This window comes from Ischnura elegans, chromosome 2 (genome assembly GCF_921293095.1).
Source record: "Ischnura elegans chromosome 2, ioIscEleg1.1, whole genome shotgun sequence".
Lineage (NCBI taxonomy): Eukaryota > Metazoa > Arthropoda > Insecta > Odonata > Coenagrionidae > Ischnura > Ischnura elegans.
The window spans coordinates 73,247,343-73,728,010 of NC_060247.1; the positions used below are offsets into that span (position 1 = coordinate 73,247,343).

The window sequence follows — 480,668 nt, forward strand, 5'->3', positions numbered from 1 at the left end:
CTCGTCTAAAGACCATTATTGAGGATTTATCTAGAGACCCAGAGTCACACCCGGGCTGGAAGTTAAAAAACCACCTTCTATGCCATGTCACAAACAGAGCTGAAAAGCCCAAAATTGTTGTACCGCCTGCTATAAGGCCTATGTTGTTTAAATATTTTCATGACCTTCCTACCAGTGGCCACATGGGTATTGCCAAAACTTGTGAGAAAATTGGACGTCAGTTTTGGTGGCAAAATTGGAGGAAGGAAGTCACTGATATGGTCAAAAGATGTCACTCTTGTCAATTATCGAAGCCTGTAAATCGTCTCCCACAGGGGCAAATGTCTTCTGTTCTTTCAACTTACCCTTGGGAGAGAATTTATGTAGATTTTGTGGGTCCTTTGCCCCGTAGCAAGAATGGCAATGAGTATGCATTCACAATAATTGATGGATTCTCAAAATTCACTTTCATTGAACCCATCAGGAGTCCAAGTGCCTCCTTGGTTGTTAACCTGTTGTCAAGGAAAATATTTCCCAAATTTGGATATCCAAAATTTCTTGTGTCAGACAATGGTTCTGCTTTTAAATCAAGGTTATTTCATGATACAATGTTTAAGCTTGGTGTTTCTCATGTTTGCACTTCACCATATTATCCGAAGGCAAACCAAGCGGAGAGGGTTCACAGAAATTTGAAATGTGCCCTCTCGTCCCTCTGTCATAATTCTCACAATAAATGGGAGGAATTTCTTCCTGATCTGTCTTTCTCATTTAACTCAGCTCGTCATTCTAGTATTGGCCACTCTCCGGCTAAGGTGTTCTTGGGTCGTGAGTTGCCACACCCATTGAATAATGTCTGGGAAATTCCCCCTGAAATGTTCAATGATGGTATTGATACAAACAATATGTCTTCCTTTTGGTCTGAGGTACTAAGTAATTTGAATAATGCACACCAGAGACAATCAGTAAGGTTCAATAAGATGCACAGTGATGTTCAATTCAAGGTGGGAGACCAGGTACTTCTCAAAACTCACCACTTGAGTTCCAAATTAAAAGGTAAAACTGCCAAGCTATATCCAAAATGGGAAGGCCCTTTCTCAATTGTTAAAATGCTTACTCCTGTAACAGTAGTGTAATGCACCGTGGGGTGCTTTGGCTGCCTAGGAGTACCCGCCGGCCGGGTGATGTCTGGGAAACGGGAGAGTAGGGCGTGGAATGGAGTTGTGCCGGTGATGGATTTCACTTGTTCAACCGCCCCCTTAACCAAGTGCCCGCCGACAGAAAGGGACGTTATGCTGTCGATGAGGCGTCGGTTTCGCATGTCCACTAATAGGCCGAAATGTAGCAGCTGTCGAGCTGCCGTCTGGTAGTTCCCGTGGTGGCCAGCAGGTGGCACTAGGTGCACCCAGTCTTGGTGGCGCTGTAAGCCGAACTGCCACCACAGAGAAGGCACCACGAGAACTACCAGACGGCAGCTCGACAGCTGCTACAGTAGCTTTGAAGGTGTCATCAAAAAAGGAGAAAATTGCACATGTTTCTCATTTGAAGGCCTACTGTAATTAATCCAGTCTACTTGGCTAAAACTATCTGATGTTATTTCTACTGATTTCAATTTTTGTTACTGGCAACTTGTATTATTATATAAAAAAACATATATTTGAGTGGTCTATTAATAATTTACTGAAAATATGAATAATATCTCAAATAATTTATGATAATAAGTGAATAATATAATGAATTTAGTATTCTCTACTCCGAAGTGGTGTGCAATTGGTATTGTGTTACCCATCTATATGTCGTCACATACACCAGATGTCACTTGCCAGTCACTCTGACTGATTCCATTTTTTTACAAATTTATGAGAGCATTCATTCTGTGAGTGGGAAAATTCACTGTTTGCCAATTGGTGAATTCATTATTTGCTATTTATGGGTCATGCCATTAACCCAAGTTTATTCATGGTCAATACTGCAGCCAACTCGCCAACCCAAGTTATTGGGGGCCTGATTTTGAAGTGATGGGAGCAACCCAGGGATGGTGTTAACCCAAGTTGGTTACTAACCCGAGTCAGCTGTTTGCTCGGGAAGATGATATTTGTTCATGGCTGATGGCCTGAACACCTGCAATGCCCAGAATGGGACCTGTTGCCACTGATGGAATTGAGATTCCTGGCACAGATGGCTTATGTCAAGCCACAATTTGGCGTAGGGGGGTTGCGTTCCCATCGTCCGGTTGGCTTGCCTTCCGCAGTCAGCACCCAGCAGTATTCTGGCTGGTATTTTGGGGGGATTTATGGGGTTATCCTGTCTGTCGACAGAAGAATTCTAAATATGAATTATTGAAATACTGAATACTTGAATGTTGAATAAGGCTGTTTGAATAATTGACAATTTAACCTCAGCCATTGACTTGTTTTTATTCCCCTGTTTGTGAGCTTCTCAGTAAAGCTCATTTAATTCTTGTCCCACATTTAGCTGAATGCTCTCTGTCTTTCGATTCTTGAACATGCAAAATTACTTCTTCCACGTTTTTTCAAACCCAGTATGGCACTGGCTAAGTAATATTTAGAGCATTTTGCTGGATGATTTTATTCAAATTGTTTATTTTTGCTTGTAATGCAATTATTTATCTGGTGTCTACGACATATAGTGGGCAATTGTGTTTTCTCTGATCCACATGTGGTTAAGCAGTGGACAAAATAGTTAATGTCATTTGTAAATGGGTAAGATGCACTCTTCATCTCTCTCTGCCTCCTACTTGGTTCACGACTGATTGGTACCATCTCATCTAGTTTCTCGATGGTTACCTTGTGTAAATTTTCAGTGATTTATTTATACTGCATCACTACTTTTGAATTCTTTATATTCTCACCCTTGCATCCATGTTATCATGGGGAGTTTATGATGTCTATGCTTTTTGATGTCTGGTATAGTGAACCTTAGTTTTTCATGCTTTGGCCTAATCAAGTAAAAAGGGTTATGGTTCATCCTAATTAGTTTGTCTCACTGAGATGGAAGAAAAGTTGATAATTGTGTTAATTCTCTTGTTCCAGTGAATATTTTCTTTGAATTCTTATCCAAAATGTTTGTAAGACGGTAAGTGTGGATCAGAAAAGATCTCCTTAATGGAGCAACAAAAGAAAAGAAAAAATGTTATAACAATTAATGAAAAAAAAATATAATAAAAAAATATGTATATTCAACAAAATTGGTTTAAAAAATGAAAGAAATAAAATATGAATGAATGAAAAAAAAAATACAACAAAAAAATATAAGAAAATATCATTACAAATATTGAATTATAAAAAAAAAATAATAATATAACAAGGTCCACACTCGTCTATCCTATTTTCTATCTATTATGCAATGATTTATCACTAATGTTATTGTTAGATTTGTTTGATCTGTCGTGATTATTGAAGTCTGTGACAATATTAAGGACTTCTCTAAAAGTCAGAAGTTGATTATTTCCTTATCATGTATCTTTGTTGTTTGCCAAAGCAGTATATTGTGTAAAATTAGGCAGAGATGGAGGCATCTAATAATATGTATTTTAAGGTTTTCTTGGTAATTTCTAAACTATCGTTTCTCTGATAATGAATGATTACGTGGCCAATATTGTATCATGAGTGCAACGATAGTAATGCTAATAATAATGTCTGTTGAACAATTAATATTTGCTGATTAACTTATGGGAACTCTACAATAATGTAATATGCTATATCGAGGGGTTTGGATTGGTCAGAAATAAATGTTTTTTTTCAATATTTTTAATTCACTTATTTGCTTATTGTTCAGGGGAAGCTCTTTATTGGAAGGGATATCTGTTCTAGGTGAAAAAGTCTCACCCCCATCTTTAGTTCATTTTGTTCAAAAACACATCAGTGGGTGGATGTGCCATAATGGGCACTTTCTCAATCCCTCCGAGATCTTGATCCCTCTGAGACTTGACCCCTCTGAGACTTGACCCCTCTGAGACTTCACCACGAGGAGACGATTCGCGAGCTCCTGAGTACCAGTCTCGCGAAGCTCCAGAGTACGTCGTGCCTGACTGATCCACGCGTGCCGCTGATCCTCGCGTCCTGTGAACTGCTCACAATTTATAGTGAATTCACCAACGGTGTCGGCCTCTTTACGGCATGTGTGAACTTCAATTACTTTCCGCCACCGTTTACCCAATTGTAAGGTGAATCGTCAGCGTGAAACCTGTTTCCCCTCCTCTGCCTACACCTCCCCTCTCACGCCTGCTTCGAGCGCGGCCGCGATCTTGTAAGCGGTCTGGCGCTCTCTCTCTGCTACTGACCTCAGACAAGGAAGGAACTCTCTTGGTGCCCGGCTTCTTCCCAACGGCAAGAGTACATTATCCTCAGGCAATTTAGTATTTTATGTATTGTGCTCCTAAAGCTTACTTCGGTCATTAAATGTATTATTACTGTTGGAAATCAACCATATTGTTTGTTCATTTTTCACTCCTAACCACCTATATTCTCGTCAATTCATTCTCGCGACGTGTGTGCGTTGCACAGTATGAAATCTTTTGTCTAATTTTTAAGCATCTGGGGGGGGAGGGGCACGTGCCCCCTTTCCCCCCCCTAAATCCGCCTATGAATATGACTGTTTGATGGACATTTTTATCTTTATTGATACTGGCTACTTTTAATAGACATTGGTTTTGATTTACGAAAACATAATTCCAGGCTTTATAATAAGGAAATATTATTTTGAAAACCAGTCAAATCTAATCAGCCAGTGCAGCAATTTATATCATTGTTACGGAGCTTAAGGTATCTTCCGCCTAAGGCTCTGAAAAAAATGAGTGACATTCAATGCGATAATAGCGCGTCAATTTTAGCGTTAACGAGGGATTAAGTCTGTCCCGTAATTGATCGCAGAGCATGTTACTTTTTTCATATACGAGAGTAAATTTATCTAGCAATGTGCCAAAGAAAATATAATGAAAGGAGACAATTGTTTCCAAGAAAATTACGTGATTTAAGTAATTTTACGACGTTTTCGTCAAATCCTATCGTATAGGATACGGAGATGATCTGTTTTTTTTTAAATCTCAATATCTATTGATTCTGGCCGAGGGGTATAGAAAAATAAAAACAGCTCTACTAAAGTTTATAAAATAACGAATTAAAATTCCCAGTTATGATTTTTTTATCAGTGCGAATACAAACACTGGGGCGATTCCATGAAAATGTCAACTTTTTCTGTCGAATTAAAATTTAGGCTGGAAATATTTTATCTTCATTAATCAACAGCTAAATGATTAAATTTTATGAAATCATTATTTGAAACATTACTCCGAGCCTTATGAAAAGATTTCAAATTATACTTCGATTCACAGACCTTTGAAGATGTTTGAAATCGTTACGCTTAGGAGGTTGACCTGGAAGTAATTCCGTCACATGTTAATTTAGGGCATATTTAGAAGGTATTTCGATAATTAATTTTGTTTCTCTATACAAGCACCACCTTCATAAATGTTTTTTTGATCATGTGCAGTTAGAAGTTTTGCAATTGTTATGTATTTTAAAATTTTATCGAAATATCTTATTGTATAGTTTTCTCTAAAGGTAATTCCGTCACTAATGGAATTGCCCACTGATTAGTGTGAATACAACCAACCGTGTTTTACTTGGTAAATGCTCAAATGGTTTTCAATCTTATCTTTCTGAATATTTTGCTTAAAAAGGCAGTTAATGGATGTGTCATGATTTTACATCCATTTATGAGAAAAATTATGTTGCTATTACTTGATCAAGTCCTCTATGTTATTTGAAATAATCATATTCTAAACACTAATTTTTATCAGTCTCGAAAACTTTATCAGACCAGCGTTAAATGATGGCTGACATGCAAACACACCGAGCCACGTATGGAAAACTAAAAACACTAACAAAGAACTGCCGGAATATATATTTTATGAAATTACTTCAATGTTTTAATTTTATCCGTAAAGTTTTTCGGCGGTACTCATGAAAAACTCTTCAGTTTTCCTCACATTTATCGGTGTTTTATCAGTAACTTTGTCTCCTAAACATTCCAGCTTAAAATTCGATGCTGAATTTACCACGAGAATGAGGCATTTGTGATAAAAGTTCTTAGAATTTAATTTTTGGTCAAATATGCTGAAGTTTTCCGTTATAACTGTGGTTTTAATGAAAAACGGAGGTCGCCATAGATAGTAGTCGTATACTTCCGAATAAAAAAACCATGACGAACTTATCCGACGAATTATCTTGCCTCAAGGAGTCAAATACATAACATACTTTAATAATGAATCACAATACATTTTCAAGGGGGCCAAGGAAAGAACTAATTCATAATTAAGTAAATGCAATGGTCACAAGCGAGATCGCGGATACAAAAACATATCGTTCACTATTTAAGAAATATATTATGACGCATAATGTAAATGCATGAATGAAATTTCGGTTTATGTGTTTTAAGAGTCGAATAAAAACTCTAATCTACTGTAAATTTATGGTCTAGACACAAAACCTTTTGGTAGCCTTCGCGCTTCATTTAATGTCATTTTTGGCCTCTGAACAAGCTTCTACAATTAATTTTGATCGAAACTTTTTTATGAGCCAACTGGTTGGACCATTCGAGGATTCGTGATGCTTGGAAATACAACAGTATATGGTCAGCAATCGAAAAGCATTACCATGTCAGCCCATAATTAAACTGTCGAGTTGAGTCGCACGCAGTCAAATGTATGTTTACTCAGCATGGACCTGTCTAAGTTAGCCCTCGACCTGGGGACTACTGTATCTTCTTCCTATTCAGGGCGTGGAATTCCTGGGGTCAACGCCCTACTCTACGCCTTCGCGCCTTTTCGCGTGCTAGATTATATGAGATGAGGCCCCGCAGTGGCCGTCTCGTCCCCTTAGACTTACTTTTTTTTATCGATTGCGTTACTCAAGAATTTTATAAGAATCTATTGATTTTCTCGAGAAACACTTGTTTTCTTTCTAATAGGGACTTCAATCGAATATTCACACTGAGATAGGTCAAGTCGTTTTTATCTTACCGTCATTATTGTGGCTTATGTATAGAATCTTAAAGAATGCATCCGACGAATGAAGCAATGACTTTATCCTACCATAGGCGGATTGAGGGGGCACGTAGCCCCCACCCCAGGCGCTTAAAAATAGACAAGATTTTTAATACGGATATCATTAAGTTTGTTTTATCTTGAACGTTACGGAATCTCAACCATATAATTTAATAATAACATAATTTACAGGTTCCGTCGATACCTTGTGGAAATGTTTGATCTCCAAGAGAATAAACCATGAATGGTAAAGTTTACAGTAATGTAGTATTTTTTATTTTTAATCTCAAATATGAGAAGACCTGTCTGACCCTTTTGCCCCTCCAAGAAAAAATCCTGGATCTGCCCCTGTATCCTTCTGATTTGCTTTAGGCGATCCATGTTTAAATTGTTGCATTACACAATACTTTCACTCATTGTTTAAATGAGAAGGTTAGCTTTGGTCTGAGTGCGTGGAGCTCACGATCAATTTGGCTATTATTGTTGGCGTGAGTATCATACGTTCAGGGGCTATAATTATTAATCCGTGGACTGTATATATTATTACATGGTGGATACTAAATTGATGTTTTTTCACACTCTCCTTAAATTTTTTTCGCCCGTTCAACAAATTTCACCACATCTCTTTCATAACGTAGAAGGTGTATAATCCCTCATTTTTCATTTTTCGTGTACCTTTATTTAGCTTTAAAAATCATTTTAGCCAGTGTGGAGGGTTTCTGCGGGAATCTGCAAGTTTTGTCGGATAATTACCAAGCTGAGCTGCTAATTGGATGCTGTGGAGACATTCATGGAGAGAAATCTCATAGCATTCGCGTAATACTTGTTGCAATTGATCAACTTTTAAACTTTGGCAAATTGTAAAAGAAACATAACGATCTTTCTCAACAAAATTATGTATTTTGTATATTTTTCACGAATGAAATGCAGTTATTAATTTTCCTCGTGCATTACCAGTCATTGACGTACCCAGCGGGGGGCAGGAGGGGGCAGCTGCCCCCCTAGAAGCAAAAATAGCAAATAGCTTTAAGGAAAATAATATTTTTTCAAGCAAATAATTTTTGAAACTAATAAGAGCTGTTAAAGTTTCCTTAAATGTTGAGTTCATTCACCTTTTCCATGCTTAAATCTTACCTACAACTTGAACAACCATGGCTTGCACCCCCCTAGTTTTGATCCTGGGTACGCCCTGGTTAGTAGTGTAAAAAAATGGCGGAGTAATAAGACTAAAAACTATTCTACCTAGATTGACAAAAACCATATATTACATGATAGATTTTTATTTCATCTGAATCATAGAGGACGGAAGATAAGAGGACCATTGTTCTTTGAGTAACATTGCTGGCACGTGAAGAGGTCTTTTCTCACAAATGCCGACCTCTCGGCTTCAACATTAGCAATACCATCGGGACCATTGCAGTAAGCCAAGTGCTGTCCGGCCGCACTGCATAATCCCTCGGAGCGCACGTACTAGGTGCAATGTAATCTCGACTTCGATGTTGCCTGTCTGGATGGCCGCCGAGGGATCAGACGTAATGCCCAGCTTTTACTGCCTTCCGACTGCACATGAGAAGACGGACGTGCAAGCCAATGAAAATTTTTAATGCTGTCGCGCCGTAATTAGCTGTCTGGCGATTCTCTCTTGTATCTCTTGGCGTGCGAGTCGCGATAAGACGTGACATGCGGTTTCAAATCGTCAGCTTTGGCTTCGTCTCGCCTGCATTCTATCCTCTTCCAGGAAGAATGGGAGAGTTCTTCCGTGATTGCGATGTTTTGCGCGTTTGGAATATAAATATTTGACAATTATGTCATTCTATTTTGAAGTGGATCTTATAATCATAGGTTATTATTTAAATTTGTTCTTGATTTTATCGTCAAGGTAAAAAATTGCAATTTTGGTATGTGGAATGGAAAGAAAAATAAAGACAAAATAATTAAAAAGAAAATATTGAAATGCAAACTTCGCAGTAGCAATTTATATTGTGAATTAAAAAAAGAGAAAAAAAAATCAAGCCAAAAAATAAATGAAATTAATTGCAATAATTTCCATACCTCATTTTGACTTGTTCTGAATCATTAGTTTAAAGTTTGCTTTTTCATACAAACAACAAATATCACAGCCAAAGGTACACATGCGCCATTTTTTTAAACTTCTTTCGTAAACTGGTTGGTTGGGGTGAGTTTTGACTAACTGGTGCAACTTCTACATACGCGCCTTCGGTGCTGCCATTTCGTGGATCAGTTTCATTCTATTTGGAAGTCGACTTTGCTGGGAAGATTTGGATAATAAAATAGCGATGGTATCATTCACTGAGACATTATATATTTATCTTTGGTTGATTTAAGATAAAGATCAGTTGTGGCGAAATAAAATCTTCCCCATTTACCAATACCTCGTAATTAAAAAAAATACTCTTCGCCTATTTTAATGAATTGTTGGTACGTCATTACGTCAAGCAGTCAGCGGCGCCGACTCCATGGGGCCTGAGGGGGCCCGAGCCCCCCCAAAAATTCGTTATAGATGTGAGGAAGAAATGTGTTATGCTTGTCGATTTTCCCCGGATGTCGAGTTAGTGTCCAGATATCGAGATTCGAGTGATCAGGGATCAAATGTTGATTATATGACTCCTCTGTTATGCTTAAAAACTTAAAATTCACTACTTATAAAATTTACCGGGGCAAGGTCCCCGGTTTGGGCCCCCCAATATTTTTTGTAAGTCGGCACCCTTGCAAGCAGTATTTTAAAAACGGCGATGTCCACGGCGTTTTACAACGGCCGTGGACATCGCCGTTAGAGATTCTCGACTGAAGTTTTCGATTCCCTATCGAACCTGGATCTTGATTCCGACCGCTTGAGGTTCAAAGCTGAACTTAACCAAAAAAACTTTTTTACTACATCGAGTGAATATCCTGTGTCCAACCAGCTGACATGAGGTTGAAGGTTGAAAAACGGTGGAGCTGAAGGGACGATGGCCCCGAAAAGTTTTAGAATCATTTCTCAAAGACATTGCCACATGTTTTGCGGTGTATGATAGTCAATATTAACACATTACGTAAGAATGGCGAGAATTCTCGCAATTTTTTTCCCGAGCGTTATGGTTGGATGATTAAGATTCTCATCGTTTAGGCGCGTCAACTTAAAAAAAATTTAAAGCATACTAAAGGTAAATGGGAGTACCTCTCCCATTGTTGATCGTTACTTGTTATGAATGGACGTATCGTAATGTTTGATCACGTAAAGTCATATTTTAAACATTAGCCTTATAACTTTGTTTAAAACAAATTGGCACTTATTTTCAATCTAACACCTCTTCGGTATGGAATGCAACATGTTAATGGCTTATAGGGTGACTCGCGTCAAGATTTTAAAATGGCCAACGTTTCCTCTGCTATTCCGGGGACCTTATCGGGGCTAATGCCATTAATATTGACGTATCTGTAATAGTTTCTCGACCGTTTAATTCTCTAATAGTTCAGCGACCCGGTTCTTGGAGATAGGGGGCATGAGAGTAGCCCGCCCCTGTGTGGGTTGGGAATGCAGGGGGGAGGGAGGTCCTGCATTCAGTGCATCCACTCCGCCGCGGGTCGATTCTGAGGAATCCCTTTTCCTCCGTCCGGCCCCTCTTTCCCTCGACACCCGCGTAGTGCAGCAGTGCATTCCCTATCTCCTCTAAAGGGCCTTGAGAGGAGGACGCCGGCCGATAAGAAGATGCATCCTCGACTACCACTCGACTTGCACAATAGGGTAGTTTCCTTCATCAAAGAAAACGAAAGGCATTGATTACGAATCGTTACCCACCATTAGTGTATTCATTATATACAAATTATTTGGTTTTAGAAATCCCAGTTTAGACGAATGGCAATGGTCAATTTCAACCGCATTTGAAAAAGTCCACATTGGCACCCATGCGATGCCACTCCACTTGACGTCACAGGGACCTAGTTTCTATACGAGTGGATAGGAGTTTTACATCGTCTGAGATTACCAATGCATGCACGAGACACAGACTTCAGGGAAACATGTCTAAATAATCACCTATTAAAACTGCCTATGGTCGGAAAGTTTCCTTGGTTTGATAGTGTATTAATAATCCTTATTCAAGCCAAGCGCTACCTAGGTCACCTCACTCGGCGGCAGTGGGAACCAGAATGACGTCACACGGGATTTTCCCAGCATTCATACTTAGCCGTCGCGTTTTCGCGCGCTTGAAAATTTTCACTTTTCATTTAATCGCGAAAAATAGATGTCGTCATTAAAAAATATAAAAGCGTGAAATACGTAATCCAGGAGTAATAATCTTCCGATTTAGGCAATAAAAAAATAATGGGAAACCACCCTATTTCCCGACACATTATTAGAGTGTGTATACTGTACGGTGGCGCACGGGTCCCCCAGCTTCATGAGTCGGTCCGCTAGCCGCGAGCGCCAGGGGAGGAAAGGACCGACCATAAAAACTCTACGGGACCGACTCAGGTACCCGGCGGTCCCGTGTGCCACCCAACGGTACACAGGCTATTAAATCTACGACATCAACTTGAAACACAGCATCAATACAACGTTCAACCAATAGGGTGGTTTCCTATTATTTTTTTATTCCCCAAATCGAAAGATTATTACTCCTGGAGTACGTATTTCACGCTTTTAGATTTTTACATAACGATATCTATTTTTCGCGATTAAATGAAAAGTGAAAATTTTCAAGCGCGCGAAAACACGACGCGTAAGTATGAATGCCGTGAAATCTCTCCAAGTGACGTATTTCTCGTTCCCGCTGCCGCCCTGTGAGGTGACCTTGAGGCGAGTTGAGCGCTGATACGACGCAGGCTGCTAGCGGGTAGCTGAGTACCCTGCTAGCTGGTAGCGCTTGGCTTAAATAAGAATTATTAATACCTTATCAAATGAAGAAAACTTTCCGACCTTAGCCAGTTTTAGTAAGTGATCATTAAGACATGTTTCCCTGAGCTCTGCGCCTCATGCATGCATTGGTAACCTCAGACGACGTATAACTCCTATCTTCTCGTATAGAAACTAGGTCCCTGTGACGTCACGTGGAGTGGCATCGCATGGGCGCCAATCTGGCCCTTTTCAAATGAGGATAAAAATGGACCATTGCCATTCGTCTAAACCGGTATTTCTAAAACGAAATAATTTGTATATTATGAATACAGTAATGGTGGGTAACGAATCGCAATCAGTGCCTTTCGTTTTCTTTGATGAAAGAAACTACCCTATTGAGTAGTGATAATGTGGAAGTTCGACGTTTGGAAATAAAAGGTAGTCGCAATTTTACTCAATAATTTAATGCCCACAACTCGTCTCGGCTCACAGACCCATCATCTGGAACAAGTATTAGGAATGAATGGTAGGTGAATGAAGTGTACATAGGTATTGTGTGAAATTTTCTTGTATTCTTTGTATAAACCCAAATTTACATCAGCTCTGTCTCAGTAGGGTTTCGCAGGTTTTTCACGCCCCCCTTTTTGTGTAGGCGTTTTCCTGCCTAGGGCTTATTTCCAATGACGATGAAAGTTAATATCCTTAGGTTTTCCCACGTTTCTTCACATCTTTTTACACTTGATAAATACAACTTTATTCACATATGCATTTTTTTTGCAGTTTTTTATGAAGCATAGTTCTTTGTCTCTTCTGTACTATTTCGACTCCAATTAATTACAAGAGTAACTTGACAATGTATTTCACTGCTAATATTTAATGTATGACGAGGAATTAGAAAGGAAGATGGCACTCTCTAGTGCCAACATCGCCCAATAAATAGGTATCATTATTGTATTCAATGGGCTCTGTCAACGATTTCATTTTACGTCCTCTCGATAGTGCTTCGTAGATGGGGCTTGAAAAATAAAGAGAAACACAATTTTCCGTTTCTTGATCCTTCGCCTACTTCTCGAGCTATTCCTGACCAAATATCGACGGACTCAACCTTTGCACCGATTAATTGATGACGTGACGATGCCGAGATTTTCACCACTTAATCACCACTCCTCGGCCTTGTATATGGCCCACGTGAAGACAGTGCAAAAGACATAACACAACCAGTCGAATGAGAGTTATGCGTCCGAGGAAGGAACTTTCACCGAGAACCGGAGAAAAAGTCAGTCTAAAACATAACTATTGCGCGCAAATTTTTACCCGAGAGAAGGTAGAGTAGCAAATAGAAAGGTTCAAATGAATATAGAACCTTTTAAACCTATTTTACAGCGACTTTTGCTAGGTGAACAAAAGCATCACTTGCCACTAAATGAGATATCTCGCTAATATATGACATTAATAAATGGTAACAAGAAACGCATTACCTTCCATTTCGCTCTTATACTTATAAAACTTGGAAAAAACGAACATCGGAATATTTTTATCGGAATTTAAACCAAGCGTGTTCGAAAATCACGGCTGTGATTATTATAGGAGGAGCTTTTGTTTTCAGGAATTTTTTGGCATAAATTTATTTTTTGTCCCATTGAAGCATAGGTACATTGTGAGATTTACATAAGAGAAAATTACAATTTAGATGAACTTTCAATGTATGTAATTTCAGTAACCAATAAATCTCTCACAATTTATTCAGAAACCTCTTCCGTAATAAATTATCAGTAATTTCTGCCTCTTATTCCTTGTTTCAAAAAGAACGAGTGATTTTTTTAATGGATAGTATCAGCCAATCATTGATATTTATGAGGCTCTGTCATAAATAACCCACTTACGTCATTGAAAGCCACTAGTTTTGATTGTGAATACCCAGGTATCCGGGCAATTAATTTGATTGATCGCTTGAACTGTAAATTTCGGCTTCGGTTTTGCGAGAAATATCATGATCACCAATTGCTGAACAGATTCGAATTAAGTGCGGTTAATTAATGTTCACTGGTTATAGCAGTCATTAGCTTCGAAATTGATATTTAAATATTGACTTCCTAAGGAGTCGATGGCTATGAAATAATCGACTAAAATGCTGATTTATTACTTGCTTTTCATCGATGGAGTGTTGATCACGTTACAACCAGAATATAATCATTGTGAAGAAGTAACGTGTGTTGATTTTTGTCGAAGACGCTTATTTTAATGCACAAGGGGTGAAAAATCCCGTGTCGGGTGCATGCAGATGAAATCTTCCGGCAATCTCTAAGAACTAGCCACTCTTATCGCGTATATAAATTATTACTAACAAACTGAACTTGTTCAGATGGCGTCCTCCTTGTTCTCTGAGCAGTTTTATCCTTTTTCTCATGCAGAATGATAGCATATCGAGGTAAGGTTTATTAAAGTAAAATGTACATGCTTGAAAAGTTGAAGTAGTTTTCATCTCTTCATAGTTTTTAACACGTTTTTTGCTTACGTTATTCCCATAAGTGAAATACCGTTGAGGTTTTTCTTCAAGCCAACAGCAGTCTCCGCGAAATGATAGGAATTGACCGGCCAACGTAGCTTATTGTTTCTAATTCGGCTGGAAGTGTTATCACCGTTAAGATACAGTTAAACCTCTTCTAACGGCCATCTACATTCAGCATTCATCCCACTAAAAGGTCAAATTCTTCCCGGAAAAGAATGATTTTCCCAAAAATTAATATGTAAAGTGACCACATATTTGACGACCATATACTTTTCTCAGCTTAGGAACTGAGAAAGAAATATCAAACACCCTACAGATCTCAAAAATAAAAGTACTCCCAAGGACACAGTAAAAAGAGTAGCTAAAGACTAGTGTACCAACTAAGATGCAGCTGTATGTGAGAGTGAAGATGGTGAAACTGAAATGGAAATAACCGAGTTGAACGCAAGGATGGGCGTGATTCTCTTCTGAATTTAAATGCTTCTTCTAGAAAATACTTTTAATTGTATGGCTTAGCAATTGTGAAATTTAAAAAGAATGGCAGAAATTAAAAAAAGGTATCAATGAGTGGTTAATTAATGATATTGTGAATTTGTAATCCCTCAAAGCTAAGCACTATATTTATGAATATGTTACATTTCTGTGATCATCTGTGATTTTTTAAACTTATATCATTGTAATATTATGTTATACTATGACAAATGTATTCATGTTACTGGTTTTTAAAAGTTTTTTTCCAATGAGATGTGTTTTGAGTTCTGTTTATGCATGTTAATATTATTTTCCGCTATGTAACATGCCGCTGGTATAAATACTACGGAACCTTATGACAAGCCATATGACTTAGAAGGTCCTGATTTAAAAATGCAATAAAGGTAAATTATTAAATTAATATTGTTAAGGAGCGCTAAGAAATAGCGATAGAATCCTACAAAGAAATTAAAACTTCTATAGAAATATATTAACAAAAAGGAAATATAGCCAATTAAAACAAAGTATATATAATTATTAACTCAACTTGCAATCAATGGTTGTGAAAAGTAATAAAAACTAATTTTATAAATATTCATTAGTATTTTTTACCCTTAAGAGTGCCGGGGAGCTATATCGCGCTCCCCCTATCTCTCGCGAAAAGTGCCAGAAGCGCAGTAGCGCCTTACCTGCAATGTCACTCTTAGATGCTGATAGTTCACTAATCATCCAATAGTCAATATTCATTTTATTTTAACATTAGCTATTATCTTTAAATTATAAAAATAATCTCATGTTACAAAAAAATTCGTCAAATAATGCATAAAAAATGTGAAACCACATATAGCAAAGATTTCCTTAAGTTTTTTAATATACATTATATTTTACATTTTGTATACCTTTAGTTGTTTTTGAGACCTATTCTTTTTCCTATCATACTGCAAAATCAGCAAAAATGCCTCGGCACTTTTAGCATAGTTCCTATAAAATCGGTTGTCACGCAAAGGGTTAATCAACCCAGGAATCCCTAACTGAGCGGCCATCCCTCCAAACAGCCTTTTTCCCTGGGCCAAGCAGCGGCCGCTTTAGAGAAGTTTTACGGTACCCATTTGAAGCTGAATATTACGTTTTCTTATTAATTCTTCAAATTCTTGGTATGCCATTGCTCCCCTCCTGACCACAATCTCTCGTGGCTTAAGACCACTTCATGTAGGAAAATCCTGGTCTCTAACAATTTCAGATTTATAAATGCAAACCCTTTTGAATCCTCCCAACTCACGCACCCGATCCCGTGGAAAAATATTTTACCTAAAATTCGTCCTTATATCTGGCTCATCTCATGGAATTATTTTCACGGCCAATTTTAGATTTTTCCTCCATGAATTTTTCGAGAAAATCCTCGTAATTTATTTTTTCATAAAATAATCAACTTCTTTAGAAAAACTTTTTCCTGGGATTGATAAGTTTTTGTATTGCACACTTTAATATGCTCTACGTTTGTTTTGGCAATGATGAGTTGTTTGCTCTTTACCATAAGTAACGCATTGCTGAGAAGCTTAGCCAAGTACTTCATTAAATTTCCCCATTTAACTTATGAAAACTCGCAGTGAAAATTATGTGTTTTATTTACTCTATGAAAGGCAATTCAGCCTTGAAAATGGTCAATCAAAATGGATTAATTTGAGTCATTGATTTCCAGTTTTCATTCAGGTCATTACTTCATGTGTTTTTTCCTATTTTACCACGCTATCTCTCTCGCGATTGGTTCCTAGATCACATTTCCTTCGCACTTTCGTTGCCTTATATTTTGCCTCCCAGAATGTGATCAATTCGTCTGCTCACTTCCCATGTTGCTCGAAGCAATCTTCACTTCTCGTCTCTGGGGGTTTTCTCCTTTTACCTCCTTCTTGCAGACCGGCATATAAGATTCTTCCATCTCAGATGCTTTCACTCCTTCCCCCTACTTTCATGCAACATCTGGCTTCCGCCTCTCAATACGGCGTGTGATACGACGGCTTCCTTTTCTTCATAGACTCGTAGAGATGAAGGTCGGCTGAATTTCTTGTGGGAAGGATTTTTTTATACGAATAGCTCTCGTAAAAATCCCAAGTGATGATTTTTATTATTCAAGTGCTTCGACTCGGGAGTATTTTTTAGGAGCTAGGCTATTACAAGAATTTAAAATTACTCGTACATTGTTCTCATTAGCAATACCGAAAGAATGAAATTTCCTTCAATGGATTTATGTTCATAACAGTTATGTTCTTTATGACAATCACTATTGGTGATGGTTTTCCGGGTTTACACCGCGTTGATACATGTTTTGCGGACGACAGTTTTTTTGGACCCGAAGACGGGAGCTGGAACGCGCCCGAAACTGTCGTCCGCAAAACATGTATCAACGCGGTGTAAACCCGGAAAACCATCACCAATCAACTAACCGCGGAAGCCTCCGTAATGACAATCACTATTATTTATAAATATGAAATGATGGTAATTATTCTATTAATGTGACTGAGATCGAATATAGTGTGTTCCAGTATTTTATTAAAAGCAAAATCTAGGTATACCGTGCGGGTAAGATTATTTGAGAGCGCATGATTATATTATATATATTATATTATTATATTATATGGGCGCTCTCATATAATCTTACCCGCGCGGTATCCCGAGAAGCGTTTTTACATGTTGTTCGCCGGGAAAGTGTAAATCATACAAAATCTAGGTGTTAAAGTGGGTTATTGATACCGCATGCGATGCTTGAGGGCTCCAGTCAGTTTCACACAAAGCGTATTCCCGCAGAATTGCTTAATTGATATTAGAAAATTGTACTCGACAATAAATGAGCTGTTACTTGCAATATCATTGATATCCGATACCCGACGCTGCGAAAAAAAGCGTGGACGCCGCCAACGAGGATTCTTGCAATCGGAAATCATTCTAATAAAGGGACTCTCTATCAACTCCCGGCATGTTTATACGATGAATTAACCCGCACCAGTTGATGTCCGATTGTTTGAACGATTCTGGTGGATCAGAACGGAACATGCACGAATGCATGAACCCAGTAGCGAGGGAGGAGGGAATTCCGGGGGGTCCGGACCCCCCCGAAATCGAGCTTCAATGGCGGTGAGGCAAAGTCCTCGCATGCCAAGCCGTAGATCGCGGGTTCGGGTCCCGCCTCGGTAGGTTGCCCCTATCCAGCGTACGGTTGTTAATGTGCCTTTGTTAGTTGTTGAAACCCCACCATGTAAAGGCCTCTTTGTGCTGTTTTCAGCGGTAATTGAAATAATTAAATGAAATAAAAAATTAAATGGGTAAAATAAATTAAATAAATAAAATAAATTTTGGTTTTTTGGTTTTCATTCTAACGTTCGTACATTTTGGCGTTAACTCGAAGGAGCTAATGTACCGTGTAAACAGGCCTTCACTAATGGTGCAATTGTGTTGAATGCTGTTGGACAAATAATTCACGTCGTGGGATCTTAATTTAAGTGAAATTTACATGCCATGGAATTCTTTCAAGTATCGTCTGAATCAGTGTTTACTAATGGTAGAGTACGTCGCCTTAAATGTAATACCTCGTAGATCAAAAAATTTCATAAGAATGAGATTTTTATGCCATTAGTTTTAAAACCACGTATTTCGTATAATACAACTGAAAAAAATCTATTTAAAATTGAATTCAATGAATTTAAAATCCAAAACAGCTATTTTAATCTTGTATGATGTGAGGCATGATGTGGTGGAAGTTCTCAATATTAGTAAAATTGGACATTGCAATATTGCCACTGAGTTTTATTATGACACTACGTGTTTCGTTATTCATGCGTAGGTTTCCGCGGCGTTGTTCACGATGACTGCTAATTTCCGGGTTCTCCAGCCGCGTTTATGGTTGACTACAGTTTCGGAAGCCATCCTGCTTCCGTCTTCAGGTCGAAGGTGAGAAGTTTTCATTTTTTGCCGTCTTATATAGCACTGGCCGATCTCCTCCTGTGCGCTGATTGGTCAGAACTCTCTTCCAAACGTTGCTGATTGGGTAGCCGTTGTCCCTGTTAATATTTTGTCTTTTGTAAATTTCAATTGCTTCCCTGATTTGCCTTGGGTAGTAGCGACTCTCTTTTGCCACTATCTTCGCTTTTTCAAATTCAATGTCATGGCCGGCCTCACTCCAAACATGCTCTGAAATGGCTGACAAGTGCAGTTGTTTTTTATTGGTAGCTCTCACATGCTCCTTCATCCTTGTCGCCATTCCTCGGCATGTTTCGCCAACATATGATTTTCCGCAGGAGCATGGCACTGTGTACACGCCTTCGCATAGTGCCTGCGGGATACGATCTTATCTGAATATATATAACCTGAAGACGGAAGCAGGATGGCTTCCGAAACTGTAGTCAACCATAAACGACAGACGCGGCTGGAGAACCCGGAAATTAACAGTCATACGTGTTTCGTTGTTGATAATGCTATTTGTAACACTGTGCTGAGTGTGTGCTGAGTTTTATTTTCAGCGGAAATATTTCTATGACCAATTTTACTAAAGTTATTTTAATGTTGTATGGCAAGAAAAATAAACAGTAAAAAGTTTTATGCTCATATTTAAAATATTCATTTTTTTGATCTACGAGATTTTACATTTAAGTTGACGAGGATTAAGTTATGGCGACTATGAACTAAGACGGCCAAAGAGAAGGGAGTCGAATGGGACCAAAAGGAGAGGAGAAAATAGCATTGGAGGTTCTCAGCAAAACTGTCGCGTTTGGGTGCGTTGGAATGGTAATCGATGCTGGTGGAGGTTGTGGCGTCGGGCAAAGAACATTTCGGTATTGGGACGGAGGCGGATTAGAGTGTGGAAGAGAAGCCGACAAAGTGTCTAGGCAGCAGCAGCAGCACCGGCAACCGTGAACTTTGCCGGCTTACCCAAAGCCCTATGCCCACCCCCAACCGGCCTCAATTTCCCCTCCTCCATGTCTGCGTTCTCCCGCTTACTTATTGTTAGTACCTACCAACCCCTCTTTCGTTTACTCATTCTATTCCGAGTGCTTCTCTCTTTTCTTCCAAGAATATCCATTCTTCCCTCCAAATTTCATCCTAGCGTCTTCTTCTTATACTCGTGTTTTGTTTCTTTCATTCAGAAACTGATCCAGATTCAGATAGATCGAAAAGTTGTACATCTCCGTACAGTCATCTGTATCGATTATCTAATACAATAAAATAATGATAATTATATTATTCACGTTAATCTGGTCGATTTATGATATTTAAATTATAGGAATATTTTACTGCCTAATGACTCAAGATACGGCGCATAATTGTTGTGGCATACTCGAAAATTGCGTGTAAATCGTAAATCATCAGTTAGTTTAATAATAATTTTAAAATGACTCGGGCAATTTAGAATAGGTAGTGTTCCTGACGTAAGCTGAAAACGATCTCGCAGTGGGAGAGGTGTCACAACCTAAGCAACTCAAAAGCATTTTAGTGTAGGAGTTTATGATATTTAAAATTTCTAATGGCATAAAATATACCTACAGAATCTGCCGTTGAAATTAATTCTTTCGGACCGTATATCCAGCCACGAACCTTTGGCTTTACGGGACTCTGGTCAGATCACTACACTATCGTTTCAACTGCTTTTATTTGTCGAGTGCTCTTACAAAGTATCCAAGTTCCTTGATTTACATGAAAATTTCACTGAGGTTCATGGTATTAGGTGCTAGGCTGTGAATGTCACTGCCTTTCACGCGGCGGAATTGAAGAACGTAGCATAAAATACATATTTTTGCAGAAATATATTTCTTAAAATATTGGTCTCGTGGACTGCGAGTGTTCTCCACTTATCTGCTTATCCCAGGACCGTGAGCTCAGGTACGGTCTGGGCATCTCTCGGCTCAGCATCTGGCTTCTTGCTACTGCCGCTTTGTGCAGCCCCTTTTGACAACAGAAGAAATGCCACTGGCCTCCCTGGGCATCACGATTTACGGTAACTAGATAAAAGTATATAGAATCTCCACGTTTACTCTACCTAACCTCAATGTGGTAAGACTTCGTTCGCATCAGAGTGTAAGTAGACTTCGATCGGAAACCAATTTTTCCGCGGTAGGGATTCCCGCCTTCCCTGGCTAATCCACAAACACTCTCCCTAATACAAATTATTTTTTTCTTTGGTGAACCATCAACAAGTCTGGTTGTGCCGCATTTCAAGGTGACGCATTGCAGTTCATTTATTTTGATCGAGCATCGAGTGTTCCATTATTTTATTGAAAGTAAATTTAAAATATTACAGTAAACGTAAGCTTGTCAATCCAATGAGATGGCGAAGTTACGTTTTGGTATGTAATGAATTGACGACGATTTTGTTTGAAATTTATCTAAATTTATCGATTATATCGAAAATACAAAGAGTATATAAATTATAGGAATATTTTATTGCCTTATGGATCAAGATACTGCGGCTTAAACATTTTTATGAATGAATGGTGTCTTGGAGTTACACCGCAAATAAATTGGTCTTTAATTTGTGAGGTATTCTCCACAGCCTTTTGCGTGATATTTTTGGGAAACATTTTTCTCATAAATCACCGGTGAAGCATTATTTTAGACAAGAGCTAGATTTCAAATTTTTTACGAAATTTTTGGCAAGGCTTGATCTCTGCTTGCTTATATATTACACTTAGCGCTATACTTACTACATCGCAATGGAGATCTCCATAATCCATCATATTTCGTCGAAACATTTTAGCACAAATTTGTTTGTTCTGTGCACCTAAGGCATTAGTATTAATGCAATAAAAATTAGTAACCCTAATTTCAAATAATAAATGTTCTTTTTTATATTTCATGCTATTAACTTCTGCAAAAATGCGAAAGCGATCACTATAAACTTCTCTATAGCGGTTGTCCCAAATTTCCTTTGAATTTCCGTTTGACAGCTTTTCAATGCTTCTTCCTTAGTCGATTAAACTGAAACCGAAAAATTGTTGAAAGCGTTCTTCATTTCAAGTGACTTGAAATTTTCAGAAAGAATATTACCAACTTTCCCTACCTTCGTTCGCTTTTTGGAACCATCCGTAGATACTGCACAGCAGGTAAATCTACTAAAAAATACTACTCTTTAACTAATCTATAGTCTATGTTATCATCGCGAAATTGTGATATTTCTTGTCTATGGTTTATTGTTCAATCTTCAACCGTGACAATTTTATCAATACGAAGATAGGGTGAGGGAAGGTTGTATTCGTTTGAAGCGTGAGTTTTAAGGAGAGTTATTGATAACGATTCACATAGTTAAATAATGAGGAAATATAAACTGAGACATTTAAGCATTTAAATGATTTATTAGCTTCAGACATATAAATGTTTCATCAATAAATTGAGCCATGGGTGAGTTATGAGGTGAATATCAGGCATGAATATAATGGCAAACATTTTTCAATTCCAACCTCATTCTTTTTTTATAACATTTTCCAATAATTTTTAAAATAAGAATTTTTGTGGAATTTAATAAAGTATTCGGCCATCATAATATATTATTTAAAATTTGAGTTTTGTTTGACCCTTTTCTACAGTCAGCATTTAGCGTGTGTTAAGAGATATTATCATCCTCTTTCAGAATCTTACGGCTTATTCCTTACACGTAGGTGTATCCTCGGTCTCTTCCTGTATTTCCTTTCTCCTAGCCCTTCTCCATAATGTGAGCAAAGAGACGACTTGGCATCACGTAGACCCTTCTCTTTACTACCCTAAATTTTCGCACCGCGGCCGCTCCTGAAGCGTATCCGCATGATGGTTTCGCTTTTTCCGGTCTCAGAAATGGTATTTTATGTTACTGCTGCCCGGCATAAAAGGGGCGACGATGGTAAGGGAAAGGTTACATTCGCTCTTGCGGCTTTTGTTATTGGATGTGTAGGGTGATGTGTGCGGGGAATATGAAGGAAATGAGGCGCCAAGAGGAAAAAGCTCTAGGAGAAACGAAAGGGATTCGGATGGCTAGGTTTCGTACGCTACCAAAGGAATCTGGCGGTACAACCGAAAATAAGTTTTATTCTATATAGATTTAAAGACTATTACAATGGAGCGTTGTTAAGGGCGAATGTGCAGTTTGGGTCTTTTTAAAATTTTGCTTAGTTTGCTTCATCTGTTCGTCTGTTTTATCGATAGAATCTTACTATCGATTTTAACCCACCTCACATTCTCGGATCCCCTTCAGATTTTCACCCCGGATAAAAACCAGATGATAATGCATTATTACACCATTCCTAGATCTTCGGAGGCAGTATAAGCTACAGATTTTAACAATGAACACTAGAATGATCGCTCAGCGTCAGGGTAAGTAAAAGTGATTTTATCTTCGGTAGGTCAATGAGTGTCATCTGGTGCTACGGTTAACGTGTATGGCTAATGAACAGAAGATTACAGGTTTGAATCTTGAAATAAAGGATTTTTTTCCTTAACGTTTTAAATCTTGTTTACCTGTTGACTTAACGAGTTGACTTCCATCGATTTTGGCTTTGTATTTCGCATTTTAAGTGAGGAAGTATTTGGTAACTTTATAGCCTTTACTTTAAGAAAATTATGAAAATATTATTAAAATGGATTAAAAAAATTGCGAATCGCAGAATTGTACAACATTTGACATTTTCATGGCGTGGGAAAATAGCTTCAATTCATCTAAATTTATCGATTAAGACGAAAATATATGTATATGATACCTAAATTACAGGAACATTTTACTGACTAAAACAACAGTGCAAAATTGTTGTTGCATTGAAAATTGCGTGTAAATAAAAAATAGGATTGTAAATATCTTGTAAGATGAAATGGCAAGTTTGAAGTCATGTTGGTTGAAGGAAAGCGTATTAAATTCGTTGTATCAATAGTATTGAGGGCCAAAACGAAATTTTCTTATTAGTTTTCTCGCCGCTATAATAAACTTAGAAATTTATTTGTTTCCGGGTTAAATTTACGATTACATTGTTGAATTTTTCCCGAGCCGATAAGGTCATCATGGGGGTCATCATTGATACAGTTGGTTGTTTTAAAATATATTAATCCTCAACAAAAAATACTTTCCTCTAACAACTTTTTTTTGCAATGAAATGATCGCATTGAATCCAAAAACCTTTATTTTTACGGGGGATACGCCATAATGGGTAACTCGACGGTGTTGATGGGTGGGTAAAAGCCAATACTAGAAGTAAGTACCTCATAAAATTCAATGACCCGAACGTAATACCAGAATGAGCTTAAATTGCTTCACTTAAATCTAATAAATGTAAATTGAAACAAGGAACTGAAGAAATTAGAAAGCTTTCGCCGTAGTCAATGCAAGTTTCTCCGCTTTGGAATTGGTACTCAGTCCGACGCTAATTATCGACGTCAGAGCACTGAGACTTTATGGCAAATCGTTAGTTGCTATTGGTTGTGGCTCCTGATTTGGAACTGCAGTCAGTAGAGGAATAAAGACATGTTGATGTCTAGGGAAATTCGAGTTCGGAAATAATATTACCGTCTGTTAGTATAGATATTATTTCATGTATTATTTTTGTTAAGTAATGTCTGCCGTGTATCCCTCATGATTTTTAATTTCTTGTGTTAGTACCCTATTCGTTGAAGTCGGTACATTGTGTCAGTGCATTGGATTGTGTTTGCTTTGTCGTGGTTGTGGCAATAAATTTTCCTTTATTACACCTTTTGTTGCGTAATAAATTATCTACACTATATTTCATATATTTTATTTCGTTAAAAGTTGGTTTCCATTGAAAAGTACATTTTCAAATAAAAGATACATGTCATTGATTATGTGTGTTCTGAAATTTTTGGAATTTTTCCATGTAATACCTTATTCATTACATTATCTTTTTGAACCAGACCTTTTTTTATACGACTGGAAATGTAACCATTATCCCTATGTCCATCATATGTATGAATATCCTAAATATTGTACGGTCATAATTCTTCAATGAATTGGATTCGTCTATTAAAAACAGATACATGGAGGAATTAGGAGATTGCTTTGGGAATTTTTTTATTTATTCCTTTTCCTATTTTGGTTTTGAGCTATGTGAAACTTCTTTCATCCTGTTAGGTAAAACAACGTTTAAAACTCTCCTTTGCTTTGATATGACAATATCTGTAGACCCCCAAATACTCAAGGTTCCAATATGGCAAGAGTGACCAGTACGCGTCATCACTCTCTTCCATTAAAATCATAGAGAACTTCATTTATCCCGGAAGGTGGCGCCATACGCAAATGCCCCATGTATCGCCCTCTAGGCTCCATCCGTTCAACATGGCGGATAGACACCTCATTTGCACTTGTTTCCGTGGCGGAGGTGAAAACATTAGAACTCCCAGAGTTTTCATTCGTTCCTGTTTCAAACTTTTAGTCGGTCCTGTAGTACGTTATTAAAAAACTTTGTCTCTTCTCTTTTCCGTTGTGGTTTCATTCATTTTATCCCAGAAAACCTGAAATTACCATATGCGAGAGGGAAATATCTCACCAACTCCGTTTACCCTGGTCTATTTAAGGTTTTCTTCGCTATTTTTTTGACAGGCGGTCTTAAATATGTATGCGCGGGCTCTAAAAAAATCAAGGTTTCAATAAATTTTTTCGTTTCACTGCTACAGGACTAACTTTGCTGTTCTCCTGTGATTGCGTAATGGAGAGAAAATTACCAAAGTCACGCTCATTTTGCCCTTTGTCTAAAGTTTCTCTTTCGATGACAGAGACGTCTGAAAACACTATGGAGTGCTGTAGCTAATAGCTTAGCGGGAAAAATTTTCTCTTGTTCATTATCCAAAATGATGTCCTTTTACGGCTGAGAAATTTCCATCGTCCTTGTCTAATTCAATCCAGAGAATGGGAATGAAATTATGGTAATAAATGAATGAAAGTTTGTTAATGCTTTGGGTTTCCCCATACCAGCCAATATAATCACATGCAATACTTTCTGCCCAAACAACAAAAATACGAATACATCGGGAACATTTCTATTTGAAAAAAAATACACCGAAAAAAATTACCTCAAGTAAACAATGAGAACATACAGAAACGAACAAGAGGGAAAGAAAAATCAGAATAAAATATGATTTGTATTAGCGCACCATAAATATAATTTACAGAGGTAGGCTCTCGCTGAGGTAATGATTAAAAAGTTTTCCTTTGAAAATGTATAGAGAAGAGGAATCTTTTATAGATGACGGCAGGGAATTCCAGAGATTACTGCTAGCATAAGACACGGTTTCAGGCGTTGTTCTGTGGAATTATTTCGTTGTTGAATGAAATAAAATAACTTTGTTTTATTCCACACTTTATTTTGAATAGCACGACCCGGGTTTCAGCATCTAGTGTTATCATTACCAGATGATAACACTAGATGATGAAACCCGGGTCGTGCTATTCAAAATAAAGTGTGGAATAAAACAAAGTTATTTTATTTCATTCAACATTACTGCTAGCTATGAGGAAAGACTTGAGATAAGTGTATATATTCGAATAACATGGAGACGAGGGAACAGTTCTAATTAGAAAGACGATGAAACTATATGATATAAATCGGATCTGCAATGGGTATGTAAATCAAAGTTTGTGACTCATTGCAACCCGATATTTCTTTAATTAGCTTAAAGAATACATAAAAATTGCACTCTTCATTTTTTTAAAATAGCCCTTGATAACGTGGGTTCTTGACGTAAACGTAGGTAACGCAGCTGTTGTTAGTGAGCAATGTAACTTTGTAATATGTACGGTTATTGTTGTTGCGTTATTTTCAGGGAAACTATCAAGACGCCTTCTTATCCTGACGTTTACGGGAGGATTAAAAGAAAAGTTAGTATAAATATTTTGCCATATATGCCGCAAGCCAGCGAATTCATATCGTTTCTGTGCATATATATTCGTTTGACACGAGAATCGTGGACTAACTGGAAGTAAACTGCTTGGATTCCTCCAGTGGTGTAAAGTATTTATGAATATTTTACGGGTGAAAAACACTTTTCTATCATCAGTTTACTTTTCTGCCTACTGAATTTGCTTTTCCCATTTATTTCTACAGGTATATATAATTGTTGAAAAGGCCAGTGGTATGAATATCATCTTCAGGAAAAGACTGGAGAAATCTTAAAACGAGGAAAAGTCCGTGCCGTTCCATTTGAAGTTAATCAGCGGAGAGAGAATAAGCCATCAAGGTAAGGTTTTAATGCATTTCCTTCGATTATCTCAGAGGTTAAGAGGACGCATCACCCCCTCTCGAGTGGTCGTATTTTATCGTTGTTCGTGGCGAATCACTCGACTTATACTTAAAGTTATCACCCAAAAATTTCAGAGCATATAAAGTAGCTCTTTGTCAAATTAAAATTTCCCTTTTAAAATATAAAAGTCTTGCCTCTGAGTAAATTAATTATGCATAATTTACTTCAAATTAGATTGAATTTGCAAAATTTTAGATGCAGACAAATTTTGGCATAGTAAAATTTTAAACGAGTAATATCCACGTGTGTAGTTAGATCACATCCCTTGCCAATACCTATCCCTACGGAAATCTCAGATCCGGCTTGACCAGGCCCGATAAACCAGGTGCTTGATCTGAACAGTATCTGATGCAGATGTGATATGAGGCATAGATGAATTCCCTGACCCATTATAACATACAATGCATACGCAGACATCACTTGCGAAAGGTCGTCGAGCTTAAATTTAATGAATTGGCAGATAATGGTCATTTACTTAAAATTTCCAAGCTGAAAAAACCTGATCTTTAACCGCGGTTCAGATTTTAAATTCACCGAATTTCTTATCTGAATCTCTGGTCACGCATGATATAAAATTTTAGTACTGGTTGTCAAATTCCATTGAAATTGTAAATGGGTTCAATTATGTCCAGTGGATGGCAAACTATCTACTAGTAATGACAGATGCCACAGTTCACCGAGACTTTGAATTGTGCAAAGGCTGCAATTCCACGGGACCATAAGGGTCCTTAGGGTCCTTAGGGCTCCATATCATTGCTTATTTTATTACTCATTAAAATCATACTTGGTATTACTATATGATTTTTTATTAAAATCGACTGTTATTTGGTCTGATCTGAGGATGTCACCAGGTATTATAACCATCGCAAATTGTGGTAATGGAATGGAACAAATTGATATATTGATGAGTAATTTCGTAAGAACAGATGTTCATTTAGTTTCTTCGGAATATTTTTCACCTCATTATTTGTTTGCGGCCTCATTTTTCACAATTTAAGCCACGAAAATTTCATGTATCTGACGGTTTTAGCAGTTTATCTTCTTTCATCGTGTTAGATGGATAGATAAGATATACTATAATTCCTTGGCCCAGAAGCTGGTATAGAAATGAATCACCATGAAATTGAGTACCAATTCAACGAGACAGTGTCACATGGTCGTTTCATTAAAAATCACCATGTCTGGTGACATTCCAGTGCCTTTCAATATTTTCATGTCTGTGGGCAATATTTTCATGCCAAGGTTGTTTGGACGAAATAAGCTGCAAACGTCAGCATTTAAAACGTTTTTTTTGTCATGAATACATAATTAGAATGTTTCCATTGAGTAATTACTGTCTGTGAAAAAAATTAAGACAACCGAGTTTGAGGGAAACTATCGTCTAAACGAGATGATCGATTTCAATGCAACAAAAAGCATCCGAAAGAGAATTTATTTCTACGTTGGATTATTTATTTTTAAAAAATTCCAAGCGATAGTATTTCCTGTACTCAATTTTTTCTAAAAAAGTACCCGTTTTTTGTGCGTTAAATCAAGTTGCCCACTTTGAGCGCTTCGTACTGCCGTAATTTTCGTTCCAGTAGCTTGAAATGTTGACAAAAGTGAAGTTAGCAAAGATTTTAGTTGTTTACGACAAATCTATTAATTTTCGTGGTAAAAAAATTTGTTTTCTGCAAATTGCCAAAAATAGATCTGGCTTTCTTTCGAAATAAATGGTCCAAAGTAGAAATAAATTCTCTTTCGTTTGCTTTTTGTTGCATTGAAATTCATTAACTCCTTTAGAGGATAGAGCCCCACAAACTCGGGTGTATTACTTTCTTTTACAGACACTAGTTCCTTCTCTCTTCCTCCTAATTGCTCTTTCCGAGCAATGATTTTAAAAAGTTAACCATTCACAATTTTCCAGACTGCAAGCATTGGGAAGCGAATGTGTTTAAAAAAACTTATGTATTTAAAAATTTACTGGATTGAGCAAAAACATTTTTTTTTCAACTTCATACCTTCCTGGAAACTATTAATCTTTAACTATATCTACGATTCAAATTTCGGAAATGTAACATGAGAAGAGGAGGTGGTAAAAATCATACTGAGAAACCATCTGTGAGACGTATTCTATGGCATGTTTTCTCCTCGATCTTGATCTGAGTCACTTAGAGGAGTGAGGGAAAGTATGCGGAGTGGAGTTATTACCTGTACGGGGATGAAATTTCAAAATTTTCCTCGTCATCGCTCTTCAACGGCTGTCGTGTGCTTTGTCGCGTCGAGAATCTCCGACGAATTCCACCTTTGCTGGGCAGGTATTCGACGGGCGGTTGAGAATTATTTTATTATTTATTTATGAGGTAAATGTGTTCATTTCCCGTTATTTAGTGTCTCTGATGCGGCTTATGTTTGTACATACATACCTGTTGCATGCTACGCAGAGTGAAATAATGTGATTGTGTTGTTCCAAGAAGACTTTCGCTTTTTTCCAGTGATACCATTGAAGAGTTTCCACTGTAATCAAGCAATAAAAAGCGAGTATTTTTTCCACCCTCGTGAACATAATAATAAGCTTTCTTCTCAGAATACCACTTTAAAATGTAATGCCCTGTAGGTAAATTTGAAAGCAAAATTGCTGTTGAAAAATTGGTTACAATTGTCGGTTAGTAAAAAAGTATGATATTTAAAATCCATACTCCAAGATTCGCGATAAAATTATAGCTTTGATACACCACAGAGCCAATTTTCATGTTGTAAATAAAGAAATAGAATTAATAACTAATAGCATGGGTAACTTCGAATCGACATGATTTTAAACATCAAACATTTTTAGATATTCAGCTGCTTCGATTATGATAATTTAGGGCAAAATTTTCTAGTTTTGAAAATGAAACATATTTAAATGTGATTTCTCCTAGAAGCAGCTTTTGGTAAGACAGGGTTGAGAGTGCATTTGAATTTTCACTCAATGTGAGCACAGAACAGAGACTCAAATGTATCCCTTGGCCACCAAGCTTTTATTAATTTTTTCTATCAATTTCTCCACCTAACTCTGTGAAAAAAATCACTTTTACCCCTTCGCTTCTCACTCCCTCTTAAAAACTAGTATAAAAGTGATTTGAAGGTCATTCATTATAGGTGCATCGAACGATCTTGTTTGTATGAACTCGAGAGTCTGAGATTCGTACTGCGAAACGTCGGAAGAAACAGTGTGGTCGGATGATGATCCAGATTGCAACTAACCGACATAATGTTCCTGGAAACCCTTGGCTTGGCTTCATTATCGATTCGCCCCTCGTAATGTTCGCCTCCTCCGCTTAAAAGCGACCGTTCGCGGGGACACACATTCATACCTACTACCCCTTCCACTCTCATTTTCGACCAACTACCGTCTATCTCCTCCTCCATTGAAAGCGGTGGGAGAGAGTAGCGAAATTTTTAGATATAATATATACCATTACGACCAGAGTTGTCGGAGTAATAATTAAGAGACAAGTCATTAGTCTCGATTGCATTGTGAATTAATCACTACATCTCTGTTTCACTAAATTTTTCTCGTTGGGCAGAACACCAGCTTTCAACTTCGGACCACGCCCGTCCCAAAATAGTCTTTTAAATATTACCCTGTCATCATTAATCGATATCAATCAAGGCGGTTGATATTGAATATTACAGTAACGGAATAGCGGTATGTGAAGTACTCCTCCCCATCCCATGAGAGCTGCTTGTGTTTCGATCTGCCAAAAAAATGCTGCGTTAGCATACTCGTATTACGTGCAGTGAAATAAAGGAGGCGGTAAAAAATATAGCAAGTATTAGGTAATAATCTTTTTCCATGGGCAGTGTTCGTAGACTAGAATACAAACGTTTAAAAAGTTATTTCAAAAAACTGCATTCGCTTATTGCCAATTGAAATGCTTTCGCCAAAGAAAATTTCAAGTATTTTTTTAACGTATATTTCGGGAATTCATTAATATTAATATTGCTTGTTAGAAGAGGGGATTGAGTGTATAAAATGGGTTATATTTATGGTGGCTTGCGAGATTGATATAACCAATAGCACGCTGTAAATATGTGTCAACCATCCTTCTATCTGGAAGCTTCCAGAGCTTTCCAAAGTCATAAGTTTGATGCTTTTTCACCGTTTTCCGCGTTCGTGAATAATCTCATCTACGTGGTTGGTTACGTGCTATAAATAATAATAACTTTTTTTTAACTATGTGCAATGTATTAATGGCATGAATTTATGTATGTGCATCATCCAAAGTGCCATAAAATGTTTCCCATGAAGGAAAGCTTTTCACTCGAAAAGCGATATTGCAGGATGAAATTACTTGTAACGGCTCACGCCCTATTTGGATGGACTGAAATGAGCGTATGGGGAAATGCATTTACGAGTGAATGTTTGTGTGTAATAGAGAGCGCAATAAAAAAATTCCACGGGGGATTTATATTGCGCTTTCTCAGATTTCCCCTTGCCCATTACGGTCCGATTTCGTTGTTTCTTTGAGCTCGTGTATGTACTCTCCGAGAACGACGTATGTCTCTTGTTTTCTTGTCCAGCGCGTGTTGTGCTTCTCGAAGCGACCATCAGCCGATTAATCTTTGAAAGCATCGCTGGGAATACGCGCCGTGCTTTGGAACTCTCCGTCCGAGAGATTATGGGCACTGAAAAACAGCTTCGCAAAAAAAGTGCAAATGACAAGAGAGGCGTGCGGTGTAGAATTATTTACGTGGATGCATTGGATGTGTGCTTTCTAAATGTGCCGTTTGTAATTTAATCTGTGTCCATGAGACTATAAGGGATCGCGAAATTTGTGAGACTCATGGAATTGATCGCACTATTGTTGGCGGTTGTTTTCGGGAATTGCTGCGTAGGCAGGTAACATTTTCTCACTCAACGTTTCACTCCTCCTCCTGGGTGCGTTATCAAGAGAATGGGAGGGAAACGACGACGATCCTCAATTTTAGCGGGCTTATATACCCCTGACTCGTCCAACCTCCGGTGCGTATATATACCACCTCTCCGGCTGTGGTGAATTTACGCAAGTGCGTAAAAAGGGACTTTGACTCAACAAGTGTATAGGGACCAGTGTAACCTTTCCAGTGTAAGTGAAGGAGAATTAGAAAGACAGGCTTATAGTGAGCGCGTGCAAAAGCACTCTAAAATTAGGAAGACTACAAGCTAACGGCATCGGAAGCCGGGAACGGCCCTTAGTGGCCCCAAAATGACATTTCAATTTTTACAACAACTATTTTTGAGCTTTTATCATTTTTATCATTTTTTTGTCACATACAATGCGTTTTTTGTTCATTTTATATTTTTTTTTGGGAATGGGAGGGAAACCGTTCTCGTCCCGAGCTTATCTAGGTTTCGTTAACCCATTGTTGACCCGATTTTGAATTTGCACAGAAGGCGATAGTCGTTGGTCATTATATTGGGCCAGGAACCCTCTCCGTATGCGGCTGAGGTTATATCCATCCTCCCTATTGAAGTGGTTTGGCCTTTTCGCTATCTCGACGGATTCACGTATAAGACGCGGATGATATTCTTCCATCCTCGCTAATACCCGTGTAGCGTTAAACATTATTGAAATTTCAAAATCGGGTCAACATTGGGTTAACGAAACCTATATAAGCTCGGGACGATCACGGAAAACAACCACCAATATTGGTAAAAGATGATGTGAAAATCTTCATACGATAATCGTACTATTATTTCCTCATACTAATGAGGATAGCAACCAAGGGTGTACCCAGGATCAAAACTAGGAGGGGGGGAAACCATGGTTGTTCAAGTTGTAGGTAAGATTTAAGCATGGAAAAGGTGAATGAAATCAATATTTTAAGGAAACTGTAACAGCTCTACGAAAAACGGGCTTCAAGCCGGGAGTCCTCCCTTCATTCTGCCAGAGCTTCTCCAATATCCTTTTTCGAATATATTCGCCGGGAAAGTACCAGATTTTTTGTAACAGCTCTTTATTAGTTTTTATAATTATTTGCTTGAAAAAATATTATTTTCTTTACAGACATTTGCGAATTTTTCTTCTGCCCCCTCCTGCTCCTCGCTGGATACGCCCTTGATACCAACGGCGCCTTAGTGATGTTCGTATTTTTATTTTAGAATAAAAGATGTGAAATTTATTCGTTAATATTTATGTTAATAATAATTTTTAATTTGTTTCAATGTTATGGTAAAGCAGCATTTTTAATCAATGCACATTGCTGCGTTGATTCTATTTTTAAAATTTAAAATTTAGCCAGTTGGGTAGCTGTAGAGGAGTCTTGAAGATTACGATATTTCGAAGCGAGATGGAGGCTTTGGGTCCCAGTAGCGCACCTTTCACTTCGCCAGTGATTTTTACGAAGAGGTGCATAGTTACTTTCTTTTCGTACTTATTTATCAGCGGCTCTAATGAGTGCCTACCCAGACTTGTAATAAGAAATCATAACCCTGAACTTATTTTTTTTATGGATTTGGCCCCACTGGGTGGCATCTCGATTGATAGAATTAATAGCGTTACTCGCTACGTCGACGTATTCCAAGTGTATTTCCCATATTGCTCCAATCTTGCATGGATTTGTTATAGGACTTAGTAACCGTTAGCAAGTTTTTTTTTCCTTTTCATGAATGTTCAAGTATTTATGTTATTATGCTTAATATTTTATGACCTTCGAATATGCCTCCATGTGGCGGTCCTCTTGCATGCTCCATGTTGGTGTTGATCACCCCCTGCTAAGCACCCTAGAAGTGGCTCGCAGGTTAAAGTGTAGATGAATCGCTGCATTTTCTGGGACGACTGGAGCATATTATTTTCATTTTCCACCTTTTTTTACTCTGCTTGTCCCCTATTTCTTCACGAAAATCCCATTGTGTGATAATAACCGTGTATGCATAACTTTCGTTAAATCACGCACCGTTTAGAAATTTTAGATCTCGATTTTAGTGTATCTGTTCTGTGGTGATGTTTTGCATGGAGCATTGCACGCTTACGCTAGGATAGTCTTTTTAGTGTTACCGACCTTTTAGAACAACTCGCATGGGAATCAATGTCAGACCGTACATTGAAAACTTGACATCATCATGTAAAGTCAAGAGCAATTTATTTATTTAATACTTCCAGATTCATCTTTCCTTCCCACCACCGTGTTTCGGTCATCTTCTGACAAATCCTCTTCCTCCTCAACAACCTTAACCCTTTAAAGACCAAACTAACTTGCCAATTGATTTTTATTAATTTATTGCATATCTTATTTATTTTACAACTAATTAAGTGATATTATGAAAGAATACGTGAACAAAAATTTTTAAATGCGTTTTCAAGCATGTTCCCCTATGGGGACACGCCACAAAATTTTATTATTACTTGAAAAATAAATGTGCACTTTACAAATAAAATAAGTTTAACATCGAAATATATATTGATCTTTTATGTAAATGAGCATTTGTTACTGGAGAGCGAGTGATGTGAACAATATCGAATAAACCGCGTACTCACAACAGGGTTGATAAAATAATCAATTTTGGAAATGTTTAATCAACGACCAATGTAAACACAAGTCACACGATTCATTTTAAAAAATACTTCCATACTTCATTTAAATAATAAAAGCTATAATAGTAATCACAGGGACGAAATATTATTTTCATGATTTTTTATAAATATGTTCCCAAATGGGAATATTGGACTGTAAGCGATTAAGTCTGCTCTTCCCTGATTACATAATTAGATTTGCCTTTTCCTTGTCTTGACATATATTTTTTAATAATCGCAAGTATTTTGGAGATTAGGTCAAAATGATGCAAAAATGTTATGCCGACGTTTCGGTTTATTTGTAAACCATCTTCACGGCTTTAAATGAAAAAAACGAGTGTACAATATTGATGCATAAACAAAATTAAAGGTTACAAACAATATTTTTTACAACAATATATTCAAAAGAAAGTAGACACAAGAATTTTGACATGCCTTATTTTTGCACAGGGTTGTTTATTGAAAGTAAGTAAGATATTACCTGACATAGTTACCATCAATTTCGATGAATTAAATATAAATAAATTTGACTAAGATTCTCAATATCTGTTCTTTGATTGCAGCTGTTATTGGTTCTATATATATTAACTATTTCTTTGAATAATATTTTTTTCAAATTAATTTCATAATGTACAATTTCGGTGGTCAAAATCGAAACTACCTGTGGCTATTGATTATGCTATGGTTAGCAAGGACACATAGTGTTATATTATTTTTTATTGATGATTCATGTTGGGAAACTGATGAACTTGTTGGTTGAACTGATGAACTAGTTGGTTTAACTTTCTAATTATTTGAGCTCCGGACACGCCCCCAAATATTTTCACGTCGAATCGTATCTACTACATTTTGCTCGTAACGGGAAAAAGTAATTGATTGACCCTAGATATCTGAATTTTAAATGCGAGTTGTGAGGCATAAAAGCTTATATCGTTTTATTTGAATATGAATCGATATAATTTACGCCACTCCCAGTGGCGTAGCCAGGAATTTCGTTCGGGGAGGGGGTCCAAAACCAGGGGGGAAAGGAAATTTTGAAAAACAGGGTACTAAGTAATGGGTTTTAAACTAATTTTAATGCTTTTCATAATCGAAAAAACTTCATTTGTTGAAGAAATATTTTGTAAATTCATAATTTTTCAATATTTTGTTTTTTTATGAAGAAAAATGATTGTGTTTTTATATTTCGGGGGGGTCCGGACCCCCTGGACTCCCTGGCTACGCCACTGGCCACTCCCGTTTCAGAGAACAATTGCGGACTAAAACTCATGCAAGTGGGAATGTAGAGTTGTCGACAATGGACGCAACCTGAGCGAGTTGATGCGTAAATTAAGAGAGGCAGTGCGTCAGATCGGGAATTGTGACGGGAACATGAGAATTTATTTCTGCGAAACGATTTCCTTGATGATAAACTGTCAAATAAAACCGCGAGGCTTACGTTCTGACGTTCATATGACGCTCTGCGTAGGCGCTACATAACAATGAACTTCTCTCGCTTGGGCGGTTCTAATTTCGACTCCACAAGATTCCAAAACATATCGCTTCCCGCGCGACAAAAGAGCGACGCGATGCGCAAGCTTGACAAATTCATTAAGGACTGAGCTTTGGAAACGCCCCTGGATTATTTCCACGAGCGAATTCGAAGCGCGGAGCAGTCGCTCAAGCGAAACAAAAAATATCGCTTGAGACGACCTTCGCTGCGTGTGTTTGGGAGAATATATACCAGGTAAGACTAGAGATGGAAAAATACATTTCAGCTGTATTTTAGATGCGAAACAATTTATTTTCATCCGTTTTATCTCAGATATGAAATAAAATTTACAATAAAAATAGTATTTGCAGAAAAAAACACAATTTTTATTTCCATGCTATTTATTAAGGTGCAAAATACCATCTCCAGTTATACACTATACATCCAAACTTTTCATTACCACTACATAAATTCAATTAGAATTTCATTCATATCCCTTTATTATTGGGAGACTCACATGTTGGCTTGACTTATTGTGAATAAATTAATGAAAATGTTTTTTGCTATTGAGGGTTTCTATTTTTTTTCAAAATAATTGTTTAGACGATGTAGGCCGAAACATGAATTTCAGAAAAAGCCAGCCAACATGAATAAGTAATATCTTTACCAACTATGGCATTTCTCTTTAAAAGTAACTGGGAACCTAATCAGACAAATTAGTTCTTTTTATGGTTTAATTAAAAAAAACAACCTGGTAAAACAATCATTCTTTTGGTGCACTGAAGGTGAGGTCTGTGTTACACTAAAAAAACAGTTTTCATTAAGGTGCACATTGAATACTGGAAAATAAAAAATATGAAATTATCCCCAAGCTCCGAAGAATAGGGTGGTTTCCTTTTATTTTTTTATTGCCTAAATCGAAAGATCATTACTCTTGGAGAACGTATTTCACGCTTTTAAATTTTCAAATGACGATATCTATTTTTCGTGATTAAAGGAAAAGTGAAAAATTTCAAGCGCGCGAAAACGCGACGGCTAACCATGAATGCTTGGAAAAGCCCGTGTGACGTCATTCTGGTTCCGGCTTCCGCCGTGTGGGGCATCCTTGGTGCGAGGCTACGAGCGCCGCTACGATGCAGGCTGCTAGCTGGTAGCAGAGTACCCAGCTAGCCGGTAGCGTTTGGCTTTAATAACGATTATTAATACCCTATCAAACGAAGGAAATTTTCTGACCTTAGGCAATTTTAATAAGTGATTATTAAGAAATGCTTCCCGAGCTCTGTGCCACATGCATGCATTGGTAATCTCAGACGATGTAAAAATCCTGACTACTCAGATAGCATCTGGGTCCCTGAGACGTCACATGAAGTGGCATCGCATGGGTGCCAATCTGGCCTTTTTCGAATGAGGTTAAAATTGACCATTGCCATTCGTCTAAACCGGTATTTCTAAAACCAAATAATTTGTATATTATGAATAGACTTATGGTGGGCAATGAATCGCAATCAATGCCTTTCGTTTTCTTTGATGGAGGATACTACCCTATTTGAATGAACGAATTAATTAATTTATTACTCCAACCTTGAATGTACCCTTTTTTTAACAACACAAAATTAATGGAGCTTTAGGTAGCTTCAATGGTTAAAATAAATATCCAGCACGGTAGCTACGATATTAAAAATTAAATTCAAGGCAGGCCAGAAAACAAAAGAAAGTATATATAATTTTTTGAAACATCATCCTTATGAAACATATGTGTGACAATAACTTACAATAAACAAGAACAAAGTATAATATATGGACAGAACAAAATAAATTTCTTTTTTCTCCTTTCACAAAAATATAAAAATAATATATAAAATAATATATAATAATATGTATGTATTCACAAAAACATCAGAAAAGAACATTTATATTATCATGGAATGGCAACCTATCTTTGGCCTTCCAGTTGCAGTGTAGAGGTGATATGTTTCCCTCTTCTTATCGCTTTCCCTGTTTTTCCATTAAGACGTCTTCGGGTCTGCTGCGAGGTTCCTCATGGGCGTGCTATCGCCCGCCGTTTACCTGGCAGGCAATTGTCTTCTCTCTACTGGCGACCGACTGCTTGTATTTGTTGCGCGGGCCAACCGTGATGTCCGCGAGTCGCCGGATGTCTGCGAGCGGCGGTTCCTTTGCATTATCGAAGAACCGTTTCGCCCGTTCGGGCAGAAGCTCTTTCAACGTCTTTAGTTTGGTGACCTCGTGCATGCTGGCGACGATCTCATATCGGGTCGTGTTAAGAATGCAGCGACGGCTGGCATTCTGAAAATTCCCATTTCACTCGTCTTAATTTAAACCATGGAGTGATATAAACTATGCGTTTAGATAAAAATATATTTTGCAATCACATTACACTTATATAATGTAATTAGAGAGCCACATTATACCCTTTCAAAGATTGTATTTCTTTTACAAAACACTAATTTCAAAGTTAGGGAAAGTATTTTAATTGCATTTATTTTCCATTCTGCTCATTTATGGGTAGAGGCTTTCTTTTGCCTGTTTTTCGAATGTAAACGAATGGTGGTGATGGGGATGTGGCGCCTGTCTGCTTGGACATTGTCAGCGAGGAAGCTTGATTCATTGCTCTCACCCAGTGGGCATTTCATCCATCTCTTTTTGGGAAATTTAACAGATTTTCTTCAATCGGGGTCTGACACTTTCTTTCGGGTGGATTTTAAATATGTGCCTCATGATTAATGATGCATTATTTCCCCTATCACATTTCTATGCAGTTCAACTTCAAATCTCACTCAAATCTTATAGGCAACAAAATATTTATTTAGGAATTTATTACGCATACTCTACGTGTGTCACAACAAGAATTTAACTCCAAGGGTAAGTACTACATAAAATTATATTTGAATGTGGTGACTATAGAGCAATGGGAGCGTTAAAAGAACTTGAGAAGGTCCTGGGGATTAAATTACGAAAATTATAACATTACAATGTTTCCATTTTAGAAAAACCTGGACAACCTAAATTCCCACAAGAATTCCTTCTCAACACCATTCATTTACAAGTATTTCAAGCGAATCATCAACGCTAGTGGTAGATTCGCACTTCAGGTCGTCATGCTTCTACCCAAGGGGAATCCATATTCTCGCCATAATGCCACACCCATTTACTGGGACCGCATCAGTACGTAGATGCATACAATGCTCTTCATTTTTCCGTCAGAGGTATTCCTCACGCGCGTTTTATTCCGAATAATGTCCACGTGTACTGCGAGGGAGCATATCTCATTGTTTGGTTCCTCTGAGCGTAGGGGAGGGGCTGTTTAGGGTGGGAATATCGGATTTATCTCGCCGGGAAACGCGACAGGAATGGAGCTATTCTCGGCCGCGATTTGATTGATTCGATGTACTCTCGACAGTTATCTGGTCATCGTGACGGATGATGAAGAGTTATCCACCAATGCTTTACTCCCTCCCTTCCATTCGCGATCCGTGCGTGGATGCCCAGTTGGAATCGATAATCGACATTTGGAATCGAATCAGCCCTAAGAAAATGACTCAGGAGGGAATAACAAAAACTTTAATTACATCAACTTTTTATTTGATCACGAATGTGTATACCATTTTATAAAGGACATCAAAATATATGTCAGCGATTCATACAATATTGACGTAATCAAGTTGGAAAAGCCGTCAGAATATCGCATCTCCATCACCGCCATATTCTGACGGCTTTTCCAACATGATAACGTCAATATTGTATGAATCGCTGACATATATTTTGATTTCCTTTATAAAATGGTATACACATTCGTGGTCAAATAAAAAGTTGATGTAATTAAAGTTTTTGTTGTTCCCTCCTGAGTCATTTTCTTAGGGCTGATTCGATTCCAAATGTCGATTATCGATTCCATCGGTTCTCGGGCACGGAATCAGAGTAGCCTAAAGTCGATTCTGATTTCATCAATGCCAGAAAGATGAATATTTTGAAAATAGTCATGTCAGAAAATGTCATTCCAGTAAATCTCTCCTGACTCAGTAACTTTTATACATATGCTTTACTTAGATCATTTTAGGTATCTTTGTACCTCTGGGTGTGACAATGTATGCTATCAGTAGTATGTGCAGGGACAAAAGATATTATTCATCCTGATTACAGCCTACCAATTTATCTTCCTCACAGCGAGATTATGCATTTAATTTAGCAGCGAAAATAGTTGTTTCATAAAATTATTCAATTCGACTATCAGCATTAAAAAATATTCGTAGCCCCGTCTATTCCATTTAAATTATTTACAAAGAATCCTTTACTTTGATTTTATCTGTGTACCTGCGCTTGCGATGGTGCATGATCTCAGTAGCCTATGCAGGGATAAATAATATTATTCATCTTGATAACGGCTTCCCAATTTTATCTATCTAGCAGCAAAGTTATAAATTTGGTGTAGCACCGAAAATAGTCGTAAAAAAGGAAATTTTTTAAAATAAATATTTTCTATTTAAAATACACCTATGTTAACGATCTATTTACAGCGAATCCTTTAGTTGGTGCGAAGGCTTCCACGATCTTCAATCACAACTAATTCCTTACCCTTATGATTATAACTTTGTGCCTGTGTTTATGACTGTGTTTGATTGCACTAGTTTAAGCGGGGATTAATAACATTACTCATCTTGATCACCACCTCCCAATTTATCTTCTTAGCTCTCTGCCATTTTTGATGCCATTGCCTCGTTGGCGGATTTCGGATCCTCCGTCTCCGCTCAAATGACGCGATCGGCTCAGAAAGAGTAAACTGGCCCGTCTATTTTCGGGATCCTTCTCCCGCTGTTATCCACTCCCAATTCTCTGCATTTATCTCCTCGCCTTCATTTCGACGCGCCTTAAATCACTCTTCCCCGCGGCGATAACTGTTCCTCGTTTGATGGAATAATCCCAGTATCCTCGGTCACATCACGAGGGGGAAAAATAATAATAGCGATTTAGGCCCCTCGTATTTCATTGAGGATTTTATCCATCGAACCAAAGCGACGAACCAAGTTCACGGGGAAGGACTGTTGTGTTTAATCTTGTGATTTGAATTCAGGTTTTCTTATTATTAAGAGGGTTATTAGAGTCATAATGGTCGATGTTCCGGAAAACGACTTGTTTTCCCTTATCAAGGCGTTTTTCTGTCTCAATGTAGGAGTTCACACTGAACTAAATTGACAATTTAATGATAACAACAATTTAACTCGGGTTTCGTCTGATTTATTTATTTTATTTATTGATTTGTCTCAATTACCCCCCAAAACAGCACAATTTGGCCTTTACATCGGGAGTTTAACCCTTTTTTTGATGTCATTGATGATGATCTTTTGAAATAATTTCCGTACTTGCGTTTTTCTTGCAACTGATTACAGGTGCTCAGGCCTTCCTTAGATCGTGATCGTGGTATAGTTAGGGGTGTTATCCGAAATTTATATATATGATGATTGCCATCTATCAAATTCATAACTATTCAATGCTATTCTTCGGAATTAAAAAAATTTACTGCAAAATATTCGGAAAAAAGTGGATGACATTGCACTCATCATCGCGCTTCGGACATTTTTGAAAACAGATTAAAATGCGACCGAAGTGGCAACAGAAACCAACCTACAGTATGATAGACAGGGCCTCCTCTACGCAGTTACCTTGGTCGTGATGCTGGCTTTCATATTCCCTGGCCTTCAAAGGCAGTATGGGCCACCATTTTTACTAATCAATTAACATTTGTATCGATCACTTATCTTCAGGGTAAGCATTAATGATTTCATTCATCATGGAGTAGGTGTCATCTGGCGCAACCAATAACGAGTCTGCATTGCAAGCAGAATATTTCAGGTTCGAATTCTGGAAAAAGTTTCATATCGTTTTTCATATATATTTTTTATAATGTTCACAAATTAACTTAACGCGTTTCCATCGATTTAGGCACTTTTAATCCGGATATTTTCTAAGCCCTATATAGGCTTCACTTTTATAAAATAAAATTATCAAAACAATATTTAAATAGATTAAAAAATTAGTTTGAAATTCACAGTTATACTCTTACTAAAAAGAAAAGAGTAAAAGTAAAAAAAGGATAAAAGAAAAACACGCATAAAATGTACTAAAAAGTAATAAAAATATTCTTTTCAACTCTCGGGGAATGATGCGTGGATTCCAATCTTTACTCACATCTACACTCATTTCAAATAAACTTAATCTGCAACAAAGCTTTATTATCCGAGTAATGAAAAGCTATTTTTTTACTTTTCATTGCATTTTTATCCTGGTTTTGGAAAAGGCGTTTTTAAAATATTTTTTATTGCATTTTTGTTACGAAATTGTTCACCACTCTTTGCTATAGAAGATAATCCCATGGCAGAATGTATTTATGCATGCGCTCCACTTCGCTAATTCTAACGTGATGATTGGATTAGTGCAAGTCTCTTCTTGTCCTGGTCAATATAACCAGGGACTTGTCGGTAGCACCCTCCATGCTCGAATGAATCCTACATGTGTACTTCGCTTCGGACGCAAGTGCCTCAAGTTTGTCACGCCCAACCCAGTCCCAAAACATAAACCTAATTTACGAGTTAACAGACGCAATGTTGCCAAGGAACCATTTTCAATCTTATTTGTTCCAAGTTCAGTACATACCTATTCATTCATATTATTATAGCGGGCCTCTGTTAATCTCATTACATATTGTTTGATAGTTAGCGAAATTTGTAATTTTTCAAGCTCCGAAGCCCGTTTCTTAGCAATGCAATATTTCATTTTACCAAATACTTCTTATAGGAAAGTCAACTCATATATTTAATATCACGATGTCAATATTTATTTTGATGTCGATTTTAGTTTAACTTTATTTATGTCAATTAAATTTTATTGATGTCAATATTTATGTACGAGCAGGCCGGCTCAAAGAAGACTTTAGTTCATCAATGGTAATAGAATCAAGCCTATCTTATTTTTAATAATTTAAAATTTATATACGAGGTGTCTAATCTAGATTTCTCCATCAATTTTTTTATAGATGTGTCTATTGCTAGGATTGATCTTGGTTGTAGTTCCTAAAACATTATTTCGACTATCATTCACGTTAGATAGATGTGTGGTAAATGGTTTCCACGCCTTAGCAGACCTAAACATTTTTTAAACGTATTTCAATAGACATTATTTCAGCGAACCCCTAGGTTTGGCTTCGCTGTCCGCCACGGGGCACAGACCATATTTTGGAATAGCTTTTTTCATCTTCTATTAGTCATTCTACTTGCCTCTCTATGCCCCATCTATCACATCCATAACCGTGAGCAACCTCACGTAGCTGAACACACTCCGCTGCTGTGGACGCTGACGCCCCCTGGTGGTGTCAGTCAACCCCTCCTACTTGGAAGATCCGCTTCACCGCCGCCTCATCCCCTATCCCCACCCTCTCTGCTCCCCCACGTGGTCTTCCTCCCTGGGAGCAGTCCAGCGCAGACTATGCGTAGAGACCTCGTGAGGACATGATGTGAAACAGCTCCCATTTCTTCTCAATAGGGTGGTTTCCTATTATTTTTTTATTGCCTAAATCGAAAGATAAGAAAGAAGAAAGATATTACTCCTGGAGTACGCATTTCACGCTCTTAAGGCCGTTTTGATCGGTACACGGAATTGCGCAATCTGACGTACGTGTGAAGGCGCAGTCAAAATTGCGTCGTGTAAAGCGGTGAATTGATAGAACACATGCGAGAATGCGTGGATGCGAGACAGCAAAATAACCCCTGTTCTAATTTCATTCATGCATTCCCGCAATTCCGTGCCCCGTGTAAAACGGCCTTTAGATTTTTGAATGACGATATCTGTTTTTCGCGATTAAACGAAAAGTGAAAAATTTCAAGTGCGCGAAAACGCGACGGCTAAGTATGAATGCTTGGAAAAGCCCGTGTGACGTCATTCTGGTTCCGGCTTCCGCCGTGTGAGGCCACCTTGGTTCGAGGCTACGAGCGCCGCTACGATGAAGGCTGCCATCAGGTAGCAGAGTACCCTGCTATCAGGTAGCGAATGGCTTAAATAAGGATTTTTTATTACCCAATCAAACGAAGGAAACTTTCCGAACTTAGTTAATTTTAATGGGTGATTATTAAGAGATGTTTCCCTGAGCTCTATGCCTTATGCATGTATTAGTAATCTCAGACAATGTAAAACTCCTATCTCCTCGTATAGAAACTAGGTCCCTGTGACGTCACGTGGAGTGGCATTGCAAGGGCGCCAATCTGGCCTTTTTCAAATGAGGCTAAAATTGATAATTGCCATTCGTCTAAACTGGGATTTCTAAAACAAAATAATTTTTATATTATGAATACACTAATGGTGGGTAACGAATCGCAATAAACGCATTTCGTTTTCTTTGAGGAAGTAAACTACCCTATTCCTCCCCTCCCATCTGTCCTAGTGAACATTGCGATCTCTTCTTTATTATTCATGCATTAATTTAGAGGAAGAATAAAATTTTACACATGAGTGTAACTAGTATTATCTTACCGTTCACCTAAATTTGCTGATTTGTATCAAACTTACCTGGTTTTCTCTCAATATGAAAAATTTGAACCAGTGATTGAATTTGACTTAACAATTCTCAAGGTTACGGCAGATCGACCCATAACTTTTTTCCTGAAGCCGATGTTCCACAGTTAATTTTTTCATGAAATTTCTCATAAATTATTGATTCGGGAAACCTATTTCATCAATATCCGGTATCGGGAAGAAGAAAATTCATTAGTTTGGCGCAGATTGGCTGACGGTCTTTGACATTTGCGACCACTTCCGTATTACAAATACAATAATTTCTCTGGCGAATAATATTCTACACATGAGTATAAATAATATTATATTACCAATCACATCAATTACTGACTTGTTTAAAACTTACCTGGTTTACTTTCGCGAAATGATGACGGGTTACTCCACATTTACCTTTCTTCTTTCTTCCCAGTTAGTGGTCGAAGCGCATGCGCACAAACAAACAGCTTGTGTGGCTGGACAAACAAATAATTAATTCGTAAATGATAAGGAATCAAGGGATTCTGGTTCATAACGAGGCTAAGCTTAATGATTTTTCAATAGTGAATATCGTCCTTTGTGCAAATCACATTTAGTATTTAGAAGAATAAAACGCGAGATACTTATTCCACGTGATAATAGCAAGCCTCCAGATGGACAATGGAAAAAGATGACAATTAATTATACCTAGAGGATATGAGCGATGAAAGTGGTTGAATAATTGAAATATATTCAGCCGCCTTCATCGCTCTTTAATGAATACGATTGTAGCACTTCAGATCAGGAACATTTGGAGTTCAAGTCATTAATCCACCAAGTGAGCGTGTTCACTAGAATTAAGGGAATGAGAAGTGAGAAGCCAAGGTTTTATTTTTATTTGATGATTTATTTTCTAAACATGGTTAGGTACAGAAATTGATATAATTCTTCAAAAACTTGGTGGCCAAGGGATAGGAGTGAGTCTTTGTTCTGAGGTGACATCTTTTGGAAAATCAAATGCACTACTAAATATCTCGTTGATCTTGTTTTGTTTTCTTCACCTAATTCCTGTACCTAACTCTGTTTAGAGACAAAAATCACTCATAACCCACTGGCTTCTTTCACCCTCAATTGTAATATGGTCGTCCGCTGGGCCATGGACTGATAAATACGTTTAGCTCATTTCTTTTTGCTCCATAGAGTTGAGAGTCTCGACCGATTGACCCCGACCACGTGGCGCCAGCAGAAAAACAAGAACGGAATCAAGTCCAGAACTTGTGTCGAAATGAGTCCTACAGAGCGGCAAACGATTGATTTTTTCCAACTACGCCAGTACAGGCTGGAAAAGGATGCGATGGAATATGTCTATCAGTCGAATAACGACTGAATAATCAATAGCCTTCCATAAAATTTGTGACACATGCCAGCGATGCGTTGATTAACTTCGTATCTCTTTCCTCATTGCTCACAAAAATTTTCCTTTTCGGTTTGTTTATGGCCTAAATAAGGAAATCATGCCTTTTTCCATATAGCGATCCGATCCCTTAAATTCTGTTGCATCTTCATTATCTATCCTTGGTGTTTGGCATTCGGCTCCAAATCGGGCACACCTGGTTCGACTCCAGAGGCGGATGATAATTTTCTCATATTCGATCAAGATCAATGGGGCTTCATTCATAGTGATGATGATATTCCTACTTACAAATTTGTTTTATTTGAATGCAGTAAATTATAGGAGAAGAATTTTACGCTACGAAAACTCATTTAATTTTGGCTTCATAACCGTAAAAAAGCCTGTATTGGTGGAATGATGTTGAGTAATTGAATGTAGCTTATTTGACATACAGCCGATTTGACTTGAATTCGTGTGCCCAAATTCATCGATATATTAAATCAATACCAGTATATATACTTCGACATGCACCTATCTTGCTAATATACTGATTTACATTACAATTGATTAAATTTTGTTAAGTTGCTCATATTTACATGATATATATTGTAAAATATGCGCCATAAAAATGGAAAAAATCAGGGTCATTAAATAGACGCACACAGAATTTCAAATGGGTAAAACTTTTGCAGAAAACAATAAATGCTTAATGCCAGGGCTCATTGGGTGGAAATGAAAATGTGAAGAACAACTACGAAAATAATATCGTTTCTCAGTGTACCGCGAACTCTGTTTACGTAACTGCTCTTCAAGCTTGCTCTACAATGCGAGAAAGTCAATTTTTAAGTGGATGGAGATACTGGAAGAGCATTGATCAGGCTTCCTCATTTGCACGAGCATGGAATAACGACGACTACCCGCAAATCTGCTTCGCCTCTTTCATCCCTCTTGCATGCACATCGTAGAGACGGCATTGGAGTGTGATTTATTATTTTTGATTTCTCTAATTTTCCATTTCTACCTCAGAAATTTTTTGGGGGGTAGAGAAAAAATATGTTAAGATTATGAATTCAATTGTTTAACATTAACGCATCAATGATTGTAAAACACGAATTCTCAGCTTCTGCGCTAAGTTTGAATAGGAAAATTCCGAGATCAGGTGATTCACGTAGGCTGACTGCGAACATATCGTTTTTTTCGTGTAGTTTATTTCAATGGGAAATTTAATACTCACGGAGAAAAAAGTATCTGGAATTTAATTAAATCTCTTTATTAGTATTTAAATATGCTAACCCTTTTCCATTTCCCATACTAAATTTGAGAGCACTAGAAGCCAAAAGGCACAAGTGAAATTTTTATAACATTGGGGATAAATGCAGATAATGGTTGGCGAAGTACGCAATATTGCTGTAACAAAGGGATAAGAGTGAATCACTGAATCTATAAGTATATACTTATCAGTAATTCAAGGGCATCCCTTTGTCACAAAAATATTTTGTACCCCACCATCCATTATCTGTACTTATCTCGAAAATCATGAAAATTGTACTTATACTTGTTGAATTCTAGGGTCCTCATTTGAGGTTTCAATTCTGGCTTCGGCTTTTCCTTACTGCATCGTCACCTTGAAGTACTGTTGCGTGTTACTCAGCTCAGCCTAAAGACCTACATCGTATAATTGGGGGTTAAAAACCCATGTGATTATCGTGGCCACGGTGTGAATAAATCCACCTCTGAAGCGGAAATAATCGCTCTTAAAAGGCTTAAAGGAAACACGGCAAAATGTGAATAGGGAGCAAGTATTATATTACCTTTCCCGTGTAATTGAAGGAGAAGTTGATGTGACAGGCTACGTGTGAACGTGTACAGTACGCGCTAGCTTTAAAGAAACTGTAAACTAAACAGCTACATGAAGCCGGAATGAGGCCTAATTGACGGCACCTAATTTCAAACACACAATTGATCTATAAACACATTTTTGTTACATGTTGGCCCTAAGTGCATAGGTTTATTTACTCATTGTCAGGTGACACCGAGAACTACGATGCGCCTAATTGGAATTATTGGAAATCTATCTGATAGATCGACCATGTTGCAGATGAGAAGAATAGGGGGATCCAATCTTAACTTATCGGCGTTCGCTGGTGACTGCAATTTGGAAGCGATTTCTCTCTATGGAAAATACAAAATCTCTGACGCCAGTGCGAATCATCGTGGGTTGCCGTGGTTGGCAGTTTGAGTGGGCCGCAAGGAGGGCACAATGGCTTTACCCGGCCCGTAGGTCAATCGCAGTAATGCGACCGTAATGCTTTTGTTTGCTCGTTGAATCGCTCAGCTGCTTGGAAATGAATAGAGGTCACGAGTGAAGAGATGTAGCCCAGTGGATGGTCACGTACTAGCCAAGGAATCCAGTACCTTTCTGTAGATGACAGAATTCGAGTCTTAAAAAATGTATTCGTTGGTAGCTGATATATGTGTACAAATAATCATGAAATTAATTTGGTTATGACTAGCCTATTAATGTAATGAAACACTTTTAGCGGATTAATTCATATTTGGTGGTCCAAAGTAGTTGATCTACCATTGTAGAATAATAATCAGATTTTGTTCATCGATAGATTGTCGATAGGTTTGTTTCACCAGCTCAAAGTATTTTTATTTTATTTTCATTTTCCATGATAGCGATATGGCATTACTGTGGCTCTAAAGTTCTTAAGAGATATATTACTTTTGTATGGCTACCTCATGGGTTAATATCAATATAATATTAACGTTGGCGATTGAAAACTTCTGGGTGCTCGTTCAGTGCCTTGGTTCTGTATATCGTACGATCAACTTATCACACTTGGAGGATGCTTAATTTAATAATGGCCTTTGGAGCGTAAGCGATAGTCCATCCGTCCCCTTTCGTGAAAGGCCTGAGTTATATATTGATGTAAAAGAGTACCGCAGGTGTGGTTAACCGCTGAAATTCGATTACACAACATTTCGCTGACAGAGATGGATGGGTCGGCAAAATCCTCCGCTCAGTGTCAAGTGAAATTTTCTTGTAAGGGATTGCCTCCGTAATTTGGAGGGATTACCCTCGTCCGTATCCATTTGGCGCGAATGAATTGGCCGATAGGATCCTGGAAAACGATGAATAGTTTGTTGGGTGTGTGAATTTTAACTTTCAAATACAATCCGTGCCAATACGCTGTAAGCTATTCGAACCCTATTTGACGGAAGAAATAAATACGATTTAAAAACCTACATAGTCATGTTTATAGTTGCAAAAAGACTGGTTCTTCATAGCAAAAACTCGCATAAAACGATCTCTCATTTCAAAGTAAAATTGATCATGCATAGTGAAAAACGTGTTACCTTTAAGTAATATCAAATAAACAGCTCCGGGCTGGAGTAAATCAGGGAATTTCTACATGCTGTACCACTGACCTAAAAATCACGTCGTAAAAGCTAGACGTCAATAAATATGATTGTGGAAATTTTCATATTTTTTATTCCATGTCTGAGATATTTCGTTATCAATCGTGATCGACCATTTCTGTAAATAATATTCTTGCAGCTGTCTTAAAACGTCAATTATCATTGTTCTAGCATTATCCTTTCGATGTAATATGCTCAATTTCCTTTGGAATCGCCTGGAATTCGGTCGATTTAACAGCCTTTTATGATATTCGACTGCTGAACCAGCGATAACACTTTTTACATTCTCCAATTGAAATACTGACAAATATTTCTCGGGTTTGCATCCAGGTTAAAGCTTTTACAAAAGCATAAAAGCTTTAACCTGGATGCAAACCCGAGAAATATTTGTCAGAATCATTCACCAGGAAAAACTTAAATCGTTCCAATTGAAATAGTTCTGTCACATCGCACGTTCGTCTTAGAAGTTCAGAAGTTATAGCTCTTGCTTGTGTCGATTTTCATTCGGGATGTCCGATATTTCAGGGTGATACGGAGTTGAAAGAGGGGTTAGACTGTACGAATACTAAACTTCATGGTGATGTTAAAATCCGTGTGGAAGGGAGGAATTTTTGGTAAATGAAGGAGGAGGAGGAAACGAATAGCATTTTTAGATCGATTAAAATGTAGACCTAATTGTGAATTGTAAAGGGAGCTCAATATTAGAAGGGTAGGCAAGCCGATCTGATTCGTATAATACTCCACGTAAACCGGCATTAACTGCTACAATAATAATTAAAATTACATTTATTATATTTCATATCATTTTCCATGCTTAGTAAAAGGACCTCTTGCTACCGATGATCTCTTCAGTTTTTTTCAAGTATATTTAATACCGAGTCGATGACACCAAAAGTACCATTCTCGCATAAGGAAAGATGCTAGATAAGCATAAAAATAGCTGGCTAATCTGGTATCTGCGTTGAACTCGTTGTTTGTGCCTATCTTCCAGGCACTCCCATTATGAGAGCATTTGCCGCTTTTAGAAAGCGCCGGTAAAACCGGAGATAGCGAGGTGAGCGAAACATCATTCGTGCCAGGAGATAACCCAATGACCGTTTGCACACTCTCCGTATCAGGTGCAAACACAGGGAAAACGGGATAGAGGAGTTGTCAGCATTAGACCGTTAGATTTTTCGGGGGTGAAGATTTATCGATCGAGCATCATAGTCCGCCGGAGAGACACGAAATATATCAGTCATTTGATGTGCACTCTTTTCTACCCAAGGGTAAGATATGAGGATAGTTATCATAAGGTGACCGTCGTCTTGCTCTTAAAAGGAGGCTGAACTACTTTTAAGAGCTAGATAACTCTTTTTACTCCCGTCTACAAATTCTATTTTATATATTTTTTTCAAATATAGTTACTTGACAAAACTTTATCATGTTAAAAATTTCAGGGTCCGTAGAAGAGATCTTTGTCGACATAACTGTGTTTTGAAATTGAAAAATTTCCCTTAGAGAATATATTGGGGAATAGATTCATTTTTAGATAACGCCTTTAGTCAGCAAGGGAGTACTTTACACTGTATACCGTGGAAATTTCAAGATAATAGTAAAATTATACAATAATTAGTACTCCGGGAAGAAAAAAAAAACGGTCGGGAGAGGATTAATCCTTGTAGGAGGGTACATTACCTCGGGGAAAGCGTATCTGGTCCCTCATTATTTACCTCCATATTGCTTAATGTTCCAGTGCACGGCAATGAATGAATGAGTCTGTGCGGTAATTTCGAATTAGTTTATTTTATTTAGCCTTGGTATTAGGAAAAATTCAGTCTCAAAAGTAACCTTTTCTTTGGTTTTGACATGCCTTCCTGGTGATTTTTCATTCAAAAAGAAATACAAGACGTAGTAGTTTCTAAGCTTATAGTACGAATAACCATGAAAGTTATTTCATACTCCTCGGTCGTTACGCCTTCCACCGAAGCATTGTGGCCCTGAAATATTGGTAGAATCCAGTGGTTTGGCACGTAATAACACACATAGATTTCTGTAACCCCATTAATTACTCGAGAACTCAAATGTGTCCAAACATCGTTTCTGGATGTGATGTCTCATTTATGAAAAATTTTACTTTTTCGTACGGCTTTTCTTTCGGTGTTCACGGTCCACGGCATTACAACAGAAGATTATCGAGTCGGACACCAGGTGTGTTATCATCCACCGCAAATTTCAATTTGTTGACGTAAGTGGCCCTCTCTAACTAAGTGACATCAAAGCCGATATTCAAAAGCTAGAAGAGGTGCGAGGCAAGGATGCCTTATATCTCTTATATTAAATGCTTAAATCCAATAAGCAATAGACTATATTCATGAAAATACTGCTGTGGGGATTACAATTAATGATTGAGGATAGATATCTGTGCTATGAAGATGATATTGCTGTGATTGCGAAGACGAATTGGCGTAAGAAGAATCTAGAAAGGGCACTCAAGTAAATATATGCCCTCGAGATGTTGTCTATGAAAGGATGTCGAAGCTGAGCTGGAGAGAGAGAATCACGATTGAAGATGTTCTGTGAGGAATTCAGGAAACATGATCCTTCTGCGGACATATCCAAACGAGAAGAGACTCGTAGGGCACATTCCAAGACACGACATTATCGTTAAAACAACACCAGATGGAGCTGTTCAGGGAAGGAATCGCCGCGATCGACTCACAATGTCACTCATGCGGCTGCTGATTGTGAATGATATGGAATTCACTACATACATAGAAATGAGGGTAAAGACAGGCAGAAGAGGAGAATGGCGTACTTCTACAAACCGATCTCAGGGTTGAACACTGAAGATGAAGACAACCCACCACGCGTGTCGCTGACGGCAGGGTGATCCGAATTTCACGGAGGAGAAAAGAACAATTAGGGCTGTTAGCCTAAATTCATTTTCTTGATCATATCATCAGATTCATCACTTCGTGTCGCTGTTTCTCGTGGCTAAAGAAACTATTGCCAATATTGATAATATAGGGATCGCTCTGAACTCAACGCACATTTGTGAAGACAGATTGAAATACGCTCTAAGTGACATGATAACATATTATTCGGAAGGAACTGGGATCTCCTCTATTTAGTCACGTAGGACCTGACGTCAAAATTACGTGTATGCTTCCCCTCTCGTGAATCTCGAAGCCTTACCGATTAGGGTCCTTGCTCATGAGTGCCGCGACGAGGTGACGAAAGCAGTCACTGACACTTGACTCAGCTCGGGTGTGCACTTACGTTATGACATTCGTGACCTCCCTCAACCGTGCACTCATTGTGCCAACTGAACAGACTGTGCCGCTTTCCTTTCATCTACCGCGGCTCCCATTGGCTCTTCTTCGTTGTAGATAGAGTAAGATATGGGGGTTGTTATCATTAGGCGACCGTTACCTAGATCTTAAAAGGACGCTTCACTCCAGCTTTGCAAGTTCTATTTTGTATTTTTATTCTCAGCGTAATGTTACTTGCTAAAGCTTTATTATCATGAAATTTTCAGGGCATATAGAGTAGACCTTTTTCAACATGTAACTGCGTTTAAAAAATGAAAATTCTCTATCAGAGAAAATATTTGGGTAAAATCTTTATTCATGAGAAAACCCCTGATTTCACCAAGGGTATGCGTTACTCTATATACTGTAGGCATGTCAAGGTAATGGCGAAATTATGAAATAATTAATACAATGAGAAAAAAACCAGTGAAGAGAGGTGAATCCTCGTAACGAGGTACATTACGAATCTCGAAGCCTTATCGAATGGGGTCCTTGCTCACCAGTATCGCGACGAGGTGACGAAAGCAGTCACTGACACTTGACTCAGCACGGGTGTGCACTTACGTTGTGACATTCGCGACCTCCCTCAACCGTGCACTCATTGTGCCAACTGAACAGACTGTGCCGCTTTCCTTTCATCTCCAGCGACTCCCATTGGCTTTGTCGGTCATGAAGGAAAGAGAGAGAGAGAGGAGTGATAGGGTATCTCGCGTGACGTTGAGGTCGTGACAATTCGGAGGGGGCATCGAACTGGGAGCCATTGAAGCGAAGGTCATCCCCACGCAGAAAGGAACTTCCTCCTCATATTTATCACTCCCCTTAAAATCGAGCTTCGAGGATGGTGTTGCCGGCGGGATGTAGTAGGTGCGAGGATATGGGGACGGAGGTCTAATATTATTATTAAATATGTTAGAGGATGCGTATCTTTGCCGTTATTAATGTCGGGATGGTGTGAAGTTTTTTTTATTTCTCTGTTTAAGGGAGGATGTGGTATACGTGCATGGATGGGTTGTGCGTGTGGGGAGAGGGTGGGGGAATAGGGTTGTTTGATGGCTTGAGGGGGTGGGTGGTAGGATGAGGAGAAGTCGTGGGATAGGGCAGTGGAGCGGGTCACTCGTGGCGGACGGAAAAGGAATGCTCTAGGATAGGTCACGGTCGCAAAACGCTGTGGGGTGAGACGGGGCACATGTGACGGGGAAATGAGAAGTGGTCGCGATTGTGTGTTGGAACCTCGCGGCGTGGCGTCGTGAAAGTAACCTCAGCAAACATTTGTGGCTAGAAGCTTTTTCCCACAAAATATCGGGCAATAATAAATTAATAATATATAAATTACCTTAGTTACATGAAAATGGCTTTCATGAACAGGAAGGAGCTAATGAGAGGATCGTTATTTAAGACTTTAAAGAAAAGAAGAGTTTGATCTGGAGTGTAGCTCTCTACAGTGCGGAAACGTGGACACTAAGGAGGGAGGACGAGAGAAGACGGGAGGTATTCGAGATGTGGGTATGGAGAAGAATGGATGAGGTGAAGTGGACGGAGAGGAGGAGGAACGATGAAGTGATGGACATGGTGGGTAAGGAGAGGCAGCTTTTAGATGAGATACGTAGGAGACAGAAGGTATGGATGGAAGGAGTACTTAGAGGGGAGGGGATGTTGAAAACAGCGTAAGAGGTTAGAATGTTTGGTAAAAGAGGGAGAGGAAGGTGGAGAATAGGAATTTTATATATAATGACGGGGATTAGGCGTTATTGTGAAGAGAAAAGGGGAGTGCTTGAAGGGAAGGGAGGCTCCATTAATGCTTCTTAAAAATAGTCCATGGAAGCCTACCTCAAACGGTGGAGTACTATAATAATAGTAGTATGAAAATTAGCATCACGGTCACTCAAATAGTTGGAAAAAGTATAAACCAAGAACGTGAGGATTGAATATTTCTCTTCAATCTCTGTATTGTATTTATAGAGACATATTAAGGGTGAAGAATTTAACTTGGATGTATAAGGCTGTTACCTCTCCAGTATTTCAAAGTAAATAGATTTTCAGCATCGTTCATTCCTATTCTTAAATTGACTGCGTAAATAATTTTAGAGGTTTGGAATATTAATTCGACCGATTCAGGCGTGATATAGTGGACGTTCGGCTTACTGAAGTAAAAGTTAGCTGCACTTTTTTACAATCATTTTAATACGTGCGTTGCTCATCTCGGGAAAAGAAGAGAGTTTTGGTGCCACCATTGTGGCGTGGGCACGCATGGCAGGTCAGTAGGCGTACAGCCGTGGTAGAATGAAGGTCGTTTGAGCGCTAGTTGTTTTTTTTTTGGTAGCTTTTCAAAATTCGTGCTGCAATAGAAAATCCCGCCAAGTGCGTGCTGTTATTCGATTGTTCACAGCTAAACAAAACATTTGGCAGCAGCATTTCATGGGGAACTTTTTGCTGCGCATGGCCCAAAGATTATGAGTGAAGGAGATGCTCTGGAGTGGGTTAATGCATATTGACCCGGTAACGCCGGAATTAAAAAGTTTCTGCGATTTTTGTGGTGATCATGTACCTAAATATCGATGAAATTCGGTGTCATTAGGTGCAAAATTTAATCTTTTTCCACTAATAGTTACGCCTTATGGTACCGCTATAAGTGGTAACTGTGGTACCACCAAAATGCTTTGCATCATTGCAACCCAAATATTAGGCTCACATCAAATAAGCTTTGCTACACTCCACTTTAATTGAGATATGCATGTTATAACAATCATAATTTCATAATAAAACCTTTAAATTAACAGTACATAAGGCGTAAGTAAAGAAAATCGAAATGCTTGGTCTAAAAATTCCGTTTTCTTTTGGGCTAGTTGATAGTACAAAAGTTTCAAACGGCTCCAAATGCGTCAATTACGGCTTTAAAATAGCAAACTTTTCGGAAAAATGTTATTAAAAATATTTTTATCAATTTGAAACTCTCAAAAAACCTAATAAATTACGATAAATGACGAAAAAGGTACGTTTAGCACTACACTACCAGCCGGTACCCTTTGGTACCGCTAGGCGCTAACGGGTTAAGAAATGGCAGTAGGTACTCCCAGCGATTTGAGGGCCATGAAGAGCTCAAAGGTGCGGTCAGCGGATGGCTTAAGGCACTGGTGGGGGATGTCTCAGAAGGGATTTCAAAGTTAGTTTATAGGTATGATGTTCATGCTGAGTGTTCATGGAAATTATGTTAAAAAATAAAGGAAAGTGAAAGATTTAAGATGCGTATAATACATTTTGTAAATCTTCTTTAGCGTTATATATATAAAGAAACGGAGGTTACTCTCCCGCGTAATACGTGATACGCGTTTCGGCTCACAGAGGCATCACCTGGTACAAGACCAGATGATATCTTCATCTACATCTACATACTACCCCGCAAGCTGCCTAAAAGGCGTGTGGCAGGGGGTATCAGGACCCAGCCATTTGCATATTAAAGGAAATGCTGTAACGAAATTATGACTGGCATTTATTAAAGACCTTTATGGCTCAAGGGAAAAGAGGAAGTCGCGTAGCTATCCGTTCGGCAATATGTCTGTCTTAATTTATCGCTTCTATCGGACCTGGAAATATATAGTGTGGCTCTAATATTATGCTCTCAGTGTCGTTCTTAAAGAGCTCCATTCTCGCTCTCCATTCTCAATTATTCAAACAATTAAAGCCTAGCCCGCAGCCTCCGAGTCTCCAGCGGCTCCCAGCCTAATTCGCTTTACATCTGGGTAACACTGTTTGTACGACCGTAGCATTTTTTGACGAATCGCGCAGTCTTCCTTTGTATGTTATTCAGATTGCGGATTAAGTCTTTCTGCACCGGATCCCATACGATCAATGCATATTCAAGGTGCGGTCGGACGAGTGCGAAATAGTAACTTTCTTTTACTTTCTCATCAAAAATCTCCCCACATTACATTTGACGAATCCTAATTTCTTTAGTGCTATGCCGCAAATATTCCTTACGTGTTTTCCCCATAAGAGGTTCGAGGTTATCGTAACTCCAAGGTACCTCACTTGGTCTGTTGCTTTATGCTATTACCATCCACCGAATATATATGGTTACATCTTGTCACTGATCGCACACATGAGAATCGTGAAAAAGTGCAACTACCATTAATTTCAATTTGCATATACGATTATATATCGATATATTTTCAATTCGTCTGTGTAAATATTATCTATGAATTGTATTTATAGATACATTATAAGAATTAAGTATTTTGATTTGGATGTAAAAGGACAATACATTTCTGGTATTTCAGAGTAAATAGATTTTCTTAATTTAATGCAATGGACTTGTCGAATGATATCGATTTGCTAGGGCACTAAATGATTTAAAAAACTAATCACACCGAAAGTTCTTGATGGGTAGTAGTGGATGCAATTTATGTTACAGTATATAAGTATAAAGATACAATCATGCATTCGAGGCATTGATGGCAATTTTATCCTCTGCATTTTTGCATCATGAAATTTTCCTTAAAAAAACTGAAATTTTACGGCTCACCGGTTGATTCATTTATCAGTTACCTCTCCGATGCAGTAGTGGATGCCACTTTTATTTTAAACGCGCTTCAAAGTATTTTCTCTTGATCCCATCCTCAAAGTAAAATAGATTCTTTTCTCGTTCTATTTATTACATGGGAGGACTTCAGGTAAAATTCAAATATGAACCTACATCACTTTATTAAAATGAATTTGTTTTTATCTTTTGACCACGCTTATTTTGATGGTTCCAAATAGTAGAAAATGTAATTTGATATCCATACTCTAAATAATGCTTTGTCCTCTGTTCACGAGCTAGTGAACGGGATACCGAAAAATTGCTTGTGATTACAAATTAGCATTTACCATTGGCCTCTGCCGCGAAATTTTCAGTGCATGATGAATGAAAGCCTATGCAGGTCATCGATCATCATGGTACATACGCGGTTGAACCCGTTTTTGTTTTTTACGTGATTATTCGAGAGCATAATATTTCAACGATGACAGCGTTGATTAAGAATGCCCAATACGTGCCGTGATAATGGAGGTCTTGCGTAAGCTTCTCTTTGCTTGCTCACTTCCGTAATTGACTCCGGCCAATCGGATATCGCCGCTGCATTTTAACAAAGCAACTAATTACCGTTACGAGTCATCTCTCAGTCTATAAACGCAAGAATAATGAGAGTACAAACCGACGAATGATGGCCGACGGTATCGTTTGTTCGCTGTCCCCCAATCTCATGTTTCGAGTGATAAGTGGATTTGTGTGAAATGAAAATGGCGGTGAATGCACATCGCACGTGTTTGCCCTGTTTGACCACCGAATCGTCATTAGGCCTGAAAATATTACGCGATTTTACGAAAAGATTTCAATTTTGTGCATTGTGATCCAATCAATGATGAAAAGATTTCGTATTTCCTTCAAAGTTTATTAATACAACGTGTTATAAAGTTTTTCTACCCTGTACTGGTTTATGATTCACATCACTGGTTGTGATTAACTGTTCCTTGATGAAACCTTTTTAAAGAATACGTGCTATACGTACAACATGGAGTTGGGGAAGGTTATTAGGGAATTCCACCGGGTCAGGTTCTCCAACTCCATCTCGGTCGACGTTTCGGTGAACGATGAACGAAACATCGGCCGAGATGGAGTTGGAGAACCTGATCCGGTGGAGTTCCCGAATACCCTTACACGATTCGATACGCCGGGAAAGCCTACGATCATTCTTCAGCATAGAGTTTATTGTTCGGGAACTATCTCAAATTAAGTTTCCTCATAAGAGATAACTATATTTCGTAATTTGATTTATGATAGTCCTAAAGTAGATTAGGTTTTTACTGGCGGGGGTTACTTCCCTGTATTTTTTTATATATTTAAGAATCCCGTCATGTATTGATTTGTTTCGAAAGAAAAGTTAATATTTTATACCTGAATACCATGAAAATCACACTGTCCCACCTCTTGTCTGACCTCTGCGTTCACAACCTTTCACGCAGAAAAAATTCGTTGCAAGATTACCTATAAGCTATTCTTAGACAGTGTATAGTTAGTATCAAAACTGTTCTGACATCATCCGTATCCCACAAATAGTCAACTCTTTGATAATAATGCTGTCTCTGCCGTACCCAATAATTGTCAATCATCCCTTATGGCATATGATCATATAGAATGGCATTCCGAGATTTTTGCGGGCAATCGATAATCTTGTTTGGTAGCTGTTAATGAATGAAGCACTGAAATGCCTTGAGTTACCTCTGGTTAGGATATTCTTCGTAATATATAATTGGTATTTATTTAATTTTGATCAAAAATGTGTTCTAAGCTGAAGATCATTTTCAGATCTATTATTACTTCAATAATTCCTAAATAAACTATTTTTTTCTGCTAAATCAAGCTTGAATGGTGTGCCAATGAGAAATGTGCCATAATTATATTCTGAGAAGAAATCACTGGGAAATATGTTAATTTGATCCTGTATGCAAGAGATCTAACTAGAAGACTAATCCATTCACACCTAGCGTCTTTTTACTTGGATTGACGGAAGAATTTCACAAGCTGATCCGCAAGGTCTCCGTATTGTATTGAGTTATAGTTTTCAAATATGGCTTTAGTTGCGTGGAAACGGGGTTGCCCCCAAAATAGCTTTGGACTCCACGAAGATATCCTTCATGCACCAGGCACTGCTGTCCCCTTCATTGTGGGTTTTGGTTGCCTCTTTAGTGAGCGGATATTAATCCCCTGTTTAATTAGTGATGAGAGGGCGCTGCTTGAACTTTTCAATTAGTTGTCTCCATTTTGGCATTAATTACTTTGCATATTTTTAATGAGAACCTCAGTGATCCTCCGTGTTGTTGATTCTATGACTTACTCGCCTCAGAATTTAAAGCTTTTGCACTTTTCATCTTTAACCTGTAAAGAAAAGGTAGAGTCCCAGTAATTTGGGTAGTGTTCCATAACTCATGGGACCAACTTTCTCTTGTTTTTGACCAATTGTTTCTTTGTCTTTAGTGAAATATTATTTATAAATAACGAAACAGATCTTTCACCATTCATTGCCTATGATGCATTGAAAATTTAATTGCAGAAATACAGAAAAATACTGAAAATCAATACAGAAATCAATGACAGCATCACCTACTTCAAGCCAATGCTAAATCTTAAGTTTAACAATTCGATATCTTTATGGTTATTTCACACGTGTTAATTTGATTTCAATAATGGCCTTTGCGGTCAGGTTGGAACTTCGCCGACTAAGCTCCCCGAATTTTGCAGTTCGAATCCAAAGATGGGAATACATCAGAGGTGGTAATCTACCTATTTAGGCTGGTTTTAATTAATGCCATACAGGTCCTGTATAACTCCTGTTGGTCCTCACTACGGTTAGCTATTATCTGCTCTCTCGGTCCCGTTCCTCAGAATTAAGAATTCTTCCTAGCTCTCTTAATTCCATTTGATCCGCCGTTTCCGGCGGGATCTTTAACTAGGGCTTTAGAACAAAATTTTTGATGTGGAGTGTATCGGTTTACGGTGCAGATACTTGAAAAAATTAGGAAAGAGGAAGAGAGAAGACTTGAGGCGTTCGATATGTGGGTGTGGAGAAGAATAGAGAAAGTAAAGTGGTCGAAAAGGAGGAGGAACGACGAAAGGTTGGACGTGGTGGGTGAGGAGAGGCAGCTTACAGATGACATAAAGAGGAGATAGATGGTATGGATGGTGCGAATGCTGAGCGGGGAAAGGTTGTTGGAAACAGCGTTAGAGGATAGAATTTTGGGTAAATTTGGGAGAGGAAGGAAGAGAATAGGATTTATATTAGAAAGGATAAAAGGGAATAGTCCTTATTATGATTTTAAGAGGGAAGTCCATGAAGGGAGGGGAGACTGCTGGAATATTGTTCAAATACACCATGCAAACCTACCGTAGTCGGAGGAATACTTCAATAATAATAAAAACAAAATGTTAAATCATGATAACGTATAATTCGGATGGAGGTAATATATTGCAAATATAAAGAAGAAATAAACCGCTCTGCGCTCATCGCCGCGTTATGGACATTTTTCATAACCGATTTAATTACGACCGAAGTGGAAACCTAAACCATGCTTCTACGGGGTAGACTGGGGCCCCAATTGTCTTAGATAATATAAGGTACTTAGCTTTTATGTACTAGTATATATGTAGTATAGTATAATAGCTCATATGGTCTAAGCCCATTAAATGAGGTGCAAAAACATGGCGGCTCAGCGTTATATCTGTTGCCGTTTCGCGCGCATTTTATTCAATGGCGCCACAAGGCAGCTGTGTCTCGTTCAGTGTGACTTTCGCCATTAACCGTAGCGGAACTGGTCTTTGTTAGTTGAGAATCGTATCACATGCGTTAAATGTGTGGTTATAACGAATTTTTGGCTCATTTACGATTTAGTACGGTGTATTTCGTCGTGGAAAGTTGGATATAGATGACTGGTAGCGCCGCGAGTGGCGATTTTGAAATCTGATTTTAATTCGCGCGGAGCCGACTTCAGAATACTCTAATGTAATATTCGTGGTTTTAGTCTCGAGTTTTACAGAAGAGGATCCCCATGTCGGCCTATAAATGTTTTGTCACCCTCCGCGCATTTAAATTGGTTTACTAAAGTCGCCACTCGTGCAGCTGACGGACAAATTGATCCGAGTTTCACGGGGATACACGATATTATTAGGGGTGTTAACCGTAATTCATATACATGATGACGTGATCTATCAAATTCCTAACTTTATAATGCTATTCCTCGCAATTAAAAGTATTAGAATGCAAAATACTGGAAATGTAGTGGATATCATTGCACTCATCACCGCGCCGTGGACATTTTTGAAAACCGATGTGTGGAAACAGAAATGAGCCTTATATGGGATAGAATTGTGCTCTTTTCTGCACCCCCCTTGTGTATCTCCTTCAGTGTGACTTTCGCCATTTACCGTGGTGGAAGTGGTCTTTTTCAAAGTTGAAAATTGTAATGCATGCGTTAAATGTGTAGTTTATACGTAATGTATTGTCTCAGTTACGTATTACTGTTGAGTATTTGCTCGTGAAAAGTATATATAGATGATTGGTAGCACCACGAGTGGCGGTTTAAAATTCCTATTTTACTGCGCGCGGAGCGATACAAATTCTAGCGGCTGACTTGAGAATCCTCTTATGCAGTATTCGTGGTTTTGGTATTAATCCGCTCCAGACTTCTTTCTTCTTAATGAAAGATGATTTGCAATTTTCCACAAAAATAAATTTAATCCGACCCGAGTTTCGATGTTACTACATCATTTTCAAGGTACAAATGGTGGTAAGTGCAGTTCATTTATATTTTCATTTTCAGGAGAAATGTCCTCTCCTCTCTCTCCCCTCAGTTCTCCCACTCCCGCCTCCTAAATATGTATAAATTAACTGCACTTACCACCATTTGTACCTTGAAAATGATGTTGTAACATCGGAACTCGGGTCGGATGAAATTTATTTTTGTGGAAAATTGCAAATCATCTTTCATTATGAATCAATTCCACTCCATCTCGCTTGATTCCTCGAATTTTATCTTTCTTCTTAATTTCTCATCAATATAAGTCAGTAAATAATACGTGTCAAATTTAATCGAAGTGTGCTAATAATCTTTACCTATTCTTGGATACTACTGACCAATAAATATTAGGAACCTATTGATACGAAAGTGCTGCATATATCTTAAGTCTTTACGTTAATTAAGTCACTTTAATTTAAAAATGTGATATTGAAACTATACATCAGTCATATTCAACGCAATATATGCAAGTTGGCATAGGCAAATTAATTCAAAGAATCCAACATTTGCATTAGGTACAGTCCTATATACAGCATTAGGTATTGCAGAATTGTGCATCAAATTCCGCGGTGTTGGGCCCAGCCCATGGCAACCTACTCGGCATTTTATCAGAGACCCCTTCCACTCCCCCCCTCCAGCCCCTGGCCCGTCCAATTTCACTCTTTCCCCACTTAGACCCCCACGGGGTCTGAGGACATCCGCCGCTGCCCGCTGCCGAGGTTGGGGGGAAGGGTGCCTGCCTGTCAAGAGCCTTCGTTGCGGGCGTGTGGGAAAATTTGGGGACGTGACATGAGCCGCCCCGCTTCCCCATTGGGTGGCGTGTCTGACATTGGGCGCATTAAATTTGCATCCCGTGGAAAGGGAAGCTGCTGCTGGTGCTGCCACCTAGGAGGTAGAGGAAGCCGAGGGGCTTGCTTGCAATCTCAGTGATTGGACGCTCAAAATTCTAAACGACCCGAGTGGTGGCGTATTGCTCTGCACGGGTTAATCAGTCTGAAGTGGCTCCGTTCTCTGAAGTGGGCGCGCAATTGTGAAAATGCCTCGCTGCCTTTTTGGGCGGTCAGCTCAGAGGGCGTTTTTTGGGTTTATGGAGGTGGATGGCGACCTGTGGGACCAAAGGGGGATTCATAGAGGAGGTCCAGTTCCATTCCGCAGAACGTTGTTTCTGTTTCCACTATGTTGCTTTCTCAAAGACGATTCTGCTATAAAAACAGGCTTTGAACCCTATGCCTGAACACAGAACGGGCCTTATGAGGAAGTAGTAGGCGCCTTAAAAATCACAGCACTCTACCGTTTTATGTCAGCTCAAGGGGACTTCATAGAGGAAGCCCAATTCCATCCAATGTAAGGCTGATTTCTATTGCCACTTCGGTCGCATTTTAATCGGCTTTCAAAAATGTCCGCAGTGCAGTAATGACTGCAATATGATCCACTTTTTCCAATATTTTGCAGTTTGGTATTTGAAAATGCGAGGAATAGCATTGAAGAGTTATGAATTTGATATATTACATAGTCATGAATGTTAATTTTGGTTAAAAAATTCTTGATTACACCTTATTTCTCCGTGAAACTCGGATCAATTTGTCCGTCAGCGACGCGAGTGGCGACTTCTGTAAACCCATTTAAATGCGCGATGGGCGCACATAATGGGGCCGATTTGAATATCCTCTTTTCTATTTGATTTTCACTAGTTATTTCTATTTCTCCTGATGATGACACTGAGCGCCGAAACGTGTTGTTATTATCAATAAACCAGTGAAGAGTACAATAAATTTCATCATTTTATTCAGCATACTGTTCCACTATACCTCGCCAAACACAGTTGAACTGGAGCCTAAGATTCAACAGTTGGTTTCAATGCTATTGATGGACATTTTGTAGTGAGAGAAGGTCGGGTGAAGGGGTCTGTTGCTCATAAGACTATTTCAATTAATCAAGAGCTTCTGTTGTTTATTAAAAGTTTGAGGAAAAATTGGGTAGATATTCCAGGGTGGCTCAGTAGCCATGAAAATATCCAAATACACGATGTACCTTTCGTCTAATTGGTCGCTAAAGTTATGTGCAATTCTGCCACCCATTTTGTGATATAGCTGTAATTGAGACTTATACCATGCTTGAATTCTTTGAACTCATTTATCTTATGACAAATTTCATAATTAGCTATAATTTTGGTAGGACTTCCAAAGCGATTGGTTATTGAATGCAGTGGCGCAGCGAGGGGGGGTGTTTGGGGGGATAAACCCACCCCCCCCCAGAGCTCAGAGAAATTTTTAAGTTTCATCCATTTTACTTAATTATATTGATATTACTAATAGAATAGCCTAAGGATTAATAAAATATCCCTCAGAAAGCCATAAAACTCACAATTTTGAACCATTTATAGTATAATTCCGCAATTTACTAATCTCGCACCTACCGCTTATCCTGATGGTCATTCCATACCCCCACACACCCCGGTATTAGTTGCACCTAATCCTCCCCCAGCCTTAATTCCTGGCTACGCCCCTGATTGAATGAACATATATTTTTGATGAGGATTAGGAAATGATAGCCTATGTTCATTTAAACGTATTTTTGTTTAGATCGCAATATTGTAGGTCTAGATAGCGGGTGAATTCGATTTACTCAATAGAATTTATTTTAGAGAGCCCATGGTGTTTTAAAACTCAAGCCAAGGGTTCATTTGCACCGCTCTCCATTTCGATATTTACTATTTCATGTCCCAATATCACTTTTTTATCATCCAGCTTGTAGTGCTGTATAATAGAGGATTTGGAGGTAAGTGCGAGTATACGTAACTTGTCAGTAAATTTCATCGAATATTTGCGTCCTGTAAATCGTGACTTTTGCATTTCGGAAACATGTGTGACTAATATCACTGGAGAATGCATGATATGCATTTGGTAATAGGAAAAAATAAGACTTGGGAGAAATCTAAGAACTCCCGACAAACGATGGAAGGAAAGAAATTTATTTATTTTTGCTTCCCCGTTAACAGAATATAGAGGTCTTTTACAATCATAGGAATTAATAAAGCTCGGCACAATCATCCATGCCCTGGATAGCGACCACCTACCCTGGCGGGATTCGAACCCGCGACCTACGGTTTGGCAGGCGAGGACTTTACCCCACCGATGCCGGCAATAAGGTGAAATCACTGGGCTTGTTTATATTGAAAAATATGTACTGCGTAGGCTAGAAAGCAAGACCTTGACCACAGTTTACCTCTTACAATTTAATCGTAAAACACGTTGTATATTGTCGTTCGACCTATATTCCATTCAATTCAAAATTTGTGATGAACTGTGATTTATTCTTGAATCGACGATTTTGCATAGGTGAATCGGTTGAACTTCCGCCCCGCTGAGGTTTTGCTGAGTTCATCCGTTGCGATGGACGGGCTACATGGGAGGCCAGGTCTATGGCTCAGCATTTATTTATTTTGCGTAACAGCGACCTGGTGTGAGGTTGATATGGTATTGTATTTGATAGTATAAATTAAAATAATTTATTTATTTACTACATATGTATACGAGAAATCTTGTTTTATACAGTGGTTTTAAATTTTCAATTGAAATCGTGTACGTTCTGGTCCCGCCAAGCCGAAATAGGCTTGTCAGCATGTGCCACATTAAGCATTAAGCAATTTGTGTCTTGTCAAATTACAAAATTTACAATTTAATTAGAAGGTGCCATATAAAGTATTATGTTCTGCATCACGTCAAGAAACAAATGAAACATGTTAATAAACATTCTTAATAACAAATAAGCTTACCATTCTATAAAATACTTTTACACTTCATCGTAAACAACCTGTCAATAATCATGTCTTAATTTTTCTTTTAACTTCACTCAACGTTTTAAAATCTTTAAATTCACTCTTTAGATTACTAATCAGTTTAGGTACAACAACTTTTAATTGCCTGCAACCCTTATGCGTATAACATCGCGGAATCTCATAATTTCCTAAAGCTCTCAAATTGATATTACTATCATTATTTCTCTCCCTTTTGTATCTATTATTAAAATAATTATCAATGATTATTATTTACTGATACAATTTATCAAGTATACCAATGTCTTTAAAATACGAGTCACCTTAATATCCACCATCTTCCTCAAAGTCTGTTTGATGAATCATTTTTAAAATCCTTCTATCGTGTGCTACCACCTGGTGAAATTCATTATAAAAGTGAAAATATTGGGAACTGCTAAGATCGCAATATGTCTGGGTGATATAATTGGATGGCTTGTAAATCTTATACCACATCACTGCTTGAAAATAATAATTTAATTCTTCACGGCAATCCTTTTGATAATAACCCTGGCATGGATAACATTATTTCATATACAAACCGTTAACAAAGAAGGTTACTTTCCATGTTGGTGTGTGTGTCTTGTATTTCGTGGACTGATGCATTTTTGGTGGGAATTCTCACCACCTGCGCTGATACGTACGAGTCATTAACATTATGCATGTTGATAATTTTTAAGTCCTTGTGTTGCTGATGCATCACCCCATGCCATATATCTTAAAGGTGGCTCTTACGTGGGTATTTGTATATGTATACGTATATATATACGTGTTATCTTAATTATTATATCTTTTATCACCCTCTAGTTCGTATCTGGCGCCTCGCTGACGCATCACCCCCTGCCAAACACCTTTTAGGTGGCTCTCCAGGCATTACGTCGATGTAAAACCGTCGAATTACGAGTAAAAACTCATGGAATTTTCCTCAGTCAATCTCCTGGTCCTCGTAGCCTGCGATCCCACATGGGTCTATCGGTTGAACTTGGGTCCCCGCTGAGGTTTTGGGTGGGAGTGGGTCGGCCAGGCGGTTGGGTCCGTGGCCCGGCATCGCTTTCGCGTATCAACGAGCGGCTGTTGTTAGATGAGGGGAGATATTGGCGGGTGGGGGCGACCAGATGAGTGAATGCAGAGAGAGAGTGACGGGGAGGGTGAGCAGAGGGCAAATATAACCGACAGATGCGGATATGGGGCACAAGCGAATCTGTGGCGGGAGGCGATTACGTCACCGAGAGCGCGTTGACCTACGGGAAGGGATTCTGTCTTATCGAAGAGTCAGTCAGTCAGTCCGGGAAGTCTCAAATAAGCGGACAAGGTCCTTTTTCGCACCGCTACACACATACACGCGCGCGGGAGTAATGGAAAGGGTGCCTAACATTCGTTTCAATCCACCATCCCCCTTTTTCCTCTCTTCCCCGCGCACTCTCGCATATGCATGTATGGATACGTATTCGTGTGTAGGGGCGCAGCTAGGAATTAAGGCTGTGTGGGGGGGGGGGGGGGGGGTTCAGGTGCAAATATTAATACCGGGGAGTGTGGGGGTATGGATTACCAAGCAGGATAAGTGGTAGGTGCGAGATTAATAAATTGCGGAATTTTAAGATAAATGGTTCAAAATGGTGTGTTTTACGGCTTTCTGAGGGATATTTTATTAATCCTTAAACTATTCTTTCAGTAATATCTATCCAATTAAGTAAAATGGATTAAACTTAAAAATTTCTCTGATCTCTGGGGGGGGGGGGGGGAGGGGTTATCCCCCAAAACTTGCTTGCTTATGTACTTGCCTCATGGTATTCCTTGATAGGTCTTCCATTTAATTTCGTGGATCATTTAATTCCAGAGAGCATCTGTTCTGATCCCAGTTGTCTGACTAATTTCTCTTGGACATTTAAGCTCATAATTTTTATGCAATCGGTGTAGTAATTGAAATAACTTTTTATTGGTATCATATGGACTGGTCATAATCTATCTAGAGTTAGAGATTTTAAATTTCATTTATAAATGCCAATACCTCGCCATAATCAATAAAAATTCGTTGGTTAACGAGTGTTTTCCCCACTTTTCTAAAGACTTAATATTTTATTCGGCATTGCCGCCCTGCCTTTACCCACCTACCGTCCCCCGTTCGAACTGTCTGTTTTTGCCGAATTACTCGTTAAAAATTAATGCGCAGCCTGCATTTAACTACCACCGAACGGGTTGATGAAAAGTGGCCACTTGAGGAGCAGCCACTTAATTGAGGTATATTAGGTTTTGTTTTCAGGAAGAAATAAAACGAGCAAGAAAAGAAGAACAATGGGCTATTAATTAATTTTCCAAGTGGACTGGAAGCAAGGCAAAGAACGGCCATAGTAAATACACAGCATAGCTTATTAAGAATGTAAAAGAGAAAAAATGCTTTTGCTATGAAAAAGGTTAGTAGATTAGAGAAAGGAGTGCTGGACTATGTCAAATCAATCTTCGGGTAGTTGCAATATGATGATGAATACATTTTTTCAGCTTAAACTGGCATCATAATCTATATAGAGTTTGAAATTTCATATGTAAATGCCAATACCATGCGTATGAACGATATAATACTTTTCACCGAGTAGCAGTGCTTATTTTTAAATTCGAGCTATTTAGGAAGCTCTTTAATAGCCTCGTGGGCGTGCATTTCCAAATTGGAAGAGAGTAATTCTTATGGAATACTCCTTTATTTATTATAGTATTCTACCGATTAATGTAGGTTTCCATGGAGTACTAAAGAAGTAATCTGGGAGCCTCCCTTTCCTTCCAGTACTGCCTTCTTCAATTCACTGTAAGGCCTACTCCCTTTCAATCTATCTAAAAATCCTATTCTCTCATTTCCTCTCCCGCGTTTACCTAACATTCTACCCCCTAACACCGTTTTTAACATCCCCTCCCAGCTTAGTACTCCCTCCATCCATACCTTCTGTTTCCTTCGTATCTCATCTATAAGCTGCCTCTCCTCACTCACAATGTCCAGCACGTCCGTTCTATGGAATAGTGGCTGAATATGGAGGTGGTCAGTGAATGGAGGTGATGGTTTGTGCAGGTTCTGTAAATTATTGAAATTTTTTGAGTATTTAGAGTAGATTCTTTTCAATATTTACTTGAATATCAAATTTTTATCGTTTTCCTCGACATTCTCTCCATTTTAACATTTCAGAATGTGATACACAGGTAATTAATTACATCTTTTGTAGTTCAACTCGGACTGTCCATCGAGTAAAAGCCTCCATTGATGCCGATCTTTCGAAAACTAAGAGTCGGTAGTGTTTTCCTCTGTATACAGGGGCGGTCTGGCCAGTTTAGGTGGTCGGAAATCGCGGGGGGCCCGGGCTGATGGGGTCCCCAGAACGCTCCCGTCTATAATTAAGCGTATATGAAATGTGCAATAAAATAAGACTCAGATTAATTGGACCAGTTTTTTTTTGCTATTATAAAATTCCACGTTTTCATTTGTTGCTTTATTTACAACACGCTCGGAGTTAAATAGTTATGTAAAAAAATAAAAAAGAGGTGTCAGATGATAGAAGTGAACCTATTGCTTTTTTGAAAGGTTTTTTTGAAAAGGTTATTCTAGAGGTTTCAGTTAGATTTCAGTGCAGTTTTAAGGAGCAAGTTCACTAAATATAGATAGTGGGACCATAATACATTATTACATTTTATAAGGTGTTAAATCCTCACTTTTCATAGTATTTTTTCTTACGAATGCCTTGTTAATGTAATGTTACGAATTTTATCTAGTTTCTGAGGGGCAGAATAGCGTCAAAATCCATTTCCGGGCATGAAATTTCCTAAAATTTTCCGGGGCAGGACCCCCGCATCTCCCTGTAAGAAAGACCCCTTCATGAGGGTGCCCAACAATCCTAAACCGCCCCTGTCTATATACCTTGAGAATGGCGAGATCGTATCTTCGGTTGTAAACAAGCAATTCGTCACGAATAAAGAAAATATGCGCCTGGTCAAGCAGGAGTGTTGCGCTCTCTTAACGATACTTTTTTTTCCGCACTCCAACACGTGCTGCGTTGGTTTGAAGGCCGCGGTGTAGCTTCATCGCTCAAGGATGATTTGCCTATGACCAAATCACACAGCCCTCTACTTGCCACTAACGACCCCACTCTGCCCTCTTCATCTCTGTTGCCCAACATACCTCCTGACTCCTCCCGTTCACGTCGATGCGTATGTGCCAATAATATCGAAGTTTCCATTCCCCTAAGATTGCCCAATTTCAACGAAGTTCCAGACTTCTAAAGTTTGCTGTGGCGGTTTCGTAGACCATTTAGTGGCCATATAATGTCGATATGATGCGTAAAAATGTTCTACCGCCATATTTTATTAACCAAAGGCAATCAAAAAAACAGAGAACAAGAAATATTGTATTTGCATTTCGGGAATATGCCCTTTATTTCCAAAAATAAGTATCCTTTTAGGTTTAACAGGTTGACATGAACGATAAATCTAACAGTGAGAATAAGGGGAACATTATTCGTAATTAATTAGGTGGCATGTTTAGAATAACAGCTTGAGTTTATTTCAAATATCTTTGCGATTGAAAGTCAGGCCCAAGTTTTTTGGAGGGTGAGGACGGAGGGCACGTGAATTCCTGAAAACCAACCAAAATGCGATAGTCGGAGCCTCCGGAAAAATACATTCGCTTTCAGACCTCCGTAGCGTACGCTTCGTGAATAAGTTAGCTGTGTTGCCAAGTGGGATGAGGGTTTTTAACAGTCTTTCTCTTCCGTTCACTAACAAAGTCTTTTGAGAAAACATGGCAACGCCCGTGTCTCTCTCTCTCTCTTTCTCCCCATTCCATATCCCTAGGGTCGCAGGTCCCACCTCCAGCCGCGATGCCGCTCGAAACATTCCGATCTTGCACGAATGGGCCAGTCGCAAAGGTATTTGAAAAGGATCATAGTCTAACATCATCCGCTGTAGCTGCGCCGAGTATGATTGAATTTTCCTACCATTCACGGAGTCGCACAATGGGCTAGGGCAGAAGTTGGATAAGAGTTGGCTAAAACCAAATACAGTTTTTTTTTCAGCTAGGAAGTTGAAACTCGCGTGATCATTCTCAAATAATATGTGCATAACTCAATGATTTTATTGTTCCTGTACTTGAACGTTATCAATAGTTCTGAGTGAAAAATGGACAAATCTTTTGATTTCCTTCGTTTGTTTCTGAAAATCACCAACTTTAGCCTCTTTCTGCAGTTTTCACAATTTCCTTGTGAAAAAATTATTTGAATCAAATGTAATGTTTATTTTTCTGCATTTGCTCTTCCTTTCATTCTTATATTTTTTTAAACATCCTTAAAGATTTTTATTATAGATAGTAGTTACATTATTTTTTTAAGAAACTGTCCCGCACCTTTAAGCCATCGAATTTCTACGAATGTGTGACACCACTTCATGGCCTTAGTTGATAGGAGAATTGAGTGGAGAGCTGCGTCAAATCAGTCATTGGATTTTGAACCGGTGATGATTTTTATCATAGTCACATAACAATACAGAGGAGACTGTTTGCAACCATTGTTTACATGAACGTGGAGTGAAAGCAGATGATGCCGTTCCGATGAGTGACTTGCTTATACCACGCCATTCTACACAGCTTCGAGATTGTGAAAATAAAGCAGAATCCTACAAATATTTGCAACCCCGAATTTTATATCGTATTTTCCGGCCTGTTTGAAGCGAACCGTGTAAACACAAGTGCCTGAATAGGTACATACCCACTCAAGATTCTCGGGCATGTGTGTACACTGACATTAAAATATCCTAACATCTAGTTCCGCGCCGTGTCTTCATCGACTAGTGCCTGTATTGGATCGAATGTAGTGCTGAAAAAGTGTAATAGAGTCGAGTTTTTTCTTAATTTTCGAATACATGCACACCCCTGGGAAAACCATAAAGTAACTAAAATCTGTTTTCCCCAAAATTGTGTATTTGAATGAAGTCTTACACGAATAATATTTTAGATTTTTACCATATTTCATACCTCGGGGTTGTTCCTTAAAGTTTACCAACAGCACCAAAAAATTAAGGCCGCTATACACGGTGAATGATCATGCGAATGATCATGCTGAATGGTCATGCGAAAGAAATCATTCGCCGTGTATACTGTATAGAGTAAAAAATCGTGAATAAACCGTCATGTGAATGATCACTCAATGAAAATTAGAACATGTTCTCTTTTTGCTCGCATGGATCCCGTGATCATTCAGCATGATCATTCACCGTGTATAGCGGCCTTTGGACACCAACTCTCCGGCACATTCAAGCCATCGAATTTCCACGATTATGTGGCACCTCCATATGGCCGTAATTGATAGGAGAATTGAGTAGATATCTGCGTCAAAATAATCTTAGGATTTTTTTGCATGATGTTGGGCACGATATGGTGGAAGTTATTAATATTATTAAAATAAGACACTGCAATATTTCCACTGAGTTTAGAGAAAACTCAGTGGAAATATTGCAATGTCTTATTTTAATAATAATCTTAGGATTGTTGACCAGTGATTATGTTTATCATCGATAGAGGAGTCTGTTTTCAGCCCTGTGAAGCCCCCTAGGTTAATTATTGGGCCCAAAGGCAACTCTCATAACCACTATACCTTTCCAATCTCCATCCCATTACCCTCACCGTGCCATCATTCCTCTCCATCCCACGCCATGTCCGGAACTGTTTGGAAGAAACCTTCGACGCGCCGTGCCGGTCCCAAAAATACGTCGCGGATGAAAGACGGGACTATTTCATTTTTTTCTGCTGAGGATTAGAAATTTCAAAATAGCTCGGGCCGAGGAGAGTGTTTGCCGAAATGGCAAATCTAACGAGCTGGGTTCGCACGAGGAGACGTGGCTCTGCGCCAAGGGAATCCCTTCTCAGACCAAAGCGACCTCCTCCGCGCTGATTGAAACACGTGTTCGCCATTCCTTAGCGAACTTACTCTTTAAAACCTTAATGATTACTTACCTGGGCCTATTTTCAATGATTTCTCGGCATCCGTAGCAATCATCAGATCTGAAAACGGGGTAGTTTCCTTCATCAAAGAAAACGAAAGGCATTGATTGCGATTCGTTACCCACCATTAGTGTATTCATAATATACAAATTCTTTGGTTCTAGTAATCCCAGTTTAGACGAATGTTAATGGTCAATTTTATCCTCATTTGAAAAGGCTAGATATGCGCCCATGCGATGCCACTCCACGTGACGTCACAGGGACATTGATGCTATACGAGTAGTCAGGATTTTTACATCGTCTGAGATTACCAATGCATGCATGTGGCACAGAGCTAAGGGAAACATCTCTTAAGAATTAATCACTAATTAAAATTACCTATGGTCGGAAATTCTTTTGATCGGTTATTAATAATCCTTATTTAAGCCAAGCGCTACCTTCTAGCAGGGTATTCTGCTATCTGCTAGCAGCCTGCATCGCAGCGGCGCTCATATCCTCGCACCAAGGTTGCCTCACACGGGGGCAGCCGGAACCAGAATGATGTCACACGGGCTTTTCCCAGCATTCAGACTTAACCGTCGCGTTTTCGCGCGATTGAAAATTTTCACTTTTCATTTCATCGTGAAAAAAGATATCGTCATTTAAAAATCTAAAAGCGTGAAATACGTACTACTGGAGTAATAATCTTTCGATTTAGGCAATAAAAAAGGAATAGGAAAGCACCCTATTGTAATCCAAGCCATTTCAATTGGCTATCATAATTTATGATACTTTTTCTTACCATAATATGATTGGGAGACACCATTTTAGTGTGCGAAGGATTAATTATTATTCTCTATAAACGAATATCAAAGAGCATTGTATGTTTTTCGGCATTCACAACTGACTGCTTCATAATTATCAAAGAGTGATCTTCCTTTTTAAGTTCAAAATTTGAGAGAGATTATATTATTTTCAAGGAAAAAGAGTGAGGTCTCCGATATTTGCAAAAAAAATGCTTGTCTTGTTAAAATTAGATAAATAAAAAAACAATATACGAATCATTTGTTACAGTCTTATTGCAAAAAATTGTTACATGCCTGTATTTACAATTGTTAGAATCAGCGGGAAAATTCTGTTACCATTTAAAATATCACACATTTCATTCACTCTCCATATGCAGAGACATTTTTTCAAACATACATATCTTTCAACACATCAAACAATCAAATATCTTTCTCTTTAATGGACAATTTTCCTCCGAGAGGATTCTTCTTAGTCGCTGTTTATCACAGCCATTCTTCAAGGCTCACTTGTTGCTGCGGAAGACGATTTGATTGAGATTTAACACTCCTTATAGTTCTTCATTTTCGAAGGAATTCATGGTATATTAAGTAACGATTCCCGCACTTCCCTCTCGTAACTAACCTACCAGGCTAAGAAATACCAATGTTAAAATACTTGGTGTATCCGAGACGAATAGTCAGGGACACTGATTAAATCTAGTTAGAAAAGTTATCTTAAAAAATAGATTATGCCAACTAGAACATGCAATATCTTTTTCGAGTGTTAATCAAGTAATTTAAAACGTTTTTTCATTAGGATAACTATTGCTTTCTTGCCGAGGGACGCGTTGTCCTTTTTTATCTTAGAGTAATACCTTAATCCTTAGACTAACTTTAACATTTAAATAAAATTAGAAGATTTTATTTGATAAATTGGCTAAATTCCGAAGGAAAATAACTTGCGTTGCTGTTTCAGCCGATAAGGCGTTATATTCTCATTGATACGGATAATGTTATTGAAATTGTTCTACCTACACCTCAAAATGATATCACAGAACTGGTGACGGCAGTGGTAGCTGACGTTGGCCATCATAAAAAAATCATCATTCTTGGAAACTAATAGCTATGAATTAATGACTGTCAATTTAACGTGTTTGACACTCACGAGATGGGAGACCAGATTTTCATCTCAAAATCGTATGCAATTTAAAAGTCAGTATTTCTCGCAAATTCACTTTTTGAAAGATCGTTTTTATCATACAAATATGGCAGTGTCAACTTTCGATCCGATGATGATATGGATTTGCTTTGAATTATACATTACTGACCTCGCGATAAAAAAGCACAAAATGTACGACGGACACCCTTCTCTCGTGCTAAGTGGTATCTCTATCCAACTGTGAATCTTCACCGTTAGCATTTCAGGTGCTTAAAAAAACTAGGTTTTTAATTGAGTTTTTGTGATCTTCGATTAGCTGGTGACCGTTTATGTTTTACCTACGCGAGGTGGTTTTAGGTTGGGTGAAGAGCTACTTATTGCAAATGAAGCCAGGATATTCTTTATTAGGTATTAACTTGCCCAGTTATTTCTGCAGTTTTTTCATTGCGAATTCTAGAGAATTTGTGCCATAAGTGCTTCGCAATACGGCACTCGGAGCTTAAATCTCCAATACTACTTTTATGAAGAGATTGAATCTTCTTAAAAGCGAGAACTATGCGAATAATATTCTACGTAAGGCTCAAAGAGAGGTTGGTTTAAAATTAAATTTTCCTGATATCGTGGCATCGATCATTAGTATAAATCTTCTCATCAAATACTTTTATGGACCATAATGCCAGTCATTATTTTCGTTACACAAAATTCGCTTTTGGTGATATCAGAACTCCGCTTCGCGTACCAGGCCCTACTATAAGCGCTTCCGTCTGCTTAGGTGCACATCGTTTCTTCTCTGAGGAAAGGTTGGGATATTTTGGAATCAGGGTAATTAATATTTGATATTTTCATCATTTTCCGAATGCCCCAGATCCTTGCGTGAAGCAAATTTCGTCGACCGCTGAGAGTGATGAGTTAGAGAATAGCTTAATGCAGTGAAATATCGCATTAGCTGAATATAGCGCGGTGATCGAGGCCCCTTCGTTTGGCTGTGCCCTCTTTGGCAGGTATGATCATGGTTACTCCCACTCCTATATTGCAACGTGCATGGAGCCGAGGTTATAAAAGGTAGGTCACCTGTACATGGTGGTTTGGCAATTACACGAGTACAAAATTGGAAAGTATTCGCAATTTTGCTGTATGAAAGCTAAAAAATCGAAAAAACGTCAATTAATTCAATGTTTCATCGAATTTTACTCCTTAAAAAGAAAAATACTCCATGCGCCATGAATATCTTCGTAATATATATTGCTAACTTTTCACCCTTCAACTTAGCATAACCATTTGGAATTTTTAATGCACAACATTGATTCGGAAAATTCTTTTCAGTTGGATTTGATTAGCTCTGAAAATTGACCGAAGAAACGCATGTGCATCAATGTGAAAATCTCAATTTCATTCCGTTCCTTTTGAAATGAGAAACCTCTCACAAAAGCGTAACTCTCGATCAAAATATTTTGTTAGCACGCTAGGCAGTGAAGATAAAAAGTCACAGACGTAACGTAGTCGGCGCGATGGCTGAGAATCTTTCTCAAACAGTTAATGGACGCATTAAAAACGTGGGGCATCTCTGACAGCAGTTCGGATGGCTACTGACCCCGATGAACAGCAGATACGCTTTGCTTCGCGGGACTATATAGTAATTCGCAAAATCCCACGAATTGGTGACATTCATCTCGATAATGTATATTTTTATTTCACGCATTCACCGAAGTTTGCGGAAAGCACGACAAATGAGCGTTTTCTTTCCTGCCAGAAAAAGTTCACAACTTGGAAAATCAAAGCAACTCATTGCGGCTGGGTCGCGATTGGCAAGGAAAGACTCGTATATGGATTGGATACGGTTACACACGTATGAACGATCTGTTCTTGCAACCGTGTCTCCGAGAAAAAGAAGTACTTCTCCTCCTTGCAGCAAAACATTGTTTTTAGTTCGGAGATTTGAGACGCAGCTGGACTGAGCACGTACTTCATGCACTTCACCGTCTAAAACGCACACTCATTCTTCATTTGTCATTTGAAGAAGCATTTTTTATCCAAGTACATTCGCCCTTCACACATTTTCACTTCAGGAGGCACTCTGTGAGCGTCGAACTGCTTCAAATAGCGGAGTTCACGACGCCTAGGATATGGGGATTTGAAGGAGGCAGCTTCCGCAGTCACTGCGAACACATTTTTAAAACATCCTTCGGATGTCCACTTGGTGGATCACCCAAGATCGGTGTCATTTCTCAAAGCACGAATAGCTGATGAACCGGGAAAACCTTCCCTCACGTTGCCATGGATTTTTTTTCGAAACATGTTCGTTGGCGAATGAAATATGGGATCGAATTAAATAAAGTGGAGAAGCAAAAAAAAAAAAAAAAAAATCGTGGAAAAAAATATCAAAATTTTGAAAGAAGTCATTTTAATTGTCGGGTGTCCATCGTCAAGATGAGGTTATATTAGCGGCACTAAACTTGGTGAACAATTTCTTGGCCAAGCTGAATAAAAGCAGTAGGCACTCTCTCCTAGTGAGGCTCGTTAGTAAATTTGTTTTCTCTGTGCTAAACCCAGCGTCGTGGTTTTCTCTACCCCTTGTTTAAATATTTATAAATTTATTCATATCCTTAATAAAACTCCCGTATTGGAATTTATTTTTTTATTGGATAATTTATTGGAAAATAATTTAATAGAAAATTAGAATATTTTGACAAGAAATATTCTAATTTCATCCAATCACTCGTAATTAAAAATAAATATTGTGAAAGTTGCCGCCTATTGGAATGCTACCTTTTCGAAGTAACCCTATGGGGTGTCAGTTGCGTAAACTTGCAGAGGAGGAAGATAATGCTAATTCTTGCCAAAGCTAATAATATAATATTTCATTCTCAATCACAATTATGTTTTCTTTGCTTTGTCCCGGTTTAATACTATTAGCCTGCAAGTTCAAAGACGTAATCAGTTGGTCGGTTGAGTGAAGTTGTGAGATGAGGATCTTTACTGGTGCAAAAATGAAATGTTTCTCTGCATTAAACCGATTGGATTCGAAAGATTTCTTTAAGTTTTGCCTCCAGACCTTTTAAGTTCGAGCTCTCTGAGTGTTGTTGTCCCTTGAGAGAAGCTGGAGAAGGGCTTCTTAGAAGAGAATGAATGGAAGCTCGATTCTTTTCTCAAGAGAACTGAACAGATACTCGGCACTTGAAAGAGAGTCGTAAATGGAGATTAGTTTTCGCCAGGAACGGATTTTAGCTATTCCAAGAATCAATGGAGAATTTTCCCGGTATTGGTAAGAGTATTTATTGTACCAATGGAAGATATATCCACTTCTCGAGACTACTTCTATTGAGTGAGTGTGTTAATGTGCCTATTGAACGCTCCATGGCAACCGCAGTAGCCCATATAGTCGAGCTTTGACCTAAATTCGTTGGTGTAACAAGTTGCCATGTACGAGAAAGCTACGTGTTTTCCTCATTTCAGTGTGATAATCTCACGATTAAGGCAGAAAATTTTCTTTCTCGTCTTACTATTATACTAAGAATAGGCTCATAGTCACCATTTGTCAGATGTGAAAAATCGAAGTATGTGTCTGATAAAGACGGAAAAATGCGACAGCATACTTTTTTTAGTTCAATGAATTTGCAGTTAATAAGAAGGTACTTTTAGCTCAATTCCAATAAATACTGATTCTGCCTCAATGGTTAGTTCTATCAAATTATGATTTGGGCTAATATTTTTTTTGTTTTCTCAGAAATCTTTCTCCAACATTTTCTCAAGTGGTTGGGTTACTCAACGAATTCGAACTTAAAAGGGACCGTTGCATTTCATTCACGTTTTTATGCGTCGAATAGAAAATATCGTACGCCATTTTACACAATAAAATATTTTTTTTAACTCTCGTGAACGTTTTTGTGTGCAATAAGGTTCCTACCGTATAAATTGGTACACCGCGTGAGCGCCTGCACTGCTTTACGTGAGTGACTGAACGGGAGAAATCTCAACCTGACCAGTAGCTTATTCCAGAGTTTTGATTAATATGTTTCACCTAAGTCCAGCAGCATTTATAACGGCCCTGGCAGCTGCCTGTATCGGTGTGGAAATATTCCGAGATCGCAAGCGTTATCCATGGCTTTCAAAAGGCTCATTAATGAGGATATCCAGAAAAAAATAAAATCACTTTCCGAAACTTGCATCTATTCGTGCATTGAGATCCACCGTTTTAGCTTTGGGGCCGCATTCAGTAAGAACTCGATGTAACCAAAAGTCCTCGCGAGTATTTTGTGTCAACATCGAAAAATATCGATACTTTTCATGCAATTCTTTCAAATTTCAAAATTACATCTCTTTCTTTTTCCTGCGTAAATTCCGAATCTGTACTGCTCAAGGCCCCAGATCGTTAACCCTGTATTTTCAATGTTCACGCGAGCGTCGCACGTATCCTCTTCTTCTATCACATATTGTGCCTCTTCCCTGGTGAAGTGAAGAGCTCCTGTCATAACCGGTTATCCGGTTCGAAAAAGTCACACGCTATGTTCGTGTTCTCACTCGGCCTTGCCGTCTCCCTCCAACTTGTCCGCGTCCCGGTCTCGTCGTTTAAGGCCTCTGGAGGGAACAGTTGAATATGTGGATGAAGGACTCGGTGTAGTACATGTTGCAGACGGCAGCGTTATTCTCGAAGCTCATCTCCGCCACCTTGAATTCCGGGTTGACGGACACCTGTAGGGGAAAGAGTTGAACGTTATCGAGTGTAGAAGTAACTGAGGCAGGCATGATGGTGTGGAATGACATCCCGATTAATTAAAAAGAGGGAAAGCAATTTTCCACGAATTTACTTAATAATGTACGACACGTTTCGATCGTCAGGTAATCTCAAGTACATATTACATACAGGAATATTTCTCGGGTTTCCCACCGGGTGTCGTATCGGGTTGTAGTTCCCAACGTTTCCATGACTAAGTCCGTCATCGTCATCAGGGGTTAATGTTGAGCCAAGTTTTTTCTCCGGTATTTATTATTAAAAACTTGGCTCAACATTAACCCCTGATGACGATGACGGACTTAGTCATGGAAACGTTGGGAACTACAACCCGATACGACACCCGGTGGGAAACCCGAGAAATATTCCTGCAGAGCATACGCCGGGAAAAACTCAGATTCTACATGTTACATATTTTTTGTTCCGTATGATGATTTTCACAGCTTCTTTTATCAATGTTGGTGTTTGTTTTCGGGGATTGCTGCGTAGGTAATATTTTCTTACTCTTTTTCTTGAGTAAGAAAATGTTACCTACGCAGAAATTCCCGAAAACAAACACCTACATAGTATATAGTACAACATAGGCAGATTAAGTGGGAGGGCCATCAGACTTGTGAAAATAGTCAAGATTTTGGATACGATTTTCATTACGTTCGTTTCATGTGTGTATTACGGAGTCTCAATCGATTAATTTCATATTGAAATAAATAGAATATTTCGTAAATTAATTGTTGTATGTTGTTCATAGGTTCAAATATGGGAAGACTGTTTGCCCATTAGACCCTGGTGCCCCCCCAGAAAAATTTCTGGGTCCACCCTTGCTTGAGAATACGTATGGTCCTCAATCCTTTACACACACAGTCATGGAGATAGCAACCCTACGATCAAAAACTGATCAAAAACACGCTAAATCTCATGCGTAAGGTCATTCTCTAGTACATTGCATGAGACTGACCTGGGAGACCTATTCGAGAACGACCTGGCGTTCAAAACGCATCGTGCGTTATTAATAATAAATGATTAAATAAATACTAATTTGTGGAAAATCTTTCTTTTTCATTAAATCGTTATCGTGTGTTTTAGTTTTCCAGAGGAGAATTTATGCTATGATTTTCTTCAAAAAAATAGGCGGATGAATTAAGTAGCAACAATTATGCTAGTTATAAACTATTAAGTTTTTCCCTATGATATTAATGGAAACCCGTTCATCGGGCTTTGCAAAGCCTGAAAAACGTTTTCGCATCCATACGAGCGTTTGCTTGTTTTGAATAAGTGATCATAGGGCTGCGATCCCTGCGGATGTGAATGTTGAGGACCATACGCTAAGAAAGAGACAGGGAAAACTAGCATAAAATTCACAGGGATTTGATTCTTTGCGTGCTTAAAGTTTTGTTTGTAATAGAATCATGGCCGGATTTAGATGATAAAAGCCCTTCCACTATTACATGCACATTCTTGGGTTTTCACTAGAGAAAGTGTAGAACAAATATTGATATAAAATATTGATGTAAATGAATTATAACTACTACTTAAGTTGTTTTTTTCATGTACGCATTTAATCTTTGTTAGTATAGATTATCAATGTAGCACAAAATGAGCTACACTATATGTAAAGCATAGTGTATTATTATTTTGGATGGTAGCAGGCTATCCATCGCGGCTACCTAAAATTACTCAATTTTGCTTTTGTCATGTAATTTGTGTGTGGAGTAATAAAATTATTATTGTTATTAAATATTCCAATTATGAGGCCCTTTCACCTCCTTTTTTTAAAGTTTCGATTCCCATTTATGTTGACCAATGCATTTGAATGTAAGCTCCCCTTAATTTTAAGGCGCTAGGCTGAAGCCTAGTTAGCCTATTGGAAAATCCGGCTCTGAATAGAGTGGATATCTGGCAGAACTGGCTGTTGAGTTAGGAGACCCTGGGCATTGAAGCAAGACCAGTAGTTAATGGGCATAAATAGACGATCCAAGTATTAAACTTATGACAGATGTAATTTAAAATAATAAAGAATACAGAAACTAGTAAGAATTGAGGTAATTTGTAAATACAACCCCATGCATGTCCTTTCCGTGATGCGTATTAAGGCGTATGCACTATCTTCTGCAAAGGTTCTGTTGTATTGAATATTCCCGGGGATAACATTTTTGTTATTGCCACACCACCGATTACAGCGCTATTTGACCCTTACATCTAGGTCTTTTAACTTTTAACAATTAAACGTGCACCAACATCAATGTCCTGGATTGTGGTAACCAGCTTTGGTGGGACTCGAACTCACGACCATCGGTTTGGCAGGCGACAACTTTACCCCGCCGCCGCCGCCGAAGCCGGTTTTTGCTGAAAACATAATAATTACGAGAACATCTTCGGTGCGTTGTAGGTGTAAAGTTGAAATAAAAGCATGGAGGTGTATCGGAGCATTTCATATAATGCAAGACCTCAAAGCTACTGCGGAGGAGTGATAAACAGATATTTCATCATATCTCAATTCCTGGGAGGCTGCATAATTTTATAGCTAGAACCATATTTTACGTTCGGCTAATGAAATCCAATGTACTAAAAGCTAAAATGCTTCAATTAACAATAGCTATTTCACTAATTGTATTGATTATTCACTTAAACGCACTGCAGAGCGAGGTCGTCATAAAGCTCGCCATATCCTTGTTTATTCGCTTCGAGGAGACTGCACGCGTGTGAATTCCATCGAGATAATTTATCTGGACCATCATTGAGAGCTTTGAAATCCATCCAATTATAATTTTACCATCGATTATTGCTCTCAATGCGACGGTCTTCACGACTGTTCACAGGAAGCGTGCCTCTCTTATATATCCGCGGCTCAAAGGACGGAGGGAGGTAAAGCGTCGAAAAAACGTTGTAAAAACGTTTATTTTTGGTCGACCGGTTGCGAGTTGAAACTAATCCCTTCCCTCCAACCCCTTTTATGAGCGTTGGCATTTGCGAACGGGATTATGTCTGGGGATATCCCTTCTGTGGCCTGCGGCGGCCCCTACTATAGGAACAGGTATTACAAGGAGGCCACAACCCCCTCCCGTAACCCTTTCCCTAGCACCGTCCCCTCCCACTCCCCCTAATGTGGAATACAAATGCGAGATTTCGGAGCCGATCCCGTCCTACTGAGGCTTTTAAGCCGATTCCGTTGGCTTTTGCTCATATTAAAACGGTCGCCATTCAGCATCCCTACATCTCTCTCGAGATGGGAGGGACAAGCGTGGGGAGAGTGGGAAGTTCAACGGAGTGTATTTCTTGCCGAAATCGCGAAATTGGATCGGTCAATTAACGTCAAGGGCTTTTCCGCCTCGAGTTTTCCTGCTCTTGATTTTAAGATCTCCCCCTCTCCTCGCTGTGTGCTGAAATTGAATAACCTCGGAAAATTTCCTTTCGGAGAAATGACTAAAAGGAAGTATGACGTTGATATCGTCATATAAATAGGGTTTTTGTTTTGCGAAGAAATGGCTTGTTTTACGAGGAAGCCCGTTTCCAACTTTCGTATTACTAGAGGGGAAGTTTAGTAAAAAAAGTTTCAGTATTTTTTTTCTTTTGCAGCCAGCTATTAATGACCGGAGCATTTTTCCCGTTTACTTGTTTTAATAAGTAATAAGCAGTTGATCATCTGTGCTAAACTATTGGTAGAAATTTTCAGTTTTCAAACTATCAGATTTTGATGAAAATTATGTGTCGCGCCATTTTTTGTCGTTATACTTATTCATTCGAAACTTAATTCGTGAACTGATTTTTCATTGTTTGAATGGGAACAATGTGGTGATATTCATTCGCGAAAATTTAGTTCAATGGGTAGTTGCAGATTTAAGTTGAAGAGGAGATTAAAGTGTAAGTACAACACACCTTTAATATCAACCCATTTAATTGAAAGTGTTAATGATATCGTACCGTCTGATTACTTTTTTGCCTTAATATTTGGTTACTTATACGGGGGCATCCAAGTTTATAATTCATCCGTGTGTGGCACAGATGAAACAGCATTTTCAATTTGCAAATATTTTACCTTACATTATGTCGACGGTATTCGGCCTTTGCCATGTGTTATTTGCCTCTGTATTTTTGCACTGGATTACGAGTCTTAGGTATTAATTCAAGACGAGGGAGTTCTGAAAGTCTAATCAGGAAAGAAGGCGATCTTTATTATCTTCTGTCTTTTTTCAAATTGATGTTATTCCTAAGAAATTATCTTATCGCAAAAAAATGGGTTCATAAAGGTACTAATGCCAGGAGCTCTCGAAATGAGTATTATATAATGATTTTGGTGATTATAAAATTAAGTTCGTTAGTATGCATTTTATAATCGTATTCAACTTCTGAAAGTGACCGAAAGATACATTTAAAGAAATTGTCGTCCCTCATATGGTGATGGTGGAACGATTCTGGATTATTTCTCTTCGTTACAGCTTTGGTTATAAGATATGTCTAACAATATTACATACATAGTTTTAACTATGGTTTTAATCAACCATTTTATTATAAAACTGTGTTGTTATCACGATCTAACTGTTAATAGGCCCTCTGGAGGATAATTGAAGCTTAGCGCTTCAAGTTCCTACTTGGCGACGTGCAAAAACTGGATTGATGTAAATCGTGAATGAATCGTGAGAGATGAATCACTCCACTCCTTTGAAAATAATTGAGTGGTATTATCGCAGATATCACAGGTTGTGGCATCAATGGACGCAAACCGATTTGCCAAATTATTTCTGCCTTCGTTTCCAGCGAGTCCGCTCCTATTTCGAAGACTGCACCAAATCTTCGGCGGAGATGACCAAAGGCCAGCACTCCCTCGCCGTCAGATAAGCTAACTTGTACAGAGTTTTCTAGGGGCTCGACCGCCTCCCTCAGGGGCGCTGCCAGGAATTAAGGCTGGGGGGGGGGGGGGGGGGTTAGGTGCAACAAATACCGGGGTGTTTGGGGGTGTGGAATACCCACCAGGTAGGTGCGAGATAAATAAATTGCGAAATTTTAAGATAAATGGTTCAAAATGGTGAGTTTTACGGCTTTCTGAGGGGTATTTTATTAATCCTTACACTATTCTACTATTAATATCAATCCAATTAAGTAAAATGGATTAAACTTAAGCATTTCTCTTAGATCTGGGGGGGTTTTAACACCCAAACCCCCCCTCCCCTCGCTGCGCCACTGGCCTCCCTATCTCCGGGTATTGTAAGAGGGTCCCTTGAGTTCCTTGTACCTCCTTTGCGCCGGGCCGCGCGCCTCGAATATTACGAATCCGTTGGTTCTCTTCCGAATGAATCTCGCCTCCCGGGGCAGAGGAGAGGGAAGATCTGGCTGGAGCGTGTGTGTGAAATCGATCTGGTGACCTTGCTGGCCTCGCGGTTGCGCCGTTTAGCCCTCGGATGCGAGAGCGAGGGGGAGGACGAGAGGCGGGAGGGAGGACATAACCTCAACTCTGCAGGGTCGGATGCCCAACGCCGATGCTGAGTGCGGCCCTAAAGTTAGGGCCGATTTATGGTCAAAATTGGCTATGATATTAAGTTAACACATTACTCGTCGGTCTCGCGTCTAGAGTTCTCGCCTGCCAACCAGGGATGGTAATTGAAACTAATCGAAAGTCAAAACCAGTAAAACTTAAAAAGTTTCGTTCCATATGGTAACAAAACGAAATGGATTTAAATGTTGGGAGCTGAACTCAGGGTCGAAACGAAATCGGAGTCAAAACTACTTCGGTTCGAAACTAAACTAAAAATTTGGGACGAAACGAAACACTGATAATGTTTCGTACCGGAGGGACCACGTGTTTCACGTTCGAACAGTTTGGTTTCGACCCACACACCGAGTAGTACTACGAAGTATGGTTGAATGACGTAGAGGTTCTGCCTACCGCCATTAGGTGCATGGGAACTCATATTTTTGCCACTAACAGGAGAACGGTGTACGCAAACTGGCCATTTGATTTTTAAGCTCGGTGTTTTAACCTCTCTACACGTACGTCACTATTCTCCCATATCCCCCTCCACTACACTTCTGGAATCGAATAATATCTATGAGCAGCGGAGTTTCGATGAATTTAGTTTCATTCCTGGGAGTAAAGTTTCGCTTCACTTATATCCCTTGGCTTTTCACTCCCTCAAATATAAAAAAAACGATGAAATTTTTTGAAACGACCCAATTATCCCTGAAAGGTGCCGGAACGCCGTTCCGGCCGAAATTAAGCACTCCTAGGTAGCCCTCATCAAGGAAATGGGTGTTTGCGATCGTTAATTGTTAATTGTTGAACATTCCCCGTCGTAAAGGACCACATTTGTGCCGTTTCGGTGGTAAATGGATTAAAAAAAAAAAGGAAATTTTGCTTGGTAGATCTGGGCCGTTATTAGCAAAAAAAATAGCGTGCACTGGACGCCATCTGTTATTGTTTTTGACAACTAACTGTAAACTGCTCCCCACCTCCACACTGCCGGCATTGAAATGTTGACTAGTTTCTTAGCCTCTGCATTATTGTGTTTTCCTAAACCTATCGTCTTCATCGCCAAGGACCGAGTAAAATTAAATGTTTAAACTTGCCATTGCGTTCTTATAAAAATGCGGATATTTCTTTTCAGAGAGTTGCTTCCGGCTTAATCTGGTGGAATTCTTACATAATATTAAACAGAAGTTACTCGAAATATTCCACAATTATGAGTTCGTTGATTTTTTTATCTATCAATGATTTCTGGTCTATTTGTTCATTTCTATTTCCGCCTTATCTATGCGTTGCAAATTTAATAGGCATGCAATTATGACAAATTTTCCATTTTTATAGCGACGAATTTTGGGTTTTATTAGGTCCCATGTTAATGGTATTGCTTATTTTTCATCAAATTCCCTCATTACTTGTTCTTTATTGTGTCACTTGACTAAAATACAGTACTCAAGATGTGAGTAATTTTTTAGTAGCGTCAGCAGTGAAATTCCGATTTTAATTAAATCACTACTCGAGGATAACTTTGGGTTGGTAATTTATTTTCAAAAAGAGCGCAAATTAAATACTAAATAATTTTCCAGGCTTCCGATTTTGTGATGCGTCAACGGGGAATTATCGATATTAATTCAATCATAAATCGAGGATTACTTTGACTCGGTATTTTTTTCAACAAGAGCGTAAATAAAATAGGAAAGAATTTTCTACGCTTCCGAATACTGACTTTTTGCTCATCCGTTGTATCCTATTTACATTGTATTTATTTTCATAGCAACGAAATTTGAATTTACAAGGTTTCATATTTATGGTATTTGGTTATGTTTCATCTAATTCCCTCATTACTTGATGTTTATTCTGTCATTTGGCACGGATACAGTACTGACGATGATAGGAAGTTTTGAGATGCGTCAGCTGTGAAATACCGGTTTTGATTCAATCATAACTCGAGGATAACTTTGGTTTTGTAAATTTTTATTCAACAAGAGCGTATTATATTGTAAACAGTTTTCTACGCTTCCGAATGCTGGCTCTTTGCACATAATTAGTATCATATTGATTCCTTTTGCCATTTATTTTCATCGTCCTTCCCTTTTTCTCTTGTCGTGATCTTTCTTTGATCTCCTCTCCTCACAATGTCCCTATTCCCTTCCTGTTTGCTTCCCTTCGCTCGGCTAGCGCACATCTTTAATTCATTCACATGAAAGCTCCGCCTTGGAGCCGCTTTTACTCCGGCAGAGTTGTGAGGGGGCTCTTTCCCACGACAAAGGTGATGGCAGCGCAATCGAACCTACATTTGTTACCGCGAATACCCATTCGTGAGATGCCTCGTTTCGCTCCAGATTTTTCTCCTTACCTTTTCATGTACGTTTTCCTTTACATAAGTGCTCATCTATTTTAACATGTCGTACGGAGTGGTGATTGACTAAGTTGGATGGTGAATTAATATTGATAGAAGAATAGCTACTTATTATAATTGACTAAAAGACTACTGACGAATATTTCTCGGGTTATCAGCCAGGTTAATGCTTTTATATAAGCCGACGTTACGGGAGACGAGTTGTCTCCCATCCTCAAGGCTGTATTACTTTATAGAAGTCCAATTTCACGCTAAAAATTAAAATCGTTTGACTAAAAGACTACTTTTCCCAAAAAATAAAGATTTTAAGGTAATTTCAGCTATAGGCTGCGAAATGTTAATATTATTGCATGCCAGGAGACAACTGGAAGTTTAATGATTTCTCGAGGTATGCATTGTGTTCGGATTATGCTTTACAATTCTGAATTAGTTTAAGAAATGATTCAATTTTTAATTCTCCTTTCTGATATTTTCTAATGTGTTTCACCTGAATTGGACTCTGGGTGGATGAATTTTCAGATGGTGATATTAGTGATAGCTATTGTATAATTACGTGGAAACAGTCTATTATAGTAAAAATGTAGAGCACTTATAGCAAATATTCCTTTCTAATATATAGAAGAAGTTGTCAGTTCCATATCTTTTAATACTTATTTTGGCCAAGGGTGGTTAATACCTATCTGCGGAATGTTTCGGTGTATGACAGAAGGAAATGAGGTGTAAGGCATACGTAGAGGAGAAGGTAGGGGCTTTGTGGATGTAATTTAGTGGAAGAATGCTTAGAATAAGGTGGACAGGCAATTGACAAATTGAGATTAGGAACTAAGCATTTCTTTCGGGGAGCTAGATAGGTTTGAAAAACCCCTTTTTTCTATAATCGCTTTCGATATTTTAATGGCATGGAGCTCGAAAGAACTATATTATAAACAGGCGGAACATTTACTTTGGTTTTCGTATGAAGATTTTCACAGCTTCTTTTATCAATGTTGGTGGTTGCGTTCGGGAAATGCTGCGTAGGTAACATTATCTATTCGACGTGTCACTCCTCGTATTGGGAGCGTTTTCAAGAGAATAGGGTAGTTTCCTTCATCAAAGAAAACGAAAGTTATTGATTGCGATTCGTTACCCACCGCTACTGTATTCATAATATACAAATTATTTCGTTTTAGAAATACCGGTTTAGACGAATGGCAATGGTCCATTTTTATCCTCATTTGAAAAGGACCATATTGGCGCCCATGAGATGCCACTCCACGTGACGTCACAGGGACCTAGTTTCTATACGAGAAGATAGGAGTTATGCATCGTCTGAGGTTACCAATGCATGCATGAGGCGCAGAGCTCAGGGAAACATGTCTTAATAATCACTTATTAAAACTGGCTAAGGTCGGAAAGTTTTCTTCGTTTGATAAGGTATTAATAATCCTTATTTAAGCCAAGCGCTACCAGCCAGCAGGGTACTCAGCTACCCGCTAGCAGCCTGCGTCGTATCAGCGCTCAACTCGCCTCATGGTCACCTCGCAGGGCGGCAGCGGGAACCAGAAATACGTCACACGGAGAGATTTCCCGGCATTCATACTTACGCGTCGCGTTTTCGCGCGCTAGAAAATTTTCACTTTTCATTAAATCGCGAAAAATAGATATCGTCATTTAAAAATCTAAAAGCGTGAAATACGTACTCCAGGAGTAATAATCTTTCGATTTAGGCAATAAAAAAATAATAGCAAACCACCCTATTGCAGGGAAAACCTATATAAGCTCGGGACGAGAACGGTTCCCTTGCCATTCTCTTGAAAACGCTCCCAATACGAGGACAGACACGTCGAATAGATAATGTTATCTACGCAGCATTTCCCGAAAGCAACCACCAACATTAACTTTGGTTGAAAACAAAGGCTTGGGTTAACTTTTATCCTATATTCCCAGGCATTAAGGGGAGAATCACCCCACCCTCATAGAGTGCTCCTAGAGTAAAAGTAAATGAAAATATTAAAATAATTAACGGATGGATGCGTAAATAATGTGCAAAGGCATGGGTGACTGATTAAAATAACTTTATCGGAGAGATATAAAAGGGAATAAATATATTGAAAGTCGTACTCAGCCAGTGATAGACAAAATTGCAAAATTGGATTTGGAAAATGGATAATGGAGGCAATAGCAGGAGAGAGAATGATTCTTTTTCATTGAATTTGACTTTTCACTTTGAAAGAAATTGACAGACTACCTATTGATATGATAAAAATGCGCAATATTTGACCTAAATATCGGCTTTTAAAACCTTATATTGAAAGTTTAGCCCATTGTTTGTTTGTTTGCTCATGTTCATTAAACTTTGCGCCAATATTCTGAAATTGTGATTTCAATGACTCAAAAATGTGTGAAATCAACAGTTTTCTCTAAAATATGATATTCCATAGGCGTATGTGGCCGCGTTATGACGAAATTTACCAAGGCCATTTTGCTTCATGGGACTTTTAAACTACCATGTTAAAATATTTTGATAAGACTCTCAGACTTATCAGAAATCCACAAATAAATTAAATGTCACGCATGCTTAAGGAAAAAGTTATAAAATTGACTGTGAAACGTGGAATATTTTCAGAATGTAGTATATCGCCCTGGTGGAGCTTTTACGGCGGCGAGAGAACTGTCTTATTCGGGAAAATCAGTTATCATGCTGTGTCACTGTATGTTTCCTCTGCTGGAAATTTCCGCGGCGAACACTTTAGTCCTTCGGGAAATCAAAGCTGGAAAATCATCGAGAGAAATTCAAGCGTCGACACACTGTTAAACTCAGTATTTTTTTCACGGACTTAAAGGGATCGTTTTGGTCTCATGGGCAGGAGTCTAGGAAAGCATTTTTATGAAAATATTCAAAATAATAAAAAAATTATATATGGAATATATTATATAAAAAATGTGGAATCTATTTAAGTAAGGAGAGTTCAGAGAAGGAAAAAAGGAATGGTTGCTATGCACGTAAATAATGTTGCTGGAGATTTGCATATAATACTCTACTGATAAATTATAATATTTAATTGCTTTATTATAAAAAAATTGTTAGACTCACAATTTTTTCAACGAGAAATGAGACAATAGCGATCCGTTTCTTCAGAATTTTCGCAAAAAAGTATTTGCCCTCGCGAATAGTAGCATTTAAACGTTATGATTCCGCAAGATTATATCGATAGCTAACTTCTAACAACACGTATCTCAAAAAATACAACTTTTCGGTAGAGCAAAAACGATTAATTTTCTCTAATTGTCCGCAAAAATTAAAAACCAAAAATTCATAAAACTGAAAAAGAAGCATACACTTGCCAACAAAGAGTTGTTTTTCGCTTGAATTTAATTTTTTTATTGTTATTACACTTTGTTTAAAATACATGTGTCAAACCGGCCAAATTTTGAGATACGTGTCGTTATAAATTAGCCATGGATATGTATAATCTCAATCAAAAATGTCGGTTAATCGCCCTGGATACATTTATTTTCCTATGAAACTCGGGTCCTTTTAAATGCCAGCGTCGCGAGTTGTGACTTTAGTCAAACCCTTTTTTAATGCGCGGTGGTTGACCACATTTAGTGGCCTACTGATTACATCGTTACATTCGTGCTCTAGCCCTTCGCACAGTATAATAAATCCCAAAAAAATGCCTCCGCGTGCATATGTGCGCTGTGTTCCTACGCATCGTAAAGAGATTGAGAGAGAAATGGTGGGGCCGGTGGAGTGGGCTAAACGGCCTGTTACGGTCGAGGTCAGCCTCAGTCATATGCGACGCGCATATGTGCTGACGCGGGCGCAAGCTAACCAGCAGCGTCCAGCGATTGGGGCACAGTTAATTTTTCAAGCAGAGGCGGTCAGTCCGCTGCGGAGTCCTGCCAGAAGCATCCGGGTCCATCATCCACGCGAGGAAAGTGAAATGCGTTTGGCGCAGCCTCCTCTCGGATGGAGGCCGTTTTATAACGAGGAATTTCGCTGCGTAGCTCGCGAGATATTTGCTTGCTTTGTTCGAAGGGAATACCCCTTTAAACTGGGCGCAGATCTGCATTTCTTCGCTTAAACTCTGCGCATAGCTGGTGAATTTTTTTACGCAATGTCGTACTCAGATGCCAAGATAGCCCAGAGTATGAAATTCATGCTTACCATGAAAATTCTGGCCCACATACCCAAGATTTGAAGCCTGATATGATGATCGCAGATTTCTTACTGCAGGACTGGTAACATACCCACCATTAAGGAATTCCAGTAAATAAAATTGACTCTTTCATAACTAACCTTATCCTTTCGTGACGAAATGTTTCCATTTTGATGTAATTCCTTCATCAACGCTGAGGACTGTATAATTCATTTTGGGCAGTCGCAGGATGGGTGCAGTAAATTTAAAAGAGCTAATTAGTATCAAGACTTTTTTGCGCGTATATTGAAGCTTTGACTATGGTTCAATGGTTTCTTTAGAAGAAGCATTATCGTTTTGGAACTTTTTTAGAAGTAGATGTTTCTTGGGGGCTGTTTTCATAGGCGTTTTTTATTGTTGGTAAGCCGGCATCAGAAACAGCTCTGCAACAATTTTTGCTTCATTTGAAAAGGCTCTAGTCCCTCCTTGGCTTCAACGAAGAAGAGAAATTTCAATCCTATTCTTTGGAAGCAACTATCGGGATCGTTTTTATATGCTCTGTATACAGTGTTTTAGTTGAACTTAGGCTGGATGGCGATATTTGATAGAACGTGGTGACAGGAAACATAATAAAAGATACAATGAGTCGTATGTTCTACATAAATTAACTTGACCTTCAATGGTTAAGTAAGCTTTTGTGGAACATACAACTCATGCCTCGTTCACATTACGATCGTCCGAACCGTCGTCGGAACTATCGTGCATTCACATTACGATGGTTGAAACCTGTGCTGCTCTCTAGTGCTGACATCTAAAGTGAACGGGAAATTGATGATTAGCAAAGCTGTTGAGGTTTGCATTGACAAGATGTTACTGTTTTCAACGTTTATTTACCGTATAATTTTTATTCCGCTCATATTCTTCCTTCCTAGGACAAATCCATGAAAATAATAGAGCTTCACGAGCTTTTCGTCCTTCTCTTGTCGCTTCCGTTTCCGGTCTCCCAGCGCCTAACCATCGTAAAGTGGCAACGTTCGGAACTACGTCAACTATAGTCAGAACTTGCATTCACACGGCTAGTTTGGTCAACTATCGTAAGGATGACGGCTCGGACGATCGTAATGTGAACGAGGCATCAGTGTATATTTTATTATGTTTGCAATGTTTTAGATCATCAAATTTTATCAATGCGCGCATGATACAGAAAATTACATGACCATTCTTAATAACCTTTAAACTCGCACGCTATTCGAGAGAAACTTTATGGCCTAAAAGGTTGAACGTGAATTGACTCTGACGCAAAAAAATTGTCCATATCAACTCCTGACATCCCATCATTCCCTAATTCAAATTGGTTTGATTAGAATGATTTTTCAACAGGAAGCATACGTGATACGTAATATAGGTTTTGTTTTGGTTATTTACCTTGAAAGTTGTTATTCCATGTACACTCAGTCGTAATAAATGATACTCTGACGAAAATATTTTAATTCCTTTAAGAGTTGCAAAGGTATAACAATAATCATAATCGCTCTTAAATTCAATTTTATGACAACTGGAACTAATGGTTGGGTTTATTTAGGTCTGACAAAGTATGGGGTGTCGTCGTATCTAACTTTTGCTCCCTGAAAACAGTGGGGTTTATTATTTCGACCAACTACGAGGCCTTCAAGCTCGTGAAAGGACATGGGAGACGGGCTCACTTGAGGGGAAGACTTAATCCCAAGGCCAAGAACGAATCAAGACGATAGATCCATGGGAAATTTTGTATGATGCAGAGGCGGATTTAGAAGTAGAGATAGTATTGATTAACGTAAGAGTGAGGGGAAATGCTTTTTCTTCTACCAAGACAATTCCTGTATGCGCTGATCCCTTTACCTTGGGAATAAGGCTGTATGGATTCGGCCTGTCTGTTCATTTGATTGAGGATGCAGTTATTTATGGACAATGAAGAGACAATATATCGCTAAAATCCACTTCATCAGTTGTGCTGTTATGAGAAATTGTCATTCCAGCTGATTTTCTTATCGAACGGTAATATGACAGTTGTCAGATGCTATACTTTTGTTTACTTTGTCTATTCGTACAAGGAAACATAAAAATAATACTCTGTAAGGTTCACTATTATTTCACAAAGTAAAGCGTGAAGTTATCAGTTATATTCTTACAAGTATAAAACGCTACTTGTACGTGGAATTGACTTCTTGTATTGTTATGTCTCATTAATGCTAATACCATTGCTTTTATCCGTTATCATGCTAAGTCTACATTGCCGTGTTATTTACGAGGGCTTGAATGTGAATTCTAGAAATTGACGTATTCACTACAGTCTCAAATATTTTGGCTTAGTGTAAGATTTTTTGTGAGGCATCGATGATGTAATCCTTTTCCGAAATACCCAAGTTCGCTCTGCAATAACTAATGGATATTGAAGCTCTGCAATAATTAATTAGTTTTTATTTCAAAGTAGTTGCTTTACTCTGAGTCAACCTGGTTTTACGTTTAGAGGTAATATGAAGTAATTCCACGGTATAAATCATTTGATATTCTCTTGAAATGTTAATTGCTCCCATTTCATTGATATTGCGATTAAATGAAATATTGTTTTCATCCCCATTTCCTCTAAACTATGGCCTTGAACGTGAACAGCTGTTTTACCTACAGCGAGGAATTTTTGTCACAATTTCCGTATAAAATTATGAGAAAAAATGGTAATTGTACATAGATACAATAGCTCAATGAATTCGGTGCTCATCTCTCTCTGTAACCCTAGTACATCTATACGCTCAACTTGGATAATATATTCATCTGATCACCCGATTCATTGATAACGGTATTATTTTATAAGTTAATATTCTTTAATAAGAAGCGTCTGGCATGCTATCACATGCTGCAAAGTACGAAATATTCGTAGCTTTCAGGTTAACTTACATATTCAAGGAAAAACCCGATAAACAGCTCATTTGGCGAACGTTTTCGTATACGTTCTTTTTTAATGTATTTTTTGGCTTTAAGAGGTCATCCTTCCGTTGGATAGGCAGACACTCTCCCAGCTGTTCTGTTTATTTACCAATAAAATTAGCATGAAAGTAGCGGGATGGTGTCATGTTACTCTTCCCCACAAGTGACCTTAACTGCTGGTCCCTTCCCCACGGCGCTGTTTTAACGCTTTTCCTTTTCACGGCCCCGCGACGGCCACATAAGCACACCCCTCAGTGCTTTCCTTTCACCGTCATTGTGTGGTAAATTATCGCTCACATCCACGCCATTTGCGCAAAAAACATGAAAATTTTAAACATTACAAATGAATGCCATCTCATCATCCCTTGTGATTGCGAAATATTTCTGCGGCCAAACCTTTTGGTTTACTAAATGCATCCTTTTAATTCGTGGGTACGGTCAACGACTTGGGTCCGCGTACTCAAATAGACATGGCGAGTGGGACGTAAATACGTGTGATTCCGATACACATTTCTACCAATACGCAATTGGGATAACGTAATTCAAGCTGTATGGTCTCTTGATGTGAATTGATTCCTTTTAACTATTTTTATGAATTTAGTATGTTTCTTAGGCAACAAGTAGCCTATCATTTCCTTAAATCGTGAGCTGGAAAAAAGTTTTCATCCAAGTGCAAGGTGTTCGTAGTCTCGTGCCGCACTGGGTGAAAATTCCTCGCATTTCCACAAGGCATTCTTATGAATAGATATAAATGTACGACTCGTTTGATAAACACGAATCGTCATCTGCCACTGGATAGGGGTGACACAACTCTCCCGTCAGCTAAACTTTTCATATTTACCCATTTTTTTCCTTTTTGTCTCCTTGTTAACATATCCTATTCAACTTGGGTATTCTTTCTCGTCTGTTTGTCCTTCGACGATTGCTTTCATTGGACCATTTTTCCTCACCATTTGACTGACCTAAATGTGAAATCCTATCCTGCGTCCGCCTTTGGGTATTCATAATGCTTCTTTTCTTTCCCTCTTCTTAACAGTTCCTTTGATAAATTTTGAAATTAAATTTTTGAAACATTCGATATTCATTATTTAATCAAGCACTGGCAATTATGAAAATGTAAAAGACCATTTTATGAGCACGTATGTGTTTCAGTACTCATACATAGATTAAATTTCTCTAGTTGTCTTCCAATAATCTAGGTATTCACAAATGATGAATGAAATTGTTTTTGTTTCCCTCTAATTTATTCTCCTAGAGAGATATGTTTCGACAAATTTGTACCAGCACGAGCGACAGATCTCAAAGAAAGCACTAACTTTAGATTATAATCTCGCAGAAACAAATCAATTTGGATATGAAATGGATGTTATAACTTTCATTGCGTAGATTGACTCATTTCGGTAATAAATACGAAACGATATTCCATTCACATTCCTATTGAGGTAATAAGTACCCGATTGTGGAAATTTGTCATGCATAGCGATCGATATGTATAAAAGAAAGTCGAAAATCGTGTTAGTTACTCTATTTATAACTCGAGAACGGCTTTTTCGCTTTCAATGATATTTGGTTCATTGGATTCACCTCAGCCCCGGGTAACAGAATAAACATTTAAAAAATAGTAAAAGTTCACGAAAAAATTTAATCTCGATCTTAGCGGTATATTTTTCGGAGTTGGAAACATATTAAAAATATTATAATAATATTAAAACCCTTTAATTCAGGCTAATCCCAGCTCGAGTTAAGTCGTCAACAAACACGTCACTAAAGTGTGTGTAAACAAATATCCAGGCAATTGTTGCCTTTTGATGATGACCGTGTTCCTGTTAACGAATCAAGCAGATTAATTTCATTTCCTCGGAATTTTTGCAATTTTGATTCATCGAAAGATGAGCTTTTCAACTAAGAGTTCCCGAAGATGATTGATAACCACAAAAATCACAAATGGTTGAGTTGGCGTTTAAACGAATTCAATTTCTAATTCGCATTCGCGATGACGATAAACAAATCACGAGGTGAGTGTTCATGGTCTGAATCTAGAAAACCCATGTTTTTCTCATGGTCAAATATAGGTGGAATATTCACGTGTTCACATCCACTTTGTTTTTGCACCTGAAAGCAAAGCAATAATTGTTAATAACAATAAAGCAATAAGACACAAGAGAATAAAAACGAATGTGTAGGTGTAGACCGGGGGACGTTTACGCATGCGGCACTTTTACCCTGTGCACTTTTCCGAACCGAGTTATAACTTGCGCGCCACAAGTCATGATAAATTAATGCTGCTCCGTCGGGGCTATTTTAATGAGATTTTGAGCGTTAGTCAGCGTTGCGTAAACTTGCAACGGGGCAAGTTTACTTGGAAGGGGGCAAATTTACGTTACAGACTTGGACCTGAAAAATTTATTTACGGTTACAAACGCAATAGGCCATCTATTGAATGCATAAAATTTTGACATTACGAAATGCTTTATAAGACCATAATGTCTAAAATTTAGATTTTTTCAGTGCCTAAGTTAAAGCCCAAGTATTTAAAAAAAATCGTAGAAAAAAATCCGCGTTTACGTGTCTACCTTATTTAGATTGAATAAAGAAAATGCCTTTCTAACAAGTGATTGTAATACTTATTTTTTTTGGTTTTATTATAAAAAAAATTAATATAATAAGTCAAAAATTATTGAAATCAGTACTACCGCTCTTGATTTATAAATGGCGTAACTAAACTTTTCATTGATTATTAGGCGGTATGAAGTTCGCCGGGTCAGCTACTTAATTATAAAAGGAAACTCAATTTACTTTTGTATAGGTGGCAATCAACTTCCACATAAACACAATAATAACAAGCCTGAAACCATGGAATCTGCGTATCATTCTGATACTGGAGTGACGGTAAATGAAGCACTTTTAACATAATCCTACCTCGAGTTATTATCCTCATCTCGAACTAGTCCGAAGATCATTTTTGCTGGCTTCAAGCCAGGTTGAATAGATTCCTTGCTGACGATGGTTTCTTGGTCTCATATTTACCCCATTTCTTCGCCGCTTATGGCGTCTCTAAGTGGAAAGAGCATCGGCGAAGATGGGAAAGCAGTAACAGTAATAACGTGTGGATGAGACGTTTTAGAAAGACTAACATCGAGGAGAGTGGATCAAAACCCTGGTACGAATGAAGAATCGGAAAACAAGACGCAATTCGTCCATTTCGCTTTCCGCTCCAGAGAACCCTGACTTCGGTGGTGCGCGTCGGGCCTCAGTTACCTCTTGCGCGCCCACGGTTGTTTTGAGAATCACGCTTGAGATGTTCACTTGTTCGCCAGATTCCTTTCCATGTTCCTGCGGTTGTTCGTGAAGCGTGAGGCGTAATTTCTACGTGAACGATTTCATTGTGTAATTTAATCCTTTGGGTCCACTCGGATGGGACGAAAACTCGTGAAAGGTAGGTTTGAAACTGTCCTAATTCTTTTTAAGATGAGACGTAATAAGTATACTTTCTCCAATGTAGTTGATGCTTTATATTCAGCAAAAGTACTATTAAACGAAATATAATTTGGTAACTAATGCTGGAATTGTAGTTAATAAATTTGATCATGCCTATTCATTATTGAAATTGGATTTGGTTCTGTGTATTTAGACGGTGAGGTTAGTATCCTATTTTGAGATCCTACTCTCATAATGGCAGCCATTTTGATCGTCAAATTCAAATCCAGCGTAATTACGGGAGGATTTTCCTTAGAACACGGCTTTTGTTTAAATTCAAGATTAAGTGTGTCTCGTGTGCTTTGTGCAAGATTTAAAATATGTAGCTGGAAAAAGTATCTTTTGGATGTTAAGAAGAAAATATTGCAATTTGAGATCTACAACATAAAGAATGTTATAATATCTATCTCTAATGTAAAGTGATATAAAGATTGTGCAATATCCCCTATTAATTAAGGTTAAACATATTTAGAAAGTTCATCCTCTCAATTTTAGCCGGTTTGATTCCCATATCAAGCAGAACGATGGATATTCAGTCTAAGAAATCATTGTTTGGGGAAGCAGCTCTCAGTTTCTTACTGCTTTATTATTACTTCATAATAGAGCATAGATGATGATGATTGATATTTCAAGAAACATCTACTTTGTATTTATGAAAAAATATCATTATGAGGGAAATTATGCATTAAAAGATAAAAAAATTCTCCTAGTAAGCATGATATTGCCCCTTGGTTGGGGAATTTTGAACTATCCATAACTGAGAGCAAGTGAAATTGGTAGTATCATTCGGCATAATCATCATTAATTTTTGAAATAAGATATTATTTAAAGCTATGCCTACTGTTATATTTTTGCATCCTGTTTTGTGTTATCGTGAACTGAAATTATTTGCCCTTCTAACTAAAATGTAGACCTTTGTCTCTTGCTGCTAGTTGAAAACTTAAATAAGCATGGTTCACTAGTTCAAGGGAAAAAATTGAAATGTTTCAAAAAGATTACCCCCTGTTGAATTAAAAAAAATTAGATTCGAAAACTAATTGGATTATAAAATCCGTAGATTGTATGCTGACGGTGGTGAAAGTCTTTTCCATTTCGTTTGCTTGTAAGCGGGGAAAAATCGCTCGGAGATATTATTCAACTGAATATAGACAGCGAAGTGACTTTTGACTCACCTTATCTTACTTATTCCACTTCAGGTAAAAAAAATAAATATTCAACCTGATATTTCATTAAAAGTGAGTGAATGTAAACATTGTGTGTCGAAATTCTTTTTTATATTTAGTGATATAGATAAGATGAAACAGCTCCACTCATATTGTTTGCGACAGCGTTTATGATATAGAGAAAAGTCCGGACGACGAATGTGTTAGGGGCTTTTAGGTAATGAAATTTTTATTTAATTCCAGGAAACAGAGGCACGCAATTCTTCTAGTTGAGCACTTTCCACAAAGTTAATTCGGGAAAGAGCGTAGTGAATACTTTTGAAATTGTGAATTTTTATTTGCATGGAACTTATTTCGATAAAATGGCTAAAAGCAAGCGGTACGCAGTTACTATATCTACAGTAAGTGGTTGTCTAAAAGTGGCGCTGTGCCACAGCCATAAATTCAATCATAATTTTATCCATCATGCACGCTCAGATTCTCTTTGTCGTTTTCCTTTACCTTTTTCAAAATTTTCCCAATATTAGTGTCCATTTTTATGATTTTTTTACGAGCATGTGTTATAACATTTCATTGAAACGAGACTATTATTCGGGTATGTGCTTGCTGGGAAAATTGAATGTAAAACGAAACTATTGTTAATCTATTGAATATATATTAATTTCCGTACATTTCATAAAAACTTTGAGTCTGAATTTAAGCGGAGAGTGTTCAAATGAACAACTTCCTATCAATGAATGACAAAAGTTATTACGACTTCATTTTATCAACTTGTAAGCTTACCCCAGAGTATCCAAGATGTATTTAATTTTACACTAGAGCGATGGATTGAGTCATTTTGGCTACGGCATGTCGTCGTTCTAGGCAAAATATCATTTACTTCCGAAAAAACATTCGCACGTAAGCTGCACGAATCTAAATATCTTTAAAGTGGATGAAAAGTCTCGAATGGCCCAATTCATTGAAAGCATTTGGAGAATGGAGTGAAGGAAGGAATTTCACTACCTCACTCCGTCGTTCTAGTGTTATAAAAATTTTGCTCCTGACTTAATAATGATCGTAGACATCTATGCATAATCATGTAAAAAAGCTCCAAGTTCAGCTTATTAAGAACCTCGCTAAGAAGGATGGAAACTCAGCCAACAGATCAATTAAGAAGCCTTTTTTCCATTTTTCTTCGATTTATTTTCAAATAAATGCAGTTTTCACTTCTTAGCTCAAACCTTTATCATTAGGGAGATAATAAAATCAGAATAAAAAAAAGTGTATCAGGATATTTAGGGTGAAAAGTTTGCATTACTTTTGTTTCAATATTTTTTATTTTAGATACACTTTTCTTCAAAAAAAAGTATCGAAAAATGATTTTAAAGGAAGTTTTGGAAGGAGAATAAGGATCTTCTAACACTGACTAACTTCTCGTGGTATTGGTCTGCAAACAACTCTTATGAGGTTTATGACGTAGTTGTGGCAAAATTACAGCTCTTTTTGAATGGCCTTACAATTAGTCATTTTTGATACAGTTACGAATGTATACCTCCTGTTCTTTGATTGAATTGACTTACGCCGAGAGTTTCATTTGGTCATGCATTGATATCAACGTTCATTATTCAATTTCAAGTAATATTTGCATCTTTAATGAAAAATATATATTCTGATATTATGGGGTAAATGTACTAGTTGGATGAAATGAAGTCAAGTGTCAACCTCTACTTCATCAACAGAGATATTGCATAAAATTAATGTTAATCTTAGTACTCCAAAATTACTCAATAATTCGAGACCTGGCGGTTTTAGCTCTATAAGGGCATACGTCTGAAAACCGCATCTTTTAATCAACGTTCTCGCGCACTAATGGAATGGCGTCTTAACCCTTCCGTGACTGTGTGAGGTAACTCATTTACCCCAAATTATGTTAATTTTGTAAATATTTCTTTTACTTTGTCCCTTTTGATATTTTTTGTATTGAAGCTCAACCTTTTTGCCTTCTTTTTGATGAAGAATGATTTTTTTACATTTAAATTTTTTGAAAACTTCAATTTTATTGATGGCGTAACCGAGTTACCCCGCACAGCTGTTGGCGGCAAGAATAAAAACTTATTTTTAAAATGAGTTCAGGGATAAAAGTTGGATGCAATATATTTTATTATATCATAACTTTAGTAACGCCTATATTGTACATACATAATGGCACCTTTTGTACTAGTTTTTTCATAGCATGTTAGTCAAAGTACAGTTAAAATAGCAAAATATGAAAGATTCCTGCCATTTCGCACGCAATCAATGTAAAAACTTAAACGTAGCGTAAATGTGTTTATAAATTATAAAAAATAATACATTATTTCAATAAAAAGCCATGATGTTGCATCACAGGAAAGAATAAAATAAAATACATAATTTATGTATTATAAATGGGGTACCTCTGGATCCCCACCCTGTAGTTCGCGTAATTTTTCTAGACACAGTCACGGAAGGGTTTATCTCGTGTTTCTTTTATCGTATGTTTCTGCTGGTGTTATGCTTGTGCATTTAACTAACGCCATTGAGTATATTGTTTTCATTTTGAGCCATAATCGAAATGTATAATAGCTGTATTTCTCATTTACTCTCTGAATGTGACCTTTCTTAGTTATTATCATATTCATGCTTTCAGTCGGAGTCGACAACGTTGAAAGCACCTACTCGTTTTCTCCTCTACGGGATCCGTGGTCTCTCCAGAGGAAAGCCTGGGAAATCGGTGAGTGCTTTGAACACAATTTTGTTGAGAATCTCACTGTTCTGGTACATTTCTTTGGCTAAGATATTAAAAAATCCTCGATTCACTGCTTTCAATAATCGAGGAAAATGTCTTATTTAACGGTTGTGTAATTATACACTTCGTGCCACATTAGTTCGCTGAACCATCTTAATAACATCGCAGCAGTTGATGCAAAACTTATTGGTTCCATCAAGAATATACGAGCAGAACGAAGTACAAATATTAATACGAACTATATTGGAATGATAATTTATCGCTATAATTATAAACAGCCGTGACAAATGATTTATGTTGAATATGCGTGTATTGAAGCCACGGCGCATAATTCAAACACAAAATTTCTCTCCAAATACACTCCATTTTTGTTCATTATAACTGGTTTGCGATTTTAGCCATTGGAATCCTTTGTCTTAAATACTTGGCAACGTGACAACAAATAATTGATGTCATCGATTGGCATTCGTATTTCATTTAATCTCACGCAGAATCAGTGTTTACTCTCAACTCTCTGCAACTCCAAGCATACTTCATCCGCCTTTGATGAACATGATGGAGTAGCCTTAGAAATGAGGAAATTATTACCATGATGTGTCAATCAAATTTTTATTTTGTACCTTAGTTCCAGTACACCTTCTGCCGAGTTATCTCATGCAATCAAAACAAGAGAGCTGATTTTAATCTTGAACAGACCTGATCTTTAAAAAATAATATATTTGCAATAATTTGGAACCATCTAGGTTTGATAGTCAAATGAAGTTGATGGTGGGTGTATTAACTTTGTGGAATTTATGCATGATAGAATAAAGAAAAGGCACTTTGTACTTTCCACACGATTGTAATATTTTGCAACTGGTTTCGACGTGCTCTACGTCTTCTTCAAGGTAGACTGCTTGTTTAGCTTGGAAATGATAATCAAATATTCCCAATATGTCACGTCCGTAATCCATGGAAAGTTGTGTGCATCAAGTTTTAAACCGACAAGCTGAGCAACTGCATGATGTAAAACAAATACTTATGTGCATTCTATTTAAAATGTATTGTCTCATACACGAGGTCCATAGAGCTGGAAAAGGTAAGCAAGGGTACAGAAAAAAGAGTCAATTTATTCACTTTACATAAAATTTTGAAACTTTTTCAGCGAATTACGCCAATGTTAGCACCAATATCCTGTAAGCAATTAGCGTGAGTTGATTCGAATGATAGTATTCATTTTTAGTTCACGAGTGAACGGCTGAATCTGGAAGAATTTTGTTCCCGTGCATAATCATTAGGCCTGATGTAATTTTCCGGCGAACAATGGCAGTGGCGAGATTTCTCGAGTTTCGCACCGAGTAAGAACCTCTATATCTCCCTCCATTGTTTCAATGTGCAACTCGCCCATCGTCCTCAGGAATTCAGGAATCGCGAACTGAATGGCAGTGGATTCCCGAATTTCTGAGGAAGATGGACCAGTTGCGCATCGAAACGTTGAAAGAAGATATCGATGGCTAAGTTCTAACAACTCGTACCTCACAAATAGCAACTTTCCAGGAAAGCAAAAAGATGATTGATTTTTTTACTTGTACCTACACTGAAATTAAAAAGCAAAAGTTCATAAAACTGAAAAATGACCATTCGTTTGCATACAAAGAGTTCTTTTTTGCTTGTATTTTATTTTATTAATTTTATTACACTCTGTTTAAGGTACCTGTATCAAACAGGCCCAATTTCAGATACGTGGTGTTAGAACTTAGCCATCGATATGGAGGACCCTACTCGGAGTGAAACCCCAGAATATTCCATTGAAAATCTTTAGGTCCTTCAAAGCGGTGAATTTTACGCGTTAAAAATGCGATAACCGTTCTGAGTGAACGTACTTTCCCCACTTCTAGGCTGCGGATGTTCCGGTGATGATTCGAGGCCGCGTCACTGCCACCGCACATCGTGAAAAGAGTTTCGACATTTACACGCACATCTTTCGCGTGTCCGCTCCGTCTCGAAATGTCACTTCTTTTCCCTCTTGTGCGGTTTCCCGCCGAACCCAGTGTGACGCGGTCGAAGTCGGGTTTCTGGGAACTTTCGTACAAGGACGGCGAGTTAGGCCTAAGCGAAACAAGAGGGGCTGTTTGGGTGTGAATGGGCAATTTCGGAATTTATCGACGTCGCCATTACGGGAGAAGGTAACCTTTCCTTATTTGCCGAAATGCTTAACCTCATTCTATTTCTCTCCCCTCAACCGGTAGACTTTCCCGAAATGGATTTGCTAACGCGAACGTCCTTCGTGATGTGTATGATAATGACCACCCGTAGTGGGATAATTATACGAATTCTTTATTTAATGTGTAAACAGTGTGACATTAACCAGTTGACTTATAGTCGCATTTTTTGTTGTTGTACAATGGTTTTAGGAACTTTGGATCAACAACTTTTGCAGTGAAGCATAGTGTGATGTCACAACCCTTTTTTTTAATCTCTAACAATAATAGACATCTATACTCTCTGGAGCTTTATTCTCTCTCCTGCCTCCAATATGGCTCTCTTCATAACAATCCCTTATTTACACTCCATTCACCATAGCGCCCTCAACTCCCAAAACAGCAATATAAACATAAACATGCATACAAACAAAAATACAATTAAAAAATAAATGCATAAAACTCAAAAACAGCTATGTAAACCTAAATATGTCAATGCATAATCCAAGGACCATGGCATAATTAATCACGCCCAACATGAAGGACGCAACGTTACAATAGTCAGTATCATTGGAATCGTTACGTTATCATAAGTTTAGAAGATATACGAATGTATGACCATTGTATGGTCCAATGACTCAGTTATTCTCGGAGAAAGGCATATCCGATAAATTTAAATGTAATATATTATCGTTGTATGACTAATAAGATGGTATCTAGCGTAATTTTGTAGAATCTATAACTTATGTTGAAACAATGAGAATACTTTTGTATGTACATTTCCGCAGGATTATTTACTTCACGACCACGGTCCAATCGAACACTAGACATCATCAGGTCTTTCAGATATAAATTGTTTACGATACTAAGGTCGTGAAATGAGTAATACATTGGATTTGCATAAAGCTTTTCTTGTTGGTACTACGTAACCACTTATTTGACTTGGTCTTGTCACTTAGCGCTGAAACTTTGGTTGTATTAAATAGGAATCAGCATCTTCCCGTAAATTTTACCTTGCATTTTTCCCGTAGCAAATCAACAATAGTCTATAAGAATTACGCCCAGTGACTCAACAAAGAATGATCATCCGCGAACTAATCAACTTCCATCCACTTTAATTCGTGCATGTAACTCTTTCTAACCGCCAAATTATATTTCCTTAGCATGCACGTTGAACAAAAAGAGTGCTTAGACAGATTACAATTATTGTGAACGTCATTGAAACAATAATATTTGGTACAATTTGGCCTCAGATCAAATTTAAGTGGGTTTATGTGTCTTTGTGATTGAGGTGAATCTTTCCACTTACTCAAAGCACTTAATCTGTCCATCTCCCATTTGAAATCCTAGATTGTTGAGGGTTCAAATTTTTTTCATTCCTCTTCTCTAGTGTCACAAGCTGTATTCTCCGTCCTCCTGCATGTTTTACTTAAAAATTTATAATATTTTATCAAACTTAAATCGGGATAGAAAATATGGTTTAGGTACATGCCTGAGATTTTAAACTAAACTTCGTGTTTGGTGACATTTCCATTTAATCGTGTAAAATGACCTCAGGTGTCGAGCACCCTTTAAGCAAACGAGATCATTTCATCATTTGTATCGAGGAAATCTCATTTAATACTGCTGTGTTTAATTCATTTTTCTAGTTAAGTATTGGATCAAATTTTACATAAATGCCATAATAGAAAATTCAATGCTTAAATAGCGATAATATCTCCACACCCATGAGCCTCACTGCGTCACATGTTCTTGTGGTGCTTTGAAACAGCTCCATTTTTTTCTGATTTCGTCACGATTTTCATTACATTTATTTTGTTGCATCATAGCTTTTTTTATCGAAGTTACTTTTCTCAATCATTTACCATTAGTACCTACCAAGTTTCAGAACATAAGCTATTTCCTGAAACAAGAATTTGGTAGGTATACTATTCGTCATGTTTTTCCGGATTTTATAGTGAATGAGGGAAGTGTCAAGTCATTTTTTCATATTATCCGCTGAAAATCCCAATCTCATTTTGACGATTAATATACCGTTAACTTAACCTCGTATTTAATGTACCGTCAGATTCGTTGCTTACTTTTTTTTATAGAATTAGACCAATATAAATCGGTTTTCCTTGGGCCGTAGGGCTAAAATCCAAGTTTGGTGGGAAACCATCTGTAAATATGCACCTTTACTCTTTCCCTGCGTATGTATCACAGCAATGCCCTCCTTGTTTCCAACCCCCAGCCATCAGGGGTGTGCTGCACCCCCGTGAATGAGAGGGAATCGATCGGGCGGGACGGGTTAGTGGGGGTGGAAAAGCACGGCGCGTCACGGAGACCCCTCCTCGTCTGCAGCCGAGTCACGTGGAGGGGCTTCACTCGCTCCCTGCATGGGATCCGTGTTCCGCCGACGACTGCGTAACGGTGATGAGGACAAGCCAGCACAGGGGTGGGAGAATAATCCAGGGATATGAGGTAGAAATGTGAATGTGTCTACGTCAAAATCACTGGCCTGCCCCTCTACATATTTTTTTCTTAAAATGTTTAGAATATTTTCACAAAATTAAATCGGGAATGAAAATCTGTGAAAACTTTACCTTGATAATTCTTCGTTGAGATTTTTGTGGGTATTGCTTATTGCGTAGTACATATTTTATTCATCTTTACAAATAAAAACTTTTGTCCTCATGCTACACAAAATTTCCCAAGACTCACGGAAATCATTTCAGATTTAGTGTCACAGAAGCCGTATTTGCTGTAATCATTTTCAAACGATTTTCTTTTAAAAGCACTCTAACTGTCTACGAAGAGAAAATATCGAGAGGAATAACGCCTAAAGAAAACGTAAAGAAATTACAAACAAAAACTTTTAGCATAATTCACAGCGTCACTGTTTGAGTGACCCAAAAGTTTGCCGACCAATGCTTTCACGGGAATAAAAATTTATACTCATTTGAAAAAGCGAACAGCTGTGTCAACGGTGGCTTTGGAAACTCTGGATGAGGAATTATTTTCGTGCGATTTGAGAAATGTTTTGCTGTTTGATGAACGGGCACTATTGAAATTTATCGGTCATTAGCGATAGATTTTATTCTATGCTCTTTTAATTAAAATCTTATAACACCTTAACTTACTGATTCATCACTTGTTGCAATTAAAATTACGGCAGATTTGCAAATTTTTTGCCAATAAAAATTTAAGAATTCTGTCTCTATCGCCTTTTTAAGTTAGTTTAGCCTTCAAAAGCGACTTTTGAGATGGAGATTCAATAATGCCTCAGCAAATGCCTTAAAAAAGCGATCAGTTTTCGTCAGTAAACTTTAAGGCCACACAAACAGTGGAAAGATGAATTATCCTAAAAGATATTGTTGAATTTGTTACGGGTTTCCCACCTGGTGAGGCTCTCCATCTCTGCCGACGTTTCGATGGCCGCGTCGTCCATCGTCATCAGGGCTGATGAGGAAGGACGACACGGCCATCGAAACGTCGGCAAAGATGGAGAGCCTCACCTGGTGAGAATCCCGAAACAACATCAACATCATCATACGCCGGGAAAACCTCAGAGGCAGTGAAGTTTTTTCGGGTTTCACACCGGGTCAGGTCCTCCATTTCTCCTTTCAACGTTTCGATGAACAACTCGCCCATCGTCTTCAGGGATTCAGGAATCCCCTCGTATTTATAGGAGGTGGTCCCATATATGGCTTAAATTATAGCCACAGTCTCTGTTGATGTTATTGCTGTTTGACAACATTGCTCAACAGAGACTGTGGCTATAACTTAAGCCACATATGGGACCACCTCCTAAAAATACGAGGGGACTGGCAGCCAATCAGGAGACGCTGAACCGCCCTCGACCTCAGAATTATGTATATATACCCCGAGACTTTGATGAATTGGTATTGGATTCCTGAATCCCTGAAGACGATGGGCGAGTTGTTAATCGAAACGTTGGAAGGAGAAATGGAGGATCTGACCCGGTGTGAAATCCGAGAAAACTTCACTGCAATTGTTCGCCGGGATAAAACCAAAAATTATATTAAAACCTCAGATCTTTCTAAAAGATTTTATTTGTAATGTCATTACATGCGCTAAGGTTATACTTCTCTGGATATTTTTTCAGGGGTGACGCTTGAAGCGTTTATAAAAGAAATTCAATTGGAGATGATTTCATTCTACGAATACGGATACTGAGAAGTGGTGTCATAGCAAAATTAGCAGGGCCGCAACGTATTATCCTTAACTTTTTTTACGAATGAAATATTATTCTGTGAGTTTTTTTTTTAATTACAGGCTACATCTGCTTATTTTAAAATAAATTTTTATTTTGGTCACGAATGTATGTTTTTAAAATTTTGAGTTACAAAAATTGATAAAAGTGTTGTTTGACTATTACATATTTTCTTAACCAATGCCCGTAACGGCATTCCGGCTCGTTCAGGCACCATTACTCCACCACTACTGTGACGCTGATTATGAAGTGATTTCCGTGCGACTAGTGAATTTGGTGTTGCTTGAGGATTATGTAGACTCGAAATTCATCGGCCATCAGTGTGGAGTGATAGATTCCATTATGTATTCTTTTAATTTAAATCTTACGCGGCAGAAATGCAGAAATCTGTCATTTTTTGGAATTTATGTTATGTTAGATTTAATACTTGTCTCTATCGGTGTTCATTTACAACTCCTGCCAGAATTCTCGCATGATTCAATACTTTTGTGGCAGTGAGCTTTATTTGATTTTGTCAAAAATTTCGCATCTGAGATTTTGATAACAGACCACAGACTTTCTTCGTAGGGAAAATTAGACTTCGCAAAAAAGTAGTATTTCGTCTCACTCTAACGTTTACTCATGCAAACTAGGGTAACGGTATCCTGAAAGCAGTCTAAAAGTACTGTGATTATTACTGGAAATTGGATTGGGCTCCCCGTTCCAATGGAAAATGAAGGGTGCCTTTTTCATAAAAATTTTAAAGTCTTCCAACAGTCTTCTATCCTTATCGTGAAAAAATTAGATTTATTTGCTAATGTCCTCAGCCGGCAACGATTGAATTGGATTGGCGTGACTCTATTCCAAATGCTCCTTTCAATCAATCATTTTAGTGTCACATTCTGTTCCATTTCATAGCCTCAATAACCTTTTTTTTCTATGCATGGCATGGTATGGTATTTGGAGGAGGCGACCGACAGCTGAGGTCATTTGCGCCATGAGGGAATGGTTTGGAAGGAAGGATGGAGAGAAACCCGGCGTCGGCATTAGCCTGATCTTAACGAAAGGCGCCAAGGGGACCACGGCTTAACGTCCCATCCGACGGACGGAGTGTTGCGCTTGAAATATCCTCCACACAACACTCATGCAGGGATCGGGCAATCTCTGAAAATTCTCCGCCACTACCGGGATTTGAACCCGAGTTCGCCGGGTGAGAAGCCAACACTCTAGCCACCACACTTTTTCTATGCAGTTAAGTGTATCGGCCTGACTGATAATAATTATCTTACAACTAATTAAGTTAAGTCATCAGAAGCAGTTTAGAAAAATCCTTGGAACTTCAGAACCACGTACCATAAACGACATGGATTTTTGAATTGAGTTATATTGTTTGTCGGAAACATGTCTTGTTTTTTTAGTATACTTACGTTAGTGGGTAATGTAAACTTAGGACACAATAGTCCTATGTTATTACTTGGACCATTGCAGAAAAATAAATTTTGTCGCTTGCAAGTGGAATCAACTTAAAGGTAGAGGCATAAACTTTTACGCAATCGAGTAATAAGACTTTGCCTTTTCTTATTACCACTGGCAGATGCTATCATCTATTTGTATCTTTGAATTCATGTTGCCCTTATGTATCCAAGCCACCCTGAATTTTAAAACTTCCTCGTAAACTTGTATGGGAACTGAATGAATTTATAGCTCCAAGAAAGCCACGATCAATGCTCCTCGTAATTGGAAGTGACGCATTTACTCTGAGATACAAGCCAGCCTAGGAAGGTCATAGAAAATTAAATACCTAACTTAGCAGTAACACGATTACTCCATAAATACATTTCTCAAGTTACGTGGAAACTTTCAATTGGATCCATAGCGTGCGCTATGCGAGCTGTCGTTTCATCGCAGAGTGCTACATCTGATGAAGCCGAGGAAGCTGAGTGTTTGCGGTTTCCTAGGAGATGAGATCCGTGATTTTCGGTGAAGAGCCTCAAGACTCGAGAACGCTGAGTAAGCTGGTAGCGAAGTTGTTGGAATGAATTTTATTTTGCCAGGCAGATAGGTAGTTGGGAATATGTGCGTCTGAGGATAAGAAATGATCGATACTGTGACTGGTTTTAATTTTAAACACGAGTTATATATACATTGGTATTAATGATGTCTCTCATTTTCGTTCGCAGAGAAGTGTGCATTGGAAGGAATAGATACATTAATTATTAGCCGATATTAACGCCACGCTTGAATTATTTTTTAAAGGATTGGAAAAGAAACGCTTCAACCAACAGCAAGGTGCTCTAAGACTAGATAGAAGTATGCAACCTCCTAAGAACTTAAAGTACTAGATGATAGAATTCTTAACCTGCATCGGTTCAAAATTTAATTTTCTTTTATTCAATCCCTTCTTTTATTTTTTGAGAATCTTAAAAATTAAAATAACGCTAAAATCTCACTCAATTGGTGGTATATTGCCTTTTTCTCTACGCATTGCTTGTTTATAGCATAAATTACCCTAACAAAATTTTCAGGATGCACGAAGTCAACCGATGTCAGTTTGATCTTTGTCAATATTTGTCTACATCCCAAAACATAAAAGTTATACTGAAGAATAATTTTCAGGTTTTTGATAGAACGTAAGCAACAAAAAATGCGTTTCGAAATATTGCTGGCTAAGAGGAGGTGGTGCGTCCTATTAGTTGACTTTAGTTTATATTTACCCTCTCTTTCACGTGATTCTATCAAAGATATTTCTTTTATCTTCGTATATATCTGATATACTTCTGTTATGTTGTTTTTTGGGTGGCAGGCTTCATAAAATATGGAATTAGCTTTCAGCTGTTCGTGGACGGAATATAACAAATACGGTCGGCAAATTTTACGCATTTTCTCTATTTTTCTAATTTATTTTCTAACTAATAAGTTTTAAATACCGCAGCATTAAAGAAGACGATATGAAGGCATAGTTATTACATCTCTACCTTCCCTTACTACGGCGTTATCCTTCTTGAAATCCAGAAAACTTTTTGTAGATAAATATGGTAGTTTTCATCTCTGTTGCTGAAATTAGAAGTCATTGCCTGTAGTAATCGACGAGAAATAAAAATTTTCATAATTTTTTAAGGTCTAGCTGCCTAGTACCATACATTCGTTGAGTTGCATAAGCGTATGCTCCTTCACCAGCACAATGAAAAAGTAATCGTGGAACTTATGTACACAACCAATGTGCCTCTTCAGACATTCTCACGTTTTTTTTAAACCTTGACGTCATTAAATCGGCCTGTGGATATTCTTTCGTTCGGAATACCAAAGACCATAAGCGAAAAGGTTGTTCGGCTATTTGTGTAATAACAGAGGTTAATGGCCTCGGGATTCCCTATTTTCCTTTTAATTTTTGCTTCTTTCGTTATTTTTAAGGATTCATAAATCAAATTAAAATATTCGTATCTATGATGTACACCTTGCACACTCATTACAAAAAGATATGTTTCTGTCGCCAAATAGATATATTTTTCCAGGTAGGTAATTTTACGAACGTCCGTTATCAAAATATTCCATATTAGGGAGTAAAATTTCCTCAGAACTTAAATTTGGAGTCAGTGGAGTAAATATTCATTCCATCATTCTTTAGGCGTTGAATTAAGACTTAACCTCCAACAATATCTGTAAATAATTCCTAATTGAAGTTCCAAAAAAAACTGCTTTATAATGTGCACGTACTTGGAGAATTATTTAAGTTAATTTTAAACATTAATTTGAACGTTTTTTAACGCTGATTTCATGTCTTTTGTTATACTCCATTGTCATGAAAGGTTTCTACGGTCATTAAAATAGGATCGCCACGGCAATATATGTTGAAAATTGGCAGAATACAATTTACAAGACTTTTAATATTTCTCGAAATAGATTTCATGAAAGTTAAAACTTTAAAATGTCAAATTCTTGTAGTTAGACATCGGCAGCATTCGTGAAAAAGTTTCATATTTACCGGCAATAGTGTGAGATCAATATTCTCGATACTCGAGTCTTCCATGCTGCAGATTTCTCACAATATATTCTCGGCCATACACAAGAATATGAGATTGTCACCACCTTACAGTCATGTCTATAATCCTGGTGAAGCACTCCCGTTTTGCTCTAGGAATGGCGTAGTAACGGAGTGCGGACTTCTGTTACTACTCCATTTCGCGAACGATGTCGCTGGGGAGGAAAAGCTTTAGTGCGTTCGCGAAGCCGCCAATTAGTTGCCTAAGTGCTCCATTCGATGGGAGGGTAGCAGCTGGGAGCGAGTCCAAGTGCGCTCGTCACCAATGTGGACGACCGGCATCTGGGACCGTTTTGACTGCACCGGAAGACGGATAAAACTGAATTTGTATCTTCGCCTAGGCTTTTTGGCGTGAACGTCTGCGAAATAGAAGCGGGAAGTAGGACGTGGGAATCAATTGACGCGAGTGTCCAAAAGAGGGGGGTAATGTTTTCAGAGACATTTTCCTATTGGGCTCCTAATTTCCCGATTTTCAGTTAGTAAAATGTTATTATTCATTAATTAATATAATTCCTCAATGAATTTAATAACAAATTCGTTGATTGATTTAATAATGCATTTAATTTAAGTCACAAATGTGATAAAATTCATTGATGTCAGTTGAAATGTAACACCTGATGATGATGATGCTCTAGTATTGAAATCCGGATTAGTTACTTCTTTCACCATAGTGGATTTTAAATGGTACTGGTATAATTAACCCATTCCTGCCGGCGCTTAAAATAGGAAAACGTTTTCTGTGCAACAAGTTGCATAACGACGTCCGATATTTTGCGTTGAAAAATCCACGACAGCTATACCCGACGTCAGATTTTATGAAATTGCATGTCGGCTCCATCCGACGCGACGCTCGGCGTGAAAGGGTTAATGGAATTCCACTAAGAGAGAACTATTACCACTTCATTCGCAGAACAATGTTTTTTCTGGGTGGAAAATCTATCATATGCGGGTTTTTTATCTGTTTGATCCAACAGTTTTTATCGAACTGATACATGCCTTATTGATAGTTTTTATCGAACTGCATTTTTTTAATTTGCTTGCTCTGGCTTCATGGTTTGAGCTGACTGTTAAAATGCGTTAAGTTAAATTAAAAATCGGGATTTGGCGGAGGTGCGATTTATTTTGCCCGCCTGATTGATGTAGGAAAAACCACGTTTCTCGATTCATCCGCGGTTTCTTTGAATTTCATTCGCTAATTCTTTTGGGTATTTTATTAATTCAGTCAATATTTGGCCCTATAAGCTAGCATTAAAGGGAGAATGCTATATATTTACATTTCAAATTCGAAGTGTTTGTTCCTTGCATCAAAGGAAACGGTTCTACATATTTACCTACATATTTACATAACGTTATTAGCAACCTCCTTTCTATTTGCATATGAAATGTGTGGTGGCAGGTTATATATAGAGTTTTACTGATGCGGTAATTGCTATGATTTTATCATTGCCGAAATTTTACTTCGTATGGGAAATAGGGAACCGGTTTTTTATTTCCATATAATATTTGACTTGTTTTATCCTTACAATCATGTAATACCAGATGGTCTCTTCAATGAGAGTTCGCCTTTCTGAACGGGAACATGGTTAACCATAAACTTAGGTGTTTTTGTTTTATTCGCGCTAAAATCTCCTCGTTTTAGCCTATGACTTTGATCGCGGAGAGTTCATTTGATTGCTAGTAGGGAATAAATGTAAAAATCGAACTTAAATTCGAAAATGAGTTGTTGGAAAAGGCAACACCCAACTTCAGAAATCATTTTAGCTGCTGTAACTTAGTCATTATTATTTTTAAAGTCTCGAATATGGATCCTAGTAAATAAATCAAATACGGTACTATTAATAATTGGTTATCTCGAAGTCCTCTTTTTCGTCATTTCACATCATTGTGACCAGATACATTTCCCATTCATGGGTAGAATTTAAGAGTTTACTTTAGCTATACTTCTTTCTCTTACCTTGGATGATTCATATTTTCTCCAATTGTTCTTTAAGGGAGATTTTTCGTGAAAGGGAATTTAAAGAAACACCAAACAATTCGGACGAAAGAAAAATTCGAAATTCCAAGGTGGGAGAATGAAGCCGTGGTATCAGGCTTTAATTTTTCCCCTGAAAACATTCTCTAAAATACTGTATGTATGGATTTTAATTTATCCCTTTGAATTGATTCGAATTAGTTGTGTACACAATAGGTGTTCGTATTTTCAATATTTCCGCGAAAAGGTTAATGATAGACTTATATGAAAGAAGAAGAGCCAGCACCAAGTTATCTTAGTGAAGCTGTTCTTAGTCGGCAACGATGCATGAAAATAAGCTCTAAAATGACCCTACGCACAAGAAAAACCGGCGGAAATTCATGCAAGCCGCGCTATCGTTCCCCTTTAACTCACTTATCATGCTACGGTTAAGTTTTGAAGACAGTTTTCATCACTTTCAGATTGCCACGTCTTACAATTGACGTGTAAAGTCAGGAGATATGCATCAAAGAAATCAAAAAGACATTCTACCACCATTTCCTTTATTCATTTTGTGACCATTTTACATTTTTTGTTAAGAAGGTGAAGGACGTCAAATTTGGTGGCTGAGGGCGTATTTGGAAGTAGCCGCTGTCTCAATTATTGCTAACTTCCTCTTTATTTATTTCAGTGGAGTAGTTTAAGATTTCGAAATCGTATTTTAATGCCTGGGAATAGGGTATGTACTGCACCAAACTAATTAATTGATCTAAGAATACATTTTTCCATCGCCACTCTTGATTCAAATCATGCTCAATGAAACTCTTCATCTGGCATGACCTCGAGGTCATATTTCTGGAGTTGGGTTTTGGCGAAATGCATTTAGGTTTGATTACACATTCCCATATTTATTCGCCAGACGCCTTCGTCTCCCTTTATCTGCGGATTTTTGTTCTACTGTATAAACTTATGGCCCACTCAAATGATACACTCCAGACAGACCTAGAGGCCTTTGGAATATGATACTGCAACATATTTCTGCTGTGGACGGGGCTTTTAAAAATCATTTTAATGCTACGATATGAACACGCACGCGCGCAGTGAATTAAAAGGTTTTTTTTGTCTCCTCCCGGTATTAATATCACAATGTAATCACGGTCTGCCTCTTATCTTTTGAATTACTTAGCCGTGCAATTTTGCGGCAATAAAAGAAGTAGGTCATATCCAGTGTATGGATTTAGTCAGATAAAATTTACGGTAAAAGCCTTTCTATGCCTCTGTATTTTTTGCACATTTCCCACGGCCAGAATTGTCTATCTAAGTGCTCTTCAAAATGGAATAAAACTTAGAAAAGGATTGTGAAAGTAATCTGGAGTATTCTGAGTCCCATTCCTTTTCTCACCAATCAAGACAATACATTTTATGCTCTTTAATTTCTACAGATGTGTATTAATTTTAATCATTTCCCAAACTGGAGATTTTAGGTCTTAGACTACCTAAATGCCTGAATATTGGATATGATGCCTATTTTTAACATTCTTTTCGTTCAAGTGGATTAAGCCTTGGAAATCGTATTGTATTTTCAACTGATACTTAGGAATACTGTGCTTGATTGGTGTTGAAGCGGAAATATAAGGTCCATTTAAACAAATAATGAACGATAATTAAGGGGGAGACGATGTGTAAAAATTATCATCCCGCAGCATTGGATTGCGCTGTATAAGAAGCGATGGATTTTTAATGCACATTCTTGAACGCAGAAAAATAACTTTCAGCTGTCCATAAAAATAATTATATTTTTCCGTGTTTAAAGCTCCTGTTACTAAAGCAAGCAGGTAAATCTATCATGATGGCTTATTGTCATGCTTTCTTGAGTATTTTAGGATTATTTTAATCTTTTACTTTGCGTCACAACTAATCACACAGTTGGGAGAGAAAATTAATCATCAGAAATGGATAACGGAACAAAGCTCGGTATCCCTGAAATTTTAGACTTGAAATTATCTGCATCTACTATAGCAGGATTTTCAATTTGCAATCCGTTTTATGCAAAAATTTAATGACAACTAATTAAGATACACCGTATCACTATTGAGTGTCTAATCATCAAAAGCTGGAGCAGTCATTTAACGATTCCATATCTTCATCCCGGTTAACATTTAGCGGACTCGATGTTTTTGTGCTAAGTCGACTGCAGATTCAAAAAAAAACATGCTATTATTCACCACTCCTCTCTTCCCGTCTTAAGCTAACGATCGGTAAACTAATGCATTCGTACAAATATTTCCTCTCTCCCTCCTTCCGATCCCTGATAATCTCCCCGCCATCGTGTCAGACTTTAGAAAAAAAATTAAATGGAAGCGCCAGTCACCCCTTGAAGGTCGCCGACCCGACCAACCCCTCGCCTCGACAATGATTGATTTACCATCGCATTTAGGGCGCTGCTCAGTCCAGATTCCTCCACGACTCCGACGAACTAATCCGTGTTATTTTCCGAAACGTGTGGAGTTGGTAATAAAGCCCATTAGCGTCACGTGGCGTCCTCCATGGCACATATGCTGGAAGGAAATATTGGGCCGTATGGATCGAAAGGAAGTCACAATTTCTTTCTGAGCTCGTCAATTGAAATTTTTTAAATCCATACCAAAATCCTGTAGGTGTATTACCGGGTTTCAGGTACTATGGGAAAGGGGTTCGTCATTTCTTTCTAAACATGTCGGTTGAAATTTTCTAACCTCATACCAAAGATCCTGGAGGTGGATTTCGGAGTGTCTTGTACTATGAGTGAGAAAGTATTCCGACAAAGTTTATGCCGTCACTATCGCTCCGCGGAAAAGTAGGATCCATTGGCAGTGGGTTGTTATCCTTTGGTCGAGGTGGGAACTAAAAATAGGCAAACCATTTCCATTTTTTCGCCGTTGAAATACGATACTAATTAGCGGGTGACCTTCTATCCAAGCGTGTCTCGTGGTGACCTCAATTCTGTGGAATGGATGGAGCATTAGAAGGTTTCATGTGCGCAGTGGAAGCGTTCCCTTGAATTCTAATTAATAAGTCTTCACGAAAATACAACCAGTGATGGCAAGTGAATGGAAACGAAAATGTTTCGTTTTGACCCGGAGGGAAACAAAATACGAGGCCTAGGTTCAGTTTCGTTCCCTGCGCGGAATTAAAATCACGGAGATGTAAAGTTTTTACCCGGAACGATATAATACTCCCGGAAACGAAACTAAATTAATCAAAACTCCGCCGCTCATAGTTAAGCTTCGATTCCAAAAGCTGAGTGCAGGGGGATGAGAGGAAATAATTTTTGGATTTCTCCATTTTCCGGGTTATCGCCGCGTTTCGTGGTCAGAGGTGACGACCGTTTCGCCAGGATTCCGGGCGAAACTGTCATCACCCCTGACCACGAAACGCGGCGATAACCCAGAAAATGGAGAAATCCACAAATTCTGTACGCCAATGAAGACTCCGAGACAAGATAAGAGGAAATAGTTTCGACTCATTACGTTTGACATACGTGTAGAGAGGTTAAAACATTGAGCTTAAAAATAGAATGGCCTGTTTGCGTTCACCGTTCTCCTGTTAGTAGTAAAAGGGTAGGTGCACCATCCATTTAATGGCGGTAGGCCGAACCTCTACTTCATTCAACCATACTTCGTACTCGGTGTGCGGGTCGAAACTAAAATGTTTGAAGGTGAAGAACGTGGTCTCTCCGGTACGAACCATTATCTGAGTTTCATTTTGTCCCAGACTTTTAGTTTAGTTTCGACCCGAAGTAGTTTTGACTCTGATTTCGTTTCGACCCCGATTTTAGCTTCCTGGGTTTAAATATTTCGTTTCGTTTCTATATTTCGTTCCCGGGAGCAAAATTATTGAAATTTTACTGGTTTTGACTTTCGCTTAGTTTCGATTGCCATCCCTGACTGCAGCACCTAACATATTGTGAGAACGGATATTCCCACAGGGTGTGATGAAGTTCTTCATTTCCTGTTACCATCGCCTCGGTTGCTGTGTCGAAGACAGAAATTTCTCAGGCACTACTGTCAGCAAAATTTAATGAATCTAAGATGATTGTGAAAGAGAGTAGATATTGCCCAAGAAAAATACAAGAATACATTGAAATTGACCGGACAGACCAACGGGAAAGCTGCTGCAAGAACTGGCAGTAACGGGGCCCAATGGAATGAGGGCGAAATTTGTGAACCGACATCTTCGACCTGAAATAGTACCTATGAAACTGTTGTCTTCGCCACAGGAACAGACGTGGTAGTAACCTAACGGATTTCCTTCTCAAAATTTCCAATACAAAGCGCTGCATGAAACAAGTATTTTTGTTAGAAAAAGAATGTAATATTGGCTTAGGAGAAATATAAACGATAAATTGACCATTAATAATGTGATGGAGTCTATAACCACCAGTTATTTTTTTATCCAATAATTATAATTATGGTAAATAATAAATAGCCCAAATAATAAAAAATAATAATTGTGGTAAAATTAAATTTATGTATATTTTAAATATATGAGAACGCTGGACAACATATTTGTAAGAGTGCCTAACTTCCAATGGAGGACGGGGTGAGATTTTTTTTTACTATTAACTAATCGTTGAAGGTATTTATTCCTTGATGACTCTTACATGCATGTATAAACCTAGATTTCTATACTTAAGCCTTTACATTTCAAACAGTTTAGTTCGGAAGAAGAGGCTTCAATGAGGAGATCGTTGTGGATTAGGTTTTTACATCGTTGCCAACTGTATTTTATGCGTGAGAAAAGTTTTTTCCAATACCAGGACTGTCCGGTATCCATAGTCTTATAGATATTAAGTAGACCAGGATAAGATTGCATTTTTCTTCACGGAGAAATCACGTAGTGGGCTGATAGTTTTATGAAACACGACCTAATCATATTTATTTGTCATATTGTGCCTTGATTATGGGCTAATTGGAACTAGTCATCACATGCATCATGTCCTAGCGGAAAATGCAGTATGCATCGCCTTATCCTACATCTTGAAAGTGTTCAACTACACCGACCGCTCTTACGCATCTCAAGAACCGTTTTAGTGCCGGCGCCATAAAATTTGTTTTCGTTCCCCGGTCGTAAATTTGCTTCAACGTTTTCTTCACCGAGGTCTCCTGTCATGACTTTTATTTTCTCCTCTCGTGAGTAAGCATGGAATTTCCTTCCTAGGAAGTATTATGCAGATTAATTGAGCCTGATTTCATGGTGCCCTTAACTCCGGGATCTCATTCCACGTAATGGTTCCACCATTCCCTTTTGACAGGCAACGCTGTCGCTAGCCAAACACTTTAGCATGAAGGATGGCAGGCGATCATTCATCCGACAGATTGATCCCATCCGCATTTCGATTACACTTCAGAAGAAAAACGACTTCTGTCGTACATGGTAGATTCTCAACTTCCCCCAGGTAAGTCTGAGCGATTGAAGATTCATCTCTCGCGGATAATCTAAGGGTTTTCGCTCCCGTTATCATCTTAATATGGTTATAAAATTTCTTCTGATCCAATCAGCGACAAAGGATGGCTAGAAGTTTGGCGTTGGAGATCAAAATGGGATCTATAGGTTTCTTCACCTTATGTTGCCAAGAGACGAGTAACTTGATACCATTTACTTACCAAGCAGATTTAAATAGTCGATTTTTACGTAAGAAACTCAGATTTTTATAGCAGCATAGGATCACTGTTTATAACGCGTGATGCTGAATAATGATAGCATGATTAAATGTGCTAGAAAATAGGCTGTTATTTTTCCATTGCCATATAGTACGACGAAGAATAGGTATAGCACCAATATGCATCTCGTTACATTGACTTGATTTAAAAATAAAATAAATATTTGAAAAATCTATGATGCTTCAAAAAAATTTCATAAATTACTTATTTACTATGAAATTCGATTGTTTGAATCGCCGATTCATTACAATCGCCTATCCCTGCCTTGGTCTTCATATCTTTCGCAAGAGTTAAATTTTCCCGGAACCAGTCAGTTTAGAATTCATTTTTCAGCTAGTTGTTAGAGTGGAACATAATTCTGTATTAGTGTCACCGTATACGAATGCATTGGTTCACTGAATATTCTTACTTTTTGCTTTTTATCAATTCTTCGTTAGCCTCTTGGCATAGGTTAAATTTAACATTGCTGATTTGTAAACAATATGACTACATTCAACTCATATTTTTAATCATTTATCTTATTGTATTTCTTTACTTTAGAGAATATTTAATGCAAGGGATTATAAATTGTTTTATTTAGCATCTGAGGATAGGATAATTATCATATAGGTAAATTTAGATACTTAGAAAAAAAATTATCTTATCTATTTTTTACCTAAATTTAAATAAAATATCTTGTGAAAATAATCCACAAACGTACGGAAATTTATCGGGTAGTCGAATAACGTTGAAAACTCGGTTCACTCAAGAACGATGTTACCCAGACGGCGAATCGTCATCCATTTACGGTTGTGGGGATGAAAGGATCGAAGTCCTGCTTAATAGTGCAGCGGATTAACTGCTGCTGCGAGCAGGATTCTGAAGTCTCACCTTAAACGTGTACAATCCAGGACTCAGTTCCGTGATGTCCACCCATTGGCAGTCGATGTTGTGTCGGTAGATGTCGGAACATCCGACAGTGATCCCTTGGTCGCCGTAGTTGGCGCATGCGTACACCGGCTTAACACCGGGCAGGCACTGATTGTCCTCGAGGCAGAAAGAGGCCTTGTGTCCCTCGGCCACGCGACGTCCGCTGAGGTCCATCACGTCGAAAGTGGCGAACACCTCCATGCTATGGTAGTGCCTGCTCGCGCGACGAAGAAGAAAATGCTATTAGGTAATTCGTTACTGTCAGTGGCGCATTTTGAGGGGGGAGTGTCACGCCATTCTTATCAAATGTTTTAAAATTTTGACAAATTTTAAAAATGTTGATAAAAATTGATTTTCATATTACTATTGATATACATTTCAAAAATTTAAATTCATTTTATCAAACTTTTTAAAATTTAATAAATTATAATAGATTTTTAAAAATTTGATAAAGTTTTAAGATTTTTATCAAACATTTAATTTAAATTTACTCGATGGTCTTTTCAGCCATCATTCAGCGAAAACTAAATGGTGAAAAATAAAATCGAGAAAAGGGTGACAGGAATCAATTATGGAGAATTCATTTCCAGCCGGTGTTGAGATTTAATCTCTGACACTTGACAGGATGAAAATTAAACGATTTGGTTGGACTTTGAATTTTGAGTGTGTTTTGACGAAATGAATGGCGGACTCAGGAAATTTCTGCATGGGCGATATTGTTCGCATTTGTTTATCTTTAAGCTGTTAACGATGGAGTCTCCTTAATTTGAAGAGCTTTTACCAGTTAGACCCCCCCAGATTTTATCGAAAATTTATATTTTTATTTACATGGCAGAAAATTTTGCAAGGGAAAACGCCCCTCTTTCACGGGAAGTATTCCTTACTTTCCGGACCCAGGTCAAGACCCCTCCCCCCAAATTTGATGCTAAATCCGCCCCTAGTTAATAGTTTCTATGAGGCTGTTATTAACAGTAAATCTCACTACAAATATTTATTTTTTCAGAAATTAAGGGACACGCATCCTTATCTTAGTTATTTTAGTAAGTAATCCCCTCGTAACCTGACTGATGTGATTCGGAACTTATGTCATCTAACGCTCACGGTGTCAAGAATTTAAATTAAAAATAATATTCTTAATATTGCGTAAGCCTATATATATTTCTAAACAGGGTTTTATTCATTCCAGGATATAAGGCTCCATTCAATTACTAGAGAATATAATGATATTCTAAATATTTTCCATCTCTATTTTGTAATATCGGCTGAATATTTATGACTTGGTTTGTCTAGAATGAATAGTTCGTTAACTGGTAAGCCGAAACGAAGCCCATTTTCCAAAAAAGAACAGGTAGTCCCCATTTTATTTGTCATGTTTTTTTGAAGCGTATTGATATACAATATAACGCCAAGATACGACACGCAGGTGACGCGAAAGCGGTGGCTATGAAATTGAAATGTAAAACAAAGGGACGAAATGATTATATGGGGAAGGATTGTGTGATCCCAGGAATGGAATTGATCTGATGATTTTTAGAAAAAAGGCTAAACAAATAAATTAGATTCCAGCGTAAACAACTAAAAGAATAAAATTTGCGAGTAATACCGCCCACGCAGAAATTTCCTGAGTTAACCATTCATTAAGTTGAAACAGCTGTAAAGTTAAAAGTCCTAACAAACTGTCTAATTGTCATCCTTTTAAGAGTCAGCACTAAAATAATCAAGACGGGTTGGAAATGAATTCTCATGATAGATCCTTAACAATTTATTCAGGGGCGGATCCACGATTTTTTTCTGGGAGGGGCACAAGCAAGGCCGTATCCAGGATTTTGTTCTGGGTGGGGCACAACGATACCTCGTAATACAAAACGAACGCAATCATAATGGGACCGTATTAAAAATCTTGCATATTTTTGAGGGTCTGGGGGGGGGGGTACGTGCCCCCCACCCCCCCTGGATCCGCCTATGAATTTATCCATTTCTGGCAGGACACCCAGCATAGCTTGGGAAGGACAGTACCCAAAGAAAAGCGGGGATCTTGGAACTAGGAATCATGGCAGGATATTTAGGCACGCTGAACAAAAAACAATAGAAAAAACAATTTCCGTGTAACGCGCACGGAATCAGCTTATACCCCTCTCCACAACATTGACCCCTTTGTGTGACGACGTCTAAATATGTCATAATTTCAAATTTTCCATTAAAAGTGTTTGAGTTTTGTTTTTCAATATTATCTTTCTTTTGGCCTTTTCGCATTTTCCGTAGTACTTCATGCATGGTACCGCAAAAATCCATTTAGCCACAAACATTATGGAAGAGAAGCGCGTCTCCTTAGTTCGCACACCTTTCTAGCCAATCGAGAGGCCTCGTCGTAGACCGTAGGGGACCTTGCCTGCGTTATCGTACCTGAAAATATTGCGAACATTACAAGAATATTTTATCACTTATCTAAAAAGTTGGAAACGTCGATTTGTTTAACGCCGACGCGGCGCCAAAAAGGGACAAGTCGTCTAACTACACATTCTTTTTTACCGTCTACATCTGCCGATTTATATTATTAAAGATGAGCGCCATCCTAGTAGCACACGTAGGATGAATTTCGCTGTAATTGGGGCGTGGGATGGGGAGAGGCGTGCGGGGGGCGGGGGTCGGGAGCAGCCTGCCGCTTCTCTATCCGCGACGCTGCTTGGGCGATGGAATATGTTCTTCGCGGATAGCGGACGCGCACTCAAATTTGGCATTTTGTGGCTTAACGGTGGCAGATACGTCAAAATGCTCGAAATTTCTGTCTTCATGGACAGAAACTCGGCAACATCTATAGAGAATGACCATAATATATATTAAATTGCCGGCCTCGGTGGCGGTGGGGTAAAGTCCTCGCCTGCCAAACCGTAGGTCGTGGGTTCGAATCCCGCCTGGGTAGGTGATCCTTATCCAGGGCATGGATGCTTGTGTTGTACTTTGTTAACGTAGGAAACCCTCATTGTAAAATGACGTTATGTGGTGTTTACGGGGAAGTTGATAATAAATAAATAAAATTTTTGATTTATGACGTTCCCCCCGTAAATGGCATTTGAGGGAGGATCAGGGATTCACCTTTTAAGTCTCGAATGTTTCATGCCTTATTTTTAATCAGACCCACAACTTTTTTAATTGGGCCAGATGGATTTGAAAAAAATTCGATTTTTCCGATCCGCCCTACCGTACGTGTATAGACCAAAAACGTCTTGTGAACTAAACCCCCTAGCAAAAAGATTTGCACCAAGAGGATCCATAGTTAGGTAAAAAATCCTTTGAATCATGTTTTCCTTTTGAGCGTGTAAAGTGGTGCACCGGCCCAGCAGGATGTCCAACTACAGACGTCATATAACGTGACGAAAGTGCTACTTTCAGCTGCGTCCGACGCGAAGATCGCGTTGGACGCAGCTGAAAGTAGCACTACGGCATTTGAGAGCATGAGATGCACCTATGTACTAACTTTAATGGCAACCCGTGCATCCGCATGAACACGTATATTGGACAGACAAACAGGCATCTTCTTTTATTTATGCAGATTATTTCTTTCAATTTTGAGTATTTAGTTTTTGTTGAATGATGAATTCATCGTCCATCTAGAAAAATTCGGTTGCGTTACATTTTTCCAAGTGAAAAACTCTCAATGAAATTGGATAATATTCCCGTTGTCTCGTGACTTTTTGATTAAATGCGGGCACGGCTCATCTGAGATACATGACCACGCCCGAAATAAAGTAATTAGCCCAGAAATCAAGCAAAGTAGCCTTGACTTGACCGTGTGGAAGCGATCATTAGTAACACTGCGTCGCAAGCTTTTTGATTACCAATTTTTCCACTGCTACTTTTTTTCCTGATCAATTATTCGGTCTGTTGCCACGCGAAGGTGTCCGGAGCAGTAATATTTGGTCATGAAATAGAGCAATCTTTATGGAATTGGAATAGAATTCTCTTTTTCCCTCCAAAAAATGCTACTGCAAGTTCCTTGAATCCTTGATAATAGTCTGAGGGCCATGTTAATTGGTACTAGCGAATAAAAAACGAATTGTTTTTACTCTTGTGTGACCTACTATCTCAATCAACATGGTGGAAATACCCCACGCTCAAGGTAAATAATACTAGATTAGTAGGCACATAAATATATCTGACGACTAGTATCGTCATACCTTGTCATTTATGCATTGTCATTATTGCCTCTTGCATCTAAAATAAGTTTTAAGTATTGCCTCAGCATTATTTAAGTACATATCAATAATTAGTTTTTAAAACAAACATTTATGTATATTTTTAGTAATTTTACCTCTTGGAAAAATTCTATGATGCATTACGTTTTTATACTAGACAACGGATAAAAATTACTATTTTTTCTAGTTTAAATTGGATAACCCGGGCGGTGGGGATGGTATAGACCCTCTTAGCCCATATCTGGATCCGACACAGGGGTATTCCAGACCCCTCATTCCCTCTGATGATTGAGTGAGGACGCTTATAAATACACCTGTCATTGCAAGTGAATATAATTCCAGACATTTATCCGCTTTAGAGGTGTTATTTGGTTGATCTCGAGCGTAAACAACCTATTGATAGCGGACGAGAGAGAGAGAGAGAGAGAGAGGGAGGGTGTGAGGCGATGAATGATGGATATGTCGTTGGCAGCGCTGATGTTATGCCCGACGATTACTGATGTGGGGGAAACCAACAGGATTGCATGCATCGCGCAGTATCACGGCGACGATATGCCACGAGTGAATAAATCATTTATTTGCGAAAAACCGCGTCTGAGCTATTTAAGATTCATCTCTCACGGATAATCGAAGGATTTCCGCTCCCCTTATAAATTTAACGTGGATATAAAATTTGTTCTGATCCAATCAGCGATAAAATTTGGTAAGATGTTCGGTATTGGAAATCATATTAAATACTGAATGCTTATTGACCTTATTTTGCCAGGAGACGAGTAACTTGATCCCATTTATTTACTAAGCAGATTTAAATTGTCGATATTTACGTAATCATCAATCATTAAGAAGATCAGAGTTTATATAGAGACGTAGGATCGGTGTTTATAACGCGTTAACCTGAATGATGATACCGTGAATGAAAGTGCTGAAATATTAAGAGTAAATCTCCATTGACTAATTAATTAATAATGAGGAAGAATAGATATGGCATCAATATGCATCACGTTACAATGACTTATATCAAAAAAGTATTCGAGAAATCTGTGATGTTTCAAACAATTTTCATAAATTTCTCATTCACCGTGCTATTTGACTGTGGGCTAGATATTAATCCAATATATTAATTACTAAACCAATTGTTAGCGGATGAGAGAATGTGTGAAGCGATGAATCCTGAAATTGTTGTAGCGATGAAGTGATGCCCGTCGATTACTGATGTGGGGGAAAACCGACAGTATTTCGCGGATCGCGCATTATCACGGCGACGATATGCCACGGGCGAGTAAATCATATATTCGTGCAAGACCGCGTCCGTTCGCGTGTGTGTCTGTGCAGCAGCCATGCCCCTCGAAGCGAACGGCGTACCACGAGGGAAGCTTCCTGATTGATTGCGTCCCATTATGTGGAGAGGAGGGTAGCTCTAGAGACGCTCTAATTGCCAGCGGAGAATCAATTTTCATGCCGCCTTTATTAATGTCCCGCACCGACTCACCGGAGCAGTTTAATTTTGTGGCGTTAAGACAACACGACATCACCCCTCCTCGGGCCCGATCCGAATGACTTCAGATGCTATTATAGTATAGCGCTCTTTTCTTAATTGATTGATTTTTCTTAATTGATTTTGCCCCATCACTCTGTGAATGAGGCAAGTCTCAATGGCTTATTGTCCGTATGCTCCCCATCAATTCTATATATCCTTGCAGCTCAGAGAGCACAGCCTTACGACACTTGCATAGTGTATTCACTACGTGTAGATGCGTATGCCTTACGTTGCACGTTGCACCCTTTAAAAATATGCAATACATTTTCTCCTATTATAATTCGATATATTGATTGGTCATTCGTTGATTAGCATTTTTTTTATTTTAGGCCTGTTAATTTGGATTGAAGCTAATCTTTGCGGAGGCAGGTTTCTTAAAAAGATTCATGTAGTTCCAGATTTTACCCTTTGCATATCGGGAGTTTTAGTAAATAAATATGTATCCACAAATAGGATTTAAAAAAAGATTTTGATCATTTTTTTAGACTTGTTTGAGAATCTGAACTTTTTGGGCGCTGAGGGCAGGATGAGTGCTTATTACGGTATCCAAAATATTATATGTTGACCCTAGATGTTACGGTGTTGCGAGCTTTCATTTATCGTTGATTATAATGCAGCAAACTTTTTTACGTGATTTTGCATTTATAACATTAACATCTGCAGGATTTTATATTAATAGTTTAGTATTTACGCTAAGAGTAAATTTTTCTTGTAAGCGGGTGTTTTAGTAAGAGAAATAGGGTAGTTTCCTTCATCAAAGAAAACAAAAGGCATTGATGGCGATTCGTTACCCACCATTAGTGTATTCATAATACACAAATTATTTGGTTTTTGAAATACCGGTTTAGACGAATGGCAAGGGTCAAATTTTATCCTCATTTGAAAAAGGCCAGATTGGCGCCCATGCGATTCCACTCCACGTGACGTCACAGGGACCTAGTTTCTACACGAGAGGATAGGAGTTATGCATCGTCAGAGGCTACCAATGCATGCATGAGTCACAGAGCTCAGGGAAACATGTCTTAATAATCACCTATTAAAACTGGCTAAGGTCGGAAAGTTTTCTTCGCTTGATAAGGTATTTTTAAACCTTTTTTAAGCCATGCGCTACCAGACAGGAAGGTACTCAGCTACCCGTTAGCATCCTGCGTCCTATCAGCGCTCAGAGCCTCGATCAAGGTCACCTACCAGGCGGGAGGGGGAACCAGAAATGCGTTGTACGGACTTTTTCCCTTCATTCCTACTTACGCGTCGCGTTTTCGCGCGCTTGAAATTTTTCACTTTTCATTTGATCGCGAAAAATAGATATCGTCATTTAAAAATCTAAAAGCGTGAATTACGTACTCCAGGAGTAATAATCTTTCGATTTAGGCAATAAAAAAATAATAGGAAACCACCCTATTTGACTGAAAATTATGGCGTGTACATAAAGCATGAAGGAGAGATATTTGGTAGAGGTACCAATCCAACAGTTCACCCAACACCGCAGCCTGGTACACTCCCACTTTGTAATATCTTTCTCCTCTTACCCGCTCTGCCAATTAGTATTATTTTTATCCTTGGCCCATATTCTTTTATTGAATTACTCAAGATACTTACCTCAATTACGTTTTCAGCATCATCTCTTCTTTGGGAAAGTTCCCTCAGGTTTTACACCTAGTGAGACTCCATATTGGCCAATGTTCTCTAGGAGTACTTTTTCAACATCCTCATAACTAAGTGTAGAAGGCTCATCAAACCTTATCCCTTTAGGACGTTGAAAAATATTCGTCTGCCAAAATGTAAGTGTTACACCGGAGAAGAATTTTCCCAATATATCCAACGAGAAAACCTAAAATCTGTCACCAATCGGAATAAACGGAAACAATAGCATAAAATGGGCCTTTTTGACCCATTGCCATAGAGAATACTAAGTGGCACTGGCAGCACTCACTAGAGATTCCTAAGGTTTTCAAGGTTCGAAAGTATGGAAGTGTAAAGTAGTGGGAACATTTCCTTCTTGGGGTAACATAAGCAAAACCAAGCATCGTAACTATGAAATATCATGCCTGGGACAAAATAACCCAAGGTAAGGGCACCACAAGCCCAGCTTAAAGAGAATTTCTGTGTCATTGCTACATCTGAAATTCATGTGATAAAAAGTAAGACCACCAAGAAGTGATATGGAAAATACTTCTCATCGTATTGCATCAAATTTACTGATTTAAACATATTTTTTTGTACGTACAAGTAATGAAATAGGCCCAAGTAACACTTACCGTATCTAGGGAATGAAAATACTTCTCATCGTATTGCATCAAATTTATTGATTTAAACATATTTTTTTGTACGTACAAGTAATGAAATAGGCCCAAGTAACACTTACCGTATCTAGGGAATGTAAATATATAGGAGGGATAGGTGGAATAGAATGGGTTTGTGGCAGTCGCGTAGCCAGGAATTTCGTTCGGGGGGGTGGTCCAAAATCAGGGGGAAATTTTTTTTTATAAAAACAGGGTTATAAGTAGAGGGTTGTAAACTAATGGTAACACTTTTTATTATCGAAAAAACTTCATTTGTCAAAGAAATCACTCTTAAATTCATGATTTTTCAACATTTTGTTTTCTTTTATGGAGGGAAATAATTGTGTTTTTATATTTCGGAGGGGGGGGGGGTTAGGACCTCCCCCCTAGCTACGCCACTAGTTTCTGGGTAATATTGGGGATGGATGCTTACATGTGACACTGGTGGAACTCCCAGAGGTGTTTGGGCACGGCGGGTCGGAAGTCGGCTGTTCCCGCGTTGATGATCCTGGCGGTGAATCGGAGCAGTCTCCGCGTGATGAGGTGCCACTCACCCGGCCTCTCCTTGTGCAGTTTGTAGGCGGGCGACGCCAGACAATTCTCTTCCATGGCGCACTGCAGGAAGAACAGCTGCTTGTCCTCCAAATGGGCCGACCGCATTATCTCCTGGTGGTCGATGACCAGATCCGCCATCTCTGCACGCCATTCATATCAGCAAAATAGATTACAATAGTAAACGATTCCATTAATTAGGATGATCAGCGAAAGCCGGCCAGCCAGGACCTTTTCCGATCAAAGGCCTGATTAAGTAGAATGAAAACGGTTAAACTCTGACGAATGGTTCCTGTACCAAAACATTCAGCCAAAATAAAACTGATAACTTCAGGCTTTACTTTGTGAAACCTCTCCATATTGGAAATGAAGAAATAAAAACTTTGTAAGGTTCAGCTGTTGAGTTCACAACAGTGAACCTTACAAAGTCTTTATGTCTTTATTACCAATTCAGCCAAAAAATTATTGTTACGTATTTGAATCTCGGTTACGTTCGATGATTGGGAGTGGGTAGAAATCACGGATGATAGTTTATGTTGCAGTATATCCATACATCTCGAAGAAATTTAACATTTTGAGATTTTTTTCTCCCGATGAACCCGATGAACTTTTCTTTTGTTTTTACCACCAAAAATTTCAGATGCGTACCCGTAACACACACTCCTATGGGTTTGTATCAATCACACAATCAGTGAATCAATTGTCAGCTTTAAATGTGCTAAAATATAGCTCTAAATTAGGGAAATTTTTGTGGTGCAGTGATTAGCACGCTCGACTCTCTATCCAACGGTCGTAGGTTTGAACCCTGTCGCCTTAAGTAAATTATTTTAAAAATTTAATTTAAAAAATCTAGAAGACAGTTTCTGGGATTTTTTGGGAGGCGACTCCTCTGGTGAGATACAGCAGTTTCACCAGAATGCAGTGATGGTGAAGATCCTGAGGATCAGTCCAGTACCGATTGCCATACCTTCAGGCAAGAGTGACGTTCACATTTACACCGCTATCGTGAAATTCCTCCTCATTAACAAAAATATGAGTTTATGCACGAAACAAATTTTAGGGGCGCTTGCTGATTTAATTCAAATAAATATTGTGTTCGCGCGTTATGAAAATGAGTCACACTTGCCCAGTAGCCCACACTCCACTCGTTGTGAGATTTGTTTTCAGGTGTCTCAGACGGACAATAATTTTACCGAAACTCACTTTTTGAACAGAGGAAGGTCGGAGCTCGATCTCGTAAACCTTGGGGTAACTCTGTATTCTTTATCTTAAGATTCGCTGCCGTCGCTCTAACTATCCACGCAATAGGGTAGTTTCCTTCATCAAAGAAAACATTGATTGCGATTCGTTACCCACCATTAGTGTATTCATAATATACAAATTATTTGGTTTTAGAAATCCCAGTTTAGACGAATGGCAATGGTTAATTTTAATCTCATTTGAAAAAGGCCAGATTGGCGCCTATGCGATGCCACTCCACGTGACGTCACAGGGACCTAGTTTCTATACGAGTAGACAGGAGTTTTACATCGTCTGAGATTACCAATGCATGCATGAGGCACAGAGCTCAGGGAAACATGTCTTAATTATCCCCTATTAAAACTGGCTAAGGTGGGAAAGTTTTCTTCGTTTGATAAGGTATAGTGTTGCCGCGAGACTCGAGACTTTCTCGTCTCGTCTCGAGTCTCGTCTCGTTTTCGAGACGAGACTCGAGACGAGACCGTAGGGTAGAATTCGAGACGAGACTCGAGACGAGACCACCTTTTGACGAGACGAGACGATACCAATTCCACGAGACTCTCGAAAGTCTCGAAATTTAGATACACGTCCTTAATTGATATTAGGTAGGTATAGTTTTATGCCTAGAGGCTTATAGGTTTATGCCTAAAACTATATCCTTCAGTTAGGACGAAACACATTTTACGTTTTTCTTAAGCATTATATTTTAAATACAGCTGAATAATAACTTTTCGATAGATGATCAAACTATAAACTAGAATATTTGCTGAAAAACCAATTTCTGAATGCATGAGCGACACTTATGGAGCCAAGTAAGGGAGTGTTATTGGCTGACTACTTTTCCTTGTTTCCCGGGATAATTAACTTGGAAAATTGGAGCCTTATTTTCATGTAAAAAAGTTCTGGCTAAACTTTCGAGAGCCACAGCCTTGTGTTACAAAAATGTGTTACGTGTGGTGGTCAGCCCCTCGCTCGGTATCTTTTGCTTTGGGTATTTCCTGCAATTATTTCCTCTTGATTTCTTCAGGGTTCAAAGGTATTTCTTCATTCTGGATTTGTGGAAGCATCGGTGTATCGTAAAAAAAGACTGTATTATACAAATATAAAATTAGGACGTATGACGAGACTTATTCCGCCTCGGTAAGCGATACTGCACAAAATAATAGATCGTAACGAGAACACCAGAAATCGTGTATGACTTTCGTAAATTGCAGTTTCCTTTTTCTTTCTACCGTTTTTTTTTGTAGCAATCCATCACAAAATTCACGTTTATATTAATACAGTAATACATATATTACTGCGCCCTTCATTTCTAAATTTTTCCTAAGATTGCGACGACTGTATAATTTTTATTACAGCTGAGAGGAATCCTAAATTACCTCTATTTCGATCGCTTCAACTCTAATGGTGAAAGGTTTTCACACGCCGTGCAAACTCCAAGTTATACATTAAGTAGGAAAAATATATTAAGATTCTAAAATTTTTACAATTATTGAATGTCGTAAGAGACATAAACGTGTTTATAATTATATTCATTAAAATTCTTATATAGTTATTCAAGCTGAACTCCCCTGAGATCCTGCCAACTTCATTTTTTTCTTAACTATGAAGTCTGTGGTGCTGTCATCGGCACTAAAATCTCAGTAAGCTGAAGAGTCATGGTAACATCAATTTTTTATCTCACTCATTTGAAGATACTCGGAGAAAATGAAACGTGAATCAGCATTTTAACTTTTCTGAAAGAAAAAATTCGAATCGGTTCATAATTGGTAGAGGATATTTCGAGGTGGTATTAGTACCTTCGTGTATTGCGATCTCATTACCCTATTGGAGTTCCATCCCTAAGGCTATGTCCGGAAACATTTCACCCGCATGTAATTGCAAAACAATGTGGCTCGCGCGTCTGTTACCTAATAATTATTTCAATGTATTGCATATTGTAACAACTTGTGGAGAGAAAGTCGTACTTAAATATGTTACAATTGTAATTAATTTTTTAAATTTATGGTGAAAAAATGTGTCCTACACAGTTATGCCACACTTAAGATAATCCGGGAAAAGCCTGTGGCGGGGGCAGGAGGGGACTGTTGGCCGCACCGCGATATACAGGGATATATATGTCACCATATTTTGTCTCCGGAAGGCGTGTGGGCAAGGATAAATATCTGAGAGGAAAGTGTTGGTTCAAATGAAAAAACATCAACTCGGTACAATTATTTACTATAACCTGATGCCTTCTGGAATAGATTGCGCATCAGAATGCTCACGCAAAACTCCTTTAATTTTACCATCATTTCTTTGGCCGAAAAATGATTTTCCCTTGGTATTCATTTAAAATACCATAAGGATACCACCAAATAAAATCACAATATTTTTATTAGATATTTCTAGCTGTCTGCACTTGGTAAAAATATCTGCTTCTTCTACGTAGCTTATAATTTCCTTCTTTTATTTCCATGAAGGTAACTTTTATTTTCAACTTCTTCCTCGGGAGTAATATTTGTACCACCAAGATCTCGCCATCAAATATTATCCCATCAGGACTAGCAGCCAAAAAAGTGCATTTTAATCAACAAAGACACCTCCGGGCAAAACTTTATTTTTGCTTGATCTCTCATATTCCCTGAAGGCAGATTTTTCATTGGCATTTCCCCAATAGGTTGCCTAGTTTCCTCTGAAGGAAGGAAGCAAAACATCGTCAGCCAATTTTGATGTTTGATTTCCTAAGATTACACATACGACCAAAGGAAGAGGCTTGAACCTCTTCCACTTTTCTGACTGCCACGTCCCATTGAGCATTTGATCTCTAGTTTCCTTCTCTTAATTTTCAAGCCACCTTAGTTTCATTTTTACTGATGAAAGGAAATCACTCATTGAATCGTGGTTGGACAATGTTACGTCACTTTGAACATCACGAAATCACGAATGAGTCTATGATGATTGTCTGATCCCTCTATTCGATGACGTTTATTTTTGGATGTTGCAGATAACTCCATACACATTTCCTCATATATTCCTTATCCCTTTCTGAGGAAACAAATTTTTTGTAAATTCTCCTCGGCTCTTGTCTATTAGTTCTATGTGAAAAATGCACATTGTCTTTCATATTGGAAGTTACTGATGAAATGGCGCACCTAGTTTCGTAGGACCCGTTAGACATAAATTTACTCTCTTCCCTCTTATGTACTTTGCCACGTAAGAGTTGTAGAACTCCTTAAGATTGTTATTGACATTATATATAATAAAGAAATAGGGGACTGACTAGATAAGAGACTGTTAGCATAAGCGATATCCTCCCATAAGCCACAACTGATGAAATGAGGGATCAAGTGTTCCTCTCCTTCTTTGGGCCCTTTGAAATAATATGTATAACATTTACTATGGTTTTCGAGGGTTATATTTCCTTTTCTTTAGCCGGTTACTCTCCGATATCTCCACTTCACGTAATTAGACGGTTGTTCCATTTTCTACTTTCCCAGAATAAAATCACATTCGACAGCAAGGTGGAAAAACAAAAGGGTCTCTCCCAGAGGTTGGGGAAAAATACCCATAGGTAGTACCGAGATCAATTTTTTTAAACTCGGGTTATACTTGGCAGTATTTAAAAGCAGTAGTACCTTATCGATACTAGAAATACCGGTACTTGTATAGAGGTACTTCGACAGCGCTGCCATTTTATGTTTTATCAATCACCTAACTACTAAAGTAATTGAGCGTTGATAATATTACAAGCGAAAATAATCTTGAAAAACATAGCTATTAACAATGACGGCATAATTTACAATTCCTATTCATGAAGATTTGATTACACGATTTAGATTTTTTCTGCGGGTATGTTAAATGACCTTAAAGTATCAATTATAAATGAAAATGTTCTAATTAAATATGACTTGAAAAGTAATTTTACGAGAATTTCAGCCAAAAATCCAGTTCAAAATTATTGCGTGTTTTGACTATGGCTACATGCTTCACTGCTTTCGATGGGTTTTCGTGTAAATGCCTGTGAATGACTTTTTCAGTGTAATCGTCCTGTATAATAATCTAATTTTCGGAAACACCGGATAATTATAATAGATTAATACGAAAGTTTATTTTTAACTTATTAACAAATTTTATAAATTACGAATGTACTAGTATACCGGTATTTTTTCGCCGGTGCAAACGAGGGAGTACTATTATTACTATTTAACCCCTCAAGCGTGACTTTAAATGCCCGTGGCCGTTCCCTTAGTGTGCGCGAAACCAACGTCTGCGTCTTCTGAATACCATGCCTCAAGCGTGAAAGACACACAGTATGAGTTTGAAAGTTTCATTAGGTATTCCTATCTCTTAATCTTCCATGTATGTACTTCCAGTGAGTATATATGTGAGACATATCAGCCTGATTTCGATCTGTGCCTCTTAATTGCCTCTATATGCTCGAATTTTTTTAGAATATTTTTTCCAGCTGATGCCAGGATGGCATCTAGGAGCGGCGTCTAGTGGACACGTATGGAAGATAGTCTTCCACTTACGCTCCGATTTATGTGCTTTCTTAGCGATTGTGTGTTCAATGTGGGGACGCTGAATGCCTTACTCAGTGGTTCATTATCATCTCATCTTCTGTCTCATCTTTTCCTTTCTCTTTCATCGAGGCAATGATAGTGAAGGCTTGGACCGTCCAGGCATTGTCACTCAATAGTTCTTGGAACCTCGAAAGCCTGCCAGCATCTGGTATCTTATTTACTACGTTGGAAGCTGAGGGTTGGAGTTTTTTTCACGCTTACGTTTGCTTTGGTGGTTTTATTTTTTTCGGCCTTGGGCCCCTTCCGTATATGTTGTTGAACCCCTTCTTAGTTGACCATGCCTTCTAGCTCTCGTGAGTGGTCCGATCAGTGTGTGCTTGACTTTCTGGAACAAAAGAGTGCAGCATGTTCTGATACGACTTCGTAAGTTTCAATTGGATACTCCCTTGACTCCAGGTTCGAAGATTTATAACATCTCATTTTTCTGTGAATTTTCAAGAATATAATTGGGAAGAGATCGGCTGTGAATACGCGCCTCTAACCTTTGCGTGTGATTTAGTTGAAAAGAAATATCGCCTATTCGTGTAAAAAGGATCCTTGGAATTTGAGTTATTTTTCGATTATGAAATAATTACAATTATAGTGACTGAGACAAACCGTTACGCGGCATAGTTTCTTTAAAATTTACCAAGAAAATTCCAAAGCAAAAAAAGCGCTTTCAAAAGTGGGTTCCCAAAACTCTGGTGGAAATAAAATTATTTCTAGGGTTACTCATATTGATGGGAATAAATAAGAAACCAAGCTTCAGAATGTATTTTATCGGAAAACATGTATTCGAGACTCAATTTTTTCTCGGTGTAATGGGAAAGGAAGGGTTTTCATTTCTCACCAACTTTCTCTGTTTTGTAGATAGAAAGAGGAAGGAAGTTGTAAAAAAAAGAACCTTTCCACTATAACATTTCGCCCATTAGTGAAATTTGAATCTTAGTGAACAAAATTATAGCAGGACAGAATTTAGAACAGCACAAAGGATGGCTCTCGGATATCGATACGGAATGTGCTCGATCGACCAAACGGCATATTTTGTTCAACAAAATCCTCAAATTGAAACATATAGGGTTGAAAGAAGAAACTGAGTGAGATAAACATAAAGAGATACGAGACAAGATACGGATATAAAACTGACCTGGAAACTGAGTTTTGAGAAACCCCACAGACTTTTCAGCTACTAAACACGGTATACAGGGAGCAGGCAAAAGTAATCGGCGCTGAAAATTGTAAGTACGTATTAATAATAATCAAGTTCAAAAAATGTTTAAGAGATTATATTTTTTTGAAAATTTTTCGGTGATCGATTACGATTATGTCTACATTCAATTTTTAGACATTTTTCGTTTTATGTTACTATTTTATTCATTGATTATCAATAAAATCAATGATTTTAGCACCAGTTTGATTCAATTGGTGTTCAGATAAATGTGTGTTTGCAATTTTTATTAATGGCTCTTCTATTTTTAAGACCTTCGATTCAGCGATTATGCACGCAATGGAACCGACGTTAAATTTATAATGGGGGAAACGAGACGAGACGAGAGTCTCGTCCGAGACTCGAGACCGAGACGAGACTGAGGTTCACGAGACGAGACTCGAGACGATACCAGAGGTCAGGAAACGAGACTGAGACGAGACTGGCGAAAGTCTCGTCTCGTCTCGTCTCGCGGCAACACTAATAAGGTATTAATAATCCTTATTTAAGCCAAGCGCTACCAGCTAGCAGGGTACTCGGTTACCTGCTAGCATCCTGCGTCGCATTGTATCAGCGCTATAAGCCTCGCCCCAAGGTCACCTCACTTGCGGCAGTGGGAACCAGAACGACGTCACCCGGAGATTTCCCGGCATTCATACTTAACCGTCGCGTTTTCGCGCGCTTGAAAATTTTCGCTTTTCATTTAATCGCGAAAAATAGATATCGTCATTTAAAAATCTAAAAGCGTGAAATACGTACTCCAGGAGTAATAATCTTTCGATTTAGGCAATAAAAAAATTATAGGAGACCACCCAATTGAATTTACGAGGGAGTTGCGTAATTTAGATCTGCACCAAAGTAAGATTTTTCTCAAAAGTCTCAGATAAATTCATGGGTGATTGCAAAAATTAACTATTTACGCGGACTCTACAATTTGTTTAGTCTAGATGACAGGTTGTTCCAATAGCGGAGATAATCAGGCACACTTTACATGTCATTCATTCCTTATGTACCGGTTGTCCAAGTTCAAAGTTGCGTCTGAAAATGGAAAAAAATGGGGTGAGGATTTGGGTTAAGTTGGGAAGGTGAAAGCAAGTCCTAAAGCTAAGCATTCATAATTTGGTGGAATATTTTCATTTTAATCACGTGGTATCTGTGAACCCAACCTTCCGGTAATATTTTAACTAGAGGCCTTCATAGACCTTAACGCACACTGTTCTCTCGCTGCTTCTCACCACTCAATCCGTCGCTATTCTTCCTTTAATCTGGCCTGAAGTCTTTAGACGAAGTATTTAGAGGCATTAGATACGTGTATTTAATCCTTGGCCAATACTTGGAGAAAAACATGTAAATACGGAATTAATTTGATTTAATTTGAGTTAAAACATTATGGTGTTTGTATCGAGCGGGGATAGGTAAAAACAAGTACTAAAACTAAGCATCCATCATTTCATGGAATTTTCACTTCAATCATGTGATTTCTACGTACCCAACCTTCTAGTTAATACAGTATTAATAATAGGAGACAGGCATGCGCTCACAGAATGGAATTAATCGGAGTAGAAAGTGTTTAATGTGGTGGCCGAGCGGGGATAGGTAAAAACAAGTACTAAAACCGAGCCTCCATCATTACATGGGATTCTACATTCCATTCATGTGATGTCCATGAGCCCAACCTACTGGTTAACACTTGAGTGAGTGTGAAATCCAGTTTATTTCATTTGATATTTGCTCACGCATAAAATAAAACATGAACGATCCCTTTCGTACTCATGTGTGTTCACCCTTTCGAGTTATCATAATAAGTACGCCATCAACATGCTCTTCTGTTTGCTTTGGTCTCGTCTAAAAGTTTTTTCTCTATGGAAATGGTGGATTCGCATCAACCGCGTCTCTCTCTCTCTTCATGAACCAGGAATAAATTTACATAATATATGCTGATCAAGTTGCCACGGACGTCCGCATCGAGCGAAATTTCGGTGCATGAAGTCGATTTCTGTGGAAAGAGAGGGACGAGTCGTGGGCAATGGGAGAGTGCTAACGCAGATTAAATGGGCCGACGACGAAGCAGACCCAGGAGGTCGGGCGAGATCCCGGCACCCGTTTATTGAGCAGCGCGCCATATACACGATGTGACTTGAATGCTAAACAAATGCTTTTAAACCTTTTTCTATTTTTTTTCCTTAATTTTATTTCGGAAAGAGAGAGGGAGAGGTTGTCGTTTAACAGCACTCTCGTCCAAGCATCCTTTTCCGCCAACGCCTATGCATATTAATTGAGAAAGCTTTATTTTTCACCGAATGCGGAGTGGCTATAAAAAAATAGACCACGTTAAATGCATATTTTTATTTATTTATTTTATTTACGTTGTTTATTTATTTATATAATTTATTTTTTTATTTTATTTCGTGGAAGGTTACTCGGGATTTTCACCGGGTCAGGTTCTCCATCACGGCCGACGTTTCGATGATCGAGTCGTCCATGTCATCAGGGCCTGTGATGCCGATGACATGCCCTGGTGATAATGGACGACCCGTTCATCGAAACGTCGGCCGCGATGGAGAACTTGACCCGTTGGAAATCCCGAGCAATCTTCTACGATAAAATACGCCGGGAAAGCCTGCGATTTTTCTCTTTATTCGCCACACCACCGAAAACTTAGGCTCGGTCACAAAGTAGACTTTAAAGCGCATTATAGTATGTTTGTGCATTGTACAACCAAAGCTTATGAGCTAGATGTCTGTTGATTGATTGTCAAGAATCTGCTTGATAGTTAAGATTGATTAGAAATAAAACTTGTACTATATTGCAAATCAGCAGCATTCACAGGTAGTGAGGTCTGGATGGTAACCACTCTATGCATGGAATAATTTGTAACACTTAAATTTTATCCGGGATCCACCGAAGGGTTCTGGGGTTACTACTGAATATATTTTTGTTGTGATACAGTTTCACCTGCTCTACTGATGGCATCTTCAGGCGAGGAATGAATGAAAGATGAAGCTGTAGAACAAAAAACGTATGCGTGGCTGCTAACCCAAAAGAACTTCGAAGGAACAAGGGTATGGAAGTTTGAAACCCAGCGCTAGATTGATAAAAATAAATGAAAGTATTAAACGGCAATTAAAAAATAGTTTTTTTCCATTAGTAAATAACAACATCTTTGCATAAAAGTAGAGAATGTTGTATTAGGCACTCAAGTACCGTGTTACCCGAAAAATTATTTTACATCCCATGTAGAAACGAATAGAGGGAAAAAATAGGGTGCTTTTCACACATGTGAATTATTTGTCAATTGTTTTTCACTCACTTAAATCTGTGTTTTGCGTCTTCAATCGTCTTAAGCCCCTTAAAAGCCAACATTGGGTGAAATTCAAAATACATTGTGCAAATCAACTTGTATCAATGGATTTAAGGAAGAGGTACATTCATTAATGAACACATATTTTGAAAGATCATTATGTTATTTTAATATAATTTATCTTATTGATAATTTGTGCATTATATGCTTATAATGTTGATTATTCAATTTCGGATTTTCCGAAAACTAAATTTGTTTATCAATCACCTTTAAATTCGCGTTTGCATTGTGCCATCAGGTAGCGGATTTGAATGTATTTAAATATATTTAATGCATAAAAACTCGTTATTTATATTTCATGACTCACATCCCTTTCCTCTGGTAATTCATTTTTACCTGAGGTTCGTTTACTTTATGTGAGTGATCTGCAGCGGTATTTTATCTCCTCATTACACATTCATAAATGCCTCTTTCCCAAAGCTAACGGCCGCAGAATTAGGAACCGGACGTAATCCAGTGATTTGCAGTAGAATATCCAATACAATCGCGATTCCTTTCGCGAGTCATCTGTTCCAAATCTCGGAAAGAGTGAGACCTCGTTCGCCATTTCTCTTTGAGGAATTTCCTCTGGTTATTTATTATGCACCATAAGTTTACCTACTTTGTGAGAGAGATTAGCAATGGTGCTTTATTTCTTCATTTCATTGTAATAAATATCTCGGAACCGAATGTAATCCACATAATTTCATAAGAGGACTTAAGTAAATGGCTTTTAAGCGTTTCATTATTGCCGTTTCGAGCGCATTTTATTCGTCGGCGCCACTAGGCAGCTTTATCTCGTTCAAATGTGACTTTAGCCACTAACCGTAGTGGAAGTAGTCTTTTTTAGTTGGCAATCGTCTGGTATGTATTAAATGTGTAGTTCATATGATTTATTGGCTCAGTTACACATTACTGCTAAGTATTTCCTCGTTAAAAGTGGATGTAGATGACTGGTAGGTCAGAGAGTGGGGATTTTGAAATCTGATTTTAACGCGTGCGGAGCGACAACAATTTTAGTGGCAGAATTGTGAATCTTCTAATGTAATATTCGAGGAATTGCATTTGACGATTCCGTGCAATCGCGCGCTTCCGCGAGTCATCTGTTCCAAATCTCGGAAAGAGCGAGACCTCGTTCGCCATTTCTCTTTGAGGAAGCAGCGACACCACCCGCGACTCCAGACCGTAAAGCGCCTCGGAGTTTTCCCGCTCGAACGCCATGATTAAATTCTCAGGGAACAGTTTCAGTGTCACACGGCGTGAAAGTGGATGGAAAGGGTAGGGGGAGAGCCGAGCTGTCGGAGTAAAATAATTGGGTTATAACTTCGAGTGAACCTCGCTGAACGTAAAATCCCTTCTGTTCTTCCCCTCCTTTAATTTCCCGCCCTTTTTACCCCCACCCCTCCACTTCACCTTGATGGCGGAGGTAGGGGAGGGGAATGGCGTCGACGCATGTTGTCCTTCTTTTGTCTCCCGGTAAAACGATTTCCATCAGGGAGCTGCCGGAGTCACCGGGGCTACATTTCGCCTCTTCCTCGTTCTCTCTCTCCGTCGCGTCCGTCGCCGTAGGAAGCAAAGTTGGTTGGCAGGTCGATTGGGGGGATTGAGAGCGAGACTTTGGCTCCTAATTGGTCGGAAATGAAACGGAGATGACTTCGCAACGCGGTAGCATATGAGGACGCTTCACTTGTTAAAATTCAACACAGTGAGTCAACCAGAAGGTTGATTTGGATAGAGCTCACGCCGGACTTTACAACGATAACATACAGGTGTGTCAATTTCAGGGCTAGGGATCGGATCCTTTTCCTGGGCCGCGTCGCATGTTGATGATTTTGTTAGGAGGTGTCCGGACCGGAAGTATTGAGACGTTATACTTTTGTGAAGAAACACACTTTGCAACATTATCTTCGACATCGATTGACCTTTTTACCGGGCACCTCCGAAAACAAAACCCTCGCCGTGATGTGCGAGGTTGCCCAAGGTCTGGCCCTGAATGTGTGAAATTGACACACTTATATTATCTCGGCTTAGTCCGGGGTGAGCTTTATCCTAATCAACCTTCGGGTTTTGCACGTTATAGCTTCATAGGCAGATTTCTTTCATAATCATTTTGCCTGTTTTGTCTTTGCATGAATGCGTAAGTATAATCTGTTTTGTAACAGTTTTATGACCGTATGGTGTTCATGAGGGAATCCTCTCGCATGTTACATGCTGGTGATTTGAGCACCCCCTGCCGAACACCCAAGAGGGAGCTCGGAGGGTATTGTCTAGATTTAGAAGGCTTCATACGGAATTCGTACCTAGGAACCTTCGATTAGCAATAGTGGTGTCATGATGCCGGAACGCGCCGGATCGCCGTTCCGGTACTGGTTATCAAAAGACATAATAGTTGAATAACAATTTTATCAATTTTTTTCGATCAATTTCTGATATATACAGTCGTAACCAAAACAAAAAATTGTAATAAAATGTAAATAATGACTGGCAATAAAGAAACATACAGTAATATTTCAAATCTGAAAAAAGCTAAGGAAAGTACGTTTCAGCATTACTAATTTTGCCATGACGTCGCTGGTTAGCTACCGAGTGCTCTACCCACAGGGCTATCTCGCCCCGTTTTGAACTTCGCCTTTTTAAAAGCACGAAGTATTTTCTTTGATGTCCCGGCTTGGATTCGAAAATCGTCTAGCCATTTCGGTTGATTATGGTTAACCCTTTTCCACCCATGAAAACTTCCTGCTTGCAATTATTAATATATTAAAGTTCGTGTCTCCTATGGTTTTCTTTAGCAATCCAGTGAAATATTTGGGTGATACATATAATTATTTTTTTAGAATGACCCGTAGGCATGTAGCTATACTGGATGCAAACGAGCACGGAGTGTAATGCTGTTCAATTTCTACGAGTTACCTTGACAGCTAAGATGAATCTTCGGGGTGAGCATATTTTTATATGAAAGAAAGTTTAAATAATCTGTACATTGCCATTTCCTGTTTAACATTTATGATACTTGCATATAATTTACACGCAGTAGGCATCCGTAGTGAATTTCCGTTTCGCACTCGCCTAATACTATCTGCTTCAAAAATAAACTGGAAAAACCTGAAATCATTTATCATATGATTGGGTAGTACCCAATTGGTACCAATGGCGCATAGTATGTATTTGAAATGTTTGGGGAGGTGGTAAAAATATATTCGGGGGTAAGTGGGTACAAAAATAAAATTAAATGACAAATTCATTTTAAAATCAAAAAATAAATTATGAAGAGTGGTACTCCTACAGTTACCATCTTAGAAATTTGGGTATTAATCGGGTGTTTTGAAAGAGATGGTGTTTCCAATGGTTGGGTGGTTGTGGGGGCTGGGGGGATGGTTTGATCGTCAAGGATTTGGGAGATGAGTCGTCGATCAAGGAGGTTTAAGCACCCCTGGTAAATATCTTATTAATTTACGTTTTTATTTCATTCCTGATTATAATTATAAAGGCATGATATTAATTTTAGTGATAGAAGTTGATTAAATCTTTTGACAAGGTTATAACTGACATTTCGAATGATGATGATTTTTAGCAGTAATATTCTATATCAAAGTTATCTTTATGCAAGAAAACAAACTAAGCAGCATTATTTTGGGCATCGATTGACTTTGACTTAATTTTGTGGCATTAAACAAATGTATCAGTGGTCAAATTCGATCACACGAGATACTTATTTTTATGTAATAATAATCATGTCGTGCCAATTGACCGGAAAATCCGAGATTCAATGATGATGCTCTTAATTTCTTTTGACATAAAAGATATATTTCTCCCGGTGGAAATTCATGCATGCTTTATCGCTACATTTCAAAGCCTCTTTTGACACAGCGCAAGATCCTGTTTCAGCGTTGATCTGGGCTCTCAGTAACTTACGTTTGGTAACGACGCCCCCACCCCGGCTAATATTGGAAGTTCCAAAGAATTTACTGCTTCCCTTGAGGCGTAGCTCAGGACCCCTCCAATTCGAAGTTTCCCTCTGCGGCGGGATTAATAATCCAAATCTTAAATGGAGAAACTTCTTTTCAAAAAAAGCCCTCCAGTATTTTCACTAATGACTGCCGGGGCTCATTTCGTTGGAATTCTGGCCTTTGACGCTACCTCATTATTGCGAGAAATTTTTGCTGGTTTAATCTACGCATTTCATGGAGGATATTTCTGTCCTTCACATGAACTATTAATTCATCAAAGCGGCAATTTCATTCCGTAAAGGTCCATGAGGTGGGTTAATATCCAGCTTCGACACTCCAAGTGTACAATATTTTCCTCACCTACATATTTCACTCTAGTTTCGTGTAGATTAGAGTGTGAACAACTCCTTTTCTCCTTAGTTCATCATATAATTTCTGAAGTAGAAATGATTTCTTATGGATGTTAACAATAATTAAACAAAGGTTTTTTCGGTATGACAAAATATATTCCAGAAATGTATTTAATCAAGATAGTCTACCTCATCATGAGTCAATAGTCCTAAATAATATTGGCTTACGCAGCTCACGATTCCGCTCTCTTTTCCGCTAGGCTTTCCATAATGATGTATTTTTTCTCTTTTACACCCTTTATAACCTATCCTATGTAACTCATAAGACGCCATCACTTACCCTTTTACCCTTCCACCTGCCTTCTAAATTGCTTTCATAAGGCCATCATACTTCATAGATTGGCCAACTAATTTGTCCAATTACTATAGTATTTTTAATATATTAATCAACTTTTATATTATAAGATACATTATTATAATGAAAAAAGCACGCACCTGGCCTCGCATCTTATGTCCCCGGAGCTATACCTGAATAATTGCGTTTATTATTTAAAATAAGAAGGAATTTTATTAGGCACTAGCAGGACACCCGGCATTGCTTGGGAAGGACAGTACCCAGAGAAAAGTGGGACACTTGGAACTAGGAATTCATGGTCACATGGCAGGTTATTTAAGCCTGCTGAACAGCAAACAAGAGAAAAAAAACAATTTCCGTATAACGCGCATGGGATCAGCTAATTAACCCCGCTCCACTACATTGGTCGCAATATGTTTCCGCACGAGTGAAAAGAAAAACCAAAAAGTCTTGTGAACTCATACCCCAGCAAAAAGGTTTGCACCGAGAGTATCATTACGTAAGTGTAGTATTGATTATGTTATCTCTTTGAGCCAGTGAAGAGGTATGCGTACCCTATGTCAAACCACAGAACCTGTATGATTGGACGTAACAAATGGTAATGAGGGGAAAAACGCAAAAGACGCGTTGGACGCCACCAAAAGTAGCACTACGGGGTTTGGGAGCATGACATATGTACAACTACGTACTAACTTCAGTTGCATTCCGTTCAGCAGTATGGAAACGCACAGCGAACAGATAAACAGAGATCCTCTTTTATACATGTAGATAATTCGTGTGAATGATAGACTTTACATTCACAATTGCCTTGTGCGCGTTGAATAAGAAATGAACGTTTGGAAAAAGGGACTATCCAACGAGGAAATATATGAAAAACCACAGAGTTCGGAAGCTTGAATTCAGAGGATACCCTGGTGGTGGATGAGAGTGGACATATGGAGATGGATCCCTATTGAAAGGATGAGAGACTCTCGCGGGAGGAAAAAAAAGTGAAGGCGTCTCGGCGAACGAACCCGAGGAGGGTGGATATGGTAGGAGTGTTCTCGTCGTCTGCCGCCCTAAGCACTCTTCTCCCTCGCCACACTGGTCTTCTCCATTGCAGTGCCTCGTCTTCCCTACCCACTTCCCAACTCCACGGCTCGAGGCGTGTAAGTAAAGACGACCTGTTGCGAGCGGTTTCTGAAATTCTTGCAACTCGATACGACTCTTCACTTCCTCGGTACTCGTTAGTTGTGGGATTCAGGTAGACGTGTAAAAGATGAGTCTTTTGTTTCACCAATAGCATGTTGACGTCCTTATCGTTCACTCACCTTCCCCTGAATCGTGGTGATTGGATAGATCCGAATTTTTGTTGCCGAAAGTTTTCTGAGGAGCTAAAATAGTGTGGCAAAATCTACCCCGAATAAGTTTAGAAAATGGTTTCTTCATATTAATACTGAATGTCCTAATTAATAAGTTATTTATGAAAAAAGAGATATCACTGGGAATATTCCAAAGTATAAAATTTATAAAACTATTTATTATTTGTGCAGCCAAAAATATTACAATCTGTTCATTTTTCCTTTTGTTCGTAACATTTATCTTATTACCATTTGCAAAGAATTAAAATTCAGGCGCTCTATTTATTCCAAGTCTTTTGTTTCACCAATAGCATGGTTCATCCTCATACATTACTCTCCTCACCATAAATTGTGTTGATTGCCTGGATACGAATATTTGTTGCGTTCAGATTTTTGATGAACTAAAAAAGTGTTCCTATTATCAAAAAAAGTGGTCGATTCCTTCGCTGTGTAGCATAATAATGGAAGAATTTGTTAGAGTCACATTTTTGCTACAAATGTTATTTTAGTTATAAATTTATGGATTAACCATTATCTTAAATTAAGCCTTGTCATATAGCCCCGACAACGTATTCATTGTGGACTACGTATTTTATACGATGCATGTTCCATGAATCCAGTATTGTCAGTTCCTTGTCCGATAATCTGGTGAAACAGCACATCTCGTTGAAATGCTTAAACCGGATACATAGAATTAGTCGGTTGGGGATGGAAACGTACCATTGACATCAGTTGCAGATACTATTTTTTAATATTTTATTTTAGCTTTTGTAAATAGCTCACCGTTATGTGCGGTGTCAGATACAGATTTTTTCAGGGTCAGTTTTGGTTGTCATGGAATGGTTCGCCTACAGAAAATTTCGAGGGTGCGTCAGGTTACTTTTTCTACATATTTCATATTTTATTCTCTCTTGAGAAAGTTTCTTTGGTTTATTATCAATGGGGTTTGTGAAAATTTTCTTTTCAACCAGGAAGAGTGATTTGTATTTGTAGCCTGCACTATGGTCACGCCATTCCCGACACCCATCGCTACCCGTATGCTGGAGCTAGGGATGTGGTTGTCGTGAGCATAGACGGATTTAGGGGGGGACACGGGGGCACGTGCCCCCCCCCCTAGACCCTTAAAAATATGCAAGATTTTCAATACGGTCCCACTATCCTTTTGTTCGTTTTGCATTACGAGGTATCTTTGTGCCCCCCAGAACAAAATCCTGGATACGGCCTTGCTTGTGCCCCCCCCCCCCCCAGAAAGAAATCCTGAATTCGCCCCTGGTCGTGAGGAATGTGATGGAGGCGCCGGTGCGCGTGGGCACACCACACGTGCCACCCCCAAAATCATCCCTCCCTTCATTCGCACTCCACCCACTCAGCCCCATTCGACCCTCCTCCACCTGACCACCCTCCTCCACGCATGGTTTCGGCACGGCACCCACGCACCCCTAGTTGGAGCTTTTGAGAGCTCTCTCGCCCACGTAACTTAGCCTAGATACGACCCCGTTTGAGTTGCGAGAACGTTGCATCAATATTAACCCGCATCCATTAGCTGCAGCCTAATTATAAATTCGGAATGGCATCTATGAGCCTATGTAAATGGTTTTTTTTCTTGTTTTCAACGTTATCACGGATATTTTTAACCCAAAAACTTTGAGTCAGACGACTTAATCATAATGTTAAACAATTTTTAAAAATATATTTTTTCGCAATTAACGATTAAGAAGATTTTCGCAGGTTTTTCACCCCCCCTTCTGTGTGGGCGTTTTCCTGCAGTGCATTTTTTCTAAATGTGACGAAAGTCAACATTCTTTGGTTTTTCCCACGTTTCTTCACATCTTCTTACACCTGGTAAATTTGAATTTGTTCACTTTGCTTTTTTTGAAAGAATACTTCTACGTCTCTTTTGTATTAACTTGACTTCATTTAATTTCAAGAGACTCTTGGCAATGTCTTCCTCTGTTAATAGTTAATTTATGGCGAGGGGTTCGATGGGATATGGGTCTTTCTGTTCTCAATCACGCCCATTAAAGACGAATTACTATCAGTATCCTTTTTTAGTGAGTTAATCAGCTGATGCTCAAATGGCGTCTTCAACTCCTGAAAATTCGGCGGTAATTTTGAAATTATTGCTTTTAAAATCATGACATTGTGGATCATCAACAAATAACTCTTTTTCATCTTAACTTATCTTTCCCTTCCGTATCCTAATTATTTTAATATAATGCGATATCTAATTTGAGTGATCAAGATTATTTCCACTCCATTAGAATTCCCTGAGCTATTTCAGACCTAAACCGGCATTCAGATTAATATTTCAAAATGTCTATGTTCTTCCGCTTAAAAAATGCTCGCGCATTTAATTTGCCTGATTTAATGTTATCCATAATGTTACCTTAAATGCTCGATTTCTTGCGAATGCAATCGTTTCAAGTTTGACGCGGTGGTATTGCGATGCATCCATGATCATTCTTTGGGTGTTGGACGGCCGTGGCCAGATTGCACCAGCTCTGTGCAGGGAGAGGACTACCGGAATGATCAAGATTGAATTATATTAATTTTAATTATTGATTTGTTTGCTCAAGACGGTGTTGATTATTTTGATAAATGAAACATCATTGAAATCAAGTTAACTGCTGAATTTTGGTATTCTGACCGTAAAATTTAGCAGTTTCGGAACAGCAGGGCGCCAAAGAAATCCTGGCTGGAAGGGCGCACCGGGATAGTTCCCGGTGTCCCGACGGTCCAGTACGGGCCTGTCCATGATAAAATATAAAATAACAATGGTAATTTTCACACTTTAATATATAACTCAGCTACTGCCCATGGTTTCGACATTCCTACGTTATCTTGAGAATAATATAAGAGTGTCGAAACCATGGTCGATAGTCATAGGCGGTCTGGGGTGATTGGGGGCCCTCGGCTGGGGCTGATGATGGGGCCCTCCTTACAGGAAGATTCGGGGGTCCTCCCCCAGAAATTTTTCGGAAGCTGCATGCCCAGGACTAGCTTATGACGCTATTCTGGCTCTTGTAATCTAGATATAAGGCAATAAAAATAGCGATTTCGTCGGAAACAAATACTGTAAAAAGTGAGAATTTTAAATATAATAAAATTAAATAATGCAAATAAAAAACTTTAAAAATAAGCTTTTCTAAAAACTATTTTTTTGAAATCAAGTTCTCTTTATTCTTCTGACACATTTATTTTATTTATTTTTTGATATGATATTTTCACACTGAGTATGTTTGTAAATAAAGCAAATTAATAATAACTTAGAATTTTATGACCGTAAAAAAACTTTTATTCGAGTAATATGAGTCTTATTTTAATTACACCTTTAATATACGCTTCATGGTAGACGGGAGTGTTGCGTTGGCCCCCTACGCTCGGGGCCATCGGTGATGGCCGACCAGCCGACCTGGCCAGACGGCACCTGTTGGTAGTGGAGTTATACATTAAAAAGTGGAAATTACTGTTGTTATTTATATTTTATCATGGTTCGATTTCTTAATTTTTCTCTACAATTACTTTTTTCATTATCAATAACAGACACTTTGTTACTTCCAAAATATATTTTATTCCGCAATATAATATATTGTCCTTTCCCTCGGGCTACAACCTTGTCGCGGTGGAAAGGCTTGCGCGTTCCTATGACCCCTAGAGCTGCACTGGCGGGATTAATTCTAAATTATTTCCGGTAGGGCCACCCATGCCAGATAGGTCGAAGGGTAGGAGCCAGACGAAAGGTAGTCCACGTGATGGTGTCACGTGAAAAACACTGTTGAAATGGAAGTGGGAAACCCTACCAACTATCTCTTCCCTGAACACATGGAGTACAACCAAATGAGCCTCGGAATCTCATCGCCCGGGACCCGTCCGCAAAGGGCGGGTGTCGGGCACGGCAGCGAGGTCGGCAAGGTCCTCGGGGTCGCCAACATGCGAAATCCTTGCAGAGACTTATCATCATCACCATCAGCAGCAGCAGCAATGAAGAAAGAAGAAAAGAAGTCCAAGAAGATGGAGAAGAAGATGTCGGCTGTAAATGTAGGGACGTGGAATGTGAGGACTATGATGAGGGCGGGGAAATTAGAAAATATCAAAAGGGAAATGGATAAAGGGAGGATAGACATCTTAGGATTATGCGAGGTGAGGTGGAGGGATGGGGGGGACTATTGGAGTGATGGGTATAGGGTTATATATAGTGGAGGGGAAGAAAGCCAGCGGGGGGTAGCTTTAGTACTAAACGGGAAGATGGGTAAGCGTGTGGTAGGTATAGACCAGGTAAGCGATAGGATTCTGGCGGTAGAAATTGAGGCGCGGCCCACCAACATTGTGGTGGTCCAAGTTTACATGCCCACTAGCAATCATAGGGAGGAAGAAGTAGATGAGGTGTATGAACAGCTCGAGGAAATAATTAGAGACACACCGGATACGAAAAATCTGGTAGTAATGGGGGACTGGAACGCCTCAGTCGGGGAAGGCAGGGATGGAAACGAAATAGGATATTTTGGTCTAGGAAAACGGAACGACAGGGGAGAGAAAGCAGCAGAATTTTGTAGGAGAAACAAATTATTCATCACAAACACGTGGTTCAATCATCATAAAGGGCGAAGGTACACGTGGAAAAGTCCAGGGGATGTGGGGAGATATCAAATAGACTACATTATGGTAAGACAGAGGTTTAGGAATAGTGTGAAAAACTCGCGCAGCTTCCCTGCAGCGGATGCGGATTCGGACCACAATCTAGTGCTCATGAAATGCAACGTAAGATTCAAAAGACTTATAAGAGTTAGGAAGACGAAGAAATGGAACGTAGAAGCCCTGAAAGGGAGCATGAGGAGAGAATATCAGGAACTAGTGGACATTAGTATGCGGGACATTGGCAGCACCAAGACTGTTGAGGAAAGATGGGATAATATTAAAACGGGAATAGTCAAAGCGGCGGAGAAGTCAATTGGCTACGTGGACAGTAGAAGGATAAAGAAGCCGTGGATAACGGAGGCAATGGTAAAAGAAATGGAGGAGAGAAGGAAGTGGAAGAACGTGGACACAGAACAGGGCAAAAGAATGTATAGGGAATTGAATAATCGATTACGACGTGAAACTAAGAGAGCAAGGGAGGCTTGGTGGAAAACACAATGTGAGGAAATGGAAAAGTTCCAGAAGGATGGAGAAGTAGGCGCGTTGTACGCCAAAGTTAAGTCGCTATCGGGCGGCAAAAGAGGACAAACCATGTCTAAAATTAAGGCTAAGGATGGGAGGATGCTAACCGAGCGAGCAGAGGTACAGGGTAGGTGGAAGGAATACGTGGAGGACCTGTATGACGGAAATAACAGACCAGAGAGATTGACTCTAGAGGAGGAAAGTGCAGTGGAGGAGGACAATCTTGGGCCGGGGATATTAGATTCGGAAATAGAGAGAGCACTCCGTGATATGAAGGCTAGGAAAGCAGTAGGCGTGGACAATATCCCGTGTGAGCTTCTGAAGAATCTAGGGAAGGAAGGTAAGAAAAGGTTTTTCGAACTAGTGCGCAGGATCTACGTGGAGGGATGTTGGCCGGAAGATTTCGTAAAGACGGTTTTAATTCCGCTTCCGAAGAAGAAGAAAGCTGTGGAATGCGGAGATTATAGGACCATCAGCCTAATATCGCATACGGCGAAAGTGGTACTGAGGATATTGAACAGACGAATGGAGGTGAGGGCAAATGAATATTTGGGCGAAGATCAGTTTGGTTTCAGAAAAGGGAAGTCAACTCGTGATGCAATAGCAATAATGAGGTCCCTGGTGGAGAGGAGGCTAGAATATGACCAGGACGTATATGCGTGTTTCGTGGATTTTGAGAAAGCGTTTGATAGGGTGAACTGGGTGAAGCTGTACTCTATCGCCGCTGCTCTTTAACGTGTACGCTGAAGAGATGGTAAGGGAAGCGTGGGATAAGTTAGAAGCTGGGATAAAAGTGGGAGGAATGATGTTCAAATCAGTGAGATTCGCGGATGACCAAGCGTTGATCAGCCAGTCGGCGAGGGGGCTTCAGGGTCTAGTGGATGCGTTATACGAACGTTGCGAGGAGTATGGGATGAGGATTAATCACAAGAAAACTAAGGTTATGCGGTTTTGTAAAGCATCACGAGCGAGGAATGTGAGACTCAAGATAAAGGTGGGTGGTGAAAAACTTGAGCAGGTTGAGCAATTCAACTATTTAGGCAGTACGTTAGAGGAAAACGGATACAGTAGTAAGAACATCAGGAAGAGAATAGCATTAGCGAAGGAGGCGTTCATGAACAGGAAGGAGCTTCTGAGAGGATCGTTGTGTAAGAGTTTAAAGAAAAGGCTGGTGAAGAGCTTGATTTGGAGTGTAGCTCTCTACGGTGCGGAAACGTGGACTCTGAGGAAAGAAGACGAGAGAAGATTGGAGGCATTCGAGATGTGGGTATGGAGAAGAATGGAGAGGGTGAAATGGACGGAGAGGAAAAGGAACGACGAAGTGCTGGATATGGTTGGCGAGGAGAGGCAGCTTTTAGATGAGATACGCAGGAGACAGAAGGTATGGATGGAGTTAGTGCTTAGTGGTGAGGGGATGCTGAAAATGGTGTTGGAGGGTAGAATGTTGGGGAAACGAGGGAGGGGAAGGAAAAGAATAGGTTTTTTAGATTAATTGAAAGAGAGTAGGCCTTACAGTGAATTAAAGAAGGCAGTGCTGGAAGGAAAGGGAGGCTCCCAGTTCGCTTCTCGAATACTCCATGGAAACCTACCTTAATCGGTAGAATACCATAACAATAATAATAATATATTATGGAAGTAACAAAGTGTTTATAATTGATAATGTGGTGCCTTTCCACCAAGTATAAGCTTAATGTATCGAGTTAATTATTTTCTACGACTAGCCGTCGTTGTGCGTAAACGGTTTCAGTGCCCCTGTGCCCATGACCTAGGTGTAGCAGTGCACCGGATGATGATTCCTAGGCGTTGAATGCAGCTGGACCTACATGAAAATACTTACTTTATCTCTAAGTTCTAGTTTTGTTTTGACTTCCCTACAGGGGGATGGGGTTGGTGTGGTGGCAAGAGTGTTGGCTTCCCACCCGGCGGACTCAGGTTCAAATCCCGACAGTGGCAGAGAAATTTCAGAGACTGTAGGATCCCTGCTTGAATGTTGTGTGGAGGACATTTCAAGCGCAACACTCCTTCCGTCGGATGGGACGTTAAGCCGTGGTCCCCTTGGAGCCTTTCGTTAAGAGCAGGCTAACGCTGACGCCTGGGTTCTCCCCACCCTTCCTTCCATACCCTTCCCTCATGGTGCAAATGACCTCAGCTGTCGGTCGCCTCCTCCAAATACCATACCATACTTCCCTACCTGTCTATTTTCAGCGGCGATAAAAACCGAATGCCTTAGCAACGGTTGGTTTTCTGTATTTTGAGAATGATCGGTGTAATAATTTGTGAATTTTAGGCCAGTCATTATTAATGTTCACTATGCCATCGATGCATTTAAAGTTATATTTAGTTATAAAAAAGACTGAAAGAAAATAAATGATTCGGAGTAAAATTGCTTAATCCTCATTTGGCGTTCCCCTTCAAGTGCGTGGACAGAGGGTAATCAGTGTTGGTAAATCCCCTTTATTTTTTACATTTCAAAAAAAAAATTTATTTATGGATTTGTTTTTATTTTCACCAGGTAATTTCACAATTTTTAATCGCTATCATCAAAAATCGTCATTCATCAGGAATTATTTTATTTTTTAAACATTTCATATTTTATTCCCTCTAGAAAAAGAAGTTTATTAACAGTGGGATTTATGGAAATTTCCTTTCAGCCAAGAAGAGTGATTCGTATGAGTGGAGAGACTCTGAAAGTATTTCTTCCTTCTCGCCGAGCGACTTTTTGCATACCTGTTTCCATTGTAATGCTTATTCTCTTGTATATATTGTTGGACATTAACTTTGCGAGGAGACAAGTATATTTAAAAAAACCTATTAAAGCTTTAAATTATTTTCGAAACCTGTTTTACGCCTGAAGTCAGCCCCGTGCTGGGCCACCAGGACACCGGGACGTATCACGGCGCTAGATAACTTTCATTGAATGTTCATGTTTCATTTGAAACTGTTCGCAGATAGTTCGTTCCCTGTGTATAATGAATTATTGTAAATACTTATACGATTAAAGAAGAACATCTTTAAGATATGTGCTTGAAAAGTCCTATGGCAGTAATTTTACACTATTGGAATATTATGACATTCCATATCAGATTATTAAAAATAATATATGACTTCATGCAATATATGCATTTCTACATTTTACCAATGAACCTCAATCTGATAAAATTTAATTTATTTTACGAGGAATGTTTTTTTTTACAATCATTCATGGTTCTGGTGTTATCCATTTATAAAGAGGTAATGCGCGATAAATCTCCGTTTGACGCCCATAATGTTCCATTTCTTTGCCAAATGAAGTTTCTTTGCACGACATATAAGTACCATTTGAACGTAAATTACAACTCCTTATTCAAAGATTCAGCCGTTTTAGAGCTGAAGTAAACAGCAATGAACAAAATAATATTCAGCGGTTTTTTCAACAAAAAAAAAAGAAAGAAGGTATTCGTAGGATGGTGAATACCACCATTCTTTGCTTGTTTGTTGATAATACTGTTGAATATATAATTCTGTTAATATTTGTTTACATTTTTTACTATGTGTTAATTGTTATTATGAGTCGTTTGTAAATGGCCTTGTGCTGTATTTCGACTGCGTTAAATTTAATATTATGATGATCGTGTGATTCAGGCTGAAGCCTAAAACCTTCTGCATCTTTCTCTGCATTGTGCCATTCCTATCCCTTCCTGGTCCCAAGTGGCGTATGCACCCCATTCCAGCCTCCCTCACTTCACCCTCTACCCCTCCCTACATCTCCCAACCCTCCTCCTCTCTCTCTCTATCCCTGGCGCGCGAGGAAACTTCGAAAATCGATCGGATGGCTGGCTGGCTGGTGGCACGAGAGTGGAATGGTGCCCGGTTTTGAGAAGAGCGAAGTGAATATGAGGAGAGAGGAGGGCAAAGGGCAGACGTTGGATGCACGCGGGGTGACGAGGGGAGCGGGCGAGTTGGAGCGCGGCGGCTGCGGTCGGCGCGGTGCGGGATCCGATATTCAATTGGCAGTCAAAAACCGCCGCCTCCCTCTTCCATTGCTACCTTCCATTGCCTCTCGCGTACTTTTCCGTTCGCAGAGGGACGGATCGAATTAGAGAATGGGGCACAGCATCAGTGTGGAACGCTGAGGGCCTCGAAGAAGAGTGAAAGATCGGAATAAGAGGGGATTATGGCGTGGTTCGAAGTCCGCGGTTCTTAGATTAGCTGAATCGCGGTAATGTAGTGGATTACCTGAATGGAATAGACTCAGAACGTGTCTGTGTACTTGTCTATCTCTCTGGATAATTGTAGCGAATTCGTGGTTACTATCGTGTATATAAAAGGTGTTACGTTACGTAAGTGTCTGTTTTTTTTTTAATGTAGCCATCCGAGTTTTCCGAAATTTAAGGTATTTTTGAAGAAATAGATTAAAAGGCTTCACATTTGCGCGTACTCTTTCGCTCACAGAACAGCATTTATATCTCAATATGGCTTGGAATTGCGCGAATGCACAAACGAAATTAGGAAAGGGGCTATTTTGCCATCTCACGTCCATGCATTTTCGCATGCGTTCTGGTAATTTATCGTTTTACACGGCGCAACTTTGTGTTGACGTGTTAAGTGGCATTTAGATAAGAAAAATTTCGTCACGAAATATCTTATCACTCATAACTTCAATGCTTTGCCTACATTTGCATTTGCCTTTGTCCAGAGCATCCATCAACTGGGCAAACTCGCGTTCAATCGTAGCGCTTGGCTCAAAGTTTCTGTGGTTTAAAAACAGTGCGTTTTTGACCAAAACATCGTTCGTAATTTTGGTTCATGTTGGTTTTAGCTATGCAGGGCGACATCATTTTTCTCCACCCTGTTTCCACCCCAGCCTTCTTATGTCATTCTTAAAATAGCTTTAAGTAAAGTCAACAATAAGGGAGAAAGTGGTTTAAAGGTCTTCGCCCTCATAGGTGCCCCCCCTGTTAATTTGTATGGTAAACTTTACGTCTTCCTTCGACTACCTGATCTTATTGGGATTATTCTATTAGAGGTATTTACATAGATATTTGATATAGATTTATATAGATATATAGATATTAGATATATTAAACATTGTTCTATTAGAGAATCCTCCAACAGGGCAAACTCGCGGCCAATCAAACCGCTTGGCTCAAAAATGTCTGTGGTTTATAAACGGTGCGTTTTCGACCCAAACATCATTAGTAATTTTCTTCCTACTGGTGTCAGCTATTCAGGGTTATAATGTCGTGATATAATTTTTTTCCATCCTATTTAGAGGTCGACCCACCATCCGCAACTCGGTGGACGCACCCGTTGGGTATAAACTCAACCGCGCGGTTTTTAAAACCATCCTTCTTATGTTATTCTTGAAATAGCTTTAAGTAAACTCGACGGTAAGGGAGAAGTGGTTTAAAGGTCTCCGCCTTTGTAAGTCCACCGTTGAATTTTTTCGATCAACTTTACGTCCCTGTTCTCTTCCGGATTATCTACAGACTCATCCTCTCCTATTTCCTCTCATCCTTTGCTTACACCAGCCACAGTTATGAACTCGGCGAAGGATGAAACACCTTCACCTTCCGCTCCCCATATCTCCGGAAATTGCCCGACGAAAATTTATTGAAATTTCTGCTCGAAAACTCTTCGCTGGGAAACCAACCGCCTCCCGTCGAAAAATGGGGAGTGAGCTCTCTAAGAAAGTGAAAGGAACTTACTCGTCTCTGATGGGCTTGTTTCGAGCAACAAAATTGAGATGCGGACGTCCTTACGCATATTTTTTTGCGAAGGCCTCTTCCGTTTTTTTCGCGAATAACACACGAGCTACTGGATTTACATATCCAATTTGGACTTTCTGAAAAAAGTGCCTCTTTCGTAGCAGCTCAACTTTGTGAACAGGCTTCAGTGAACTCAATCAATGATAACATATAGAAAACAAAAGGTAATATCCACACTTTAATGTATAACTTCACTACCAACCATGTTTTTTTTGTTTTCAAGGTTATCGAAGTGCAAGGTACTTTTGAAGTGGTAGGTTATTTGGCTTATTTTTTTGCATTAGCGCAAGTAAAAACCAGATAGATGCGGACGTCGTTAGGCATTATAATGCGAATTCTTCTTCGTTTTTCGCGAATAACACACGAGCCATTGGATTTACATATCCAATTTGGAGTTTATGGAAAAACCGCCTCTTTCATAACAGCTCAAATTTGTGAACAGGCTTCAGCAAACCCAATGAATGATAAAATATAAATAAGAAATGGTGATTTTCATAGTCGGTAGTGGATAAATGTATATTAAAGTGTCAAAATTACAATTTTTTGTGCATATTTATCATGGATATATTGCATTTCCACAACGTCAAGCATGAAACGATTTCAATCGCCATAGGAGTTAATTCTTTTCTCAGTTTATTGTAAATGTGTGGGGATAAAATACTTCGTTTGCTATCAAAAACAGGAACGTAATAAAGATAAGAATACATCAGTGGTGAATAAGGTAACCATGAAGTAGGTGTTTTAACTTTATAACAACTTATAAATACTCACAGGTGTCATCTTCATAAACCATGAAGTGGGAGAAGAAGTTAATGTAGCTTTGGTAGCAGATTAAATATCTTTCTTTTTAGCCAACGCTCAATAAAAAACTTATATAATAATTAAATTTACTGGTCTTAAGTACTTATTTATATTTTCTTTTCTTTATGGAATGAAAAGTTCGCCGACTTTTTATATTCCACATCATTCATTTCCCAACCGGCAACTTTCCTGGCGACTTTAAAGCTTCCGAAACTCCGTAGTATGCGTCGAAAGATTTTTTAAAATAAACCGTCGTTCCGTAGTATGAATGATATAACGAAATTAGATGTCTGAGCTTGCAAGTAGTGCCGTTGTAGTGCAGCTAAATGCTGGTTTTAACTGCATTTTTAAATAAAACCTTTGTACGGAAATTTCACAATCAATTTCCTACAATACTTTGAGAATATAATGAAGCAGTACAAGCATCGTGGTATGCTTTGGTGGATGTTTCAGTAGATATGGATAGCCATATAATCTGTTTCTAATCAATCCATGTCGATGGAATCCACCACGATCATTGGATTGGTTACATGAGCAAAAACCAAAGTTATTTGGCCGGTGTTAGTCGCTTGCTTGTGAAAGGAAGGAATTGAGGCCTCATGAAAACGATTCTTAGCGTTTCAGCACTGTGAATGAATGAAAAAAAATTCCATGAAAACCACTGCTTCATAATTGCTTGGTGTAGATATGGAAGGACAAAACATAAACGATCAACAAGAAAATTTTAGAAAATTGATTCTAAAGGGAAAAATGGAGAGCTGCAATATAGGTACCATTCTTTGGATTCCAACACTATTGATGAACGTTACGAATACGAGGTACGTTCGGAAAGTCAGTTCCGTTTAGACATAAAAAAAGAGAAAGTGCATACACTTAAAAGAAATTTATTGCATACATCTCTATTACTCTTACACTACTTTTGGACGTAGACCCCGTGATTTTCCAGGTATTTGTCATAGCGTGGCATTTGTGTTTGTGAACCTTCTTTGTAGAATGTTGCCGCCAGGGTAGTCATCCATGAGGCAACATGTTCTTTCAGCTCTTCTTCGCTGTTTATCGATGTTTTTGACAATCCTACGCATAGCCCCGACCTCGCTCCAAGCGACATTCACTTGTTTCTGCATCTAAAGTCTTTTCTTGGCGGTCAGCGGTACAACAGCGAAGAAGAGCGGAAAGAACATGTTACCTCATGGATGACTATACTGGCGGTAATATTCTACGAAGGAGGTACACAAAAAGTTGTTCCACGCTATGACAAATACTTGGAGAATCGCGTTATCTACGTTGAAAAAAAGTGTAAAGGCCTGTTTACACGACACATTAACACGTACGAGCTAATGTCTGTTTGCATGAATGATGTTTGTGGACCAGAACAGAACATGTGCGAATGAATGAGCCAAATTAGGACAGGTTCTATTTTCTGTGTATTATTGTCACAAGTTACAGTCCGGCCGCCGAGAGTTGTCCGATGACACTTAGACGTGTCTAGTTCGGGGTAGGGGGCAAGGTTACCAGGTAAGAAAGGGAAATGCCCACGTCGCATGCAAACAAAAGGGTTCCGTGAAGAAATGAGCCAGAAGGGATGACGAGCGTGAAGGACCCGAAGGAAGAATCCTTTATAAAATCGTATCCGGCTCAACTTTGTGGAAGTTCTTTATATCCATGATAAAAAGAAGAACACAATGGTAATTTCCACACTTTTAATGTCACAACTCAGACACCAACCATGGTTTGAACACGTAAGTGTCATTTTCAAGGTGAAAAATCCAGTGCTCTCTCGGTATATATAACCAGGCCAATATATACTCCGACCCACTCGATGTGTTCTCGTCCTTCGCTCACTTGTTCACCAAAACCGTTTCCCCTCCCACTCCCCCACACCTAATTCCATATGCCCCCACCTCCTACCTTGGCCTGGGTATATATACCGAGAGAGCACTGGATTTTTCACCTTGAAAATTACACTTACGTGTTGAAACCATGGTCGGTTGCTGAGTTGTGGCATTATAAGTGTGGAAATTACCATTGTGTTCTTCTTTTTGTCATGAAGAATCCTTTGTTTTGGTGATTCGAAGAAAGTTCTTGTTTTGGTGGCTCAGGCTCATTTTACTGCTTCGTATGCATGTGACAACGCTGTATAGCTAGACGAGGGTGTGAGGGGCGTTTAGGGGACAGCGATTGGCTGCAAACCGTGCTGGAGCAGAGTTCTCCGCCCCTCGTTTTGAACTTCCATCGGAAAACTCTCGACTGTACGTGGTTACAAGGTCAATTTTGGCGTTCACTCTCGTTACGTGTTAATGCACCATGTAAACAGGCCTTAAGAGTGGTAGATATGTGTGCTACACATTTCTGGGAAATATCTGTACTTGTTCTTTTTTATTTCAAAACGGAAATTACTTTCTGGACTCACCTCGTAGTTCCAGAGTTTATCTTTTGGTTAGAGGTTGTTGTTGCTGTACTTACCGTCCACGCACACCACGGCTGCGATGTTTTCCGTTCTCCCGGGGCACACCACGTGCTCGGCGCCCAGCCGGTCGTGCAGGCAGTGGGACAGGTCCTGCTCGGCACCCGTGCACTGCACTCCACTGAGCACCATCTGGGTGCCGTTGCCGCCGAAGAAGTCCGTCTGCACGGCGTCCTGCGCGAAGCCCAGCCCCAGCTGCCGGCACACCACCACTGCAGCCAGCATGTCCCAGCCATCCCCGCAAACCAGACCCCAGCCTATAGGGGGGTCACGAAAAGGACTGGGGTCAGCCCGTGAGGATCCGGTCACGCGACGCCCAGCGATGTCATTCTCCCCAAAAGCTAACTCTTAGTAGGCTTGTTCGATGGGTAAAATATTGCAACTAACATTCCTGCAACCTAAAATCTGAAATTCTCATGAATCACAAAAGAGGACTTGGCAGTTGAGTCAGGGACTTGGTCACTACCACGGTGAAACTGTCCCTCTCCGCACATCAACACAGTAATTTATCGTGTGCCAGGGTTAAGATACATTTACTGCCATTTGAGTTTATTCCATATAAGTAGTTAAATGAAAAGCGTTATTAATGAAGCTTTTCGCAGAACGATTCAAGAAATTTTGAGCGAATAATGGTGGGCGCCGCTGGAGAAAAGAAGGCTACCTTCTAGTCTTAGATTGATTGGACAATGAAGGCTTAAAAACAAAGAACTTTGAGTGCGGCTCGTACATAATCGTTTAATAACCTCACTGACTTTCCAAGTCTGACACAACAAATATCATAAGATGGGTGTTTTGCTGAAGTGATCGGGAGAGGAGTTTGATTTTCCTCCGAACAATGAAGGTCAAATATAAATGCTTGGTCGAACTCAGGCAGTTTTTCTCTACATTCTCCTTTTACATTTTATTAGCTTCCTGTTGCAAGTTAACCGGCTGATGTCCTACCACCAGAAACACCTTAAGTCGAGCGGAAATCTGGATGAACAAGCTGAGCTATTGCTGAAGGATTGAAAGCTATTGTGTCTCTTGTTTTCCACCACATGAATGTTCGGGTGAAAAAAATCTGGGTTGCCAAATAAACTGCCGACCTTCGCACTTGGGTGCTGCGAATTTGATTCTGAAAAATGCAGTTATTGGGCAGGCATTAGGAGACACTAATTAATTTATAGAGACCATAGTTCATGAACGCCCGATTCAAATTAATTTTATCAATGCAGGCGTGGAAATTGTTGTTCCGAAAAACTTGAAACGGGGATTCGTATTTTCCATCTCCAAGCTTAATATTCTTTGATGCGACACCATTTTGAATAAAATGATTCAATTCATTATCAGAGAGACTAACTAGCGTGCTCCTACGTATGCCTCTTACACTCTCCGAGGTTTCACTTTTGCCAATAACACGAATTATATTACACTAAGGGCATGAGAATTAGAAGAAAATTCATTCGCATTCCCCCCCGTCAGTTAAAGTCATGGGTGGGGGTGTTTTTAGGACTCCAGTCGTTATCGCGCGCAGAAAATTAAAAGTGAAAACTCGATTGAAAGTTGGGAGTGCATTTATTATGGCCTAATTATCATCATGTATTTATTATAACCTAGGAAAATCGAAGTCCTATGCCTATACATTTGACAATATGCGTATAATATTTTAGCGTTCATATCGGACAAGGGGATATTGTGCGATTCGAAGTTCATGTCATCCTCTCCGTCTCACTAACATGTAACTCTCCTCAATTTTTCGCAGAACTTATACTGTGCCTTCCATGTGGTCGCTTAATATTATTAAATTAAATTTTACATACAATTTTATGTGAACATTAAGAGAATTAGAAGAGCATTAACTTATATATGGTGTCATCTTCCTCTAATGGCTGAGAAACGCCTTGAAATCATGATGAAAGCCGAAAGGAATGTTAGTTGCTGGTTTCTTTTACCTCAGCCTTTCCCACTCAAATGATTTATGCTCATAATCATTGAAAAGATTTCTCTAAAGAGAAAACTAAAGGGACTCGGAGGAAAGGGTTATTGTGATGGTATGAAGCAACGATTTTTTACGAATTAGTGAACCTCCTAAACGAAGAAATTTTGGAGTCATTATTGACGAAAGATTTATGGTTAACTAATTAAGACTACTACCTCGTCTTGGGAGCTTGATGCTTGTAGAAATTTTACGGCAGGTAAAATGTATAGTCTATAGATGAAAGCCACGATTTGCCATTTGGAGAATTTCCTATCGAACAAGCCTACCTGTTTTTTTTCATTTTATTTGCTGTTTGGGGAGAACTTTCAACGAGCGAAAACCTTAAGCATGCCTCAACACGTGACAAATTTGCATCGTGATATATTGAGGTGTTTTTGAGATTGGAGTTAATTGCCCCAAGGCACTAAATATGAAGTTTGTGTTGCGGCTTGCTACTAGTTTTAGCCCGTTAGTTTCATGCACCTGGGGTCGTGCGACCGGATCCTTGAATCTTGATAGACAATAATGCTGTGTCTCCGGAATGGCATCTCCGGTTTTTTATAATGAGATTTACAATGCACACTCAAATTCCCCGGAATCCATGTCATAGAGACTTGGCAGGACTAATATTTTATGCGAGTAGTCAGAGTCACCAATGTTGTTTTTACCAAATTGAATTAAATTGAATTAAATGCATGCGGCAATATAATACACAGTGGAGTAGCCAGGAGGCACGTGACCCCCCCCCCCAAAATTATTTTTAGCAGAAATATACTAACCTATGAAGGAAATTTATTCTACTTCATCAATATGTTTTAGTAAAATAGCTCCCGACCACCAATCAATTGTGTAATTTTAAGTGCCAAAATAGACAATGTGATTTTTAGAGATAGAAATGTTCACATTTTCCCAGAGGAAAGTTCCACCCCCCTGAACCACTGGGTCGAGCACCGCATAGGTAGTTTAATCGATTCAATAGGTGAAGTTATTGATTGGAGGTCATTTCATGGAATAGAAGAACGTACTAATGAAAGTATATAACATATTATATGGCTCTTTGATATTTAACAAATCTGTTTTTTTTTCTATTTGTATCGAATCAAATATGTGTAAGGCATTGAAAGTAAGCACTTCACGTGTCAATTAACTTCATACTTAGTCACACGAAAGGGTGAGAAGCAATTTACACCAATAGGAAATTGAACATAATATCTGGCACGTGATTTCGATTAGCCTGGATTCATTATCGGTGTTCGATATCGGAAGATCCGGATTCGTATCTCTGCAGTGCTAATTATTTTTTTCATGTCGAACTAATTCTTTAGAGTAAATGGCATACATGCTCTCTTTTAACCTGGCTGTCGTAGTGGTGAATTCTCATTTTCCCCCTTATTCATTCTCACTTTATGCCGTAGTTTTTTACACGCTTTTTCTTCATTTACTTCCTCTGTTTGTCTGTTGCATCGTAATTAATTTCTAACATACTTTCCATTGTCTTGGAATGGGAAATGTGTCATGGCTTGAAATTTTTCTCGCTTGCTTCTGCGGAAAAATCAATACTAAACAATCAGGTATTTGAAATTTTATTCTATTGAAATCTAATTAATAAACTAAATAAACACATGGAAAAATAATTTTAAATTTTATAAAAAATGGCGCTAGTCAGAATTCATGAAACGGCTCTGGTTTAATAAGTTGCATGATTCACCACCAAGAAGTATAAAAAAATAAAAAAGACGAAAAACACAAAATCTCTAAAAGCAGTTTAAAATTCACTAAAAAGTTAAAAATATGCTTTTCATCCCTCGGTAGAGTAAAGAGTAGTTGCAGATTAGGTTTTGATATTAATACCGCGTGCCAATCCTTACTCACCAATCAGATCACCAATCTAGACCTCCTCCTTTCTATAAGACCTACTCAGGATACACGCTTTTACCTTTAGCGTTTGCTATAAATCTTTTCGCAGAGTTTCTTTAACAACTATGTTTTAATAGATAAGGTGATTCGCCACTAAAAAGTAGAAAATATAAATAAAATTAAAAGAGTTAAAAAAAACGCTATTTCCAAAGACAGTATACGAGGGCGATTTTTTTTCAACCTCCGAACGCTCGGAAAAACACCTCCGAAGCGACAGGCGGGTACTGCGCTGATATGGCAACTTCACATCTTCTGCACCACTCGTTCAAATCGTTTTTGATCGTAAGTTGTTAGTTTAAGGTGCCGTATGACTTCCATCTTTACGTTGAAATGTAGATTTGGCTGGGAGGGAAGTATTCCCACACGGGCGATGAGCTTCAGGAAAATGGCAATATTCATTGCTAGTCATTGGCGGTAACATCTTATGAAGAAGGTATATTAAAGCACGTCCACAGCACTACCAATTAATCAATCGCCTATGCAATTATGTCGAAAGTACACCAAATTTGTGTTCAATATTTAGTTATTAAAAATAATTTTCAATCAATCACTACGTCTTCTGTTCTTGAGTCATCAGATCTTGAAAAAAAACTGGCCCTCGTAAAATATGCAAAAGAGTAAAAAAATAAGCTTTTAATCACTCGGAGATTAAAGCGTGTATCCTGATTAGGTTGCTTAGAAATGAGTATAGATGGGCCTAATTGGTAAGTAATATCACACAATGTTAATATACAAACCTAATTAGCACTCATACTTTTATCTCATACTAATGAAAAGCTTATATTTTCCTTTTAGCGCATTTCATGCTGTTTTTGTAGAAAGAATGTTTTTTATCTTATTTTTATTTTATTTTTATTTCCTTCCTTTCCTCCCTCCCGACTGCTTTTTCTGCTCTCTCCGCGGGACTCGCAAATGCTCGGCATCCGAGGAAGAGAGCGAGAGCACTGAGTGGGACAGCCACTCTCCGCACTTGAACGGCAATGGAGATGGCGCGGCAATCCTTTGACATTTCCCAATAGGCTCCGCTCACATACACTCCCGCCCATCTTAACTCTTTGATACGTTTTCTTATTTTTTCCCTCACTCCCCCCGAGGACTTACGGAGAGAAAGAGAATGAGATGGGGGAAATGTTCCCGGAATCGTGGAGAAGACGTTGCCTCTTTTAAAGCGAGAACAAAGGGCTTCCATCACCCGACACAACCCTGCCAAATTCTGTATTTACTACGCGGTACATATTTTTCCTTATGATGCATGTTTATAAAGTACATAATTGATACGTATTTTTCCAATATGTGTAAACACTTATGACATATGTAGTACATGATTTAATGCTGTACAAATCGAAACAACTGTGTTGCATTCTATGTAGTTTCCTTAATTAGAGTATAAAATAACTTTTGAAGCAAAGAATTTAAGGATCGAAACCATTATAAATGCTAACCATGCCGTGAAAACTTATAACACGCCAAACATGTAAAATTTGATGTCATTTTAATCGTTAATTGAAAAATAAGTCGCTAGTTTAATACAGAGTTAAATTTTGAGACTAAATATTGGAGAGTTCGAGGATAATGGCTGCAGTTCTTCGTGTTAAATATAGGTAACTGTTTTTTTTAACTCTGCATAGCCTTTAGAAAGCGAGTGAAATGACAATAGAACAATTAAAATTAGCTATTTTTATAATATTTAACTCGAAAGGTCAGCTTTAATAATTCCATACCATTTGGATGGTAAAAAACACCTGTGCTAAGGTATTAGGGTTTTTGCGGTATCAATTACCATAAAGCTACGCGTTTAGCATTGAAGACATTGGCCAAAAATCAAGGTGGTAGTTTAATATCCTTTTTTGTCATAGATTTAATTATTATTATTATTTCGTTAATGACAACAGAGTGCTCCCTCGAGAGTGCTGTTATAACTTTGGGCAGTGAGTATTCCAAAGAATGATCTAAGGATATCATGGGCGATTTTGTACGAACAAACATATCGAAAACGTGCTATCAAAACGTGCATGATAGTGTTTGTATGGGGTGATGCTTTAAAAAGCACCATCCTGTTAGTTACCACCCAAGAAGGGACTGTTTATCATCCACCTCATGCATCCCGTGTTGGACTCCCCGGGTTAGTGGCTCGCGTACAATATCCGCGTCGGAAAGGAGACCCGCATAGCATCCGCCTTTTTTACCCGCATGACGCGGAGCACTGACCTTCCCCAAACTTGACTTCGACGCGGCCTTCCTCAGGAACTCGGCCGCCCACCAGCCGCAGTTTCATGGGGTGCTTGGTGGCGTTCTGTGGAGAAAAGAGAAAAAAAATATACCTAGCATTATTGATAAATATGGAAAGGGCAATGGCCAGATATCATCTGAGCATTTAAACAAGTAAAATATGGGATTGACGGTATGATTTAATCGTACATTGAAATCGAAATATGATATTGATCGTATGCAGCAAAAGAGATGATATCAGAGCAAACATCAAAACAGGAAAACAAAAGCATGAGATTGTAAAAGAGTTTTGCTACCTAGGAAGCCGAGCAATAAGTGATAGACAAAGCAAGGAAGAAATAGTCTCTAGGATAGTTCGGGCGAAAGGGACACCCTACGTTAAGAAAAATCTCCCTATGACTGAAAATACTTGGCCTACAACCAAGGCATCAGTGAAAGAAAAATAAGTATTTTCCTGTTCCTATAGCACAATATCGTGAAACCGGTGTTACAACATTAAAAAAATGTGTATTGAAACAAATTTCAACATGAATGCGAGGAGCTCCTTCGAAGTGACACCTATTATGGTCGGTCAAATACACTATATTCAATTGCATATGCTTTGAATCTAGTCATCGCCTTAATCAGAAGTGTAGCTCGAGGACTGGCTTCGGGTCTTGATTCAAACAATGGTACGTAGATACAAAGTGCTTCGCAATATTGCCGCTGAATAAACGTGAAACTAGAGCAGGGGTCTTCAACCTTTTTTAATGCAAGGGCCAAAAATTGATTTCTTATCGTCCGGAGTGCCACATTGCTCCATGTCACTTTACCACCACATCAATAAATTAAAAAAAAAACATAACTCTTCATTAAAACTTTCGCGGGTACTCGTGATGTTAAGTAACAACTTTTGGGCCATGTCGCCGCGTCAATTTTTGGGTGGCTCCAACGTTTTCCGACCGATGCTGCTCGGAAATCACTTCCCTTGAGAAAGCAACCAGCATCGGTCGGGAAACGTTGGGACCAGCCAAAAATTGATGCGGCGATATAGCTCAAAAGTTTTATTTTACAAAAAAAAAATATTTTCAGAGTGCAATAACCTTTATTGGTTAAAAAGTTCAATCAGTCAATGCAATTTTTAACATCGTTTATTTTTGACGAGTTTGTCGATAAATATTTTATGTTGTGTGGCGCGATACAATGTAATCTTTGCTGTTTGTTATAATTTAATATTTGTTAATTTGTAATAATGCTGAGACCGCGAGGTATCAGCTAGAATTCGGCCTTTAGGGCCGTGGGTTGAAGACTATTGACCTAGAGGATATTAAGAACGCGGAATTACTCGCCTTGAACGATTCGGGAATTCCTGCCAAGGTCTTAGATGTGAGAAAACTTTATTACAATATGTTTCCCACTCGGCTCCCACTACTCTGATCTCTTTCTCGCGGGGATCGGTTTGGTTTGGTGGCTATAGTGTTAGCTTCCCACCGCGTGGGCTCGGGTTCAAATCCCGGCGGTGGCAGAGAATTTTCAGAGACTATACCCGATCTCTGCTTGAATGTTGTGTGGAGGACATTTCAAGCGCAACACTCCGTCCGTCGGATGGGACGCTAAGCCGTGGTCCCTTGGCGCTTTCGTTAAGAACAGGCTAATGCCGACACCGGGTTTCTCTACACCCTTCCATCCATACCCTTCTGTCATGGCGCAAATGACCTCAGCTGTCGGTCGCCTCCTCCAGATACCATGCCGTCTCTTTCTCGCGGCATCTCCATCCCGGCTGGTTCCCCCATGAATTCCTCGCTCAGCTGTTTCTCCAGGGAGACATCCCTCCATCCCCTATGGGAGATTTCTTCCGGATCCGTCTCCTCTCAATCATTCCAGCATTTTCCCAGATGCTTTAGTCGTCCACTTTCGCCCGTCACTCACCATCAAGGGTGTAGCAAGCGGTTCATGTGTTCAAGGTTACATCCTGCGTTATTTTTCTTTATATAAGAAATAATGATAATATATGACAAAAATTATATTTTTTCTCATTGTATTTAGTTCCATAGGCGGATTTAGGAGGTGGGGGGGGGCAAGGAAGCACGTACTCCCCAAAACGGTTAAAAAATAGGCAAATGTTTTTATACGGTCATCGCTACGTTCGTTTTGTTTCGTTTATTAAACAACCTCAATAGATTCATTTCATATTTATAACTTTCGTATTAAAATAAAGAGAATGCTTCGTACAGTAATTGTGTCATCTTGTTTTCAATCTCAAGTATGAGAAGAGCGTTTGCCTATCAGACCCCTTTTGCCCCCCTCCAAAAAAATCCTGGATCCGCTCATTTTTACTTCTGTACCACCGTTGGCATCAACAGCCTTTTACATCGGAGTTTTTAACTTAACAATTAAACGTACACAGCCATCCATGCTCAGGTAAGGGAATAACTACCCAGGCGGGACTCAAACCCGCGACCTCTTGCGTGGCAGGCAAGGGCTTTGATGCGGGCCGGCAACGGATACTTATTTTAAGACAGTGACGCAAAGTTGCAGGCAATAATTTACTCTGATTTTCGAATAAAACTGTCCTAAAGATGAAAAATATCGAGCTTATAATGAAAAAGTGGGAAAGATGCCGTGAAAGAATAAATATTTTTTTCGATCACTACTACAGGAAACTAATTAAACTGCGTACCTATACTTGGATAGCGTAGTAGCTTGTACAGTGGCCTGGAAAGGAAAGAGACCGTAGTTGGTTTTGCGGTCAGGACGAATGTTTTCCGGTGGATATTAATGCAAATATCTGATGGTAGAGAGCCCCTGGATTCAAAAGTGAAACGCAAGAAAGAAAGATTGCCCCTTTCGCGAATAGGGTTATTATTTTTTTATTGCCTAAATCGAAAGATTATAACTCCTGGAGTACGTATTTCACGCTTTTAGATTTTTAAATGACGATATCTATTTTTCGCGATTAAATGAAAAGTGAAAATTTTCTAGCACGCGAAAACGCGACGCGTAAGTATGAATGCCGGGAAATCTCTCCGTGTGACGTATTTCTGGTTCCCGCTGCCGCCCTGCGAGGTGACCTTGAGGCGAGTTGAGCGCTGATACGACGCAGGCTGCTAGCGGGTAGCTGAGTACCCTGCTGGCTGGTAGCGCTTGGCTTAAATAAGGATTATTAATACCTTATCAAATGAAGAAAACTTTCCGACCTTAGCCAGTTTTAATAAGTGATTATTAAGACAGGTTTCCCTGAGCTCTGCGCCTCATGCATGCATTGGTAACCTCAGACGACGTATAACTCCTATTTTCTCGTATAGAAAATAGGTCCCTGTGACGTCACGTGGAGTGGCATCGCATGGGCGCCAATCTGGCCCTTTTCAAATGAGGATAAAAATGGACCATTGCCATTCGTCTAAACCGGTATTTCTAAAACGAAATAATTTGTATATTATGAATATAGTAATGGTGGGTAACGAATCGCAATCAATGCCTTTCGATTTCTTTGATGAAGGAAACTACCCTATTGTTTGGGAGATACGGTTCTACACGAGCTACTTCCTCCCGAGAGTATTTTCTGGTGATGGTCCATCATCATTTCGAATCACTGTACTTTGACATGAATCACGGAGTGAGTATAAGCGATAGAGTACCTTTCAAACGATTTCTAAATCAGGAAAAGTATCTTAATACAACCGGCGGAGCCCCCATTTGACTCACATATGAGTAAAAACGGTCATATGCATCAGACGCTCATAGATTCCACACGTATATGTAGTATCCTTTGTTCAACTCTGAGCCCTAGGGGTGGAAAATAGTCCAGTTCAAGTAATCAACTTGCCTGTGGCGATTACATCTTGAGAATCTTTTACTTGTGACAGTGTCTTTCTTAAAAAAAGCAATTTACGTGTGATCTATTTTCAATCAATTGTAATAACATTCACATAATTAACCGTTATTGTTCAAAGGGTGTTAGGGATTGGCAGTTTTTGAAGGAGAAGGCCTGAGATGAAGTTTATTTTGGGAAGATTTAGCAAGGTAAAATGAAAAAAATGGTAGAATCATTAATAGGATTTTATTCTCACATACTAGGTGCTGTATTTTCATTTTTGAGAAAAATATAACTGGCTCATAATCATGTTTTTTTAGGTGATCCAAAGAAACGAATTCCGATTTTGAGTTACAAAGAGGTATTTTTGATTCGCTCATTTAATGTCAATGCAATACGGTATTTCTTTTCTCATGCAGGAGTGGTGCGTTGGAGATGCTGACTGCGCGTCATTCACCGCTCTGTCCGCTTGCCCTTGAAATGCCGCTTGCAGACTTCTATTGACGTGGAGCAAAGACAGAGAAAATTAGTATTGAAAAATGCGACATGAGCACCCAGGGAATTCATCGATAGTGAAGCCTCGCTGCTTCAGGCATTCTTCCCTCGGCACCCTCCTCTGCTCTCTCCAGCATTTTTCCTTCCCTTACGATCAACCGCTCAATACTATTTCCTCCGCGAGGAAGCTTCGCTGTTCTCAGTCTATATTCCCTCTATTCTTTCCTGCCGTCAATTCCTTCGTTCGTTCCCTCATCCATGGACGTACCCAGCGAGGGGTTGGAGGGGCAGCAAGAAGCAAAATTCGCAAATGCCTTTAAGAAAAATAATATTCTTTCTAGCAAATAATAAAAAAAAAAAATAAATAGCTGTTACAGTTTCCTTAAAATGTTGATTTCATTCACCTTTTCCATGCTTAAATCTTACCTACAACTTGAACAACCATGGCTTGCCCCCCCTTAGTTTTGATCCTGGGTACGCCCTTGACCTCTTCCCTATGATACTTACATGGATATCACAATAAAAGATCCTCAATTCGGCCTCATAATGTGTAGCCACCCACCGCGCATTTGGAATTGCTTAGGAACTTAAGAAACCGCGCATTTGGGAATAGGGTTTACAGAAGTTGCCTCTCACTTCGCTGGCGGTCGCATTGATTCGAGTTTCACGGGGAAATAAGGTATAATTGGGGTGTTAACCGAAATTTACATTCATGATGATGTTATTTATCGAACTCATGACTATTCAATGCTGTTCTTCGCAACTACAAATATTATGAAGTGAAATATTGAATAAAAGTGGTTTGCGTTGCACTCATCACCGCGCTGTGGACATTTTTGAAAGCCGATTAAAATGCGACCGAAGTGACGACAAAAATCAACCTTCAGTGGAATGGAATAGGGTCTCCTTTGTGTTAGGGCAGTTTGTGCAGTCCCCTTGATTTGTTCATTTCTACTTACGCTAAAACTTACCTCTTCTTAGCCTGTACCTACTCCTTTTCGGCGTGTCTTCTGTTCTGATGAATTACCTGTTTGATCCTTATGCTACCACCTTGAAATTTTCAGGGTACATAAAGTAAACCTTGTTCAGCATATGTAAATTTTAGCTTGGGATTCTCTGAGATGTATTTTGTTTTAAGAACAACTGTATTAGGTGAGATATGGTATGTTAACGTGATGAATTGAAGAAAATAAGTTTTTTTTGTATTGTCCACTTCTCAACGGCGAAACTCTGTTATTCAAATCCCGTTTTTACACAGAAGAGCATTATTAGAGCAAAGGAATTAGACACTTAATTTGGTGTCTTATAAGGTGTAATTTTTTGTTAGTCCTACTGGATTGTTAGTTGAATGAAACATTGCATTATGTCCACTGAATTTACATAATGTTAATGAAATATTGCAAAATTTCCAATGATTTATTAATTATTTAGTTAAATGAGAAATTGCAGTATTTGCCGGCCTCGGTGGCGGTGGGGTAAAGTCCTCGCCTGCCAAACCGTATGTCGTGGGTTCGAATCCCGCCTGGGTAGGTGATCCCTATCCAGGGCATGGATGTTTGTGTTGTACTTTGTTAATATTGGAAACCCTCGTTGTAAAAGGCCGTTATGTGCTGTTTACGGGGATGTGATAAAAAAAAATAAAATAAAAATATTTCGAATGAGTTTAAAGTTATACTAAATTTCAATTCAGCGGAAATATTGGAATGTTTCTTTTACCAAATGCTAATAACTTCCATCACATCCTGCCACATATTACACAAGTGGCATGGTCGCTGTTGATCCCTCTTCCGAGGGCGCATTGTTTCGGTTCGAACGATCGTATTTAGGTATTTTCCCTGATTTAGAAATCGTTTATAAGTTACTATATCTCATGTAACCGCTCATTGATTCAACCCGAAGTACAGTAGTCCGAATTCATAAAAAGCCAGACAAAATCCAAATGACTTCTTTTGAAATTGAGACCTGAAACTTAGCTTAAAATTTTCATAAATGATTACCAATCATAAATTTATATTCCATTTTACATCTATGCAAACCGTTACTGAGATACCGTTTCCCAAGCATTGTCAATTTTCTAAAAACACGCGGGATCGCATTTTTATTCGAATATCTTTGAATTTAGAAAGATGATGGTGCGGTGGTATGATTTTTATAGAGTAAACGCAAAATCTTCCTTTGGTCCGGTGCTTTACGTATATTATCAATTACTTTAGAAGATTTTGGCTCACATCTGTCTGGTTTTGCAACGCAAAATGGCGTACCAGGTTTTCATGAATAGATGTGCCCAAAAGAACTGCTCAAATTCATTTAGTCGTGTATATAATTTTGTGGTAAATCTACATGATAATACAAACCTAACCGTTGTATTTATCAACTTATCTAGTGTTATAATCTAATATTTGTTTTGGATTAGGTACTAACTGCGAATTCCTCTTAAATATTCTGAGCTAAGGTTTCAAGAGGTTCGCTGAGCACTCGGAAGACTTCCTTCCGTTGGAGGGATGGCGTTTGGACGGCGGGGCTCTTTATAGGGAGGAAATAGTTCCTCCTCCGATCGCAGAGCAAAATTTCCTCTTGCCCAGGAATCCCGGGCCTACCTGAGGTGGAGGATCGAGCAAAGGAGTTCTTTTTTAAACGAGTTTACCCCCCTTCTCTTTCTGCTTCTCCGGTTGGAATTCCCGAGCTCTTCTGATTAACTCGCGAGGTGTGCGGGCTGATGGGGGTTTATCATACAACTTTTCGGCACACGCAGGATCCCGCGCTGGAATCGGAGTGTGTGAGACTCGGGTGTATGATGTTAACCATCGCTCGGAAGTGCGCGGCATTCCTCTCGTGAATTCCATCTCATTAGTTTGCGAAATGATTTTGACTGGCTTCCCGCCCCGGTGCCTGATTTATTAACCCATTATAACCCAGTGTTGCTTCTAAGCAACATCAAAAATGCATAACTTTTCATCTCTATTTCGGAAATATTTAAACTACGTATTATTTTGTGGTGTAAAGCTTGATGACGAAATGTTTAGCATTATTATTACTTTTCCTCTTCTATTCTTGACCTTGTTAAATAACTTTTTATGATATTTCTTGTAGTTTAGGTCAATATAAACCAAGTTATAGCCAACTTTTCGATTTATTTAAAATCATCCTCAGGGCTATGGAAGAGAAAATATGAACATTATAAAATACAAAGATGACAACGATATACAATATTTTTACATAAAAATGTTACGATCGCGTTTTTTTATACAGTAATATAATTTAAAGTATACACATATATATATATAAGAACAGAAATCATCGTTGAAGTTATCAACAAGTTAACAGTTAGTAACAAGTTATCGTTGTCATCTTTGCATTTTATATTGTTCATGTTCTCTCTTTCATAGCCCTTAGGATGATTTTAAATAAATCGAAACGTTGGCTATAACTTGGTTTATATTGACCTAAACTCCAAGAAATATCATAAAAAGAAATGTTCAGCTGCAACGCTAATCGTGGTTGAGTGCAAAATTTTTAAGCTTTCAAAATGAAAAATCTTGAAATTTGATTTCTCCTAGATGCAGCTCTGGGTTAAAAAAGGATAATTGCTCCGCTATTATCCGTGGAGGAGAATCGGTTAAAAAAATAATTGGGAAATTACACCTTTTCCAAAGAGTTTTATAACCATCGGTGGTGTCACTATTCGAAAAAAGAGATAAGTACCCTCTTTTCCTTCGATCGGTCGTTTTTTTGCCATGTTTCGTAATATTCACGGCTCATTCAAAAAGTCGGTTCGGTTCATGGATACAACTTTTTCCTAAATTTATCTGGAATACATGAGTTTAATTAAGTAGATACATAAAAACTTGTACCTGAGATAGTTCTGGCAGTGAGGGGAAATTTTCAAAAATGCATAAAGGCAAATGACATCAGGGTTTCCCTTATCTACTCTCAGAATTTTAAGATGCCCGAGTTGTAACAAGTCACGAAAAAATAACGATCGATTTATGTATCTTCTGAAATTTTTTACGGCTATCCTCGATGTTTCTAATACTTAATGATGTTAAAATTATTCTAAGTTACCAGATATCTACTTATTCCGTTTCGTTGCTTCTGTTTTTGAGAAACATACCAAACGGATCCATGGGAAAGTTAATTTTTTTTAGAAAGTAGAACTCTCTTTTTTCCTGCGCCATATCCCGCGTACAATCATTTCGCATATGCGCATACGAACCACGTTGACTGCTCATTACCCACTCAGGGTTTTAACCCGAATGTCCGTTGGGTATATTGGTTGTATCAATATTGGGAGTACCGAAAGAGTCAAATTTCGCTTCGTTTTCCCACACAACGCACGCAATCAGCAATCAACAGCCAATAAAAAGTGATTACTCGCTAAAGATACTATGCTTCTCGGAAATCATCCGCAAGCTGATGTGTCAGTTGATAAGGTTATTTTTAAATTGTACCTACACCATTAATGCGCGTGGAATTCCCGGAGCGACGTCAACGTATCTCGTTGAATTTGCATACCTCATACCATCTAATGGATGAATCATCAGCACCGTGTTTAGTTCCCCACTGTTCGTCGTAAGTTCCGGTGAAACAGTTTTCACGAATTCTTCTCATTATTGAACCTGTTAAGTTAGCAGCGGGCGATGAGATGAAGGTTTAAACCTCCCAAAATATTGGAGAAATCAAAAACTTATGTACACGCCCTCCACGTGAACCATTCTCGTAATATATTCCCCTCGAAAATTCTCCCGATATTTTTTCCAGTCCACGTTCTTGTTACCTAAGTATATCTGAATCATATGTTGATGATAAACTATCTGAAAATTAGTGAATAGTTTACAAACTGGTTCACTGCATCAACATTCACCTTTTCTGCATCAAGAATTCAGGTATCAGTCTCGAGTTGTGGTATATTATATTTTCACTATTAACTTTTCTCACAGAAAAGTTTCTCGGGTTTTCCACCGGTTGATGTCGTCCATGTCTCCCGACGTTTCGATCCGCGACTTGCTGATCATCCTCAGGGGATCTTCCGAAGATTCGAAAGATATAGGCGAATATTCGAAGATCCCCTGAGGATGATCAGCAAGTCGCGGATCGAAACGTCGGGAGACATGGACGGCATCAACCGGTGGAAAACCCGAAAAACTTTTCTGCAAATGATACGCCGGGAAAACCTGAGATCATACACAACTTTTCTCACATTTGTTAATACTTCACATTGACACTACTGAATGGCGGTTATCTTCTCCTCCACGATCTCCTTTCTTGTAATATAAGACGCCCTCAGGAAACGTTTTCCGCGTATTAAAGTCCAATTTTAGCCCACAATTCTGAAACAGGAACTTTCCTTCGTTGAAATGACGATAAAACTAGCAGGAAAGTTGATACCTTGGAGTTAATGATATTTTGTTGTCTGGAAATTTGGCTGAGAGTTTCTTATTCACATTAAAAATTCTGAGAGGCGGGGAAATGTCGAAAAACTTAAGCTATCACTTTAGTATACTGCTAAATTCCTTTGCAATAATTATGTACGAATATTATATCGACTCAAGAGTTTATATTACACATCGAAAATTAATTTCAGCTTTAGCATCTTTAGCAGCTTTATGTGAGAAAATATAGAAAACAGGAAGAAGTTATGGTCCTAGCTAACTATTCCCGCGCTAGATTTTTGTTGTATTGGTTTTATGCTCTTCGATTAAAATAATCTTATTGTATGTACAGTCCTATAAAAGTTGCCTTGCATTATGTACGTATCAAAAATTATTAATGGTGAAGAAGTGTCATTCCATGATGAGTTGCTAATAATATAGCGAGCTACAGAGCGTAAGTTCTCGTGAACTTAGTATGACCGCTACGGCTGCAGAACCAATAGATAGAGACTGCCGGGGTACGGGGAATTATGGAATTCGAGGAGATTTTTCAAACCCGGAAAATTTCACTGTTTCAATTTAAATGTTTCCCATTTATCTTGCTTACATAGAAATTGGACATTTTTTTGCAGTATCAGTCCTTTACTTCCCTGAGTACTCTTGTTATCTTGAGAAAATTTTTCGATCACCTTATGGGCATTGGCAATGGCGTATCTAGGATATGCTTTGGGGGGGGATGGAAAGGTCTGGGGTGGCGACTCCCCCGAGAAAATCCCGGAGTGCGGGAAAAATTTTGAAAAATGACATGCCTAGAAATCATTTTATATAATTTTGGCACTAAGAAGTTAACTTTAAGTAGATGCAGCTGTTAAATATGAAAACTAGACAATAGTTTTAAATATTTTTTTTATTTCTCTGGGGTTTTGGGGGATCTATCCCCTCATTCCCCCCAAAGTTACGCCACGGGACATGGGAAATTCCATGTCACGAGTGTTGAGATGAGGGTATAGCCGCATTCACCAAAAGGTCGCAATTAATTGCTCTCATCCAAAGAGGAAGTCGAATTGAAATGTGCTCGAACTCGTTGATGGTGAGAATTTGACTTCCGGCGCTTAATTGATGCAATTACAACGGAATCACATGTTGGTCCCTTAGACGTAAAATGCCTCGTACAAACCGGAAGCTGGGGCCAAATTTGAAACTATACGACGCGACGTTCGGATGGTGTTTGTATTATAATAGAAATTCCAATTTTCGTGTGATTTGGCTTAAATGTAATTTGTTGATTTTTTTATCCGTACAAGTACATTTTTACACCCTATTTCTTAACTTGCTCTGTCTGTTCGTCTGTTTCTTCGATGGAATCTTGAAATAGATTTATAATCCACTTCCCATTTTCGGATTGGCTTGAAATTTTTCTCACGGGTTTCTTTGTGATGACAATACAATGTTCAATAACATACGCGGATTTAGGTGAAGGGGAGGCACAGCGACACGTGCCTGCTCGCAAGACTCTTAAAAATTAGAAAAAATTTTTAACGTGGTTAACATTACGTTCGTTTTATTTTATGTATTACGGAGCCTAAATAATTTAATTTCTTTCAATTTATGCCAGTAGTAATAAATTTCGCATTAAAATAAAGAAAATATTTCGTAAAGCAATTGTTGCATCTTGTTTTTAATCTCAAGTATGAGATGTTTGCTTGTCAGACACTTTTGCCCTCCCAGAAAAAATCCTGGATCCGCCCCTGGTCTATAATCAGATATTTGAAATATTGTTCCATTTTGATATAATTAAAAAAACAGAATTTTCATACCGAAGAATTGTTTTTAATTTTCTCAATAGATGGCGTTAGCTTTAAATCTTTAGGTAGAAATGCCTATAGCTCTGGTTTAATCGATTTTGCAACTCACTACTAAGATGTAGAAATTGAAAAATAGATAAAAACATATGCTTTTTCATTAACAAGATAAAATGCGCTGAAAGTAATAAATAAGCGTTACATCGCTCGCAGAATGAGTGTGGATACTGATTAGATTAATAATAATTATTATTATAAATTAAATTGATTACAATATTCGTTAAATTTCTTGCTCATCTATAAGACCATTACTGAACTCAAGTAGAGGAAACCTAATCAGTATTGACGCTTAAATGTCCAAGTGATTGATTGCTAATGCTTAGATAATTGGTGCATTTTACTCTGTTCATAGAAAATTGTTTATTTTTCATCTTTTTACTTCTCTCACGTTTGAATCGTGTATCTATGCATTTTTCATATGCATCCCCTTTACTCCTTGACAATGGTACAAAAAATTTTATAAAATTTGGGGGGTTGGTTCATAAACCCATTGGCCTTTCTATAAATCTGCCCCTGATTGTTAAGTATTTTCTAAATAAATTAATAACAAATAATTGAAATTCATGCATCACCATCACTGTTCAACAATCCTAAGTTCTCTACTTCCAATCCACTTCGTAAATCATCATCATTGGTCAACAATCCTAAGATTGGTTTGACGCAGCTCTCCACTCAAATCTCATATCAGCCAATCTTTTCACACCAACGTATTTCTTCTCTTTCACATCTATCTTTACCTGTTCCATATATTTTTTTCGAGGTCTTCCTTTCCCGTTATTGCCATCCACTTGTCCCTCGACGATTGTCTTCATCAGACCATCATGTCTCAAGATGTTGCCTAAAAGGTGTGCCGTCTTCTTATCAAGGTTTTAATGAGTCTTCTCTTCTCTCCCGCTCTTCTTAGGACTTTTTCACTACTAACTCAGTCGATCCATTTGATCCTCATCATTCTCCTGTAGCACCAGATCATGTAATGGAGACAAAATACGATTGGTGGTGAGACGTACTCTGAAAATACCCGATCCACCGCGGCAGGAGTTCCGATTATCAGGGGTGGAATTTGGAGTTGAGTATTGAGATCCCCACATATGCTCAGGGAACGGACGGATTTGAGACGAGCCCTGCGCGTAATGGAACTCCCTCCCGCCAAAGGTCAATGCTTTTCGAGCTCCGCTTCCTTCTTTGACAGGATCTCATCCTCTTGACCCCATTCCTTACCGATCACGCCTCGAGAGCTCTCATTGAAGACGCTCCAATTAAAACTCTCCCCCCCCCTGAAATTGACCCCCTAATGAGGGTCGGGAGTTTTGCAGCACGAATTTACTAGGACATCCGCTTCCTCCTTTCAAACGGCGAAGGGCTTTATCGAAGGAGTCAAGAACCCCGCGACGACGTCATTGTCGATGGTTGTGGGTCTACATGGTAAAGTCACGCTAAAGGACCTCTTTGGTGCAAAACAGCTCCGTACTTGGGTAGACTCTTCACGGGATTACCATTGGGTTAATTTTTCCATGATGGCAAACGTTTCAAGCTCCGACTCGGGGCTCATTCTCGGGGATTTATGAATAATTATTCTCGGATTAAATTATATTATTATCGGATTGAATTAATTATTGCCGGATTATAATTTAAGTCTTCGCCTTCAAACCTAGGTCGTAGGTTCGAGCCCCGCCTGGGTAGGTTGCTTCTATTCATGGTATGGATTTTCGTTCACGTTCAATTGCTAAATCTTAATTAGATCACGATGTAAAGGTTAAATGGTAAAATGTCTTCGGTGACGTGGTCATAAATAAATGCATGAATAAATTTAGGGCATTCAGCCTGAGGATGAGCCCCAAGTCGGAGCTTCAAACGTTGGCCATTATGGAAAAATTAATCCAGTGGGAATCCCGAGAAGAGTTTACCAACATCATTTGCCGAGAAAGCAACGAATCATTTTTCAATTCTGTACATGAGATGCTTGATAATCCTAAAATCTCTGAAAAAAAAACTAAAAAAGTTTTAAATTTCGGCGCTAGTATATAATACGAAAAGCACTCGAATCATAGGTAGGTAAAAGTAATAGAACTTTATTGTTGTTATTGCTTTGAAAATAGACTGTTGAAACTAGGTTCTAAATTTTAATTATGTTCTAAAAAAGTATTCATATATGGTTTTACTATTCTTTCTACCCTTGCATATGTAGTTCACGCCTTTTTCGTTACTTGTAGTCGTAGTGGGACAATGCAAGGAGGAAAATGGGTAGGTAGGTATTGTTCACAGATTTTTGTATTTGCTGCTTGCGATGAGGTCCGTTGTGGTGGAGATAAACCGATGCATTGTATTTTTTATTTTCCTTCTAACATATTTATCTGTTTTGAATCAGAGCATTGGCCTTTTCCCTTTGTTATCGCTTGGATCCTTCCGTTATCCCTGCCTTTTTGCCTGAATTTATGCCCCTCTACATCTGGAACTCCTTTGTCAATGGGATGGTTTAATTTTATTTGATTCTTTCCCTTGGGCAGGGAAGAGAGAGATAGGCTTTGTTCCCATGTCCCGGAAAAAGGGTCTGAGGATATATTGGGTATTTTTATTATTATACAATATCTTATCGATTGGCTGTATTTACTGGTCATTTGTAGGCTGATAATAAATAGTGGCTTATGGATTAGGTTATATCTTTTGAAGTGACGGTAGTCAATAGAAAATTGAGCTATCGTAAAAAAAACTCTGTTTATACACATAAAATAATTTTGGTACTTAGTACATACCTACTTGAGTTGAGATTGATGTCTAGTTTCTAGCTTGTCCTTTGAACACGATTTCAGGCGACCCCATAGGGTTGCAAGGTATTTAATCTGCGATGAAGAGGATTTATTTTTTAATATTACGATGTATCATCGTTTAGAGGGCCCTTAGAAATCGACTCGTTTAAATTCCAAATAATATTGTTAATGAGTTATCGCACTCTAAAATTCATCGAAAACTCTGTTCGCCAATTGGCGATGGTTGTTACGCCATTACCCCTTACACTAAAATAATTTTCTTTTCTCTCACTTAAATAAATTTCACGAAATAAGATTTGATTCGGGTTACATAACAGCTGAAACACTATGGGAACATATTACCGATGGAAATACCACTCAATTATGCGTTATACTCCACGGAAGTGAACAATAGCGTGTTAATTTCCCACTTTTTCAGGCACTTGCTCCTGCACTATCAACTGGACGATGTAAACACGTGATTTAATTCCCCATGGTAACTGACTAATAATCTACTAGTGCTCTTTACGGTGGGTACTTGATCGTGATTGATAATCATATCCGGTACTCTTGCTTCCTTTTTTCGCTGATGGCAACGCGAGGAAATATGGACTCCGAAGAGACCACTACGGAAAGGTGAATCCCAACACCGGTAAAATTTCCTGAGAGTTTTAAAACCTGGATAGTAGTCAGAGCAGTGGATCGGAAGGCCAAAGGTCAGTGGTTAGATTACCGTTCCAGGGGATATTTTTCTCAGGGCAATCCATGTGAATAGGGTGGTTTCCTATTATTTTTAAATTGCCTAAATCGAAAGATTATTACTCATGGAGTACGTATTTCACGCTCTTAGATCTTTAAATGACGATATCTATTTTTCGCGATTAAATGAAAAGTGAAAATTTTCAAGCGCATGAAAACGCCACGGCTAAGTATGAATGCTGGGAAAAGCCCGTTTGACGTATTTCTGGTTCCTCCTGCCGCCGTGTGAGATGACCTTAGGGCGAGGCTTTGAGCGCCGCTACGATGCAGGCTGTTGGCAGGTAGCAGAGTAACCAGCTAGCAGGTTGCACTTGGCTTAAGTAAGGATTATTAATACCTTATCAAACGAAGAAAACTTTCCGACCTTCGGCAATTTAAATAGGTGATTTCCCTGAGATCTGTGCCTCATGCATTCATTGGTAATCTCAGACTCCTGTAGAGATGTAAAACTCCTATCTACTCGTATGGAATCTAGGTCCCTGTGACGTGACGTAGAGTGGCATCGCATGGGCGCGGCAATCTGGCCTTTTTCAAAGAGGTTAAAATTGGCCATTAGCATTCGTCTAAACTGGGATTTGTAAAAGCAAATAATTTGTATATTATGAATACACTAATGTTGGTGAATCGCAATGTCTTTCGTTTTCTTTGATGAAGGAAACAGCCCTATTTCTGGACTGAAATATATTATATACATACCAAGAGGACTGCATAAAAGAGGCCCAACTCCATCCAATTCATACGGCTGATTTCTTTTGTCCCTTTGTTCACTTTTTAATCGGCTTTCAAAAATGTCTGCGGCGCGGAGGTGAGTTCAATGCGAACCACTATTTTACAATATTTTGCAGTGTAATGTTAGTAATTTCGAGGAAAAGTATTGATAAGTAATGAATTTGATGGATCACATCAAATTGTGCATTTTCAGCTAATACCTTCAATTTTAATATATTTCCCCGTGAAACTCGGATCAATTTGTCCGTCAGCGACGCGAGTGGCGACTTTCGTAAACCCATTTAAATGCGCGGTGAGTGAAAACACATTTAGAGGCCGACTTGAGGATCCTCTTTCGTGATATTCGTGCTGCATGCACGCTCGCGTATAATACTGCCGTGGCGAGTCCAAACCCCCCTGAGGCGCGCTCAAACACGGAAGGCTGTGTAAATGCTGGCGAGTGGGAGAGGGGAGATGAGATGAGTTTTTGCCGGTCGAGTCTGTAGAGACTCATTAGGCATCTCCATAAACTGAGACCAAACAAGAGCTCGGACCATTCCGTCATTATTCGTGGCGAGCTTTGGGTGAGGTCATTAGGAACCTTGTTACGGCGTTCTATTTCCACTGTGCGACCATACAACAATCATGATGTACAAAAGGTACCTTTGCCTTTCTAAATATTATTGATTTTTATCATTTTGAACTACATGGCTTTGTCATGTTTTACAGGGTGGATTTCAAATTATCACTGAATAGTATTTTTCATAGTAATTAGAGCCTTTATGGACTTCCCTCTTTAATTTGCTATAAGGCATATGCTCGTGCGAAAGATCCACAGTGAAAAAATCAGCCGCCTTGACCGGAATGATTTTTTTCTTAGTGGATCTTTCGCACGATTGTGCATTGCGGGTGACTCCCGTATAAGTTATCACAGTGGCTAGTCCCGTTATACCTTAAAAGTAGGCATATTCTCCTTTATTTTATATAAAAATGCTACTATTTTCCATCTTCTCCTTCGTATATCTAACATTCTATTCTCTAAACACTGTTTGTAATTTCCCCTCCCCGCTCAGTCGTCCATCAAAGCCTACTGTCTCCACTGCATCTCACCTAGAATCTGAAAATATGATTCGTTTCCCATTTAGATATGATTGAAAATATTTAGTTATTAATATCCATTGAAATTTAAGGCAAAAAATCGAAATTTTATCGCTGATCACGTTTCCTACAATTTTCTGGCATTTAGTTGGAGGGAAATATTACTTTAAAGTGAACTATTTCTGTTAGAACGTATTGTTAGAGCGTAGGTTTCCGCGGCGATGGTTTGATCTCTGCATTTCTTCAGGGTTTTCTTTCGTGTCAGCTTGTTTGTAGACAACAAACTATTTCTCCCTACTTAAATCCTCCTATAATGATATAAAAAAACCATAACTATTTAGAATAAATACATTTCAAACATCAGTTCAATCGGCAAAATTTAAAAAAGGATATATCCATTTACTTTAAATTGAGAAGAGAAATCGTTATAAAATGAATACTTATGTCGACCCGTAGGTATGCGGACTATAATAATTGAAAAATTATATACCATATAGTCCTAAATTCGGTTGATTAATGAAAATAATGCGTCGGAGTTTTCCGGTCCCAATCGGGTGCGTTCCCAGATAGCGGATAGGGGGATGCTCGGCAGATCTGCATGGTAAATGGAAAATTAAATACCACCAGTGAACACAAAAAGTAGCCCAAATTCCAGGCGCGACTGATTTCCAATTGGGCGACGTCCTGGTCAGCGTGTGTCCCATTACAGGGATAACAAAATTAATTATAATAGTTCAGTTTCTTTCTCCTATCTCATTTAATTGAGGGGCCATCCCCCTTATTTTTTCCTGCATATAGCCCTAAATTCGGTTGAGTAATAATAATAATAATAATAAGACTTCTTCTGTGGTATGGTATGTAAAAAGCTTTTAGTTTTCCTTTTTTGCTTCTACTCATGGAGTGTATGAACATTGAACGTAATATTTGTCGGCCTCATTGGCGACGGGGTAAATACCTCGACTGCTGATCTAGGGGTCGTGGGTTAGAATCCCTCCAGGGTGGAATTTCTCTTATTCAGGCCATGGATGTATGCCCGTGTGCATCAAATTGATGTTAACCCATTTACGGCCAACGTTGCGAAAACGCAACATTATTGAGAAATGCAAAAAAAATGTTTCAATTGAATTTTATTCATTTAGAATTCGCTTTTTTCGATAAAAATAAGTTTAAACTGATTTTTAGTGAGATTATAATGACATATAATAAGTATTTCGATATTTATAAAAATACTCAAAATGTGTCAATTTTCGAGTCTCCTGTTAAGGAAGATAAATAATTTTTCCTAAGAGTAACTATTCCCTTTATTAAGTTTTTTATTCGTCCATGTGGACGTAGAAATTTCAATTAACAGATATTAAAGCTTATATTTCGTCAGGGAGTCAACATTAAGCGAAAATCAGATCCGGAAAATAATGTTGCGTTTTCGCAACGTTGGCCGAATCCGATATCTATAGGCAGTTATGCAACCCGCATTACTACATATTTCCGTCTCGTAGGAATATGCCGTTTTTACTGTCAGATATATTATCCTACGCATTTTTATGCCTCGTATTTGACAGATATCGTCATATTTGATAAGTAAAATTCTTAGGTATTATATTTCCAATGAGATGCTGCATTATTTTACCTAAATCCAATATAAAATAGAGATGCATTGCGGCTTGAAAGAAATGAGTCAAAGTGAATATTTTTACAGAAGATAACGTATTTTCCAGTTTTTAATTGACATTTTTATCTCAACAGATTGAATTACAACAAATAATGATTATTTATGAATTACATGAAAGCATTCCGGGTGGAATGGAACACACAACTTTGTACTTTTAATCCGAATTAGTCCTTCCTTACTTCACGATTCAGTGATATCACCGACTTCCACACCAGGATATTGGGTGAATGAAGACGATAAGGCGTAGATATGGTTCGGCAATGATTGAACCAAAACATATTTAGATTATTAAAAAATAATCTACACTTTTCAGACAATTCCTGTCTGGACAAAAAAGACAGATTTGTAAATTATGACCTCAATTTGACGACTTGAAAAATTATTACAATTCGGAATATTTGCGCAATAATTTTGAAATAATGAGCAAATGGTACCTTACTTTGGTCACTACAGTGCATAAATGTTCTTTAAAACAAGCCTTTTCGATTTTGCTTTTAACTTTGGTGCTTATGTTATTCAGACGGTTTTAGGGTTCAACCAGGCGATAGAAAATTACTTCTATCGAAATTTAGGCTTGGAAGCAAGTGTTATTCTGGAATTTCTCAAGATTATCCCTCATCCCTCGAATCATCGTATGTTTTTCAATAACTTCTTTTCATCTTGAAGACTATTTATTGTTTTGAAAGAAAGAGGATTATTTGTCAATGGAGCCATCCGTGAAAATACGAGTAAATACGTATAACGGAGGAGTGCCTGATAGAATATAATAAAACCATCGACGTGAAACCGAGAGGAACATGAAAACAAACATTTGATAAAGCCCAAGGTCTTAGTATTGTTTGATGGAATGATAAATAGATTGTCCCTGTAGACAACAATACAAGTTTTTCGCTTCCATTTGGCACAGGGAAAAGTTTCAGCAGAAAAAAGAAAATACTATTCCACATAATATTCTATGTTAATAAAAGAAAATACCATTCGTGTTATTGGGGAGTATAGTAAATACATGGGAGGTGTGGACCTACTTGATAATGCAAATGAAAATTACCGCACTAGAATTCAGGGGAAAAACGGTCCTAGCTTATCAACTTACTGGACAGCGTTTGCACTAACGCCAGGAGATTGTACAGGTTATGCAACGGAAGTAAATTTCACTGGTAGACTCCAAATCGTATCTAGCAGGGACGCATCTAAAAAGTGAAGTGAATAAGTCCGTAGATGACGTACCCCTATACAATTCGCGTCCATAAACATAGAAAAAGTTAGGCCATATAATTCATCGCGGATTCGTGAAGCATGAAGGGACGAATTTGGCCAGAGAGTTAAAAAAAATTCAGTAGTTGCCGAAACAGTGTAAAAGCCAAACCATGTTTGAATGTACGAAATTTTATGTTCCATTGCACCCAAAATGCTTGAGTATTTCATAATTAGCCATTAATTTTTGTAATTCAATCTGCAATGATAAAATTAAAGTCAATGAAAAAATGTGAAATACATGCTCTTCTGAGAAAATTTTCGCTTTGACTTATTTCTTGGGGATCGGGCTGGTGTGGTGGCTAGAGTGTTGGCTTCCCACCCGGCGGGCTCGGGTTCAACTCCCGGCAGCGGCAGAGAATTTTCAGAGACTGCCCGATCCCTACTTGAATATTGTGTGGAGGACATTTCAAGCGCAACACTCCGTCCGTCGGATGGGATGTTAAGCCGTGGTCCCCTTGGCGCCTTTCGTTAAGAGCAGGCTAACGCCGACGCTGGGTTTCTCTCCACCCTTCCTTCCACACCCTTCCCTAATGGCGCAAATGACCTCAGCTGTCGGTCGCCTCCTCTAAATACCATACCATACCACTTATTTCTTTCAAACCGTAAAGCATGTCTATTTTATAGTGGATTTAGGTCAAATAACAACAACATCTCGTTGGAAACATAATATCTAAGGATTTTATTTATCCAATATGACGATATTTGTCATATACGTGGCATAAAAAGGTATAGGATTATATCCGACAGTAAAAACAGCATATTCCTATGAGGCGGCAATGTATTGTAATGCGGGTTGCATAACTGCATACAGATACCGGATTCGGCCAACGTTGCGAAAACGCAACATTTTTTTTTTACCATAAGCAAATTTTTTTGAAGGCCCACATTTTCAATTTACCTTATTTAGCATTTTATTAGGTCAATTGAAAAGAAAAAATTATATATTTTCAAGTATTTCTTTACTCGGCCGGTAATGGGTTAAGAAAGGACTGTAGTTTCCTCTTGGTTGTAAATTCGATTGATTAGTAATGATAATATTTTTTTACTGATAATTATAAATTTATTAAGTAATGAATACGTTTAAATTATAATATGTATTCCTTTCGCATTAGCAATTTAGATCACCGCTAAGCATAGACACTGCTAGGAATTATGGGTAGGGGTGGTTATAGAATACTAACCAGGGTAAGCGAGAGGTACGGAGGCCCTTCCCACAGATAAATTTTAAGGTAAACGATTCAAATTTTTTGAGTTTTCGTTTATGGCTTTCTGAGGAATATTTTATCAATCCTTACACTATTCAATAAATATTAATCCAATTAAGTAAAATGGATTTAGCTTAAAAATTTCTCTCAGCTCTGGGGGAGGGGGGATTATCCCCCAAAAACCCCCTCGCCGCGCCTCTGCCGCTAAGGACCAAGGACTTTCCAGTGGGTTCCACTACAACATAAAAGCAATAAAAATAATTGTCCCGTTTCTTTTTCCTATCTCTTTTAATTTTTGGGCCATTCCCATTATTCTTCCATGGAAATAGAGAGGGGAAAGGACCAGCTAGCCACTCTAAAGCGCCCAAGTCCTTCATTTCCCTCCGCCATAAAGCAATTTCCGTCATGAGGGAACCGTTATACCGAGAAGCAGAGGGACTCGGCGCTTCCAATTATGAAGCTTTCTCTTGAATGGGGCAGTCGACGAGGAATGAAATGATATCCTTCTTCACGAAGGCGAGCGATCCACTTTATTTCTTCCACTGCTTTGCACTCTTGAGCCGAAAAATGTCGATTTTGCATCGCCGTGCAACACGTAGTGGCCGAAAGGGTTGGGCACTTGACTCATGATCGGAGGATCGCGTGTTCAAATCCCGATTGAAGCTTTCGGATGCCTCTTCAAAAAAATACTGGAAGTGCGAGGTGGTCTAGGGAAATAAACTTGACCCCCCCTCCCGCAGTGGCGCAGCGAGGGGTGAGTTTTGGAGGATAATCCCCCCTCCCCGAAAGCTCAGAGAAATTTTTTCGTTTAATCCATTTCACATAATTGGATTAATATTACTCATAGAATAGTGTAAATATTAATAAAATATCCCTCAAAAGGCCGTAAAACTCACCATATTGAACCATTTATCTGAAAAATTTTCTAGGGGAGGGCTCCCGCACCTCCTGCTTACCCTGGCGGGTATTCCACACCCTCAGACACCCCAGTGTTTTGCGCCTGAAACCCCCCCTAGCCTTAATTCCTAGCTGCGCCCCTGCCCTCCCGTACTCAGAATTACTGAAATTTCTTAATGCGTATCATGAGATTATTTTCTCAATATAATTTTGCCACTAGACATGATTATTTTAGATGTTTTCTTCAAATGCTATTTTTGCAGGCAGTTTTATTTTTGACTTGTACGGAGCAGTGGACCTTGTCGAACACCTATTTGAAGTGGTAAATCGCGGTTACTTTGTGCCAGAAGTTCTTCGCGAAGAGAATTAAATGTGCGACAGATTTGACCTTTGGGAAAGAAACAGTCAACCTCTTGTTCATTATGTTGTATTTACTGGTAGGTATGTCCCTGATCATGAACACTGTCCTGATAATGCTTGGTATCTTATGAGTATGCTTGGTCCAGGTTGAGCTCTTTGGCCTAAATTAATGAGTCAGAAATGCAGTCCGCCGTACACCAGCCAGTTTTAACTACTAGTATGGACGTTTTGAGTCACGTTATACATAAACTGAACGAGAAAGTAACCAATATCGTTTCAGTACCCATGGATCCAGGGTTTTCTTTAATGCGTAGTCGTGGATGATTTAGTGAAGAACTTTTTTCTCATGGCAATTCATGTATTTCGCCACCATTCATGTGGCAGACTATATGTATATATATATAACTTAAATATATAAAATAAACTTTATCCTATAGCAAAGGTCGTCAACTCGCAGCCCCTGGAGGCTAAAAAAAATATCAATGGCTAAATTCTAGCTACACCTATCTCAAATTCGGCCGTTTTGATACAGATATCTTAAACAAAGCGTAATAAAATTAAAAAATAAAATACAAGCAAAGAACAACTCTTCATTGCTTATGCTTAAATGCTTCTTTTTCAGTTCTATGAACTTTTGGTTTTTAATTTCAGTGTGCAAGTAAAAGGAATAAATCGTTTTTGTGCTCTCCTTAAAATTTGCTATTTTTGAGATACGTCTTGTTAGAACTTAGTCATCGATATATTTATCGCAACTACAAAAAAAAAAAACAAATATCGACCCACTCATTAAAAGTAAACAATGTCAAAAATGGAATTGATTGATCGAACTTTTTATCCAATGGAGATTGCTGCACTTTGAAATATTTGTTTTTCTTTATTTTATTGATGTGGAGGTAAAGTGACGTGGAGCATTGTAGCCCTCCGGACGATGTGAAATCGATCGTTGGCCTCTGTATTAAAACCGTTGAAGACCCCTGTCCTAGAGGGCTCAAGATGGGAAAGCAGGAACAAAAGCTGAGGAAAAGTGTTAAAGCTCCAGATTCAGAAGTTGTGTTGAATAACTTTGGCATTGGTAAGGAGAAAACTTAAAGGCGTGCCAACAATAAATTATTTTCTTATCGAAATATTACACAAACGTAAGTGTATGTTAAGGATTTAAAAAATCCTTTCTGCATGAAACCAGGTTACTAAAGAAAACTGGCCGTGGGTGTTGCAAACATATCAAGTGGCCTTTCACACGACCGTCTTTTTTTATTTGTAGGCAATATTTTAACTTGGAAACAGCAGCCTTGATAGAAAAAAATAAAAGGACTACACCTTTTTCAATGCTAGTCCTGCCTCGTAAACTGAAATCATCTCTAAAATCTAGTCACGTATGGGCGCTTTAAGTATAAATAGCGGACGTGTTATGTCACCGTGGCTCACGTACGCAGGGACTAAAGGTCATTATGGCGAAGGACGCTCATGGTCGCATAGCTGATGTTTATGGTGGAAATAACTACTTAGTCTTCCGAGTTAACGTAGGTAGGGTGATTTTTGCCTTCTGCGCAGCTACCAAGACGGGTCATCTGTGGTTAGACTAGGAAACTTCGCCGTACTCTCTCATAGTGCTGGAAGTGTACTAAGGCGTAGATTTAGGATGTCGTTTTTTTCGCGTACAATAAGGGCGCATAAATACATGCGATAGTTCAGCTCTAGGATAGCTTGATACGGACTATATAAAAATGGCTCTGTATTTATAGTTTAAAACTTATTATATTTGTAAATACTTATAATCTGCATGAATTTTTTTGGTACGCCATAACTCATGCATGAATAGCTTACTGTCATGTATGAATATTACTAACTAATAGCTTTATTTGCATGGTAGCATGTTCGTGTCCTTATCACTCTCCTAGTTTCTGGACTGGCTGTGTGTCGTTGGTCTGTATACTTGGCCTGTGTCCGGCAAGCGAGCGCGTGTTCCTGGCGAGGAAAGCGAGCATGTCTGGTATGGAATCACCCCTAGCCCAGGGGCGGCTCCAGCCAGGGGGCGCGGGGGGCGCGCGCCCCCCCCTGGGCGGTGACTGACGGAAATTTTTTGCTGCTTGCAATCTCCTCTTACCTATGCCAGGAAAGGCGAGAATGAAATGATGGCTCTTCACCCATTGTGATATCAAGTATCAATTTGTGAAGCGAAGCGCGTGTTGCCGAAGTCACCCGATTCTACGGTACATACATTCCTACAGCTAGAAAGAGTTTTTCTCGAAGTTGAGATGTTCCGAATAATTTGTTTCACTGTCGGCAGGCGAGTTTATTTTCTTTGCAGAAAATTTCTGCAACTATATATTCCTTAGATGAGCTTGCCAGATCTATGATTCGAATTTGAAAGTCTGCAACTCCGACAACAGATTCATCGGTCGTTTCCACTCGTGCGCACGGTCAAGCAGCACAAATGTGGAGCGCAGGTATCTGTTTTGCTGGCCTGCTGTTTGAAGTTGGAAGTCTGTACAATTACGAGCAAAAATTGTCGAAGATTTCTTCTGACGACACATTCTAAAGTTGAAGACTTTCTCTCTGAAACGGTTGGAGTCATTCATCAATCACACGTGAGCTTGGACAGTTGCATTCGTTTTGGGGTTGTATTCTTTTTTTATGTTATCAAATTGATTTCTCTTTCTTTGTGTACGTGTAGATCTAAATTGATTTTCATAGATATGCAAAATGGTTAGGTGGCTAATAAGGAAGAAGCCTCGGCTAGAAAATGATTCAAAGGAACAAGATTCGACATCTCTTCCCGCGACTTTTTAAAGCATCAAGTAAACGTAATAAAACCATTGTTGATATCTTAGTTCATCAAATGACAGGTAACTGTGAGACTAGATGGGTAGAAAGGCATAAAGCTATTGTAACTTTTAGAGACGACTCACAAATGATATTGCCAAAGCTCTCGAAAAAGTGTCAAAGTGGGATGATTATAAAACGGCAACTAAAGGAAGATGTTTATTGTTATCAATTTGTAATTGTGAATTAATTTGAACTGTATATAGTCTGAGTGATGTTTTGAGTGCAATTTATATTTTAAGCAGATATTTTCAATATGAGACTGTAGATGTTTTTCAAGCTAAAAAAAGTTGACCTAACTTTTGAAGTACTAAAGTATAAGCGGATGAACTCTTATAAAATTTTCTTAAAACTTATGGAATTTTTGCAAAGGCTAAGAAAATTATGGAGGAAATGGACATTCAAATCCGCATTCCACGTGCAGCCAATCGGCAAAAGATTCGAGCAAATTACCCGGCTACAATGATGAAGACGATATATTCGCGTATTGGGAAAAAATAATCATTATTCCCATCTTAGATGACGTAAATTAGGATATCAAGGACAGATTTGTTGGAGAGTCAGTAGAGTGCTTCAAGTTGAATACACTAATCCCAGCTGTTTTCATGGAAATAAAAAATTCGGACTCGTTAGAAAGCATGCTTAAAAAAATATGTGATAAATTCGCACCGTTATTGAAAAAATAAAAGTACAATGTTAACGGAATTAGATTATAACTTTTTTGAAGAAAATTCCGGAATTTAATGACATGAAACCAATGAAAACTGCCATAGAACTTTGAGTGTGCACATGATTGTATTTATAAATACTTGATAATAACCTCTATAATGACTTCTCAAAAATATTTTAGAAGATATTCAAATGAAATGCGGCAAATGATTTTACTGTCTACTTCAGTTGTATTTTCTCGATCAATCATACATTAGTTCCTGAAATCCAAAAGTTAAATACTTATGGGTAAAATTGGAATTTAATACATTGAAGAGAAAACTTCATTTCGCCCGCTAAGCACTTTTGCCAAGGGGTATGAAATGCGAACTCGCATCACTTACCGTAGACTACCCTTTATTTATAAATGTTACGCTTATGTCTGCTTTTTCTCTCTCAATTTTTTGTCTACAGGGATGGGGTTTGCTGTATTTGGTGTGGATTCTCTGTTTTCATGATTTGATCATAATTGAAAGTGCATAAATAATACATGAGCCGTAAATTATACTCACAATTTTCCCATAAGATTGCACAGCGTTTTTGTTATTATCTCGCCCTATTTCCCTCAACTCTCCATCGAAAACTACGATTCGAACGTCTATTCAAAGCTTGTGTCTCCCGTTTGGAACGAAAAATATACAGATCGTTTGAAATTCCACACTAAAATCGGAAATGGCTTTTACAACTTTTTCCAGAAAATAACACGGGCTTTTGCAAGTTTCTCGGTGTATTCGGTGTAATTCGCTCATTAAAACCATACAATTTGTACCAATTCCTTCATTCTTTCTCAACTATAATGCCGAAACTCTTATCTTATTTTGACGCTTGTATGTCACATCTTGAGAGAGAGAGGGAGGGAGAGAGAGAGAGGGAGAGAGAGAGAGGGGGGGGAGAAAGGGAGGGAGTGGGGGTAGTGGGGAGGGGTAAGCAGCCCGTCGCGCCCCCCCCTCAAGGAAATCCTGGAGCCGCCCCTGCCCTAGCCACCCACCCTGATGGTGGTTCCATTGTGTCTCGAATCTGTTATCTACCGATTCGATCGATGGATTTTTCTTCCTCATAGGAAAATCCTCTAGGATTGGTAGAAAATTAATTGCATGTGCTTGGTTTCGCTAATAGCTATAGTAGGGCCCCCTTCGCTTCTATAGCGTTGGGATGTTTTTCCCTCGTCCCCACCCTTCCGCTCCTATCCTTTCCCAGAGGCGTCGGCGGTCTCCCATCGCGGCGGCGCCTCTTTCCTTTTCCCTTCCTCTCCAGCCCCTCCCCGGGTGATCGGGCGTATAAGCCACGGGCTTGAGTCCCGGCCCCGGTGCGTTGTATCCCTAAGAGGGTTCACCAAGAACCCTCATAGTCTCTGTGTCTCGACGATCTAGATGGCTTTACCTTTTGGCTTGACGGGCAGGAGGCTCAAATCCTAGCAATCACGGAAAATTTTCAGATAAGCCTAATCCAAACTTGTTTGCTATGAGGTGGATCATTTGGAATATTCATGCTTAGTAATTAATGATCGGACTATGTATTTATACAATTAATAAGATATTGTATAATTATTACGCCGATTCCGCTTCGATCCGTTTGTTTCCATTCTTCACTGACTTCATGTTTGCGACTGTTTCAGGCGTCTGAGGATCCTCTGTGGGGCCCCTATTCTGTACTTTATTTCCCGGTTAACCCCTTAGTCAGATACGGATCCAGCAGCAAAGAGTGTTATACGGTAGCCCTGTCCACGGAGCAAACACAAATAAGAGCATCTTCATGTTTTTGAGCCATCGACCAAGATTGTAAGGGTACGAATGAGGTCACTTGATGTGTTAGATAATGATTGGCTGGCTATGATTATGGCCTTATATTCTCATATGGTGTATTTCGATTAGATTTTTTCTTTGAGATTATCTTTTAAATGAAGAATATGCATCAGCATTATAAATAAATTTATTTTGAAGCGTTTCCAATGTTAACTTCTGTCATCTCACACCCTCTTCAGAGCTGAAATCAGTATAGTTAAATCGGTAAAAAAATCTTCATTGCTAACATTTACGGTATGAAGAACCATGTGAATCAAATCCAATGGGAAAAAATTATATTTTCTTCGTCCTCACATTTGCATACCAGGACTCAACTAGGGGAGACTAGGAAGGACTGGGACACATTTTTGAATACAATATTTTGTGAAAATATTAGCGGTCTAAATCATTTTTTTTACCATACTTAGTTGTCTTGACCCTTCTAAATTCCATATCAAATTCCTCCAGAAATTAAAACTTAACATCTATGCTGCTATCAATATCCTTGCCTTGCTGCCTTAAAGAAACATGTTCTATGTGTAGCATACGACTAATTTCCATTACTTCCCTGCTAATATTCCCAGCTATAAGTAGAGTCTTCTTAACGTTAGGCATGAAATACTCAGAAAAAAATCAGCGTACTTTTTTCGTGTACGCAGAGAACATCCGCGTTCCACGCGAATCCAGAGATTCTCATTCAGCCACTCTTGGTCCTCTTGAGGGTGAAAGTAAAGAATGGGAAGAAGCGATGATGACACGCCACCTCATGCAAACCCTTTCACTCATTCCCTCGCACAGAGTGTGGAAAGCAACAGGGAGAGTGCTTTTTGTATTCTTTCCTCCCTCAAAATCGCCATGCATAATATCCCACGTGCCACACATCCCGCACCTTTATTCAAACTCCGCTCAGGCGTTCCTTTTCGACACAAAAGAACACACCTTTCCATTTCGCGCCCACCACTTCCTCATACCTTTCTTGTCGAGGCGCCCTCTCGCCCAAAATTTCATTCTCTTCCAACCCTCCAAGGATCCCCAACCGAAACTGCACCATACTCGCGCTGTGCTCTCAATACCCTTTTCCCCTCTTCAGTTCGCGTGCATGCGAAGCGAGGGTGCCCACTAGGTTCTCAGACATCTCTCGCTCACCAAAATTATTTCGTGGTGGTTCCCCCGGAGTGCGAAAATAAAATCTCGCGGATTCAGGTTATGATGGATGTGTTGAGGGAATGGATTTTATGAATAACCAGAATCACCACATATAGAACAAAATACGGTGGATACTCGATTGGCGGATTAAATGGAGGAAAAAGTGTAGGATATTACTTTAGGAATTTATCTATTCGAAAGACCAAGTGCTGAACATGGTGGGTGAGAAGATGCAGCTGTTATAGGAGGTACGAAAGAGACTGTAGGTGGAGCAAGTACTTACTTGTTCGTTGGGAGAGGACGTTGAAAACAGTGTTAGAGGGAAGAATGTTAGGTAAACGAGAGAGAGGAAGGAATAGATAGGATTTTTTTGATTGAATGAAAGGGGATAGGCCTTATAATGAATTGACAAGGGAATTCCATGAGGGGACTCCTGCCGGAATCCTTCGTAAATGCTGAATGCAAACCTACAGTGAGTGCAAAGATTATTCGGACAGCTCATGTTTCTAGCAAAAATTTTCATTTCCTCTTTGTTGCGCTTATTTTTCTGGCTTGAAATGATTCCCAATGTGTACTATCTACACTCTTTATTTATGCATTCACTGCAACGACAGCAAAGAATAATAAACTTTCGAAACTTAAAAAAAATAGAAAAATAACTTCAAATGTGTCGCACAAAAAGTATTCGGACATCTGAATTTTTCATATTAAATGAAGTCATTAGGCACACTTTACGCAATATTTAGTATTTTGTGGCATTCCTTTAGGTTTTCAGGACTGCCTGAAGGCTGTTTGGCATTGAATGGACCAATTTTGATGTGACAATAGTTGGCACTTTGTCCATTCTTCTAGCAAAGCAGTCTTGAGGTCATTCTTGCTTGATATATACTTTTCCCTAATTTTTGTCTCCAGAATACTCCACAGATACTTTATCGGTTTGAGGCCTGGTGATTGTGGAGGGGTTTTCAACTGTTTGGACGTACTATACCCAATACAAAGCGTTTTATTCTTTGCCATGTGTTTGGGATCATTGTCCTGTTGTATATTCTGACCTGTTCATCATGGTCCTTCATTTATTTGTTTCTCAGTCCCATTTTATCCGTAATAAATTTAAAAATTTTCTTCAGTATGTTGATGCACATCTTGTGGTCCATGATCCCTTCCACAAAGAGCAAATTGCCCACTTTAGACGTGCCCATGTAACCCCACACCATCACAGAACAAACCCCTTGTCTCACTGCTGCTTTCAAGTTCTTTGGATCAAGCTCAGTATTTTTCTGACGCCACGTCATTTGATGGCCGTCGGATAAGAGTATGTTTCGGTTGCTATCTTCAGTGAAAATTACGGGATCCCACTACCCTAAAGTGTCAGAATGATGTTCCCTAGCGAAATCTACCTGCCTCTTGCGATTGACTACGCTGATCCACGGCATCCTCCTCGCTACTCGGCCGTGGTAACCGTTTTGCTTCAACACGTTCCGAACGGTACCTACTTATACGTAAACACCACACTTCTGTTGATCAGTAGTTACCTTGGTTGGCGCTGGTTTTTTTTGTCCTTCTTGATCTCCCGCACGATGAAGTAGCCAAGATGGATTAGCCAAGTTGCGGAAATGTCTTTTTTCGTCCTGATAACCCTTTTTCGGAGTTCTCCAGCCCACCTATGTAATGGAAGCGCTAAATATCTATATTTGAAGAACAAATTCCGTATGGACCTCTCTTTTACTGTCGAAGAAGGTAATGAACATTGATTTCTCTTTTGATTTGCTCATTCTTGCCTTTTAGGACAAACCTCTGCCCAGCCCTCCTTAAAGGCCTTCAACCAACTTGTGAATAGTATGGACCAGAGTCCCCGTAAGCCTCACGAATCATTTTGTTACTTTCCTCAAGAGGTTTTTCAGTGAAGCACTAAGCTAAAACTCTGTTCGATCGTCGATTCTATTACTTTCGTGACACAGGTGGCGTGCAGAGGTTTGCGACAAATGACGTCCTGCCGCTTCCTTTGATCGGAAAGCATTGAGTTTGGTTTTACGGCTAAGCTTGAGGTCCTATTCATCTATTGCAAGTAGTTTTATCCCATGCTAACCGATAGGAGCGGCGCAGGAAATTCAATTGCATTACTTTCGGAACGCACCCTGTAGTACGGTCATGATCGCTTTTTGCAGCATTTTTACTATTTTTTCCTTGCCACCTTTTGCGTCCATTTCATTGAAAAACTAGATACTTTGAGTTAGGGAGGCGTAGGTGAGGGAGAATGCTAGAATGGAAGAGGGTCTTGGGAAGAGATAGCAGGTAACTCGGGTAACCCATTCGGCGGGTAATCCAGCGGCGGATAATCTACGATTTTCTAAAATTACAAATGGATATACATTTCTAACGATAGGGAGATGCTATGATGAAAAAGTTGATGGAACTACTTATTTTATTAGTTATTCGGCCAATGGATTGAACAGAGACCTTTCATTCATGATCACAGCGAACTAATTACGAATGAAAAACGAGCGATAATTATCAGGAAAATAGAATTTGTACTGCTTTTTTCTCAATGGAGGGTCTGTTTTTTTTCAATTGAACCGCAACCAGAATTTATTTTAATTCTGGAGGTGTAACACCCAATTTCACCAGCTTGCTAAACTTATCTGCAATTAACTAAATGAGAGAAAAACAACAAAAAGCAACGCAAAAAGCATTTCGAAGTATAACAAAAGAGAAAAATGTATCAAACTAAAACAAAGCTTTCATTCTCCGGTCAAACAAGTTATCGAACTTGCATAGATGGCTTTCGGATATTTCTTGTGAGGGTTGGTACTATGAGATACTTTCAGTATATAAACACAATCTTAATCGTGTACAGCTTAGGGCTGAAATCAATAGTTTTTAAGGAACGCATCATGATATGTTCAAGGAATTCAATAATGATGGCAATAATTATTGCAAGTTGAAATGGCCAAGGCAATTAAAATGCGAAAATGGAGAATTTCCGAAATCTTAGCTTATTTTAAGATGCAATTTTAATGAGTAAACTGTCGTGTAAAATGGCAATTCATTTCTCGCCTATTTGCCTATTATTTGCTGGATTTCTTTTGCAGAGTAGTGTTTTTAAAAATAATGACAGCGAATATTATTCTCTAAGCTTTTCAAATGTTCAGTCACGATGGAACTTCTTTAAGTACCTTTCAGCGATTGTTAATACCTGTCCTGAACTTTAAAAGTCGGGAAATAAATTAGTCCAGGAAACCGGTTCGTCACATTTGACACATGGATGTGCTGACGTCTGCTTCAGATACCTTCGGTTCAAAGGCGCTCTTGCTTAGATATCCGTGATACCTCATAATCGCCATTTGAAAATCAACCGGCAATTAATTTTAAAATTAGAAAATATCTGCAGAGCAGGCATTTTCAGATATTTAAAGAATATTTAAAGGAATTGCCCTCTCCTGCAGTGCCCTTTCTGGCAATTTATAAATTCATGGTGGGGAAACACATTTTTAGACGAAAATGAGCGGGAGACGAACCAACCACATACTTTTCCGCGAGAGAAGACGAAAAAATTAAATCTAACTATATTAAATGCATAATTATGAGATTTTTTCTGGAAATTTCTATTGCGAATTCGTTCATTTGTGGAACTATACACCTTCTAATGAAACCAATCATTCCCAAGGTTCCTAATATTTAATTCACACTAGTTACAGATAAGTTTATGAAAATCGTATTGAATTTATGTAATGTTTTATTTCTACATCTGAAAAATCAGACCATTAGAGATTTCAAAGTTTACTATTACCAGTTACTTTTCTTCTTCATTTCATTTTATTCAGGAAGGATCATACACCATATAGTGTACGAGACATGGTAGAAGAATATGGCAACAACTAGAAAATTGACGTACAAAATGAACGCCAACGTCATAAATATTCCTCGTGCAGAGTGCACATACCTTGCCGCAGATTTGCATGCTTTTTTGCATCATTCTGCGTCCACTTTCTGCACTCAACCTTACGATACGTCTACTACTGTATATACTATCCACATTCCATATTTAGATTGCACATATTCGTTTAATGCTGGTATTAATGAATTATCGAATTCAACCAAATGAGTAAGTATTTTACCGACCATTTTCAGTTTATGATTTAATCCTAGGTTAATAAAGTCTCGGATGCGTATTAAATAAATACTAATTTATATACAAAGTGTGCTGGGAAGGATTTAGGTGAAACCTCACCCCCTGACAAACGTCCTGAACAGGTGTGCTCCAATCCTACACTTCACTTCCCCCACTTCTTATGTGGTGGGAATGAGGGTGTTTCGAATAAAATCGCTTATATTTGTTCAGGGAACAAATATTCCAAATTGAATACTTACCTTATCAAATGCAACGTTCTTCGCTGTGCCGATAGGACTAGTAGAGTGCAAACAGTTGGCGAGTGGCTACTTTACGATATAGTAGTCGATTTAGTCCCCGGTCACCGAAGAACGATGAAGATAAAATGGATTGGCTATGAGGAAGTGCTAATAAGAGTAGGAGAAAAAAGAAATCTTCTAAAAACCTTAAGCAGAAGGATGAAGGGTAAGGGACGCCTCGAATGAGAGTTTATAAAGGATGTAAAAGAGAAGAAATGCGTCGATATGAATAGGATAGAGGATTTTCTTACCTGGGAAGCCGAATTACCAACGATGGACGAAGCAAGAAAGACATACACAGGCGAAGAGGGCTTTCTACAAAAAGAAGAATCTTTTTACAGCTGAGAATACAAGCATAGAGATAATGAAACAATTCATCAGGTACCTACTACATATGGAGTATGTTTCTCTAAGGAAGCGAGGCTTGGACGTTGACAGCAGCAGAGAAGCCGAGAGTAGAAGCATTCGAAATGTGGTGCTACTGAAGAATGATGAAGATAAAATGCATTGACCGTATAAGTAACGAGAAAGTGCTAAGAAGAGTGCGAGAAAAGAGAAGCCTTATAAAAACCTTAACCAGAAGACGGGAAAACTTAGTTGGCCACATTTTGAGGCACTATGGCCGATGAAAACAATCGTTGAAGGACAAGTGGAAGGGAAAAAGGGCAAGGGACGGCCCCAAATGAGTTACATAGGACAGGTTATAAAGGATGTTAAGGTGAAAAGATGCGTCGATATGAATAGGCTAGCGGATAGGAGAGAGAAATGGAGAGCTGCGTCAAACCAATCTTAGGATTTTTGACTTATGATGATAACGATAGTAATAACGTGGACAGAAATTTACGCGGTTGCACAGTAGTTATCACCTAGGTCCGCGGTGTGCTCGTATGCTTCATCGGCGAATAATTAGGATACCAATACACTTCCAATGGGATATGAAGGTGAGATGCAGCCAAAACGATGGCTCATAGGGTCCCATGTAGATGTGAAAATACCGCGTGTGCCTTTTATGGTCGAACCTCACGCTTCGAGATGGAAGCAAAAACGCCCCCTCGCTAATTTATTCACGCCTCAATCAAGTCCATCGCTGCGTATCGATCAAGATTTCCCAATCAAGTCCGGAAAGCGGTTCGACCGGCTGTCTTCTACCGCCCACCTCCTCAATCCCTCGCTCCCCTCCCGCCAGGGATTGAAGCTTCGAAGAGGTTAATGCATGATTCACGCCATCTCGGCCGTAATGCCCGTCAAAGATTTCTTAGTCATTAGGTGGACGACCGGTCAAAACGAGCTGTTGGGGGGAGAGTGGTGAAGTTAAAAAGATCGTATCTTGACGACTCAATCAGCACTAAATTAATCACGGCTTTTTCCTTGATAGACCCGATGATGGCAATCGGGATTTACCACGATGATTTTTCGTTTAAAGCGTGACATCGTGCTTCTCATGGAAGCCGAGTGAATGGCTCAGAGAATGCTGCGTGCGTCCGTCTTTTTTTAATCAAATCCGAAACCAGTTATGATTAGCATAATATACCCTCCAATGGTGGAAAGTAACTAGCAATTACAAGTGGCAGTTGGTGGATTGCCTAGATTTCATTTTCAGATTGTCTCCCAAGTTGTGTATCACTTTAGTTGGTCCTTATCCTGTAATTCCCAGGCCAGAAGAGTTGAATTTTCATTTATGCCGTTCATGAGTGAAGTATTTTTTTCGAGCAAAAGAATCACATATCCGATAACTACAACGGCTTCTCTCGGGTCTTACATGATTCATAAAGAACCAATTTCTTCAAACTTTTTGGAGGATCAATGAAAAACTAGATATTCTTGAATCATTCGAATCAGTTGGATCAAGAAAAGAGGTTAGTAGTTTACGATACCACTGGATTACGGTATTTGAAAAATGGTCGTGCTCTGGGAGGTAGCATATGATTCAATATTTATGGGGAATTCCAGAAATTCTAAACTCTAAACTTTACTAAAATAAGTTCTAAATGAAAACATTATTTTCCTAAATTTATGCAGTCCCTATTAAGAAAATTAGTGCAATTCGAGTACTAGCTAGAACTATGCTTTCAAAACTCAGATGCTACCAGTAAGACTCATGGAGAATAATAACCAATGCTTGGGTCCTGTACCCAGTTCTTCGTTGTGCATGGAGAGGGATTTAAGTATGATGGAAAATCACACAGCTCGCGTTGATGCGAATGCAATTCATATGATTTTAGGGTACAGTGAGGTGCATGTTGGTGATAAAATCACTTTCCCCAAAATAACCTTGAGGTGGTAAGTAGTTTTTAATTTAGATATGGGCACCTTTAGTTTCTTTGTTTACTATAGTGTATATTTAGATCTTTGAATAATTTTTTTAAGTTTCTATTTGCTTGATAGATTAAGGAATAAACTTTGCTCTATTCCACAAAGTATTTATTAAAATAATCGACGGGTGGCAACCTTAACATGTCATTTTCGAGAGGTAAACCGGTCGGGTATTTAATAAGTACTGTGTGGAATATGACAAAGTTTATTGCTTAATATATCATGTCAAGATAACACGAATTAAATTAGCAAATCATTCATGTCGTTTCTATATGCATTTTTATAAGCCGAAATTTAAACGGCATCTGATGGAAATTCTTTTGTGGCGGAGTAAATCGCCCCACTGGAACGCGCAGAGACAATTCCAAACAGATCCTCTCTCAGGAACAGCCGAGGCAGAATACTGGCGGAGAGCGTTCACTTCGGGCTAGTTATTTCCCTCGGGTGCCTCAGAACTTTTAGCGTCCCACGTGGAAAGTGGAGAAACACTTCCTGTGTTTTATCACATGAGAATTTCCCACGACGCAGCGAGGAGGTCGGTGGCATTGCCGCGACTCCCTCTGTTGTCGTAACTTTGCCACAACTCGAGTAGGTAGGTACTTGGCGACAAGAAAAGTGGTAAAAGCGCTGATCGCGAAATTCTTCGATTCTTTTGAGGACGTCAGAGTTGAACAAGTGGGCCCATCTGCGACAAATCGTGAACGGTTATCTTTTATTTTCGAGAACTATTCAAAACTCCGGAATAAGCTACACAACATTTTCAGCGGGTACGGGAAAGTTCAGATTCAGAATCGGTAAGTTTTGTGTTCGGACATAAACTAGGCCGGGTTTCTTTTGTTTTTGTTTCAGTTTCTTTACTGATATACTATGGAAAACTTGAGTGATATGCGTGGAAAACAGAAGTAACTGAGTATCGTTACGGATACTTTTCCAAAAATAGTCCATTACTTATGTGTCGCTGTCATCCAGTTTCTCCTAAAATGTAATTTTTTCTTAAATAAAATTAAATATTAAGTTTAGTTTAATACATAAATACCTTATCATGACTAATTGTTTGTATACAACCGCAAAAATGGTTGTTGTTGCATCCCAAATTGGATGTGTGGAATTGAAACAGAATTTGATACCTAAATATCTCTGGAGAATGTGTTATGGGAGTTAGCTAAAACAGATTTAATTCCCATGTCATTATTTATTATGAAATTTTAAAACTCATCCAGCGCTTTAAATTTAATTTCATGAGTCGTGACGTGAGTTTTACTTTTCATTCAATGAAACATATGTTTGGAAAATTGAAATTCATGGCACTATCTGTATCAATTGTATCGCTTGTAATTATTCTTAAATAATGTTGATATTTCGTGCAGTTGGCATGTACTACTCCTCCATTGACTGGTGAATGATATCAAGCTACCGTTTGTAAGTAAGGTTTTGCAAGTAACATGCTTCCTTAACTTTTTCGTAAGTTTGTTCTGTAGTTTGTAATATTCTTTGTAAAAATAAACAGCTTGTAATTTAGTAAAGGCCAGCCCCTATTTTATTTTTACATCGGGCAAAGTGGCCACTCCCTGGCCACCTTGCCCTTCCTTGACGGGTGAAGTGGCTACTTTGCAGAGTTGTATAAAAAAATGAAAATAAATTAGAAGAGCTATAGCAAATAAAAAAATGGAAAGATTTTTATGTAACTAAGCATCCTAGCTATCTCTTGCTGAAATTTTGTTCATTTTGTGTCAACAGCTTTGGAGCAAAAAAGTATTATTTCTTAGCGTGGCCACTTTTCCCACCTTTCCCCTACGAATTGCCTGCTCCACGAATATCCAGTTCTCCTTATATATGTCCGCGCTATTTACTCATCACTGCACTACCGTGGTACGCAACATGGCGTATCACCATCAACGCCAAGAAGACAAACGCCGTCTTCTTCTCAGCCACGCCTAAGACGCCGATTCCGGGGGAGATTCTAGTCGACACGGAGAAAGCACCATGGAAGACGGAGGCGCTGTATCTTGGAGTGACGCTGGACCGAGGCCTCTCCTTCCGCCAACACGCCCTGAACATCTCGCGAAGAGCACGAACGCGGAGATTCCTGCTTTAGCCGTTGCTGCGGTCGAGATTCCTCTCCTTGGAGCAGAAGTTGAGGATTTTCAAAATGGCCATCCGGCCAATACTGTCGTATGCTGCCCCTGCGTGGAGCGGCCGCATACCCACAACACGGAGCCAACCCATCAGAGTGGCAGAGAACACCACGCTCAGGACCATCCTCGCTCTTGGATGGAATTACCACCGAGTACTGCTCTACGCCCTGACGGACATGGAGCCGATTGAGGACTACCTCAAGCAGACTTCCAAGACCTTCTTCCAGAAGGCGAAGAGCTCCAGCATCGAAGCCATCAAGACGATAGCGGACACCAAACCAACCATATACGACCGGCACAAGAGACCGTGCTCTTCTACTGGAGAGGAGGAAGACCTTCCGCAGAAGAAGAGACGGAGGTGAAGGACCCTCACTAATTTCATCGACGGGAGAAACTCTCCGAAAACACATCGGCTGAGAAACTACAACGTTGGACAGCCCAGTAGGACCAGGCAATGAGGACTGCCTGGCCAGCACATATCGTTTCCAGATCACTGCACTGAAGATAATTTAAAAAAACCGACTAAAATACGCCCTAAAAGGCAATATAAATCAAGCTTCTACGAGATGGACTGTGGCCTTATGTACCCTCATTGATATTTATCCTGGAGCTGACATCCAATGGCCTCTTCCGATGAGGATCAAGAATTTGTGTCCAAGTTTATATAAGTCCGTGCTCCGGATATTTTTGAAAACCGACTTAAGCACGCCCAAACTGTCAGCATAAAACAAGCTTCTACGAGATAGACTGGGAACTTCTCTAATCTACTCCCGTTGATGAAATATGATTTGATGCTTTCGCAGCGAATAATATGGGTAATTTATTTTGAGGATTCCTATCGGATTAATTTATTCATATTAGCCAATGTTTCAAGCTACAACTCGGGGCTCATCCTCAGGGTTCCTGAAACGTTGAAATGTTGGCTATTATGGATAAATTAACCCGGTGGGAATCCCGAGAAGAGTTTACCCTACTCCCGTTGATATTTACCCGGGAGCTCACATTCAGTACCCCCGTCCGATGAGTATCCAGCATTTCTGTATGAGTTCTGGCGCGCAGCCAGGAATTAAGGCTAGGGAGGGGGGGGGGGGTTTAGGCGCAACTAATACTGGGGGTGTGGAATACGGGAGATTCGGGTGACCTCCCCCAGAAAACTATTAAGATCAATGGTTCAAAATGGCGAGTTTTACAGCTTTCTGAGGGATACTTTATTAATCCTTGCACTATTCTATAAGTAATATTTATTCTAGTAAAATGGATTAAATTTTTTAAAAATTCTGAAATTTGGGGGGATGTTATCTCCCTCGCTGCGCCACTGCCTGAATTCCATGCTCCCAATATTTTTGAAAACTGACTAACATGCGTCTAAAGTGGTTGCATAAATCAAGCTTCCAGGAGTTGGACTGGGGCCTCCGCTTATCTAAACTCCTTCATATTTCCCCTGAAGCACACATTCAGTGGCTCTTCCGATGGGGATCCTACATTTGTGCCCGATGCACACTGACAGACGGCGAGTTTAGGAATCGCTGACCCAGGGGGTTCTCTGTCCACTTTCTCGCTGTCCGGTCAAGATATCCATCCAGCCTTGCGTCACGAGACGAGGGGAGGCCTCGATAGCAGAGTCGAGTAAGCAATCGCGGGTGAGTGCGCTCATTGTATCGCTGACGGTTGCATGCGCCGCCGGCGGAATGGGGCCAATGGTTTGCGTACGAGTGACCTATTGTGTGACATATCAGCGGGTTCATATCCCGGCCGCATTAATCTCGCAAACAGATTCTCTGCCAGCAAACTCCCACCCCTCTTTCCATTTTGTCCGTTGCAAGCGGTTCCCTATTCTCTCCCTTCCGTCTTGACCTCCTGTCAGCCATTCGAGTGTGCATCACGTCGCATTGTTTTCGTCGTTCTACCCGCCTCTTCTGCCCTATTTTTCCTTCTTCCGGTCTCATAGCGTTGAACATAGCTTACAAATGCTGCACTCGTTATATAAAAAAATATTTTTTGTGAAAATAAGAGGTAATTTCAACTGCCAATCCGAACTGACGAAAATTAACTTATTAAAACCGTTTTAAACCTTATTTTGTGGATTTTAGTTTTTATGAATACCAGAAAATTTAAAATAATTTAATTCCTGTGGACTTTAAAATAATTTCTGGCAAAATGGATCGATGAATTCCATCTTTATTCAAAGGAAGCATCGAATTATTATTATTTAGGCAATTTTTTATTCGATAAATCATTTTTTTCTAAAAATAAGGACTGTGAGTGAGACGATGGCCGAGTCGGACATCGAAACGTCGGCGGTTATGCATTTCCTTACCCGGTGGCGATCTCGAGAACTCTTCACTAAGTCTATTCGCCGGGAAAGCACTAAATCTTTCTACATTACACCAATTGGGTATCGATGGAATTTTTAATTATTAGAAGTGTAAAAAGTAAGGCACGAAATGTTGAAATTCGGGTGGTAATTCAAAAAAAGAAACTTTAACTTTCGGCAGAATATTTTTCCTAATAATGGTGACTGCCAACGTTTCGATGTCCGACTCGGCCATCGTCTTATTCACAGTCCTGAGGACGATGGCCGAGTCGGGCATCGAAACGTCGGCAGTTATGCACTTCCTGACCCGGTGGCCATCCCGAGAACTCTTCATGGTGTAATGCCTTTCCCGTAATTGATGATTGCACATGTTTTTCTTGATAATTTCAACCGATTCAGGAACTATATTATGGAAGTTCGACGTATAAAAAAAATGTAGTATCACTTTTTCAGAATTATTTTAATAGGTACGACGCGTGTCGTCAGATAGAGCCGTCTTCTGATCTTGTACCAGATGATGACTCTGTGAGCCGAGACGCGTCGTATGCGTTAAAATAATTGGGAAATAGTGTAACCACCTTTTTATTTCAATATATTTTCTGGAATTTGTGAAATGAAATTCCATAAAATAAGGCCTAAATTTTTTCCTATAGTTTTATTTATTAAAACACGACCACGGTTTCGACGATTTACGTCATCTTCTGGACTAGAACATGAGAATATGACGTTAACAGGTCGTGTATTAATGGTCGTGGTCGTGTATTAAGAAAAAAAGTCATTAAAAAGTTTTATTTATTCATTCAAAAATTTTCAGCTTATTCCACAAAGTATCGTCGGAAAATACCTGCTTTAAAATGGTTTTAATAATTCAATATTCGTCAGTTCGAATTGCTAGTTGTTTCATAACTTGTCTTTTTAACTCTTTCATCATATTGCAGAGTGAACAAATTTATCTTGCTGGCCCATATCTTGTGTGAGGGATGGGATGAGGCTCACTTGTGAGTGGCCTGAATAAGGGTTAGAAAAGGCATTGTATCCATTCGGCGGTGCGTGAATAATGATATTTTTGTGAGAACTAACTTGATCAACCTCCGGGACCGACGCGACGCTTTGAATCCACGAGTCTCCTTGGAGAGGGATGCCGTCTCGAGAACAAAGGTCCCTCCCACGCTAACTTCTAGGCTACGACACCCCGCAAGTTAATATGCGGGCTCACTCCTCTAAAGATTTCTCCGGTCCCTATATTTCTATTCGTGTTGCATGAATATTGTAATTCAGAATGGTTCAGCCATACTATTGACATGTGTGACAACATTGATATTAAAACAATGCGTCTAGGTCGATGCGATGGAACTGTTCCAAAAATAAATGGATAAGTATGCAGGAATTTTTTCACTCTAACTAGTTGACCGCCATTTTGTTCAGGTAAATATATCCTGTGACGCCATCGGTGTTTTTGAAGTGACGTATTATTGATTCATGTTACGTAAGAATATCATTATAATGAACATAAAATTAATTTTATTTTATTTTGGCGTAATTAGGCCATATTATACTTAAATCACTCCACTCACGTTCCATGCCAAAACTATCTGTCATGGTTACCATTACCGTAAGACATGCCCTGGAACTCAGTCACTCTGTGGCCGGTCACTTTACCGGCGCAGTGGACAATGTGTAAACGATGGTATATCGTCACCAAGTTCTGGCAGCTAAATTTTAGTTATAATAACGTCCATTAAATATTACGAGCGTGTCGAGACTAATTTTTTGGCATCTCAAAGTCACGGAAACAAGGAACATCGTGCTTTGGATATTCAGTTTGACCCATCAAGAAATTTTTATCAGAATCTGAGAGAAAGGTTATTTTACGGGGAGATGATCCATTTGCATCTCGCACAATGATTATTAAATATCCACATCTTTTGTGCTGTTACATCAATTTTTTAGTTAACTGTTTCATTTTTGACGAAATAAAATATTATAAAAGCAGCTAATTTTACCAAATCAACTGAAACAAATTACTATATTAAGCTGTGATTTGCAATACTCTTATTCTTCTTGCCGTCCTCGGCGATAGCAGGGTTAAATCCTTATGACGACGGCGACGCACTCAATTATGACCCCAGTATTTCTACCGGGCAATGGCCCGGCTGCCGGTGGGTATATATAATTATATACGACCTCTTCAGTGGTAATGATTGTGCGTTTAGTTCGCACTGAAGCGAAAAATGCAGAACACGTTGATGGGACCATTTCCAGTGTAAGTGAAGGAGTTGAGAGACTAGTGAGCGCGTGAAATGCATACTAAAAGGTTAGATCCTTGTCTGCTACACCAAAGACTGCGGGTTCAAATTGTTCACATCGACATACTATACAGGGTGTCCCATTTATCTTAACCACCCGAAATAACTTTTTGTCCAGATGCAAATTCAAAAATGTGTCAAGCAAATGTTCATTAGCCGTCAGGGGGACATTAATCAGCATGATTGCCTTCCTCATAGCTTTGTTATTTACAAAGATATGAACAGCGGTATGTCTTTTTTAAATGGCACCCTATATTTTTTATTCGGCAATTCATTTCCTCTTCTAAAACTCCTCCTATTCATATCTTTGTAAATAACAAAGCTACAAGGAAGGCAATCATGCTGATTAATGCCCCCCTGACGGCTAATGAACATTTGCTTGACACATTTTTGAATTTGCATCTGGACAAAAAGTTATTTCGGGTGGTCAAGATAAATGGGACACCCAGTATATTGGGAATGCTGATATTTTCTATTGTTTATTGTAGCGTGGTGGTAACACGGTGCTTTCACGGGTTTCCCGGTGAATGCCGAGCTGATGCCACTCCCATACCATTGTTCAACCCCAGTAATGCTGAAGAGGCGCTGGCCTAAGTACATCCGCGAATATTTATTTTTGTTATTTTGTTAGCGTTAACTATTTAATGTAACTGTTATTATTCGTGGAATGAACCATTGTTGAACTTGAAATTGTCTCGCCTCGGTATCCAGGGAATAGATGGTTTTAAGTGCGCGTCAATCTTAAGCAGTAATCATGGAGTCAGGAGGGCTCACCTTTATCGGGACCTTCTGTGCCCTCTTGGGTGGCGGCAGGGGCGTGGTGGTGGTGGTCTTGGCGTTGGGGTCGATGCAGACGACACCAGCAGCCTCGGCTGTGGAGCAATCGCTCAGCCCCCAGCCGTCGAAGCGGCAGTCCGACAGCCTTTTCTCCTCACCCGTGCAGTACACGTTGTCCATCCAGAATCGCCCTGTGATAGAAAGAGACAGGCGCACGGATTAGATTATATGCTACTAACACCCGTTGAAATTCAACGGGAAGTGAGGACTCAGACGGAACAACCTTTTGGCCATATTTATAGACCATATTCCAAGTCATGAAATCCTGATAAAGGCAATCATCAAGGGACAATGGGATGGCAAGAACGGAAAAGGAATACCTCGAATGAAATATATATATATGGAATGGAAAGATGTGAAAGAGAAGAAATACGTAGGTGTGAAAGGATTAGCTGATAGAAGAATTGAGTGGAGAGTTGCGTCAAACCAGTCTTAGGATTGTTGACCAGTGGTTATGATGTTGAGTAAAGTTTAAAATATAGCTCTGCAAAATTTGAAGCATTGATCTACCGTGTTCATTAAATTAAGATAAAAAGGTTTAGATTTTATATATGTTTTGATTGTTTTTTATATGCTTTGTAGAAAATGATGAAACAGGAGCCAGTATTTTAAGATAGGAATTGGATACTGCTGTGAGAGACCGGCGAAAGGATTAGACCAGAGGAATAGATGATAATCTAGCCGAGCTTATCGTAAATGCAGGGAGAAGGCTTTCACCCAACTGCGTAAAACTATCTGCGATATAGGAGCCAGCATCTTACCCAAAAAGAAGAGAGCAGAGAAGTATGAAGATTTTAGGATCATAAGCCTGACAACACATGCGTCTCACATACCGGAAAGAATCAACAACAGGAGAGTTGAACGGAGAGCAGAATAATTCCTAGATGAGGTTTAATGCGGATTTAGGGAAAGCAAGGGTGCAAGAGAAGCAATCTTGATTCAAAGGTTAATCATAGAGAAAAAGGAAAGAGAAGAACAAACCAATTTTCAAAGTATTTGTCGACTTGGAGACAGCATTTGACTATGTGGAATAAAATTCAATAAGAAGAATGCTGAGAGAAATATAAATAAAAATACCCTGCTAGCAAAAAGAGAAACTCATTCCGCAAAATCGTACGACACAAATAGGAAGCAGGAAACTTTGCATTGCTGACTACTAGGGTTATTAAAGAAAAATGAAAGAAAATACCCATGTCTCCATTAATTAGATATGATTTATAACGAGTAATTTGGTATATGGCTAGGAACTGTATCCACTACTAAGTAACTAAGTACCTGAACGTAAGTACTGAATGAAGGAATTGCAAAAATATCAAAAGTGTATTCTTTAATTGATCTTTTCTTTTTTTTAATTTCTCTTCTTTAGATGTCTCGTGGGTTTTTGATCGTCCTTACCAAGCACACTGCTATGTGACAGCATCGAAACATTTATAATTTGATTCATACGAAGATAGTAAAGATATTACTGGGAAAAATCAAATAGGGTCAACCTGGAGATAATATTTAGTTAACTGAGGCTGAGAATGGAAGCTTACGCGTTAATAATTATTTTGAAATATTTTCCTGCAATTTATCTCTCAAATTAATTTTTATCTCTATGGATAAATTGCATTCCATACGTGAACGATAAAATTCAGTTAATAGTTATTCCTTCTCGAGCTATGACCTGTATTACCTGCCGCCGTATATTTTTCACGAGCACCCTTTCTATTTCTTGTTAATTTGCTGGAAACGGAAAAAGTACTAGTGTGGCAGCACCTTCATATTGGCCCTCCGTTTTTTGCCAAGATATTAATGTTTTTTCTGGCTTCCATTCACCAATTACATCTAAATAACAGTTATTGGAGTCTTTAAAATAAATATTAAACTGGAATACTGACCTATGTAGCCCAATATATTTTATTATATCTTCTGGCTTTCAGTGCAGCAGTGAGTGGTAAACAATCTCTGGGTCAAACACGTTACGTCCTATTTGGCGGACGCGGATCTGGACTTAAAGATTGGGAAGTCCATCCAAGAGAGCGTCCCCTCAGTAAAATACGTGACTCCGCCGGATTTTGAACACGAGCCCTATTAGACGGTAAGTTATAATTTACTATTCATTAAGATTACTCCGGATTACACCAAATATTTTTTTTTCATGTTCAATTTCGATCGTTTTATTTATGAATGCAAAGTTAGGGATGAGCAGGCATTGTAGATTAGAGGTTAGAGTGATTTACTGTGCGCTGGAAAGCACATATAGCCTCTCATGTGGTTGAAATGAATATTCTCCCAGCTCCAACCTTAATGATTGCGATTTCCTGTAAGTCATACTAGGAAACGTCTGTTGGTCATTATTTTAAATATTACATGATTTATCCAATCCAATCCACCCTTGAATTTCTTATAATATACATCAGCACCTTAGTAAAGAGTTTAATAATCCTCTCTTTTCTCTATCAGGATTTTATCTGACTAGAAATCTATTTTGTTCTACATTTTATGTATTTTAGTGACCTTTTCACAGGTGACAAAACAATATTTTATGCTTGGCAGACATGTGTACGATGCCTCATATAGGGGTGAATTGATATTGAAAATGAGAAAAAATCTTTATTTTTTCATTTTCGAGCATTTATAATGGAGCCAAATCTAATGGGCTGATTTTGAAGATTTTTGAATCACATTCAGAAACATGACATGTGTGGAAACAACTTATTTCTGGCTTTTTTCACTAAAGAGCGTGTTCCTGATTATGTGATTAGAAGGCGAGATCTAAGGTTCGAATTCTTGAATTTTTTCAGTGCATTAGACTTCCAATTTTCTGGACTATTGAATGGCGTGCTGTTTTATTCGAGTAGATTTGGTTCCATAAAATTTCATCAACTCCCTTTTGCACGCATTCAGCAGCAGATTTATCTACGCACCATTATTTATCTAAAATTTTAAGTCAGGAAATATTTTGTTAAAAGGAGATAAAGGGATATAAAAATGGGGAATTAAAACATGAAAAAACATAAGGAATGCATCACATTCTCTCGTGTTTTTACGCGACAAATATTTAATATTAAACTTTTTTCGTCTAGAAAAGGTCAGAGTATGTAAGCAGTAGACACTGCCAAATTTGAAAATTTCAGCGAACTATTTGCTCAGATGTTCAATTTTTAAGTATGAAATACAGGTAAATGTTAGCAAAAGAAATGCCTTGTGTACCATGGAAATTGCGTGAGGATAGAGTCATTTTCAAAATAATAAATAATTAGGAGTACTCGCAAAATTAGAAAAAAATGCAACCGGTTTTAATGTCGTAATATGCAGTTTTACGGGAGGGATTTTTAATGTACACCTTCCCAGAACAATTACTTTTTTTCGCAATGCATGATCTTCTCATCTCCGTGTAACCCATTGAAATAGTTTTGCTAGTCTTACGTGAGGGATACATAACGTAATAATAATAAAATGCCTTTATTCAGGCGAGGTTTAGACTAAGAAGTCCCCTCTTCCACCTAACCCCTCGATAACGTCAATGCAAGCATATTAAAAAATGGTAGACAAACGTTTACAATGCAAAGAATATACAATATACACTGTTTGTGAAATGTTAAAAATATAAACAACAACATGTGAAAATTTTGTGTAAAAAAGATTTCAGTTTGTGAGAAAAAAAACATGACGATTAGGGTGTAGTATCCTTCAGCAAAAAAACCCACTGCAGGAAAACCCCCACACAAGAAGGGGGGCGTGTAAAACCTGCGAAAACCTACTGAGTGAAAGCTAAAGTCGTGCTATTTGTAAAATACAACATAGCGTACACCTTACAGCATAGCGTACAACATAACGTACACCTTACTAGGAAAATTAATTTTTTTCACAATTCAGGCTCTTCTCAGCTACGTGTATACTACTGAAATAATTTCACTGAGACTGTTTTGAAGTTAGTCGTTTCGTGACACGCTGGAATGTGGGGAATGCTTAAGTGATTGATTCCTTAACGGGTTGGCTCGGTTATCACTAATCATTCCCCGGAATTCGACGAATATTGCCTCCTCGAATTCGTCGAGCCAACCTCGAAGCCATTCACGGAACCGATGCCGCTGGTTGCTATGCATACTAATGGCCTGGAAGCGATTCCATAACGACGACGGAGTGTGTGCGGGCAGAGGCTGTGAAACGTAGGCATGTGATGAATGGAGTTAACTGTGTGCGATGCATAAAGAAAGGACGCGACGCGCCATTTTGTCACTCTAGTCATCTGAGGTGGTGTTTGCATCCTCTCTGTTGGCGAATGCTAAATTCTTCTCCCGCATGCTCTTTAAATATGAGTAGGCGACATTTCTAGCCACTTCTTTATCATTCAGCTGGGCTAGACACATTACCAAGGGAAATTCTTGCGTTCCGACACCACAAATGTTTTGTTGGGAGCTCGGTAATTATGTTGACGTCACTTGCAAATTTACCTTGCATTTATCAAATCATGATTAACATGTTAAAGCATTAATATTTCACAATTAAATTAAATAGAATTTTACTGCGAATAATCGCCGCAAATGACAAAATATATTCACCTACTTACCTCGTTAAACTATGCTGCAAATTAAAATTGATACTAACCTGACTAATTTTTGTGCAAGTCATAAGGATAATAACAAATAAACTTGCTAAACTTGCTGTAAAGTAGAAATATTTTCAAATATCCACCTTCTAAGGACATATCAAGCATATTATGTGTGACGTCAGAGTAGTTAGCTGATATTGGTACGAAAGACCATTCGTAATAAGGTTTACACGTGACCGCATCTTTGTCGTTGATAGGCAAACATTTGTGAACTGTAAAGTGGCACTTCAGAAAGAGAACAAATTAGTACTAGATATGGATAGCCTAACAAAGCCCTTTATGCCATTTCATTAGCTTTCTTCATTCATCTTAAAGTCCAAATACACCCTTGATACTAACGTACCGCGACCTCTGTACCAGATACGGGGCATGTTGGCACACGTGTATTGTTCAAGGAAAAAATTTTATTTTACTGTTTTATTAAATGATTTTCCGTAATAAATTGCAATTTATTGCAGATGAATTGCCTTTCAAGTCGCTAGTTCAGCCATTTGATTGAAAACGTTAATAGATAAAAATAATAATTTCATAAGACATAAGTGTACCCAACCTGCCCCGGTCTCCCCTGGTGCAAAAAGTTAGCTCAGTCACATAACTGCCTCTCTTTTTACAATTACAATTCTATTATAGAAACCAGTTTTTATCACTCATTATAGAAACTATATGCATTTAGATTGATAAATAATGGGTAAATTTATTCATATTTAAATTGAATCGGTCTAAAGCATTTGGTCATGTTCGTGGGCCGTATATTACAATGGACCTGGATACGTGGGTCGCAAATGTTAGTAATATACCAAGATATTCTTATGAAATCATAGTTAGAGACTTTGAGTTCTTGGAAGTAATGGCAATTACGAAAAACGAACTTTTAAAACTTTAGATCGATATCACAAGCATGTAATGATTATTAAAGTATTCTACCGATTAAGGTAGGTTTCTATGGAGTACTTGAGAAGCATCCTGGGAAAATCTACTTTCTTCAACTATTTTCCCTCTACAATTTTCAAAAAAGCCCACTTACTTTCAATCTACCTAAAAATCCGATTCTTTTCTTTCCCCTCCCTCGTTTCCTTAACATACTACCCTCCAACACCGTTCTCAACATCACCTCCCTACTAAGTACTCGCTCCATCCACACTTTCTATCTCCTCCGTATCTCATTTAAAAGCTCCCTATCCTCACCCACCATGTCCAGCTCTCCGTCGTTCCTCCTCCTTCCCGTCCACTTCACCTTCTCCATTCTTCACCACATCCAAGCATGCAATACGAGTTGATAACTCTCCAGTGTTTGGGCTGCATCAAATAACTTCTGACCGTGGACGTGGAAGAATTTGGAAATAGGTGAGCACTTACTTCTCGCGGGCCCGAAAGTGGAGCTGTGCGTGATCTTGACGGCTCCCTCGAAGCCCAACTGGCGGCAGACCACCATGGCCTCGCGCGTGTCCCACTCGTCATCACAGATGCTTCCCCAGCGACCCAGGTGGAAGATCTCCACGTTGCCTGGAGGAAGAAACGGAAAGAAATATGGGTCAATGTCGTTCATTCTTTCAACAGGATTCCATCACTATATTTTCCAATAAGCAATTAATGCTAGAACCACCTTAAGCATATATACAACTGAAGAAAAATACAACGTATACCTTATTATATTTTATAGCGTATCGATATATATCGTATTATATATCGATATCACGCATCGTATTACATATACGTATCGAATAATTTTACGACCAGTTTCAATTCATTTTGTATTATCTTCTTAAGATGAATGGAAACTTGTCGTGAAAATTAAGTATTTATGGAAAAATGCAAGTATAGTAGATTCCAGGTAATTGGGACATGCTCGGCACTCACAGCATCAGCACAATTTCTTTCTCCATGAGCTCTCTTGAATTTTATTCCGTTTCTAGTCTTCCAGCGATACAGCCAACCATCTGTTGCATTAAAATGTTCATGACCACATTTCAAAGCTAGTTCCTCATTTTTAACATTAGACCGCTGACGGAAACCCCTCGTTAGCTCGCAATGGAAAACCATTGACTTAATAATCTCTCTAGTCACAGGCTCAACTTTGTGGAAGTTCACTTCAATGAATAAAAACGAACAAACTTTTTATTTCTATTAACAAAGTTATTAATTCTACACAGAAATGAAATTGTAAATATTGATTTAAAATTTAAAATCGTTAAAATATTTTCTCTGTATAGCTCTCAAGAGAAAATGCTATTTCTCTCCAAGGGAGAAATAATCTTGGATATTAGGACGTGGTCGACGTTTTTGGATGTTAGAGAACTGTAAATAGGTTTACACTGTGACAGCTGTGTATCTTCGTGCTACCATTTTTCTCTCAGCACACGTTAATATACAAGGTTTCTAGTTATGGCAGAATACTTACTTTTATTATACTCCCTCAAACATTAGCTGTACTGTATATGGCGGGAGTAAGTGCAGCTTTCCTTTACTTACGTACCCATTATATTTGCTTTTTGGATTCTCGAGTCTAACATGAAACCTGTCTTGAGTAAGAAATCGCTCATTTTCTACTCGTAACGAATCGATGGTGGTGTGCCAGAAGGAATAGAGATTTTACTCACAAAAAGTGGGCTTCGGGGAAAAAGTAATTCGTACCAATCGGGGTATATTGCTCAGAAGAGTTAGCGCTAATTGCGCAACAGGTTGTTATTGCCTTGTGCGCGAAGATGTCATTGCATGCCCGTCGCACCGCTACTCGGAGATTAGTATGCATCGCCGTCTACTCGGGGCAATACAGCTGTTGCGCAAATTGGTTTTGGATCGTGTAACCACATTCGCACTCGGAATCGAAATCAAGTGCGTGATTTTTTTTTTCGACCGACAACTCCACGATCGAATGTTTCATTAAAATTGTCTCGTTGAGATTCTACGCGTAATGATGTGAATTTTTCATTTGTTGTTATGGCCATCCTTTTTTTATTACAAAACATCACGTGCAAACTTTTCTACAGCTTATAATGATAGAATCTAAATGACTAAAAGGGCACCAAAATGTAAGTTACTATTATGGCTAATTATTGCTTCACAATTTATTCCGAAAATATCTTTTGTTAGATAAAAAGAAGGCCTATGAAACAAAAAAGTGATGGAAGTAAATCTTGATCTGGCAATCAGTATCACGGGTGGGTTCTGGATCAAATTTGGAGGAGGGGTCATGACCAGGGTGCGAGGAGTATGGAATACCCCCAGGAGAGAAGGGCGTTTTTACAGGAGGGAGTGCTACTCTCTAAAATAAATACAACTCAAACTTCTCTCACGGTTGGGACTTGTAGGCATGCATTCGCATATAAACCCCCTTTACTCCTTTACAAGGACTATACAAAAACTATTGACCCAGCAGAAATAAAAATAAGTTTGAAAACAACAGGGGGTCATGACCCCTTCGATTCCCCCGCCCCTAAATCCGTCCATGCTCAGAGTGGAAAAATAATGGATGAGTTCGATAATCCATTTCGCCAAGAGCACTATGTTTTGTACTTCACGGGTTGCCACGGGTTATCATCACATTTTGCTTCGGTTTTGTGTCCAAAGAAAAGTATTTCTGTATCATTAATGCCTGAAATCGAAATATTTTTTACTTCAGGTTATGCAGCAGTTACTATTCCTTTTATAGTGAATTATAATCATAAATTATTGGGAGTGGAGAGTTTTGTTGAAGCCGAGGCTTGCAATAACCCCTTAATGTTTACTCAAGGAGATTTTTTAAAATATAGACTCCGACCACATAACTTAACTCTCGAATCATGTCGTCAATTTGAGCTCCATTTTAGTTCAAAAAGTGAAGTCTACCAGGAATTAGGGGTCTATCGGAAAGGAGAAATAATTTTGCGATTTATTTCCCTAAAGTCATCGAAAAAATACTTTAACGAGAATTTAGATCACAATACATTTCCATTGTCTTTCGTTACAAATAATATTTTCTAATACTTTAGAGGTTCCGACGTATAGAAAATCAGTCACAAGGGAAATCGTCGAATTTCTGCTATTCAGTGAACTCAATGTACAGAACTCACTTCATAAGGACGGCGGGAATACGGAAAGATGCGGAAGTGAAGGTCAAAAAGTAAGTGGTACGTATTAAGGTGACGAAACATCTCTCTCAGCTGAGAATTCGTTTCAGGCACGAATTTTCCTTTCTAATAAATCCATAGTTTTTCTAACACCATTGCTAATATTTCATGCATTGCGACGATAATCATAGAGTGTTCGATATACGATCATATTTTCAATACTTACGGAAACATATGATCTAAGAAAGGAATGCTCGCCCTTACTCAGTTTGCTAGGAATCGCTTCGATAAAAGACGGAAACAAACAGCAATTTAGTTAGAGTTTACTTGTTAGATGTCCTGTATTGCATGAGGAATTGTTGGTATCCTGTGGACAGCAACAGCAACTTTTCTGAGGTTGTATTTACTGAATATTCTGGTTGGAATATTTTCTCGAAAAGTTTCTGAATTCACGAGGAACGAGCAAGTCCCCTTCATATCTTTCATTGCTGCGGAGAGAGAACAGACCCCTTGGAGCGGCTAAAAGCTGAGCGCTATTTCTTGTGAAGAAACTTGAGGATTAAATATTCATGAATATCAAGAACCGATCGAGACGGAGCAAATAAATGGCGATAGTGAATATCAAAAGCTTTCAAGACGTCATGTCCGCTATCATGACCTTTCAATGACGTCATGCCCATGCAAAAAACGTTACTCGATGATTCTGGAATGAAATTTGATGGAAAAATAGATGATTTTGAAGTGGGTATTCCAATGAAGCTGATGGACCTGTTTCCGTGATTTCTTATCATTTTCATCTTTATATTTTTCAGCCTTCATCTTATATTTTAAATAATTAAGGGGGTAAGGTGCAGGCTTTACACAGCCTTTCTGTTCCGAGAAGCTTGGTAGAAAATTCATTTTCTAGTTTAACCTTGTCTCTGGAGCTGTTCTAAAAGGTTGGCTTCATCTGAAAAATCTTTGCTTTTGACGAGATTTAAACCAAAGCCTATGGGATGTGTGACCAACATTCTAGCGACCAAACCAACTCAATCCCCAAGAAAGCGATGTTTAAAAAGTTTCCATATTTTGGTATGCATAATTTTGCAATCCTGCAATCAAAAATTAGTATAGATAAAAATGTACTTGAATTTTGTTTATTTTCGCGTCATCAAAGCTCAAGTTCCGTGGAGGACGTAATGGCTTAGAAGCTACTTGACGGAAAGCTATCGGTTTCAAATCTCTCTTGAAGCAATTGAGCGTCCTTGTTTGAAGTTTTGTGAACATTTTGAATCCCACCAATTTCAATTCGTTATTCTTTTGTTTGCACAGTAAGTTAAATTTTGTGTTGATTGACTAAGTAAGTCAAATTGTGGAACTGCCCCTACGTGGGCAGGCACTAAGCTCGTAGTCGCCAAATAGAACGGTTACACTTGAGAGTTCTCCTTATTATTTTGACATAAATTATCCATCTGAAACATTGCCTTTTCTATTATCTAAAACCGCCTGGTCCTTCGGAACATTATGTTCATACCTATCGCGTAAAATCCTCATTAAAATTATCTCAGTAAGCTATGACTCACTAATGAATTTATTTACTCGTGGATTACTCTGGGATGAGATTTACCCCACCGTATTCTTATGAAAACGGGCGATTTTCATCCCTTCCGTGGTTCTAGTGCTAATACGAACAGAACTATCGACTTTAATCGCCAATCGGTTGAAGTTTACGGTGAAAAATACCCGGATATTAAGGCCTAGTTACACGATACATAAACACGTACGGGTTAATGTCTAAATGTATGAACGCGAGAATGAACGGCAAAATACACCGTGTAACCACCCAACTTGTGCGAATGCATGAACGGAAAACAGTACGTGTTCTAATTTGGTTCATGCATTCGTACATGTTCCATTCCGGTCCACAGAAGTCATTCACGTAAACAGACATTAACTCGTACGTGTTAATGTACCGTGTAACCCAGGTCTTTAAAAACGGTCATAAGCGGCGCCACAAGTTCCTTTCCGGCCGCCCAACCGTCCACTGCCAGGTGCCCGAACAACTCGCCGAAAACCACGAGAGGCAGCGCGTGGAATGTGCGGAAGAAGTCGTGCGGAAATTTTGAAGAAGAATGAGATGATTTTTGGACTCCATCACACAGTGATTTCCACATGTTGCTCGACCTGAAGAAACACCTGGCAGGAATGAAGTTTGCAACGGACGACGAGGTGCAAGAGGAGGTCAACGCCTATCTTCGCAGCGTGGACGGAGGCTGCTGGTATGACGACGGAATTCAAAAGTTCATCGTGCGGATGAGGGAGGTCACTGAGTGCCAAGGTGACTACATATAAAATAGCTGAATCCTCGGCCTTTCTAACGATGCATCCAACGATGCAAATAAATCGATGCAATCGGGTATTTTATTCATCCTCCGGTTTTAAAGAGAGGGGATGTTCTCATATGACAGGCATCCGTACATTCGAGATTATTGATGCCAGGATTCCTGGGATTGTGATTGTTGGATATAGTGGATGAACCGGAGCCAATATACCCACACAGATGTACGTGGAAAAGAAAGGAGAGAAAAAATGGAACGAATACTAGTACGGCTACTAGATGAGCGGATTGATGAGTGGGCGATTGTTGAGCGTTTGTGCAGTGGAGGTATCGAAATGTCATATTTAATGACAAACAAATTGGGGACCTTACTTTTAAGTTTGCCCTCGTACCTAATATGAACAGTCGATGAAATGCGTGATGAGCAATTCCTCAGCGAGACGAGTCTAAAGTCTTAATAATGAAACTTTCTTTCTGAGCCCTTACAAGTCATCAATAATTTTCAACAATAGGGTGGTTTCCTAATATATTTCATTGCCTAAATGGAAAGATTATTACCCCTGGAGCGCGTATTTCACGCTTTTAGATGTTTAAATGAAGATATCTATTTTTCGCGATTAAATTAAAAGTGAAAATTTAAAAGCGCGCGAAAACGCGACGGCTAAGTATGAATGCTGGGAAAAGCCCGTGTGACGGCATTCTGGTTTCGGCTGCCGCCGTGTGAGGCCACCTTGGTGAGAGGCTATGAGCGCCGCGACGATTAAGGTTGCTTGCAGGTAGTAGAGTAACCAGCTAGCATGTAGCGCTTGGCTTAAATAAGGAACATTAATACCCTATCAAACGAAGGAAGCTTTCCAACCTTAGGTAATTTTAATAGGTGATTATTAAGAGATGTTTCCCTGAGCTCTGTGCCTCATGCATGAATTGGTAATCTCAGACGATGTAAAACTCCTGACTATTCGTATAGAATCTAGGTCCCGGTGACGTCACGTGGAGTGGCATCGCATGGGAGCCAATATGGGCTTTTTCAAATGAGGTTAAAATTGACCATTAACATCCGTCTAAACTGGGATTTCTAAAACCAAATACTTCGTATATTATGAATACCTATACTAATGGCGGGTAACGAATCGCAATCAATGCCTTTTGTTTTCTTTGATGAAGGAAACTACCTTATTGGGCAATTCTTTAATCCTCCGATTTTTAAGTGCGAGCAAATGGGTGAACTATATTCATTGCACGTTTTTCGTGGCATTATCGTATTTTTCTTACGAATTCTTGGAAGTGTTGGCCCCCTGCTATATTAATTTTCAAGTTAGCTACCCTTCTCTGCCGAATTCATTCCATTTTTTCTCCCCTTTCTCTTCCACGTTCCTTCGCGTGGGGATATTGGCTCCGGTTCATCGATTATATCCAACAATCGCATTCCCGGGAATCCTGGCATCAATAATCTTGAATGTACGAATGCCTATCATATGAGAACATTCCAGCTCTTTAAAACCGGAGAATGAAAAAAATACCTGATTGTTGAGTATCATTGATGACCGGAAAGGGGTCAGAAAGAAACTGGCATTATTAAGGCTTCACAGTTGCGACTCGCGAAGGTTTTGCTCATCATCCATCTTCATCATCCGCTGTTCATATTATTCAGGGATGAGTCGATTTTCACTTTTTTTCGATTCGGATTATAATTTCTATTCTTTCAAATTTATTCCCGATTCTCGATCCCGATTTCATGATTCTTATCCATACTAACAGGTGGAATATTTATTTGTCAGTGGTTTTCCTGCTGCCATAAAAATTTTACAATTGAATGGTATAAAATGACGAAGAAAATAATATGCCCAGAAAGTATATTAATTAAAAATGACAAATACGTATTATAGCAGTATATATTCCTCAACTTTAAAATAATAATAAAAAATTTAACAGTTTCAGATATAAACTGTTAACTTAATAGTACATTATGCACATTATTATTATATGCACATTGGACCATGGCTGAGTTGTGTGGCGGTCTTTATGCCCCAAGCTTATAGCCTATTTCAAAAATACTTATCTTCGTGGAATCAACGGAATCGGAATCGACTGTAGACGTTCGATTCTCGATTCCGATTCCGTGCCTGAGAGTCGCTTGAATCGAAAATCGACATTTGGAATCGACACATCCCTAATAAAAATACTCAGGAGGGAACAACATAAAATCTAATAACATCAAAATTTTTATTTGCCATAAATGTGAATGCCATTTCATGAAGGACATTAAAATATGTGTCAGCGATTCATAAAATATTGACGTAATCAAGTTGGAAAAGCCGTCAGAATATCGCATCTCCATCACCGCCTCCCAACTGGGCGTCAACGCACGGATCACGAATGGAAGGGAGGGAGTGAAGCATTGGTGGATAGCTCTTCATCATCCGTCGCGGTGGCCAGATAACTGTCGAGAGTAGGAACATCGAATCAGAATTTCTAATCTAAAAGAATCAGTTTATTTTCAAAATACTTATCTTCCTGGAATCGATGGAATCGGAATCGCCTATAGGCGATCGATCCTTCATTCCGAATCCGTTGCCGAGAATCGGTGGAATGGAGAATCGACATTTGAAATCGACTCATCCCTAATATTATTACCTACACTAAAACCAAGGAAGGGGTCAAAATGGCCCTCATTCATTTTCAATTCAAATTATTCTCGTATTTTACAATGTTTCGGGTAGGTTCTTTTTTAATTTTCGTGAAAAATTAACTATGCGAAATTGTATCTTCGTTTGCTCCCTGCATAGGTTTAATTAAAATCGCCACAAATTTTTTTATCCTTCATTTCCTGTGATTCTTATTGCTGAGGACGAGGACTCGTTTTACCGAAATTACTATACACGTAATAAAATCAAAAAGAGTAAACATGAGCACAATGAACAAAGGGTTAACATAAAACACGAATAGGTAATAAAATAAAAAAATTAAATTATGTATTAAAGGTGTTACAAAGCTCTGTAATTCGAACATCTCATGGGTTCGGTTCAAATAGTATCGGTAACAGAGAATAATAAGAGGTCACCCCGCTTGTGTGAAGTGTTGTATGGAGGAGAACTCAAGTACAACTTTACGTCCGTCGGATAGGACGTTAATCCATCTTACCTCGGTGCCTTTCGACTAGAGTAGGCTAATGCCAACGCCAGGTTTCTATCCACGCTCCCTGACAAACCCTACCCTCATGGTGTAAATAGCCTTAACTGTCGGTCGCCTTCCCTATGTACCATGCCACACCACCCAAGGAATTCATTGGTGGGAAGAAAAGAGTGAACATGGGAAATCGTCGCAAATTTGTGCATCCTTAATCATATCCGGTGCTACCCAGCGTCTTTCCTATGGGGAGAATGAGAGGATGGATTTCCCTCAAAAGTCTCAGAGAAATAAAACAATTATTTGAAACTATTGTCTAGTTTTGACATGTAATAACTGCATCTGCTTGAAGTTAAAAGGATCATTCATTAATATCGTGGCAGTGAGATGAGTCACTGAATACTGACCGGTGACTAACTCCCGAGGGGATACTAATCCCTGGGGGTGGGGTTACCCCCACCCAGGCCCTTCAATCCCCCCCAAAGCATATTAATTTAACAGCACTGTTCGGCCTTTACATCGGGGTTGATACCATTTAACAATCAAGCGTTCACAAACATCCATGCCCTGGATAAGGGTAACTTACCCAGGCGGGACTCGAACCCGCGAACTTTGGTTTGGCAGACAAGGGCTTTACCCCGCCGCCACCGAGGCCGGCAAAGTGGTGCTGGTTACTCTATTGCTATAGTGGTGCTACCTATTACTCATGCTGCCTATTACTCGTTATAACGAAATTAATGTACAAGCTTATGTCGACACGAGGTTTTCTTTAAAACCCAATCTGACCTTCCATTCCAACATGGCGTAAACGACCTTAAATGTCGATCGCCTTCACCAAATACCATACTGCACCATACCAGGAATTCATTGGCAGGAAAGAAAGAGTGATTATGGGGTAGCAGGAGGGGTTTTGCTGGCCGTAAAGGAGGAGGCTGTGGAGATGGATGTCTTGAGTGGTCCAGAAGCGGCCGCAGCGGTATATGGCAGTGGGAGGCGGGTGGTGAAGAGGGGAGGAAGAGAGAGAAAGGGTGAGAGAGGGAGCCATTTATTGCTTCCCGGAGGAGCCGCCGCTGGCGTTCGACGGGAGAGAGCTCTTTAGCGCCGAAGGGTGAGGGGACGGAAGTTGAAGGGTGGCGGTGCGCCCATTATTCCCCCTCACACTGCAGAGTCCAATTGGGGTGTCACTGGCCGCGGTTTCTCCCCATCCCAGTACATTTTCAACCATCCATTCTTTTGATGAAGTTGATGGTTTGAGGCTTTACTTTATGGAATTTATTCATATCGAATGAAAATTTAACTATCGAACCCCTATCGATTTCTTAAACCCTTGCATTCTCCGCTTCCTTATTACTCATTCCCGTATTCCATTATGCTAACCATGTCTTCAATTATATGAGAGTTTAATACAGGAATGGAGGAGATGAGAAGCCAAGGGGCACAAGTGATTTTTTTTCTCGACAGATTGAGGTAAAGTTAATTGTCAAAAGAAATACACAAAAATTGGGTGCCAAGGGATACGAGTGAGTCTCTTGTCATTTCTTTGCTGAAATCGAGTAGAAAATCAAATTCACTACAACAAACATCTAATTCATCTCGTTTTTTTTCTATGCCTAATTTCTCTACCTAACCGTGTGCAGAAAAAATAAATCACTTGTACCCCTTAGCTTCCAAACCACTCCATTTTTATTTCATGACTATATAAATACATTAAAATTCGTCCAATTCCACAAAAATTTATTTGTCAAGCCTCCATCGATTTCGACTCGTGACTTCGACTCTTTTCTTCTGAAAAATGACGCGTATGTTATGAAACCAGTTCAGTTTAATATTAAGGCCAAATAATGTCTCGTCGCGTCTTCGATTAGGGGGGTACAAAGGAATCACTGGAGATTGAACTGGAATTCCTTCGGTCAGAGGCCGAATACTCTACCCATTAACGTAAACAAGCTCCGCTTTGTCAGAATTTGCAGTAAAAGTTTCTGGTAAACTAACCAGCTCTTGCTTACTCCTTGCATTCCCATCAGAGAAAAAAGAGGTTTAGAGGAAGCATGCCTCCTACATGGTCAATCTTTTTGGTAGTGCATGAATCGCTTAGAACTTAGGCTATCTTTTTGAAAATTTCATAGGATCCAAAGTAGATTATTTTCAACATATTCATGGATTTCAAATTTGAACATTTTTACCTTAAAATTTTTTAATGCAAATATTCTTTACTTGATATAAAGTTAAATTTTGAATGTGGCTCGTTCTGCTTGCCCTGATACTGTCGAAAGAATTGCATAAGTTTTACGTGAGTGATCCGTGGCCAAAAAAGACCGGTTTAGAGGAACCTATACGTTCTCCTTCGAAAAAATAACAAAGGAGCAGAAAGATCCGCGGGATTTCCTTCTATAGGGAAAATGCCCGCCGTCAGCGACACTTGATCCAGAATCTTGATTTCCATCGCGCGCTAACTATCCTCGGTTTAAAATAATTGACGTGGACGGCAAAGTTTTCGAAAGGGGCGGAAAGCGGATCACGTCCATCGGAGAGGAGGTTGATGGACGTTGAAAGAGATTGGAATGAGAGGGCAGCGTTTCCAGGAAGAAAGAAAGGCCTTTTGCGAAGTGTGGGTTGGGAAGGGAAGCCCCTCCTCCATTCCATCATACCACGTCCACAGCCGGAGAAGTTTTCGGGACGAGCGAGCGAGTCGGAGGCAATCGAAAGACGATTTTTTCGGGGAGAGAATGGAAAAAAAATGATGAGAGAAGTAAGTGAAAGGCGATGAAAGAGGATTTCCTGTAGATAGAAAGATCTTGGAGACGGAAGAGCGAGGGCGTGACCCTCTTATGGTAACGTGGGACATGATCAGGGGATGGGAAATTATGGTATTGAATTTACACGTTTATTCTCCAGAAAAGATAACAAATTTGGATAACATAATAATTTCATACTTAAAAATGGAGATATTTTTAGGTGCCAAAATTGTGCCCGTGTATTACAACTTGATACATTTTGACAAGTCCTTACTTAGAAAAAAATGCAGAAAAGCATTGAGATTATACCTGACAACAATTTTAAACAACCTACTTACTGATGACATTTGATAAACATGTTGGGCTTGAGAAACGCGTCGTTCACAAATAAATTTAGTGGAAAAATTATGAAATGTATAACTTAATCAATATGAAGAATTTGCACCACATTGTGCCACGAATATATATACCTAATGTAAAATCCATTTCCGACCACTGACTGACAGACTGATTCATACAAATGTTTGGAGTGAACGAGACGAGATACTACAAGAGGCCATCGAATCGATACCATCAAAAATCGTCTGGAACCCAAAAAATGTCGAAATATTAAATTTTCAATCCATTAAAGCCGCTATACACGGTGAATTAACATGCAAATGGTCATGCTGAATGATCACGTGATCTTTCACAGGATCATGCGCGCAAAATAGAACATGTTCTAATTCTCACTGTACGTGTACGATCATGCGCATGACGGTTCACTCGCGAATTTTTCCGTTATACACGGCGAATGATTTCATTCGCATGATCATTCACCGTGTATAGCGGCCTTTACAATGTTGCCAGCTGCCTCCATGCCTCTACATTTTGGTGGTATTTGGGGGTCAGAAAAAATTCGATTTTCCAAAATAGTAATTTTTCGAAACTAGACCACGTTATACCTACGTCGAGAGTCCATCGACCGGAACACTTTTGATTTTGGACAAATCGTGCAATTCCACTAATTCGTGAATTTTAATCTCATCAACGGAGTGAGGTAAGGTGTTACGTCATAGGGCTCCACAAAATTCGTAATAACTGGCAGAGTGACCAGAAAAGACCGCAGGTATGTGGGTGGGGGGAACCCCCCCCCCCCCCAACGAGATAAAACGAGTTTTGTACTGTGATCTATGCTAATTCTATGTTCACCGTCAGGGGTTCCGACTTAGAAAAAATATTTGGGTGGGGCCAAAACCGAGGATATTGCCCCGGGAAATTTTACAAGTAGTGAGTTTTAAGTTTTTAAGCATTTTAGAAGAGTCATATGATCAACATTAGAACCATGATAACTCGAATCTCATTATCTGGACACTCCGGGAAAAATCTACAAGCCTGACACATTTTTTCCTCACACCCATAACGAATTTTTGAGGGGGCTCGGGCCCCCTCAGGCCCCATGGAGTCGGCGACACTGTCCACCGTCGTCGTGAAGTCCGGAGGTTACGGGATCCAATTGAGGATTGTCGGAGCAAGAACACGGATTCTCTCATTGGGACCGGTATGAACGACAACGCTACCGTTGCGTTGTGGGGTCTTGTGAGCCTTGCGATTGTCAGTGAGAGGGAAGGGATTATTACGGGACTAATTTACAATCCCTTCCTCGGCCAATCCTTCCTCGCTCTTCAAACGCAAATTATTCAACGGAGACGGCACGGACGCATTTGAATCCGACACTTATATCGCAGCATACCTCGTCTTTCCCCCCCGCCTCGCCTGTCTCTTCCACCGATATAAATAATAATAAATATAAAAGAATATCTAAATTAGAGCGTAAAATCATAAAGTAGAATAAAAATATCTGATGGTTTCTCAACGTGGCTGCGCGGTAACCAAAATGTGATGCAAAATAATATTTTTTCGTCTTTATTGGCGAGATTAGAACTAGATAGTCCGATCTTCCATCTATCCCCTTACAAGTTTAACCCAATCGCCACGACTTTGTTTTATCCTCCTTGTCCTGTGATTTAAGTGGTCTTTAACATTTCATTTCTTCGGTTTATTACGCCAAATCCTACGAAAAAATTGGAAATCTGTACCCATTTCCTTGAGATTTTAATTCTGTTGAGTTTATCTGCTATTTTTTTGAGTATCGAGATCCAAATCGTTCCTCGTTATCATGTCGAACATGATCATCACGTTAAATGCAATCCAAAACGCTTTTAGTGAAGAGGGTTACCATGGTAATCGCAGGTAATAAATCAGATTTACGGTGGTTGCTAGAGGCAATTCCGACCTCAGATTGTAGTTGTCATAGACTAACATACTAAGTAAAAAACTCTAAATATTACATTCAGATTTCTCATTTGATACGTGGTGCTGGTTCCTACTACTTCGCACAAGCAATTTTGTTGCACCAAAAACTGTTCACCTAAGCAGTGTAGCATTTAGTTTAGTTCATGTTATTTAGAACAAAAGCGAGACGGGTAAAATGTTTTAAACGTTTGAAAAAATGAAATGTCGTTATTATGAATACATGTCTACTACCTGGAGTAATAGGTTCCGAAACGGTACAATAACTATCAGTATTGACGTAAGGTGTCTGCTTAGGGCGGCACGGCACTTACGCAACTTTTATGTGCGCAACCAAAGATCGTTCCAATCTGGTGTAACACGATGAAATACATGATTAAGGGTGTCAGGTGAACAAGTGTTGGGTGGTGGCCTTGTCTCATCCACACCAGATTGGCTTCGTCAAGCAGGCTCCACGCTTCGTGAAATCTCATTGGCTATTCGAAATGGACGTCCGACCATCGTCACTATCCGTATTCTATCCGGTGCAATTGTCCTTGAGAGTAATTCCGTCGTATGTCGAGGTTTATTCTGATATCGGAGCCAATCCACCTTTGCTAGAATTACAAAGCTAGGAATTGTTGCGTGAGATTCCTGGTTTTTAGTGGGTTCTTAGCGTTTTAACTACATGTCATGGTAAATTTGCACTTACTTTGCCGGCGTGATCTAATGTATCCATTCCATTGTCTTTCTTTCGTAGCTATGACAAAACGTCATCACGAACAAGAAATTAATGCCTTTTATCTTAGAGGACAAGCAATCAAGAGCTACTATATCCTCGCGTTGGAGCATCCTCTCCAAAGACATGGACCCAAGTCACGGAAATCATATTCGCAAGCTCGAATATTTTACGAGTTTATTTCTTTAGTCAATAAAATATATTTTTTCGTTTATCTTTGCACATTATCATGAGTCGCAACATTTATTTGCCAATAAATAAGGACGTTATATTTTTATGTGCAAAAATTTTATTTTTATGCTGACTGATATGGAATAATACACCAAATATCCAATTTTGTGAACACTATAGTTATGTTCTAATAGTAATCCATAGTTTTTTACGTAGTGGCTAGCATCTTCATTGGGATACATTAAAAGTTGCGGGTTTTCTGGTGCGATTTTACAAATACATATTTCCATAACTTTAAGTATGGCTAGTCCAATAGTTTTGGAAATTCGTTTGAGTATTGTGAGCATAAATGTTTATTCGAAGTATTTGTAAATTATTATTTAGCTATTTTCGGAAATACGCCGGCCCTCCGTTTGTTTCTGGAACCTCCTAAAATAAATAAATGCCTATGTTATATTTTAAGCCCACCCTACATTAGGCGTGCGCTCTAATAGTGTCATAATATAAGTACTTACACGTCACTGCCACTTTTATGGCCGTATTTTGCTTTCTTCGTGGCGTATTCCTTGATTAAAAATTATGGTATGATTTTGAAATTTTCATCTTACATAGAATGGATACTTTTTTAACATTTTCCTAATTTCAAATATGAAAAATCTATCTGTTAGGAAATACTGAGATAAAAAATTCAAATGTAATTCGCAGGAAAATGTCAACAAGGGTTAAAAAAAACGTATAACTTGAAAGTTTCACGACGGCAGATTTAGATTTAAAAAAAGAATAAATTCACGACGAGAAAAACAAAACGAGCGGGAATGATGCATCCTCTGAAGGCCTCCTCGTAAATAATCCATCCGTAGCGAGCTCTATTGAGACGGCAACGACGAACTGTGCCTCTTTCACCCATGCATTCATTCAGTCTGCTGTTGCGCCACGTTTGTCTTTTTTTATCTTAACGACGAAGCACCTGGAGGTGTATACCCCCTTTTTGTCACCTCACTGAGTTCCCTCTATTTCAAAATTCTGTCATCCGAATTTATAGTTTTATCCCTTGAGGAAAGCTGAAGACATTTCCGAAAACAATTAGCAAATTTCACCCGTTAATTAATCGTTTCACTTACAGTAAATATAGTCTTTTTCATGGCGTGATACTTGATCTAAACTTAAGCTATTATTTGAAATTTTCATCATATATGTATATGTATAGATTGGACTCTTATTTACCTGTTCCTATACCTCGAACATAAAAATTTTACCGGTGAGAAATAATAAGGTAATTTTAAATATAAGTTATGGAAAAATGTCTGACACTCTTAAATTAATCCTTTTGCTTTCATTGTAGTAATCGTTTCGGATAAAATTACCGGTTAAGGCAAGTGTACGTCGTAGGCAAAACATCAAATTTACAACTCATCCACGCCAGGTCTTGTTAGAAGCTTCAATAGAAATTACTTATGAATGGTAAAAAAAATTTTCTGTTTTCTTCGTAGTTAATTGCGAAATTTTTAGCCCGGTTATCTCCCACTGTAGCTTCTCCAGCTCGCTCACATCACAAAAATTAATTCATCCATGAATGGCTCCCATTTCGCCCCAGCTCTCAGTCGTGAAAGTGAACAATGACGGCCGTACGTGCAGGTATTTCATTGTTGTGTCATTTAGTCCTGATATCATCCCGGATTCACGACGTCAAACAGAAGCTATTCATGCGACTTTATAAATAAAAACTTCATGATTTTTATGATGACAATACAGTGAATTCATTGAATTTTTTTCCTTTTTTTAAACTGTATGACGCTCAATTTATATATGAAATACCTTAAAGGGGACGCATCATTCCTTCTCGATTGGTTAGCATAGTCTTCTTTTGAGGCAAATTACTCCTATAGAACTAATGTCATTTTATTGAAATTTTCAGGGCATAAAAATCAGGCCTTTGTCAAATATAACCTGTATTTCAAATGTAAACAATTTTAATCTGATAAGGCAATGGGATTAGGATTTGAAAATTGGTACAAAGAAAATGGCAAGGATTCAATGAATGCATCTTAAGTATTTCATAGCTTAATTGAAAGAGGAAAGTGAGTTCAACGGCCTCAATTGTGAAAGGACAGTTATTAAATCCATCGGCCGTAATTTTGTAGGCCTCCTCATAGGTACTTAGTGATTTTCTTGTAAATAAACACATTAAACCGACTTTTGCCTGAGACGAAATCTGAAATGTTGCGGCCATTGGAATCCATCGTTTCATGATAGCTGTAATTTTAAAGTAGTTATACTTAAAAAAAATGACTTGCCAAGCGTGGTTGGTGCGTCATCTGAAATCATGTATTCATATGCTCCAAGTGAAACCTGGTAGACCTTCCAGGACAAGATGTTAACCGATGTGAGCCTGTAACGTGGCTGATACAGGCCAAGCTCCTCATATGAAGGGTCTGACGTTTAGACCATTGTTAAGATTTAGCGACGAATCTGCTGAATAAACTTCTCTCGGGCTCACGCGCGGGTTAAGAAATTCTAATGCAGCCGGCATTTCTGGTTCCATCTCGTTAGCAATTATCAAGGCTACTGATTAAAAATTTGAGGTGACAGTTTAAGCTCGGCATCAGGAGGGAGGAGTTTTGTCGAGTCCCGATTGTTGACGCGGAGGACCGTGGACCAGCGAATACCTAGCTCCAGCTATCATAATTCTTTTCAGAGGTCGATTCCAAGAGGTGCTGATCGAATAACCGGTGTCTCTGTTGTTCTTTTCGAGCCCTATGTATAAAGCCTATTTCGTTAATCGATCCCAAAATTGATTGCATAAACTGTGGTGTCATATTGTGTCGACTCTAGCTGATTTTTCCGGTTGACCGAAAGTCCGAAATGTCTTTAATGCCCTTCGGGTCGAGTAGCGATAGTTCAACCAGTCTTCCCAAGGCAGACATCAGTGCACTCACATGGTATTTTATTAGCCCCTGGAGTCATAAGCCCAACTGGGCCTTTGCACAAACCGGGCAATCTCTTAAATTCGACATAGATCGATGGACGGAGTCAATGTTGTACCTTCTCATAACCTTAGAAGTTTTTCCCGATATTATTGATGCATAGGACAAAAGGCTGTCAGTTTTGGATGGTCCATCTTTATATCCGACCTTTGTGTAGTTTCGGAGGAATTATTGAAGGCCAACGAGATCTGATGCTCTCCGTATCCATTGTGACGTATATTAAGTGTTAAAGTGTTAAGTGCATGACGCATCTGCTGTTTACATGATCTAGCTCTCCCAATCCTAGTATATTCGCGGCCACGAATATTACAATGGAGGATCCTCAAGTCGGCTTCATAATGTGTTGTCGCCCACTGGGCTTTTAAATGAGTTTACGCCACATTCGTCGCTGGTAGGCAAAATAGATCCGAGTGTCACGGGGAAATAGGTAAAATTAGGGGTGTCAACCGAAATTTACATTCATGATGACATTATTCATAAAATTCGTAACTCTTCAATGCTATTTCTCGCAATTGCAAATATTATACTGCAAAATATAGGAAAAAAGTGGATCTCATTTCACTCATCACCGTCCTGCGGACATTTTTGAAATCAGATTAAAATGCAACTGAAGTAGCAATTGAATCAACCTTCAGTGGGATGGAATTGGACCTCCTTTATGCTGCCCTCTTGTTCACGGCTTTCGTAAAGGACGTTTTACACGAGGCGCGGAATTGCGCAAGTAAGAACAGCATCAATTTCTAAAATGGCGTGAAATTGCGCGAATGCATGAACGAAATTAGAACAGGGGCTATTTTGCCACTTCACGTCAATGCATTCTCGTATGCATTCCTCAATTCACCGCTTTACTTGACGCAATTTGGACTGCGCCTTCGTACGCACGTCAGATTGTGCAAGTACGTGCCCCGTGAAAAACGGCATTAATGGCTTCTGACTCTTGCTAATGATGAGACTAGAATCGCTTACCAGTTACAACTATTATTTCCAAATAAAGATGAAAACGAAGAAGAAACGAATTTTATCGTAATTTATATTTGTCGTTTCTATGGTCTATTGGAAATTGGCGTATGGTAAAGAGAGATTGGCGTCGATGAGAAAGGGATGGTTTTTTAATCACACGCTGGGATTAAAAAAAGATAGGCCCCTGTAAAGTGTAAAACGGCCTTGAGGAAAATAAAAATAAAATTCGCAACTCCTGTAGCGTCACCGTGCCGTTCCGAGATGGAAAGTGTTTGGCTGTGTTGCTCGCCTCTCTCCTCATCCCCTTCATTTCGATTCCGCGCTGCTGTCCCGCGTGATGTTCTTTCGCAAGCACATCGCGATTCGATCGAATCTTATATCTCTCACGCCTCGACAGCGTTCATCCGTTGGATCTATTTCCATGCCGTATCTGCTTCCTTAATCCGTGGCCTATTTCGTCTCTAACGCTCACGCTTACTTTCCATGCCGTTTCCTCAGAGACCGAGTCATCGACGATCAAGCCTTACGTGGAGGAGTTTGGCAGCATGCTGGTCTCATATCTGATCCGCAAACATAATATTTGTTATTCATTTTGGAATATATTTTTTAGTTCAGTAATAAAAAAAAATATTTTCCCACACTATTCGCCACCTTCTCAAACCTCGCCGTCAAAACGAGTAGGCTGAAAAAAAACGTATTTCCTAATCTTCTCTATCCATTGTTTGGCTAAAATTCAGTGAAACAACAATTCATTGAATGCACTTGAGGAGTAGTTAGAAAGCGTGGATGGAGCGAAATTCTTCATACTACTTGGGGGGACTTCTAAAACAATTGGTGAGATTTGTGATAGTCTCAAATAAATGATAAAAATAAATGTTATCGAAAGGTCGGAAATAATAAGTATAAAGATTTTATTAACAATATCGATATTTATCGAAATTTAACATCAGTATACTATTGTACGCCCAATAACTGACATATTAACTTGTTCATATTTCCATGGTCATTTCAACTTAAAACGTCTAATCATCAGCATGTGTATTTTGTGGATGTAGATCCTTCTCTCTCGAACAAAGACCCCTCTTATTGACTTAAAAAAATATATACATCACTGTAGATGCATTTCTTAAACCCTCCGTGGTTCGTCGGATCGAGGAATTCCGTGTTTAGGTTCATACCTATGGCGTGTAGACAGAGCGCCTCACCGGTGGCTAGTCCGAAACAGCTATTTCTGTTCTCCTCTGTTTCTTTTTATTTTTGGGTCAGTCACTTGTTATTCACCCGCAGTCGGACGGTTTGCGGTCACGCCGCGCCGCCGGGCTGTAGTAGCGCGAGACGGCCAGTAGTCAGTCAGCCTGTGGGACCTTTGCTTCTCAGGAGGGAGAGAGAGAGAGAGTTTATAATCATGTCAGGGGCACGCACGCAATCTCGACCACCGGAAAACACGTCTTTCTGTTGGCTCGCTCGTACCACACCCACGCCGCCCGTACTTCCTTCCTGCACTTTCAAGAGGGATGCCTCAAAGTTCCGTCACTGCGGTATCACATAGCAACAAATGTAATTTTATGACGTTTTTATGAGCTCGCTTTGTTGATTTTCATCTTGTTCTGATCAATATTTTCAACTTAATTTCAAGTCTTATCGTTGGGCGAGGAAATTTTAATATAACCTTAATGCTGATTTTAATGTGACCGATGCAACTATGTAAACACCTATGTAAATTTTAAACTTTATTTACTATTATTACTATCATAATCGTTATTTTAATTGGTTATTTATTTTTTGTCATCACGATAATTGTCTTTAAGTTATCTTACGACGACTGAAAGACAAAAACTTTTTTGGGTGTTTATATTACGTTTTTATAAACTCACTCTGTTGATCGTCATCTTGTGCGAGTCAATTGCAAGTCAATTTTAACCCACTTTCCGACTCGCCATCAAGCTGAAATTTTCAGGATAACACAGAGTCAGGTGACAATGCAATATTCTAACACTTTTATTATGATTTGAAATGTATCTCAATTGTCATTCAGAATTTAAAATTAAATATGGAGAATAGTTAAAAAAATTGCCACCAAAACGCGATGGTGGCGCTCGATTAATTTAACACATATACATATTTGTTATAATGTGCTTGAGAAATTTACAAGTGTTCAAAAAAGTCCAACTTTTCTCCTTTGTGAAGAACATTGACTTTAACATTTGTTGAAACAATGTGCATCTATTAAATAAAAACAATTAGTGTATCTGTGATTATGTTTTGTTACACAGTTCCACCAAATATCGCCATCCGCCCTTTAATTGACCAAGAAGAGGGTGCAATTGGCAGCGGAGTGCTCATTACTACATCAAGTACTCTCACTTTCTCTGCCTGGCGGACGAGGTCTCCCGCATATATCCGGAGGCGTGGTCGCTTTGCCTTCCGAGCCATTTATAAAGAGTTCGGACGTTCGCGTCTCTTCGATCGATGCGTCGGATCGCGGGCGCGCCTTCCGATTGTTGTCTCGAAGCGCATTACGTCACGTGCGTCTGTCGAGGTGGATACGTTGGAAAGCGAGAATATGTTTACGTTGCGATAGTACGGCTGAAAACAACCAGAGGGATTTTCGTTCGATCACCATTTATTGCCAATCGCTGGTAAGAGCTTTAGAAAAAGACCCCACGCCTCAAAGTAAATATCAACCAAAGAGATTTTTTGGCAACTGCGTAGGTGACCTGGGTTAATATTTAAAAATTTTGTAACAATACATATGCTGAAAAACGTCAGATAATAACCCTGATAATCAAAAGCATGACATCACCACTATTGATGAAAAAAATGATCTCCTAAAATATCACCAATAAAATTAATAGCAATAAATTACAACCAGTTTCTTCTTTTGCGATAATATTAGTTATGTTAGTGTTTGCCTAGTGTGTAAATATTGATTATAAGTATTGATATAACAGGATGACGTCAATTGATCTGATGTATCCTATTGGTTGAATATTAATGCAGCGTGTTTTGCTCTTTTTTTCAATAGATTCGTTTGAAAAATTTATTTTCATTGAATTTCATCCCACAAGAAGTAAATAAAGATAGTAAAATAGAAGTATCAGAATTTAAAAAAATGGATCCACTAGCTTTTCATTTGATAATTTTTTCTATTTCCCATAAGAATACTGGAGTTTTAGTCCAGGCCTAAGTATATAGATTCTGCGTAGCCAATATGAGCGCTCTGTATTATATTTGCTCTGATATCCACATTCCGGAAGTCACGCGGTATCCTAGTGAAGTCGTCACTTTCTTATGACTTCTTTTTTACTCTTTGTGAATATTTTTATAGACAGTAGCAACGAAACGCAACTTCGGTTAAATTGCTGAACAGTTAATGAAGGTTGCGACACAAACCAAATTAGGCCTTGACAAAGGTGGCCCAGACCCAGGAAGCACGAAAAGTGGAGTAATCTCATTAAAACTTAATGGCAGGTATTTCCTGAGTGAAAACGGTATGCACTAAAAAAGATTAAATGGTATGAACCAGCAAAAAACACTAATATCACTTAAAATTAATCAGTGATATATTTATTAATAAATGGACTAATGGCTTTTGAAAGTCTTGTATTTGTTTTTTAGCCCTTAACAACTGAAATGTTTCTTTGCTTCGTTTATCGTATTACTATGGTTATTTCAATTTAAAACGCCTAATAATTGGCATGTGTACTTTCTGAATGGAATCAACATAAAGACATCGGTTATGTAACTGAATATTTTTGTTCCAAAATCCCTATCGAAACATGTATAACAGCCACCCTGTTTCTATCGAGTTTAAAGAAGATGTAGTGTTTCCCTTAGGAAGGGTCAAGAATTACTGCTACTTAGCTTTATTGCATTTATCGCTGCGCTTCGTAAGATTCGCGAGAGAAATATGATCTTGTTCTTTCCCGGCGAATGATGCTGGTGAAGTCTTATCGAGTTTTCCACCGGGTGAGTTGATTGTAAGCCGACGTTTCGATGGCTCTCTATGCCATTATCTTAATGGCACTGCTAAGTTCATGACCTAAAGGTGGTGGCAGATGCAGCCATCGAAACGTCGGTCTACAATAGATTAACCCGGTTAAAAACCCGTTTAGACATCACCAGCATTCGTAAGAGAAGCTTCCCGCAATTTCCTATCCTTCTTGCGAGCATGCATAAAGCAATGGTAAGAGTTCTGGAGTAGCATCGCTGGCAATAAACTCAGGAACATCAAAGCGGAATCAGCCGCTTGGATCACTTCAGTCAGGAACAGTCTTCGGGAAGAGGTCGCCCTCACTAGGCTTAGAATGGGACATACCGCGCTCACACATGGATACGTCTTCACCAAAGAGAAGCTAGTCCTCCGCTGTGATAGCTGTGATCAGTGGCACAGCGAGGGGGGGTGTTTGGGGGATAAGCCCCTTCCCCCAAGAGCTCTGAGAAATTTTTGAGTTTAATCCATTTTACTGAATAGGATTGATATCACTAATAGAATAGTGTAAGGATTAATGCATTAATAAAAAAATCCCTCATGAAGCCGTAAAACTCACCATTTTGAACCATTTATCTTAAAATTCCGCAATTTATTAATCTCGCACATACCGCTTATCCTGGTGGGTATTCCATACCCCTACATCGCGGTATTGGTTGCAACTAAACCCCCCCCCCCCAGCCTTAATTCCTAGCTGCGCCCCTGGCTGTGATTGCCTTCTTACTGTGAGACACGTTCTGGAAGAATGCATGAAGTTCTCACCTGAACTAAGTAGACTAATTGGAGACAAAGATATACGAACCGCCCAGGGTAATGATATAGATGACATCAGTAATGTAATCCTATGCATCATGACCACGGGAATAATCAAACTTTTGTAATGTTATACCATAGGAGGCCCCTATTTTATTGAAAGCGATCATCAGAAATAAATAAGCTTCCTTTATGATAGGAACAATGAGTGTTGCAAATGACCTTGTTTCCGACGCACCCCTAAAACGCATTTCTATTACTACTCCTATCCTTCTTAATACTAATGAAAGCTTCCTTTATGATTAGCGTTGCAAATGACCTCGTTTCCGACGCACCCCTAAAACGCATTTCTACTACTACTCCTATCCTTCTTAATACTAATGGAAGTTTTCCGGATTTTCCATTAGTTTTCCTCTTTCAAAGAAACTTCATTGCAGCACCCATACTCACACTTTCTCATAGAGAGATTGCTAATGTCGCCTTTCGCGATTGCGATGAGGAAAAACCTCGGAAAACTGTGGTTACCGGTGGAAGTTAAGTTGTCTCGTGCTTCCTCGTATGTGAAGGTTAAAACGAGATTTTTTGGATCCGTGAAGTGGATGGCAGAGTTTCCCTTCCAAAAGTTTAATTTTTCCTACCTTCTATGATAGCTTATTCCTCTATTAGACCGTGGAAGACTTTTACTTGACTTTATCGAAGCATTTATGACGAGAATGACTTCATTATGTTCTTACCTCCTATAAGTATCACCATAGATTTACCTGCATTTCAAGTATTGAGGATACTAAAAACAAGCAAAATAAAGCTAAATATTTCAAAGCAATCGATTGAAAATTATTAAAACCAAGTCGTAGAGCTCACCAACAAATAAAGGTTATAACTAAAATGGTATAAAATTGCGTTAAAAATAGAACGATGGCAATACTTTCAAATCAATCCAATTAATAACTAAAAACTTTTTCTTTTTGCCTGTAAATCGGAATGCTTTGATTACAAAATTACGATTGAAACATAAAAAGCGGTTGATTGTCTATCTCTTTTGTGTGTGCAACCTATTTTTACAATGACCTGCTGAAGGAAATTTCCCTTATACCCATTTTTAAATAATCGAAGTAATTTTCTCCTTATCTGGTAAGAACATTCTTGATCAGTAGTTAAAAATTTCACTATCTGCATTGGGATTTGTACTTAATTTTCTTTCGATTTTCATTCGACGAATATTTTTGTCAATTTAAATAACTCATGGCGATTATTTTTATTTTATTTTATTAATTTCAATTATACATGTATTTTCAAAAATATTCCAATTATATTTCATTGGAACTAACAATCCCTGATTCCCGCATCAATAGATGAGATCTACCGGTCTTCCGGTTCCGTTTGACCCAAAAGTTTTCTTTTTCCTTTGAGCTGGATTTAAATTAGCCGTTTTTTGTGTGTTTTACTTTATAGATTGTAATCGGTTGCTGCTTACTAGCGCAAATACTTTTTCATTTATGTATTTTTTGAAATAATCGGTATATTCAGTAGATACGCTGGCTTTCACTTGCAGAAAGTTAAAAAACAAAAGCATGATAGTGTGAATTCAGCTTTAGAAATACAGATATTTAAGTCGTTTTATTTTGATCATTATGATTTTTTTAGTTCTTGAATATTATTGTACCATATTGCTCAAGAGAAAAAATTACATAATAATTGTTCATTTTTGTACCTTTCCAAAGTTGTCAATTTTACTCGTGGCGTAGCAAGGCACGTGTCCGTTGCCTGCCTGGCAAGGATTGAAATTTTTATTTCAAAACTTCTCCACACTCACAGCAGGTTGCGTGGAAAAGTTAACGGAATCACTGTGCATGAGACTATCTCGTCGGAAAGAACTAGGACATACCACAATTAGAGCCTTGGGAGCTGGTCCTTCAGCTATTTTTTGTTCCTATCTGCGAGAGAAAACTTTTACGGGGATAACTAATTAATCTATTGGCCTACATATTTAAACATACCTAGGAACAAAGAAACATTTTGAAATCTTGGCCTTCATTGAGACTAAATCGTTCGAAAGTGGAAGGGCCTTTGATATCTCACAAAGAAAAACTATATTGGAGGAAGGCTCCTAAAAAAGGTACTTTGTGATTTATAACTTCTGTTATAGATCTTTGACGTATGTCCATAAAATACTGACAGTTGGTCACATAAACATGTATGTATGCGTATTTTACATTGTGTACAAGTGAGTAGGTACCTGCATAATTCGGTATTGTAAATCAGTCATAGAGAACTACTAGCTACATGCCTACTTTCGTAACCCTACCCCGTTGAATGAGAATTTATTTCTTATATTAAACTTTAACCCCTCCCCCCCTTTCTTTCCCCAGTACGCCACTAGCCAATCACTTCACTCCCCTCCCCCGTTCCCCTCGGACCCCTTTTTGCCATAGGTTCCCATCTTCCGTTTAACACCCATTACTGTTTTCATCCTCCCCCTAGCCCCTCTATCTTCACCCCTTCTTTTTCTTAGTTATATATTTTGGTTGTCCTCCCGTCCCCTTCACTTTCAACCTTGAGTTGTAAGTGACTTTGGTTCTTCCTTCAGCACGCTGAAGAGGGCTACTTTGTAGCCGAAATACGTATACGTGTGTTTTCCTCGTCCCCTTGCCGAACTCCCCCGACGACGCTCTTTTGGAGCAAACCTTTTCTCCCGGAACATTGAAGCCATCCACAGGTGAGTGACTGCTTATCGAGTGAATGTGTTTCCACGGATCACTGGCTGTCTTTAACAGGCCCATCCTGTGAAGATTCCCGGTTTTCTGTGGAGCAAGAATCCTTAGCTGAGGTCCCTACAGCCCCACAAAGGATCTTGTTGTGTATGTTTGAGTGAGTGATTGTGTGAGTGTGTGTGTTGTTTGGGCCTTCCGGTTGAGAGGCTGGTGTTTGGTCCCTGCGGGGAATTTCTCCCCCTTCCCGCACAGCAACGCAGCAAAATTTTTTCGACTTGCAAGGTGGACGAGCAGGGAGAATTATACGGCCATTTGAGAAATTCCTTTTCTTCTTTATATTAATCAATTATAAGATATGCGAATTCCTCCATCCTTGGCTTCTCTGCTGATGTTATCGTGCAAGCCTCACTTCCGTAAGGAAGCTCAATAAGTTCTGAGAAATCGTTTCCTCACTTCTTTCCGTCTTTAAATTTCCTCCTGTAATTTGACGCATTGTTTTGAGGAATTCTCACTTTGTGTGGGCTATTGAGCCACTACTTTCTGTCTTGGATCTTCCATCGCTGGTTTTATTTTGATTGAATTCATGACAGATAATGACAGAATTCATTCCTCTCTTCCATTTTTTTTATTCTCTATTTTGATGATAGATTATGCTCATTCTCTTATGCTAAATACTAATATACGTACCAGTCATTGTGCACTTAATTTATCTGGATTTATCCAATGTCCTCCCCGTAAATTAATGATAATATATTCTTCATATAATTCTTTGTCTCTGCTACGATAGCTAAGGCATCGGCAAACTGTATTATGCTGATTTTTCCCCATGTATTTTTATTCCTGTAGTCATTTATTTAATTAATGGCTTTCACGGTGTAAAAGCTGGAATTATCAGAAGGCGGAGTAGATCCCTTTCTCACTACTTTTCTTATTGCTGATTCCTCACATCTGGGTCCTAATTTAATACCGAAGATTGGTTTTTATGCAAACTGTGAGTATTTAATGTAAATGAATTATCTCTAGTTTTCTCTAGCTTCGTATTTCCATCACACCATTTGTACTTTCAACATGATGTCGTAACATTGAAACCTTGGTCGTAATAAATATTAATCGTGGAAAATCTCTAGTATTTATTTATTTAAATATATCAAAGCTCCACTGCATCATGCTTAAACTTTCGGATTTTATTAAATAAATTTGCAAAAAAATCCAGGAAATCAAATTCTATTAAATGTATCTCTATCATAATTTTTTATTTTTCTGATATTTTCAGGAAGTATGACGTTCACAGAGAGGAGACTCTTGTAAAATTGGATAGTACTTATCTCAAAACACATTTATCGTACTCGATTGCTTAGGTTTTAGTGATGAGGAAAGGAGGGATTCATCGTGCCCAGCCGTTTCGATAGCGGATTCCCACCACTTGGCCGACCATAACTCTCCTCTCCGTTCTCCTGCTGATCCGCGTGGTGGGGTTACGAGACATGATTATCCTCCTCACAGCGAGCGTGTGGGCAGCAACTCGACGGTGGGGGCAGTTTCCCCGACGTTCGGCTGTCGCTTCGCAATTGTCTCAGCGTGTCCTTATTGTGGCCGGCCGAACAACGAGGCCGTTTGGAACAAAGTGGCACTGGCGATAGCGCAAAGGTGAAATCATGACGGTGGATAATAAGCCTTTTCGATAGCACTAGCTGTCCGGCTAACTATCTAACGTGGACGGTTGGCTGTCCTTCTCCTTCGGTACCTGGTGTGCGACCTGCCTCCGTTTAATTACGCCTAGCAGCTAATCTGTGTCCGCGTGAAACAGGTGGCGAAAATTGATAGCCGTGTCGCTGCTAGCGTCGGTGAGCGGTGCTACAAAAGGACTGCCCAGAGGAGGCTCAATTCCATCCCACAGAAGGTTCATTTATGCAGCCACTTCGTTCGCATATTAATCGGTTTTTAAAAATGCCCGCAGCATGGTGATGAGTCCATTACGATTCACTTTTTTTCCTATTTTTTTTTAGTATAGTGTTTTTCATTGCGAGGAATAGCATTGAATATTAATGAATTTGATAAATAACATGGGGGATCGGGTTGGTGTGGTGATTAAAGTGATGGCTTCCCAACCAGTTGGTTCGGGTTCAAATCCCGGCGGTGGCAGAGAATTTTGCGGAGAGTGCCCAATCCCTGCTTGAATGTTGTGTGGAGGACAGTTCAAGCGCAACACTCCGTCCGTCAGATGGGACGTTAAGCCGTGGTCCCCTTGGCGCCTTTCGATAAGAGGAGGCTAATGCCAACGCAGAGTTTTTCTCCACCCTTCCTTCTCTCCACTCCCTTCTTGGCACAAATGTCCTAAGCTGTCGGTCGCCTCCTCCAAATACCATAACAACATCATCATGAATGTAACTTTCGGTTGACACCCCTGATTACACCTCATTTTCCTGTGAAACCCAGATTAATCTGTCCGTCAGCGACGCGAGTGGCGACTTCTGTAAACCCATTTAAATGCGCGATGGGCTACAACACAGTATGAGTTGACACCAACTTGAGTGTCCTCTATTGAAATTACTTATATTACAAAAGAGGATCCTCAAGTCGGCCTCTAAATGTGTTGTCGAACACCGCGTATTTAAATAAGTTTACAAAAGTCGCCACTCGTGTAGCTGACGGACGGACGGAGTTTCACGGTAAAATAAGGCATAATTAGGGGTCTCAACCGAAATAATTACTCATGATGATGTGATCTATCGAATTCATTACTTTTTAATGCATTTTCTCGCAATTACAAACATTTTACTGCCAAATATTGGAACAATGTAGATCGCATTGAACTCATCACTGCGTCGCGGACATTTTTGAAAACCGATTAAATTGCGACCGAAGTGGCACACAGAAATCAATCTTCTATAAGATGGAATTGAGCCTCCTCTACGCAGTCCCCTTGATTGTAAAATTCGTGGTTGCAGAGCGCGTAACGTCGGCGACTGTCCTTCTGCGCCGGGTAATCCCCGAAGACTTTCTCGCTGGCGTCGAGGCGAGTGGTGGTCTTGAGGTGAAAAGGAATCCACCATAAAAGTTTTGTGTTCCTGGATCAGTTTGCTGTGCCATTCGATATCGCAAATCCATATTGGTTCGGTTCGCTAAGGAAGACGCTTCACCATTTACATTCCGAATTTATATTTTATTATGAATGGGTGAGGAAATATCCAAGTACCATCCATAAGGTTAAATATCAAAGGATTTCCATCGTATTACGCCAGAAACTGTACCATATATCCAAAATATTTCGTCTCATTCACCGGACGTAGCACTCTTTTGAATTCAAGACTATCATCACGAAAATTTGGTTAAAAAAATTAAAAAACTATCCGTAGTGTTTCAAAAATAAATGGAGCTATTCTTTAATTTGATTTTGGTATCAGTTATAACAATTCAAATGCATGGATAATAAGAAGCCTTTCACTTCTATATTCGTTTTGGAACTCAACATGCTACCGAAACCACGGTTAGTATCATTGGCGGTCTGAGCAGGTCGGCTGGTCGGCAATCGCCCCCTGCAACGCTTGCGTCTATCCCCCCCCAAATATAAAAACAAAATTATTTTTCTTCATAAAAAGAATATTGAAAATTCAAGAATTTACAAAATATATCTTTAACACTAGAACCGCGGACGGTACTTTTTTGTCCCATCGCCCTTTGCAAATGTTTGCCATTCATGTATTAGTGGTTTGATCCCTTTGAAATTTAGTGACTTTTACTCATTTTTTATGCTCTTTCGAATAGTTGTATTGAAAATATTTTACGATGTTTGGTTCGCGAGAAAAACGACGATTTACCCAGAACCGCGGGATGGGACTTTTTCTGTCCCATATGAGGAAAACATACAATTTCAGTTTTTTTTTGTACACTTATTTTGTATTTAGCATAATAACAGTTTATTACGAAGGGGATAGATGCACAGATACCGTTATTCTTCCAGTTAGATGCGCAGAAGGGAATAATTTGTGCACTGCGCCGGCCGCCTACTCACGCAGCGCCGGCCGCGTCACCTCTGTCCGGCGCGTCTGCAGGTCCGAGCTTTCAACCAACACGTCAAAATAAGTTTACTGTATTCCTAGTTATACTTGATAAAACGTTTTAAACATTACCTAAGCACGTGTTTTGATCAAACAATCCACAAAAAAACCGTCAATTATACTTAAACATGACAGGATCAACGTATTTTGTCAATGGGACAAAAAAGTCCCATGCCGCGGTTTTGGTGGGGTTGGAGAGTTCAGCGGTTCTAGTGTTAACAGATCAAATATTTTAGATTATGAAAAGCCTTAAAATTAGTTCAAACCCCTCTAATTAGTACTCTGTTTTTTATTTTTCCCTCATGATTTTGGACCCCCCCCCCCCCACCCCGAACGATGGGTTTTCCTGGCTGCGCCACTGATTTCAAGGAGCAAATCCGCTAAATATGTAATAGAGCCATAATACACCTTTAAATTTGACTCATAATTTTTGGTGCCATTGATATTTTTGCTATCTCCAATCTTCTAGTTACTTACTGCGCCAAAACTCAAGCTAATGATATTGGTGACAAAACTCACTCACAAAAATAAATTTTTTTCAGATGATATAATTAAATATAATTAATTAGAATGAATTATATAAGTGGCCATTGATTTTTATTATCTCCACTCGTCCTATTGATTTGGTCCCACAGGGCCATTTGTAGTCATTATATTTTTACCATCCCCACTCTTCCCACTCTACCTGGAAAATTAGGATGATATCGGCGAGGGTATTAATGGCCCCACTTGAGCAAAAACCTCAAGACAATGATATTAATACAAAAAGTCGCTCACAAAATTAAATTTTATAAAGGGTCAACCGTAAATTATCATAACCGCTGAGTTCTGGATCTACTCCACACTCTAATTTAAGGAAAAAAATGGATTCTGGACTCTTGAGAAAAGGCGCCAATGTTTGAGAAACGCTTCTCCAACATTTATCATCCACTCTCCTTAACCTCCCATTTCACCGACCCCCATCTAAGTTATTCTAAGCGCTCAAAGATCATCTCCCCACGACTTACTGGGTATGTGAGCACCCACTCTCGCCGCAATATATCTCCCGAGCAATCCCATTTTATCCGTCACGAGTTCTGTGAATGGCTTGCATTATGCCCCCAACTCCGTCTACCGCCTGGTAGACACTTTTCTATCTGCAAGAGTGCTTCAAGTCGTTAAGGAGGTTTCACTACGACTGCGTGACTCAATTCCAGCACTGTATTCCTCCATTTCCACCCTCTAAAACACCACTTTAATAAATTTATACGCCTTGGTTGTGACCACCAATATTAGGGTATAAATTCATGCACATTTTTCGATCGAAATACAGTAGCAGGCCCCCCGGCGTCGCTCGGGGTGAATATTACCCATATAAGTGGGAAACTTGGAAGTCATGTTCATGTATGTAGCAGGATTTTTAGGTAAAGGAACAAAGTGGCGACAGTGTGTTGGTATCGACTTCTTTATACCGCGCACAAGATCAGCTTATACCCCTGATAAAAACACAAGTGGTAATTTGCACACTTGGTAATTTAACACTCAACGACCGACCATGGTTTCAAAATTTTCAAAAATATTTTTCATTACAGCAAAAATTGTTGCTATCTTTGTTTAAATATTTGAATTTGTTAAACACTTTGTAGCATTAGTTTAGAGTGATCATTAGTAGTTGTTTTAACAATCCTACGCGCTAAAATTTTTAATTTTGCAGGCACAGAAAAAATTGTTGCTATAATTGTTTCATTTGTGTCATTTTCACAAGGTAAAAAAAATTTCCTTGTAAATGGCACAAAGTGTTGAAACCATGGTTGGTCGTTGAGTGTTAAATTAAAAAGTGTGGAAATTACCATTTGTGTTTTTATCATGAATATAGCAAACTTCCACAAAATCAAGACTGAAGCGATTTTATAAGCTTATACCCCACTCCATAAAATTGATCGTTATGGGTATATGTACGAGCGAAAAATGTCGTTTAAACCCATACCCCAGTAAAATGGTTTGCACCGAGAGGGTTAATAGGTAAAAGTAGTATCTTTTGAGTATTTTTCTCTGTCAGAGTGTCAAGAGGTGAGCTGCAGAATGTCCAACCACTGAAGTTGTAAGATGAGACGTAACAAACGATAATGAGATAACGACGCAAAGAATGCGTCGGACGCAACCGAAAGTAGTACAACGGGGTCTGAGAGCATGAGATGCACCTATGTACTAATTTAGCTCGCTATCCGTGCAGCTGTAAGGAAACGCATAGTGGACAGACAAACAGGCATCCTCTTTTATAAATATATATATTTGAAGTAGACTCTTCCTCTTCTCACTTGAGAAAGATGGGCTGTGCCCCATCGAAAATTCGAAGCAACTATCCCTCCTTTTATTCTTCGTTTATTTTTCCTGCATAACTGTCTCTGAGTGCCCAACCTATAGGGAAAATGACCGCATTTTTATTAATCAACTGCTGTACTTTTTAAAAGAATTTAAGATAGGGAAGAAATTTGAGTACCATCATTGTTTTTTAAACCACTGATAACTGAAAATGTATAGGTAAAATACCACCTTGTTTGATCATCAATTATTTTTTCCAATTTTATGTTCTTATAGACGGCTTTCCGTGGAGATAGTTCTTATGTAAGGTTCAGACAAAATACTATATCAATTTTGACATATTAACAATTTTAGCATATCAAATTAATGCATAAAATTTGATACAATATAAACCATACATATGGATACTGTAAACATATAACTATACATTCATGGAGCATTTAATATTCAAAGTATATACGACGCAAGTACGTTCATTTACTTAGAACAATTACACACGAATGCATAAATGTTATATTGGTACCCAGGGGCGCAGCCAGGAATTACGGGTGGGGGGGGGAGGGGTTAGGTGCTACTAATATCGGGGTGTGTGGGGTATTGAATACCCACCAGGATAAGCGGCAAGTGCGAGATTAATAAATTGCGGAATTTTAAGATAAATGGTTCAAAATTGTGATTTTTACGGCTTTCTGAGGGATATCTTATTAATCCTTTCACGATTCTATTAGTAATATCAATCCAATTTAGTAAAATGGATTTAACTTAAAAATTTCTCTGAGCTCTGGGGGGGGTTTTATCCCCCAACCCCCCCCCCCCTCGCTGCGCCACTGTAGGTACCTACATTTCGCATTAAAACATAAAAAACACATAGGTTCAATGTGTTCATTGAATTAGGCCTTTGATGGCTTCGCAAAGTCGAAAGAAAAGTACATTCAGCTCGTTTTGCGTGGAATCGTTAAGTGCGACCCGACCGCCAGTCTCAGTCATTTTCGCATTTTTTTCCGAATTCTGACATTCACTTCGCATTCCCATCGCGTTAAGTCTTCTCATCTAAGCCGCCTCGTAGCGTTCCTTTCCGCCACATTACGCCATATCCAAAGGGATATTGTGGCCTTGAATCGCAACGAGATTACCATTTTTCCCTTCCGTTCCACAAAGACTCTTTCAGCAGGGGGTTCTTCAAAAGAAACGTTATGGTATGGGAACAAGCACTAGAACTGAAATTACAGTACGTTTTTGTAGTGAAGAATTGTAAGAAAGACTATCGTATTTTTGTATTAAGTTTCTGACGCTTTTTTTACTCACTTTTCAGGGAACTACCAACTATCTCTGTGCAGTCTTCATTAGGAAACATCGCAGTTTTTCCCTGCTATTTTTAAAAACATCTTCAAGAGATTGAGAGATTTTCACCATGTTAATTTGTACATGCAGCAATGGGGCACTGTTGATCATTGTTTCGTCACTGGATCGCTTTTGATTCAGGAGACGAATTGTGTTTGCTCGATAGAGAAAAGGCTGCGAATTTAGGATTGGTAGGGGTTCCTATGATCTGAACGCGATAAGGAAGAGGTTCTTAGTCTCCACAGAATTTAGACACTAAACTGCTCGGTTATTAATTGATATTCCGATCGCAATGATTGCATCACAGACACTTCAAAAGCGTCCTCTGAAATTAATTCAGAGGTAGGTACAAAGAGACTATACACACCGCAATAATTAAATGGATCGTTTTGGCAGCCATACTTATCATAATTGTCATTTATTAATACATTTTCTTATTATTAAAGGCATAACATCGGTGGAGGTAGGTTTGCATGAGTCACTTCGAATCAACCCGTATTAATCCATCTACAAATTTCAAGTTTCCTTTAAGTCTCAGTACAGGCCGCTATACACGGTGAATGATCATGCTGATTGATCATACCACCATTAACAGGATCATACGAGCAAAATAGAACATGTTCTAATTTTCACTGAATAATCATGCGCATGACGGTTCATTTGCGAATTTTTCCGTTATACCTACTCGGCGAATGATATCATTCGTATGATCATTCAGCATGATCATGCGCATGATCATTCACCGTGTATAGCGGCCTTAAAACCTTTCTCTCTCCATTCTATGGATAAATCTCATTCGCTTTATTGCGTTTCCAATCTTAAGCCTGAATCACACGATCATTTTCTTTCGTCGCGAAAAGTGATCGTTAGAGCGATCGTTTTTCGCGACGTGAAAAGTGATCGCTCTAGCGATCATTTTTCTTAGTCACACGATCCCTCCCGCCGTCGCATTTCGCATCACTTTCGATATCACAGCTCGTTGTCATGGGACCCGCAAAACGAAAATATGTAGCGTCTTTGTTTACCTATGTCGCGACGACATGTCGTTCCCACGATTGCCAAACGTTGCGCTGCAATCGCTCCATTCGGGCATGCGTTCTGATTGGCTGCTATGACGTTTTAGCGACGGAAAAAGTGACCGGACGAGTTATGAAAAATAGTGATGGGAATCCTCGTCGCGATCGTGATCGCGAAAAACAGTTGACGGCGACGATCATTTGCGAGTGATCACTCAAGTGATAGCGATAGCAATCACTCGGAAATTACGGATAAAATGATCGCGTGATTCAGGCTTTACCTACCATTCTGGCCTTTATCATCATTCTCTTTTCTCTAAGTACAATCTCCGGTAAACGGAGGAAATCCCTTGCAGTGAAACCTTTACTTACCTGAATAAATTTCAACGTCTCGGCAACTTATTTTGCGAGATTGAATGCACCGATTTATCAGTCTACAGTCAATATACTATCTATATACCCGCCTGAATAGGCGTGTGGTGGGTGTTAGGTCACGAGCCATTTACCTCTGAATTAAAGAAAATAACTTAGCCACGCAGTGTGAGTGAATTGATTTTCTGAGTTGAGTTCGACCGCAATTTGTTTAAGAAACTTATTATTCCCGGGGAAAACGAATTTCAATTTCTCTCCATCAAAAAATTATCTCCCCTATTCTCTCGTTTTTTTGGTAGAAAAAATATGAATTGAGAACAGTGATCCACTTTTCCTAACACTTTTAGGGAAAATCAACGGACTATTGGTTTTTTTTGAGTGAACAGGCTGGTCCAATATGACACGAGTAGAGAAAGAAAATATACTGCAGTGAGTTCATGCCACAATAAGTCAACACCAACCAGGGGCGGTCTGGGGTGATTGTGGGCCTTCGGGTGGGGCTCATGATGGGGCCTGTGGCGGACTAGCAGAAAGCATTTCAACTATTTCTCCACCAACTACCACGAGAATCCGGGGGTCCTTTCCTCCATATAAAGTGTGCTGTGTTGTGGGTTTTTGTACCAATATAATTGGCTTGAGTCTTTGGCACAAGTAGGCAATTGCAACAGTGGAGTTAGTGAAAAATGTAAATGGCCCCTCAACTTAGTTTTGCTTGTTTAAACACTGGATTGAAAATTCTCGCTTCTGAGATTCCCGGAAGATAACGTTAATCAGGGATTTTTTGCTTGTTAGCTTGATTGCCTTGACGCCGAATTTCCCGCTGTAGGTATTGATTAAATATTATACGCGGTGGTGCGCAGTGCATTTTATTATTACTTGCAAATCTCTTTTGTTGCCATTATCAATTGCCATGAAAACGAATTATGGCATCAAATAGGTCTCCACTCATTGTTTCCTGCGGTGATTGCGGTTCCTTGCTCCAAAACTTCCGCCTCTCCGTGGCGTCAAAACATTGTATTTTTTTCTTTGAGCCAGATTGGAACTAATATTTTACAGCTGTTTATTTTTATCATGAAAAATTGCGCTTTTTGATTCTCATTTTCCATTTTCCTTTTTTTATCATTCATTCCATTCACGTAAGAGCATGAGTGAGCAAGGAAATAAATATAAGCTGAAGGGTTTACCTTTTGGAATTTTTCCATGGATTGGAATGATATAACTCGCAAGGCTCAGATTGCTTGAATGATTGAAATTGAGAAACGACACGGAGAACATATATTTGATGTATCACAATCACTGTACATATAAAGTTCGGTTAATACCCCTAATTATGCCTTATTTCCCCGTGAAACTCAGATCGATTTGTCCGTTAGCGACGCGAGTGCGACTTTTGTAGACCCATTTAAATGTGCAGTAGTTGACAACACATTTAGAGGCCGATTTGAGGATCCTCTTTTGTAATATTCGTGGTTTCCCGGTAGCGCAACTGGTACAGCACTCCACGTGGCATCGGTATAGTCCGTGTTCGAGTGCCAGCTATTACCTTTGATTTTCGGCGTACCCCCGAAGGGTTCGTCGCGTACCCTAGGGTTACGCAAAACACCGGTGGGGAACTGCTAGTTTTAAAGGAACGAGAATGATAGTCATAACAACATAATACAATATAATTGGAAAGGAAAACGTTGTTTTTTATAAAAATTTATTTTTATATTTGTGTTATTATATTTTGTTATACGTTTTCAAGCTCATGTGTACATATTGTGATAGTAGAGCCGCTGCTCTCTTGGTACCGGAGAAGGTTGAACGGGGCAGCAAGTGGCGTCGGAGGATAGGAAAGGGGAAGATGAGAATCGATAAACAGCTCTCCCTCCCACCTCTGAAATGATGCGACCAAGCCATATGCGTCAATTTCGAAATCCCATTTTCATGCATCAAAGTTATGGATTTACCACCATCCGTAATAAATGCAATTTATTGCCTTTCGATGACCCGCCCGTATTCGACGCAGAGCAGATTTAGCGCAGAACTCGCCCTCAATATTTACGGATAGGATTGCCACTTGATCAATATTCCATTGACATTTGTGTGTGATGCGGTTGAATGCTCATGCAAATACCATCTTTGATGCTTAATGTGAAATGGCCAACTATTTTTCACTCAGGCTTAGAAAAAAATATGAGCTGTTGTGGAAATCTGTGTGAGTTATTAGGGCAACATAATGCGATTGTTTTCCATTGGTGCAGAATCAAATGAGTATTTGCTATTTTTTGGCATAGATTCATCAGCAAATCATTGAAAGAAAAAGATTATCTTATATATGACCTACCGAATCAAACTTGAAATACCCATTGGTAAGAAATATTTGCGTGCAACTGAATCTCAGTTGGCCACTAATGCGTTTAAACCTTATTATCAGTCAGTTCTCATTTTAAATACTATCTCTGATTAGGGAAATTAGCTTTTAGGCTGGTAATATTTTTTTCCTTTTTTTTTGTAACTTTATAGCTCGCCCTTACCTCTCATCTTGCTACCGTATCTCAGGATTCTTTGATATAAGGATTTGTTAAAGTTCAATATATCGAGGAATGAATGGAATATATTGGTTCAAAATCGCTAATATACAATGGGTCGTTTTAAATACCTCGACATCCTTGTTTGATATCGAGCCATATCGGGGCCATCCCTTTTCTCTGTACAACCGTCAGAACTGTTCGATACACTCGTCACGTTTCCTTCGGTAGGACTCATTTTCGTCTTCCTTTTTCTTAACTCGAAGACGTTTTTTTACGACTCTTAGGATCGCGCAGTCCGAGCTATTCTCGAAACTTGGGAAACCCAGAAAAAGTTTGCGTAAATAAAAGTTGGCCGAGCGAAATCTCCGAAAAGTTTGGAATGCTTCGGGTATCAAGAGCGTCTGTGGATTCCTAGTTTCCGGAAAATACCCCCTCTAGAGAGACCCGTTGTGTCAATTTCATTATGTATTCCACTTTTTTGGGCCACCTTTCTCCTTCCCCTCAACCAACCCCCCTCGCCCAACTTCCTTCTGCTCTAGAAATTTGGGAGATTTCCGAAAGCCTGAGAGGATTTTTTATGCATGAAAAAAGCCCGGGTAGAAGCAGTCTCGTAAAAACACAATTGGAATTGAAATTTTTTGTAGCTAATGTAGTGAAATCTGATCATCTTGGACTAATGCATTGTATTCCTATCCATGTTAGTACTATGCAAATGATAAAGAAAATTCGTGAATGATAATGGCAACTAAGAAAATCTTTCAACTATCAGGCCATGGAGTGGTAGGCCATTGGTAATTTTGGCAATCGATATAATATTACTTCCCTTCACTCATTAAGATGCAAAGATTTTCAAATTAAGGTATCGCTGATTCTATCAACTCTCTCTATCTATCAACTTATCTCTGATGTCGCATTCATATTATATGTGGATATACCGAGTATTGAATATTAATTTTGTGCAACGTCAGGTATTTTCACAAATATTGTGAATGTGGAATTTAAAAAAATAGTAATTTTCATACATTGTTTAAAAAAATGTTTGTCATTTACAAAAATATTATCCAATGGCACTAAATGAATTTTCATGGGTTGATTAACGATGCGGCAAATCACGTTATAATATTGCCTTTGCGCTAGAGAATGTGGATAATTGTGGCTTGCAGCAGTGAATAAACTGATTTCAGGCGACGAATTGTTTCATTTATAATTTACAATTCATCCCTCAAGAATGCTTTTATTCACTAAAAATGTAGCAGTCAATCGATAAATTTCAATTTGTTCTTTAATTTCATTCTTTCTATCATTGATTATAATTCTTAGGAGAAAACCGTAGCAAAATATAGCATTTATAAGATTGTTTCCAGAATCGGAGATCAAAGCCATCACATTGAATTTCTTCGTTTCTAAAGGAAAAAATGAAATATTTAATGTCGATAAACGTCGGTTGTTGAGGAGGGCTTATGTGATATAATTTTTATCTACATTTTTCATCAATTTCCTTGTGTCCGTAGTTACTCTCGATCAACGATGTCAAAGAGTGGTTTAAAACCATTTCGTTGTAAAATGAGGCAAATATCGAAAGTTCCAATCCCATCACCGATGACAGCTTTAATGGGTACGCTGAAAGCATTCTAAACCAGCTATCAATTTTTCCCTATGGAATAATCTTTTTAGGAACTGTTTCGCTCGCAGCATAACACCTAAATTTTTTAAATTTCTTTTAAAAAATTTTTATGGTAAAAATATATCCTGTATGGAACTTAAAGGGTAGAGATGGGGGTGGTATGAGAAAAATCAATTTGGATGCAAAGTAATACCCCTTACGCCCCAACACCTCAATGCACCTGTCAACTCAGATTCGCCTCGGAGTGTTCACTTCATGTTAAATTTTAAAAGAGAACTTTAGAACAACGAGCGATGTCCTTTACAAAATCACCCTATAAGGAACTTTGGTGTAGTATATTGCAAAAAAGATCTTACTCAATTATATTTAGAATTTCGTGCATTATTGGTTCTGATATATCTAGTATTTTGGTGCTAGAATGTCAATGTTGTGGAATGAAAACACATGATATGCAATTGCGAGGTACACTCTTGGAGCAATATGAAGGATAGATACATTTTATTCTTATATCTTAACGAATGATGTTAATTATAATTTTTTAAAATTCATGCGGTCCAATTTTTATTTTGAATTCCAAATACTTTCCTAAAGGTTTGTAAGCTTGAGTAGCAAAAATAAAATCTGACAAAGTTTCAATCAATTCTAAAGTAGTCTCGTATTCGGATTAGAGAGACTTTACATTTTTATGAAGCTTTAATAAATAGATATTAAGACATTAATTCCCTAAGGTTGAAACTAATTTTTCATTTTGTAATGCTTATGAAAAGAAAGTAGGTAGTCATGTAGAATATTACGTTGACGCATCGCGGAAAATGTTATATTTCTACTAGAAAGGAAATTAAAGTACTTTTAAATTATTACTTAAAGTAATATTCTACTAGCAGAGACCGCAAATGTACACGGCTACCTTATGCGTCTTATTTTTGAAACGCAGATTAATATTAGCCTTTAGGTCAAACCTTTTATCTCAAATCATTGTGGTACTTCTCGTAGTTATATACTACGGGGTGAGTTTAGCTGTGGATCGATGTATTTTGACGTCGCCCAACGGCGGTGTGTTTAAGATTTATTCTACATATACCATATTAACATGTAACCGTTATTATTTTATGGCTATAAAAATAATAAATTTCTCTCATTTATTCATTAATCATTTTGAGTAACACTGTACGAAAGCGGTAATAATTTGACGATCTATTCCGTGTTTAATATTCTTTTCATCGTGCATAATTAGCTTTTTAAAAGTGTGCTTTTTAGATCATTCCAGAGACAGTTTTTACTAAGGCATATTCTTTTCGTTTACAAGTTACGATTTCCATGCTTTGAATAGTAGTGCTCACAACAATAGTATATTTTTAAAAATTCTCCATATTTTTCAATATTCCATAGCCTATCAAAATTAGTTGGCTGGTTTCAGGAAATTATTCTTCATCTGTTGATCAGTGGTTCGAAGTTCGGCGCACTTATATTCAACGTCATATTGCTCAAGTATTATTTTTGCCAGCCATTTAGGAAAATGTTAGATTTCTACTAGAAATTTAAATTTGATCTCGTTATCATTTCACTCATATGTTTTGACTTCAATCGGGAATTCGCTAATGTCTTATGTTGGTAGCAGTAACATGATGTCCCACGATTTACATTATCATTAATCTGAAATAGTGGCATAGCTCGCAACAATTTTGTCTTCAAAGTGACATCTAGAGTAAAACTATTATCGCACAATTATAGATTTTCTGCAAGTTTTTGAATGCTATCTACATAGAAATATAGCTCAAATATTCAGTCATAATTCTGTAAGAAATTTTTAAGAATTCACGATGCCGATGCCGATTTCCCGATCGGATGAAGCCATAAGTGCCTAGACAACGATTGGAATGAACTCTTGCGGTGCATTCACCTTTAGAAGTTATGTGCACACGCAGTTGCAAGAGGTACTTGCGCCACGGAATGCATGTTTGCCATTTCCAGGGAACACACCTATCCTTTCCTGGAGAACTGAATATTAAGTTAGTGACTTTTCCTCGTGACTCACGGTGTCATGGGAGCTTCTAGTCTACCATGCGATGGAATGCAGGTGGAAGGGATTCACGAATGCACGACGGAGTTCTACTTGCAGATCCGATTCCATTTTTGGTGATGAATAGCGTTTTAAAATATTTCATTACGAAATTCCCTAACGTCCGACCACGTTGAGGTTTCTTCGAACAGAACTCCTTGCGTTTGCATCTTTGAATTTCTTGCCTGCACTAAACACAAAGTATCTGTTATAAATGGTATCAATGAATATTAGAGGACATGGACGGTAAACTAATAAAAGAAACCGAACTGAGGTATGGTTCTCCTCAAGGACGGAACGGGGGCACGTGCCCCCGCCCCCCAGACGCTCAAAAGGCAGACGCGATTTTTAATACTAATATAAATATATTTCCTATTGTAATATAAAAGTTGTTAATATATACATATTAATAACTTTTATATTAAATTTAAAAGTACAGTGATTGTTGTATGCTGTTTTTAATGTCAAATATGAAAAGACCGTTTGCCTGTCATACCATGATCCCCCCCAAAAAAAATTCTGGACCCACCCTTGGTTCTCCTTTAACATTTTCACTCAAAATTCGTGGCCAATAATTGAAAAAAAACTTTTAGCGGTTAAAAATTAATTAGCTCTTAGTTTTTCCCAACATAGTTTTGCTCGGCGCCCTATGCGGCCGCGTGCTTAGCTTACTGCTTATACCGCCCCTGCCAACATATTAAATATTTATTGAGTTTAGAAGAATGGATTGTGTTTTTCTATTAGCTGAAATTTCAACCCATCAAGCTTAAGTGACCAGACTTAATGCAATTTCAAAGTAACCACTACTAACATATATGGCGCAAATAGAAGCTAAAAAAGCCTGTCTGACATGTGAGGGATCTACACGCTTAAGGCCTGATAATTTATACAGCATTAATGTTAATTTGTCACTATTACTCCCCAAAATGACAATATTAACTTACATGTAGACTTTTAATGCATAATAAAACTCATATTTTTATCGTTGAATCGGTGGGATCACTTCTCTACTGATAGATTTCGTACACTTAAAAAAAAAAGTTTAAGGAAAAAAAAGAACATTTACCGAATTTGAGCATGTATTTACGAAGTAATTCTATTATTTGGTAAGCAAGATAACTAGTGACGGGAGAAGCAAGAAAGAAATTATCAGCAGAATAGCCCAGGCGAAGAGAGCATTCCACCAAAAGAGAGACCTGCTTACAGCGGGAAACTTAAATATGGAAGTAAAGAAACAATTTATAAGAACCTACATCTGGAGTATGCTCCTATACGGAAGTGAGGCATGGACAATGACCGCAGCGGAGAAAGCAAGGATAGAGGCCTTTGAAATGTGGTGCTACAGAAGAATGATGAAAATCAAATGGATCGACCGAGTTAGTAACGAGGAAGTCCTAAGAAGGGCAGGAGAGAAGAGAAGCCTCATGAAAACCATAATAAGAAGACGGAACAACCTTATAGGCCACATCCTGAGACATGATGGCCTGATGAAGACAATCGTCGAAGGACAAGTGGTAGGCAAGAATGGAAAAGGAAGACCCCGAACAAAATATATGGAACAAGTGAAGAGAGATGTGAAAGAGAAGAAATACGTAGGTGTGAAAAGATTATCTGATGGGAGAACTGAGTGGAGAGCTGCGTCAAACCAATCCTAGGATTGTTGACCAGTGATGATGATTTACGAAGTGGATTGGAAGTAGAGAAAGGAATGTTTCCTTTATAGAACAATTAGTAGATTGCAATTTCAAGAAAATTTACTGAAGTAGCCGTTAGGCTTTTAAAAATGCGTAAGAGTATTCGTTACTGGAAACAGTTGTTTTAACTCACTGCCACGTTCTCCAAATCTTTCGCCAGTTGCTTGAAAATGTAGAGCTAACAGTGAAAATATTCTTATTTTTGAAGAGGAAAAATATGTGTAATCAAACGAGTTGGCGTTGATTTTTTCCTATGGCTGGATTAATATTTTTTAATCATTTTGGGAGAGCTGTAATTTCAGCTGGAAATAATAGAAATCTCTTTGGGCGGAATGTTTTCCATTATAAAGCTTTTAGCTCAAACTGAGGCAAATGGTTACTTTGTGTCGCTTGGCTGACAAGACTTAATTTTATGTCAAAGTGAGACTGCTTCTACCACTGCTAAAATCCATGGCGAAAAGAGAAGACAGAGAAATCCTGTCTGACTTGAGAGGGGTACAAAAGCTTAAGGTATAATTTTTTATACTTAGCTACAATATTAATTAGTTTCTATCAGCTCCGAAAAAAGACAATGTTACCTTACAGAATGAAATAATACCGATGTTCTAGACAACTTTGAAAATTGTAAGCTCCTTTATTAAAGATTTTTCTCTTAATTCATAGTTTTTCCTCCAGTATACCTACTCCCTATTGGTTTTCAGGCAGCGAGTAAGCGCCGGAAATTTGAGCTTAATTCAACTTGTCAACTAAAACCATCGTGAGTCGAGTGTCGAAATTTTTATTTTTCTTGAACCAACGGACGCTTTTTTTAGTTTTCAACTCCGTCGTTATGCCCAGTTAAGGTTAGTCAGGTCAGTGAAGTGAGTTTCTTTGACTTTAGACATATGAATCCTAAAATTAACGAGGCGTATTTTCCTGCATTTCAGAACTTCTAAAAAAAATCTCAGATACCCAAGGCATGATGATTCATCTACCATGAGGATATCAAATTTACAGCCAGAGATGAGATCTAACCTCACCGAATCAAGCTAACTTAAGGTTACGAATGATCTGAGATTTTTCCGAAACATAATTTTGGAGAAGAATGTTTGAGTTTTATATCCGATCATAGTACTCAGTATTTCTGCCATTGTTTGACTTTTTGTTTCAAACGAAGCTCTTTAAACGCGAGGTGATACTCGGTTTTGAATCTCAATAAAGCAATCGACAACCTTGGGTTCGAAATGAACAGTCGCTGGGAGTTTACAGAAGAGATGTATTCATTCACCCAACCATAAACACCAAAAATCCAATGACCTAAGATCATCACGAATTTCGATCTCTAAAAAGATGATAATTTTTTTAGGCAGGTGTTGGGAAATGAACCGATTTCTGAACTGGAAAGAGTGATTGAAAATTTTGTCCGCGATTTAGTAAAGGGTGAGCCTGCGATGTATCTTACTCTCACTCAAATAAAACGAACCATTAGGCTGAAACACTAACATAAGTGAGTGAAGAGCTACTTAAAACGCGAAACTTCCTCAATAGAAAACCTTTAACCTTAGAGGGTTATGAACACGTATCTTGTAACATGTATCTTATACCTTGGATGAGTTTTAAATTCCGTCCTTTGAAGTTTATTTTTCCCCTGTGGAATAACTACTAACGGAAAACTAACGCTAAAATTTAGCTAGCACTTATATTCCCATTGATTTTCTTTGGATAAATACCCTCGAGTTAGCGAGTGATACTAAAGCAGGGTTGGAGAAATATAAAAACAGTTGCAGCGAAATCACCAAGTAGTAAATCAATACGAATAATCATGCGTTTGTGTTAATTGATCGAGGAATTTACAGATAAGCTCTAATTTGGGTTATGAAAAAACTTCAATTTGAGTCCTCAGGCCTTTAAATAATATAAATTTTCCAATATTCTGCATTTATTTTGTAAATCTTTATTTTCCTTGACGAAATACAAATATACTTCCGGTGGAACAGGAGTTTAAAGTCCCATGCATGGAAATTTATTTGTCCTCTGTGGATTATTCACACTCTGCGTTCACTTACGGATTATTACGTATATGTACGCCGCTGATTTTTCAGATGATGTGTCTTTCATATCTTAAGGCTTTCGTTTACACCATACCCTCGAATATTTAGATGCAATTACTGGTAGGTCATTTGATACAGTCATCTAAGCTCCAGCGGTGGAGACAACGGAGCTAGGCTGGGATTTTAATCGTAAAAAATGCGTCTTTCGACGCTGCCGTCTCAAAGAAAGAAATGGTCTTCCGCGGCGGCACTTAAGGAGACGAAGGTGGCTGGGAAAAAGCTCCGTAGCACTCGGTGGTGAACTGCATGCAAAATGAATGAGGTGAGGGACCTCAAAGCGATGCTAAGAAGAGGAGATGGAGTGCTATCCATCTTAACGTGAGAACCTTTTGTCCTTCCCTATCTATCTATCCGTCTCTCTCGCGTTGGAGAATCCAGTTCCACGAGCAAAATCCATTTCGGATCCCAATGGAATTGCAATTTTCTGAAAGCGAGGTATTTCTTTTCCTCCAACTCTTTGAATGAGTTTCTTATTCTCGTATTTTTTTACGCATAATTTATTTCCTCCACCATGGGGTTGGCTTGTTACAAAAAAAGGCCAATTTACAAGATTCAAGCAACTATGCAGCCTGATGTAGTACGTACGAACTTGCATTTCAAAATGCATCGTGTAAAACCGTGGATTGAATATGAGCTTTCTGAAACGCAGGACTCATAGGAGTCGAAAAAGGTCAAGCCTCAACTCTAAAATGATTGCACGCCCGAGATTGAGAAAAGCGTGCTACGCGAAATTTATTGCCTCGTGTACAAATACTAGATTATCGGGCGTGAGACTTCAATACCACGAGCATGGTAATATAGTAAACAAGGCGAAAATGCTCCCATTTCCTAAAAGGGTAGTAATATGCACACGCGGTTTGGTAACATCATATGATGATCATAGCAAGAATGAAGAAAATCTTCGTTTGCCATAAGAATTCTCAATTGAAGACTCAGAGGCGAATGGTTTCCAACATGCGCCCTCTTCATTTTTTTAGCAGAATGTAATAAGCAAACACTCGTGCGCTACAACTAATGATTATATCAAGCCATTAATAGGGCGAATTGCAGCCCGCTGATCGAGAGAGAGCGAATCCTAGAAGACGACTTTCATGCGACGTAAAGGCCGTTTTACACGGTACACGGAATTGCGCAGGTTAGAGCTGCATTAATTTCTAAAATGGCGTGGAATTGCGCGAATGCATGAACGAAATTAGAACAGGGGCTATTTTGCCGTCTCGCATCCACGCATTCTCGCATGTGTTCTAGCAATTCACCGCTTTACACGACGCAATTTTGATTGCGCCTTCACACGTACGTCAGACTGCGCAATTCCGTTTACCGTGTAAAACGGCCTTAACAGCGTACCGTGATTTTGAAATGAATTGAATTCACGCGATATAAGAGATTATTTTTATAATGATTTTTTAGTGTAGTTATATTATAATTTTCTATATTAGATACAAAGGAGACAGAAGGTATGGATGGAGGGAGTACTTAGCGGGGAGGAATGTTGAAAAAAGTGTTAGAGGGTAAAATGTTAGGTAAACGAGGGAGAGCAAGGAAGTGAATAGGATTTTTAGATAGATTGAAAGGGAGTAGGCCTTATATTGAATTGAAGGAGGAAGAATACGAAGGAAAAGTAGGCTGCCTAAATAGTGCTGCGTCAGTAGTGCTCCATGAAAACCTACCATTATCGGTAGAATACTTTAATAATAGCTACCGGGCATGCAAGCCCGTTTATCAGATAACCGATAGTAGTATCGCAATTTTTCCAATTTGCACCTTTAGGTCGAAGAGCTCGTTGATACAATTTGCGCCTTAAATAGTCGGATCTTTCGATCAAAGATCAATTTGGTAGGTTAAAATTTTTGGAGACTCAATCTCAATAAGTTGCATATATGTAGGCATCCTCTCTATTGACTTTAAACCAGTAGCGGATCCAGAAAAAAACTCAAGGTGGGCGTAAAAGATATCTTGAGTTATCTTTACTTTTATCGTAATAAAAAATAATCAAGTCACGTACAGAGTTTAAGAAAATTTTAATTAAAGCGATAATACACATATGCAAGACATGTCGTCTTATGATAAAAAAGTCATAATTGTGGTTCTGCTATGCTTGCCAATCCGGGCGGCCCCGCAAGGGGGGGGGGGGGCGCCCCCCATCTGTATCCGCCTCTGCTTTTAACAGTGCCTTGGCAATATCCAACACCTCTGGTGTCAGTGTCGGGTAATCAGTGTCCTTCACTCTCCATGATCTTGAGAAAATGTTGTCGGCTATCTGACAAACGTGGAAGCATGACCGAAAGCAAGCGTACTTTGACACCATTCCGCGGAAGCCATCGTCTGAATGACGATTTCATTACTCACTCCATGGTCATTTCCATTTTAATTTTATTATTTGGTTCGCAGAGTAGCAGTTCACACCAACAAAAACAAAAACTGTATTTCCAAACGTCTTGTATGGGAGTGTCCGTGATACTAGAATATTCATTTACTCGAACTCCCCATTTCCAACGGAAGTTGTAATGCCAGAGGACGTTGATTTGCATAAATTTCCATGATCACGGAGCAGAAACAGGAGTGGGCCCGCTGCCTGTCTCAGGATATCCGAGTTTATGCGGAGACCGTAATGAATTGATTTGTCTGCGCTATCTAGGCAGATATCTTTGGATGATCAGATAAAATGATACATCAACCAATAAAAGATCTGTTATAGTTACAATGACTGATGTAGTTTTGTCTTTCTCTTTGGAAAACCAATTAATTCTCCCGCCTTAGCGTTCAGAAGCGATGATTTCAAGCATACAATTCAATTCTATGACGCCTTATATTTTTTAAGGTTTTGTTAGGATCACTTAATCCAAGAAGTACTTACTGAATGCAAATTTTTCATCTAATTATCTTGCATAAAACATTACGCCGACACATATTAAATCCTCAGATAAATGAAATAAATGGCTTATGGCATCCATATTGTACAATAATTTGGTTGAAAACAACTATATTTCCCACTGGCGTTGATCATGTATCATTTACTAGCTACTTACAAAACAAATAGAATGAGCAAGCGCCTAAGTTCTCTTTTCCCGTACCTCTTATTACAGGTCATCGCCTCATTTTTTTGCAAAAATGATATTTAAATTGTGACATTGATATGATTTTGCCAAGGATCTTATAACACAATCCCCATAGCTTGACAAACTTAAGCATTTTATATCCATCGATCCAGTATCTTATAAAAATGTAATATTCAGAAATTTTTAATAATTTGACCCATACTTTCTTTCTCCGCAAAGCTACTTAAGATGGATTAGGAATTAATGCATCTTCCCTTATATATTCCCTGCCTCTGTCGTAAGGTAAAACTTTGCCTGATCCTTCAAAACTATTTTTACTGAACCGACTCAGGGTCCTTTGTTAGACAATCGTCATCAGAGGCCTTATTCAATTAGGTAACCTTACGTCTGGCAGAACATAGCGCTCTCGGATTTCCGATCGGGTATGGAGTTGAAACTGTACCGTCGCGTCGTTTTGATAACGATTAGGATCATTTGTTTTTAATACAGACAATTACAGATTACATCATTCAAAGGTACGTAGAGTTTCATTTGTACATCAGGTGCGAAACAACGTCACATGTGTGCACCGGAATCAGAAACTGTATTAGAGTATAGATAAAAAAAACAATTTGGCGGACGAGACCATTAAAAATTCACGCGTAATGGTACAGTAGATAGTTACGCGTATGAGGATCCCAGAAGCCAATTTTTATAATTTTGGAGATAATTGCAGTTGATGGTTGGTGGGATACATAATATTGTGATGGCAAAGGGATACAAGGAGTCTCATAGTCTCCGCGAACTTTCGGGCTGTACTGGTAAGTTAAAACTCACCCCAACCAGCCAGTTGACAAAAGCAAATGAAAATGGCGATAATCATTGTCAGTATCATATGTTGTTTGTGTTGAATAAGAAACTTAAATCTGAACAGCAACTATGCTTAGAGTTGCAGTTACAAATTTGTTTTGTTGAACTTGCAATGAATTGCATTCTATTATCATAATAATTATCATTTTTAAAATCCAATTCAATTGGATTTAATTGTATATTTTTATACAAGTGAATCTACAAACATATATACCTATCAGTGATTCACTAACATCTCTTTGCCACACAGGGGCGGATCCAGGATTTCTTTCTGGGGGGGCACAAGCAAGGTCGTATCCAGGATTTTGTTATGGGGGGCACAAGGATACCTCGTAATACAAAACGAACGCAATGATAATGGGACAGTAGAAAAAATCTTACATATTTTTTAAGGGTCTGGGGGGACACGTGCCCCCCCCCCCTAGATCCGCCTATGTTGCCACAACAATATTATGTTCCCCACCAACCATTATCAGCACTTATCCCCAAAAGTATAAAAATTGCAATTGTATCCCTTGGCATCTTACGTCCTCTCATAGGTATTATGTGTTCTAGCGAAGAAGGGGGAGAAATAAGGCATCGGAAGCATCTTGCTGCTGTGAACGACAGAGTCCACAGTGGGGGGAAGGTTTCACAATTCCGCGTCTCATCTGTCTGGGGGGGGTATTGAGACAAGGGGAAAGGGGAGAGTGCATGACCGCTTACTCTGAGTGCTCTCTTCTGAGCACTCGAGATGAATCGGATCCTGTTCGGACATCCCACGACATCAATTCCTTTAAGAGCCCCGAGCGACGTTAATGCCTCGAAGAGCGGACCGAATCTGTCTCCATGTCGGAGGGGACCAACCCCTTTAAGGACGAGAGAGAAAAAAAAAGCCTTCGCCCTTCGGGTCGGTGGGAAGGGTTGAAGAGGCGATAGAGGAGACAGCGCGGAGAAAAAGAGACAAAAGGAAGTGTACTCGAGTCGGTTTACTCCGAAGAGTGAAAGCCGTGACGAAAATTTTGGAGAGAACTTGAAAAAAGTGAATGACGGATATTTTAAGCGGAGACGAGATGTTTAGGATGACTCCACCGCACCTGTAGGTATGAGCCGAAAAACAATGCTGCACTCTATCCTTTTCGAGGTTTGATGCCTAAGGCAAAATTATAGTTGCTATTGGCAACTCAAGAGGTGTTGATGTCGTAGTGAATTTAGTTGTGTTATTTTTTAAATTTGATTGTGAATAAATTAATTTGTGTTTCCTTTTTAAATTTTTTACCTACTCATTTACTTGCAATTGTAGACTAATGAACAATGCTCTTATGCATGGAATAAATGACTTACAATCGTAAACACAGTTTACCGACTTAAAAGTGGATAGTAAAAAGAAATGTTGTCATTTTTTTGCCTCTATGATGGTCATTCGAATGATATTTCGAAAGATCTTTCACTTGTAACCGTTTACTGACGATTCACCGTGTAAAGCGGCCTTTACACAGTTTTGTTTTGGATCCTCTGGTCCTGTAACACATATGTTCATTGAAAATTTGTTGCATTACAAAACAGCTTATAAAGTATATGTATGTATACATCATTATAGCTATTTACATGTTTCGAATAGTAAAAAAAGTCTGTGGATTTGCGGTTCGCATGCGGTTGCATATTTCAATGTATGTTGATTGGATGTCGACCTGAATTTGAGGTTGAGCTGAGGTTAAATTATTGATTTGTAATAGGATATCCAGTGATTTTGTGGTCAATCGAGCCAGCCAAACTGGAAATGACTTGAAATCCGTAACTCTTTATCAGCACTCTCTTGTCTCCTCTTATTAATGGTCATCTAATAAAGGTCTTCCAGAGCAGTTCATGGAGGAGAGAACAGTCAGCCAACATAACAATGAAAAAAGATGGAAGGTGGCCCGGAAGATCATGGTTGGCGCCAGTGGCCTCTTAAAGAAACTCCTTTAGGGGACCATTCGCTAAATGTCTTATCCGAGTGTTTTGTTTGAAGTACCCTCCACACAGTTCGTGAAAAGGGCACAAGTTGCATCCGATAAAACTCCACCCCCCCAATCGCGATTAAATTCCGGGCCTTAGGATAGCAAGTCAGCATGCCAAAATTCCGCACCAACCCGACCCCATCTTATCAAACCCCCTTTTTGCTTCCTATACTGATTGGTCCATTCCGTTTATTATTTTGGTATTCTGTCGCTTAAGGCAGGGTTACATGGAGCAATTCGCCGATGATCATCCCGGCCCCCTCCCAAGTCATAGATCCCCCTTCATCTACATAATACCCTAAGCAGGGGCGCAGCTGAGAATTAAGGCTAGGGGGGGGGGGTGTTTAGGTGCAACTAATACTTAAGGTTATGGGGGTATTGCATACCCACCAGGGTAAGTAGGAGTTGCGGGGGCCCTACTCCAGAAAATGTTTTAAAATAAAGGTTCAAAATAGCGAATTTTACGGCTCTCTGAGGGATATTTGATTAATCCTAACACTATTCTATAAGTAATACTGATCCAAATAAGTAAAATGGATTAAACTTTTTAAAATTTCTGAGCTCTGGGGGGGTTTTATTCCCCAAAACCCCCCTCCCTGCGCCTCTGGCCCTGAGAACCACCTCTAGGGTGTGTGCCTGTCACCAACATGCAGCATACAATGGGATTCTCATATGCACACCTCAGGGTCATAAAAATGTTACTCATTAATGCCTTCAATGCTCAATGGGGCCTACTTACCCTATTCTAATCCATCTAAAAAATAATAATCTCCTCCCTCACCTGCTTGCCTAAAATTCTTCCCTCTAACACGGGCCTTGGGATAGCAGGTCAAAATGTCAAGATACCGCACCATCCTGAGCCCCTTCTTATTAAATCCCCTTTTTCGTCTTTTATACTGATTGGTCCATTCCGTTTATTATTATGGTCCTATATAGTACAACCTCTCTTCGCTCAGTACTTCCTCCATACGAACCATCTGTCTTCTCCGTACCTCATCTACAAGTTCCTTTTCCTCCCTCATCATGTCCGTACATTTTGTCTTTCCTCTTTATCTCCGTCCAATTCAACTCCTCCATAGAATAACAAACCTGTTATCGATGAAATCAATCACTCATAATCGTAAATCTAGTTTACTGACTGAGAAGTGGATACATGGGCGTGCCCAGCGAGGGGCAGGAGGGGGCAGCAGCAAAAATCGCAAATGTGTTTGAGGAAAATAATATTTTTTCAAGAAAAATTTTTAAAAACTAATAAAGAGCTGTTACAGTTTCCTTAAAATGTTGATTTCATTCACCTTTTCCATACTTTAACCTTACCTACAACTTCAAAAACCATGGCTAGTTTTGATCCCGGCGCGCCTTTTAATGGATAGTAAAAATAAATGTTGTCATTTGTACGGATTTTAGTCCAAAGGTACATCAGCTTGTAAAGTATATCAATGTGTGTACCATTATAGCGTAGTGCATGTTGGAAACAGCAAAAAAAGTCTGTGGATTTGCGGTTAGCATGCGGTTGCATATTTCAATGCATGTTGATTGGATCCATTCTCCTCCATACCCACGTTTCGTTCGCCTCCTGTCCTTTCTCGTCCACCTTCCTCAGCGTCCAAGTTTCCGCCCCATACGCTCCGGTGAGGAGGCAACTTTTGCTTCGCTTAGCCCTCGAGGTTCAACATTATCTTTGCCGCGCTCTTGCATGAATCGATAACCTTAGCGGTTGCCTGGCGATTTTCCGATCAGGCTGTGCAGAGCCTCTTGAGGAAAAAAATCGACTGAAGAAGAAACGGGTCTTTTCCCCTTCTACCTCACCGTTGCGTCTTTGTTTTTTCCCTCGGCCTTTTCGTCCGATCGTACGTCCTTCAAACCTTTTCCCTCCCTTTCTCGCACGACCCACGACTTGCACATTTCTTGCTGACGTCCGCGGCTCATAAAGCTGAATTATCGGCAGGTCCTCCTGGGAAAGAGCGGGATCTCGAGTGGGAGAATTTTTTTCTTGCGCGAAGGGGGAAAGTCCTTTAGAGCGACTAATGGATTCACACGATGCGAGGGTGGATAAGGAACTATTGTTTATGGAGACGGCAAAGTCTTCGGGGCCGCAGTTAACTCGAATTTACGGTGCACTAAAGGAGAATCAACGCGGACGGAGGCAGTGGTTTGGACCGTCGCCCTGGCCTGTTAATCACGCGCCGTGCTTGGTGACTGGTAGATGCGAGGACGGAAGAGACCTTCGAAGGATTTAGTTGAAGAGGGAACGGACAAAGTCCTTTCATGCCACGCAAGATGTCGCGCGCTCGAGTACCGCCCCTACCCAAAATTGCGTAAAAAACCTCATATATTGAGCAAGTGTAAGGGTGGTAAGTAAGTAATGGTGCGGAGTAGCGCCCTGGGGGGTGGATTGCATTAAGACGGACGATATCACGTAAACGCTTAGAGATGGGTCAAAACAAACAGAAAATCAGTCCTACAGGTCTTTTACTTTTGGAGAGGGAACGGAAAAAATCCTTGCATGTCACGCAAGATGTCGCGGGTTCGAGTACTGTCGTTCGAGTATCGCCCCTACCCAAAATTGCGTAAAAAACTCATATACTTAGTAAATGTAAGAGAGATAAGTAAGTAAATGTAAGAGAGATAAGTATTGGTGCGGAGTAGCGTACTGGGGGGTGGATTTCATTACGACGGACGATATCTCGTAAACGCTTGGAGATGGATCAAAACAAACAGAAAATCGGTCCTTGAGGACTTTACTTTTACGTTTTATATAGGGGTAGCACTTTTTCGGCCACAAAAAAACTCAATTGAGGGTCCTCAGTATTTAGGCCCCTTGGGGCACGGGTTGCCGTTATTTTAAAGTAACCAAATTTCAAAACGTGAATATAAACCTTATTTGAATCATTTTGAGACTAGAAAAACATAACTTTTCTCAATTCTGGAAAATAAGGGCCGGCCTATTGAGTATGCTTCCTGGTTCTGAGTTAATTCATGGAGCAGATTCGGTGGTGCGGGGTAAACAATTTATCGATGCGTTTGTGTAGTCGTACCCGATGCGGTGGTTGCCTTTATCCAGAGCATGAATAATGTGGATTCGTGTACGTTTGGTTTTTAAGTTAAAAACTCCGTTAAAACTGCAGATGTTGTCCAATATGCATCGGGATCTTCACCAAATTTAACATTTACACGTGCACGAACGATCATGCCTGGTATAATTGATGACGTCACGAACTCCTGCGTAGCGGGTCACCGCTTCGGCATCGCGTGGCTGGTTATTTTTGCACTCCTGTGAGCGATTTATTGTATCAATGAGCGGATCTCCTTGAACAAGTAGAAGTACTGAAACTTGACGTCATAGAATCATGAAAAGTGGGAAGCAAACCTCGTATGATAAAAGATAAACAAAACATGGTAATTTCCAGTGATAAACTTGTAATTAACTTTTCACACTTGCAATTAACAACAAATGTTAATTCACACACCTTATATAGTGTGGGAATTACCATTGGTTTTTTATATTTTATCATATATATATGTATTGCATTCTACCACGTCAGGCCTCAAACGATTTTACTCGGTAACTTTTGCGTTTTTATTTTCAACTTACGAGGGATTGTCTGAATTAGGAAGATTTAGGGCCCATTTTAATCCTAGCGGCGCGCTTACCTCCGCAATGATGGTCTTTACTACGTGAATTGGTCCCTGATGAATGAAATTTGATATTTTTTAGTGGAGAATTTTTGACAAATCCCATGTACTAAACTGAGTATGCTTACTTGTGCTTAGTTAATTTATAAAGCAGACAAGTTGTCGGTGTCGCCAGCTCTTAGGTGTAGCGTCGACAATTATACCCGATGCCATGATTACTCTTGATGTTTCTTGCACGTGACAAATAATCCGAAAGTGATAAATATATTAAATCATTTATGGCCGTCGAATTTTCATCGATTAGCTATAATCAGACCGTTTAAAATTATATTTTATCAATATATTAGCGTAGCAAACCGACAATCAGAAGGAGTGCATTCGTCCATCTTACAAGTAAAATAATTATAGTAAATTTGGTTATAAAATGAGTGATAAAGTAGGTATTTAGAGCAGGAGTAAAATAGTATCAAAGTATTAATCAAACCAATATAATTGATAGGTAGAAGATTGGTAGAAAATTTCGGAATAGATGTAAAGAAATCTGTTAAAATCTTTGAGGGAAGTATCTCGAAATTCAAAATAATACCGATTATGACAGAAAAAATGTTCCTCTGTATCGTTCGAATGATATATGACCGGTTGGGAATTAATTGATGATTCAAAATAATTTATGGATGAATGTTCATTTGAGAGCATTAAATCAATCATTGTTGCTGTCCTTAGATCGTATTCCCCCTTTTGGCGAACATGATTACCGTCGGCACTTTCCTTGCATTATTTTTTTTCACCAACGGGGTCTGACACGAGCCCATATTTTCTTCGAGCCATGAAGAAGATTCATAAAAAGACGGCTCAAAAAAAAGTCTCCAAGATTGGATTTTAAGGTCAAACATTTCCCTTGATTATTTCCTTTACTTTTGAAAATGACGCGATATTATAAGAACCGGTTGGAAGTCCATGAAAAACAATATGTATGGAAAATCGGGGAGCATTTTAGAGCCAAAACTGCGATGCTGCTTAGTTATGCCGAGTTACGAATCATGTGATGCGGAGATGACATTGGGTTAGCTATGATTCAAAGCCTTGTTTTATGACTAGTGAACGGAATCCCTGAGGTTGCCCTGATAGTCAATCAATGTTGTTGATATTTTATCTAAGGCTAACCAAAGTATAGCTCCGTGCAGCCTTCATCATTTTTATTTCTATTCAACAAAACACTCATCATCAAAGTAAAACTCTTGCGAAGTAGCAACGACAGAAATCACAGACCTATATCATAAGATTAACCAACCCCTATTTGCATACCCGCGAACTCGGATACTCAAATCGTAGAAATTTGAGAAATTTTCTAAATTGAAAAAATAGTCTAAGATATATTTCACCTTCAGCTACCGGATCCGTGCGGATTATTATTTAAACTGGGTGAAAATACTTATGAAAAAGAAAAGAACATATTACGAAAACGCTTAGTACAGACGAAAGGTAGAAAATTGGTAGGTGTGTATAAAAAAGTGACCGATCCCAGAAACTGCTGGGAATCTGCGAGAATTTACTCCATTGTGTAAACTTCAAGTATCTATTATTTTAATTTATTGATGATTAAACATAAAAATCCTATACTTACAATTATTTACCGCCATTAATTATTTAGAAACTTAAAGTTATAAATATGTGCAATTTTGTATCCCATCATCACATTTTCGAGATCTGGATTGACCATCCACAAATACACTAATTAAAATTAATATTACATATCTTAATTGGCTAAACAGGAATATCAAGGATATGACTCACAAAGGAAACCGTAAATATAGCATATATTACAGTTTTTATCTACGTGAGTACTCAAGTAGTTAACTGTAAACATTTATTTCAATATGCTAACATCTGTACCTCAAGCCGATAAATGATTAAAATACGTTATCGTTTAAATTTTTAATGCTTGAAAATTTTTATTCTATCAATCACAAATCCATCACGCTATAGGAGTAATATCCTTCAGTAAATTATGAAATATTAAGAAAAATCTCATAGTTTTTAGAGTGAATACAACATTGGTTCCGGAACTCGCCGGCACTGGTTAGGAAAAGACAATCAAATGACACATATCAATAGGGTAGTTTCCTTCATCAAAGAAAACAAAAGGCATTGATGGCGATTCGTTACCCACCATTAGTGTATTCATAATACACAAATTATTTGGTTTTTGAAGTACCGGTTTAGACGAATGGCAAGGGTCAAATTTTATCCTCATTTGAAAAAGGCCAGATTGGCGCCCATGCGATACCACTCCACGTGACGTCACAGGGACCTAGTTTCTACACGAGAGGATAGGAGTTATGCATCCTCAGAGGCTACCAATGTATGCATGAGGCACAGAGCTCAGGGAAACATGTCTTAATAATCACCTATTAAAACTGGCTAAGGTCGGAAAGTTTTCTTCGCTTGATAAGGTATTAATAAACCTTTTTTAAGCCATGCGCTACCAGCCAGGAAGGTACTCAGCTACCCGTTAGCATCCTGCGTCCTATCAGCGCTCAGAGCCTCGATCAAGGTCACCTACCAGGCGGGAGGGGGAACCAGAAATGCGTCGCACGGACTTTTTCCCTTCATTCCTACTTACGCGTCGCGTTTTCGCGCGCTTGAAATTTTTCACTTTTCTTTTGATCGCGAAAAATAGATATCGTCATTTAAAAATCTAAAAGCGTGAAATAAGTACTCCAGGAGAAATAATCTTTCGATTTAGGCAATAAAAAAATAATAGGAAACCACCCTATTTAGGTGCCTCAAAGTTTTAATGTATACAATCGTAACCTAAACTAATTTTTTTCGGTTTGTCTATTCCATATTTGCTGAAAAAATTGTGGTTGGATGGATCGTTGTATTTTAAGTAAGTGCGTTCCGGTCCTGCTAATTTTGCCATGACACCATTGAAAAAGAAGTGAAAGACACCGAGAGCCGAAAATCGAAATTTTTAACAAATACTTTTCTCGTCGTTCCACAATTCGTTTCTTGAGTATAAAATGTATGTAAGTTGTGAGATCGCCTTAATTTTAAAGTCAGGTAGAAATTATCTTTTGCCGCTTTTACGACTTCTAAAAAAGGAAAATCCCAAACCTGCATTTTGTTTACTACGCTTATCCATTACGTAAACGCTCCCTAACAGGAAGAACAATTGAAACCAGGATATCAGAACATAAGCGGTGCATTAGACTTGGATACCCGGAAAAATCTGCCGTAGCCGACCACTGCATTAAAAACAATCACACCATCAAGTTCAATGAAACAAAAATCCTCTGCAAGGCAAAGGGATATTGGGACCGCCTTACAAAGGAAGCTATCGAAATACGAATCACAAACAATAAAATGAATAGGGACGCGGGTTTCAACCTTAGCAAATCGTGGAACCCAATCATAAAAAGAATGGGTAAGCTGAGAGGAGGAGAGGACTCTAAAAAACTGACCAATCACGGACGACCTGACCTCCCCAACGGCGTATATAAGCCCGGCAATAACCAGGTCCATCATTCGCCCTGAAGACGATGGCAGAGAAGGCCATCGAAACGTTGGCAGCAATGGCCATCATCACCCGGCTGATTTCCCGAGAAGATTTCATCAACAGCATTCGCCGGGAAAGAACCAAATCCTTCTGCTCCCTAACAGATTTATGGCCAACCTTAAAATTGAATTTTGAAGTTTATTCTCACCCTGCACGGAGCAAACAAGTTGAGACCTCGATAAATTTTCATGTCTCGGCAGTTGAGGTGCCGGATTTAATTCCTTGCCCAAGAAGATGCGAGACAAGGCAGCTAACGATTCAATTCTCACACTTCGATGCTCTCTTCCGACCCGAATCACCCGCGTTAAATTTCTACAAACACATTCATGGCTTGCGGCAAGATGAGGTGGAATTCCTTGAAATTCTTCCCATGAATTTATGCTTTGTATGAAACGAAAAATAACAATTTGGTAGGTGCAGGGGAGGGAGGGGTAATATAATGCACTAAATCACTTTTATTTTATATCTTTCAATTGAAATCTGTAGCGAAAGTGGCAATCACATTATGAAGGAAATTCGATTTCTCACCAATTCTTTGGTTCATATTTGGAAAATTTTATTTTATTAAAATTAGACATTGCAATGTTTCCACTGAGTTTAATTATTGCAATGTCTAATTATAATAATATTAAGAACTTCCACCATATCGAGCCCAGCATCATACAAAGCATGGAAAATTTAACTTAAAGTGTTACACCTATTTTAAAAAGCCTTTACACTGCACGGTATTGTCCGAATGCCGGGGCCATACCACACACCAGTTGGGGCAATACCGCTCTGTGCGGTATTCATGGCAAAAAAGAGAATTCATTCATAATTTACGAATAAATGATTTATTGTAGCATCAAAATATGAAAATCCATAATTAGTACAGACAAACTGACGACACGACGGGTGAAGGTCGTTCGGATTATTAAAGTTTTCCGACTATCGTGTTTTCGGATTATCGAGGTTCGCCTGTACTTGAGAGGATTGGCAACTCAAATACTAAAAGGCCCTTCATAATTTACATTAATATTTTAATGTTTAAGTTGCACAGAAAAGTTAAAATACTCTATGGGGCATGACCGTTCAACACGGGGCAATACCGTACACCTTCCGCCTTGCACGGTATTGCCCCATGCAAGGTGCGCGGGATTGCCCCAAAACGACATGACGCAGCATTTTCAACCCTAACCTAAAATAAGATCAATATAGGACTTTTTTGTGTTAAAAGATAGCCCATGACATGGGCTATTCAAAAGCACTAGTTTGAATTTAGTCGCTAATAGCATGTTTGCCTTACCGCAGTTCGAGTTAGCCTTTACGAGTTTAAGAAAAGTTGACAAAACAGAAAAACTTTCGTCACAAACTCGTGCGTAAAGGCAGAAGCTCCCAGATTGTTTTTTATCGGTTTTGCTTTCCTTTCAATATGCAGCAGTACTTCCCATTACTCCAGCGGATCTAAAATTATGGTGCACGGTATTGCCCCGCCGTACGGTATTACACCGTTCTCCCCTAACTCAAGCCTACCTAAGAAATAAAAATGATAAGAAAGATCAGAGACCGTAAATATGACATATATTCCAGTTTTTATCTACGTGAGTATCCAAGTAGTTAAGTGTAAACATTTATTTCAATACGGAAACATCCGTACCATAAGCTGATAAAAGATGAAATTAACTTATCGTTTAAATTTGAATCGTTTCGTGTCGGAAAATTTTTTTTCAAAGCTCCATGATTTTAATGCTTGGGTTATGTCCTTCAATATATTGCGGTATAGAAAGAAAAATCGCTTACTTGTTAGAGGAAAAACAAGTGAAATACAATTATAGTTAAAAATAATACTACTACTGTCGGCGTCAAAGTGATGTGCATCTCTACTTTGCAAATTTATATCTGGACTTAAGAGTATGCCATAATTATTAATTACATAATTATGGCATGGACTGAAGTCCAGTTATAAATGTGCAAAGTACTGCGGCACATTATTTTGACGCCGACAGTAATTTATAAATAGAGAGTTAAGCTCTTCGATGAATATGGCATTGAAGGAGGGGCATCTTAAACGTGTCTTATCTAATTTAATCACTACTAATAGCAGTACGACTGACAATAAGTGTTTTCATTTAATTTTTACGGATGCCTTATTCCTCACCATGACGACTTTTTGTGATATCAATCGTTTTCATTTCTCTTGAATGTACTCGGAAATGTTAACATACCCGTTTTCATTGATTAGGAACAATACGTAAACAAAATATTTAAATAATATGCCTTTTTCCAGGTAAAAAAATATAACACAATAAAGAAAAATGCTATTAGTGACTTTTTCATGGTAAAAGCGTATTTTATTCTCCGTTTTAAAAAAAACGTCCGCGTGAAAAAAAAAGTTTTTTTCCCCATCACAACGGATAGTCAATGGGGAGCCCTATTCGGAGTCGAGACTCATGAATACGAAAATGTACCCGAAAAGTGGCGGTGAGGATCGTCGGGACGGCTAAATGGGTTTAATATAGCGCCGGCTCACACGGTGGCCTATCAATCTTTCTCATCCCAGAGTCGGGGACTCTTCAAACAAACCCACCCTCAACACCACCCGTCCCACTGCCTCGCCTCCACTGCTACCAACCCATTAGCACTTATTACGCGGAGACCTTTTTTCAAAAGCGGCGGAAAAGCTTCGGCGGGTGAAATTAAAGCGACGTCCTCAGGGAAGGGGGGAAGGGTTGAGCCGGTTTTGTTTTTCGTCACGGGGCCGAGAGCAACACAAGCGGAGGAGGACGGCCTCTTGAACTCGCTCAACCTTTCGTCTGGTCGTCATAAATTTAAAATAATGTTACGACCGTTTCGAGTTACTACATCGGGGGATCGAGTTACGAGTTTATTTTAAGCCGACTACCGACCGTCCAGGTGGTGTGCGGGATCGTTTACGGTTTTTTTCTCGTGCATGCCACGGTAACTTCAACCTGAAGAACCTATAAAAAAGTCTGAACAGTAGTATGTTGTAATCTGTTTTAATTATCACTTGATGATACTTGTTTTTGTTTTGCATCAATAATGATCGTAATTATCGTGCATATATTTGTATTGATGAAAATGATGGATAAAAAACTATCATTACTAAGGTTGAAGGCTCATGGGATAAAGAAAAGAAATAGAATTCAGAAGTTAAAAAAAAGAATAAAAAATGAATAAATCTTTCGCCGGGCTATCGATGTTAGTTACAGACAAGAAATACGCTGGATGAGACACTTCCCTCGCTTGGATATCGAGGGTATGGTTTTTCTAGTTGGGCTTTCTTTGCAATTTGTAAATTGATTTCTCTTTTCATAGCCTATCGCCTTTTAAAGTTTATTTAATACCGTAGTTCTTCAGATAATTAATTCATTTTGCTGATCTTGTTTGGGTAGTCAAGCTATTGTATAGGAGTTCATTTTTTTAAATAAACCATGAATCATTGAGATCATTTCTGGAGCTAACACACCTATGAGCGATTGTTTTCCATTAAAATTTTAATTCATATCGCCGCATAGCAGAGCGTAGTGTATAATAGTGATAACTGGTCCTCTAATCAACCAACACCCTTTATGAGGCTGTAAGGGTATTATTTAAATGTTTCTTTTGTTGTTTTCTTGATGGTATTTCGAGCGAAATTTACGTATAAGTAGTTATTTGGATTTCCACAAAGCCATGGAGTATTGAATGAAAGGTAAAAAATTTTAGGGATATGCGGTAACATAAAGACGGTTATCCGTTGGAAACTGGAATATTTTTTAATTTTACATTAAATATGAATAATTACAAAGTAATTTTTTTTCCTCCGTCATCATGATTGTGAGTATTCTTTCAAAAAGGCATTGCACATTTTTTTCGATTGAATTTGTTTGGTGAGAATATTTTGCAATTTTTTATTTAAAAAATGTGATAGCAATTATTACCCTAGGTTCTCGTTGCCTATCCTCAAGTCTACGTGAGAACAAGTGGGCTATCAATAGAGATAATAGCTTGAAACGTCTAGCCGTCCAGGTTTTCTATTTCGCCGATGGCATCGTCGCCTGAGCTGCATCTGGTACTTGGTCATAAAGCCTGAATCACACGATCATTTTTTTTCGTCGCGAAAGTGATCACTATCGCGAGCACTGCGCAAAATGATCGTCGGCGGCAATTGTTTTTCGCGATGGCGATCGCGATGTGGATTCCCATCGCTATTTTCCATCATTCGTCCGGTCGCTTTTTCCGTCGCTAAAACCGTCACTAAAACCCCATATCAGCCAATCAGATAGCATGACCGTATGGTGTGATTGCAGCGCCACGTTTGACAAATGTGGGAACGGCATAAATAAACAAACACGCTATATAATTTCGTGATGAGGGTCCTATGACAACGAGCTGTGATATTGGACATTATGCGAAAAGCGACGGCGGGAGTGACCGTGTGATTCAGAAAAATGATCACCAGAGCGATTGGTTTTCGTGACGGGAAAAGTGATCTCGATAGTGATTACTTTCGCGACGAAAAAAAATGATCGTGTGATTCAGGCTTAAGAAACTTGATGAAACGTGGGGAAAATATCGATTTGCAGAATTAATTGGCATGGTTGAAACCTATTGAGATTTGTTACAGGCTTAATATGGTGGAAATATAACATATTTATAATTTAACATTCACTTTAATTTAATTTTTCATAAATAATTGAATTGTTTTCACCCTCTCCACCAGGGCTAATGGCATGCCATTAACCCTGATGAGGTCTCCGACGTAGGGGAGGAAACATAGATCATTTCAAAATATTGATTCGGATATCTCCTAAGCCATTACTATTGCCGAACACAGACCACGAAAGCTGTAGTCATTTTCTTTCCTCGTTTTAATTTTCCCACTATATTTTCTCATGGACTTCACTTAGTACTTGCTCAGTAGTTTTCTTTTTGTCTGTCCACCTAGTTCTTGTTACCTTCCTCAAAACCATATTTCTGTAGCTTCAAGTTTGGTCATTTAATGTTTTATTGGTCTCCTTGTCTCACAATCACATGTGAGCAATTATGCATAGGTATGTGGCAGCATGTGTTTGCGGAGAAAGAAGGTAGCTGCTATTTTTATGAAAAATTTCAAATTGTCTCTTCTACTGTGGATAATTTTCCCACTATATTTTCTCATGGACTTCACTTAGTACTTGCTCAGTAGTTTTCTTTTTGTCTGTCCACCTAGTTCTTGTTACCTTCCTCAAAACCATATTTCTGTAGCTTCAAGTTTGGTCATTTAATGTTTTATTGGTCTCCGTATCTCACAATCACATGTGAGCAATCATGCATAGGTATGTGGCAGCATGTGTTTGCGGAGAAAGAAGGTAGCTGCTATTTTTATGAAAAATTTCAAATTTTCTCTTCTACTGTGGATTATTTATTGCTTTGTGATGTCACTCTACAGGACTCGTTCAGAGATGATTTGATTCTGAATACGTGATCGATAATGTCTCATTGGACCCTGGAAATATCTATCAAGACAAACTTTCTGGTCGTAGAAGACCTCATTGACTTTAGAAAAAAATTATTCGTATTTTTTTAAATCTCATACTCGTTTCCATCCCTGGAATTTTTAGTCCAAACAGTCCATTGCAGAATGAAATGAAAGGCAAATCATTTGAGTTTAATCAAGAGTTTCTCCGAATGTCACCAATGGAAATAATGCCATCTGGAGAGCTTCCTGGGAATTTTGACGAACGTTTCCAGAGTATCGAATTGATGAATTAACGGTTTGTTTTCAGGAAGCGACGGTCCGTGCTCTGAATTGGTAATTTCCCGAGAGAATGCCTTTGAAATCGGGAAATATTTCATGTCAACAAAGAATCAGGTATCGACGCTCATGATGAATACATTCGAAATGGTATAGAGCTTCAATTGGTTTCTCCGTAATGATTCCATTAGTAAGATTAATTTTCAATTTGATGGATTTGTCTCCAACGTGACCAACAGAGCGGCAGCTCCGCTTGGAGAGAATGCTCTTGACGTTTGGTTCTCGGTAAAAAAAAAAGTATTTAAAAAAATTCATTCTAATCGACTGGTATAAATTACGATTTGGTATTCTCTCAACACAAATATTTTTTTGTGTTTAACGCAATTTCCTCCTTTGTTTTCTCAGATCGGATAGACTTTTAACAGCTGAATAATTTGTTTTTTCGAATGTTCATCGATATCCTTTTATCGGTTTTTTCAGCTACTTATTACGTAATAATTTTGGGCATTAAACTGCAAAAGTTCAAATTACTCCTCAAGAGAACATCCTTTTTTGTGTAGACAATGTGATTTAAAGATGATGTAAAACATTTATTTTTACGATGACTTTTCGCGTCATATGGCTGACGAAGTCTACTGCGAGAAATGCTTACGCATCTTCACGGCGCTCTTTCTCTTTTTTGCACTCCGAATTTGCGTTGGTGGAGTATTCGGGGGTAATTAGCTGTTAGGTGTTCGTTTTTGGTTTCGAACAATAAATGTACTCCTGTACTCCTCGCGAAAGCTCCTTCCTCTTCAAATGCACATAGTACAGGCGGTGAAAGCTGTGGTAGGGTTTGTCCATATTCTGTATCCGCCACTGGAGGGGATAGATCCCTTCCCGCCCAAAGCCTCAGAGAAAAATAATGTTTAAAATTGTTGTCTAGTTTTGACACATAATAACTGCATCTGCTTAAAGCTAAATTTTAAGAGCCAAAATTATATAAAATGCATTTCCGGGCATGTCATTTTCCAAAAATTTTCCCGAAACCCCCGTTGCCTGGAGGCGGGATCACCCCTTAGGCCTCTTCAGGCCCCCAAAATATATTCCTAGATACAGCACTAATGGGTGCTATACTTATGACTCATGTGGCTTAGGGGATCGGGTTGATGTGGCGGCTAGAGTGTTGGCTTCCCACCCGGCGGGCTCGGGTTCAAATCCCGGCAGTGGCAGAGAATTTTCAGAGACTGCCCGATCCGTGCTTGAGTGTTGTGTGGAGGACATTTAAAGCGCAACACTCCGTCCGTCGGATGGGACGTTAAGCCGTGGTCCCCTTGGCGCCTTTCGTTAAGAGCAGGCTAATGCCGACGCCGGGTTTTTCTCCACCCTTCCTTCCATACCCTTCCCTCATGGCGCAAATGACCTCAGCTGTCGGTCGCCTCCTCCAAATACCTACCTTATGTGGCTTAGCTTAATCCTTCCCGACGGCCGTAGGTCTTGTATGCGGTTGAGGAGGCCGCTAGGGAGACAACAGGCCGCGTAAGGAAGGTCATCAATGAGCCGCGTAAGGGAGAAGGCTAAACCGCCTCCCGGAGGGGCATGGTAGAGACTTTCGAGAAATATTTCTATTCCGAATGGATTGAAGTTTTTTGAAGAGCACTTTTACCTCAACTATGTACTTTGTTCCGCAATTATTTCCACTCGCTGGAGTTCTTAGTGTATTTTTAGGAGAACATAGGCTCTCGCAGATGATTAAGCCCAACTGAAAGCCGTATATGAACATAAACATGTTACGCTAACAAGGAGAGTGTGGAAAAAATAAAGCAGAGGAAGCAGCATGTACTCCTTCCATTAAAGTTGCTTTTATTCTTAGCTCCCTTTCACTTTTAAGCGAGCATTATGGATTTCCTAATGAACCCAGCACACTGTAATCTTTTCCAGTACGAAGACATATTCTGAAATCTTTGAAGCCCTTTATATCAAGATCTTAAGGAAACGATAGTACAATAAAAGAATCTTATGTAAAATTTTCCGAACGTAGGAACATGGATTCGTTTTTTCACCAAAAGAGCGAAAGCCTTATATGAATGCTGAGACAAAAGTCGACCGAGCATTCTTTCAAGTCTGTACAGCAGTATAATCTCTCTTTACGGCCACCTTTAATATATTTGCATTCTCGTACAGGCTGGCTTCTTTGTATCTCCTGCCAAACGCTTGTTAGGGTGTCTAGTGAAGTTTTCCATGCAGATGTATTGTAAATAAAAGGGTAAAGTCCTATAAAAGATGAGGAAAAAGCCGAGCTATTTCCTGATACGCTCCAGTAAGTGATAGAATACTAAAAATGAAGAATTGAAATCCACCACAGGTACGTTATCATGGACGCGTTCCAGTCGAATAGACGCGAAAACGGGATCTTCAGCCAATCGGAAGCCTGTAATCCATCGTGTGAGTTCGCGCGAGATGCGTCTACCTCCCTCCAACACCTTCTCTTGTCATTTCCAACCTTCCCTTTCCAGCTCAAGCTTTCTCTCCCGATGATTCCTCATTCAGATTACGATTGCTCCAGCAATCGTTGGCCCTATCGTGCATTCACACAACGATGGTTAAAACCTGTGCTGGCCTCTAGTGCTGACATCTAAAGTGAAAGAGGAATTGACGGTTAGCAAAGCTGTTGAGGTATTCAGGGTCAAGATTTTACTGTTTTCAGCGTGTATTCGGTAGAATACTATAATAATAATTTAACGAATAATTTTTCTTCCGCCCGTGTTATTCCTTACTTGGATCAATCCATAAGAAAAAAATAGAGCGAGGGAGCTTCACGAACTTTTCGTCTTTCAGTTGTCGCTTCCTCTTCCGGTCTCCCAACGCCTAACCATCGTAAAATGACAACGTTCGGAACTACGTGAACTGTTGTCAGGACATGCATTCACACAGCTAGTTCAGCCAACTATCGTTAAGGCCGTTTTACATGGGGCACGGAATTGCGCAGGTTAGAGCTGCATTTATTTCTAAAATGGCGTGGAATTGCGCGAATGCAAGAACGAAATTAGGACAGGGGCTACTTTGCCGTCTCGCAACCAAGCATTCTCGCATGTATTCTAGCAATTCACCGCTTTACACGACGCAATTTTGATTGCGCCTTCGCACGTACATCAGATTGCGCAATTCCGTGTACCGTGTAAAACGGCCTTTAGGACGATCGCTCGGGCAATCGTAATCTGAGCGAGGCATGACTGGCTAAGGTCAGGGAAGAATGCGAAACGGTAGATACGGGTAAAGGGACAGTGTGTGTGTGCTTTGGAGAGGACGGACACCGTAGGCTAAAGACCGTGGAGACATGTAGACAGGAAAGGGTTCAGCAGCAGACACTCCATGTCGCCCCAGAGGTGATAGCGCCGTGATATTGGAGAAGCGGAGACGACGACGACAAGATCGCCAAAGGGTGAGCAAATATCGCAAGCCGGATACGCACGTCCACAGTTGACTGAAGCGTCTTATTAAACGCGTCCCGGCATGACGTCTCGGAGTGTATGCGTGTGTCCCGCTGACGTAGCGTCTAGCAGCGCGTCAACACACGGCGCGGCGTGGGGTGAGCCGTTTACATAAGACGAGAGCGACAACAATAATAAGAGTAGGTACGCGGCGAACGGCGTCGAATTTCGAGAAGGGCTTTCTAACGTCAACACCAAGGACAAACCTACCTATGTTCAGCAGAGTATCCATATTTCTGACGACAGACATTTAGTATTTACAGCACGCTTTTTCTCAGTTTTATTCATTTGTTTGTCTGTTACATCGATTGAATCTTGTATTTGAATTTTTACCCACTTTCTATTGTGGAATCGACTTGAAATTTTCAGTAAATACCAAAACAAGGTGACTATGCATTCCTAAATTATTCCTAGGTCTTCATAGGTAACATTAGCCCCTTTCTTCGACATAATTTGTATTAATGGCTGAAATTCAATTAAATAATTATTTCATTCTTCGTAACTACAGCAGGTGTCATCTGACGCAACGATTAACGCGCCTGTTTACTGACTAGAAGCTATCTTCTACCTACTGGCTAGAATATTACAGGTTTGAAAACTAGAAAGTCGATTGTTTTCCTAATATTTTAAAATGTTGTTTGCAACTTTACGCGTCTTCCATTGTTTTTATGCTCAGCAATTTCATTATTATGGGAGGAAATTTTTTGTAGCGTTATAAGCCTCATTAAAAAAATAAAATTATGAAAATAATATTGAAATGGAAACAAAATCAGAACCAAACTTTTCTGTTCAAATGAATATTTTAAAGTACTTTGTTCGCCCGGAGTTTTCTTGGCAGTGCATCAGGTAAGGCCACTCATCTTGACCAGCTTATCCAACCCCAGTGAGAAATGGGTGGTGGAATCCACGTGGAACCCACGTGGAGAATTAACGTGGATACCACGTGTTTTTGGTCGTGGAATCAACGTGGAACCCACGTGGAAATTTGGTGGAAAAATTAAAACAGCAGTTGGTGCTGTCCTAAAACCATTAAAACCTCAACCACTCTATATCTAAACCTTCTATATATGTGTCTACGATTTTTCATGTGCTCTCATGTCTGCCTTTCCACGAATTATATAAAAATAGAATGTGCGATACATTTTCACATAACTAGCGTGGTTTCAGGATGATAAATGACGCAATGTCACCAGAGAGTTAAGTTCCACAAATTAGAAATTCTGTTTAACATTTTATGATAATCACCACAAATCCACTTGAAATCAACGTGGATTCCTCGTGGGTCCAACCACTCAATATCCACCACCACCAAATATCCACCACTCAACGTGGATTCCACGTGGGTTCCACGTGGATTCCACCACCCATTTCTCACTGGGACGTTTTGCCATCAAGGTCAATTCTCAGGGTCCAAGCTCTTAGGACAATGTCGATTAAAATCTCGAAACGTTGAATAAAGTGACCTGGTATAACATCCGAAAAAATCTTGAGCTTTGTCAATTTTGGATACAAGATAGTGAATGTTTTCATTAAATTTTGGCTGAAACAACAGATTTACTGCAGAAAAGTTTCTCGAGTGTTAAGTATACCGGGACTAGCCACGGTGATAACTTTTACGGGAGTCACCCGCAATGCACAATTGTGCGAAAAATCCACAGAGAAAAAATAATTCGCCTTGACCGGGATTCGAACTCGGATCCCTCGATTTCCGGCCGAGTGCTTTAGCCAGTTAAGCTACCGAGGCGTCATTCTTTCCTGTGGAAATTTGTGGACTATACCGGACAAGGTGGTATGGACTGCTGAGCATATTATGCGACGAGCTGTCCAAATCGTGCGCACGGCGCCACAGCCGGAGAGTCAAGTCCGAACTTTGAACACATATAGGTGTTCTCTCTTTGACGAATTTAAGTATACCGGGACTAGCCACGGTGATAACTTTTACGGGAGTCACCCGCAATGCACAATTGTGCGAAAAATCCACAGAGAAAAAATAATTCGCCTTGACCGGGATTCGAACTCGGATCCCTCGATTTCCGGCCGAGTGCTTTAGCCAGTTAAGCTACCGAGGCGTCATTCTTCTCTGTGGAAATTTGTGGACTATACCGGACAAGGTGGTATGGACTGCTGAGCATATTATGCGATGAGCAGTCCAAATCGTGCGCACGGCGCCACAGCCGGAGAGTCAAGTCCGAACTTCGAACACATATAGGTGTTCTCTCTTTGACGAATTTAAGTATACCGGGACTAGCCACGGTGATAACTTTTACGGGAGTCACCCGCAATGCACAATTGTGCGAAAAATTTCCACCGGTTGATGATTTCCATGTCTCCCGAAGTTTCGAGCGGCGATTTGCTGTTTATTCTCAGGGGATCTTCTTAATTCAGAAAGAATTCACCTGATACGCCGGGAAAAGCTAAGATCATGCAACAGATTTGCTATCCGCGGTGGACGAAGACACGGCTGAAGGGGATGGTAGTTATGGAACAAGTGGAGATTAATCATTAGAGATGAGGACGCGTGATGAATCTCGACGAAGATTCGAAGAAATAGGTAAGATTGTGAGCGATGTATTTGACTGCGGTGAGTGGGCTCCCTTAGCCACGACTGAACGTGACACACTGCCGGCTGATGAATGAAGGATGTGGATGGACGACCAAGAAAACAAGAGTTTCAAGCCTCTCTCGGCACAATTCGGCGTAATTCCGTATTTCAGCTGAAATATGAGATGACGACATAGATTTAGCCTAATCCAGGCTTCGTTCGTAAGTTCAAAAAGTGACCGCCTGCGGCGCGCGAGTTAGCTCTCACTTCCACGATAACGGTACATTTCCTTCGTGCCAGTGTTGGTACCTCGAGAAAGAATGACTGATTCAACGATTCATTTGAAGATCCAACAGTTCTCCGAGTGGGGTTATTTTCATTCGGAAGTACAGAATAATCCCCCTGAACCCTAAAATGCTTCAATTGCTTGAACAGCAGGGATGGCAAGTGAAACGAAACGAAAATGTTTTGTTTCGACCTTGAGGGAAACTTAAATACGAGGCGAGGTTTAGTTTCGCTCCTGCACGAAATTGAAATCACCAAGGAGTTCAGTTTCGACCCGGGGCGAAACTTTACTCCCGGGAACGAAACGAAATTAATCGAAACCTCGTTGCTCATAGTTATGTTTCGATCCCAAAAGCTGAGTGGAGGGGGAAAAGAGGGAACAGTTTCGACATTGCGTTTGACATACGTGTAGAGAAGTTAAAACATTGAGCTTAAAAATCGAATGGCCGGTTTGCGTTCACCGCTCTCCTGTCAGTGGTAAAAATACGAGTGCCCCATGCATTTCGTGGCGGTAGGCCGAACCTCTACTTCATTCAACCATACTTCCTACTCGGTATGTGGATCTAAACTAAACTGTTTGAAGGTGAAGCACGTGGTACCTCCAGTGTGAAACATTATCTGCGTTCCGTTTCGTCCCAGTGTTTTAGTTAAGTTTCGGCCCGAAGCAGTTTCGACTCCGATTTCGTTTCGACTCTGAGTTTAGCTCTCCAGGTTCGTTTTTGCATTTCGCTCCCGGGAACGAAACTATTGAAATTTTACTGGTTTTGGTTTTCGTTTAGTTTCCCTTGCCATCCCTGTTGAACAGTGGGCAATTTGACAATTTTTTTTGCCGCTGAAGTTACGAAGCCCGGATTGAAGCGCGGTATGACTACATGTCAATCCATTTCCATGGTAATTTTCCTTGTTTTTGCACATACTGCTTACCCTACAATGTGATTACAACTTACCGCCCCAATGTTTATTAAAAAAACGAAGAGCATTTAGTCAAAAGTTGACGAATGAAGTAATGCAAAGGTTATTTTGTTTTCATTTCACAAATTGCACAGTGGTACATTCAATTTAAACGAGCTCTTTCCAGTGAAATGAAAATGTTCAACTTCACCACATTTCATAGGTACGCAACTCGAAGTAGTGTAATCCACTTCGCTTCTTAAAAGAGCTAGTTCCACAATGAAAAATGAAAATGTCTGTCGATTACTTGAAAAAATGCAATGGAAAGCTTGAATCTTAACTACAGTTTTAACGAGCAATGCATCATGGCGTTTGACGGCTTGGCTATATATTTTTTTCGTGCATATTGGCGTCTGGGCTGAGTGAAATATGATCGCCCTCCTGAGATGTTAAATTCGCATTGATTGAGGGACGTCAGCAGTTGTAACGCAAGTAGTCAATTGGTGCCTGATTGATGAATTTTCCTCCGGAAGAACTTCGTGGATCGTCTTCCATGGGTAATTTTGATTGATGGTCTTGCGTTACTCGATGAGTAGTGCTTCTGGTTTACAAAAACTGTTGCCTTATTACTGGCCGCTTTGCGCTGATAATGATTTTGATTTGGTGTAATATTACTATGAGTTAATCAGTTGCAAGCGTACTTGTTTCGATGTAACTTGATTAAAAAAAAAGTGAAAGGTGTTCCAGAAAGTTTGAAAAAGAAGAAAAAAGATTACCAAATTTTTATTGTTTCTGTAGCTTGGTGGAATTAGCTTGAAGTTTTAAAAATGAAAGCGAATTGTTTGTTATTTGGCATGAAATTTATTTGTAATCGGTTTAGAATTTGGAGGTCGTTATGAAATACGGATAAAAAGATTGTTATTTATCCATTTCAATCTCATGCATAGTTAGTTCTTTTTAACGCCAAAAAACTCTTGACACCTGAATCCATAGATACGAAACCCAAGAAAATCTATCCACTTCATCAACAGTTATGTGTATTTGAGTTTTTGTAATGCATAGTGCCCACATCAGGGTTACATTAAACCCGTTTTTTTGGAAAAACTCAGCCCTGTAGGTTTTTTTCGGTTAAAAAAAAACAGGTTCATTTGGTATTTTTCTTGTGATTCTTAAAGCTTTTTTACATGACAAGTAAATATTGTACCAAACAAATTTATCATCAATTTTAAAGTTTACTCAGGTCTTTTTGAGAGTATGACGCTAAAACTATTAACCAAAATCAAAGGTGATAGGTATTAATACCGCCTAATCATAATCAAGACTTCCATCCGGTGCACTGGGCTGATTTTATATTATTTCATTTTGAAATAAGGCTGCATTGGTCAAACTCCCAGAAGATATGAAAAGACTAGATAAATTATGCCTACAATTGTAAAAAAAACTATCAATTAGGCACCAACTTTACGTATATGGAAAAACCCACCGGTCGACAACACTTGAATTATTCAGGTGGTTTTTACCCGAAAAAACCCGTTGGATATTCGCACGGGATTTTTCGTAAAAAAAACTCCAGATAGATGGACATCCGACGAAAATTCTTCAAAATATCCTGTAAGCATTCTTTAAAAGTTTTTTTTTCTCAGAGAACGGCACACGGTATCAAGGTCTTATTTAAATGATAATGTATTTAGGAAAAAAATTCACCAGGAACGATTCTCTGAAAAGATCCTCGACCATGATAGGAAGGATAGTCGGAGTGAGTCGAAGATAAGTCATGCAAGAGGCGGAAAATTTGTTAACAAATAATTTCTTTCCTCGGAAAAACAATTACCTTTCACGGGATGCCGTATTCAAATATGATAACAGTATCAGCTCCGACCGTTTTCAATCATATTTGAGTTTATCCAGAAACTGGTGGCAAACGTTATCAGGTTGATAAACAAACGTTTGCGAGGAGGAAAAAGGGCATGCTTGTAAAAAGATCAGTAAAGATTGGGATTTGTGAAAGAGGCTTTATGACCAGGAATGAATCAATGGCAGGGATTACATCCTGAAATTTAAACATGGTATAAGCTCATGGTTTAAAAAGTCTCAAGTTTCCTACAATTCTGGTAACTTCCATGGAATGTGATCAGTTTCAATGTTTAATCCGTCAATATTATGATAAAGTGATTTTTTGGTTTTGCCATCGATGATTTTTCTTAAAGGCATTTATTCCTTACTACGATAAGGGTAAGACTTAGCTGAAGTCTTACCCTTGCCCTATGGCGCATTGAAAGACAGAAAGAATGATGCTCGCGGACCTGTGAAATTTGCACATTTCTTTTGTATTGATCGATATTTTAGCCCGCCCAAATTTTAAAAATAATCCATACGAGAAAGAAATTACGCTTTTCTAACTTTAAACGAAGTATGGAAGTTAAATTTTCATCCAAATTTCTTGTTTTGCAGGCTCTGATTTGGAAAATTAAGTTAGAAATACACCGTGTACAGCCGTGTGATACTCCAGGACTGAATAATGGTGATCAACTTAAACTTTCTTCTACGTATTTCTTAAGTTATAGACGATCTTTTCTTTATAAATCCATGTATCAATCAAAACTAATGAGGCAAAGCTTTAGTTTTACATTTACCATATTATCACTTGTTTAAATATTCACACAGGTATGCACGTCATTGGTGATAAGGAGTTTTTTATCGTCTAAATTTTGAACAATGCCTTTGAGGCCTTGATCAAAATTTTCACCTGGGCAAACAACTAGTATATACTTGTATAGTCATCTGGTAACGTTAACATTTTTGACAATGATCAATCATTCTGAGTTTTTAATTTCACGTTTGAAAAATTACGAACTTAAACTTATAGTGGCTTTCGATATCCGTAGTTTAACGCATCTTATGTTGTGCACATTAACGATGAAATAAGATAGGAGAAAATAATTTACCATCATAGGAATTTTGAACTTGGATCTCACAATTTTCGGTCAGGTACTTATGCTACCAGTCCCATAACCAATTGTGTCTGGTATTTTCGTGACGGTATTTCTATTCATAATCTTTTATCTTGTTTTTATTATATATTTTGACTCAAAGTGGGTGCATCAATCTTAAGGCAAAAAGTTTCACCTTTAACTTATGCAAAAAGAAAGTAATATACAAGCTGCGGATGAAATAAAGATCAGAAAATTTCGATACACATTCAAAGCTTCATCTCAATTACAAAGTTTGTATAAAACTCGATGGGCAAGAAGCTCTTTGAAGTTTCGGCAATGTGGTTCCAATAATAAACTTCGTTTATTTCACAAAAGTCTTTGACTAAGATTGGACTTCTTAGATTGGAGTCTTCAATAATTTCTCCTTTTATAATAATGGAGTTGAAATGTTACCGGTACAAAGAGAAAATATTCGAAGGCAGTAAAATCTGAATGCCAGTTAAAGTTGGAGTAAATAAAAAAGTGCGAAAGTATTTTCTCGATTGACTCCTGCCACCATCTGTACGGATAGGGACCGATGTTGAACCGACAATGGCTACACTTAAAGCGGGAAAAACCAGTATCGCAGATATTTAGTTTTTCTGTCTTTGCTAGAACTTAGAATTTCTGGTTTTCGGATTTATTTATTAGCGTGAGGGAAATGAGGAGGGGTTTACACGGATCAAGTCAAAATTATAAAAGTATGCGAAACGAAAAAGTTTTCTGCTACATCGTAATGGGGTGGTTTCTATTACTTTTTTATTGCCTTCATCGAAAGATAATTTCTCCTGGAGTACGTATTTCACGCTTTTAGATTTTTAAATGACGATCTCTATTTTTCGCGATCAAATGAAAAGTGAAAATTTTCAAGCGCGCGGAAACGAGACGGCTAAGTATGAATGATGGGAAAACGCCGTGTGACGTAATTCTGGTTCCCGCTGTCGGCGTGTGAGGTGACCTTGGGGCGAGGCTTTGAGCGCTGATACGATGCAGGTTGCTAGCAGGTAGCAGGGTAGTCTGCTACCAGGTAGCGCTTGGCTTAAATAAGGATTATTAATACCCTATCAAACGAAGAAAACTTTCAGACCTTAGGCAATTTTAATGAGTGATGAGTTTCTCTCAGCTCTGTGCCTCGTGCATGCATTGGTAATCTCAGACGATGTAAAACTACTATCTACTCGTATAGAAATTAGGTCCCTGTGACATCACGTGGAGTGGCATCGCATGGGCGCCAATCTGGCCTTTTTCAAATGCGGTTAAAATTAACCATTGCCATTCGTCTGAACTGGGAATTCTAAAGCCAAATAATTTGTATATAATGAATGCACCAATATTGGGTAACGAATCGCAATTGATGCCTTTCGTTTTCTTTTATGAAGGGAACTACCCTATTGGGAAGGGTAAGGAAGGAAGGGTGGAGAGAAACCCGGCGTCGGCATTAGCCTGCTCTTAGCGAAAGGCGCCAAGGGGACCACGGCTTAACGTCCCATCCGACGGACAAGAGTGTTTCGCTTGAAATGTCCTCCACATAACGTATTTCACACTTTTAGATTTTTAAATGACGATATTTATTTTTCGCGATTAAATGAAAAGTGAAAGTTTCCAAGCGCGAGAAAACGCGACGTGAAAGTATGAATGCTGGGAAAAGCCCGTGTGACGTCATTCTGGTTCCGCCTGCTGCCGTGTGAGGCAACCTTGGTGCGAAGCTATGAGCGCCTCCACGTTACAGGTTACTTGCAGGTCGCAGAGTACCCTGCTAGCAGGTAGCGCTTGGCTTAAATAAGGATCATTAATACCCTATCAAACGAAGGAAACTTTCCGAACATTGGCCATTTTAATAGATAATTATTAAGAGATATTTCCCCGAGCTCTGTGCCCCATGCATGCAATGGTAATCTCAGACGATGTAAAACTCCTTTCTACTCATGTAGAATCGAGGTCCCTGTGACGTCACGTGGAGAAGCATCGCATGGGCGCCAATCTGGCCTTTTTCAAATGGGATTAAAATTGACCATTATAATTCGTCTAAACTTGTATTTATAAAATCAAATAAAAAATAATGGTGGGTAACAAATCGCAATCAATGCCTTTCGCTTTCTTTGATGAAGGAAACTACCCTATCATAAAATTTGGTCTGGCAACTAAATTTTCACCGTGATTCCTGAGCAAGTCGAGAGAGAATGATAATATTTTCAAAATGACCCTGCTCTTACGACGAATCGTGCTGTTCCCACTTGCTCACAGCCCAACTCACCGTTCAGATTAACTGCCGGCACTGCGGAAAGTCAAAATCCCCTGCGGCGGCGGTAGGACTAGTGGTGTTTACCGGGATGAAGAGACCCCCGAATTGAGGTTCGCGTCCGATTGGCGGAAAAGTTTACAGAAGGTTTGATTCGTGGGTCTCTCGCAGGGAGGGGAGTCTGAGGGCCTTTGGGGAACTTAATAAGTGCGAGCGGTGGTTTCGGCTAATCGCAGTAAATACTCGGGTTTCTCCCGGTTCCCCAACTCTCGGTCTTATCATCGCCCTCTCGGGACCCCTCTCTTACTAATATACCCTCCCTTCGACCTTAGCTTTCTCCCTCTCTTAGCCCAGGGTTTAAAGCGTTAATGCGGAAGGCTCGAAAGTTTAAATTTGATCGAGAGAGTTCTCTCGCTCGAGTCTAGGGGTCGCCTTCGTAGCCGGCGCTATTGACCCGACCCCCAGTGGAGTCCCGAGCCCAGGAGGTTATTGACTCCTCCATGGAGATGCACCATAACTTAACCAGTTTATACCATTGATCAAGGGGAATCAAGGGGTAGGAGTCCAAGTTCCATCCCACAGAAGGCTGATTTCTATTCAGTTTCCTGGATATCAGACAATTACTTATGGCACTTATTTTTTATCATTTGGAAAATTAAGTTAAAAATACACCGTGTACAGCCGTGTAATACTCCAGGGCTGAATTGATGGTGATCAACTTTAACTTTCTACTGCGTATTTCTTAAGTTATAGAGGCTTTTTTCTGTATAAATCCATTCATCAATCAAAACTAATGAGGCAAATCTTTATTTTTACATTTACCGTATTATCACTTGTTGAAATATTCACGCAGGTATGCACGTCATTTGTGATAAGGAGTTTTATATCGTACCCCAAGTGTACCCGGGTTTCAATGAATTATCATCAGCTGATAATAATAGTCATCATATCATCATATATATATTATATCATCTGATAGTAATTGTCTGATATCCAGGAAACTTATAATGGAATACCACAAAGTAAAGCAAGAGTTAGTGAATTCTGATTTCTGTTGCCACTTCTGTCGCATTTTAATCGGTTTTCAAAATTGTCCACAACGAGGTGTTGAGTGCAATGCGATCCAATTTTTTCCAATATTTTGCATAATAATGTTTGTAATTGCAAGGAATAGAAATGAAAAGAGATCAATTTTGATGGATCACATCATCATGAATAAAAAATTTCGCTTAATACCCCTAACTATACCTTATTTCCCCGTGAAACTCAGATCAATTTTCCCGTCAGTGACGCGAGGGGCGGCTTTTCTAAACCAATTTAAATGTACGGTAGATGACAGGAAATTTAGAGGCCGACTTTAGGATCCCTTTTTGTAATACTCGTGCCATTGATAATCGTCGATATCATCAGACACTCACATTATGTAGCGCACCGTAGTCAGCCATACCGGTAAACCAAGTTCACCACAACCAGCCATTTAACAGTACATTAATTTTTGTGGGCATCTGTTTGCGTTGTGTGTGCAGTGTGTTGTTTGTGATAGCAGAAACTTAAATGCTAATTTTAGAAAATTGGTGAATTCACATTTTTTTCAGAAATATAATTTTTTTTTACAGATTGTATGTTATTAATAGTTCTTACAATAGTTCTTTTTCCCTTCCCTCAATCATTTGATTATTTTTTCCATTACAAGCAGCAATTTTTCTCATATTAATATTTTTGTCGTTTCTTTTGATCCTTTTTTCATAAAAATAGATGCATATTGTTTTATTGTTGGGTATATTACAACAAAAAATTACGTATGTAACCTCAGATTAAGGTATATCATCTCTCTGAAGTCGAAAATAGATGGTATAACCCCGTAACGAGTCGAGAAATTAGTGAAAAATAATGATAAACGCATGTTCCCCTTATCACAGCCGATTAATGACCATCGCTCCTCCGATAAAATCGATCGATTAGACTTTCGCTTGATGAATGTTCATGTTGAATGAAGATGTACATAAAACCTTAGTAACTTTTCATGAATGAGCCCATTTGGAGAGCTATTTTTACAAATTTTCGTGAAAATGACATTCACTTCGTATATCGGACGAAACCGCCACGGTGCGGACAGAATTCCTCCCCCATGATCATTGCGTATCAACTCGTATCTTTCAGAGCTACTGTATACCTTGGGGGCGTAATTTTCCGCTGCTGCTGTTATTGGTCGCGTTATATTTCGCTGATTCCAACGGCGTAATATATCACCTTGGCGTTATCCGTGGCTGATGTGAAGATTATCGTAGGGCAAATGCTACAAGTAGAGTAATTCATAATATCCTATATTTGATGATACGGGGCCGCAATACGAATTACGCCAATACCGATACACAATTTTTGTTACCATTAAGTTGCCCCAAATTCCGCTTGGTGGCCGCTAACTTGAGGTACAGAATCGGCGGGGTGTACTATTACAACCTAGGACAGAACAAAAAGGATATTGGGGAAAAGAGACTCATGACTTTCTGTTGAAATATATAATGATTATAATTTGGAAATCTTACATTCGTGCGTTCATAACCAAATGTTAAGAAACATACTGGCATACCTTGTCTCTTGTATCGATCAATACTTGGAGATAAATACTTTCTCTACTTTAATCGAAAGTTAAAGTGTTCTTTAACTTTTACATACAATATTGATTACGCTTTTGCATATTCTAGTGTAAATCATGGTATATTAAGCCGGGGTTGTGCATTAAGAAATGAACTAAAACGTAAGCATAAGTCATTATAGCGCAGTCGCAATCTGTTACGGAATAGCCCTCCTCGACTCCCCACTGCTTCGTGACCCATTGGCTCGGTGACCGAGCGAGGAAGCGTCGTGACACATTAGCATTTGCATCGAACACGTCCGCTTTCCGCTGACGAGTCTCCCTCTGCCTCTTTCCAGCTGGCGACGCAATGTATCATTCGCTCAGACGTTACAAATCTCTCGCGACAAATGCGCGCGAAGATTAGGCAATAAAAGATGCAGTGTCCGGCGTGCCTTGATAATGGCACAAGTTGCCGAAACCATGGTCGGGGCAAATAAAAGTGTGTGGAAACAGGCAAGTGGTTTTAATAAGCTGAATAATAGGCAACGTAGTACTCTGGAAAATGTCGGTAAATTTGATCCTATCCAGGGAGAATGCCACATTCTAAAGCACCGCGAGCTATGAATATGAGGAAGATAGAAGTAGGCGGGCGAAAAACTTGAGCATGTAGAGCTATTCAACAGTTTAGGGATAGCATTCGAGGAATACTTATTTATTTATCAAATTGTCCATATACAGCATAGTTTGCCATTTTATAGTGGCACAGTATAACAAACTCAAAAAGTACAAACACAATCAAATATAATAAATTTAAATAAATAACAATGCATTGAGAGTAAACTTATTGACCTTAAGAGTTTCTATTAAGGTAGGAAAGAGCGCGGTTTGTAAAGGAGTGGTTTGCAAAGGAGAATGAGTCAATGTGATCTGGAAGAGAATTTATGAGGGAGGAGAGGCGGTAGAGGATGGAACGTTTGGTTAGTGACAATCTGGGAATGGGCATATGGAGGAGCGAATTCGTTTGAGTGGGTTTGCATGGAACTTTAAAAGTTAGATTGGAGACGAGATCGGGACAGTCTATAGAAGAGTTTAGAATGCTATGCATTAGTTTTGAATCGTATTTGAGGATTAAATTTGGAATATTAGATATAGAGAGAGTGTGCAGAACAGTATCAGCGGACATATTACGAAGATGAGGGGCTATGCACTTAACTATATTAGTGAAAAAATTTGACATACTTTTAAGAGCCAAAATATTGGATGGTGCTGAGATGGTCCAAATGGGGGAGCAATACATTATAACGGGAATGACAATAGTTGAAACTACGGATACAGTTGTAAGGACATCAGAAAGAGAATTGCGTTGGCTAATGAGACGTTCATGAACAGGAAAGAGCTTATGAGAGGAGCTGGAGTGAATATAAAATTTACCGTTTATTAAAATATACCTTTGAACCTCATACTGTAATAATTATAACAATTTACGTAGTGCATCCCCCCCCTAAAGCTCAGAGAAATGTTTAAGTTTAATCCATTTTACTTAATTGAAATAATTAATATTACTTATTGAATAGTGTAATTATTAATAAAATATCCCTCAGAAAGCCGTAAAACACACCATTTTGAACCATTTATCTAAAACATTTTCTGGGGGAGGGCCTCCGCACCACCCTTTTACCTGATGGGTATTCTATAACCCCCAGACCCCCAGTATTAGTTGCGCCTAACCCCCCCTAGCCTTATTCCCTAGTTGCGCTGCTCCTTGTCATGAGCTTCTCCGTTTACAAGATTGTTTTATTTAGATTTATTCTTGTTCGATAAATGTCATGTCCATTACCGCGCCCTTCATTCAACGTAATTTATCTCTTCTTACGTGTTCCATTAGGTAATGGAAACAAACGAAATCACCATTAAGCATAAATTATACATGGCTCAAGTCAATGGAGAGCGAAAATAAACTCCTACATATAATACAGCCAACATATTCCGTGTGCAGTCAAATTCCAATCCTTGTTTACGTGTCATTTCTTTATTATTTGGGTATCAAACAACTTTATTGTTATTACATAGTTGATATTTTCATGAACTTTGTGCTTTTGATGAGCCAATTATTGTAAATTGTGTTTTATTATAACAAGCAACATAAAATAAACCACTAAGAGTTTAGTCTTAGTGGTTTATTTTAGGTAAGAGAAACAATATCAAAATTTCCTAACGTGAAAATTTTAGTAATATACTTTTTCCATATTGCATACGTAACTTGGATATTCATCTACTTTTCTACACCTCGAAAATTGAACTCTACGTATTAAAAAATCAAAGAGCGGGTAAAATTTAATTTTAAAAAGCTATTTGTAATTCAAATATTCCGTTCTCTCTATAAAAATACAATGAAATGCACCAATCAAATACTTTGCTCGTGACGAGGAGAAGAAGACGACCGTTTCGCCGTTCTCACGTTTTTCGCGTGTTCTTCTACACGCTTTCGACCGCAGAAGCTAAACGTTTACGTTTAAAAAATGTTTAATTATATGTTGTTGTACATCTAAATCTACATAATATCCCGCAAGCCGCCTAAAATGCGTGTGGCAGGGGGTGTTAGGACACCAGCCGTTTACAACAAAAAAAAATGAAGTGCTCTAACGAGATTGGGACTAGCGTTTATCAAAGTCCTTTATGGTTCGGGGAAAAAACGAGTTCCCATATCTATCCGTTCGGCAGAAAATCTCTCTTAATGTATCGCTTCTATCGGACCTGGAAATATAGTGTGGCTCTAATATTATGTTCTCTGTGTCACTCTCAAAGATATCCATTCTCAATTGTTCAAGCAATCTAAGCCTAGCGCGCAGCCTCCGAGTCTCCAACGGCTCCCAGCCTAGTTCGCTTAACATCTGGGATAAAAATCTTGTAGTCGAATAAACAATGAGTGAAACGATAGATCATACGACCCTATGGAGCTTCGGCGGAATTTCATACAAATGCTCAAAGTTCATCGTTCTACCTTTTTTGTGGCGATAGTAGGCAGCATCTCCGCCCTTCATTTCCTCCCCTGAAGAGGAACCGCTAAGTTCCGACCATCCGTCCGTGCACCGTAAACCCCGTAACTTTGCCTCCTTTTGCTCTCGGCATACTCGAGGAAATGAATAATGTATGAATTTCGGGCGTAAAATGGTCGGAATCAGTTCCACACAAAGACCAGGGACTCGGCTTCATTGGTGGCTTTCACTTCGTGATACCTCAGCCCGACAGGTAAGGAGCTATCAGAGACCCAATTTCGGACCAAGGGAGAATTTAAAAGTCTTGAAGACGTCAACTCATCTCCCACGCTACCTGTCGTATTTTGAGTTCCTTTCGTGGCGTATTATTCGCCTAAAACTCGCGCTAACGTTTTTAAACTTCTAAGGTGTGCAAAGTATACTCTTTTCAACGTTTGTTTGCATCTTAATTACAAAATGGTCCAACAATGGAGTTTGTTTTTGTTTCTTTTACCATAAGTATTACGTTTTATCGTATTTATCTTCAGTAGATTACTTGATTAATAACAATATTCCAGTCGCAATCTGAAGTTTGTACACGAATAAAAAAGTTTCGCTAAAAGAGATGAGCAGCATTTGTGGAATTTTAACACAGTTTCTCTAAAAATGCAACATGGAAATCTTAATATTTTTTATAATACTCTGTGATGCACTATCACTACCTCTGGCCGCTAGGTTATTATTTAGAAAGTTACGAGACATCGAGAAAGTAGAATGATATAGAAGGGGCCCAACCTCTCTATGCATACATTACAGCCATCATTTTTTATCGGATATCGTTGTTAAAAATCGTAATACAAATGGAAATTTAAAAACACCATAATTTTATCACAAACTAGGATGGAAAATACCCACCAATTCAAAACACATTCATTATCCTGTCATAACGTTTTTTGTGGAAAAAAATTACGAGGGAGGTTTTTTCAACCTCCGATTGCTCATCAAAAACACCATTAAAGTGACAGGCGGGTACTGCGCAGGTAGGGTAATTGCTCGTCCTCCGCACCACACGCTCATTTCTGACCTAAGTTGTTAGTTTAAGGTTAGTAGCAATCGCATTAATTACATTGCCTCAATTGATTCTCGCGCCAATTGTGCACTGCGGAGAGAGAGCCAGAAAACTCGCCAAAGGGCTTCAGCATTGACATGTCTTGACCGTAATGCCGATAAAAGAGAATTATTTTAATGCACTGTGGCTATAGCGTGAAACAGTGTAAAACATTACGTCCATTCCTATTCAAAACAAAATAAGGGATATACTGACTTCTGGAAGTGTTCTGATCCATGACAACGCCCGTCATATCCGCGCCGATGCAACCTTACTGCTCCTTGAGCAATTTCAATGGGACGTTTTCGATCACCCACCGTGCAATGTCGACACAGTGGCGTGTGACTTCCATCTTAATACTGAAATGAAGAAGTTTCTATGAAGGAAGCGTTGTCAAACGAGCGATGAGCTTCAGGTAAATGACAACCTTCATTTTTAGTCATAGGCGGCAACATCCTATGAAGAAGGTATAGTGAAGCTTGTCCACGGGCACGACCAATTCCTCAATCGCCGAGGCGATTATGTCGAAATGATACCATAAGTGTGCTCAACGTTTAGCAATGAAATAAATTTTAGTGGATTACTTTTTTTTCTGCTCATAACCCATCGGAGGTCGAAAAAAACGACCCTCATAATTCTTTTCTCGTAGGAATTTTTCAGAGGCCAAAATTATCTAATGTTTCTGCGGACTTAACTGCACCCCTTCCCGAAGGGTGGCACGAGTGGCTCGTGGCGTGGCAACCCCATCGTAGTAACGACTGAATAGTAGCTATTAATATAGTGCCCTATAAGGAATCCGTCCTCCCACGCAGGGAGTTCCGGGAACTCTCGGGGCTGGTCGGCAAATGCCGGAAGGAGAGGGCGTAAGCGTGAGGGGGCCACCCAGGAAGAGAGCGGGAGAATGAGCAGATAAGGGAGTTGCAGACGCATTCGTCTCGGATGGGGACGCTGCTGGTCGGAAGCAGACGGAAAGGACGCCACATAAGAAATATTTGCAGGCTGGAATGGTTGTGGGAGTTGTACTTCACAATTACTTGCAATTGAAAATTTCACACTTATTTTAATGCTAACCGACCCGGGTTTGGGCCAAGGGCGTACCCAGGATCAACATTAGGGAGGGCAAGCCATGGTTTTTCAAGTTGTAGGTAAGATTTAAGCTTGGAAAAGATGAATGAAATCAACATTTTAACGAAACTATAACAGCTCTTCATTAGTTTTTAAAATTATTTGCTCGAAAAAATATTATTTTCCTAAAAGACATTTGCGATTTTTGCTTCTGGGGGGGGGGGCAGCTGCAGCTTATTTTACGAGCTTTTTGCGGCGGAAAATCAACAACATTAACCCTTTCGCTAATAGGTTTATGATGTCATGGCTAATGGCGAGCGGATCACCGCTTTCAGCATACCGTAAAAGGTAGAATAAATAAAGGAGGAACATTTCATTTCTTTCTGACAAAATTACTCTAGTATTCCGGTAGTGACAGATTTTTCACAGGCTGACCAATCCCAAGCTAGATTGCTTTTCGGAGGTCACTTCAAGTACAGCACTCCTTCCTTTTTTCCTTAAGGTTCACAGATATATCTAACTAAGTTTGCACTGGAAGAGAGATAATCACCTTAATATGGATCTTGCAGTAGAAACCTTGGTCGGTAAAATGAAGAAATAACTGTGGAACTTTTAAAAAGATGTCATTCCAGATATAATGATGTGGCTCCACATATTAATCCTCCGCACAGCGCCCAAAGCTATCTTGACCGCGACTGTCTGAATCCCGCACATTACCTTTAACCCAACTTTCCAAACTTCGCATATTGCTACGATGCCAACAGCAATAGGTCATTTCTTCCTTCTCCACCCTTCCCTCTTGGCGCAATTTACCTAAGCTGTCGGTCGCCTCCTCCAAATACCATGCCCTAAATCACTCTCGTGTCAACTCCAGCGATTATAATTTTATCGAAATTTATGCATGCTTGAAACCAGATGGGGTGTGACCCTGGTATCTGCCGACCCGTTGCGCTGGCGCTCCAATCATTGTCCCTTCCGCGTGAACATTGACCGTGTTGATGGGGTGTTATGGGCGTGTTAATGGAAGAGGAGCCACTTTTAGGTCGGAGCGTGAGGGGGCGTGGTGTGAGGAGGAATTGGGTCCGTGACATTGAGATTGAAAAGTAGGCTGTGACTTGTGCCCTTCCGTGTGCGCCTGTAAGGGCTCATCGTATTCCTCACAGATTACCTCCTCGGGAGTTAAAAACGTCCGCTTTCCGCACAGCGCCCAAAGCTACCTTGACCACGACTGTCAGAATTCCGCACATTACCTCTGACCCAACTTTCCTGACCGAGAGCATCCACACTTCGCATATTGCTGCGATTGTTTCGCTTACCAAAGGCAATAAGTGATATCTCGGATAATTATATGTCTGGTGCCTGTGGGCAAAAAATATATTCATTTGTTGTGCTAACAATTTGTTTGCTAGCTGTTTGAGGCATATAATAGACAAAACTGACCGTACCAAAATTAAATTTCAGTTTCAAGTTTTAGTGACATTTTTCTCCGTAGAATATTACTACCATACAAAATTGCAACTTCGCACCGCGCCATTAGTCACTAGAGTTTATTTCAAATATCTTTGCCACTGAGAGGTAGGCCCAAGGTTTTTGGGGGATGAGGGTGGAAGACCCGTGACTTCCTTAAATCCAACCAATATGCGATAGGCGGAGTCTAGCCTCTGTGAAATTCAGTCGCTTTCTGACCTCCATGGTGTGCACTTCGTGAGTAAGTTAGCTGTGTTGCCAAATGGAAAGAAGATTTTGGCACAATATTTCGTTTCCATGCATGTTTCGTTTTCGTTGCCATGACAAAGTCTTTTGAGAAAATATGGCAACCCCCACCGCTTTCTCTATCTTTTATCTCCAGAAAACCATACTTTGCACCTATCGGGGACATTCCGCACACAGCCCACACACAGCCCCCACAGTCGCTCGGACTTAGTAGCTACTGGTCATTTGCGGAGTACAGACGCACGGATTAGTAAATCCTTTTTCGATCTTTTTTGACGGTCATGAAATGTGCGGTGACCGCCTTTAACTCCCTCCGAATCCCATGCCCCGCGAAGCGACACGACTCGTCGTCACCGAGTCACGGTTGCCTCCACTCAATGATCTCCGTGAAGGCAAAGGCGCTTGCCGTGAGGGCCATAGACTTCGAATGGCCAACTGCCCTTCCCGGATATATTGCCTAATGCCCCCATCTCTACTTCTTTCGACCTCTTTTACTCTCCGTATTCTTATCCTTCTCTTTTTCCACGTAGCGCATGGAGAGGAAAAAGGAAATTTGGGAGCGAAGATTTACACTGAAAACAGCGAATTATAAAAAATTCGGATACCAATAATTTCAATTTGTCAGTTAGCGTGCGTAACAAAATGTAAAGGAATTTTAAAGAGCTCGAAAATCTGTCTTCGTTTGAAAAGAAGTTGGTTTACAGAGTAGCGTAGTTGAATGAGTGTGGTGTTACCGTAATAGCAGTGTAATGTGAATTTTTCATTGCTAACTTCTTGCATTGCCGGTAAGCATCTCAGCTGGTGAACTTGTGTTGGTCGTCAGTTGTTACGCCTTCAGATCGAAATGCTCTATTAGTTCTTCGCAGGAAATGTTATGCGGGAAGTGAGTGAAGATATGTGGCGGTGTGTGAAGCAATCCTTAAAAGTCCTAATTCCGTAAAATTTTAATTTATTTTCAAAAGTTCTTCATAGAGAATTGAAATAGTAATAAAATATTCCATTTTGCAGCTTTTTTCAGTGTTCCCCATTTTTTCGTTCCCGCCGAGAATACGTGCGCACAAGAATTACTCTGTGCACGTCATTAATTCAAGTGTTATTCTATTCCAATAAGAGCCGAAAAAGAATCTTAACCATCTCAACTCGTCCTCATCGTGTACATAGAATGCACCTGACCGATACCGATGAAAATAATTTGGTTTTTCACACCATCTCAAAACCTTTCTTTGAAGCTAATAATGAAACCCCATAATGATTATGGGATCCAATATTTTCTATTTGTCATTCTGAACCCTTAAAAAAGATAGAATAACTTTTATGGAGTAATAATATCCATCTTAATTGCTAAAGAGTTGCGATCATGAAGAACCACGGATATATTCTTTAGGTTTCGCACGGGAAGATGATCTTTTGTAAATGGAGGTACTTTATCTTTTTGATTGATGAGATATTTCAACCACTTACCAGAAATGTAATTAGAATAAAATTTTAAGGATGTGATGTTGGTATTTGGACTTCTAACTTCAAACAAATATTTAGAACCACATTTAATTATTGCGATGATCACCATTTTCATTTATAATTTTTTCCACTTTCATGGTTTCACTCCAACCACATAAGTCATACCATTATAGATTTAACCCTTGTGGTAAATGGACTTACGGAAGCTTTCGTGGTCGAGAATTTTGTGCATGCTATAATATGCTCGAGGGAACTTCTGTAATAGACTAATCATCTCACTGTGACAGCTGATGATTATCGGGGAAATGAGTTTTTGCGTGGATAGTCAGAATATTTCTTTACTTTGCTTGGAATACGGAGACCTGCCAATGCGCGTGACAGTTCAATGGATCTTGTCGCTTTTTATTTCCAAGAAGGAGAATTTGTATCGGCCCGTTCCTCCACGGAAGAGGGGAAAAATTCCTTTTTTGCGAGAATTTCCAGGAACCCTTCCTTTTAAAAAGTTACAAAAAATATCCTTGTGAGAACATGCGAATGCTTTCATCGAAATGCGATGACGGTTGATTGGTAATTTGTATCTTTGGTTGAGTGCTTCTCATCCCTGTGTACCAGACCGTCCTGTGACTTATTTTACGCTCTCCTGTCTTGGGTATATCTGGCCGAGCGTAATTTTAGGCTTCAGTTTTACAATCGGAAGCTTCTTCATTATTTATCATACTGATTTACGGCGTAGCCTACCCATCCATTTCGCTTTTTTTTCTCATTCGCAGTGAATGACTCGCCTTTAAGTGTGGCCACTCTCCTAGAAAACTAATATATAATGAGAAAAAGACATGAAATTTCAGGAAATTCTGAAATAATTATGACAATTATATATGCCGTAAAATTCAGTTGACTATACCTAATCTCTCTTACCTAATGGTATATATTCGATGTTTGAACATCCAACTCTCAACAGATCAATCTCTGAAACTATTGAAAATGAATTACTTGGGTAACTTATTTAAATTTTTACAGGGTGATACAGTTTGATGATTGCGAAATAGTCTGAAAAGTCAGGTTATTTTATCTCAATATATTCGTGGTCACTCTGGCTAAAGAGCATGATTTGTATAAAAATCAAACGCGATTATTTTAACTAGATCATTTTCATATCGATTGCGTGTCGATAGCTCATGGCATCTTCATCAATTAATGTATAACTGAATGATAAATGCAGGGTGCAATAGCGTGTTTTATTCACTCTCATGGGTTGTCAGGAAATTATAAATCCGGCGTTTTTTCCGCATTGCCCCCGAAAATAAATTCCTCGGCCTTATTTCGTTCACAAAAGCCGTCTAAATTTTTGACCTAACATGAGAACCGGGAACACTATAGTCTGAATATGCCATAAAAATACTGATTAACCGTATCCTATCTTTCTTTCCTGCACTTTTTCATAAAAGTGTCCTCACACGATGCGATGCATGTAAACTCAACGCTCAAAAATATCAAGAATAAAATTTCACCGGCGGTGATTTCAATATTTTTTTCTGAAGAATTCAATGAATCACATTGTAAAATACTATTCCAAAACTGGTTTCAAATTCTTCAATACATATATGCCTGTTTATTTCAGTTTCATTTTTCTATATTGAAGATTGTTTTTTTGTGTAATCGTGTGATGCATTAAAGGAAATGGTCTAGGCGTGAGTGTCACTTCCCTTCTATCGCTTGAACGGTGTTGAGTCGGATTCGATCACCACCGGCGAGTCTCTTCTCAAGGCTATTCACTCCCGTTCGTCCCAAGGGTATTCATCGCCAACACTCCAAATCTATTTACGTTATTATAGTCCATTTGAAAGGGCTAGTGAAAAGGAATATAAATTCACGCTCAGAGATTGAGAGGGCGTGGGTTGGAGAGAGAAATTAAGCACTATGTGACAGGCCGAGGGTCTCACCACTGATGAGAATTCGTCCCATCATTGCGAATGTTATCAAGCTCGTGGAGATGGGCCTTCTATCAATAAAATGTATTCGGGCTTTGTCACAAAACCTTTTTTTTTTAATTTCACCAGAAATACAAATTATATTTTAAGCATGGAAACAATTCAAGGGTACATGTTCAGTTGGCGTTATTTTATAGAAAAAAATTTTAAAAATAAACGAAAGGATGTATTTGTTTATGAAGAAACCTTCACGGGATCTCTGCTGGGAAAATACCCCATGGCTAACGTTTCGGTGCTCAAGTCGGCCATGGGCATGAATAATTTGACTAGGTGGAGATTTAGAGAAGAATTTCTTCTAGATCGCCAGGGAAGGCTACGATCTTATGTGTAATGTAGTTCCGTTAATTACAGCTATAAGTGAAATGCGTGTTCTTCCCAATAAAGCGCTCTTCTTCTCTTTTTGAAAGATAAAAAATGGCATGGTTATAACGTGGATGCACATTCCATTCAAATACATTTAAAATTAACTACAAAAATAATTTATATTAGACGTATTAAAGGTAGCTCACCAAAGTGTTGAGGCTGTTACTCGAGGTTGAAAATTTAACTTGACGTTTTTTGAGTTATAGTTTTAACGGAATGAGCGTGAATGTACGAATAGATGGATTATTTTAGTGCTTTATTATTTTAAGTCACTCAACACACCCGTGCGATGTTTTTGGCTTGGGATTGATGACGGGGAGAGGTAGTACCGATTAATATATATATTATCAGCTGGTTATAATTACTACTTATTATTTATACTAATTATTGATATACCATTGAATATGTAACGATTACTAATAAAGGTTACCTTAAATGGCACCGTCAACAGCAGCCCAGTTACTCGGAAAGAATACTATTTTTGTGGTCATCAACTGTTGCTTTGGATACGGGAACAGTACTGATTTGGTGAAATTTACCAGTGATAAAATCTTCCGCATTTGTCTCACTCTTATTTACTTAATGCTTTAACGTTGTTGTTGTAGGATGCTAAAAGGAAAACCCAACTTCACATTTTTTAGTACCTCCGAATTCACCGTTGTAATTTTTCTTCTACAGTCTCGTGAATGCGCATTTTTTTTTCCCAGCGTTTCTCATTCCACTGCCAGATTGATGTTTTCCTTCAATTTAAAAAGCATGTCCCGATCATTCATATTTTTTCCTTTTAGATGCATTAAGTGTGGTGCCTTTTTGCTCTCCAATACCCAAATATAAGAGCTGCCTGAGGACGTCATGAATATTCATGGCGTCGAATAGTTCTCCTGCGATTTGAAAATAGTGTGTACGTAACGGTGGATACTTAAAATTCGTTTATTGATCAGCAGTAAATTTATTCGAAAATGTTTTTTACTCCGATATTTTGTCTCTGTAAAATTCATTAGCTTTTCTGCGGGATAACGTGAGGGATGAATGTGTTTAAAGGGATCCTGTTTTCGAGAAACAACTCAATTCTAAGTCACGTCCGGAGCTGTTCTATTTTGCGAATTTTTTTTGTTGATATTACTCATATTTGCCTATTCATTATGTTTATTTTTTTGCAATTGAACCTTGAGCGCAGTTGGTTTTGATGAGCGCCTTCATGGCAAATAAAAAAATAGATCTTTTTGGTCAAACACTTACTGTATTAAAAAAGAGATATTTACGGAATACAAATTTGAATCGCTATGGAATTGTGGGAAGAAGTAATGGTTGACTGTGAAGGCTTAGGGTGATGACTAGCATGTTCCATTCGAATCCACCAAAACCAGTAGGTTTCCAAATAGCAGAATAATTGCCAACTCATTGCCAATTGATTATTTAATTGTATTACAGATACACCAATTAAACTTAGTAATAATTAAGTGAAACGTTACTCTCGATGGAACAGAATGACAATAACTTTACGGAAGTTACCAAAACTTACTCATCATTCGGCTATGAAGATTAATTCGTACGCTTTTTACACAAGCCTAGATTTATTTTTGAAAAATCACCATGGTTTCACGCTCTATATCCCCTGACTATCGAATTGGTCAAAAATAAAAGTAACAATAAAAAAGAATATTTTATTTTGAATCCGCTAAGTGATATTTTGTGATACATATCCTGACTACGCACTGGGAAAGAAGGTTAAATACGCAAAGTAATAATAGATAAATAATTAAACCCTGACGAGGGCGTAAAAATGTGAATTTATAATAGGTCATTTAATACACTTGTGAAAGTGAGCGGGCGTTTTTTATTCTTTTATTGATTTGAAAGTGGTGTTCATCATGGCATGGCTAATCCTTTCTATTTCCATTTAAACACAAGTCCTATGCTTTTAAGAACGTTTACATCAACGTTTCTCCCTCAATTTTTATCGCTCGAGGCATAAGATTCCCAGGAAAAAGGCTAATATTAGCTACAGTTGAATCACCCACGAAGCTGCTCTCGTAAGCACCGAAGGCGAGGGGTGATTTCGAGGGAACTCCCTTATGCGGGCGGAATACATAACGCGAGATCCCACGAATTTACGAGGTGGTGGCTTTGACGTAGAGCAGGTCCAGGGAAACGGAATCGGGTCAGCGCAGGTCCGAATTCGGCGTAAATGTTGCCTCATCCCTTGTTCCGAGAACAATGGAAGAGGGCAGATCAAGGCTTCAGTCCAAGGGGAAATCAAGTCCAGGAGGAAAAAGTTGATTAATGGGGGATTGTAGGTGTCCATATCTACAAGCGTAAGCCTTAATTCTTTTCGCTGAAATGACGTGTCTAGCTTGCCATGTACGAAGAAGTAAGCAAGACATGACGTATCTTGCTTGCTTCTTCGTGCACTTGCCATTGGCGATGCCAAACCTCGCAATGCTAGGCACGTGTCGTCTTAATTGTTTGCAATTATAGAACGAATTACACAAAGTAGCTGCGCATTGCACAAGATAAGGCCATTGTACATCAAAATGCACTAGCAAGTGAAGAAGAGTTCTTGCGTTATAACGTTGTGTGGGCAGGAGTAAAGCAATTTAATGCTGGATAAACACTATCGTATCCAGATATTAACCACGAAATAGTGAGGAATGTATAATTAAAAAAAATACTAGTGTTTTTCTATCTCGATAATATGTGCTTTGCTCGTGCCCACACAAAGTTAGAACCGCCTGATGATGATACTATGTAATCGAAACCAGTCGCAGTAATTATTAAATTGTGGAACCTGCCATTGTCTTTCCTTTTTTGTTTCATCATGAAGGAGTTCCATCATGTTTCGCCTGACACGATTAAATTTCTAATGAACTCCTTTTCATTTTCTAAGGTGTCTTCATCTTCACTAGCCTTATCTTGTGTAATGAACATCTACTTGGCGTAATTCATTCCATAATTGTGAACAAGCATTGAAATTCGTACATTTCGTATCGGCTTTTCCCTTTAACTATTTTCCTCTAGCATGCGATTTATTTATTCATGCACCACTTGGCATATTGTTTCATTTTTCTCGAAGACGTGGTCAAATTGTTTTTCGATGATGTATTTTTATTTGCAGTCGTTTTTCGACTTACTTTTACTATCATTTGGGCCTAATACATTTGGTTTTCGATTTATTTTATTCACTAAAAGCCGGAGCAGAGTAAAAGCATGGATACTCTGTCATTGCCGACGCCTTGCAAGATAATGTGTTAGATAAATACATACGTTCATAGGAGGATTTTGGGGGGGTTTTACGAGGGAACATACCCCTCTAGACGCTTAAAAAAAAGAAAAAATTTTAGTAAGGTGTTCATTACGTTCGTTTTGTTCTGTATACGACGGAGCCTCAGTCATTTAATTTCATATTAATAACTTTCATGTTACTGAACTATTAGTGAAGGTGGGTGGCAGTAAGCAGGCAGTAAAACAATTTAAAAAAAATGCAATTTGTTGTTACAAAAAAACTTCAGGCAAACCACAAACCCTGCCAAAGAGTCGACCACGGCACACGGAAGAAAGGAGAAGGGGTGAAGGGAAAAATCTGGGAAGTGGGAAAGAAAGGGCTCCCAAGCTTACGTGGTTTGGCGGTGTCTGGCGACGAGGCGGCCCCGGAGCGGCGTTGAGTTGAGAGGGCACAACATGCCACAACGGGCGAATCCCAAGCAAAAAGCCTGGATCTCCTTGCTCTCCCAAATATATAGGGAGCCCGCAATTAGATTCCTTCCTTCACACGACGGACTGGGAGTCGACCGGCTAGGGCTAGTCCGAAGACTCGGCCTACGCCCCGCAGTGAGGTCGTACTTCCACTACTGCTTACGATGGCTTGTCCACGGATCGGAGCCTCAGTAGACGGCTCATTACAATAATGAGAATATGTCGCGTAGTGATTGTTACATGTTGATTTTAATCTCAAATAGAAGACAACCGTTTGTCTCTCAGGTCCTTGTGCTCTGGATCTTTTTTTTTTCTGGATCCGGCATTTCAATACATTTACGCCGTGGGCAAAGAAAAAAACTATATTAGAAAGGTCGGCCATACTTTCATAAGAAAAAACGAATATTGTAATAAAATATGTATTATAATATATTATAATGGTATAATAAATTGGATATTGTACGAATTGTTATGGCAACGTAAAAATATTTTTGCGTGACGGAAAAAATATGTAAAATGTTGTTTAAAGCGTGAAAAATGGCATGAGACACCATTTAATTTTTTAGGAAGAGCAAGAGAAAAATATAACGGCAGTCAAAGCAACGAGAAATATTTCTCTTGGTTAATGCGCATTTCTTTCCTTCTTTCTTTCATTCTTTCCATGCATTCTTCGAAGGCCAGAATTGCACACTCATGAGTTTGTTTTTTTTTCGCTGCCAAGAATATGCACGTACAATCTCGGGGGGTCGTTACGAGGATTATTTCCGGCAGCAAAGTGTACACAGGGTCAGTTACGCAAATGCTCCGAGTTTTGTTTTCAAATCGCCCGAGGAGCATGCGCGCTTCGATTCCCGACTGGCCCTTAAAGACCCCGTCCCTATAATAGCATATCTGGACTATAAATGTTGTCGTTTTGCCGAGGCACGTTCCTCCCAATGTTCACAGTCACTTGAGCGCGGCGCGTGACTGGAATTCCTCCCGCTTCGTTCCATGTGCGTTCCGTGCGTCCAGCATCACGCGCCCATCTTCGTCCAAATCGTTTGTGAATGCTCACGCGCAGTGGCGCACAATCGCGATTCTTTTATTTCGCGCTTCAGCTTCCAGCAAATTTCACTTTTCGCGACATATATCTACGTTTCTTCGTTGCTCTCAGGAATTTGTGAGGGTAAATTCTGTCGCAGTCCACATACTTCTGTAATGGTTTGTCTAGTTTTGAAGTTAAACGCATTGAATTCTTCTCAGCAATTTAGAATCGATGGAGAAATTAACTCTTTAACAAAAGTGGCAGCCTTGCGAGTTAAAATATTTTTATGAGAAACGGTACCTGACTTTACAATGTGGAAGTCCTTTACCGTATGAGTAGAAGGAATTTAGACTGATGGTGATTTAGGTGATGTTTTATTTTTGTCCGACTATGATTTCGCTATTTTTTAGGTTACTTTTTAATTTTAACTAATTTTACTTCAACTAACAGATTTCCATTCAAAGAGAGTTTTGAAATATTTGCGTCATCATCATCATCATCACTAGTCAGCAATCCTAAGATTGGTTTGACGCAGCTCTCCATTTCTCTATCCTATCCAATAACCTTTTTATAGCGACGTATTTCTTCTCTTTCACATCCTTATTTACTTGTTTTATGTATTTTGTTCGAGGTCTTCCTTTTCCGTTCTTGCCTTCCGTTTTTCCCTCGACGATTGTTTATATCAGGCTTTTTTCCAATATTTAGAAATATAATGTTTTTCCTTGCGAATAATAGCATTGAAGAGTTAAGAATTTGATAAATCTTGTCACACCTACGGATGTCTTCTCTTTCACATCCTTCTTTACCTGCTCTGTCACTAAATCATAGCTGTATCATCGTTAGTAAACATAGATCTTTTCTCCGTCGGATTTGTTTATGAGTACCACATTCTCTTTTTGTTGTTGAGTACCACATTTTTGCTCAATAGGCGATTGTATTATTGAGGGATTTTTTATCTTATGGTGTAATTGGAGCATTAAATGAGAGAAATCATATAAAAGCGATGAATCGAGCCAAAGGCATGGTGAAACACGTTGCGAGCGTTGTAATGCTCAAACTTTCAACATTTTGATAGAAATTCTTGCGAGTTACAACTTTTTTCTGCTTGAAAATTTCACAAATACATCGGTAACAGAGCTATAATGCGTAAATTTTTTAAGTAAGAAATCGCTGTCCTTTCATGTTTCTGTAAGGGTTCTTTTCTGAGGAACAAGAAAATATATTTTACAAGAGATATTCTAAATTTCCTATTCCCGGATATAATTATATTGGCGGCGTACAAAAATTAGGGATTACATTTTGAAAATCTCAATTTATATCAAAAAATTTACGAAGGGATTTCATGAATAAATGCAAAAATGCTTTGATAATTTAAGGTTTTATGAGAATAAATAAACTAAAGCACCTCACCATTCCTCTGTCAGACAAATTAGCTGCTTAATACTGTAACGTCGACGTACGCTTGTTGTATGAGAGTGTTTCCAAAGTCTTCTTAAAAAATGGGAAAAAGATTTATTAAATAATCCCCTGACCAATCTTTATTTTCTACCTAGCGTAACCATGGTTTCTAAATTCAGGGAATACCACGCGCGAAATTCTTCTTTCATGATACATTCAAACGTAGGAGATAGTATGTGAGTGCATGAACAATTTTTCATCCTTTCCGAAAGAGTAGGATGCCTAAGCCAAATTGGAAATTTTACTTTCTCTTCATGCGCTCACTCACGTTGAGGTGCGCACGAAAGGTTCAACTTGTTTGAAGTTGTGAATTGTTGAAAGTATGTTTTTAAGAGCTCGTTCACCAAGATTTACTATTGCCGATTACGATAGTTTTTAAAAATAGAAAGACGCGTATTTATCAGTTTTTTGATCCTTCGCCAACCACTCGAGTTACTAGTAACAAAACGCCTGCGGCTTTAACCATTTTTCAGATAAGTTGATGACGTCACGAGGTCATCCATCTTTTACCTCTCAAGGTGCTAGTAACAAAAAATCGGCAGCCTTCACCCTTTTTCCGCTAAGTTGATGGCGTAACGAGGTCACGCCAAGTGTTTCACTGATTCTCAGCAACCCTTTGGACTTTTGCGTGATCCTCGCGTTGTTCGAGGCTGTTTGCACCCGTGTGTAGGAATTCAAAATTCAAACAAATACCTTGGAACGTTTACGTTTCTCATGGTTTGAACCCTTCATTTATCATTAAGTTACTTTCATTTTTCAACCTGGTCGTTCACTGACGAAGACGGTAACGATTTGGATATATTTTTTCCCCTGTGAATGTATGCAATTGACTATGCTGTCAAAACACTGATGCGGTTATATATATTAACTAGGCATTTTTCACTGCTACCCTAACTGATTTGAAATCAAGGGACGGGAGAAACGTTTATAGCCAGTTTTTTTATACGGTGTACATACTTTTTATTCCCCCTAAATGGGTGAATGAACAGTCCAATGACGTCACAAGCTCATGAAAAGTAGGCGATAATTGTAGCGTATTTTTTTATATTTTAAAATTACGAAAGTATGTCTGAATGAGGAAGATTTCTTTTCCATCGCAACTTACATTTCGATTCCACCGAACGAACTCCTTCTCATGAATCGCAAAGATTTAATAATTCCGTATCTCCGGGAATTCACGACCCCGTTTCGCTGGCTTGTCTCACCCACCTGAATTTCGCTCGCGCGTTCGTTTGCAAGCGGCTGACAGCAGCAGTCGCCCTCACGGTTTGTCCTCCCTCGGCTGGCTCTGAAAAGGATGTGTAATTGACGTCATTGCGACGCGTTCCATCCCGTCTTAGATCCTAGGCTCTGTTCTATCCCGTTGTTGGCCCGATCTGATTTGAATCCTTAATGAGACTTGGTGATTTTCCGACGCTGTCGTTTGCAACCAGTAATTTTTCACTCTCATGACCCTGCGCTGACACTGGGAGCCCTCCGTTGCTCTGTGCGCAGTTTCGTTTGATTGCAGCCGTGTCCCTACTCTCCCTAACGTTTGCTTTGCTGAGGAATCTTCTTTAAAACCACTGTTTACGATAGGTCTCGCTCTACGGCCATCAAGGGGGGGCATCAATCCCGTTCGTAATTTTTCGTGACATATTACGTATTTAACCCAGAAACTAATCCGTCTAATCTGGGAAATAAATTGTCCAGAAATTAAATTTCCACTCTAAATAACAATACAGATTCATAACTTTTTTAATAATAATAATTTTATTACTCCACACACAAATTACATGACAATAGCAACATTGGTTAATTTTAGGTAGCCTTGAAGGATAACCTGTTTGAAGCTACCATCCAAAATAATAACATATTGTGCTTTACATATAGTGTAGCTCATTTTGTGTTACCTTGGTAATCTATGTTAAAAATGCTTAAATGTGTACTTGAAAAATAACAACTAAATAGTATTTATAATTCATTTACATCAATATTTTGTAACAATATTTGTTATACACTTCCTTCAGTGGCCGCACGTGTGATAGAATTAGCCAATCGGTTTCTTACTTGCCAAAAATAGGTCCGGATTGGGGTGAGTCTCATGGCATCTAAGACTTTACCTTAATTGTAAACACACATTCCGATAACCTCGCTGTGTGAGTGATGGTGGTCATTTTACACACGAAAGTTAGGGCATCATCTTTTTTTGTTCTTAATCACATACATGCGGATTAGATAACCTCAATTGTAAGATGCATATGTTCTAAAGATAGAATTCAACGAACAAATAGGTTTCTTGAAAAAAAAATTTGGGGCGCAGTTTGGTTTGATTGCAGCAATGTCCCTCCTCTCCCAACTGCTTGCTTTCCTAAGGATTCTTCTTTAAAACCACCGTTTAAAATAGACCTCGCGCTGAAGCCGGCAAGACTCAGTACTTATTGGTCATTGGTAGAGATACGTGAGAATAACACTTTAATTTTAATTTTATATGACTTTCAATTACAGTTAATAGCATTTTTAGCATCTATTTTTTTCTTTATTTTCATAATGTAGCACTAGCAGTTGTCGATGAAGTGTAATGAAACACAGTTATTTGAAAAAAATACGGAATAGTTTAAATAATTATCGAGTATAACAGAAATAAATTAAGGAATTAGACATAAAGTAAACAATTAAATTGATGTTAGTAGCCTGAATATCATTTACGATAATTGAACATCAACATTGAACAAGTTTCAAACCTTTCTTCCTTCAACCGGTTGCGTCTGTCAGTCACAACTAGATTTTACTGGTTGAAAAACCTCTTCGCAAATCTCTGTCCAGATTGTGTGGAGTGCAGCATTATCAAACTCATTATTTTCTATCCAGATAACAAGAAATATTTGCTTAACATCGCAGAAATTACCAGGGTTCTCTCTCAACCACTGTAGTAGCTGTCGATGAAAATGCATGTAACCATGTATCTACATCTACATAATACCCTGTAAGCTACCTCTGGGTGTTTGGCAGGGGGTGACAAATCACCAACATGCAGCATGCAAGAGGACCGCCACATGCACACCGCACGGTCATAGAAATTTTATGCACACTAGAAAAATATACATGCTTATTCATAAAAAAATTGCTAATGGTTAGTAATTCCTAGAGCAAATACATGCAAGGTTAGCACTATGAAAAAAAATGCAATGAGTGATCCTAGCGAGCGACGCCATTAATCCTATCAATTGAGACAACGTTGCTATCCTTAATAGTACGAGGGAAGAATGACATTTTAAATGTCTCTGTTTTGCAGTCTATTTCTTGTATTTTATTCTCATGATAACGTCTACTATAGGACGATGGTAAACGAAGGATATGATTCACGTCGTCTGAGAAAATATATTCTTCGAATTTCCTAAGTAAGTTAAGCCTATACTTCGATCTACGCTCCAGTAAAGATTCCCATCCTAACTCGTGTAACATACTGGAAACGCTGCACTGCTGTATAAAGCAGTAAAGCCCAACGCCCAGTGGCGCAGCGAAGGGCAGGCCCGGCGCTAAATTTGCGAATTTCGCCATCGAAAAGGCAAAAAGTTGCGGTTTAAATGTCATAAAAGTCCAGTCATCGATCCTATGTCGCATTTATTCACGTGTATCGCATCAATATCGCATTTATCGCACATGCGATTTTCACGTATCACTAGTCATTGGTTATACTGGTCATTGACCCTTGCGTGACTGTGCGGGGTAACTCAGTTACCCCAAATTATGTTAATACTGCATATTTTTTTATTTTTTCACTTTGATATTTTTAATTTCAGTCACTTTGTCATTATTTAGATGACGAATCTTTTTTTTTTGCATTTAAATGGGTTTTGAAAACTTTTTCTTTTATTGGTGTAGTAACTGAGTTACCCCACTCAGCTATTGGCGGGAGGAAAAAAAATTGTTTGTTATATGAGTGCTGGGATAACAGTTGAATGCATTAAATTATATTATATTAAAACTACAATAAGGCCAATATTGTACATGATGGCACGCTTTGTACTTGTTTTTCATAGTATGTTAGTCAATGTAAAGTTACAATAGCAAAATATGAATGATTCCTGACCTTTCGCACAAAATCAATGTAAAAACCTAAATATAGCTTAAAAATTATTTATAAATCATACAAAAAACATATATTATATCATTAAAAAAGAGCTATAGTAATGAATTACAGGAAATACTAAAGTAAAACACATCATTTATGAATTATAAATGGAGTACCTGAGATAAACCACACAGTCGTTCGCGTAAGTTCTCTAGGCACAGTCACGGAAGGGTTAAGTATTGGTAGCACGGGAAAACTAATGATTCCTCAGTATAACTATCATGCAAATAAAAGAGCATAATAAAATCAGTTAGTTCCAGCTAAGCCTTCATAATTGGCTTGTCCGCTATTGCCTTGTTAAATCATTTAAATAGTATTTTTACGTTACTCCCTCTAAACCGGTCGTGGTCGTGGGCACAAGCAAGGCCGTATCCAGGATATTGTTCTGGGGGGGGGGAGGGGCACAAGGATACCTCGTAATACAAAACAAATGCAATGATAATGGAACCGTATTAAAAATCTTGCATATTTTAACGGTCTGAGGGGGGGCAGATGCCCTCTGCCCCCCCCCCCCCCCCTAGATCCGCCTATCGGCTTTTAATGAACTGAGGAAAGAAGTTCAAAGAAGGAGAAAGAAAATGGGAGTGTAGAGTGCAAAAATACTTGTTAACAACTCCATGCAAATCTGTCTTAATCGGCAGAAAACTAGAATATAAATTTTCATTTAAGTTACCTTCAATTTTCAATCAGGTCATTAACTGATGACGACTCTCAAGATTTGGATTTGTTTTTCCTCCGCGAGCAGTTGACCATACTGCTACGTAAATTGATTTTTACGATTACAAATTGAGGAATGGGAGGTATATTTTTTAACGAGTGTTTTATAGTTGGTACGTATTTTTATTTAATAACTTACAATAAGATATAATGAATAGAAATTCATTTCTATAAATTACATCTTAATTGATATAACCTTTATAATATAAATAGATAATTACTGTAACTGGTACATAGGAATCGTAAAGATTTCACAGCATCACTATCACGTAAATACAATAGTATAGTGGTATCAATTTGTTGCAGTTAAGTTTGGTTATTTTGTCCGCTGGTGCCTTGTTTATCATCATTCAAATACCATTTTATCAGTAAGAAGTGTCATAAACCCATTATTCCCGTTATTCCCACACGCCTTTTAGGCGGCTTGCGGGGTATTATATAGATGTAGATGTAGAAAACTTTGGTGTTAGGCCTTAGGGAGTAATTATACCAACGCATTTACTAAAATGATGCAACATCAAAATTTCCACACTGAGAAAAAGGATTTTTTGAAAAATAAATAGCTGCAATATTTGCCTCTGGGTGATTTTTATTGTTTAATGAGCAGTTAAGAAATAATGGCCATTGGGATTTGCAAATGGAGCATTTTTCATTTCAGAATGATAGTAGTTTTTCATACCAGATTGATCCAACATAAAATTCTGTCACATCCCGTGTTCCATCCTCGCCAATCAGTATTAAAAATTACTCTTATGCAAACAAATCGATATTCAACTAAATGACCAAAATCTCCTCTGTAAGCCTACCCTCTGTAACCCTCCACCCTACCGTTCCCTTGCATTAATCTCACCCATCCTCCGCCCCGTACCATTACGTACGTATTAAAAAAAAGCGAAAAAACAAACAAAGAAATTACACTGTGCGCACACAAACTCCTCACACCCGAATCAATGAGATTATCGCGGGAAAAAATAATTGGGTCGATGTTTGCATTGACGGCGCGAGTAAACAGGGGAAAGACTGCGTGTCAAGAGGTCGAGGGAGGCGATAGATCGTGTCGAAAGGCTTTGACATCGTCGAGAACGCGTCGTCGTTAAGTCGTCGTGGAAAAAAAATGTGTATATCGTTAATGATCTTCCTTTCCTCTCATTTGGAGAGAGAACGCCCCGCGTACTACTTCCACTACTACTAGCACCACCGACGCCGACGCTGTTGGAGAAGAGGAAAAGTCTGGAAAGGGCCTGGATGAACGACGCGCGACGCTGTTCCGTCAGAGCTTTAAGGGAGAGTGGAATGGGGAAACAGGGCTCACTTAAAGGCGACCTCTCATCTCTGGCGCCCCAGAGCGTTTGCGAGTATGAAAATACGCATGGAATGGACACGGCGCGAGATTTTTTCGTTACGATAGTTGATGTATTTTGTAGCTCACGCTGTGAATCAACCCGTATCTATATTGGTTAGGACTGATGAGGTTAGAGCTCATCCCGGACTGATCCATATGCGTATGAATCCACATATTTAGGTATAAATTTACAACTAAATTTACATCTTTTGTGAATGTGAAATTACGCATGGAATAGATTTATTCCCGAGACTTTTTCTTCAAGATAGTTGATGTTTTTTTGTTTTATTATATTTCCAGATTCTTTTATCTATCTTGTAATTTCCTTTCGGGAAATGCTGCGTTGAAAACATTTTTCACTCAACGTTTCACTCCTCTTACTGGGAGCGTTTTCAAGAGAATGAGAGGAACGTTCTCGTCTCGATCTTATATGGATAGCTAACTGTTGAAAGGCATCATGACCAAGTTGGACCACTTTGAACGGTTGGACGAAAATATCTAGGTAACTCTCTCAAAACATTTTAATTACTTTATTAGTATATATACAATTTCCAAATGCTAAGTCATGTAGAATAAAAATATTTAAAAAATTATATATATGTTCATATAGGTGTACTAGGTTTTATTTTTCTCTCCTGTAAAGTTATCAAAATTGGACATGATGCCTTTTTGCAGTTAGCGGTTCATATAGGAGATAATTTTATCCCATTGCTCACCCGATTTGAATTTCCCACGGAAGGGACGATAGATACTGGGCATTATATTAGGCCGAGAACCCTTTCCATACCCGGCTCAGGTTATGGCCATCCTCCCTATTGAAATTAATTTACTTTTTCTCTATTTCGACGGCTTCGCGTATGAGACGTGGGTGGTAATTTTCCATCTTCAGCAACACCCGTGAATGTTTAACCATATTTAAACGAAAAATCTTTTCATCGCAGCATTTTCCGAAAGGAACTTACAAGATAGTTGATGTTTTTTGCCGCTCAAGGAGTGATTCAACCCTTATGTATATCTATATTGGTTGGGACTGGTGAGGATAGAGATCGCCACCGACTGATCCAAAGTCGTGTGAATCCACGCATTTCGGTATAAAACCACTGCTTGCCATAAATAATCAGAGAGGATAATAGCACTTACATGTCTAGTTTTAAGTATACCGGGACTAGCCACGGTGATAACTTTTACAGGAGTCAATCGCAAAGCAAAATTTGTTCGAAAAATCCACAGGGGAAAAAAATATTCCCCTTGACCAGGATTCGAACCCTGATATTTTGGACACCCTGATTCCCGGTCGAGTGCTTTAGCCACTATTGTACTGAGTAAGGTATCGAGTACCGAGTAAGTACTTTCAATTTTAGTAAGGTACCTAGGCGTCATTCCTCCCTGTGGATATTTGTGGACACGATCGGACAAATGATACAAATATCTACAGGTTTCGACGCCTCGGTAGCTTAACTGGTTAAAACACTCGAACGGAAATTGGGGGATCAGGATTCGAATCCTGCTCAAGAAGAATGATTTTTCTAAGTGAATTTTTCGCACATTCATGCCTTCCTAAAACTTGTGAAACTTTGGCTATTTTGCAAAAAATGGTTATAGGGGATATTTCAGAACAACATTTTCAAACCATAGTAATTTTTTATTCTTATTAATTTTATATCAATTCTATAGTATTTTTTACTATTCCTTTACTTTCTATTATTTATTTATCTGATATTTATCTTGAATACAATTTTGTTAGTCAATAATATACACACTATTACGATTGTTTTCTGAAGGTGATCACATCAAGAAGCAAAAACCTCTTGGTAATGTAAAGCTCTTCAATTGGCTTTGTATCTGTGATAGTTTAAATTTTTAATGAGCAATCAATACTTTATAATATTATTGCTGAGGCCAGTTCCTTTCCCTGGGCCATCTTGCAAAATGAGGATTTTTGACGGGTTGGTGTGGTGGCTAGAGTGTTGGCTTCCCACCCGGCGGGCTCGGGTTCAAATCCCGGCAGTGGCAGAGAATTTTCGAAGACTGCCCGATCCCTGCTTGAGTGTTGTGTGGAGGACATTTCAAGCGCAACACTCCGTCCGTCGGATGGGACGTTAAGCCGTGGTCCCCTTCGCGCCTTTCGTTAAGAGCAGGCTAATGCCGACGCCGGGTTTCTCTCCACCCTTCCATCCATACCCTACCCTCATGGCGCAAATGACCTCAGCTATCGGTCGCCTCCTCCAAATACCATACCATACCAAGATTTTTGAGTGTGGGGTCCAAAGTCAACCACTAAAGGGCTAAAGGCTAAATTGCTTATAAATAGTATAGTATAAGGATGCTTTGATAATTTCCTAATGAGTTTCTACTGACCATTAATGAGTACCCAGAGTCAATGGCTTGGGTTCATGGAATAATTTTAGCTGAATTTGATACACTCTACCCAACGTATATACTGTAAGGACAAGGCCAATGGAAAAATTCCCGTGGAATTCCCGCCTCGCGATGATACCGCCTGTCCACTCCCACAAATTTTCGGACGAGCAGAGTCGCGACCTTTCCCTCCCTTTCCCCCTCCCGTAGCGTAATTACGGCACGCTCCCGGAACAAGACGGAGTGGAGAAAAAGGGTCGCCCCCTGGCGGTCCAATGGCAAACAAGCCTTGATGATCCGCGCGCCCCGCGTGGGAATTAATTTGGAGACGCTATGAGGCGAGAGATTTTGCGAGGGTCCGGTTTCCGTGGCACGCACCAATCTGCACGCCCATTTCGCCCGGCTGGTGTTTTGGCATTAGCGGACTTACGGGAACCTCCAGCGCCCAAAGTATATTTTGCTTCAGACACGGATATTACAAAAGAGGATCATCAAGTCGGCCTCTAAATGTGTTGTCACCCACCGCGCATTGAAATGGGTTTGTAAAAGTCGCCACTCGCGTCGCTGACGGACAAATTGATCCGAGTTTCACGGGGAAATAAGGTATGTATTGGGGTCTTAATCAAAAATTAATCATGTTAATGTGATTTATCAAATTCTTAACTCTTCAATGCTATTATTCGCAAGGACAAACATTATAATGCTAAATATTGGAAAAAAAAAGTCTGATTTAAACAATCGTCGAAGGACAAGTGGAAGGCAAGAACGGAAAAGGAAGACCTCGAACAAAATACATGAAACAAGTTAAGAAGGATGTGAAAGAGAAGAATACGTAGGTGTGAAAAGATTAGCTGATAGGAGAACCGAGTGGAGAGCTGCGTCAAACCAATCCTAGGATTTTTGATGATGATTGGAAAAAAGTGGATTGCACTCATCAACGAACCGTGAACATTTTTGAAAGCCGATTAAAATATGGCCGAATTGGCCAACAGAAATCAGCCTACTTTGGGATGGAATTCGGCCTCCTCTTTGCAGCCCCATTTGGCGCTGACTTAATTTGCCAATATGGTCGACGCATCGAGGAGCAGTAGCGTAAGTGGTAATATGCTTTTGGGTGGGGTTGAAAATTGACATGCCTGGAAATACTTTTTACATCATTTTGACACTTAATATTAGGGTTTCACTCGGAACTCCGCGTGAAATCATCACAACAGGGAAAACATTAGTATACTATAAAATATCTCTGTTCCATCATAATCTGCAGCTTTGTGGGAGGATTTATCCCTCTAATCCCTCCCATAGTTGTGCCACTGTCGAGGATAGTGTTGTGGTGATAATATTGGTTTAATAAAAAGAATTGTCGAGCCTCTCTGAAAAATATAGTGAATGATGTCAAGGAAGATTTTTATTGGTTTTCGATTTGTATTTCAATTCTTAGGGACAACGATTAATAGCAGCAAATATAGAGGAAAAACAGATATAAGCAGCCAAAATATCCACTCCTTGCCCACAGCGATGACTCAAAGGGTTCCCTAATGGCCATAAATGCGTAACTCGGTTGAAAAAAGACAATTCTCTGCGTGGTAGAAAAGAAAAAGTGAAATACGCTGACTACCTTAAACGCCATAAACCTGCAAACCACAGTCATAGTAAATGATTAATTGTAACGATTAAAAGCAACTAAAAGAAGTATACCTACATAAATATGAATGCATAATACAATATGTTACCTTCGGGTTTTTGATAGCTTATTACCAACAAAATTACAAGAGAAATCATGAAATGCCCTACGAAGCCAATTATTTGTTAACGCATTTTCCTAAGGTATTTGCTTGTTATCCTCGGAGCTCTACTTCCGAATTTGGCCGATTATAATAGTTGGCGTCTCACTTTTCTGGATTATAGGATAGAGCATTGAACTGAACTCTACTATCGGTTTCCTAAGGTTAAAATAAACAGCCTCGCGTAATTTGGTTGGAATCTTTGCAATTCAACAGAATGAAAAGTACTTGTCGATTCCCACACTTATTTATTCCACCCGACCCGACCAACTGACCTCAAAATAGCACTATATACCGAAACCTGGGTCGGGGTGAATAGATAAGTGTGTAAATATGCAAGTACTTTTCATTATGTTGGACTGCCTAAATAAATTCCTCGGTAAATACATGACTGTTCAAACAGGTTTTAACGTCGGAGCCATCTGAAAATTTCTCGTAACATTTCAATATTTATCATTGGAAATGTTAATTTCAACGGTGAATACTGATAAATCACCAAATCAGTAGTAATAGCAAACGAGCTAATCGTTATCATTGTTATCGTTTTGGTATTCACCGATGTATCAATGCCGTTGTTTTATGTGGTATGTGGAGAGACATAAAAGGAACGATGTGATTTATGTGTGAATTCCATATTTATTCGCCGGGTTTGGGTTTTATTTTTTTGTCAAATCTCTTCTCCACTCTCCTTCATCATCGTACGCGATTTTTTGCCGCAGCAAAACCGCTTGACGATATGCATAATTCAACACTGAAGCCATTTCGTCGGTGACCGCTACACAGCGAGATAAAATACTGCCGCCTGCTCCCCGCTATGTATTATTTTTTTTTTAACTCGCGAGCGATGGAAGCAATGAAGCGCGATTAACTTGTTCCTTGCGGATCGACGAGCAAGGTCGAAAGGTCTCCAATAAATTTCATAAGAGCAGTCGTCGTGTCTTTATTGTTTTTTCTTCATCCTTCTCCAGTGAAAAAGCACCTTTGTGTAGGAAAGTAGTGATTCACTATCACTTTCTGAGACATTGAGAGAGCATCGCTTTAGAGTGCATGTTAATAAGGGGTGGAATTAATGTGACATTAAAGATGTGTTTTCTGATTGAGCACTAAGTTAGGGAATGCTGATGTTGTATAGTACTGTGACACACATTCCCTTCGCTTTCGTGTTGCGTCGCGTTGTTCTGACTGTTAATTAAATATTTTTCTTTAACTCACATTGCTTTAACCCGTCAATAAATGTAACCCCCTTTGCATGGGCGAACCCAAGATCAAAAATAGGGGGGGCAAGCCGTGGGATAGGTTGGGGGCAAGCCGTGGGTACGCTGGGTACGCCCATGGTCATTAGGTCGATTGAACTTATTTCACAGCTTTTAAATAACAAATATTCGCATGTGTCGTAGCTTAAAGTTCTGTTTTTCAGTTCTCGTTTCAATTTCTCTGCATAATTTCGGTAACATTGTACTTTCTCAAAGCACTTACCAATGTGTTCTCCGCATTTAGATTCTCCGAAAAAAGTTTCCAGGAAAAAGTAGTTAATTTGGCGAATGAGTATCAATCGATAGGCATCTTAAACAATGAAACTACATCCATTTGGTTGCAAAGTTTTATACACCGTGACTGTGTACAAAGTCACTTGTTCTGTGCAGTGCTTTGATATCCGTATGATTTGGCAGCGTAAAAGCACAGTTATATAATTTATTGCGGAAGACTAAGCTCTCAAACTTCATCCGGGATCTTATATACGACATTTATTTGGGCTTCGATTATAGATACGCGGATATTTATTTATGACGATTCGGAATGTTAGAAGCTGAAATTATGACTTGCGATTGAGCTCTTTTTATTTTTTACACCTCATTTCAAAGGCAGACGCAATGCCATATAATAGTTTAGAATCGCCCATCAAAACTTCACCTCTTTGAGCTCCCTTAGTTTATTTTTTTCATGATCGGCATCTTGATGTAGTTTATTACGGCCATCAACCGTTTCACTTCTTTTACTGTAGGAATAAAAATATATTTACCTAATTCGGGGGATCAGATCCAAATAAATAGTCTGTTATATCTATCCGGCTTAAAATTCGCGAGTTGCGTAATGGTCTGTCAATTTTAAGGAGCATCAATGTTGCTTCCCATTTTCTGAGGAAATGAACTATCGCGGAAGTTATGGAGTAATTCATCCGCCGCTTCGTCACCTTGACCTTATATTTAGTAATCCCCCTTTTATTGAGCCCAAATACATAAAAGGTATTATGCACTACATTTCCAGGTCCGACAGGAGCGATAAATTAAGAGTGATGTTTTGCCGAACGGATATATATGCGAATTCGATTTTCCCCCGAACCATAAATGATTTCAATAAATGCTAGTCGAAATTTCCTTAGAGCACTTCCTTTTTATTTGTAAACGGGGATTGCGGGGTATTATGCAGATGTAGATAAAAAAGTGCTCGAATGTCGTTCTACTGTTTCAGCCTGAATTGAAACAAAATGGGTGGATCTGTATGAAATACAGACAAACGCAAAGCATCGCCAAATTTCAGACTAAAAATAGAATTTGTTCTCAAAATGAAGAATTATTTAGATCACAATTAGAAATTCGTTGGAATCTATTTTCATTTTTTTCCTACAGAAAACACTTCTGCATATCTCCCCATTGATTCAAGCTAATGATAAGTAACGTTTATCTTACCGAGGTCATTATCAGTGCCCAATGTTCAAGCAAGGAGCAATAGAAGCGATAAATTACGAGTGATATGAATCCTGTTCCAGATTCCAACACGTTTTTTTTCAATTTCCCATTCTTGATATATTTTATTTTTTTGGCCATTTATTTTTCGATGTTATAGGAGAGTGGCACGGCTATATCAACCATGCAACAAGTTCTTTTCTTATTGCCAACCAGCATGTATTATTATATTCTACTTTCTGAACTTTCTCAGCAGGTTTGTACGAAGTGGAAATATTCGCCTATTCTAAATGTAGATTAGGATTTGGTTCGGATGTTAAGGAAAAGATTGCACCCGTTCCTACATTATCCGATCTAACCCTACCCAGGCATCTCCTCACAATGTGGCAAGTCCGTAGCAAAACATATTTTTGCCCAAGGTTATAATAAATATAATTATTTTTTCCCACACAATGTTTGCTAGTTTTAGGGGAGGTACGGGTTACACCAAGCACACGCGCCGTTTTATTCTGACATTGAGTTAGAATATTATCTGACTATTCGTCATGTATTTAAAGTTGCTGCTTTTTTCATGATAATGAACAAGTTTTTCGGTTATCCGATATTTTTGAGGCCTTGATGCATTGAGTTAGGCACTACACCTGTGACAGAGATAATAATTGGTGTGATATGTAATTTCTCTAATTTCCATAATATCTTAATCTCCTCCTTAATTTCTTTAAGTTCTTCATATTTTTCCATTTTGGTGTTTTAGGTATTCGCGATGTTGTTTTTATTGCTATTGTCATTTTATTTTTTCATTTTTGTCATAATAATTATCGTTTTTTTGAGCTAATTTTTACGTCGGCGACTGAAAAGGAAAAGCAATTTTTTTCGGGCGTTTCTTTCCTGTTTCCGTCCACCGTGTGCTGTGCCATTTCTCCGTTTCTAACGGGCAGCGGGGAAAAGATCCTGGCCATCGATCTGACCGCACGCGGGCCATGCGTGCGTGCCGCTTTGAATCCACTATGGGAGGCCACTAATGGATCACCTCTACCCTTGCAAGCCAAATGGATCACGGATCCCTCCCCCCCCCCTTCCCCCATCCCCATGCCCCGGGGCAAGGAGAGAGGGACTAATGGCCAACGGACACACCCTGCTCTCTCTCCCACACAAACCATTCCATGTTCCTCCGGGCGGAATAGGGCCGAGGGCTAAATGCTAACATTGCACACACGGGTTGTGATTCTTGTTGCCTCGGATGACGTATCCACGAATACGATATTATGAGGATATAATGATTACGAAATGTTACGATTATAATAATTACGATATTCAGTCAAACCTTGATAATTGAGAGTTTGAAGGAACCGGCATTGATTTCTCGCTTGTAGAGGTTTATCACTTACCCAGTTTTTCACTTACAAAGGTTCTAGAATGACCTTTCTCACTAACAGAGGTACAAATAATTATTATATTGTATTATTAATCTAATGTTTGAATTTCAAAATTGTATTATTTGAGATATCCTAGGTGTTTTCTTAGGCATGCTCTCTGAATTAACATGTACGGCTGTATAATGAATTAGAATTCTTTCCTATTTTATTTATTTTTTGTTTTGTTTAGCTTGTCATCATTGTATGATTAATTCATTGTTTATATTGAGCTTATCACTATTACTAAACTAATTTTTGAATTTCAAACTCATATAAATATGAAGAATTGTACTTCATTATTTCATGGGCTTAGAGTAGCCCACGATAATACACGTTATTATTGTTATTATAACAGTCTTCTTCCTAAAATTTTCTTCAGTTTTCAGTGAGTTGTTTTAGTGTAAAGAGCACGGGTACTCACCAAGGTAACTCTTTACTGTTATATTGCGTTGAGAAATTTTCTTGTGGTATGGCAGGTTGAAATTATTACAGCCTTTTGCAATTTGGTGAATGTACTTGGATGAAGGATGAGTATTTTGAAACTATTTTGCTTATGTTTTGCGATGGTACCGGTAGCAGAGATGACAATTAGAGCTATAAAAACCTGTTCCATGTCCCGTATTCTTTTTATTTCTATTGCCAAGTCTTGGTACTTATTTATTTTTCCGGTTATTGTCTTTTCGATGCTATGCGAAAGTGGTACAGCAATATCAACAATGTAACAAGTTCTATATTTCATGTAAATCAACGTTTTATCTGTCTATTATTGACTATAGTTTTATATGTTTGGATCGTCAAATCCTGGTAAAGTTTAAATGAACTCTTTTCAAGCACTGTTTCGGGGTGGTATTCATAGTATAGGGTCATGGTATCAATTACATTGTGTTGGTAGGCCAGTTTTTGGTGCGTAATTTTTGAAACTTGATTATGTCTGTGTATACGAATTAATCCTTGTATGCCCGCTATTTCGGTTTTTGTCCAGTTAATCACTCCAAATATATATTATTACTATTATTATTATTATATTATGAGGGAGTAAGGGGTGGAGAGTGCAGTGAATCCAAAGTTGTATACTTATTATGTATAAAACTATGCATAAATTTTAAGGTATTTACAATGTTTATTTGAAGAAATAAGTTGGTGTTATTAGAGACTCTCTTGTGGTATTATTAAAATGTTTTTGATCACATTGCTCTGATCAAAAATAGATTGTTACCATTTTGAAACGACTCTACAACCTCATGTTTCAATTAACTGAATTAGAAGATGCAGCAATGTTAATTTTTTAAATTTTCTTCGAAAAAATATCGGTCTTTCTCTCTTAACTTCCGTTGAAGTGTGTTTGGAATTGATAGAGTCATGAAGAGCTATAAAAACCTATTCCATATCCCAAAGCCTTTTTATTTCTATTGCCAATTCTCAGTATTTATTTATTTTTCCGGTTATTGTCTTTTCGATGTTATGCGAAAGTGGTAGAGCAATATCAGCTATATAACAAGTTCTATATTTCATGTCAATCAACGTTTTATCTGGTCTAACATTGACTAGTTCAAGTCAACGTAAAATAAAATGTATAAAAATCTAAAGTTTGAGAGTGGCATAGGTTTCCCGTCATTCCGTATTGAGTCGGACAGCGTGCATTCTAGGGTGTTGCTCACTTTTTATTTTGTCTCGGATTTTTTTATTTCTACCTCTTAAAATATGTTATGAGGTGCAGAATGGATATCCTAAACATTTTAGCTTGATTGTTTAACATTTAGAGGTCGCTAAATGAGCATAAATGCAATAACATTTAATTGTCCTTATTTTTTGAAATAACATAATTTTTCAGGGGTGACGCACAATTTACAGCTCTTTAGGGCCAAAATTTGCTCCATTTTAACGTCCGCTCAAAATTTTTCCAGGAATACAATACTTTTCCACGAGCTTCAGCTGCGCGTCACACCCCTGACGGCGAGCTGGTCGCTCGTAGGCCGCATTCACGGTCAAGTGATAGGTCCTGCGCCCCTCACTGCCGTACACCCCCATCGCGCCTTCCCTAACGAGAGTCAGCGGAAGAAGGGAGGAGTTACTTAAAAACTTGCATTGTTTTACATCGTTATAAATTCAGGAGACTGTTTCGTTGCGATTAACGAGATTAGATGGAACCATTAAGAATGATTTTTAGAATTAGTTTTTAGTTTAAAAAATAAGCAACACCCTGGTGCACTCACTTCCTCGCCTGAAGTGGGCCAAAAAATCTCTCATTTATTCCTAGAGTCTCACTTATGGAGGCTTTCATGGGTAAAAATGACGGAACCTGGCAACGAGTCTCATTATTAGAGATTTCTCACTTATGCAGTTATCGCTTATCGAGGTTTGACTATATTACGATTATAATAATTACAATGGAGGGTTCTCCAGTCAGCATTTTCATGTGTTGTCTAACACCGCGCATTCTAATAGGTTTACAAAAGTTGTCGTTGACGGGAAATGCGATCCGAATTTTACGGAGAAATTAGGTTAGAAAAGTTCGGGTGGAAAAGCGAAGTTTATATCAGCGATGACATAATATCGAATCCATAACTTTTTTACAGTTGTTCCTCCTGATTGTAAATATAGTGTAGACAATTGCAGGTCTCGTTGGCGACGGGGTAGAGTACTTAAATGCCACGCAAGAAGTCGCTTGTTCGAGTCCCGCCAAGTTAGGTTGCGCCTATCCAGAGCATTGATGTTCGTGAATGTTTGGTTAAAAACGCCAATTTAAAATGTTGCTTTTTTCGGTAGTGCAGGAATAAATAATTGCTGGGAATATTTAGATCGCTGTTCACTCATTGTCGCGCAGCAGACATTTTTGAAAACCGATTAAAACGCGACCTAAATGTCGACAAAAATCAACCTTAAACGGGACGTAATGGGGCATTTTTCTATGAAGTCCCCTTTGACGAATCGTTCCCCACCGGCAGGGCTTTTTCCATGACATATAAATATGACATTTGAAACCACGTCGTTATCTTTAAATATTCTAGTTAAATAAAGAAGGCACGGAAAAGGAAGAACTATAACCAAATATATGGAACAAGTAAAGAAGGAACTGAAAGAGGATAAATACGTAGGTGTGAAAAAATTAACTGAGAGGAGAATTCAGTGGAGAGCTACGTCAAACCAATCTTAGGTTACTTTACCAATGATGATGATGATATAAATTAGACCCTCATCAACATTTACTAGTATCTAAAATGTGAAAACTTTACGTAGGAGAGAAAGCTGGAGAGAAGATTTCATATTTGAGGGAAAGGTAATACTTTCCCAGATCAAACTCAGCATGGGATGAAAACTTCAAAATGATAACGTATTTTGATCTCAAGTTACTACATTCTTACGATTTATTACAAGTACAAGTGAGGTCAGAAAATCGAGAAGACAGAGGATTACGGCCCCGTGTCAGCATTTACCTCAACACTTTGTATGAAGTAAATTTTCATAGGTTTGATAGATGAAAATTTTTACGCCCACTACCACCGGTAGCAAAACGCTCGAAAAGTAATGATAAAACTTTGGTTTCCTGTATTTTCTTTCAAATACTGAGCATTACTGTATTTGTAGTTGAAATCTGAAGAGTACTACATCTGAACACATATATTGATTTCTGTAGTATTTCCGAGGAAGCGTAATTGAAAAAATGAAAATATGCGTTCTAATACCTATTCTATGCTGTAACCTAATTATGTCAATGGGGTAGTTCACCAGAATTTTTTGCTACTTAACAATTAATATTGATGAAACTTCTCGTTTATTTTTGCTAGTTTTTTCGTCACTTACCGTTTGCATTATCAGTGGAAAAATGTCTTTGTTCTCAAGACATCCACAAAAATGGATGAAGTATACATATTTTTTTTGTTTAATGATATATTTTATTATTGTTTGGCTATTTTCCACGTAACTTGCTGCTGCGACCCAGTATACCCAATGTTTTATTGCAAAACTTCCTCCGCATAATTTTCTTTCGGTAAAACTTTCCCACAGTATCATGTCTCATGTACAGGAGAGTACCTGAGTCAAGCAGAATTTTTAAAAGAATTTATGGCTTCCGCCGAAATTCTGCATCCCTTCCTTCGTATTACATTCATGAACTACATCGCAATTTATGGCTTGAGCACACAGTATCAGAGCTTTTAATCGTCCATCCAGAACTCCGTGGGTTCCGCGTCCTTGTCCATATGTCGCCTGCAGAATGCACGATCCTGTGTGACATAAACCATATGACCTCATCCGCCGGGGTCTATTGCGAAATTACTAGAAACAGGGGCGCCTGGAATGTATCCAACTTGTATTAAGGTCAGTGTCAGGTCTCAGAGGGACATAAATTCACTCCCACTGAGCGAAAATGAGTTGGAAACATCCTTAAAAACTTCCTCCAAAAAACCCAGCGGTCTGGTTGGCTTGCGTTCTGTTATCCACTCAATCAAATGAGCAAGTCCCTTGCGGAACGGGGATTATTACATTGACCATAGAAGGCAAATAAAATTCTTATTATTAAAATAAAACATTGAAATATTTCCACTGAGTTTTACTATTACACAACGCGTTTCGTCGATATAAACAACATTATCGTGTGCCCAACATCATACAAGATACAAATAAAATTCATTTATCGAGTGGTTTAAATTTTGAAGACCGACTAGCCCTTTAATAAATACATTATACAACTCTCCGACAATTCTTAAACGTGTCACTCATAAAATTACAGAAGTGCAAATGGAAAAAATACACTACTTATCGGCGCGTAGCCATGTGGGTGGAGCGGCAGCTGATAGAAAGGTCCCGGGATCAAATTTAGGTTGAAGCACCGGGAAATTTCAAACAAAATCTTTCATCGGAAGTGCGTGGTGATCCAGGGGATGGCCCCCATTAATTTGTGAAATTCTTACGTATACGGCTTGTCAGCTACGGGGTGAGTTCTAACTGGTGCCCTATGGAATGCCTCCATACCAAGCATTTGTAAAATCCGCACGTATGAGACTCATTGGCTGCGGAATGAGTTATAGCCTTACCTAACAAAACCCGCCTTTTCGTTGAAGTACTGATTTCGTGTATTTTCAGGATGCAGCTATCTCAAAGACACCTTTGGTATAAAAACAGACGTTGAATCCAATGCCTGAACACAGAATGGGCCTTATGAAGAAGTAATAGGAGCCTTAAAAACCTCAGCACAAAACGAGTTTATGTCTAGCTCAGGGACCAAAGATATTTTCATGGCGTATTTTATTGGCATTATAAGTACATGTGGGGCACATCTACGAATTGGCCAGACTAAGATACTTTCGGAACTTGTCAAGATATTTTATATGATTACACTTACTGCTAGTGCACTTGACATTTGTGAAAACTTTTTCTCAATTTTACCTTAATTATTACAGAATGGTCTTTTTCTGTCATTCAGTAAATGCTCCGTTAATACTGTACCTACAGTGATAAACGAAGTATAATTTTAAACGTTAAATCACCGTCTTTTGACAAAAAATTCAATTTCAATCTCAAATGTCACTATTTACGCGTTAATTTGACTTAAAATTTTCGATTACACCATGTCAATTATTCGCTTGAGGCATATTGACTCCACACTTTTTTTTTATTCTATCTTCCAAAAAAGGTTTAAAATCCCGCTAAATCCATAAATAAACCAAGGAAACGTAACATAAGTGCGCAAAAATGTTAAAAATAAAATTTAAGAAGAATAAAGAATGTTCTCTGGAAGAGACGTCGTATGAAAGGAACTTAAAAGATTACGGTAATCATGAAAAAAATAAAATATAGTTAACCCGTGCGGAAATTTTGTTACCTAGTTGTATCTTAATTTCAATTTATAAGAATTTCTTAATTTTTATCCTGTAACACGAAATTTATTTATAACTTCTGTGTGAAGGACGCCTAAAATTCTTTTTCAGGTAGGGTGTTGCCGAGCCGTGGATTAGAAGTTGAATGTGTGTCCTAGGAATCGCACAAAATTTCTTCCTGCTTGAAAGTGACCCAGTGTTCTGGGTTTTAAGTTATTTATGGCCAAAATAAGAGGAGAAGTGACACAATGATCAAATCTGGCATTACGCATACCTTTTGATTTTATTGCCGCTAAAATTTCAACTAAGCATCATAGTCCTTAGAGAGGAAGAGAGAGTAATTGATCTATAGAGTATTCAACAGAATATCGTATACAGCTAATCAGCTTGCTATTTGCATCCTCTACTTCTCCGCAATATTTTTAATGCACGGATGTGGAATAATCTTTGTTTTCTCCGATAGCAAATTTCATTTATAGGTTTCATGAACTCAGGTGTGACTTATATTCTGAGTAAACCAAGTTATTAAGCTTTAAAAAAATTCAGTTGCTGTATATATCAACTTGCAACTGAATGATGTATTTTAGCATTAATTATAAAAAAATTAGTGCTTCTTTAGTTTCATTACAGTTTTTCGTACGAAAATTATTCCGTTGAAAGCGAAAGAAATTAACGAGCTGGAAACATTTAGAGAAATTGACTTTTTTGCCTTAACTATTATCAAGTTCAGCTTTATGATTTACAATTTAACAAATGAAGTTTTGCATCCCTCTCGCAGCTTAACATATAGTAGGACATTTTTTTCAGCGACCTTTCGGCAATTAACAAATGTTTGAAAAGAGTGCATCATGTAAACATAGAATCCCAAACGTGAATTCCCCGTGTAAAATTTGTTACGCCAGTCAGTGGCGCAGCGAGGGGGGACCCCCACAGAGCTCAGAGAAATTTTTTAGTTTCATAATTTTTTTACTTAATTGGATTGATATTACTAATATAACAGTTTAAGTATTAATAAAATATCTCTCTGAAAGCCGTAAAACTCACCATTTTGAACCATTTATCTTAAACTTCCGCAATTTATTAATCTCGCACCTACCGCTTATCCTGGTGGGTATTCCATACCCCCACACACCCCGGTATTAGTTACACCTTAACCCCCCCCCCCCCCCCCAGCCTTAATTTCTAGCTGCGCCCCTGACGCCAGTCCTTGCATTTTGGATATTAACATCTGGCGACGGTCTCGCACCAACTCGGTTGGGTCGTTGGGCAGCGCGCCCATGGGTGGTGTATATCATCATGGTCTCTTTCCCCTTAACGAGTGTGCATGTTGCGCAGAAATATTGAAGTTTATGAAACATAAAAATCTCGAGTCATGAGCTAAAATTCACCAGTTGGGGTTAAATGACGATAACCAGTACTATTTCAGACGGTTTCTTGATCGAAGGATTATTTCCGGGTTGGACTAAAAACTTCACAAAAGACACGACCCGTTTCAACATTGTTAACTAACGCCAGTTTTGGATGAATCAACTCGGAGTTCTCTATTTCAAATATTTTTTATGTTTACTTTGAATTTTTTCCGATGAATGATGATAATATTTTTGGACAAACTGATTTTTTAAAGGACCGTCGATTTTTTTCGATTAATCGATCTTTTGTTTCAAAGTCGATTTTTTTCGTTTAGATTAAAAATCGATCGCTCGAAAAATCGATTTCGAGCGATATTTTCTAGCACTAGGTGTGGACATAAGAGAAGAGTGAAGGACAGGCTTGAAAATGATAGAACTACGAAACGCTTCGCGTCTTTATTCAAGTTTTTAAGTGCAGCCTAGAAAATATCTTTCATCTATTATAGAACGGTTCCGTCACATCTCACCGAAAACAACCGGTTTCATTCGGAGCGAATCTTTACGATATTTAAGCTTCAATAAGGCCATCATAGCTTTTGCGTCACCTTTTTTAAGTTACTCTTGGTATAAGGAATTACGACATGCGCAGGAATCCCTCTATCACCATATTTCCATATTGTACGTGGTAATGTCGGGTGAATGGATTTAATTAGTGATTAGATTCTTTGACCTGGGTAAATACCCAAGGTTTTATAGAAAAAGAGCCTTAATACTTAGCAGTATGCTTTGAATACAGCGATGCATTGATCACCAAGTGAAATGAAGGCCTTTCTGCCGATAATTTTTTTGAGTATGTACGTTCGTGAGTAAGATTTCGTCACCAAATTTTCCAAAATTAATTATTGCATGTAATTGCAATCAATTACATTAGGCTCATTTTCATCAATGGAATAAGTAGATTAAAATGTTAATTGCCGGACCTTGGGAGAGGAATGAAAAAGACATGTAATTGAATAGCTTCACTTAATATATAAATAGTAACGGGTAGAAAATAGTACTGGACGTATTAAATATTTTTTTAAATCTTCAACTAAGTTTATCACGTTCATTTTTCACTCCGATTGCAATTTGGTTGAGTGGTAGGTACTGACCTCATTATTTCAAGGGGATGGAAGTGAATGCCTTACATTTTTAAAAATTCACTCCTCAATCTATTGTTTTATCATGCTCACAGATGTTGCCTATCATTTATTGATAGCCATTAGGAAGAGGAAGATATCAGATAAATCTCTTGGTACATCACCTTTAAGGGTGGGCTGCCTGACATTGGTGACGCGATACTGGTGGCATGCTGTTGTCGGCGGTCAAGGAAACGCGGCTACTTTAAGTTTGGGATGGGAAAGCGAAAGTTAGGGAAATGGCCAATCAATTGGTTGATGTTATGCGACAAAAAGACGCTGCCAACGAATGGGGTAAGTGAAGGGGGGAACTCCGTAAGAAGGTCGAAGTCATAGAAAAGTCATAAACGAGTTATCGTCGGCATACTTGAGTGTGACTAAGGATGCCATCACTTACATTTATTGGAATACCATAAACTGGATTATTTTAGTGGACAATAAAATTACAGTTTGCTGAGAGTTCGATGGAAAGATAAAAGTTTTCAAGCGAAAAAGTTAGCCCATCTTGACATCCATCCAAAATGCGGGCTCTTGCGTAAAAGAACCTTCTGAAAATCATCTAAAATTTTCAATTGCCAAAGCTTTTTTCATGGTGAAAGAAAACAAATGTTAAAAGGACTATGAGTTGGAATAGCTAACGTATGAAGTAATCAGGTAAGTATTCGTCCACGAATGTTGTAGGGCTTTATCTAAGTAAGGATGCTAATGAAACTGGATGGAAAGGATTAGCTGGACTGTTATGTTCTAACGGGTTTAGACATGTGGATAGTATACCGAGTGTGGTGTTTCACTTGATATGGTGAAATAATATCTGTCGCTCCGTTAAATCTTGCATCGGATGGATATTAGGAGGTGCAGTCGGCGGAAAAAAATTCACAAATTTTAATGTAGCTTAAAATTTTCTGCTCTGATTACATGTTAAAAGTTCATTCTTATAGCATTATTAGGTACACTAATTTAAAACCCGTGATAGAAAAATGAAATAGGCTGCTAAAAGTTTTTGCTCTTATTAAAGTGAAGACTTTCATTAACCATCCAATTACAAATTGCCCAAAAATTAGGTCATTAGCAGATCGCTCACTTGAGACATCCTTAAGGCTCTGAAGGATGAAAAGTTATAGTATGTGAAAATATCTGAAAAGTGGAGGCAAATGGATCTACATCTGTATCTACATACTACCCTGCGAGCCACCTGAAAGAAGTGTGACAGGGACACAAACCATTTACACATAAAAAGGAAATGCTCCAACGAAATTACGACTAGCATTTGTTTAAGGGATTTTTAAAAAAACATGGTCGAATCAGCGGAATACTTCAAATAAGCTTCTCTTCTCAGAATTGCCTGCTGAGACGGAGTGAGCTCTACTACGGGGGCGAGCACACATGCAAAATCTACGCTAATCTGATACCGAACACTTCAAAAAGGATACAATTTTAAGGAGCTTTTAAAAAATTCGCTTTTCTACACAGTAAAAATTATGCTTTTCAAACCACCCGTAGAAATATCACACCCTTTTCCGGTTACACTTCGATTCTCCGCTTCTGTTTTCACAATTTTATACAATTTTCGTAAAATGCGTGCGGTGACTTTTCATCAAACTTTTTAACCCCCTCATTTTTACCCTTGGTAGATCCCTTTGTTGCTGAACATTTTTTTTAATGATCAATCACTGATAATTCACCAATTTGTCTCTTTGTACATTTTATCGGAACATATCGCAATTCTTCTAAACCCAGGCCACTCACAATTATATGATATTCAAACGATTATCGTCTCACTAAACATTACATTAGATTTTGGCGTATATAAATGTCATCATTTGAGCACATTTTGTGGTAGAGATTTAGAGATGAGTCATTGAGAACATTTTGCGGTAGAGATTTAGAGAAGACTGATAAGTTTTTGGAAGTTCTGAGACTCGGGAGGGAATTGAACACGGTGTAACAAAATAGAGCGTGAAAGAAAATGGGTATGATTATAAAAAGTTATAGTGGTAGAAGGTTTGTCTTTTCTGACGAAGTTAACCATATCTTGCGGACGCCAACGTACTACGGAAGAGCAGATCATATAAATAAAATAAGAGAGATAGATTGCAGAACAGACAGATTCCGAATGTCATTTTTTCCACGATCAATAAGAGATTATAACGGCAGCAATAGAACTCGTAAATAAATTGCATGACTTGTAGTGTAGGCTACTAACCTATGTAAAACTTAATGCATGTTTCTGAATTTCTATTCTATATTCTATTTCTAACAGCATACAGTAGTATAGTTTGTTATTATACGGGACGTTTTTTGGACGGTGTGGTGTGCATGTGGGAGTCCAAATGCATGCTGCATGCTGGTGATTGATCACCCCCTGCCAAACACCCTAGAGGTGGCTCGCAGGGTATTAAGTAGATGTAGATGTAGATGAAGGTACAATGGGCTAACTAAGTGAGAGGTGGTGGCAAGCAATTTAATCTTATTGGACGGTAGTTGGGAGCAGAAACAACCCTAAATCCGACCTATCAATTGATGATTTGGTCATTTCCACTAGTGAATCGTACTTCTACAAGGTTTTCCACGAGATAGCCACCTTCAGGTAGGCTGCCACAAAATGAGGGATTATTTCAATTTAATATAAGTTTTCCTTTTCGAAATTTTGGATTTTTGAGTGGTCCCGATAGTTTTTTCTTCTTCAAGAACCAATGGTGACATCGATAAAATCAAATCGACAATGAAACGTTCTTTTATGGGGATATCTACTATATTATTGCTCCAACTCCTCACTTCATATGTACCCGAAGGGCTGTTGATTATCAAGAAAATAATGGGTTATTTGAGTTGATTTTTGGCTGGGTCGTACGATTGTTTTATAATCATTGTCACCAAAAAGCCAACATCCCTTAAATGAATTACGTCCTTCGCAAGGCCTAATCAAGCATATTTATGAATTGCATCAAATTACGTTCGCATTATGATCCGATATAAACTGAAAAAAATATACGAAACTCAAATAGCGGATGATTAACTGTCATAAATTCTTGGAGTGCCTCAACCCGAATATGTATTGTGTGGGTTAGGGCAGGGCTCACCCCAGTCCAAGCTACAAGCGGGAGAATTTCATACATTCAGGTTAGGGGAGCAAGTTCCTTAACCTTGGGCCATCTACAACAGTGAGAGTCGTAATAACGATTTAGTTGCTGCGGACCTTGTTAGAGCTGATGGAAATTTTCTTCCGCGCTGGAATGCGGTTACTATGGGAGCGATTTGTTTCCCCGTAGGGTTCCGTATTTATCATCTACGATGATAAATACTCGTTTTCCACATTCATTGATTCAATCCGAAGGCAGATTTGAATAGATGAGGATAGAGCTCACCCCGAACCAATTTATAGGCATGTGGAGGTCACTCTAGATAGGGGAATTAGGTCCATTTTAATTCGGCATCATCACCTTTATGGGGTTATAGAAGGTATCTTGGGATTTAAACTCGGTATACTTGGTAAAAAAAAGCCCCATACCCAATAGGCTGAATATTGATGGAAAAATAAAAACTCTTATTGTATAATCCATACTAGCACTTCATGCACGAGCATTAATTCGGCAATAGTTGGTCATTATCACCTTTTTAGTTTATCTCAAATATCACTGGTAACTTTCCACGGAAAAATCCCATCTACTCTAACAAACCATCTCGAATAGGTACTACTGCAATGTCATTCACTCTCTGAATGAATGCTTTGAATATGTAAGGGTAAACCTCAACCCTGTCCAAGCTACAGGCGGGAAAATTCCACACATACGAGGTGTCTAGCGCAGGGAACGCTTCTTGATAGTGATTGAGCATTGTCGAAACCATGGTCGGGAATAAAGATTTTTTAAATCCAATACCACCGAAAACAACACACATTGGACTTTTACAATGGAGTTTGTTCAACAAGATAACAATCACCAATGCACGAACAACCGTCCCCTAGATAGGGGCTACCAAGTAGGGACTCGAACCCGCGACCTATTGTTTGTCAGGCGAGGACTTTGCCCCGCCGCCACCGAATCCAGCATTTAGTGCGGAATGAAGAGAGTGTATTTTCATATCCCAGTTTGTGGTCCCAGAAAGTGAAGACGATAGGAATGCTAAAAAATGCTGTAGTAACTATCCACGCTATTTTATTTGCTCCACCGGTTTTAAAGTTTTCTCGTCATTATCAATAGATAACTGTAGTAGTAATTTTACACACTATTTTATTTGCTGGAGTATCAAAAGATAGCTCTTGGTAATGACGAGTATACGTTGAAACTGGTTGAGCAAATACAATAGAGTAGAAAATTACTACAGTTTTTTGTATCACTACTACCAATGGATTTTCACCAAGTGAAGTCGTCAACAATCGATCTGAAAGATGATAGCCTTAAGTCGTGTACACGTTTATCTTTATGAGAATGAAAATGTTCTCATTTACCTTCGTGGTCTCCGGATCCCTCCACAAGCTTGATGGCTCCCTCGTGCTTCTTGGGCCTCCGCAGGTACTTGCGAACCAAATGGGCCCTCTCCTCCCGACTCCCCGCCGTAATATTCCGGTGCCTCTCGTGCTCCTCCACCAGGCGCCCGTGGTTGAAGTGGTGGTGCAGAGCGCCGGCGTGGATCGGGTGCTGCGGATGCTGCTGGTATTGTTGAGAGTAGTAGTTGTTGCCGGGTGGCCTGGTCCCCTGGCCCTCAGCCCCGGAGGCCGTCCAGAGGAAGACGAAAACGGGTGCCCAGAGAGTGAGGGCCCAGAGTAGGGAGCTCCTGGGAGACCCCCGCGGCAGGACCCACGCGAAGCCACCCCGGAGCGGGCAGCCAACCTCATCTTCGCCGGGCTTCGCTTCGCCGTCCGCCGGGTGATTCCTCGCGTCCGTCCCCATGTCCATCGCTACTTCCCACTGTTTTCTTCGAGCGGTCTCGTGGGCGGGTTATTTGCCGGGGGAAACAAGACCGAAGTCGTCCGCTTTGGATGGGGCTGGAACCTGCGGCACCCTCGTTGGGGTAAGGGGAAGGTCTGGAATGGGAGGGTCCTAGTCCTATTTCTCCCCTCAAGCGTGCTGGCCCTCCAGGAGGCTCTGTCTATTGCGGAGTGTGAGGAAGGCTTCTGGATTGCCCGCGAGCTAGGGTGTGAGGGGGTTCCGCGATAAGAGGAAGGAAGACTGGGATGGGAAGAGTATGTGTGATATATATTCGGAGGAGGCTTCGCTGAGATGATGTATACACGCCACGGAGCCAGGCCGCGTTTTTTTCTCTCTCTCCCAAGAGAGTGAGGGATGGATGTCCGTGGGCGGAGGCGACGGCCCAGAGTCATACAGTGGATGTGTTTCGCGAGGCCGTGGTTCGAGCGCGGAGGATGGCGACGATGTTTGTGTCCTTCATGTGGCATCGAGCTTTGGTGTGTGTCCCGCATGTGGATGGGCGGTGGTCGGGGTCGCGTGGGGAGCGGAGATGAGGCAGGGGGATGGGGGAGGAGGGGCTCAAGTGGTGGGAGGGGATGGAGTGGGATGGGCGGTGAGGCTGCAGTCCAGCGGGCGGCCGCGATGGTTATTAGCCAGCCGCTGGCCGAGGGTCAGAGGTGTGGGAAGAGAGTGGGGAGCAGGGCGGAGGGTATGGGGGGAACTATGCTATGCAATGGGAGGGGGGACTGATGGGCAAAGATGATGTCTTTCCTAGGCCCGATTCTTATTTCCACCATTCTTCTCTCTGTATCAATACCCATCATCGTCATTGGTCCAAAGATTGGTTTAACGCAGCTCTCGTCCAAATTCTCCTATCGTCTAATCTTTTAAAACCTTCCTAATTATTCTACTTTACATGCTTCATCACCTGCTCCATACAAGGCAATTGGGCTGGAAGCCGCTAGAGACTACGAGGCTGCACGCTAGTCTTAGATTGCTTGAGTAATTGAGAATAGATGTATTGGAGTGACAAAGAGAATATCATATTAGAGCCCCATTTTATTTCTATGTCCGACAGAAATGATAAATTGATAGAGATATTTTTCCGAACGGATAGATAGGGGAATTCGTTTTTCCCCGGACCATTAACGACTTAAATAATTGCTAGGCGTAATTTCGTTAGAGCATTTACTTTTCATATGCAATCTAGTGTCCTAACACCTCCGGCCACAAGCCTTTTCAGGCGGCTTGCGGGGTAGTTGGTGGAGATTTTTGGTGATTGCCGGTCCCTGCATGAATGCTTGTGGTTGGCACTTGAAGTATAGCACACCCGCGCTTCAACCGTGAAATCTTTCGCTCCTCTCGTTAAGAGCAGGTTAATGTCAAAACTATTCTCCATTTCCAAAAGAGCAGGTTATTGCCAGCACATTTCTCTCCACTCTTCCCTTTCTACCCTTCCCTTCAGATAAAATGACCTAAAGTATCGGTCTTCTTTCTCCTCTCAGCATGGAGAGACACACTTATGAATAATAATAAAGCAGGATTGTTGTTCCAAAAGTTATCACTGAAGGTGAATCAAGGCAGAGCCAAATGCTAATGTTATCAATAGGTCCATCTTCTCATTTCCACTATCATTTCCTCTGAATCGAGACTCATAACAACGAATATGGATACTGGATTCTTGCCGGAGAGAGGTAGTGCTTGTAGTACCTAATCCTCCACCTCACCCTTCCACCCCACAAAGACTGAAGTCATGACTCGTAACAGGCATCTAGCCACCGTTCCTTAATCCGGTAACGCCTGAATTAAAAAGTTTTTTGGATTTTTGTGCTGATCATGTACTGAAATGTCAATGAAATTCCGAGTCATAAGGTGCAAAATTTATTCTTTTACCACTAATAGTTACGCCTAGCGGTACTATGTGGTACCACCAAAATTTTTTGCGTCATAACACCCCAAATATTAGGCTCGCATTAAATAACCATACTTTATACGAGATATACATGTTATAACAATCATAATTTCATAATGAACCTTTGTATTAACAGTAAATAAGGCGTAAGTAAAGAAAAACGAAATGCTTGGTCTAAAAATTCCGTTTTTTTGGGCTAGTTGATAATTCACAAATTTCAAACGGCTTTAAATGCGTTAATTACGGCTTTAAAATAGCAAATTTATCGGATAAATGTTATTAAAAATATTTTTATCAATTTAAAACTCTCAAAAACCCTAATAAATAACGATACATGACGAAAAAGTTACGTTTAGCGCTGCACTACCAGCCGGTACCATTTGGTACCGCTAGGCGTTAACGGGTTAAGTTAGGCGACTTCCTTAAGTCGGCGACCAGATAAACGTAAATTTAACCTCGCACAAAGTAGCGAAAAAACTCTCCAGATTAAAAAGACGCCATGGGTAGTTTACGTGGTGCGAATTCGGGAAATCGGGACTTGAATCCAGGTTTGGGCAAATTATTTTTTCTCCTTGGAATTTTCTGACTGATAGGCCTAATTTTGGATGGGAGGGTAAGAATTTTCACACGTAGTGAGGGAAACGAAACAGAGAGATGACGTTTCCGTTGGTCCATCTTCCTATTTCCTCCATCAATAATACCCTCTGTGTGGAGACCCCAGGTATCGCGTTGATTTGGTGGATGTAGTGTTGGTTTCCCACCTTGAACGCCCGGGCTCAAATCCTGGGGGTGGCAGACATTCATCAGATATTCCCCGATCCCTGCTCGAGTGTTTTGAGAAGGGCACTTCGAGTACAGCACTCCGTCCGTCGAATGGGACGTTAAGTGGTCGTCCTTTTGGGACATTTCGTAGAGAGCAAGGGGGCGACATACCCATAAGGATAATGCGTATAGGTTTTGATACATCAGTGCCATCTATGCCAGTGGTCCAATGCTGCCGCGAAGTTTGAATGCACATCTCGGCGCGTGTTTCAATTTTTTTACGCGTCACGATAGAGCGTGCTATTCAGGCCTAATAATGATACTGCAATTACGAGAAACTTAAAAGCAGTGAATGTAGGAAAATCTTCCTGAAGAACTTCCCCAGGTTACTAAAGCAGTAACCATAATAAAAGATTAATGTACAAAGTCAACTGGTGATCTGGTGGTTGGTAAGAATAATGATCTCGGAAACTTACTTCAGTGGACATTAGTATTTATTGATACAATAACTGGCAAAAGAAATACAACAATAACAATTTCAATATGACATACTAGAGATGAAATCTGAGGAAGTTAACCATTCTACAAGCACATGAGATGCACAAGCAACAAATATCAATGACAACATGAGATGAGCAGCCTTTGCGTAATAGGAGAAAGATTCCATTACTAAAGTAAACACTCCACACTCCACAGACAAAGAGGGTTACCCAATTTTCCTTGAGGTAGATGTATCTTGCAATAGCTCTGGTACAGGGAAAATAATGCTAATCCTGAAACCATAGACAATAACAATACTTCACTAGAAATAAGCATGCAAGTTTGGATAACATTTCATGGAAGATAATTATTTAATTATGAAAGGAGGACATTATTTCGTAGGAAGTTGTTCATGATGAGTACCTGTTAAGATATACAACATATCTTGGCAGAGGAGTCTTAAAATGAAAGGTTCTTATAAGTTAATATCCATCACTTATACGAAAGAAAGTATTCCAAAAGTAGAAAACGAGAAAAGTGAAGAATATTTTATACCAATGTAGTAGAAATTAAGTTCTTACTTCAAAATGAAAGAGATTAAAGTTTTAAGAAATGTAAACATCGTAGAACACTTAATGAATAATGCTCAATTAATGACAATTAAACAGTTGAAAGGACAGAGTTGAAATAGCAAATTACATACATAACCAACAAAATGATTAGCATTAAACAAACGAAAGCATAACACTAGCGATAAATGAGTAGTTTGAACACTAGAAAAACTGCAAGTACCATGAAAAACATATTGAAATATAAGGAATACAAGACACCATAAAATTTTGAAAACATGAGAAAAGGTTAGCTAATCACAGGTTGAAATCAAAATGGAATAATGAAGGAAACAGAATTACTCACATTTTCATCACCAAATACATTTCATACCCACGCAATTTAGCAATAACCAAGATCATTGAGACTCGTATCCTTCATCGAGCACATTCCAAAATCGTAAGGGACACTGTAAGCAATAAAAAAAAGTCTGCAGTTAACACTAATGACTATCAATAAGCCTCAATATCACGTTTGTTTACATCGAGATTCAATATGGCAGCCCCCAGTTCATTACTGCTCAGAAAAACAGGCTACACCAGCGCCTCTATGTTGGGTAGGCCGTTGGACCACTGGGGCTCCGGAAAAATCGAATCGAAAGAGGTTTTCTATACGATATATCGCAGTTTTGTCGCCCCCTTGGTAGAGAGAGAGCTTATTTCGATGCCGGGTTTCTCTCCACTCCTCTCCGTTGCACACGCGACCTATTCCATCGGTTGCCTTGGCAAGAGCTCTTCCACATACCTACCTTCCTATTTGTGTGGAGATCTACACCCGCGAATATGTATACCTGGTACCCGATTCGGAATCTATCGCCGAATCAAAACGAGCGGCTGATGGGGAATCGTCATTCGAAGAGGGCGGAGGAATGGAGAGGTGATAAGGAAAGATTTCCTAGTTCCATTCTTCCTCCTGTCTTAGTTCTATCCCTACGTGGAAAACGCTCATCCGCGGATACCAATGGGTAATGGATCCTGGTGGAAAGCTGCGGATAATTTTCCCACCATCCTTTCAACTTATAGAGGTTATGTTTTTCACTCTAGATTATACGTGGCGCGGGAGACTGGGATTTCAGCACCTCAATGAATTCCTTCTGGTTCTCAAATATTGTGCACGTGGGACTAAAATTACTTCCAATGAATATGCCTTTGATTGGCATGAAATCATTTCTATTGAAACTATTTTTTTCCTAATTCGTATTTGTGTAATTATGGCGATGAAATGGAAGCCAATGCACCAATGGCATTTGTTTATTTTCGGCACGTAAACGGGATGGTTAAGTCGCTATTACTTGCATTCCCTTTGTTTCTTTGAAAACATTTTTTTTGACTAGACAGGCTAAACAGCATGACTCCAAAGATCTTGTCTCGCTTCAGGCACAGAGTAAGACACTGGCAAGTACCCTGCATGTTCGTCACTCATTGAACCCTAAAAACCCATATATTGATTAAAGTACTGAGTGATTCATTATAAGTCACTACAATATCATTAAAATGTAACAAAAAGAAAAGGAATAATGAGAAGTATGAGAAAAATATTAGCGGAATTATTGGAGATAATTTAATTTAAAAAAATAAAAACTATGTCCTTGTAAAAAGTTGGAAAAGATTATTTTTCTTCCAATTTGAGTGAATTGAAAATATTACGTCAAATCGGAGATCAGATGATGTAATCAATATTTTAAGGCATAATTTGGTGAAATGTATTCATATTAAAAAAATAACTGTGTGAATTTCACATGTTGGACTTCGCACGACCGCTTCCGTCGCGGTGCGGCATCATCTGGACCGATTGGAGATTGCGTCTGTTGAGTTGCAGCATGCTTGAAGCCACTCACATGGCTCCGATTCGAGTCACGGCTATCTCCTGTATCCCATCGATTTTTACAATGCGGCACCGCCTGCAGTCACCATCCAGATAGCAGCCATTGCGGAACTTTGTCTACAAACTCTCCCTCGCGTAAATGTGTTAGTGCCATAGAGAGCATCGTAGTCGTGGCAACTCTGCTTTAAGTTTGAAAGGGACCGAAACTTCATGAAACTCTGCTTAAAATTCATCATAATATCCACCTAAATACCCAATTATTTGTCTCCCCATGTTGCGATACATACCATACTCAAATCTCCCCATGTTGCGATAGGCGTACTCTTGTACCTACCATTGCATTTCTATTAGGACAAAACCTTTTCTGTATGCTTATATGACCTTAAATATTTCGTATCTAATGATGCAATTTAAAATATTCTTCAGATTCAGAGGTTTCTACACATTAGGAAAAATGATAATAAGTAACAATATAATTATAAAATTAGAATAATAATATTTATAGAGTTTCGGCTACATTAATGAATTCCTTCGTCGGCTTGAAGCGTAGAGATTAAGTGGGAAAACTAGTTGAACTGACTTTCCCCATTTTAAGTGTGAAAAGCAATATCTAATGTCATTTAAAAGGCAGCAAGTGGACTTTTTTTAATTTTCAAGGACAGTAAAGTGGAATAATTTAATGAGTGCTAGGGATAAAATGAATCTATAATGTGATGCATGCTTTTTATGTAAAAAGCGATTTAAAACGAAATGCAATGGTCAAATTTAAATTATCTTGTGAATCTAAATATTTTCCCTTAGTGTGATGATAGTTGAGGGAGTTGAGCTCGTCATAAAAGATCTCCTCTTGGGCTTGAAAAGAGAATATAGTTGGATTGCATTTTCATTAGTCTCCAAAAACTTAATCTTTCCATCATATTTTTGAAGTCCTCTTCAATCGTGTTTTTTGAATTACTGGTTAACATGCCATATGATCAGTAATTGGAATTGGAAACCGTCAAATAATGACAAAGATGCAATGTCTCAATGCAATGTCATGCAATCATGTCTCATTAAGATGGGTGTCTAATCCTTCATCAAATTCTCCAACTCAGTGCTTCATTTTGAAGGTTCCTGCCGATGTTAGTAAAAAAAATCTTTTAATCACATAGTAGGTAGTTTCAAATCTAAATTCGTTTACCTGGATCTTTTGCCAGGATTACAAATTATGTGAATGGAAAATCATTCCGCGCAATTATAATGTAATTGGAAACTGAAATTTTTTACAATCTAATAATGGTGTTGATAGGCGACTTTCGTTCTTTCAACACTTTTTAAAGTTATATTCAGTGAAAGAAGCTGAGATATTTCGTCAAAAATCGCCCCATATTTTTAAACCCAATGAGTCTCAATTATTAATAGAGGCAATTATTCGTGTACCAGAGATTGCTTCATCTATCGGCATTCCTCCGAATTATGGCTCAGAAAAAATTTTAATTGAAACAACAAAAAAATAATTCCCGCATATAATATCGAGTATGCCCATTAGACAGAATTCAGGCTTATAAATGATTTCACGGAGACATGCTCTGCGACTCCTTTCTCTTCGTGAGTTTTTTACGCCAAGTGGCCCAGCGAACAGCCTCATCCAGCATGTGAGTTCATCCGAGTAAACGATAAAGGAAAACTCGAAAGTGACAATGAAATTCAATCAGATTTTCAGTTTGAATTTACGATGGTGAGTAGTTGATTCCGTGTAAATGCAAAGTTTCTGCTCATTGTGCGATGAAATAATACTTTAATATTCTAATATTCGATACCAGGATATTTACGTGTATTTTTTAAAACATCACTCAGGATGATTTACTAAAAAATTAGCAACTTTTTCAAGTCCTCTTTGTGTTCGAGAATAATGCTTTCTATTACCTTCCGATAAATTATTTATTTGGAATTTCAATCTGGCGATGAACTGTTAACGGTTTTCATTATTCATTAATAAGGCGTGATATGTTTATTACTTTGAAGTTTAACTTATTAAGAATTTTCTAAACGTCATGTCCATTTCAATGGATGCCATGTCTGAAAGGGTTACAGCACATTGTCCCACCATAAAGGTCTTATTAACATTCTGAGAGATGCCATGTTAATAACATCCGAGACCCATTGATGGAACGCTGCTCTGGCTCATAATTGTCAATCGGTATGTACATGTCCGTCAGTTAATATTGCTATCTTATTTGGTAATGGTGAGTGACCTACTGTTTTTAATTAGATTTGGTAGTTTTAAAATGCACTACTTTCCAAAATCCATTCTGTATTCATTATTTATAATAATAGCAATAATAATTGTTTACTCCCAAAATTTTGAGTGTACAACTAGTAATAACAAAGGAGAGGGAGCTTTAGTTGGTCTCCAAGGACACAACATCGTAATATAGCTACCATGAAATAGCAAATATTTATGCACAAAATAGATGCAGTAAATATCAGATAAGTATTGTTACATTGGAATAACATCAAAATAAATGTTAAATCATTTCTTGAGAAAAAATCCAGTCTTTGGCAAGTTTTAATATTTTATTTGAGACTTTAATTTGTTTAATTTTAGCGGTCAGCAAATAGATAAATAAAGAAATCTATTTCCCGATTTAAAGAAAGCAACGTTCATATAAAATTAACTTTAATGGGTATTTTTGATTGGGACTACTTGAAGATTAGAGGTTGCATGTCTTAATCAGGGAAATAAATTTTGAACTAACGAATTGGAAGCTACATATACTGACTTGTGTAGCCGCCTACTTTTCATGATTTAGTTTCGTCATTAGAATTCCGTACCATTAACTTGTTCTAGGAGACCAGCTTATGGAGAGAGGGATTAATCGTTCAAAAAACACAAAAAAAGAGTACGGCTGAAAAGCAGCGTAGAATTGTTGACCAGCTCAATAGGAGTTTGTTACGTCATCAACTTATCAGCTAAAGTCGTCGTTTTTTCTCAGCAAATAGCTCAAGAAATTGTTTGCGGATCGATAAACGGAAAATCGGGTTTCTATTTATTTGTCACACCCTGTATCAATCGAAAAAAATGTTAAATCGGTAAATTAGGGCAATAAAATCGGAACAGAGCTAATTTATGCACTGAAGATGAAGAAAGGACAAAGATCTCTTTACATAATGTTATTGTCATAATTCTCAGAGGGAGCATTGACTCTATTCTTCTTTCTCCTGGTGTTGCTCTCGCAGACTGGGATATCAAATCTCCAACGAGACAAACGACTGTGACAATAACACCCGCACAATTATCTTCGTGTCGGCATCGTCTGCGAAATCGATGGAGACTTTTTAAGAGACCGGCGCGGGTCGAAGGTTGGAATGCTCCTGACTGCGCTTTTTCGGCCCGCGAATTTTGAGAAAGCGTAAAAAAAATAATAAAATAAAGTCGTCTCGTTTCGTACACGTTCGCCGATTCCTTTTGTTGGGGATCAAGGGAAGCGGGCCGGGCATTGGCCGGGTCACGGACTTGTAAGTTCCTCCATAAATCCATCACAACTCGGCGGTAAGAAAATGCCTCGGCGGGGGTGGTGGCGGGCTGGTCGTGAAAAATGAGTGAAGTTACGACGACCGCGCTGCGGCCGTTGGTGAAGCATGGTCTACCATGGAATCCCTGAAGCAGTTGTTCATTGTGGTCGTGCATAATCGGTATTCCTTTCAGACCGGGTGATTTACGACAGATTAGCTCCCGCAAAACTATGAGATCGTGCAAAGAAATATTAGAGCGTGATATAAGTTCATACTCTAATATTCCTATATTTCTGCGTGGGGTTTTTGAAGTCCCTAAGGCTTTTGGGAATGAAATTTTTTGTACCTAAGATAATATTCCGGGCTGGAATCTCCAGTACAATCATAGATGAGAAAATTAGCTCCCCTAAAACTGTGAGACCGTGCGCAGAAATCTTTGTGTGAAATTAGTTCAAACTCTAATATTCTTATAGTTAGGCGAAGGGTTTTTTAAGTCTCTACGGGCCTTGCAAATGAAATGTTTTGTACCTAACATACTATTCCAGACTGGAATCTCTTGTATCTTCGTGCAACTTTTTTAAAAGAAGTATAAATACATACCTCCTGCAAGAAATTGAACTCCCTCTAGCTGATACGTAAAAAATTACTGCTTTATGAATAAATTTGGGGTAGAAAAATTAATGTTTACGCAGTAATTAGTTTGTATACTTGCGACAAATATTAAGTTTTTGTCGACCAAATCCAAAGCTGGTCAAATAACAAATACCTGATTAAATAAAAAAATGAATCATAGTCTATAATTCATGGTGGTGCTAGGTTTAAAAACATGAGCAATTAGAATAAACATCAATAATTGTTCGATGAAGAATTATGAAGTTTCAAAAAATTCTTTTGCTTTTCTTAGATCTTTTGATGTCTGATGGAAAATCTCGCTTTGTTCCGTCATGACCGTATTCTTATTCATTCCATTATTCGATTTTTCAGCAGTAGCATTTTTCGTAAAACACCCAATCCCTCTGGTTAGGCCTGGGCACGGCCGCTTATCTTAAACATTCATTTCTGGTGTAATTTATTGCCCTATGAAGAAAGCCGTCTCCGATGAGCTACTGTGAATTTTACAATCAGAATTGTGTTCATGTTAATCGCCTTTTCCGAACAACTTATCATGACCTACATTGGGTCGTCACATTGATAGCGCTATTCCTGTTTCTTCCGCTGGCAACGTTATCGAAATCGATTGGTAGAACTGGTCGTCTTATATATCTTTCCACTCGTCATTGTGACTCGTTGCAAAAGTAATGAGCTCCAGTGAAACTCAGCGAAAAATATGAGTTAGTGGAGTGTGTATTTAATATTGCATGATTTCATGAACAATTTTACATTTTAATCAATTTTTCAATTCTAACATAAAATGGACAAGTAATTTCACGCTGTTTTATTATTAAAATACAACTTAATTGTGAAAAGATGGTCGTAAATGAATTATTTAAAGGAGTGTCCATCATTAGCTACAACTTCTGCCTATCATTGAGGCGGAGCTCGAATACTGTAACAGTATATTTGTTCATCTCTCGAGGCTATCCACGAATAAAGCCATTTTTTGATGTCTTCGTATTAGCGCAACTTCTGATCAGCAAGATAACGTTCCATTGAACGGAACAAGTAATAATCAAACTGCGCTATCTGGGGAACTATCTGGGAAATGTAGCGGATGGTTAAGGACTTCCAACTTGAGCGTTTCGGGTAGGTTTCAACGGGATTGGCAACATCAGGTCCAGAGTTCACATCCTGTAAAATCACTTTTTCGAATTATAAGGAATTCAAGTTCCTTGCTATTGCATAAAACGGCTTGGTGGATTACTCCAGTGGCGCAGCGAGGGGAATTTTGGGGGCTCAAAACCCCCCTCCCCCAGAGCTCAAAGAAATTTTAAAGTAAAATCCATTTTACTTAATATATTACTTACAGAATAGTGAAAGGACGAATAAAATATCCCTCAGAAAGTCGTAAAACTCACAATTTGGAACCAATTATCTTAATACATATTTTCTGGGTGAGGGCCCCCACACCACTCGCTTACCATGTTGGGTAATCCAACCCCCAAAGCCCCCCAGTATTAGTTGCGCCAAAACCCCCCCCCCCCTAGCCTTAATTCTTAGCTGCGCCCCTGGATAACTCCTATGCATAAGCAAGGTCTTCTTGAGTTTGACATGGATCTTCATCGAGTAATGCCTCCAATTCAGCGTCTTCGAAGGTTTTTGGTCTTCCTTCAAAAGGACAGTTGCCAACATTGAAATGATCGTCTTTGAAGCGACGGAACCAATCATGGCTCATGGTTTCAACTTGAGCACCATCTTCGTAAAATTTTCGAGGCTGTAGATATGCTTCAGTCACCGTTTTCTTCGAGTGAAAGAAGAAAACAAACACTTCCCGCAACTAACATATGACGCCATAACAAGCTTACCATTGTCATGTACCGGTTTCTTTGCCAATAGTCGTTGCCTTGACGTTTCCATTACGTCAAAATCGATCAGAAATCACTGCTAGAGTCATCTATTTAAAAAAAAGCGTGAACTTAGTTGCGCACCTAATAACATTGCTCTTTTTTTTCGAGATGAGAGTTTAAAGGTAAAAGTTTAAAGAGTTTAAATTTGAGTCATTCTAAAGATTCAATCAATCATTACAACGACCTTCCAACTTGAGCAGTTATTGAATTTGTAGCCTGAGTAACTACATAGGATAGGTACTTTTTGGGCGTACTTTTTGCTAATCATGTACTTCCTTTAGTACTATTAGTATATATGGTATATTACTGACTACTACAGGGTATCCCATTGATCGCGTCCCTTTTTTCAACCCTAACTTTATAATTTAAACTTGCACGATTTTGATGAAATTTTGTGCATATTTCGGAAAAGGTAGATTACGTCTTATTTAACGTTAATCAAACAGCAAGCTTTTGAGCTTTTAACCTCACTGTATGGGTCCAACCCCCATTTTAATAATAAGGTCTGAGAATTATAATTATGTATAGAGATTATTGTCTATTCTTCATCTTCAGTGCTTAAGTTAGCTCTTTTCCAATTTCATGGATTTCATTTATCCGTTTAACGTTTTATTTTCGATTGATTCATAGTGTCAAATATATAGACACCGTTTTTCCGTTTATCGATCCGCAGACAATTGCTTGAGCTATTCGCTGCGAAAAAGTAAAAGTTTCAAATTTTGGTTTCGAATCAATATTTAATTTTGAGTCTTGATACACGTTAAGAGGTCAAAATTTTTTTAAATATGTTCAATTTGGTTTTACAATTTTTTTTTACAGTTTTCATCAAATTCTCTTAATTTCATATTATAAAAATTAGCGGTCAAAAATGGAATTCGCCCAAGAATTGGCCTGTATATGTATCAAAATCATTTTTCCTGCCAATGATCCAAACCCAAATCTTCAAATCCCACTCCGAGTTACACCACCAAATTATCTTCCTCCTTATTATAAAGACAAGATGACTTTAGTCACGTGAGTGTTAGCACATCTTCAATTACGTTGCCCGTTATTTTGTTTCGAGTTGATATCGTACACATCTTTCTGAAAATTCAATCGTAATAGGCCGTGGTTGGGAAACCATTCGAGAAAGAAGCTATATTTTTTTCAATTATGCAACACTCCTTATAAAATGGTGATTACAAAATATCCAGTGGCTATGATCCTATTTTTAAATTTTTGTAGAGCCAAGCTTCGTTGGGTCTTGAAAGTGAAACGCATTCCAAAACGGAGTCTTGGTCCTTGAAGTGATGTGAATTTTTTACCCGACCCCGGCGGTTGTTGAACTTTTATCGCCCTGAAGAATATCCCACCAACATCATTCTCAAGTGGCATTATCTTTTAAGGTTGCCATTTGCGCCCATGACGTTGACCCGCTTCCTTTCGGCAACTCTACTCTCGACTGTCTTTTTTTCTATTTTATTTCCATCTCCGCGTGCCGTCGATATCAGCGAAGAGAAACTTAAGCCCAACTGCCTGCTTTTCCTTCCCTCTCTCTATATCACTCTTGAGTCCGTTTTCTTTTCGGGAGCTCCGAGGAAAAAAAAATACATCTTGTTCCGAAGATCTCAAGAACGTTGCACCCTCGCGCACAAAGAAGAGGAAAACGTTCCGATAACTTCCTCTTTCCTTTTCCTGCGATGCCGTCATTTTCTCGTCATCGGCCGAGGAGCTTTCACGGGACCTTGAGCCCCTTCAAGTGTTCTCCATCCTCCGATCCAGATGTCAGATAGACCCACACACTCACTCACACACACACAGAACCTTCGACTCGCTCTCTTTTTCCTTTCGTTGCTTTCGGAGAGGTTCAAAAATCTCCTCCGGTCGCGCGTAATGAGCCCTTTTCCATATTTCCGAGTATAAATTCTCCGCAGATAACGTTCACTTTTCCATCCATTTTTTTTCCTTGAATTGGTTTCATTTTTAGATGGCGGATATTACAGCATGATGGCGTGAAGTGTATTACAGCATGACGCCATTTTTCAATGTAACTGCGGATACGAACTTCAGCCATTGAAAAATGCCTTGATTTTACCTAATATTTCATTATCCTCTAGCTTTACAATATGAGAAGTACTCAAAGTGAAAAATAAATAATTTCGCAAATAAGAAAAGAAAGAAAAGCTGGAAAATATCAGGTCTTGACTTGTTGTCAGAAACTAAGATCTTGTTTGATGATGTCCTCCATTACCCCTCAGGAGCAATATAGATATGCATTTTTTTACATTTTGTTCAATTTAGATTTTAAGTTGATTATATTTTGTTTAGATCTAATGGAGTACCTTTTGTTCCGTAAGAGATTTAGATCCCCGTGATCTCATTTAGGTTATTTCATATTTCACAGTCAGAGTTCCCCGCATTTGGTACTGATTTTCCACTCCACCTCGCAAATGCCACGATTATCCGATGTGCACATCTTAAAGGGTGAGAAACAGAAACATTGCTTCTATCTTCTGTGCTGTTTCTTTCTGCTGAAAGAGGGTCGATTCAGCTGAGTACACTCGCAGTTTTATGATTTAGCGGAGTCATATCCTAAAATAATTGTGAGTCATTCCTTCCATTTCACAAGTGCATCTCCAGACACCTAAACCTTTTTCTCACCCACTCCCTGTCTTAGTAAGGAAAGGCAAGCTTTCATGTAACAAATATTGATGACCTGAAAAATAAACGAGGAAAAATTACCAGAGGCACTACTCTGAATTGATAGGTATCAGTATGGCCGTGAGGGCAGCGCATTTATAGCCTTTCTATGATGAAGTTCCGCGGTTCTGTGACTTTTACAGGTTTCAACTTGTTCTCCGTGTCTTTCAAGTGTTTAGAGATTCTCATATCTCTCCCGGTCGCGTAATTTGTCGTTTTCCGTGATTCTGAGTATCAGTTCCACGAGCATTTAGCGTTTCAATATCCTCTCTTTTTTCCAGCCTTTATATCAACTCACCAACCTGTCTGTTTGTTTGTCTGTTTGTCTGGTACAAATCTTGTAACTGAAATTTGACTCACTTCCTGTGAAGCAAAAACGCTGAAATTTTGCACACTTCTTCATTTCCGATGACAATACATGAAAATATAACTTTTTCTCTCCAACCCCCCTTTAACCACCCCCCAGTCAACCTATAGCCCCCCAAAACATGTTTTTGATCTAAAAAGTTCCAAATGGTCGATTTTCGTGTTTTGCGACCACAGTTAAAGTTATCCACCATGAAATTTCCCATCTTTTGACACCCATATTATGATCTTCATATATTTATTAACAATTGTAAGGTTTTGTAAATGTTTGAATATTGTTTTACCGTTACATAAAACGTACGGGGTGGCATTTTTAACATAGGGGGTGGCATTTTTAACATAGGGGTAGGCATTTAAAAGCATAGGGGTGGCATTTTGAAACATAGGGGGCTTACCATTCACTGAAAATTTAATAAATATAGTGACTTTTTTAATACGTCACTTTTGGTTTTTCGGGGTCACTGAGTTTTTTTGCTTTGTGTCTTATATAAACGTTGCTCATCCCCTGTAATCTAAATATAAAGGCTGGTTAAAAAAAAAATTTTTATAAGAGCTTATTCCTTGCATAAGATAGTTTCAATTTGCTATTTCCGTATTACTCCCCTACTTGGCGTTATTCATCATTAACTCCTGTCCTTGGTTTCAAGCGAACAAAATGTCTAATTTTTCATTACCCTCTATTTTTACAGTAAGAGAAACACAGACGATGAAAAATAAATAATGAAATCAAATGATTGATAGATCTACCATAAAAAATAAATAATCTTGCTAATAAGGAAATAATCACATTATTGTATCACATATATGTTTCATAGTGATAATGTTTCAAAAAATTATATATACTTCTTTTTGTTTCTGGTCTGCCGTGAAATTAATTTTTTAAGATGGTAGCTCCCATGCTGGTTTTTTAACCATTGGAGCTACCTAAAGCTCCATTTGTGTTGTCCTGTTAAAAAAAAGTGTACATTCAAGCTTGGAGTATTAATTTCAATTCAATCAAAGCTGGAAAAATACTAGGTCAGAATCTGTTGACGCAAACCAAGGACTTTTTTACTTATGCCTAAAATGCTCTACTGGTTATGCTTACCTCGCCTTTGTATCTGACTCATTTATACCTAGCTATTAACTAAACAGATACTTTTTACCTATTCCAGCGAATCCCTTCGTAAAAGTGGCAATTCATTTAAAATGTTGGGTAACAGTTCTTCTCTATGCCATTTCTTATTCTAAATTAAAATACTTTGTGTAATCCACACTAATTTTTATACACCAACCAGAGTATAGACTACTCCCCAGTCTTTTCCAGGGTCTGAACGATACCTTCTAACAGTTCTTTACAGCGAAGTATTTCAGTTTAAACAATATGGGACCTCAAAATAATGCTTGCGTCCGGTTTGGAGTTCTTATTCTTGTTTTTACATCGTAACTCATATTTTGTCCAATGCTCAACAATTATGAAAGAACATGTTAGTGTTTCTTAATGTCTTTCATGAATAAAGATTTTTTTATGCATTATTTAATTGAAACATCATGAATGGTAAAAAGAAATACGTCACGCAATTATTTATATCCCCATATTTTTGGTTCCGATAGATGCTTCCTTTGTTTGCTTTTGCTCATTATTGACCTCGGTTTTATGTCTAGGAAGCGTTAGTCCTTGTGGGTATCTCTTTAGATGTGAAGAAAAGATAATACAGGACGATCTTCTCTATTATTAATGATGCTTAAAAGATGATGTGCTAGAATAACTTTGCTCTTGTTTTTTGCCGTTTACTCGAGTCATCCTAACTTGTAAGCGCAATTGGTGACGAAACATTTCCATGTAAAACAGAATGATTATAAACTTAAGGACCATACTGATTCTAATCAATTCTTTGTACTGATTCTTCTTGTTTTTCCTTTTATATTCTCACGTCACCAATTTTTATCATAAGAGGTTGCTTTTCCTCAACGATAAGTCTAGAGGCAATGAAAACGAAACCCTTGGGTCGGGTTCGCTGGATACACTCCTGAGGCGAGGACTATAAGCGATCAGCTTTTCTCCTCGCCCCCAGAAGGGGAAGGACAGAAAGGAACAGGGAAAGGAGGCGCCGCCGCGATAGGAGCCCGACGACGCCTCCAAGGAAAGGACGGGGAAGGAAGGACGGGACGAGGAATCCTGCACCGTCACAAAGGCGGGCAGGTCCTACTACTAACGAAACCAAGCAATACGCAATTATTATACTACCAATTTTAGTAGATTTTCCTATGAGGAAGAAAAATCTATCGATCAAATCGGTAGATAAGTCTAGAGGCAGGGAGTGGATTAGATAATTGAGGATGGTTGTGACAAGCAGATAAATCCGGATATCAGATTCTTCGACTCCACTCTGCCTATTTTTGCCGTAAAAGATTAATATCCCCGTGATCTCATATCACAGTTTCCCGCATTTGGTGCTGACTTCCTATGGTTCGCATGTCGTTCAACTATCCGATTTGCGGATCTCCCTAAAGGATAAGAAACAGTAATATTGCTTACTCTCTTCTATTTTTTGCCTATTCGCTGAAAGAAAGCCGATTCAACTGAGTGTACTCACGGTTTTATGATTTAACGGAGTCATGTCCTTTAATAATTGTGAGTCATTCCTTCCATTTCACAAAGGATTTGGTTGTTCTACCGACATCTTCGATACCATTAAGCTCGTACGCTATAAATACGTATTTTTTTCTTGGAACTTATGGCAAACTTTCTGCACCCTTAAGTTAACAATTGTGGATTTGATTCCTGTTATTCTTAAGTGATAGTCAAAATAACTTTACACTTAAAAAAATGTGAAGGGAACCCAATCAACAGCCTTTTGCCGAATAAAACAAAAAGAACGATGCCTTAGCAGTGCCAGTTATATAACAGTAAAAATTAAAACCTAATTCGATGAACGAAATTCTATTGGTTCCATGCAACTATTTGCATGCCTCCTGGGCTTTAATGCAGATTTTCGATTTTCAAGATGATGAATTCCCTTCACCATACAATAAAAAAAATAGATTTATAATCTCAGAAATGATATAGTTTACGATTTTGGTAACTTTACTCGCAGTGGTTGCTTTACGATGGAAGGACGATAATAAGACCATGTAATCCTTCATGAAATAAAAATAAATAAGAAAAAAATGGAATTCAAAGCCTCTTTAATTTGAATAGTTATAAAAGAAGATATTTACCATGAAATTAATTAATAAGTGAGCATGTAGATGATATCCCATCAAAATAAATAATTGCTGAGCTTTGAGCTTCCGTAATCGATGACGTACCATTCACCGTTATGGCACTTGAAGAATAGTATCTTCCATTACAAAAGGAAAATTTTCAGCACATTATAGAAATGTATTATTACTGTATCTATTATCGGATTACATCGGGTCTCGATCGAAAAAATACGTACATGAATAGTTTTTATCTTTGACATTTTTGACATTAAGTGCCTTCTCTCTGAGTTTTTTCGTGCCATTTTCTTAGATTTGCGGCGGAGATTTCCTGGTGAAATTTACCCCGGGAAATTTTTACATCTGGCAAGTTTGCCTATCTATTAAGGATATTTCACCGATTTTGGGCTGGACTAACTAATGTAAGATGTTCAGAGATTGTAGTCAATTATTAAAGCATAGAAACAATGTCCGTGTTAGCCACTGCGAATTTTTAAGTCAGTTGTCGAGGGAAGAGCCTGGTTCGTCCCGTAATATTAATACCGACGTGTTGAAACTTCTTTAAAAAATCGAAGATTACCAAAAAATGTATTAATTTATTTTATAAAGTATTTACTCCAAAGGAAAATGTTTATTGACGAGAGTATCGATTCTTTTGTATTAGTATGATTGTTGATACACCTTTAAAGGCAAAATCACTTTAGGGCCAGCATTTGGTCTCCATCCAGAATTTGAAGATATTATTTGATTATAGATTAATCTCACCAGAATGCAATTTGAATAATTATTAAGAACGTTAACCATTGCAGAGAGGGAAAATGGAAAAGCTTAATTATTTGGTGTTCCTAAAAATATTCGAGCTAAAATCGCATTTTATCGTCAGATTTTCCATGGTTTCAAGATGAGACAAGCTTGCTCATAGCTTCCCGAACAGACCTCGGCGAGGGGCTTACATTGGCACCGCCTTTGAGGACCATTTTAAGTACTAACCTTGTCAAACGTTAAAACTAAGTAATTAATTGCTGATTTTGAGTAGTAATCCTAGTGTAAAAAGCAGATTTTAGACGATTTCTATGTTGAAGAAATTGCTAGAAACAATCTTCTTACCATTCCTTCAGCTTTGTTTTGTTTTTTTGCATTTCTTTTGTTTACGTTTTAGTTAAAATGAAAAAAAATTTCAAGCCAAAAAGAGTTCTGAAAGCAGCATCCCCATAGCTCTTCTAATTCATCTAATACTGAATGTTTAGCTGCACGTCACACACCGTATTCGTTGATTTTATCGTCGGTATCCTCCTACAGCACCACGGCTTCCTCTCTGATCGGTTGGTCAGTTCATAAACATCATTCCATTATTGTTTTACCCTACTCACTGATCTGATATTTCTTAAAACATGATAACCTCTTCTTTTCTCACTATTCCTTCGATTTTATCTTCGCCAACGTCATCCTTCCATTCGACATCATTTCTATTTAACATAGTGTTTGCGTTACCATAGTTCATTATTTACCCTACTATTTTTTACTTGTTAAGTTAGAATACGTGAGATTTTTAAGTTCTATCATATCCGACTTACTGTATTATTATGTAACTACATGTGCCTTTTTGTGAAAAGTTTGCCTGTTTTTGTAATTAGCGATGTGCCTGCAAACTGTATTATTATTTTATTGTACTTACAGACTTTTCCTCAGAAAAAAATATTTTTCTACAAATCTAAAGCATCCAGCAGTAGATTTATAAGTCTTCTATGAACACAAAAACTTTATTTTACTCCACGGATTGTTGGAATATTTTTTTTTCTTTTCATTTACGATAAAATGAACTACCATAAGGTTGAACCTGAGATGATAGGAATAAAAAGTCTTTTGCTTCTTATGCCTGGTTTACACAGTGCGAGCTAGTATCCGAGCTGGCATAGTCAGTTACTGCGACGCAGCTACTCGCATGGTACACCGCTACCGCATCATATGAATTTCTGTTATGTGCGAATCAGTCAGTAACTCGCAACCGAGTTACTATAAAAATGTTTGTTTTTACTCGTCTCTCGCCTTCCTCCACTATGCCACATGCAGCAGCTCACATGTGATTCGGGCGTCAACTTGCACGGTATTACGAAATGACAGTAGCTCGTAAGTCCGGTACCACGCTGGGTGCGTCCTTCGAGTTTCTGTGTTTCAAGTAGTGATTAAAAACAAGAAATGGCGGATAGATGGACTTCCGAACAGAATATAAAGTTTTTGGAGTTATGCAAGCACCAAACCAACATATGGAATTGTTTGGATCTTAATTATAAGAACAGAGATTTGCGAAAAGCTTCGCTCGAAAACACTCGCTTGGAATTGGGTTTGAAACGCCACTGAAACGATACGAATACACACGTGCAGTAACTGTCTACTTTCACGCCAGCAGCTCGAATTTGTGTGACCGGGCGAGGCGATTCGAGCTACTATCATGCGAGTACCCAGGTCCACTAGCTGTCTGCTGTCAGGTCAACAACTCGTATTGGGTAACCCTTGTATAACTTCTGTTTTCTCACTTTATTCCATCAATATTATCTTCGCCACCTCATCCAGCACCAGATCTCAATGTGTTCCATTTTTTTCGATAAATTTTTCAGAGTAGTTAAGTGGGTCATTCAATCAAACTTTCACCATTTTGTGACCCTGGGGTCACCTATTCCAACCAAATGTGGTTAATGTACCTCCTGTTTTTTACTTTTTCCCCATCAATATTATCTTCGACACCTCATCCAGCACCAGATCCCAAAGCCTTCCATTTTTTCTGATAAATTTTTCAGAGCAGTGCATCATCATTTTTCCCTGCCCGCTGATATAACTCGCTTCCGTATTGGGAATCGTGTTCGTTCGTGTTTTGCCAGACATTGGGGGGCGGGGATCCGTGATGCGTGCCAGGAGGGAGGAGAGTCTTTAGCAAGAGGGGGGCGGGTTTGGGGGCGATAGTGTCCGGTCTCTGTCTCCCGTCAACCGCCAAATCACGCCAGTATCATGGCAGTGACCCGACCCTCTTCCCTCCCCTTCCCTTTTTTTTTTACTCTATTCATTTCGTTCGCATCCCCCCTTCCCAACTCCATCTCTCTCTCTCTCTTTCGGATTTATTTTTATTCGACTTCCCGACGGTACCAGGCCCGGTTTCCTCTTCGTGTATGCGTAAAGTGCCCCCTCCTCCGGACCACTTCCCCCCCGGGGGGGTGGGTGGGAGGGCGCGTGGGTTGGGTACTGATAGGAAAGAAGGGGTTTTGGTTGCTGGGCCACCCACCCTCTTCCTCTCTGCCCCCCCCCTCCCCTGACCCCTCGGACACCCTCCGCCCTTCAAGTCCCGGGTGGGGGACGTGATGAAGCTCATGCAAGTCGGGATGCACCGATTCGCGCTTCAAAAACTCTTCGGACATTTCATGCAAACGAAATAAATTTCACGATATAGCCCTTTTTGATGTTTTTTAGCATGAATAATAATGAAATTGTTGTTATTTTTAATTTTCAGAGGTATTCTATGTTTTCATGATATTTTATAAAATGAGTGAGAATTCTACCTATCTAAGAACAAAGTTAAGAGAAAGAAAGTACGCCTATAGTTTAAAATATACATTCATTTGAATATCATACAACTAACAAATAAATAAATTATAAATTTTAAACCAAATAGCCCAATTTCCAACTGCTGTGGATAGAATCCTCCTCAACAAGTTAAAAAAAAATGTTTGCAGGGGTTATATTTTATTTAAGAAAAAAGACTTTTTTTGAGTGAATGCGTGATGCTTGCCTCATATACATCCATGATATCAATTGTGGAAAATATATGAAAGATTTCTGGGGACCCCCTCCCCCTTCCCGACACTATTCGCCCTGAAAGGTTGGGACGTGAGGAATATCATGGAAGAAGCCGGGATGAACCGATTCGCTCTTCAGTTCGTGGCGTCAAGGGACAGGAATTAGTCGCTCAGTTGTTTCATTATTTTTGTGTTGTATTCCACACGGTATAATACTGTGTGGACTACAACAAAATTTACTTGTTAATCTATCCTAAAAAAATAATGCTTGTATTAATAAATTAAATATTTTTTCTTCATTATTTCCTTAACAATACGATAACGTTCAATTATGTGGGTCATTCGAAACAAAAATTGACCAGTTTTTGACCCTGGGGTCACTGATTCCAACAAGATATGGTTAATCGTCTTCACATGATTCAGAAAACTAAAACCTCAAAATCATTTTTTTAATCTTCCAAAAATTCTACTGGGAACAAATCATTCGCCTTGACCGGGATTGAAACAGGGGAACGGGTTGGTGTGTGGATAGTGTTGGCGTCCCACCCAGTGGGCTCGGGTTCAAATTCCGGCGGTGGCAGAGAATTTTCTATGATTGCCCGATTCCTGCTTGAGTGTTGTGTGGAGGACATTTCAAGCGAAACGCTCTGTCCGTCGGATGGGACGTTAAGCCTTAGTCCCCTTGGCGCCTTTCGTTAAGAGCAGGCTAATGCCGAGGCTGGGTTTCTCTCCACCCTTCCTTCCTTACCCTTCCCAATAGGGTAGTTTCCTTCATCAAAGAAAACGAAAGGCATTGATTGCGATTCGTTGCCCAACATTGGTGCATTCATTATATACAAATTATTTGGTTTTAGAAATCCCGGTTCAGACGAATGGCAATGGTCAATTTTAACCGCATTTGAAAAAGGCCAGATTGGCGCCCATGCGATGCAACTCCACGTGACGTCACAGGGACTTAGTTTCTATACGAGTAGGCAGGAGTTTTACATCGTCTGAGATTACCAATGCATGTATGAGACACAGAGCTCAAGGAAACATGTCTTAATAATCACCTATTAAAACAGCCTAAGGTCGGAAAGTTTTCTTCGTTTGATAGGGTATTAATAATCCTTATTTAAGCCAAGCGCAACCTGCTAGCGGGGTACTCTGCTACATGCTAGCAACCTGCATCTATTCAGCGCTCAAAGCCTCGCCCCAAGGTCACCTCACACGCCGACAGCGGGAACCAGAATGACGTCACACGGCGTTTTCCCATCATTCATACTTAGCCGTCGCGTTTTCGCGCGCTTGAAAATGTTCTCTTTTCATAAAATCGCAAAAAATAGATATTGTCATTTAAAAATCTAAAAGCGTGAAATACGTACCTCAAGAGTAATAATCTTTCGATGTAGGCAATAAAAAAATAATAGGAAACCACCCTATTGGCGCAAATGACCTCAGCTGTCGGTCGCCTCCTCCAAATACCGTACCATACCGGGATTCAAACCCGGATTTCCCTATTCTCTCTGGTTTCTCTGTGGATATTTCGCATAATTTGTGCATTCCGGGTGACTCCGTAAAGTTTTCACCACGGTTAGTACCGGTATGCTTAAATTTTTCTTTACCCCTTCGCCCTGAAAGTCCCGGGTCGGAAGGACGTGAGGAAGCTCATGCAAGCCGGGATGCACCAATTCGCGCTTCAGTCCGTGACGTCAAGCGACAGGAATTCGTCGCTCAGTTGTTTTATTATTTTTTTTATTCCTCTCCGTCTGTGGAGACAAACAAAAGAGCGGCGCGGCTTCTCTCGACTGCTCCTCTCCTTTGGTGTCACCCGCCTCGTTTGCTCCATCTGTTTTTATGACATCTCCTGCTCAGCTCATCAAGACACACGCTAAGGGCTCGTTTACCCTGGATCTAAATCCAAACATAATTCGTGAATAATATAAATCAGTGGGTCCTAACTTGACGGCTCATCCCTCCTCACCTCCAAGACCTGATGACTCAACCACCTGTGCAGAAATTATTTTGTGAAAATATCGATGCAAATTAGCGAAAAGAGATATACTCTTAAAATAGTTGTCTACTGAAGTTCCCATATGGGTGAACTATTGAGCAATTTCATGGCACATCTATCTCCCAAACCTAAATTTTGTTAATATTTTAGTGTGGGTTGAGCCTTAAGATTTTGGGAGGGATTTTGGTAATTCGTTTTGCGCGTAAGTGGGTCGTTCATTGTGACTTCCATTCTAAATTGAGTTTATTAATTCAGGAAGTGTATAGTAGGGTAGATTTGGTTGAAAAAGTCATTCAGTGGCGGATATTTTTCCAGATGATAGAGCGGTGTTTTTCCGTTTCGAAAAATGAAAAATGGCTTGCTGAACACTAACCTAACCTAATTCTGGGTCCACAAATTTACTTCCCCTTTTGCCGTTTATTACTTTTACATTCTACCAAAATTCTCCTGATATGTAAAAAATCTTTCTCCTACTTCACAAATTTTCATTCCTAAGTGAATGAAAAAAAGTCACTTATTCAGCTTTCGCCTCAAACTCAGGTAACATTGAGGAAGGTTTAAAATGTCGAAATATGGATTTCATATTATTGAACAATTGTAGCCAAATATTGTATTCGTAGCAATTTCTGCAAACCTAGGAAAAACTACACACGATTCGTTTTGATTTCCTTGCAAATAGATCATTCGTTGTCTCTTTCTGCGTGCAGATCCGCCATCACCTGACTAGCGAACACTTTACTCTCCAGTTTCCTACACTCACGTAATGCTGGCAGTAGATGTTGGCTTTGTGAAGACATCCGGCTTCCAGACTTTGCAGACTGGGCAGTCTTCTTTCGTGAGATTGAAGGGGCGGTGACCGGCTTATCAAGGGACTTCCGTTGCTCGAGGAAGGGGTTCTGTCTGCCCTCATAATTCCGTTGATACAATGCTGTGGCTGTGGCGAAAAAATAGCTTTTCGCAGCGTCTTGAAGGAGCCTCCGGCGCGGAACTGATATCATTTTCGTGGAAATTTCAAACATTTCCAGCCTCATTTTATTTTTACGACGTTGGTATTCAATATATTAATTTTTACGGCACACGTTGATTTTAGAAAATTTCTTTCATAGATCCTCAATGTTTCTTTAAAGACAATATGCAATCAACTAAAGTAAAATTATTTAATACGAATGTGAATATGATTTTTTCTGCCAAAAAAGTTATGATACAAAATTTAAAACTTAGTCTTTCACGGCGAGAATCATTAATATCGGAGGCTTTCGGAAGTAACTGCGTTTTATATTTGGTCACGTATTTGTGCTACTATTGTAAAATAACTAAAATAAATAATCCGTGATATTATTCGTATATTTTTGCAAGTAGTTTTGTTGTAACCCTAGGAGGGTGAGTTTTAGTCCGCACCCTCCCCTTCCACTCTTACCATTTCACTTTCTTATTCTCAGAATAAATGCATCCCTTGATTTTTGATTTATATAAGATACAAAATTCATTTAGTTAATGGTTTAACAGTTCGCTCAAATGTTGGATATTTTTACATAGTAGTTTTCTATTTTGTAGCCGCGGAAAGGTCTCCTAAATATGATGTAAATAAATTTAAATGCAGTGCTGTATTTATAGTAATGGCGTCATAAAAATGGGGAGCGATCCGTAGAACTCGTAAATTTAGAAGAGAAACATTAGCAGTTGCACCTTAAAATTGCATCATTTTACAAATGTAAACATGATATGATTGCTGTGTGCAAAACTCAGGTAGGGAAATTCTTTTGTGGAGATGGTGAGTTTCAATGTGAATTCATCGGTTGGATATCATCTGGAACTAAGTAAGCGTATAATTCTCTCTTCGTATATAATCGTAAATAAATGTAATACAATACCTTAATCAGCGACGTTGCTATCCTCAAAAGGAAAAAATACCTTATAGTTCATGCTTTTGCGTCTCCCGCTAGTGAGTTTTTTTAATTAATGAGTTAAACTTCACCTTACTTCCTTTCTTGATAATGGTTACAAATTTATCGTAGCGTAACCGAGGGGTTTTCCCACCTTTTGGGGACCAAACTTTTCTCAAGTTACTTCTGTGCACCAAACTGGAATATATTCACAGCCTCTATCTCGAAGACAGTGGCCGACAATGAGATGGGAATATCTGATAACATTTAATTTAAACCTGGTGCCAGTAAATTTTTAAAGTGACGGCCCGTAACTCATCCAAAAAAGGCTTAACAATCGCGGCTCATCCAGTATGCCATGATTTTTTCCGCTGAAACTAAAGAAGAAAGTTCATTTGTGGATTAATTGTCCATAAAATTATTTCAGATTGCTTTTTCGTCCTTGTTATCGTTGGATTAAATTTTCATGAATGTGAGTTGGGAAAATATGAGGGAGGGTCGGCTGGTTATTTTATTTTATTATCTTCATCTAATGTTATCTATTTTCATCCCATTTTTTACTTTATTTCGCTGGCAACAAAATACTTTTTCTTAATAAAATAATTAATCTTCCCTACCTACATTCTCGTTTACTAAATCTCAAATATTAAACCCAGTTTTAGGTTTTCTCTCAATGCGCATCTACTTGTTTTTTCAAATATGTTATTTTGTCTATTTAGTCCTCCTTAATTATATGAATGGCTCCATATATTAATGCGTATTGGTCTGTTCTATTCTCTGTTATTATGAATATTGCTTTTCTCAATTTTCTAAAATCATTAATTAGTAAAAGATTACTTGGTGATATTGCATAACTTTCACCTGAGGTTTTTTTTAACCATTACAAAATTAAATTTAGCTTCCCAAATGCAGTCTTCCTGTATTTTTAAACAAATCGCGACCTATGCTCTTTATGACATCTGTTATTAGAACACGTTGAAAATTTGGTTCACAATTGATACATTATTGTGAACCAAATTGAATGAAATGATAATTGACAGAAATTTTTTTTTCGGCAATATCCTTGGGTTTTTTTTGGACTTATGGTGGAGGATAACTCCAAGGCCCTCGGCCAAATACCGAAAATGACTCCAAGTAGTAGCTACGAAAAGTGACCAATGAGTATATATTTTGTGTCATCAATTTTCTGTAGTTTTTTCGTAGCGCTTTAATTTTAACAGCCTTTAAGTACACTGTAAATTAAGACCATCTGAGTACGTACATACCGGCATAACAATAAACATTTCTGTGGACTTTTTAAAACCGACCATTTTCAACCAAAACAAGCCGCACTTTTTTCTGCATTGAAAATATGTGAATAAATTTTACTTCAGTCTTCTTGCAAGTCTTTGATAATGCCTTTGATCACCTCCTATTATGGCGTCAGAGATTGAAATGTTGAGGAAAGGTAGCAGAATTCTTGTTTTACATTACAGAGATACACATTAATAATGTGATGCAAGGATTTCTCTGGAATTTCCACGAAGCAAAATTCTTTTCGCGATGTGAGTCATGACGCGTCAGTTATTGCAAAGCGAGAGAGCTCCGCAGGGAAACAAAATTTATATGAGAGACAAAAGTATGCCGAAGTGGAAAATTCTCAGTAGGAAGTCGGGCTGATAAAAATGTTTGCTCGAGAAAATACGATTTTGGAAAAGATTCGTCCTCTGGTTTCCTTGATATTTTTGATACAAGGGTTGAATTGGAAGCAAAAATATTCTCTAACTTACTTTTTACAGCTCTTCGTAATATTTACGAGTGCTACTAAACTTTATTTATTTCCGCTACTAAATATTTATTTCTAAATATTTAGTAGCGGAATGTTCCTTTGCATGTTGGCTTATTATTAGGAAGAGTTCAATAAGGTAGTTACGTTTTCAACTTACAACGCTAAGGTCCATACCGTGGTATTCACTTCACCCATACTTTTATCTTTTTGAGCGACTGATACATTTAGGCTTTGCATAAACTGTCTTAAAATTTGGTTTATGTTGGGATTTAATTGAGAAATATAATGAAATTTCATATTATAATATTCGATTCTCTCGTGCAATCATTTTCTCATTAAAATTACGTTCTCAAAGTAAAAATGGACAGTGAATTTTAATCTCAAGAATATTGTTTTCCATCAAATAATGAAGAATTACAAAGAAAAATGCTAATGAAATCCCGTCTTCTTTCTCTCTATAGCGTACCTGTACATTTTTTTCAAAATTAATTTTAGCCTTAACAAACTGAAATCCTGCATAAATACTTTGATTTGTCTTATTCACTTAAATATTAATCTTTAGCTTAGTGCATATGTGTATATGGCAATTAAATTGTCACAAATTACGCCTTAACTTGTCATTTTATTTAAAATAAAATGAGGAAAAAATCTCAGCTCTTCCGCCTGTTTTTGCGTGTATAAGTTTCATTACAAATCTTTCTCTTTTGTTCCATTGCTATGAATATTCTTCCAAGCTCAGAGCGTTCTTGAATGAAAAATATAAATAAAAACAGTGAATTTCCATTTTAAATAAAATATAGTATAAGCTATCGCTTATTGAGATTTTCATCGGTGAATGAAAAGAAATTGAGCTCATGATGCAAGTTAATTTTTAAACTAACATTTTGCAAAATTGTTTTCGGTTAATCTAACACAGATTTTTACCTTATAGCATTCTGGCGAATAAAGTAATGAAAATAATCTTAGGATAATATTATTGTCATAATACCAGCCTAATTTAACAATATATCTACCTAAACTATATATTATCCGGTCATAATTAAACTTGGTTTTCATAACACGTACATATCGTTTGAATGAAATAAATGCATGGTTTTTAATCTTATTCCGTATTTATTTACTAAGTCAAGGTTCATCATTAATCATTGTCTTTAAATACCATTGATAGACTCAATGTAGGAATATTTATCTCATTTTTTCATAATGACTGGTCATCATTCCTTCTTCCTTCTATGGTGAAAATTACGACTCTAATATCCTCAGGGAAAGTAATTTAAAAGTGAAAATTCAAAAATTAAATCTGCATTCATGCATATTCTCTTAACGGGAGAAATAGAGGGGCAAAATTATAGGTAGGTATAAAATAAAATTTGAGCATTGAGTATTAAGTAATTTCGAATTTAATTGATCTTTAAAATCATTACTCAAGTATTAGAGTAAAACTGGAGGTTTGAATTTAGAAAACAGACATAGTTGCATAAATTTGTCTCCGCTTGATCTAATTTCTAATGATATACTTATACAGGCTAATACCAATATCTTGGCAATAAAATAAGAACTTTGGTTTTATTTGCAATATTCATAGTTTAACTCAGTGATTAACTAGCGCTTACCACGAGGTGCTGTTATGAATCAGGAATTGGATAGATGACAATTATCGCACTTTTTTCTGTTTTTTCAGCACCGTCAGATGAATTCGATTCCGAAGTAGGATGTGAATAGGCCTTTTATTTTAAATACTTTTAATCGATTTAATCGCACATATAAATTATCAACAGCTATAACAGCTAAAATTAGCCTTTCTGTGTATTCATGTCAGGTTCTCTTTCTGGGGAAGGTATAGCCGAAGTTTCGATGCTCAACTCGGACATCAGCAATGTATAACCTGACGCGTTGAAGAACCCTAGAAGAAATCCTGCAACCTGTTGGTGGAAAAAGCCTTCGATCATATTTGAAATAAGAATCACCCCAGACAGAAATGGGACCGGCCTATTCATCTACATCTACATACTACCCCACAAGCCGCCTAAGCCGAGTGTTGCAGGGGATACAAAATAACTGTTATTATAACGGATTCTGTACCTGATGATGTCGCCTCTGCGACGAAACCGGTCGTATTAATTAAATCGTGTGGAAAAGTACAATAACGTTTTATTATTAAGAATGGATTTTCACAAAGTAAAGCCAGAAACAATCAAGTTGCAGGGGATGTTGGGACACCAGCCGTTTACAAATAAAAAGGAAGTTTTCTGAGGAAATTACGACTAGCATTTATGCAATTTCTTTATGGTTCGGAAAAAAAAAGAATTCCCATATCTATCCGTTCGGCTAAATATCTCTCTTAATTTATCGCTTCTGTTGGACCTGGAAATATAGTGGGTCTTTAATATTATGTTCTCCGTGTCGCTCTTAAAGGTATCCATTCTCAATTTTTCAAGCAATCTAATCCTAGCGCGCAGCCTCCGAGTCTCCAACGGCTCCCAGCCAAATGCGCTTAACATCTGGGTAACGATGTCTGTACACCCGTAGCAGTTTTTGACGATCTGCGCAGCCTTCTTTTCTATTTTATTCAGTTCGCGGATTAAGTATTTTTTCATCAGATGCCATGCGCTCGCTGAAACTTATTCTCAAGGATATGAACTCTGATATGGATTTTAAATGTTGACGCATAGGTGATCCCGAAATTTCTCAGGAGAGGACGCGATGAGTAACCGTGGTGATCGCTTCGTCACTCATATGGCTCTAAAAATGTCGGGAAATCCTTCTTAGGGTGATAATTAGCAAGAATTAACTTAAGGACCGCCAAAGAATTTTTCTCAGTGATGAGTCCCGTTTTCTTCCCCATCTGTATAACAAAGCTTGCTTTGTCAAAGGGCGAGGAGGGCGCGAAGTTTGGATGCAGACGGAAAAACCTTGGAGATATCTAAGGACGTGGAATTTTGTGAAACAACCACTCGCACGATCATTGTTGGATATTTGTAGTGTACCACACACATTTTCCGCGGATTTGGTATGATTCTCTCCCTCGACACAGTTTCTAAGGAATCGCTCGACTTTCCATTGTATTTTATTCAATCCACGAATTAAATCAATCAGCGCCAAATATCCATATGCCAGTCATTTGATCGATTTGTGGCCTAGCAATTTCTCTCTTTGAATTTAGAAAACTGTCATAGATAAATTTTTTCTACACTTAAGCTAATTTCTTAAGCTTTACGTGTGGTTTGAAGCTATCTTACCTTCCAGCTATTAGAATCTCTTTCACGCCATTGCTTATCAGATCAGGTACTCATAATTTATAGCTGCAAGGGCTCATGATTGCAATATTCATGAGTTAATAGAAGATTCCTTAAATTAAAGTGAATTAAAATATTCGTGTCCTCATATCTTTTCATTTTTTACTCATTTTATAGTTTTCGTGGTGTTGTTCACAATTTTTTCCACGTTTCTAGATGGGTTTCGGACCTTAAAAACACTTTCAAATAATGAGAGGGCGGAAATTCGCAATCGCGAAAATGTATGAGCCATAAACTGATTGCGGTAAAATTGTGACTCGCACCACTAGTACTCGGACGGATTGATTATTTTTTGTCCGAGAGCAAGAGATCTTAAAAATTTTTCCGAATTCCAATGCCTCCTCTCTATATGGGGTAACGAGGGGGAAAGTAAAATAACAAACTTGCGTGCTTTGCTGCTCCATTGCTAACGAGGCTATTGCCGTCTCCTCTGGGATTCGTTCCCGCGGCTCTACAAAAAGCTGTGGCGCTTCATCGCTGGGAAACTACCTGTGCCTTCTTGCGTAAAATGCTCCTTTGCCCATTAAAAATTTTTGGTTCGTTTGCGGGCATGATTTCGTGCCTTTGTTTCGTAAAAATATTATCCTGCTGTCTCTCGCTTTCCAATTATGTTAAAAATTCACGAATGCGAGGGGCCTGGTCTCAGAGCGTTCATAGGAAAACAAGCTAGTGAATAGGTCCAAAAGGTTCTTTAATGGTTGACTGCCCTATTCACGGAATAACCGCAGGCTAACCAACCGCAGGCACTTCAATAAGGAATGATCTGCAAGTGTAGGTACTAAAAGTGCGACAATTCCACTGGAAAAAAACAATTTGCCTTGTCTGGGATTCAAACCCATATTTTCTTAATTCCCGCAAATAATGTACATTGCGACTTTGAAAACGTAATTTTCATGAGAAAATGATGGTACTAGAGAATCGAATATAATAAAATGGAGCTTCATTATATTTCTCTATGTAATGCCAACGTAAACCAAATGTTGCAAGTGAAAGCGATTTTTTCAAGTCATACCCTAATAAAAATATTGTTTTCATAATAATTGTCATATAATAATGTATTTTCATCTCTTTTAATACATAATTATTCTTCATTTATAACGAAAGGAAAACATATCTTCTGCAAAACTTGCTGAGACAATTTGCGCAAAGCTTAAATCTACGTATCACACAAAAAGATATAATAATCTTAGGTGCAATGAGTACTACCCTAAAGACCTTAGCATTAGAAGTTGAATATTTAAGTATTCTATTGAAAAAATTGTTACAGATATTCTAGCACATAGAGGAAAATTCTGCTGCTAAATTTTTAGAGTTGAAACATTACTAAAAGCTATAAAAATAAGTTAGAGCATAGTTCTGGTTGCGATTCAACCTGTACGTGTTCTACTTTTCCTCCGTGGAATTTTCGCTCATTAAGTGCACTTGCGGGAGACTCATATGGGTAGACCCCTTGCGACTCCGCGGTAATTCCTCGAATAATATCTTAGTGAACGTCCAAGTGTAATCAAAGTTCCGGCTTTAGCCCCGGAACTGTGCGCACGAACGTGTGCCTTGTGGTATTGTATGCCCAGCAGCATATGGCATCTCATCCTCTTAAGCCAACAGAACTCCGCAGGGGAAGAAGATGCCTAGGTAGTTCAAGAGGTAATGATGCACCTGGAGCAAAGTCCACCACCCGAACAAAACACGGCCACGAACCGGTTTTCTTTGTCTAATTAATTTATTTTATTAGATGATCGTTGAAACTTCTCCTATGATTCCTTTTGTAAAGATATTTCATATATTTTTGATACAAATCATTAAAGAATCTAGCATATATATCGAATATATTCCGCAGTTAATTTCGTATAAAATCGTTTCCGGCTTAATTTTGTGAAATAATGATATATCCATGATTAAAGCAGATGGATACTACCATTTGTGATATGGATATTGGTGACCATGAATATTACCATTTGTGCTTTAATCACGCAGTTAATTTATTCATTTTTTCCAATAGCCTTCAGTGATTTCTCTTTTCACATTATTTTAAAGTTACCGAAGTAGGAAATGTGAACCCTTTTGTGAGCGGTAACCCACTTTCTCCAAAAAAAAGAGCAATGGAAGTTTTTATGGCCATCGCCATGCCCATTATCACTCAAAATTAGGGTTATCAACAATTTATTTACAAATAATTGCCTTGACATGCGTCCCACTCTAATTCTTCCGACCGGTTCTGGATGAATAATTTTCAAAAATATTGGTATTACTCTAGTTGCCTTTTATTGACGCCAACACATGCACTTACATTCTGCTAAGATTGCCTGTGTAAATCCACGGGATACATAGATGAGGTAGCCTTCAAGAAAGTTTAAGAACTAAAAATAATCTTTAAGACCATTGGTGAAGAACTCTCTAAACTCAATGATAAGGCAATGTGTTGTTAATGTATTCAAGTGAAAGTTTTCTTAAATGAACTAAGACCTGGTTAGATGGAAATGAAAGCGGTACTATGGAATCGTTTTGAGGCTCCCTCAGTGTGTAATACAGAGTGAATTGAGGAATGAAAAACAACATTTAACTAGCCTCATACCTTTTTCTATTATCTACAAGGAAACTGCAGCTATTAGAAATTGTAATAGCTTACATTAGTGGTTGAAGCGTTTAGCTGCTGATCGAAAGGTTCCTGATTTAAATTCGGCGTAAAGACTTTGGATACCTTATAGGAAATATTCTCTCAAAGGTGGTATATGGAAATAAACTGACCTCCTAACATAACGTGTGTTATCATACGCTGGTAGCTTGGTCTGGGATTAGCTTTATCCCCAATTTATCTAAACCAACTGTAAGAATTAAAAGTAATATTGAGAGGAAAAGGACTACAATAACATCTAATAGCGATATTTTTTTTCAATACAAGCGTTGCAGTACTTCTACGAATCGAAACTCTTTCGGATAACATGTTCGATTATAATCAAAGAGCTATATCTACCGGTGGGTCATGCCGGGCTCAACGTGTTAACTTGAACAGAGATCGTATTCATCAATGAAAATCTCCAATTGTACATCACCCACTTAAATGAGAGGAGAAGAAAGTTGGGATGAGGTGTAAGAGCGGAGAAGTCGGGACGGGGGTGAAAATTTTGAGATCCTCCATTGTTACCATGGCAACTAGGATACGAAAATCCTCTTGCCGGGCGGTCATCGTTGGTGGAGAGGGGGCACGACCACACATATATACTCTCATACCCGCATCGCTCCTCACTCCATATCCTTCCTCTCCTTTTGGAATGCCGGGAAGTGGACCATATTCTTGTTGTCGCTTCTCTTTTTTTCTCTTATTTCGTTCCCCCACTACTTTCCCGTCTTAAACCCCTCCCCCTTTCTGATTCCACGCACATTCGGGTGGTTGAAGCGTTGAGTGCAGTGCAGGCCGACAATCACGCGAGGTCCGCGTGGGCCGCCGTGCAGCGCTAGCGGATCGAAGGCTATTCAGGGTTGTGTGGTGGCCAGAGTTCTGTCCTCCCGCACTGTGGGCCTGGGTTCAAATCCCGGCTGTGGGGAAGGGTTGACCGAGATTGTCCGATTCTTTCTTGGAGTGGCGTAGCTGTCCTCCCGCATTGTGGGCCCGGGTTCAAATCCCGGCTGAGGAGGAGGGTTTACCGAGATTGTCCGGTTCTTTCTTGGAGTGGCGTAGCTTCCGGGAGGGATGACGAGGATGGAACCTTGTAACTTTCTCTAATAAACATATAACTAGCTTCTTCCGATCAAATATGTCTAAAATATGCGTAACACAGACTGTTCGCTCGAATCAGTTTATGAAGAATTTCGGCTTTCCTTTGTACTTTACTAAGCCCACGCATTAAATCAATCTGCACTCAATATTCATATGCTTTCTATGTATTCGAGTTTTAGTCTGGCAAGTTCTCTCTTACTTTATTCAGCCCGATGACATTGCCGCAGCGTGCTTGATGAATTCTACCTTTATTAGGGCCTGCCACAGATATTTTCTGTGTGTTGCCAAGGTAGCTATATTCCCTTCCAGATCTTTGACGATAATGCTTATCAATTTAGACATAGATGATTGCGAGATGCAAGAGTTCTTTATTTCAATATTAATCAGATAATAGATGACCTCCTTGGTAGTCGCGAGTGAAAATATTTGTGTCTGTATAGTTTTTTAGCATTTGTATATCGATTTATAGCATTTGTGCATTATTTATAATTTTTTTCCTAGACTTTGGTTGGCTAAGGTTTCTCTAAAATATATCCATGCTGCAAAGCGAAATTTGCCTATTATTTACCCGGTGTTGTGTACTTTTCTATCTGATCTATTCCCATCACCCCACTCAAGCCAAGTGCTAGTTACGTCACTGCCCGCGTGAGTACTTCGCGGAGGGTGCATTCCGTTCAAGTTCAGCACTCCATCCGTCAGAGGGGACGATAAGCTATTAAGAGCAGGGATGGCAAGTGAAACGAAACGAAAATGTTTCGTTCCGACCCGGAGGAAAACTAAAATACGAGGCCTAGGTTTAGTTTCGTTCCTGCACGACATTAAAATCACCAAGGAGTTTAGTTTCGAGCCTAGATGAAACTTTACTCCCAGGAAAGAAACTACATTAATCGAGACTCCACTGCTCATAGTTAAATTTCTTTCATAGAAGTTGAGTTGAAGGGGATAAGAGGGAATAGTTTCGACTCATTACTTTTGGCATACGTGTAGAGAGGTTAAAACATCGAGTTAAATCGATGGCTAGTTTGCGTTTACCGTTCTGTTAGTGGTATGTGTAAAATATGAGTGCCCCATGCATCTAATGGCGGTAGACCGAACCTATACTTCATTCAACCATACTTCGTACTTGGTGTGTGGGTCGAAATTAAACTGTTTGAAGGTGAAGCACGTGGTACCTTCGATGCGAAACTTTATCTTTGGCCTCTTTGGCAGGCTGTGTATAAAAACATTATCTAATGATTTTATATACAGCCTGGTAACATTGCGTTTCTCACTTTGCTCCGTTAACTGCACAAAACTTGCTAACATAGATATGTGTACAAGACTTGCCCGTGTGGGGCAGATGGTAGCTGAAAAACAGGGCAAATTTCAATGCGGTCACAATCACGTTGATAACCGGGCCGGAGAGGAATGCATTTCTGCTGTTCCGGTGAGCCCTTACTCACCCCAACCATCCAGTTTACAAAATAACATGAATAAATTAGCCCATTTGTGCCGTTGTTGGTGTAAAGTAATGTTTTTGAGAAACAAAACCTTAAATCTAAAATTTTCCCAAAGTACAGAAGCAATTTTTCAGTACAAACATATACATTAAGAATCGGAACTGTTATTATTTATTTTTTTAATTAGGTATTTTCCATTTTTTTGTACTACCATTCGGGTAACTTTGTTTTGCCTTTCTAAATTTATTTTTTTTTTAATTTTTACGTGAAATTGAAGGGAAAGTTTCAATGGTTTTGTATTTATTTCATTTTTTCTATTTTTTTCATTTTTTAATGTTTTTATTGCAACAATAATTTTAATTTGAAAATACTCAAATTACTAATCAATAACCGATGATTAGAAGGAGGTGAAGATATAGGACAGACAAATATTGATGATTTGATGAGGGTCGCTTCCATAGTTGCCTATTTATCATTTCTATAGCTAGCCTCTGTACCTAACAATGATCGCTCTCACACATACATGAATGACACAGTGTTTCGAGGCAGAAAGAACTCGCGATGGGTCGAACTGGCGACCCCCGCTCACCAATCTAAAAGAGACTCCGTGACTCGGGGCACGTACAAAAGCGGAGCATATCATCATCCACAGACCACTTCCTTGACCTCCCAACCCTCCGGGCTGCCCACACTCCGATCGCCATCTTGTTTTGAAAGAAGAAAAAGCAGCCCCCTCATCCCCCACACGGCTCAAACTCGCAATCTCTCTCTGTGACGATGATGATGTAGTCCTTAATTCCAATCCCGCCTCTCATCTCTCCCTTCAGCTGTGGATCCGAAGAACAGAGCAATCACCCCGCGATACGAAAAAATGCATAACATTGTGGGTATTTTACAACTCGTTAATGACAAAGAAGCAGGAGCAATTTCCACACTTTTATATTTATTAAACCACCGGTTTCGCTTAAAGCATCAGTCTTAAAATTTAATTTTTCCCAGAAGAAGCTCTGGGTTAGAAAGGGTTAATATAGTTTTGGAGTTTAGGTCAGGGAAAGAAATTCAAAAATGTTTGCAGACTTTTCGATATATTTCTTATATCTTCATCAGGGGTATGAATAATGGTTACAATATTCATAATACATGAAGGATTTTTACAATGTTAATGTTTATATGATAAATCCAAATTGATGGTAACCATGTTATTTTACTAGCCTAGTTTCAATTGGTAAACAAAGTGCTAATAAGATATGTCAGATTTCTTGTCTCTTCTTTTTCATTTATGTAAAATTAAATTCTTTTTATATTTTTTGTTTTATTATAGTAAAAATATATTAAAATCGTTCATTCCTCCATGTATTCGTTTATTATAGCTACTATTCATAGGCCTGATGAAGATGTAAGAAATATCGAAAAGTCGGCTAACGTTTTTGCATATAAATTCCCTGACCTATACTCCAAGACTATACTAATTATGATATAAATTTATGATCATGAAAAAAGGGTTGTCGTATTCAATTAAATTATATTGTTGACAATTCCGTCAGCCCCTTCCCTTTCAACCTCATTTAATCTATGAACGTTTATAAATACCCTCCGCGGAAAACTACCCTTATTCAAAAAAATCTTCTCGGGATACCGCGTGGGTAAGATTATGTAAGAGCGCCGACGTTTCGGGTACCGACTCGCTACCCATTCTCACGGCTACTGATAGAATCGCGCGGTATCCCGAGAAGATTTTTCAAATATTGTCCGCCGGGAAAGTGTTAAATCATATACCCTTATTCAGTATATTTTATTTAGCATAAGTCAACATTTTTCCAGAATGATATAGTAGAACAGCATATTGAAAAAATGCTCAAAGATATCGTACCGTCTACTTTTTTAGTGTCACAAACTCTACTACGCACGTTTCAATTGTCTTGTAGCCTTTTAGTCATGTACCTAATGATGACTGCAAGCCAGTAGAAGCACGCGCAGTAGAGTTTGTGGAGTTCAATAAGTAGATAGTTCGATATTTTTGTGTATCATTTTAGCTTTATTAAGCTATTATTTAGCTATTATTATTTCCCAATATTTTTTACAGCCTGATAAAATTAGGTACCTCGCTTCGCTCAGTTTACTGTGAAATAAATATTAAATTAAAGGGAGAAATGTTACTGTCGGGCCTAAAAATGCATATGGTATGAATTTTTATATCCTTATAGGCTTTATGCAATCATAAATTTAAATAGAAATTATATGGCATTCAAATATAAACTATATGATAATTTAAATATAAAATATATGGTATTATGCCCCCCAAACCAACCCAGATTCGGTCTTAGATTCGGCTCTTTAAGTTCTGAGTTTGTATAGTAACTTTGAGCTTTAATTTACGTTATTGTACGAGCTTCCAATTGGAGATGCATTCGAATTTATCTAACTAATTTTCCCTAGAAACCTTAGAAATTATGTGCATCTGTATTTGGAGGAAGGGATCTATAGCTAAGTTTAGGGCCATGAGAGAAGGGTGGGGAGAAAAGGGTGGAGAGAAACCCGGCGACGACATTAGCCTACTCTTGACAAAAGGTGCCAAAGGGACCACGGCTTAGCGTCCCATCCGACGGACGGAGAGTTATCATATTACCTACTCGTGTAGTTCATTTTTTGAATGACATATAATACGGTTATCTCATAAAACTGAAAGTTCAAGTAAGCCCATAAATTAAAAAAAAAATAGCCTCAGCAGCTATCGACAGAGGAATTAGTTTGACACGACTTCACAAGAGATAACTGGCTGGAGACCGAGAAAAAGGGTCTTGACGCCATAATTATTGAGTCAATCTTTTATGATAATATCTTCAGTTTAGCGTATTTTAAATGCCTATAAACTATGGTAGCGCTATCTCTTTATCGAGTTGAGTTAATACCGCAATTTTAGGCAAATTTCACGTGATTGTGCGAGATTCCATCGGGAGATGCCTTCCGATAAATCGAAGTTAACTGAATGAATTGCGAAAACAATTTCAAAATGTAAATTTAATGCTGTACTACCTAGGTTTCGACGGGGCACGTCATCGTTTGGTACATTTACACCGAAGACAGAGAATAGATAGTCACGCAAAAATTCATTTCACAAATCGAAATAAAAGCCTATCATGAGCATTGTACATCGAATCTGATAAAGCGAGAGTGGCCTACTCGATTCTACCCAGTCTCTCCACACTTCAGAAATCTCAGAAAAGATTTTACTTCGTGATAATCATGAGGTCAAACAATAAACCTCTCCTGAGAATTGGACAGGCTGAGGTGATTCGAAAAATGCATCATGTAAACCTACCTTAACTGTCAAGGTATATTTTAGAATAATATCTAACAATATTTTTAGATCATATTTTATTATATCACCCGTTACGGTCCTGCATATTGTCTATTTATAAATTCTTTTAATAAAAATATTTATAAATTGTAAATAAAATAATAACAAAAATATAAAATAATTTATTTATGTAAATAATAAATAAAATAATAAAAAATAATAATTTATAATCAATAATACTCTTTTTATAATTTTTTCAAATATAAGATTGTTTAAAAATTCCGATTTAATGGCTTACAAAAACTGTTTTCAATTTTAATACGAAATACGAATGTTGAATGAAAATAAATGTATTCATTTTATGAGGACTTTCGCCCATCACTTTTTCCACTGGTTTACGTCGACAATAGTGCCATTCTCATGGAATTAACGCATAGACCTATCTCCCACTCTCATGGTATCCGACCGTCTGCGGCAAAAAAGGCAAAAATCTCCCCTCTCCCCATTTGGCCATTTCCCAATTAATTCATCTCGTTTTCTTTCTTTGCTTTTTGAGTTTTTTTTTTCTCCGATCATTTGCTTGCATTGCTCCCTTCGTTTCCTGCGCCTCTTTTTCCAATTCCGTTTCGCTTCCTTCCTTTCCTCCGAAAATCATTTCCGCCCCGAATGGGGTCGTTTACTCAATTCGAATCGAAATGCAATTTTAAGTCTTACCGCCGCTACTCTGAGATTCAAAACAAGTTGCCAATTCCAGTCGATCGCAAACTTTAGTAATAAATACTGATTATATGGTTGATAGTAATTGATTTCAATGATAAATGATAGGTAAAATGGCAACAAAATTATTCATTTAAATACGCGTTCCGCTTACATTTTTTCCTGTAGTATGTGTCCACTATTTTATGCACCTATGTTTTTTTCTAGATTTATAATGGGAGTAAACTATTTTACTTCAGTTACAACATTACTTAAATATGTGAGCGTAATTTCTTTGAACAGATATCTATCATAGTGATATGCGTTAAAAATAATGAAGAAATGATACTGATCATATTTAATATGCTTTCATTAGCTGTGAATCTTCAAGATCAATTGCGAGATTTTGACTTGCTCAGCGCGATAAAAATTTGTCGGAGATACATATAATAATATCCACATTGTGACATATTAATGGTGCAATACCAATTTGAAAACTTTTAATTACCATTTTGGATTAGAGTTGACATGTAATGTCATGTTAAAATGGATCTATTTTGTTACTAAGATCGATTTAGTCAATTCATCTGTGCTTCAAGAAACACGAAGTAATCAAATATGTGTGTGTTTGTTTTTGTTGACACCTAGATAGCAAACATCCAGTGGGAACTACCCACTCTTATTTGTGCCTTTTTCGTGAATGCGCTGGCGTCATAAAAGTTAACCTTAAGTATCTGTCCTCACCTAAAATTTGGATTCACTTTCCGCATCTTGTTGTGTACGTAATCATTTTCGTTGAGATTGTACGCTGATCGTTTGTGTGCGTGAAAAAAGTATTGCACTGCCGGATGCAGTTCATTTTATCTTTTCCGGTGGGGATGTTCTTCCAGACCATTTGTAAGACTTTCCTTTGCCTTTCCACTCGTAGAGCACTGCGCAAAATTGCTTATTCCATGCATTTTGATCAGTCTCCAAATTTTCCTCATAATACAGGGTTAGGTTGGGTAAATATGGTCCGCAGTTATTGCTGCGGAGAACTTGAAGTTGTGCAAACCTATTCTCGGGAAGAGAAAGGGAGAAAAAATCCTTGTTTAAAATATTTTATCCTATTAAGCTTGAGTTTTTATTTAGGCAATGGATCATTATCTCACTATCTCTCCTTCGATGGTTAGCAAACTGTATCCCAAGCTGCGCGAAATTGGATTCTCCGGCCGGTTATCCGAGAGATTGGACGTTCTTTTAATTTCCTGAGAGTGAATAATACATTAAAATTTCAGCATTAAAGTATGAGGTAGGTATATGAATGAGATGTTATTGGTTAGAAAATTGGTACTGTTATTTAAAAGTTAATTAAAATGAATACAGTTACCTATTGACCGATGTCACGAAAATTCTGATGTTATTTTACATGTCACATTTGCTGATTATCTCCTGTATTCAAGAATTATTTAAGGCAGTATAAGACCGAGTTTAAGGAACTCTTGTCGTCACAGGATTTTTGTCGTAATATTTTGCATTTAAGAAAATTCATAACTCTTTCCCTATACTGATGTAGTGTATTGCCTCGATTTTACCGGAAAAACTGGAGCATTCTTTAATAAATGCCTTGCTTATTTCGGAGCGTTACTTTAATTCTATATAACATTTAATTAGGCAATACGATTACCGAACCTAATTTTCCAAAGCGCTTTACTTTTCGGTTTTATTACAGTGTGGGTGACCTAATTTTTCGTAGCTTAATTTCACTTGATATATTTTTGCAGTCTTTGGGATGAAACAATTGACCTAATCCCTCATAATTACCCACTCACATTATAAACTCTTTTAAAGTCCAGATTTTAAATTTTCTCTTTTAAGGCCTGGGACAGCTACAACGGTTGGGCGTGTTTTTCATTATTTTTTTTATCTCCCGCACTACGCGTTTTGCATTTCAATTAATATGGTGTTATGATATAGAGTTTTACTTGCGGTGGAAAACACGGTTATTTTGTTCATTAAAGCTACTTATAAGAGGCTTAGGGAAAGTCATTTGATTAAAGAAAAAATATCGTCCTATTTTTTGCGATGCATTGGTAATTTAATTCTGAAAATATTTTACTACAAGAGCAATATTCTATTAAAACAAGAATAAATTATCTTGAGCTTATTCTGGAATTTATTTAGATAGATCCTTTGTTGCCTTGCAATATAATTATGCTTCTCCCTTTCCCCTAGGCGTTCTTTGTTCCGTAAGTGCTTGATAATTTGTTCTTGTTATACGGCGAAAAAGTTGCCTCTTATACGCAAACCAATTAATTTTTGGGAGAGGATAACGGCGACCACTCTATCGCAGTTCTTTGTCAACCGCTAAGCCAGGAAAATATGGGAATATCCCGATAAAATCAGGAGAAGTCCAAGAGGCCTGTTGAAAAGATCGTATTCTAAGAATTCATTGATGAGCTTTCAATAAGTTTTGCGCACGAAAAATTTTAATCCCTACTAAACAGCAGACTTTATTTTGTGACTTCCCATATCTCATTGAATTTCCACATTTTTGGCATTTTTATTCCCTCGAGGTGAATTTTCCCTTTCGTGGAACCAAGGGAGTCACCTACTGGTAATTTTCTTCGAGGTGATATTTTTACTACTTACGCAAATCGGCATGTTATTCTTTTAGGCGCCACCTGATTTATGATTTTGAAGTTTGAAATCATTTTCTTTCACCGAGTATGTGCCACGCATTTAACAGCCAAAATTATCAAGTCACAGAAACGACATATCTTGCCACCAAGGAGATCCATTTTTTCGTGCGTATTTGAACTGCCAGGTAAAAAAGTTACCTCCGTAAATGATATACACCAAGTAAGTGCTATGTGTCGTTCCAAAAAAAGCTGTTTTTGTTTTGCGGTGAATTCTATTGTTTTCATGTATTCTTCGCTAGAAACATTAAATTTGATACTAATTAATTTGATCTGCAAGGCCCCTGTGTGTTACCAAAACCTTAACACCCAGCCAAGGTAGGAATTCGTAAATTTATAATATGTCACTGCCGTAGTAGTAAACTTTTCCACGTTACAACTTACTAAAAACAAAGGTTTGAAAGGTCGTTAGACAGTGCTTTGTAGCTCAACAGCTGCATCAGACTACAATCCTAGATGAAGGCATCTCGGGATGAAAGATAACCTGTATGTGATGTGGAAGTCAGAAATAACCTCCGGAAATAAACATCGATGCGGCTGAAAAAATTTGATTTAATTCCAGTACTTTGCTTGCGGAAGTATGCTATTAGTTCTACTGTAGAACAGTGGAGTAGCCAGGGTTTCTTTAAATGGGGAGGGCTTACTTGAGGTTTCGAGGGCCTTCCGGGTGTATGGAAAACACACAAAAGCAAAGGGGTCTGGGATGATGGATGATATGTCAGGGAAGATGTCCGGGGATTTTTGATGCTGAAAACGTGATTTTCAGGACACTAAAGCAGTAACTTTGTACGAGTATTATTAACCCTTCCGATACTGCGCGGGTTAACTCCGTTACCTCAAATTATGTTAATGGCGTATAATTATTTTTATTTTTTTATTTTGTCTCTTTGATAATTTTTGTGTTAGCGCTCAGCTAATTTGTTGTTTTTTAGGCGATGAATGGTTTTTTACATTTCATTGTTTTTGAAAACTTAAGTTTTTTTTAGAGGGGTAACTGAGTTAGGAGTTAACATAAGTTGGCGGGAAGAAAAAAACTTGCTTATGATATGTATGCAGGGATAAAAGTTGGATGCAATAAATTTTCTTATATTACAACTTCAATAACGCCAATATTCAACATGATGGCACCCATAGTACTTGTTTCTTCATAGCATGTTAGTCAATGTGCAGTTACAATAGCAGAATAAAAATATTCCTGGCATTTTTCACAAAATGAATGTAATAAACCTAATTTTAGCCTACCAATATTTATAAATTATGCAAAGCAAGATATTATATCATCAAAAAAGATGTATGTGTTGAATTACAGAAAATTCTAAAATACAACAAATAATTAATGAATTATAAATGGGGTACCTGAGATACCCCACACATTCTCGCATAAGTTTTCTATGCGCAGTTACGGAAGGCTTCAAATGAAGTATTTATTTATTTATTAAAGCCTCCTTACTCGTTTTTTACGCCTGTTTTTAAGGTTCAAAGGGGGGAGGGATTGTAACGCGGAAAACACCCCCACCCGTGCCTACGCCACTGCTGTAGAGTAGGTACTACTTTTTTACTTCACCGATATCACAAAATGTCGTGTCAGGGCTCACACAACACTGCGACTACAAATTGCAATCGTTTCATTTCTTTGCAATGGCTTCGAACTAATTTTTGTGGCGGCAGCGTGAAATACCTAATCCTGAGTGTGGACAAATGATTACAAGATTATCAGTTAAGCGATCAGTTCAAATTCAATGAATGTCTACTGGTTTTCTGTAATTGAGCCCTAAGGAAGATGTTTCCGACGTCACATTATTTTTGAAAAGTAATCATTTTTCAATCTTAAAATTCATTCCAGAGTAATTATGTGTACCGTAATACGTATTTCAGAGAAGGAGAGGTATAGTGTGAAGATTAAATATGTCACAAATTTTTACCGCTTTACTACTCTGGGAGAGCGCTGCAGCCTTGTGGGTAGAGCTCTTGGCTGCTAATCGGGCTTGACTGTTACCGCGTTCAAATCTCGGATGCGGCCTTCGGACACCACCAAAACAAGAATCCTCGATGTGCAAGTTGGATCAGGGAATGGAAATAATTCCCTTCTCGTAATGTGTGAAATTCACGCGCTTAGTTTGGGGTGAGCTGTATCCTCACCTATCAAAACTAACCTTTGGGTTGAATCTTTGAATGAACTATTTTCGCAGCTATTTAGAGGAAAATAGATTCATGAAATAAACATATCCTAAATTTTCCGTCTCATCTTCCAACGCTGTATTGCAATACAAAACTGTGCGTAAATGATTGATAGGACTTAAAAAATCAGTTCTACTGAAGAATGTTAGATGGAGTCGAGTATGCGTTGATTTTTTAAATAAACGCCACAAAGCCGTGAAGATAATTTATCGTCACGCGATGAATTTAATTTTATCACTAATTATTTCCTGTTAACCGGCATCAATCCCCAATCATGGCTTCGCACTTCATGATTTGTGTATGTAGGAAATACCGAAAGTGAACATCATCCTGCGCCACCTTCGGAATCCCGTCTACAACGTCTGAAACTCAACCTCATCCGTGAGCGAGGCCGGATCCAGAATTTTTCTGGGGGGGCACAAGGGCCTGACAGGTAAATGGTGTTCTTATATTTGAGTTTGAAAACAGCATACAACAATCACTATGCGTAATATTCTCTTTATTTAAACATGGAAGTCATTAATATGAAATTAAATTATTAAGGCTCCATAATAAATATAAAAAAAGAAACGTCATGACAACCGTATTCAAAATCTTTTCTATTTTTTTAAGCGTCTGGGGGGAGGCGTGCCCCTGTCCCACCCCCTTAAATCCGCCTGTGTCCGCGAGCATTAAAACCCTTCACTTCTCACCGCTCCCTTCTTCCCACCAGGGAAATGTCGGGGTGAATGAAAAATAATAGCTGGTTGGTTGGGCCGTAACTTCACTCCTCCTTCTCATTTGCCTCTTCCAGGGTCGTTTATACATTCCCCAAGCGCTTTCATTCTCGGCCTCCGTGAGGAGATTTTCTGTAAATCGAATGAGGACCCTAGAATCCAAGGGGTAAAAGTGCAATTTTAATAATTTCGCAGATAAGTAGAGATTGTGGTTGGCGTCATAGGCGGATTTAAGGTGTGGGGGAATATATGACAAAGTGGAATTCATTGTTATGGGTAGTAAATTTATGTTTTTACTTGACGAGTACCGAGATTATTTCATCCTAAATCTTCGTGATGCAATGAAATGGTGAGGCGGAATGGGGTCACATGCCGCCCCAGAAGCTTAAGAAATGGACAAATTTTAATAGCGTTATCATTACGCCCGCTTTGTTTTTAATGTATTACGGAGCCTCGATCATTTAATTTCACATTGATATCTTTCGTAATAAAATAAAGAGAATATTTCGTAAATTAATTACTATGTGTTGTTTTTAATCTAAAATATGATGAGACCATTTACCTGTCATGATCTTGTGCCCACCACCTAGAAAAATTTCTGGATCCGCCCTTGGTTGGCGGGGTACATAGAATTACTGTAGCAAAAAAAGAGAAGAAAATAAAACGCTTATAACGAACACATTTAGATAAGTAAATGACTAGATTTTTAATCATAGAAACACAGAAATGGGAACACACAATTTTTTCATTTAATTGTTTTCTTGAACAATGGACTCATATATTCCATTTTATAGATTCAGTGTTTCGTTTTTACCCCTTTGCCCCAGCAATATTGTGTACCCCATCGGCAATTATCTATATCTATCTCCAAAATGATAAAAAAATGCACTTGTAACCCTTGTCTTCTAAGGTCAAATTAATTTTTCTTATTTTTATAACTTTTTCTTGGCATTTTTTTCATCTAAGTGCAGTTTCATCTAAAACATGAGGTCCGTTACAAGGGATGTAATCAGCCAACTTTTTTCCATTTCCTATTAAATAATACTGCATTAATTGCCAACTGTGGTAAATTATGAGATAAACATTTAGCTGATGACCTATCATTACCAATGAAAGTTTGTTTTGTTTTCAGGAAACGCTGTTTTCAGCGTGCCGTGGAGCTACTTTCATTTATTTTCAGTATATCGGCTTAAAAAAATGAATTTGATAGTTCAAAAAGAAGCACGATGAAGTGTTCTCATTATGTTTGCATTAAAATTTCGGTATTTTGACGAACCGTGCATAGTTATTTTTGCATCATATATGTTATAATTGCACTTTTTTTAGTCATATTGCCCAGAATCTTCATGGAGGCAATAGGATTAACAGGTAATTTAAGGATTATATCTAAGTTTTAATGTTTTTATTCAATTTTTTGTGCAGCATGTGGAAAAGTACAAAGTCCGGCTTCGTAATAAGGTATTTGTCTTAGATATCGTCGGTAGAAAATCTTTAAAAGGATGCATCACTTCCACGAGATTTGAGGTATTTTGTGATTTTTTCATTCTGTGTTTCTAATCAAGGACTTACGATACGATTTTGACATTTGCGTAGTAAAAGCTGACCATTTGAAACATTGGCCTTCATCTCAAATATAGTAATTTTTAATCTCCATAAATTCTGTGGTTAAAGTTGATTGACAATTAGCAAGGATTTCCTCAATTTAGGTTGGAATTTTCAAGATGATTACGTAAGTACTAAACGAATGAAACATGACCGATAAGACCATTTGAGTGGTGTCGATACGACCTATTTAAATTATCCGAATCAATCTGAGAGAGTAGTCTTCCGCAGGTTGATTTTCTCTTGGTTTCCTGAGATCTCATACCCTTTATTCTTGTTTTTAAGAGGCTTTATGGACCTCATTAGTCTTAATTTAGACGTCCACTTTTGTAATTGCTCGTTGGATTCCGTTTTTGGCTCCCTTCCGCAATTCATCCCTTAACTCACAAGCTTTTAAAATGAGTCCACTCTGTAGACTTCGTTTCTCAAGTACCATTCCGCGGGACATGAGCGAATAATTGTCTTAATTTTCCGGTTCAACATAGATATGAATTAAAGCTAAGATGATTCAGTTTTTTAGCATATTGTCAAGTCCTTATTTATGCACGCTCTCTTTTCAACCGCCAGTTTTATATTTTGAAAAGCGCCATGACGCACAGACTCACAACCAGTTTCTTGATCTGTCTTGGACATGAATTCTCTTACCTCAGCGAAGGATCTCTGTTAAATAGAAACTCATCGTAAAGAAAATATTTTTCCGTTGCTGCACGCATGAATTATACGTCGTTTTGTAAATTATGCTAGAGTATATAACATAAATAGACGATTCAGCTTGAAAAAATGTGAGGTTTATTATGGGGTATCATTGCTGTGAATTTCACGTTGAATTAATGATTAATATCTTTTTGAGAAAAGGTGTTTACAGTATAATTGCCTTTAGCTGCCATTAAAAAAAAACCTTTAAGTTATGATTTTGTGCATGCCAAAGTGCGATGGTGGTTGGCGTAACATGGTGAAACTCCTTCATGATGCACAAAGGTTAAGAAAACACTTAGCTGTTTCACAAAATAAAATATATTGCTAGCATGCCAAAGTATTCGGTCTTCATTGCTGCAATTACCTACTTGAGAACTCTAATCCGTACTTAACTTTTTTACAGACATGTCTCTAATGGAAGGTGCACTGTAGACCAAGAACTTATTATCTATTATCCTTAACAAAGGAAGTACCAGTTTCTTGAGGTTAGTGCCAAGATAAGAAATTAAAATTTATACATTTATGTTTATAACTTTTTGTTATTTATATAATAATTTGATAAATATGGGTTAGGGAAATAGCATACGAATAATATTCATCAATACTAAAGTATCAATGTGTCGTTTTGATAAAATCCTGATATTATGTTTGTTATAAATAAAATTCGTCCTATGATATGATTAGAACGTCATCGTCAACGGTCAACTTTACTTAAATGAATGATGCTGATGCATGCTGCTCTATTAGCTGGTCAAAGTGTTAACACAAATGTTTGTGGATTGATGTCATTCACAATTTCCGTTGCCTGAATTTGATTATTAACCTCAATGATTCGATGAATGTGATTCCAAGTGTCATGGCACGTTGCAAAATAAAATTGTTTCAAAGTATACATTGGCAATGGAAAAGAGCCTCGCGTGAATAAATAAGGGCTCGATGTTATGTTAAAAATTAGGACGATCTTAGCTTTCGTTAAAACCACTGTTGAACCGGAAAATCAAGACCGTTTTTCACTCATGTTCCGCGGAATTGTGCTTGGTGAACGAATTCTAGAGAGAAGACTTATTGAAAAAGCTTGTGAGTCAAGGGGTGAATTACGCAAGAAAGCCTTAAACGGAATCCGGCGAGCAATTATAAGCGGACGTTAAAATTAAGACTAATGAGGTCCATAAAGCCTCTTACAAAACTAGTATAAAGGGCACGAGATCTCAGGAAACCAAGAGAAAACGAACCAATGGATTGATGGCAACTGCCTTCGAGGTTCAGGTAAAGTCAGAATTTGGAAGATTACTTACTGATGCGGATTCTTTTAATAGGTTACACCACTACCGCTCAACTGATCTTCTTTGATAACGTTTAATTCGTTTCGAACTAACATAGTCCTCTTGAAATTTTCAATGTACATTTAGAAGACTCATGCAAATATATACTAAACTTAAACTCTAGAATTTTGGCAGATTAAAAATTACTACATTTGGGATATAGGTCAATGTTGAAAATGGCCACCTCAATACGCTACGAAATTTTCAAGATCGTAGCTTAAGTTTGAAAAAATTAATGCATCACGGAAAATGTCAAAATCCGAATAGCAGCGTGGACGTGAAGCGTCCACTTAAAGATTTTCCACAGACGATATCTAAGATGAATATCTTATTACGAAGCCGGACTTTGTACTTTGCCATATGCCGCACTAAAAATTGGCCAGACAAAACATTAGAATTTAGATATACCCTTTACATTCCCTGTAAATCCGATTGCCTCCATGAATATTCTGAAAAATAAGACTAAAAAAGTGCAATTATGACATAATACGTTGAGAAAAAATAATTGTGTACGGTTCGTCAAAATACAGGAATTTGAATATTAACATAATAACAGCACTTCATAGACTAGTTGCGAGTAAGTGCGCATTCCTTTAACCCATTATAGCCCAGTGTTACTTCTAGGTAACATCGAAAATGCATAAATTTACAGCTCTATTCAGGAAAGATTTTAACTACGTGTTCTTTTGTGCTGTAAAGTTTAATGGCAAAGTACTTAGCTGCCACAATAATCATGATTGAGTAGACAATTTTTACATTTAAAAAATAAAAAGTCTTGAAATTTAATATCTCCCAGAATCAGCTCTCGGTTAGAAAGGGTTGATTGGTTGGTATTAAGGAATTACTATCGTTATCTAGATGTAGAATCTGTTTGAAGTGGTAAAAGCACCGATCTGATGGTCTCCCAACTTGAATCGTCGTCTTTGACTCGAATGCTAAGCATGGGCTGATGAATGAGGGACCCTGAGAGAAATGGCTAGGAGCGACATTTTCCGAGCCGAGGTAACCCCTTTATTAGGGCGTGGGGACCGAGCGATAATTTCGCCCGAATATAGCTGCCTCGCCTCTGTTATAAGTCCCTCCCACTACTGTGCGGGGGAGAGCAGTGTGTGGCACGGGACTCTTCTGGTTGGGATGGGGGCCGCTGCGCAGGGAGGGGGGAGCAAAATAAGGAGAGGAAAATCAAAAAATATTAAGAATGGAATTAGATCAGGGGTGGATTCAGCATGGGGTGGTCATGATTTAAGCCCATGGACAATTGTGACTGATACAGTTGAAACATGGTTCGGCTGTAAAAATTATGTTAAACGTCAATATATTTTTATTTACATTTCATCGAACAAGTTTCACCATTTCATCAGCTTGACATGATCCTGTTCGTTATTCATCATTAAATTTTGGTCTTGGATACGGGTTTCCTGTAGTAACGAGACAACAGTCATTGCAGACTTAAAAAGTTCTAAACTTTATAAATTGCTAAAAACATTTCCCTGAAAATTTCAAGTTTATTGATGTTGCAATTACTAAAAATGGATCATTGAACTTTCATTTCATCTGATAATAATAGTCACAGCATCTTACCTCTTAAGTTTTCATACCCTTCAACCGTGTAAGTTTATTTTCGTCTAAATTCATTTTAGATTTGACGTGTTTAAAATGTGATATATCCATGGTAAAATATAAACTACAAATGGTAATTTTCAAACTTTATTGTAAGAGGGCCGTTTTTATCAAACTCCGATAGCTCAGCAAAAATACCATACAAGCGACAGGCGGGTAATGGTGACTGCGCGTCCTCCACACCACAGGCTCAAGTCATTTCTGATCTTAAGTTTTTAGTTTAAGGTTAGCAGCAATCTCATTAACCACACTGCCTCAATTAATTCTCCCGCTAAGTGAGCACTACGGAGCGATAGCCAGAAAACTCGCCGAATGGCTTCAGCATTGACATGTCTTGACTTTTATCCCGTTAAAAGAGATTTTTTTAATGCACTGTGGCTAGAGTGCGAAACATTACGTCCATTCTCATTCAAAGCAGAAGAGACATGCTGACTTTTGGAAGTGCTCCGATCCGTGACAACGGCCGTCATCTCAGCGCTGATGCAGCCCAGCTGCTCCTTGAGCAATATCAATGCGACAATTTCGATGACCCACCGTGCAATGCCGATCTAGTGCCATGTGACTTCCATCTTTACGATGAAATGAATATATGGCTTGAAAGGAAGCGTTTTCAAACGGGCGATGAGCTTCATGACAAAGGCAAAAATCATTGAAAGTCATTGGCGGCAACATCCTATGAAGAAGTATGGTAAAGCTTGTCCAGCAGCATGACCAATTCCTCAATCGCCGAGGCGATTATGTCGAAAGGACACCACAAGTGTGCTAAATATTTGCCTATGTAATAATTTTTAATCAATCATTTCGTCTTCTGTTCATGAGCCATCGGAGCTTGAAAAAAAACGGCCCTCGTATAACTCCCCTACCAACCATGGTTTCGACACGCCATGTCATTTTCAGCCTTGAAAATGACATTGAGTTGAAACCTTTGTCGGCAGTGGAGATATATATAATAAAGTGTGGAAATTACCATTTGTAGTTTATTTTTAATCTTGCTTTATTGTGTTCGTTTTAACCATTCGTGCCGGTTTGAAAGCTCCCCTGTGAGTAGAATATATTATAACTATTATTTTTTAAAGATTCTACCGATTAAGGTAGGTTAGGTTTCACGAAGCATTCCGACAGTCTCCCCTCTCCTCATGGACTTCCCTCTTCGATTCAAAATAAGGCCTTCTCCCTTTCATTCTATCTGAAAATTCTATTCTTTTCCGTCCCCTCCCTCGTTTCCCTAACATTCTACCCTCAAACGCCGTTTTCAACATCCCCTCCCCGCCAAGTACTCGCTTCATCCATACCTTCTGTCTCCTCCGTATCTCATTTAAAAGTAGCCTCTCCTCCCCCACCATGTCCAGCACTTTTTCGTGCCTCTTCCTCTCCTTCCATTTCGCCTTTTCCATTCTTCTCCATACCCACATCTCGAATGCCTCCAGTTTTCTCTCGTCCTCATTCCTTGGTGCCCGCGTTCTCCCACCGTAAAGCGCTACACTCCAGATCAGACTCTCCACTAAACTTTTTTTAAACTGTTATATAATGATCCCCTCATAAGCTGCTTCCTTTTCATGAACGCCTCCTTTGCTAACGCAATTTGCTTCCTGATGTCCTTACTACTGAATCCGTTTTCCTCTAATGTGCTGCCTGAATAGTTGAATTGCTCCACTTGCTCAAGTTTTCCACCATCCACCAATATCTTGAGTCTCTTATTTTTCGCTTGCGATGCTTCAAAAAACCGCATTATCTTGGTCTTCTCGTTCCTCCTTCCTTCCCGTCCACTTTACCTTCTCCATTCTTCTCCATACCCACATCACGAATGCCTCCAGTCTTCTCTCGTCCTCCTTCGGTAGTATCCAAGTTTCCGCACCGTATAGCACTACACTCCAGATTAGACTCTTCACTAACCTTTTTTTAACTCTTATATAATGATCCTCTCATAAGCTGCTTCCTTCTCATGAACGCCTCCTTTGTGAACGCAATTCTCTTCCTGGTGACCATAAAGTGTGGAAATTACCATTTGTAGTTTACATTTTATCTTGATTTATTTTTTTTACTGAAACCAACCGTACGAGTTTAAAATCTCTCGCGTGACTCGCGTGATAAATTGTAGCAATGTTTTCCCGAGTTAAATTGTCGCGAGGGAGGCTTTATTCCGACACCAGCTCAAACGAAAGTCGCCTCTCTACATCTTCCCAGTGGCCGCCCGAAATCCTTCCGCCCGCGAACTCTGATAGCTCTGCCCGCCGGAATTCCTCCCTCAGATTAACGCGGAATTAGGGAGAAATCCATACAAGGCGCGGGCTTCTGGCCAAAGCGTGGGAGAGAAGGGGTACGCCGCGGAAGCCACCCCGATGTCACAACCCCTGGCGGCGGAATGCTAGCCCATACGATCCCACCCGGTGGACCTACTCCTCCCAAAGGAGCCCATGCGACGGAACTGCGTCAAATGCACGCTGCGAATATGTGCATCACCTACCGCGAGTGCAATGGCTGCTCGTTCGCACGGAATTCAAGCCAGTAACAGTAGGCCTGGTTGGTTGATTCAAACCCTTTTTTCGAGATGAACGCATAAGGCATAACGATGTCGTCAACCTATTTTTTAAAAATAAAGGAGATTTAAGAAAAACAATCTTGTACCAAAAAAGTAATAAATGCACAAAAAAGTAGAAAATAAGCATTTCTTCACTCCAAGAACAAAGCGTACGTGTTGAATAAGGTGCGTTTACACATGTTATATAAATATGTTATTTAAGTATACCGGGACTAGCCACGGTGATAACTTTTACGGGAGTCACCCGCAATGCACAATTGTGCGAAAAATCCACAGAGAAAAAATCACCTCGGAAGCTTAACTGGCTAAAGCACTCGGCCGGAAATCGAGGGATCCGGGTTCGTATCCCGGTCAAGGCGAATGATTTTTTCTCTGTGGATTTTTCGCATAAATATGTTATATGTAACAAGTTACTTGGTAAATTGGTTTTATTTTACATTTGTTTTATAACAAGAGTCCATCGGAGCCAAACGTGCACAAATAACATGTTACAGATTCAGTCGCAGCCCACCCGTTAACTGGCCATCCCCGCCATGACCCTCACCTCTTTTCTGAAACATGTTACACATTTTCCCACTTCGTGCGGGAAACCAAAAACAAAGCCACGGATTTTTGTTTTGTAACACAATGTTCCATGTAACTTGTTACACGGGTATGTAACTTTTTCGTGAAACATGTTATATGTAATTTGTTTATATAGCATGTTACACAGTGTAAACGCACCTTAAGTTTAGTAGAAATGAGATTAGGAGACCAAAATAGTTTTTTAAGGTTAGGCGTGCTATATTATTATCTAAGCCTAATCAGCACCCAAGCTTTATTCACCGAGTGATGAAAAGTTTTTTATTTACTTTTTAGCGCATTTTATACTGTTTTTGGGAGAATCGTGTTTATCTTTTTTTATTTCACTTTTATTTTATGGTGATTTGAGCTATCAGAGTTTGCGGGCGGACGGATTTCGGGCGGCCAGTGGGAAGATGAGGAGAGGCGACTTTCGTTTGCGCTGGTGTCGGAATAAAGCCTCCCTCGCCGCATTTTAACTCGAAAAAAAACATTGCAACAATTTATCTTTTATTCACGCTAGAGATATTAAACGGCTACGGTTGGTTTCAGCGAGCAAAATAAGCCAAGATAAAATTTATACAACAAATGATAATTTCCACACTTTGAAGAAACCCGGCAGAGAATTGCATTGTCAAAGGAGGCATTGGCATTTTTTCTTTTGCATATTTTAAATAGTGATAAAGATCACATTAAGTTGAAACATAAATCATTGGAAAGAAAAAGAAATGTCGTTTGAAATCTCTTTCTATCACCATAAGTTATGAATAGCATGTTTCAAGGAGATGTATAACTACCACGAATCCCTATTATTCCGACAGATGTGCCGATTGAACACAAACGGGTTCAATTTCCAATTAGATTGGCATTCGCAATGACAAGTCTCAAGGCCAAACAATGTCTTTTTGTGGCTTTGAGGCACACCATGTTCTTCATTTGGACACTGATACGTGGCATGTTCACGCGTGGGTGAAAAATCCAATTTGTTTGTTTTGGCTAAAGATAGATTTACTAAAAATATCGTACACTCCATTGAACTCAGAGGCTGATAATGTTTCTTTTAATAGTTATAATTTGTGATAGAGATGTCATTTGGAATTTATTGATTACTAGCAGGCCACCCGGTGTTGCTCCGGAAGTATAGTACCCAGAGAAGTGGGAAACTTGAAACTGGGAATTCATGGTCACATGGCAGGATTTTTAGGTAAAAGAACAAAGCAGGTCTGATGATGGTATATACATATATAACTGCAAACAATGGAAACAATGATTTTTGCATATTGCGCAGGGATGAACTTAAGCTTACCCCAGGGAAAAGTTTTATTAGGTAGGTAAGAGTAGAATCCTTTTAGTTATGTTTTAGCAGAGCGTGTCAAGGATTTAGTCTACCCAGCAGGATAAGCAACCACAAAATTTGCATGACGTGACGTAACTGATGGTAATGAAATAATGACGCAAGGGACGCGTCCGATAAAACCAAAAGTAGCACTACGTAATTTGGGAGCATGAGATGCACCTACGAACTAACTTTGGTTAGCAAACAGACATCCTCTTTTATATATACATATATATATGTATAGAAGATAATAAAAGTACCATGAATTTTTAAAAAATGAATGTTTACTGTTTTTTACAGGTCAACATTGTTCACCTCTTTCAGTCATGCACCACAAACCCACACACTTAAAATAATTTAGTTATATTTAATTGGACCACCAAAATATTTACTAGAAATAATTTATACGGCAAAACAACGTTTGCCGGAGCAGCTAGTTTTATTTATATGAAATATATTTCTTGATAACTATTAGTTTCATTTTTGATTTCCTAAAATCATACTAGTTTCGCTTATCAAAAAATACATGGGCTAAACGTGCCCCAGCCGCTGTGCCAACTTACCCCGATGTAGGGGCAGATTGGCCCACCTGTCATATGCCCACTATTTATTTATTTTTTTAAATTTATGACTCATATATATTCAAGTTTAATTATTGCCATCCAGATTCAGAAAGACTGTTCCACAATTTATCAATGATTTCATAAAGTTAAATATGTATAAATAAATAATATTTAAAAAATTTTAAAAAATCGGGCCAACGTGCCCCGGTCTCCCCTGGAAGAATGATATTGCTCATTCTCATCCAAATCACGGTTAGAAGAACCGCGGCAATGATGCCTTTATGTTTGAAAAAAATCTCATCATGGAGGTTTTTTCCCGGTTTCGGCGGCGCGGATGACGTACTGCTTTTCCCCTTCGGAATTCTGAGCGCGCTTATTTATTTAAATGGAGCCAATGTTCCGCCGGAGTTTGCGTTTCGACGCCGAAGCCCAGACGCCCTGAGGAACCACGGAGATTTTAAATAAACAAATGCAGATGAATCCCAGAAGTGAAACCACTTCGTCAAAAAACATTTTTCAGTCCCACAAATATGCGGTAATCCACTGCTCAGTCGCTTACGACGCGAAAACGTCATGAAAGTGACATAATAAATCGTAAAGGGTTTGCGAAGGCCGTGTTCACTCGATTTCCACGGAGAGAATCCTTGCCGGGATAGCCGCAACGTTCGTATAAGCATTTAGAGGTCTAACCACCCCCGCTAGTGCGGTATTATTTCGTGAAGGATCACTTAATTGATAACTAGGCTATTATATTGATAATTTCAACGTTAATAGAGGCCCTAATAAAAGTTTCCCTTTGGCTCAAAAGTAAAAATTATATCTCCTGAATTTTTTATCTCAGATTAGGGATGAATAATTTGAGCTGCAGGCAATTTTGAAAAGGGATTATTTTTTTTACATCATGTATATTTCATTATGGTACCTTAAATTTAAAACAAGTATCTAATGCGTTACCACAAATGGCATAAAATGGCCAATCAAGCGGGAGTGATGCTTCCTTCTTTGAACTACGGCTACGACTCTGTTAAGCAATTCAAATGTTAATAATTATTTTTTTTCCTTTTTCTTAAGCAAATATTCCACTTACGTGGATGATATTAATTAATGAAAGGAAAAAAATCACTGTGAATAATTAATAGAGGGTATTATCGCAGAATAAAGTATCCTCTCAGGTAAATTTAGGTAATGATTATGCTTTTTCTGTCATCATTTCTCCACAATTCTGGAGTTTTCCCAAACTTGTGTCGTTTCATAGCTCGGTTTTGTTTATTGCTCACATTTTTTGTTGATATGCCAAAAGTTCCTCAGAATTTCTGTGGTCCAGTAACAAGATACTTTCCCCTCAATGCGTTTATTCCACGCTCTGTTTAATCTATCATCATGTTAATCTCGTGAATGAACTCATTTTGAACATGTCCATTTTTATTTGTCATCGTTTACATAATTTTTCCACTCATTAGAAATCAAGATAAAATCATATTTCGCGTTAAAAATGTTCCTCCACTTTGCATATCATACCCCTGTTATTTTGGTAACTTGGTAGTTTGATAACGCGTTAATGAATTTTGCCCGATGATATCTGGGATTTAAGTGAATTAGAAAATAGAAAAATAATCAGGATAGAACAGTTTGAAAGCATGCAAACTTTGTTTTTTTCTCTATTTTGATCATCGATAAGCTATTGCTTTCCATTGACATTATTTCTGCAAACCACGGAAGGTTTTCTTCCCTTGCTATCCTCACCTATCTATTACTATTGTCGAACCCACTCTTTTTCTAATCTTGGTTTCAGCATCCCTTTCGTACACATAGAGAACTTATCTAATGGGATTCATCATTATAATATATTACTAATTATCATTTTACTTTTTCAGGTCCATCCTCCCCCCCCCCCCCCCCCATAGGCATTTTTATTTTTAGGTACCAAGGGGATACATATATTTGCTATTTATAATAAATAACTTGCGGTCAAATATGGAAGACAGAGTGAAAAGACTCTTTCTAGTAATTTGTAAATAACGAGTATTCAATTTCTGATTATATTACGATGATATGAATAGAAGATTTGAAAACTTGATGGTCGCATTTTATGTAGCATCTCAAACATGGGTTTTTGAACCAAGAAAGACATGTTTTAGATTATTTTCAGAACTACTTCCGGCACCACTGATGGAAGGTGAAATTTGATGCTGCCACAAAATCCTGAACTGTTGAAGTTTTAAACTTTAGAACCTTGCCTATAGAGGTAATTTTTTATTTTAACTGTGAGGATGAAAGGAATTTTCACCAGATTAATCCTGATACAAGTTTCCGGCACCACTCACCAACTAATCCTGATGTCGTGGGTACGCGTTTCGACCGAGTGCGTTTATTACCACTCGGAGCAGATCAAGTTTACCAATCGAAATATTGTTCTTCTACCCAATTTATTTCCATAGCCCAACAACCAACTATTTTATTCTGAGAATAGGTTTAAATCGGCAATCGGACTTACTCGAAGAGTAAAAGGCCGAATTTTGAGGAAATTCTTCACATCGTCGAAGTAAATTAACTTTCTAAAAATATTTGATTATTCAAACAATTACTACTAAGAGTTAAGTATATAATTATTTCCAAATTATGCATTAGTGTATCAGGACTAATCTGATGGAAATTCCTTGCATTCTCATAGCTAAAATAAAAAATATACCTCTATAGACAAGGTTTTAAAGTTTAAAACTTCAACAGTTCTGGATTTTGTGGCAGCATCTAATTTATCATCAAGATGTGCGTTTAAAGCCTTGAACATGAGAACCTTGGCATGGATCTCGAAGTTGTTATGAATATCATCCTCTAAGAACAGGCGTTACCCGCATCACCAGTATTTCTTATGTTAGTGTTAGAAAACAAGAAACAAAGCTATCCTAGCAGAGGTTGATAAAGGCCTGTTTACCCGGTAGATTAACACATACGAATTAATGTCTGTTTGCGTGAATGATTTCGGTGGAACGGAACATGTACGAATGCATGAACCAACTTAGAACAGGTTCTATTTTCCGTTCATGCATTCGCACAGGTTGGGTGTGTACACAGTACATTTTCGTATTCATTCTCGCGTTCATACATTTAGACATTAACTCATACGGGTTAATGTGCCGTGTGAACGGGCCTTAATGATTGAAAAAGGACACGAAATATGCGGCGCTAGCGCTACATTAAGTGATGGGAAAAGTAATGTTCCGGTATGTTAATATTCAGTAGCTTTCATCCATTGGCCTTGAACGTATTATTGTTCCTCCAACGTGGAAAAAATGATCTTAAAGGCAGAAGAATAGTACGTCATTTTATTTCCCGCCCAGATGATTTTCACTCTCCGTGAGCGGGTACACAGCATGACGCAATCTGTTATTGTGATGACTCCAATACGCCACTGACTTGCAGAGATCAGAAAACATGCGGTGATATTTTGTTTATGCGGTATGCCTTTCGTAAGCATCTGTCGCGTCCATTAAGTTTCCGACGACTGCCATTAAAGTTCAAGGACTCAAAGTAATCGTATTTAAGGGAGTGACGCTCTAACAGAGAGAACGTTGATTCATCGATGACTTCATAGTTCATTTTGTTTTTAGATTTTTGGGCTCGTAAATTTTAGGTCCGTTTTGAAAATTCGTCGTATTGCCATTGAAAAATTATCAATTTTATCCTTATTTTTCTTTCGACTAGGCTTATTTTTGTATTGATGAGCAGAATTTATATTTTTGATTTCTGTCTCGCTCTATTATCCACCAGGTTGGCTATTCATTTTCTCCAATAAGTTCTAATAATGATGTTTAGAAATGTCCAAAATTACTATGCATTGAGAGAAATTTTGAAGATCAAAAGACATAATGCATGTAAACGATGATAAGATTTTTTATTGGATGAATTTAATTCGGATTCTCTTTGGATTAATATTTGTAAAGAAAAAAAAAACGAAATCATGATGCCTCATGTTTGGTATCACACTATATTTATAGTTTAATGTTGCTGTGTTCGAAGCAGCCTAGCTGGATTACCTGATGAAAGGATGTAAATCGCGCTAATTATAGCTCTTTTGTTTCATTGCACGTGCAATGTAAAATTAAAAAATAATTGGAGATCCACGAGAACCCAGGGATCCCACTGTGGGCTTTCCTCCGCTCTACGATAACTAACAACGCTTACTAAATCTCGGGTTTCCACGCTGGTAAGATATTATTAGAGCACCGACGTTTCGGATTCCGACTCGTCACCCATTATCAAGGCTATCAAGGAGAAAAGTTTAAATTTAATCCTGTTTGCGAAAATTACCCGCCAACTCCTATTAAGAAAATTTAAAAAGTTTTTTAATTTATCCTTTGTAACTCTTGCTTTGATTCAATCCTCATCTAGCATCACTTTAAATTTAGTGTTTTCCACATAACATTTATCTATCAACGACCATGTTTTCGATGTCAGGGCGTTATGAAAATTTAATAAAACCTTACAAATCTTTCCTCGACTATTTTTGTCTTGATTCAATTCCAATCTTGAATCACTTTAAATCTAGTGTTTTCCACATAATATTTATTCATCAACGACCATCGTTTCGATGTCAGAGCGTCATCATCAGGTGCATTATATTGAAAAATGTTCACTTACATAAAATAAAATGTGCAGTGAAGGAAGGCCCGGATTATCATATAGGCTATTTACGCTTCAGTCTAGCGCCTCAAGATCAAAAGGGGCTTACATTCAAATTGTTAGCAAAATTAATATTACTCTATTCTAAGAACAACATGTTGATGCATTGATTTATGATTTCATTTAGCATATTGTTTTATATCACAGTATACATTATGTTATACAGATTTATTTTACTATCTCTCATGTTATTTAAAAACTTAAAAAAAGGAGGTGAAATTGACTCATTATTGGGATAACCTAGGGTCTCTTTTAGTCTAAATGCGGCTCTGAGGGGAGGAGATCAGGATCTACATTAGTATTAAGAGTTAAACATTTTTCTGTATTGTGCGCATGATGATGACGCCCTGATGTCGAAACCATAGTCGTAAGGAAATAAATGTTAAGTGGAAAATAAAAAGTTATTCGAGACGAGTTTTAAGTTCATCAAAGCCTGAACCTATCTTATTTTATATCTGTCAATTGTCACTATTCTATCTTATTTTCTGACTTTCCGTTTTCCGTTGCTTATCAATCGTCAATGGGTCTTATCATAATCTCACGTCATTCGTCATAAGATTGATAAGATATCGTCCGTTGTGATTGCTGGTACTCATCGGCAAAAGTCGTCACATTTTATGCACCTTCGCCTTAACATCTTGGTTAACCTGCATCAGATAACATTTTCGAGGCCTCCACTTGTATTGTTCCTGTATTTATTCATCGTTGTGCGTTATTTCGTCTCTATACGTCAAGCATTTTAAGTTTTCTTCATAATAAAATAAATACTTGAAATTTTCCACGATTATAAAATATATATACGATCTACATTTCAACGTTACCACATCATTCACAAATGATGTGTAGTGCATTCCATTTAATCAATTTTAACTGCGGTGCGGGAAGTACGAGAAGAGATTAGTGGGGGAGACGGGTAAACATGAAGAAAAAAGTGAAGAGGGGAGAGTAAAAGAGGAGAAGATGATGCATGGAAAATTGGAGAAAGAGGTGCTGGTGGTTACCAAAGGAGGAAGCACGGGAAATGCAAGGTTTTTAGGAGTTAACAAAGTTTTTCCACAGAAACAGTCAAACATCCATATGGCGGTCTTCCTTTCTGGTACTATCCGGGGGCATTGGCGTATGGTGGGGGGGGATGGGATGGCATGGGAGGCATCCCCTCTTCCCCCCCCCCCCCCCCAGGACACAGGGGTCCCACGAAAATTTTTGACGAACGACATGCCTGGAAATACATTTTACATCATTTTGGCACTTAAAATTTAAATTTAAGCAGATGCAGTTATTACATGTCAAAACTAGACAAGAGTTTTAAATATTTTTTTTATTTGTCTGAGGCTTTGGGGGGGATCTATCCCCTCTTCCCCCCCCCCATAGTTATGCCACTATTCTAGGGTATTACTTCGGGAGGCAATAGAAAATAGCAGGTATTTATTTCAATATGGAAAACTTCTAATCCATCACGCTTGATTTTCTAATTTTATATGCTTTTTCTTCCCCTCTTCTCCATAACGAGGGTGTTTTAAATGCAGCGATGAAGGAGACTTCTCCCTAAGCATTCGATTCCAATTGAGTTTGAGCTTATTGAGCTTTTGTACTTTTGCAGCTGTTGTTTATTTGAGTAATGTCTACATAGGCTTACACCCATACCGGATTCCCGCCCTTCCTTTCTGTAACAAGGACAGTTTTCGGTCCCCTCCCAAAATAAGCAGCCTACCACTCTCAGTAACGGTTATTGACGTCGTCTAATGCCTAATTTCCAGCACTTGCTCGTCAACTACCCTGTCTTCATCGTATCTGCCTCAACAACTTTCTAGAGCTTACTGTAGGTGCCGAACATGAGTTTGTCACGCGATCCATAATTTTCGTCCATAAAATTTAGATTAATTAGTTGCCATCAGTAACCTATGTTCATGATTAGTAGCTATGTTGAGTCACTGAACACTGTATTTTCAACCATTAGCCATATTTTTTAGCATTATTCTCTTCTTCTCTATAAGAAAACATTAGTTTTAATGACGCTTTTTGCAGTTCGTTATTTGCTTAATTTACCGGCTTCGGTGGCGGCGAGGTAAATTGCTCGCCTATAACAGAAGAGGTCGCGGGTTCGAGTCCCGCATGGGTAAGTTTCCCTTATCCAGCGCGAGGTTGTAGCAGAATAATTTATTCGCGCCATTTATGTCGATAATATCACGCCGTGGATGAGATATGACATATATAATGGTTCAATGCAGATTCAGATCCATTTTAAAAGGCATAATTTTCTCCGCATACACTATCTCACTATCTATTACGCGAGGGATACTTTCAAAACGAAATTAAAACGGAATGTAAAAGGCCAAAAGGCGTCATGTCTGGCGAATATGGAAGCTGGAGCATCGTTACGTTATTGTTTTTGGCCAAAAATTTGCGAACAATCAATGAAGTGTGAGCCAAAAATCGCCTAGCACTTAAAACCACATCTAATCTTGGCTGCTCACACAGATTAAGTAAACAATGAATACAGCTGGAAATTATATCATAATTTAGGTGCACGTATACCGACACAATAAAAAAATTGGCAATATTATTTTCCAAACTCGCTAGAAATTACAAAATTTAGTTCCCGTTATTATCTGAAAACTCCCCGTAAAAATCTTACTGTTTAGTACCATGAATGAATAACGTATTCTCTGGCCCCAAATCATTTTTGATAATTAAAGAAGGCTATTCGGGCTTCCAGTCGGATGGTTTGTCTCCATTCTGCCGACGTTTTGGAACTCGAAGTCGTGTTCCATGCTCAGAGCTGCAATGACTACATTCGCCGGGAAAGTATCAGATCTTACTTCATTTTTGATAGTTATAATCGGTATTTCCAAAATAATACATTAACTTCAAACTGGTGAGAATTGTGACACCGTCGATGGGAAATGACTAAATTATGGCTCAGTCCTGATTCAGATTGCTTTTTTAAAGGCAGAAACTTCCCCGCATACATTACCCTCACTATCTATTACGCGAACGATACTTTCGAAACGAAATTTTAAACGGAGTGTAATATTTTTTTGAGTGTCTGTTCTCGTGTTGAACCATCTGGATTCGATCAAATCGCGTTTTTCGAGTGGGTGGGAGGGGGGAAGGAAGGTAGGCGGGGGGTGAGAAGGTCATCATCACCCTTGAGTAAACCGTTTGCTGCGAGGGGCACAGGAGAGATAGCGGCGATATTTAATTAAAAATTCCCGAGCCTCGCAGAAGTGGGCTTGAATCGACCCCTCATAACTCCACCTCTCTAACCCCCTACCTCCTTACCCTCCTTAGATACGATGCCGAGATGGATGGTGATCATGATTAAAATCTCATTTTTCAAAGGATCCCCCCTCCTCTTACGTTTCCTTCTCTTTCCCTGTCACATATGTATATTCCATTCTCCGTTCTCTAGTTCTCTTCGGAATCCTTTCAATAAAGATAAAGAAATTTTTATTGTTCTTGGACCCTCGGTCCACTAAGAACATACAAATATAGCATACATATAGTAATATATATGTAATACTGGAATACTAGATAGAATCTAAGGAGTCTTTTGAATAATGTTAAGTAATGCTAATAGGATTTTTAATATTTTAGTAAAACCATGAATTTTATAGAATTGAAAGAAATGATTTCTTAAAAAACCGAATCTTCTCTCTCCTTCATATTTCTCTTTTTGTTCTTTTCCATTCTAGAACTCTTCAATGCTACCGTTGAATGTATCCAATATGTATTCCAGACCATAATTGTATGTAGCCCAGTATGACTGAAAATGTTAAGTCTGGCATATCATACACCTTTACGAATTCATCTACCTTTTTATTACAAAGACGATCTCCTTATCCTATCTGCATATATTAGATACTCTGAAAACCAGACCTACAGTGGGCATTAGTAGTAGTGGATGTGATTTATACCCAGCGTGCAATACACCACATGTTCCGCAGTTATTGCTGCTCCCTGCTTAACGTGTGCATTTATTCGCTCGTATCGACCTGTTATTATCTATCTATTTTTGTTTACTCTTTAAGGTAATTATTTGGACCCAAATGAACTAAGTAGGTACACCGCACGGCAAAAGGTTTCTAATCGCGGTGACGATTGTGGCCTCGATAATCTTTTGTGGAACACGCAGTGACGTCAAGGCAAAATTAGCGGTGCCGGAACGCATTTCGCTTAACTTTTTTTTGGAAGTGAAATATTCTGTTTTTTTATTACAAGTTATTATTTACATTTTGTTACAAAAATCTTTGTTCTGGTTACGAATGTATATATTAGAAATTTTGAGGCAGCAAAATTGATGAAAGTGTTATTTGACTATTATGTCCTTTTTAACCAGTGCCGGAACGGCGCGTTCCGGCGCTATGACACCACTGGGGACAAGTAAAGTGGACTTTGGCTCCATTATCGAAAACATTTCCCTAATTTTTTGATCACTGGTCATTAAGTTATCTACCGATTTGATCGATGAATTTTTATTCCTCATAGGAAAATCTACTAAAATTGGTAGCATATTAATGCGTAAGCTTGGTTTCGCTAATAGTAGGGCCCGCCCGCCTTGTGACGGTGCGGGACTCCTCGTCCCTTCCCTTCCTTCCCCGTCCTATCCCTGGAGGTATCGTCGGGCTCTCATCACGACGATGCCTCCAATCCCTTTTCCTTTCTGTCCGCCCCCCTTCTGGGTGCAGAGGTAAAAAGCTCGCGCTTATAGACCCTGCCCCAGGAGTGTAACCCGCGAGCCCGCCCCAAGGGTTTCGTTCACACTGGTCATTAAGTTGATTATCGAACCATAATTTGGTTATTTTAAATAGTAGGGATTTAGTTATTAGAAATAGTAGGGAAATAGTAGGTATTTATTATCTACAAGTGTTGGGCCCATGATGCGCAAACCACTTTCACGAGGTTAGTAGCCATGTCCGCTACTGGCGGCTCGGCTTTCACAACGCTCGAGTGAAAATGACACGGTGTATATAGAGGCACAATTTTGCAGCCCATATTATCACCCCCTATGGAGCACCTTTTAAAAGCACATAAATCATGATTCATAACTCATCAATTGACCATTTTATGACAAATAATGAGGTTGAGAATGTAAAGGCATGTCATGAACCATTTTCCGAAAAAGGAACCCTCCTCAAATTACTCCTGATCGTTTTTCGTTTTCCTTCACCTTCCATTTTTGATGGGTCATGAAAACGATTCAGACCCATTCACTTTAGCCTTTTTATGCCATATTTATTGCATCCACATAAAGATAAAGTGATCGTTTTTCCTCTCAGGTGCAGACATTTTCAGGCATACGGAAATCGTTTCTCTTCTAACTCATCGTATCCGGTGACTTTTATATGTTCCCGTCCGCTCAAGCGCTCTACGCAGAAACAATTCTGCTTCATCGTACTCCTCCAATTTATTTATTTATGTAAGTTATTACTCACCTACAGTATTTGTGCCAATTTAAAGTGACGCAGTAACAAACATGAAATATATACGTGAACGATCAAAGTAAAGAGTACGGGGTAAAAATAGTAAAGACCACAAATACAAGACACGTGGACAGGGGGGTAGAGAAAGAGGTTTATTTATTCCCATGGGAATAGGGCATAGCGATATTGATAAATGAGTTTAAGGGCAGAAAAGAACGGATTCACTTTATCCGATAATGAATTCAGCTGTAAGGAAGACGGTGGTGGAGTGAGCGCTTGACGAGGAATAGTGTATAGGGATAAGCCTAAGATCATAGGCGGATTAAGGGGGGGTGGGAACGGGGGAACGTGCTCCCCCCAGACACTTAAGAAATAGACAAGATTTTTAATACGGTTATCATTACGTTCGTTTTGTTTTGTGTATCACGGAGTCTCAATCATATTATTTAATATTAATAACTTTCATATTAAAATAAAGATAATATTTCGTGCTGTAATTGTTGCATGTTGTTTTTAATCACAAATACGAGAAGACCATTTGCCTGCCAGACCCCCCCCCCCCCCCAGAAAAAATCCTGGATCCGCCCTTGCAAAAGAGAATGACTGAGCGGAAGGAAATTTCCTCAGTGTATTATGATGCATGTAAGAAGCGATTAACACGTAATTCGGTTTGTGCCAATAGACAAGGGTAGAGAGAAACTCGGCGTCTGAGCTCATTTTCTCTTAGCAAAAGGTGCCAGGTGGTCTTCGTCTTATCTTCCCTCCCAACGCACGAAGGAATATGAACTTTATACGTTGCACTAATAAAAATTATGCGAAGCTTTTTGAGTGAACAAAGTCAGTTTCACTAAATATTTATTCCTTTAAGTCTTTAAATATTTCCATTTTTTCATACTTGCACTTAGAATCCACTTTTTTTGAAGATTTAAAAACGTTTACATTTAGAAACTATTGCATATCAGTGGCGCAGGGAGGGGGGGGGGGTTTGGGCATAACCCCCCCCCCCCAGAGTTTAGACAATTTTTTAAGTTTAATCTATTTTATTCATTTGGATTAATTTTACTTATAGAATAGTTTAAGTATTAATAAAATATCCCTCAGAAGGCCGTAAAACTCACCATTTTTTACCATTTATCTTAATTTTTTCTGGCGGAGGGCCCTCGAACCTTCCGCTTACCCTGGCAGGTATGCCATACCCCCAGACACCCCATTATTAGTTGCGCCTGAAACCCCCCCTATCCTTAATTCCTGTCTGCGCCGCTGTTGCGCATGATCTATTGTTAGATAGATTGGTAATGGGCAATACATTTATATTATACTATATTATAATTCTATGGTGTAAACAAGCTAGAAGTCACGAAGAAGACCAGTTGAGTGGGAGTGATGCGTCCTCTTAAAACGTCAGTGCGGATGAGACATTCTCTTTTGAGTGTCAGTTGTCGTCCAAACCGAGCACTCAAGGTCTCCCTCGTCCTCAAGGAGGGAATGCTTTAAGTCTGACTTGTCACGCGCGCTGCAAGGTGCGTCGCAGAACTGTTTTCATTCTGATTTAAAAATTCGCCACCGAGGTCTCTTGTGGAATAATTCACGGACGACTCGCGATGCATTGTTTCGACTATATTTGCCGCCTTTTAAATCACGTAAACTTTCGCGCTTCCCCCCGCTAGAAAATTTCGCGGACGTTGAGCCCCAGTCCCATGCCTCATGTCTCTCGACAGCTGCGAATCGATCCGCGATGCGAACAACAACAAACACTCTCTCGCGCGCACTCCGGCGTCTGTCATTCTCCCGTCCTCATTTGTTTTTTTTGTAACTGTCACCGATGTTTACAATGCCCGGGGAGGAATGGAAGAAATAAGAAAGAGATAATAACGCTTTTCAAATTCGTCTGGCGTGAGAGTGACGTTGTGTACGAAGCAGCTCCACCGTGTGCGAAAAATAAGCGAGGCAGTAAATTAGCCCGTGTAATGGAAGCTGCTGAATACGGCGCAAACGATATTTTTCTTTTCACTTTAAATTACTTTCTAAATTAATTGTTTTCTAATTAGCTAAGGAACCGTTTGGATTCCTCACAGTCTAGCAATTTATTCATGAGTAAAACTTAAATTTTGAGAGAAAGAAAAAGTGAATGAAGTAATTGCTATGAGCTTTCGCGAATCTCAATGTGTGTAAAATTTGTATGTCTGAAAAGGACAGCAATTTTATATCGGCTATGAAAATTTATTTGTGCTCCGGAACCAGATTTCTACCTGCAGTTAAAATCACTCAGGTGCTTTGCAAAATGGTTCCTTGTGAAAATTTTCCGTTGCAGTAAAATTTTTATTCGCGTGTCCTCATATCCTCTGCCTTTTTTACCGACATCAATGGTATTTGATACCTCGACCTTAAATGAATGAATACCTCATCTGAATGCAAGCTTTTACTGGCATTTTGAATTGAATGAAACTCTCCTCTTTGTCATATTGTTACAAAATATGAAAGAAAGTTTAAAGACGAGGTTTGGACGGTATAGCCCAGATGATTGAAAGCCAGTTTAGATACGGCTTTCCTAGCCATCATTCACACTACTCGAGATGTCTTGAACAAGAAACGTGGAACAAGTCGTCCATGAAGCTAAATTGAGATTCAAGACCATTCGAGAGACGGTCTTTCAAGAGTGATTGCTCAACATATCTTGAATCGAGCAGCGTGACCGAGACAATTATAATCTTAATTTTACTTTCTGGCAACAAATTTGTATCAATTTCTTGCATTTATCTTATGATTCCTTTGGCATTCTGAGGAACACACTTCACATAAAAGAATTTGCTCCTCGTAAAATTTTATAAGGACGTTTATCTCCAAATCGGCCATGACATGAACACTCGTCCCATCTACAAGGGAGCGCTAGGAAGGCTGTAAAACCCTCACTTAACGATCGAAACGATTCAGCACCAGTCTAGATCCCATAGAAATTAGAACCGTTCAATACAGGACATATTAGATGGAAACGAGGAGGTCCAAGCAGTGGCGTAACTAGTAATATGATTTTGGGGGGGATGACACGGCCTAGGGAGGATGAGATGGCCAGGCGCGGGAAAATTTTTGAAAAATGACATGCCTGAATATACATTTTACATCATTTTGGCACTGAAAATTTAAATTTAAGCAGGTGCAGTCATTACATTTCAAAACCAGGCAACATTTTTAAATAACTTTTTTATTTCACTGATGCTTTGTGGAGGGGGGATCTATCCCCTCATTCCCCCATAGTTACACCACTGGGTTCAAGAGTTTTCAAGACAAGATGTCCGGGGTCATGATGGTTGACATTTATTTATTTTTTATTTTTTTTTATTTCACACACTACCGAAAACAGCACTGTTCGGCCTTTACATAGGGGTTGATAAGATTTAACAATCACAAACATCCATGCCCTGGATAAGGGTAACTTACCCAGGCGGGACTCGAACCCGCGACCTTCGGTTTGGCAGGCGAGGACTTTACCCCGCCGCCACCGAGGCCGGCAATGACATGACGTCATTACCACTCCAGAAAGCTTGTTCGACTAATCTTGAACGGAGTTTGACGTGAATTTGATAGTGTGAAACCGCCTTTAGCAGCACACGAGACGGTCAGCGCGAAAAGAATACATAGGTACCGACCCTGGTCAAGGCCGAGGGCCCTGGCGGAGATTCCCGCCCATCCGCCTTGGCCAGTGCGCCCTTGGTTGCATCTACTGCTCAGCAATAACTTAGAAAAGCCCTCGTGACTAATAAGAACCGTGGACTTAGCTCGGGTTCCACTGTGCATGTCGTTGTCCGACTCCTGGCGTTGTCGGCCCATGAGCCGAGCGAAAGAGAAAGCAGCATTCCGAACCTAATGAAACATTTTCAAGAAATCCGTTACATGGAGTGCAAAATTTGGCCGTTATCTCACTTTGCAGATTGGACACTGTCACGAGAAGGACTCCTTTATGAAAGGCTTAGGCAAATTACTCTTTAGCCTGAGTCACTTCTGAGAATTGAGCGTTGGCACTATCGCCCAGAGGAAATTAGGATTTTAGTATACCTTCTTACTCAGTTTCCTGCGCCGTACGCGATATGTGGATGGCATATCCTGTCTTAACCTCTCACGCTTTTTCAATCGCAAGGGTATAGAGTAAAAAATGAGAATTGAGTAATCTATTCTTCGGAGTCGCTTGAGTCTAACCCCACAAATCTATGATTATGTTTACCTGCAGTACGATTAGATCACATTGTTGACGTTGGGAATACCTACAAGGTGGTCTTAAGGTCGCTTTACACGAGGCAAGTAACTGCACAACCTATAACCCGTATGAACGCGTATTTCTAAATGCATCGTGTGAATCCGAAAAAAAGGCATTAAAGCATGTGTGATTTCATGAACAGAAGGTGGAAAAACAGTTCCCGATCTAATTCTAAAATAATTGCACGTACAATTTTGAAAACGATCTACTTCGGGATATGCAATTGCGTGCCCCTTATAAAACGGGCTTAATAAAAGGATTTTCCTTAAAGTCAGATCCGAAGAATCTCAGGACTTCCCAGCGAATTGATCGTAAGAAGAGTTCCCGGGTTACCCACCGGGTCCATGGATTGATTGCCACCGACGCGACGTCACTAGGGCGAAGTTTGCAATCGTCCCTACGCTGACGGAGCAGCTAGAATATTCTCCTGTGTACGCAAGCTAGAAAATTTCCCAATTGCTCCATCACCATGAAGATAACGGTAAACTACACTCTGGATACTTCAGTGGCAATCAATCCTTGGAGCCGGTCGGAAACTCTAGAACTCTTCCTAATATGTTAACACCCAACGTCCTGAAAATTATTTATACTTGTAGACCCAAGGTCCTTTTTCTTTACGGACCTTGGTTTACACCCTTTCTCTTAATTACTTCCTATACTATAAGGCCCAAATGAAACAGCCAAGATACCTGCCTATTTGGCCTTGAAGTTTATAGGATGTTAGACATCCCTTTCGGGTAGGTCTTGGAAGAGCGTTTCCGCGAAAATCCATTCCCTCGACGCGTTGATGAACACTTGAGACGGTTTCTCCGATTTAGAAGCGGCAAACTGAGAGGCCCTTGCCTTTCATTTTCACCGATGCCTTCCGCGGGGATTTGGGATAGGTTGCGGTGCGGTGATGCGAGAGGGAGACATGAGAAGCTCAGTGAGTGTATGGGCTATCGCAAACAGTGGAAAGGAAATAAGTTGTCTCCAAGTCACCGGAGAAGATACAGTCAATACTTAAAGTTTGGCCTCGCGTAAGGACTTTAATTACTCATATATCTAAGAGGGATGCCGTCACGCCGATGGGTCATATTATGAATGCGTTAAATATAGAAGGACTAGAGGCTACCGCCACTATAATTTTGAAACACTATTTTAAATTATCAGCAGGGTGTGGACATTAACAAAGGATGAAATTCAGTCAAAACATCACATCCGTTCAAAATTTGAAAGGAGTCACTATAAGGAGTCATTATCAACTAAAAATCGTGCCATTTTTAAAGAAATAGGTTTTCTGTTTGGGACCTATAAACATCTATTAAACACCGTACAAGCCACCGCCAAAGTGTCTGGCATGGAGTGATTCCAAACCAGGCATGCAGCACTCATCCTAGCCTTAATAAGAAGCGTGCTCGCTTGCCAGGCACAGGCTAAGCACACGGGAGAATGACACAAGGTCAGACCAGAAAATAGTAGAGTGCTAGGGACACGAACATGCTACCATGAAAATGGAACTATTAGTTAGTAACGAAAATTCAGCTTCTTAAGTGATTCATGTATGAGTTATAACATGCCAATAAATGTATGCAGATAGCTAGTATCGATAAATTTAGTAAGTTATTAACTTTACATGCAGATCATATTTTACCTAGTTCCATTCAAGCCATCCTATAGAACTAAACTATCGCAAGTATTATGGACTCTACTGTATGCGGAAAAACGACATCTTAAATGCATCGCTTCTGAAGTCTATTTCCCTAATCCTATATCCTTGTGATCGTCTCTAATGCTCTAATTATGCTCTCTCAAAATATCTTGAACACCAGGCAAAGAGAATTCAAGTTGAATTTATACTAAGAGAGTATTCTACCTTCCCTACTTACCGATACTCATAACGTTCCCAGGGAGGATTAGGGGTTGTGAGACTTCGGTTGTGGAGATCGGGTTTTGCAGAACCTTCCCATCCAGAGGGTCGGGGTTTAAATCACGGCGATGGAGGAGATTTTTCAGAGACTTTTAGATCCCTGTTTCTGTGCTTTGAGGGGGGGCGCTTCACGTGCACCACTCCGTCCGGCAGATAGAATGCAAATCCTTGGCGTTTGGGGGTTCCATTAGCCTTCCCAATTCTATTGATCCGCCATTAATGGTCAACGTGTGAAACGCTATTTGAAAGTGACAACTCATGCATTCGAAATTGTATACCTAAACATACGTATCCCACTACAAACAAATTCTGCTATGGTAAATAGTCTGTTTGAAGGCAGTTAATTTACACCTAATTATGTATTTTTCATAGAACATATGTTGAAACGGATCACCGAGAAACAAGGCATTAACATGTTATTTTAATGGAAATTTTGAGTGTGCTTGCCTAATTTTCCGGTATCGAATGTTGCTAGAAACATTTTGGAGTTTCCGCCATGTGTTTGCCGGATTTTCCTTTCATAAAATCGTGATTATCTTCGAGAATCCGTATTCAAGCGAAGTAATTCACTTCTCTCTTAGCATTGGAAAACATTTAATTATTACAAATCTGTCTTCCTTTAAATATTCTGTATTCTTTTGCTCACTACTAACCAAAGACGATGGCAAATGAGGCATTTTAATATGTCTTTTACGATACTTTCGATCGGTTAATTCAGTCGATTTCTCTTTATGGACTTTAAGAATTATTTATTACTTAATGGATTTTTTCGTTGATATTGAACAATTCGTTTAATTGCATCGTTCTCCAAAGCGTTAAAATGTTAAAATACCATCGAATATCTCCGTAACTAGTCAATGACGGGGGATTTTTCTCGTTTATCATGGAATACGATAGGATATGTATGATTTAGGGATATAATTAAGGCGAATATCAGAAAGCGTCTCTGGTGATTTATACTTTGTGGAAGCTGTTGATCTTCATTATAAAACACAGTTGTAAATTTCATGCTTATTTTAATGTTGACCGATCTGGGATTCGGCAGCTTAGCGTCATTATACAGGTCCCTTTAATGTGGCACTGAGCTCCCAAAACCCTATACGGTTAACGTAAATATAATTGTTGAATTTATACAGACAAATGAAAGCGACTGGACGTTTCTGGGAATTGAAGGGTGAAGTTGAATTTTCGGAAAGCTTGACAGGTGGAAATTCTAGCAAGAGCTCGAAATGTGAGTGTGGAAGAGAATGGAGGAGACGAAGTGGACGGGGAATTTTTCCATCACTAAATACGGGGTCTATCAGGAATCAACAATTTTTACATTCGCTTAAATGGGGGAGGGAACTAAAAAATTGCGGGCTGAGAATGTGTTGGCATGCCAACGGAGTAACGTCTCGAGGTAATCTCGGTCCCATCATCTTATCCCATATTATTCATTGGACAAGCTCCTCTGCGGATTGACTGACATCTCTGATTCTTATGTTAACGACTGCTACATCAATCTCAATTTCCTCGATCTTTGTCCATTATCCCATTTCCTCGCAGAAAAAAATCTGCTTGCGATCGTGAAGATACTTAGGTAAGTTGCTCTTGTGGCCGCCTTTTGTAATCCAGAAAAATATTTTGGTGATACATCAGCTTGATTCTTTAGACTGACCCGTATCCATACAGCTACACTTGGTGGTAGTGGGATCAGAGTCAAATGTTGTACAATTTCTACGAGTGACCTTAATTGAAAAGATGTATCTTAATGGAAAGCATATTTTTGGATGAAGGACAGTTAAAATGACCAATGCAATGCAATTTCCGGTCCACTTTTATGATACTTCCGCATAATTTACAAACAATAGATTTCCATATTGAATTCCCGTTTCGCACCCGTCTCTTTACGACAGCTTATTACCAGCTTCAAAATACACTAATAAGAGGATAAGTTTGTTGTAAGCTTCAACGACATAGCACATTTTCGGCAATTTGACAGCAAAAAGAAGTGCTAGCTTTCTTCGAGAGCCTTAAACAGAGCCTGTATGCTTGTATCTAGGATGTAGCCGCATGACTACGGTGGGGAGGAAATGAATTAAAGGAAACGTTCAAAATTGTCGAAAAATTGTACGCTATGTTTACTCTAACGCGAGTCGGTCTTCAAAAATTAATAAAATTAAAACCACTTTCATATTGAATAATAAATCTACTAATTTCCTTCTTTGATCAATGTAATCATATAGGTAGATGAAGTTATTTGTGAGCGTCAACACCAAATTTGTGACTATTCGACTGCAAAAAGGAATGCGGATTTTCTTCATGAGCTCAGAATGGTACATGTTAAGAATGGTTGAGTGTAGCCGCATGGGTACGGTGGGCGGAAACGAGTTAAAACTTGATTCTCGATTTTAATCGATTTTTCCATCACCAGTTTGGAGTGTTTTTGAAAAGAGATAGCGTCGCAAATGAGATGGTCCACAGGGTGGGAGGTGGAAGGGCTGTTTTGTAGTGGGGGGCAATGCGGGTGGTGAGAAGGGAAAGGTCGCAGGGCTAATGAGGATTGCTATGAGGAAGCGGTCTCCTTCGCACGCACGCTTATATCGACCATCTCGCAGGGCACAGGCAGAGAGAGGTTAATGAAGAGGGGGAGCGTTGGAGGGAGACAAAAGGGTTTCGGGCCAGACCGAGGAGATGAGGACACTTGGGAGACGCGCTCAGGAGTGGTTGGAAGGTCTCTTGTCCCTTCGCCCCTTTCATTAAAAACGTTTCACTTGTTTTCGGATTATCGGACCGTTATAGCGCTGTGTAGTTCCATCTTAACGTTTGAAGTACCAGTGGTTATAGCACTTACCGCTCTGATCATAGTAGTGCAGATCCGTTGCCAAGTACTGGCCATTTCCGATACTTTCGCGTTATTTATAAACAATTGACCTTCGATGCGAGAAACAGGTGTTCGATATCGCTTTAAAGAATGAATTTTGATTTTTTAATTTGTTTATTTAGAGGTAAGATTTTAGAACAAAGGTTTACCACTTTGCTAAAAAATGGCAAACTATGATTTTTCAAAAGACTGTTGGTGTAATATTACGCCCGTAGCAAAAATCGAAGTATTTTATGTGGCGTTATACTACGCCCGTAGAACGCAAAGGGTTAAGTTATAAGGCTGTACGAAATATCCGGCATTAAGACGTTAAAATGAACGTTAAAACGAAAATGTTTCGTTTCGACCAGGAGCAAAACGAAAATACGAGGCGAGGTTTAGTGTCGTTCCTGCACGCAATTAAAATCACCAAGGAGTTTATTTTCAACCCGAGACGAATTTTACTCCCCGTAACGAAACTAAATAAATCGAAACTCAGCTGCTCATAGTTAATTTCGATACCATAAGTTGAGTGGAGGGGAAAAAGAGGGAATAGTTTCGACCTATTACGTTTGACATACGTGTAGAGAGGTTAAAACATCGAGCTTAAAAATAGAATGGCCAATTTGTGTTCACCGTTCTCCGTTACTGGTAAAAATATGAGTGCACCGTGCATCTAATGACGGTAGGCCTAACCTCTAATTCATTCAACCATACTTCGTATTCGGTGCGTGGGTCGAGACTAAACTGTTCGAAGGAGAAACACGTGGTCCCTCCGGTGCGAAACATTATCTAGGTTTCGTTTCGTCTCAGAGTTTTAGTTTAGTTTCGAGCCAAAGTAATTTGACTCCGATTTCATTTCGATCTTGAATATAGTTCCCCGAGTTTAATTCTTTCTCGTTTCAACATTTCGCTTCCGGGATCGAAACTATTGAAATTTTACTGGTTTTGGCATTCTTCTAATTTCGATTACCATCCCTGCTTTCCACTCGTCATTGTGACTAGTTGTAAAAGTGATGAACTCCAGTAAAACTTACCGCAAGAATTGAGTTTTAGGAATGTGAATTTAATATTAAATAATTTCATCAACAAATTTACATCTCACTCAATTTTTCAACTTTAGTAAAATTTCTCTTTTTTCGAAATGAGAGTTGAAAGGTTAAAAATTGATTTCACCTTAGAGGCGTCAAATTTACATAGATGAGAATGACGATTACGTAGCTTAACTGGCGAAAGCACTCGACTGGTAATCGGGGAATCCGGGTTCGAATTCCGGTTGAGACGAATGATTTTTTTCTCTGTGAATTTTTCGCGCGAAATTTGCCGCCCACTTTTCATAATATTGTGACGTGGCGAGTGAAGCATTTTATTTACTCGTTAATGGAAATCCTTGCATTGAGGGGAGAGTAGTTGAAAACAATTTTAACAGCAATGAAGCACGTGAGGCAGGAGCGCAAGACCTAGAAGTTGCTGAGAAGCGTTTGGATACTCAGCGTGAGTTTGTGACGTCACCGACTTATCTTCAAAAGAGTTAAGGCTGGTGATTTTTCCTCACGAATCCCTCGAGAAGCAGATGACAGGTTTGGAAACGAAAAATTCCGGGTCTCTATATTTTTTAAACTGTTGTAACGCCCCATATCGAAATTGCAGGTTGTATTTCGTATTTTTACGTGAATTCTTGCCCATGGTATCGGTAAGCGCACAGTCGCATACAAATATTTAAAGTTTTTACCGAAATTTTATTTCTATTTAATGTCCCAACAAATATCAAGTCAAGAATTTTTGCGGTTAGCATAGCACACAATTAAGTACATTAAAAATGTCTCTGGAGGGAGGGAAGCCGTAGGTGATAGCACGGGTGGGTAGCGAGTGACCCACTGACCAATGACGAGTGACGAAACCCAAAACGTCTCCACCGTGCCATTCGGTTGCGTAACTATGAATATGCTTTTGGGGGGGGGATGGGATGACTCGGGATGGCGACTTCCCCGGGGGGTCCGGGAAAATTTTTGAAAAATGACTAGCCTGGAAATATATATTTCATCATTTTGGCACTAAAAATTTAACTTTTAGCATTTTCAGTTATTATCAGTCAAAACTAGACTAAAATTTTAAATATTTTTTGTTTCTCTGAGGCTTTGGGGTGATCTATCCCGTCATCCCCCCATTGTTACGCCACTGGGGCCATTATATAGGAAAGGTGAAACTAGGATGTTACCGACAAAGAGTAAGTTCAGCCGTTCTCGAAAGAGAAAGATATAGTTCCCGGAGCGTTCTTTGATATTGCTGGCTATTCTGAGACGTCACACAACCACACTCTTATGAACATTTTGGGAAATTGAATTCCTCCTTTCCGGGATAATTATGCTATCATAATCGACAATTGGAAAATAATAGTGTACGAGCCCGTTGTTACACTGTTGCCATCTTCAGACCGGAGAAAAATTGTGTCACGAAATTCGAACCCTGAATAGCTGATGCCAGTAGCAACCAAAATTACTAATTATTTTAAGGTCGAAAACGCACAATTTTTAAACTACAGAAACTCTGGGCCAATCGCTCCGATTGTTCGCGAACTTGCCATGTTGCCGGATGCTCCTGACAACTCACGACTTTGAATACTTCGGCTGCTGGAGACCGCGATGTATCGATGGAATTCAGCAACCGGGCAAACTCTCGCACAATTCAAGCTTTACGTTTAAAGTTACTTTATTTTAAAAATGGTACGTTTTCGACTTAAACATAATTAGTAATTTTGGCTCGCACTGGAATTTGCTAGACAGGGTCAAAATTTCGTGACACAATTTTACTCCATCCTGCACACGCCCATAATTACTGTATGCATTAGCTCCATGTATACGCTTATATCCCTCACCAAAGCTGAAAGTGCCACACACTCACACAATCCGCGATGGCAATTAGAGCCTTCGTTGCGTGCTTGGCGGTCCGCCTTCCTTTTGGCGCAAGTGGTCGCCGCACGGCGCGGCGGCCGGGCGCAGATAAACATCTCGGTGGCGATGGCGGCGAGGTCGCACGCCCGTTCCGACGGAGAGAGCTGTGGGGTCCCACGATAGTGGAGGGCAGGGGATGAGAGGCGGAAATGAAACTACGGCGGTATTTTTATCAAAAGGGGGAAGCGTCCTGGGAGAGAAAGAGTGAGAGTAAGCTGAAGTAATTGCATTATTTTGAAATTGTAACCTCCCATTGAATTCCCTGTCGAGTTTGACCTACTTTAAAAATTCATTTCGGAATTCGTCTTTTCATCTCAAAATTAATATTTAATTGCCTTTATTCAATTCCGAAACTCTCTTTCTCTCTACGTCTCCATCACAAAGGAAGAGTTTCACTTCCTTTGAAGGTAAATCAAATGAAGAATGTGCACTCATACCAAAAAAGAGCTTTGACGTTACTATCGCACTCGTCATCCCACGATGTTCAATATATGACTCGATGGCCTCAGGTGTAATTAGTTTATTAGTTTGGTGTCTTATTGCCTTAGTTTTCCTAATGCTTGACTAATGAGACTAATGCTTGTAACAAGCTCATGGTAGCTGTTTACTTCAATTTAAAACCATTTAAAGTATTTTATCGTTTTCATGACTTATTACAGCTTTATAACTCTTTAAAATTGCATCATGATATTTTTAGGGATGACGATTTTCCATTTGAGAAAGCTCTAAAACTGAGAAAAGGTATAAAATTTGATAAATGTAAATTTGAGAAATTGTCTCTCATTCAATTGCTGCCTTTCATTTTCAAGTCCGTGTTCGTGCCTAGAACATTCAACTCTCCTCTTGGAACACTTCATTTGTTCTATTATTCACAAATTTTTTATTAATAAAGCACTATCGTTTAGGTTTTGTGGCATTGATACACCACAATAGAGAGGATAATGCAATTAGAAATGGCTGACATATTTTTCTCAAATATAGGTTTTGAAATAAAAGTTTGAAATTTCAGAGTTGTACCATCGAGAATGGCTCAGTGAGTGCCGAAATCGGTTGGGTTAAAAAAAAAACGTTGCGTAGGAAATAACGAAGTCATGAAAAAAGAGGAAAAATATAGTAACGTGGAGAGGATCACGTGTCTTCTATTAATATATATCAGGGCCTCAAAATGTCCTCTGAAATTGAGGATTGGCCATCAAGCGAAAAGCGGAACTAAAGTTCATTTCAACAATGTTTTTTTGCTAACAAAATAAGCTCACAGCAACAAGTTGAATATTCTGGCAACGACTGCTGGGAATTAAAATTATTTCAGCTATTTCGAATTGCATGAGCGGGATGCTTTCATTTCTGGTGTATTAAGGCCCAATTACCGAAACAAAACTTTTGAGAGCCTCAAATGTTATAAAATGAATAAATTGATCGAATAGGACCGTTTAATGTTGTGTAATTCCGTTTATGACTGGTTTATCGGATAAAATTAAACGCAGGGGTTCAGTTGTGGATCTATGAACGATTTTGCTAGACCGGAACGAAACAAAATCGGTTGGGTATTCAGCTTATTAAAACCACTTGTCTGTTTCCACACACTTTTATTTACACCGACCATGGTTTCGGCAACTTGTGCCATTAATAAGTTGCCGAAACCATGTTCGGCGTAAATAAAAGTGTGTGGAAACAGACGAGTGGTTTTAATAAGCTGAATATCAAAGATTTCCACCGTATCACGCCGGACACTGTATCTTTTATTAAAATCGGTTGGGGCAAATAAACGATGTGTGAAAATTAGTGAATTTTCATGATTCCCACTAACAAGACGATATTCTACTTTGTTAGTTGAGCCAGCTAATCCTGGTCCTCCCCGTTTAAGCGGCGCAATCTGTCAACAATTGCTGACTGTGGCACGAGGCGAGGGAGAGGAATTTGGTCAAGGTACGCGTGGGGTCTTTCATTGGGCCGAGGAGACGCCGGCGCCCGCGGCAGAATTCTGTTAGTGGGATCGATCGAGCAGGACTGTTTTCGCCGGAGAGAGAGAGGGAGAGAGGATGAAGTGAGAGATCAGGGAACCCCTCCCCACCCCTCTCTGCTCCGGGGGCCCCTCCCCCGCGGGCCCCCGACCAGCATCATCCCGGTCTCCGTCAACGCCGCCCGCCTCTGGGTTCAAGCGGCCCGCTTGCTGCTCCCTTCCGTGGATGGATGTACGATAGTATAGGTGGTATAGCAAAGGCAACCTCAGTGGCCCTCTTGACTTGCCTCGTTTTCTTGCCGAATGCTTTGTATCCAACGGGTGGGCTGGGTAGCTGTTACATGCGGTGTGTTCAAACGGTGGCGTCGTTCTGGGCTCAGAGTAAATGTATTCAGGAGCGTTTGGAAGTGGACGCTGAGCAAGCAAAATCTGAGGCCGATATTGGAAATCCAACATTAGTATTGACGAGGGAAATGGACAAATAAAAAGCAAATCAAATTCTTATTAAAACATTTTATTAAAATGCTAATCCTTCTACGTTTTTGTGAGTAGAAAATTGAGTAAAAAATAAAATTTCCAATGATAAAATAGATAAAATTTCCAATGTAGTTCATATAAAGTTTCCAATGAAAATAAACAATAGGCAAACAAAAAATACTGTTGTTGTCATCAAATCAGACCCATCACGTAATCTCCAACTTTCCCAGTTCAACTTTGGTGGTGTGCGCAGAAGCCGATAATGGATCTTGTTTTTATTTACTCTGAGTTACCAACACGGCGCGCGCCGCGGTAGGAATCTGAGCCATGTGATGGGCTCAGCATAACATGATGGAGTAATTCGCAAGCATCCTTCTGGGAACATCAGTTGCTCTCTCTCTGGATCAGTTGCCTCGTATCTTGGCGGGTGCTTGTATCTACATGTGGTGTGTTCAAACGGCGGCGTCGTTCTAGGCTCAGAGTAAATGTATTCAGGAGCGTTCGAAGTTGACGCAAGCAAAGAAAATCTGGGGCCGGTATTGGAACTCCAACGTTAGTATTGACGGGGGAAATGGGAAAGTAAATGGCAAATTAAATCCTCACAAACAGATTTTATTAAAATCCTAAAGCTTTTACGTCTTTCTGAGTATAAAATTCGAATTAAGCGACAGCCAAATAAACTACTGTTAATAAACTTCTTTCGAGTTTGCGTACGGGTCAGAAAAATTAAGGCATTATTATGGAAAAATTAATTCCAAATTAAGGTTTCGGGTTCCTCATCGATAACCGTTCTCTTTGGACTTGAAAATGTGTAACGAGATGAAAGCCGAAACATCGGCTACCTTAGTTTTTCTGACCCGTACGAAAACCTGAAAGAATTTTATTTATTGTATTCGCGGGGAAAGTGTTAAGTCATTTGAAAAATAATTACTGTTGCTGTCATCAAATCATACCCATCGCGTGATCTCCGATTTTTGCAGTTCAACCCTGGTAGCATGCGCAGAAGCTGATAATCGCTCTTGTTTGTATTTAGCTTGAGATATGCACCCAGTTAAAATCGGAATTTGACGCTGCAGTAAGAGACCTGCGAAAGAATAAGGCCCCAGGAATAGATGACATTCCAGCAGAGTTAATAAAAAATGCAGGAGAAAAGGTCTTAACTCAACTGTATAAAACTATCTGCGATATGTACTCGACAGGAGATTTACCTAGTGACTTCGAGAAGAACATCATCATTCCCATACCCAAAAAGAAGACAGCTGAGAAGTGCGAAGAATTTAGGACCATAAGCCTGACGACACATGCGTCGAAGATTCTGACAAGAATCATTTACAGGAGAATTGAACGAAGAGCAGAAGAATTCCTGGATGAGGACCAATGCGGATTTAGGAAAAGCAGGGGCACAAGGGAAGCAATTTTGGCTCTTAGGATGATCATAGAGAAGAGAATGGAGAAAAACAAACCAACCTTCATAGCATTTGTCGATTTAGATAAGGCCTTTGATAACGTGGAATGGAATTCAATGCTTAGAATTTTGAAAGAAATCGGCGTACTCTACAATGATCGTAGAATTATTCATAGTTTGTATAAAAACCAAGTAGCTGTGATCAAATGGTGCAGAAGCGAGAATAAGAAAATGGGTGAGACAAGGTTGTGCGCTTTCCCCCTTAATTTTTATTGTTTACATAGAGAAAGCCATCAACGACATCAAGCAGAAAGCTTCGGGTGTCAATATCCACGGGGAAAAGATTAGTATGCTGCGATTTGCTGACGACATAGCAGTCATAGCCGAGACAGAGAAGGATTTGAAGAAGACGTTGACAAACATGGAAAGGACAATGGCCAGATATCAGCTGAAAATCAACAAAAAGAAGACTAAGATATTAGTTTGCAGCAAAAGAGAGGAGGCTAAAACAAACATCAACCTAGGAAAGCATAAGCTTGAAGAGGTGAACGAGTTCTCTTACCTGGGAAGCCGAATTACCAGCGATGGACGGAGCAAGAAAGAAATACACAGTAGAATAGCGCAGGCGAAGAGGGCTTTCTACAAAAAGAAGAATCTTCTTACAGCTGAAAATACCAGCATAGAAGTAAGGAAACAATTCATCAGATGCTACGTATGGAGTATGTTTCTCTATGGAAGCGAGGCTTGGACGTTGACAGCAGCAGAGAAGTCAAGAGTGGAAGCATTCGAAATGTGGTGCTACCGAAGAATGATGAAGATAAAATGGATTGACCGTGTGAGTAACCAGGAAGTGCTAAGGAGAGTAGGAGAAAAGAGAAGCCTCCTAAAAACATTAAGCAGATGAAGGGACAACTTAGTTGGCCACATTTTGAGGCACGATGGTCTGATGAAGACAATCGTTGAAGGACAAGTGGAAGGGAAAAAGAGCAAGGGACGGCCCCGAATGAGTTATATAGGACAGGTTTTAAAGGATGTAAAAGAGAATAAATATGTAGGTATGAAGAGATTAGCGGATAGGAGAGAGAAATGAAGAGCTGCGTCAAACCAATCTTAGGATTGTTGACTAATGATGATGCACCCGGTGCACGGCCTGGTAGGCATCTGTGCCATGTGATATGTTCGGCATAACGAGATGGAGTAATCCGACATTTGATACAAGACTCTGGATTTTTAAGGAAATTATAACATTAAGGTTGGAACAAAAATATGCGATTATAACTGTCTGAAACAATGGATGAGATTTCGCAATCGGATTGTCTCTAAAGGCCGCACTACACGGAGAATGATCATGCTGAATGATCACGTGATCATACTCAGATCATGCGAGCAAAATAGAAAATGTTCTAATTTTCACTGAATGATAATGCGCATGACGGTTCATTTACGAATTTTTCCATTGTACACGGCGAATGATTTCATTTGCATGATCTTGCCCATGATTATTCACCGTGTATAGCAGCCTTAAGCTCTCGTTTATTTAAGTTAAAAGAATGACGTGTCGTCACATAATAAGCTTCCGCTAGAATTATTCGTGTTATACCGGTATAAGTTAGGTATAAAAGGAACGTTTTTTCCAGTCAGTCAGCCTGCCCAGATTAAACATCTCTCTCCAGTTCTCCATGCGGTCAACTCCCTTTCCTTTTATCTATAAACAGGGGTGGTCTGGCCACGTCTGTTGGTCTGCAATCGCCCAGGGCCCCGAGCTGAAAGGACCCCACAACGCTCGCATATATCGTTAAGCATATATGAAAATCGTAAAAAAAATACTCAAATTACTTGGACCAAAGTTTTCTTGCAATATTCTACGTTTTCATTAGTTGCTTTATTTACTGCATGATAAGAGTAAAAATATTATATAAATAATTAATAAAATAAAGGCGATAAAAGATAGCCTGATACTTATTGAGAGGGTTGTTCGAAAAGGTTATTTAGAGATTTTTAGATTTAAGTGCCGTCTCAAGGGGAAAATTCAGTAAATAAATGAACGACCCATAGTACATAATTAAATTTTATAAACAGTGAAATTTTCAATTTTCGTGGTATTTTTTCTTGCGAATTGCTATTTTTATTGACTTTTATCTAGTTTTAAAGAGCCATAATAGCGTCAAAATCGATTTACGTAAATGTAATTTCCTAAAATTTTCCGGGGTAGGGCCCCCGAATTCCCCGGGCCCCATCATGGACCTCATCCGAGGGCCCCCAATCACCCCAGACCGCCACTGTCTATAAATCCTATTCCCCTCCTTTGCTAACTGAAAATTCTTCCCTTTTACACAATATTTTAACAAACTCCCTTGTAATACTAGCTCTAATGGAGTATTTTTCTCTATGGATGCGAGGCTTGGACGTTGGCAGCAGCGGAGAAGTCAAGAGTGGAAGCATTCGAAATGCATGGTGATACCGAAGAATGATGAAGATAAAATGGATCGACCGTGTGAGTAACGAGGAAGTGCAAAGAAGAGTGGGAGAAAAGAGAAGCCTCCTAAAAACCTAAAGCAGAAGACAGGACAACTTAGTTGGCCACATTTTGAAGCATGATGGCCTGTTGAAGACTATCGTTGAAGGAGAGGTGGAAGAGAAAAAGGGCAAGGGACGGCCCCGAATGAGCTACATAGGAAAGGTTATAAAGGATGTAAAAGAGAAGAAATACGCCGCTATGAAAAGGTTAGCGGGCGGAGAGGAGAGAAGAATGGAGAGCAGCGTCAAACCAATCTTAAGATTGTTGACTAATGATGATGATGAATACTAGCTCCATCCAAAGCGTTTGTTTTCTCCGTGTCTCATCCACAAATTTCGTCTCCTCGCCCACCATGTCTAGCAGTTCTTCTTTCTCTTCCTATCCACCTCACCTTCCCCGTTCTCCTCCACACCCGCATCTCAAAGGTCTCCAGTCTTTTCTCATCCTCTTTCGTATCTGTCCACGTTTCCGCACCGTGAAGCGCTACACTCCAGATCGAAGTCTTCACTTCATCCTCTTGGATAAGGATCTTCTCGTAAGCCCTTTCGCATCCATATATGCCTTCTGTGCAAACGCTATTCTCTTCCTGATTCCCTTAATTCTGTATCCATGTTATTTTGAATTGATTACCAAATAATAGAATTGCTCAACCTGCTCGAGTCTATGACCGCCAATATTTATCTGGAGCCTCATATTCCTAGCTCTCAATGCTTTACGAAACTAGAAATTCGTAAGTAAGCACAATTGTAGATCGACGCGATATTAACCCGCTGGGAACCAATTTAAGAGACAACGGTCTCCTTCGACGAATTTTCACCGAGTCTTGAAGGAAATTTAATTTTCGCAATAGCTCCTTAATACACCTCTCTATATACATACACTACATGGACTGATAACACGTAAACTTGCGCTTTGTATACTAAATTTTCTGGAAATCGTATTCCAATATCAGAATTATTTCCCGTTCTCTTATGCTAGTCTAAGTAAATTTCCTAAGCATGTGGATAGAGTGCTTGGTTTCTGATCGTTATGTTCTCGGTTAAAATCCGTGTGAAGCCTCCAGTACGCCCTCCACAAAAAAAATCCGCGGAGCTAGATGTAGCCAAGGGAAAGTAACTGAATGCGTGAACACACTCTAAAGCTTACCTCTAATCTCATTAATCCGAACCAATCCGCGGGTTGAACTTATCTGTATTCAGTATAAATAAAAACCAATTACTGATTTCACTTGCTCGCTAATTCATTGGATAGGTTAGTGAGTAAGTGAATGCTGTAACTGAAGTCAAATTGAAGGATTGGCTCATTTGTATTTAAAATAAATTAGTTTAAAGTTAGAGCGTAGGTTTCCGCGGCGATGGTCTGATCTCTGCATTTCTCCAGGGTTTTCTTCCGCGTCAGGTTGTTGGTTGATTGACAACAGTTTCGCTGGCTGTCCTGCCAGCGTCTTCAGGTCGAAGGTGTCGGCTGTTGGTTTCTGCCTCGCTTATATACTGTAGGCTGGATAGGAGCTGCACTGTGATTGGCTGTCTGACTGGGTGCTTCTCTCTGATTGGCTCTCTCTTTGATGACTCTTTTCCATGCGCTGTGAAGGAAGTAACCGTCTTCTCTATTGAAATTCAAAGGTGTTTTTTGAATTTCTATCGCTTCCCTGATTTGTCTAGGGAAGTAGCGGCACTCCTTAACTAAAAGTTTCTTCTCCTAAAATTTTATGTCGTGGCCAGGTTCCGACCATGCATGTTCGGCGATGGCAGAGAGCTGAAACTGCTTGTTATTGGTCGCCCTTTGATGTTCTTTAATCCTCACATGCATGGAGCGGCAAGTTTCCCCTATGTAGGATACAAGGTGCCCTGCTCCTGCGGAAAATATACGTAAATAGTTCTACGTAATAAGCCGTGGACATTTCAAGATGAAATTATAAGTATTAATCGATTGATTCGTCATGAACAAAGGCGAAAAATGACAGGTTGAGCAGGTGTGATGACTTAAAGCCCAGTTCACAACAACTTTGCTTGGCGTTATTTGAATTTTATCACCCAGACCTATAGGTTCCACCAATCAAAGCTTAGACCGTGTACCTATCTTTGAATCGAAGAAAGCAAACTTCGAACAGTTCTTATTGCTGTCAATAGGCGTGATTATTTTCTTTTACTCTGGCTACTTCCTAGAGATATTTGTTCTTTTTACAACAACTGACCATTCCAAGTCGAGTTAAACCTCTTTAAGCTCTTGTAAACCAGTAGTAGCTCATTTTAGGTGTTCAACTCTAGAGTTACGCCCAGTTTAATTCCTGTTTTTACTATTTCTATTTGACGCACTAGGAAAGGTTAAGAAGCTCTATTTTATGTGCCGTGAAATTTTCAAGATAATAATGAAAGTTTTCATCGAATTATTTTTCGCGATTAAAGACAAAACATGACCAATTGAACCGATTACATGGAATATAATTCTTGCAGTTGATTCGTTGTCTCGGACGTGACTTTATGGAATCTACTTAACGTAATGAAAAGTAAAGAAAACTTTGAAATTGCACATAAATATTTAATGTAATTTAACACAATTTTCGACGAGGCACGTCATCATCTGGTACGAATGCACAGATGACAGAGAATATTTAGTCACGCACAAAATTATTTTTTTTATTAAAAAACGCAACGGTCTGAAGAAGAGGGGTAAGAGGCTTGATCAAACCCCGACCCTGGGAATTTCACCCCCTCACCTTCTCCTCAGACCGTTGTGTTTTTGAATTTTTTTAAATTTTTTGCGTGACTATTTATTCTCTGCCTTCTATGCATTTGTACCAGATGATGTCCTACGTCGTACACTAAATATCAGGTTGGGAGCCGCTGGAGACTCGGAGGCTGAGTGCTAGGCTTATATTGCTTGAACAATTGAGAATGGATATCTTTAAGAGCGCCACGGAGAACATAATTTTAGAGCCCCACTATATTTCCAGGTCCGACAGAAGCGATAAAGTGAGAGAGATGTTATACCGAAAGGATAGATATGGGAATTCGTTTTTCCCCCGAACCATAAAAGACTTTGATAAATGCTATTAGCAATATCGTTAGAGCATTTCCTTCATATGTATAAACGGCTGGTGTTCCAACACCCCCTTCCACATGCCTTCTAGGCGGCTTGCGGTGTAGTTTTTATATGTCAATATTTATGTGGAATTACAAAGCTTTCTTTACTTTACAATATCTTGCAGTTTATTTTCTGTCGTCATTAACAAATTGGCGCAGATACCACCGGTAAGATGAGGGACAGAGGGACAGAATTCACCTCCGAACACCCGCGCCGCCATCAAATCATTCTTACCGTCGCTTAGGTCTGTTTCTTTGCCGCGCGCGATTTGCCCCCCACGTCGCAACGTGAGACTGGCTGACTGAATGTGTCCGCTCCTTCCGCAAGCGCGCCGGAATGCAAAACAAGTGAGAGCCGTCGAGGAGCACGCGGCGGCCATGACCTAATAGAACAAATGACGCATCCCATGAGCTATCCCCGATTGTTTATGGTGGATTCATTTCTTTAAATGGCTCGCAGGTGCAATAGGCACGTGCGTGAGTGTTAAGTTTTGTGTTAGGCCTAGATTGCTGAGAAATTTAGGACGAACGCGTCTCTATGTGGCATAGAAAATATTATTTTGGTATATTCCTGGCAAGGCGCTTACCGAAAGTTATTTTTCGGACCGGGTTCACGTAGGACTGCTGCCTACTGAAATCTATGGCTGACGCAGTATGGCCTTATATTTCCTCTTTCGGTGAGATTGCGCGAAAATACAGGATTATCGTGAAAAATGGTACGGTTTGAACAAGGGAAAAACTGCATTACTTTCAGTTTATAATTTTTATTTTTTAAATTTGACGTCTCCAAAAGAGCCCCACTATATTTTCATTTCTCTTCTATAAATTACTGGAAAACTTTTTTAATGTACATTTTTAGCTCCACGTTTCGGGGATTTTCTACTTCTGGACCTCCCACCAGTTAGTCTTCATTTTTTCTTCCTGCTGGAAGCCTGGAGGCTGTCGTAGCTTTTAATACGTGCGGTGATAATGTTTTATTTCAAAACTAATCTGAATGGACTTTAATTGTTTAGTATTCACGGCTTAAATTAGAAGGAGACTGCGGATTATACAAGAAGTTAAATAACTTTTTAGTAACCAATTACTGGTGACAATTACTCATTAGTAGTCCTTGCTCGGAGGTCTATTCCTTTAACTTGATTTCCGGCTAGTGCTCATAATGTTCAATTTAACTTCATGCCGGTGCCGGCCGGTCCCATGAAAAGTGCTGGCTCAACATCGTGGATATTTCTCATGGTACATAATGTGTTAGAAATCAGCATGAATTATTTAAATATTGGCCAATTCTAACTTCCTAAGTTTATTTTGTATGAAGTAAAAGCCATGTTCTAAATGTGAATGCATGTAAAATAATTATTGCCAAATTGTTGTCTTATATTCTTATAATCTGTTATCGTATAAATATATATATCGCTACTATATAATTAGGAATTTATTACGTATTTTATTGTGTAGTACAAGTTATGTAATAATAATAATAATTTTGTATTTTTCGCATAGTTAGTGAACAGTAGTCCTATTACCTCTTTCCATCAGAGGCGGGTACAATTGCGCTTGCTGGGCCGCCCTTATTGCCGAAAATTGCAGAACCACAGTTGTAAGTTTTAGACGTCATGAAATGGCATTGTCTTGTATATGAGTAAAATCAGTTCAGATGAAACTTTCTTGAACTTTAGATGTGACTTGATTTTTTTCATTACGATAAAAGTGAAGGTGAAGCTCAAGATATCTTTTGCGCTTTCCCCCCCCCCTTGAGTTTTTTCTGTACCCGCCACTGCCTGCCACACACCCTTCGATAGTGGTTTTCTCGATGTGATTGTATACGTTTGAATGCATTCGGTATGCCGTTTTCACTCAGTGCCTCCCGTGGATATTTGTTTCTGCTTTCGATTCGTTTTTTTCCCTTCCTTCGTCTTCGCGTCAGTCATCCTAACCGTTTTTCCACCTGAGGTCGTCAGAGAGCTCTCGAAGGACGCGTCCTTCCTGCGGTTGGATCCATTTCCGGTACAAGAATAGACTGCCCATGAAATTAATTCCGTCGCTTTTAACCTTCGCTCGTAAGCGTGTTGGTGTACATCAACATATTTAATGCTTCCGAATGAATGCGAGACTTCTCCAGATCTTGACGAGCTCGCATAGTGTATTTGGCGTGTTGTAAATGTGTGTTGATAGGTGAGGTGATTTAAACTGCGTTTTCTATCATCCGCAGTTCGCAAAATGCTGTTGGGAGGCTCAATTTTCTAATTTTTTGGGTTTTCATAAACTAATATTTAACCTAATATTTACTGATAGCCCGGGTAAATGTCCAAAATGATGGTATTTATATTATTGATTAGTGTATTGGAGTGTAGGTTCTTAAGAATTAAATGCAAAATTTTTGGCCAAATTTTCGGAATATTTTATTACCTTTATCAGGGCTTTTTTTGCAATGCATATGATTTGTAAATAAACATCATATTGATTGCAAAAAAATGTTCCTAAGGTATGAAAATATATCTAAAATTAGGCCAAAACTTTTGTATTTAATTTTGAAAGACCTACACTTCAAGACACTAATGAGCGTTAAAAATTTAGGTCAAGAGAAAGCAAGAAACGATTTTTATATTTAAAACACGATTAGTTCCTAGCAGTATTTTCTCCAGTTAAATATAATACATTGATTAACAACGGTCTTAAGTTTGATTTGTAATTGAACACCGCTTCCTTTTAAAATGATATGTCTAATTTTTTCGAATACAAAATATCGTTAATTGGCGAATGGAAATCTTACATAGCCCGCATCTCTTTTCTGCTCGCCGCGATATAAAGAGATGAAGTCCATTACGTGACAGGTAATCGTTCAAAATTCAATACTCAATTCCAATACCACTGTAATCGCCCCTATTCATTTACATGGTGTTTCAAATCCCTCATTGTATATAACGATTTGAATTTCAATGACCATAATTGTACAACTAAATTATTTTATGATGACATTGGCAATCCTAAGCATTGATTTGGTTTTATTTAACGGCGAAAATGCTAATTTGCGTCTTTATAATGAGTTGCTTTCTTTTAAACCGTTGTTTAAAAAATTGGTCATCTCTTCCCATCGACAAACTCTGGGTAACACTTTGACCGAAATGACTCGTAGCATGTTGACATTAGCTATTTACGTCAAAATTGCTGAAAATTATAGTCATTTTAATGAGTGTGAACTCCTACATGTTGTATGTGTGCCCAAACATGCTTCTCCATCAATTCTCAATTCTTCTTAAAGGTATTTGATGAGATAATACAAAAAAAAACTTTTAAAAAATTCAACCGCTAAAAATAAAATCTTAATTTTACGGTAATTCAGGTTCCTGCAATTGTGTCATGTTTGGTTTGACTTTTAAATCATCCTTCCAGGATGTATTTTAAATGGTTTCACTTCGCGTCATAAACACTTTTTTTTCTTTCTTCGCCGTTGATCAATGAACTTTTATAATCCCCATCGAAATGACTTCGCACCTCTAAGGTATATATGCGGGCAATTGAAATAAAATTTAATTGGACCTTGCCGTAAAAGTGATGCCTGTATAACTCGCGCTGTTCGGTCGCAATTCTCCCGGAAGACTCTCCGCGCTTGACTTCTTACGCGTTTCTCGAGTGTTGTGAAAACCTTTTGCGCCCGGGAAATCTTGATAAGGCCGTAAATGTTCGAATTTAGGGAGCTATAATGATGTTCAATGCTTAACGTTTCCTTTGCACCCAAAGGGAAAGGTGTGCTTCGGGGTCTCATTTTAGAGAATGACGGTGAAAAGAATGAAAATTTTCGGCCAGAATTAAGAGCTTTGTCTCGTTTCCAAGCTTTTTAAACCCCTTCCCCTTAAATGAGTTCTGTATAATTATCACTACGGCTGCAAAACTAAACCGTAATTAAAAAAAGAAGGAATATTCAGAAAGCATCGACTGAGAAAATTAATGAGGGGAAGAAATTGAAAAGAAAAGAAGTTTCGATGAGAAATCGTGTAGCCAGGTACAGAAAATATTATTGGATTACGAGACCGTAGAAGCTTAAAAGCAGTGTGCTTAATAAAACCAGTTGAAATGGTAAGAATTGAGAGAGCAGATTCTTTATATGTACTGAATCGTTCATATTACGCCGCACTTGTTTTTTTCTCCGAATGAAGGGGGATTCCAACACACGGTACGTGATCCCAACGTATTCTATGGCCCATTCCATTGTGATTGGTTTACTTTATTTTTACTGTCGCGTCTGCCAATTAGATGAAAAGTATTCCAGAATACGTTGTACTCAATTCCCTACTATCTCAAAAATAGCAATTAATCAGCTCAGGGGCGTTCTGAGGTGAATGGGGGCCCGCAGCTGGGGCTCATGATGGGGCCTTCCTTTCAGGGGGATTCGGGGGCCCTCCCCCGGAAATTTTTAGGAAATTACATGCGTGGAAATAGAGTTTGATGCTTTTCTATCTCTTAAAAACTAGGTAAAAGCTAATAAAAAATAGCAGTTTCTAAATAAAAAAATGCTGTGAGAAGTGAGAATTTTATAGGTTGTAAAATTTAATAATTTGTTATAGTCTTACCATCAATTTCGTGTATACCTCCCTTGAAGCTGCACTGAATTCTTTTGAAAAAAAACACCAAAATTACCATTTCCAAAAAAAATTTCAAAAAATCATCAGGTTTTCTTTATTCTTCCGACGCTTTTCATTTATCCATTTTTATTCGATCTTTTTATATGTTGTACATAGAGTAACGTAGGAAAACATAGAATTTTGTGATTACAAAAAACTTTGGAATGTAATTCTTTTTTTTTACACCTTTCATATACGCTTCATGATTGACGCGAGCGTTGTGGGGACCCTCGGCGATCGCCGACCAGCCGAACTGGCCAGACCGACCCTGAATTACTTGCTCTTATCACCTTTTATACCCTGTATACGATGTTGTTTCATTAAAAATTGGGTCGGATTGAAATTTATTTTGCGGAAAACGCTCTACTTATTATTCATGGTGAAACAAAAACCCAGTACTGTTCCGCAAACTTTTACGACGGCTAGAGCGTCAAACAAACTGTTTGTCTTGATAACGACGCTACTTATAGCCATCGAAACTAGTCGACAACAAATAAAAGTTTTTGTATCAGTACTGGGTTTTTGTTTCACAATGAATATCTCATCGTTTCGCTAAGTCACGCCAAAATCAGTTGATTTCATTCTACGTATTATTTCACAGTAGACAAATTCCGCTCCATCCCGCTGGAAACTTCGAATTTTATTTCTACATTTCAACTTCTACGTGAAACTCTGCGAGCCATCTGTAGCGTGTTTTGGAGGGGTTGACCAATCACCTGCATACTTAAAGGTTTGAAAAAAATCAGATGAAATAAATCTGACTAATCATAGAGCTAAATAATGGACCTTATGATTCTGCAGACTGTGCCATCAGAATAATCAATACCTAGAACAGAGAAATGTAAAATATTTTCCACACTCCTGATTTCCATACTTAATCTCCTCCGAATTAGTTACGCTCCGTAGTGAGCTTGAAAACAAAAACCATTTTGACGTGTTAGTATCAAAATAACTCTTCCCAATGTACTTTGATTTTGCAATTGCAATGCAATTTGATCGTGAGTTATGATTTTCGGTACAAAAATCCACTAAAATGTATGTGACCAAGATTTGGAACTACTTAAACAAAGGCCCATATCATTCAATGGTCTCCGATATCAGAAAAGTCATTTAACAGAGAATCGTCAAAAATTTTCTATGGTGTAATAGCTTTCCATCTGATCAGTCCACATGTTAATGCTCCTTAAGTAAATATATGAGCTAGAAATTAACCAGTTTTGATTTACAAGTAGCAAAAATCCTAACATGTGTTTCAAACATCGTATTCCTCTATGGATTAAAGTAATAAATCATCTATCTTAATCGAATTGTTGATGCGCGAATAAAAGAGTATCTATAATCCTTTCATAAACTAAGCCATGCCTACAGCGGGATGATCGAATGCCAGCAATCGAAAAGTTGAGCAAACAGCAAGAAGAATCGTTTCTGGCTTGTGGCTTTGCGCGATTGCCACATACTCACGAGGAAGTAAGTGTCGGTACTTATCTCTCTTTAAAAATTGTTATCTTTCAACTATTCCTTTCTCACTGTTGGTCAGAAAATCCTCTGTTGCAATATTTGTAAAGCTTGATTTCAACCAGTTTTGAATGTTCGATCGAGCAACTCTAATTTCATCTTGTCAGTGTGTAAGGAATGAGGAAATTAAACACTTTAATAACTTGAACGTATCTTAGTCGTGTGATTTGAATTAAAAGACATTTTTTTAATAAAGACATGGAGGAAAATTTTGTTTTACAGTTTACGTAATCTATGAACCATTAACAATGTGTTAACGTTAATTCCAATCCGTTTCAACTCTGCGTGATATTGTCAAGAGATACACTGCAATATGGTACCTTAATGGTGCGAAAAACAAAAGAAAAAGTCACTACGGAGTAGGAGAAATAATAAGTTGTTTTAAATAAGACTGTTATTATGCAATGCAATATCGATATTCCTCTGAAAAAAAAACGAATCAGTTCATTTATTTATTTAAGGAGTTGCTCATATACAGCATTTCTGCCAATTTATAGTGACGCAGTAACAAACATGAAATTATAACATTAAAAGTATAGAATTCCATACCTATTTATACCTAAACACGTTCCCCATCACGACGCGTGAACCTTCTCTTTTTCTCGGCATCCTAATTTCTCGATCCAAGGGATAATGTCTACCTCTAGCTGGAAGAGAAAATCCATTCGCGGAACTTGTTGATCGCAGTAATATCCAGCTTTTTAGAGCGAAGATTTTGTAAGCGATGATACAGAAGGGAGAATTTGAAGACAGATGTCGCATCATTCAAGTCTTGCATGTTTTGCATATTTGCTTAGTTTCTACATCACGTGTAAAATAATTAAACAGAGGACCCATTCAAAAACAACTCAACTTTAGCAATATTACTATCTCGTGTGAAAGGCATTTTAATTTTTTTATGAGTTGTTGTTGGTGATTGTCTAACTACTTTAAGTCAATCGAGTGAAAGATAAATAAGCGGCAACGTAAAACCGGTTTTGGCTTGGGGAAATAAGACATTTTAAATTTAATAATTTAGTGAAGCACTTTACACTCATCCCCTAAAATATAAAACTGAATAATCACCACTGTAAAAATCATGGGAATATAGCATGAAAGACGACGGGTGTGCTGAAAAACAATGTTATTTTATGTCGATGCAGTTATTTTCTCAAAATTGAGTGAATACTGGGAGAAGTAAATGGAAAGTGGGTGTTTATGAGTGCAATGTGTCTCTCTAGAAAACCAGGCGTAAGTAGAAACGTAATATCCAAGGATAGTGAGTTTTTGTGGTGAACTCAAGATGGCGCGATACCTGAGTCGCTTGATTGATTAGTTTTCTCTATAAATGTCCCCACTTTCCAGTCGCATTCAATGGAGTTGTTCACATACATTAGATTGTATACGCCATTCATCGAAAGAATTGAATTCAGTGAATTGCATCGATAGAAAGGTTGCGACGAAAAAAAATCCCATCCATCAATTCTGTCGAGGGTTAAAAATAAGAAAACGCGAACGTCCGCGCCCTCTTTTCGTAAGTTGGTGATGTCATACTGATTCTGCTTCCCATACTCTTTCGGGAAGAGCTATTACAATGAGGAAGCTAATCGCTCACAAGAGAGTAAACATCAATTATCCACGCGAGGTGAAATAGTAGCCGAAAAGCGGTGAGTCACTTGGCATGAATTTGTGACGTCGTTAATGTATCTGCGGCCGGTGAGTTGGTGACGTCTTCTATGTATCTGCGGCCGATGAATTTTCGTTGCGTACAGCTCGATAAGTAGTTGACGAGCCTAATCATCATACCAAAGTTACACCGCCAGCTTAAATTCTAAGATTTTCGGAGAAAAACGATACCTAGCGTATTTTTGAAAAATTAGTGATTATTCAGTTTTATATTTTAGGGGATGAGTGTAAAGTGCTTCACTAAATTATTAAATTTAAAATGTCTCATTTCCCCAAGCCAAAACCGGTTTTACGTTGCCGCTTATTTATCTTTCACTCGATTGACTTGAAGTAGTTTAACAATCACTAACAACAACTCATAAAAAAATTAAAATGCCTTTCATGCGAGAGAGTAATATTGCTAGAGTTGAGATGTTTGGGCTACCGTATCTCGGTAATCATTTATTAGTATTTACGCTAAGTTTCAAGTTTCTGCCTAAAAAGAAGCCATTTTTACTGTAATGCGGCATTTTCCGATTTCGGACCATTTTGCGACGGATCGCTAAACGGAAAGATTCGAGTCTCTTTACTTTAAAAACATCGCTACCGACAACGTTTAAAAAAAAAGTGAACGATCCCATTGAAAATTTCAAATTAAGAAATTAATACGATGGCGTCCTATGGATTTCAGTCACTTTAACTCGAATGGCATTGAACAGCATTGAAGGAAATCAGTCAGCAGTTTGTACGTAGTTTTTTGTGGTCTTTTTTAGGAAAAAAGGGAATCTAGCATATTTTATTTCAAGCTCTGGCCTATAAAATAATTCATAAGTAAATACTTTGTCAACCATCATTTTCATTGGGATTGCCAAGGCGTGGCTGAAATGGAGGCCATTTGTATGAAATCGTTTTAGGCTTAACTTAGTGGAAGTGCGATACATCCATGTTAAAAACTACAAATAGTAATTTCCACATTTAAATAAAAACTCAACTAACGACTATGGTTTCGACATATTATGTATGTTCTACCAATGGCGTACCCAGGATCATAACTAGGGGGGGCAAGCCATGGTCCAGGGGGGGGCAAGCCGAGTTGTGACATTTCAGCATGGAAAAGGTGAATGAAACCAACATTTTAAGAAAATTATAACAGCGCTTTATTAGTTTATGAGATTATTTCCTAGAAAAAATAGTTTTATTTTAGTTACATATCTTTTACTAATACATATCATTTTTCGTGGGTTTAAAGAACATTTGTTCAATACTTTCGTTTCAATTACTGATAAGTACTGATTTTGTTTTAAGACTTTTGCGATTTTTGCTTCTAGGGGGGGGGGGGCGACTGTCCCCCCTTGGGTACGTCCATGTGTTCTACCTTGAAAATGGCATAATATGTCGAAATCATGGTCGGTTATTGATTTTTGTATTAAAGCGTTGAAATTAGCATTAGCATTTTTTATCATGGTTGGGCCATTTGCACCAAGGAGAATACCATGAAAGGTAGTAAGCCGTTCAGGTTTACAGCGGCATGATTTCCTTGACGAAAATATTTTTCTTGCATCATAACAGGAATTTTCTGGTATTTAAAGACTTTAGATTACTACTTATGTGTACTAAAGTAAAACTTATATGAAAATTTCTCTCCTTTTTGACATTAAAGAATTCCCTTGTTGTTCGAGATAAATACCTAATTTATCGCTGGGATGGAAGGTCGGAGAAAGCAACTCCCCTGTCTGGTGTGTGTTGTGAATGGAAACCGGTTTAATAGTGTAGACAAGGCAAGTTTGAAATTGAGCAGACAAGTAAAATATTTAAAAGACGCGGATTGGTTTTAAGCGGGCCTCGGTGGCGCCGGGATGTAGCCCTCGTCTGATTATCTCAAGGTCACGGGTTCGAATCCCTCCAGGATTATTTCCTCCTTACAATGTTACGGGTATCACTTTGCCCCTAATGCTACGTTTTTAATCCCCCGATATAATTGCCATTTTACGCTTTTTTCTAGGGTGTGCGGAATAAATAAATAACCTTTCCAATTCACATCAATATGGAATAATCGTTAATTCGTTTTTTTTTTACTTTGCGTACCACGTGCTTCACTACCTTCCGCAATGACTTTGAGATCTAATGGCTACAAAAATAACTATAAGGGTAAAGCCTGCCAAACCGAAGGTCGCGGGTTCGAATCTCGCCTGCGTAAGTTGCCCCTACCTATGGCACGGGTGTTTCTAGTCGTCCTACTTTGTTGCTTGTCATATTTCCGCACTATAAAGACCTTAAATGCGTTGTTTTCGGGGCAATGAAAATTGATGAATTAAAAAATATGTAAGGAGAGAGGTAATCATGAAGGGTCAACTGAAATCGACTTTTATTCCTACTGGAATAACTATGAGAGCTTGATAATATAAAGCTTTCGAGTTCGAGTCATGCTTGGGTAGCTTATCTCCACTCAAGTTATGAATGTTCGTACTTGAAAAGTTGTTAAATGTTGGGTTCTTCGATGAAAAGGCCAAAGCAAGATGTTTCCGGGGTGTGTGGAAATAGAGAAAAATGGATAGGTGACGTCAAAGAATTTTTAAGGCTTACCGGAAAGATTTTTTGAGGTTTCCTAACGGGAGAAGGGACTCTAGTGGTTCCTTAAGTTTGATTTGTGTATTGTCTCAGCTTAGGAAAACCCCGGAAACTAGACGGAAGGGAGAAATAATTTTGGTGGCTTTCGTGATTTGTGTGTGGAGAAGAGCTATATGGAAACATAAATAAGCCGAACGGAAGTAAATATGAAGAACAATTATGACTTTTGCGGAAGATGCTTTCGACCATGGATTGACTGCGTGCGAGGAGGCAGTAGGATCATTCCTTTTAGGATAAGGCTTATTATAAAACAAATACTAAAACTCTCTCTTGCTTTAGTCCATGCAATAATACAAGCCATCGTGTGGGGTATGAGGTACTATATTTTCTAATCGACTTACAATTGTGATCTTCCACCATACAGTGCAGGTAGAAGTATAGTGGCAGCGAAAGTTAAATTTAAAAAAATGCGTGGTAATGAAGTTTTGGAAAAAATAACTCCCCGCAACATAGCAATTTCATTCAAGGTACTCAATTAGAGGCTGTAGAATCGGTGGAATATCACTGATTAAGACTCACTAATGATCTATCATGGAATTAATAAATTGTGGGGATAACAGGTCAAGCTAATTAACGTAAACTGGGATCTGTTTAAAGAATAGTGCGACGGAGAATAGGAAAGTGCGACGACTAAGTGAGAGAAATTAGCTACTTCTCACCCGTATTAGACCCCGTTTGTAATACGCTGCCGGTTTTGGGGATCCTCATGAAATAGGCTTAAAAACTGAGTTAGAACGCCTACAGATAAGAGCAGCCAGGTTCGTGAAAAGTCGTTACGATAGTTACTGTCCTCATAGAAAAACTCGGATGGGAAACACTGTCACACTGAATACTAGACTAAACCTCTAATGTTAATTCAAGAGCAGTTTATTTTCCGACGAAGTTAGATATATCTTACGAACGTCAACATACTACGACAGATGAGATCATACCATAAAATAAGAGAGATAGACTGCTTTATAAATAGATTAAGGATTTCCCTTTTCCGCAATCGATAAGAGACAATAACGACTGCGTTGGGTCTTACAAATAGGTTAGTTGACTTGTAGTGTAGTTTACTAACTTACATATTCCTCAGTGCATGTTACTGAATTTTTCTAGTATTTACTACGGTATGTGTTGTATATTCTAGCTTCATAGGGATAGTGCCTTTATAAGTAGTTGGCAAGTTTTGCCTTTGCACGCATAAGGAAGTATAATGTGATAGTACGCGTAACATTTTTATGTTCGTGCGATCTGCATTTGGAAATCTTCTTGCATGCTGGTGATTGATCCCCCCTTGTCAAACACCCTAGAGGTTGCTCGCAGAGTATTGCGTTCATGTATAAATTTGTCTAGGTAGGGCCGGCTTTACCATAAGGCAAAATAGGCACGTGCCTAGGGGCGTCACAGCCACAAGGGGCGCCTTCTGTTACCTCATGCGAGTGGCTATGCTTAATCATAAAAATCGGGGAGGGGGTGGGGCTCAAGTGAGGAGGGCCGCTCAATGGCACAAGGGCCTATAGTGTAGCTTTGGGTAAATCCGGCCCAGTGTCTGGGTTCAAATCCCCGTCTAGGTGGACATTTTTCATAGAAAGCCCAGTCTCTACTTGGCTGTTTTATGGAGCGTAATTCAAGAAAAACAAGCTGTCCGACCCTTTGGACGTTAAAACGTGGCCCCTCTGGCGATTTTCGTTAAGAACTGGCTGGGTTTTTCGCCATTCTTATTCCCCAACCCCTCCTAATGCAAATGTAATTAGTCAGCGGTTGTATACCAATGCGATAACACACCATGGGTCAATATTCAATCATGAAAACCGAACCTCTTGTGTGTTTACTTGACCCGTACCACCACCTTCACGAGGTCTTTCTTTTTTTGGTTGGCTGCCATACGTGGCCGAACTGAAATCCCGTATAGCTCTGGCAGTCGGAAAAAATTTTGATAAACATGTGCATTTGTTGTCTACGCTGAGTAACACGTTGCTATTATTTTTTTAATGATGCCATCCATAAAATTTTTATTTGTAACCATCCATGCTACATCTGATAAGATCGACTATGTCTTTGAAAAGCAAGGGATCTTTCGTTTCGGTTCAAGTCACGGAGCTTACCACCTCTATAGGGTGTTTTTCTGGTGGTATTATACGTGGCGACGTGCTACTGAGTTCGCAAGTTCTCATATTCCGCGCAACCTTTCCGCAGTCAACCCATGCGCTGGTGAAAGTTGGCGATGTCCTTACACTAGAGACCGCGTCCACAGGCAAAAACACCTCGGGCGATTGACCTGTGTCTTCTGGCTAGCGTCATCATCCAGGAAATCAAAATTTACTGAAAAGGACGCAGCCGATATGTATAAATCACGTCAAAAAAATTTAATTTAAATTACACGATAAAACGTGCATGTAAGAAGATGAATGGCGGTTGTGCTCTAAACCGGTATAAATTACGACATAATATACCTAATCATGGTTTAAAGTATACCGGGACTAGCCGCGGTGATAACTTTTACGGGAGTCAACTGCAATGCACAATCGTGCGAAAGATCCACAGAGAAAAAATCATTCGCCTTGACCGGTAAAGGCGAATGATTTTTTCTCTGTGGATCTTACGCACGATACCTAATTATCATGATATGAATGAAATTCATGCACTTTCAGCGTACTACTTTTTCTAATATTAGCCAATTTAAGACTAATGAATGCTTGTACATCAGTTCGATGAAAGTGGCGTGACACTTTTCTCAGGCAGCATAGGGAAAAATATTAATTGAAATATACATTTGTTGACTAGGTTGAATGACACGTTGCTATTTTTTCAATGATGTCATCCATAAATTTGCATTTTAACTATAAATAAGTTGGAATTAGGTATTTTGTGTTTGTAGGGCAGTCGCGGTAGATTTCCTTTTGTCTTAAAAGTAAGATCGATTCTCACCTGAAGTCTTTGCATTTTAGGGGTTTACCTTTGACTTCGATTGTATTCTGATGCCTTTTGTGGGGAATATTTACATTTAGGAATTTTCAAATAAATAATTTTCATCATATTTTTGCATAAAAATGTTTACGCTCAATTAATCATGGCTAAAGTTAGAACATTCTACACATCAGTGCCCGGGATTTTCCTCGAAAAACTAAGTCCTTCGTCGAATAAACTGACATCTGAGTCGGAATGCCTCTCCGAGGGAAGAGAAAATAATTTGGACGGGAAGTAAATTAGCAGTTGTTTGGCATTTCGGAAATAAGATTATCTTCTTCGTGGAAACAACCAATAATGAGTTAATTTGAGACATTTCGGCATTCCTTCCCAGATAATTGCTCTTATGAACCCCAAACCATACAATCTCAGGTGGATTTATTTTAAACACTGATGATGAGGCATGGGCGTACCCAGCGAGGAGCAGGAGGGGGCAGCTGCCCCTCCCCCCTAGAAGCAAAAGTAAAATTAGCTCAAAACGATATTTTTTAACAATTTTTCATTTAATCCAAGAAAAGTGATATCACTATGAAACGCGTGATTAAAAAAAATATTTTCCGAGCAAAGAATACTTACTTGTTAAAAACCAATCAGGCTCTGTAATAATTTTCTTGAAATTTTGGTTTAATAACATTTTCTTGTAACAACTTGAACGACCACGACTTGCCCCCCCCCCCTCTAGTTTTGATCCTGGGTACGCCCTCGTGATGAGGTACATTTCGCAGACTTTAAAAATCCCTAAGTGTAAGACCAAGTCACCGAGCTTGCCACATATATCGGTTGTGTTTTGGGGGTAAATTCGTTATCACGCGATCAGCAGAACAGTGCGTGCATGATCATTCGATCAATGATTTGGTACTTTCGTAAGAAGACCTGAAGTAATCTCCATACTGTAATTCACCATATAACATATCTTTTAAAATTTTCTTCCATTCCAATACCATTTTAATGTTAATAAAAACCGTATTGCTCTCAATAGCTATTTTTCATGATTTTCTTTTCCTTAAGGTTTCTTATCATGGCGTATTGCAATCAACATATGGCCAACGTACTACAGTCGATCAGATCTTTAAAATAAAATAAGGGAGATAGACTGTAGAACAGATAGATTCACAATTTCGTTTTTTCTGCGATCGATAAGAGACTATAATGGCAGCGTTAGGACTTAGAAATTGGCTAGTTGACTGGTAGTGTAGTTGCGAAAAATTGACATCCTTCATCATGGTATGTTTGCTGCAAAAAGGGCTGGAATAGGTCCTGGACGTATGAAAAACTTCATTTAGACATAATCTGTAAACACTAGGCTTTAGTGTTATTGTAATTTTAGGAGTGATATTAGGATTTCCCCCTTCTCACTTGCTACCTATACTCACTGTTTTTGGTAGACTCATCCCTTCCAAATTGTTATTAGTACACAAACGACCAAGCCCTGGACCGGGGAAACCTTCCCAGGCGGGACTCGAACCCGCGACCTCTTGTTTGGCAGGCGAGAACGTTACCCCGCCGCCACCGGGGCCGGCAAATATATCAATTCATTTCCGAATCGCTTGCTTGAAAGTGAGGGTAAGGAAGTGTTGTGCAGTGACCGAGGTCGAAGATGGGCTTTCTTAACCCTAAAACGGTGCGGGTCTTGGAAAGTTAGTGACGTCATGAATATTCCATGACCCGTTATGAGGACACAAACTCCCACTCGACCGCTCGCAATTTTTATGATATGATTCCCTGATACATGCATTGCTTGAAAGTATCGCCTTCAAATTTTTAGGGCTATTTTAGTTATAATCAATGGAGCGTAATTTTCGTTAGCCAAAGTATGATAAAATATAATTATTAAAAAAGTCAAAAATATAAATAAACCCCACGGAAGACATCAGAATACAATAAAATTCAAATATAAAGCCCTTAAACGCAAAGAAAACTGCGCGATACACAAATTTTTAATGAATTCCTGTACATTTAATATGAAAAATTTATCTGTGTGTCTGTACTGCGGAATTTTTTTCTATTTTATAGAGGAGCAGGTTAGAGTCTGTTGCCCATACCCTGCAAATTTTATAGGTGACATCGAAGATTTTAAAAAGTAATAAGACAGGAAATCAATGGAAAATGTGCCCTCTTACATGGTTGAGAACTTCGATTTTTCATCGCCATTACTCGTAGGATAGGAAAAGGCTAAAGACGGAGGAAACTGCAGTTATTTTATTTTAGCAAAGGGTACCATCTTTAGCAGCAAAATATCTGCGGTTGACGTGTTTGAAATTTTTTCTGAGTGACACTCGCTCCAATGTTTGAGAAAAATTATTATGAAATGGAGCATGATTGGTAGACTGACACCTTCCTAATATTCTCAAGGTACCTGCACAGTACCATACTATCAATGAAATTGATGTACTTTAGGAAGGAATTCTATCGAAAACAAGTTGGTAGAGAACACCATAGTTAAATTAATCTGAATAAATTAGGCTATTTTTTTCCGAAAGGCAATTTGATGACATGAAAAAGCAACCAACCGTACCGTTTCATGACGTGCAATATATTTATCGAAGAAATAAAACGGTGGATCGTTTTTCTCCTAGTTATTTTATTAGTTTTGCGATCATACTGTTAGAAACTTCTTAATCATTTTTAAATGAATTCAATCGGCCTTTTTATTGCGTACACCATATTGAGTGAAATTCGCTATTAAATTTCATGGTGATTTCCTGAACATCCATTTATATCTAAAATTAAGCCAACTCTAATGATTTTTGCTTTTGCCTCAATTCTCGTTCAGAAGACACTGTTACATTGTGGTCTGGTTGAAAGGAATTAGTTTCATTTTTTAAATGCTGTATTCGTGAAAATTTCATTTTCGCCGCTAAAAATTATATGTTTTTTCATTTTCCTGTTTATTTTTTTGTGTATTTGTCTACCCATTTGCTCGATTTATCGTAAAAAGTCTCAAGTCATCAGCGGTCATTCATTATACCATCGAATGCATGCCAGTGATTATTCTTTAAAAAATAATTTATTCAATTTTTATCATTATACCTTTACTTTGAATTAATATACTATTTTTCAATTTTTAAGCATTTAAAACTTATATCTCCTTATCGAGCTTCAATTTAGGGCTAAGTTTCTTATGTGATTCTTACTCACATGAAAGAAAGCGATTAAAAATTACATTTTCAAAAACAATGTTATATAAATGGCATATTTATATCTAAAATACGCCTCAAAAGAGTTTTAAAGCATTTTAATTGCAATGTCAGCTCTAAAAATATTTATATTCTTTCTCATTTTATGTGAAACACTTTAGGCAGATTGAATTTTCCCGCTGAAAACCTGACTTCTCCTGGCGGAGAACCGGAGAGGAGAATAACCCTCATCGCGCCCAATCAAAGTCATCGTATCATGTACCGTAGGTTCAATTCGGCCATCTTAGCTCCACCACACCCCGACTGAAGTAAACATTTTTGATGGGACAGGGTCGATATCGGCCCGGGGAACCGGATATCAGGCAAGCTGGAACTCATGGAATTAGAGAATATTGTAGCGAATACGGTATATTTAAAAGCAAGAGAAGGTAAGTCAGCTTATTATGTATTTTCTCATATTCCTTAACGCTCTTCACTGTTGCTTTCTTTGGCACCGAGTCGTGAACGGCGGGCATCCGTTCGCACATATCATGCTTTGCACAAAATGAAATTTGCGATGGCAGTTTGAATTAAAGCTGAATAATTGTCCTCATTATTCCATTTATGGAATTTTCATATGTTATTATGGCCGATAATTTTGTGGATATACGTAAATGTGAGTTAGCTAATAAATAGGCTATTATGTTTTCCTTGCAAAATTTATTTCAGGTGGGACAGATAGTAATAAGGGAAAAAGTAAAAAATGGAGAAAGATTTTGCAATTCCCCCATATATCGCAGTGTATTGACCTGAGGAGTAAATTAGGTAATTGAGCTAATTGATTTAGGGTTATTCGGTGAATCTTCTATGTATTATGAAATTGCTCATGTTGGGGCCTGTTAACATTTCTTGTCTTTCTTTCAGATGTATCCTATTCGTATATAGTTGACCAGCAGCCTATAGGTAGGCTATTATTTAGACAATTTTGTGAAAATGCCAAACCTGAATACCACAAGTACAACATTTTCTTGGATTCCATCGTGAGTACTGTTGTAATGTTTATATACTATATTATCTGCTATTTATGGATAATTTTGTGAACAAATGTTTTTATGTTTACTTTGAAGGAGCGATATGAGGTGGAACCCGACGAAAATCGGCTGGAGGTAGCACAGAAGATCTATGAGAGATACATGCAGCCAAATGTAAGTTAACTTCGAAGTTATTGAAAATTTTATTCTTGAATGGTCGTTTTAAGTTGAGATCATAATTGTGTTAGAATATCTCTTTCAAAAACATTGTTGTCTTTCATTTCACAGGCAAGTGAAGCGGTGGATGTCCTAAATTTCGATGATATGGAAAAATGTAAGGAGAAATTGTCCGCTGCTAGCAAGGATTTATTTGTGGATTGTGCCGGCACAGTGAAGCATTATCTTGAGGGCGAGCCGTTCAAACAGTTTGAAAATTCCATGTACTTCCATCGTTACCTGCAGTGGAAATGGCTGGAAAGGTATTATTTCCAAACTTCTAGGACACTTATGTTTACCCTCACTCTCCACCAAGCAAGCTTCCTCCATTGATTTCAACAGTTCATGTCTACTTGACTGTATCTGCTTCATTTCATCATAGTCAACGCATCTCCATTAAATGCTGAATTCCGGACATTTATGAATGTTTTTATATTCCTTAAAACAAATATTTTAACACCATGCATTTGTGTGTCTATCATTCTCAGTTGATTTGGGTTGGGTTTTGTATGATTATGTTCTCTATTTCCACAGTCAACCTATCACCTACAAAACTTTTCGAATGTATCGTGTCCTTGGAAAAGGCGGTTTTGGTGAAGTATGTGCTTGCCAAGTAAGAGCCACGGGGAAAATGTACGCCTGTAAGAAGCTAGAGAAGAAAAGGATAAAAAAACGCAAAGGAGAGGCAATGGTACTCATCGAGAAACAGATACTGCAGAAGATAAACTCAAGATTTGTCGTAAGTAACTTTTTCATATTTATTTCTTGTTTTAACTTGCATTGTTTACCATAAATACTTTCATAAATTGTGTTGCACTTGATGTTATTTGAAGCATGAAGCATGTCATTACCTGAGAAATTGGTGTTTTCTTCTTGGACGTGAACCTGTGTATGGGGACTACTTAGTGGTTCATCTGCACAGCTTTAGAGATGAAATGTGATTCTCTCAACTTGATTGGATTCTTTTGGTTCAAAAGTCAAAATGTGTCAAAAGTTGATGTAAGTGGGGAAAAGTATGCACATTTACTGCTCAGTCGGTTTTAATATAGTTGCAAGCAGATATCAAGAGAGTTTGTTTGTAATTTGATTAGAACAGAAATTCAATTTCGATCAATCCTGGTTCAGCATGAATGAATATAGATAGTATGATCATGGTAATTCTTAGTGGTTCCTATCCAGTTGAGTGTTTGGACTTCCAGCTCACCACGTAGTGTATCACCATTAAGTATTTCTCCCACATTTGAAAGAAGGAAAGGTATTGGGCATCCAGATAATGAGAGTTCTGTCGACGTATGCCCATGTCCATGACAATATTCCTCAAAGTTTTGCCTTAAATCATTGATTTTATTTTATCTCAGTGTTGTAGTAGAGCTCCCAAAGCATGACAAATGTCATTTGTGGTGCTACACATGAATATTGTACTGCTGAATGCAAGTGCATGTGAATGTCTGGATGAATTTGATACCAGCATATCCTCTGTAGATTACTGCATGGAGTAAATTCGAAGCCTTAATTTGCTACTCATGCATTTACCTGGGATGCTTCAATAGTGTATGCTACTTTGGCATCTGTGTAGCTTGTTCATTCATTCTTGCTGTCTCATTTATACCCCCTCACCAATGTCCATGGTTTGAAATTGGCCTCCCAGCTGTTTGTTGCACCTGTTACATTCTAAAGAAAACTTTGTCCTGGAACTAAGCATTTCTTGAATGTAGCATTCCAGTCGGCTGGCTCCTCTTCCCATCTGAAATTATTCCACCCTAACGTGGTCCTTGGTGATGACTCAGTAGAAGTTATTTTCAGCTTGTTCAGAATTGTATTCCTTTGTTGCTGTGGTTAGCTAAGATTTATGACGATTGACTTGTAGATTAACAAAAGTGATTTTTTTTTATTTCTAGGTCAGCCTTGCTTACGCATATGAAACGAAAGATGCTCTCTGTTTGGTGCTCACAATCATGAATGGTGGAGATTTGAAGTTCCACATCTACAACATGGGTGGAAATCCTGGATTTGATATACATCGTGCCCGTTTCTATGCTGCAGAGGCAAGTAGAAAAGTTCAATTTATTAATGGATGTGTCATTGATGTTTAGTGTTAAAGGCTGATTGGAAAACATGTGGTGGCAGGCGAGCATTCATATGTGTTCAGCACTACGGTTACTGGCATTGAGTGTGACTCCAGTGATCAAACTCCAGTGACTTCAGCTCTCCTTGTGTGTGACAGGAGATGATTGATGAAGTGGATTGTTTTGCTCTCATCCCTGGAATTTCAGTGATGTGCAATTGGATAGATGATGATATCCTTATTAAGAGTTGGAAATTCATTAAGGGCGCGTTGTGCAAATAGGAATTATGGAGCTTGAAGAATGAAAATAGGTTTGCCAAGAAAATAAGTGGCACACTCACCGGCAATGGAAGGATAAGGAAAGCAATAGTCAGCAGGAGGATAGTACTGTGGTGAAGTGAATCCTGAAAGAAGGAAGATCTGCTACTGTGTGATTCACATGGTTGTTTGCTGGGCAAGTAATGATTTGTTGTGGATATGTTTACCATTCCCCATCGTTGTCTTTATTTTTTTCAGTCCATATGCCGTCGTCTAATCCCTAATCTCACTCGCAATAACTTTATCACGTGATGGAATCCTGAATGAATGATGAAAGAGTTCAGTCATTAGTAAGGATTTGAAGACCTTTTTCTGAAATGAAATTCCATAATTTTTCATTTATGCAAATGTTTTGGTCAGAAGCTGCTTACTTCTCTCATGCACCACCCATTCCAGTTTTTGTGCTGATATAAGGTTGGTTTTTTGTTTCAAGTGTGTAGTTTCTTGATTTCTAGCAAAAAAAACTGCTTTGCTTGACACGGGTGATTTAATATGGATTTTACTGACAGAAGTAGAGCTTGAGATTCTATTTTGCAAATATGCTTGGGATTGCAACCTGATTATACAGGAAACAAGACAAGGAATATGTGTGGAATGAAAAAGAATGAGCATTATTCATATTGGAAACTAGAAGCTCGAAGAATGATGTTAACCGTGCTATTTCGGTGGTGGAATCACCAGTATTGGAGGACTAAAGAAAGCAATAATGAGCAGAATAGTGCTGTGGTGAATAGAATCTTTATAGAAGGAAAATCTACTGACTACTCTCAACACAAGTTAGAAAGTGAATAAAGAAACCCTTAAATATGGTTCTTCATGGTGGATAGACATTGTCAATTAATTTTGCTCATAAATTAACGTTGGGAACTATAGAAATGTTATGTTATGGAGAGGTATTGTGCTAATGTGGGTGCATGCCATAGGTAATGAAGAAGAGCTTGAGAATTTAGAACGATCACAAGAACCCGTGGTAAAACTTGTTGGAGAAAAGAACATTTGCCCTCAGGTAGATTTCAATTAGAATCTTTCAAATTCATGCTGGTTTTTAACCATAACATTTTTATTGTTTATCTGTTTCTCTTTATTTTATTAGTTCGAGTGCACCATGGATGATTTCTAAGATAATAACCAGTGAAGTTGTGAATGAGGCGATGGTGTCCATAAATATTTTCTTGGTATATCACATTTAAATCTGTACAGCAAAGTCAATCCATCCACACTCAAGCAAGAATACAATGCTCGGCATGACCAGGACAAGACACAATACAAGGCTAGGTTGTCTAAAATTGTTTTTTTACCTCTGATGTGAAGAAGAGATAAACTAGTTGGATGTGTTTTAAGATACGAGAGCCCAATGAAGATAATTTTTAAGAGAGCCATAATGGAAAGAGAAAGTTCTCTCATGCGATGCATTGAAGACTAGATTGGAATGGCTAGTCAAACCCAACATTTATGACCAATATTGTTGTGTATTGGAGCAGTGGCATAGTGATGAATTAGTATGCTTACTACTCAACTCTAAAGCTGCGCGTTCAAATATTAGTGTGTTCTGAGAACTACTTTTGAATTTTGGAAAGTCTTAAACACAAGAGGCAGTTTTTTTGAAAAGTTTGTGAGGCAATGACTTGCTGCCCTCACCTACTATTCTTCTTTGGTGGGAGGCAAAAGTTCAATGAGGCACTGGACTGGCACTGTAGGACAAAGCAGTACTACTCTGTTACCATAATTTCTGACTCATGGTTTTGCCACAACTGGGTGAGAGTTAGTTACTGAAAGTGTGATAAGTGCATATCCATCAGAGTCCTGTGTTATGAAAGATAAAGGAAAACCACCGCATTATCATCTTTAGAAGATGCAGCTTATAATTATGGTGCGATGACATTTTGTCCCACCAGTAATTCATGAGGTTAAGTGTTGTCCCTATTGAATCTCCTGATGGAGAACACAAGGCTTAGCCCATGATTTGAAGATGTCAGTTGCAGAATATGGATATGGAATGTGAGATCATCAGGGGTTTGTGGAGAACTTAAAGATGGAAATGGCAAGAGTGGAGTTATGCATCATATGAGTGATTGAGTTTCTTCAGGATTGACTTGGGAAGAATCATTACTCCTGCGCAGAATATTTGTGAATTTGTATACTCCAGGAGATGGAAATGTTGGCAGTATGGAGAATGAATAATGCTAATGTTGATAGGTTTGTTGGTATTTTTATGAGGTTACTGGTACCTGATGCTATTTCTACCCTTAGGAGGTTTAAGTGTGGAAGGAAAGAGAGATGTTCGAAGTGTGTCCGAAAAGTATCTGACCTCCGTTCATATCTCTGCATTGGTGCTATTCTCTGTCATCTGGGCCATTGCATCCTTTGAAGTAGTCCCCATTTGATTGAACCACACGCTTCCAGTGGTGCTTCCACATCGGAAAGCAGTTCTCAAACGCAGATTTTGGAATAGCCTTCTGCTCGCATGTTGCATTAATCTGAAACCTCTTCATATCGTCAAACCACTATCTTTAGAGTGCCATTTTCAATTTTGGGAACATCAAAAATTCACAGGGAACTATGTTGGAACTGTATAGAGGCTGCCAAAGCAGTACAATCTTGTGTTTCACCACAAATTGCTGCTTAAGGTTCATTGAATGTGCTGGCACATTATCGTGGTAAAGAAGCCAGTCACCAGAAACATGATTGTTTTTTTCTCACGACGTCATGCAATCTTTTCAGAAATTCTAGAGAGAAATGGAGAGCTGCATCAAACCAATCTTAGGATTGTTGGTTAATGATGATGAATGTCTGGGAGCAATTTAGTTGTGCACAACACCCTTGTTGTTAGTGAACACCCTAGTTGTTTTGCTGTTGTCAGCGTAGCGTGGGTTGGCCAAAATTAGGGTCACTTTCAACAGATGTGCGGCCATTTTTAAACCACCTCTACCACTCTCTTATCTGTGTTATGCCCATATATATGTCCCCTTAGGCCATCTGTTTAATTTCATTTGTCTCCGTGCAACTCTTGCCTAGATTGAAGCAAAACTTGATGCAAGTTCATTTATCTGTTCTTTCTACCATTTTCAACAATAAACAAATGCGACGAATGAAAAAATCATGCTGTATGTGAGCACTCACTGCGCATGACCGAAGACGTCAGGCCGACAATCATGGCCTTCAGGGAGTTCGTGAGGTATTTCTGGTTACGCTCATACCCCTCATATGCAGCTCGGGTGCTCTGGTTGAAGATATGATCGTAGGTAGGATACTTTTCAGACATACCTAGAATCAGTATTAGCCTGCTCTCAAAGAAAGGTGCCAAGGAGACCACATGAGTAACTCACAAGCAGAAATCAGGCTGTCGCTGAAAACTTTACACCATCAACTCTTGTCCAATCATCAGCGCTATTCCACCAATGAAGATACAAATTAGAGGAATCTTCAGACATTATAATGCTCTGGTTATACATGGTGATATGTAACTATTTGGAAGAAGAAATGGAAGAAATGTCATGGCAACTAGAAGAAGCTTTGGTTATGCCGAAAGAAAGAAAAAAACCAATACAATGGAAGCACATGGCAATGGAAATGCATAGCATGATTAATGAGTTATCATAGAAAGTACATATGTAGTTGTTAGAGCAATGGTTTGTAGAAAGATTTTTTAGTCTATAAGCAAGATACTCCTCAAAGTAATTCGGACAACCCAAAGAAGTAGATTTATCTAGGTATTCCAAACTGTGGAATGGAAACATGTTTTTGAAATCCCTATTTTCTCGTTAAAGTTGTATCGGTGTGGTATATAACAAAATTCTATTAGACTTTTAATTCTTATTACATGCAAGTGGTGAGAAGAGAGAGGGAAGAAAAAATTTACATGAAATTTGCTATTTGATGAATGTTTAGGCCTGTGAAGGAAGCTTACACCCCTGGAAAAATCATCAGTTGCCACAATCTAGTTATATTGGAAGGTAGACTGAAATTTATGAAGTAATTAAGGACAACTAAAGAAACAAAGACTTCATCAGGGCTTGCTGGCAACCTTCATTTTTGAGGTTGACTCCCATATATATTTTTATGACAATAGATATTTAGGAAGCGTGCTGACTGAAGACTGTAGTAAAGATAAAGTCAAGAATAGCTCTGGGAAAGGTAGCATTTTATAAGAAGAGAAAGGTGTTATGCAGCAGCATGAACCTTGAGCTGAGGAAGAGAATGGTGAAATTCTGTGTGTGGAGTGTTGTGTTATATGAATGCAAAACATGGATCTTGGAAAGAAGAGATAGGGATAGGATCAATGCTTTTAAGATGTGGGTGTGGAGAAGGCTGGAAAGACTTGAAGTGGGTGGATAAAGTGAGGAATAAGGAGGTGCTGGAAAGAGTTGGGGAGGAAAGAAAATTATTGAAAACTGTACTTAAGGGAAAGGAGAATTGGATTGTGCATATTTTAATAAGGAAGGGGATTTTAAATACATCAGTTGAGGGAACAGTGGAAGGATAAAAGAGAAGAGGAAGAAAAAGGCTGAAGATAACTGACATAAGAAGGCTGGCATAAGGCTAAGTCAAATATTTTTTCATGGCGAACTTCATCCTTTGGTGTATTTAACTTTGCACCCGTGCACCTGACTGCATACTAAGTCACTAGTTTCTGCAGTGCTTTGAAATTCATTGTCGCAGACCAGCGACAAAATAAGGGTTTTTCACCCCGACAGTGGCCTAGTAAGCACGACCCTCGCCACATGTGCCACAGTGTGGACTTTTGATGTCAACATCTTGTTCGGCAAAACCCATCCCGAAGTTCGCTCTGAGAAAATGGCTTGGTGGTGGAGCTGGTTTACACGCCTGACCGGCAATCGGGAGATCCGGGTTCGATTCCCAGAGGTTAGGAAGAAGGTACATATGAGGAACCAAAGAGGAGGTCTTAGACAGGAGAAGGTGGAAACAACTTTGTTGTTTGAGATCTGCCAGTAGACTGACAACCAGTGATGATGAGCTTTGGTACTACATATACTACTACCTGTATCTTCGGGTGAAAGATTTCATAAAGCACCACCTGCCCAATAAATCACAGTGTCCACTCATCGTTGGTTTATCTCCTTGGCATAAAATCTAAGAATTGGTTTGAGCTATCTGTTGCCTCACTGATCATCCTAGGAAAATTTCGAACCGCATCGAACTATAAATTGCGTTCCGAGATCCAAGCAAGCTCTGATAGCCATTAGGTGAAACTGGCTGTTCTTTTTCGCTCTGCAGTGTTCTTTCAGGCATACTTTCAATGATCTGCCAGTTTCTTATTTACTAGGTTTTAAACAGGAATGTGGAACTTTGTAAACTCCTTTATTTTGTTGCAGAGTTTTTCTCTAGTTATGGTCTTTTTATCGCCTTATCTTTGTGTCATCGAATTTGCTATGAGATGTCATGCTTATTTCGTGTTCTGACTGCTGTTGCAGTGGCTTCCACACCATATGGTTCGGTAACCTACACTTCTGAGTTTTCATTTTTACTGGAGTCCTTGTTACAAGGCGTTTCTTTGAGCTTTGATGATCTTCTCATAGCCTATTTATGTTAACCATTCCATCTTAATCCTGACAATAGGTAGCCTTTTCCATGACCTGCATGTCGAAAATGTCGGGCCTGCGTAAATTGTCTTTTCACTTGCAATGACTTTAGTGTTGTGTGCACAGCAATGTCAATGTGTATGTGTTGTCTTTCTAAATATGTACTGTTTGTCCAAGGCCACTATCATTTGAATTCATCACATAACTGCAATTGTATTTATTCTTTCAAAGATTTAAAGAATGTATATCATAATAAAAAAATTCAATTTATGTGTAATTTAGTAACTTTAAACTGATATCTTAGACCCCAGCTCAATTATTTTTCATGAGGTCCTTTGTTCTCTTGTTTTCACCTTCAAATTTCTTGCTACATAGTAATATGAGGAGAAGTCAGCTCTAAGAGGGTTGAACCTGAGCTTTCAGGGTAGAAATAAATCAGTTTACTCTCAGTAGTGTAAAGTGTAATTCCTTTTTCACTTTAAGTTTTCTCTTTAGTTTCTTTTTCAAAAATTGTTATAAGTTATGATTATTATGGTTTTCATTATTATATGACAATTGAACAATTTTTTTTGATTCATTACAGGTCCTCTGTGGTTTGGAAAACCTCCATAATCTGGGAATTGTGTATAGGGATTGCAAGCCAGAAAACATTCTTTTAGACGATCATGGTCACGTGAGAATATCTGATCTTGGTCTTGCTGTTGAGATTCCGGAGGGGGAAATGGTTCGAGGGCGTGTTGGAACTGTTGGTTATATGGGTATGTTCCTCATTTAATTTTAACTTGTAAGATTTATTTTTATTCCTTATCAGTACTTGGGTGTGTAAATCAGAGAAAAGTGCATTTAAATCTCTCTTTTTTAATATTGCTAATTTTAGTCTTTAAGGATATATTTTTTGTCTTGGTTAATTGCATACTGTGGAACTTGGTTAGTGCGTTCCTCCTTAGCACGTTTTCTTCCTTAGTAAGGCGATTTCTCATGATCACTCGATATATCAATCGATATATTCATCGATATTGGTTCATTGCGAGACTGTATACGGCGGTTGCCGGGATTTATGGTAAAGGAAATGTTGCCCAATATTTATTATGTTTTAGAACAACCAATAGGGTGGTTTCCCATTATTTTTTTATTGCCTAAATCGAAAGATTATTACTCCTGGAGTACGTATTTCACGCTTTTAGATTTTTAAATGACGATACCTATTTTTCGCGATTAAATGAAAAGTGAAAAATTTTAAGCTCGCGAAAACGCGACGGGTAAGTAGGAATGATGGGAAAAAGTCCGTGCGACGCATTTCTGGTTCCCCCTCCTGCCTTGTGAGGTGACCTTGATCGAGGCTCTGAGCGCTGATAGGACGCAGGATGCTAGCGGGTAGCTGAGTACCTTGCTGGCTGGTAGCGCTCGGCTTAAAAAAGGTTTATTAATACCTTATCAAACGAAGAAAACTTTCCGAACTTAGCCAGTTTTAATAGGTGATTATTAAGACATGTTTCCCTGAGCTCTGTGCCTCATGCATGCATTGGTAACCTCAGACGATGTATAACTCATATCTTCTCCTATAGAAACTAGGTCCCTGTGACGTCACGTGGAGTGGAATCGCATGGGTGCCAATCTGGCCTTTTTCAAATAAGGATAAAATTTGACCCTTGCCATTCGTCTAAACCGGTATTTCAAAAACCAAATAATTTGTGTATTATGAATACACTAATGGTGGGTAACGAATAGCAATCAATGCCTTTCATTTTCTTTGATGAAGGAAACTACCCTATTGACATAGGTCAGGGTTTTCGTCTTTTTCTATGAGTAATCTGTGAGTAAGAAGCTTACTTGTCCTCTTAATACATACACAACAAATCACAGGAGAATGACGACACTTTTATTAAATATCTTCTGGGAAATCTATGAAAACATTGTGATTTTAATTCACATGGTAGTTTTTTGGCAGTTTAGTGCTAATTTTCTTTACTTTGAATGTGAAAACAGTTCTGGAAGGCGATCCTACAAGAACTTCGGACAGTAATAGTAATTCTGACGACTTTTCCACGGATTGCAAGTACCCCAATTGCTATTACTAACTTCCCTGGTTAGCACGTTTTCCTGGATAGCATGTTCATTTTTTGTGGTCCCTTCAAAAATGTGCTGAAGAAGTTTTACAGTATTACATATACATGATATCATTGTCACTTAAGTGCTTTTAATAAATCATTTCCGAGTATTACGTATTGTATTTACAATCTTGTGGCCAATCAATCATGGAATCCACTGAGGAAGCTCACTACTGTTTATTAGGTTTTTAATAATAAGTTGGTATTGCTTTTGAACTATGCCATGTCCCCTCTTAATCTCTTCTTTGAACATATTGAAATCTTGTCTGGCAAAATGTAACAATTGACTCAGCCAACCCAAGATGAATGGCAAAAATAATTCAGCATTCTTATTTACATGGAAAAAGTTACTCTATCATGAAACATGCACGTTTAAAGTGTGAGTGATGGTTTCCCTGATCCTTGGCAGATTTCTGCGTGATGATGTAAGTGAAGCACGGTTTTCTCTTGGTTTTAGTATGCATTCATTCATGTTCTAGAGAAACTATTTCAATGGAATTGCATATGACTTCTTCAGGTTAGTTAAGTGGAGATACAATATTTTGACAAACTTTTACCTCATTCCTTGGGTTCAGGTTTTCTTTCATAGACAGTATGAAATTTGAAGAATATAATAGCCCTAGAAAGATGCTATTTTCCATTAATAATGGGGAAGTCATTTGAAATTATGGTCATCTCATTGCCAAGGCATTGTAATACATTTTGTGCAGAAATTATTTCATCAGCATCCAGTCAAAGAAAACATGACCCCTTCAAATGACATTCTGCAGAACCGCTGTATAACAAACATGGATACAGCAAAGTGTTGCAGCAAGTAACAGTTTTGGCAGTCCCTAAGAAATTTGCTTTCAAAAGTACAGAGACCCTTTGTTATTACAAAATTTCACGATTACGAACAAAGTCAGACCCTAATCCGAATTCATATGCATCGTAGAATGGCGAAGAGGACAGAGCAGATTGTGTATAGGGGATGTGTCTGGAAGATGGTCATAAATTTACACCTGTGCTTCACCAAAATGACAATTGATGAAAGCCGTGATACTATGTCTGCACATAATTGTGTTGTGAACCTCTTATAGTTTACTGTCGCACACTTACTATTTAATCCTTGTTTTGTCCTTCATAATGATTAAAACTCGAGTTTTGCTGTTACTTTGCCATTGACCAATTAGCGCCATTGATAACAACGGCATAAGATATGTCTTGCCATAATTTACATCAAGTTTCTGTGACCAACAAATTCTCTAGTAGCATTACTAAGCATAACTGCAGCAAATGAATTTCCAGGAAACAATGAATTATTATTTTGCCAGTGAGCTTGATGTCTTCTTTAGTCCCAGATCCAATTAGAGTTGGTATGTGCCGTGGGAACTTTGCATAAGAAGATGACTCAAGGCTAGTGCGATGGGCTGTATGGCACCCCATCAGATTAGACTGGAGCTCACAGAAGTCAGACACCAAAATTGTGAGCAACTTAGTAAAGCATTTGCACATAAATAGATTGTATGAATCTTGAACAACAAATATTTAAACATTTTTTAGGTTAACATTTACAAGGTATTCATGCAAGGTTAACATTTATAAAGTAATCATGCATTCAATGGTATTAACTTGTATTGCTTCCTTTGAAATACATATTGCAATCTACAAGTTTGTTTAAATTATCTGAAAAAATTATAGCTTCGTGATAGTGAATTTCACAATATTGACCTCATTACTTTTTGGTTCCTTTGATATTTGTTATATCAAGATTCTACTGTATATGAATAGCATAATCAGCCAAGTGGCAATTTTTACTTCACTGACCTGAAGAAGCTGTCTGCGTTACTGGCAGAACTGTTGTCCTGGAAAATGGGTACATTCAGAGTAAACCTAGTAGAAATAGTGCTTCACTGTGAGTGGTGGTTGCCAGCAAATATTTTTAATGCTGGGGGTTGTCAATCCTTTTGTTCTATAATTGGCTCTTATTTGCACTCTCTTGTTTCTTGCAGCACCTGAAGTTATTGACAATGAAAAGTACACTTTCAGCCCTGACTGGTTCAGCTTTGGATGTCTAATATATGAAATGATTGAAGGGCAGGCCCCTTTTCGTGCCAGGAAAGAGAAAGTTAAACGCGAGGAAGTGGATCGTCGAGTGAAAGAAGACCAAGAAAAGTATTCACATAAATTCACTGAGGAAGCAAAATCCTTATGTCAAATGGTAATTGAATAAGTACCTGTCATTCGTTGAACCTAAATTGTTTTTTTTTTTTTTTCCTCTGCTTAGAGTCTGATTATCCATCATTATACTGACCAGTAGTTACTTCCTGAGCCAGTCCCACCCAATCCTCCCCTACTTTCCCTCCCTTGCCCCTAGTATTTTCCATTCGTTATCCTTCCCTACCTTACTATTTTTAACCTAGATTTTTTTAACCTATTAACATATTATTTTTTTATGTAAATTTCACCAAAGATAGATAGAAGGTGTGACACATTTACCAATGTAAAAACTTGCTTAGAATATTATTATGATTGGTGTGTCCTATGATTAACTGTTCAGGCATCCCTATCGATGAGAAATAATATTCGAAGTTTTCTACTTTGTCTTTATTCAAGCATCATGTTTGGACTTCAGTCACAGTTTTCATTTACTTATTGCTTGAAAATTAATGTGATGCAGTTGCGGATCCAGAAAGGGGATAGGGAAATCTAGAACTCCCCCCTTGTGCATCTAATTTGCACGTGACGGAATGGTAATTTTGTTCGGACCCCCACTACTTCTGGAGGGTTACCCCCCAGGTTACCTTGTCCCTATCTATAACAAACGTGCAGAAGATTTTGTTAAAAATAAAATATTTGTATTCTGCTGTTTATGTAAAACTTCTGCTGCACAGCTAAGCAATGCCATAGGAGCCCTTAAACCTTTCGGGACAGTGGAGTTTTCGTCTTAGCATGACTGCTGTAGTGAGCTCCAAGGGACTCTTCCGTCCCCTTCATACGGAGCAATTTTTACGGGACATTTGTTAAGAAGGGTCTTGCTGATAATCACGCACTCTCAGCTCCAACCTTCTTAGACTCTTCCTAGTGGGAACTTCGCATCATCTCTGATTCCAAGGGTACAGTCCGGCCGCCAAGAGTTGTCCGATGACAGGCAAAAGGAGTAGGGGGCAAGGTTGCCTGGTAAGAAAGGGAAACGCCCACTTCACATGTAAACAAAAGGCTTGAACGTTGCGTACGGATGGCGAGAATTCTTGTCATTTTTTTTCCCGAACGTTCCAGACAGATGACGAAGATTCTCGTAATTTAGGGGCGTCAGCCTAAACAATTTTAAAGCGTACAATACGTATTCGTTTGTACGTTTTCAGTTGTTGTTCGTTGTTCATAATGAATTGATGCATCATAATGTTTCATTGGGTAAAGTTATATTCTACACATTAGCTTTTTAACCATGTTTAAACCAAAGGCATTATGCCCTAATAGGCACATATTTCCAGAATCAGCTTTCCTAGGAATTTAAATACCCCAGTACGCAACGTGTTAAGAAAGGAACCAGATAGGACGATGAGCTTGAAGGACCCAATGGCAGAATCCTTTGTTTTGGCGATTCGAAGAAAGGGCTTGTTTTCGTGGCTCAGGCTTGTTTTTTGTTTGAGCTTCATATGCATGTGACAACGTTGTATGACTAGGCGAGGGTGTGAGGTTCGTTTGGGGGACAGCGATTGGCTGCAAACCGTGCTGGCGCTGGGTTCTCCCCCCCTCCTTTTGAACTGTCATCGGATAACTCTCGCCGGCTGGACTGTAGTTGGGCTCCCTCCTTTCGGGATTTATAACCCTACCAGTGGCATTGGTTCGCGGTCAATCATGCTTCGTTATATAAATTAGCTGTATGGATAATTGTTGCTTACACGTAAATTGCAGACTTCAAATTTTATTCCTCATTTTATTCTGAGAATTGTCAAATTTCGAACGAAGTTCTACCGTCAATATTAACGCATTTAATGCAACAACAATTTCCATGGTGATGTTTACTATGAAATCGAGATACAAGTTAATATTTATCGTAGAATTTCATTCAAAAATTGTAAACGCTGCTCAAAAGATAAAGAATTCAATTCTTATTTTATATTTTTTGATAAAGGAAGAAATATTTATCTCGAAAACTGACTGAATGAACAATTGAATGACCGCGGTCCCTTACCACAAAGAGGGGTAATATAAGATGAGGGGTCCGGGTACATTGCTCTGGGATTTCGAGGGTACGGCATAAGTCCTGCTTTGTTTGATCCCAAAACTAAGACTTAGCTAACCCATGACCATCATAAAAAGGGGGAGAGCAATCAAAACATATTTTCGGCATTCAATCACTTGCGTAGAAAAATCTCTGACGAAAATTTGCGGCTTTCATCTCCCAGGTCAAGAAAGGTCCTGCTGCATATTTTTGTCATTGGTAGGGAAAAGGTTAAAAAAATTCTTGAAAGAAATTTCCTATAAATTCAGCATGGAAAGCTGAATTTTTTTAAACCCGTGTATGGGTAACAATGTAAATGATGTATTTTGAAAGTTTCACCAAAATGATGTTAATTTTGTTTTTTTTTCGTGGTTTCTCAGATGTTCTGATGTTCTGTTTTACAGCTTCTTAAAAAATCGCCTAAAGTAAGACTTGGGAGTCATTGTGGGAGATATGGTGCAAGGGAGGTGAAGCAACATGAATTTTTCAAATGCCTGCACTGGAAGAGATTGGAGGTGGGAATGTGGGATCCGCCTTTTGTCCCTGATGTAAGTATGCAGTTAGCTTATTTCATTTCTTTCTCATTTATATTGCTAATATTTCCAATAAAGGATTATATTTTATTTTTATTACAATATACTTGTCTCTTTTAGTGTCTGTATGTCAATGATATACATTTTTTTAGTTTTCTTTTTGCGGCCCCTGTGTGGAGAGACAGGGCTCTCTGCATGTGTCTATTAGGTCTTTGCAGGTTTTCAGGCCACATCTTGAGATTTTCAATTTGACCTTCCCTGCATTCACTGATGGCCTCATTAGGGGAATGTGGGGGACTTTAGAGAATGACGCAGTGTAGTGTCGAGACCTGGGTCAGACGTCTAAAAAGTTGCAGAACATGCAGTGTTAGTGTCTCTGTGATTATGTTTCCTGTTAGACAGTTCCACCAACATCGCCATCCATCCTTAAATTGGTGTATCTTGGTGAATTGGCTAGAATTTAATTCTCCTCTTCCTTTCTTCCTCTGATGTTATTTGTTTCTTATCAGGATCTATGTTTCCCAGACTTGTTCCTTTTTTATGATTGTATCCCATCATCAATTTGAGGTAGCATTTAGGGAATCTTTGACCCTGAAGAGAAAGAAACGAGCATCAGAGGAAGAAAACTAGAGCATACTTCATTAATCCTTGCCAATGTACCAAGTTTACTGTTGTACATGTACGGCATTTGGAATGCATATACAGTGAGTCCTCGTTCTACGTCACCCCGTTTAACGTCATTTCGCGATAATGTCACGAAAATTTTGAGACCGTCATTCATTTATCGCACCTACGCTTCGCGATAACGTCAAGTCTTTTAAATTTCACGCGAAAAAAAAGGCGAAGCTGAGGGCGTTGCAGGTTGTTCGTTTTGTGGGTGGTAATACAGTCCGTCTAAGCAAAGTGTAAAATGGTGTGTTTATTCTTAATTGCGATTACGGTTTTAGCAAAAATTTCTGCTAAATGAATTCTTGCGTAGGTGTGCAAGGTTTTACTTGACATAATGGTTTTCAGGGACCTAAAAAGTGATTTCAAGGCATTTTTCCGTGTAGAACTCTTGAGTTTTTGTCGTCACTTTTTTTGCAGAGTTCACAATAATTTTGGTTCCTGTAACTGCGACAATGTTTCAGCGATGATGATGCCAAGGCGACGCTCGCCCAGGCGACCACCATAGCAAAGCCGAAAAGCAAATGCTGGAAGATACAAAAATGGAGAAGGATTTACGTCACTGCTGCTATTGTTGTCGATGAAGACAGGAACTCATATTTATGCGATAGTTTAGCATTCCCACCGTAAAAAAAGCCCCAGATATGATACGCTAACATTTTTTTCGCGCAGGAATTCTGAGGTCTAGGAGCCGATATTTACTTTTTACATTGTTTCTTATGGGATATTATGCTTCAATTAACGTCATTTCGTTTATCGTCACATTTTTCAGGAAGGGTAAGTGACGTTAAACGAGGACTCACTGTATCAGCTGAAAAAACATAATCCCACCGTGGGGTTCAAAGAGCACAGAACTCAAAGTCACCCAGTGTATGTAGTAATCGAACAAACAAATCACTGCTGCAGACCTCACTTTGTTAAAAGCTACTGGAAACAACGAATGAGATTCTCACCAAAGATCATTCACTGAAGTGAGAATGAAATCTTGAGTAATACATAAGGAATAATAAAATGTGAGCTATTTCAAGTGTTCAAAAATCTAAGCAAAGCACACATAATTAGATATATCGCCAAATCGTGGGAATTTACTGCTAAGAGTCCTAATTTTGAGGCTTCAGTTTTGGGAAATGTAAAAAAAATGTGTTTGAATATAGTCCTCCCCTGTACTTTCACCGCAGGCATTTTTAGAAAAAAAGTGACTATATTCAGACATATACGGTATGTCGTCTATATTTTTATTGGCAAGGAGATTCTCAAATTTATTATGCCCAAACATTTTCCTCTTATTCTTACATTTTTTTATGTCCTAGTAGCGGCTTCTAATATTTTGTACCATCAGTTGATGTCATGGCCTCGTATTTTTACAGCCTTCAAAATTTTGCATATTTTCAGTGCAAACTTTAAGCTTATGATATGCTCCTTGGGCTTGAAACTTAGTATTATGGTGACCTGAGATTCAAAGTTAAAACCATTTCCTTGGCCATTTTCTATAGTGGTGGACATCCTTCCCATCCCTTCTCTTCAAAGTATAATTAAATTGGTGTTATATTATATATTATGCTAATTATAATTTGAAGTTAATGTAAAAGCATTTTAATTCCTAGTGCTTATCATTGCTCTTTTTGTGATTAAATTTTTATAACATCTGATGTTTGTGATGATTCAACTTTAAAATGTGTGAGAATGGATTTCATATTTGAGGGAAATGGTTAGAAACTGCCGTCAAGTATTTTTAAACCTGAATTTCTCTTGCCCATATATTTGTTAATTTGAAAAAAAAATGTCAATTTGCAATTGTCATTAATATTTCATTTTGAAAGTATGTTCTGGACATCAAAGTTCTTGACTTAAATTTTTTCCTGTTGGTGTGGCATATGAGTGTTAAAATTTGTTATTCATATTTATGTATAGGATATGATAATTTTCTCGAAGTATGTGTAGTGAAGATAGTATTTTTGACAATTTCCAGACTTTTGTCTTTTTTTAAGTTTCCGTTATTTTTTTAGGTGTAACAGACTGTGAGTTAAAAATAAATTTCATTTTTCTATTGCATTAGTAATAAATTCTTTTACATTTCACTTTTTATTTTGCAATGCTTCTGAATGAAAGTATGTATTTTGTTCACGAAGGAATGTCATAAACTCATCCTTACTGATTATGTCTACACGATCGTAATTGAATGTACTACTCTATGAAAATCTCACTTTCTAACTGATGTGCTTTTGATAATTGCCTTCAGCAGCTATTTAGTGTATTGGTAAATGTAATGTATGGGAATTCTGCAGTCTGTGACTAAAAACAAATCTTTTATGTGATCATAGCATCTTAACTTATTGAAATTAAAAAAAAATAGGACTTAGGTAATTTTTGCATGGCTCATATTGATATTTTGTTTGCACTTAGATTTGAAATTTTTTTGTGCATTGAATATATTGAGAACAGTGGTATTCAAATATATATTTTTTGTTGATCATTTTTAGAGGATAAAACATGCATTAATCTCCTTTATCTCTACAGAGAGGACTTACTGGAGTGTTTTACTTTCTTCTGTTTTAGGCTAAGCACAACTTAAGGTCTGATCTAACTAAGTTCATTTTTTGTGTGACCCCAGATCATTGGCTGTCATCAATTGTAAGGTTAGCAGTCGATGAGATTTTATTTTGTATTATAAAGTAAAGTTGTAAGAAGGCACCTGAGAGTTTTTTGAAGTAAGCTTTTGCTTTTTCTGTAGTTGCTTTAGATTGAGAAAAATAATACATAATAACACCGGAGTGCATTTTCTCATTATCAGAAGCCTTTTAAGCAGGATATTTAATATTTGTCAACTGTTTTTTAGACTTTTTAGTTTGTTGAAGAAAATTATTCTGTTGAAACTTATTCTTCTTTCCTTTTTAGACTCATTTTAATGTTGAAAAGGCTCTGGCTGATACTGCATACCTTTCTTTTCACTGCACTGTAATAAGCAGGATTTTATATTGTGTCTCGTACGCTTACAGATCAGAATGATATCTTAATAGTTTAAATTTAAAATCAGGAGAATGTATAGAAGAATGCAATTAAATTCCATGTAATCCATGAAATTATGTAGTTATTAATGATAGGATGATAATCTTTCACGTCCATTCATCAGCGTATTCTGACATTCCATTCACTCAAATAATATTACTTTAAGGGTGTAATGTTTGATTTGTTGCAATCTATTCTTTCCCTCTGATGTATCCTAATTCATATATTTGTGTATTTCTCTTCACTGAAATTCATATATTGCTTCATTTCAATGCTCGACCATTGTTTTTATTTCCAGGGGGCTAACCTCCACCTCTTTTACAACATTCTTAGTATATCTATTTTCCTTTTCTTTTTTCTTTCTTAGTCCAACCATACACCAATCTCTTATTCCCTTTGCCATCATCCAGTCTTTCAAATGAACCAAACCAGTGGTTGTCATGTGCTCCTATTGGCTATTACTGTCACTTATTGATGCACAATTCCCAACTATTCCATGACAGATTCATTCCTCACTGTTACCATTCTAGCTATTAGAAGTACTTCTCATGCATCCTGTTACTGCTGTATTCATCCCATTTATATATACAGGAGACTCTCATTATTACGAAGTTTACCGTAACGGAAAATCAGTGGTTCGTAATAATGAAGTTCGTATGAATGTTTCTTTTAGGAATCATCGAAAAAAAAGTCAAAATTTCTTGTCTCTTCTTTTTCATATTTATCCTCTTTCACCAGTTTCTTAGCTTCCATGTTATGGGGTATTTACCATGACCTCACGATTCAAAGCAAATTTTTCCCCCTTTTTTCAATTTTTCTTGAAGTCATACTTGGGTTGATGAGATCATTCATTGCTTACAGTAGAAAGGGCTACAAAGCATATTTTTAAATAAATGTATGTTTAGCATACAACTCTTTCATATTCATGCATTTTTCTCAATCTTTGCCTTAGATTTTAGGCTTCATTATCGCAGACATTTGTGAAAGTGACTTGTTTTCTTTCACAATAACTCTGACCTCTTTTGTATCAGCTTTATCTATGATTTGAGCTGGCTACCTATGCCCTAAATCTGGGGTACCATTTTATCGACGCATTCTATTCTGATGAGTTCCGTCTGTCTTAGAGCTGTTTTCTTGTCTTCTGATACGTATTTACCTTTTTTCTCCGAATATAGTCCCCCTCTGAATATAGTCCCCCCTCTCTAATTTTGGGGCTTCAGTATTGGGAAAAGTTAAAAAAAATGCCTTTGAATATATTCCCCCCTTTACTTTTACCTCAGGTATTTTTGGAAAAAAAGGGGGGACTATATTCAGGCATATACGGTAATTAGTGGCCCTTCTATAAAAGCTGAAAAGTCCGGCAATTTCATGATGTAAGGAAATTCTTGGCACCCCAGGTGAAAAGTGAATCTGGAAAAATTGCCTCTCCATTGGCCACCTATAGTGATCTGTATTTGTCAGGATAACAGGTAAACTGAGAGAAGCCATTAAAATTCAGGCAGTTTTAATTTAGTGAAATGATAACTTCCTTACTGTTTGGGAAAACTTAAACCCCTTACTGTGTTAGACACTGTTGGTATCAGCCCAAGCCTATTCTAAAATATATCTTATATTCACTGGTTGATTCTTCTTTCCTAAATATGCCTTTTCAATTAGTTAACAGCAACAGTATTTTTCTGGGCTTGTAATTAGAGCCGCACAGTTAAAAGTTCCTTTTTATCCACTCATCAATAAGCTTGTAGACCTGCTAGTGAGTTGCAGCTCCTGACTTTTTAAGCTGGAGAGGTTTAGTTTGAATCAGATGTTGCAAATAATTTATTTTTATGTAGATCACATATGTTTCTGGACATCTTGTTGAAAGCCATTTTTACATAATATGGGTAGCTTAAATTGGTGTCAAATACTGTTGTCATTTGTTACGTATGGTATTATTTTTCAATTTAACTGCAATATAACTGTTGACCAACTCAAGCGTTTCGTTTTTAATTTGATCGCTGGTTTTTTGCCACCAGTTTATCGTTTCTCAACACTATATGCACTCAATCTGTGTCCTACTGTCGTTTGGTTTGGACAGGGAGGGTAGAGCTCAGCATTAACCTTGTTGGATGTAAAAAAACTTTTGTGATAGTTGTTTTTGGCTAAATTTTGAGAAAGCAATGGCTATCTGCTCAATTTGTATTAAATAACCATTCCTGCATTTAAGTGCATTGTGCCAGGTGTAATTCACGTTTTATATTATTTTCTGTTACTTGAAGTTTTCTGACTTACCACTATTTAAAGGCACGTCCAAAATTATTTTTCAAAATCATTTTGTAAAACTTTGCAAAATTTCCTGAAAAGCGTGCACATAGATGGGTTATGCAATGCTGCCACTACTTGTTACTTTTTCAATGGTATTTTATGTGGGCAGAATAATTATACTTATTGCAACCACTAGATTTTCATTTGATGCAATGTGTGACAATTTAAACAACATTTTGCATTGGAATTGATTTAGAAATTCCAACCGTTGTAGCCCGATCATGTAAAACTAAAGAGCACGTACTGATAGGTCCTTAAGTAATAATAAGTCTTTACTGTTTAACAGGATCCATAATAAGCGTTAATTCTCATTTTTCCACTTGTGAAGAGCATAATGCATAGTGGCCATGATTGAATTTACACTGTTGAAATGATTAAACCAGTAGAATAAGTTATAATTTTGGTCTCTAAATTTCCTTTATTAAGTTAAAGTTATCTTAAGTTTGAGATCATACTTCCCTCTTAACAGTGAATGTGTGTATTGCGGAAGTACATATTGATACCTCCACCGCAAAAACGCTCAACAACCGCCAACCGAATCAAATCCGCTCATCTAGTAGCCCAACAATACGAATCCGCTCAGCTGGCAGTGTCCGGAGCATGACCGCTCACTTCCAAGCTTAGAGAATAGGAGATAAGCGGTTATACTCCAGACACTGCCAGCTGAGCGGATTAGTATTGTTGGGCTACTAGATAAGCAGATTTGATTTGGTGGGCGATTGTTGAGCATTTTTGCAGTGGAGGTATCGATTTGTAACTTAATTATGGCACCTAGCTAGGCCCGCTTATGATCAATAAGGTTTTATCTCGCCGAAAACGGGTCAAATAAATTTCCTATCTTGGGATAAATTTGTATCTTTGGGATAAAACCATATGGTGTGGTTGATATTCTTTTGAACTTTGACGTTTAAGTTACTGATCCATCTTTCTCAATTTTCTTTATTTGTATTTCAGGTTTTCTTTACCCATAATACATAGTGAATAACCAGCCCTGAAACTAAATGCCTTCTTCTGTTTGTTCCCATTATTTTTTTCTTTTGTAACAAATTTAGCCCCAGGCAGTGTATGCAAAGGACATATATGACATAGAGCTCTTCTCTATAGTGTCTGGAATCCACTTAGATCAGGAAGATAGCAACTTTTACAAGAAGTTCTCCACAGGCGCTGTTTCAATTACATGGCAGAATGAGGTATGCAGTGTGCCCTTGCTGCTGGAGCAAAAATAGAAAAGTGGCTTAACACATAAAGTGTTGCTTAAAAACCAATGATGAATTATTACTAGCGGTTTTGTCTATTCAAGAATACAACTTTAATTACCGCTGTCAGGCTTAGATCTTTTATTGGTATTGTTAATGAAGGTGTATCGCATTTGAATGAATGTTACATGTCGGGTAATTTCTTTACTTATGAGCCATGATTATTTCCAAAGAGGTGCATCATTATCTCTTCATTAATATGGAACTTTTCACCTCTCATGTCAATATTTATATATGAAATAAAAGCTTATGTGTTAGTTAAATGCTAGACTATTTGAAATTTTTGCCACTTAGAGTACCAAGAATTCAATTCATTATTCTTATCAAGGATCCATGTCTGCTCTTGTGACTACATTAATATGTATGTTGGATAGGTAGGGTATCTCTCATCAGTACCCTTGTTTTTCATCTCACATGAATTTTATTTGATTGAAATCACATCAAAAAAGCGATGTTATTGGCAGCTTCAGGAAGGAGTAATTTCTCATGGCTTAGTTTAGAAAATTACTGCGGGCACGCTCTGTAATCCATGGTTCTGTGTTTCTTGCCTTGTGATGTATCTTCAAGTTTTTAATTTTTCAAGCTCCTTCATTTTTTGCTATTTTTTTTTGTTACCTTTAGTGTAAGCACTTAGATCGAAAGTTTCCAATACTGTACCTTTTTCAGTAACTACTCTATTTTCTCTGCATATTTAACGTAGTGCCTCTCTACTAACTTCACTCTGTTTCAGTTTGCTATTGGCATGGTGTAAAAAAAATTGTTTTTTTTTTCTCATGTTGACTGTGGGAGAAAGAAGAGTTTGTCTCTATATTTTCTAAATGTGCTTACTGTTATTGATGTTAATTTACATCTGTCTTCTGCGAGCTGCCATTGGCTAGTGTTTGAAGATCCATAATTGACACATCGGTTTTCTCTTTATTTTAACACTTTGGGTGCTCAAGCTTTTAATTCCTTTCAAGTTTGTTGCTTGCTTCCTGGATAACATTACTATAAATTATTTTATCATATCTTGTGGCTCTAGTTCCCGCATCTCATCAAACTATTTGTTGAAAGCCTTTGAAATACCTGTATCTTATCATACCACCTGCCTGTAACTCGTACATCTGCCTTCTATTTCATCTGTGTCCTTTCTTCATACTTTCTTGGAGCTTTAGGATATGAAGTTAAGACAATGTCTCATCTTCCACAGATCACCATTGACTTATTCTGCTTAGCTGATGTCTTGCCTGCACTCATAACTGAGCACAGTCATGTAATAATGGATGCTATGTACATCAAATGAAACCGTGAGAGTACATAGTATGTGAAGTCGATATCATAATGGTGACAGATAAATCAATGACTGTGGCTAATAGTCTTTCACCTAGTTATTTACTAGCAATAATAATTTATTGATTTAAGTTAATGCGTTAGGGTTGAAGGTAGTATTATCTTATTGTAGAGAATTTCGTCAAATTCTCATTACTATCTTGAGAGAAAGAGATTAAAATACTGTAAATGTTTACTAACCCCCATAAAAGTTAATTTAGGGAGTGGAGATCCCTTTAAAGCCTTAGAAAGTAACCCATAATTATCTTTAAGCACGGGTAGAAGTTTCCATGCACCACTATATGATTGAGTGCTCAATTCATAAATATATATATTACTGTGAAATGTGAGGGTGAAATTGAATTCTCCAAAACTTTATTTGAGTATGTTAATAATAATCAATCATGGAAGCAATCACAATGATTCCTCCTTTGTTTATTTCGTCGAGTCTGTAATATGGAGCCAGTGGAAAGCCACTTATATCATTAAACTGATGACAGTGTGGAGTACTCATACCCAAAATCATACCCTTCTTTGGTGGCAATGTGGGGGGAAATGTAGGAATATTGAAGGTATATCTCATTATCAGTGGGTGTTTATTTGGTAATCACTTAAAGAGGCACTAAAAATGTGAATAATCTCTGTAAATTTCACCAGCTTCCACTTTAAAATATTGCTTAGTAGACAGTGGTGAAGTATAAATTCCTTCATCTGTAATGCTTTGACAACTTTGGCTGCAGGAGCAGGAGTCTATTGGTACCGGGGTAAACCATTTCGAGGCTATTTTCAGTATTGCAAGCTTAAAACTCTACAGGGTTCGACTTGGTTTTCATCCTGGCATTTGTTTTTAACATCATAGTTTTTTAAGTATGGTCAGCTGTAGGATTTACTTGGTCTTGTAATGCTTTGGTCAGGCTTTGTGTTCATCATTGTCTTCAGCAGCAAAAAAAATCCAGCATGTACATATCTTCACTATAGCAGTTAGTATAATCTGACCCACCGTCAGAGAAGGAAAAAAACTGCGTGCATGCTTTAGCTTTGAAGCTTATGTTAATGATGTCATCTTTGGGAGAACCAGAAGGTGGAAAATGTGTACCAGCAGGAGTTAACCTAATCATTTTCAGAGAGAGCAGTGAGGGATAAGTACATATGTATTAGTGGCTGATCTTTTTTTTTTGGTTCCAGAATCTGTATATGTTAGGCAGAAACCCCCAGCTTCTGAAGAGTGTTTGGGAATTGAAGATTTCTCTCTCTATGCTGCTGTCACATGTCCTATGTAAAGTTGAGCGTTGTCCTATTTGGCTTTTTGCTTGTCAAATTGGTCCCATCCTACACTCGTGTTGCCTTCTTTCAGCCTCATGCAGTGTATGCCAAGGACGTCCTTGATATAGAGCAGTTTTCCACCGTGAAAGGGGTCAATCTAGATGCTACCGATGACACCTTCTATAGCAAGTTCAATACAGGATCGGTATCAATTCCTTGGCAGAATGAGGTACAAGAGAGATGTTTGCTGGTGGATATGCTAAATCATTTTGTCTTTATCGATGTTGTTTGGATTGTTTTCCATTTGGTGATGGTTCAGCTGGGCTGAAGCTTATTTTGGCATGTTTATTTATGAGTTTGCTTTGAAGAAACAAGTGTATGGAGTCAGTTGTTGAATTATTGTGGAACTTGGGTCAAAAAATTTCATAGCATGCATCTTAATATTCATTCCATTGATAAATAAGATTGATTGATGCGTGAATACGGTATTTTTTCATCACATAAGAAGTTTTTAAAATCCAAATTTTTAAGTATGGTTAAGACATTGCAGGTATTTTCTGGGCAGTTTTCCTGAGAGATAAATTTGCCTCCTGAAGCCAACTTGTGAATCTGGACTAAAACTCTTTTAACCCTACTATTTCCATTGTTGACTGCCAGGATAGGATTATTTTCATTGATACTGTTGATAAACTTGAATTTATTTTTATTGAATATTTCACCAGCATGTATTTCATTTTGTAAAACCACCTTATCCACTTGGTGTTGATGAAAAAATCCTACTTTGGCCTTCAAAATAACGCAAGGGTTACTGTTTCACAACTTGCTGTACTTGATCAGGTTTGGGCTGGGCATGTTTTTGTTAACAGCATTGCTGGCATCCAGAAATGCTGTTAAATGACAAATTTTCCATTTTGAGTTAATGCTATCTTAGCACTTTGATGTAATGAAGCAGCTCTGTAGCTAGATGCAGAATTAGTGCATTGAGCTGCTTTCGGAATTAATATCAAGATGCATGTGTTATTCTGTACCTTTCCTTTTCGCAAAACTGTTGTGAATGATGTTTGTGTTAGCTGGTTTCTTAGGTGCCTGAACTGTTTATTGTGGAATCCTTTCATTTTTTTCTATTCATGGCCCATATTGTGCCACTTGGTGATCAGCATTAGTTTTCAATCATTGGAATTTCTGGGTTAAAATTAACATGGAATTCAGTGATATTAGGCAGAGTCTCTCCTGTCATTATTTTATAGCATTACCATTTTTTCAAACAAAATACTTGAACTGTACAATTTTTTAAAGTACCTACTTTCGTGGTCATTCTACTATGGTGTATATTTCTTGACATTCTGCAATGCATTAAGTCCTCTCATTTCTCTATATTCCTTCTGTCTTTCATAAGTTTTTGTCATTATTCCCAAGTACGTTTTGTGGTAGCTTTTTTGAGTCTTAAGAACTGCTCAGGTTTGAGTTTAATGTTTGGTTCCCACCGCTGCATTCAATTTTTTACGCTGTATTAGTCTCTGTTGACATATTTTTTTAACAATAAAGATAATGTGAATTTACTTGGGAGGGGAAACGTAGTCCCTGCTTGCATAGGGTAATTTGAGCAGTGAAACTCATGTACCTGTTTATTGAATGAGCTCTGAAGATGTGTGGTTTGTGGAAAACTAATTCAACGTGTAATATATTTTTTGTAGCTCAAAAAAAAAGTATTACATACATATTTTGATTATTTTTCTGCTTGTATGGTCCTTTTAAGCTCATTTTTCAAAGTGGTTGGTTGTAATTCAAAATTTCCTCAGTCAGTTATAGTTTTGGAGCTTGATTCTTATTTGTAGCAGCATGTTATATACATTTTATATCCTCATGAAAACATTCACCTGTACATTATTGCTATAATTTCTCTATTCAGTCTGTTAAGAATATTATGAGATGAATTATGTGTGGGTTGGTAATGTAATGTAATTTGTTTTAGTAGTGAGTCTCATCAGTGGTGCTCAAACTAAGGCCTTATGGATAAAATTCAACTTGCCTCAGGCCTTAATGTAGAATGCAGGCATTTGTAGCTTCAGGCATTTGATAGGCATCATTAATTATTTTTCTGTCCTTTTATATTATGTTTTTCATATTAAAAAATTGAAAATCTTTCAATTCACAGAAAAAGTATACTTATTCAGTGGGTTTTATTGGTTCAGGCAATATTCACTCATATTACAACAATGCACTGTCGAATGAAACACAATTTTCATCTTTAAAAAAATAATTAAATGATAATAGTTTCGATACACAATAGCATTGGTATGTTGTGCCATTTCAACATGTTGATGTTAAAAATTCATCACCTGTATTCTATTTATGAAATTTATGGAGATATAATTCTCTTAGTCTTATAATATCCTGTTGAATGTGTACAACAATCTTTCTTCTGCTGAAAGAAATGCAAGTTTTCGTTTTAAAAAGAATATTTGTAGGTAGAAATATTTTTTGATATATGTACATAGCTGCCTACACTGAGGCAGTGGGATGCGTGGTCCACTCAGTTTACGTTATGGCACCTCAGCTGTTTTAGTTGTAAATGTTGACATTGAGTGATGGGCATTAATGAATGAATGATAATTGGCATGGTGTTTTAATCTTAATATTTGCATGAAGCTGTGGTCCTTCCTTTCATTCTTTTCGATTAATATCCTCCTAATGCATTCAGCTGAAATGTGTGGCTTTCTGTTTAAATATTTTGAGAATTGGATTTACTTTCACCTGCATGCATATTTATTTTTTCAATGGTTTCTTAGCTCATTAATGTCCTTAAATTTTGTTCACGAGACTAATGATTCTGATGCATTAGGGGGTGCCAATGGAAAAATTGCATGCTACTTGATGAGCAATTTTCCATTATTTTGTTTTTTTTTATTATTATGCTTTTTACTCGATGATTTTGCTGAATGCTTCTGCATAATTTTCATGTTGCAAGCTTTCCACGCTATTTTTTCTTTGGATTTGAAATTTGGTGGTTTGGTGAAAATTGGGTCGTAGCTAATGGCTCTTCATTGTAAATCAAATTGGAATCTCTATTATGTTGTTGTTAACTGCCAATTCCTCTTTTGCAAAATCAATATGATTTCGCATGATTTAATCAAGTATCTTCTTGTCTTTTTATTCATAATGGATGCCTCAAGGGTAGGAGTAATTGAATAGTTGTTGTTTTTATAGCAAACATTACCATGGATTAAGAATTGTCAATGGATAGAATTATGTTAAATTTTTATATTTTGATGATATTGTTATCACTTCCAACTGTGACATTTTTGGATGAAGTTTTGAGCAACTGAGTCAATTAACTGTGAAAGTATTGCTTGGAATTTAATTAATTATGCATCACATATGAGCAATGGTTTACGTTAGACCAAATTGTGTTTTTATACCGTGGATGCAGTTATTTTATAGTGGAGCAAAAGTTCCAGAATTGTCCTAATAATTCTGTATTCTCCTCCTAATGAAGATGATCGAGACAGAGTGCTACAAGGAATTGAATGTGTTTGGCCCTGGGAACACTCCATCACCCGATCTTCAACTGGATGCATTACCTGAGCCGGAGACTAAAGGATGTTTTCCATTCAGGAGAAAGGTAGGTCTAGTTATTGCATGTATACATGTTTCACATAGTAATTACAGTAGACTCTCATTATTACGAAGTTCACGGGACCAAAAAAATGGAGGTTCATAATAACGAAGTTCGTATGAACATTTCTTTTAGGAATCGTCGAAAAAAACAGTGCATAATGTACGTGATAAAATTACATGCGAATATATATGAAAGTAAGAAAATTTGTTTTGGTTTCTCAATAGAAGATTGCGGCGTGACGCAATGCGGGCTGATATCTTCCCGAATACGGTAAGTCCTCAATATACAAACCAGATGCGTTCCGAGACCTTGTTCTTAAGTTGATAAGACTACAGTCCGGGCACCGAGAGTTGTCCAATGACAGGCAGAAGGGTATAGCTCGTGGTAGGTTGCAAGGTTGCCAGGTAAGAAAGCAAAATGCCCATGTCACTGGTAAACAAAGGGGTTCTGTGAAGAAAGGAGCCGGATGGGACGACGAGTGTGAAGGACTCATAGGAAGAATCCCTTGATTTGGAGATTCAAAGGAAGGGTTTGTTTCGGTGCTTCATATGCATGTGACAACGATGTATGACTGGGTGAGGGTGTGAGATGCATTTTGGGGCAGTGATTGGGAGCAAACCATGCTGGCAAAGGGTTCTCTGCTCCTTCTTTTGCACTGTCATCGAACAACTATCGCTGGCCGGACTGTGTTCAATGCATCGAGGAGTGCGGCTATCCCGCATAATACAACACTGAATTAGGTACAATTGTGTGCAAACTCACGATTGTGACAAACTGATCTAGCTGGGTGTGCGACGCAGCCGGAGCCGAAAAAATAGCTCTCAGCGGCAAGAAATAAAGGGCGAAACGCCGAACAGTTCCTAACTTCACACGGGATTCAATGATACTTTGTTCAGATTATGCCCAAAGTGCAAGTTCCTCTACCAAAGTGCAAGTTCCATCGGCCAAATCGCAAGGCACCAAATTCAAAATTAGAAATTTTTGAATGCTCGTATCTCTGGAAGTTCGTAAATCGAGTGTGCGTAGGAAGAGGACTAACTTTACGTCCAATTTATGAGTGGTTGTGAGTGTGTGACCATGATTCCACTGGAATGAAGCTTATTGCATATATGATGTTATGTTTATACTGGAGAAAGAACCATAATTGACGCTCTTTGGCACGTTATACGAGGAGAACTTAAACGTGGCACAGTTATTAAAACTTAGTGTGGTGTATATCCACCTAAATGCCATTGCTTATTCGAGAAACTTCGTAATAAAGTTCATTTTGTTACTGCCGGGACCGGGACTGAGGTCCATAATTTCGTAATAATGTTTCTTTTACCATAGATTGGATAGGCCTTTTCATCAGGACCATTGATTTGCTTCGTAATAACAAGAACTTTGTATAAACTTTGTTTGTATTAACGAGAGTCTACTGTATGGTAGCATGTGTAAATGTTAACTCAAGGTGATTCAAATAGACGGTATACTCATAAAAAATTTTAGACACTGGGTTATTAACTTTTCATTTTTAGTTGAATACAGGATTTGAAATTTCTATTCATTTTTATTTTTATATATGATGTTTTATTTCAAATTCTGTATTTCAATATCCAATAGGGCTCCATCCATGTATAAAATGCCGTTACCATCTCATGTCATGGTACTAAAGATGTGGAATGTTCCTTGATTTAAAATTTTAATGAAAGGGTAAATGTGTGCAGCTTCTGTAGTAGATGTTACAGATGTAAGTGGTTATATGTACAGTAAAGCTCCTTTATGACGAACTTTCATGTGACAAACTTTTTTGGAAACCTCCATATAGGGTAGTCATTGCTCCTGTTCCAGGCCCTTCCCTCATACTATGCATGTTGAAAAATCTTTCCGAAAATCTTTAATAATTGCAGAACTCCCTTATTGCTTAGTGTGCCCTGGGGAGGAAAATGACATCTCCGTAGTGAATTTTTTTTCTTAAAAATTATTTTGCCTTATCATTTTAGGCTAATCTACCTCCAAATTCTACATTATCTTGCGAGTTACTCATTATTTTGACCTACACCTTTGTGTTCACACATCTGATTGGGCTTTTCCACAAGCTGTGAAGCTTATTAGAAGCAGGGACACCAGCATGGCTTACAATGTCAGCATCGAAGAAAGCACCAGTTCTACCCTTATTTGAATAATTAATGAAGGCTTTTCACCTAGTACTCCAGGTGACAGAATCCGTCAACCAGAGGAGTGCTGAAAATACCGTAATTTGCTCCATTTTGAATTTTTTTGGGGTAACGGTTTGAAAAGAAGGGGTTAAGGAATTTTTTACCTCCATGAAAATTTCAACTCCAACTCTTCTGGAAGAGATCGAGTGGTCATACCATCCTGTGAGTCAATCAGTCTAGCACCCAAGGGGCTGTATATGTAATGGATATATTATGTACTCTATTTGTTACCTTGGTGAGATTTCCTAGTCCCTTAAAAAAATTATTCCAGCAGGAGTCTACTGCAATATTTTTGACTCTCCCCTTCAGTCTATATGAACTGCTTACTCATCCTTTGGCAACACACCCCTCAAATCTACCTCTGTAAACCAAACCCCTGCATAATGTAGTTCCCCTTTTTGCGGTCCCTATGAATTTTTCAACTGGAGAATTTACAGTAAATCCCCACATTTTTGTTTTGGCAATTTGTATCTAATACAACATTTAATATTTCTATCTCTTTCTGGGAATACCTATGCTGGTGGCTGTCACGATGCCTAAGAGCCAGTTTTTAAAAAGATAATGTTGATGTATACACAACTGACTCAGTTAATTTTATTATTCATTGTTTGTTGTGGTTCTTTCAGGAGTTTATAAAGTTATCCACAAGGAGAAATTCTTATTTTGCATTGCACATCTTTGATGTAATGATTGTGTGTTTCAGAGGAAACAACCTTCGAGGACGCAACCTATCCCTATGACGGGTCGTGTTTCTCAGGAATGCACTGCATCTGGGGACCATGCTGAAGCCAAGCCTGCGGATGGTCAAGCATCAACTGATCAGGTGCAAGAAGCTCAGAGCCAAGTGCAAAAGAATGAAGAGCCAGAATTACAAAGCTGATGACTTGGAAAATTTTACTATTTTCCATTGTTTCCCCACAATGACACTTCACCATGGACACCTAGTCTTTATCGCAACTTTGGCTCCTTAACTTGCCAATGGAAAAAATGTCTTCAAAATTCGTCCAATTATTTTGGAAAAGTTTGTGAAAAAAATTTTTTATTTCCCTTCTCCCAACTCACTCCAAGCCTCCGCATCAACATTCCTTGATCCCGACATTGGAGAGAAGTGCGATCCCCCACTAGTTCCCAGTTAAGTCTTTCCACATTTGAAACTTTCAAGGTGCCAAATTTCTAAAGGCTTGGAAAAAATTCTAAATACATCATCAGTCATAGCCAGTACCTAAAAAAAAAAGAAATTATTGACGTGCTTTTGGTCTGAGGTAGGGCGTTGTTTATAACCCATCGGTTTAAGAAGGATTCTCCTGTTTTTTTATTTTCATCAAGATTGCTAATGGAGTCCTTAGGTCTGTTTATGTTGTTTAGTGGGCCTGTCTAGTCTTGCTTCAGTTTGTCGTGTTTGTATGTAAGCCTCCTTGTGGTTTACCTCTTCATTTGAGTTGACCGTATACTTTGCTTCCATTGTCTCAACCACGCACATGTCCTCATACAGTTGGGCATTTATAATTATTTAGGAAACATTTTGAATTGTTCTTTTTTGAGCAAAACCTTAAAAGAAATCAATGTAACCTCTTTGTAGAATCATTTTCATAAATGTGTGTCCTTTTCTTGGAGCTATTGACATGATTGTAGCATCTTAGCTGTTCAGATTAAGAATGAAAAGAGCCTAATGGTTTTAGTTCACTAAAATGCCCTTGCTCTAAGATATTGTATAAGTTGTTGGTGTTCAGTAATTTATGAAAAAAGCAATTTTTTTACTATCCAATCCTCTCATTTTGATTACATACTTTTCAAAATTTTTCCAACATGGTGTAGAACTATGTTCAGTTCTTCCTTCATTTTGTTGGTGTTGAAGCTTTAGCATTATTTTGGTAATTACTTTTTTTAATTTTATCAATATCTGATGAGAAATGGTCTTGGTAATCCCTTTAACATTGCGAGGGGGTATACTCCTAAGTGATTTTTACAGATTTTTGTTCAGAAGAATTTTAACTACAATTGGGTGAATTGATTGAATTTAGGAGAAAGTTATTGATTTGGAGTACATGTAAATTACTCTCTGATGAAGCAAAATTGCAAAAAAAACAAAATTCGAAACCCATGGTAGTTTAGGGATTGTCCCCTTTATGAGGCTATCTCATTTTTTGTTTCGATCTCTGAGCTGAATGCATTTGTCCCAAAATATCATTTGTTTGAGCATTGAACTGTGCCCTAAATAAAATGTAGATGTGAAATATGTTCATAATTTATGAATGCTGCCAAAGACATGGACTTTATTGATTAAGATTACCTTACTTATGTGCTTCGTGGAAGTTAGCTCAATTTGGATTATGGTTTATGCTTTTCTGCATCACATTTAATTTTGCATTATTTGATTGGCATGTGGATTTACATACAATTCCTGTTCTAAATTTAGAGCAGCTTTTCGTATGATTTTTTTTAGGAAATGCGTACATATACCCCTCATTTTATAAAGTATATCACTCTGTCAATATGAAAAGCATTCTAGACTTACAAATTGTGATGATGTATTTGTCACATATGACAGACCCTTTTTTATCACTGGACTTACATCAGTACAAACTGTTTTTATATATTGCTCAATTTCTTGTTGGCAGGCCTTCACATTGCAGGCAGTTTGTGGTTTTTGTATTGTTTAGGTGAGGCATATAAGTATCAGGTGTAAATGAGCCTGATGTGATCCTTAGACGTAATGATAGTTAAGAAACAACACTATGCCAGCTTTTTTTCATATGGAATACATTACTGTTCGTAGTGACTGCGTAAATATTCCATTTTCCTATATTTAGCTCTTCAATAAAGGATAAAAGTAAACTTTGTCATTGTTCCTGTAAACTTTCATACCCATGTAACATGATCAGGCAATACCATTCCACTCAACATACTATTTCAGTCAAAGTTGTTGTTTCATTTACTTTCAACTTCCATTTTGAGTTGTTGTAAAGTTGGGGAAAACATCTTTCAAAAGTGAAAGCTCTTTGAATAATTGTGCATTATTTCCAAATGAGTGTTGGAGTGTTTGTTTTAAAGTGTGCATGTTGAGAGTATGTATCTTTGAATGAGTTTTTAATATTATTATTATTATAATTATTTGGATTAAATTTATCAGTGCATTATATGTTTGAAAGGCACAACTTCATGTGGTTTTATTGTTGTTGAACAAGATATGTGATATTACCTTATTAGTAGACAACTTTGATGTAAAATATTAACTTAGTTTCATTTGATTGAAATGTGAATGTGTGTTAGATTTGTGAGTTGTTAATGTGTGTGTGCTATTTCAGATGTGTTACTCTGTTGAAAGTCTTTAAATTATTTTAGAGAAAGAGTGCTAATGGCTAAGCAAGTTGGTTAACACCTTGTGTTAACCATGCATCGTGAAAAATGAATTCTTCCAATTAGCTATAATCTAAGACATAATATATCACTTGGTCTGTTTGTATGATAGTTTTCAACTTTCCAAGAGAAGCAGGTTTTCATTTTTTATATGATAATTTATTCGCATTATCAAAAGGAGTTAATCAATTTTAAGCAATGTCCAAATTTTTGTCTTTTGTTTTTGTCAAAGTCTAATATATTGGGAGCCTTGCTCAACACTATGCTCTATCAGCATGAAATACGGGTTTGCCCTTGCAGTCATGTTAGAAGTGGTCAGATAACGTGATAATGCTCATAAACTCATTCATTTTAAATGAGCAAATACTCTTTGCGATCCCACAGCGGGATTAATCACATGACCATTAACTTCTACTCTCCATATATCTGCAGAGTGATGCCACTACCTTTAGTGACAGTTAATAATTAATTCCTATGAATATGCACATTTGCAAGACTGCTTACTCATAGCATTTCACTTAATTTATTCTTTTCTTTAACATGTTAAAATGGTGAGATCTTAGTTGGGACAATAGCTGCCTGTTTTTTTGTACGTTCTATCATTTCTTCTCACGGCACTTGGGATTGGTATGACTGCTGTCCCTTGAGCATCCTTTCTTGCTGTCTATTCTCATTTGTCAACTGTCATTTACAGATTAAGGTTGTGGGAAACAGTTCAATCTTCTTTGGTTTTGATATTATTGTGTCATGCTCTAAACTTTGGAGTATCTATTGTCTTTTGTCATATTTATTAATTAGCCATTGTCAAGTTGATTTTAATGCTTTAGAAAATTATTTTTTAATGTGAGTACAAGGGTTGGTTGTATCAAATATGGGTAATTCTCTTTCATCAACAAATGAATCATGTTTTAATTGTGAAATATTTATGGAGTTTGGAGGTTGTTGACTGCCATTTGTACAATATCTTTGTACGTGTGTTCTTAAAATTTTGTTTTGAACTCTGTAGCTTGAGTAAAACTGATGTCTTAAATTCTCATATCCATTCTAGAGAGAACATTTGGAATGATATTAGTGATCTAAAAATTTAAAACTGTATTAAAATCCAAGAGAATGGTATCTTTGGAGGCTTTTTGTGGATTGTCTAAACATAAGTAAATAATTTTGATATTTTAGCTGGTAAAAAAAAAGAACTTTGAACAATGGGATGCAGGTAAATTGTAAAAATTTGTAGAAATGTTCTATGTCAATTTTAGAAAAAAATCAAAATATGATTATTTTATTATCTGTTGATTTTAAAACTAATAATCTCAAAGCTTGTTGGCATACAAATGAAACTACTGTGTAATAAGTAAGATGGATATTCAGCAAAAGTTTTGGGTGATTAAAGCAGTTCATTCATGACTTGGTGCATGAATTTCATAGTTACATTTCACCCGGCGGCATTACATGAGGAGAAAGTAGATTGGATGACATTTTAAAATAATCATGATTGCTGACTAAAATATGTGCATTAAATTTTGTTTGCAACTTCATTCATCGAATATTGCAGTTCATTTTTTTATTTACTTTTTTGGTCTTCTGTGAAAGTGTACAATTTCAGTATTAATTTTTATGTGAATGTTAGCTGATTTGAAACTCTTTGTCAATCCCACAAAGTGTAATACTCTCTGTGTGTGTAATGCCATAAAGACCTCAGTTTTCATGGAAAGCTTTTGGTAGAAAAAAGTCTGCATATGTGAAACATTTTTGATGTAAAATCTGCTTGACGGAACATAAATGTCGTTATTGCTATTTTGTTCCTTTTTATTTAATTCGTGCATTAGTCATAGTTTAATCATTCGTGAGTGTGTTCATGGAAACCTGCAATACCACAGAATTCTTGTACTAAACACAACACTCAGGGCTATAAATACCAGCATCAACGGTGGATACAGTATTTTTTTCTTGGGGGGTGGGAGAAGAGGGGGTTACAATGGACTGACTGGCAAACATATTTGAGATTAAACACAAAATACAAAATACTGTACAAAATATTCTTTATTTTAATATGAAAGTTATTAATGTGATATTAAATGATTGAGGCTCTGTTATACACTAAACAAACGTAATGATAATGGTATTATGTATAAATCTTGCCTATTTTGTAAACGTGTGGGGGAAGTACGTATCGACATCCCTCCCCCCCCTAAATCCACCTATAGCCAGTGTTAATGTCACTGGTACTAATTGTTATCATATATGGCTGATATGTGAAAGGAATTTCACATATTGGGGAAGTTAAGGGAGAGTCGTCAGTTTGCAATGGAAGGTAGGCTTTCGCAGCGAGAATCATTGGTATCAGAGCTTTTAGGAGCAGATGCATACCGTAAACCGGGACAACTTTGCCACTTTTTTTTCTTTTTCAACTGCAGTCTTTTAAGTTCATGTACGACAATGATTTAAAACCATTATCAGCCATTACTCTTGGTCTCTACTTTCAAAATGTGTGAAAAAATTACAACTTAAGTTTATACGTTAAAAAATTGAAAGATTCTCTGGAACTGGGGCACCTTTGCCAACGGAGTTATATCCAGCGGAAACCTCAATAAAACAATGGAGTAAATAATTTTGACTTAGAAAACTCTTAAATATAGAATGGTATACACACAGATACTCAAAACACTGAACATAATATACCATGGTTATTCCCCCAATTTTTCTTCTATTTACAAGTTCCTCCAATATGATTCCGTGCTTGGAAGTGATCGAGTGTGATTTTTTCGATGGTTTCTCCTGGGGCTTCATTCATTTTCCATCTTCTTCTCTAGGGCTAACTTTTGTTTGGTTTACGACGACAGGCTTGAAGATAATTCAAAAATTTAAAGCAATTCAAAGCACTTACTCTTGCAGGAGTGTCATTACGATCAGTTTTCTATGCATCTGGAATGCAAGACTAAACTTCTTTGGGATTGTGTGGCATGGTGTCACATTTTTCGAACCCTGATGTGATGTTTGAGTTCATTTTACCTCCTTCATGCAAAGCACTGAGAATTTTTGCCAAATGTGATGAAAATGCTCTAATTTCGAGAGTTTTATAACTAGTGAAGTTCCACAATTTATGGTCTGTCAGTATGGCTCTCCATTTATTTTTTACAAGGAGCAAAGACTGAAACATCAAAGGGTGGTCATAAATGATTGGATGATGGTGTAAGAACACAAAACGAATCAATCATCAATCAATGGCATTAAAATGCATTCCCCGGTCTGCATAAACAAGCACATGTTCGAGGATCTCTTCTTCCTTATCTTTGCTCAATGCCGTCTGGTGCCCTGGATTCTTTGAATGGCAACACTTCACCTTACTGTTAATTGTCCTATGTGGAATATTATATTTCAGGGCTGCTTTTCCACTGCTCATTTCATTATTAATCACTGCAGTGACAGAAAGTTGCAGTGTAGTGTCATCATAACTTCGATACCTGCGGCCTCCCAACTTGGTATTAAAGCACCTTGGCATCTGAAAGGTCTGTAAAACAAATATGAAACATGCACCCTTAGGAAAAAGTGCACTAGAATTTGAAAAATAACAATATTGCCAGTTGTTAAAGTCCCATTTCCACCAATCTTCCTGGTGCAACATTGCCAAGTTACATTATTAAATTTAAGTACAACATACATTTTACCATTTAAAGCGATTCTGAAAGTGAGTTATATGCTATATTGAACGATACCAGAAGTTTTTACTTACGGCAGAGATAATGGGCAGGGCAAGACACTTAAATAGCCAACCAAAATATTCAGTTTGGCACGATGAAACCAAAACACTAATAAAGACCTGCAAAAAGCCCGCAAGACCACAAGTGTGTTGAAAGGCTATCACTCAATATCTTTTCTGTGTCATGAAAACATAGGCCCTTTCTTGGATAATTAGGGAACTTATTAGGCAGTGGCGTAGCCAGTCCGTTGAAGAAAACAAAATATTGAAAAATCAGGAATTTACATTTTTACTTAACAAATTAAGTTTTTTTCGATTATGAAAAGTGTTAAAATTAGTTAAAAATCCATTACTTAGTGCCCGGTTTTTTCAAAAATATTCCCCCTGGTTTTGGACCCCCCCCCCCCCCCCGAACGAAATTTCTGGCTACGCCACTGTTACTAGGGCACTAAAGATAACATTTTTCAAAACCTGGCAAAGTTGTCCCTGTTTACGGTACTGCAAAATATTGGAAAAAATGGATCGCATTGCACTCGATCATCACCGCGCCGCGGAAATTTTTGAAAAGCGATTAAAATGCGACCAATGTTGCAGCAGAAATTAGGCTTCTACGGGATGGAATTGGGCATCCTTTATGAATTCCCCATAGATCTTTCATAACTACATAAAAGATCTATGGAATTCCCCTTGGAAAATGTCAGCCAAAATCGATTTTTCGAGTAATCAATTTTTAATCGCGATGAAAAGCTCGCGAGTTTTCAACAAAAGTCTAAATTTGAATCGAAAGATTGATAAATCGAAAAAAATCTACGGTTCTTTTTTTATAAATACTATTTGTACAAAAACATGGTTATTATACTA

General features: G+C 38.6%; 2 protein-coding genes across 6 annotated transcripts; one reads left to right on the forward strand and one right to left on the reverse strand.

Annotated features, from left to right (window-relative positions):
- Positions 1-73,882: 73,882 nt before the first annotated feature.
- On the reverse strand, positions 73,883-338,005 carry LOC124153967 (lysyl oxidase homolog 4). Its single transcript, XM_046527401.1, has 8 exons — positions 337,193-338,005; positions 214,856-215,002; positions 208,840-209,033; positions 165,896-165,980; positions 159,813-160,070; positions 129,204-129,465; positions 120,720-120,972; positions 73,883-79,460 (listed from the first exon to the last, which is right to left on the reverse strand). The coding sequence occupies exons 1-8, from the start codon at positions 337,638-337,640 to the stop codon at positions 79,338-79,340; spliced, it is 1,770 nt and encodes a 589-aa protein (XP_046383357.1). The 5' UTR covers positions 337,641-338,005; the 3' UTR covers positions 73,883-79,337.
- A 103,380-nt stretch (positions 338,006-441,385) lies between these two features.
- Positions 441,386-477,904, forward strand: LOC124153968 (G protein-coupled receptor kinase 2). Of its 5 annotated transcripts, none has more exons than XM_046527404.1 (13): positions 441,387-441,570; positions 441,851-441,946; positions 442,046-442,161; positions 442,249-442,326; positions 442,441-442,631; positions 442,903-443,107; positions 444,267-444,413; positions 450,875-451,049; positions 454,391-454,599; positions 457,011-457,154; positions 464,165-464,302; positions 470,436-470,561; positions 473,460-477,904. In XM_046527404.1, exons 1-13 carry the CDS (start codon positions 441,519-441,521, stop codon positions 473,634-473,636), a joined length of 1,854 nt encoding a protein of 617 aa, XP_046383360.1. In that variant the 5' UTR covers positions 441,387-441,518; the 3' UTR covers positions 473,637-477,904. The 5 variants fall into 5 exon arrangements, with proteins under 5 accessions (XP_046383362.1, XP_046383363.1, XP_046383360.1 ...); XM_046527402.1 differs by lacking the exon at positions 464,165-464,302 and adding an exon at positions 467,031-467,168 and having other exon boundaries at positions 441,388-441,570; XM_046527406.1 differs by lacking the exons at positions 470,436-470,561; positions 473,460-477,904 and adding an exon at positions 460,362-460,441 and having other exon boundaries at positions 441,386-441,570; positions 464,165-464,296.
- The last annotated feature ends 2,764 nt before the right edge of the window (positions 477,905-480,668 follow it).

Bases quoted from the DNA above. Each gene is read 5' to 3' on its own strand.
- LOC124153968 (XM_046527404.1), top strand. From the start codon at position 441,519: ATGGAATTAGAGAATATTGTAGCGAATACGGTATATTTAAAAGCAAGA. The intron at 444,414-450,874 runs GCAAGTAGAAAA...GATTCATTACAG, and splicing joins CCCGTTTCTATGCTGCAGAG to GTCCTCTGTGGTTTGGAAAA. The intron at 457,155-464,164 runs GTAAGTATGCAG...TAACAAATTTAG, and splicing joins ATCCGCCTTTTGTCCCTGAT to CCCCAGGCAGTGTATGCAAA.
- LOC124153967 (XM_046527401.1), bottom strand. From the start codon at position 337,640: ATGGACATGGGGACGGACGCGAGGAATCACCCGGCGGACGGCGAAGCG. The intron at 215,003-337,192 runs GTAAATGAGAAC...TTCTTCCTCCAG, and splicing joins GGGATCCGGAGACCACGAAG to GCAACGTGGAGATCTTCCAC. The intron at 79,461-120,719 runs GTGAGACTTCAG...TTTCCCCTACAG, and splicing joins CTGGATTGTACACGTTTAAG to GTGTCCGTCAACCCGGAATT.